Source organism: Heloderma suspectum, chromosome 1 (genome assembly GCF_057233095.1).
Source record: "Heloderma suspectum isolate Gila_16-S chromosome 1, 16-S_ref, whole genome shotgun sequence".
In the NCBI taxonomy this organism is placed as follows: Eukaryota; Metazoa; Chordata; class Lepidosauria; order Squamata; family Helodermatidae; genus Heloderma; species Heloderma suspectum.
Genome location: NC_139458.1, coordinates 315,089,145 through 315,665,860, shown reverse-complemented (window position 1 = coordinate 315,665,860; position 576,716 = coordinate 315,089,145). Strand labels below are relative to the sequence as shown.

General features: G+C 42.4%; 2 protein-coding genes across 12 annotated transcripts; both read left to right on the top strand.

Annotated features, from left to right (window-relative positions):
- The first annotated feature begins 97,937 nt into the window (after positions 1-97,937).
- Positions 97,938-423,167, top strand: ASCC3 (activating signal cointegrator 1 complex subunit 3). 11 transcript variants are annotated; one of them, XM_084827183.1, is made up of 43 exons: positions 97,938-98,107; positions 98,713-98,776; positions 109,221-109,371; positions 112,506-112,656; positions 116,310-116,893; positions 134,205-134,325; positions 134,947-135,154; positions 138,410-138,551; positions 140,944-141,069; positions 180,670-180,870; positions 181,350-181,490; positions 203,296-203,460; positions 218,956-219,132; positions 222,575-222,646; positions 262,588-262,722; positions 276,956-277,147; positions 277,482-277,706; positions 293,725-293,844; positions 296,427-296,591; positions 297,669-297,755; positions 299,477-299,653; positions 303,515-303,740; positions 305,309-305,463; positions 306,378-306,476; positions 307,030-307,198; positions 315,200-315,420; positions 317,490-317,575; positions 318,406-318,572; positions 318,719-318,864; positions 318,977-319,097; positions 320,597-320,739; positions 332,596-332,733; positions 332,833-332,953; positions 334,425-334,557; positions 335,494-335,619; positions 352,742-352,853; positions 353,188-353,322; positions 389,600-389,824; positions 410,095-410,246; positions 412,353-412,494; positions 421,340-421,549; positions 422,071-422,246; positions 422,340-423,167. In XM_084827183.1, the coding sequence occupies exons 3-43, from the start codon at positions 109,282-109,284 to the stop codon at positions 422,485-422,487; spliced, it is 6,630 nt and encodes a 2,209-aa protein (XP_084683309.1). In that variant the 5' UTR covers positions 97,938-98,107; positions 98,713-98,776; positions 109,221-109,281; the 3' UTR covers positions 422,488-423,167. The 11 variants fall into 11 exon arrangements, 7 of the variants coding, with proteins under 7 accessions (XP_084683309.1, XP_084683310.1, XP_084683307.1 ...); XR_014786639.1 differs by lacking the exons at positions 97,938-98,107; positions 98,713-98,776 and adding exons at positions 98,130-98,188; positions 390,446-390,598; XR_014786640.1 differs by lacking the exons at positions 97,938-98,107; positions 98,713-98,776 and adding exons at positions 98,130-98,188; positions 390,446-390,598 and having other exon boundaries at positions 412,319-412,494.
- A 32,411-nt stretch (positions 423,168-455,578) lies between these two features.
- On the top strand, positions 455,579-547,089 carry SIM1 (SIM bHLH transcription factor 1). The gene is made up of 11 exons (XM_084831248.1): positions 455,579-455,753; positions 483,566-483,648; positions 486,290-486,379; positions 488,240-488,348; positions 488,452-488,537; positions 490,881-491,080; positions 491,170-491,276; positions 496,259-496,406; positions 531,338-531,503; positions 542,145-542,550; positions 546,353-547,089. The coding sequence occupies exons 1-11, from the start codon at positions 455,579-455,581 to the stop codon at positions 547,087-547,089; spliced, it is 2,307 nt and encodes a 768-aa protein (XP_084687374.1).
- Positions 547,090-576,716: the final 29,627 nt, after the last annotated feature.

The window sequence follows — 576,716 nt, the reverse complement described above, 5'->3', positions numbered from 1 at the left end:
CTATATGAGGATAGAGAATGAGTTTGCAATTGCTATAGATGCAGGGGTGTGTCCAGAAAATTTCTTTTGGTCAAACGTAATGAATCCTGCTGGGGCAGGTTGTTTGGGGACAAAATGTGTACATATGCATCCTAACGTGGGTGGACTCTTGGGTGGAGTCTAAGGGATCAGAGCACAGACTGACACCTCCAAGGCTTTCCATGGTGAATATGAACTTACAAAAACAGAGTCTGGATAAGGCTTTCTAGTGCATACTCTTCATTTACGGTGTATAGCTATTCCTCTCCAATGCTAAACAATACCATCTACGTGTCAGGCTCCATAGATCAACATAACTCAGACCGGACTATAGCTGTGCTACGATCGGAAAGCAACAAATCAGTTATATGCAGACCACAAACCTGAAGAAAATGATCCAAGCCATGGATTACAGTTATGTCACATGTGATATGTCTTAAAGTCAAAGGAATTACACATGTATAAAATTTCTTAGAGAACATAGATTCATTTGAGAGATCAGGTACACACCAAAGCCTCAGAGATGGTAACACACATAGCCTTCTCTCTTTCTCATGCACATGCACACAGGCCTTATACATCTAACCATAACACACACCTTCTGTCTCTGAATTCCAAATGCTGGGGACAAACAGGGGAACGTTGCCTCATGCCATATCCCCAAGCAGAAAACCATACCCCAAATCCCGGTTTTCTATTGCAAACTGAACACCCATTTCACAGAAGGCAAACCAATTAATTCTCTAAATCATCTGTCAATTAATTCCTGTAAAATTAATTTTAAGTATCATCTTGTTATTAATTAATGGGAAGAACACTCAAAATAAATTTCCCCAAATTCATTACCAAAACCTATTCCTGTTCAATTAACTCTCAGTCCACTCATTTCCCCCGTGCCAACCAAGCATCCCGCACCATCTTTTTCTTTCTCCCAGCATCATCAGCCTTACATGTACACAGCTCCCCAAAGACCATCTGTGAAATACACATGCAGTTTACTCTAACACTTAGAGTAAAATAACAAAACAGTTTCATAACCCTGAATCTATCTAATTAAAAAAAAAACATAAAAAGAGCATCTATAATCGGTTTCCTACCCCCAATCATCAATGATCACATTGCAACCCCCATAAAGTAAACTGAATTAAAAATTAATAGGGTGAACAATTCCCTTGAGGTGCTGATGGTGTGATCCTACTGTAGGACGAGATACCTGGGGGGTGTTTCCATGACAGCAGAAGAAGCAAATGGAGGAGTACCAGATTTTTTAAAAGGAATCCGCTTTGCTGCACTTTGCTCCATGCAGGGCTCCATGAGCGAGTGCTGCTCAACCAATAAGAGAGGCTTCCCCCTTCCCCCTTCTCCTTTTCCCTGGAGGTCCAGATGCATTGCATTTCAGGAGCAAGCCTCATTGAGTTACTTCTGAGTAGACACACATATGCTTGTGCTGGGAAAGGGGGGGGAGAACACAGGGATGGGAAACCAGCCCCCTTTCTAACCATACCGATACTGAGCAGGATCTCTATAACAAAAGTGTGAAGTAGTTACTTCCTAAGGCAATAAACCAAAGAATGGAGAATCGGACCCTCGAGATCACGCTTTAGAGCATTTAAGGAATGTGCTTTAAACTGTGCCATTTGAGTTGAGGGGGATCTCTGCAAATTCTGATGTGGGCATTCAGGGGACAAGCCTCATTGAGCACAATGGGAGTTACTTCTGAGGAGACACTAATTGGTTTGTGCTGGGATGGGAAACGCACAGGAAACACCCCTTGACTAGGGTCACGGTGAAAGGCACCCCCCTGGGCAGGGCAAGCATGCCCAAGGTCAATGCAGGGGTTGGGGTACACAGCAACTATACTGGGGAGAACCTGACTTGAAGAAAAGAATCGGACTTTAAGCCGTTTCAGGAAATCCGTTTTTTCCCTGATAAGCTTCAGGGTGGCTGCTGGATGGCAACAATATCACGTATCCCGAACGACTTCAAGACACAGCCAGCTTGGAGTAAATCACTGGTGGAGACACCCCACTGGTATGTGGTCTATTCTTTCTTTCTTTCTTTCTTTCTTTCTTTCTTTCTTTCTTTCTTTCTTTCCTTCCTTCCTTCCTTCCTTCCTTAATTGAAAAGCAGCCAGCAAGCCAGTGGCTGAACTGCTGCCAGCTGCTCCTTGTCTCTGCTGCTTTGTACCCAAACTGAAAGCAGCTCAAAGCCCCATGAGAAGGAAGGGAACCATTGTTTCTTTTCCTTTTCCAGTGGCTTGCTGAATGCACAAATGCATGTCTGTATTTCTTCTGACATTTAACTACAGCCATGCATGAGGTCGATGCCTCATTTGATTGCAGTATGTGGGGATGGGAGGGTTAACCCTTCTCCCCACTGGCCACAGTCAATCAGGAGACACACACACTTGCAGCCGCCAGCCAGTGTTTTTTCCTTAGCTCACTGATGGGGCCAGAAACTGCCCAAAGGGAGCCAGGCCCCATCCTGGATACAGTCCTATATGCACGGTTCATCTGCAGCAGCTATGGCTGTTCAAACAATAGAAGCTTCCCAGATAGAAAGTCTGCCTGAATGACTGCCTTCTCCCATACAAGCTTGCCCAGGTTTTAAGATCATCAGGGGAGGCTCTTCTCTTGGTACCGCCTGTTTCAGAAGCACATATAGTAGTGATCCAAGAGAGGGCCTTCTCAGTGGCTGCTCCCAGGCTGTGGAACTACCTGCTGAGGGGGGCTAGGCTGGCTCCCTCTCTGCTGTCTTTCCACCAGCAGGCAAATATTTTTTTTTATTCAAGTACGCCTTTGGTACGTAAGCTGGTCTGTTGGGTTGGGTGCTGTTTTTATTGTTATTATTTTTTAACTGTGCTTTTATTGTATTTGTTTTATTATTGTTGTAACCAAGTTTTTATTTTAAAATTTGGTTCCTATGATTGTTAGCCGCCTCAAACTCCATTTTCTTGGTGGAAAGGCAGAGTATAAATCAATAAAAAAAATAAAATAAAATGGGGTCAGGTCCCAGCCTGGATATGGCCTTTTATATATGGCCCACCTGCAGCAGCTATGGTTGTTCATACTCAGGATTCATGTAACACCCTGGGGAGGGCTGTTGGAAATAGCTCCCTGCTTAGAACCTGCCTGTCCCTCAAGCTCCTCCAAAGCAAGCTGTGACTTGATCCATAGGTGACTCTTTCCCAGTGTTCCGCATTTGTTTTCTTTGGATCATCCCTACATCAGATGTGTTCAGCCCAGAAATGAACGGTTTAGTAAACTGTTGCTACAGACAATCAGCCTAGCATTTGAATAAAAATTACTGTGCTTTCTGTCCTATAAATCATCATCTGTCAGAAGATGCTGCAATTAGATGCAGCTGATGATGCATGTGCCAACAAAGTCCAACTCATTTTCCTTTACTTCACGGAATAATGAAAACAGCTTCAATTCACAGATCCACTCAGATCAATATGCCTGGTAATGATGTGGCGTTTCAGCTTACACTGGATCATAATTTTGATTCTTAAATATTGACACTGAGTTTTCATCAACATTCTGAAATTCAGATAACATAACATTCCACAGGAGAGCAGTGTGGATACCCTAACCAGCTACTAGGCTGCAAGCTTGAATGAGCAGATTCATAAACTGTAGCTTCATCAGAGGCTAATTTTAATCAGTAAGGCTGCATTTTTAAGGGCATGCTAGTTAATTTTTCTAAGGCTGCTTTGTATCTGGTGTGTTACTGTAACAGAAAATGAAAAACAAACTACATATGGCCTTTCTTTGTAATGATGATTGAATTGTAAGTTATCACACAGGTTTGCAAAAACTTCCACACAGGAGCTAGTGTGTTGTAGAGATGCTGCTGAAATTCAAGACAGACTAAAATGAGTTCAGATTTCGAAGAATCTGACCTACGGAATCTGCTGCAGATGGGCCTCCTCAAGCTATGCTGAGACCGTGGACTTTCGGATCTGTTTTTTCATGTTCCTGGAATTTACGCAAATTTATTCGTAGGAAAAAACGTACCTTTCTGCTGAGACATATGCCATCCTGGAAAATATATGTGGGGGAAAAGTTGAATGAAATGGGGGACAATACGCTAAATGTTACATACTAACCTAAATTATGGAAATTGTTGTGAACCCTCTTACAGAATTATTTGTGTTTTTCCACATAACACAAAAAAAATTCCAATCCACCTGTGCACGGATGCCAGAAAGAATGACACTACACAATCCACGAAACACACATGGGATGGATTTCACAAAATCCAGACATTACTAGTGTATTGTAGTGATAAAGAGAATGAATTGTGTGAATTTTCTTTAATGGAAAAAATGGAGTTTTTAAAAATGCAAATATTTAAATATGTGCCGTTTGGGGCCGGGTAAGCTTAATATGCACAATATTAGAGGCATAATGCCTCTAATATTGGGCATATTAAGGTTTCCTGCCCCCAAACTGTGCATATTTAAATATGTGCATGTTTAAAAACTCCCTTTTTTCCGTTAAAAAAAAAAAAGCAGCAAAATGGCGGGCAGGTGCCGGACAGGCCCGGGGTGAGTTCAGGCGACTCATCGAGCTCGTAGGGGCTTGAGCACAGGACTGGGGGGGCCGAGTGGGGGTGGCACTTCAGCAGGCACCCAGAGAACCAGAGCTGGGGTGTGTTCGCACATCCCTAAGAAAGCACCACCTTTCTTGGTCTGTCCCCTCTACGCAGGTGGGACGCAATGTTTTATTCTCAGTCTCCTTTTGGCCAGCTCAGCTAGGCACCAATTATTGCCTAAACAGCAATAGCTGTGATGACATGAGTCCTGCAATGGCGTCTGCATTGGCTGAGGTCACTCCGTTCAAGCGCATGTGGCTACCTGACTATGTGAAAGGTAACAATGCTGAACTACTGTGGATTGTTCTGGGTTCACTGTTATGCTTCATTGGTCACTCTGTCACATCCATTTCATAGATGAAATGGCCAAGAAAAGATATTCCTTTCCTTTTCTTTGCCATCAATTTAGCCTTCTAATGAGGCTAAATTGAGAACATTTGTAACCCCAGCTATAAAAGCTAGAAGGTTTGTCAGGCTTCCAGTACTCCGTAGTATTCCTTTTGGTTGCCAATAAAGCCAGATGTATAAATTTTCTGAAGTGTGTGTGTTGTGCATGAGTTCATTTATATGCTGAAAGAGACAGATGTCAGGGGAAGGAGATGATGGTAGAACTCATAATCTTCCTGACAGCATGAGCTACATTGTTCCAATAACTCAATATGAGTCTAATTCTGCACCTATTAAAGTCAATATGAATTTGGCTGTCCAATTTAAGAGGAGCAGAGGAGCAAGGTGTTGGTGCAGCCAGGCAACAACTTGCCAAAAGAGGAATGCCATTTTATAGATTAAACACTTGAGTGACAACTCACTGAGACCAAAGGCGGTTTTCCATGGGTTACAGTCAAGAATGGGTAAATTTGCCTGTGCAAAAATAACCAGCACATTCCACATGAAGAGATACAAGCACAGCCACGTTGCTGAAAGCATGAACACTAGCCTGGAAGCCATACCTTTACTGCTGGTGACAGGATGTGTTCCCTTCCATCTTTCCAGATGTCTTGCCTAGAGTTCTTGATGAGGCCTGATTGCTTTCCCTGAGACTGTGGGCTAATCCAAGGCAAAGGCTGCTCAAAGGCCAGCATCATACATCAAAGTCACATGTGCTCAGGTATCAGTGTTTTTGCCATTGGTAATTAAATCTATTAAAATCCATAATTAAAATACCAAAATCCATTGGTAATTAAATCCGCTTCATGGATCACTGCCTAGTTGTGACGAAGGGGTTTGCATAACTCAGTGAAGCCATAAGCTATGCCGTGCAGGGCCACCCAAGACCGACAGGTCATGGCAGAGAGTTCTGACAAAATGTAGTCCACTGGAGAAGGAAATGGCAACCCACTCCAGTATTCTTGCCAAGAAAACCCCATGGAACATACCACGAGGCTAAAAGAGATGACGCCGGAAGATGAGCCCCTCAGGTCGGAAGGTGTCCAATATACTACTGGGGAAGAACAGAGGGTATTTCCAAGTAGCGCCAGAAAGAGTGAAGCGGCTGGGCCAAAGCCAAAAGGACACTCAGCTGTGGATGTGTCTGGTGGTTAGGGATGTACGAAAGTGACTTACCTTTCGCGGATTATGTTGATGTGTGGGGGGGAGGTGTTCCGTCCCTCCCCCTGGAATCCTCGAACGGCCAGCTGTGCTCCGCGGCAGCTCCAGCCAGGCCAGAGCCGTCCGCAGCCGGATTTCTGGCCGCGGAGGGCTCTGGGTAAAAAAAAACAAAAAAAACCTGCGTACGCAAATGGTAGCAGCTACGGCCACCGCCATTTGCGTTCCTTCTTTTTACCATCTTAATCTATGTAAATATTTACGTAGACTATGACGGCGAAAATCAAGAGGATCGCAAATAGCGTAGTGGGCGCTATTTGCGTCCCTTTTTCATTCACCGTTTTAGCCTACGTAAATCTACGTAAATATGAACTACAACACCTTCTAGAACTAACACCAAAGAAATATGTCCTTTTCATCATAGGGGATTGGAATGCTAAAGAAGGAAGTCAAGAAATCACCGGGATAACAGGCAAGCATGGCCTTGGTGTACAAAATGAAGCAGGACAAAGGCTAATAGAGTTTTGCCAAGAGAACACGCTGATCATAGCAAACACTCTTTTCCAACAGCACAAGAGGCGACTCTACACATGGACATCACCAGATGGTCAATATCGAAATCAGATTGATTAGGTCCTTTGCAGCCAAAGATAGAGAAGATCTATACAGTCAGTAAAAACAAGACCTGGAGCTGACTGTGGCTCAGATCATGGCTTCTTGCAAAATTTTGGCTGAAATTGAAGAATGTAGGGAAAACCACTAAACCATTCAGGTAAGATCTAAATCATATCCCTTATGAATATACAGTGGAGGTGACGAATAGATTTAAGGGATTAGAACTGATAGACAGAGTGTCTGAGGAACTATGGAGGGACGGAGGTCCCGTAACATTGTTCAGGAGGCAGCAACTAAATCCATCCCAAAGAAAAAGAAATGCAAGAAAGCAAAGTGGCTGTCTGAGATAAGTCTCATCCCGGGGGGGATCCACAGGGGGGCGGGGGGGTGGCAGACCATTCAACCACAGATTTCGGGGGGCCGAATGCACTGGCATTCGGCCTCACTGAGATCCATGGCGGAATTCTCTGACATCCCTACTTAAGTCAAATAAATCCCCAAGGCCGGATGGGTTTACTGGGGAATTTTATAAACACTTTAAGGAAATATTACTTCCGCATCTTCAGTCTGTCTTCAATGGAATTTTGGAGAGTGCCCAACTTTCTGAGGCTTGGACATGCTCCAAAACATTATTTTGCATTATTAAAACCAGGAAAGAACCCACTGAAGATGGACTCTTACAGACCAATTTCATTATTAAATAATGACTACAAACTTTTTATTCTGGTATTAAGAAGCTGACTGAAAAGGTATATGGGGAAACTTGTTCATGCAGACCAGTATGATTTTCTTCCAGGAAGATTTACAGCAGATCCTGTTTGGCGGTTATTCAATTTGATACATTTTTGTAAGGAGCATAAATTTCCGATAGCAATTTTGGCCTCGGATTTGTGTAAGGCCTTTGATTGCATAAATTAGAGTTTTCTGAAAGCTGCCCTATGACATTATCAGTTTGGCCTTAAATTTTTGAATGCAGTCCAAGCTATTTACTCTCCAACTTTGGCATAGATTCGTGTTAATTATTTAGACTCCTGTAATATAAATTTGTGTAGTGGTACCAAACAAGGCTGCCCGCTGTCACCTATTTTGTTTACCCTAGTAATCAAATTTTTGGCAAATCGATTTCAAGCTCACCCACAAATAAGTGGAATTACAGTGGGTAATATGGAATATTTGATTAGTTTGTAAGCCAATGACATGTTATTGACATTGAGTAATCCATCATATGCAATTCAAGCTCTACAAGTAGAATTAGATAAATTTAAGGAAACAGTGGGCCTGAGGGTTAATTTTAAGAAATTAGACCTTTTTTGTTTAAATTTTCCTCCAGGTGAGCAACTAAGAGTTTCACAAAGACTAGGGATTCCATTAGTAAATAATTGTTTTCACTACTTAGGGATTTATCTACCTAAGAATATACAAAAACTCTTTAAAATAAATTATGGGCAGCTATGGAAAAATATCAACTATTAAGATGGTGGTCCTTCCTAAGTTAACATATTTGTTTCATGTATTACCCCCAGAACTTCAATATAAGACATTGTGAATTTGGCAGATTAGAGCAATTTATATTTAAAAACTGGAAAAAGTACAGCCAAAGTTCTTAGATATAGGCAATGTGTAGCAGGAGGATGGGGCATCCCTAATTTAATATTATATTATGAATCGTATCAGTTATGTCACTTCCTCTCTTGATTATTGACAGATATTAATAATCATTGGATACAGCTGGAGAGAACGATGTTACCATCACAGATAGTGAATTCATTTTTATATATTAAAAATGAACTTAAGAGAATATGTGTGAGTGAAACCTCTACACTGAGAGCAATTTTACAGGTATGGAGAGGGAGGAAAGAAAAATTACTACCTCCTACGATATCCCCTATGACTCCCTTACATTGTCATCTGGCTTTCCACTATGAGGATCAACCAATGGATATACTGGCCTTTAAGCAGAAGGGGTTTTATACGTTGAAAAAATGTAAATGCCCTGCCCCTCCCCAGAGAGTTCTGAAGGACTCATTTGAAGGAGGTTGGAATAACTTGGTTAGCATGGCATCAAGTAGGTACGTTCATCAGAAGAGAGGAGATCAAACAAAAGGCCTTGAGAAATTTAACACCATTTGAATCTCTACTCAAACTCCTAGGTAAGGGGGAGAAAGGCCTGGGCTGTGTTTTCACCAGCGATTTACTCCGAGCCAGCTGCATGTTGAGATCATTAGGGTTAGATGACGTCGTGGCCATCCAGCACCCACACCATAGCTTATCAGGGAAAACTCAGATTTCCTGAGACTGCTAAAAGTCTGATTATTTTCTTCAAGTTGGGTTCTCCCCGGTATAGTTGCTGTGTGGCCCAACCCACGCATTGACCTCGGGTATGCTAGCCCTGCCCAGGGGGTTGCCTTTCACAGTGACCCCAGTCACTGGGTGTTTCCTTTCTCCCCTCCCTGTGATTCCCAGCACAAACCAATTAGTGTCTACTCAGAAGTAACATTGTGCTCAATGTGGCTTCTCTCCCAAATGTCCACATTGGAAGTAATTCATTTCCTCCATCCCGTTAGAGCAATCAAGCACAGCAACAGGAGAGAAAGATTGGGGCTCGTTAGGCGGCTTCTCTTGTGCACATCGGAAGTCATTACTTCTAATTTTCACCTTCCTTAGGGAGAAAGGGGGGGAGCCTGGAGGAAGGGAAGCCTCTCTTATTGGCTGAGCAGCCCTTGCCACTAAGATGATGTTTACTCATCACTAAGATGATGATGCCCCCCACCCCACCCTACCTGGAAGTATGTTAGGAGAAGTGACTTAAAATGGGGCAATGCACACCCCTGTGGAGCCCTGCCCAGACCAAAAGCAGCTCCTAGTAAAATGTGAGTAAGCCACTCTTTCCTTCCCCTTCCGTTGTTGTGGAAACAGGGCCCTGGTGTCACATATTTACAGAGTGCTAGGTGGCTTAGTGGTTAAGACACTGAATTGCAGACCAGAAGGTCAGCAGGAGGACAGCAGTTTGAGACCCGAGTGCTGCATGACGGAGTGAGCTCCCGTCTTCAGTCCCAGCTTCTGCCAACCTAGCAGTTCGAAAGCAAGAAATTGCAAGTAGATAAATAGGTACCACCTCGGCAGGAAAGGTAACAGCGTTCCGTGCACCTCGGTGTTCAGTCATGCCGGCCACATGACCACGGAAGCGTCTTCGGACAGCGCTGGCTCTTCGGCTTAGAAACGGGGATGAGCACCGCACCCTAGAGTCGGACACGACTGGTTGGGGACACCTTTACCTTTTTAAAAAAATTGATTTAGATATGGGTACAACTAATCATTTAAAATGAATGTGGGAACTGGGCTGGGAAACAGAAATAGAGAACATGGAATACAATGTTGGAAAAAATTCCATTTAAATCAGTATCTATTAATATAAGAGAACAAGCTTTGAAGGTTATTCAGAAATGGTATATGGCTCCTGTTTGTTTAGCTCATATTCATCGGGAATTGTTACGATTGTGCTGGAGGGGAAGTAAGGAAACAGGATCAACCCAGCATATGTGGCGGTCCTGTGTAAAAGTGGCAAAGTTTTGAATTGCAGTCTTTGGTGAAATTGATAAGATACTTGGACAGCAAATGGAGAGAACACTGTAGGTGGTCCTCTAAGGAGTGTTTTGGGGAAATAATAGAAATTTCTTCTCTAAGCCTTTGGCTGGATTTTTGTTGGCAGCAGCTAGGCTGGTTATCGCTCAGTTTTGGAAGACCTTAAGAGGAGTCTCATTGGACACTTGGTGGGCCCAGATCTGGAAGATTGCCCTAACAGAAAAACTAACAAATAAGTTACGACTGGTGAAAGGAAGTAGGAAACAAGATACATTTACTATGGATTGGTATCAATTTATTATGTATGTTGGCAAAACTCGACTTCATAACACTCTGCCTGTAGCATATTGGCCTCTCTGGTTTATGTGAAATATGTATTTTTTCTGCTTTACCCTATTATAATTTTTTATATGCCTGGATTATCAGATGTAAGGGGATGGGGAAAAATGAAATGAAATGAAATGAAAAGAAAAGAAAAGAGAATGCTGAACTAGATAGATCCTTGGTCTGATCCAGCAGGGCTCTCTTATGTTCTCGACCTCTTGCACAACAACATCTGTTATTCTTCTAGCTCTTAAGCAACAATTTGCAGAACAGTCCCACTGCCAGAATATCTTCTGCTGGTGTAGCTGGATCCAACCATTTAAATACAGTAAAATAAAAGCCTTACTTTCCAGATGATTTCTCCTCAGAATAGATGTGCAGTTTTTCCTTTGATTGTGTAAGATTGGAATGGTTTGTCACTTCCATTTTTGTGCAAACCTTTCCTCATCCAACTCCACATCAGCTAATCTTTCTTTGACTGCCTGGCTGAATCTAGTTCAGCTAGGCAAGCTCCCACTTTTAATTCTCTCTTTTCAGTTGACAGCCAAGTGCACACACACACACACCCCTTCCTTTTCTCACAGCTAGCTACATTTTCTGCTCCAGAAGCAGATAACATAAAATCCTTTTAAGCCACAATGTCTGATAAGAATTATGCCTGGGAACTGCATCTCTGAAAGGAGCTTTGAAATGTACTGACTGGCACAGCTGGTTGTAAGGAAGCAGACACTTTGCAGGCTAGCTAATGACCACTCCTTTCTCCAGCAGTGTGCAAATGAGCTGAACTTTGCTTCTTCTGGTATACATTATCTGTCAACAGGCATAGCTAAACCTTGAAATCATCCACTCATCGAGTTTTAATGGAAGGTGCCATATATGTAGTCAAACAACACCCTGGTAATAGGCCACTTGCTATATTTCTAGATCCCCTGTACCAATGGAATACAGATTGACCACTCTGTAAGTTAAGGGGTGCTGGTATATATGGCCTTCACCACTTATTCTGTGGGCCTGCCTGATCCCTTGCATCTTTACCTGAGACTCTATGGGGGTGTCTCCATGAGCAATTTACCCCAAGCTAGCTGCATTTGGAGGTCGTTAGGGATATATGACAGTGTGGCCATCCAGCAGCCACCCCAGATTATAGCAGGGAAAAACAGATTTCCTGAGTCTGCTTAAAGTCCAGTTCTTTTCCTTAAGTCAGGTTCTCTCCAGTATAGTTGCTGTGTGCCCCAACCCCCACATTTACCTCAGGTATGCTAGCCCTGCCCAGGTCAAGGGGTGTTTCCTGTGTGTTTCCCATCCCCATACAAACCAATTAGTGTAACTCCTGTTGTGCTCAATGAGGCTTGCGTACACCAGAATTTACAGAGATCCTCCTCAATTGAAATGGCACAGTTTAAAGCATAAAGTCCCTAAATGCTCTAAAGCATGATCTTGAGGCTCCGATTTTCTGTTCTTTGGTGTATTGCCTTAGGAAGTAACTACTTCGCATCTTCATTATAGAGATCCAGCACAGCAGCGGGTTAGAAAGGGGGGTGGTTTCCCATCCCTGTGTTCCCCCCCCCGCGCATTTTCCCAGCACAAGCATATGTTACTCAGAAGTAGCTCCTATTGTTGTCAGTGAGGCTTGCTCCTGAAATGCAGGTGCATCTGGAGCTTCAGGGGAAAGGAGAAAGGGAGGGACAGCAGGGCGGGGGAGCCTCTCTTATTGGTTGAGCAGCCCCTGCCAGTCAGATGATGTTCACTCCAAGCCCCAACTCCACTAGGAAGTATGTTCTGTGAAGCGATTTTTACTGGTTCATGGAGCCCTGCATGGACCAAAGTGCAGCAGAGCTGATTCCTTTTCAAAAGTCCAGCACTCCTCTATTCGCTTCTCCTTCTGTTGTCATGGAAACACCCCCTAGGTCAGGTGGCAGGCTGGCTATAGTACAGGACACCCACGTGAGATTTTTCCATGCTCAGTAGAGGCCATCTTCCTAGAATCCTTGCTCATTTCTGCCTGGGCGCATTAATCCAGGGTTGCATCTTGGTCCATCCTTCTGAGAGATACCTCATTGGCTCTTCCCTGGCCAACAGAAGTTCAAAGAAGAGTTCTATACTTGGCTTTAGACAACTTGGAAAGTGGCCTCAGTGCTGGCTCCAGGTCTTGGGGGCCCTTGGGCAAGATGCCTTGAGAGGGCCCAGCTCCTCCTCACAACCCATTCACTTGCCCTCTCCCTCTGGGCCTAATTTGTACAACTGCCCAGAGGGAGAGTGCAAGGCAATGGATACTGCTCTGTCTTCTCACTCTAGTCACAGCTCACATACTTGGAGAGGGAAGGTGAACAAGCAGTGACAGAAAAATGACGCAACAGCAGGGCCAGGAGCCCCTGAGAGTTGACACCCCCTCGACCGCTGCCCAAGATGCCTAACTCTGATGCTGGCCCTAACTGCCCTATTACTTGCTGAAGGCTTAGAGAGTGATGGTCCCCAGCCAGGGCTGCTGACTACATGAATACTGGAAGCGCTGCCATTGCTGCTTGGCATAGGAAATGCCCAAGCATAATTTTTCTTGTACAAACCTGAAACACAGACCACCCTTGTCTCTTTGAAAAATCCACAAGAAAGGACTTCTCTGTTTCCCACTGTCCCTGGGATCTTGGATAGGTGGTTCACACAAACTACAGGCATACATTGAAAGAATGTGTGAGGGGAGTTATGGACTGATGTGGGCTTGCCCCAACCCACTGCCTGTAGCAGAAAGGCTTCCTTGCCATTCCTGTGGACAGACTGCATGGGAAACTAATGTACACATACAGGGCTAATCCACACGAGGAACAACTCTCGCCCAATCAGTGGAGAAGCTCCATCAGTCCATGTAGAGAGACATTTCTTACGCTGCCTGAACACATGGTTGGCAAGGAAGCATTTATTCCATGGGTGCTAGCTGGGATGGCTACGACATGAGGCAGGCTTAGCCTTTTTGGCCCTGTGACCCCACCGTACATGTACTTTCAGTGCATGGTGGGGGAGGTGGAGGTTCATGTGAACCAGCTTAATGTCCCTAATTATTAATGGTGCTCGTCCCTCCTTTTTTTCTGCTACTCGCCTGCCACACCCTGTTGGCTTCTAAGGAACCAAGGAGCTCTAGGAGTTGTCATTCTTGAGAGAGTATGTCACATAAGGAGATGTAAATAGATGAGGGCCCCCAATGGTGACAGCTCACTCTTCAGCATCTTGCTTGTTCTGTTCTGATGCTGCTTCTGACTGGGACCAGCAAATCTCACAATCTGGAAAACCTATATAGATACAGAGAAATAAGTTTGCATAAACATCCCCAAGCATGTCTACCATTTTTAGCCTCATTTTTTTCCTTCATGATAATAGGCTTGCAGCAGGCCAGGTCAGGCCCCCCTTTAAAATGTACAATTCCCTTCCCACACACACACCCACACACACACACGCAGTGGGCTGGTTCATATGACACGGCCAGCCCACCATGGGTTTATTATCCCATGATGAGATGTGGTTTGAATATGCAACCTGAAGTGGGGGTTGCCATATCGTGTGAACTGGGTCTCCAAGGATTATTTGAGGGTTAAACAACCCTCACAAATCCCTAAAACAAACCAAAAGAAGTGTGAGGGTTGTTTAACCCTCAAATAACCCTGGGTATCTGGGTTCACATGACATGACAACCCCTATTCAAGGCTGCATATTCAAAATGTCACCTTGCACACACATGGCTTGAGCCAAAGCTCATTGTGGGTTAAACAACCCCTAATAGACCTGGCCTGTTGTGTGAACTGGGTCACTAAGTTTGGGCCTTGGGTACAGGTTTAGGATACCTTCCTTTCAGTCACACCAGCCTGCTTCCTGTTTTTTGTTAAGCCTAATTGCATTTTTCCCTGTGACTAGTTCCAGGGAGATCAGTTACTCATAAAGCTGCATCACGTCTAGAGACCCGGGTTGTAATCGCCACTCAGCCATGAAGCTCACTGGGTGACTTTGGGCCAGTCACTGACTCAAAATCTAACTTACCTCTTTGGGTTATTGTGAGGGTAAAATGGAGAGGAGGAGGATCGTGTACAATGCCTTGGAGGAAAGGCAGGATATAAATCTAACAAATAAATAGAATAAATAAATATTACTGTTATCACCACTGATAGAATCTTTTTATTCCAGTAGGCCTTTGACTTAACTGATGATTGAATTTTTCTGGCTTTCTTTCCATTTTCTGCATCACAGGTTTTTGTGGTTGTTATTAGCTGCCACTCTGGGTTATTAATTCCTTTCTTTTTTTTACTTGTTTGGGGGGAACTGTTCTTTGTTTTTTCCTGAGCTGTATTGAGAGCCTCGAGTTAAGGCACAAAGGCGTGATAATGATTTTAATACATAAGCACATGAATACTAAATACTGTATGATCAAATAAAGAAAGACCTTTCCAAAATAATTCCCCCTCACACTAGATATGCAGTTGTGTGGGATTCACATTATTTTCCCCACAGTAACTCTACCACAGTACTGCAATCCTCCTGTCCAGCTGATCAGTTATGAGGTCAGTGCTGCATGGAATGCGGTCCTGCAAGTGTCATGAACACCTACTGGAGACATGAGGAGTGAGGAGTGATAACTATCTTCTCCCACAATGCATCTGACATGATTTACATAGCAAATCATATCAGCAATACATGATTTTCCCAGCAATACACTATTGATCTGTGAAACTTTCACTTTCTTCAGATATTCTAGTTAGTTCTTTGATTCCCCCCATCAAATATCAATTATTTGATTTATAATTTAAATTATATTTAAATTAAAGTATACATTTCTATATTTAGTTCTGGGTGCTCTCCCTGCCTCTAGTACTACAATTTACATCTGCCCAGATTTTATAAAATCTAGCCAACAAGCATGGTCACCCACACTGCCCCTAGGCTTTCTGGCCCTGCAGTAAGGCCCGCTGCTATTCATTACATATGAATGGAGCTGTCCCACTACTGGGACTGGATCAGGGGCCCATCAGAAGCATTGCCCTCATGGGAGAAAAAAAAACCTCTGTATGCATATAAACCCCTTCATGGATCACTGCCTTGTTGTGGTGAAGGGGCTTGTGTAACTCAGTGAAGCCATAAGCTATGCCGTGCAGGGCCACCCAAGACGGACAGGTCATGGCAGAGAGTTCTGACAAAATGTGGTCCACTGGAGAAGGAAATGGCAACCCACTCCAGTATTCTTGCCAAGAAAACCCCATGGAACGTAACACAAGGCTAAAAGAGATGACGCCGGAAGATGAGCCCCTCAGGTCGGAAGGTGTCCAATATACTACTGGGGAAGAGCAGAGGGAATTTCCAAGTACCCCAGAAAGAGTGAAGCAGCTGGGCCAAAGCCGAAAGGACACTCAGCTGTGGATGTGTCTGGTGGTAAAAAGAAAATCTGATGCTGTAAAGAACAATATTGTTTAGGAACCTGGAATGTCAGATCAATGAATCAAGGTAAGCTGGAGGTGGTCAAACATGAGATGGCAAGATTGAACATCGACCTCTTGGGAATCAGTGAACTAAAATGGACAAGCATAGGCAAATTTTTATTTATTTATTTATTTATTTATTTATTTCGTTTCTATACCGCCCAATAGCCAAAGCTCTCTGGGCGGTTCACAAAAATTAAAACCAAACAACACACAATAAAACAATTTAAAATATATAGAACATTAAAACCACAATATAACAATACAACCACAATAAAACCTAGCAGCAGTGCAGGAGTTTAAAATACAGATTTAAAACAGCAAAGATAAAAATTTAGAAAGCTAAAATGCTAAAATGCCTGGGAAAATAAAAAGGTCTTCACCTGGCGCCGAAAGGAATACAATGTAGGTGCCAGGCGAACCTCACTAGGGAGCTCATTCCAGAGCTGGGGTGCCACAACAGAAAAAGCCCTCCTCCTAGTAGCCACCCGCCTCACTTCCTTTGGCAGGGGCTCACGGAGAAGGGCCGCTGATGATGATCTTAAGGTCCGGGCAGGCACATATGGGAGGAGGCGATCCTTCAGGTAACCTGGCCCCAAGCCGTTAAGGGCTTTGAATGTTAACACCAGCACTTTGAATCGGGCCCGGAAATGGACTGGCGGCCAGTGCAGCTGGAAAGTACTGGCGTAATATGAGCTCGCAGGCCAGTCCCTGTTAACAATCTTGCTGCCCTATTTTGGACCAGCTGAAGTTTTTGGACCGTTTTCAAAGGCAGCCCCACATATAACGCATTGCAGTAATCCGGACGAGAAGTTATCAGAGCATGGATAACTGTAGCTAGGCTATCTCTGTCCAGATAAGGGCATAGTAATTTAATTCAGATGACCATCATATCTACTACTGTGGGCAAGAATCCCTTAGAAGAAATGGAGTAGAACTCATAGTCAACAAAAGGGTGGGAAAAGCAGTACTGGGGTACTATTTTAAAAACGATAGAATGATCTCAGTACGAATCCAAGGCAAACCATTCAACATCACAGTAATTCAAGTCTATGCCCCAACCACTGGGGCCGAAGAAGCTGAGGTTGATCGGTTCTATGAAGACCTACAACACCTTCTAGAACTAACACCAAAGAAATATGTCCTTTTCATCATAGGGGATTGGAATGCTAAAGTAGGAAGTCAAGAAATCACCGGGATAACAGGCAAGCATGGCCTTGGTGTACAAAACGAAGCAGGACAAAGGCTAATAGAGTTTTGCCAAGAGAACACACTGATCATAGCAAACACTCTTTTCCAACAGCACAAGAGGCAACTCTACACATGGACATCACCAGATGGTCAATATCGAAATCAGATTGATTAGGTCCTTTGCAGCCAAAGATGGAGAAGCTCTATACAGTCAGTAAAAACAAGACCTGGAGTTGACTGTGGCTCAGATCATGAGCTGCTTGTTGCAAAATTTTGGCTGAAATTGAAGAACGTAGGGAAAACCACAAAACCATTCAGGTATGACCTAAATCATATCCCTTATGAATATACAGTGGAGGTGACGAATAGATTTAAGGGATTAGACCTGATAGCTAGAGTGCCTGAGGAACTATGGATGAACAGAGGTCCCGTAACATTGTTCAGGAGGCAGCAACTAAATCCATTCCAAAGAAAAAGAAATGCAAGAAAGCGAAGTGGCTGTCTGATGAGGCTTTACAAGTAGCTGAGGAAAGAAGGGAAGCAAAAAGCAAGGGAGAAAGGGGAAGATATATCCAACTGAATGCAGAGTTCCAGAGAATAGCAAGGAGAGACAAGAAGGCCTTCTTAAATGAACAATGCAAAGAAATCGAGGAAAACAATAGAATGGGAAAGACTAGAGATCTCTTCAAGAAAATCAGAGATATCAAGGGAACATTTTGTGCAAAGACGGGCATGATAAAGGACAAAGAAGGCAGGGACCTAACAGAAGCAGATGAGATTAAGAAGAGGTGGCAAGAATACACAGAAGAACTATACAGGAAAGATCTGAATGTCCCTGATAGCCATGATAGTGCGGTCACTGAACTTGAGCCGGATATCCTAGAGAGTGAAGTCAAGTGGGCCTTTGGAAGCATTACTAACAACAAAGCTAGTGGAGATGACAGTATTCTAGCTAAGCTATTTAAAATCCTAAAAGATGATGCTGTTAAAGTGCTGCACTCAATATGCCAACAAATTTGGAACACTCAACAGTGGCCACAAGACTGGAAAAGGTCAGTTTACATTCCAATTCCAAAGAAGGGCAATGCCAAAGAGTGTCAAAACTACCGTACAATTGTGCTCATTTCACATGCCAGCAAGGTGATGCTCAAAATCCTACAAGCTAGGCTTCAGCAGTATGTAAACCGAGAACTACCGGAAGTACAAGCGGGGTTCCGAAGAGGCAGAGGAACTAGAGATCAAATGGCCAACATTCGCTGGATCATGGAGAAAGCAAGAGAATTCCAGAAAAACATCTATTTCTGCTTCATTGACTACACTAAAGCCTTTGATTGTGTGGATCACAACAAACTGTGGCAAATTCTTAAAGAGATGGGAGTACCAGACCACCTTACCTGTCTCCTGAGAAACCTGTACGAGGGTCAAGAAGCAACAGTAAGAACCAGGCATGGAACAACCGACTGGTTCAAAATTGGGAAAGTATTATGACAAGGCTGCATATTGTCGCTCTGCTTATTTAACTTATATGCAGAGTACATCATGAGAAACGTGGGGTTGGATGAATCACAGGTCGGAATTAAGATTGCTGGGAGAATTATCAACAACCTCAGATATGCAGACAATACCACCCTAATGGCAGAAAGCGAAGAGGATCTAAAGAGCCTTTTGTTGAGGGTGAAAGAGGAGAGTGCAAAAGCTGGTTTGAAACTCAACATTAAAAAAACTAAGATCATAGCATCTGGCCCCATCACTTCCTGGCATATAAAAGGGGAAGAAATGGAAGCAGTGACAGATTTTATTTTCTTGGGCTCCAAGATCACCGCAGACAGTGACTGTAGCCATGAAATTAAAAGACGCTTGCTCCTTGGGAGGAAAGCTATGGCAAACCTAGACAGCATAGTAAGGAGCAGAGACATCACCTTGCCGACAAAGGTCCGTCTAATCAAAGCTATGGTTTTCCCAGTAGCAATGTATGGCTGTGAGAGCTGTACTATAAGGAAGGCTGAGCGCTGCCGAAGAACTGATGATTTCAAACTGTGGTGCTGGAGAAGACTCTTACAAGTCCCCTGGACTGCAAGGAGGTCAAATCAGTCCATCCTAAAGGAAATTAACCCTGAGTGCTCATTGGAAGGACAGATACTGAAGCTGAAGCTCCAATATTTTGGCCACCTAATGCGAAGAGAAAACTCACTGGAAAAGACCCTGATGCTGGGAAAGATTGAAGGCAAAAGGAGAAGGTGACGGCAGATGACGAGATGGCTAGATAGCATCACTGATGCAATGAATATGAACTTGAGCACGCTCCAGGAGAGAGCGCAGGACAGGAAGGCCTGGCGTGATATGGTCCATGGGGTCACGAAGAGTCGGACACGACTGAACGACTGAACAACAACAGTGCATAAATTAATTTCTCAAAATGCTTAAATTGCACTATCAAGCTAATCCTATATGATGTAGTTATAATTTTAAGGTGGAGCACTGTATAATCTGGATTTTTGGACAGTGGAATAGAGAGGAGGCCTTGGGAATTAATATGTGTTTGCGACCTAATGAAATGTCATGCTACTTTCTGTTAGGTTGTGCCTACTTCTGAATCCCCTGATCACAGCTTTATTTTTAGCCTTTCCCCTCTGTGGAACTGCTATTGTATAAACCAGCCCTTTGGGGTCATATTTGGGTCATACTATGGTTCATATTTGTTTTGATGTGGTAGATGTAGATCTAATTACAGTCGGTTTGAAAAGATGGTCTTTTATTAAAGGTCTATCTATGCACATTTTGGACACCAGGGTAATACTCAGGAAGTATCTTTAACTATCTGATTTTTAAAAAATATAGATCTAGATGTATAAAACCAACTTGCTAGTTATTCTCATTGCTGTATACAGTAGAATAAAAAATTGCCAAAAAATTATATTCCCTTAGAGTAAGAGTTCCTATGTAATATTTAATAGTAATCTGCTTTCTATGGGTTTCTTTGTTGACATCTGAAAATAACCTGTTATGTTTGATTACACATTTACGTCTATACTAATTATTATTCCTCAATTTTTAGAAGTACTGGATCTCCAACCTTTATCTGTCACAGCTTTGGGACATCCTGAGTATGAAGCCTTGTACAAATTCACTCATTTCAACCCAATTCAGACCCAGATATTCCATACATTGTATCACACTGATTGTAATGTTCTTCTTGGAGCTCCCACTGGCTCTGGAAAGACAGTTGCAGCAGAATTAGCTGTCTTTAGAATTTTCAACAACTATCCCACATCAAAGGTTTGAAAAACCATTATTTCTCTGAGAAATGTTTGCTTTCTGTATCAGCTTTTCATTACTACTGAACTTGTCAGCAAATGGGCAGCAGTATTATGTAAGAATACTTTGTAACTGTATGTATGTTGACTAAAATGCACTTTACCATACCATGCCAAATTGAAAAACCACTGCTAAAAATGTAAATATTTTTCTTTCGGCTAAAAAAACCTCGGAGCTGTTTTACAGCCAGTCATATCTGCATCCAGGATGTGGGTGGATGGGTGGGTGGGTGGGTGGATGGATGGATGGATGGATTTGTGGCATGTCTGTACTGCCTATCAAAAAAAAGTGAGTCCAGGCAGGTATATATGGGAGGAGACAGCGCTTCAGATAAATTGGCCCTGAGCCACTTAGGACTTTAAAGTTTAATGCCAGCACTTTGAAATAGGTCCAGAAACTGACTCGGGAACAGTGCAGATGACAAAGCATTGGTGTAATATGATCATATTGGCTGGTCCTAGTTAACAATCTTGCTGCCCTATTTTGAAAAAGCTGAAGTTTCTGGACCTTTTTCAAAGGCAGCCCCACATATGACACATTACAGTAATCCAATCAGGAGGTTACCAGATCATGGATAACTGTAGCAAGGCTATCTTTGTCCAAATAGGATCACAGTTGATATATCAGCCTAAGCTGATAAAAGGCGCTCCAAGGTACAAAGGACATCCAGGTGTCAAGAGACAGTGCAATCGAAAAACAGCCCCAAACTATGCACCTCGTCCTTTGCCACCTCCTCCAAAACAGGTTGAACTCTTGACTGGGCAGACAAACTACCCACTAACAGTACCCCCATCTTGTTTAGATGGAATCTCAGTTTATTGGCCCACATCCAGTCTATTGCAGTCCTCAAACATTGGTGCAAGATACCTTTGGGTAGATTTTAAACTAATTTTATTAGAAAAGTTCTCAGAGTTACACTTCTTTATGTGAGGGATGTGAGTAGTTGGGGCTTATTTAACAGGGACAGTTAACAGGGTACAACTTCTTTTAAAACAGCCCAGCTCCCTTTCTAGTGCAGTAGTTTGCTTGGTACAATCACTTCACATACAAAGGAACATCTATATCAGCCTCCCCAATCTTTAACATATGCAGAAGGAGGCTCTCCTCCACATCTGTCAATACCCCGGAATAACTGTGACATGGGAGAGCCATTTAGACTATGGAACTCCCTATCCAAAGGGGCTCATTTGGCCCGCTCTCTGTCTTGGCTTTCCATTGATGAGTTAACATGTTGGTTTTCCAGCAGGCATTTGACCAGCCAGGTTGAAAGTTTTTACTGATCTTAAGGCTGTTTATATGTAGTGATCTGTATCTTTGTGTTTTGATTGATAGACAGACAGACAGACAGACAGATATTTTTTGACATCTTGAGAGAGCGGAAGACAGGAAAGCCTGGCATGCTATGGTCCGTGGGGTCACGAAGAGTCGGACATGACTTAACGACTGAACAACAACATGCATATAAAGGTTACTAGGGAAAGCCCCAAGAGCAGGCCATTCCTTCAGAAGATGCTACTCTCCACAAAATAGTGCAGTGGATCCCAGGAAATAACTTTCTCCCACCAGGGGCGGCCCTAGACAGTCTGTCTGCCAGCAACTGGCGCCCTAGGTGAACCGTGCAATTGGTGCCCCCAGCCCCAAACCCCAAAGGCAGGTCTGGGAGGAGGTTTTTGGTAACTGGGAAACATTTTGCCCCTATTTTCCATTTAATGAAGAGGCAACCCACACACACACACACACACACATCTCGGAAGCAGAAATATTATCATTTATAATCAAACGAACCCAAAATGTGTTTGTTTTTTTACTAAGCATTGTGTCAGTACAGGGGGTCTGATAAAAACAACAAAGGAGACAAGCACAGCCGTCCACTCTGCAAAGGAACAGAAGTCCCACCCACAACACCCGAGGGAGGTCCCTGGAAGAAGGGTTCTGGTTGCATCCTCGGGGCAAGATGGCCAACAAGGCCCCGCCAGGCCCTAGGCTCAGCCCTCCAAGGGGACAGGAAGTGGCTGCTCTTGGGGGGAGCCTCTCACTCCCTGTCTCCAACTGGGAGCAGCAGCAGAGCAGGAAGTATCCTGCATCGCCTGAGGGAGGACCAGGTCCCAAAGGTGGGCAGACAGCCTGACTTAGCCCCACTATCCCCAGTCAGTCCCTCGCTCACCTCCACCGCCTCGGTCATATTCCCTCTGTATGAACACAGGATTGAAATAATGACATCTTTGTTACTTTATTTGTATTTTTTTAATTTTGTATTTTCCCTCTCAAATACACCCCACTTTAACTTGGCGCCCTAGGTGACCACCTAGTTCACCTATATGGATGGGCCACCCCTGTCTCCTGCCCCTGTCTTCCACCCCACACCTTTTTCATGCCACCCACTTCTGATTTGTTGAATGCAATTATGTGAGGAAATTGCCCACCACAAGCATGAAGGCAAATTCTATACCGGCTTTCTCCAACCTGGTGTCCTCCAGATGTGTGGGACCACAATTCCCATCTCCTCCCAGCCAGCACTTCCATGGCCAAAGTCATCTGGTGGTGATGAGAATTCTAGTCCAACATATCTGGAGGACACTAAGTTGGGGAAGGCTGTTCTATACTTCTGTTTTAGATCAGAAGTGATCCGAGATGTGGGCTGCAATAGGGTCCTTCTATTATTGGCTGTGAGGCGTCAGAGTGTTGGAACATACAAAGGTTTTGTATGGAGGTGCAGGTAGCTCTCTTGGTTTCTTTTGCTTTGAACAATATTAAAACAGAAGCAATAAGCTGAAGAAGATGAACAAGAGTCAATGGGAACTTCAAAATCCCATGACAAGATGTATTTTATTCAGATTCATATATCACATCCATCACCGGGCTATGTGGTTTCACACGGCTATTATTCATTCGCATGGCCTCAGTGAAGGTGAAAAGGGGCAGACACCATATCTTTCCAACAGGGCTGTTGCAACTATCAGCAGCTTTTTAATAAGAGAGGTGAGCAGAAGAATCTCTCTCTCTGAGCAGCCTCACTGAAATCTACAGTTTGTTCAGATCACTTTTAGCTGCCTATTCCAGCCCATTTTGATTTTCTACAACATTTCCCCTTTTGTTCTGTGATTTGATATCAGCTCCTTCAATTGCATTGCACTCACCCTACTCACAGTGTAACACACAACATGATGTAATGGAGCTTAAACAATCCTACTCTGTGCTGCCTTACAAAGAGGTTCTATGGTCATCTTCAAAGTGTGGCTGTTATTTCACACACACACACACACACACATACACACACACCATCCCATCTATCTATCTATATTTGTTTCTAAATGCCATCCATCTGAGCTATCCACTCCCAGTCCCCAGAGGGAGAGGACAAGACCCTCTTCTCCTGATCCAAACAGCTGTAGTGGCAGGCTGAAATGAGAACTAGTTTTCTACCGTCCTGAATTATTTAGTCATCTGTAACTAAACAAAGAGGTTCTACAGAGATACATACTAGATGGGCTGAATGATCAAGTGTTATTTACTGAATGTATTTCGAAAAATTGTTTGCCCTAAACCTAAGTGGAAAAACAGGGTTGGTTATTCATAATGTTGGTGGAACGTAAAGGAAATAGAGACAACTAAACAGCTGTATAAAATAAAATTGATCTGCTAGGAGCCTGAATTATTTAGCTTTTTGCTGGATTCAGATTCAAGTCTGGTATAAGCAGGCTAAGTAAAATAACTGACGGTTGGTGGGCTATCACAACCTCTGAATTTGGCCTACTGTTTCCATTATGCCTTTGGAGATGTTAGAATTAAGAATGTCATCATTGTGTTCACTGTAAATGTGGGGAGTGTAGTTTGGATGAAACAGCCCATGAGAGTCAATAGACTTATTCAGAGGATACAGTAATCAATCAAGTCTGACTGAAGCAACTTGAATATCCAGCGTGGTTACCACTCGAGAGTCAGGCAGAGGTAACATGAATACGCAACCCTTATTTTCAGGAACAGATTCTCTCTCTCACTCTCTCACTCTCTTTCTCTCTCTTTTAAAAAGCTAAATCTTTTAACATGTTCAAACCTTAGCCCTGAGATATTAATAGCTGCATGACATCCTAGATCCATTGCAGAAGTTCTTTGCTCCTTCAAACACACTTTAGAATTTAATGGCATTACCTTTTTCTCCTTGGAGCTGAGGTAGAACAGTGTTGTTAACTCTGCCCAGCCTACACATATAGCATACTTCAAATTCATAGAAGTGACACTGGCTCCATTTCATGTTAGAGAAAAAGAGTTCCTTTGGGAATGGAAATGTGTGAAACCCACATAAATTAGATGTATTTTTTTCCTCAAAGTAAGTGGTGCCAAAGTGATTTGTGAATCAAATCCCACTTCATCAAGTCTCCATGCTAGTCCTGTTAAGGCAGAATTAATGGTTGACTGGTTTAAGCAGCTAATTTTTTAAAATATGTATTGCAGAGTCCGTAGTTCCTTATGCTGACACTTGCTATTTCTGTACTATATGCCACTGTTAATTTTTATTTGGCTATGGTAAGAGTGTTCTAGTTTAAATAGCCCAGTTTTAACTTTGAATTCTTTATTAGCTGAATGCTTTAAAATGTAGTAAAACTAAACACAACTTAGCAAGACACCCTTGTAATCCTTTAAATTAATCCTTGATCACACTACTTAAAAAACAAGAGAAGCCACAGTAATAAACTTGAAGGATTAAATTTAAAATACAACCATTTTATATCACATTTTATAGAAGCAACAATATTTGTGTATGAAATATTTTACATGAGAGGAGGCTACGCATATATACATGCATAAAAAGGTTTTGATAATGTAAAGCCTCTTGCAAGGCTAAACAATGAATAATAAAATACAACATACCTAAATTACAGAGGAAAACAACTTGATTTTGAATTTTTTCAACCAAGAAAATCTTGATATGAACCGATCAAGATCATGGAATAGAAGATGTGTATAGGTAATTCAGCTAAGGTGCAAAACATTCAGCAAGAATATTAACATGCAAAATAGCATAATGGATAGGGTCACTGAGAGTAATTTGAGAATATAAACCTTAGGGAAGGTTCAACATATTCAAGGAACCCATAAAGGCTCATGGCCCAGAGGAGACATCACTTTAAGTATAATGTTTCTGAACACAGCATTTTTATGTAGAAAAATACATGCAGGGCATAGGTCAAAAGCATCCACATCTATTTTACTCTACACCCAGGAAAACAGAGATGTGAAAAATTATCACACACTAGTCTTCACAAAATGTGCATGCCATATCCCATGTGGAAGTGCTATCCCTATTGGAAATTCATCACACTTGGACTGCCTTTGAGATGAAACCTGAGAGCAGCTTCAGATGTTTGAACAAGGGGATATAGTGTGTGTGTGTGTGTATGTGTGTGGAAGTGGAGCTCATGCATATCCTCCCAGAAGGGGCTTCAATGTTACAAAGAAGCATGAAGACAGGAAGCTCAAGACATCCATGCTTCCTGTACCCCAATACGTTAAGCTGCTCCAAGAGGCAAAAACATCAACATAAAGAGACAATGAACTTTGGAGGTGTGACGAGTGTATGAAAAAAATGGCAGGAAACAAATAGAGCATGGAGAAGGAAGAAAAAACAAGAATGGAAAACAACAAAAGGAGGAGGAGTGAGAGGTTACGTAGTGGAAAAGCAGGAAAGGGAAAGTTCTTTGTGTAGAGCTCAGATCTCACTTCCTCAACAAAACCAAAAGTACATACAGCAATTAACAGCCTCGTTTAGAAAAGCTCAAAGTACAGTGGGAGTATCAGTGGGCTTTTTCTTGCCAATTATAATTTTGTTGTAATTTGTGGTGCCCTAAAATTATAATATAATGCCCTAAATTATAATATAAACTGCACTGAGTAGGTGTGTGGAATAGGTGACCTCCAAGATCCCTTCCAGTTCTAAAATTCTATGATTCTATGTGAAGATTAAGAGTTGGAAGGGCTCTTGGAGGTCATCTGTTCTAAACCCTGCACAATGCATTTTAGATTATATTTTAGAGCATAACCCAAAGAACGGCACGCTTGTTTAAATCTAGTTGCAATAAATTGGATATAAAGTCAATTAACTTCTCCATATTGTACCTTTAGAATCTGTATCAAGATATATATATATATACCTACCATGAGTTGAGGAAGGATAACTAATAGAGGTAAGGCTCAATAGGCCTAACAGAGCTGAGGGCTGATTCATGCAATATCTCAGCACTCAGTGATATATCACTTGATGTGCAGCTGAATTTATTCATTTATTTATTTCTATACCGCCCAACAGCTGAAGCTCTCTGGGTGGTTCGCAAAAATTAAAACCACAAAGTACATCATAAAACATTATAAAATATGAAAGCCTAAACCTACAATATAAAAGCACAACCAGAATAAAACCTAGCAGCAATGCAGAGATTTAAAATACAGATTTAAAACAGCAAAGTTAGAGTGTTAAAATGCTGGGAAAATAAAAAGGTCTTCACCTGGACTGCTGCCTTTAAATATGTCGACTGTTGCCATTAAAGAGTATATATAAAATTAAATCTATGGAGTTGGATCCAAACCTGCTGTTTTGTGAACAGAAAGGGCACTTCTTTTCACAGAAGTGACTTGGATCCAGCAGAGGTTCCCACTGGAGAAAGGAGGAAGCCATTTTCACTGTTCTGGAGAGTCCCCAAATCCTCCAGATCAGATTTTCATGGGGGGGGGGGCATAGGAGGCTACACTGGGAAAGGGGAATTGGCAAAAATTACCTCTCCCCCCTTCCACCTATGGAAGCATCCAGTTAGCAGAGTTCATTCAGGGAAACTCTGGATCCAGCCCATGGTTTTATCTGTGATGTTCAGCCCTTCAGTGATGTTGTATGTATTGAGCAATAAACATGTATGCCTTTAGAATTCTGCTCGCATTCATTACATAAGATATAAAAGGATAGATTATCTACTTATTTGCAGAGGCTTTATCAGTTTTCAAGGGTATGTTGAACAATAAAAAGTACATGTGTGGAATAAATATTATCTAAAGCAGCACAGTATCATTTGTCTGTCTCTCATGAGAAACAGCATCTCTATATGTCTGATTATGAATATCCCATCCTTCTAAGAAAGACCTGATGTCCCACAGACATCTGAATCATTTGTATCTACAATGTCCAATCAATGGTTAATGGTTTGTTTATTCTTCATTTTTCATCATGTTCCTGCCTAACCTTGAAGTCATACCCAGTGAATCATATTCTCCCAATATGACTAACAAGAGTAGCATTAGCCATTTATCTCCTTAAACAGGTGAGCCACTAATCATTGGGAATTTCACATATCTCAGGCTACCTTGGAGAGTAAAATCAACACCAATTTTAATATAACTTGAAAACTTGCTTGGTAGAATTAACCAGCCTGTTGGAAAGATGAGGGAGATGGTTGTTGGTGAAGACCACAATCTCTGACCTTGCTTAACTTTTACATGGAAGAAGTTTCTATTGGGTGGGAAATACTTTCAGATAGAATATTATTTATTATATACTGCCTTTCTGCCAAGACATTCAAGGCAGTTTGCAATGTAATACTTACACAAACAAAAGTTACAAAAGACAAACAATAAAATAATAGACTCCTTGGTGCTCATCTCTTCAGGAACTGACGGTACCAGGATAAGTTCCCTGGCCTGGGCTTCTTCAAGTAGCCCCTCAGAAAAGAGCTTTGCCCAAGACATTTTGGTGCTCGAGGTGAAGGACAAAATAGCACCCCTCCCTATTCTAAGTTCTCTGGCCTGGGCTTCTTCAAGTAGCCCCTCAGAAAAGAGCTTTGCCCAAGACATTTTGGTGCTTGAGGTGAAGGACAAAATAGCACCCCTCCCTATTCTAAGTTCCCTGGCCTGGGCTTCTTCAAGTAGCCCCTCAGAAAAGAGCTTTGCCCAAGACATTTTGGTGCTCGAGGTGAAGGACAAAATAGCACCCCTCCCTATTCTAAGTTCCCTGGCCTGGGCTTCTTCAAGTAGCCCCTCAGAAAAGAGCTTTGCCCAAGACATTTTGGCGCTCGAGGTGAAGGACAAAATAGCACCCCTCCCTATTCTAAGTTCCCTGGCCTGGGCTTCTTCAAGTAGCCCCTCAGAAAAGAGCTTTGCCCAAGACATTTTGGTGCTCGAGGTGAAGGACAAAATAGCACCCCTCCCTATTCTAAGTTCCCTGGCCTGGGCTTCTTCAAGTAGCCCCTCAGAAAAGAGCTTTGCCCAAGACATTTTGGCGCTCGAGGTGAAGGACAAAATAGCACCCCTCCCTATTCTAAGTTCCCTGGCCTGGGCTTCTTCAAGTAGCCCCTCAGAAAAGAGCTTTGCCCAAGACATTTTGGTGCTCGAGGTGAAGGACAAAATAGCACCCCTCCCTATTCTAAGTTCCCTGGCCTGGGCTTCTTCAAGTAGCCCCTCAGAAAAGAGCTTTGCCCAAGACATTTTGGTGCTCGAGGTGAAGGACAAAATAGCACCCCTCCCTATTCTAAGTTCCCTGGCCTGGGCTTCTTCAAGTAGCCCCTCAGAAAAGAGCTTTGCCCAAGACATTTTGGCGCTCGAGGTGAAGGACAAAATAGTACCCCTCCCTATTCTAAGTTCCCTGGCCTGGGCTTCTTCAAGTAGCCCCTCAGAAAAGAGCTTTGCCCAAGACATTTTGGCGCTCGAGGTGAAGGACAAAATAGCACCCCTCCCTATTCTAAGTTCCCTGGCCTGGGCTTCTTCAAGTAGCCCCTCAGAAAAGAGCTTTGCCCAAGACATTTTGGTGCTCGAGGTGAAGGACAAAATAGCACCCCTCCCTATTCTAAGTTCCCTGGCCTGGGCTTCTTCAAGTAGCCCCTCAGAAAAGAGCTTTGCCCAAGACATTTTGGTGCTCGAGGTGAAGGACAAAATAGCACCCCTCCCTATTCTAAGTTCCCTGGCCTGGGCTTCTTCAAGTAGCCCCTCAGAAAAGAGCTTTGCCCAAGACATTTTGGTGCTCGAGGTGAAGGACAAAATAGCACCCCTCCCTATTCTAAGTTCCCTGGCCTGGGCTTCTTCAAGTAGCCCCTCAGAAAAGAGCTTTGCCCAAGACATTTTGGTGCTCGAGGTGAAGGACAAAATAGCACCCCTCCCTATTCTAAGTTCCCTGGCCTGGGCTTCTTCAAGTAGCCCCTCAGAAAAGAGCTTTGCCCAAGACATTTTGGTGCTCGAGGTGAAGGACAAAATAGCACCCCTCCCTATTCTACATACAGAAGCCAACCAGAATGGCAGTGCTTCACTCTGCCTAGCAGCAGGGTCAGTCTTTCCTAGAAACTAGGGATTCAAGAATGATAAGATACAGTACCTTGATATCAAAGATTATATACTTTGAACAATGAAGACCTCAAAGTGTGGAGAGCAAACCTGACACTAACTGCCAAATTATATGTATTTGTGCAAGAATCCACAAGAATCAGGTGCCCCTATCTTCCAAAGAATAGTATGCTCTTAACCTTTCCAGATTTCTAACCATCTGTCACACACAGCATAGCCTACTAATGGAGCAGTTAGGGAAGGTCTTGTCAAGGTATGTGTTAGTGCCAGGATGGGGTGGTGAGCAGCTGTGCCTCAAGGCTTTGTTCTCCAGGCCAGGGTCCCTCAGGTCAGTTGCTTGATCAGAGAAAGCTGGAGCCTCAAGTGCAGCAGGTAGGAGGTCATATGATTTATCATATTAAGAGCCACAAGGCCAGGCTCTTAATATGTAGGTCAGGCCTGTCTATCTAGAGGCTTCATACTGCATGCCAGTCACAACAGACAAGGTTGTATACCTAGGGTGGTCAAGTGTCCTACTTTACAGAGGACAGTCCTCTATTTGAAGGTGTCCTCTATTTGAAGGTCTGTCCAGTCCAAGTTTGCTTTAAAGCTGAAGAACCATAAGAAGGAAGAGCTGGGCCTTGAAGGTGTCCATCAACATTTAACAGCTGGACAACAGACTAAGTAGGCACACAGGTTACTGTACGTAGTGGTCAGTCTTTCCCATTATGGTGAGAAGTATTTATTTCAAGTTAAATCATGGTTATTTCTAAATTTGCATCTATACATTTACATTAGTATATTCAAATGTTATGGAAATTGGCATTCTCTTTTGTCCTCTTTTTTGGCAATGCATAATCTCTGCTCAGAGCATCAGGACACCAAATAGGTAAACAAGAAAAAATGCATATGTTTGATGTTCTTTAGTATTACGGACGCTAGTTTATTAAGTCAAGGTAAAATTAGCTTTATAACTACCTTCACAATTTCCACAAACTAGATTACAATTGCATTCCATTGATTGCAAAAGTTAGATACAAGAGAGTTAGGCAATGCTTGATTAATGTGACTGTGATTTAACTCAGCCTGTTATTTAATGTGATTTAAGTCAGCCTTTTTGAACCTCAATTGCATTTAATTGTATTACACCCACTTATGTTTCCTCAATATTTCCTCTGTAGGAAGAAAAGTTCATACTGTAAGGGCAGTAGCTATCACTGTAAGGCATCAATTTTTTCTTCTTCTTCTACCACACACCATCCAAACATGGCACTGAATTAATAACATTCTCCTCAGCTTTTTACAGTATTTACCACTGCAGTATATGAGTACTCATAAACATTATAGAATATATCTTTCAAGCACCTATGTGAGCTGAGGGAACTGGAGAACATTAATTATGGCTAAAGTACAGCTTTGGATACTGGCTTGAACTGCCTGGGTCTAATTTTCCCCTATAGTATATTTCATGTTTGTTGTACTCAATAGGTTAAAGAAAGTTCTCATTACAAATATTCACAAGTCTAGGGGCTCAGCACATTTGCAGGAGACAAATAAATCTGCAGGTAAAATCTAAAGGTCTCGCTTAACATCACATTGACCTGGTTCAGATGACATGACAGCCTAGTGTGGCTTAATTTACCCACTTGGGGCTGTTGCGTCGAGCCAGGCGGTGCCCCGTGCGCATCCAGCTTGCCATGGCTTGTCATGTCATGCGAACCCAGGTGGCAGGGGTTGTTTGAGGGTTACACAACCGTCAAATAACCCAAGGCTTGTTTTAGGGTTATTTGAGGGTTGTCTAACCCTCAAACAGCCCCTGCCACCCGGATTTGCATGACATGGCAAGTCAGCTGCCATGCAAAAATGTAGGCTGTCGTGTTGTGTGAACCAGGTAATATTGAGTGAAATGGCAGAGGCAAGGAGGGAATCCAGCTCTCATAGACAATATACATCTGCAGAAACTTTCCCTTTGAAGTCTATAAATATATAAAATAATCAAGATAGTTGTCTACCTACAGCAAACCTGCTGATAATACCAGTCAAAGCAGCCTCAGTGGCAATATGTCAGACCATCTACAAGGTAATACGATAAGGTTTTAATCAGGTCCTGGATTTTCTTATTGTTGATGGTTTAAAATTGCATATATATATTTATATACACACACACACAGACACACACAGACAGTGTGTGTGTGTGTGTGATGTCTGTTGAAATGTTCATATGTCAGCAGTTTTTATACTATGTATAATATTGTATTTTTAAGGTTTTTAATCTTCGTAAACTGCTGACTTGGATTCCTGCATTGAGCAGGGGGTTGGACTCGATGGCCTTGTAGGACCCTTCCAACCCTACTATTCTATGATTCTATGATTCTATTCTATGCCCCAGGAGGTTCGGGAGCTCTTGTCATAAGTGAAATGTCATAAGTGAAATGAAAATGAAATAAATACAGTTCTGCCACATTCTTATTTTCCCTCGAATTAGCTTTGTAAAAAAAGTTTGGTGATTAATACCTCTATTCCTCTCAGTGTAGATACTGAGATACATGCATGCACACACCCACACCTATTCACACACCATAAAAAGTACAGCCAACTTCAAGACTGAAAGAAGATGTGCCGTTTTCCCAACTTATGGCATACTAGCCAATTTAATCAGCAAGTGCATGTGGTTATGGTACCAGACCAGTTAGGAGTGTGCAGGATTAGCCCCGCATATACTGCAGAGAAAGTTATGTGCATTATTAATATTCTTGCTGCACCTGCAGGGGTATCAAAGGATACTGAATTAATGCTGGATACTGGCTCAGCAGTTTCTTTATTATCTGAATCAGCTTGTTTCTGTGACTTGGGGATACACCACTCATTAAACCAAAATTGCAGTTGGTGTATTATCTGAAGAATCAAATTCCTGTATGTAGATGTTTACCTCTAAAGGTGACTTCTGGCCCATGCTGAGCACCTGCTGAGTGGTATAGAGTTCCTAATGGCACTCCTATTCTTGGTAGAGATGCATTCGCTGCATTGACTCTCAGGATACTTGATGAACATGATGCTTCTCCACACTAAAGCACTACTTCAGTGTGAACCAGGAATGGGTGGATCTGTCAAGTCCAGTTCGATGGAGGTCCTCTTTTCCCCACCTACAGTGTATACCATGGCAGTTCTGTGTGGAGGTTTGGATTTTTTAATGGAAAAAAATAAGTACATATTTTTTTGTAGTGCATCCCCAAAGTCATAGCAAAAAACAGCAGCCCCGTACAGATCAATTCTCTATTGTAAAGAGTGTGCATTTTTTAAATTGTATTCATTTTTGTCTACATCCACCTATTGGAAAATGTGTGCTTGTATACATTTTTTAAAATGTATGCACATTTGTCTTTGCGCAGTTCCAAATGAACACACTTTATTGGATGCATTTTTTCTGTTCTGTAGAATGCATCACAACTCCAAAAATGTTCACTCTCCAAGCATAAAGTGTGTCTAGGTCCAGGTCTGTTTCTGAGTGATGCAAATTGGGGAATTCCAATGGAAAGACCCAAGGGGGGGGAGTCCTCACACATCCCTAGTGCAAACATCAGTTTCAATGGTGTCAGAGAACCACTGTGAGAGGAAATGTGGCTTGGCTGTGCATATGGGGTTGTTCATAATGTTAAAATGCAGCAGAATGTGATACCTGTATGACAGAAACTACAGCATTCAGCCACAGCTTTGAGAAGTAGTTCTCCAGGCACCAACTGAGTCCCTTCCCTTCCTGACTGTGTGTCCAAGTGCCAAGAGAGTGCCTTTCTCCATGCAGAGAAAGGCATGGCACTCCATGCCTTTCTTGGCACAGAGAAAGGCAAAATGGGCTGGGTCATCCAGCTCTCCAGATTGGTAAGGGGGAGGGGGCAAGGGCAATCTGGCCCCAGGGACCAATCCTGTTCTCCAGTCCCCATGAGGAACTGTTGCAAAGGAACTTCAGGTTTGATTTGGATAACAGCTGTACAAGTTAGTTTTGAGCTGTACTTAACTCCATGAGGGTAACTTGGAGAGGACTGTTGCATTTGGATCAAGACCCCGAAACAGCAATGGTAATAAAGCACACTACTGGAAAATAATCTAAGTCACAAGCAACCATGAGTTTATAGTTATGGGGACACTCAAGGGAAACAAAAAACAAACACATAACTACCATAAATCAAGATATTAGAATAGACTGCAACCATATGAAATACAAAAATATAAATATGGTGTACAAAAATATAAGCATAAAACTTGATGCAACAGTGATCTGTGAGTCTTGGTATAAACGTGGATCCTGATCTTTACAGGATCCCAGTATAATCCTGTTTCGCAGTAACTGCTTCTTCAGAAATTAAACTGAAAAACTGTAAAAAGTAACCCATGCAAAGTTTCACATTTATAACACAGACATATCTTGAAACATTGATAAAGAAACTTAATTACTAAATATATATCAAAATATATGTTCCCCATATAAGGTTACACATTACCAATCAAATTAGTTAAGTGGACAGTGGAAAATATAAATAAAGAGCTTGGCAAACTCACCACCTCAAAGACAACACACGCTGTGGAAGCAACAATAAAGATAGAAAAGTATTCTCTGATTGTACTGCATTACCTCTCACCACAAAACGTATTGTGTCTCCAGACCCTAAATAAGGCTAAAAAAAAGAAAAAAGAAAAAATTTCAGTGATAAAATTGCAGTACAGTACCGAAAAGGATGAACAACAATGATCTCTGAACATGGTGCTCAGTTTACCTCTTTGGAATTTGAAACTTTTCTAGTAGAATGAAATCTCATACATAGATCATCTGTGTATTATCCTCAAGCTAATGCGGAGATTGAAAGGTTTAATAGAAGTCTGAAAGAGAGTTTACAAACAGGGAAGTTAGAAGGAAAAGCATGGAAAAACTTTACTACTGATTTTTTGGAAGGCTACACAGCATGCAACAACACAAATATCACTTGCAGCTTATTGCAAGAGAGAGAAATGCACACTAAACAATGTGGCTGAGGTGTTAAAAGCTAGATCAGATGTACTTTTAGAGCAGGGATTGGCCAGCTGCTACAGAAGACAGAAATTGTGAAATTTACCTTGTTTTAAAGCTGAATTTGGTCATTTGAGCCTTCTATAGCAGCTTGCGGCCAAAAACTGCCAGCAAATCACCATGTTTTTTTTGCCACCACCAAATTCAGTGGCGTGGCAGCAGCAGGAATGGCTTCTGGACCTGCTGAAGTTATGCACCCCTACATTAGAACCTGGTATAAGTGGGAAAAATAACAAGAGAAATCTAAAATGTATACAGATAGATGCCATGGCGCTAAGGTACAAAAATTTGAATGTGGCCCTCTTGTTTGAATTAGGAAAGCTGGGATTCTGAGGAAGGGAGAATATGGATTTATATCCACTCATAAAGTTGTTGAAACAAGAGGACCTCATACATATACATCTTCTAATGGATGTGTGTGAACTGCTTCTTACCTTGCTCCAGTAGACTGTAGAAATTAGGTAGATACCTAGATTGTCATCTTGTCACCAGCTTTACAGGCTACATCAGAAGTTGGCCTTGATCAGCCAGAGAGTGAACCTGAAAGACAACCTGTCCAAGTTAAATAATCATCTGCTTGGACTAAGGATTATGTCATGAAATGCTGGATCATGAGACTACTGGGGTTTCTTAAGAGGGGGAGAAATGTGATGATTTTGTAGGTAGTGTACCTTTAAGACAGCTGGGAGGAAGACAGTCTATAAAAGAAACAGGAAGTAGGAATGGGGAACTGTTTAAAACCTAGCCAACGCTGCTAAGTCCTGCCCTTGTTACCTTGGGTATTTTTAAATAAAGTATTCTTGTGTATCCTTTTCCTGCTTCTATTATTGGATACAACACAAAGTTCTCCCTTGTGAGCTCTGGATATGTATGACCTGATGCCAGAGAGATATACCCCCATGCTGTGTGCCCTATTATCTGAGTTACTGACTTCCTGTATCAGGTTTATATACTGGTGGTGGTGTGCAATAACTGGGTGGTGAGTTATACCACATCCTATACTCTGTTCTAGTGATGTGAGTGGGGCAGTACTTGAAACTAGGGTAGCTATTTTTTTAATGTTTCCCCAACCATAATAGGAGGGAAATTTCTTGACCTAGTCTGGGGTTGGTGTAAATTAAGTAGATACTTGGACTGTGTGGGATGATATCATCTTGTCACCAGTATTACAGGCTACATCAGAAGTTGGTGATGTAAGTCAGCACCCAGTCATTGCACACCACCACCAGTATATAAACCCAATACAGGAAGCCAATAACTCAGGGCATGCAGCATTTAGATAGATTGTTGTTGTTCAGTCATTCAGTCGTGTCCGACTCTTCGTGACCCCATGGACCATAGCACGCCAGGCCTTCCTGTCCTGCACTCTCTCCCGGAGCATGCTCAAGTTCATATTCATTGCATCAGTGATGCTATCTAGCCATCTCATCCTCTGCCGTCCCCTTCTCCTTTTGCCTTCAGTCTTTCCCAGCATCAGGGTCTTTTCCAGAGAGTATTCTATTTGCATTAGGTGGCCAAAATATTTGAGCTTCAGCTTCAGTAACTGTCCTTCCAAGGAGCAGTCAGGGTTTATTTCCTTTAGGATGGACTGATTTGACCTCCTTGCAGTCCAGGGGATTCGTAAGAGTCTTCTCCAGCACCACAGTTCGAAAGCATCAATTCTTCGGCGCTCAGCCTTCCTTATAGTCCAGCTCTCACAGCCACACGTTACTACTGGGAAAACCATAGCTTTGATTAGACAGACCTTTGTTGGCAAGGTGATGTCTCTGCTTCTTACTATGCTGTCTAGGTTTGCCATAGCTTTCGTCCCAAGGAGCAAGCGTCTTTTAATTTCATGGCTACAGTCACTGTCTACGGTGATCTTGGAGCCCAAGAAAATAAAATCTGTCACTGCTTCCATTTCTTCCCCTTCCATATGCCAGGAAGTGATGGGGCCATGTTTTTTTAATGTTGAGTTTCAAACCAGCTTTTGCACTCTCCTCTTTCACCCTCAACAAGAGGTTCTTTAGATCCTCTTCGCTTTCTGCCATTAGGGTGGTATCATCTGCGTATCTGAGGTTGTTGATAATTCTCCTGGCAATCTTAATTCCGACCTGTGATTCATCCAACCCCACGTTTCTCATGATGTACTCTGCATTTAAGTTAAATAAACAGGGTGACAATATACAGCCTTGTCGTACTCCATTCCCAATTTTCAACCAATCGGTTGTTCCATGTCTGGTTCTTACTGTTGCTTCTTGACCCTCGTACAGGTTTCTCAGGAGACAGGTAAGGTGGTCTGGTACCCCCATCTCTTTCAGAATTTGCCAGAGTTTGCTGTGATCCACACAATCAAAGGCTTTAGTGTTGTCAATGAAGCAGAAATAGACGTTTTTCTGGAATTCTCTTGCTTTCTCCATGATCCAGCGAAAGTTGGTGATTTGATCTCTAGTTCCTCTGCCTCTTTGAAACCCAGCTTGTGTTTCCAGTAGTTCTCGGTTTGCATACTGCTGAAGCCTAGCTTGTAGGATTTTGAGCATCACCTTGCTGGCATATGAAATGAGCGCAATTGTACGGTAGTTTGAACACTCTTTGGTGTTGCCCTTTTTTGGAATTGGAATGTAAACTGAACTTTTCCAGTCTTGTGTCCACTGTTGAGTGTTCCAAATTTGTTGGCATATTGAGTGCAGCACTTTAACAGCATCATCTTTTAGGATTTTAAATAGCTCAGCTGGAATGCTGTCATCTCCGCTAGCTTTGTTGTTACTAATGCTTCCTAAGGCCCACTTGACTTCACTCTCTAGGATGTCCGCCTCAAGTTCAGTGACCGCACTATCATGGCTATCAGGGACAATCAGATCTTTCCTGTATAGTTCTTCTGTGTATTCTTGCCACCTCTTCTTAATCTCATCTGCTTCAGTTAGGTCCCTGCCTTCTTTGTCCTTTATCATGCCCATCTTTGCACAAAACGTTCCCTTGATATCTCCGATTTTCTTGAAGAGATCTCTAGAAGAGATCTTTCCCATTCTGTTGTTTTCTTCGATTTCTTCGCATTGTTCATTTAAAAAGGCCTTCTTGTCTCTCCTTGCTATTCTCTGGAACTCTGCATTCAGTTGGATATATCTTCCCCTTTCTCCCTTGCTTTTTGCTTCCCTTCTTTCCTCAGCTACTTGTAAAGCCTCATCAGACAGCCACTTCGCTTTCTTGCATTTCTTTTTCTTTGGAATGGATTTAGTTGCTGCCTCCTGAACAATGTTACGGGACCTCTGTTCATCCATAGTTCCTCAGGCACTCTAGCTATCAGGTCTAATCCCTTAAATCTATTCGTCACCTCCACTGTATATTCATAAGGGATATGATTTAGGTCATACCTGAATGGTTTTGTGGTTTTCCCTACGTTCTTCAATTTCAGCCAAAATTTTGCAACAAGCAGCTCATGATCTGAGCCACAGTCAACTCCAGGTCTTGTTTTTACTGACTGTATAGAGCTTCTCCATCTTTGGCTGCAAAGGACCTAATCAATCTGATTTCGATATTGACCATCTGGTGATGTCCATGTGTAGAGTTGCCTCTTGTGCTGTTGGAAAAGAGTGTTTGCTATGATCAGTGTGTTCTCTTGGCAAAACTCTATTAGCCTTTGTCCTGCTTCGTTTTGTACACCAAGGCCATGCTTGCCTGTTATCCCGGTGATTTCTTGACTTCCTACTTTAGCATTCCAATCCCCTATGATGAAAAGGACATATTTCTTTGGTGTTAGTTCTAGAAGGTGTTGTAGGTCTTCATAGAACCGATCAACCTCAGCTTCTTCGGCCCCAGTGGTTGGGGCATAGACTTGAATTACTGTGATGTTGAATGGTTTGCCTTGGATTCGTACTGAGATCATTCTATCATTTTTAAAATAGTACCCCAGTACTGCTTTTCCCACCCTTTTGTTGACTATGGTGCTACTCCATTTCTTCTAAGGGATTCTTGCCCACAGTAGTAGATATGATGGTCATCTGAATTAAATTCGCCTATGCTTGTCCATTTTAGTTCGCTGATTCCCAAGATGTCGATGTTCAATCTTGCCATCTCATGTTTGACCACCTCCAGCTTACCTTGATTCATTGATCTGACATTCCAGGTTCCTAAACAATATTGTTCTTTACAGCATCGGATTTTCTTTTCACCACCAGACACATCCACAGCTGAGTGTCCTTTCAGCTTTGGCCCAGCCGCTTCACTCTTTCTGGCACTACTTGGAAATTCCCTCTGCTCTTCCCCAGTTGTATATTGGACACCTTCCGACCTGAGGGGCTCATCTTCCGGCGTCATCTCTTTTAGCCTTGTGATATGTTCCATGGGGTTTTCTTGGCAAGAATACTGGAGTGGGTTGCCATTTCCTTCTCCAGTGGACCACATTTTGTCAGAACTCTCTGCCATGACCTGTCCATCTTGGGTGGCCCTGCACAGCATAGCTTATGGCTTCACTGAGTTATGCAAGCCCCTTCGCCACAACAAGGCAGTGATCCATGAAGGGGATTTTGATGGATACCAAGTATCTATCTAAATTTGTGTTGTTAATGGGGATGTGGTCATAATCTGGAGGAGTACAGGAGACAGCATAAGTGTGCTCCCTAATAGAGTGTATTTTCCGGTGTATTTTCATGGTAGAAACGTATCTTGTGGTCTGCTGACTTAGCAGGGCTTTTGCTATATCTGATGGCCCCTCAGTTAGTTGATCTCAAGTATAAGATTGCTCTATTCATTAAAATTACAGTATTAAAAAAAACAATTGGGCAGATATATCTTCCATTTTTATTTGTTACGTGCACATCACTCATTTTTGTTAAATTATTGTAGTCTCATTACTAAGGTATCTTAATTAGTTCTGCTATAACAAAAGCCACCATTAAATGTGTACACAATTAAAAACAGCTCATTATGTACATTTGAATTTCAAATATATCAAAAAGAGATAATTACTCACTGCATTATTTGGATTCTTAATGCAGGGTCTTGGTTCATATGAGTAAAACAGGCCAGAACTTCCTTATCAAAGGTTTTTGCTCTTTGGAAGCATTTAATATTTGTGTTCCAGTTTAGAAACATACACACATTGCAGTATTACCCCTCTGAATTAATTCCATTCTAATTCTTTGATGTATAGTAGGAAACATTCTAGGTCATACCTAAGAAGCTATGTGATCATCCCTGCTCCGCCTCCTCATGTGGAGACGCTACACATTTTTCAAATGTCTGAATAGGGCTAATGTCTACAGGCTCCTGGCAACAAGCATAATCCTGTTGTGCTAGGCAACAAGGTGGCCCTCAGATAATCAGCAGAGGGCTGTAGCAAAATCAATATTGCCTAGCAAGGGGTAGGTAGCAGCCTTGAAAAGAAAGAGAGGGCAGAAATTATCCATGCCAGTTTGGCCCAAAAGAGTTGAACCTCCAGGGCCCACATTTATTATCTAATCTGGTAATGGACTCAGTTGGGGACCTCATACAAGCCTGCTTAAGTTCTCTGTCCATAGAAAACATATAAAATAGCCTCCCCGAGGGGTTGCTGTGATGAGTGAGTTAAGAGAAATGTCACTTATCCTGAAAAGATACAGAGGGGAAAACTGCTCAATGCAAAATAATTTAATGCCAAACTGAATTCTAATGTGTGTTGGATATACTAGCTCATTCTCAGGGAAAAGTGTTCAACAGTTAAACAGATACAAAAATAACATTCTGCTTAGGTGTGCTGCCCATAAAATGCTGCTATCTCTAAGCTTAGCTAAGGCCAGCTGTGAGGGAAAAAATCCCTCTTTCAGGGGCTCCAAGAATACTAAACCTAGGGTGCTCCCAGATGGAGGGCTCCTAGTGCTACTACTTAGAAGGCATTGACCCGGTTCACACGTAACAAACCATGGGTTGTTTAAACCATGGGTTGTTGGGACTGCGAGCAAGGAAAGAAGTGTGTTGACTCCCGCGCGCTTGCCACTTCCACGTTGAATCAGCTTTCATCAACAACAAACCGGCATGGTTGGGTTGTTTAATCTTACACATGTTATGGATGTCACATCAGACAGCCCAGGAATGGGGCATTCCTGGGTTGTTGATGAAAGCTGATTGAAAAAGCAGAAGTGACAAGCACATGGGAGGCAGTGTACTCTGGCCCTTGCTCACAACCCTGCCAATTCAGGGTTAAACAACCCATGAACGCGTGAACCAGGTCAGTATGCAGCTATTCTGTCTTTTTCTCCTTAATGGATTTTCTGCAGCAAGGAAAAGGATGGAACAGGTAGAAAAACATGGGAGGGTCATGGGGAATGCTGGGAGTTGTAGACTTTTTTCTTTCTAAATATGCATAGGATTGCATCCCACCTAACTCACACAATATATCCCAGAATGCAGATGAAGGATCCAGAGAACAATGCTGAGCCTATCTGGACATTCAGTGTGTGGTTAGAATCGCATGGGGAAGAGCTCTGGGGATGTGTGCACTAGCCCCACCCCCTCCATTGCATTCCCATAACTAGCCCCACTGCCATCCATGTATTGGAGTGGAATGTCTGCAGCAGGGAGTTTGCTGCATTCATGGATCCTCCCTGTGCCATGCTGCAGATGTTTCCCCTCCAGGATGGTGGAGGCAGTGATAAGAATGTGATAGGGGTGGGGTGGAGCTAGCAGGCACATCCTCAGAGATAGGGTGCACATCCTCACTTTCCCTCATGTGATCTGAATTGTGTGGGAGAATTAAACACCCAATTAGGGCTCTAGAGAACTTTATTTCTGATCTTAATATTGAAGAGATGCTAGAAGACTATGAGCCTTTTTACATGAGGCATTTATTGTGCACCCATGATTCCTCGCTCATGGTAGTTTGTGGGTGCTTTACATGATGTCATCCTCCTCAAGGGCCTCTCCCATTCTTTGCAACCATTATAGTGTGTGTGTGCGCATTTTCTAATGAGGGAAGTCTGTTATTTCCATGAATGGCAGCATGAAACCCTGGTGCAATTCCCCTGTACCACAGCACCATCTAATGGCTGTGTAATGGAACATATGGAAAGGTAGGGAAAGATAAACCCCGGGGGGGGGGGAAACGTGTTAAGGAGCCGGTCTTAATCCCACAAAGAATCGAGAAGCAGAAGCCTTGGTAAAGTGGCAGGTTAAAAGCCTCATGTAGAAAAGCGCTATAGGAATCTGTTCAGCAGGTTGGTAGCATCTGTAAAAGCTTTGATCACTGGACTGAACAAAAACTCTTTACCTAACATGTGCATATCGTCTAGCTATTTAAAAGGATAATGTTGCTGCTATTGCAAATAAATACTTCCCATATAGCTCAGAATTATGCAAACTTTTCTTTGTCAAACTGGCACACTGAGCCATTCACTCTATCCATTTTAAAACATCCATTATTTTATATCCAGTCATGTTGCCTTCTGCTTATGGACTTAGATTAGAAGTGGAGTGCACGCACAAGAAATAAGGAAAGGCTGTCTTTCTTGATTATCTTTGTGTATCATAAAAGGACAAAGTGTACCTCTAACCTGTTCTGCTTTAGCTCAAGGCAAAAAGTAGCTCATAATTCTAACACAACCAATATCTGCTGCCAAATCACATTTATGCATAGGAGGTCGAAATATTTTGAATAATTTCACACCCAGCAGTGTCTGTAATGGTGACAGGCAGCCCGAGAGCACATGCTTCATTACTTTGTGCTAATTCTGGTATGACTAGCTTCTGTCAACACATCCATACTGAACAATAGCCACCCCTGTTTGTCCTCATTGTAACTGCTTACCTTTCCACTTACTTCCATGTGGGACAGAGAGCTGGGTCACTTCACAAAAGAATTCTAAAAAACTTCCATTACCAACAGTCCAAAGGACCAAACAACAAGTAATGTTAAATGCATGGTTTGCACTTAAGCCTTTTCATTTAGAAAGAAAGGAAAAAAGAAAAAAAAGAAGTGATGTTGTGGGGCGAGGGGGATTCAACTTTCCATCCCTGTACTGGAGTCATAACAAAAATCAACCCCCTGAAGCTGCTCGTTGTTCTGGAAGGAATGTGCTCTTGGTGCTACAGCATTTGTTATACTTTACCATAATAGTTAGCCATCCTGAGAATATTTTATATTGAAGGGTGGTATATGAACAAATTAGGGGGCTATCCTAGTCACACTTACCTTACAGTAAGTTCCAAGTAAGAGTAAGTTGGACTTATATCTGAGTGGACACTCATCAGATGTAGGCATACATAACACAGCTGTCCTCTGTAACAATATGAAAGAACTGCTGGATTCAGCTTGAAAGGGTTGTGCTTCCTGGGAGGAGCCAGGAAGTGGTTAAGAGCAATGCCCACTGCTTCTGGCCTGTGGAGAAAGTTGACACAGCCTGAGAGAGTTCTGTATTGGAGCCTTTGTTTAAATCAAACTTGTAAATTTGCTTGGAAGCAGAGTCTGTCTGAATATGTGGGGTGCAGTACGAAAACTTTGAATGTCCTCCAGTTTCACATCCCCTCAATTTTTCCCTCAAAGCCAGAACCATTTTTATCAATGTTTTGCTCCAATTCGTCCTCTCAGTAATTTTTTTCCTGACTACATATACCAGTTACCAGTGTGTTGCACATTTCTACCTAAGAGGTATACTATCCAGCGGATTCTATTGTACCGATAGAATACCATCTTTTTACAATATATAACAACTCTGCAAATGTCTACTGAGATCTGAAATTTTGAACATTTTAGCATCTGGGAGCTACTTTGTCTTATATAGTGAAAAACAGTCAGTACTTGGGGGTTGCCTGGGATAGAATGAATTATAACTTCATATTTAGATAATACTTTCTCTAAATGCTCAAAGTACTTTATATGGATTATGTAAATAACTCTTGCAATAACCCTATAAGGAAAGGCCAGTATTATTATCTTCATATTTCATCTGGGTGGAAGCTGACAGACAATGGCTGCTCCTAGAGTTCATGGCTAAACTGACACTTGAATCTGGAATTTCCACCACATTCTTAATCATAGCACTAGGGATGGTGGAGAATTCCTCCATAGACCCAAATGAGGCTGGATTCTTTTCAAGCTGGAGTCCAAGGCAGAATGGATCACTTACCTCTGCCTCCCCCCCGGAATCCTCCAGAGCTGACTCCTCTCTGCAGCAATTCACGCCAGCTCCGTATTGCTGTGAGGAATGAATACAGCCACAAATGGCCTAGTGGACGTCACTTGCGGCCGTAAAGCGCTTAGTTTAACATAAATGCAGCCGTAAATGGCTGCAATTAAGTTAAACTAAGGGCTTTACGGCCGCAAGTGTGGTGTCCACTACGCCATTTGCAGCTGTGTTTTTTCCCACGATAGGCTAGCGGCTGTATTCATTCGTCACAGCGATACAGAGCCGGTGTGAGGCTCTGCGGAATTGCCGTGGAGAGGAGCTGGCTCTGGAGGATTCCGGGGGGAGGAACGGATCGCCACGTTCCTTCCGGGGGGAGGAACAGATTCCCCACAGACCGGAAGGTAGGGAATCCGCCCATCCCTACATAGCACTGCACTACGGATGTATGGAATTTGTTAAATCAGTTCTGTCTGCATTCTGCTCATTGTCGGTTGCCTTTCATTTCATCATCTGCTCATTGATAGAATTGGATTTTTCTCAATTTCCTGAACTAACACAAATGTGCACTTTCAAAAAGGTGCACCCCCCCCCCCCCAAATACACATTTGAACACTTTACCGTATGGGAGGAAATTCACATTTTCGGTGGGTTTTTTTAAAAAAAAAATATTTATTTTTCTACAACTAAATTTGTGTGAAATTCCAGAAAGTAAAAAAACTGGTCTGCAAGTCCATGGAATCCATGCAACTTGGGAAAAGACGGTCCATTGTAGAATCCGCAGGTCAAAGTCATTGAAATCTGAACTCATTTGAATCCATTGTGGATTTCTCCGACATCCCTGCACTGCCTAGGTTGCACTGCTACATACAGTTGGGCCACTTTAATCTGACTAACTTCAACACAAGCCTGACATTGGAGCCTGGTTCATTTCAACAGGACTTAAGTAGCCAAACTGCACAGAGAATTATACCCCAAGTCTTTATGTAAGCATTGCCTTCATGAGGACCATATACTGCAGTGCTTTTTCGCCTGGTCATGATGTTGATTGGTTTACAGAAATATCCTGGGATGTGGCTAATTAAGCAAAAAGGTGAGCTGGTTCATCAGTTCACCATCAACTCTATCAAGGGTGAATTCTCCAATGAAGACATAGATAAGGAGGTCATATGACTTCCTTGCTATCAGTAAGGAGTACTGTGGCTATGGCCAGTGTGGAGGAGGGCCACAAAGACTATTATGGATGGGGATCTGAGTCTGGTTTTTACACATCCAAGGCCATTAAGCCATGATAACATAGTAGTAATATATAACTATTGAGATTTAAAAAGCAAACAAACACCTTAACAGTGCAATCCTATATATGTCTACACAGAAGTGAGCCCCATTGAGCTTAATGGGACTTACTCTAATGATAAGCTTTTCTACATAAGGCTGCTAATCGCTGTTTCTACTTTTGGTTTTGTTTCAGAATTGTGATCTGAGTTCTACACGAAGACCATTTCCTTTCCTGCTTTTTCTACTACATAACCTCTAGATGGCACTGTGATATAGTGGAACCTTTTCTTTCACTTTCAGAAATAATACCCATTTTCCCCACTCTAAAACCCCCCATGAAAGTGTTTTTAAAACACAGAAGCAAAACTAGAGGGTCATTATGTCATCTAAAGAGCTCATAAAAAACAATCATGAGCTCACAATAAATGCTTCATGTAGAGGATTGCAGCCCAAATCTTTATTTTGTAGATCTTTATAGACAAACTATCCATTTTTAATTCAAAATCCTAAATGATCCCTGCTAAGGATAAAGTTAGGAAGATAAACCAGATCTCGTTATCTACATACTGAGTATGCAGATTCAGCTTCCCTATTCTTTTATGCTTCAAATGGAAGAGAGACTTCCAGCATGTGCATCTTTTCTTTCCACTGCAACCTTCCCCTGCCAAATTTTCAGCCCCAACATAACAATGAAAGGGTAAGGAACTCAGTCCTCCTTTGCATCTGGTCATAGTGTTACCGACTCTACCCAATATCCCAGTACTGGATATTTCACAATATCCCAATGGTGGATGAGAGGGGAGAGGCGTGGAGTAAACTACAGGGGCTTAATTCAGTGCTTCCAGTAAACTTCCCTGAGCAGGGGAGTGTGGACAGGGGTGGGGAACAAGCCTTTCTCATTCACTGAACAGCACCTCTGGGGTTGATGACATTCAGTTCTACTTCAACCACCCAACCCCAAAGTATGAGGGTTTCAAGTGCTGTGTTACCCATGGAAGCAGGTTTTTAGGTAGTGTATACTCCATTTTTCTTGCTTTGTGTCTCTTTACAGACCAAAGTGATTTCATGAAAATCTGGCTATAACCAGAAAGCACTTCTCATTCTGTGTCCATGTAGATGGAGCCAGGGTCACTTGGCAATACTACTGGAGTGGACTCCCTATTCAAAAAACATCACTGTTAAAATGAAGAGAATAGCCTTAGCTAACCAGATTTTCTTTCCCTCCAACCCTGAAGCTATTTGCATCAATAGAATGAATGGGTATGCAAGAGGATTTAGGGTGTTGGCTATAAACTGTATAAATCTGAAGGTTTTTAAATGTTTTGTTCTGATGTAAATCCGTCAGTAAGAACAAGTTTATAAATGAATCATTATTTGCTTTGTGAGGCTCTGTACAACTGTTATTAGTTTTAGTTCACTGCATATAGCCCATGGGAGGAAACAGTAGTTAAGCACAAACCATTTTCCTAACCCTAAATGCCACTGGTTTGCCATAAATGTTTCTGTAATAATTTCAGATGTTTTTATAATCTTCTAAGGAACAATGAGTAGAGAATAATTGCATTTCATCCCAGGTACTTTTTATAGAAACCATTATCTAAACCTTTAGCTGTGTCTTTATTGGGAGGTTTACTATAAGCCTACTTGTTAAGAGGAGCATCAAGCATAGGCTCCATGGGCGTTGTATTGTTTATAAAAATGAATCCAATAATATAAAAGTAAAGAGTGAGGTTCCTTATTTTTACAAAAGCATTGTCTATATACAATGGTCGGATTTGTTTAATGTTCACAACAAACATCTCTGCAGTTTAGTGGAAGACAATCACTTTGTAAGTATTTACCTTAGTGGAAAAGCTTAAGAGTTCTGTTACTATTAATGCACGTAGATTTGTATTAGTAAAACTGGAGTGAGGCTACCTTGAAACCCATCATGCATTGCAAGAATGCACACAGGCGCCATGGGGTCGTGCTGCTTAGTCCCAGCCCTTACTGCAACAGCACCTACTAGCCAAATCCCCCACCAGCTCTGAGTACAGCAGCCATGAGAAAGGGTCCTACGTAAGTACTCCTTGTGAGCTCCTCCATATGAGGATGGATATGGATTGGTTCAGGATTCCTCACACACGGAAGAACTTTATGTGCATATGTTGATACGCACATAAGGCCCTTTCACATGGTTGCTAAATGCATGGTTGGTGGAGGTATGGCCAGTGGAGAGAGCAAGGCTGGCAGAGTGACCTACTTCCCCCTGAACGCATGAGTACAAGGAGTTAAGTGTAGCACCTCTTTATTTATTGCTGCTTTTCTCGCACAAATTCAACGTAATATCCACATAGGTATACCTGTAGTCTTAGGCGAGTTCTTGCACTGAGCGGCTTGTATCCTAAGGTGCTTTTGCACAAGTGGAAAAACACTTCCATCTGTACAAAATGGGGGCTCTGATTTTTGCCTATCCACCCTACCCACTACAGCCCCCCTACACCCCCTGAAAAGCTGCTCCTGAGGATTGGGGGACCCTCTGGAAAAGCATGGGTTACGACATGGGCATGGCCTATGGTCAGCAAAAATCGGAAGCCTTGTTTTACATGAGAAGAATTGCTTTTCTCTTGTGCAAAAGCACCTTTGAATACAAGCCATTGTCTTGAAGCTTGGTTCTTTTTCCTTTCATCCAAGGCAATAAGCTCAGAAACATCAACTTCAGGATGGAGTGATGGGGGACAAGGATGTGTGCTAGTGTACGTTGTTGGTGTGGTTCACTCATCGTGTGTGTTCTGCAATAGAATGTGTCTGTATTTCTAACTAAATACTGTAGAATACACATCTACAATCCCACCCATATATAATCCCACCCATCAAGAAATTTATCCCACATCATTGTAGACGTCTCTGTGGTGATTTCTCTTTTCTCAATGGGAGGGACACCTGGCAGCAGTGGAAGGAGCAGAGCGCAACTCTCTCCTGCTCCTCTGCGCACGAGTGGCACCAGGAAATGGATGATTAGACTAGAGAATAGGTGTACAACCTCAGGCCCGTGGGCCAAATCTGGCCCTCTGGGATTCCCCAGATGGCCCCACCCCTTCCCATGGCCACACCCCCTTTCTCCCCCAACTGCCGATCATTTCATGGCTTCCCAGCTTCTGCATGGTTTTCCCCCTATTCTAAAAGGTGAAAATGCTCTCCAAAGGCTTAGTTACTGGCAGTATGAGCTTTAAACTGCAATATGGACCCACCCCTTTTGCCATCAGCCCTGCCCACCACTGGAACGTGGCCCCTGAGAGTTTCTCCAAAACTGAATTCTGGCCTTGAGCTGAAAGAGGTCCAACAGCCCTGGCCTAGAGTCTCTGGCTGGCAGTGAACTCCAAGCTGTGCTGTGAACTCGGGGAGGTCTGACCATACCAAGCATGGTGTATATTTATTTAGTACATTTATATCCTGCATTTCTACCTTCATAGAACTCATGGCAGTATACCTGGGATTCCGAGATGGTCTCCCAGCTAAGTACTTACTAAAAATAATAATAATAATATACAAATATTGTACATTATGTGTATGTAAATTACGGATGTATGAACCCCCCACTGTCCAGTCGGGGGGGGTCCATGGAGGTGCAATTTCAGCCACTCAGGACCCCATGGAATCCTCCAGAGCCCAGCCGCATCTGCTGGAGTTGGTGGAGCGGCTGTCCAGCTCCCTATAAGATGCGATACACTAATGGTGCCTGCCATTAGCCTATCGTGGGAAAAATACAGCCGTAAATGGCATAGTGTACGCTATTTGTGGATGTAAAGCACTGACTTTCACATAAACGGCAGCTCCTTGTGGCTGTTTTTAGGTCAAAGTAAGTGCTTTACGGCCACAAATGGCATACAATACACCATTTATGGCTGTGACTTTCCTGCCATAAGCTAACAGCAGCCGCCATTAGCGTATTGCGTCTTATAAGGAGCAGGAGAGCTGCCCCACGGGAACTCCTCCAGACCCAGAGGTAAGTGCAGCCAATCCACCGCGGACTCTGGAAGTCTGATTCTTTGGAATCCGGCCTCATTTGAGTCCGCAGCAGAATTCTCCAGCATCCCTAATGTACATGCACGCACACACGCACCTTTCCCTTTCACGACAGACGTTCATACAAATGTATCTGGATTTCGAGGGAAAGGATATGTTTATGCATTCATGTGTGCTGAGACTGTAATGCCTTTTTGGGATACTATGCTTTCCCCTGTTGGAAGAACAATGGCATGTGAGTTTATTTATTCCACCTACCCCACCGTGTAATCCAAACACATGGCTGTCATTCAAAGCAAAGAAGAAAATTATGCCTCCTTATTGAAAGTGCTCTCATTTCCAGCATAAAACATGTACTGAGAGTTTGAAATAAACAAAATTCAAATATTGCAATATATCTTGTTTTATGTTTGCACACGCTTCATGTATTTGAACAATAGGAGATTTTTTTTAATCGTGTCTGTTCTGAAGAAATCCACATTCAGATGCTGGCTATGCTACAATAAATGTATCCTTCTACTGATGTGGCATAAACCTGATAAGGGGAGCACAAAAACAAATGCATTTTATTATTGACTTGCTATAATAATTTAGCATTTATCAGGACGCTCATACTGGGGTTGCCTTTATCAACGGCATATAGGCAGAAAATCAACAGCTGAACCCTTTCCTGGCCTGGAGATGTAGTGATGGGGATTTATGCCTGTCATACAACTGAGAATAGCACAGACATTTTGCCAAGTAAAAAATGGTGACCCTGGGGTTGTGTGTGTATATGTACAATATAAGGCTGCAATACCGTGTGACAAATATTTTCCCCAGAAGCTTTTGCGTCTTGCAAGACTCCTGCACCAACCTGCAATAGACTACCTTGCAAATACATATCCAAAATAGTTATTTGATCTTCCACCTTTTTCTCCTAAGTGTATCTCATAAGTTTATGATTTTCTTAAAGAAACAAATGATATATTAAAGTATATTATCATATAAAGGTTGGATCAGTTTGATCCTAACAAAGGCATTCTAACAGAAGCATTTGCATCCGGAGTACCTATTGGGTCGCCGGCCTGGGAAGGAGAACCAATAACACAGAGAGACAGTATTGGGTTATAAACTGGCCACAACTTTAATGGTTGTGACAGGGTATGGGGCTGGATCCCCTCATCTCCCAGCCCACTGCTGACCGATTCACATCCCAGTCCAAGTGCTGGGTGGCCCTGAGAGGGAGGATTTTTAGGCCTGAACATGGGGTTGACCATGCCACAGTGTGTTCCATTCACATGTTTCCCCCTGCTCCCATGAGAGTGGTCCTGGCATGCCAACTCCCGAGCTGCAGACTGTGGGGGGAGGCCCAAACTGTGCACCCCTAAAATAGCTGAGGAGCAGACTGAAGGGAAGACTCCTCTCTCCATTCCTCTCCTGCACCCCCCCCCCAACTCATCCAGAACTGCTGACCAGGCAACACACGTGCAACCCGAGCGACACAGCCACGGCCCTGGCACCATCACCAGAGCACCGGCTGCTCGGCCTCCAAGCTGCACCAAACCCTTCTCCTCCTGGTAGGGTGCCCATGCCACCGTGCAAACTGGAAGCCTGACCAGTCACATACTGTGACTTTTGACTGAACTTCTCACTGACCTCTAAGCTTGCTGACATGAGAAAAGCAAGCTAGAATATTTTCCCAGCTAAACTCAGGAAAAACAAGGTTTCCTACCTAAAGTCAAGAAAAATATATCTCAGATAACAAAGTTGGACTATTGTCCACATGTCCTGCTTATGATGCAAATGGCATGAAATAGTGTGAGAGATAAATAAAACTAAGAAACACTTAAGATTTAAAACAGGACCTACAAAAGAAAAGCAGCTGTTATCCTGTTTTGAATGGAAGCGTGGCTCAGAAAAGTTGACAAGTAATGAGGTATATTACTTTTCAAAAACATAGTTTAGAACTCTGGGGGAAAGAATATGTAATTGTTAAGGAAATTCCTTTCTGCAGAAGGGAAACTTATGTCAGCAGTTCAAAAATATCCTTTAAATATGAGAAGCAAATATAGGAACTCGTGTCCACACAGAACCCAACATCAGTTCTTACAGGACACTACGTATATCTCTCCTCAGGAGGACAATGGCACCTGTCCTCATTGACTTCTCTGCTCTGTTTTGCTCCAGCTCAAAAATGTTATTGGGTGTGATACTTTAATCCTTAAAGGCAATGCTCCTAAATGATTCTTTAAAAGCCTAAAAGATGTGTTTTGTTTAGAGTCACTTTGTATCTTTGTGTGTTCAATGCTCTTATATCAAATGTAAATAATGTAGAAACTGCTTAAGATTTTGGAGTAAAAGATGAAAAGACACACCTGATCTCAGAATACTCTATTTCTAAAAACTCTGTGTGTAAATACCAAGAATGTTGTAAACCAGCAAATTCCTAGGAGACACTTTGTACCTGGAATGGAATATGTTACTTGCTGATCCAAAATCATCTAAATACAAAAATCCTATATCAGAACCATAATATCCCCAGACAAGGACAAATCTGCCTCTGTATGTTCCCCATCTGCCTCACTATGCAGGCAAAAGATTCTCCACCTGTTGAATGTCTGCATTTCATAGAGCTGTTAAAGTCCTTCCCCAAAATGCTGGCAATCCTATTCAATTTTTAGGGTTAACTGAGTAGCCTCTGGATAGGGAGAAACTACACCTGATGTTGAATACATAGCCTGCAGTTGTCTCCACTTTTTGTTTAGTTAGAGGCACAGGGGGAGGGGGGGATTCTTGTCAAGTTTGCAGCATGCAGGGAGATCCCTTTCCAGCCACAGCTCTCACACACCTGCATCTCTCCCCTGGCACAACTAGGGTTTTTAGGGAAAAAAATATCCCATTCGTGCCATTAATCTATGTAGAATGTCAGCCTGAAGATTGAGATTGACGCTGACACGCTGGCCGCAGTCCTATGCAGGTGTACTCAGGTGTTAACAGGTTGCCACAGATTTTGCTGCAGAGAAATTAAGAGCATTGAGATACTCGTTTCAGCCTGGTTGTCCCAGGGCATGGCCCAGTTAGCTACCTGCAGTCTAGGACATTTGTGGGAGATAAAAGAGTGGGTTTAGGGAAAGGGTAGCCCAGTGGGACAATGCATGCCAAAGGTCTCGGGGGGTGGGGGTGGTTTTTTTGTTTATTTTTTTGTAAAATGTGTTTTAATGGCCCAGAGAGCTTCAGCTAGGGGATGTTATAGAAATACAGTAAAGGAAATGAAATCATATCTCCAGTGGTTGAACCTGAAAATCCAGAGAGCCCCTGTCAATCAGTACAGACAATACTGGACCAGTGATCTAACCAATGATGGACTAATGAAGGATAATGCAGTTTCCTATCTTCCTTAATTACTTGCATACCTGGGTCATTGTTGGCACCCTCAACTTCTTTTTTCCCTGTCCAACAGCCTTCTCCAACATGTTGCCCTTCAGCTGTTTTGGACTACATAAGTCCCAACTACTATGGCGAATGGTCAGGGATGATGGAAGCTGTAGTCCAAAACATCTGGGGGGGCACCACACTGGAGAAGGGTGCTATGCATCATTGCAAAATCTTCAAACCTTTTTTCACCTGGCTTGGGTTACATCAGACTGCAATGTTTTTTGAGGCTGTTGAGAAATTACAATATATTTCTTCCGTTCGGGGCCATTTTAGTGCTTTCTCTTGAAATCCCAGGTTTCAGCCTAGGATATTATCCCTTCCCCAACATGCAACCCTGTTGAAATGTATCATGCTGATGTCTCTTTATATTTTCAGCACAAGAGTGCCCCCCACTATCAGAAGTGCACAAAAATGTAGTACAAAATACTTCCGTTATGACATGAGGAAAATTGTACAGATTCTCCCCCTGCTCAGTATAAGTACAGTATTTTTTTCTTGAGTAAACCAATCAACAGTGCAAGCCTATGTGTGTCTACTCAGAAGTAAGTCCTACTGAGTTCAATACAAGTTACTCCCAGGTAAGTGTGAATAGAATTTCAGCTTCTGAGTACTTCTACTCTTCTGTTGCAGGGGTAGAGAACCCATGTTCCTCCGGATGTTGTTGGACTTCCAATCCAACTCCCATCATCTCTGACCACTGGCCATGCTAGCTGGGGCTGATGGGACTTGGAGTCCAACCACATCTGGAGGGCCACAGTTTCCCTCCCCTGTTCTATTGGCAGTCTTTCACTCACCAGGCATTTCCTCCTGATGCAAGGAGGAAATGCCTGATGAGCAAGATCAAAATATGCAGCTGTTGCAGATGTGGGCTGTCATGCTCATCTAGTTCTCTCTGAACTAGATGGATGCATCTGATGTGGAGGAACGTTCCCACCTGGCAGGGCTGGCCCAAGACATTTTGCCGCCCGAGGCAAAGGACAAGATGGTGGTCTCCCACCCTACCCTATCCCCCAACCCCAATTCCATGTACAGAAGGAATCCAGACTGGTTGTTGAATCTGCTTTTCACACTGCCAACAGGGCAGTATCCTCTGCCACACCTAAGGGAAGCAGGACAGCTTACAGCACACACAGCTCTGCTTTCCAACACTGCCCAGCCCCCAGCATCTGCTGCTTGGGCCTGGCCTTTCCATCTGGGCTCACTTCTTGTATGTATCAAGGCCCAGCTAGAACTGCATTGGGGCCATCATTTTAGATTTCACCAAGTTCATCTCTGGATAGCAAGTTTTGGGATATGTTAATCCAGCATTCTGCTGCTCAGTAATTCAGAAACTGTACATGGTTATCAGTAGCATGCAATTATACACTGAAGCCATAGCAATGGTAACACAAAACACAGAGCAAGTGTAGCAATGCTATTACTACTACTACTAGTAGTAGTAGTACTACTACTACTATTTCTAAATAAAAATGAAGTACAGCTATTGGACTGTTTCTGTGAAAACGTCTTCCTCTTTAAATTATTTCTATTGAATTTTAACCACATTTTAAATGTAATCAATGAGCACATACCCCTTCATGGATCACTGCCTTGTTGTGGCGAAGGGGCTTGCGTAACTCAGTGAAGCCATAAGCTATGCCGTGCAGGGCCACCCAAGACGGACAGGTCATGGCAGAGAGTTCTGACAAAATGTGGTCCACTGGAGAAGGAAATGGCAACCCACTCCAGTATTCTTGCCAAGAAAACCCCATGGAACATATCACAAGGCTAAAAGATATGACGCCGGAAGATGAGCCCCTCAGGTCGGAAGGTGTCCAATATGCTACTGGGGAAGAGCAGAGGGTATTTCCAAGTAGCACCAGAAAGAGTGAAGCGGCTGGGCCAAACCCAAAAGGACACTCAGCTGTGGATGTGTCTGGCGGTGAAAAGAAAATCCGATGCTGTAAAGAACAATATTGTTTAGGAACCTGGAATGTCAGATCAATGAATCAAGGTAAGCTGGAGGTGGTCAAACATGAGATGGCAAGATTGAACATCGACATCTTGGGAATCAGCGAACTAAAATGGACAGGCAGGGGCGAATTTAATTCAGGTGACCATCATATCTACTATTGTGGGCAAGAATCCCTTAGAAGAAATGGAGTAGCACTCATAGTCAACAAAAGGGTGGGAAAAGCAGTACTGGGGTACAATCTTAAAAATGATAGAATGATCTCAGTACGAATGCAAGGCAAACCATTCAACATCACAGTAATTCAAGTCTATGCCCCAACCACTGAGGCCGAAGAAGCTGAGGTTGATCGGTTCTATGAAGACCTACAACACCTTCTAGAACTAACACCAAAAAAAGATGTCCTCTTCATCATAGGGGATTGGAATGCTAAAGTAGGAAGTCAAGAAATCACCGGGATAACAGGCAGGCATGGCCTTGGTGTACAAAATGAAGCAGGACAAAAGCTAATAGAGTTTTGCCAAGAGAACATGCTGATCATAGCAAACACTCTTTTCCAACAGCACAAGAGGCGACTCTACACATGGACGTCACCAGATGGTCAATATCGAAATCAGATTGATTATGTCCTTTGCAGCCAAAGATGGAGAAGCTCCATAAAGTCAGTAAAAACAAGACCTGGAGCTGACTGTGGCTCAGATCATGAGCTGCTTGTTGCAAAATTTTGGCTGAAATTGAAGAACGTCGGGAAAACCACTAAACCGTTCAGGTATGACCTCAATCATATCCCTGATGAATATACAGTGGAGGTGAGGAATAGATTTCAGGGATCAGACTTGACAGACAGAGTGCCTGAGGAACTATGGACAGAGGTCCGTAACATTGTTCAGGAGGCAGCAACGAAATCCATCCCAAAGAAAAAGAAATGCAAGAAAGCCAAGTGGCTGTCTGATGAGGCTTTACAAGTAGCTCACGAAAGAAGGGAAGCGAAAAGCAAGGGAGAAAGGGGAAGATATACCCAACTGAAAACAGAGTTCCAGAGAATAGCAAGGAGAGACAAGAAGGCCTTCTTAAATGAACAATGCAAAGAAATCGAGGAAAACAACAGAATGGGAAAGACTAGAGATCTCTTCACGAAAATTGGAGATCTCAAGGGAACGTTTTGTGCAAAGACGGGCATGATAAAGGACAAAGAAGGCAGGGACCTAACAGAAGCAGATGAGATTAAGAAGAGGTGGCAAGAATACACAGAAGAATTATACAGGAAAGATCTGAATGTCCCTGATAGCCATGATAGTGCGGTCACTGAACTTGAGCCGCACATCCTAGAGAGTGAAGTCAAGTGGGCCTTAGGAAGCATTAGTAACAACAAAGCTAGCGGAGATGACAGTCTTCCAGCCGACCTATTTAAAATCCTAAAAGATGATGCTGTTAAAGTGCTGCATTCAATATGCCAACAAATCGGGAACACTCAACAGTGGCCACAAGACTGGAAAAGGTCAGTTTACATTCCAATTCCAAAGAAGGGCAACGCCAAAGAGTGTTCAAACTACCGCACAATTGCGCTCATTTCACATGCCAGCAAGGTGATGCTCAAAATCCTACAAGCTAGGCTTCAGCAGTATGCGAACCGAGAACTACCGGAAGTACAAGCTGGGTTTAGAAGAGGCAGAGGAACTAGAGATCAGATCGCCAACATTCGCTGCATCATGGAGAAAGCAAGAGAATTCCAGAAAAACGTCTATTTCTGCTTCATTGACTACGCTAAAGCCTTTGATTGTGTGGATCACAGCAAACTGTGGCAAATTCTTAAAGTGATGGGAGTACCAGACCACCTTACCTGTCTCCTGAGAAACCTGTACGAGGGTCAAGAAGCAACAGTAAGAACCAGAGATGGAACAACCGATTGGTTCAAAATTGGGAAAGGAGTACGACAAGGCTGCATATTGTCACCCTGCTTATTTAACTTATATGCAGAGTACATCATGAGAAATGCCGGGTTGGATGAATCAGAGGTCGGATTTAAGATTGCCGGGAGAATTATCAACAACCTCCGATATGCAGACGATACCACCCTAATGGCAGAAAGCGAAGAGGATCTCAAGAGCCTCTTGTTGAGGGTGAAAGAGGAGAGTGCAAAAGCTGGTTTGAAACTCAACATTAAAAAAACTAAGATCATGTCATCTGGCCCTATCACTTCTTGGCTTATAGAAGGGGAAGAAATGGAAGCAGTGACAGATTTTACTTTCTTGGGCTCCAAGATCACCGCAGACGGTGACTGTAGCCATGAAATTAAAAGACGCTTGCTCCTTGGGAGGAAAGCTATGGCCAACCTAGACAGCATAATAAGAAGCAGAGACATCACCTTGCCGACAAAGGTCCGTCTAATCAAAGCTATGGTTTTCCCAGTAGTAATGTATGGCTGTGAGAGCTGGACTATAAGGAAGGCTGAGCGCTGAAGAATTGATGCTTTCGAACTGTGGTGCTGGAGAAGACTCTTACAAGTCCCCTGGACTGCAAGGAGGTCAAATCAGTCCATCCTAAAGGAAATCAACCCTGAGTGCTCATTGGAAGGACAGATAATGAAGCTGAAGCTCCAATATTTTGGCCACCTAATGCGAAGAGAAAACTCCCTGGAAAAGACCCTGATGCTGGGAAAGACTGAAGGCAAAAGGAGAAGGGGACGGCAGAGGATGAGATGGCTAGATAGCATCACGGATGCAATGAATATGAACTTGAGCACGCTCCGGGAGAGAGCGCAGGACAGGAAGGCCTGGCGTGCTATGGTCCATGGGGTCACGAAGAGTCGGACACGACTGAACGACTGAACAACAACAACAACAACAATGAGCACATAAAAATATTCTAACAAAGCACAAACATAGGAAATCCAATTACAGTCAACAGGGATCACAAGAGTTTCAATGTCTTAATAGCCTTATATTTAGCCACAGAAGTTCTTCAGGCGTTTAAGATTCAGTTGTAATTATCTAAGGTCACAATCCTATGCATGTTTAGACAGAAAAAAGGCCTACAACTCCCAGCATTCCCCAGCCAGGCAGGCTGGCTGGCGAATGCTGGGAGTTGTCTAAACATGCATAGGACTGCGCCCTAAATGTATCTTTCTGTATCTGTCCATGACCTGGTGGTGGTTTTCTCTGGGAACCTTGTTTGTTAATAAAGTCAATGAATTTATACCAGATTGTATGGAAGATGTCAGATTCTTTTTGTTGTCTTTGTGCCCTTATCTGTTTAGTTAGTTTTTCAGCAAACACAATATTCCAAATGTAGTTAGTTATACCACATAATTATTGATAGATCTGTAGATTCTTTCCAATTCTTTGCTATTAACACTACCATCATAAAAGTCAGCATTTCTTTGTCTGGTAATTGTTCATTATGTACTTTATGTATGTTGCCATTTACTCCATATTATGTAAGAAGGGATTAGTAATCACCTCTAAATTGTTTGCTTTGGAAATTGTAAAAGGAAGACCTTGAATTTTATTTTTGCTAATTCCTATAGACTCCATATTTATCAATTGGTGTTCTTCATTCATAGGAATTAGATTTTGTTGTTGTTCAGTCGTTCAGTCGTGTCCGACTCTTCGTGACCCCATGGACCATAGCACGCCAGGCCTTCTTGTCCTCCACTCTCTCCCGGAGTGTGCTCAAGTTAGGAATTAGATTTACCACTTGCCTAATTTGGAATGTCTTGAAGTATAATTGCATATTTTGTATGCCTATTCCTCTATTTCTGGGGTGTCAATATAAGAGTTTTTTAAAATTCATTCTGTATTTTTTTTTTATTATGAATAAATTTGTTTATAATGTCCTGCCAGGTTTTTAACCATTTATCTTGGATTGCAATTGGCAAAACTTGAAAAAGATATGTGAGTTTGGGAAGGATTGTCATTTTCACTGCTTCCACTTTACCCAGCCAAGACAGGTAAATTTTGGTCCAATTTTAATGTCTTTTTATTTGGTTAATTAGGGGGAGATAGTTTATTTTTTATTAGCTTTAGGAGATTTTTCGTTATTTGGATACCCAGATACTTTAGGCTTGATATACATAGTGTAATTCCTGATTTATTTTGTAAATTCATTTGGGAAATTTTATTTAAGTTAATACATAGGGTTTCAGATTTTTTATAGTTAATTTGAAGACCTGACACCTTACCAAAATACTTAATTTCATCCATTGCTTCCATAATGGATTTATCTGGGTGGGTTAGCATTAATGCAATATCATCCGCAAAATGGTTAACCTTGTATTCAGTTCCATTAATTTTTATGCCTTTGATGTTCTCATTTTCTCTTATCCTAATTGCCAGGAGCTCAATAAAAAAGGCAAATAGGAGTGGCAAAAGTGGGCACCCCTGTTTTGTGCCCCTGTTTAATTTAATCTTTTTGGAGTCTAATTCATTAGTTCTGATTACTGCATGGTTATCTTTGTATAACTGATGTAATAAATTAATAAATTTAGGTCCAAAATTCATCATAATCATGAGTTCAGTTAGAAAGGGCCATTCCACCTTGTGAAAGGCTTTTGTGGCTTCAAGTGAGATAATAGCAGACTCTATGCAATTATCCTTACTGTACTGTATAACATTAAGGATTTTTCAAATGGGGTCTGCTATCTGTCTATTTTTATTGAATCCTCTTTGATCAGTATGGATATACTGTGGGGTCAATTGACCCAGTCTATCTGAGATTATTCCTGTGATATATTTTATCATCCTGATTTGTTAGTGTTATGGGTCTATAAGAATCCACATTATCAAATTCTTTTCCTGGCTAGGGTATGGTTATTATTCTTGAGGTATTCCAGGATGGTGGCATTTTTCCCCCTTGTAATATTTCATTGAAAAGGACTGTGAGATGTGGGGAGAGGGTTGAATTTAGTTTTTTATTAAAAAAACAACAACCCAGGTAGCCTATCTACCCCTGGTGCCTTATGTGGTTTTAGTTTTTTAATGATATTTTGAACTTCCTGCTCTGTGATTTGCCTAGAAAGAGATTCTTGGTGAATATTACTAATTTGGGGCAGAGTCACTTTATGTAAATATTCTCTTGTTTGATTTTCTTCTTCTTCATCATCTCCTATTTTAAACTCAGATACAAATAGTCAAATACAAACAATTGTCGTGTCATTTTGTTAGGAAAATGCCAGAAACACCAATCAAGAGAGGACTGGGGTCTCAGTTCTGTATGTTTGGTGAGACAGTGGTCTCAATACGTCATGCATCATTCACATTTGATGTTTGAAAATTTTGCTTTACTCTGGTATCTGAGTATATTTTTTAAAAGTATTGTTAGTAATACTTTTGGAATACCTTAGGAATACAGGAATACAGTTGCTTGTCAGTAAGCTGAAAAGTTGCAGTCCTACGCATACTGCATGGGGTGGGAGGTGTGAACACTTTGAACTCAGGGACTGCATGGTTTGAGGCTGACAGTACAACAATTATGGTGTTAAACCTATGTGAAGACCCAAGGCCTGGCACAAACCATTCTGAGATCTTCAGTGAGTTGTACCCAATGTTAGACTAGCAGAAAATGTTCAAGAGGTGGTATTGTCCCCCTAGTCACTACCTTTTCTGCCCTGATGGTCACATTGGTAGTGCGAGAGGGCGGCATATGTGTGTGCATGAACACATACATATGCTTATGCACACAAGCCTGGAGTTGGAAGATAAGAGAAGCGTTTCTGTTGCTAGCACTTAGGGATGTCAGAGAAATCTGAAATGGACTCAAATTAGTTCAAATATCTATTAATCTGACCTGCAGATTCCACAGTAGACTGCCTTTTTCCAAGTAGTGCAGATTCCATGGATTGTGAAGCAGTGTTTTACTGGGGAGGGGGGGATTTGCACAAACTCACACTTGTGATGATGTGCATTAGTGCTAATGTGCACTTGCACAAGTGGAATGAAATTCTCGTAGATCCCTAAAAATTCAGATCCCATCAATGAGCAGACGACAGAACAAAAGACGCCTGACAATCCATGAAAAACAGACAGAACAGTTTTAACAAAATCTATACATCCGCACTAGCGAGGAAACCCCTTCCTTATCTCCAACCTCTGAGGAGTGATCGGAGATATGGGAATGCTTTCTCTTGCTACTGCTAGTACTAGCAGAGGAAACGCAGGGCAGTGCTGCAGTGATTTTTTTGAGTGGCAGCAGATGCAGGGGCTGCCAAGAAATGGATCAGTGGGCCACACTTTTTGCACCCTTGAACTAGAGTATCTCTACAGCAGCCTAAAATCCTGCATTTAAAATGGGACTTTCTGCTTCCATTTTAAACGCAGGATCACGACTCCCTTTTTCATGTGATTCCTTTCCCCCTCCCCCTTCTCCCCGTATCTGAGTCTTCCATGATCTTTCATTGATCACTCCCCTTCTTGCCGCTTTTACTCTTTTCACGGAGGGAACTCAAGCGGAACACAATGGCATAATTTGATCGCTCATTATCTGCGATCTATTTAAAAACCGAACAAAGAGCACTTAGTGCAGGAGATGCCCTGGAGGTTCACAGCGTCATGTAAAGAGCCTGCAGACTTCTGTGATTTAGCGATCTCAATAGCAGGATAAAAGCTCCATGTGAAGGAGTCCCTAGTGATTGCACAAGCAGCACAGTTAGCAAAACTAGGGAAACTAACACCTAGCCTAACTAAGTCATAGTGAGCAGTAAAATGACTTGTGCAACTGCTTGTGAAATGACTTGCACAGGCAGAATCAAAGTATTAGTTTTGACAGTTCTGCAAGGATAGAAACAGGATTTGCCCAAGCAGTAGAAGCTTTGCATTAGCAGAATGACACCAAAGGATACAACTCAATATGCACCTGCACCACCCACCAATACAACTGTGATCCGGAAGAACATGTATCTAAAAACTGGGGGTGTTGTTTCTTTTTCAGTGAAACAGTCACCTGCTGCATTAGAAGCCACTTTTGAAATATGGAACTTCAATCAATGAAAGAGAAAAAGGAAACAGTTTTGCTGCATATGCATGCTCTTTTGCATTTGCAGAAATGGACTCTCTGAATTTCAGACGAAGTCCAGTACCTTGCATTTCTTTGCTTTTGTCACTTTGAGGTTTGAACAAGGAATATAGCACTCTCATTGGAAGCTGGTGTACAGTATGATGGCCAGGTGTGTGAGCTGTGGACCCAAATTAAAACTCAGCCCCTACATTACTACATACCTTTAGGCCAGGGGTGCAGAACCTCAGGCCTGGGGGCTGTCCTCGGCCCTCCAGAGATCCTAATCTGGCTCTCCAAAGTTCTCCAGAAGTCCATGCCCCCTTCCCTTGGCCTCACCTCCTTTCCCCCAACTACCAGTCACTTGGTGGTTTCCTGGCTTTTTCAAAGGGTTTTCCCCATTCTAAAAGAGCCAGTGTGGTGTGGTGGCTAGAGTGTTGGACTAGGAGTCGGGAGATCCGGGTCCTAGGCCCCACTCGGCCATGGAAGCTCACTGGGTGACTTTGGGCCAGTCACAGACTCTCAGCCCATCCTACCTCACAGGGTTGTTGTTGTGAGGATAAAATGGAGAGGAAGAGGGGGATTTATGTATGCTGCCTTATGTTCCTTATAGAGGAAAAAAGGCGGGATATAAATATAATAAATAAATAAATAATGAAATGTTGAAATGCATCTCCTAAGACTTAGTTGCTGGCAGTAAGAGCTTTAAGCTACAATAGGCTGGCGTTTGGGGAGGGGGGTTGGCCGTACCCGCTTTGCTTTTGGCCAGGCCCCATTGCAATGTGGCCCCTGAGAGTTTCTCCAAAATAGAATTTGGCCCTCAGGCTGAAAGAGGTTCTGCATCCCAGCTTTAGGCAAACAAACCACTCTCAGTCTAAGCTCTCTTCCCTTCCTGTTGTATTGCAAGAATCCCAAGACACCAGAGGCAGATACTTAAAAGCTTCATGTATAAGCTGAAGGGTTCTGAGCTAGCAGTGAGTGCCCTACAAAGAGATCTTGGGGTTGTGGTGGACGGCTCGATGAAAATCTCAACCCAGTGTGTGGCTGCTGTAAAAAAAAAAAAAAAAGGCAAATTCCATGTTAGACACAATTAGGAAAGGAACTGAGAGTAAGAGCATTTCTACACCAGCCTAAAATCCTGCATTTAAAATGGGGCTTTCTGCTTCCGTTTTAAATGCAGGATCACCACTGACTCCCTTTACATGTGCTTCCTTCCCCCCCACCCCCCAATATCTGAGTCTTCCATTATCTTTCATTGATCTCACTCCTCTTCCTGCCGCTTTAAGTCTTTTCATGGAAGAAACTGAAGCGGAACACAACAGGGTAATTTGATAGCTCATTATCTGTGATCTAGTTAAAAATGGAACAAAGGGCATTTAGTGCAGGAGGGTTATGGCAGGGTCACGGCATCATGTAAAGAGCCTGCAAACTTCCGTGAAGGAGCAATCTCAATCGCAGGATAAAAGCTGCTTGTGATGAAGCTCTAAAACTGCCAATATCATACTGCCCTTATATCAATCTATGGTGTGACCACACTTGGAATACTGTGTACAGTTCTGGTCACCACACACTTAAAACAAGATTTTGTAAAGCTGTAAAAAGTGCAGAAAAGGGCAACAAAAATTATCAAGGGGATGGAGGGAAGGTTACAGCAGCTGGGATTGTTTAGCTTGGTGAAAAGGCAAGTAAGGGGAGACATGATAGAGGCATACAAAATTATGCACGGTGTGGAGAATGTGGATAGGGAGACATTTGTCTCCCACTCTCATAATACTAGAACCTGGGGCCATCCCATGCAGCTGATTGGTGGGAGATTCGGGACAGATAAAAGGAAGTACTTCTTCACACAGTGCATAGTTGAACTATGGAATTCGCTAACACAGAACGTAGTGATGGCCACCAATTTGGATGGCACCATCACTGCAATCACCTTGACCCTTCCCTTCCTCTTCCTCCCAGCTCCTTTTCATACCTCTACTACAACTCCCAAGATGCAATTCACCTACCACAATACCACATATTCTCATCTGTAATATGGACATAACAATACAGATCTACCCTACAGGGCTGTTGAAAGGATTACTGAATACTTTGTGACTTCTTAGTCCTGATAAAGCTACTGTGCTATCCTCACTGGGTTGTGTGTGTGTTTTTTTTAATGGACCAATACACCTCTCTATATTTCTGGCTGAGATAAAGCACTTTTGGTCACATGAAATGCTCTCTATATATGCCAGGTATTAAATGACATTATAATTTATTCTTATTCTTATTATTTCATAGAAAGTTGAAGCTCTATTCTCTGTAATTACTATGTTGATTTTATATAATAAATAGTGCTCCCCAAACCCTTAAAAACAAATCAAACAGTCCCAAAGTTTATTTATTTAAAAATCTTTTTTTTGTGATTTGAAATAAGAAAATGTAAACTTAGGATGGCTAAATGTCACTTCTTGTTGTTGTTGTTCAGTCATTAAGTCGTGTCTGACTCTTCGTGACCCCATGGACCATAGCACACCAGGCCTTCCTGTCCTGCGCTCTCTCCCGGAGTGTGCTCAAGTTCATATTCATTGCATCCGTGATGCTATCTAGCCATCTCATCCTCTGCCGTCCCCTTCTCCTTTTGCCTTCACTCTTTCCCAGCATCAGGGTCTTTTCCAGGGAGTTTTCTAGGTGGCCAAAATATTTGAGCTTCAGCTTCAGTATCTATCCTTCCAATGAGCACTCAGGGTTGATTTCCTTTAGGATGGACTGATTTGACCTCCTTGCAGTCCAGGGGACTCGTAAGAGTCTTCTCCGGCACCACAGTTCGAAAGCATCAATTCTTCAGCGCTCAGCCTTCCTTATAGTCCAGCTCTCACAGCCATATGTTGCTACTGGGAAAACCATAGCTTTGATTAGACGGACCTTTGTCGGCAAGGTGATGTCTCTGCTTCTTACTATGCTGTCTAGTTTTGCCATAGCTTTCCTCCCAAGGAGCAAGCGTCTTTTAATTTCATGGCTACAGTCACCATCTGCGGTGATCTTGGAGCCCAAGAAAATAAAATCTGTCACTGCTTCCATTTCTTCCCCTTCTATATGCCAGGATAAATGTCACTTAAAAGTTTGTAAATACATGAGTAGACTAAACTGACATTGGTGGATTCCAATAGATGACCTGCTATTCAATATAAGAAAGGCAAACACTGTAAAATCCCCTTTGTGGTAGATGCTTGCATTTGAAATGGTTTGAATTGAAATTCTGTGCTATTAGCATTTCGAGGTTCCTCATTTAGCTTGCACCCGATTCTCCTCAAGTCCTATTCAGGCATCTGTCAAACATATGTTAGAGGTGCATGGGCTTGTTCCCAGAGTATATCCTCTTCTTTAGACAGGAGGATACAATCTTAACACACAACATAGCGATTGGGTTTGGATGACATGCTTGTTGTGAGTTATTTAATCCATGAGGAGCCTTGATACCCGTAGGCACCACATTACATATCCAATCCCTGCTCGGTGGTTATGGCGTCGTGTAAATCCGGTGAGCATGGGTTATGTGAGGGTTAAACAACCCTCACATAACCCAAGCTCTCTGGGTTTGCAGAACATGACAACCTCCCAGAGGAGATTGCACATTCAAAATGGTGGCTGCATGTGCCCCACACACGGTGCAGCCTCACCACGAGTTAAATAACCCATGGTGGGCTGTTGTGTCATGCAAACAGCCCTAGTATCAGCTCAGTATAGAAACTGCTGAAGGTAACTGATAAACGGTTCCTACTAAAAAAAATACACTCTGCAGAGAAACTAACAGTACACAGTTAGCAGGATTGTGCCCCCTCTATTGATATGTTTAAAGTGGTTTGGGGCTAAATCGGGGTTTTCCAAATGATTGGGTCCTAGCTTTACCAATCAAAAGACACGGTGGAGCTATTCCTTCTTTCCCTCCATATCAGATTTTCTTTAGTAAGAAAAAAGACAGAAGAAGTGGTGGGGAAACACAGGAGGTTTTCAAATGGAAGATGATGACATCTGGACCCCCCCCCCAAATTCCGTGAATGAAGCAGGGGACTTTTTTGGAAGCACCCTTGGTAGCCCTGTTCATGTGGCCAAGCGGGAGATACTGAATGTGTGGAGGGATCATGGGAGGTTCTGCCTGCCACACATTAGCTGGCTCTTCTGCACACAGCATATGCCCATAGGTATCCCAAAGGCAAAAAAGCAGGGTCCCTGGCTGTGCAGAAAGTGACTACATGTACACAACTTAAATGGACATCGGGTCTGTTCAGGAGAGCTGCTAAATATTGGAGGTGGTGTCTGTTGCTGCTATCCTGCTTCCTGCTCCATTCTAACAGAACCCCTGTTTGGTCATGTGAACAGGGCTCGTTTGCAATACAAATGTAAAACATGCCCTAACCAGAATGCACATTCTGCTTTCTATTTTACATGGACAGCAATCAGATATTCCCAGATACAGTGAGAGACAGACTCAAAGGTGATTTCAGCCCCAATTGTAGTGCTCAGATTATTGGGGTAGGGATGGGGAAGGTAGGGGGATGAATAAAATCCACAAGGCCCACCTCCATTAATTTCAATAGGGTTCAAAGTATGAGATGAAAATAAGGCTGTTTATTGGAAACAGACATGTGTGCGCTTAACTTTCTGCAGTGTTGTGTACTTTGGTTTTACCTACACAAAAGGCATATAGGTAGAACAGTTTGAAGTGTACGTTGACTGCACACATTACTACTTTGGTGCAATTCTGTTCAAACAGAAAGAAGGACATATGACTAAAATAATTACTCAGGCAATAATGAAACAAATATTGAATTACATTGTGAACACAAATTGCAAATAACCTATTATTGGAATTCTGTGCCCATTAAGCACTCAGAGAATTACAACCAGCAAACGAATCAGTACTAGTCAAAGTGCTCTATAAACAGAAAACAAGGTCATATTATTTGACTAAATTACTCATTATAACAATGCTACTCAGTAATTATTTTGGTCTTTAAAAAAAAATCCGGCATCAGGACATGAAAAGCCTCTTCTGTGGAGAAAGGTTTTGTATTCACTCATTAGGACTGTTCCTAAAATGATGATGAAAGTGAAGTGGGCAGCAATGGAGTTCTGGGAAAATATTTCACTCCAATTCATCATTCAGCTTAGAGCCTCATAGGATAACAGAATAGAAAAATTTGTAATCCACTTTCATCTCCTTTCCTGTCTGCTTGTCCCATCATCACCAGCAACCTCTGCAGTAGCAATTACCTGGAAGGGTCTATGCTCCTCACTCTAATGCTAGCCTTAGTTCTGCTTCTCCAGAGGAGAAGTCCTATTCCCAATGCAATCAAACTGCTACAGAGTATCAGAAAAATAGAGCTTTCACTACAGAGAGGAAGAAGTATAGCAACTGTCCATATGCAGCTTTTTAATTGGCTACCAGAATTTCAGGGTTGTGTGTCACTCAAACCTTTTTCTAAGCATTCTGGCTTCTTGATGTTGCACAGGTTGACTTCCCTCATTCCTTTTATGTATAGTTGCCTGCACTATGCCACCAGAACAAAGAAAAGAACGTTATTGATGGATGGGACATTGCCCCAATTCCTCCTTGGCTAAGAGAGATAAAGGCCTCAGTTTTCTGAGTTTCTGAGTGGTGGCTTCAGCAAGATTGATTCCAGAGTACCTCCATTTTGAACTACTGTTGGATTTTCCTCCATATCCTAATCAAGAGACTCCTGAGCCTTCGGTACAAATCTTGACCAGTCACCTTCACTGGGGCAATAGCCATTCCATAAATATTCTCTGCCCACCACCCACTATTGACAGAGGAGCCATTTTCCTGGCTGATGTCTTCCCCACAGAAGTTACCGCAAGGCAAAGTCAGCCTTAGCTTGGCCCACCTGAGGAAACAGAATAGCATAAGGGGAGCCAGGGGCAGAAGGGACTGTTCTGATCTTCAACGAGGTATATGTTGGCCTCTGCAGAACCCAAAAAGAGCATGGCACATTGCCTACATCAGCCCTTCCCAATGTGGTGCCCTCCAGATATTTGGGACAACATCTCTCAGCAGCCCTGACCGCTGGTCATGCTGGCTAGGGCTTATGGGAGGCATAGTCCAAAACACCTGGAGGGCATCCTGTTGGGGAAGGCTGGCCTACATAGATGTAAGCTCAGTAGGGCAACATCACAGGTAAATAAACCAAAAGCAATGTGGGTTTGTCTCACTCCTTTGCTCATTTTCTTTACATGAAGATCAGTGGTGGGAAAGGCTTCACCTATTTCATCTCTGAGTGTCAGGCTGCCCTTAAAAGCACAACTACAGAGCCAGTTACTTAGGTGGCAACCCTTACTAAACCACCCATTACAATCCAATTTCCCAGTAACCCCTATGGCACCAGGGTAAGAAGAGATTAAAACTATCCAAAGTGCCTTGGGGGTGATACACAAGTGTCCTATTAGGGAAGTACCTTATCTAAGGGGTAGGTGACCTGGTGCCCTCCAGATGTTTTGGGCTACAACTCCCAAAATTACTGCCTACGCTGGCTGGGGCTGATGGGAGTTGCAGTCCAAAGTGTCTGGAGGGCACCAGGTTGCCTATCCCTGCTTAGCTGATACCCTCAGTATCAACTGAGAGAGGCTAAAAGCATCTTTGCGTCTGCATCCTACCTACTCTTACCTGAGATTAAGCTTCATTGGACATAGCAGGACTTACTTCCAAATAAACATGCACAGGGCTGCATTGCATGTGCATCATACTAATGTGAAAAATGTGCCGTGCCATTATTTTATCTTAAGGAAGGTTCTGCAAGCTGGTGCCCTCCAGTTACTTTGGACGACTCCCCGCACTTCTGACCATTGGCTAGGGATGTTGGAGAATTCTGCCACAGATTCCAGGGAGGCTGAATTCCAGTGAATTCGGGCCCCCAGAATCCATGGCGGAACGAAGCAACCCCCCCCCCCCGCCACCCCGCGAAATGGGCCCGGAACGGAGCCTACCTGGTGTCGGCCGTCCAGTGCTCCGGAAATGGCAGCCATGTCTGCGGTCACCATTCGCCTTCCTTCGAATGGCCATGATAGGCTACGTAAGTATTTACGTAGCCTATCATGGCTAACACAGGAACGCCATTTGCATTCCTGCGGAAGCTGTGATAGGCTACGTAAGTATTTACGCAAATGGCATTCCTGCATTAGCCGTGATAGGCTACGTAAATACTTACATAGCCTATCACGGCAAAAGGCAGGAACGCAAATGGCGGCTGCTACACCATTTGCATCCCTGTCTTTTCTTTTGCCGTGATAGGCTACCTATATATTTACATAGCCTAACACGGCAAAAGACAGGGATGCAAATGGCATAGCGGCCGCCGTTTGCGTCCCCGATTTTGCCGTGATAGGCTACGTAAATATTTACGTAGCCTATCACGGCTCAGCGAAGGGACGCAAATGGCGGCCGCTATGCCGGCCGCCATTTGCAGCTGCAGACCTGCCGCAGCAGGATTCCCATCTGCGAATGCACCTGGCTGGCGGCTCCGTGGAGTTGCCGCGGAGCGGAGCTGGCCGGGGAGGATTTCGGGGGGAGGGACAGAGCGCCTCCCCCCCACCGCCGATGCCACTTACGAAACACGTAAGTGGTTTCGTACATCCCTACCATTGGCCATGCTGGCAGGGGCTGATGGGAGTTGTAGCCCAAAACATCTGGAGGGCACCAGGTTGGGGAAGGCTGGTGTAAAGTACCAAAGTGCCCAAGGCCAGCATAGGGAGCTTCTTTTTAATGTGACAACTGGGCAAAATTCCATTTGAGTTAAATGGAGTTGTGCCTGCATGCATTCATAGTATGGCTTAGTTGTTTAGCTAATATTCCAGTTCTGCTAGGCTCACTGGATGAATTAAACTGTGAGACTGCCTGGTGAGGTGCAAGAGCACTGATAAGAGCAACAATCAAGATAGGTAGTTTCTGACCCCATGGTGCTTTTGAGTTTGTTTGGGCTGCGTAAGGAGCAACAAGCGATGCACTCCAGATAAGGGAGACTGTCACTGTCTCGGGTGCATGTAAGTGAAGTGAAGCAGGACACAGGAGGCAAGGCTAATGACTGCAAGCTACTATTGTATTGGGAATTGCTTGGCTAAACTCTGTCATTTATGAAACTGTTTGCCTTCGGTCCTTCCTCAGGAAGAATAAAGGAGAAGAGACATGGCTTGTGATAGTGAAGAGAAGAAAACCCAACAGCTGCACTAGTTGAAGGAAGCAGCCACATAAGGCAAAGCGACTCAGCACGGCTCACCAGCTCATGTATGTTGTGTGTGTGGCCTGTGTTCTTGTGTGCTTCTACAGTAACAATGCATAGCATTTATGCAGTGCTTTTTTGAGTGATCAATATATTATATGCATCTATTACCTCAGTAATCCTTAAAAATCCCATGGAGGGCAAGGCTGTATTGTTATCACCATATTTTAGACTGGGCCAGGACTGAAGAAATAGTAGCTAACAGTGCAATCCTATCTACAGGTCTACTCAGAAGTAAGCTCCATTGAGTTCACTAGGACTTACTCCCAGGTGAGTGTGTGTAGGGTTGCGCCCTGAAGCTACCTAGTGATTTTGTGGCAAAAGACAGATTTCAAAATGGAAATTGCTTGGTTCACAGCTCAGTCTCTTAACTAAGGGCTTCACCACACTAGGCTTTTTATCCCACAGTTTACTGGAGCTTCTGCTTCTGGATACTTTGTGGGATAGATCAGCTCCTTTACATGAGTGGCCTTTGAATCACAGACATCTCTTGGTAAAGACATCCTCTCTTGGTAAATTCTATATGTTGCATTATGCAGCCACTAGATGGCACTGTTGATATAGAGCATTAACATCCTTTATCACTTTATCTCTGATCCTTTTGAAAGTGGGATAAAGGGGGGAAAGGGCAAGAGACTTCCTGGAGGTTGACGACATCATGTAAGGGAACCACGAACTTCGGTGAGTGGCCAGTCATGAGTGTGCAATAAAACACAACTGTAGAAATGAAATAACACTGAAATGGAGCCTTGGCTCAGGTGAGGATTGCACCTACAACTCTGAGATTACAAAATGGAGTTGGGTGGTGTCTACTCTACTAACAAAGTTCCAAGTCACAAGGGCAGGCAGACACATTATATTCCATATGCAGAGCCAGTTTGAGGCAGCATCCTTGGGGAACGCTATCTCCTGGGGAAAAGCGTAATTAGGTATGCATTACAAGTTCCAGAAGAATGACAGCATTAGGTCTGCCTTCCTTAACCTGGTGCTCTCCAAATGTTTTGGATGACAACTCCCAGAATTTCTGACCATTGATTATATTGAATAGGGCAGGGGTGGCCAACTCGTCGTAGCCCACCAGGTGTTTTGGCCTACGGCTCTCATCATCCCTCACCATTGGCTATGCTGACTAGCGCTGATGGGAGCTGGAAGCCAAAACATCTGGAGGGTCACAAGTTGCCCACTCCTGTGCTAGGAAGTAATGGTGTGGTGGTAGATTTTGAAGTGCATTCCTCATAGCCATGCCCCCCAAGGAAGGTTGAAAAATTCAGGCAGCTGTGTTGATCTATATCAACAAAACAGTTCTAGCACTTTCCATGCCCACCAGGAACAGGTGTTCTGTAACCATAATGGGTTAGTCAACGCCAGGCCACCAGAAAATACTTTGCATTATGAAAGAATAGCTCACAACTATCTATTGTTGCTGGGGAAATCCATCCCCACACCTCCCACAGCTGATGTGAGGACTGAAGCTAAATTCAGAGGGAACAGGTCTAAGGGGGTGGTAGATGACATCAGTATCCCTGCTAATAAAAAAAGATCTGGCATTGCATCCCTGCAAGTGCTGGCTCCACTACACCACTGCTAGGGAGGTGAAGTCCAAAACATTTGGAGCACAATCATTTGGTGAAGTCTGGCACAGCCCACCACACATGCTGTAACAGCAGCATGGAGAGGACACCACAGGGGTGCTGTTGTAAGTCAGCTCCACATGATGCGTGTCTGCCAAGTATAGTAGGTTAACTTTTGGGATCTAGTTGCAAGGGTATTTCTTGCCGAGGTATAGGTGATAGAGGTCGTTTTGTACCCATTTCTACAACAGGTACTAAAATAAATAATAAAAAAGGAACAAAGCAAATTAGACTTGTAAATGTTGTGCAGTAGCAATACCGTTTGTGTTTTTTGGAGGCACAATGTATTTAGCTCCAAGAACCCACAAACCACTTACAGTCTTCCTGTCATTTTGAAAGGAGGTATTAAAAGCCACAGGAACAAGATCACTGGGAAGAATGACAGCTGATTCTAAACGATAGCAACTCAGTAAGGCACACTGCTGTTGTTTCCATGAACAGTGTGATAGCTTCATAATCATGGGCAATAGAGATGTTGGATATTTTCTGAGGAAGTTGCATTGTCCCCACATAATAACACTGATTTAGGATTCTTCTCACAATTTCCGTAACAGTAGCATCTGCAGAGAGGAGTTTTGTTTCAGTTGCTTGATACTCTCATCATAATGGAGAGCACTCAGAGATCAACCACGAGTCAAGTATGTCTGTCAGGTTTGCCGCCCCCCCCTCCCCCCAAAAAAACCTTCAAAGGAGAACAAAATGGAGATGGAGTATATTAGTTTGCTTCTGACAAAACAGAAAAAGTCAGTGCTGTTCTGAACATTAACCCATCTCCTTTTACTTGTGAAAGGCATTTACATTAAACGTGAAATGTATTTCTCACTCATGCCTTGCATTTTAGTCTTTACCCTCCCATATGCTAGGGGCTTGTGGGAGTTGCACCAAGTTACCCCGATTGCCAGTAAATTCTCACTATGTAGCTGTTACACAAAGAGCTGGGTGCTAATATATAATCTTTATTTAATCATATAAAATACAATTTAAAAATTAACTTAAAGACTCACCCAGTACCTGTGCACTTATCTTTCAACAACAAAAAATCAGAACAGGGAAAACAATGAATACAGCTGAACATTATTTGTAAATTTATCGTTCCAACATATGACAAAGACACTCCATCTTTCAATAAACCTATCCTCAAACATTTATTCTTCTCTAGCCCTTATAATGTTAATTTCATCATTGCTGCCACATCCCAAATCCTATAAAATCAATCAGACAGAGGAGGAGCAGTACCCTTTTTCCAAAATGAAGTTATTGAGATTTTTCCTGCTGTCAAAAGATTAATTACTAATTCCATATCCTTTCCCACACAGTCTTTAAGGGCACAATCCTATGGCCCTTAGTCAGTGGCTAGACAGCCATAGGATAGGTCAGTTTCCGAGAACCGGCTCCCACCCCCTCCTGCACTGCCTCATAGGCAGTGCAGATCGGCCCTGTGCTCGTTGCTCATAAGAGCAGCATGGAGCGGCAAAAACGGGGAATTCCCAGGGACGGGCCAGGGCGCAGAGGTCAAAAATGCCAGTACAACACATCCTATGTGTTGTCTGGCTGCCACTTCCCGCATTCCGAGGTGCGGCAGCTAGACAGCCGAAATCGGCTGTCTAGCAGCGAAAGCTGGACAGGAAGAGTGAGGAGGAGATCCGCTCCTCATCACTCCTCTTGCCCTGCACTGGATAGGCAGTCGCCCCCAGGATCGGAGGCAACCATTGATCCACATAGGATTGCTCCCTTAAATAATTAAGGACTATCCTAAGAGCATCCATTGGAAGCTTATAACCTGTTATCTGCTCAATGTAAAACACAACTAAATTCCAGTAAGTTTCAATTTTAACACAGTGCCAAAAATATGCATACAATCTGCTCCACAAAAATCACATCTCCAACATCTATCATATTCTAAGCAATATATCTTCTTAATTTTGTAAGGTGTTAATATAATTGATGTAATGTTTTAAAATAATTTTGTTTCCAATTCATTGCAATTAGGCTTTTCATATTTTCACCGACCCATTTCCATATTTCTGATAGGTGGGTCTTTTGGGGAGGGTCTTTTTTTAATCCCAGAGCAGTAGCTCTTTGTGACCCCTGACAACCTGCAGGAGTTTGATGTAGCAAAAAGAGCTGCTATTGGGGGCAGGCGGAGGGGGAATGAAAAGCCCTGGCACTCTGCTGGCAAACCTTTGGGTGTACATAAGAAAGCTCTTTGAACTGTGGCCTGAGAATGTGTGTGTATGTGTGTGTGTGTTCATAAACCCGTGTAGTAATCAACTGCTCAACTAGGAAGTCTTAAAAGATAGTTACAATTTTAATGAGAAAAGGGTTATTTTGGGTGCTGCTAAATAATTAATTGACGCTCCTAATATTGTTTGAGTAGTGAAAGGGAAACATTTTCAGAAAATTGCTGGAAAGCCTCATTACACCAAATAATAGCTTACATTTTTTTTCCCCTAGTAAATTGCTTTTGGTCGCAGTCATTAAGGTTTCTATTAGACTTTTTAAACAAATATTTTCTTACTGGACTGAAGTAGCTCTCCAAGCTTATCTAAATCCCCAAACTTCCACCTTCCACCTTCTCGATATTGAAATCACTGTACGTCTTCTTAAATCTTAAGCGCTAGCAAGAATATTGGGTTGATATTCTCACAGGAGATTGCAAAAGGTTGCTACAGACTAGCAAAAGTAAGTTGATGTTAAATTGGTACATGCCCTCAAGGAAAGACAGATGGATACTTACTGTAACTAGCTGCAACACAAGATAGAATAGGTATCTGCCTATGAGTCATTGAGCTAGACTTCAGAAAATGTTACAACGTTCATACAAAACCAGGATTGTAAAAAAAAATTTAAAAAACCACCTGATTCCCTGGTTTGTTTCCTTTTTTTATTTACTACTTTTCTATAATGCCCATGAGCTGAAGCTTTCTGGGCAGTTCACAAAACAAATCTTAAAATCACAAAATACCATAACCTTGTAAAATATAATATAAAAATCTTAAATTTAAAACTGAATAAAACCAAAGTAAAAACCAAGATAAAAGCCAGCAGCAGTGTAAAGAGCTAAAATGCATTAACACAATTTTTAAAATGGAAGAACTAAAAAGCCCAAGTGAATAAGAAGATCTTCACTTGGTGCTGAAAAGACCACAATGTAGGCACAGGCAAGCCTCTTTGGGGAGGGTCCGTATTCCACAACCAGGGTGCCAGCACAGGGTGCCCTCTAGGGGCCTTTCCAGGGAATGCTTTGGGGGTCCCCCCCTTTATTTATTTATGTATTTATTCTTACATTTATAGCTTGCTATTTTTCCTCTTGCAAGGAACCCAAGGTGTCTCACACGATTCTCCTCCTCTCCATTTTATCCTCACAACAATCCTGTGAGGTAGGTTAGGCTGGGAGTCAGTGACTGGCCCAAAGTCACCCAGTGACCTTCATGGCTGAGTTGGGATTAGAACTTGGATTTTCAAGTCCAGTCCAGTACTTTAACCACTACATCAAGCTGGCTCTCATGGCTTTTCTACACAAGGCTGTTAATCTGCTGCATCTACTTTCGGTTTCGTCGCAAAATTGAGATCTGAGCACCATATGGTGTTTCCTTTCCTGCTTTTCTGCTATATAACCTCTAGGTGGCACTGTGGTATACTGGAATAGTACAATTACACAAGGGGAAAAAGCATTGTCTTTCACTTTCAGAAATAATATTGTATTTTCCCCACTCTAAAAAAAACTTGCTGAAAGTGCTTTTAAAAATAAAAGCAAAACTGGAGGGTCACAATATTGTCTAAAGAACCCATAAACAACCATGAGTTTGTTGTGCACAATAAATGCCTCATGTAGAAAATCTCTCAGACCATCAATGTGCCACAAATGATTAGTAGAGGTATGTAAGCGAGTAACTTTCATGGACTTCTGTGCAAAGGTATGTCAAACATTAATTCTTCATGCAAAACATGTGGACTACCACTGAGATACAGCCCTTCCCATACCACTCTAGATATGAAGGAAGGAGACTGCGGAGTCAGACACACAGAGTTGGAGGCATATTTACTAGCTGTTGATTGGCATGAGAAGCTTGCATCTTTATCCTAAACTAAATTGCTTGGGAACCACCATTGATTCCAACAGATTTTAAGATAACCAGGATTGCAATCAACGTTTGTGACTGAGACTATGTACAAATGTAAGGAACTTTTTTCTCCCATGGGGTGAGCTCAGCTTCCTTGCTTCACAATGCATTTGGCAGATATCATTATTAGCAATTTGGAAGTCCTGCACCTCCCCACTTGCTTCAGGTGGGCAGTCCTTCTCATTTATTCTTAAAGGTGTTGCATAAATTGCTGCTGCTATATTTTTTAAAAGGAAAACAAATTTTATGAGTTTGAAATAAACTCATCCAGGGATTGAAGAATGTATATGTAAGACGTAGGTATGTGACAGCACAGGCACTAGCCAATCAATGCTATGCACAGCTGGATTCTGCTGAAAACTGGCAGAACTGGTTTCCCCGAAGCTTGACCTTAGACAGGAAATTGTTCATCTATATACAACATGGTGAGTGCACACCCACAGTGGCTTAAACACTCAAGAACTGCACATCTGTATTACCCAGTCATACAAACAGTGTGATGGAAGTAGTCAGGATATGTTATCTATAACCCACAGGTGACATCACTTTTAAAGAAGATTAGGGCTGAAATCCTATACCCACTCTCCTGGGAGTAAGACCTATTGAACTCAATGGGGCTTACTTCTGAATAATAATGGGACTGTGCTGTAAATGTTCTGATTTTTCCAGGCCCCCATCCACAAAGTGGTTCACATTGGTTGTTTTATTGTTTTTATCCTTTGGGTATAACCCACCCCTTATTACCCATAGCTCCATGGCAGAACATATGCTTTGTATTGCATGCAAAAGGTTTCAGATTCAATCCCTGTCCTCTCCAGGTAGGGCAGGGCTGAAAGAAACTCCTGTCTGAAACTCTGGAGAGCCCCTGAGCTAGATGAACAGTCAGTATAAGGAAAATCCCTACATTCCTAAAATGTGGGTTGTGGGATTTCACAGGACCTTGACCTTCAATAAACTTCTTTAAATTATCCACCACATTATTACTATTTTTCAACAGTCTGCTTTTACATTCATTCATTCATTCACTCATTCATACCCAGGGATGTACAAGCCCCACAATGTCCAGTCCGGGAGGGGTCTGCCATGATGCAATTCAGGCTGCTTGGGGCCCCACAGGCAGAGTGGCTCTCCAGCTTTCTAAAAAATGTGATATGCTAATGGCAGCTGCCATTAGCCTATCGTGGGAAAAATACAGCTGTAAATGGTGTATTTTACACCATTTGTAGACATAAAGCACTGACTCTTTCCTAAATTGCAGCTGTTTACAGTTGTATTTATATAAATGTAAGTATTTTACGGACACAAATGGTGTACAATATGCCATTGACGGCTGTAATTTTTCTGCAATAATCTAATGGCAGCTGCCATTACTGTATCGTGATTTGTAGAAAGCTGGAGAGCTGCCCCATGGGAACTTTTCCAGGCATGGAGGTGAGTGCGGCTGGTCCACTGTGGACTCCAGACACTGAATGCTTTGAATATGGACTTATTTGACTCCATGGCAGATTTCTCCAGCATCCCTATTTATATCCCACCTTTTTCCCTCTTGCAAGGAACCCAAGGCAGCTTACATGGTCCTCCTCACCTCCATTTTATCCTCACAACAACCCTGTGAAGTAGGTTAGGCTGAGAGTTGCCCAAGGTCACCCAGAGGCTTTCATGGCCAAGTGAGAATAGAATCCGGATCTCCTGAGTCCCAAGTCCAACACTCTAACCACTATACCACACCGGCTCTGTTTGCAAAATACTTCAGTCCTAAACAACAACACAAATCCAAATGCAAGCTCTTACTTCCTCAGCATCCTTCTACATATGTGGCACCAGTTCCAAAAAGGAATCTGAAAGGGGAAAACTGTATCTGTGCATGCCTCACCCTTGCTGTATGGGGGGAATAATCAGGCATGCAAGAAATAAGCATCATCTGAGGCTCTGCTCCAAATGCCCCCACATACTGAAATTCAGTGGGTGGCGACTTGTGTGTGGGCCTTTCCTGTGGTAGCCCCACATTGTGGAATACCCTCCCTAGACAGGTCTGCCCGCCACCAACTTTGTTGACTTTTTTGGCAGCTGGCAAAGACATTTCTATTCTCCTATGCTTTTCCAAAAGAATCTTTAAATCACTTGCATTGCTCTTCCTGCTATGCCAGGCATCTGCCTACAGAGCATAAGCTATTCAGAGCACTCCCAACATCAGAGTACTCCTTCAAAGGGTATAGGATTGGGCCCTAAACATGAGTGCTCTGATGTTGGGAGTGCTCTGAATAACTGGTGCTCTGTAGGCAGATGCTCAGAGGAAAGGAAGGAGCAAAGGAAGCAATTTCTGCTTCTCTGTCCTCCTCTCCTCTAGATGGGCTTCTGAGTGCACCTGGACAGGTTGCACTGCTGAGGGTGGGACCGGGGCTGGAGAGGTGACAGGATACTGCATATCCCAGCCTCTCCCCTCTCCATCCACCAGAATGGGTGTCCCACCCTTTTTCCTTTCCCAAAAGTCACATTTGTGACTTGGGAAGAAGCAGCTACAGTTCTTTCCATAGCAGCTGTGAGTGGGTGGAGGAGGGGGTGAGGGGCAGGGATCAGAACACAGAGCTCCCCACCCGAGGTCATAGCAATGTCTACTGCATTGTCAGGGGGATTCTGAAAAATCCTATGGACCCAGGACATTCTCTCAGGACCATAGGGTTGCACCCTTAAAGCTTCATTTTAAATTTGCCTTTTTCCATGTTTTAGCTGCTTGTATATTTATCTCTTCTTTTAAAATTATTTTAAAGTATTGTTTCTGCTTTATTTTCCCCCCAAATGTCATTTAATTTGTTTTATTATTGTTCTTATTGTATTTTGTTTGTACAGTGCATGTTGTCCTGAGAGCATTGGCTGTAGGGCGATTCATATATAGAATGAAGGAATAAGTAAGCATGTATTGCTATTTGCTGTTCTAATCAAATGACATTATCATCGTTTGTCCTTGCTTTCCATGCCATCCAATAGAAAGGTGTATTTCATAGAAACTCAAAGCAGGACTTTTTAATTGAATAGCCCTCTTAGAAAAGCTCACCACATGGCATAGATGATGACTGAGATGGTTCTTAAAACCAGTGTTTTAAGAGCCAGTGTGGTGTAGTGGCTAGAGTGTTGGACTGGGAGTCGGGAGATCCAGGTTCTAGTCCCCACTCAGCCATGGAAGCTCGTTGTTGTTGTTCAGTCGTTCAGTCGTGTCCGACTCTTCGTGACCCCATGGACCATAGCACACCAAGCCTTCCTGTCCTGCGCTCTCTCCCGGAGCGTGCTCAAGTTCATATTCATTGCATCCGTGATGCTATCTAGCCATCTCATCCTCTGCCGTCCCCTTCTCCTTTTGCCTTCAGTCTTTCCCAGCATCAGGGTCTTTTCCAGGGAGTTTTCTCTTCGCATTAGGTGGCCAAAATATTGGAGCTTCAGCTTCAGTATCTGTCCTTCCAATGAGCACTCAGGGTTGATTTCCTTTAGGATGGACTGATTTGACCTCCTTGCAGTCCAGGGGACTCGTAAGAGTCTTCTCCAGCACCACAGTTCGAAAGCATCAATTCTTCAGCGCTCAGCCTTCCTTACAGTCCAGCTCTCACAGCCATACATTACTACTGGGAAAACCATAGCTTTGATTAGACGGACCTTTGTCGGCAAGGTGATGTCTCTGCTTCTTACTATGCTGTCTAGGTTGGCCATAGCTTTCCTCCCAAGGAGCAAGCGTCTTTTAATTTCATGGCTACAGTCACCGTCTGCGGTGATCTTGGAGCCCAAGAAAGTAAAATCTGTCACTGCTTCCATTTCTTCCCCTTCTATATGCCAGGAAGTGATGGGGCCAGATGCCATGATCTTAGTTTTTTTAATGTAGAGTTTCAAACCAACTTTTGCACTCTCCTCTTTCACCCTCAACAAGAGGCTCTTTAGATCCTCTTCGCTTTCTGCCATTAGGGTGGTATCGTCTGCATATCGGAGGTTGTTGATAATTCCCCAGCAATCTTAAATCCGACCTCTGATTCATCCAACCCGGCATTTCTCATGATGTACTCTGCATATAAGTTAAATAAGCAGGGTGACAATATGCAGCCTTGTCGTACTCCTTTCCCAATTTTGAACCAATCGGTTGTTCCATGTCTGGTTCTTACTGTTGCTTCTTGACCCTCGTACAGGTTTCTCAGGAGACAGGTAAGGTGGTCTGGTACTCCCATCACTTTCAGAATTTGCCACAGTTTGTTGTGATCCACACAATCAAAGGCTTTAGCGTAGTCAATGAAGCAGAAATAGACGTTTTTCTGGAATTCTCTTGCTTTCTCCATGATGCAGCGAATGTTAGCAATTTGATCTCTAGTTCCTCTGCCTCTTCTAAACCCAGCTTGTACTTCCGGTAGTTCTCGGTTCGCATACTGCTGAAGCCTAGCTTGTAGGATTTTGAGCATCACCTTGCTGGCATGTGAAATGAGCGCAATGGTGCGGTAGTTTGAACACTCTTTGGCGTTGCCCTTCTTTGGAATTGGAATGTAAACTGACCTTTTCCAGTCTTGTGGCCACTGTTGAGTGTTCCAGATTTGTTGGCATATTGAATGCAGCACTTTAACAGCATCATCTTTTAGGATTTTAAATAGCTCAGCTGGAATACTGTCATCTCCGCTAGCTTTATTGTTACTAATGCTTCCTAAGGCCCACTTGACTTCACTCTCTAGGATGTCTGGCTCAAGTTCAGTGACCGCACTATCATGGCTATCAGGGACATTCAGATCTTTCCTGTATAGTTCTTCTGTGTATTCTTGCCACCTCTTCTTAATCTCATCTGCTTCTGTTAGGTCCCTGCCTTCTTTGTCCTTTATCATGCCCGTCTTTGCACAAAACGTTCCCTTGAGATCTCCAATTTTCTTGAAGAGATCTCTAGTTTTTCCCATTCTGTTGTTTTCCTCGATTTCTTTGCATTGTTCACTTAAGAAGGCCTTCTTGTCTCTCCTTGCTATTCTCTGGAACTCTGCATTCAGTTGGGTATATCTTCCCCTTTCTCCCTTGCTTTTCACTTCCCTTCTTTCGTGAGCTACTTGTAAAGCCTCATCAGACAGCCACTTGGCTTTGTTGCATTTCTTTTTCTTTGGGATGGATTTCGTTGCTGCCTCCTGAACAATGTTACGGACCTCCGTCCATAGTTCCTCAGGCACTCTGTCTATCAGGTCTAATCCCTGAAATCTATTCCTCACCTCCACTGTATATTCATCAGGGATATGATTTAGGTCATACCTGAATGGTTTAGTGGTTTTCCCGACGTTCTTCAATTTAAGCCGAAATTTTGCAAGAAGCAGCTCATGATCTGAGCCACAGTCAGCTCCAGGTCTTGTTTTTACTGACTGTATGGAGCTTCTCCATCTTTGGCTGCAAAGGACATAATCAATTTGGGCCAGTCACAGACCCTCAGCCCAACCCACCTCACAGGATTGTTGGTGTGAGGATAAAACGGAGGAGGACTATGTACGCCGCCTTGGGTTCCTTAAGGAGGAAAAAAGGCGGGATATCAATGTAATAAATAAATAAATAAACCAACCAACCAACCCTGCTTGCTCCATTACACTTTAGCACATCTTTTTGCAGCATTAATAGTGCTGCAGTTTCATCTTTTGGTATGATGGTTTTTAAAACTTTGGGTGAATCCTCTGTGGATTTTTATTCTTAGCCGTATTTTATTTGTTGTTTTCAAGCACTTTATGAAGAGGCAATTTGAATTTATTTGTATGATTTTTAAAATAATGTCACATCTGGGACCCTGGGATTTTTTTTTCTGCACCCTGCCAAACTACCCAAAGTGGTAAGCCTAATTTTATTTTTACGGTCTAACGGTCTTTATTTATTTCTATGTTCTATCTGTTCCTTTTCTCTTTTTAACCAGACCAGGTTTGTTTTTTCAGTAGAGTTTGATAAAAGGAGAAATGCCTCTCTCTCTCTCTCTCTCTCTCTCTCTCTCTCTCTCCAAGAGGAGGAATCATGCTGGCATCGTGCTCAAAATATCCTCACAAGCGTATTGCCAGGAATACAGGCAGCCTGCCCAGAAGGAGTGGGCAGCAGCTGGTGGATTGCTTTCCAGTTTGCACACACTGAAGTGTTTAAAGGAAAGCTGCACATCCTTTTTATTACAAAGAAGAGTGAATCGGTGCTAATTTTAAATTGTCTTAAACATAATACAGAATAATGAAAAAGGAAATGGCGACTTTGCCAGTTGGATGAAGAAACTGCATCCAAAGGTGGCATTGCTTGTTTTACAAACGTTGCAATATCAGGCCACCAACATTTACACTTCAGTACTAAACACAATTCTAAATTAGAAGTTCTGCTGGCTTCCATGAAACCTACTTCGAAGAATGTGGGATTAAGGGAGCAGTCTAACAGTCTGATTACAAACCAGTTAAGCTCCAACAGTCGCATCTACATCCCAATCCTTGATTTCATGCTTGATTTCAAGAGAATGCTCTTAAGAACATAACAACATAAGAAGAGCCCTGCTGCATCAGACCAAGGGTCCATCTAGTCCAGCATTCTGTTCACACAGTGTACGACTGGCTGTCAACAGGAAACCCTAAGCAGGACATGAGTGCAACAGCACCCTCCCGCCCATGTTCCCCAGCAACTGGTGTACATAGGCTTACATAGGCTTACTGCCTCTGATACTGGAAGTAGCATAGAGCCATCAGGACTAGTAGCCATTGATAGCCTTTGCCAGAAATTTGTCCAATCCCCCATTTAGAGCCATCCAAATTGGTGGCCATCACTAAGTCTTGTGGTAGCAAATTCCATAGTTTGACTATGTGCTGTGTGAAGAAGTACTTCCTTTTATCTGTCCTGAATCTCCCACCAATCAGCTTCATGGGATGATCCTGGGTTCAAGTATTGAGAGAGAGGGAGAAAAATGTCTCTCTGCCCACATTCTCCACACCATACATAATTCTGTACACCTTGATCATGTCTCCCCTTACCCTCCTTTTTTCCATGCTAAACAATCTCAGCTGTTGTAACCTTTCTTCATAGGGAATTCCTCCAGTCCCTTGATCATTTTAGTTGCCCTTTCCTGCACTTGATGGTAGGGATGTTGCTAGGTCTGGGCCCTGACCCTGGATCTATTTCTCAGGGCCCCAGTTCTATTCCACAGAGCCCTGTGTGTCCACTGGTGCCAATGGAAGGGCTTTCCCCCCCAGCTTAATTGGAAATTTTCAAGGGAGATTTCAGCTCAGCAAAAAAGGATTAACTCTCCCCTCCCACATGCTGCAACATCCCCAATAAAATCTTCTCCTGCTGGCTTTGCCTTCTGTGAAATATAAATAAATCCTAGTAATTATTTCTAAACGTGCATATGTAGATATTAATATGCAGATTTTACACAGGTTTGTGTCCTATGGGCTGGGCCCAGATTCTTTTAAGTGCCTAGCAGTGCCCTTACTTTCTGGTAAAAGTGTTTAGGACAACAGCCTGTGACAGCTTAAATATTTGTAACCTGGCTTTCCTCCAACAAACCCAGGGCAGCACACAGGGTTCTCACCTGTCCTTTTATGCTCACAACAACCCTGTGAAATGGGTTAGGCTGAGAGATAGTGGCTGGCTCTTCATGCCTGAGTAGGGTTTCTCCATGAAACATGAAGCACTATACCACACTGGCTTTCTGGTATGGCTGTTACCAATGACTGTAGATCCGAGGATTAATTGGATTCAACAGGATTGTCAACTGAAATCCAAGTATTTCTGGTGAAACGCATGGGGACTGGACCTGTTGTTGAAATGTAACATTCATAATCTTTCCTGCAAATTTTGTATAATCTATTTTGTAGAAATATGTGAATTTGCTCTATAGCTGAATATCAATCAGCCTTCTCCATATGTTGAAAGAACACACAGCCATGCAGTCTAGCCCCATCCACAGGCAGAATTGCACACTGCTTTCTTCTCTCCCCTGACAGATGTTCAGTGAACAAGTGAAGGAATTCTTGGTGCCCCAGGGGCAAGCCGTGCCCACCGCTAGAAACCTGTACCTTCTTCGCCTCCCAGTGAACATCGGTGGATGTTCATGAGAAGGACTTCTCCACGCATACAGATGTACAATCAGACAGCTCCTATACTCATGTACTTCCACCTAAGATTCATCAGGGGAGGGGGAAGAGAATGCATGGTTCTGTGGATGGGTGCAGCTAGCTTATGCAGCCCCATGAACCCCTCCACTTGTTCACTGAACATATGGGTGGGATTGTGTGGACCCCTTTAGTATCTACCCACATCTCCCTAAAGCCTGATCCTATTAATCTTGATGTAACCTATATCAACCCCATATCCACAACAGCGCTGAGTGGAGTCAGTATATTGACAATGGAACTTCTACTGATGGTTGCACTATTCCAGTCCTGAATTGCAATAACCAAGACAGAAAATAATAACAAATAATAATGAGAGAGTAGACAGACCATTTATATTATGGGAAATGATCCTTCCCAACTTCAGATGTAAGCAGTTTTCATTGTGTGGCCATGGTGGTACTAGGTGTATAAGTTATTCTGGGGAAGAGCAAACAGAACTGTTATAATGCTATTAATGAACAGCACAATCCTATGCATGTTTACTCAGAAGCTACAACATCCCATTGTATTCAATGGGACATACTCCTAGGTAAGTGTATATAGGATTGTAGCCTTACAGTGCAATCCTATGTATGCCTGCTCAGAAGTATGTCATGCTAAGTCCAAAAGGACTTACTTACTACCAGGTAAGTGTGCATTGGATTTATTTATGTATTTATTTCATAGAATCATAGTAGGGTTGGAAGAAGCCTATAAGACCATCGAGTCCAACCCCTTGCTCAAGTCAGAGCATCCCTGACAGATGGCTGTCCAGCCTCATCTTGAATGCCTCCAGTGTGGGAGAGCCCACCACCTCCCTATGTAACTGGCTCCATTGTCGTATTGCTCTAACAGTCCGGAAGTTTTTCCTGATGTTCAGCCGGAATCTGGCTTCCTGTAACTTGAGCCCATTATTCTGTGCCCTGCACAATGGGATAATCGAGAAGAGATCCTGGCCTTCCTCTCTGTGACAACCTTTCACGTACTTGAAGAGCGCTATCATATCTCCCCTCAGTCTTCTCAAGGCTAAACATGCCCAGTTCTTTCAGTCTCTCCTCATAGGGCTTTGTTTCCAGTCCCCTGATTATCCTCACTGCCCTCCTCTGAACCCCTTCCGGTTTGTCTGCATCCTTCTTAAGGTGCCCAGAACTGGACACAGTATTGAAGATGAGGCCTAACCAGTTCTGAGTAGAGTGGAACTAGTATTTACTTACTTACTTACTTACTTACTTACTTACTTACTTACTTACTTACTGCTCAATAGCCAAAGCCCTCTGGGCGGTTCACAAAAATTAAAACCATAAAGTGCAGCATAAAACAATATTATATATGAAAGCTTGAAACCGCAATATAACAGTACAACCAGATTTCAGTCTTAATTTATGATCCAGCCATGGTTAAGCACTTTGAGACCCACTGATTTCTATAGAGAATTAAGCATTTCCAAGGGCCAGGAGGCAGAAGATGCAGCAGGTCAGGCAAAAGGGCGGCTTCTCTGCGTTGGCATCCTTACCGTCAGCAAGCTCCTGAGCCCAACTGCAGCTTCTTCTGCCCCATCTTTCTGGAGGGAAGTGCTTGGAATTTGGATTGCCTCCAAGACAATAGATTGCCATATACCAGCATAGGCAGTGCGGTGCCCACAGGCACCAATGTGCCCCCGGACATCTTTCTTGCTACCCACCAAAGTATCCTACCCCTTAAAAAAAAATTGACATATTTTCTTACCACCACCTGGGTTGGCTGTGAAATAGGTTTCTGCTGAAAACTGTGGGTTCAGATGAAGAAGTGTTTAGTGTGTTGGGGTTCATACCCCATGTCTGCCTTGTACTCAGTCCTTTGGATCTGTTACTTGTCCTTTGCCATGCCTCCCATGGCAGCCATTTTGTGGTGGTGCCCAGGGCAGTTACTCAAATTGCCAAATGTGCCTACGATCCAAAAAGATTACCTACCCTTGCCATACATGCACCAACATATCTCTAATGATATTTTGAGGATTTTATTTGTAAGCTACTTTGTGAACCAATTTTGGCTTGGGGTAAATGTAATATAATAACGAAATTCTCTGTGTAGATCATACCCCTGGAATTTACTCTACCCCATACTTTTCCTGCAAAACAATAGGGGAAAATCAGTTAAGCCCTCCTGTCATTTTTCAAAAGTTAACATATGTATATATTACACTGCAGAACTAAAATGGTAGTCCAGTTGTAGTGGCACAATTGACAGATTGATTGATTGATTGATTGAATTTATACCCCGCCTTTTTTCCTCTTGCAAGGAACCCAAGATGGCTTACATTATCCTCCTCCTCTCCATTTTATCTTCACAACAACAACCCTGTGAGGTGGGTTGGGCTGAGAGTCTGTGACTGGCCCAAAGTCACCCAGTGAGCTTCCATGGCCGAGTGGGGACTAGAACCCAGATCTCCGAGCTCCTAGTCCAACACTCTTGCCACTACACTGCACTGGCTCAGATATCAAGCAACAGCAGGCCATGTCACTAAACTCTGTACACTCTTGATCTGAACAGACATAATCTGTCAAAGAAAAGCCTGTATATTTGGCCTTATCTTCTTGCTTTGCCCTCCCTACCACAATCGCCTCTGTTGCTCATGCTTTTCCTTTGGCTGGAGTTTTGATTCTATTACAATTTGGACAGCAACCCAACTGTAACACGAGAGTGTTGTGTCCCACTATAGCATTTGAAACTGTGGGAATTAAAGAAAAAAAAGTTGTGGGAAATCTTGTTTCAAATATTATAAAATCTCTGGAAAAAACTTTGACATAGAGGAAATGGGGCAATATTAAATGACATGAGCACGTGGGGGAAATCTGTAGGGGTATTTTTTCTTTTCCAAAATGGACCTGCCCCACCCCCCAAACTTAAAAAGTTGTCCCTATCCTATATTCTAATAGTGAACTCATTCTTTGAGTGTGTATCCTTATGTAGCCAAAATACCACCATCCACACACAAGAGGCAGGACCTCCAAGAGCTGAAGCCCTTTCCTGCAGACTGGATACTGGGGAACATTGTAACTCCAGCTTGGAAACTACATCCCTCTTAAAAAGAGGTTTGTGCTCCCTGGTGTGTGTGTGTGTGTGTGTGTGTGTGTGTGTGTGTGTGTGTCTGCCTGTCTGTCTATCATCATCATCATCATTATCTATCTATCTATCTATCTATCTATCTATCTATCTATCTATCTATCTATCTATCTATCTTATTAATCGCCCATCTGGCTGGTCACCCAGCCACTCTGGGCGATGTACAACAAAAGAACAGTTTAAAACAATAAAATACTACATAGAATCATAGAATCATAGAATAGCAGGGTTGGAAGGGGCCTACAAGGCCATCGAGTCCAACCCCCTGCTCAATGCAGGAATCCAAGTCAGAGCATCCCTGACAAATGGCTGTCCAGCCTCATTAAAAACATATTTCTAAAAATACCCTAACCCACCCCAAATGCCTGCCTGAACAACCATGTTTTTAATGTGTGGCAGAAGCTCATTAAAGAGGGGGCATGGCGGAGTTCCCTCGGGAGGGAGTTCCACAAAGTGGGGGCCACCACAGAAAAGGCCCTCTCCCTCATCCCCACCAGTCTAGCTGTCCTGGCTGATGAGACAGAGAGAAGGCCATCCGAGGCTGATCTTATTGAGAGGCCTATCTGGTGTTGCTGGAGGTGCTCCTTGAGGTAGGCTGGGCCGGAACCATATCGGGTTTTAAAGGTCAAAACCAACACCTTGAATTTGGCCTGTAAAACAACTGGTAACCAGCCGAACTCCTCCAGCACTGGAGTGATGTGATCTCGCCGGCGGCTGCGTTTAATCAGGTGAGCCGCCGTGTTCTGTACCAGCTGCAGCTTCCGAACTGTGTTCAGGGGTAACCCCACATAGAGCGCATTACAGTAGTCTAAACGAGAGGAGACTAGGGCATGTACTACGGATGGGAGCAGATGGTCGGGAAGGTAGAGGCGCAGCTGCCGTATCAGATGGAGTTGGTACAGTGCTGTCCGGCTCACAGCTGACACCTGAGCCTTCATGGACAGCTGGGAGTCTAAAATGACCCCCAGGCTGTGGACCTTTTCTTTCAAGGGTAGCCGTACCCCACTCAACATCAGAGCAACATCCCTCAACCTCCTCTTCTCTCCCACCAAAAGTACATCAGTCTTGTCAGGGTTCAGCTTCAGCTTGTTCCTCCCCATCCAGCCACTCACCGTCTCCAGACATTTGGACAGGGATTCTATGGCCAACCTTGGTGAGGATTTGAATGAGAGGTAGAGCTGCATGTCATCTGCATATTGATGACACCGCACCCCAAACTTCCTGATGATAGCTCCCAGCGGCTTCACATAGATGTTATATAGCATCGGGGAGAGGATGGAACCCTGTGGCACCCCACAAGTGAGAGGCCATGGGTCCGAAACCTCCTCTCCCAGTGCTACCCTCTGGAACCTGCCAGAGAGGAAGGACTGGAACCACTGTAATATGGTGTCTCCAATGCCCAATGCCTCCAGGCGGTCCAGGAGGATACTGTGGTCAGTGGTATCAAAAGCTGCTGAGAGGTCGGGAACAAGGAAGGAGCATTCGCCCCTATCCAGAGCCCTCCTCATATCATCCACCAAGGTGACCAAGGCCGTTTCTGTCCCATGCCCAGGCCTGAAGCCCAACTGAAATAGATCCAGATAATCCACTTCTTCCAAGTGTGCCTTCAATTGCATCGCCACCACCCGCTCAATCACCTTGCCCCAAAATGGCAAATTCGAGACTGGGTGAAAGTTGTTCAGAACTTGGGGATCCAAGGAGGGCTTCTTTAAGAGTGGTCTTCTCACTGCCTCCTTGAGGGCTGATGGCATCTCTCCCGCCTCAAGGGAGGTGTTCATCACTGCCCTGATCCCCTCACCCAATCTCTCTCTGCAGCCCATAATGAGCCAAGATGGGCAAGGATCAAGTAAGCAGGTGGTCGGCCTTACAGATGAAAGCACCTTGTCCACTTCATCAGAAGGAAGAAGCTGGAACTGATCCCACAAAACTGGTTTGCCACAGACCACCTCTTGCTCACTAACTGTATCCACAGCGCATGGAATAACGCTCCTAACACTCCCCTAATGGTAGGGGAGCACAAACCTACCTGGCCAAGCAGTTGGTGGTTAGGAAAAGCCTGAACTATGCCAAAGCAGAACCTCAGTACCCTGTTTTACTACGAGAGCCTTGGACTCCTATAGAGGTAGTGAGTGTGGTGCTGGAGTTGGCCTTCTTGGAGAAGGATTGGCCCATAGAATGGGTAGCGGACCTGCAAGAGACGGGATGCCCCGTGCTTACCTGCGGTAGGAGCAGCTGGAGCTCAACAAAACCAATCAGAGCTGGCATCCTTTGCTATTGAAAACCTTTGCATTTCATATCTTTTGGTATGATAATCCTTGCAAGACTGATTTTTGAGTGTTGGAAATGGTGGTGCTTGTCCTCAGACAAAGGATTTGATTGCTCTGCCTGAAAAAGCTATTCCTGACACACAAAAGGGGATCCTTGTCCTAAGGAGGTACATTGGGGAGACCTGTTCATAACAATTGGCAGCATTCTGGAAAGAGGTCACTCTGTGGGTGAGATATGCACACCTTGCTCAGTTTTACCACCGCCTTTTCCTTAAGGGCATATGCACATTTGCTATGCTCCTTGAAAACTCAATACAAAGTAAATTGCATTTGACTTGATGAGAATCTGAGGATGACTGATCTAGCCTTGCATATGTGACATAGCCGCTGAGGCTTATCTCTTTCTCTGTGTTTTCCTGCTTTGAAGAGGCTGGGGGGGAAACACACTCAGCTTACTGCTTTATGCCAAAATGGAGTCTGTGTGGTTCAGTCTAAAACTGAATTACTTCACTATAGCACACAGCCTGCTATTGCACACACCAAAGCTGCTAAGGAATGTTTTAAACTGTTGTAACATGTTATGTTGCTTGTTGTTTTTTGAAGTTTTTCTGTGGCCAAAAGAACAATCTTCCTTTTGGCTTGTAAATCAGTGGAGGACACACTCTTGCAGAGTGAATGAACACAGTACACAGCCATTCTGCAATGTCTGTTGGATAGGCTGGTCTCACAAACTGTTCTTCAGTATGAGAACAGGGGTGTTACAGCACCCCTGTTTTCATCTGTGAAATGTTGGATGGCAAAATACTTTCATTTAACCACTTTTAGGATTAAAAGTGGTTAAATGCTTTAGGGATGCTTGTTGGTAGGTTTGCCGGCTATAAAAAGTCCACCTTTTTGAGGTCCCTGGAGAGTGCCCCAGACACCAGAGAACATTTTGGAGTCCTCTTCCCAAAGCTGTAGTCACTACAAAGACTTAGGGAGGGGGGTTCCAAAATCAGATTCCTTCCTCTGCCCCCTTGCAGATGCCACAGAAAGAACTGTGCTGGCTGCTTTCTGGGGTTGCAAAAGCATCCTCAGAAAACCTCATAGAGGCAGGGGAGGCTGGTGTCTCCTATTTCAGTGGGGTGGTGAATCCACTCTGGGTTTCAGTCAGAACTCTAAAGGAGCTATCTAAAGTGCAGAACATTATGCATAAAATGGGTTCAGCACCTTGGATAGCTCCTTTAGAGTGCTGACTGAAACCCAGAGTGGATTTACTGCCCCACTGAAATAAGAGCTACCAGCCTCCACTTCATAGAGGTCAGAAAGGGGGTGTTCCAGTGCACAGGGAGGGGAGAGGCCAGGATATGAGAAACTCTATGGCCTCCATAGAAATTCTATGGCCCCCAGCCCCGGCACTGCCCCTGCCATCATGCCTCTGGTAGATGGGCTCAGTGGCCAGTCTAGAGGAAAAAGAAAAAAAAAGGAGGACAGAGAGGCAAAAATTGCCTGTTGCTCCTTCTGCCTTGCTGGCAGCAGCCTGGCAGTGCACTGGATATTCGGAAGCCTCTAAGTTCAGAGGCTTCCGTTTCATGGGGGTGCAACCCATAGGACTGTGCCCTTAAGGATTTACTTTGTATTGAGTTTTGGAGGAGCACAGCAATGGAAAAGACTCATTGATTATCTATAGTAGTAACAGAGAAGGGCAGGCCAAGAGAACCAAATCTCTGCCTTTAGGTAAAAAGACCAACATTATCCCAAAAGACTAATTAACTGAAACTAATTAAATCTTGGGATTTAACTTTAAGATCTGCTCCTCACATCCTCGCAGAGAACAGCAGACTGTGCATGTGCTGAGGTGCATGATGATCTCCATGTACTCCACAATGGCTATGAGGCTTTTATCCTGCAGCTTTACTGGGGCTTCTGTTTCCAGATTCTTTGCAGAACCAAGATTGGCTTCTTTACACATGGTTCCCTTTGTTTTTTCCCCAGGATTTCGTTTTTCTGCAAGTTCTGCATGTTTCATTAAACAGCCACTAAAATTGTGCACTTTACATGCAGCACTATCACACTTCCCAGATTTAATACCCCATTTTCCCTGATAAGGGAAAGGCCACAGTATTGGCCACAAAGGGCGGGAGAGGCCCTGGAGATTGATGTCATGTAAAGGACCTGAAAACTTCCATGAGTGACTAATCATGAGTGCATGATAAAAGTCTCGTGTAGAGAAGCTCTACATGTAACTTCCAGGTTCAGCAGCAGTATGCCTTTGGGGATATTGGGGAGCAACAATAGGTGAGGGGTATTGCCTTCATGCTATTTGTGGGCTTTCCAGAGGCATCTGGTTGGCCACTGTGGGAAATGCTAGACTAGATGGATCTTTGCCCCCCGCCATTTTTTTGTAAATGTTCTTACACAATGTTGTTGATTTGCAAGCATAAGCATTTGCTTCTTCCTTCTTTGTAAACCATCCCAAATATCTTCTAGTTCTTCTCACTTATCCAGGTAGCAGGATGTTTTGAAACTGCCTTTTAATATATATTGGAGACTTGTGGGCTTTTAAAATACCTGTTTATTTACTAATACACACACATTGTACTCAGTTGTCTGTTTAAAGCAGCATCAGTTCCCCAAAGCAACAGCATGCTTTATCCCTTCCTGTTCTTACTAGTCAGCTGCAAAAACGTGGGACTCCTTTTCTCCTTTCCAACTGCAAGTTTCCTTCAGCCCCTCGCTAAGCAGGTGCCCAGTAGCTAGTGGCCACCTACAAACATCAAGCAAGCCACTAAACATGGCCACCAACTTTTCACTTGATAGCATCCCCATTACAAAATCTTGTTTATACACTGAATGACTTCTAGCAAATAGTAATTTGAAACGAGGAATACAAAAGCTCCACAGATCCTTTACATGTTTATACTGAAGTCTCTGGATTTCAGTGGCACTTACTCCCAAGTGCCATTGAAAATCTAAATATGCAGTTTTTCTCTTAATTGCCACTGATTTCAGTGGTATTTTAGCCAGTGCCTGAAGTGAGAGAAAAAAGGAAGTGGGCTGGTTTTTCAAAGCTGGAGAAAAAGGTTTGGCTAGCCTACACTCAATTCTGTCCACCTGGAAAGCAGTGGGATGGGCATAGGTCTGTCGTAAAAGTATTGGGATGACATTCCACCCTATTTCAAGCATTTATTTCTAACAAAATTAATTTATTTTGGATTGTACCCCATAAAATATGTACCCCTGCGTACAGCACAATCCATAGGTCCCACTGATTTTCGATTAAAATCTGTAGCATGTCCCAAAAGGTATTAGTATTTTGATATCCATAGTGGGCATTCATCTATCATGAATTTACAAATACAGCCAAAGTGCCGTATTTGCCAATAGTATTTTTTTTTCTACAGATGATTAAACTAAAGGGTAGGAAGTGCGGAGAGATATTCCTCTTAGAGCAGTTTTCCCCAACCTGGTGACCTCCACATGTTTTGAACAACAAGTCCCAGCATTCCTGACGATTGGCTTTGCTGGCTGGGGCTGATGAGAGTTAAAATCCAAAACTTCTGGAGAGCACCAGGTTGGTGAAAGCTATCTTAGAGACAGAAAGATTAGAGTCCTGCACCTCCTCTAGTTTCTTGTTTGATTTGGAATCTTTGGGAAAATAAGCCACCCCGGCAAGGGTGGCTGGCTGGAGTGGTTTGCAAACCACCCAGAAACACATAGCTTATTTTAGGTTCTCAGGGTGGTTTGTAAACCACCCCAGCCGCTGACCCTTGCCAGGTTCAAACATCATGACAACCTGCACCCAGCGAGGGTAATTATGTTAATTAGGTGGCTTGCATGCACGGGGAGGGAAAATGAGCCACTGTGGCTTATTTTTCTTCCATGATCATGTGAACCCACCTACTGTGAGAGGGGTAAAAGCACAGTACGTCTGCATGAAAGCAAATAGAATACAAGATAACTTAATTCAAGAGACTGGGGGAGAGCTTGAGGGGGCAAGCATCTGTAAATTTACCTTTGCAGCACCCAAAGATTAATTTTGTATGATTATTTTATATACAGAAATCCAAAACAGCCACCAAAATAAAGCAGTGTGTGTGTGTTCCTAATGATTTTCGCTACAGCATTTTAATGAGTATATAACAACCCCAACTGAAGAATGACTACAATGGTTTTGATAGTCCTACATTCATGTTGTTGTTGTTGTTCAGTCATTAAGTCGTGTCCGACTCTTCGTGGCCCATGGATCATAGCACACTAGGCCTTCCTGTCCTCCACTCTCTCCCGTAGAGTGCTCAAGTTCATATTCATTGCATCAGTGATGCTATCTAGCCATCTCATCCTCTGCTGTCCCCTTCTCCTTTTGCCTTCAGTCTTTCCCAGCATCAGGGTCTTTTCCAGGGAATTTTCTCTTCGCATTAGGTGGCCAAAATATTTGAGCTTCAGCTTCAGTATCTGTCCTTCCAGTGAGCACTCAGGGTTGATTTCCTTTAGGATGGACTGATTTGACCTCCTTGCAGTCCAGGGGACTCGTAAGAGTCTTCTCCAGCACCACAGTTCGAAAGCATCAATTCTTCGGTGCTCAGCCTTCCTTATAGTCCAGCTCTCACAGCCATACATTACCACTGGGAAAACCATAGCTTTGATTAGACAGACCTTTGTCGGCAAGGTGATGTCTCTGCTTCTTACTATGCTGTCTAGGTTTGCCATAGCTTTCCTCCCAAGGAGCAAGCGTCTTTTAATTTCATGGCTACAGTCACCGTCTGTGGTGATCTTGGAGCCCAAGAAAATAAAATTTGTCGCTGCTTCCATTTCTTCCCCTTCTATATGCCAGGAAGTGATGGGGCCAGAATCCATGATCTTAGTTTTTTTAATGTTGAGTTTCAAACCAGCTTTTGCACTCTCCTCTTTCACCCGCAACAAGAGGCTCTTTAGATCCTCTTCGCTTTCTGCCATTAGGGTGGTATCGTCTGCGTATCTGAGGTTGATAATTCTCCTGGCAATCTTAATTCATCCAACCCCGCGTTTCTCATGATGTACTCTGCATATATGTTAAATAAGCAGGGCGACAATATGCAGCCTTGTCATACTCCTTTCCCAATTTTGGACCAATCGGTTTTTCCATGTCTGGTTCTTACTGTTGCATCTTGACCCTCATACAGGTTTCTCAGGAGACAGGTAAGGTGGTCTGGTACCCCCATCTCTTTCAGAATTTGCCACAGTTTGTTGTGATCCACACAATCAAAGGCTTTAGCATAGTCAATGAAGCAGAAATAGACGTTTTTCTGGAATTCTCTGGCTTTCTCCATGATCCAGCGAATGTTGGCGATTTGATCTCTAGTTCCTCTGCCTCTTCGGAACCCAGCTTGTACTTCCGGTAGTTCTCGGTTTGCATACTGCTGAAGCCTAGCTTGTAGGATTTTGAGCATAACCTTGCTGGCATGTGAAATGAGCGCAATTGTACGGTAGTTTGAACACTCTTTGGCATTGCCCTTCTTTGGAACTGGAATGTAAACTGACCTTTTCCAGTCTTGTGGCCACTGTTGAGTGTTCCAAATTTGTTGGCATATTGAGTGCAGCACTTTAACAGCATCATCGTTCAGGATTTTGAATAGCTCAGCTGGAATACTGTCATCTCCACTAGCTTTGTTGTTAGTAATGTTTTCTAAGGCCCACTTGACTTCACTCTCTAGGATGTCCGGCTCAAGTTCAGTGACCGCACTATCGTGGCTATCAGGGACATTAAGATCTTTCCTGTATAGTTCTTCTGTGTATTCTTGCCACCTCTTCTTAATCTCATCTGCTTCTGTTAGGTCCCTACCTTCTTTGTCCTTTATCATGCCCGTCTTTGCACAAAACGTTCCCTTGAGATCTCCGATTTTCTTGAAGAGATCTCTAGTCTTTCCCATTCTGTTGTTTTCCTTGATTTCTTTGCATTGTTCACTTAAGAAGGCCTTCTTGTCTCTCCTTGCTATTCTCTGGAACTCTGCATTCAGTTGGATATATCTTCCCCTTTCTCCCTTGCTTTTCGCTTCCCTTCTTTCCTCAGCTACTTGTAAAGCCTCATCAGACAGCCACTTGGCTTTGTTGCATTTCTTTTTCTTTGGGATGGATTTCGTTGCTGCCTCCTGAACAATGTTACGGACCTCCGTCCATAGTTCCTCAGGCACTCTGTCTATCAGGTCTAATCCCTTAAATCTATTCCTCACCTCCTCTGTATATTCATAAAGGATATGATGTAGGTCATACCTGAATGGTTTAGTGGTTTTCCCTACGTTCTTCAATTTCAGCCAAAATTTTGCAACAAGAAGCTCATGATCTGAGCCACAGTCAGCTCCAGGTCTTGTTTTTACTGACTGTATAGAGCTTCACCATCTTTGGCTGCAAAGGACATAATCAATCTGATTTCGATATTGACCATCTGGTGATGTCCATGCGTAGAGTTGCCTCTTGTGCTGTTGGAAAAGAGTGTTTGCTATGATCAGCGTGTTCTCTTGGCAAAACTCGATTAGCCTTTGTCCTGCTTCATTTTGTACACCAAGGCCATGCTTGCCTGTTAGCCCAGTTATTTGTTGACTTCCTACTTTAGCATTCCAATCCCCTATGATGAAGAGGACATCTTTTTTTGGTGTTAGTTCTAGAAGGTGTTGTAGGTCTTCATAGAACCGATCAACCTCAGCTTCTTCGGCCTCAGTGGTTGGGGCACAGACTTGAATTACTGTGATGTTGAATGGTTTGCCTTGGATTCGTACTGAGATCATTCTATCGTTTTTGAGATTGTACCCCAGTACTGCTTTTCCCACCCTTTTGTTGACTATGAGTGCTACTCCATTTCTTCTAAGGGATTCTTGCCCACAGTAGTAGATATGATGGTCACCTGAATTAAGTTCGCCCATGCCTGTCCGTTTTAGTTCGCTGATTCCCAAGATGTCTATGTTCAATCTTGCCATCTCATGTTTGACCACCTCCAGCTTACCTTGATTCATTGATCTGACATTCCAGGTTCCGAAACAATATTGTTCTTTACAGCATCGGATTTTCTTTTCACCACCAGACACATCCACAGCTGAGTGTCCTTTCGGCTTTGGCCCAGCCGCTTCACTCTTTCTGGCGCTACTTGGAAATACCCTCTGCTCTTCCCCAGTAGTATATTGGACACCTTCCGACCTGAGGGGCTCATCTTCCGGCCTCCTCTCTTTTAGCCTTGTGAAACGTTCCATGGGGTTTTCTTGGCAAGAATACTGGAGTGGGTTGCTATTTCCTTCTCCAGTGGACCACATTTTGTCAGAACTCTCTGCCATGACCTGTCTGTCATGGGTGGCCCTGCACGGCATAGTTTATGGCTTCACTGAGTTACGCAATCCCCTTCACCACAACAAGGCAGTGATCCATGAAGGGGTCCTACAGTCATAACAGTGGATAAAGTGAAGCCAGTGTTAATATGGCTTCACCTGCCATATTAACACTGTACTACATTACAACTGTTATCTCTCAGCTCACCCCAATCTCACCTTGCAACATAGGAATAAACACTATTGATCTTTTATTTAAAGCATAAATAATAATTGCAGAGTTCTTCTAACAAACAGCTGGGAGAGAAAGAGCCAAAAGGAGTTGGTCTCTTGACAGAGCTGATGGAGTGGCCCTGTTTTACATCTCTCCTCCTGCTGCAGCCTGATGGCAACTGCTCCTATATGACAGTTGAGAAAAGCCAACTCAAGAGTATGAACTGTATTTGCAGTGCATTAAAATGTTTTACAACTAAAAGGAAATTAATCCAGATGTTTTTCCACACAAAATAAATCTGAGTCAGAAATAGCTCCTGTCTTTGTTTTTACCTTGTGGAGGCAGATACACTCCTCCTCCATAATACTGAAACTTGGGATCACCCAGTGGAACTGTTTGGTTGTAGATTCCAGACAGACAAAATAAAATAGTTGTTCACATAATTCATAATCAATTTATGGGATTTACTGACTCCAGGTGTGCTTAAAGCCACTGGCTTAGATAGCTTTGAAAGTTGATTACAGCAGTTAATGGAGGACAGGCCTATGCACTGCTCTCTTAGCCACAACAACTAAGGTGGCAATCCTATGCATGTTTAGGCAGAACAAAGTCTTACAATTGCCAGCATTCTCCAGGCAGCCAGCTGACTGGGGAATGCTGGGAGCTGTAGGACTTTTTTTTTTCTGTCTAAACATGCATAGGATTACACCTTAAATGGCATCTCCAGTTTCAGACGCAGCATGCCACTGACAGTGCAATCCGATGCGTGTCTACTCAGAAGTAAGTCCCGCTGGCTTCAGTGGGGCTTACTCCCGGGGAAGAGTGTATAGGATTGCAACCTGAGTGCTGGAGAGGAAAATCTGTTGTTGCCTTCCTAGTTCTGCTTGTGGGCTTTTCCCGCTGGCATCCGGAGGTCCACTGCAGGAATCAGGATGCTCGACTGACCCTGGTCTGATCCTGCAGCAGCGCTCTTCTCCCGTCAGGACATGGCGCTGCCGAATCACAGCTACGCTATAACCCTGCAGCATTGCTCCATTCTTTCTTATAGGCAGCGGCCCCTTTCACCCCGCAAGCTACGGGGAGAACATGAACTCTAAGGTAACCCGGAAGCCCCTCCTGCAGACCCCAGAGTTGTCACTCAACAGTATGATTGAGTCTATGGCCTTTCCCAAACAGAACACTCCGGGAAACGAAAGAGAAAGTCGGCATCCTCCAAGGGGGAGAGGGAGGGGCCGCAGCGGCGGGGCGCTCCACAACGAGGAGCGCTCATTCGCCGGCGTCGCGCTTGGAACGCTGAGACGTCACCCACGTTCCAAGGCCTCCTCGGCGCCGCCCGCGCGGCTCAGCCGGCAAAACCAGCGGAAGAGGAGGAGGAGCGCGCTTGCGCAAGCAGAGGAACCCGGAAGCGGCTCGGTCGAAATAGTAAGACACGACCTCCCGCGAAGGGGGGGGGGCGGGGATAGCGAGGAGTCGGCGTGGCCAGTCAGCGGAGCAGCCGGGGAGGTAAGTGGAGGAGCCGGAGATCTGGGTCCTGCTCCCGTTGTCTGGTATCTGTGCCGGGATGCCCTGCGGGATCCTGATCTCTGGGTGGAGGCTTGGATGGGGAGGGAGACGGTGAGGTCCTCTGACCCCCCCCCCCACCACCACCACTGAGTTCACTGAGGCTTCCTCCCAGTTAAACGTACCTTGGATCGCAGTCAGAGAGAGGGAGCGTCCGGCCTTCCCCTTGTCACCAGGCAGTCTTGGCTTTTCTTCATTATTACCCCCTGCAGCCCGCTCTTATGCGGGAAGCGTGCTTTGGATCCTATCTGCATGTTTACCCTTGCCTTGAGTGACTCTCCGTGACTTCAGTGGGACTTACTCTGACGCAACCACAATAACTCCCTACCACAACGTGTAGTGAAGGGCTTCATCACACGGAGCATTTATCCTGCGATTGAGGTGGCTCCTTCACGGAAGTTTGCGGGCTCTTTACATGACGGTGTGACCCTCCTGCACTAAATGCCCTCTGTTCCGTTTTTAAATAGATCGCAGATAATGAGCTGTCAAGTTACCCCGTTGTGTTCCGCTTCAGTTTCCTCCGTGAAAAGGGTAAGAGTGTCAAGAAGAGGAGTGAGGTCAATGAAAGCTAATGGAAGACTCAGATATGGGGAGAAGGTTGGAGGAACCGCATGTAAAGGGAGTCAGTGGTGATGCTGCATTTAAAACGGAAGCAGAAGGCCCCATTTTAAATGCAGGATTTTAGGCTGGTGTAGGAATGCCTGAAGTCTCCAAGTTCAGATCGCTTTAAAAGGGGTTCAGAGAAATTCTTGGAGGTGAAGGCTATCAATGGCTACTGGTTCTGATGGCTGTATGCTACCTCCAGTATCTGAGACGGTATGCCTATGCACACCAGTTGTGCGGAGCATGATCGGGAGGCCGCTGTTGCACTCATGTCCTACTTCTGGATTTCCCGTGGTCAGATGGTTGGCCACCATGTGAACAGAACACTGGACTAGATGGACTTTGCTCTCATCTGGCACAGCTCTTCTTATATAACAGTTGTTGCTTGGATTGCAGCCTTATAGCTCAGCCCTGTTCATGTTCTACTGATGGCAAAGCGACATATTGCTCTTTGTTAGAACCACAGCCAAGCAGCCCAGTGCTATTCATATTAATTTAAAAGTAAGACCCAGTTTTGTCAATGGGCCTTACTCCCAAATAAGTGTGCATGCCCTCTCTCACTAGTGAAGAACCATGACAGCTTGACTATCTCCACACATGCAGGAAAGATTGGGTATTTGAACCTGGTATCTCTTTAAATCAGACTGCCTCTGAGAGGCCCAGAGTAGCTTCTTGTGGATATTTGGAAGAAATAATCTTGTCTCTGTTCTATTCCCATTTAATTCAGATTCATGATAACTGAGTAAAAGTAGCTATCCTTTATCCAGTTGGCATCACGAGTCTCTTCCTCTAGGTCTTGACTTGGTTGCAAGTATGTGATCCAATACTGCACGAACCAGAGCCATAAGAGAGCCAGAGAAAAGCTCTTCAGTCTTTAGCAATAACTAAGAGGGTTTGTGCTCCTCTGTGGCTGCAGTGGCAAAAGAGAAAGAAGCGGTAGTTCCCTTGCATGCCGTTGAGATGCCTAGGAGAGAGTAGGCAGGAACCTGGAAGCTTGGTGGTGGCTGGGCGTGGGTGTGTCCATGTAAGGTTCCACTACCATCTCTTTATTGCAGTTTCTAGAGATGCCAGAGCACAGCTCCTTGGCCACGCTATGCTTTTCTGTTGTGGTAGTGGTATGAAGCTGGGCTTGGTCCCTGCTCACTTGGCTTATGTAGGAAGGTTTTCAGTCTTGCATTTTGCCTGTTACTAAAGTCTTCCATTCGACCTAAAGTTTCCGAGATTTCTAAAGTTTTAAAGAAAAAGGCATTGGCTAGAGTTTGACCCCACTGGCGGGAGCACACTGTGAACAGAGTTTTGCTCATGTGATGCTCTTGCCAGCCAGAGAAGGGGTGTCTTTTGCTGATTCCCCTTCCCGCTACAGCCCCTTCTAACCCGCAATTTCCTCTGAAGGGTTGGAGGACCCTCTGGAACAGTATGGGGTATGCAGGGGGAGGGTGGAAACAGTGAAGATTGCCCTCCTCTTTCTGCCAGCAGGATCCTCTGTTGGATTTAAGAACATAAGAAAAGCCATGCTGGATCAGACCAAGGGTCCATCTAGTCCAGCATAGGAAAACACAAGCAGGACACGAGTGCAACAGCACCCTCCCGCCCATGTTCCCCAACAACTGGTGTACATAGGCATGCTGCTTCTGAAGCCTTCTTTGTGCCATTGTCTCTGTATGGACATCATGCTAAACTATGGTTGAGCAAAATGTGAATTATCTTAGCTTTGTGGGCCTGTGTGCTCTCTCCTCCCCTCCTCCTCCTGGCTGTGTTGTTAACCACAGATCCCTGTATTGTCTGGACCTGTGGTTAGTCTTAACTATAGTTAGTTAGAACAAGCCAGCTTCAAAAACTGTGGTTCAAAGCTGGCTTGTTTGTTAACCGAAAATGGAAGTGAAAGCTTTCAAACTCCTTCTGGCCACATGGAGGCGAGGAGAGTGGGGAAACGTGAGTCCAGGAGCTCGTTTACATTTTGCTGAATCATAATTCAGTGCAATGCCTGAATGCAGGCTAGTGATGTGCGAACTTCCTGCAACAGAAATCATAATTTGCTTGCCAGGTTCTGAATTCTTCTGTCCAATCTCAGATGAAAGCTTTCTTTATTTTGAGTTCTTGCTTTGTATGTACAAACTACTACAGAAGCACAGGTCTCCTCCTTGCCCATCAGCCAACCACCTCAGCCTGCATCACTCCCCTCCTGACCTCCTCTTCCTTAAAACGCCATGTGCGAGTGTGGCTCTTCAGAGATAGCATTTCAGCCCAGCAGTCACGTCCTGGAATGCCCATGTGACCACCCCATGTGATGCACCCTGGTGTGGTCACATGACCATTCCAGGAAGTGCCTGCTGGGCTGAAACAACTGTGCTACAGGAAGCATGAAAGGATGTTTTCTGAAGTATTAAGAGCTTTAGGGCACAATCCTATGACCGCTTCCCTGAGAACTGACCTCCACCCTACTCCTGTGCTGCCTCATAGGCAGCGCGGATCTGCCCTGCGCTCCGCGCTTGTAAGAGGAGTGTGGAGCAGCGAAAACAGGGTGTTCCTGGGGCTGGGCCAGGGCAGGGAGGGCAGAAATGCTGTTCTGATGCTTCCTATGTGTCATCCGGCATCTGACTTCCTGCAGCTAGACAGCTGAAATCGGCTGTCTAGGTACGAGTGCAGGGCGGCTGAAGCGCGGAGGGGAAGATCCCCTCTTCGCGGCTCCTGCCCTGCATTGGATAGGTGGTTGCCTCCGAGTTCACCCTTAGAAAATCTCCTTTTGTGCTTGTAGCAATGTGGTTGTGTTCTGAAACAGTGTTTCAGCCAGGAAAGGCACTTCCTGGAGTGGCTGTGTGACAACGCTAGGGTGCGTCACATGGGCATTCCAGCATTTTTAGGTGCTTGTTACCAATCTCGCATTATGAAATTTGTCAGATAGACATCCAAGCTCAGTACACATGCGAGCGCTGCAAACATGGTGGAGCCATCTTATTCCAACTTCTGCTGGCATTACTAATGAAGCCATTGCATCTAAGTTGGCACAAGTAAATCCAGATCTCTGCTTTAACTTGATAGTGATGGTCATTTTGTGCAGACTGTTTAATTAGTGTCAGGATTAGCAGCCATTTATAAGTAAGCATAAAATAGTGTCTACCTGTTACCATGAGTAACTACTGCTACAGGCACTGGATTAAAGTTGAGAAGGTTATATGATGGAAAATGTAATGAGTAGCCAGAAATCCAGTTTTTACCCAGTAAAACAGCTTGCAGAGTGTTGTTTCTAATGTAATAAGGTTATGTTAATGTAGATTCTTGCATAGTTGTGCATATAAAGTCTTAAATCATTGACATTTCCTTTCAATCATTGGCCCAGTGGAGGTGAAATGTTGGCTTCCTGCAAATTGGAAATGTACCTCCCTCCTTCCACATCTGGCACAAATTCTCCATTCCCTCTTTAGTCATAATCATTGTTCAATATTATCTGCCCCAAAGAGTACTCTGTGTAACTCAAACAAATTAAACCAGGTGTTGAAGCATGTTTGCCAACCCTGGTTAATGGGCAGCGTGATTAGTGTTAACCATGGTTAGTATGGGTGTAGCTAGAAAGCTGAATTATGGAAAGGAATGGGGAAATTTGCACCAGAGAAGGTGGGGAGTGTACATTCCTTAGCCTAGATTCCAACGTACAAACTGCAGTTTCCGGGGTGCCATCATTTGTGCCTGGGCCATCGCCTTTTTCCATCTACTCTTCATTTTGTTTTTAAATGAGAGATTAATGTACTACAATATGTCCTTTTTAAAATAAAGTCTCTCTTCCTTTAAGTTGTTGCCAAGTACTGCACAGGGTATTGAGTACTTTGTGATGTCAGACTTTGGAATCTTCTATGCTGAATTATCTAAGGCTGTTATTCCCATTCAGTTTCTTATTTTAGGAGAGAGAATGCATTAATTATAGACTGAGTGTGAAATCATGAATTACAGTTTTGAAATGTGAGTCTTAGTGTGGCATCAGTTGCGACCTTTCTCCTGTCAAAAATGCAGGTGGTATTGTAAATAATCTCTGTACATATCTGTGGTACTTCTATGATTCTGAAATAATAAACCATATGTCAACAGTGCAATCCTGTGCATGTCTACTCAGAACTAAGCTCTATTCAGTTTAATAGGGCTTCCTCTCAGGTAAGTGTGTATAGGATTTCAGCCTAAGGAAATCCATTCAGTTCTTGGCACAACATGACCTAGCTACTGCTGCACCATAAAATTGCTAATATTTCCTATCTACTCAATGAATATGTGATTCACCTGTTAAATCATGCAAAGAAGCATTTCTTTTTAGAATGTTTTTATAATGGCATGTATATTGTAATCATATTTTATCTGATAAAGTAACATCATTTTGATAATGTTCGTGACTGCTAGGTCTAGGGCTAGCAGTGTAATCCTATACATGTCATTGGATTCAGTGGGATTTACCCCTAGGTAGATGTGTACAGGATTGCACCGTTAGCTAACAAGCGCTGCTTCCACTGTAGTTGCCATTTTTATTCTTGTAGAACAGTTTTCCCCTTTGAATATACTTGCCCCTAAGTTCGTACAGTTTGGGCTGTAAAACTGCACTGACTTGTTGGAATTAAGGTTTAGATCCAAAGGTGCCCTCCCGCTGGGGACCTCCCCTTCCAGAAACTTCTGTTTCTGGTCATTTGGGGGCTTGCCTCCGGAAGCAGTACATTGCTGCTGCCAGTAGTAGGGGGGGCTGCTTGTGCTCTGCTGTTGCCAGGGCTGGCCACGCGCGTACCGGGAACCAGTGGTGCTTGCCACCAGCAGTAGGGCAGTGTTGGATCCTATCCTAAGTGTTCTTGTACACAGAATCATTTCTAGAACATAAGAGCTGTGCTTGATCAGACCAAAGTCCTGCCTAGTCCAGCATTCTGTTCCCGTAGTGGCCAACTAGATGCCTATGGGAAGCCCCCAAATTCCTACTTGGAAATTATTTATGTGAGCGAAAGAACACTGCCGCTGGAGCATTCTAAGGCCTCCTGTGAGGCCTTCCTTTGCAGATAAAATTGATCGGATTAGGAGTGTTATTCCGTGTGCTGTGGATACAGTTAGTGAGCAGGAGGTGGTCTGTGGCACACTGGTTTTGTGGGATCAGTTCCAGCTTCTTCCTTCTGATAAAATGGACAAGGTGCTTTCATCTGTAAGGCCGACCACCTGCTTACTTGATCCTTGCCCATCTTGGCTCATTATGAGCTGCAGAGAGAGGCTGGGCGAGGGGATCAAGGTGGTGATGAACACCTCCCTTGAGGTGGGAGAGATACCATCAGCCCTCAAGGAGGCAGTGATAAGACCGCTTTTTAAAAAGCCCTCCTTGGATCTCCGAGTTCTGAACAACTTTCGCCCAGTCTCAAATCTGCCTTTTTTGGGCAAGATGATTGAGCGGGGGGTGGCGATGCAGTTGAAGGCACACTTGGAAGAAGCCGATTATCTAGATCCATTTCAGTTGGGCTTCAGGCCTGGGTGTGGGACAGAAATGGCCTTGGTCGCCTTGGTGGATGATATGAGGAGGGCTCTGGATAGGGGTGCAGTGCTCCTTCCTTGTTCTCCTCGACCTCTCAGCGGCTTTCGATACTGTTGACCACGGTATCCTCCTGGACCGACTGGAGGGGTTGGGCATTGGAGACACCGTATTACGGTGGTTCCAGTCCTTCCTCTCCGGCAGGTACCAGAGGGTAGCACTGGGAGAGGAGGTTTCGGACCCGTGGCCACTTACTTGTGGGGTGCCACAGGGTTCCATCCTCTCCCTGATGTTATTTAACATCTTTGTGAAGCCACTGGGGGCTATCAGGAGGTTTGGGGTGCGGTGTCATCAATATGTGGATGACACGCAGCTCTACGTCTCATTTAAATCTTCACCAAGGTTGGCCGTAGAATCCCTGTCCCGTCTGGAGACGGTGAGTGGTTGGATCGGGAGGAACAAGCTGAAGCTGAACCCTGACAAGACCGACGTACTTTTGGTGGGAGAGAAGAGGAGGTTGGGGGATGTTGACCTGGTGTTGAATGGGATATGGTTACCCTTGAAAGACCAGGTCCGCAGCTTGAGGGTCATCTTAGACTCCCAGCTGTCCATGGAGGCTCAGGTGTCAGCTGTGAGCCGGACAGCGCTGTACCAACTCCATCTGATATGGTGGCTGCGCCCCTACCTTCCCGACCATGTGCTCCCATCGGTAGTACATGCCCTGGTCTGCTCTCGTTTAGACTACTGTAATGCGCTCTATGTGGGGTTACCCTTGAAGACAGTTCGGAAGCTGCAGCTGGTACAGAACGCGGCGGCTCGCCTGATTAAAGGCAGCTGCCGGTGAGATCAGATCACATCACTCCAGTGCTGAAGGAGCTGCACTGGCTACCAGTGGTTTTCCGGGCCAAATTCAAGGTGTTGATTTTGACCTTTAAAACCCTGTATGGTTCCGGCCCAGCCTATCTCAAGGAGCACCTCCAGCAACACCAGATAGGCCGCTGAACAAGATCAGCCTTGGATGGCCTTCTCTCTGTCCCATCAGCCAGGTCAGGTAGGCTGGTGAGGATGAGGGAGAGGGCCTTCTCTGTGGTGGCCCCCACTCGGTGGAACTCCCTCCCTATGGAACTCCGCCATGCCCCCTCTTTAATGAGCTTCCGCCATTCATTAAAAACATGGTTGTTCAGGCGGGCATTTGGGGTGGGCTCTGGTAATTTTAGAAATGTGATGTTTTTTAATGTTGAATTTTATTGTATAAACTGTTTTTATTGCTGTACATTGCCCAGAGTGGCTGGGTGACCAGTCAGATGGGCGATTAATAAATTTAATTAATAAATAAATAAAATAAATAATCACTCTCCTGCTCATGTTCTCCAGTGGCTGGTATTCAGAGGCATGCTTCCTCTGATAACTGGAGGTGATATATAGGCATCAGGACTAATAGTGATTGATAACCTTATTGTCCATGAATTTGTCTAATCCCCTTTTAAAGTCGCCCAAATTGGTGGCCATCGCTACTTTTTTCAGCAGTGAATTCCACAGTTTAACTATACACTGTGTGAAGAACTTCCTTTTCTCTGTCCTGAATCTCCCACCGTTCAGCTTCACTGGATGACCCTTGGTTCTAGTATTATGAGAATAACTTTCTCCACACCGTGCATAATTTTATACACCACAATCATGTTCCCATCCTCACTATTTTTCTAAATGAAAAAGCCCCAGATATTTTAACATTTCCTCATAGGGGAGTTGCTTCAGCCCCTTGATCATTTTGGATGCCCTTTTCAGTACCTTATCCAGCTCTGCAATATCCTTTTTGAGGTGCAGTGACCAGAACTGTACACACCATTCCAAGTAGATGCACCATAGTCTTGTATAAAGGCATTATGATATTGGCAGATTCCTTTCCTAATGATCCCCAACATGGAGTTTTCCTCTTTCACAGCAGCTGCACACTGAGTCAGTGTATCTTAGAGTAAGGCTCAGTAGTTCTTTCAGAGTCATTCTCACTAATTCTGTTGTGAATCTTGAAAGAAAAGGTTTTCATTTCTCCTATTCATCTTTGAGACTGTCTATGAATTTGGTCTCTATGGGCAGTATCTAGCTGTGTCACTCTGCTAGTGCAAATGATGTTGCGCTAGCTGAAACTAGGTTCCAGACTATACACAAGAGGAAAATCCAGCTAATGTTACATTTTGTGTGAGTGCAGTTGTGCAAGCGGTTTTGCAAGCTGTTGCACATCACATTTGCGCAATGGAAACATTCAGCAGAGCTTTGCTAGCACTATTTGAGTTTGCGGAATGATGCTGTTAGATACTGCCCTAATCGCCTCGAGATGAGTGGTTCATTGAAGGCTTCCCAAGCCACAAGTAAAAAAATTAGGATATTAAAAAAAACTGAACTTCAGACAAAGCAACTTTATTCTGATATATAGGCATATTTTTGATTCATGCATAGATATCAGACATAATTTAATGAGACCTTGTGCTGCCCCTTCCAAAGTTCTGGATGCCTCCCAAGATTTGTAGATCCCTGTCAGGGTTCCTTTTGCCCCTGCAGAACTTCAAAAGCTAAATCAAAACACAGACAAGAGGCTTCCATCCACAGCTTTTAATCCATTACTTCAATGGGTCATGCAGATGCAAATTGTCAGTGACTCACAGTCTACAAAGGAAATGCCTTCAGGGAGTTCAAAAGAAAGGTGCGAAAGTTGCCCACAGTTTGAAGAAAAGGTGGCCTCACTATCCTAACTGAAGGGGTTGGGGAGAGATCTCCCTCTCTTTCTCGTGAGGCCTCTAAGCATAGCTGTTCACGCTGGGCCAATTGGGCAGACCGTCTAAGCTCCGCCCCTGCCATCTCTCTCGGCTCTGCGTCTGTGCCTGGCATCTAAGAGTTCATGCTCTCCAAGCCCCGCCTCTCCCTGTTCGCTGTCTGTCACGGGCATGGGTGTGTGTGAAGAGGGGCCCCCTCTGTCCAGCTGGTCCTGGACAAGCCTGGGAAACTTTCTCCCCCACGTCTTGCGGTTCTTCTTCAGAATCTGAACTACTCTGCCACTCCCTGCGCTCAGAGGCAACCCTGAGATTCCCTCTTTCCGGGGGGCCTTTTGGCACTGGTTAAGAAGTACTGTTCTAGATGTTCATTAATATTCCAGCCTTTCCCTTCTACTTTCAGACTTCTGGTTTCACATGGACTGATGAAGATTTTTCTAAGTGTTGTTTGGGAGCTTGTTTGTGCACAAGGAGGAAGACAAGAACAGCTCTCAAATACCAATGTTCAGGATTGTAGAGTCTAAACACGCATGTTACTTAACTGCTATGCTATTTAGAGGAACTTCATTCACATTTGTTGCTTATGCTGAAGGAGCTTATTGTGTGGCAGAGCATCAATTATTCACGCAAAGTTAACTACCAAAGGGAATGCGCAAATAGGCAAGCAAGTAAGACATCTAGTTCACACATCACAGAAAAAACATGGTTTCCCATTATGAGAAAATACTATGGCCAGCCTTGGATGCGCACGCTCCCCCCTCGTTTGCATGCAAGAAGAAGTTTATAGCTTCCTTTTGTGGCTTGTAACAAGCTACAGTTTCCCATTATGTCTGAATATGGGAAACCGCATTGACAAAGCACTTTTAGGATGCAATCCTATGCATGAAAGTCCTACAACTCCAGGCATCCCTCCAGCCATGCTGGTTGGGGCATGCTGGGAATTGTAGGACTTTTTTTCTGTCTAAACATGCATAGGATTGTTATAACAAACCAGGATGAAGCTATTGTTTTAGATCCTAGTTTGTTATAACTTAATGTGGTTTGTCTGCTACAGTTTCCCATATTTGGACATAACTGGAAACTATAGCTTGTTCCAAGCCATAAAGGAAGCTTTACGTTTTGTCACCTGGTGTGCAGTTTCCTCCACTTGTGCATAAAGGGGGATGGAAGAAGCAAGTGGATGAACTCAGGGTTTACCATACTGCATTCTTGTTGCAAGGAATGATTACAGCTGAAGCAGGTCAAGTGCCCTTTACTGACAAGGCTTAACTTTTGTATTTGTCCATAACCTAGGCAGGTATCTGTCATAGTAGCTAAATAAAAGTTTTTATTGTAACACTTCATGTTGGCATACATACAGTGATGTTTGTGCCAGTACTGGAAACTGTCTAGACACCTAAGAATGTGATCCTGATTCCTAAGAAATCTGGAATATTTTTGCAGCTTGGCTGGCTACTTATTTATTTGATTTACACTCTGCCTATCTACCAAAAAATGGAACTCAAAGTGCCTAAGGGAGCAATCCTATGGCCACTAGACAGCGGCTAGATGGCCATAGGATATCTTGTTTTCCAGGAACTGACCTTCCCCAATTCTACGCTGCCTCAGAGGCAGCGCGGAACAGCCCCATTCTCTGCACACACAAGAGGAGTGTGGAGCAGCCGAAAAGAGGTGTGTCTGGGGGCATTCCAGGGCAGGGATGGTGGAAATGCCTGTATGACACATCCAATGAGTTGTACAGCAGCATCCTCCCCTGCTCCACCCTCCCACAGCTAGACAGCCACAATCGGCTGTCTAGCCGAAAATGCAGGGCAGGAGAAGGGCGGAGGGAACGATCCCCTCCGTCCTTCTCCTGCCCTGCACTGGATAGGCAGTCGCCTACGAGTTCGGAGGTGGCCGTCTATCTGGATAGGATTGCACCCTAAATTATTAAAATGATGTTGGGTTTGAGCTGGTGAATCCAAACTGTGAGTATTTCAAGATGATGTTGTTGTCTTAAATTGCTACACTTTGGAAAGCCTAGCGTTGTTTGACCGGTTAAAGTAATATCCCTACCTTACTTACCTTTAACCTAAAAAGTTTCTAAAGCACTAGCAAAGCTTAATTTTGGTTTTGTTGTTCTTTTTAGGAGTTTACATGTTGGAGATGAATTTAATGTCCCATCATATGGATCACTGAATGGGTAATAAATGGCTCTTCCTCGCCTAACTGGAGCGCTGCGCTCCTTTTCAAATGTCACTAAACAAGATGATTATAGTGAAGAAACTGCTGATTTAACGGTAATTTAAATATTGGGGAAATATTTTAATGTCTTGATTTACTTAAAACATACAATCACTTCGTCAACAACATTGTCACAGGCTATGTATTTCTTGTATACGTTATTGTCTTTGTTTTTTAAAAAGAAAAGCTCATACAAGAGAGATTTGAGCTCTGAGAGAGGTTTTGCTACAATACATTCCGCAGCTTCAGCAATTAGTTAAATGAATGAAATATACAATATTTTTCCACTGACATCGGGCACTCACCTATACTGCAACTGTGCTCCCGCCGTTTCTGTTATTTTTATTTCTTTAGTTTCTTTGTGACGCTTCTGCTAAATATAATAAAATCCCTCAGTTTTATACAATAATCTGTTATGCCAGTGGGATCCACGGCTGGTGCAACAGGAAGGTAGCACTCCCTAAAGCAACTCTGGAAACGAGCAGAAATGATGGGTTTTGGTGGTGGAGTTCTGCTGATCTGACCCATTCCAGAAATGGGTGTTTCCACTTGTTTCTGTTTGCTTTAGGATTCGCTAGCTTCCCGTTGCACTAGCTGTCAGTCCCACTAGTGCACGGGCAGCATTGGATACTGCCCATTGCTGATAACGACGGACATGCCTGAGGGTGACATCCTGTGGGTTGCTTCTGCTTATAGTTTGCCAGTGTCTGGCCAGTAATCTGTAAAGAATTGGGCATCGGGAGTAGTTATTTCGTTATCGATATCCCATGAGTGATATTGTCTTCTGCTTCACCACAAATTGCTCTTATAGATCGGGATACTGGTATGTTAATCCTTCACCTCACTGTACACTCGATCTAATTACTGATTTGAGATATCTGTGAGAAAACGATTCCTATCCTATCATTTTTGGCTTTGTTTTAATATAGATTGAGCCACTAGTCTCTCCTGAAAAAGAGAAGCCAGAACTTTTAACCAATAGCAGACACTTCTGAAACGAAGTAGCAGAAATAGTGGTGCAACTTAGGGGGCGGAGGATTAGTCATTGCAGGCCAATCACATCTCCCTTCAAAGTAAATTGAAAAGAAACAAATTGGCATCTGGCAATTTGTTACTGACATACTGTCTATGCCTACACATACCCAAGCACTTTGGGGCTGATCCTGATTTCTGTCATGATGGTATAAGCCCAAAGTAACTCTCCTGATGTTTACTTTTATTCCATTTTTTCATCACTGTAACTAGAAGAGTAATTTGGCCCTCTCTTTCCATGTCATTTGAAGTAGTGCACTTACACAACTAAATGAACCATTAAAAGAGAATCCATTCACTGAAACGAGCATCAGCAACAGCTAATATAGCATAAATTGAAGGAACATACTGTACAGCACTTTAATGCATTTTTCTTAAATAATCTCTTGATGGATGTCAAAGAGGGGGTGGAATACTAGTTATATTTAATAATAATCTGGATGTACAGTTCTTCTAGTTGCCACTGCAACTTCCCTTTATTCTTCCTGGCTGTTGTTGTTCAGTCGTTAAGTCGTGTCCGACTCTTCGTGACCCCACAGCACAGCACTAGGTAGAAAGGTCCATAACAAGGTTGGACTAGTGTCGAGACATCTGTATATGTTAATGGCCTATTTCTTTTCATCTTTTTGAAAAATGGCAAGGGTTCTAAGGAAGGATGGTGACTAATGGAATGAAGGGTGGTGTGGAGGCAAAGGAAGGAGAATTTTTAAAAAGATGGTGAGAACACCCGTGGAGCGTATAATTGGTGTGTGTGTGGGAGAAATCCTCAAATGCAATTAATATCTGGTACAGGGTGGCCAGTTGTGTTTCACCTTTCCCCGTAGCAAAGAGCGTTTGTGGGGAGGGTGAGATGGGGAAGCCAAGAAGTAGGCCGAAGATCTCTTGAGATGATATATTTCAACAGAAGTTTATTAATAACTCATAAAACTTGTTGGTATGCATTGGAGTTCAGAAACAGATGGGCATGGATCAAATTGCAGACAACTGTATTTGTGTCCACCCGTAAGCCTTGTAATTATAATACTGATATCATGTTTTAAGATATAAGCTGGCCAGCTTTAGTCTGTAAGGCAACCTTCCCCAACCTGGTGCTCTCTAGATGTTTTGGATGTCAACTCCTATCAGGAATGCTGGGAATTGTCGTTCAAAAGATTTAGAGGGCACCAGGTTGAGGAAGCCTGGTGTAAGAAGTCTTCTCTGTGGCATGCTACGTAACAGACATTGTACTGACTTCATGCCATTTCGGGATATTTGTATTAGGTGTAGTGCTAGTAGTAGCAGGCAATGCAAATTTATCCTTAATTCTTCATTCATTCATTATATTTTTATACCGCCCCATTGCTGAAGCTCTTTAGGTGGTTCACAAAAATTAAAAGTCATTAAAATACGTTAAATAAAATATAAAACCAATTCTTATTTTCTCCCTCTACCAATTTAGTATTTTTAACAATGCCTTTTATCAGCAACATTGAATATCTCCTGCTGCACACATTTCCATGAATACCTTGTAAAGAATAAAGAACATGAGTGCAATTTGTTGCAGGGTCAAGTGAGCTTAAAGGCCCCTTCATACATTACTTTCTTAGTTGTAAATCAAATATGTTTTAGCTAATACAATAACGATACTTTCAAAACATATATCTATTGATTGTTTATTTGTCAAGTGTATACTCAGTGGCTAGCCTGAATTTGCCCAGGCACATGGACTGGATGTGTTGTACATAAGGTCATCAGTCTGACTGAGGAGCTGCAATGTGCGCACAGACTTTCCACATGAGCAAAGGTTTCTCTCGTTGTCAGTTACATCACCCGTTGAAGTTGGCAGGGAAGATGTATTATATGGGCTCTTTATGTGTGCATCGGAGCATGCATAGAGCTTTGGATTGGAGCTGACAACCCTTTGTCAAACAAAAGTGAAGAATGTAATTCTGTTGCTGGATTCTTAGGCATCATCTTAAAGTAAGCATTCCAAATGGTGTCATTACTGTTTGTATTTGTATGCAAATGTTAGCATTTGGAGTTTTCAGATCTAATCAGTTACATAACCAATGGTAAGTAGAGTTTGGAAGTGTGTGAACACATGCTCCTTTTCTTTTATCGTATGGAAGGTCCGTTCAGAGAAAACACTTTTCTGATTACTTCTGATGTTTGTGCTCAGGATAAACGATCCAAGTTACAAGGACAGCTATTGAATTCTGGTCTTACCTGGAAGAAAATAGTCAAATTTATTGATGAAAATTCAGCCAAGGAAAACCAGCAATCTCTACAAGGAGATTTAAAGACAGTACTCCAAGCGGCCAAACATATAGGTAAGTGGTCATTTAGAAATGGCCTAATAATACTACACAATTGAGCCACATTGTTGCCAAAAAAAGTCAACAGAATTTAAAAGCTGTACTCTTTTCTTTCTTTCTTTTTTTTAACAAGTCCATTTTCCCATGTATTTGTGGCATAGTGATGGCATGTTGAAGGTAGGTCAGTCTTGCAAATAAGGTCACAAAGCGTACTAGCCTGGCATATGTGCATTTAAAAATGCTTTTTAAAAAGCAGCAACAAAGAGTGTTGTGGCACCTTAAAGACAAATAACATTATTAGAGTATAAGCTTGCATGTGCTAGAGTCTGCTTCTGCAGATGCACGTGGATTCTAGTCCACAAAGGCTTATGACATAATAAATTTGTTAGGGTGTAATCCTGTGGCCCCTGGGTGTTGTTACAGGGGCCGTGGAACACTGTGAACCTTCCCCTCTCTGTGGGTGGAGAGGGAGGCCACCTACGGAGGCCCTCCCCTGACACGTGGCGGAAACCTCTGCTGCCATGGCTGCCCTGCTATCACTGCTCCGATGGTGGTAAGGGCAATAAGGGGAGGTTTGTTCCCCCCGAATTGGAACCAGTGGGAAGGAAAATCTTTTAAAAATTGAGAAAAGTTCCCCCTTGTGCCCTGGCCATTGCGTACCCAGCAGGACTTAGGAAGCGGCAGCTTTTCCGCATTGCCTGTCTTTAAAGTGTCACAAGGCACTTTGTTTTTGCTGCCACAAACCGAAGCGGCTACCCCTCTGAGATTTAGTCTGTCATCTCCAGTTTTAGAGAAAACAAGTTAAAAGCCCAGTTGTTCTCTGATTACTTTTTGTTATCCTTCAAACATTGCTGCCTCCTCCCACTTTTAACTTTGGTGTAATTTCAGAGAAAATGATTTTTCTAGGGAATCTGTTTTAAATTTGGGACTCTGAACCACCACCTGTTTGCAAGGGGAAATTCTGAGTCAGCTTGGACAGTATCTAGTTGCCAGTGGCAACCATGCTCCCTGTTAACAACAAGCCTGTGTAATCAACAACATAATCCAGTGTTTGCTTGGAATCAGACATAAGTGCCCTTTTAGATAGCTGAGTTAAATTCTTCAAAGCTGTTATAACTGCTTCAGGCAGCCTGATTAAACCAGAGGAGGATCACTTCTGAACTATAGGAAATATCTGTGGGGTGTTCAAACATTGGCTACTGACACAATCTGGATAATTTTTTTAAATTTTTTATTTATTATAATTTCAAATACTAAATGCATAGTTACCTCCTCTGTTAAATACAAAATTATTATTTCAGAAAGCAGTAGAGCTGCCATTTTAAAGAAAAGTTAGAGTGCGAGGTACAATAATTTCTGTTGTGCACCCTATCTGATAGTTTATCCATTTGAGTGATTTACAAAACCTGAAATAGCCATTCTGTCATCGCTGAGGCAGCAAGGCTGTAGCAAGGCTTGAGACACTGTCACTAATCCTAACGGCAGCAAAGTTAGGTGAGCTGGAGCCTTACAGGAGGAAATTCAACACACCTCCCCGAGTCTGAAATGGTTCAAAGTTCTGCCAAGTCAGTTTATCCCCTCATTGCATGTAACATGTAGGTTGGCTTTTAGACTCTTTAAAAAGAGCTACCTGGATGCCAAAGGGCCCATGGAGAGTTTGCAAGTGCCCACAAAAACCTCTGAGTCCTTGACACACAAAAAGGTATCCACAGAATGTGGGCCATCCCCCGGAGCTGCCTTCCCTACTGGGCACACGCCAGATGTGATGGAGTACTATTCCCATCATCCCCAGCCAGCATGCTGGAGTTGTGGTCCATCACATCTGGCAGGCATGGGTTGGGGGAGGCTGCTCTGGAGCAAATGGGCACACTGGAGGCACAGCAGTTGCAAGGAGAAGCGGGGATACCCGGGCTGGGCTTATCCAGGCATATGGCGATACACTGTTTTGTAAGAAGTTGTAAAGGAAGATTGGTTATAGCCGGTTTAATTGTTGTGGGCTAAATTATTGATGGAAGGTGTGAATTTGCATAGGTTTTAGCTGCAGAAAAATGTACTGTTAAATAGAAATGCTAACTTTATCACTGCAGAGTGGCTGTATGACTTAGAATTCCTGTCTAATAAAACATTCAAACACTCATTGAGATTGTTGACATGCAGGGTGCCCTTGATGCCCTATTTTCAGTCTTATAAAATAAAGCTTGTACAAAGCATGTCAAAGGGATGAACATGGATTTATTATTAGAAGTTTGAATGTATTATCTGAAGTACAGTTCTTGAGTAAAAATTAGGACTGAGTTGAAAACTCTCTTGTGGTGGCTTTCCTGCCTGCTGTGAGGTGCAGGAGTTTGTGCTTCTCACGTGGGGATGGCTCGGGGACTGCACATCTCACTTGGGCCAAGGCTCCAGGCTTTCGAGCCACGTGCAGCTGCCTGGGAAGTATTAAACTTTGAGGAGGCTGCTGACATGATGTTGACAAAATATGGGGGTGTTTTCTGAACCTGAATGTGTGTATATATAGGTCTGTAGCTTATACATTACAGACAATGAGGTGGTAAACTGACTTGGCAGAACTTTGAACTGCACCATTTCAGACTGCTGGCAGGGTTGAATTTCTTCCTTGAAGACTCTAGCACACCTGACTTTCCTGACATCAGGATTAGTGGCACTGTCCCAGAGCCTTGCTGCAGCCTGGCTGTCTCAGTGGCAACTGAAATACTGCAGCGTGTGGGGAGAGGTGGCAAACTCTGAGCTGGTGCCAGGGATGTATCATCCACCCCAGGAGATGAAAACTGGTTCCGACCAATCACCAAGGAGGATTGGGCTGGGGAATGGGCCTTTTGGCATAGGAAAGAAACAAGAGGGCCTCTTTCCCAGGAAGGAAGAATGCTTCAGTGACCAAGCTCTAGATCTTGTGCTGAACTGCAGGGAGAGGTACTAGTTGAAAGAGAGGGTCCAGGCAGTGTGTGCTCTTTGCCTATATCTTGAGAAAAAAGAAGCATGCCTGGAGCATCATTTTGGTGCCCATCTGTGTCATTTTGGAAAGGCTTCAGTGGGCAAGTATGATGACATTCCTGTCCATATCCCTGTGTAAAAGTTTTCATGCATGTAGTAATCTAGCATGTTGGGATGAGGTATATGCTAGATTTCTTGCTTTGATGTCCGTAGATGATGATGATGATGATCATCAACAACAACATTTCTATACAGCACCATAGCTGAAGCTCTTTGGGCAGTTTACAGAAGTTAAACTTTTAAAATATAATATACAGAGTTTAAAAGCCATTTACATAAAAGCACACAGACAATATACACAAACAACATATAACTAAAAACAACTATGAACAGTCAGTCATACCTAAAGACACATCCAGGACTGATCAAAACTCATCATGTGCTGCCAAATGCCTGGGAAAAGAGAGAGGTCTTATTCTGGTGCCGAAAAGATAACAATGCAGGCACCAGGCAGACCTCATTGGGGAGCTCGCTCCACTGCATTCAGGGTGCTTTTTTAAAAATGAGGGAAGCATTATAAAAACATGATCAACCTTCCATACTTTTATTCTTATTTTGTGTTCCATTATAAAAAAAATCCAAAGGTAGTTGTAGTATAAGTAGCTGGTGAAAATGTAGGTTGTTATCTCCTCTTTCTGACTTTGTTTCCTGAACAGTGGGACCCGAGAATGGACAAGAAGTCATTGAAAGTGGCGCTGTTTTTCTTTTTAAAACGTTCCACACGAAAGAATGTGTTGGCCATGATGAGACCAAAGCCATCAAGCAGATGTTTGGGCCCTTCCCATCCTCCTCTGCTACTGCAGCCTGCAATGCCACCAGTCAGATTGTTTCTCACTTTACTGAGGAACAGCTCACCGCCCTTCTGCAGATGTCAGAAGAGCAAAACGGTGACACAAAACTGTGTTTTGGTAAAAACATAGCATTTTCATTTGACATGCATGACTTGGATCGTTTTGAGGAACTGCCAGTCAATGGCGAAATGGATGAGCAGAAAGTGATAAGCTTGGATTACAAGAAATTTCTGAATAACCATTTGGAACATTTCCCAAACTGTTATGATGAAAGTTCTGGCATGAAGTCATTGGAGAAAGTGGACGATTCTTTTCTGTGGTGTGAGGTCGGGAAGTATCTGAATGAATCGCTAAAGGGAACTTCCGGAGGCCCAACGACGGAGCATCTTTGCTGTACTTTGTATGAGATGCTCACATCACCTAAAAGCGATGATGAACTTCAGAATGAGGTAGGATATGGAAAATGCAGCATTAAAATAGCTTAAGTATCAATGGCTTGGATCCAGAGGTTGCTGGAGGGCAAGCCACATGCATGACAGGGCTTTCATACTCACCCCCATGCACCTGTGCCTCCTGAAAAGCCTTGTGAAGGGCGGGACACCTTCGGAAAGGCCTGGGATTTTGGAAGGGGGAGCTGGAGTAAATTGTGTGGAAACCTCTTGCTTCTTTTCAAAGTCACTCTTTCAAACAGTTCATTTGGAAAAGAGTGTGAGGATAATCCTTGGTGTAAGTATCTGCTGATTTAGCGTAGACTGGCAGTGCTTCAGCTTGTTACCAAAGCAGTAATGGGAAAACATATAAAACTGGGTCCTCTTTTGTTTTTAATGCAAATTAAATGGCATTTTGACCAAATAAAAATGTTAATGTGATGCACAGATATGGGAAGAGTGGTCCCACACTGAGCATGATCTGGAGTTTGTTATTCCTGTCGTGTATTCCATTTGGCTGACTGCACAAGAGAGGGCAGTCTGGGATTTAATTATGGTAAGGTTGCGCTACAGAAACATTCTGTACTGTGGATCTGCTGCCATGTCTAGAAGAAACTCAGAAGCTGGCAGGGTAAAAAGGTGACTTGAGAAGGAAATCTGGCCTTCAGAATGACACAAGTGAAGTTGGGGATTAGATGTGGTGGCAGGGAAACAATCCACTCCTCCCAAGATAATGGAAAAGAGTACATGGGAAGAATGCGGGTTGGGTTAAGGAAGTCCCACAGTAGAGTGATGAGGCTTGTAGTACTTTGTGGTTTGGACAAAGAGGTACCAAGTCTATATTGTTTGCTGAATGTAGATGTGCCTGATTGGCTGGATGTACCTGATCTCATCCGATCACGGAAGCTAAGTAGGGTCAGCCCTGGTTTGTACTTGGATGGGAGACCGCCTGGGAATCAGACTTCCTACACTGAGCAGGGGGTTGGACTCGCTGGTCTTGTAGGCCCCTTCCAGCCCTATGATTCTATGATTCTATATTAAATTGCTGAAAGTTGATCTTGCCAATTTGGTGTTTTAGGTTAAAGAAATAGTGATCTAAATATTCCCACAATACATTATGGCATTAATGTATGAGCGGTTTTTTTCTCATTGTGTTAGGATTTTGCAGAAGTAACATACTGATTGCTCAACTAGGGGGCAGTTCTTCTCTATTCTCTGTCTCTCTGCACATGATACAGGAGTCGGGGGGAGGAAGGGGTTGGTGGCACAAATGATGTATTTATTTACCTGTTACATTTGTATTCCACCTGACCACCAGATGGTGCTCAAGGTACTTAGCAGCAATAATACAGTGTGTATTATACAGTGTGTATAATTATACAGTGTGTATAATATATTATACACATATATATTATATTAATATATATTATATTAATATATATTATATTATATTATATTATATATTATAATATATATATATATAATATTATATATATATATTATATTGTAATATATATATATTATACTATATTATATTATAATATATTATACACATATATTATACAGTGTATAATATATGTGTATAATAATAAGTATTATTGCTTAGCAGCAATAATAATACAGAGAGCCAGTGTGGTGTAGTGGCAAGAGTGTTGGACTAGGAGCTGGGAGATCCGGGTTCTAGTCCCCACTCGGCCATGGAAGCCATGGAAGCTCACTGGGTGACTTTGGGCCAGTCACAGACTCTCAGCCCAACCCACCTCACAGGGTTGTTGTTGTGAGGATAAAATGGAGAGGAGGAGGATAATGTAAGCCGCCTTGGGTTCCTTGCAAGGGAAAAAAGGCGGGGTATAAATGCAATAAATAAATAAATAAATAATACAATAAAATATAAAATTAAGACAACAAAAGACAAAGGCAAGTAAAACATCAATAAAATCAATATAGGCAAACAGTTAAAACCAATTACAAAATATTTACATATCAGCTTAAGTGCCATCCTTTTACCTGCTGGCTTAGGTAAGCAAAAAAGCCATGGGGGTCTGTGTGTGTTAACTACCTCAAAATAGTTTTGTGAAGATAAAATGAGATAGGCCAGCTTTCCCCAACCTGGTGCCTTCTAGACGTTTGGGACTTCAAGTCCCATCAGCATCTGCCTGTATGGCAATGGTGAGGAATGCTGGGAGTTACAGTCAAAAACATCTGGAGCTGCACCAGGTTGGAGAAGGTTGAGATAGGGGTATATTTCACCCTGATCTTACCCCTTGGGATAAATTAATAATATACATGAAAACTGGGGTTTGTGATGGTTTCCTTCTGATTCTCATGCAAAGAACTGGATGTCTCCTGAGAGAGAATGTGGAGGAGCAAGGTGTACAGCAGGTATGAGCCTGACTCAAATGCACCTGTTGCACCTCCTGAAACCACGTATGTGACTTTCTAGGCTGGCCATTTTATTCCTCCCTTCCTTTATAGTAGTCTGTTTCCCAGCCCCAGGTGTGTTACTACAGCCCCCTCTGCTGGCATTTTTTAATGATCTGGTAAAAAAATTCTTCTGGCAAAAGAGAATCCCTTATCCCTCCCCCCCCCCCCCGGCCCGCTTTTTGGGATCAAACTACCTATCACAAAAATGTAGCTTTGAGTTCTTACCTGCAAAATTTGTTTTGTGTTTAACAAAATGCAGCCAGAAAGGCTGCAGCAATTCATCTTGGGGTCGGTGCAGGGAGAGTCCCCCCCCCTCTCCTCTCCTCTGGTCCCTGTGGGTTTTCTGAGGCAGATTGCAGCATCTGTGGCTACATTTTTGGTTCCTTTTAAAAGCCTTCAGGGAAGACTACATGTGATGGTGGGCTGGCTTGCACATAATGCTAAAGCATGATTTCATGTTATGCGCATGAACCTCTGCAAGCCTGAGCAAAGCTTTGGGCCCGAGCACTCTCCCCCACCTTTGTCCTCCTCTCACACAGCTGGGAAGAAGAATAAGCCATGATTCAGTTTCATTTATGTTGATGTCTGACTTAACATTGTGCACAAACAAGGAATCCAGTCATTTGCTAAAACAAGCCAGTTTCTAAGCATGGGTTGTAAATCTGGTGTGCTAATCAACCGAGAGTTTATTTGAAATCCCGATTTCTGATCTGTACGCTGCAGCAGTTTTTCTTGGCAGACCTGGGTGGGGGGTGAGGGGGAGGGAGGTTTATAACACAAACCAAGGAAGCCACACATTGGGGAAAGTGAAACTGAGCCAGGATTTATTCCTCCTCCTGGCTGCGAGAGAGAGAGCTTTAGCTGAAGGCTTCACTCGGGCTCACAGAGCCTCATGTGCATGATGTTAAATTATGGTTTAGTGTTATGTGTGAACTCGTCATCTGGCCCTTGCTGTGAGGAGAAATTGTGTCCAGTAGCTATTTAAAAGAGCTGGCGCTCCTTGTCTTCTTTGTTCATATACTTTAATTAAAGTCTTCTGCAATATGGTACTGTCCAATATGCACTCAAACTAATTCCCTTTGGCATTAGTGGGACCCATCTTACCCAATGCTCCTTCAAAATATTTTATTGTATACCTTGTAACCTTCAGCGAATCCTTCACTGGTTATTTCATTCTTTACAGCATTGAGTACAAACTGTTTTTAAGACTATTTTTGGCTTTTGTTTCCTTTCCAGTTGTGTTGATATGCAGTAGAGTTCCCAAGTGCTGCGAGCTTACTTACTTAGAATTGTTGAAAATCCTTAATATTTTTCTCCCCTGCTGGGAGACAGCGTGCTTTAAGAACTTCCCTTACTGTGATAGCATCCATATATAAGCTGGGGTTGTCTCTTTCACTGTCGAATGTTGCCTAATTGTTTCTCCTCGATTTTAATTTCTCTATCCTGCTGTTTCTACATGTTATTTGTTCATAGTAATTGTAAGCTCAACTTGGCAGAGAACATCCTTGTTATGTATCTGTACATTGCCTAGAATAATGGAGCCTTGCCTTCTAAGTTTGAAGCACCATCACAATAAAATATAGTTTTAATTACAATGGTGGTTATCCTGCACACAATTGGGTTTTATTTATTTATTACATTTCTGTATTGCCCCAATAGTCTAAGCTCTCTGGGCGGTTTACAACAATTAAAACCATAAAATACAACATGATAAAACACAATATAAAAATTTAAAAGTTTAAAACTAGAATATAAAATAAGAATAATAACCAAATAAAACCTAGCAGCAGTACAAAGATTTAAAATACAGTAAGATTTAAAACAACAGAAATGGAAAGACTAAAGTGCCCTGGAAAATAGGATGGTCTTCACCTGGCGCCAAAAGGAGCACAGTGTAGGCACCAGGCAAGCCTCTCTGGGAAACTCATTCCACAACAGAAAAGGCCCTGCTCTTAGTAGCCACCCATGTCACTTCCTTTGGCAGGGGCTCCTGGAGAAGGACTGCTGAAGACTATCTTAGGATCCAGGCAGGTATATATGGGAGGAGATCATCTTTCAGGTAACTTGGCCCCATGCCATTTAGGGCTTTGAATGTTAATAACAGCACTTTGAATTGGGCCTGGAAATGGACTGACAGTCAGCACAGATAGAAAAGTAGTGGCATAATATAATCACATTGGCCAGTCCCCATTAACAATCTTGCCGCCCTATTTTGGACCGGCTGAAGTTTCCGGACCATTTTCAAAGGCAGCTCCACATAATGCATTGCAGTAATCTAGATGAGAGAACTGTTACCAGAGCATGGATAAACTGTAGCTAGGCTATCTCTGTCCAGTTTAGGACGTAGTTGATATATCAGCCTAAGCTAATAAAAGGTGCTCCATGCCACCAAGTCCACCTGTGCCTCTAGTGACAACGCTAGATCCAAGAGCACCCCTAAACTACACACCTGATCCTTTAGGGGGAGCGCTACACCCTCCAGAGCAGGCTGAGCATCACTTAGCCAGGCAGAACTCTAACAGTACCTCCATGTTGTTTGGGTTGAACCCCAGTTTATTGGCTCTCATCCAGTCCATTACTGCACCCAGGTACCAGTTCAGAACAGCCACTGCCTCACCTGGATTTGATGAAAAGGAAAGAGAGCACTAGGTGTAATCTGCCTATTTGTGACGCCTCAGTCCATGTCCTCTGGTAGATGTTGAACAGCATGTGGAATAACATAGAGCCCTGTGGCACCCCATGGCATAACTGCCAAGTGACAGAGCAGTAATCCCCCAGTACACTTCTGGAATCGGCCATCCATGTAGGACCAGAACCACTGCAGTGCAGTGCCTCTAACTCCCAGCCCAGATAGCCTATCATCATCATCATCATCATCATCTTCATCATCTTTATTTATATCCCGCCTTTTTCCCAATACTCAGACTCAAGGCGGCTTTACAACATTTAAAATTTGTACAGTTAAAACATAGAAATAGAAATATACAAAAGTTAAAATATAATTAAATCAATAATATTAAAATGGTATAACATTTTAGAATTTAAAAAAGCCAGCAATATAAATAATACTAGCAATCCATCATATCCATCAGGTCCAGACTGTCTATCCCCAAAGGCCTGCCAGAACAAAAAGGGTTTTGCCTGGGAAAACATACCAAATAGGTGCCACTCTTGCCTCCCTGGAAAGGGAGTTCCAGATCCTTGGGGCAGCCACTGAGAAGGCCCTCTCCCGCATTCCCACCAGGCAAGTGGGACCGCGAGAAGCGCCTCACCAGAAGATCTCAGGGCACGAGCAAGCTCATAGGGGAGAATACGGTCTTTCAGATAACCTGGACCTGAGCCATATAGGGCTTTATAGGTCATGACCAGCACTTTGAAATGTGCCTGGAAACAGACTGAGAACCAGTGAAGCTGTTTTAGCAGGGGAATTGTATGTAGGGATGTCAGAGAAATCCGCTACTGATTCAAATGAGGCCGGATTCTTTGGAATTCAGTCTCAGGAATTCGCAGTGGATTGGGACCACTTACCTCCGCTCCAGGAGGACTGGAGGCAAATAGCTCTGACTGGCAGGAGGGAAGGTAAGCGGCCCCCAAGCCGGTCCCCCCCCCAAATCCTCGCAGAGCGGAACTGCTCCAGAGGATTCTGGGGGGGAGGAATGGATCGCCTCCCCCCCCCATGGATTCCCCACCGGAACAGACGGTGGGGAATCCGTACACCCCTAGTTGTATGTTCCCTGTAGCCAGCCCCAGTCAGCAGTCTGGCAGCAGCTCTGAACCAGCTGAAGTTTCCAAATTCTCTTCAAAGGCAGCCCCACATAGAACGTGTTACAGTAATCCAAGCGGGATATAACTAAGGCATGTGTCATTGTGGCCAAGTCAGACATCTCAAGGAATGGGCACAGCTGGGGCACTAGCTTTAACTGTGCAAATGCACTCCTGGCCATTGCTGAAGCCTGAGCATCCAGGCTTGGGGCTGAATCCAGAAGTACACCCAAGCTGCAAACCTGTGCCTTCAGGGGGAGTGTAACCCCATCCAGCACAAGGTGAATCCCTGATCTCTGATCTATCTTTTGACTGACCAGGAGCACCTCTGTTTTGTCTGGATTAAGCTTAAAATTTGTTTGTCATCATCCAGTCCATTACTGCCGACAGACACCGGTTTAGCACCTATCCAGAAGAATACCATGGTATGCTCGGTTCCCAATGAAATCAGTAAGTGCTCCGAAAAGGAGCTGCAAAAAGGGTGGGGGGAATTAACAGGAGGAGTAGCTGGAGAGTCAGGGAAGTGCTGAAATGGTGGAGGGCACTGAGAAGTGTTGGTTTAACACTTAAATGCGAGAGGATCACATCACCAAGGAGAAATATTACGTGTGCCCCCCCCCCCCTTTCAGTGCTTCTGACTTGGGCTGATGGGTCCTTCCTTTCATTTACTATTAGTTCTCTCTGGGTCCCCACCTGCTCACTTGCAACAGTGTGCAAATTAGCAGATAGGCAGCTGCCTCTTGTCAATTTTCTTGTATATTGCCTACTCCACTTCTGCTCCCTTTGACAGCTGAAATATACAAGGAAATTGACCATGCAAAACTACACATATCAGACAGCCGTAAGCGCGCACTTGCGAAAGACTGACAATAAATCATCATCATCATCAATTACCACCCCAATTGCACATTTTTGAGGCTCCAGAAAATAAAAACAAAGAACCTGGGAATGAATGATGGTCCTTCCAAAGTGCTGTTTCGGCACTGGTGGAAGGGCAGACACTGGCAAGATTGCAAAAAATGAGGGCATTGGATTTTTGCCACTCTTGCTGAGCAGCTCTGTAGCCGATCACCGCAACACATGATAAAATTGCTCTCCTGGGTTTGGACAACATGACGGTCATTATGGGTCAAAACCAGCCTAAAAGAAAGCCATGGGTTCTCTCTGTAGGTTGTTGACAAAAAAAGAAGCCACTGTGCACTAAATGCTCCGGATTCAGACAGCACAACAGCCCATCATGGCTAGCTGCCCACGATGGGTTGTCATGCTGTGTGAACCCAGTCTATGCTAGCTGTGCATGGCTCTTCTAAGAGCTTAGCTATAGAGAGTCTGAGATCAGAGTGCCGCCTCCTAGCTGAGTTGAAGACCAGATTCTCACTTTCAGTTTTGCTTTGTTAACGGTAATAAAAGGTGACTTCTTCCCATCGTGTTTGCATAGTGATACACAACCCACATGGTGAGAAGTTATGTACCATAATCTGGGGAATGATAAAAGCCTACTTCTTGTTGTTCTAAAATCTGCCTATAGTACTTAAATCAGGGGAAAGGTAATGTTGCATTTTTCACGGGGGAGGTACTGAATATGGGGAATGGTTGGCGGTCTTTGGCTTCTCCAGAGAAAAGGATCAGATAGCAAGCAATATAGGAGACTTCTACTTGAGATGCTGGACAGTGTCTGTCATTCAGAGTAGATAATACGGACCATTGGTCCATATTAGTAGATGGACCAATGGTCTGGCCTTGTATCAGGCAGTTTCCCATGTTAGGATATGGGAGGGCTATGTGTAAGAACTAGAAAGGGGAATGCATATGAAGTGCACGTGCATAAATGCAGATAAGATTTTGCTCTTCCTGAATGGTTCAGGTTGCCATCTTTTTCCTGTCAGAGTTCCTGTGTCATTTATGGCAGCCCCTCTTTAGTTCTTACCTAGCTTCTAGTCCTAATTGGGAATCTGGTGTGACTAAGTCAACTGAAGCTGAATCTAACCTAAGGACAGGACCATAGCTCAGTGCTAGAGCACCTGCTTTGTTTGCTGAAGGCCCCAGATCCAGTCCTTGGCATCTCCTGGGAAAAGGCTCAGGTAGCAGATGATGGGGAAGATTTCTCTACCTGAGGCAGAGGTCCTGCCAGTGTCAGAGTAGTAGACGGTAGTAAGTTAGGTGGACAAATAGTTTGACTTGGTATAAAGCAATTTGCTGTGTTCCTAAAAAAAGAAGGAGCAATGTACTTTTCAGAACTATATAATTAGATTCCTCTTCAAAGGCATTCATTTACTGCCAATATATGTGGCCCGTAGTATATTTTAGAACTTGTGCATAATGACCCGGTTTGTATGCAGTGAATGACATTAAGGAGCGAGTGAGTGTGCTGGCCAATTTCTACTGGGTTAAACCACCCAGGGACACCTCATCCCTGGGTGGTTCTCTGTGACATGCAAACCTGGATCTCTTTGTTGTTGAAGGAGAACCAGGTCAGGGTTTTAACCCTTGGTTTGTTCTTGGGTTAAAACTCTGGGTTGTTTCTCCCTCAACAACCCAGCGTTCTGGGTTCGCACGTCACAGAGAACAACCCAGGGATGGGGTATCCCTGGGTTGTTTAGTGTAGTGGAAGGGGGCGAGGGGTCAGGAGCCAGCTCACTTGTTCCCGTGCACTTTGAAATAATCTGTGGTTAACAAAAAGTGTGTTGTTCATTGTGTGTGAATCAGGTCTATACATTGCAGTGGTGTTGTCTTAGCTAAAACTCAAAGAGTAAAATGTAGTAGTGGATGCAAATCCCTTCATTATGAACCCAAACTAGGTCTCATTTTCTTTTCTTTTTTTTAGTGTATTTAAGTTTTGGGATGGCTAATGCTGAACACTGATAATGAACAGGAATGGAATTGTCATATCACCAACTTTGCCTTTACATAGGGATCATAATTTCCTATTCTCTCCTATTTTATGAATACAGGAGAACATGACACACTAATCACCTGGTGTATTCCAGTCAAGCTCAGTGGAAGGCCAGGAGCCCACTCCAGCATCACCTTTTGGAGCCACTTGCTGCTCTGGTTGGGTCAGATAGAAAAATGAGTTCTAGATTGCATAGAAAAAGCCCTGTGTGTGGCTTTTCCTCATACCAGCAATGCCCCAGCTCCCAAACTGAAGGTTAACCCCCCCCCCCTTTAAATGTTCTTTCTTAAAATCTTTGAAGGGAGGGAAGGGGAATGTAGAACAATGATCTTACTGACCTAGTGATTCCCATGTTAGAGGATAGGTGGTTCTTTGTCCTTCAGAGTGGCAAGGAGATTGGTAGATGAATAGTTCTGCCATTCTAGATTTTCTGGCATGCTTTCACCTCAACATTAGCCTCTCTTCTCCTTTTTGAATTAAGGCATTTGAGGAGTACAAGGGACACTCATCACTAAATATTATTGCTTTCTGTAGAAAATTGAAATGTGTTATAAGCCAGAAAGCCTTCTAGATCCCTTTTAAGGTCCTCTTTACAATAACTGTGGTTGCCCTTGTGCAACAAATCTCATCTCTTGGGCCATTTGTACAGTGGAGTAGTTCAGATATTTTTGGTTGGGGACCGGGGATGGGAGCCTTGAAAAATAGTCAGGATGTGCATCTGATTGCCTATTCATAAATGTTGCTACAAACGCTAATGTTTTGCCAGAAAATGTTTTTTTTTTTTCTTTTTCTTCAAAACACACCTACAGGAAGATAGCTTTCAACGGCTGAAGACCAGTGATGTGGGTTTTCCAGAAAATTTTGATTTGGAAAGTTTTCTGTGAAATTTTCCAATGCATATTAGGTTGATTTGCTTAGGGCTATTTGTATAGTAAAATTTCCAATTTGCTTTGAAAAATGTTTTGATGCTCTAGGGCAGAGGTTGGCGAATTTTTCACATAAATTGATGAAGTATCAGTACATCTTTATAGACAAATACCTTCTGAATAGCTCACTGATTTTAGTGCAGATTAGGCTGACTTATTGTGGGGGTAGAATGTCTCAAAGCGCTCCACTTGTTCTCAGTAATCTTTGCAAGAAGTCTGTTAGGACATTATCTTTATCTCCCTATTGCAGATGCGAAGCTGACAGATAAGGCTTCCCACTGAATTTAACTCTGTGGCAAGATCTGAATGGGGAGTCTGGACTCCTTGCTCATACTTTAGCCATTACACTAGTAAATTTCTTAAGAGAAGATCCACATAAAGTTAACCTGCGCTTCATGGGAACAGTGGTTTAGATCCAGAGCAGGTTTGTTGCGCTTGATCATGACTAACTATTGACATTAATTTCAATGAGATCTAAGCTCAGCTAACATGCTCTGGATTCAACCCAATCCATTTCAAGAATGTTTAATGTTTCGGTTTTATTTTTGGTATTCTTTCCTCAAACCATTGGGGATAGAGCAGATTAAAAACTTAAATAAATATGAAAATAGGGCAATAATTCTTACTTTGAAATTACATTCCAATAGAAATTACATTTCCATTTTGCCTTGGACAGAATTATTTTAATAATTTGCTTATCTGTTATTACTAATAGTTTGAATACTTAGGTTTTGGTGTCCTGGTTTTGTAGGATAAGCTTTTGTTATATTTGGACTCTGAGAGCAAACTCAGGTCTGTAATTTGGAGATCTTTATAGGAGTGCTGTTGAGTAGCCTCACAGCCAGGGAACTAGTTAAATTGTCAGGCCATTGCATGGTGAAGATGGGATGCTGATGAATTTCCAGGAGCAGAGAAGAGTATTTCATGTACCGAAACGGGAGGATCATCTCCATCTGGTAGCTTGCTACAGAAAAGGACACTAGTGTGATTGAAGAAGATGCATCTTATCAGTTGGCTAATTGATGTGGAGGCAGCTGAAGCTTGATGGGGCTATATGATTTATAGGATAGCTTGTTTGTCTGTGCATATGCATATGTGGAAGTCCCTATGGTACAGGCTCTTTTTGTGAGACTCTGACTGGCCTAACTTCAAGATTTAACAACCTTGTAGGTCTTAAAAGATGGTCACTTGTCATTTCATTTTATGAAGAAGCCACACCTTAATTTGATTAACCGTGTTACGTAGTAGGCAAGCTTGGGAGGAAATTTAGGTTGGGGCCAGGGGTGGGTCTCCTAGAGAGTGGAGAGATGAGTAAACTCAAAAATGTGCTCAGAATTCAAAACGAATTGTAATGCTTTTTAAATTTAATGTTAAGCTTTAGGTTTTTTTAAAAAATTGTAACCTACTCTGAATCATCTGGAATAGAGTTTTGTTATAAAATTAACATGGAGGAGCCTTCTCCAATAAAGAAATCCCATATCCAGATAGAAATGGAGCTTTTTACTTATCTAAATGTAGAACATATATTGCACATGCCTTTTAAAAGGAAATTAAATTGTGCCAATTCTTCACAGCTCTTTGTGTATTCTGTATTGCACTACAAAAATGTATGGAAAATCTAGCATGTGCTGTTGTTTACCATAGCAGGAAAATTGGGTTTTAATTGTCGCAAACCAGATGCTTCCAAATCTTACTCTCCAGCCCACCCATGCTCCCTGCTGGCACATCACTCTCCAACAACATCCAAGGCTTAGTTTCTCAATATTAGCTGCTGCCCTTTCTCACTCTAGATGAATCAACATCCAAGACTCCCAGATGCCTTCCAGCTGCTGCTTTTCTTCCTGGTTGAAACAGAACCAAAGGTTTTCCTCAGAGCACTCGGATCGCAGCTGCTTTCTGTCTTACCATGGGCAAAGCTGCTGATCTGCTATATAATCAATTGGTTTCTTTTGAAATGGGGAAAAAAGCTGTAACAAAATTGGGACTAAAATTAGGACCTGAAAACTAGTACAAGCAGATTTTTGTAAAAAATATTTTTTTTAAAAAATTAAACTTGCTTTGCTCATAACCTAAATTTATGCCACCCATGAATGTAATATTAATAGTGGAACTGAGTGCTCATGTGGATGTAGGAAAAATTCAAAGCGTAATCTGAGTAATGAAAGCTAAAGTGGTTTTGATCCATTTTCCTTCAGTTTCCTATACATGCAATATTTGTCTTGATATCAGCAGCAACTTGTATACTTCTATATGATTTCAGTCCTTTATAAACTACTATTAATTGGAGTTTCATTGTTGACTCATGTAGACCGAAAAGAAGTAATTGAACTTTCCTTCTCAGGTTCCTGATGAGTCTCCTTTTGGCATTTTCATCAATGCCTACGTATTGATGGTACATCTAATGGGGGAAGTTTTCCCTAATGGACTCAGGTAGTTCAGTCTTAAACAGGGCCACAAGTACAACAATGATGTCATGTTTGGTTATTGGCCAGATTGGCATGGGCCCAAATATCCCATATCCTCCATGAGGGATTAGCAATTTTGCAGTTAAAGCAACCTTACGGAAACAGGATAGAAATGGCAGCTTTAGATCCTGATGCAATATGTCATTAAATGCTTCTGATAGGACATACTATTTATAGTTGCTGTGCATACAAATATTTTGTGGAGTTCAGTCATGCATAGGAATCCTTTGGCACGTATTGATGAGTATACGCATGTATGTACCATTTATTCTGGACTCTATTCTATGGCTTCTTCATTGGATAGTTTTCCTCCACCCCTTTCATCATCCTCTTCCTGCTTTGCATGGTATATAGACCTGTACCAGTTGGCTAATTTCCACTGGCTACTTAGTAGGAAATGGGATTTGGGCATTTGAGTCTTTGCAGTAACTTGACATTTTGCTAGAACTAATAAAAATGAAAATGGATATAATTACAATGGCTGGGTTCCAAAGATCTACTTTAGATGTAATGTTGTCTTGGTGGGTTTTTTAGCAGACCGTCATGCCATATGGGAAACTGCTATTAAAAGCCACCTTGGTTTCAAAAGTTGCTTGCCAGATGGTATGGTGGGTTGCTGTTTGAAAATTATAAACCCAAAGATGTATTGGGCTGCTTTAGTTTAGATCTTGGCCTATTATTTTCTTATGCAAAATACAGTTGATCATTCTTGCTCATGATGTGCCATGATGTGCTATGATGTGTATCTCCAGCGGTGTAGCATATACAAGATATGGAGTAACAGTAAAAAAAAATTTGGGGGGGAAACAATTATGCATATATAACTTTGTACTAAACTGATCAAAATACTGTCAAGATACAGCTATAATTATTAGCAGTACTGTGACAATTGCTTCATTCTCGAATGTGTAGTTCAAGAGATTACTGTGATTCATTGGAGTGTTGATAGTTGAGTTTCACGGCTTTACAATCTTAATTAATGTTAATCATATGTTTTCTGACACTTTGAATGGAAGAATTCTATGTCTCTGTGTAAAAGGAACGAAAACTGTGACAACCTTAGTGGCTCCTCCATATTAGGACAAGCACTTCATTTGTGAAGCCCTACTCCATAAGTGACTTTCTCAAAAAGTACATAAAGATAATGGTTAGGTTTGGACGATCATCGGAGGAAAAGAAACCACCATGATGTGCCACTCAGAGGCCTGCCATTTCCCTAATTACCCACGGCACGGGTTGTTGTGTCATCCATACCCAGATAGGTGCATGGCTGGGGTGGCTTCCAAACCACCCCATAACCCCTACAACAAGCCATGGGTTGCGGGATGGTTTGGAAGTCACCCCCACCATGCACCTTGCCAGGTTCAGATGATGTGACAACCCCTGTCATGGCGGGGGTATTTAGGGAAATGGTGGGCACATGAGTGACATGCTTGAGGCCAGGAAAAGAAGCCTCAGTGGCTTCTTTTCCCCGCTGAATTCTGAACCTGGCCAATGTCATTGTTGGACGAATCATACTGGATCCCATATTTAAGGATGAATATGCCAAATAAATATATAGCATGCACATGGTATATGTTTGGCACATTCATGTATACGTGTGTGTATGTATACATACACACATATAAGACATTCTTTCTCCCTCTGTCTTAGCTGTAGCTCTTGAGTGCATACTTGGCAACCTATGTTTGCCTCTGCATAATATGTGCAATGGTTCTTAGTTTAGTCGTATTCTCAGTCCAGGAAAAAAATCTTTGTATGTGTCTAATAACGATTTAAAGACGCGTCTGTTACTTAGCTGCTTAAAAAATACATGAACATCATGTGACTTCATAGGAGTGGAAAATAAGAGGCTTAAAGAAACTAGCTGTTGTATTTATCTTATTTGAGTGAAAAATGTAAAGCACTAATTTACATAATAAATGCTATAAAATGATTTTAGTGGTAGGGTTGGCACTATTTAAACATTATTGACAGACTATTTTGCCCTGGAAGTAGGTGTGGAAGTTACATGACATGAAGAAGAAAATGATCTGTTTTTGTTCCTGTTTAGAAACAGTAATTGTGAAAATACATTATGCAAAATTATAGATGTGTGGTGACAGAGAATATATTTCTGCTTCACCATGAAGCTTGATAGGATTTTGTGTAGTGGATTTAAGCCATGCCTTGCAAAGCTGCAATGGGAAGGAATTGTTCTCTCTTTTGAAGATGAAGGTACCCTGGATAAACGGGGAAAAAGAGTTGTAGATATAAGCAGTTGGAGCCTAGCTCAGTTGACTTGCAAGCAGGGATCAACAAATATCAGCGTGGCTTTCCAGCTAAGCCTCAATCTGTCCTGGCTACCAATTATACCTCTCCCTCACTCAGCGTGTGCAGAGAGTTTCTGGAAGAGACCAGGATTACTTTATTTTGCACTGCGATTATGGAGAAGTTAAGAAAAAGCAAGAATCTTCTGGCTGTTCTTTATTTCCCCCAAACTGTGGAGGGAGTGAAGACTCTGCCTGTCCTCTAAGCCCTCTGGCCAGCAGAGAGGGCTTGTGAGATGCAGTGTCTAGTCTACTTGGATGGAGATGTGGAGAAATTAAGAACTGTAGAGCAAAGTGCCTCCTGTTTCTGTTTTTGTGCAAACAAATCTCAGTGCAAGACAAATCCCTAATTCTCTTCCAAGCCCTCTGTGATTGCTGGAGGACAGGCAAAGACTTTTCTGATTGCAGGAAACTTTGGAGAAGGACAAAGCAGGAAAAATGCCAACTATTTTGGCGTTCACTAAAGTTTCCTGCAACTCAGAAGACTTTGGCCATGTTGCAAGTCATGATAAATCATTGTTTGGTGCAGTGTGAATGAGCTGAAACAAGCAGCAGCAAGCCTTGGACTTGCATGCTCTGCTCCTCTCCTGTGATGCAGCTGCATGGTTAATGTTAACCATGGTTTCAAGTTGGCTTGTTTCAAACCAGATGTAGTTAATGTGAACCATAGTTTGTTGGTTTGGATGACAAACCAGAATTAAGCAAAAGTGAACGCTTCCACACTGCTCCTTGTGGTTCTGCTAGAGGAGGGGAGGGAGAGGCATGTGAATCTGAAACTCGCTGCTGCTTGTTCAATGTCATTCACATTGTGCTAAAAATGATGGTTTAGCTTGTTACCTGAAAATGACCTTTGCATCTCAGGCTAGCCCTCTAGTGAGCATAGAGGATTGGAGGGAGAGATGGGCTCTCGTCTCATTTCCATGGCTGCTTGCATAGGGACAGAAATAGTGGAAGAGTTGCTGTTTCTGTTTTTATTTAAATGGCTTCACTAGTGAGTGTCACAGGCTATGAGTCTTTCATGCCAGAAGTCAGGAGATACTCTCCTCTGGCAAGCAGTTGAGTGACATTGTTGATGATGCCTGCTTGCAAGCCATAGAAATGGACTGATTTTTTTCTCCATTGCAGCATCTAAACATAGCAATGATTCTTCTTAATAAGATTGTAACATTTCATTTATGGAATAAAAATTTCTCAGATCTTGTAGCAATTTATCTTTCTTGTAAAACTGACAATCAAGGTTTAAAGGCCAATGTTACTCCAAAAAGATAAAATATATCAAGACCTCCGGCTCTCTTAGGACTCTGCCCAGGCTCCCTTTGTGCCTGTTATGGTTGGAATTCCTTCCCAGAATGTCTAGTGGTGCCACTTCCCAATCTTCCCTCAAATTCTTTCTGAAAACCTTTATCCACTCTCTAGTAGAAATGGTCCTAGTACAAGGACTCACATTCACCCCTTGTTACCTTTGTCTCTACCTTCCCTCTGTCTTCCTGCTGCCTATTTTCCACTGCCTAAATTTAGCTCTTTGTAAGCCCTTTGGGTTGAGGGCTGGAATTTTTTTTGTGTTCCTGTATAAAGTGCCCCTTACACAGATGTTGGTATATAATCAAAATAACACATATGAACTGTATTTTCTAGTTCCGTGTATAGGAGAAGATCCCCAATAAAGGGCTCCATTGCACCTTAGTTCTTGTCTTTCACTTTCTTAAGCCTCAGGAAATGTTGTGCACTAAATGCACTGCAGTTGCCACCATAGATTACCTGGGATGGGAAGCCTTGCTTCCAGCTCCCTGTCCCTGTCTGCACATTCAGGCATTTATCTGCATATACCACCTACTTGAGCACTTGTAGCCTGTATAAATGGGAAGGGATGACTGGATCCTTCTGCGGGATGTGAGCATGGGCCTCCCATTCCAGGTAGTATCTGGGCATGTTGTATTGTGCACTCTAGAAGATTGCCGAAGATCATTCTTTTAGCTGTAATGAAAAACATGATGTATGCTTTGGCTATTAAGTCTGCAATTCATTATAAATTATTCCACTCTTTGGCAAGTAGCACTGATATTGTGACGATTTAAGAATGACATGATTAATCTGGACTCCTCTTCCAACACTGATCAGAAAACTGTGATAAACTTGGGTTCTATATGTGGATTATGCTCTGGACTGGATTCTCACAGGCAACTGGTTTTGTCAGGGCTAATAGAATGAACCATCTGCTCAGTGCATGGCTGCTGCTGGAGGGTGTACTGAATCTGTTTGTGTAAATGCATGAAAACTTTCACTCCTGAAAATCAGCCTTTGATCCATTGTAGGATGTCCATTGTAGGGCATCCCCAAGGGCAGCTATGGAAGCACATATCTTGCGCGCACACACGGAGCTCCATATGTGATGGCGAGCAGTGAGAGTGCCATGTATTCTAGAGATTCTTGATTGCAGCCAGTGCTTTCAAACTGCGAACAAGTACACTTCTGTGAAGCTTACTGTAGCCACAAAAAATGATAACACCAAGGCAATTGTATTTTTCTTTTCTTCCCCCTGCCCCACCCACTCAGTTGTTTGAGTTGCTAGGACCTGAGGGATTTGAACTCATAGAGAAGCTCCTACAGAACAGATCTGCGATTGTGGATAGATCTTTCTCTGGACCAAATGATTACAACCTACAAACTCTGCAAGGTAAAGTACTGTACCCAGGATTTTACATAGTTGCATGGCTAAATTCTTGGCGAAAGGCTTAAACCCATATACAATGTGTTATTATTTTGTTTGGGGGGGGAAACAAACCAGCAGGTGGACTGCTGTATGACAAACTCTGGATCCAGTCTAGTGTAACTTTATAAAATTACATACATTTTCTGATTTGGTAAGTTGCATATTATAACTTGAGACCACCAATCAAGGCATTCCTTTTTTCTTTCTAAGTTCTCAATATTTTAAATCTTTAAATTATTTGTGTAAAGTTAAGGAAAGTTTCACCAAGTATGTCTTGAAGAGCAAGCTCATTATTCAATATCCACTTCCTGTCTGAGAAGCAGGCTACATTTTGATAGTGTTCCTGTGTATGCATGTGTGATTTGAACTGAGTATATGAGGTGAACTGAATGCCTCGAATATCATTGATGTAGCTAAGGACATTTGAAATCTAAGTGTCACACTATTAAAAACTTTCCTAGAAAGTAGTTTTAAAACATTTTTAAATAGTGTTTCAAACTACTTTCAACCTTGATAATTTTGCTAAGAATTGAGATTGAAGACAATTGGGATCTACAGATAAGTGTCCCTTTTTCCATGTTCCAGAACACTGCAGAATGCTTGCAGGAGAAAATGCTAAGCCCAATTATGGCTGTCAAGTCACAATTCAGTCTGAGCAGGAGAAGCAGTTAATGAAACTTTATCGTCGTGAAGAAAAACGAAGTGCCAGGCGAGAGAAACGAACTGGGGACGATGGAGATGTTTTTGTAGAAGGAGGAATGAACTTTGATCCCAAGGAGCTGCGCATGCAAAGGTAATAAATCCCATGGGTTGAAAAATGCTGTTCTTGTTAATGTATGGTAAGCATTTACTTTCTCTTAGTTCAGCTTTAGTGATTAGATGGTTATGACGTCATGTTTTATTACAAGGACAGAATTGTTTCAGTATGAAAAATCTAATTTTCTAGAATAAAAGAACAGTGATCTGCTAAATTAGGTTCTTTGCAGCCTAACCCACATGGGTTAGAGCTGCAGATGTAAGAGTTAGCATATCACTTGCAGGTTTGGAGCATTCACCACTAGTTTAAAATGTACCATGTCTGTGCTTGGTGTATTTTGGTGTACTACCCATTTCCTCCTCTCTAGATTACCCTGTACTGCTTTCACATCGCCGTTGTATAGTGGAATGGAGGAGAAAGGCAAAGATGGCGAAATAACAAAGTCTGTGTAGTACTTCCAAAGTGTAATGTGTGCAAGCAGACATCTTGGTGGCCTAGCCACAAAATGGAAAATGGTAGGAGGTGGCAGAGGACTTGTCCCAATAGTAGAGATTCTCCGCTATTGCAGAAAAGGAGCAGGAGTGGAATGAGGCTCAGCTTTCCCCATAACTCTTCAAACCAACCCAGGCTGGGCTAGCACCTGTATGCTTACTTCATGATGCTGGGAAATATATCTGGTGACAGAGGGCAGTGCTTAGCCACTAACCCTTGCCTGCTGGGGGAGAGAATTCAGACAGCTAGTAGAATGCAGCTGCACACACCCCTGCTTATTCAGGCCAGCCCTGCTGCTTGGCCTGTATCCAAGAATCAACACAGCAGGGCCGGCATCAGAGATGGGTGTTGTTGAGCACCTGCTGAGGCCTGGACCCCTGCCGAGGGCCCATGGACATCCCTCAGAGCCTTCAGGCCCTGCTGTTGCTCCTCCTGCCCTCTCCAAGCAAGCGAGTAGTAACAAGGGTGAGAGGGTAGAGCAGCAGCCTTCATTTGCTTTGGGTGCTCCCGGCAGTTATACAAAATGGGTCTAGAGAGGGCAAGCAAATGGGCAGAGTAAACGGAATCTAGAAGGAGTTGGACCCAGTCAGTTAGTGGGCCCATTGAGGGCATGTTGCCCAAGAGCCCCCCCAAACCTGGAGTCAGCACTGGAGTAAGCAGTGGATGCGTTCGAGGAGAAGGAGCCTAGCCACTTACCTCCTTTTCATTTGCTCAAGCCATCTAGACAGGAAAGGTCTGGGCAAGGTAGAATCTGTGTCCTGAGAGTCCTTAGGGTACAGCTTTCACCAGGGTTCTCTTGCCAGCTGGTCCTTGGAGCTAACCACCAGGAGGATTCTCCCCTTTTCTGGGTTGGGGAAAGCAACATCTCATTAAAAGATGTTGCCAGGCTCCCTTTCAAATGCAAGGAACTCAGTGGTGTCCATTAACGGGGCAGGCCATTTCCTTCTCTCGATACCAATGGAGAAACTTAGAGAAAGTAACTGTGCATGTGTGTGTGTCTGGGAGTCATGGTGAGGAAATACAAGGGGAGGGAAGGAAATGAGTCATGGGTGTTTCAGGTTGGGGTGCAGGAGGCCATAAGGGGATGTATGAAAGCAGCCAAAAGATTCTTCTTCTTTCCATTGGCCCACCTTCTACCTCCCTTGCCTCTGCAATTTTCTGCAGGACCTTAGTTGTACCTATCAGATAGTAATCTCTACTCTTCATTGGATTACCATTTGACCAAAAACTTAATTAAAGCCAACATCATTCATTATTTATTTCCTAAAGAGAGAGCCCATGATTTGATCAGCATTTTACATCTTTTGTTTTTAGTATAGCAAACACCTTTTGGCATTTTGTTAAAAGTAATCTCACTACAATTTTTACTTTACTTGGGTAACTAAATGGGAATCAACTTCATTGAACTTTTCCCCTTGTTTATTTATTATTATTAATTAAATTTATTAATCACCCATCTGGCTGGTCACCCAGTCACTCTGGGTGATGTACAACAATAAAAACAGTTCAGAACAATAAAATTCAACATTAAAAACATCACATTTCTAAAATTACCCTAAAATCCCTTTCCACAATCCATAAAAGCATCTCAGTGTATGAATTGGCCTAAACTGCTTGCAGTCCTCCTGAATAGCGATTTTATATAATTAGTCACATTTTCTTGGCAATAGTTATGCCTTAATCCTACATACTAATAGTGAACTCATTCTCCAAGTGCGGTTTCTTGTGTGGCCAGAAAGGCACCATCCATGCACAAGAGAGAGGTATCAGGTTTGAAGAAATACAGAAAACCTTTAGGAGAAAAGCAAATACCTAAGGGGTGGGTGTGGCGACCCAAAAACTTTCAAAGAAGGAGTAAGCATGTTTAGTGGGCATGGAATGTTGACTGATGGTTCAGGAAAATTGGAAACCAGCAGGGAGAAGGAATGAAATAAAATGGAGTACCCTGAAAGAGGGTATGACTGGCTAGCTGGAATCCTGACCATGAATACTCTACACTCAGTGTTTTGTTGGAGGTCCCACTTGTTCTCTTTTGAATATTCATTTCTGAACTGAACCTGTATGAAGGGGGTAGTTTCATTGGACTTTTAAGCAACTAATTATGGGTGTTAGCGTGCCATGTAGAAAGCGGAATAAAATTGAAACCCTAGGTGGTATACCTATTTTTATTTGAAGACAGAAAATCTAGTACATGAAAGTTTGCTCATACACTCCCTAAAAGTGGCCAGTATGTCTAATGCTAATGGCCCTGTTCCCATGTACATGAACCACTTCTGCTTTGCATAATTAACCTCTGATCAGCAGATTGCAGGTTGTTGTGTGATGTGCAAACCCAGATGCTATGGGTTATTTGTGGGTTAAACTACTCAAAGTTAACCGCAAAACTAATCACAGGTTAACCGTGGGTTGTTTAACCCATGAACAACCCATAGTGTCTGGGTTCGCACATAACCCAAGAACTTATGATTGGCCCAATCAGAGGTTTATTATGCAAAGTGGAAGTGGCTCATGTGTGGCATGCAATTCAGCAAATCATAGGTTAATTAATGCATGATTTTCCGCCATTACATGTGAACCAGGTCAGTGTATGTAAATGTTTCTTTGTTTGAACCAATAAGCAATTGCAAAAGAGAAATGTTATAGTTTCTTTGTGTCTCAGTAGGATGCCCACTAATTTTACAATATGAGTTTGCTCAGTACTGAGCAGTTGTAACAGTGATCATGCTAGAAGTATATCCTGTGTTGGGTTTCCAAGAATTAACCTTTTGATGATCATTCGGCTTTATTTTGTGATTACAGAGAACAAGCACTTTTGAATGCTCGCACAGTGCCAGTCCTAGGCAGACAGCGAGACACTGATTTTGAAAAAATCCATTACCCACACGTTTATGACGCACAAGCCGAAGCTAGGAAAACCTCAGCATTTATTGGGGGATCAAAGGTATGCTTTTTGTGCTTGTTTCTGAGTAATACATTTGAATGAGCTTGAAACCGGTTTAGGATAGTTTTCAGAATGCTTTTTTTCACTCTGAAGAGGCAATAATTTTTTCTTCCCATTGATTTAGCACTGTTTTTTCTCTCCATTCGATGAACACTTGCGTGTTTGGTAATCTTGGTGACAGTCATCAATCACCTTCTCCAGAGAGATCTCACTGAATTCATTGCCGTTAGTTCCAGTGAAGTGGTTCTGAGGCCTTGGCAGCCTTTGCCATATTCAGCTGTCTCCCCCCACCTCCCTTGGAATATTGAAAGTGGAGCAATCCTCTTAGAGTTATTCGGAAGATTATATATGGGTGGACCACCCCGCAACTTAAAGATATTGCTGCAATCTTTCAAGGTATAGCTGTAAATTAGATCTGTTCCTGAGCTGAGCTGCACTGGTTTTGGTGGTTCTCAGGTTACAGAATCTTAGGGGTTTCCAACTGAAATAATGGAAAATTAATTAATCCTCTTCTAACATTCATTAGCCTTTGGTTTTAAAATTCTACGTTCTTTAAATAGAAATCAAAAGAAGCCACAATACCTATGCCAGGTGCTGTTGTTAATGCCCAAGAGATCAGGACCATGACCCTAGGTGACACACTTCCCACCACCCTGTTCTTCTATTGTGATATCCTCTATATCTTCCATGCTTTGCTATAATTGTGGTGCAATATATCTGTTTAATGCTAATTATGGTTAGCTTTTAACTACTGGTTGAAGCTGGTTTGCAAACCTTGCTTAAAGTATTGGTGCAGATGTTTCTTGAACCATGATGTAGCATTACAATGGAGGGGAGAAGTTGTGTGGAGGAAGGAGGTGAGGGACTGCAAGAAACTGCAGCATACTCTGTCCCAACGAAGGTTAAGAGAGATGTTGCCAAACAGGGGGCATTCTGGTGCTCTAGTACTTTGTGCTTCAAACAATTGCTTTGGCTGAATAATGGTATAGACCTGGTTTGCGTGTGACGGCAAGCCAGAGTAGGGATTGAGTATGGATTGAGTATGGGTTGTTAAATCATGGATTGTTGTTATGTGCAAACCCTGCACTGTGGTTAACCCGGAGTTCACAACCCAGCAACAAACCATGGGTTCTCTTCCTGGGTTGTTCATTGTTAACAACCCATAGTTAAACCATAGTGCAGGGTTCGCAAGTAATGATGACTCACAATTCAATGATAACCCATACTCAGCCCATACTCTGGGTTGTCATTATGTGCAAACCAGGCCTTTGTGTAACTATAAAAAAAAGCTTGCTGAAACATCTTTAAGGCTGCAGTCCAATACACACTTACCTGGGAGTAGGCTTCATTGAAATCAAGAGGATTTACATCTGAGTAAACATGCGTAGGATTGCATACTAAAAGCACCGGTTGATTCACTGAAATATGTCCCCTTACTGATTATATATCTGTGTCTTTCTGAGATCAACATGCCCACTAATATATTGAAGCAAGCAGTAGGGAATGCCTAGTCTATCTAGTCTCTTGTTCCTGTTAAAATTAGTCAGTCACTTTACTGTTTAACCTAACTGGTCATTGCAACTCACCATATAAGTGTTAAAAGAGGGTGTGTGATAGTAGGAACTAAATCTCTTGCAGAGTTTTACAGTTTAACCTAACAGGGTGATTTTCTACAATTGAAACCCTCAATTTCTGGGCTTCTACCGTGATGTTTTGGTCATTTTGAAAGCTACAACCTTCTCTGGTGCAAGGGAAGTATCTGATAGTAGGTTAACTTCCCTATTGCCCACGAAAAATAGAGATCATGTGACCCCCCCCTTCATGAAAAGAGGGGGATATAACTCACATTTGGATGCCTTCATCACACCAAACCAGAAGGAACCTTCATGGTAAATGTCCAGTGTTCTGTTCTCCCTATTGGACAGTAGAAAGGCAATCTTAAACCATCAAAATTAACTAAACTTACAACTAGAAACTTTTCTCCAGTTTCAGTATAGAGGAAGTACATAATGGCATACAGACTCAAATATATAATTGTTCAATATAGATTATCTGATCTTTCTTCTCTCCTTTAGAAGACATAATTTAGAACCTTAATGCAAAATTGGGATTCTAATTTGAGAAGAATCTCCAGTTTCATTATAAAACTTTACACAAAACTGTAGTGAGCATGAGACTGATTATTTGATGGGATACCAGGGACTTGTTTTACCCATTCTTAGGCACCGTTAGCTTTTTGTGGGTACAGCTAAATAATAATTAAAGATTTTATTTTCCAGACTATGTTTAAACTGACTTTTACCTGTTTGTGTGAGGTTTTGAATCATTGTGTATTCAGCTCTTTACTTCAAGGTGTTTCCCTCCTTTTCCTTGTCCTATTTAATTTTCGCAGATGCTTTTGCCAGAAGCTATTGAGAGAGAAAATAATAAAATGTATGAAGAAGTAAAGATCCCTCATAGTGAGCCGATGCCTACTGGTTTTGAAGAAAAACCAGTTTATATTAAGAATCTAGATGAGGTGAGGAATTTAACTTTTGATTTGTGCTATAGCAATGTCTGCATGTTAATGTTCTCCAGTACCAATATTGAAGCAGCTGTGTGTATGTGAGAAAGAAAAAGATACATTCTATTTTTATAGTTCAATAATTATATAGGGTTGGATCCAAAAGCCACCTTGCACAAGCAAAGTGGCACACCAATCTCCCTCCCACACTGTTGTCCCTCAATAGCGGATTTTGCAGAGAGCTGTAGTGGGAAGTCTGTGTTACAAACTGTGGGCACCATCCAGCCGAAGTTCACTTCAGGTGTCTGATTTCAGAGAGGCATGTGAGAGAGAAGTTTGTGGTAACATTGTTGGGCCTTAAAAGTGCTCCACTTTGGTTGGACAGTGTCCAGTAACTGGCAAAAGAATGTAAGTTTTGGATGTGTACTGTGGAACAAAAAGTAAGATGGGGGCCACTCAGGATTCCTGGAATGGTATCAGTTACCAGATACTCTAGGGGCACTATTGAACTACATCAGAAGCAGAGGTTTGTCACATGAAGTCACAAGCATGGATATAGCATGTAGACACACATACATATATGTGCTGTCTTCTCTGTGGTGAGAATATAGCACTGTTCAAAAAATGTAATATGCATACAGTTGGATAACTTTCCATGGGCTAAATGTTTTTTTTTAAATCTATTTTTATTTTATTTTTATAAATGAAACAAACACTACCAACAATATAATCAAAATCTTCAGTTTCTAACATTACCATATTCTAAGAAAAAGGAAAAAAGGGAGGATAGCAAAAGAAAGAAAAGAAAAAAAAAGAATTATATTAAACTTCAATATGAACAAACCAAATATCCAAACGGTCTTATCGCACAGGAATAGAAGCAAACAGTCCATTTCCATTGGCCATAAATTACCATTCAGTTAATGCAATAATAAACATTAATAATAATAAACATTAAAGGTTTAGCCAGCAAGGAATAGTAATAATAATAATCCCATAATGATATTAATAATAATATTAATAAAAAGGGGAGAGAGAGAAAAAGTTTAAGAAAAGAATAAAAACAGGAACAAATCATTTGTATATTTTAAGTAATATCATATCTAAAAAGATATTTATATGTGTACACACGCATACACACATAAATATGCACTTTATTACAATATAACATAAAAAAGGAGAAAGAAGAAAAAAATATGCAAACATTTATTCTGGCATATTGCCTAGACATCTTATCAGCTAAAGCCCAAACAACACTTCAAAAGAACAGTAAAAATGGCCAAGTTCCAACTCCGGAGGCTGAGAGAGTTGGCTCTCTTATTTTAGTTTTAATACCAATTAAAAATGATTCTGCAGCATTAGGATCCAAAAGTCTTTTCATCTGGCCTTCAAAAAGAATACAAAATGTAGCCGGATATTTAATATGATATTGCAGGTTAATTTGCTTTGCAAAACTTCTTGCCTTGGTGAATTGCCTTCTTCCGTCAGTGAGTTCTTTAGTATAATCAGAAAAGAGCACAATCTTGTCATTTGCTGGTCCCCACTGGAGCTCACTTCGTTCTCTTGCCAAACGCATAAGATAATTTTTTGTGGAGACTCGTGAAAATTGAACAATAACAGTCCCAAAAGTCCCTTTAGTGCCACATATTGAACCAGGAACACGATATGCATGCTCAATATCAAGTAAAAAATCAGATGGTAAAGCAAATAGCTCATGCAAAAGTTTATCCATAAATTCAGCCAGACCTATATCAGTAGCCACGTCTTTAATACCAAGGATACATAGATTTGCTCTGCGTGTGAAGGCCTCCAGTTGAGAAATTCGAGCAGACAAAATATTGTGAGACATTTCAATGGCCGTTTCATGAGCAGTAACCCGATCTTAAGAGCATTAACCTGTGCTTCCATCTTTTGAAAAGAGATATTAATTAAATCCACAGCCCCCTGAAGGGCAGTAATTGAGTCCTGAATTGTTTCAAGTTTCTTTGACTGCTCTGGTAGCTGAGAAGACATAGTTTTTATCAAAGCAAGCAACTCCTCTTCATCTCCAGCATTTCTAGAAACCTTTGCTGAGGGAGCAATTGAGGGGGTAGGTGGCATTCTCAAGCCTTTCCCTTTTTCCTTTGGTACTGCCATCCTCCACTTTCAAAAGCACAACAAGCAAGTATAATTGCAGAAACAAAAAAAACAAAGACTTGCACTAATTTAATTACAGGTCCTCAGATACTGCTGGTAGTTTAAATTCAGAAATGCTATTTGAAGCCGTTTGTCCTTATGTCCCCTAATTGCTTAGGAGTTTCAAACAGCGTTCAGTAGATGACACTCCGGCGTCTAATCTTAGATTTCAGCCCCTCTGTTTCTTCACAGAAGCAGCTGTTCTTCCAAGATTTCATCCAGATGGTATTGTAGCTTCCCCTTTTAATTCAAGGGGAAGATAAAAAGGTTTCTCAACCTTTTCCCAGCTGTTTGAGATAAGCAACCTGCGGAACTCCGCAAGTCACTGCCGGACGCCATGGCTCCAACCGGATGTCTCCCCCTATGGGCTAAATGTTTTGAAACCTTGGTTTGTTAAACAGATACTTTCTCTGATCATACACTTTTCAAAATACGTATTTCTAAAACTTTAAGCAATGTTTTTAGTTCCATAACTCTGAAAAAGGATTTTGAAGTGAATTTTCTTCACTTCAAAAAGTTGCATCGCAAACTGACATTGAAATGATACATTTTATGGCTGCTGTGGCTCAGTTTTTCTCAGCTGAGCTGTCAAATGCTTCATAAATATAGGCAATAGGTATTGTCAGGCAAGACTGGAAGAATATGCTCAGATTCTAATTTTAGCTGTCTTCTGCTTGAAAGAGGACTTTGAAAACATCAAACTAACGTTAGACTTAAGTGTTTAAACACTGGTGGCAGTGCATTTTATACCTACTGCCTAGGTGTTTGTTACTTACTCATCTGTAGGCTGCTTCACACAGACCCTTTTCCTACACAAATAATACACAGGGAGAGAAGGTAAGCATCATCTTATGGACAATACAGCATGAGTATTTATTTTTTCATTACATGAGTTGGAGTAGCGTTGCACAAATTGTCTCCATATCAGAAAAAACAATTGTGTGAAACAGTCCTACATAGGAACAAAATTGTATAATATTCCTTTGTGCTAAATACTGAGGGGTGGGGAGGTGGGCAGCACTACCATTAGTACATTAAATCAATGCATCTTGATCAAGCCAGGGTAATACAGATGCAGTGACATATTTGCTATGTGGTGCTTGCAATTTCTTAAGCTGCTACTATTGCAGTTTTGTGGAGGGATGCTATTATTAAGCTTGTCCTAAAGGAGGAGAATAGAATCTCCAGTTTCACATCAGGCACCATACGGAGAGTCTCCCAGCTTCTGAATGCAGAAATACAGTACCAGATACCTTGCTCTTTCAACATGGAGTTCTTGGGCCTGCAGGGAACGGCAAACCCTCCTTCTGCACACACATAGCTCTTGCAGGATGTGGCCCTTTGTGTTAATACTAGAAGCTATGGGCGAGGTTCTCTCAAAACTGAGCCCTTTAAAAATTGATTTCAGTGGGAGAGTGAAGCACAGGTTAAAACTTCTCCATTGTAATCGGTGGGATTTAAAGCTGCCTAATTTGGGCTGGACTTTGGTCCTGTGTCTTCAACTGGCTAAAGAAAATCATTCAGTTGAATGTGACTTTGCTGAAAGCGTTCCTGAAGCTTGCGAAGTGTATTCATTGTTAAATGTATTTGTATGATTAATAATACAGAGTGTACTAGTGGGAGGGATCCAGAAGGCCGTTTCACAATTAGCCCCTCCTGCTGATTCTGTTGCACAAGCAGGACCCGCTGCTTGCACAATGGAGATTTAACGCTTCCTATAAGAAGCCTCAAAACGAGTGGAAATGCTTATTTCTGGATCCGGACAGGTTGGCGGAGCTCCCTCATGCCAGCTCCGCTGACCTGCCCTGTTCTAGAAACAAGCGTTTCTGCTTGTTTCTGGTTGCTCCCAGAAGTGCTAAATCTCTGTCGCACAAGTGGTATGTCTTGCAGAACGGAATTGGCAGGGGCCCGGCTCCCTGTTGGATACTGCCCATAACGTTTAACTATATTTAAAAAGTTTAGAGGAGGAGTTTTCCACTAACTTGGGGTGAATAGCAATTTACCTTTGAGCAGATGAATGGTGATGCCTCTCCTTCTTTCTGCTGCTGACTTCCACTGTTTTCACTGCAGTGCTGTTTCTGAGTCCAAAAAGGCATTGCGGTGCACTTCTGATATGAAAAATGCGTAGTGTATAGAATTACTTTTATTTTCCTCTTCTAGCTCTTTTAAAACCAGGAGGGATAGCCAGGATTAGTTAACTGCCTGGTGTTCTTTTTCAGCCAGTGCAAAGCCCTGCAGAGCATTCTCCTGGGCTGGGCAGACTGCTGTGGGCCTCTCAGGCCTCCCGCTCCTGCCGGGCCTCGCTCTTTGTTATTGGGAAGTATGACGTTGTCGTAGTGCCACCAAGTTGCTAGCAGGCACGAGAGGGAAATCGCAGGAAGTGCTGGGTTGGAATGGAAGCCAGCAAGCCTGGGAAAGTTGAGCAACCACCTCAGACATGAAACTGTTTACATCTACAATACAAAGTGCAAAAATCTCTTCTTTTTCCATAAGGTTAAAGAAACACCTAACATATCCATGTTGCTGATGAACAGCTCCAGCTTTTTACCTAAAGTGGGTGGCCGTGATAGAATTTATTTCTTTATTTCATGTCATTTCCATTTTTTTCCGCTTACTGTAATTAATTAATGGTCTAAATAAAGTACATATTTTTCTTTTGTGTAATGGTTGAGAGTGATTACAAAAGCAGTACCCCCATTTCCTTTCTGTAATTTTTTCTTGCTTTTATAGTTATACTCAATAAGCAGGGTTGGCTGAAGGTAGACATACTAATGTATCAATGTTACTTTTGACATCATTCTTCAGAATATTTGACTGTTCCAGGTTCATGCCAAGGATGAACTTAATCATTAATTTTTCAAATATTTTAGAAAAGCTTTACAATTCTGATTTCTTTTAAAGAATATCCTTGCATGTGTGGCCATGGGTAACACACAGCCAAAAAAAGAGACTATTCATTTTTTTTTGGTTACAGGTCAAATCTATAAAACAAGTTCGCTTGTTATAATGCAACAAATACAGTACATACAAAACTGACACAGCACAAATGGAAATACAATACAAAGCTAATAAAATACAATAAAATAGAGGAGCTAAAACCAGCCAAGGAATAAAAGAAGTTAAAACCAGCAACATGGAATTTTATACATTTCTTCTAATTTCATAAATACTTCATTAACAGAAATCCTTACCACCTCTTCTCGAGGGCAGGAGGGGTGTGTGTGTGTGTGTGTGTGTGTGTGTGGTGCTGTGGAAAAATTCCTGAGCTTGAATGAGCACAATAACACTTGGTGTGGTTGGACTACCAGATTTGGTGTTAACTTCTGTATTTTAGTAATCCTTTTACATACAAATATTTCTTGTCTGGATGGTGAGTGGGGTGGGCGTGGATTGCCATTTGACTTGGCACTTGTTTATTTATAATTATTATAAAGAAATTGATTTTTTAAATGTTATTTATGTGTCTTAAGAGCTGTTTGGACAGCATAAAATGCACCATTAATAACCTTCAGTCTTGCTCAGATATTCTCAGGTAGTATGGAAATTTATCTTTTTTAAAAAATGGGTCTTTCTCTTACTAGACACATTTAGGCCATGTATCAGATTTTATTTTTATTTCTTTAAAAAACACTGTGCAAGCATTCTTATTAAGTTGATTATCTTCTAAAGCAAACCTCCCAATTATCTGATTGCTAGCAAGGTGTTTGGCTGCAACTAGCTGTGCTTACTTTGGCAACTGGACTTTACTGCTAGATTAGACTCTACAACAGGACCACTTGCATTTTTAGTGTGGATTCATAAAACCGCTCTCGGCACAGTGGCTTTAAATATGGAACCTTCAGCCATGCACTGACCTGCTTTTGACAATCGTATCTCTGCTTATGTAATGGAGATATGCATGAGCCTTTTTCTCAGACACATGGGTCCTTCACTCCTCCCTTCATCGTAAGTTGCAATTAAACTAGGAAGTCTCTAATTAAAAGAAGTCTGTAATTAACTGGGATACTATGATTACCAGCTTTGGAGCAAGCCAGGATCTTAACCCAGCTTCAAATTGCGATTTGAGCCCCTGGCTTGTTACTGAAGCTGGTAACTATAGTTTTCCAGGATCTTACAAAAGGGAAAATTATGGTTAATCAAAGACTCCCTGGTTTAATTGCAGCTTGCCACATTTATTGAAATCAGTTGGCTTAAATGTGCTTAATTCAGTGTTGGTCTTTGGCACACATAATCAATAATCAATAATAATAATAATAGTAATGTTATTTATTAGAATTTCTTGGTCACCTTTATTTTTAAAAAGAATGAAGGCAACTTAAAAATAAAATAAAATATACAAAATATAAAGTAGCTGAAAAGGATTTCCATTAAAAATGCCAAGACATCATACTGGGACAGATGGTAGGAGTTGTATAGGGCTTTATATGTTAAAACCCCAACCTTGAATTGTGCTTGGATATTCTGAACATAAATGACTCTGAACAGTGTTGGAGTCACAGCTTTGGTTCCCCTGAGCAGAGATAGTTCAGTGAAATACTCGAACTTTTCAAAGGTGCCATGGATCTTTCCTTTTCTTGCAAGAATTTTCCTGAAAGGAAATGACATTTTTCTGTTATGAGACACGTTCTCTACCCTAGCATACTTCAACACCAATTTGTAACAGTATAATTTATTAGGTCTCATGTGTGTTTGTTTAGGAAATCTTTTAGACATACTGCCTTTGCATGACAATGTACAGAAACAGTACGTAAGATAAGCAATATATGAAATAATCAGAAACACCCACATTACACTCCTTAAAACAAGTAGTAAAACTTCATCAGGATACAACATTTAATAAAATGCAGATCAAAATAAAAGCATCTTAAGACTTCTCTTAAAATCCAACAGTGATGGGGCCATTTATACTTCCTGTGGAGGGCATTGTACAAGTGTGGTACCATTACTGAAAAGGTCCTATCCTTGGTGCCTGTCTACCCCTAACCGTTTTTGTTGACAAGATGGAGAATAGGACCTCAAAGCTGATCTTAGAACTCAGGCAGGCTCATAAAGGGTTCAGGAAGTCCCAAACCATTTAGAGCTTTAAAGGCCAAAACCAGCACTTTAAATTTAAGGCTAGAAACAGACAGCTGTAATGTTTTCTGTTTGCCCCCCCCCCCCAAACATTCATTTTGTTGGTTATTAACAGTTTATTAGATTTTTTTCATGTTCCAATAAAATAAAAACGGTAAATTCCCCCCCTCCCGGCCACTCCTGCCCCCATTCCCTCCCCTTTAAGTTTCCCCTTCATATCATCCTGTATTTAAAGAGCAAACGCTTCATGTCTGTAAGTAAAATCATTAAGCAAAACAGGAGAGTGGAGGCGTGGATTTCAAATATAGAAGAGCAGGCAAAGCATGTAGAGGCTAACCTGCAACACTGAGAGTAACAAGGAGTGTCTGCCTTGCAAGGCACTGTCAGATCTAGAGGATCCCAGCAGACAAAATAATCTGTGGCTAGTAAGTATTGATGAGTGGGCTGAGGGGCAAGATACTATTGCCTTTGTCAAGGCCCCCAAAGCATTCTTGCTGCCACATTCTATACCAAATGATGTTTCCAAGTCATCTTTAAAGGCAGCCCTGTATTGAGCATGTTACAGTAATCTAGCCTGTTGACTCTTGAATCTAATGATTCAAGATTCTGTCTTGGATCTAAAGGAACAGGGTTGCACACTGACCTTTGTTGTTTGCGGAGTAATAGTTCTTTATGTTCCTCCACCCACCTCCCCTAAACTCTGCATTAGAATTTTGAGGATGTTTGTATATTATATTCAGTCAAGGTACTTTGTTGGTGGGATAAATTAAAATATTACCGGAAATGGGATCGGTCATATATTTTACCTCATGCTGTGATGCTTATATCTACATGGAAATTATGCCCAAAGATAAATGAAATCAATGTTAAATTGCCTCTCCGAGTATTTGAAGGTTTTAAAACATCATTTAAAAATTACAGTAAAATTCAACAAACTGGTAGAACACTCTAGCCATTTTTAGTGCTTTTACCCCCCTTTTCATCTGATAATGCTTCTGTTCATTCGTTTCATTCATTTATTTCATTTTGTATTGCCCTATAGCCAAAGTTCTTTGGACAGTTTACAAAAATTACAAAACATAATATAAAAACTTTAACATACAAAATTTTAAAACAATTTAAAATAGCTAAAAACAGTTACAATGAAATACTGGGACTTGGTTAAACAACTGACATTAAAATACTATCATATACCATCAAATGCTTGGGAGTAGAGGACAGTCTGAATCTAGCACTGAAAAGATGGCAGTGTTGGCGCCAGGCAGACCCCAGTGAGGAGATCATTCCACAGTCGGGGGGCTACCATTGAGAAGGCCTGTCGTTTGTTGCCACCCTCTGCGCCTCCATCAGAGGAGGGACTCAGAGATGGGGCTCAGTGTTGACTATAGTGTACAGGTAGGTTCATGCTGGGAGAGGTACTCCCATCAGGTATTGCAATCCTGAGCTGTGTAAGGCTTTATAGGTCAAAACCAGCAACTCGGATCGGGCTTGGAGCCAGCGCAAGTGAGCCAGAATCGGTGTTATATGCCAGGACCTCCTATTCCCTTCTAGGAATCTAGCTGCCATATTTTGCACAGAGGATCTAACATAAGATCAATTAAAAATGCATATAAAAAAGAAAGTGAAATGTGCGTATGATCTTTGTGTTTGATATTATTTAACACTAATATATCCATCCCCAAGAAAAAGAAATGCAAGAAAGCCAAGTGGCTGTCTGATGAGGCTTTACAAGTAGCTGAGGAAAGAAGGGAAGCAAAAAGCAAGGGAGAAAGGGGAAGATATATCCAACTGAATGCAGAGTTCCAGAGAATAGCAAGGAGAGACAAGAAGGCCTTCTTAAATGAACAATGCAAGGAAATCGAGGAAAACAACAGAATGGGAAAGACTAGAGATCTCTTCAAGAAAATTGGAGATCTCAAGGGAACGTTTTGTGCAAAGACGGGCATGATAAAGGACAAAGAAGGCAGGGACCTCACAGAAGCAGATGAGATTAAGAAGAGGTGGAAAGAATACACAGAAGAACTATACAGGAAAGATCTTAATGTCCTTGATAGCCATGATAGTAATGTCCTTGATAGCCATGATAGTGCGGTCACTGAACTTGAGCCGGACATCCTCGAGAGTGAAGTCAAGTGGGCCTTAGGAAGCATTAGTAACAACAAAGCTAGCGGAGATGACAGTATTCCAGCTGAGCTATTTAAAATCCTAAAAGATGATGCTGTTAAAGTGCTGCATTCAATATGCCAACAAATTTGGAACACTCGGCAATGGCCGCAAGACTGGAAAAGGTCAGTTTACATTCCAAAGAAGGGCAACGCCAAAGAGTGTTCAAACTACCACACAATTGCGCTCATTTCACATGCTAGCAAGGTGATGCTCAAAATCCTACAAGCTAGGCTTCAGCAGTATGCGAACCGAGAACTACCGGAAGTACAAGCTGGGTTTCGAAGAGGCAGAGGAACTAGAGATCAAATCGCCAACATTCGCTGCATCATGGAGAAAGCAAGAGAATTCCAGAAAAACTTCTATTTCTGCTTCATTGACTACGCTAAAGCCTTTGATTGTGTGGATCTCAACAAACTGTGGCAAATTCTGAAAGTGATGGGAGTACCAGACCACCTTACCTGTCTCCTGAGAAACCTGTACGAGGGTCAAGAAGCAACAGTAAGAACCGGACATGGAACAAACGAGTGGTTCAAAATTGGGAAAGGAGTACGACAAGGCTGCATATTGTCACCCTGCTTATTTAACTTATATGCAGGGTACATCATGAGAAATGCCGTGTTGGATGAATCAGAGGTTGGAATTAAGATTCCTGGGAGAATTATCAACAACCTCCGATATGCAGACGATACCACCCTAATGGCAGAAAGTGAAGAGGATCTCAAGAGCCTCTTGTTGAGGGTGAAAGAGGAGAGTGCAAAAGCTGGTTTGAAACTCAACATTACAAAAACTAAGATCATGTCATCTGGCCCTATCACTTCCTGGCTTATAGAAGGGGAAGAAATGGAAGCAGTGACAGATTTTACTTTCTTGGGCTCCAAGATCACCGCAGACGGTGACTGTAGCCATGAAATTAAAAGACACTTGCTCCTTGGGAGGAAAGCTATGGCAAACCTAGACAGCATAGTAAGAAGCAGAGACATCACCTTGCTGACAAAGGTCCGTCTAATCAAAGCTATGGTTTTCCCAGTAGTAATGTATGGCTGTGAGAGCTGGACTATAAGAAAGGCTGAGCGCCGAAGAATTGATGCTTTCGAACTGTGGTGCTGGAGAAGACTCTTACGAGTCCCCTGGACTGCAAGGAGATCAAATCAGTCAATCCTAAAGGAAATCAACCCTGAGTGCTCATTGGAAGGACAGATACTGAAGCTGAAGCTCAAATATTTTGGCCACCTAATGCGAAGAGAAAACTCTCTGGAAAAGACCCTGATGCTGGGAAAGACTGAAGGCAAAAGGAGAAGGGGACGGCAGAGGATGAGATGGCTAGATAGCATCACCGATGCAATGAATATGAACCTGAGCACACTCCGGGAGAGTGCGCAGGACAGGAAGGCCTGGCGTGCTATGGTCCATGGGGTCACGAAGAGTCGGACACGACTGAATGACTGAACAACAACACTAATATAACACCTACATTTTTCTAAGAGCAGTATAGATATTAAGTGATGACAGTTCTTACCTGCAGGCTCACAGTCTAATAGACATGATACAAAAGGGAAAATGAACCAACGAAACGAAGGCCAAGCACTGAAGCAGCTGCACCTTCACTGATGGATGGGGCCAGGTTGGTCTCCCCCTTGCCATGAAGTTCTTCCTGAGAGGCAAGGGGTGCAGCCTGCCAGTGGCCCCGGTTCTCCTAGCCAGTGGCAGAGGCCAGAGGGGCCTCCTTTCAGCTCTGCAGTTTAAATAGCCTCTTCTTAAAGAGGTAGCAGACAACAGCACTTCACTTGCCTGGTTGCTGCTGCTTCTCTTCAACAAGTGCAGCTGCTGTTTTGGGGAGGGGCCGGCCCAGCTCATAAAGCAGCAGCAGTGGGGTCGGTGGGGGTGGCAATTTGACTCACTCACTGCTGCTTCCTCACAGGGGATTTTAGTAGAACATCCAGAGAAGAAATGGGATGCTAAGATTTTTGCTTCAAACTACCTGATGGGCACGTACAGAAGCCAGCTTCTGTGTCCACATCCCAAGCTGTGTGGGAAATGGCGTATGAGATTTTTTTTCCAGGTCAGTCGAGGCCTATGCATGGGTTGCCCTTTCAAACAGTGGATTTGGGCTCCTCCTCCCCCGCTCCCTTCCAAACAGCTGTCTTGCAGGATTTCAGGCCTTTAAAAAATGGCCCTTGCTCATCCACCTGGAGCGGCTGCATATGCACGTTGTTGGCATGGTCCCACTGTCGCTCTGCCAGCATCATCTGCAGTTGTGCAGCAAGATACGTTAACTGCCTCCTAAACAATGGCCTTTTAAGAATTGAGTGGTGGGTTGGTAGTTCATATTGAGTATCAGTATACCTTCAATAGCTGTCTGCCAGGAATATATACATGAATTGTATGGAGGCCTCTAGAGAGAATTCCTTGCAGCAAATAAAAGTACACCAAGTGTTGGTGCCTGTGTAGGATTTCCTTCTGTGTTTTATTTAAGAAATGTATTCGTTTAATAGTCTTAAAAAAAATGTCAGGCATATTAATTGGGGCTTGGTAGTGGGACCCAGGTGTTAGGAATCACTTGGGTTGATTTTAATCACGGTATTAATTACCAGGCAGAAAGCCTCAATTCACATTATTGATTTTAATCAACTGTTTCTATTTGTACATGGGTTAGTCACTACAGGTGCATTCCATGGTTTATTGTTCAGCTGAATAAGGCTTCTGCATTCTGTTTGTTATTCCTGTGTTGGTGTAACAAAATCTACAGCCGTGGAAGAGTAGCACTAAACATTTATTTTAAAACTTTTCAGCTCAGAACATAATGTTGGCCGATCAAGCCATAGGCAATTCAGAGACATAATTGGCTACGGGATATGCAGCATGTAAGCCTGGGGAATCCAGGGTCCAAGCCAGGGTGCCTGAAGTCATGTTATTGCTAAAGTTTATGTGGGAAAGTGGGGAGAGCCCTTGAAGTAGTAATGAGGTACTGAGTTGTAGCTGGGAAGCTGTCCTGAAGGGTTGGTTCTGTGTATCAGGGAAGTATAATTTGGAACTTGTTCAAGACCAGCTTTACTTGACAGACCATATATACTTTTTTTTTTAGAGGGCACTTAATCACAGCCAGTAATTGTAAGGATTTTGGGATCGTGATTTATTTAAGCCCCAGTCAAACCAGATTTGAGGATTGCTAAAGTGAAACGGAGTCACAGATGTGTCATATTGATTACTCAATATCATTTTATTGATTACTCAAAGGTGATAAATGGATGCAGAAAGAGTATGGAAAAATAGCTCACACATCCCTTCAGCTAATCAAAGCAGGCCTTCATCACAGCTGGCTGTGTACTGGGGTCCCCACAGTACACAAGACCCCACCCCATGGACCAGCAGATTTCTCCAGGCTGGTAGTGCATGTTTTCCTCTTTGGAGCAAGACCAAAGAGCAAAACCAGCCTGCTGGATTTTATAGATGTCTTTCCTAAGTTTCATAGCTTGTCATGAGAAAATCACCCCCTTCTCAGGAGAAGGGTGGGGTGGGGGTGTCTTTTGCTTCTCACAAGAGAGAACAACATCCTCATCTCAAAGGAAAAGATCACTTCACATAGGCCAAACAATTGTGGCTGTACTTGTTTGGTACCCATTATCTCATGTGAGAGGCCTACTAAAAGCTGCCCATTATAGAGGCCAACTTTGTCTCTCAAATCTGCCCACTATATTAGGATATACAGGTCTCTATACATTTACAAATAGCATATCGGACACTATGTCAGTTCAAACCTGACTTGTCACCAAGCCAAACTACTACAGTAATCAATGTTCCTTGAGGTACCCAGGACAATCCCATAGATGCTCAAAGTTACTGGGCATATCCAGTGTATTTTCCCACAAGTAAGCGTGGAATGAAAAACAGGTATGCATTCAGAATGAAATTCTTGGAGCTCAGGTATAGCTGTAAAAGCAAGTGTCTATGAAATCACCAGGGTTAGCCCAGTAGGTGACCTCAATTCATTTTTGTTCCGCTACGCTCCTAATGTGTCTTTGTCAAGAGTAAGAGACAAATTCTACAGCCCTCTCAGTTGTTTCACAGAATAAAATACTTAGCATGTGTCTACTCATATGACTTAAGAATGCGTATATAGAAATTTCACATGAAAGTCTTTTACACAATATTGTATTATAGGTTCAATAAGGGGTTCAATAAGCTAGGGGCAGGTTCACTTGCTACAAGCTGCATGAGGAGCTAGACATGGGTGGAGGCTCCCTTGTTGTAGAAGCATGAGAGCAGTCTGCACATTAGCCCAGTTTTCAAAATCAGCCCATGCGTTACTTTAGGGTTCTTTAACCCTCCAACAAGCCATACCGTCCAGCTTCAGACAACATGACAAGCTGCACTCCGGGCAGAGACTTCAAATCCTGCCTGGCATGCACTGCAGCTTAAGCAATCCACCGTGGCTTGTTTAAGCGGTGGCAGTTGTGCAAACCATGTCAACAGCTGGGTTTACACAACATGACAACCCACACTCAAGGTTGAGTGTGGGTTGTTGTTGAACCATGAGTTGTCATTGAACCATGGGTTGTTGTGTTGTGCTTTTTAACCACAACCCACAAACAGAACCCATGGGTTGTTGTTGGGTTGTGAACTCTGGGTTGTTTGTGGTTAACAAGCCATGGTGTGTTAGTGCAGCTGGGTTTACATGATGCAACAACCCACAGCTCAACAACAAGTCACGGTTCAATGACAACCCATACGCAACCTTGAGTGTGGGTTGTCATATTGTGTGAGGCCTGTAAGTGGCTGGGTTTGGATGACATGCCACAGCTCATTGTGGGTTATTTAACCCACAATGAGCTGCAGCGCCCATGGGTACCATATTCCATAAGGAACCCCACTCAGGGGTTGTTGTTTCATGCGAACCCAGCAAGCATGGGTTATGCAAGGCATAATCCTAAAATAGACCATGGGTTCTGCAAGGGTTGTTTAATCCTCACATAAACCATGCTCACTAGGTCTGCATGATACGACAACCGCTGAGTAGGGGTTGAATATTCAAAATGATGGCTGGATAAGCTGCAGCCTCACCATGGATTAAATAACCCATGGTGGGTTGTCACGTTGTGCAAATAGCCCCTCACAGTGGAGCTCTTCACACACCACGCTAACCCACACTCAGTGGTTGAGTATGGGTTGTTGTTGAACTGTGGGTTGTTAGTTGAACATGGGTTAGTGTGTTGTCTGAACCCAGGACATTTTCCACAGGGTGGCTTGTTAACCATGTGGTGTGGCTTGTTAACCACCCTGAACAACCCAGCAACAAACCTTGGGTTCTCAAGGTTGCTTGTTTGAGGAAAAATAAGCCATACTGCATGTTAGCAAACCACCCTGCGGAAAATGTCCTGGGTTCAGACAATACACAAACCCATGGTTCAACAAACAACCCACAGTTCAACAACAACCCACACTCAAGCACTGTATGTGGGTTAGCGTGCTGTGTGAACAGTCCCAGTGTGGAACATCTGCTCCTATACGAAGGGTTTACTCCATAAAAATGTGGAGCACTTTGGATTAAATACATATGTTTTAGCCTTTGCAGAGTTTAATTAGATTTTTAATATGCTCTAGTTTAAAAGCATCTATACTTCATTTTTTTATTTTTAAAAACAAATATCTGTTATCAAATGTAGATGTAAACAGTGTTTGTTTTTATAAAGGCAAGTATTGTGTAATTTCTCCTTCAGGAAACTTGGGTCGGCTTTTATCCATATAATTACTAGGAAACAACTAGTATTTGAACACTGTTATTAACGAGAGTTAAGTTTTTGTTTGGCATGCATGGTGAAAGTTACACAGAAAAGATATTCTAATTATTATAAACGATTTACATATTAAAGACCTGCTGTGGATAAGAGTAATGAAATGCTATCCTTTTGTTACAGACATTAACAGCCCATACACTGTGTGCCCTAGAAATTTGTTGACAATAATTATTAGGAAAACCGTTCTTTCCTCTAGAGCAGCCTGTGATGTTTGATAATATTTTTAGGCACTTTGAAAGTTTGTTTGTTGGAATGTTAGGAAGTATAAAATGTAACTACTTTAAATAGTGAAGTTAGGCTAACTTAACTTACTTAAATAAAGCAGCAACCCAACTTCACTGTGTGTTCCCATCCAAATAGAGGGCAGGCGAACCCGGAGCATGGTAGTATCATGTCTCATGTTTTGAAGTATTTGGACATTACAGGAGAGAGAGGAAGAGACGTGGGCTTCTTGCATTCAGTGGCAGCCACGTGACTCCTGTAATGTCTAGTTCCAACCAGAGTGCTACTTCACATTACGTTAGAAGGGCACACGTTAAAGATTTCAAGCGTACCCAGTTTATCCTAAAATAGGACTTTGCCTGGTGCCCAAAAGATGCATCGAAGAAGGTGCCAGGTGTTCCGGAGCAGGGATAGTACCACCAAAAAGGCCCTATCGCCTGAAGGCTCCTCCAACAACAAGCCTGCCTTCATTACACTGTAGAAAATTCCCATTGCAATAATGTAGTGCAGGTATGTTGTGGAAACACACAATGGTTATATGTACCTGAATTCTTTATAGTGCTATCTTTCCAAAATGCCTGAAGGTCCTTAAGAAAATGCAAGCCAGCGAAGCTTACCAGCTTCTGGGAAACTCCACTGCTAAATTGGTAAGGGAGCAGTTGCAGCTCCCTGTAGTTAGAAATGGTGTATAAATAGTATCATTTTACCTACCATAAGTTAGGTTGGTTTCCTGTAATGTGTGTTTCAGAATCATGTAATAAATATCAGTAGACTGAAACTTTAGGCTGCTAAAAGTATCCATTTAGGATTTTTTAAAAACAAATTATTTTGACAAATACTAACTTTCAGCCCAGTTCTAAATATGCTTACTAAGAGAGGTCTCCCACCGAGTTTGGTACGATTTATTTCCTAGTACGTATGTTTGTAGTCTTAACACTGATCTAATATGTTCAATTTTATTGCTTATATTTAAAACACCTAAAATGTTCTTAGAGCTGTACCAATTATTTTTAAAAAGCCAAGACTGTCCCTGGGAATCTAACAGACACAAATCAAAAGGAACAAGGAGGAAAGAGGAAAGTAAGCAAACTCAGGTTCTTGTTCTTAAAGTTACATAACTGATTGTGATCAGCTGGAATAGCACTGAGAAGGGCATTCTTGGAGAGGAGGAGTCAGAATGGCAGGTGGGCTTTATTTTAGAATATTTATATACTGCTTCCCATTTTTAAAATCCTGAAACAGTTTACAACAAATTATAAAATGATACATCATTATAAAAGCACAGCAACAACAAGTTAATGGTTGGAAAAAGCTAGGGTAAACAGGTACATTTTTAGGAATTGTCAAAAGCACAAGATGGGTGGTTCCTGACATATCGCAAAAGGGAGATCATTCCAGAGGGAGGGGGCCACCACAGAGAAGGTTGGTAGCCATGTTGCTGCCAGGTAGGACTCCACAGGGTGTGGCATGGACAGCAAGGCCTCCCCTGAGGATCATAGTGGTCTAATGGGTCTATATAGAATCATAGAATAGTAGGGTTGGAAGGGGCCTATAAGACCATCGAGTCCCAAGTCCCTGCTCAATGCAGGAATTTAAGTCAAAGCATCCCTGATGGCTGTCCAGCTTCATCTTGAATGCCTCCAGTGTGGGAGAGCCCACCACCTCCCTAGGTCATTGGTTCCATTGTCGTATTGCTCTAACAGTCAGGAAGTTTTTCCTGATGTTCAGCTGGAATCTGGCTTCCTGTAACTTGAGCCCATGATTCCGTGTCCTGCACGCTGGGATGATCGAGAAGAGATCCTGGCCTTCCTCTCTGTGACAGCCTTTCAAGTACTTGAAGAGCACCATCATATCTCCCCTCAGTCTTCTCTTCTCAAGGCTAAACATGCCCAGTTACTTCAGTCTCTCTTCTTAGGGCTTTGTTTCCAGTCCCCTGATCATCTTTATTGCCCTCCTCTGAACACTCTCCAGCTTGTCTGCATCCTTCTTAAAGTGTGGCACCCAGAACTGGACACAGTATTCAAGATGAGGCCTAACCAGTGCTGAGTAGAGGGGAACTAGTACTTCCTGGGATTTGGAAGTGATGCTTCTATGAATGCAGCCCAAAAGAGCATTTGCCTTTTTTGCAGCCGCATCACATTGTTGGCTCATATTCAGCTTGTGATATGCAACAATTCCAAGATCCTTCTTGCTTGTCATGTTGTTGAGCCACGTATCCCCCATCTTGTAACTGTGCCTTTGGTTTCTTTTTCCTAGGTGCAGAACTTGGCATTTATCCCTATTAAATGTCATTCTGTTGTTTTCTGCCCAGCACTCCATCCTATCAAGATCACTTTGAATTCTGTTTCTGTCTTCCAAAGTATTAGCTATCCCACCCAATTTTGTGTCATCTGCACATTTGATCAGCATTCCCTGCACCTCCTCCTCCAAGTCATTAACAAAAATGTTGAAGAGCACTGGACCCAGGACTGACCCCTGCAGTACCCCTCTCGTTACCTCTCCCTAGTTTGACAAGATCCCATTGATAAGCACACTTTGAGTCCAGTTCTGTAGCCAGCTGTGGATCCACTTGATAATTGTTTCATCTAGCCCACTTTGAGCTAGTTTGCTCATCAGGATATCGTGGGGCACTTTGTCGAAAGCTTTGCTGAAGTCGAGGTATATTATATCCACGGCATTCCCACAGTCCACAAGGGAGGATACCTGATCAGAAAATGAGATCAGATTCATCTGACAGGATTTGTTCTTGACAAATCCATGTTGACTTCGAGTAATCACTGCATTGCTTTCAAGGTGCTCACAGATGGATTGCTTTATCATCTGCTCCAGAATTTTCGCAGGGATTGATGTCAGACTGACTGGTCTGTAGTTCCCAGGTTCCTCCTTTTTGCCCTTTTTGAAGATAGGGACAACATTAGCCCTCCTCCAGTCATCTGGCACTTCACCCATCCTTCATGATTTCTCAAAGATAATAGAAAGTGGTTCTGAGAGCTCTTCTGCCAGTTCCTTTATTATTCTAGGATGCAGTTCATCTGGCCCTGTAGATTTGAACTCATTCAAAGTAATTAGGTGCTCCTTGACCATATTCCTATTGATCTCAACCAGCAATCCTGCCCCTTCAGCCTGTACTTTGCCTTTGCCAAGGGACCCTCTTTCGAGAGAAGACTGAGCCAAAGTAGCAATTGAGAACTTCTGCCTTTTTTTGGTCATCTGTTATCATTTTGCCATCCTTATTTAACAGTTGAACCACCATTTCTTTCCTCTGTCTTTTACTATGCATGTATCTGAAGAAAGCCTTTTTGTTGTTTTTAGCATCCCTTGCTAACCTCAGCTCGTTCTCAGCTTTAGCCTTCCTGACGCCATCCCTGCAATTCTGTGCTACCTGCCTGTACTCGTCCTTTGTAGCTTGGCCTTCCTTCCACTTCCTGTATGTGTCCTTTTTTGTTTTCCGGTCATCTCTAAGCTTTTTGTGAAGCCACATTGGCTTCTTCTGTTGTCTTCCACCTTTTTTTCTGGTTGGAATTGTTTGTAATTGTGCCTGTAGAATTTCCTTTTTTTAAAAAAACTCCCACCCATCTTGGACTCCTTTTCTCATTAGAGCCGCTTGTCATGGGACCTTACTTATCATTGGTCTGAGTTTATTAAAATTAGTTTTCTTAAAATCCAGGGTACTCGTTTGGCTAAACTCAGTTTTGCTTCCTTTAGAACTAAGAACATACAGTAAGTATAACATGGTCACTTTCCCCCAGGGTTCCCCGTAACTGCTACTTTATCCACTAAATCATCTCTGCTGGTTAAGATCAAGTCAAGGATAGCTGTTCCTCTAGCCAATCCACATCATGCTTCCTTGAAACATTGGCAGTACTTTTCAAAAGTTTCATCCTTGTCTTCTCCTTGATTGGGTGGCCGGTAGTAGACTCTGACCACCATGTTCCTTTTATTCTTTGCTCCATTTATTTTAACCTAGATGCTCTCGATGGGGCTACAAAGCTCATCCTCCTGTATTTCTGTGCAGATATATGTATTTTTAACATATAGTGCGACTCCACCCCCCTTTCTGTTCCTTCTCTTCTTGTTGAACAAGTTATATCCTTCAATTGCAGTATTCCAGTCATGAGAGTTAGCCCACCAAGTCTCAGTTACACCTACCAAGTCATAATTTCCCTCCTGTATTAAGAGTTCAAGTTCATTCTGTTTGTTTCCCATACTCTGAGCATTAGTATATAGACATCGAAGACCATGTGTGTTATAGTCTGGCTTTCTTCCTATGTTTTTTGAAGACTATTATTGGGCACTATTAGAGTTGTTCTCTCTGTTGTGGTGCATGAGCCTTCATCCAGTGTTACCCCCAACTTTACATTTCCCTCCCCTGTAGGATTCAGTTTCTGAACTTCTGATGAAGTTCTTCATGCTGTGGCCAAACACATTCTTCCTAGCCCTTGTGAGGCACAACCCATCACTTGCCAGCAGTCCATCTTCCAGGAAGTATAGCCCATGGTCCCAGAATCTAAATCTCTCGCATCAGCACCACCTTCACAGCCAGTCATTCACCCGGAATATTTTTCTTTCCCTTTCTATCCCTCTTCAAACTACTGGAAGGATGAATGAGAAAATTCTCTGGGCCCCAAAGTTCTTGAGTTTCCTTCCCAAAGCTTCAAAGTCTGATGTGATTTCTTCATAGCTCCGCTTGGCAGTATCATTTGTTCCCACATGAATGAGAACAAAGGGATGCATGTCAGTGGGCTTTATGAGTGCAGGCAACCCTTCAGTCACGTCTCTAAACTGTCCTCCCAGGAGACAGCATACCTGGTAAGTCTCTGGGTCTTCGTGACATACTTGGGTTTTGATCCCAGCAACGAGTCTCCCATTATTACTACTCTTCTCTTCTTGTTGTTGTAGGCCTTGGTTTCATTGCCTCTGCTTGACTGACCTTCAGCCTCTTGCTTGCTCTCATGTGGGTTCCCCTGTAATTCTTCCTCTGCACGCTGGCCTCCAGTCTCATCCTCAAATACCTGGAAACGGTTCCATAGCTCCACTGCTTCCACTGGTGCTGAGTAGATTCTAATTCTTCTGCTCCTAACTGTCACCCTTTTCCTAGGAGTATACACTACTTCATTTTTCCTCGCCTCAGCATTTTCCCCTTCTGCCTCAGCTTGCTGTTGCTTTTCTAGCTCCTGTACTTTACTTTGCTGCTGTAGTTCCACCATTCTGTCTGAGAATTATTCGCCTTCTCTTATTCCCTTGAGGTTCGACACTCACCGCTCCAGTCCTTTTACTTTTTCTTCCAACAGTGTAATCAATTCTGACTTGGATTCCTGCATTCTGACTTGGATTCCTGCATTGAGCAGGGGGTTGTACTCAATGGCCTTGTGGGCCCCTTCCAACTCTACTATTCTATGATTCTATGAATTGCACTTGTTGCATGTGTAGGCCATGTTGGTCTCAAGCAAGAAAACAAACATAGCACACACCTTTCAGGTCATCACCACTGGAGAGTCTTTTCCCTCCATAGTCTCTATTCCCTTTGTTTCCAGCTTTCTGATGGTACTGGAATAGCCTGTGCTTTGTCCTCTATTCACTGGAGGTTAACAACAGAGTCTCACTGGTATAGAAGTGAGTGTTACAAGAAAAAGAAATTAAAACAAACAAACAAAAATGTTTCCTCCCCCTTGCCCTCCCCTGCCAAACTTCCATTTGCTGTCTCTGTTCATTCGCTCTCTGGGAGCTTGCTTGCTTGTATAGCCCCTAGACCAGCTGGGGCAGCTTCCTCTGCTCTGCTCAGTTAGGAGTCAGGAAACAGAAACTCCCCACCCACACAGCAGCTGAGAGTAATCAGACCACGCCCCTTCAGTGCCAGCTGTCAGGACATGCCCCTTCAATTGGAGCTCTCAGGAGCACATGGAGAACACATGGCAGCTCAGAATAAAAAGTCCTTGGGCTTACTCCAGCCCACTCACCGTTTTGCCTTTGTCTCTTCTTCCACTGCAACTCCCCTGCCAAACTTCTGTTTGCTGTCCCTGTTCGCTCACTCCGATCGCTCACTCTCTGGGAGCTTGCTTGCTTGCTTGTATAGCCCCTGGACCAGCTGGGGCAGCTTCCTCTGCTCTGCTCAGTTAGGAGTCAGGAAACTGAACATATAGGGGGAGTGTACTTTCAGGTAATCTGGTCCTATGTTTAGGGCTTTATATGTCATTAATAATACCTTGAACATGGCTTGGAAGTAAACTGGCAGCCAGTGCAGCTCTTTCAGCACAAGTGTTATGTGCGCATGGTTATGCACTCCCAACAGCCTTGTTGCAGCATTCTGTACTAGCTGCATCTTCCAAACCAGCCTCAAGGGCAGCCTCACCTGGAGACCATGAGAGTAGTCCAGTCTCAATGTCACCAATGCATGGATCACAGTGGTTAAGGTGTCCCTGTCGGGGAATGGGTATAGTTGGGATATCAGCCAAATTTGGTAAAAAGTGTTCCATGCCATAGAAGTCACTTGGGCTTCTAATAATGATGATGAATCTAGGAGCACCCATAAACTGTGAGCTCATATGTTCTTTCCCTTCTCCAAAACACAGCCAAGTAGAAATGGCTGCTCATTGAAAGTTCATCTGTTTCCAAGGGTGGGGAGGGTTACTAACGTTGCATTGGAGGTCTCAACAAAGCAACCTTAGATCTGTAACCAACCCGTGTGTGTGTGTGTGTGTGTGTGTGTGTGTGTGTGTGAGAGAGAGAGAGAGAGAGAGAGAGAGAGAGAGATCAGATTGGTTAGTCATGGAATTTGCGTTTTGTGATGTAATTATAGCTAACTAGGAATGTGGGGGGACACTTGCTAAAAAGGTGTGTGTGTCTTGTGAAACTGCACGTCTGTTTGGTGCATGTGCACAAGTATTAGCAGATATATTCCATCAGTGTACTCCTATGTGCATTGACAAGCTACCATCTGGGTAACCTTATAGAACATACAGCTTTTTATAACATATTTACTTCTTGTCTCATTTTCAGAATGCTTACAAGATGTAATGTGAACATGTCTCATTACTTAAAAGGCCAGTCTAATATAGGTAACTTGCAAGTCAAGGCTTTATATGACAGTATGTCAGGATTCTGAAAGTATTACATCAGTCACCTTGACAGGCATTCCATATCCATGTGCAGACATAGAATCATAGAACAGTAACATGTTAAGTACCATTACAGTACAAAGTATTTAAATGCTAGGGTAACAGGAAATTATACTCTGGAATCACACTGTAGATGCATATTCATGAACTGAAAATGTACAAAAATAGCAGAATGTTTTTGCAAGGGACATAGAGAAAGGCAGCCTGATGACTACTTGGCCAGAGTGACCCTTCTTAAAGTTTCCAAGACATTTGGACAGCCTGGGTGGATAAGCTCCTTGGGAAATCCATATACTGCCTAGCAAGTAACAATGCTGGATGGCTTCCTCCAATACTGAGGAAACGTTTTCTCTGATGCCCCCAAGGGTGCTGAGCAGGTTTGGAGGTATTTGAAAGGGCTAAGCAACTCCTGAAAACTAGCTGATGAGCAGGATGTGTCCCCTTCTCTCTCTAAGGTTTGAAGTCATTTAATTCCTCATCCTCTTCTATTACTGCTTTCAGTTTCTGGGCTTTTTGTTCCCAGTCGTGCCTATCACTGGTTGTTTGTCCTCAAAGGAAATAGCTAGCGTACATTGATCTGAGGTTTCCTTTTCTCAAGTTCTTTCTTTTTCCTTCTGCGCAAATTGGCAACACTTTTTCCAAATGTATATGTCTTTGCTTTAATTTTGACACAGTAAGTGATTCACTGTGAGTGAGAGGTTGAAAATAGGATCTGGATTAAAACAAGCAAAGCTTTGTAAGGCATCAGTCTTTGCTAAGGTCAAAGGTGCTGGTCGTACTATTCCATTGCATGACATTCAGGACAGCCTTGGATGTGCAAGTCCAGTGTAGAAATTTAACTATTCTAGCTATTCACACTTTCAGTGTGAATGTCTTCAAATGTTTCATGAAGTCAAACCTATGGAGCCCCCAGCTCAGCTGTTTGATGTGTCTTGAATAATTGAATGTTGATTGGATTGTTGCACAGATCTATATGTAGCTATTGAGCCTTGTTCAAGGTGTTACTGTTGGGTTATAAGGCCCTAAACAGCTCAGGGACAGTTTATCTGAGAGACTGACTTCTCCAGTATAGGCCGCCCCAGTCTCTACATTCTGAGGGGGAGGCCTTGCTTACCATACTTTGGCATAATGAGGCTGATTTGGCCATGGAGCAGATGAGGGCATTCTTGGTTGTGGTGCTCTCCATATGTAATGATCTCTCCATTGAGATTAGGCGGGCTCCAAGCGTGGAGCGTTTCCACCACCAACTTAAAAAAAACAACACCTGTTTGCCCTGGCGTTTCCCTGACCACTGGCATTGCCAGCTATCCCTGGTTATTTTAATGAGATGTTATTGTTTTATCACTCTTCTGTTGTTTTAATGACTGGTGTTTTTTATCTGTATTTTATCATGAGTTTATCTTTTCAAGAAATCCTCTGAAATGAATAAATAACTACATGAATATCTAGCAACTTGATTATTTTAGGTTTGCAGCTAATTTGGGGACTGTGTGGCTCCTGCTTCCATGGGCCCTCTGTTTGATACTGGAAAGCTTCAGTGAATGTAGCTGCAGTAGGATATTTGCAGGTCCAATGCAAGGGGGTTTTGAGGATTCTGTGCAGCTGGATGTGTATGGAGCACATCTAATTGGATCATATAGTGAAGGTCCAGGAGGAGTAGGCAGATGACATTCTCCAGGCTGGTGTGAGGAAGGCATCCCACAATGGGCTCGCTCCCCCTATCACCCAGGAAAAGTAGGGACCCATGTGACTGAGTTTTAAACACCCTGTTGGTCTGAAGCTGCTCGTAGCCAGTTTGTCTCTGCTTTTTGCCTAGGACAGAGCTGATTCTCATCTCCTATCTCAAGCCTATACTTCTCTCTGTTTCTAAAATTTCTTAAATTCCTTACCTCTTTGAGGGTTTTTTTTCCTCACAACCAGCCTTTATTAATTCACCCTCCCTTACAAAAAAAGATTTTTCTGCTTCTTTCTCTCTGTGCTTGCTTATACCTCTCCATGACCCCTAAGGCAAAGAAAACCATTTCAAAGCCTGAAAAGAACAAGAAAACAATGACTCATGTGAGAGTCCTTAAGAAGCCATCTGCAGACAAAAAGGAGTATTGGCCAGGATGATCAGGGAGATACCCAGTTTGGTGGCTTTGGCTGCCTACTGAGGATCACTGGCGAGAGTTAACCAGTTTGCTAGCTTCAGCTATCTACTGAGTGCCTACTGAGTCTTCCAGCTGCAGAACATCAAATAAGAGATCACCAGCCAGGAGGCTACGGCCCCTCGCTGAGTCTTTTAGACACCAGGAAGGGTGTGATCCTGGCCTCAAAAGAAGAAAGAAGTGGCCAAGGCTGAGGGAGGGGGGGCACTGCAGGCCACCCTCTGCACTCAGAACAGGAGGAAGAAATAATGGAGCAGCAAGGCTAGATGCTCCAACAACATCAAGGGTGAGATCGAATTCATTTTTGTTTTCTCCCCCATGCGGCGGATTCCCACCAAACAAAGCGGGCAGCTATTTTAAGTTGCAGTTCTGATTCCAACTTGCAAAGGGAAGCCCCTCCTCCCTCCACCTCCTTCCTCGCTCAGATGAGGAACAATGAGATAGCACCCCCCCCCCCCCATCACAAGCATGGCTCAATTAGATAAACCAGTCTTATCCCAGATCACTAAAGCACTACTGGGCAATCTGAATGACCATTTATTAAATAAACAAACCTTGAGACCAAGCCGTTCTGCAAAATGCACCAGAAGCTTGAACACATCCGAGTCTTCCTCCTCTCCTCCTCCGCACTTAGAAAACAAAATAAAAATTTCAAAATCAAAATGGCCTAGCCCTGCCCATAATCCGCACTCATCAGTTGGCTCTGAGGATGACTGTCCTGACCTACACTCCACAGCCACAGGTCACACTAACAGACCCAAGACCATCTTCGCTGAGCCCCAACCTGACTGATTCCTCCATAATTTTGCTTCAGGAGTCCATTTCAGAAAGGGATGAGGGTGCATGGTTAGACATAGAGGTTACAGAGCATTCCTCATCTGATGGATTCTTTAACAAAGAGGACTTGTTTACCATTATTGTCTAAAGCAATTGTCTCCATAACTAGTGATCCAGCACCACCTGAGAAACAGCAATCATTATCTAGAGGGGTGGCGATGTTTCCAGAACCCAAGCCAACCACCAGAGAGTTACTTTTTCTTAACTCCTTTAATAAACTAATGAAATCTCCCCACCAGGCAGAAAGGGGCTCAGTACAGCAGAGAGATTTTACACTCTTCCTCATGATGTGATGGAAGAACTAATAGGCTCCTTAGTAGACACCCCTGTGGTGGCCTTGCTCTCAGGCTCTATAATGCCAAAAGTTGGTGACATTTTCCTAAAAGACCATGGAGAAAAGAGGTCTGATACAGCTTTTAAAAAGGCATATGAAGCTTCAGCAATCACCTTAAGGGCCTCAGAGGTATCATTCGCAAAGAGCTATCTTATGGGTGGAAGACATAATAAACAATAAAGAATTGGATCAGACCACTTTATATATAGGACTGAACAAACTCTCTTCATTTTTGTCTTCCTGGAAGATGCCATACAAGATGCATTAGCAGCTGCTAACATAGCCAGCCATTCCATTTGGCTGAATCACTGGAATGTTAATCTTCCCTCAAGGGGAAATCTTTCACCATACCCTCCATGGGGGCGCACCTTTTTGGGGAAAAGGCCTTAAAAGATCTGCTCATAGAAACTAAAGATGTGAAAAGTTACACCTTCTCCTCTCGAGGAGAAGATAAAAAAAACCCCTTGCCCGGTATTATGTGTCCTTTCGCCCATTCTGGAGCACTAACCATATTCCTCTCCCCTGAGAGAATAGTCAAGCTTCAGGACTGTTCGAGGGCTGTTCATCATCAAAGAATAACCAGCTTAATGGATGCAGCACATCTTCTGGTTTTGATGATCTCATGTCTCGGCATCCTTCCGTGGGCAAGACTGTACTCTCACCCCTGTCAGTGGTTCCTACTGTCCTTCCAAGCTCAAATGCAGGGAGAAATCATCACCCTGTACATCTCCGTCAACATGTCAGAGACTCCTTCAGATGGTGGCAATACCTCCAAAATCTACAGGTGAGCAGCCACTTCTGGGAGCCAGACAGGATCACACTGACGATAGATGCCAGCCTTGAAGGATGGGGAGCCCACTGCAACTCCTCCTGGCCCAAGGAAAGGGAAGACAGAGGAAAAATCCCACAGCATCAACTGGCTGGAGCTCAGGGCAGTCCAGCTGGGTCTGAAATCCTTCTCATGCCAGTTGTTACATTCTCACAACCTAGTCAGAACGCGCAGCACAATGGCATATGCACACAGTGTTTCAAAGAGGTATCAAATCCTACTCTCTCCACTTGGAGGCCCAGAGCATGCTGTTATGGGTCAAACAGAACTTAGCCTCCATCTCAACCCGACATATCAAAGGGATTCTGAACAGTACAGCAGACTAAGTCTACAACAAATAGTACGGCTGGAATGGAGCCTATTGTCAGGAGCGCCCTAGCTGCCTCTTAAAGTCCCCTCCAGTAGCCAAAACAAGACTCAGACAAAAGGGATTCTTTCCAAGGCTTTATTCCTTTACAACCTAATGACTCTTTCAGATGCTAATTGCCAGCGACTAAGCAAGGAACTGCAAATTGTATCATAGCATAGTAACCTAAGCTCCATGTTCGCAGTTGGTCCCCGTTTGGAGGAGGGCGGGAAAAGTGTATTTTCTCAGATTGACATCTATGTATTTACTAATAAACTATCTGTTCCTCTGTGGTTCTTCCTTGCCTATGATACAAAGAGATGTTTTCTTCCTCAATGTCTGAGCTTTAGCCATGGACGGAACTGGCTAGGAGGAGCTTCAGACCAATAGAGTGTTTAAAACTCAGTCACGTGGGTCCCTGCTTTTCCTGGCTGATAGGGGGAGCGAGCCCATTGTGGGATGCCTTCTGCACACCAACCCAGAAGGAACCTTCTTGGTAAGTACCAATGTTCCATTCTTCCAATAGCTCTTATGGAAGAAGAATACTATCATTGTTAATCTCTTGCTCTGGCTAGCTACTGTATGAAACAAAGAACTTGAGAAAAAATAAGCTGCTCTAAAAAGTAACTCATGACATTAGTGTTTATTCCTGGGAGAACGTTCTTTGTATTCACAGTTTTCTCACTCCTCCTTGACGGGTTAACATTTATTACCTCTGTCAGCTATAATTACCCTTTAAAGTATTCTATGTTAGTTCTTCCCCCTTTTTGTTAAATAGATATTGTAGCACCAAGCTTGAAGGAGGTGGTTTTATCTTCCCATCATAGGAGAACAGGCAAGTTAAATATGTACTCTGAAAATCATTATTCGGTGCATGCGGAGATCTCTAAAGTGATAAGATTGTTAAAAGCTTTAATCATGACTCATGCATGAGCAGCTGGAAGCTGTGCCATTAGTTTGTGCCTGTAGAGAAGGAAATTTCACTCAGGGCCTTTCTGCTCAACCATTTTATTGCGCAATAAATACACATTTATTGAGCACATCTTCCGACAAATTTGTGCTTCTGTTGCTGTGAAATCATGTTTTCCAAGAACTCAAAGCACAGTAGGGAAATTCAGGTGCTTTCCTAGAATGTGATTGCAGAGCTGAGTGGAATGTGGTTGGGTGCGTGTCACTGAATTATCCATGGCAGTTAGCAGGTGTGTTGGACGTTTCTGTCAACTCTTCAAAAGAAGTCCCATGTAGTACTCCATTCTGGATATTAGCCAGACGTGGCTGGCAGCAGTGTCTATCATCTTTGCCATCTACTTCATGTTTCAGATGAGCAGCCTCTCTCAACCTGGTTCCCTCCAGATGCTTTGAACTTCACATCCCATTAGCCACAGCCAGCATGGCCAATGGTCAGGAATGCTGGGAGTCGTAGTCCAAGTTTTATTTAGGGAGGGGGGAATATGAGTATGTTATTATTTACTTTTTTATTTAATTGATATGTAACCCGCCTTTCCACCTGGCAAAATAGTATTCAAGGTGGTTAACAATAATAAAACACAAGAATACAGAAACACAAGAAAGTAAAAGCAGTATAGTACTCTCACTTGTTACATTGTCCTTGCATTTTAGATTGATTGATTGATTGATTGATTTATTTATTTATTTATTTACAATATTTATATACAGCTTCACATCAGAAGATTTTGGCGCGGTGAACCACAAAGGTAAAAGAATAAAACACCAGGTTAAAACATTTAAAACATTTTTTTAAAAGACAAATTCCAATAAAGTCAAATTTAATAAACCACAGCTGGTCATGCAAGGAAGGCTTCTCGAAATAGCAATATCTTCAGGAGGCGCCGGAAGGAACACAAGAAGGAGTCCTAAAACTTGAAAGTTACAATAAGGTCTGTTTTTTGACCTGATATTCTTTTAGAAAATAAAGTTCTGTATCTCACTTGCGGAGATGTCCCATTTATATAGACCTGGCTGAGTTTTAAAAACCTACCTCTTTTCTAGTGAAATTACTCGATCTGGATTGAAGTCATGGTATCGAGTGGGACAGCCCATTTGAACTATTTTAGCTAATGATCAATTAACTAGTATGCTGGTGGAAGTGGAGAAGTATGCAAGAATCAGAATGGCTAGCTAGAATCTGATGATAATGAACTAAATTCAGGAATACTTTAATTCTCTGCCTCATTGGGAGGTCCATAATTGCATTAGAAGTGGAAGGTATGTGCTTTAGTGTACCTTGTCTACAGATCACAACTTTTTGACCTGATGTACACTTTGCTCACCAAGAGGGATATTTTTAAACTCAAATTGGCCACAGTATTACGGTCCAATAGAGCCATATTTCTATATCTGAGTCTCAAGGAACAGTTAGCTAGACATATACTTGCAACTCTCATGAGTGAGTGCTGGTTGTTGCAGTATCATGCTCTTTCCAGCCTGAGGAACGAATAGAGCCTTCTTTGCCCTTTAAGAAGAGACTGTGTCTCGCAACTACTGTGCAGTCACAGTAGTAGCATGAGACTCATTGCCCAGACCGTGTGGTACTCTGGTATGTGCCCTCCCACCCTTTTGAGGCCTCAGAGGGGGCTATGATAGCCCTCTTGCATTCCTTCCTTTTGTGGGGATTGTGCCCTGAGGCCTTATTGCCCCATCTTCCTGGGTCTTCTGAAGTGAAAGGGAGAGTTGCACGAATACCCCAGAACTTTTTTTAGCCGAGGGAATGAGCTCTGTCCTGCTATTGGTATAAATGTAGGGACTGAGAGGGACAGGGGATGCTGACAGAAAAAGGTGGGCATGTGTTGTCCTAGGAGTAGGTGGGTGAATTTTTAAAATTCTTTGCAAGACCAAATTAAATGTAATTTTAGATTTGCTTTTATATTTGAACTTTAAGCCATCCTTTTTGCTCTTGTCTTCCACCCCAGGTTTCTAACAAACCGGTGTTGCTGTTATAGTGGTGTAGAGGAGAGATTGGAGGGGGATCACCATTTTTGTAACACAAACAGCAGGACTGTTTTCATCTAGAATAACAGAACCTGACATGTTGGCTGTAGGCATAAGGTTAGGTGGAGGGTGGCTAATTGGCTTTTTCCTGTGGCCTGTCATGGTCCAGAAGTACAAGTGCTCTCAACTCAAGCCTTTTCATTGAAAACGTGATGTTATTTGGCTGCTAGAATCAACAGTGGAATAAAGCAAGTGGAAAGCAAGCAAGCAGCTGTGTTTAATTGGGCATTGCTTGGCTGATGATAATGACCATCAGAGTATTATTTGAGGGTAATACTTACTATTGGACTATTGGGGTTTTGAATAATTTAATAGCTTCTTAAATGTAAGTGATAAATACAAGTTCAGTTCTGATACAGTGTGGTGGCTTAATTATCTGGTTTGGGTATGAGAGATCTAGGTTCAAATTCTTTCTTGGCTGCAGACTTCTTGAATAGACTGGCATGGGGTGCTGGGTTCTTCTGGAATAGGTGAGGCAAGACGTGTTCATTATTGAAGACAAAATCTTGGAGGTTGGGTCTGTCAACAGCTATTAGTTTTAACAGCTATATGTTCAGATGTAATATGCCTTTGAGTTTCAGATGCTGGGGGCAATCGCAGCCACCATCATCATGCTCTCCTTAAAAGATTCTAGAGGTGTTGGGCAGGCCACTCTTAGAAACTGCATTCTTGACTAATGTGCCTTCATTTAATCCAGCATTTCCATTGTTAATGTTTGTGCAATGCAATGTAATAATATATGTCTACCCAGAAGTAAATTCCATTGAAATCAATGGTACTTACTCCCAGGTATGTGTGTTAAGTTCTCTGAGTGGGTTTGGGTAAGTTACTATTTCTTAGTCTAACCTACCTAACCTACCTTTAATGTTTGTGGTGGCATTAAAACAGTCTTCCGAGCTCTCTGGAGGAAGGCGATATAAACAATGTTGATAGCTGCATCAGTGAGTCAGTGAGTCATAGGAACATAGGCAGCTTATCAGTGAGTCAGATCTTTGGTCCATCTCTTGTCGACACTGACTGGCAGCAGCTCTCCAGGGTTTCAGGCAGGATTCTTTCCTAGCCCTACCTGGAGATGCTGGGGATTGAACCCGGGACCTTCTGCATGCAAAACATGCTCTACCACTGAGCCACCAACCTCTCTCCATCAGTGAGTCCCAAGCATGCATCCACTATCTAATTTACTTAAAGTCAAACTGCCTGATCTTGAAACTTGTTACTTCCATGCTCAATTCAGAATGAGGAATATTTTCATGCTGCTACAAAGTTAGAAACAATTATGTTATATTGCCGTAATTGTGGTATCATTTCCCAAGTTCAAGACATATATGTCCAGTCAAACCTTTTAGATTTGTATAACAGAATTCTTTAAGATGTGTCCATTATAGCTTCTTAAATTAAAACAAGGAAATAGAATTTATTGCATGAAGGTGTTGAGATTTGATGCATTAAAAAAGCTGAAGCTTACAGTTATTGGTGACAGGCACAAATAGTTAAGCGGAGGAAAACAAATAAACTTGTTTTGCTTCTATTTCAGATAGGTTGGAGAAGACACAATAGATTAGATTCTGCTTATGATAGCACTAAAACTGAGAATGGCTGCCAGCAGACTTAAAGATGCTGAGTCATCTAGAACATTTTTGGGTTAAGTCTGTGTCAATAACAGTTCTTGATGTGGAATTTTATGTATTTTTATTATTTTATTATTTATATCCCACCTTTCTTCCATCATGGAACTCAAGGTGGCTACATGTGGTTCCCAGGTAGTCCCCCCTCCAAGTACTGATCAGACCCAAACCTGCTTAGCTTCAGCAAGGTGGCTGCCTCATGTGCCTTCAGACTATGCCCTGGCATTCATTCATTTCATTTCTATATTGCCCAGTAGCTGAAGCTCTCTGGGCGGTTCACAAAAATTAAAACCAAACAACACACAATAAAACAATTTAAAATTTACAGAACATTAAAACCACAATATAACAATACAACCACAATAAAACCTAGCAGCAGTGCAGGAATTTAAAATACAGATTTAAAACAGCAAAACTAAAAGTATAGAAAGCTAAAATGCTAAAATGCCTGGGAAAATAAAAAGATATTCACCTGGCACCGGAAGGAATACAATGTAGGTGCCAGGTGAACCTCACTAGGGAGCTCATTCCACTGCCAGGGTGCCACAGCAGAAAGGGCCCTCCTCCTAGTAGCCACCCGCCTCACTTCCTTTGGCAGAGGCTCACGGAGAAGGGCCACTGAGGATGATCTTAAGGTCCAGGCAGGCACATATGGGAGGAGGTGATCCTTCAGATAATCTGTCCCCCAGCCATTAAGGGCTTTAAATGTTAATACCAGCACTTTGAAGTGGGCCTGGAAATGGACTGGCAGCTAGTGCAACTGAAAAAGTACTGGTGTAATATGAGCTCACTGGCCAGTTCCTGTTAACAATCTTGCTGCCCTATTTTGGACTAGCTGAAATTTCCGGACCGTTTTCAAAGGCAGCCCCCACATATAACACATTGCAGTAATCCAGATGAGAAGTTATCAGAGCATGGATAACTGTAGCTAGGCTATCTCTGTCCAGATAAGGGCGCAGTTGGTATACCAGCCTAAGCTGATAAAAAGTGCTCCGTGCCACTGAGTTCACCTGTGCCTCAAGTGACAGTTCTGGATCCAAGAGCACCCCCAAACTACAAACCTGATCCTTTAGGGGGAGTGCAACCCCCTCCAGAACAGGTTGAATATCACCTAGCCGGGCAGACGAACCACCCACTAACAGTACCTCCGTCTTGTCTGGATTGAGTTTCAGTTTATTGGCCTTCATCCAGTCCATTACCGTGCCCAGGCACTGATTCAGAACAGCCACTGCCTCACCTGGTTTTGATGAGAAAGAGAGGTAGAGCTGGGTGTCATCCGCATATTGATGGCACCTCAGCCCACACCTCCGGATAACCTCCCCCAGCGGTTTCAGGTAGATGTTAAACAGCATGGGGGATAAAATAGAGCCCTGTGGAACCCCATGGCACAATTGCCATGGCACAGAGCAATAATCCCCCAGCACTACCTTCTGGAATCGGCCATCCAAGTAGGAGCGGAACCACTGCAGTGCAAATACATTTATGTATTTGGAAAATAAGTAAGTAACAAAATTTGCATGGGAAAGCTATTTTAGTTTGAGCATTCAGTAACAGTCCTTTTAGTTAAAAGGGCATCATGGGTTCTACAGAATTACTGTATCTAGTGATATTTGTACTAGTAGCAAGTAACTACAGGAGATACACCAATTCACATGACTCAAAATCAGCCTTGGGCACATGATGAAGGTAATGGGCATTCGGCTGGCCATGGGGTTCTTGCATCTTCTTGTTTGTTCTGACATGACAGTTGGATTTTATGTCATTGGAACCTGGCAAGTAAACATGGGGAAAGTAGCAGAACACCTCTCCAGCCTTGCAAAAGATGAAATGGTTGTAAGTTCTATTTCTCTCTCCCTTTAGAAGAGTCCTAATACTTCCATAGTAATGCTGCTGTAGAATACTGACTTGGACAATAATAATTTTTCCTTATTAGATTCTGGATTTTACTTTTTAAGAGTTAGGTGTTCAGTCCAATTATTTGCCTTTCTCAGTGAATGAGCGAAATCCTTTTTCACGCTAAGGGCAGTATCCAACACGGCTTATCTGCTTACGCTATTGTCATACTGCTAGCGTAAGTGACCTCTTGTGGCCTCCCGTGACATTTTTCTGATTGCCCTAGTCTGTCATGACTAGTACAGAGATGATTGTTTGATAACTTGTTTTTTGTCGCTTTTGTTTCTCCTTCTGAACTGTTCATTGTATTGCTTTTGTGTATGGCAGAAATGTACACCTGCATCTTTCTTTGATACTTTAAGTATCAGGTAATTTGAGCACTGGGTCACTCTTAACTGATTGTATTTATATCCCAGGGTTTCTCCATGGAGCTCAAGGTGGCCAACATGGTTCCCCTCCCTCAATGTTAACCCCACAATAAACCTGTCCAGTAGGCCAGGCTGGGTGTATCACTGGCTCTTAGTTACCTAGTGAGCTCCATGGCAGAGTGGAGATTTGAACCTGGGTCTCCCCAGTCCTAGTCTGACATTCTAACCTAGGGATGCAAAACCATAATGGCGGGGGGGGGGGGATTGGATAAACCTCCCCCCCCACACACACACACTTCATCTATCAGCTATATGATGTCATTTGCTTTTTGGCCAAAGTTCCAGGTGGATCTTCTACCCTGTACTTATCCTAGAGACCAGGCTTTGGTGTGTGGCGGCTTCCCTAGTTTTCTGAAGCCCCATGTGCAGCGAAACCAAGCCAGCCAAGTCCCCTTCACTCCTCTGATGGAGGAGCAATGGGGACTTGATTGGCTCTGCCCCAACTTCATCCTCCCCAACTCCTTCCCCCATTGTGGAAAGGAGGTGGTGCAGGTGAGGCCAAGCCAGCCAAGGCCCTGTCACTCCTCATTGTTTGCAGGGCCTCCCTGTGATTGGAGATGATAGTGATAATTCCTCTCCCTGCTTCCTTTCCAACCCCAGTAGGGATGGGTTTTATGCAGGGGAGGGGCTTGGAGTGCTGAGAGGGCAGGGCCTGTGGGCCACGGTTCTGCACCCTTGCTCTAACCACTGCCACACCCTGGCTACCCAAATATGATGTCTGACCTTGGAAATGTCATGAAAACATGTGAAATTGTGTTTCAGATCTATCTTCATCTTATGGGTAACTTTGGTACAAACAGATGGAGACCATGAAAGAGGCTTTTTGGATAGTGGTTTAATAAGATCATTTGAAATGAGACAGCCTAGTTTTCATCAACAGATCCCTCTTTCACCCCTCTATCATTGGAAGAAGGAATACCAAAATACCTAGGGAGCACACTAGTGACTTTCACTGCAGTTTAGAAAAACGATAACTAAATGTGATTGAGGTTGATAAAAAGATAAATAGTGCAGAGAGTGGATAGAATATTTTCTCTCTCAATACTTGTGGATTACCAAGTAATGTTGATTGGCAGCAGGTTCAGGACAGGCAAGAAAGTACTTCTTGACGCAAATACTAACTAGGTTATAAAATTCTCTGGCACAAGTTGTGGTAATAGCTACTGGTACAGATAGCTTTTAAAAAGGGGTTTGGCACACTCATCCCTCACAATATAAATAAATAAATAAATAAATTCTTGTACCCTTTCAGCTTTCCACGATTCCTGGTGTGGTCAGTTCTGCCACAGAAAACTATCCCTGAACTATGCATTTGGAAACAGGCCTGGGTTTGGCAACCCAGAGCTCTGTAAAATAGTTGCAAAGTGGCTGGCGAATGAGGTGCCATGAAGCAGAGAAAATGGCAACTTGGAGTGGGCTACTTGACCCTTCCCCTGGACATAATTTTACCTTTGCATTCCCTTCCCCCAGATCTCTTGGACAAATTTGCTGCATTGTGGGGGGAAAGTGGCTGTGGGAATGGAGTTGCAGCAAAAAAGTGATACAGGGCAACAGGGGTAAGCACCCCTCTGCTGCTGCCCATTGGCCGTCTGCTGCAAATGATCTTGCCTGGTTTGCAGTTGTTCAGAAACTTGGGTTCCCAGGCCTTGGTCTGTTGTCAAAGATAGAGCTGCTGAAATCAGTCATGTCTCAGGATGATCAAATAAATTGTGGTTGCTTCTCCTCCTTCATTCCAGTGCCTCTTAGAAGTATGTGTTAGAAGAGCTCTCCAAGAACCCTTCATTCTACCCTAGCTTTGATCCCTTGTTCCCACTGTCTTTTAGGACTAGAGATTAGACAGACTGCCAATGCATCTTGAAAAATCTGCCATTGCTCATTGTGTCTATTTTTTTTTTCCTCCTGGGCCTAGTGCTGTGACCTTTTCTTTTCTTTTCTTTTCTTTTCTTTTCTTTTCTTTTCATTCAAAGTATATTGCTAGCAATTCTCCTCCTGAAAACTGTTTCTTCCCTTCTCTTTTTCTCCTCTTACACTTATGCATTGATCACACTTGGAATAGAAAACCTTAAGCTTACTTTGACCTTAATCAAGGCAAGTTTCTGAAAACTAAAGCAGAAACGAAAGGAATTTCGTGGGGTTTTTTTAGTTTTAGTTTGGGGTTTTTTTTAGTCCCAAGCCTAGTTAATGCTGTATAAAACATGATTTACCATTGAAATTAGTAAAATTCTTAGACATTTACAGTCAGGGCCAGAAATATTGGAACAAGGATAATTGTTTTGGCAGTTGGCTTCTGTACACCACCACATTGAAGTCGAAAGGAAACACACCCAGATGGGAGAGAAGTCAGGACTGTCAGCTGTAATTCAAGGGGTTTGGCAAAAGTGGGGCACTAACCATTCAGGAAGTACAGCCAGTGGCATACACACACACACCCATCGTTGGTGGCTCATAAGTAATGGAATGAATGGCTGACAAGCAGCTGCGTGGCCAGATGTGGCCTGTTTCCTGGGCACCCCATGACCAATCAAGCAGATAAAAGGCCTGGAGGTGGTTCTGAGTGTTACATTTGCATTTGGTAGCTGTTCACTGGAACTCACAACATGAGGTCCAAAGAGGTGTCCATGCGAGTGAAGGAGGCCATCATTAGGTTGAGGAAATAAAATAAGCCCATCAGAGAGATAGCAAAAACAGTGGGAGTGGTCAACACAACAGTTTGGAACATCCTGAAAAAGAAGGAATTAACTGGCAAGCTCAGCAACAGCAAAAGGCCTGGAAGACCACGGAAGACAACTCAAGTGGATGACCGCAGAATTCTGCTCATGGTGAGGAGGAACCCTTTCACAACATCTAGCCAGGTCAAGAACGCTCTTGCGGAGGTAGGCATGTCATTGTCAACATCTCCAGTCAAGGGACGGCTTTATGAATGTAAATGCAGAGGCTTCACAACAAGGTGCAAACCACTGGGAATGCTTAAGAACCGAAAGGCCAGATTAGCCTTTGCCAGCAAACACCCCAAAAAGCCTGCCCAGTTCTGGAATAAGATTCTCTGGACTGATGAAACTGAGATTAACTTGTAGCAGAATGATGGGAAGAGAAAAGTATGGAGAAGGAAAGGAACAGCTCATGATCCAAAGCATACCGCATCATCTGTCAAACATGGTGGAGGCAGTGTTATGGCATGGGCATGTATAGATGCCAATGGAAATGGGTCACTGGTGTTTATTGATGACCTGACTGCTGATAAAAGCAGCAGGATGAATTCTGAAGTGTATAGGGCTATACTTTCTGCTCAGATTCAGCCGACTGCTGCCAAACTGATAGGACGCCGCTTCATATTGCAGATGGATAATGACCCAAAATATACAGCAAAAGCTACCCAAGAGTTTCTCAAGGCAAAGAAGTGGGATGTTCTTCACTGGCCAAGTCAGTCACCTGATCTCAACCCAACAGAGCATGCTTTTCACTTCCTGAAGACAAGACTGAAGGCGGAAAGACCCAGAAACAAGCAGCAGCTGAAGGCAGCTTCAGTAAAGGCCTGGCAAAGCATCTCGAGGGAGGAAACTCGGCATTTGGTCATGTCCATGGGTTCCAGACTTCAGGCAGTCATTGACTGCAAAGGATTTTATTCCAGGTATTAAAGGCAATCCTTAAGTTTGAAATGGTGTTGGTTTGTTCCATTACTTATGAGCCCCCAATGATGGGTGTGTGTGTATGCCACTGGCTGTCGTTCCTGAATGGTTAGTGCCCCACTTTTGTCAAACCCCTTGAATTACAGCGGAAAGTCCCGACTTGGCTCCCATCTGGGTGTGTTTCCTTTCACCTTCAATGTGGTGGTGTACAGAGGCCAACTGCCAAAACAGTTATCCTTGTTCCAATATTTCTGGCCCTGATGGTATATTTATGCATCATTTTGCACAAGAACCAATGAGTCATTTGTCTAGTTCAGCATTCTGGGTTGGATCCAGAGTTTCCCCTTGGTGAACAGAAGGGTTCCTTTCATTTGCAGAGGGCAATATCCATCTCTTGTTGTTAGAGTCCCAATTATTGGCATGTCAGAAATATATTCTGATATATATATTCATAGCCATATCCTCAAAAAATTTACCTTATTATTTTTTTTAAAAAATCCATTGATATTAGTGACATGTCAGTGTCTTGTGGCAGTGGGTTCCAAAAGGTAATTGTGCACTATGTGAAGAAGTCTTAAAACTGCTGCTTTTTAATTTTGTTGGATGAGGGAGAAAGCAAAGAACCGACTCCCCTCCCTCTTTGTGCTCCCCACACAACACGTACTTTTATAAACCTCTTTAAGGTTTTTGTAAACTCAGAAGTCCCAGCTTTATTTGTAAGAAAGATGATCAATTGCCATGATCCTTTCAGTTGATAATTACTATTTTTCTCTTGCTCAATGATGTTTCCTTTGACGTAGAGTGACCAGCATCGCACCTGGTATTCTCATAATGTCTACTTCCATATAAATGGTCAAAAATAACTCTTTAAGGAACGGAAGGGCCATGAAGAAACCTGAAGATAGCAGTAAAAAGTTGGTTATGTACAAAGTTTGGGGGAAGCCAGTAGTGTGCACTGAGGATCTATTTGATTTGGTCAGAGTAGTACACTGTAATTTTACCTACTGGATTAGAAACAAAACAAAAGAGTGGTAAAGGAAATGGAGTGGGTAGTATATATACCGTACTTCTAGTGAAGTGGAAAGAGAATTGGCAACTGATGGCAACTGAATGAACTTAAGGAGAAAAAAAGTGAGTGAGGAATTGGATAAATGTGAGATCATGCATTTCACTTAGAGTGAGGATGATCATGTAGTCCATAGCAATGAACTAGACAAGTGAAAATTAGGTAAAGAATTGGGACTTATGAAGATTCCTTCAAGAAAAAAGTTCATAGTGAGTCTTGGAAATATCAGTTCAGCCTTCCCAAACCTGCTACCCTTCAAATATTTTGGACTACAACTCCCTGAATTCCTGACCATTAGCCATCCTGGATGGGGCTGATGGGAGTTGAAGTCCAGAACATCTGGAGGGCACCAGGTTGGGAAGGCTGATACGACATTTCCAAGTCTTTCTTTGAACTTGCTTCCTGGAGGAATTTTCATACATCCCAAGTTTTTCTTTCCATAACTTTTACTAGATAAAAAGGAGAAGATTATGTATAACTGACAATAAAAGTAAATGTTCTTCAAGATACCGAGTTGTATCCAGTGGTGTCATTTTGGTGACAGAAGCAATTCAGTCAGTGCAACTGGGAAGAGGGATAATTCCTTCTGCTCCCCCCACCCCGCACCAGCAAAGTCTGCTCCATTGGCCTGGGAAACCCTTTGGAGTAGATTTTCAAGTGGCATGGAGAGCTGAAGAGGACAGGGAAGAGAGAGGGAGAAAGTCCCACTGCACTAGCAGACTTCTGCTAGCATGACGTTGGATTTAACCCACTGTTAAACTAATGATTCAAAACTTCATTACAGAGGAAAATATTTCGTAAAGATTTAGAATTATGCTTTCTCTTTTTCCATGTGTAGTGATGTTTCATATATTCTCTTTGCTCCCTGTCAGTTAACTATTTTAATTAGTTCTTTAATTAAATTGCTTTTCCTTTCTGGACTTTCATTGCAGATTGGGGAACTTGCTTTTAAAGGCATGAAGAGATTAAATCGAATCCAGTCTATCGTTTTTGAAACTGCCTACAACACAAATGAGAACATGCTAATCTGTGCACCCACTGGGGCGGGAAAAACTAACATTGCCATGCTAACTGTTTTGCATGAAATCCGTCAGCATCTTCAGCATGGAGTTATCAAAAAGGATGAATTTAAGGTAAGAATTTCATGAACCACAGGGTAGCTTTATAACTTGTTAGATGAAGTCCATTGCAGAGTTGTGCACATGTGTATGAATTCAAGATGTTTCAAGGACACTGTGTTTTCCTTAAGTCATCTGACAAGAAAGCCTGTTGATTTACTTCTATCACTGGTATGCAATTCCTTTTTGTATTCTGAAAATCTTATTACCCATGTGAAAAGCTTTGAAAATATCTTTAGCTTTGATGCAGAACCAATTTTCAAAAAAATAAGCCTGCAAAAACAAAATCTATTGTCTTTTAAACTGCTGCACACTTACCCAGTACCGATAACTATTTACCATATACCACTATTAAGTACTCCCCCGCCCCCGCACAGCTGTAAATGCTAGGAATCATATTTCACAATAAATTGTGATTTGTATCAGTTGTTGTGAAACCAACAGTGTTGCACACTTTGCTCATTTATCAAACTGGTGTCTTTTTTTTGGCACAGATTGTTTATGTTGCTCCTATGAAGGCATTGGCAGCTGAAATGACAAATTACTTTAGCAAGCGTCTGGAACCACTAGGCATTACAGTGAAAGAGCTTACTGGCGATATGCAGTTGTCGAAAAGTGAAATTCTACGAACTCAGGTATGCTACAGAGCAGGCATAAATATATCCATGGATGCAAGCAGTGGCATATACATGTGATTAAACAAAACAATAAAAAAGTTCTTTTTTAGTAGGTTAAAGTTCTGATTGTCATACTTGCCATCTTCAGGGTAGTATTGACTCTGCTGGGATACCTTAGTGTGCTGCAGAAGATTCTGGGAAACGTTCTAGGGTCTCACCATTAATGGCAGCTTAAAAATCTTTATTTAAATTTAAATACATGTAAATTAAAAATAGGGCACATTAGCAGTACATGGAGAGCACTAGCCAAACCTGTTTTGAGTCTCATCTCTGCCCTGCACGAACAGAGAGTACACATGCCACGTCCCTGTATGTATGCTTGAGCATTGCAAGGAACAGCTGGTAGTCATGGGCAAATGATCAGCGAAGCTTGTCTTTCATAATGGAAAGCATTCAAGATTCCTTTTCAATTTATACATGCATTTATATTTTGGCCTTTGAATTGAATTGATGTGGAAGATAATGTGGCAGTGATCACAACAATTTTGTACCAAGAATCACCTTGCTGGATGAGGTCCATCTAGTCTGGCAGTCAGTAATGAGTAGTGGCCAGCCAGATGTCCCTAGAAACTGAGAGAACTTGCTCTTGTTTTTCCCCAGTATTGAGTAACCAGAGATATAACACTTTTTGAGCATGGAGATTTAATTTTGTTTCCTAGTTAGGAGTTGCTGACAAACCTATTCTTGACAAATCTTTTTTAAAAGACATCCAAGCTAGGGTCTACCCTTGCATTGTTGAGACAGAGAATTCTGGAAGTTAATTCTGAATTGTGTGAAGAAACATGTTTTGTTTTTCTTTATTCTGAATCTATTGACAATCAATTTAGTTGAATGACCCAGAGTGCTTTTGCTTTGATAAAGTTATTTCTCTTCTACGCTGCTCATAATTTTTTAAATATCTGTTTGGTATCCTATTTCTTTTTTTTCTAAACCAAACTAAAAAGTACAAGTCTTCTAAGTCTTTCTTTGAAGGAAAATGCTAGAAAAACTGGGTAGGTGGATTCGCTTCGAGAAATTCATTTATATAAGTTTTCTGTAAAGATTTGGGCAATTGCAGCATTAATGTCTAATTTAACAAGATTTGTAGTAAGTACACTTATGAGACAGATGTTGGTTTATTATGTTATAGCATCATTCAAAATCGGAGTTGGAGACCTTAATAAATCCTTAATGAGAGTCAGTAGCACAACTCCTACATATAACTGGTTTATTATTTGTAAAAATATAACTTGTTTATGTAAGCTAATATTTCAGTGAAGTGGTTACTGATGCAGTCTTGCTTTTCTCGAATGGAGGAAATAGCTTGGAGGTCTGAATAGAATGTCATCTCAGAGATTAGGTGATTGATTGCACTTGTGATGACAATGCAGGAGCAAGAAGTGAAGCAGACAACATAAGAATTTGGAGTTGAATAGGGTGAGTAGTGCTGAGGGTGGCAAATGACATCAGGACCTTTTCAGTTGTATGGATGAGTACCTTGATGGGTTTTGTCAGCTGATGGGACTTCAAAAACTTGAACTATGATGGCAAATTGTGGCAATACTTGTATTTTCTTCCATCATAACTAGATGGAGAAAATTTTAATGCCGAGTGCTTTGCACACCCACAGAGCTTCAGGATCAGAATATTTGTGTTTGATCGATATTTAGGCAGGGATCTGTAACAATACCAAAAGACATCAAGAGTCTGTTACTAATAAAGAGTAAGGTTTGTTCCTTTTCTTTGCTGCAAAATCTCTTCCAGCGTTTCTCAGTGGCACAGCTTTGCTGAAAGTAATTTCTTTTATTCAGGAGGCATAAAGCTATGCCCTATTTAAGACTAGATGCTTTCCCCTCTTAAATGAACTACAAATGGAAGTATAAAAAGTCTGCCTGTCTTTTTCAGGTGTAGCACAATGTACCCAAAGATTGATAGCGGTGTTCAGGGTTGAAGATACTTATAAAAATGTAAAGCTCCCTTTAGGGAGCTTGAACATCCTTCTCATATGCAATCATTTCTATAATCTGAAATCCTCCTTATCTCACACTGTGTTATCCCTTTATAGTTTTTTCTTTTATAGTGGAGTGGTTTACTCACCCCAGAACAAAGTGTTACTTCCCACTTCATTGTAAATTTTGTCTTCAGGACAGAACTCCATGTTGGGAAATCTACTGCCTTACCCACTCCAAAGTATCTTCTGTCAGAGAAGCTTTTATATCACTCTTCCATGTATGCAACTTTTATGCAAATATCAACATATTTTTATACCTGTTCTTTTTTAGGAGAAAGGGCTGTCTAGGTGGGCAGTATGTACTTAAAGAATTTGCTTAATAGATTTGTCCTATGGAATGGTCTTGTACTTGGGTTGGGTTTGACCCTATCTTAGTGGTAGAACACATACACTGTTTACAGGAAGCCTTAGGTTCTATCTGTGGCATCACCAGTGAAAAGGATCCAGTTGCAGGTGATGAGAAAAATCTCTCTGTCTGCCTGAGACACTGGAGAGCTTTTGCCAGTCAGAGTTGACAGTACTGGGTGAGCTAGGCAAATAGTCTGACCTGGTGTAAGGAAAATTCCTGTGTTCCTGCTTGTTACACGCAAACAGTGGATGAATGCAGATAGCTAATTATCTACCATTACTGTGATTGGACATTTGGATGACCCTTTGTGTTATGCCCTGTTTATAGCTGTGCTTGTGGCCAAACTGGATAGTATGCCATACTGTTCCTTAAAAAATGTATTGTGACAATGGAATATGTGTGTGCGTATGTCTGTGAGAGTGGGGGGAGATAATGGGCTGGATTGCACAATTGAACAGCCTACTGTGGCTTATTTAAGCCATGGTGGGCTGTGGTGAGTGCAGGCAACCATTCTGAATATTCAAGCCACAGCTGTGGCTTATCATGTCATTCAAACCCAGTGGGGGTAGTTTGTTCAAGGGTTAAATAAGCCTTGCATAACCCTAAAACAGACCATGGATTATGCAAGACTTGTTTAACCTTTGCACAACCCACCCCTGCTGGGTTTGGATGACACAACAAATTCAAAAGTTGCCCAGCACATGCCACAACCCGCCGTGGCTTATTCATGTATTTATTTATTTAAGCCACAGTGATTGTCCAAAGCAGGTCTCTGTGTGTGAAGAACTTTGCACATTCAGAATGTGCAATATAAGTGCAAAGTATTATCTAGTTTGTAAGCTACCTTGAGTCTTGGAATAGATTTTTAAAACAATGGCAGAAGACTTGCAAAAATATTTGAAGCATTCTGCTCTTCTGTCTCTTTCCTCCTTTGAATCTCACGCTTAAAAAAAATACACTAAATCTTCTTTTTGATATTTATACTATATTAAATGAGGTTGCTGTGAGGGTGTTTTGGAGGGGTGAGGAGGTTTGGATTTCAAAGCTTTATTGAAGTTCCAATTGACTGAAGCAGCCTTTTTGCTGAGAATATTTTTTTTAGTGTGCACAGTCTTCCAGTTCTTTTATTCACACTCTGAATAAATTCAGTTTTGGTACAGCTAAAAGTGAAATAGTTAAATTCATCACTGCGCTGAGGTTTGATATACAACAGTACCACTTTAAAGGGCTAATGTAGAAGCATAAGAAAAATAATTGTGTTTTGGATCCATCATTGATCCAAAACAGTTGAATATGCTGTGAAGAAATATTTACAGCTTGTTGCCTGTGTGACTGCATGGACTGGTCCAACAGTGTCACCTGCAGGTGAACAATATGTTTTCAATCGTTGCAGTTGTTAATCCAAGAGAAAATGCTATAGAATATAAGAGGTATTGTTTTGTAAAAAGAGAAAGAAAAAATCATTTTTTGAATTCAGCATAGGCTAAGCAAAGTATTTGCCTAAAAGCTCTTCCTTAGAGAAAAACCTTGCCTGCTTGCTCCTGTTCATTACTGAATTAGGAATTACTTCACTCATTCATTACGTTTATACTGAACTTTGGGTGAATTTAAGTATATGGTGCAAAGTTGTGTGATCTAATCTACATGCCTATGCATTTTCTTTCAAAATTTGCCAAATAAAGTTTGGATTAATACAGGTAATCTGTAAATATATCTGGTAGAAAATTTGCAGAAAGTGATTACAGCATATCAACACTGTGGTGACAATCCAAGCAGACAAACATCTCACAACAACATTTGATCATCTTTTATTTAGAGAGCAATCCTATGGCCGCTAGATAGCGGCTTGACGGCCATAGGATATGCTGTTTTCCGGGAACTGATCTCCCTCCACTTCCACTCTGCCTCTGTGGCAGCGCGGAGCAGCCCCGTCCTCCCCCTCGCAAGAGGAGCACAGAGGGGCCGAAAAGGGGCGTGGCTGGGGGTGTTCCGGGGCGGGGAGGGCATAGCTGTGTGTACGACACATCCAATGTGTCCAGCTGCTGTCTAGCCGAAAAAGCAGCGTGGAGGGCACGATCACCACCTTGCTTCTCCTGCCCTGCTTAGGATAGGTGGTCGCCTCCGAGTTCGGAGGCAGCCACCTATCTCAATAGGATTGCACTCTTTTTTTCTTTTTTTTTTACTGAATTCGTCTTTATTAATCGGAAGATAACATGTACAACGATGCTGGGAAAATGTTTTACTTAGACATAAATGAATGATCTTGTCATGGCTTATAAATGCTCTTTTGCATGCTTTTCTCAAGGGGGCTAGCACTGTTGTAGGACTTGGGGAATTAATGGGGCAAATCTTGTTGCCCTTCACATCCCAGTATTGGAAGTGCAGATGTGAACCCCTGACAGTGCTCTCAATAAGCTATTTAGCAACTACAGTGCCTTGCAAAGTTTTCTTTAAATAAAGATTTTTCCTTAAAATCCCTGAATGCCGAGCTTTTTTCTGTTATGACTGCTTACTAGGACAGATAATGCCTCAGTCAATCTTGAACTTTAATTTTTAAAACTTTCATCTGTTTGCCACATAAATAGTGAAAGTGAAGCAACCCGACAAATTGAGAACAGTGATAAGGATAGGATGGATATGGGGTGGGGCGGAGCAGTTGAGTAGTATCATACAACACAACAGGAGACGTTTGTGGTGATCCAGCATTTGCTTTTTAAATGTGAATTATGAAAGTGGATTTTAAGGAGGGGTGTGTGTGTGTATGTTAGGGTGAGGGGTGGGGTGTTGATGTTTTTTTCCTTAGCAGCCTGAGCTCATAGCAGTTAATGGGGAAGCCAGTAGCCTGCCTGACATGTGTCGGAAGTGTATGGGCTGGATTTCTCTATTTACTTTTGTAGCTTTACTTGTGAAAGTGCAGAAATGGACTTCCTTATTAAGTGCTGTCACTCACAGAAAAACAGTGGGGGATCTATTAAAAGTCACTTTGTAAAAGTACAACAAAAACCCTGTCATTCACTAAGGTCAAATTCATGGGATGCTATGGCTAAGAACATCAGGGCTGCAAAACCAGGAAAATAACAGAAATATAAGATGGAGAGCAGCAGTTTTGTCTATATGGTAATGGCCTTGTTCATAGTGTTAAAGTATTAGTGGGTGCTACCTGGAAACACTTGAAGGAAAAATCAGTTTTCCCAGTTGAAAAGTTAAAACAACAGTTAGATTCCTTACAGTGTTCTGCCACATTGTGTTGTAAATGTGTCTGAATAGGATTGTCAATTGTTCTTCCTTAATAAATGGCAAAATTATTATTACTAGACTTGTCAACAATATTGTTAACAGAGACATTTGGAATATCTAACAGCCCTACACTAGGACTTACTGTGCCAGGAATTAACTGATTGCTATGTGGTATACTGATCGCTGTGCCAAAGTTGATGATGTAGTATGTAGTGTCATGTCAAAATTACACCATTACGTTACTTGGTGTTGCAGGCAAATCCCAGGCCAAATAACATTAAGACTTCACTGACTTGTCTTTATTCAGTGAATCTGTAAATCTGAGCATCAATCTGAATACTTGATGAGATCAAGCATGTTTTCTAATTGCATTATATAAAGGGCATTTTTACAGTGTACTCAGTGCATGTCAGGGTGGAAACTGAGCACATAGAACCCCAGAGCAGTTCTGATTCTGAGGAGTAACAGCAATCCGTGGGAGAGGAGCCCGCTCATCCCTCACAGGCACAGCAGCTGGCAGAGATTCCTCCTGCCAGCATTCTGAGATAGATAGTGATCCTGGCAGTGAGAGAGTGTGGGAGGGGGGCTTGCTAGACGCTCGATGCAGACGCAGGGAGCGATGAGCAATGGAGGGCGCAGAAAGGAGGCGTAGCGCCTGTTTGGCATGCCAGCAACGGTCGCGTCCCGTGGACCCAAGGGAAAGAGGGAGGAACTGTCCCTAGCCCATAAGTTCAGGGTCTGCAAATGATTCTCCTTCAAACGGGGACCAACTGCCTTACCCGGAGCATAGGTTACTTTGCTGTTCCTTGCTTAGTCACTGGTGATTAGCATCTGAAAGAGTCATGAATTTGTAAAAGGATTAAAGCCTTGAAAAGAATCCTTTTGTCTGTGTCTTGAGTTGGCTATTGGAGTAGACTGAAAGAGGCCGCTAGGGCGCTCCTGACAGTGCGAGTATGACTTTGACAACATGCTATTCATAAAATAAACAGGATTCTGCTTATGAGAAATATTTCATTACTTGTATTAATATCTTGGAACATTGTGGAATCCCCAGAGTTGGTTACTGATTTTCTTTTACTTTTGCAAGATTTAATGGCTTCTCATAAAATCCTTTTGTGCAACACACATCTGTAAAAGTACTACATAACTCTTTTGTGCTCCCTATCCTACACACACACATACAAAAAGCACTATAAGTGTTAAAGGATAAAGAAGCGGTCTTTATAGTTAATGCAAATGATGCATTAAGCTAGGGTACGATTCCTAGACTACAATTTAAAGGTACTCCGAAGTCCAATTATCTTTGATTTAGCTCTAAAAATTTCAGAATAACAGCTGTGCTTGCTGAGTGAATATTCCTCTGCAGAGAAATGGATTTGAATGAGGGAGAAATGGGGAGATTGGGGGAAAGGGATGGTGAAGCAAAAGTAAAGTAGAAGAACGTATAAATGTTTTCTGGTTGTTATTTTAAACTTTCTTATACAATATTCTTATAGAATAAGGAACAACACTGAGACATACAAGAATACGTAACATTTATTTAAAAGCAACAGTGAAGAATAAATTGTAGATCTTACATATGACATAGACCTGGTTCACATGATCAGTCCAGCCCACTGTAGCTTATTAGCCATGGTGGGTTGTGGCTCCTGTGAGCACCAGGTTGGCCATCCAAGCTCCTGCTGCTGCTGCTTCGCGTTACGTATGAACCTAGCGATGATGAGTTGTGGTGGTGGTTGACAAGCCAACTAGAACGCATGAGCTGTTTAGGGTTGTGGGTGGCTTGTCAGGCTCCTTTTCTCAGTGCTTAGCAGGGGAAAGCACCTCAGTGCTTAGCAGGGGAAATTATCAACATGGTGGGATCTGGAGAGGGCTTCTTCAGTAAAGGTTTTATAACAGCCACCTTAAGGCTGGATGGCGTTACTGCTTCCTCTGAAGTTGCATTTTCCACTCTCTGTACCCACTCAATCAGACCTCCCCTTCCTGCCTTAATCAGCCAGGAAGGGTAAAGATCAAGCACATGTGGTTGATCGCACACTACCAAGGATTTTATCCACGTCCTTCGGCAGTTCAAATTGGAACATATCCATTACAACATGTCAAGCAGGAGCCAAAGGTACATCATCAGGATCTGCTACAATTCTGGCACCTACATCGAAGCGGATGCGAGTGATTTTATCCACCAAGTATCTAGCAAGACTGTCACAGTGAGCAACCCAATATTCTAACTCAATTCCCACCTACCTTGATTTAACAGACATTTCATTACTCAGAATAGCTCCTTAGGATAACTATGTGTTAATGCCATGGTTGTGGTAAAACATGGTTTCTTTGTTCCCATCATCATTACAGCATAGGCCTTAGGAGCTTTAGCCTGTGTCCAGTCAAATTTTTCCTGCGTCTTCTTCCGCTGTCACCCTAGTTGTGTCATCCTGGCTGCTTCATTGCCCTGAGCTTTCTAGAAAGCTAAGAAGCCTGCCTGGCTCTATAAGGAGAGGATATTCAGAAACAATTGTGTTAACTGTCTAGGTCATTTCCCTATTCCAGAGGTCAAACAGGGCTTCAATAGAATTACCAGCTGAGACAGCAGAAAACTCAAGAGCAGTCAGAAAACCATTTGGATCCATATTGCTTATCTGTCCATGTCAAAGGGCGTACATACTGTGCCTCCATACCAAGATCACCACTATCTGCCACCAGGCTTTTTAACAAATTAACAGACAGATGAACTGGAACGTAGAGAGAACCACACTAAGTAACCGTCAGTCCTCCTACCTGTGCCATTCCTTCCTCTTCTGCTTCCTATTCATTCATCTAAGAAATGTCCTTCATTCACCATGGGATAAGAGAATATGGTGGGATATGACTGCACTTGTGTACAGCAGATAAGCTACTATAGCGGAAAGCCAGAATCCTTTTCCTGGATGCAAGGAAGCTGTTCTGTAAAGAAAGAAAGAATATTCCATAATGTGGTAGAATTTCTTAGTTATGTGGGTGCTATTACAGTCGTACCCATGTGATGTATAAAGAACGGAAACAGCCCCACTTGAATTTTTTTGTTTCAGCATGCCCTAACTCACCAATTTGTTTAATATTTCACAATGTAATATGTTCTTAATAAATTACCATCTGCTATTTGTTAATTCCCACACTACAAATTATAGTTATGCCTTACACTTATCCACCTTTTTCTTTAGCTTCATGCAATAATAATCTGATAAAAATCAGCAACAAAATGAGCGCTGGGGTCAGGGGGAGTGAATAGGTTGATTACTGTATGCTATGAGACCCACGAGCTGAAAGTTGTCGTACCTGATTAAGGAGCTTATTGGCATCAATCAAAGGTGACAGTGGAATATCAGAGGTTAGTAAAACCATGATTAGTGAAGTGAATAAGAGCAAAAAAAAAAAGGCAAAGAAAGCAAGATAATAATATGAAATTGTTCTTCTGTTTAAAACATTTAGATTGTTATTTAAACTTGTAGACTGAAAAGCTAAGCTAATTATGCATTTCACAATATAAGTGCTGAATTTCACAAAATACCCAAGCTGTTCTTTCTTTTTCACTCTTGAGGCTAAAAATGTGCTTCGTATGGACAGTCTTTTTAACCCTAGAAAAATGGGCAGGTGTTTTGATGTTGCTCCTTTTCAGTAACCAATCTAAAACATAATATGCATTGTTCTGAAGACTTTCTCCTGTCCCATCCTTCCTAACATTTCCTCTCTGCACTGTTTGGTCTTTCTCCTGTCCCATCCTTCCTAACATTTCCTCTCTGCACTGTTTGGTCTTTCTCCTTTTGTCTGTTTAATGTCCTCTATCTTTGGCTGTTTTTGCTCAATATTATACTAATAGTTAAGAATAAGGCTGCAAGCTTTCATCAGTTTGATTGAGCATAAGTTTTTATAGCTTAATCAAACAAATATGCATTTTGAACAGAGTCAGATTTTAGGTTATGTTTGTTATTCTTCTACTTCATCACTACTTCTCAGCTTCACTCTCTTCTGCTGCAGCCGTTTTCCTAGATCAGCAGTATAAATGGTCCTACCATTATTTTTCATTGTATGATCATCATAAGAACATAAGAAAAGCCATATTGGATCAGACCATGGGTACATCTAGTCCAGCTTTCTGTTTACACAGTGGCCAACCAGCTATCTGTGGGAAGCCCACAAGTAGGACATGAGTGCAGTAACACCCTCCCACTTCTGTTCCCCAGCAACTGGTATACATAGGCACACTGCCTCTGATACTGGAGATAGTATATCCTATCACCATTATTCAGCGTATAAGAATAGATAATTAGATTAGCTTTTAAATGGCAGAGGTAAGAGGTAACGGCTTTTTAAAAGGATTCATCTTTCTTTAATACACACACACACACACACACACACAAAGAGCAATCTGAGAAGTACAAAACAAGAATTAGTGCTAAAGCCTGCAATTAGATGGCCATGGGTTTGATAAAAAAATATGCTTCTGGTCTTCCGTAGAAGATCAAACAAGCGTGGGTCTCATTCATTGGGTGCCCCATTTGCATCCTGCCAGGGGTGTGGGGGGAGATGGGTGGCTCCGCCTTTTTCTCCTGTAGTGTGGCCAGACATGCAGTAAGCTGGGAGGGGCCTGGGACCAATCAGAAATGCTGGCTGGTTTGCTAAGAGTGGACCGGGGAGGGAGAGTTCCCTCTGTAGTCTGTTCCTGGGGCATACAAAGGAGTCCTTATGTGGCTTTAGCCATTGCCATCACTGACATTGCCTCCTACCTTCCCTATGTTTACTCAATTTTCTGTTGGTACAGATGTAGGTTGTGGTAGACAGGGTCAGGAAAGAATTTTATATACTTGCATGGCTGGGCTTGATGCTAGAGTTTTTGTCATCTTCATGGCAACATGTTGGATAATAGTGTTATATGTTAGTTAACTTATAACACTACAACATGCTTGGGAGCTTGGGGGGCATTGGGCGAGATCCATATTTGAGGAGCTGTTGTGGCACCCAACTCCCCAAAAGGGGCCCTGAATGAAATGGTAAGGCTCCAGCCTAACTCTGGGATATCTGCCACACACCGAGGTGGTGGGAGGGGCCGATGCAATGGAAGCATGCCATGATAGGCTGGATAATTCCATTACTCCCAATGTTCACCCCAGCAGTCAGGCTGGAGCAAAGAATCAGCCAACAGTTGGGCTGCCTCATGGTTGGATCCAGGCTTTATGCCATGCCAAACTGACAGATGCAATAAGACTATGCTTTCTCCCATGAACAAGGATTTTTCTCTACTCAGTGGTTTGAACTGGACATAAGTCTACCCATACTTTGAGGTCCTTATCAGAAGTGCTTGTCCTAGTTCTCTCGCCTTCTGTTGTTTGGTGGGTGTTGGCTACCAAGGAGAGGGTGGTAGTTCCCTGGCTTTGGAAGGCTCTCCTCTTCGAGGCTCGCTTGGCACCAAGTAAAATTCTTTTTATTTTCCCAGGCTTTTTAGCTTTTCACATTCTGTTGATCAGTTCTATTTGGATGCTGTTCTTAGCTTTCTTTAATGTATTAGTTATTCTATGATGACTTTTAATATTTTATTGTCAGTCAGTGTAATAATGTATGTGAAGCATGGAACATAAATCTAAATAATAAAGGTAAGGAAAATATGGAACTTTATAGTTATGAAATGAGGTTGATTTGTGATTTGTCACCATTTATATGCTAGATAGAAATAAATTTCCTTTCTTTTTTAAAAACAAAAACAAAAAACAAAGCACAAACCAGGACTCTTTCCCCATCTAAGGTGTCCTTGAAAACTCTTTGAACTACACACAGGTGAGAGGGCATGCCATTGTTGTCTCAGCTGTCTGGTACTCTGGGCACAAAGCCAAAACGCAAGGTGGTTTTTTAAATCTTATTTAATAACTAGCACAACATATTTGCTTGTAAGATGATCTCTGATTGCATCTTGTTCTGAGTCTTTGTTGCTTTTTTCATATTCAGGCTTTTATATCATTACACCCTATAACTGAGTCACGATAGTTCTGGAATGTGGATTAACTGTTTTTCTGTTCTTTATGTTTCTGTCATAAAGAAGCATATTATCACCTGAATTTTGAGGGCTTGATCACAAGGGTCAAGACACAAAGGACTGTACTCCTAGCAATCAAACCTTGATGGTGTTCTTACAATGCAATCCTATGTATATCTACTCAGAAGTAAGTTTCACTGAATTCAATGAGACTTACTCCCTGTGAAATGTGCAAAGACTTAAATATTGAACTTCTTTCACTGGTGTTAATTTCAGATTTGCATATTCTTTTTAAATTTGGCAAGCAACAAACGTCTGTACACATTTAGTCCCTTGGTTTCTTGGTGATGAAACTAATTCTGGAGGTGTTCCTAATAACAATCTGGACATTGCTGAGGGCTTTGGGGAGGAATTACATGGACGAAGAAAAATGTAAGTTGACAGTCAAAATATTGACAGTTAACCCATTTCTATTTTGCCATGCCCTAATACGTAAAGCCAGATTGAAATGTCTTGCATGAGTTCCAATTTATTAACCAAATGTGACACTTTATTCTCTGGTCGTTTTTGTTCTGAGAGAACTGAAGTGGTGTAATAGTGATATAAATGAAAACACAGTGTTACTTGCTGGAGTAAAAGAAAACAAAACTCTAGAAAGGCATTTTAAGACTTTTTTCAGACATGAAACTGCTTTCTGATCTTCTAAAATGAAGATGCTATGACTATCCATGAAACTTGTCATAGGCACTGAAAGTAACTTGTAAGAGACATGGCATGGTAAAACTAATAATTATCTCGGTCCAAATCGTATGTACAACCAGTATGTAACAATATACATTTTGCATTTGTAGCTAACATCTCTCTGGTTTCTGTTGTACTGGCTAGATTTATCTTTTGGGGTAAATGGAGGTGAGCATTACCATTCAGTGCCATTGTTATGCTTAGACCATACTACTCAGAGCATGCTTGCAAATGCAGCTCAATAGGGGCCAATGATTTTATTCCCTAAATATCAGTGAGTATTAAAAAATATCATCCATCCTTCTAGTAATAAATATAGCGAACCCAAACCTAGCATTAGGGAAGTAAAACAGGAGTACCCACAAAGCAGGGTTTTCTCCCCAGGTATGCGGACTCCCCAGGTATGCGGAACAGTAATTGTCCCATGGAGGATCGAGCATGATAAATGACCCCCCCCCCCCCGAGCATCAATTGGGAGAAAACTTGAAACTGGAGCAGAACACCAGGAACTGATCTGCTTGAGACCTAACAATTTATATTATCCCAGAGTGGGGGTTTGGGGTTGGGGAAAGTACACTATGGAGGCATGTGAACTGACTGACCCAGTTCAGGCTAATTTTATTTACTTTATTTATTCAAAATATTTCTTGGCCACCTTTCAGGGCAGAAGCCCTCCCAAGGCAGCTTACAACAATAAAATACATAAAAAACAGTTAAAATATTAGAAGTGATAGAAACAAAAACAATAAAAGCCAACAATAAAACCAGGAACAATGTTAATAGCAGCAACAGCAACAATAGCAGTCATATCAAGAGAAGGCCAAGGTAAAATAATATGTTTTCAAGGCCTTCTTAAAAGCCTGCAATGACGAGGCATGGCGGACCTCCAATGGCAGCTTGTTCCAAAGGTGTGGGGCCACTGCAGAGAAGGCTAATTCATCTGAAGCTTAAAAAAACAAAAATGGTGTTGTGGGTCTAGATTAGGAACTGTGAAAAAGCACTTCCTCTGGTCATAATAAATCTCCCCCCCCCCCCAATTCTTTCAACTCTGACGGGGGAAGAACACATAAACATTTATAGCATCCTGAACTGGGGTAAAAGTTGTGCTGGGAGATGTGCACTATGAGGTGCATATTCTTCAGCCCCAATTTCCTTCTTAAGTTTCCCATATGTCCCATACAGCATATGGAAAGGAGAGAAAAAACCCACCCTCCCTATATTATATTGCTCATCCGCCTCAAGTCTCATGAGACCAAGTGTTACAGGGCAATTTCATTACATTGTTAGACTGCTGAAGTTCTAGACAAGATGAGCAGGAAACTACTCAGAGCGTGAGAGCCAGTGTGGTGTAGTGGTTAGGGTGTTGGACTTGGGAGATGCAGGTTCTAGTCCCCACTTGGCCATAAAGCTCACAGGGCGATTTTGGGCCAGTCACTGACTCTCAGCCTAATCTACCTCACAGGGTTGTTGTGAGGATAATATGGAGAGGAGGACCACCATGTGAGGGCCACCTTAGGTTCCTTGCAAAAGGAAAAAAGGCGGGATATAATTTATTTATTTATTTATTGCATTTATACCCCGCCTTTCTCCCTCTTGCAAGGAACTCAAGGCGGCTTACATTATCCTCCTCCTCACCGTTGTATCCTCACAACAACAACCCTGTGAGGTAGGTTGGGCTGAGAGTCTGTGACTGGCCCAAAGTCACCCAGTGAGCTTCCATGGCCGAGTGGGAACTAGAACCCGGATCTCCCAGCTCCCAGTCCATCACTCTCACCACTACACTACAAATGTAATAATAATAAATAAATAGCAGATTCCTCACTGTTGCTCTGTGGGAAGGAAGTCTTCGAATGATTACTCTCCGCCCTTCCAGCCACCCCCCTCCCAAATGGTTAGTCATAAATCTAAAAGCAAGTGTTATTGTCTCAAAGATACTTGCTGTTCTTCTGACTTTGGGTTCAGACCATCAGGCGTCGATGCTATCTCTGTTCTCAGTTTGTTTGAATGGTGTTTGTGTCAGGGCCCTGTTGAAATTCAAGGCTGGAGTTTGCGCAGCAGCTGTGCTCAATGTGTTCACACTGCCTTCAGTGTAACACTATACAGAATTCCGCATTTAATTCATGTCATTATTTAGAGTGCCATCAGCAACTTTTAATTACAACAGACAGCCATAAAAGAGCACTGCACTTAACACAGAATGTGTCTAAACACTTTAAAACTAAAAAGGGGGGGGGACATGCATCTGTTTTTAATTTTAAATTGTGACAGCATGACTGTGGCACAAGGAGGAGTGTGATCGCAGTGCTACCAGTTTAGCTTTGGCAAATTAGCTAAGTAGCTTGCGTTTGTAGCATTTCACACCTTTAAATTCTTAATATGCATTGCTAAATATATTTCATCGCAGTTTGCTAATTAATGTTCTATGAAAATTACAGCTGCTAATTTTTGTGGCTGACATGGCTCATTTCAGAGTGGTAATAAGTTGCATCTGCAATGGTGTGGTGACAGTTTATAAATTCTGGCTATACAGGCGCTATTTAGAGTTACAGTGGGTTCATTAAAGAACACATTTTGTGTACAAGAAAACTTGTAAGTTATTACCCTGCTATTCCTTGTCTGGACACAGTATACTTTCGTGATAGCCTCAGCCTAGTTCTTTCGTGACTAACATATTCAGCTTTTCCCACATCAGACGACCAAACGGTGGGGACGGGTGATGAGTATCTCTCTGTCTTGCCCCTGATTTGACACCAGTGCTAGACTATATACTTGGACTTCTGGTCCATGCTTATGTTCGTCCTTTGTCACTAACTGTTCTCATTTTAGCAGGCAAACTTGTCAAAAAATTCAAAACTTGATCTTATTTGAATCTCTCTGAGAACTGTGACTGATGCTACAAAATATGGGGGTGGGAACAAGAGGTGCTGGTTCCTCACACTTTTCCCCAATGTCCATATTGTCCAGAATAGAACTTCTGCATCTACTAATGCATCTACTGAATTAAACTTTTGCATTGAATAGGGAAGGGTATCTCACTGGTAGAACACATTCTTTGCATGCAAATGTCTCAGATCTCTGGTATCTCCAGGTACGGCTGGAAAAGACTCCTATCTGAAATCCTGGAAAGTTGCTGCCAGTCAGTAGACAGTACTGAGCTACATGGACCTGACTCAGTATAAAGGACCTTCCTATTGTGGCAGATCAAGCAAATGTTTCATATTTACATCATCTTATCCCTGCTGCTCAATTAGGAAATTCTACAATCAAATGTCTCCAAGAGAATTCTGGAATTAAAAATGAGATTCCAATGCCTAATACCCCCCTTTTGACCCAGGAGTAATAAAAATGTCTCATCTCTGATCGCTTGCCAGATGAGAGACAATTATAGTAGGCCATTAGAAATAGATCATTAGCACTCTTTTACTGATTAGAAAGGAATCTAAATAAGGAGGTGTCAGTGTTAAATTTAGGGTTACAACTTTCACTTAGCAGGGTATCATAAAACAATAAGGGAGATAAGGGGAGGTTGGGGGATGTTGACCTGGTGTTGAATGGGATGCGGCTGCCCCTGAAGGACCAGGTCTGCAACATGGGGGTCATTTTAGACTCCCAGCTGTCTATGGAGGCTCTGGTGTCAGTCGTGAGCCAGGCGGCACTGTACCAACTCTATCTGATATGGCGGCTGTGCCCCTACCTCCTTAACCATCTGCTGCCCTCAGTAGTTCATGCACTGGTCTAGGGTTGGTGGAGAATTTCTCCCCGAAACTTCGGGGGGCCGAGCTCCAACGTGTTCGGCCCCCTGAACAAGTTTCGGGGAGAAATTCTCCGCCCCCCCCGCCCCCTGCCCCTCCCCGGGACGGGACTTACCTTTCCCGAATGTCCCTCCCGGCGGCGGGTCCCGGCGGCGGTTCGTCCAGTCTTCGTCAGGGGCGGGGGCAGCAGCCGATCTTTTGACCGGCTGCCGCCACCGCCATTCCAATAAAACTAAAAAAAAAAAAAATGCCCCCGTGATAGGCTACGTGACGATTAACATAGCCTATCACGGCTAGATCTGCAAAGTCAGCCATGATAGGCTACATAAATCGTTACGTAGCCTATCACGGGTGACTTTAAAAAAAAAAAAAAAGCGCGTACGCAAATGGCGGCCCCCATAGGGAGCCGCCATTCCCGTTCCTTATTTGGTCGCTGTAGTCTACGTAAATCTTTACGTAGACTACGGCGAAAATAAGGGCAACGCTTTTTTTTTAAAGTCACCCATGATAGGCTACATGACGGATTACGTAGCCTATCATGGCTGACTTTGCAGATCTAGCCGTGATAGGCTACGTTAATTGTCACGTAGCCTATCACGGGGGCGTTTTTTTTTTAAACTTTTAATTTCGCGGCCGGGCGAGGCGCCTCCTCCCCGGCCTGAATTTCGGCCAGGCGAGGCGGGAAGCCTCCCCCCCCCCGGCCTGAACTTCGCGGGGAGAGCAGCGAAGCGCCTCCCCCCCACCACGAAAAGCTGCGAGACCAGGTAAGTGACTTTCGTGCATCCCTACACTGGTCTCCTCTCACCTAGACTACTGTAATGTGCTCTATGTGGGGTTACGCTTGAAGACCACTCAGAAGTTGCAGCTGGTACAGAGTGCGGCGGCCTGCCTGATTAAAGGCAGCCGTCAGCGAGATCTCATCATCCGGCGCAGAAGGAGTTGCACTGGTTACCAGTTGTTTTCCAGGCCCAGTTCAAGGTGTTGGTATTGACCTTTAAAACCCTATGCGGTTCCGGCCCAGCGTATCTTAAGGAGCGCCTCCAGCAACACCAGGGATGCCGCTCAACGAGATCGGCCTCGGAAGGACTTCTCTCTGTCCCATCAGCAAGGACAGCTAGGCTGATGAGGACTAGGGAGAGGGCCTTCTCTGTGGTGGCCCCCACTCTGTGGAATTCCCTCCCTAGTGACCTCCGCCATGCCCCCTCTTTGATGAGCTTCCACAGGGCTTTGAAAACCTGGCTGTTCAGGTGGGCATTTGGGGTGGGTTAAGGTTTTTTTTTAGAGCAATATTGTTTTGTTCAGTTGATTATGTTGTATTTTGGGTTGTTATTCGTATTGTATGCTGCCTAATGTGGCCGGGTAGCTGGCCAGATGGGCAGCTAATAAATCTAATAAAATAAAATAAAAATAAAACAGGCCAGATGGGCCATCAGATAAGGTACCAAGAGGCCTCATTGCAGACTGTAAATATGTAAGAAAAGCAAGCTCACAAGATGGGATGATGTCAAGGAAATATGTTTGTGTCGAAAACATACCTGTAACATGTCAAAGAAAGCTACAATGTTTGATTAAGTATGTTGGTATGCATGTTAATCTCAATAAGAAGCTTCAAAATTCATTTCTTAGACATATGAAGATTTAAAGTAGAAAGGTTACCTTTGGAATTCTTGGATAAGAAATACAAACTGTGGTAAAAATAGTTTAGACATATTTTATAGCATACAAAAAGTATATACAGGAGACTCAGAATACACAACAGCGGAAGCTATCCTTTAGGATCAGCTTTCATTAATGTAAATTACATTATTTCATTAATGTAATATAGGCTATTAGTCTGGCCTGTAGAATCAACCTAGTAAACTTGATATTGATTATCATGGAGACCTAGCAAATGTACTTGACTCTGCTTAGAAGCCTTGTTTAAGAATTATGTTAGATGTGTGGAAGAAAACCAGTCTTCACTTTCAGTTTTGGTTAGTAAGTAGGAAAGTCTTTTATTCAGCGTGCTGGGAGCAGTACAGACCTACAGAGATTTCCCACCAGTTCTGAAGCCCTCTCTGAACTAAACCTCAAGCAGATATATTTATAGTACAAGCTGTAGTTACAATTCTACTTGTTTACAAAAGGGCCTTGTTTACTTGTTTACAAACAACACAGAGTTACATTAAGAAAGACAATGCTACTTAAGCCTCAAACATTTGCAGAAGAGGAAGTTACATATCTTAATATCAGATGTGCACATTCAACTATTATCTTATCTTCTTTCCTGGAATGCACTGAAACAATCCATTCAATGTTTCTTTAACATACATTTCTTTGACACTTAACTGAACTCTCTCTTTTGTCACATACACAGGTGTTTTTTTTTAATCCAGTCTAGGCTTAGAGTCAGAGACTCTTGTTTTTTTCTGCTTCTACAGATGTTTCATGTGTTTGAATTTATGCGTGCATAAGCTCTTGGATTTAGTTGTTGTTCAGTCATTTAGTCGTGTCGGACTCTTCGTGACCCCATGGACCATAGCACGCCAGGCCTTCCTGTCCTCCGCTCTCTCCCGGAGCGTGCTCAAGTTCATATTCATTGCATCAGTGATGCTATCTAGCCATCTCATCCTCTGCCGTCCCCTTCTCCTTTTGCCTTCAATCTTTCCCAGCTTCAGGGTCTTTTCCAGTGACTTTTCTCTTCGTATTAGGTGGCCAAAATATTTGAGCTTCAGTTTCAGTATCTGTCCTTCCAATGAGCAGTCAGGATTGGTTTCCTTTAGGATTGACTGATTTGACCTCCTTGCAGTCCAGGGGACTTGTAAGAGTCTTCTCCAGCACCACAGTTCGAAAGCATCAATTCTTCAGCACTCAGCCTTCCTTATAGTCCAGCTCTCACAGCCATACATTACTACTGGGAAAACCATAGCTTTGATTATACGGACCTTTGTCGGCAAGGTGATGTCTCTGCTTCTTACTATGCTGTCTAGGTGTGCCATAGCTTTCCTCCCAAGGAGCAAGCGTCTTTTAATTTCATGGCTACAGTCACCGTCTGTGGTGATCTTGGAGCCCAAGAAAATAAAATCTGTCACTGCTTCCATTTCTTCCCCTTCTATATGCCAGGAAGTGATGGGGCCAGATGCCATGATCTTCGTTTTTTTAATGTTGACTTTCAAACCAGCTTTTGCACTCTCCACTTTCACCCTCAACAAAAGGCTCTAGATCCTCTTCGCTTTCTTCCATGAGGGTGGTATCGTCTGCATATCTGAGGTTGTTGATAATACTGATATGCTAATACTTGGTAGTAAAAAGACAAACAGACAATTCTTGTCTGAGAGAGTGTTTCTTAAGAAATAGAATTCTGTATCACCCATATAAAGAGTAAAGTATCACACTTACTCTTAGATGGTATCTGGTTTTAAGAAAAATCTGATTGTATATACAGTAAACAGGTAATCAGTGGTTGCTAATGTACTGACAATATAGTCCAGGAGAATCTCTGAAACAGGGCATATGCTGCACTATGTTCTGTGTTATTCCGGTTGTGGTGGTGAACATGTAGTAGGAAACACTTGTGCTCTCTGTCCCCCCAACCCCATATTCTACAACAGGGGTAGGGAACATGTTCTGCAGGTGGGGGTGCTGAATGGTCCCAGCTTCTACAGGCTGGGTGACGTCAAACATCATTTGTTCCCTGGCCGAAGCTTCAGCCTGGACTGGCTTTGCTGCACATTTTCAGGCCACTGCCGCTGTTTGTTTTGCTGCTTGCTGCTGCTGCAGCTGCAGCAAATTCAGGGGTGGCAGAGGCCCATGTGGCCCATGGGCCAAGTGTTGCCCACGCTTGCTTTAAACCATTCCTGGAATCTTTCCTAAGCATAAATGCAACAACAGCTATAAGAGCTTCCTATGCCACCCCTTATTGGCAGTTAGCAGGGCTGGCCCAAGACATGAGGCGAAGGTGGCACCCCCTGCCCATTCCAGGTACAAAAGCTGGCTGGACCGGCAGCTGACTTCCTTCAACACTAGCAATGGGACAGTGTCTTTCATCATACACAAGGCAGTAGGCTAGCTTAGGGGGCACATGGCAGGCCATGTAGCACACAGCTGTCTCCTCTAACAGCTTTCTGGTGCCTTCCAACATCTGCTGCTGGAGGCGGTGACTTCATTCTGCCTAATAGTATAGCTGGTTCTGGAAGTTATCTGTCCTAATGCTAAGGACAGTGGCAGAACAATGATGCCCCTCCTATATAAAGAGGGATGTATATGCTAAGTGGACCAAAGTAGGATGCTTTTGCCCCCTGTTTGCCATAAATAGAGTGTGTTGCAGCATCTATAAATATTTCATATGATTAGGCTGTGTGATGTCGCCAAGACTGTGGTCAAGTGAGTTAGCAAATATCTTCTGTAAAAAAGAATGCTTGTTCTTTTTGATATATATTCATTCAGATAGGTCTAAGCAGATAAAACAGTGTTATAGTTGTGGCTTTCATGAAGACCACACTGAATAAATTATTTAACCAGTATAAACCACTTTCAGGTGCATCAAAAATAACTCATCCTAAAACAGCTGTTAATAAACATAAACCTTATTTTCTCCCTGTAAGTTGCATGGGAGTGTACCTGAATTATTAACATCTAAACCTGCAGCCTTCTGTAAAGTACTGAAGCTTGATTGAAATGGTTTGCTTCATTTTGTTTACAAGGTAGTTCTCAAATGTGAAGTTATAAAGTAAGCCCCATTTTAATGGATATTAGTTGGCTTTTCCATTTAAGGAAAGAGGAAGGTTATGTTTTCACATGTCCTTGAAAGCTTAGATTTATTACTTCTAGGGCAGTGATTTATCACTTCAGCCATACAGATGCAAATACACAACAAATAACTTATCTTAAATCTCAACAGTAAGTGCCAGGCAGTAAACACCTAGGAAATTATTCTGGATTTCTGGAGGATGTGATTAAATTCTATAGTGTTAATACAGAAATGCTGATTTTTAGAAGTTAGTGGGCATGATCAGCCTTTATGCACATGGCCCCAAAAGGTCAGTTCAGTCCAGGGACAAAAGGATATCTGGCAGTGGGAGAGCATTTCCTGCTCGTGTGGTGAGGGTTTGCCAGCCTTACTGTTTCCTTGGAACTTTACAGGCTACAATCCAGGGCCATGGCTGTTACATGCTCTGCTGAGAGGAACAGAGGGATTTCTAGTACTATGTCACGGCCAACCTTGCATGATGCATGAGTGATGTTTCAGGTACACAGTGTTCTCTGGGTTGGATTCAGGTGCTGATGTTGTTTGAATTAAGCAATTCAAGGTGCCGCTAGATGTTTTATTTGGAGAACTGTGGTTGGAGCACTTTTGTTTTTAAAAAGTTTAATACTAGCTTGGTGGGGTGTGGGAAAATGATCTGTCTGGAATACCAGTATTTGGGATGGAGGGGTCTGATTGGAATTCTGGTGAAAAAAGCTTCCATTTACCACACACACACAGTTGCAAGAATATCTCAGTGTCGTGTCTAGTTTGGCCATCAGTAGCCTAGCATTGTAGTCTACTAAAATGGAGCTGATCTCATGAGCTGAGTAATTTCAAGATGATAGGCTTAGCTTCATTAGCTTACAGATCTGGTCTTAAGAACTCAGTGTGTTGGGGTTTTTTAAATGCACTGAAGAACAGACAAGAAAACCTAATAACACTCCAGCTCCTTTTGTCTCTTTTTCAGATGTTGGTGACCACTCCAGAAAAATGGGATGTGGTGACAAGGAAGAGTGTTGGAGATGTCGCCCTCTCCCAGCTTGTGAAACTCCTTATTCTTGATGAAGTACACCTGCTACATGAAGACAGAGGACCTGTGCTGGAAAGTTTAGTAGCACGCACCTTGCGTCAGGTATGTGCAACCCCCTCTAGGAGCAAACATCTCAAGTAATAAAATTACCAGGGAGAAATCAAATGACTACAGTTAGTTACTTCATTGTGCCTAAACTGCCTCCAAGTCATTTAGTTGTCAGTCAAGGTTGCAACGAGAAAGGCAGTGTATTTTCATCTCTCTCTCTCTCTCTCTCTTGGGATAGGGAGGGGGTGGTGGTAATGAGCAGAAAGAGACCAGCATCCCATATGAATGAAAAGGACAAATATATGTATTTATAGTTATTTGTTTCTGATTAGTAATCTACATGAAAAAGTCACTTATTCATATGTAGGTTTGATCATACTGAGTGTTGTTGGCTAAGCATCCATGCATAATTTTTGCTTTGGTTGGATGTGATTGAAGAGTGTACAATTGCTCAAGACCTAGCTGTTGTATTGTTCTCACTTTACTCTGGGCTCTGAGCCACATGGCTCATCCTGTATTAAATTTGTTGAAGGTCTCTCAAGCATGGCAGTTGCACTGGAGAGAGTGAGATTTTGTAAGAACAGACTTGATATATAGTAGCGGGTAGATCTGGGATCTTTCTTTTTTGTTGATGTGAATGAGTAACAATTTTGGAATTCCTGAAATGTGACACCTTAAGAAACTTTATACAACAACAAAAAGTTTATCTGCCCTGTGGTAGGCTCCCTTGTAAATCTGAACCAGATACTTGATTGCCATCTTAAGAGTTGGATAACTTTACTTTAAAATGAAAATGGTGATTTCTGCAGTACAGGGAAACAAACCGCACAATGATGCATGTATTGTGGTACATGCCAGTAAAACAATTGCAACACTAAAACTCCAAACTTAGTTAATTATGACAAAAAGCCATTTGATTTATTCTCAGAACAAAAATTGGGAGTTCTAGGCACATAATTTTTAGCAGAGTACTCAATGGCCCTGTTTTTATTTATTTATTTATTTATTTATTTCTATACCGCCCAATAGCCGAAGCTCTCTGGGCGGTTCACAAAAATCAAAACCAAACAACACACAATAAAACAATTTAAAATATATAGAACATTAAAACCACAATATAACAATACAACCACAATAAAACCTAGCAGCAGTACAGGAGTTTAAAATACAGATTTAAAACAGCAAAGATAAAAATTTAGAAAGCTAAAATGCTAAAATGCCTGGGAAAATAAAAAGGTCTTCACCTGCCGCCGAAAGGAGTACAATGTAGGCGCCAGGCGAACCTCACTAGGGAGCTCATTCCAGAGCTGGGGTGCCACAACAGAAAAAGCCCTCCTCCTAGTAGCCACCCGCCTCACTTCCTTTGGCAGGGGCTCACGGAGAAGGGCCGCTGATGATGATCTTAAGGTCCGGGCAGGCACATATGGGAGGAGGCAATCCTTCAGGTAACCTGGCCCCAAGCCATTAAGGGCTTTAAATGTTAACACCAGCACTTTGAATCGGGCCCGGAAATGGACTGGCAGCCAGTGCAGCTGGAAAAGTACTGGCGTAACAGTTCGCACGTAATGGCACTCTGCCTCCCACACACTCCTCATTTTTAATCAATAACCTATGATTAGCCAGGGTCGTAGATCACAAGTGCAACATGCAAACCTGGGGAGCTCGGTTGTTTAGGGTCCAGCCAAACTTGGTTTGTTGTTGGGTTAACTGCTGGGTTGCTTTTGAGCCGTGACCAAAAATAGCATAGCAACATCATGCCTGCAAGACTTATTCTATGTTTAGGTTTTGTGATTTCATACTTGAAAAGGGAGATGTAGAATCCTCAGAATGTGTTGGGCCCTTTCAGAATTTTTAAATGTCAGTTGAAAAAAACAACAGATGTGAAAATGATTTTTTTTTTTAAACCTGGTGTCAAGAGAGATATTATTTCCAAAGTAAAGCTAGCTAAAGTGGTGCTTAAAATTGTAAGTAGTTGTAGATTATCCAAATTAAATGCAAAAAGCTGTTTGTTAAAATATTGGAAGAGCACCTCCGCTGTAAGCTTTTGAAGAACTCTATTGTGAATTAAAGGGATATATGAGAGAGTTGTTTGGGGGATTAGATAGAATCACAAAGCCCACCAGGGGGCTTCATGTCTGATAGCTATCCTTGGTGGGTGACTGGGTGTTGTTTGCGGAGCTCTGATTTTGGTCCATTCAGCTCAAGGGTCAAGTTACAAATACTTTGCAGAGTAAAAGCTTTGTATTGGAATTGCTGATGTGACTTTAAGTAAGAGTATAAAAGCACGACTGCAGCACGACTGCACTTTATGTGCTTTGTGAATTTTTATAAGTTGCTTTTACAAGTTATTTAACTTGAATTGATAAAAACTTTTTAGTGGAAAAAGGCTTTGAGCTTTGCTCATATGCCGCAGAAACAACATCAAAAGACTCCCCTGAAACTAATTTGTACCTTTGATGTTTAAAGTTGTGGATTCCTGAAAATAACACAGATTAGAACGAAAATGCTTAAATGTTTAAAATGGGGTGGGGGGACCCAGCAACCACATAGTATAGTAATATCCACTTAGCAAATGAGTGCAGTTGACATTTTTCTTTTGGCTCCAAGAGAAATACTACTGTGTCTGTGGTCATCATTTGGCTGTTGAGTTCAGAGCTGCCTTTTCATTGTAAATATTTGTTTAAATTAGTGATTGAAGAGATTCCTGTTTGTTCCAAGCTCTGATGGACAAGCCTGGGAGAATACTCTTGAGGTTTGTAATGAGACCAGAAAAAATCCCACTAACCCCTTCTACTCCAAAACCTGTTCTTGGGAAGGGGGAAGAGTGGAGGGGCACACTGGCAGCAGTGATAGAAATGACGGCCTTCATCTCTAAAGGTGCTCAGGCCCTTGTTTAATTACTAGTACATCTACTAGTACATAGACAGTGGATGATCCTGAGCATGCTCAGAACGGTCCATTGTTGTTCCAGAACATGGAGAATGTAGCTTCCAAGGCCTCTCAGCTATCTGAGGCCATCCAGATGAGGCCTCAGTTGCTGCTGGGAGCCCCTTCCTGAATACCTCTCCTTGCAAGGCTGAGCTTTGGGAAAGGGAGTGACAGTGGGTGAGGGCTGGCTCTGAGCAAGCCCATCATGAGCTAGGCTCAAGGTTTAGGAGGGATTGGGACTGAATGTTCATAATGGGTCAGTGCTTTCTAAAGGGGAAGTTTATTTCTGAACTTCTCTCAGTTTTAGTGTAACCACTAGTTGTAGGAAGCAACAGGGCTCCTTGGAGATGCAGTCCACATCATGGAACTACCCTTCCTATTTCCATTGCTCATATCAGCAGTTTTGTTGGGACTATGAGACACTCAGCACTTCATTAGAACCCAAGGGCATGTAAGTCAAGAACAAACTACCCATTATCCCCAAACGTCTTGTGACTACAGGCCAAGCAGCTTTTGACTAGAAAGATTACAGGTTAAGTCTCCATAGGTCTGGCGATGTTAACAGTGGGTACCTTGGGAAGAACCGTCATGAGAAAAGATAGAAGAAAGTATGTAAGTACCACTCTAAGTTCAGATTATAAGAGCTTTAAGTAGAACTACCCCACATAAGGGTCAGATTAGGCATCCACTTGAGAAGTTTAAGTAACTGCCTTGCTTCCAAGAGGGGGCATTACAGCAGAAGGGATCTCATGCATGTGGTATCCATATAATCCTCAGTAATACATAGAATTGCATTGAGGAAAGGGAGAACCTTGGGGCAAAGAATCTGTGAAGTCATGGAACACAATAGGCTTCTTTCAGCAGCTTTCTTTCTCAGTCCTTTGACTAAGTCTTCTTATTCAGAAAGTTCTTGAGGAGGTGGAGACTTCAGAGGAAAGAACCTTTACTTCTCAACCCAAGCAGGATGCAGCTGTAGTCCCCTGGAGCCATCCAAAGCATCCACAGTTCCAGATGAAAAGTTTCCTCTTGGCTGCCCAGTGCATCAGTTGAATCCAGCATATAGGAGGCATGGGGAGACCATTCCCCAATAAGCCAATAAATCAGGGGGCTCTCTCTAGATGTTTCGGATGACAACTCCGATATGCCCCAGCCTGCATGGCCAATGGTCAGCCTACCATATGGAAGTCTAGTAACAGTAGTAAACAGGAAATCCATTCTCTCATAACCTCCCCCCCCCCCCCCGGGTGAACTCCTCAGTAAGGGGTACTCTCTGAAGTTTGTCAGGAACCCTCTGGTCAGTTTTTCAGATCATGTCTGTCAGAGAGACAGTTGGATTTTTGTACTATAGAACTTATTCTCTCTGCTCAACATTGCTTGGTGGTACTCAATTATTGTAATTATTTTTTTACAATGCCAAAATGAGAATGGGGATATGGTCTGAAATGTTTAACTAGTTTGAAAATATGATTCTTCATAAATGCACTTTGATCCACCATAGAGGAATTCAGCAAGGAGATTTTTTTTTGGTTAGCTTCCATAGTTCTTTCTTCTTATTCTGGTTAGGAATTTTCTGTGGCTTTCTTATGATCAGTCTTTTATCTGCTCCCAGGTGTTCACATGCATATTTAGTCTGTTATCTGCTCCCATGGTATTCACATGGGGATTTATGGGAGTCATGATACCCTAATTTGGTTCCATCCTTGCTGCAAGCCCAGAGAGATGTCTGGAGACTATAGCTTCATAGTTAATATGGATAAGCTGTAACAACATTTTGCTCAATTATCCTGCTTGGACATTCAGGCTGGGTATTTCTGGGAAGAAGCACAACAAAAAGCCTGAGCTTGTGCACCATGTGCATTGTCAGACCTGATGAATGTGGTTCATCCTTCGGGGATTCTAGTATCTTGTTACGATTACATGTTATAGGTGCAATTCCATCAGTAGTTCCTCAGGTAGCTTCTATTGCTTCTGATCTCTTAACTATGGTTAGGAGATTGGGAATGCTATTTCTACACTGGGCCAGCACATGTGAATGATAATGTCTTCCCATGGAATCCACCTGTGCTGTGTGTCTCAGAGTTTCCTTAATAGGTGAAGGGCAAAATATGGAAGATTAGTACAGTTTGTGACCTGTTAATTTACAGCATCTAACATTCAGCTTTGAGTGCCTGATTAAAGCTTCTGCTGATGGCATGATGCTTTTTCCTCTGGACTTTCCATATGAATAGCTTTCACATTCTTGGCCTTCATTTGGTCTTCTTCCCATCCTCTAGGCTTTCTCTGAAACTATTAGAAATACTAAATTATGCTTATGGCCGTGAAATAGTGCAGGAGATCTTTCAAATTCTAGATGAAGATTTAAGTCAGGCTAATTTACAACATGGGAGGAGAGGCTACAGTGAAGATAAGAATGTATTTTAATCCATGTTGAGCTCTTTGAATCGGGAAAAAAATAAGAAATTACTTTTCAGTAGAGTCTAGAGCATAGCTGCATCATGTACTTAAAATTAAATCCTGTTGAAATCAATGAGAGCTAGTTGTCCATTAAATAAGGCATTTGCGGTTATGATGCTCTAAATATAGAACTGCCAACAATGGTATCCCTCTTCCTGATTTCATCATTTCAGGCTGTTCAGAATTTCTCTGCTAACAATTTATTTTGTTTTTGTGACTGCTGTGGTAATGTCAAGCTTCTAAATCAGCCTCCCCCAATGTGTTGCTGTCCAGATGTTTTGGACTAAGTCCTATCAGCTCCACCCAGCATGAGCAGTAGTGAGGGGGGATGGGAAAACTATGGCAAACTGGTGAGACAAAAAAGAAAAGTAACTTTAAGGCGGGGTGGGGGCTAAGTTCCAACTCTTTTGAACCCACGGTTTTCTGCTCCAACACCCATGTCACAGAAGGCAAACTGATGAGGCTCAGAGATCAGTAATATAGCCAGGATACTAAGGAGAAGGGATAGGTGGGGGCTGCACTCCAAATAGCAGATTGTATATTTGCACCCACAAAGCCAGTTGATTTCAAACTGGTGATGCTCAGAGAAACATACACAGAGGCAAAACATCCACTCACATCAAAAAAGAGAACAATGAAGCAAAATTCACCTCTCTCTCTCTCTCTCTCTCACACACACACACACACACACACACTAACAGAGAGAGAGAGAGAGGGAGAGAGAGAGAGAGAGAGAGAAGGAAGACCCAGTCAAAATCCTAGCAGTGACCAAAAACAAAACTCCAATCCCAGGAAGGACACATACTACTTCACAACAAACAAATCATGGAACGGGGACACACACACACAGGCAAAATACCCCTTGCTCTCCACTCCATCCCCCTTTAGCCCCCTAGGATGCTCTCTATCACCCCAGATTACCTTTTTTCTTCGTTTCTGAGTGGCTGGAGGAATTTCAAAATGAAGTGCTTTAGCCGTCTGCCATTTTTATTTTCTAAGAATGCCTCTGGGGCAATAAATATAGCATTGGAGGCTGGTGCTTCCCTTTATAGCATGTCAGCCTCCCAATTATTTTTTTAAGCTTAAAGCAAAATTTAAAAATCAGAGAGACAGGAAGCCTTGCTTGATGCCAAAAGAGGTGTCTGTGGGCACCATGTTGGGGACACCAGGGTCGCCCTAATAACTGATAGATCTGAATATCTCAATGTCCTGGTTCTAGAATAACGAGAGTTTGGATTGTAGCCTTTGAGCTTTAATTGGTCCATTATAAAATGTGAAACTGTTAGTTGACAAAATGTGTATTGGTATAGTTTTTTGCATTCTATCCTGTGTTAAGAGTTACCTGTGGTATTCCTCTCTCAAACACACACACACCACACACACACCACATGCACACAAGAAGAGATTTGATTGTGGTTTTTTAGTTGTCAGATGTGAAAGCAGTCTCAGAAAAATTATATGGATGTTCATCCATTGCAGATTAATTCAGAATTACAGGGTGTTTAATGTTGTGTGCAATTAGCTGTTGTTGTTTTGTTTTTTCCCCCTTTTGTTTGATTTAAGGGTACTTTTAATAGAGACTTGTGAGGCTAGAGTATTTTAAACATCAGGATTCATTTGTTAGAATTAAGCCATGTATAGCATTACTCAGTTGCCTAGTTACAAATGCATTTTGTTCTGAATGTTTAAGGCACATATACTTTCATTTCAATGCATGGCATCTATGCAAATTATGCTTGTATTTTTGTGTCTTTACATTTTTATACCTAAAGATTTGTGTGAAACTAAGCATTAAATATTATTAAATAACTATATAATAATAATACTAAATATTTATTGCTAAATAAATGTTATAGAAATTCTTCCCAGTGTAGACCCATGGAAGTCTGTGGGGTCTTAGATATGATTCCCCTGGCCCCTACCAATTGTTTTTTAGCAGAGATATTAAGCAGGGTTGTTTTTTGAGAGAGGCTTAAAGGTTGAGAATCCAGGACACTGGACTAAAATAGCTCAATCTGTCCTTTATGAACATAGCTTAAGGATCACTTCCAAAATTACAGTTCTCACTCTTAGGTGACTGTCTCCATTCACTTCTTGGGGAGGAAAGTTATGAAATGCTCCTGCCTGTTAGAGAAGCAACCTTTTGGAACTGGGGGAAAGCAGTGGGATGAAGAACTTTTAGGGGGGAAGTGGCAGGTGGGAGATGCAGACAAAAGATGAGTTAAATAGTACACATTGCTCCCTCCGCCCCGCCATGCCCCCACCCACGCAGCTGCTTTGCAGAAGAGAAGCAACCCCAAGAGTTTTCAGATGTGACTTGGCCACGTAACATGTGGTTCAGGCCTATGTGTGTGCTGTTTTCATCCAGTGGCACTGTGTATGTGCTGCCACTGGCAGCACCCTGCTTAGCATATTCAACATGCTTGGTGGGTGGAAAACAAGGGCCACTTCTATTTGGGGGGTGGGGAACTAGAATGGGAATTTCTTCTAAGTTTTAGATTTCAGTGTCAGTCCCATAATAATAATATCAATTTCATACAGCCCCCCACAATCTGGTGCTCTCCAGATGTGTTGTACTGCAACTTCCATCATTCCCAGACAGGATGGCCACTGGGAATAAAGGGAGTTAATGTCCAACTCATCCGGAGGGCACCACATTGGGGAAGACTGAGGTGGGAGAACAAGAACATGCTGTAGCTACTACAGATTTCAAGAAAATGTATTTAAAACTGGTGCACATACGTGTTTTCATGTGGTATTCTCCCACTAGAGTGTGCCACAGCACACAGATATGTGTAGGAACATGCCCTGAAAGATGTGCAATAATAACAAAGAATAGTGCCTAAGCATGTGCAGAGTGAGTGCCATTCATCACCAACAATTGCAGCCTGGAGCAAGGATTCCAGGCAGATAGCACCCCCCCCCCATTTTAGAGAGAGAGAAAAAAACCCACTGCCTAAATTCAAGCATTTTTCCCATGTTTTCCTGTTACTGAGGTGCCCTAGGATATAATTTGCCCCCATCCCCTGATAGAGCCAACAAATGAAAGGAGCTTCAGTACATCTATTGTCATCATCATCATCTACATTTTTATACTGCCCAATAATCAAAGCTGTCTGGGTGGTTTACAGAGATTAAAAACATTAAAATACAGTATACGGAGATTAAAAGCTATTTACATTAAAAACACACGAACAGACAATATACACAAGAGACCATATATCAGTCACCTCTCTCTCCCCACATTTCATAGACAGCCCTCCTGCTCTGGTTCCATTTCCTTTGCCCCCAGCGCCAACGTAGGGGGTTTGCCTCGGCAACAGGAAATTATCCAGCAGTAGATGAAAGAACTTGAACAATGATGTCAGATTCTTGTCTTCTAATAGATGGTGTTTTCACTTTCTCTCCAGGATTACACTTTTCAGCCAACTTTGAAGTACTTAATGAAAACTATAACAGCTAGAGCAATTATATGTTTTTCTATAGCTCATTACAGTGATAGTTCATAACATACTGAATTCTGAAATCCCCATTTTTGTGTCTCGTCAATGTTTCTTAACATAAACTGTGTGAAAATGATTAAGGCTAGTTCAGTGGTCCTAAAACAGGCAATTTATGGTCCTAATTAGTTAAGGTGAAATTTGCTCATGCCAGAGAAAAGCTCTATTTTAAAATATATTTTAATTAAAAATAAAGTTTCACTGCAATGTTGAAAACATAGCATAGGGATTAACAGCCTAATAATGTTAATGCTTGTAATTCTAGTACATAATGAAAACAGTCCAATTTTCAGTGAATATTGCTGGCTTTCTTCAAATACACTGACAAATCTTGGACCACATCCTCTGGAACCATTCTTTTATTGTAGTTATGTTCCCCGCTCTACCCAACCACCACCACACACATGTTGGCAGCTATATAAATCTTTGCTGAAATTAGTAAGCTTAATGCTAATTCAAAATCTCCTGAAGGAATGATTACCTTAAAATAACTTAATGGTGGTATTTTTTACATTAAGAGGGATTAAAATAATCCAGCCATGTCTCAATTAATCTTATAATCTGTGTTCAAAATCCCTTTCCCCTCCCCCCCACATAATAAATTCAGTATCAACACCGTGGCATTGCCAACAATTACGTTCCAAATGCATGTTAATCTATGTGGTATCATATACCACTGGCACTGAAACTTAAGAAAGTGTTCAAGATTTGAACTAGTGATCTTCATCAAAATATTTTTCCAGGTTTTTAAAACTTTACAGATTATGAGTAGATTACAAATATAGAAAGATGATGTGCCCTTTTAAGATCTGCAGAAAGCTACTTTAGCTGTTCAGAAAATGGAAACTCTTGTCCATTTTTTCCCCCTAATGTCTTGGAGTAAGAGTAGGTGTCACTGAAAAGCATTTTGACACAGCCATAAAAACTGCTTATGCTCCTCCTTTCTTTTTCATGCACTAGTTTTCAGTAATTGCAGAAATGATATGGTGCCCATATTTTCTCACACTGTTACAGTTGCCTGTCAATTAGATACACCCATAAATCATAACAGGATTGCTCTTTGACTCAAATTGGTTTCGGTGTTACCATCATAATGTGGAACAGTTTAGCCTTCAGACTACTTGGTGTACAAATTAAATTGCTCGTTTTAATCAAAAGCAAGTCTTGTTGGTTCTTATTTCTTAGAAGTAGAATTGTTCACAAGGCTTATCCAACTAAGATTCCTGAAGTAATTCTTTGCCTTTATTTTTTGCTATCTGTCTATCCATCTATCCACTTCTATACCATTTTCCAGTAGTTTAGAATGGTTACATCATTTAAAAATGCATTAAGAAGAAAAAACTTACAATATCAACACACCACTCCAGATTTAAAAGAGTTACAGATGACCACTTTCTCAACTGAAAACAAAATGGAAGAGGTAGGCCTGCCAATCCATCTGAAAAGATAACAAAGGCATTGCTTTCCTTATGTCTTCAAGGAGGAGGTTCTACAGTTTGGGAGCAATCACTAAGAGACCCTGGTTCCTGCAAATTGTTGGTAATTGTTGTTCAGTCATTAAGTCGTGTCTGACTCTTCATGACCCCATGGACCATAGCACGCCAGGCCTTCCTGTCCTCCGCTCTCTCCCGGAGTGTGCTCAGATTCATATTCATTGCATCGGTGATGCTATCTAGCCATCTCATCCTCTGCTGTCCCCTTCCCCTTTTGCTTTCAATCTTTCCCAGCATCAGGGTCTTTTCCAGTACTTTTCTCTTCGCATTAGGTGGCCAAAATATTTTAGCTTCAGCTTCAGTATCTGTCCTTCCAATGAGCAGTCAGGGTTGATTTCCTTTAGGATGGACTGATTTGACCTCCTTGCAGTCCAGGGGACTTGTAACAGTCTTCTCCAGCACCACAGTTCGAAAGCATCAATTCTTCGGTGCTCAGCCTTCCTTATAGTCCAGCTCTCACAGCCGTACGTTACTACTGGGAAAACCATAGCTTTGATTATACGGACCTTTGTCGGCAAGGTGATGTCTCTGCTTCTTACTGTGCTGTCTAGGTTTGCCGTAGCTTTCCTCCCAAGGAGCAAGCGTCTTTTAATTTCATGGCTACAGACACCGTCTGTGGTGATCTTGGAGCCCAAGAAAGTAAAATCTGTCACTGCTTCCATTTCTTCCCCTTCTATATGCCAGGAAGTGATGGGGCCAGATGCCATGATCTTAGTTTTTGTAATGTTGAGTTTCAAACCAGCTTTTGCACTCTCCACTTTCATCCTCAACAATAGGCTCTTTAGATCCTCTTCGCTTTCTGCCATTAGGGTGGTATCGTCTGCGTATCTGAGGTTGTTGATAATTCTCCCGGAAATCTTAATTCCAACCTGTGATTCATCCAATCCGGCATTTCTCATGATGTACTCTGCATATAAGTTAAATAAGCAGGGTGACAATATGCAGCCTTGTCGTACTCCTTTCCCAATTTTGAACCAATCGGTTGTTCCATGTCTGGTTCTTACTGTTGCTTCTTGACTCTCATACAAGTTTCTCAGGAGACGGGTAAGGTGGTCTGGTACTCCCATCTCTTTAAGAATTTGCCACAGTTTGTTGTGATCCACACAATCAAAAGCTTTAGCATAATCAATGAAGCAGAAATAGATGTTTTTCTGGAATTCTCTTGCTTTCTCCATGATGCAGCGAATGTTGGCGATTTGATCTCTAGTTCCTCTGCCTCTTCGAAACCCACTTGTACTTCCGGTAGTTCTCGGTTTGCATACTGCTGAAGCCTAGCTTGTAGGATTTTGAGCGTAACCTTGCTGGCATGTGAAATGAGCGCAATTGTACGGTAGTTTGAACACTCTTTGGCATTGCCCTTCTTTGGAATTGGAATGTAAACTGACCTTTTCCAGTCTTGCGGCCATTGTTGAGTGTTCCAAATTTGTTGGCATATGGAGTGCAGCACTTTAACAGCATAATCTTTTAGGATTTTAAATAGCTCAGCTGGAATACTGTCATCTCCGCTAGCTTTGTTGTTAGCAATGCTTCCTAAGGCCCATTTGACTTCACTCTCTAGGATGTCCGGCTCAAGTTCAGTGACCGCACTATCATGGCTATCAGGGACATTAAGATTTTTCCTGTATAGTTCTTCTGTGTATTCTTTCCACCTCTTCTTAATCTCATCTGCTTCTGTTAGGTCCCTGCCTTCTTTGTCCTTTATCATGCCCGTCTTTGCACAAAAGGTTCTCTTGATACCTCCAATTTTCTTGAAGAGATCTCTAGGCTTTCCCATTCTATTGTTTTCCTCGATTTCTTTGCATTGTTCATTTAAGAAGGCCTTCTTGTTTCTCCTTGCTATTCTCTGGAACTCTGCATTCAGTTGGATATATCTTCCCCTTTCTCCCTTGCTTTTCGCTTCCCTTATTTCCTCAAGTACTTCTAAAGCCTCATCAGACAGCCACTTTGCTTTCCTGCATTTCTTTAACTTTGGGATGGATTTCGTTGCAGCCCCCTGAATAATGTTACGGGACCTCCGTCCGTCCATAGTTCCTCAGGCACTCTGTCTATCAGGTCTAATCCCTTAAATCTATTCCTCACCTCCACTGAATATTCATAAGGGATATGATTGAGGTCATACCTGAACGGTTTAGTGGTTTTCCCTACGTTCTTCAATTTCAGCCGAAATTTTGCAAGAAGCAGCTCATGATCTGAGCCACAGTCAGCTCCAGGTCTTGTTTATACTGCCTGTATAGAGCTTCTCCATCTTTGGCTGCAAAGGACCTAATCAATCTGATTTCGATATTGACCATCTGGTGATGTCCATGTGTAGAGTCGCCTCTTGTGCTGTTGGAAAAGAGTGTTTGCTATGATCAGCGTGTTCTCTTGGCAAAACTCGATTAGCCTTTGTCCTGCTTCATGTTGTACACCAAGGCCATGCTTGCCTGTTATCCCGGTGGTTTCTTGACTTCCTACTTTAGCATTCCAATCCTCTATGATGAAGAGGACATCTTTTTTTGGTGTTAGTTCTAGAAGGTGTTGTAGGTCTTCATAGAACCGATCAACCTCAGCTGCTTCGGCATCAGTGGTTGGGGCATAGACTTGAATTACTGTGATGTTGAATGGTTTGCCTTGGATTTGTACTGAGATCATTCTATCATTTTTGAGATTGTACCCCAGTACTGCTTTTCCCACCCTTTTATTGACTACGAGTGCTACTCCATTTCTTTTAAGGGATTCTTGCCCACAGTAGTAGATATAATGGTCACCTGAATTAAATTCGCCCACGCTTGTCCGTTTTAGTTCACTGATTCCAAGATGTCGATGTTCAATCTTGCCATCTCATGTTTGACCACCTCCAGCTCACCTTGATTCATTGACCTTACATTCCAGGTTCCTAAGGAATATTGTTCTTTACAGCATCGGACTTTCTTTTCACCACCAGACACATCCACAGCTGAGTGTCCTTTTGGCTTTGGCCCAACCGCTTCACTCTTTCTGGCGCTACTTGGAAATACCCTCTGCTCTTCCCCAGTAGTATATTGGTCACCTTCCGACCTGAGGGGCTCATCTTCTGGCGTCATCTCTTTTAGCCTTGTGTTACGTTCCATGGGGTTTTCTTGGCAAGAATACTGGAGTGGGTAGCCATTTCCTTCTCCAGTGGACCATATTTTGTCAGAACTCTCCACCGTCTGTCTTGGGTGGCCCTGCACGGCATAACTTATGGCTTCACTGAGTTACGCAAGCCCCTTCGCCACAACAAGGCAGTGATCCATGAAGGGGATTGTTGGTAATACCTGTTCCAAAAACAGAACTCACAGTGAAGCCTGCTTACTAGACATCAGTTGGCAAGTGGGCTGAGATAGGAAGAGACGGTCTTCAGATTTAAGGGCCCTTGTCCATACAAGGCTTTAAAACTTAAAACTAGCTCCTTGAATTGGGCTGGGATGCAAAAATTGACAACCAATATAAGTGGCATGAAATGACTGAATATGTGCCTGCCTTTCAGCACCTGCCAGAAGACATTTGTACTGGTTGTAGTTTCTGAGACATAAGAACATAAGAAGAGCCATGCTGGATCAAACCAAGGGTCCATCTAATGCAACATTCTCTTCACACAGTGGCCAACTAGCTGTCGACAGGAGACCCACAAGGAAGACATGAGTGAAACAGCACCCTCCCACCCATGTTCCCCAGCAATTGGTGTATATAGGCATACTGCTTCTGATACTAGAGGTAGCATATAGCCATCAGGAGCAATCCCATGTCCAGTGCATTGCAGTAATCAAGCCTGAAAGTTACAGAAGCGTGGATCAACATACCAAGATCTGATCTGTCAGAGAAAAGGCATCTTTATTAGCCAAAAGTGGAAGAAGCCACTCTCAGCAATAACTCCTATCTGCTTCTTAAGAATCTGTTCTGGATCCAGAAGTGGCCTCCACCCCAGTTCTTTACCTGATAATGTCATAGAGACCCCAATCACAGTCAGGCTTATCCCCTCCAGACCATATCCCTTTCCTACCAGCAACGCTTTGGTTTTATCTTGTTTCCATTTTAATCTGTTCTACTCCACCCACTTCACCCCAGCCTCCAAACGTTGGTTCACAACAGAGAGAACTGCTCCTGGGTGCTGTGTTAAAGATATAGAAAGGCTAACTTAGTCAATACCAAGTTTCCATAGAATTGTGAGCACACTCCAATGAATACTGTAATCTGATTTGGACCTGATTCAACATTGCTAGCACCTTCTAATATCAATTTTGTTCATGCTCTGTTTGTCCTGAACTCAGTCATCTTTGAAGTTCTTACTATAACAGTCTTCCTCCTTAAGCATACTTAATTCAACAACAACCAGTTGGTTACCCATGAACACAGTTCACAGAGAACAATCAAATCTAATTAAAGGTTTAACTTAACTGCGTTTATTGAAATATTCAAAGTGTAACATCTTTTATATTTACAAAACTCCCTTAAATACATGTTCTTGGTGTAAACTCCAGGGCGGCCACTTTAACATCCTTGTTGTGGTCTGTGGACAACTTGAAACTTGAGGTTTGCCAATGAGCGCGCACAACTTATGGCAACGTAAATTCTTTCATGATTTGTTTACAGGCTGTATGTTACTGGCATATCATTTTACTTTGGCCTGCACCTGTGTTTATAAAGGTGTACAGAGACTTTTAAATGTTATTTTGTTAAATTTAACAGTTAGAGACTTCTTTTCTGAGCAATAACTAAACTTTGACTGGGTTACTTTTAACTGTAGATGTCTCTTAATCCCTTCATGATTTGTTTACAGGCCGCATGCTATTGGCATATCATTGTACTTTGGCCTGTACCTCTGTTTATAAAGGTGTACAGATACTTTTTGTGCGTTCATATGTCATTTTGCTCCGATCTGGAATTGTTTAATTATACTTGACACTTTTTTATATTAAAAATAAAACTTTATAGTACACTGTTATAGAAGATAGCCTGATTAAAAAAAAAAAAAAAGCTTTATGGGCATAAGCTCCTCACTCTGAATTATAGTGAAACAGTTGTTATTCATGGAATCTACATGTCAAGAGCTTTCCAATGAAGTGTGTGTCATGAGAATCAGTCAGTGGGAAGGCAGTCAAAAAGTGATGACCAACTATGTATACTCTTTAATAAAATTGAGATAACGTAATAGTATTTTCTTTTTCTTTTTACAGGTTGAATCTACACAAAGTATGATTAGGATCTTGGGCCTTTCAGCCACGTTACCTAATTACCTTGATGTTGCTACGTTTCTGCATGTTAATCCCTATATTGGACTATTTTATTTTGATGGCCGTTTTCGGCCTGTTCCCCTTGGGCAGACGTTTATAGGGATCAAGGCAACCAATAAGGTAATTTTTTTAATAAAAGTTTTGAAAGGCGATGTTGAGGGAACTGTTCTTAAAATATGTTTAAGCAGTACTTTCCCCACTTATTTGAACCATCTCTCTAATATCTTCATCCCTAACTATAACCATGCCTCCTCTTTGTTGCCCACCTCAGTTTTAACTTTAGATTGCAAACTGTTTTGGGGCAGGATCTGTTTTATTTCTGTTTTGGTTTACAAACTCTTCAAAGTGCTGCATATGTTGATGGTGTTGTCTAAATAAGTAAGAGCACAATCCTATTGGATCTGCCCTGCATACTCATAAGCCTCTGAACTTGGAGGCTTACTTGTATCCAATGCAGAGCGGGAAGTGCGTTGCACCTCCCACTCTACATTTTAGCTAGATGGGTGTTTTTGCCTGTCTAGTGGAGGCTTCGGGGAGGGACAGCTGGGGATAGTTCAGATCCCCATGTCCCCAGTCCCCTCCCCACCCACCAACATGCCCCCTTTAACCCCTCTATGAGCTCCTGTTTGTGAGCTTGTAAAACCAGCCAGCACGTTTCTCTCTGCACTGGCTGTGAGGGGGAGGGGAACTCGGTTTCTTGGCTCCAAGGTCGGAGCTCTGTCCCCCGCCTCAGATCCAGGAATCCAAAATATCCTTTGTCCCCCAGACTCTGTCTAGGGGCCACAGGATTGCTCTCCAAGTAAATAGATAATATTTATTTAATTTACTGTACTTTTAAACCACCCAATAACCGAAGTTCTCTGAGGAGTGTACTGTAGATTAAAATCAAGTAAAAACATTAAAACAAAAAATAAAAACAGTGCAGAGTAAAGCCAAGATAAAACCAACAGCAAAGAATAAAACCATTACAGTATCATAAAACCAAATTAAAACGAGCAGCAGAATAAGCTACTAGAAGTAATAATGTCTAGTATTTAGCACTTATACTAATATTTCAAAGTGATTCACTGAGTCAAGGTGATCCACTGATTGAGTGAGTGTTGTCTCAGTAATCCTTGTGACAAGCCTATAAGACCAAGGCAGTTTGGCCCCCATATTCTAAATGGGGGAGCTGTGGCTTCCCCATAGCTACCTAGTGAGTCCTTTGCTGAGTTGAGATTTGAATTTGGGACTTATGTTGCAATCTTAAACACCCTTGCTAAGGAGTATATCCTATTAGACACAGTAGAACTTATTTCCAAATAAATATGCCTAGGTTTACACTATGCCAGAGCAGCTACAGGGGAGATGGGTGAATTGCTGCTATGAATTTTATATAGCAACATGTAAATGAGATGTGACTCACTTTTTGCTTTTTTCAGTACTTTTGCCTAACTTGCAAATCTGTCCAGTTGCACAATGCTACAGCAACGTTTGTCTCTGTAAGAGGAAATATATAGCATCTGTTTTTCCAGATTGATTACACTTGTAATTTTGTTCTTCCTTAAACTTGGATTTGAGCATTCTTTGACTTTCTAGATGGAGTTGCATTCCCTTTCCATTATTGTATGTTTTGCCATGATGATAGAGATGACAGTTCCAATTTTATTTCTTTGCTAGTGAGTTATTTATTCACTGCTTTTAGTAATGATGTGCTGCGCACAGAGTACCAGTTCTGACTTTGAATTCCCTGGCTTCAGCTTAAGGAAGCTGTTGGTGCCTTAATGAATTATTCTCCCTCCCTGCTTAAAACCGTGGTAGATTTAGTTATGTTCCAATGTGATCAGGAATTATGCAATTGTTAATATAATTAGAGAGTGAGTGACAGACTACTTATCTCAAGCTGTGTTTTATCAATGTTAATATAAGCCTCAAGAAGCTGTTAAGGATTGCACCAAAAGCTTGTCGATGAAGTTTAGGCTTTTCCAGGTAAGTTGGTGCTTTTCCCCTTTACTTGTATTCAAGAGGAACATACCAAGCTCCAAAGGCAGCACCAGTATATGTAGAGTAGCGGCAGTTTTCTCTCTGGAAAGATTCAGAGGTTGGAGGCAACATCAAGTGAGGATGTGGCACTAAGAACATTGACACACAATATGTTAAATCCAATGCTGTCATTCCGCTGATGGAACTATTTCCACGAGCAGAACTGGAAGGGAGCAATCCCTTCCCATTCCCTCTCCTACACCCTCAAAATCTGCTCTGGAGGGCTGGGAAGAGAGTAACTTGTGACAACCCGGCAGTTTAGTTTGCACTAGATACTGCAAGTCAGGCTCCGAGTGGTTTACAACAACCCTGCAGTGTTGTCCAAAGGCATTAGAATCCCTATTACAGCTTGGGGATTGGGTTGAAGTGAGAGAGTAGCTTACAACAACCCTGCCATGTTATCCATTGTTGCTATCCCCACATTGCAGGTTGGGCTGAAAGAGTAGCATACAATAAACCTGCACTGTAGTTCACTGTTACACTCCTATTGCAGGTAGGAGGGTTGTATGGAGAGAGAGTAGGACCTGATTCACACATAACTACAACCCATGGGTTGTTTAAACCATGGGTTGTTGGTGCACAAGTGGAAACAAGCAAACACACTGCCTCTAGCATGCTTGTCACTTTCACTTTCAGTCAACGACCTATGATTGCCCTGTTCATAGGTTGGTAGTGAGATGTCCAAGCCCAGCCACTTAGGATTGTTTAGGGCTAAACAGCCCAGAGATAACCTACAATTAATTGATGGTGTAGTCCCTAAATAACCCAGAATGGCTGGGTTTGGATGTCACGATAGCAACAGGGTGATCGTAGGTTGTTAATTGAAAGCAGAATTGAGGAGCATGGTACAGGTAGCATGCTCGCTTGCTCCCGTTCACCCCTTCCAATTTGTGGGTTAAATAACCCACAAATTAGAGTTATGTGTGAATTGGGTCTAGCTTACAGCAGCCCTGCAGTCCACTGCTAATATTGCAGTCCAGATGTGGGGTTACTTAAATTGCCCTCTCATACCTCCTCCCAGGGCAAATCAAGCACTTACTAGCATGAAGAAGTCTCATGCTCCATTAACTTGTATGGAGACTGGTAGCACTTTTTAAATGTTTGAAGATTTTTTGAGAATGCTCATGAAGAAAGACCCAAATTACAGCAGATACTCTTGCCGTTGATGATAACATTTTTTCCCCAACCCCCTCAGCCACAGGCTCTGGTAACACACGTAATACTAAATAGTATAATACTAAATAGACAAAATAATATATTTGATGTAGTAAACTCCTAGATATGATTTTATATGTTTAAATTGCTTAGATTTGAGGTTAATATATGTACAATTCTGTGTATTTCTACAGCATCTTAGTGGAAGAGAAATGCATAATACTTTAAAAATATGATTGCATTTATCAAGCACAGAATGAATTTTAGAAATTTATGCCATGCTAAAGATGTAGTGCAATAATGGGGAAAATATGATATTCTAATATGATAATATGATATAAGAAAAGATGATATTAAAATAAAGCATCTATATTGTATTGTTCAGGTGCAACAGATGAATAATATGGATGAAGTTTGTTATGAAAATGTCTTGAAGCAAGTAACAGCTGGACATCAGGTATGCTTAGTTTATTGGCTTTTAGTTAGAACCTGTTTGTGAATAATATCTATAAAGATTTATTATTTGCACACACAAACACTTTGATTCGCTCTGTTCCATTTGGAAACCAGCTGAATCAGCCTTCTGAGGTTTCATTGGCAACAAACAAATTTTAAAATGAACATTTCATGAAAGGAAGCCTACAGAGTCAGATACTGTAGAATGCAAAATGCAGGAGCCTGTAGAATTTCTTAATGCTTTCTGTTTGCCCTTTGTGGAATTACAGAAACATTGAACTGGAGTCCATTTGGTCCGACTTTCATTCATTACCAAACAAATGTCATTAATGATGAATAGGTGCGAATGGGTTCATTTTTGTATGCTGTTAGTTCCCATTGGCCACTCATTCAGGTGTGGGGACAGCCATTTTTCCAAGAATGCCTTCAAATGATGCAATTTTGGGGCATTCTGGGAAAATGAAAATCAGCTCCACTGCCATACAGGTGGCAGTAAAAACAGAAGAGAGTAAAAAAAAGATATCAAAAGAACTTATACGAGTAATGAAAATTAATGTGATTTTAATGAATAACTAAATGAATGTGATATAAATGAATGTTTTTAATAACAAAAATGAATGTAATAAACAAAGAATTTTCCTTGCACACCCCTACTTTCCATGTGTGAAAAAGGTTGGTGAAGAGGGTGAGTAGCACATAGCAAGACAACCTATGACTTTCTGTTGTAAATCTAGCTTATTAGCTAACTTACATTTTCGAGTTAAAAACTCTTGGAAGATTCTAGCCTTTACAGAGCAATCCCATGTATACTTACTTAGAAGCAAGTTTCATTGTGTTCAGTGGTGCTTATTCCCAGGAAAGGGTACATAATTTTGTAGTCTTATGGCAAAATCCAGTTTGTGCATGTGGATTCCTGCTTGTGCAATGGGCATTCCCTCTTTTCCTCCCCACTGCAGCCTCCTGCTCTCGAGGATTCTCCAATCCTGCTTAGCAGTTTTTTGTAGGTGCACAGGGGACTGCAGGGTGAAAAGGGAATCTGTCCTCTCCTCGTTCCACTGATGGAAGCTCTTCTGTCAGAGAAAAAGATTAATTGCATACGACCCCCAGTGCAGATCCATATCAGGAATTGTTTTAGAACAATTTACAACAATTTATTGTTGTAAGCCACCTCAGGAGGGCCTCTGCCCTCAAAGGTGGCCAAGAAATATTTCAAATAAAAAATAAATAAAAATAAATAAATAGAAAAATACAAAAAATACAAAAATTCACACTCACACACACACACACACACACACTACCAATGAAGCTGTTCTTAGGTATTTTAATACAGCACTTTTATACACTCTCCTTTTAAAAGCAGATTTCTTTCTATATGCATGGCAAGTTGCTGAATCCATGCTCCATTTGATTGTTGCTCCTAATGAAAAATGTGTCCATTCCCCCTGAAATAAGTTCTAATGTTTTGTTGTGAATGGTGCGTTATGAGTGGCTTAGGCCTTGTGAGTAAAGAGATGCAATATTACAGAAATAAAGCCTTTTTATTATTACAAAAATAAAGCCAATGTGCTTTCTCTTTAAAATAGCCTGCATGTAATCCAAACCCTAATAAATACTGTCTTTTAGAAAACGCCATACAATTACTTGTGCACCATTCAGGCTGAATTCCCTAAGGGAAAATATAACTTGCCCTTTGAAAAAGTTTTTTTTTTTTTTTTAAATGGAGCTGCATCACATCAGTCCTTCAGGGACTGTACTGGTTCCATATTGCGTTCAGGGCACAGTTCAAGATTGTGGATTTGATCTTCTTCATCTTGAAATGGATATGCAGTTTATACCTGCGAGACTGTCCCTTTATTTATCTCCAGGGTAATCTAGTAATGTCATTTTGCATATTCCGCTGTATGTGAAAATAAGGTGGAATTATTATTATTGAAGAATGCAATGCAAACACAGTGCACTAATGTGAGTTGAAATACTAAGTGGTAAGCACAAATAAATTAAAACAAACTCAAATTAAGCAGCTTTTAATAAAATGTGTTGTTCAGTCGTTCAGTTGTGTCCAGTTCTTCGTGACCCCATGGACCATATCACGCCAGGCCTTCCTGTCCTCCGCTCTCTCCCGGAGTGTGCTCAAGTCCATATTAATTGCATCGGTGATGCTATCTAGCCATCTCATTCTCTGCCGTCCCCTTCTCCTTTTGCCTTCAGTCTTTCCCAGCATCAGGGTCTTTTCCAGAGAGTTTTCTCTTCGCATTAGGTGGCCAAAATATTGGAGCTTCAGCTTCAGGATCTGTCCTTCCAATGAGCAGTCAGGGTTGATTTCCTTTAGGATGGACTGATTTGACGTCCTTGCAGTCCAGGGGACTCGTAAGAGTCTTCTCCAGCACCACAGTTCGAAAGCATCAATTCTTCGGCGCTCAGCCTTCCTTATAGTCCAGCTCTCACAGCCATACGTTGCTACTGGGAAAACCATAGCTTTGATTATACGGACCTTTGTCGGCAAGGTGATGTCTCTGCTTCTTACTATGCTGTCTAGGTTGGCCATAGCTTTCCTCCCAAGGAGCAAGCGTCTTTTAATTTCATGGCTACAGACACCGTCTGTGGTGATCTTGGAGCCCAAGAAAGTAAAATCTGTCACTGCTTGCATTTCTTCCCCTTCTATATGCCAGGAAGTGATGGGGCCAGATGCCATGATCTTAGTTTTTGTAATGTTGAGTTTCAAACCAGCTTTTGCACTCTCCACTTTCACCCTGAACAAGAGGCTCTTTAGATCCTATTCGCTTTCTGCCATGAGGGTGGTATCGTCTGCATATCTGAGGTTGTTGATAATTCTCCCGGGAGTCTTAATTCCGACCTGTGATTCATCCAACCCAGCGTTTCTCATGATGTACTCTGCATATAAGTTAAATAAGCAGGGTGACAATATGTGGCCTTGTCGTACTCCTTTCCCAATTTTGAACCAATCGGTTGTTCCATGTCTGGTTCTTACTGTTGCTTCTTGACCCTCGTACAGGTTTCTCAGGAGACAGGTAAGGTGGTCCGGTACTCCCATCTCTTTCAGAATTTGCCACAGTTTGTTGTGATCCACACAATCAAAGGCTTTAGCGTAGTCAATGAAGCAGAAATAGATGTTTTTCTGGAATTCTCTTGCTTTCTCCATGATCCAGCGAATGTTGGCGATTTGATCTCTAGTTCCTCTGCCTCTTCGAAACCCAGCTTGTGTTTCCGGTAGTTCTCGGTTCGCATACTGCTGAAGCCTAGCTTGTAGGATTTTGAGCATAACCTTGCTGGCATGTGAAATGAGCGCAATTGTATGGTAGTTTGAACAGTCTTTGGCATTGCCCTTCTTTGGAATTGGAATGTAAACTAACCTTTTCCAGTTTTGTGTCCACTGTTGAGTGTTCCAAATTTGTTGGCATATTGAGTGCAGCATTTTAATAGCATCATCTTTTAGGAATTTAAATAGCTCAGCTGGAATACTGTCATCTCCGTTAGCTTTGTTGTTAGTAATGCTTCCTAAGGCCCATTTGACTTCACTCTCTAGGATCTCCGGCTCAAGTTCAGTGAGCACACTATCATGGCTATCAGGGACATTAAGATTTTTCCTGTATAGTTCTTCTGTGTATTCTTTCCACCTCTTCTTAATCTCATCTGCTTCTGTTAGGTCCCTGCCTTCTTTGTCCTTTATCATGCCCGTCTTTGCACGAAACATTCCCTTGATATCTCCGATTTTCTTGAAGAGATCTCTCGTCTTTCCCATTCTATTGTTTTCCTCGATTTCTTTGCATTGTTCATTTAAGAAGGCCTTCTTGTCTCTCCTTGCTATTCTCTGGAACTCTGCATTCAGTTGGATATATCTTCCCCTTTCTCCCTTGCTTTAAGCTTCCATTCTTTCCTCAGCGACTTGTAAAGCCTCATCAGTCAGCCACTTTGCTTTCTTGCATATCTTTTTCTTTGGGATTGTTTGAGTTGCTACCTCCTGAACAATGTTACGGACCTCCGTCCATAGTTCCTCAGGCACCCTGTCTATCAGGTCTAATCCCTTAAATCTATTCCTCACCTCCACTGAATATTCATAAGGGATATGATTTAGGTCATACTTGAATAGTTTAGTGGTTTTCCCTACATTCTTCAATTTAAGCCGAAATTTTGCAAGAAGCAGCTCATGATCTGAGCCATAGTCAGCTCCAGGTCTTGTTTTTACTGCCTGTATAGAGCTTCTCCATCTTTGGCTGCAAAGGACATAATCAATCTGATTTCGATATTGACCATCTGGTGATGTCCATGTGTAGAGTCGCCTCTTGTGCTGTTGGAAAAGAGTGTTTGCTATGATCAGCATGTTCTCTTGGCAAAACTCAATTAGCCTTTGTCTTGCTTCATGTTGTACACCAAGGCCATGCTTGCCTGTTATCCCGGTGATTTCTTGACTTCCTACTTTAGCATTCCAATCCCCTATGATGAAGAGGACATCTTTTTTTGGTGTTAGTTCTAGAAGGTGTTGTAGGTCTTCATAGAACCGATCAACCTCAACTTATTTGGCCTCAGTGGTTGGGGCATAGACTTGAATTACTGTGATGTTGAGTGGTTTGCCTTGGATTTGTACTGAGATCATTCTATTGTTTTTGAGATTGTATCCCAGTACTGCTTTTCCCACCCTTTTGTTGACTATGAGTGCTACTCCATTTCTTCTAAGGGATTCTTGCCCACAGTAGTAGATATAATGGCCACCTGAATTAAATTTGCCTATGCTTGTCCATTTTAGTTCGCTGATTCCCAAGATGTCAATGTTCAGTCTTGCCATCTCATGTTTGACCACCTCCAGCTTACCTTGATTCATTGACCTTACATTCCAGGTTCCTAAGGAATATTGTTCTTTACAGCATCGGATTTTCTTTTCACCACCAGACACATCCACAGCTGAGTGTCCTTTTGGCTTTGGCCCAACCGCTTCACTCTTTCTGGCGCTACTTGGAAATTCCCTCTGCTCTTCCCCAGTAGTACATTGGACACCTTCCGACCTGAGGGGCTCATCTTCTAGCGTCATCTCTTTTAGCCTTGTGATACTTTCCATTGGGTTTTCTTGGCAAGAATACTGGAGTGGGTAGCCATTTCCTTCTCCAGTGGACCACATTTTGTCAGACCTCTCTGCCATGACCTGTCCGTCTTGGGTGGCCCTGCACGGCATAGCTTATGGCTTCACTGAGTTACGCAAGCCCCTTCGCCACAACAAGGCAGTGATCCATGAAGGGGTTAATAAAAGGTACACCTTTGCTTATTGTTATCTATTTCCCGTCTTTAGAATTCCCGTCTTCTTGAGGTATGCCCAAGCCCAAGAATGAGCAGCTTTCTTATTTGCATAAATGTTTAGTGGCTGGTGATGAGCAACTGTTTATTTTAGTGACATGTTTTAATTGTATTTTGATTATATTTAGTGGCATATTAGTGTGTGTGTTCTGGACGCTACTGGTTCCATCCCGTGTTATGTGAACAACTTCTTCCTCTCCTCCCCCCTTCACCCCCCCAAAAAAAATCTTCTCTGGAAGTTCTTCCAACCCTTTGGAACAGATCTGGGGGCAAACAGGTAGCTGCAGCAGGGAGGGGGAATTGATTCTTCCAGCTGTCCCCCATTGGTAGATGGACACAGTTGGATACAACCCCATTTATATGTCTTTTCCCTCTCAGAAACAACAGGTTATAATTTCTAATAAAAAGGTAATTGATGCTGTTTAACAATTGCTGTAGATCAATTCATGTATATCTATCTCTGTACGTTGTGTCTCTTTGCTTGCAGTTATAATTGTACATATAAGCATGCTTGTCTTAATTTGTTTAGACTTACAGGCCACCCTATCATTAAAGCATGGGATGAACTATAATATTTTAAATAATAGTTGAAGCCGCCTTGCCAGACAATTGGGCCATCTATCAGTATTGTCTGCTCTTTCTGAGAGTGGCTCCCCAAGGTAGCTCTGTACTATAGAAAGCGAGTTACATAATGGAACTGACCAAGTCGCCATCTTTTATGTTCCCTTTCCTGCAGTGTAGAATGAAAAATGTATTAACTTCATGTAATGTAGCCAACTATGTATTGCAGACTCCCATTTTTTAGAAGAAGGAGTTGTGGCTTTATTTATTACTCAGGTTAGCAGCTTTTGTTGTAAATGGGATAACTGCAGATGCTATTAATATATAATAGTGTGTTTTTTTAAGTATTCTGTTTCAGCAGTAATTACTCTTTTCTTTTTTGAAAGGATCACTTTATCATCACTTTATACCAAGCATTCTTCTTCCCATTTCCTAATGTTTAAAACATAGGAATGGGGCAATGGAAAGGAATTAATATTGACACTGGAAAGAAAGAAAGGACTGAAAAAAATCTAGAACAAGTGAACTAAAACAGCTTATATGACTATAATTCTAGTTGGAGCAAAACTTGGTCAACACATTTTTCTGGTGCTCAGTCATATTGAACCAAGCAAAAATTTTGATGATGGAGCACTTCAGGTTAAAGCAGGATGTTCTAATGTGTTGGAATGTAAAATATTGGGCCTCTATGAGATAGGTTGTTCTTCATTTACATTATTGTCTGGAATGATCTAATTGTAGAGATGGTAAAGAGATCTGATGAATTTATGATCCAATAAATTGATTATCCTACTCCAACTGTTGCCAAAGGATACAGAGTGCACTTATTCCATGCTACTTAGTTTTCAGTCTCCGTAGCTGGAAAGCCAGTATAGCAGTTACTTTGTCATGAGAAACCATTCATAATCTGTGTTTAGCCATAGAGAAATGGTATCCAATTTATTCTGAACCTTTTTTATTTTAAGTACAATGACATGTCATAGTTTTCACTAATTGTATTAGCACTTTTCCAGTCAACATCTCAGTGGGGGTTCTATGTAACGCAGTTGTCTGAAGGTCACAGATATCTAGCTTACTAAGGGCCAAGGTAGATGTGATGTTAAGCCTGCTGATGTTAAGTGTGTCTTTCCATTTAATGCATGGGTGCGGGGCGGGTTTTTTAAAAAAAATCCAACAGCAGCTGTAGTAGTGGGGAGAGAAGGTGAGAATTATTGGGATACAGCAGATGGGAAGGGGGAGTTTAACCATGTTCTCCCCAACTGTAGTCTGGTCAAAAATTGCTCATTTGAAGCTGCTATTTGCTTTGAACCATTAGAAAATTTCCTCCCCGTGGAAATAGCAGCTTCAAAGGAGTGATTTTTTATCAGAACTGCAGCAGAAGAGGAAAGGGTTAAACTTTCCTGCCCACACACCTGCTACAATCCTGATAAGTATCGGTTTCCATTATCCCGTGGCTGCCACTTGCATGTTGAAAAAGTGTGTTAAATGCAAAGACGAATTTAATGTCACATCTGGTTTGGCTCTAAAAAAGAAGTGGCATTGGAATCCAACTGTGCCAGTCTAGTTCCACTGGCTTTACACCTCAGATGGACCAAAAAAGTAATAATGCAGTTCAGGTGGAGGAGGGGAAATGTCACTTGAAGATGCCCCAAGGTGGTGATACCACTAATTCATTGGGAAGAATTTATTTTAGTGTCAGTTTGCCACTGCTACAGATATCCAAAATTGTTAGTGCTGTATTGGTGATGGCAGTGTGAGAGTGGTATAAAGAATGTAGAGGTCCTTGTATTTTTTCTCTACTCAAATCTAGGACTGGATTTAGTATTATGTGCTTTCCTGTATTTACTAGGCTTTATCAATAGTTTTTTGTGCAACCCTTTTTTGTGATGCTCTTAAGAAATAATATCTGTAGATTGTACTTTAACTAGTTTTATTAGCTCTTCAAGAAACATGGCATCTTAACAAGGCATAACTTACTGTTATACAATTTCTGCTAGGCAGGCCCAGTTACGCTACTTTAGCACAGGGTGTGGTACGATATTTAGTTGGTGTTGTATTGATGTATTTTAATAGATGTTACGTGTGTTATTGCTGTTAAAGAATAAGGACAGTAGGAGGTACTTGTATTCTACACAGGCATGTGTTAAAACAGATGGAGGGAAATCTTTTCATGTTGATTTTTCAACTGTCCTAGTCCGCAAGACTTCGAGCTCTTCTTCGCTACTGGGAAATTAAAAGTTGGCGAATCAGCCTTTAATTTTTATCCATCTGTTCAAACTAATGAGTTGTCTCGTTTGTAGGCTTCACTTTGAATTAGTCAATGCAAGTGCACTGATAACATTCTTCCCTGAGCCGCCTCCCCAGGTGTGAGTTGCTGAAATAATAGATGTCTTAGTCTTGTTGTGCTTTTTCCTCTTTTATGGAAACCTTGCAAAAATCAGTAAAAAAAATTACACCTTTCTGTTGCATACAGAGTTTACTTTCTTTTCCTGTAGTGTTTACTAGGGTATCGGTTTCTCAGACAAGCTTTGTGTTAGAGCACTACTTACCTGCTCCATTAAGATTTCCATTCCAACATTTCTTGTATCTGTTCTAATTAAAACATCAACATTCTCACAAAGTCTTGGATATGACATAGCTGCTGTTTTCTCTTCCCTTTCCAGATGGTTAACTATTGCCTTGATTATTTTCCTATATCTATTAGTTAAATCTTAATTATTGCTTTCTCTCTCTGGGAAAAATGGAAGAAGAGCTTCTTTGTTTTGTTTCTGTTCATTCTGCTAGTAACATAGTTGTTTGAACTCACTGTTTCCAAATCAAAGTTCTGGCTTTATGTTAAGTTCTTTCTGCTCTGACATTAGCCTTGTTAGTCATGGGCAGAGGAGGGCAATATGTCAGTGCAGTGGGTTGTGCTTGGGGACATTTTGGAAAACTGGGAAGGCTGAGTGTTTGTTTGCTTTTAAATTGGCTAACATGGCACAGGGTGTCAGGGTGGAAACTGAGCCCATAGAGCCCCAGAGCAGTTCTGATTCTGAGAAGGAACAGCAATCCGTGGGAGAGGAGCTTGCTCATCTCTCACAAGCACAGCAGCTGGCAGAGATTCCTCCTGCCAGCATTCCTGGGAGAGATAGTGACCCTGGCAGTGAGAGAGCGCTGGGGGGGGGGTTGCTGGATGCTCGGCACAGACGCAGGGAGTGACGACAGATGGAGGGCATCGAAAGGAGGCATTCCGCTCATTTGGCGTGCAAACAACAGTCGCATCCCGAGGACCCAAGGGAAAGAGGGAGGATCTCTCCCTAGCCCATAAGTTCAGGGTCTTCCCGTGGTTCTCCTTCAAACGGGGACCTGGAGCTTAGGCTACTCTGCTATCTTTCCCCAGTGCTGTTCCTTGCTTAGTCGCTAGTGATTAGTATCTGAAAGAGTCATAAAGTAATAAAGGAATAAAGCCTCGGAAAGAATCCTCGTCATCTGAGTCGGCTATTGGAGGGGACTGCAAGAGGCAGCCAGGGTGCTCCTGGCACAGGGTGGGGAGAAATGAGCTTGGAGGAAAATGTGGCACTCCTTTCTTATAATTGCTAGTTTCCATTATGCTGTGAGTTCTCTAGCTAGCAATACTATGTGTAAACATCCCTTTCAAAGGAAGCTAGCCAAAGCACTATGGCAGCTTAGGATAGAATTACATATGCAGGGGGAGGGGAATGGCACCCCAGTGTCAAGTCCTCCCCCTCTGATGTGACATGATGTCATCGTGTTTGTGAGTTTCCCTGCCCACTCCAGCAGCAGCCAGGGATTTGGACCCAGAGTGGGAAAACCTAGGGTCAAAATAGACATTACTTTAAATCTATATCTCGCAGCTATGTCTTTTTTCATATTCACTCTAGAGTAGGCACATCAGGCCCAGCTTGGACCTTCAGGAGTGGGAAAGGAGTAGTTTCCCACTCCTGAAACTATGGTTAAAAATTTAAAATTTAAAATGGAAAAAAATGTAGCTGCTAGCTACATTTTGGCCCTCTTACAGTAATGTCTGTTTTTGGCCCTCATACATTAATTACATCATGGAATGAATATTGATATTTGTTATGGAAAGGGACAGTGGGAAGGAAGAAATTCAGCAGGGTTGCTATATCACATTAATTGAAGGCAAAAACATATTATGTTCTTTTGTGGTTTAAGGGACCCTTTTTTTTGTCAGAGATCGACACTTGCCTTTAATTTTATGGTGCGTGATAAGAATGTGCGTACTTCTGTGAGAAACTGCTTCTTCGCAAGAGAAAGCAGAATATAAATTCTAAAATTAAATACCTGCATTGCATTATGGTTCTCACATGTTTCCTGACATATCTGGGCTTCGTTTGTATGTATCCTTAGCATGTAATAGAATAGAGCCAGCCTTCCACAATCTGGGTCCTCCAGGTGTTTTGGACTTCAACTCCCACCAGCCACAGCCAGCATGACCAGTGGTTACAGGGATGCTGTGAATTGTAGTCCAAAACATCTGGAGTGCACCAGTTTGGAGAAGGCTAGCTAATTAATGCATAATGATGTTTTTTACAGTGATCTTGAAGAACAGCAGCTGTTAAGAATGTCTGTCTTTGGTTACTCTACATATTACTGTGTGTTTTTGTAGACAGAATTTGAGGAATAGATAGCAGTGGCAATGCTGAGTAGTATCTTCTGTACTAATGATTACATTTTAGTTTTTGAACTGTTTGCAACTTCCTCTAATTTCACACATGGATGTTTCCTGATTTATAAACTGCAGTGCATGCACTCCTAGTTTTGTGCATGGTTTTTTAAAGGGCTATTTTGAGGCACAAGTCTGTTTTTTTTCATATTTTAGGAGTGCATATTCAGAACCACTTGGCTAGAATTGCTTCTTGTCAAAAGACAGCTTAGGTTTTTAAATCAGTTATCTGTTTGCATCAGGAATAGTCCCCCAAAGTGGAGAGCCGCAAAAAAACCATTGGGTTTTTCAATTGCAATACTGATGATATGTTCTCAAACCCTATTTCTTTCTTACTCATATTATTTATACTTGCCCCCTCATGTGTACAGCTCTCACACACTATGTAAACATTCAGCCTAATAGTTGATCATCCTCACCACAGTGTTGTTTCCTACTTTGCAATAACAGCTCATGTTCCATTCTCTTCCTCGGTCCTTTGTTTAACTCCTTCATAGTTAGTGTTCTCAAAATGACCACATCATCTTGCTGTGAAAATGTGCCTTTTCCATTAGATAGGTAAGGAATAACAGTAGAGAATGCTGTGCGGTATGCAGCTGCATAATTGCCATGAATTACCTACTATAATTAGATCTGAGGCCTATATTTTAAAGATTTTAATTTAGGATTGCTGATAGGCCATTTTCTGCAACTGAAAGGCTTTGTTGCAGAAGCACAAACTGTCTTTGTGCTAACCTTGGATATATTCAGCAGTGTGCAACAAGATGGTGATCCTGAGAGAATGTTTGCCTTGATTTGTGGTGAGTCATACTAGATTAGGTCTGCATTTCTTACAGCCCATCAAGCTGAAGTGGCCCAGGTGTTTAAGTGGGACTGGAGAAAGCACGCTCAAATCCCTGCAGCTGTGAAACCCATTAGGGGTCACTTCTTTTCAACCTAGCCTACTCCATTGGTTTGTTGTGAAGATAAAATGGGAATGGCCTGGTGTAGGCTAAGCTTTGGGGAGAAAAGGTGGGGTACAAATTTAATAAAGGTGGTGGTGATAAAAATATTATTAATTATAAGTGGAGTAAATTAGTATATCTGGCCCTTGGTCCAAGGAGCTCATAGCAACTGTACATTGACTTCCTACCTGGTTTCAAGTTCAGGAAATAGCATTTCTTTACCATTTTAACTCTAGTGCAGGAGTAGGCAACGTTTTTGGACCTGTAGGCATGTTTGGCAATTTGAAAAACTGTCCTGGTCACCACCACAAAATGACTGCCATAGGAGGCAAGGCAAAGGACAAATAACCTGCCTGAAAGACACAGTCCAAGGCAGAGATGGGGTCTGAGCCCCAGCATACCAAAACAAGTAGTTTGAACCCATAGTTTTCAGCACCAATAAAAACCTATTTCACAGCAAATCCAGCTGCCAGTAAGAAAATCTGTTATTTTTTCAAAGGAGGGGGGCAGGGCACATTGGCAGGAATCAAGAAAGGTGTCTGGCTGCACATTGGTGCCCACAGGCACCACATTACACACCCCTGATCTAATTTGTTACTACCAGTGACAGGACTGTAGAATTTGGCAGACCAGATAAGTATTTGTAGGAGGAGGTGTGGGGGGCGGCGGCAAGATCTGTATCTGTGGCAGCATTTATGGCTGATAAGAATTCTTGCCAGCCATAAATGCTGGCATTACTAAGCAGCCAGAGAGAACAGCAGTCCAGTTTTCCAGGACAAGCCCTGTTTTTCCTTCAATCTGGTACAAGCAGCCTGTAAGGTTGGCGATAGCTTTTATTATTCCATAGAAGGTGAAGAGTTGCGCTAGCCAGGAGCATGCAGTTTAGGTGATGCATTTCTAGATTACATCTAAATGGATATAATCTATTAAATTTTGTTTTGCTCTTATCTACTCTTCCACATAGTGTTAGGGTTATGCTCTGCTTTAATGTTATAAATTATTATAATATATTTTATAGGAGACTGACAATGACTTCTAATTATCAGCGTGCACAATCTCTGTTCTTCTACTTCAAGTCCAGGAATATAACTATCACAATCACCTTGTAATTATTGTGAAAGGCTGCTTTTAAATTTAGCTGTGCAGGTCATCTTTTAGGGGCCTCGTTTTTCAGTTCATATTGTTTTCAATTAATATTGGTAATAGTTTTTCATTTGCAATAATTTAAATGTGGCTGTATTCCAAAATGGCTAACTGTTTGTTATCACATAGGATATGGAATTCGGGAGAGCAACCATCAGGTGACGCAACCTGAGTAGCTATTTTATTATATGGGCTTGCTGAAATGAATTTGGCAGACTAATTTAATTTGTGAAGATGGATTGAAATTAGTTATTATTTGGTTTCCTGCTGTTAATTGGGCTTACAAACATCAGGAAGAAAAGAACTGACTAAGTTTACTTACTAAAAGTAACTTTTGACAACACTTTTATAGCTACAGACAAATGATTTTATAAGCTATGTTTTGCTAGGATGTCTTTAAAATCTGTTCTGTTCATCATTAAAAAGATCTGAGATGATTTTTTTTTTAAAGAACTGTACTGATTGACTTGCTTAATTAGATTTCCTTTTGGTGTACTGAAATATGCATTTCCTTTTAATATTTATATTTAACCCTGTCATTAATATATAGATTATTACTTGCTGACTTCTACAAATTTTCAATAATCCAGGTTGAGCAACTTGGGATCCAACTAGGTGTGACATCAACGACATCTTTTTAACATACACATTTTAAAAATGCAATAGCAGCTGCTGTGTGTATGGGCTAATAACTATTGGGATCGCAGCAGGCACCAATGGGGAATTTCCTCTCAGTGCAGATAGCAGCTTTGAAGGACCAATTTTTTTCAGGACTGCAGCGGGGCGGAAAGGTTAAACTCCTCCTTGCAATCCTGATAATTCTCTCTCACACATGCACACGCGCACGCACACATGCACACACGGTGGCTGCCATTATCAATAAAGAAAAGTGCACATCTGGTTTGGCCTTATCACTTCAATTCCAGTTGAAGTAATGTTCTTGACTGCCTGACTAAATACAGTCAGGCATATTTGAATAAACACTTGGGTTTGGAGAGCTTTAGTCCATAGCAACTGGGATATACCACACTGCCACTCAGATCAATTATGTACAGTGAAACTGGTTTTGGTGTAGCCCTGGTTGCTGGTTACTGCTAGTCAACAGGACCTGACATGCCTGAATGTTTTGCTGTGCCAGAACTATGGATCTGTGAATGCAGTGGTGTATTCTGCTTTTCACCCGGCAGTCTTTGGTTTATTTCTCGTGACCGATAATACAGAGAGGCAGAATACTTTCGTCCTCTGAGAAGACAAGGCAAGGAGTTTGAATCAACCTAAAGCAATAAGGAAACTATTCAGTGGCTAGACTGCTGCGAATGATGGAACGTGTGGCTAGGCTTTCTCATAAATTTCTGGCATGTTCCTTCTTTCTACTTCTAAAAGGGAGCCATTGCCTGGGGTTGGGGACACAGATAACCATGGCAGGCAGTCGGCCATTAGGAAGTAACTCTTGTTAAGGGTCCATTGTGTGCGAGTATGAATTAATCATATGTGTTCTCCTTCTGCCAGCATCCTATGTTTAGCTCAATATGGGCATTCTGTGACTTCCTTTTAGGCTATAAATGGTGGGCAGAAATCCATGAATTAGTTTAGGTTACTATTATTTGGGCAATTTGTTGCTGGAGAAGGTAACCTTTTCTAGCAAGGGAGACTCATAGCTGTGTTCTATGTAGTTCTGAAACAGATGTTTATGTATGTTTATATAAATATATGCATGGTTGCATCCTGACTTAGCTTCCCATAAATGGCAGGGTTCCTTCTGTTCACAGAAGGCTTTTGATCCAGCAGAGGATCCTTCTGGGGGAAGAGGGGAGGAGGTAATTTTCACTGATTCCTTCCCCTCCTCCAATGTTCTTGAGGGTCCCCCAACACTCAGACAAATTTTGAGAGGGTGCGATAGGCTCCCCGGAGAAGGGGGAATTGGCAAAAGTTACCCCCTTTCTGCTATAGGGAATGAAGTCTGGATTTAAGCCATAAAATACATCTCTGTCCTACCAATGTTAGTATAACCCTGTGTTTATGAGCACATGGGTGAGATGATCAACAGTGTCTTTCTATATACAGTGGCAAGAAAACATTTGTGAACTCTAATGAAAATTACGGAAATTCCATGGTTTTACCATGATAGTCTTTGTGAATGAAAACAACTTCTTTTCCAGTAGGGTTTATATTAAATCCAGTAGGATTTATATTAACCAATTCTGTGTCTTGTGAAATAAAACAGTGTATAACTTAGACAAAGAATGAGTGCTTAAGAGTCAGGGTGTGTGCAAAAGTAAGTGAACTCCTGGTTGCATCAGCTCAATTAAAGGGAATAATTAGAACCGGTGTTTAAGTAATTAGATAAATCTTCAGGGGTGATTTTTATAGGGAGGCCCCAGCCTATAAATGATCAGGAACTTTGTGAGTTTGGTCTTCACCATACAGTTGTGTAGAAACACGTCATGACATGATCAAAAGACATCTCTGAGGACCTCAGAAAAGCAGTAATTTCTGCTCATCGGTCTAGAAAGGGTTGCAAAACAATTTCTAAGGATTTGGGCTCTACCAATCCACTGTCAGACAGACAGTCTACAAATGGAGAAGGTTCAAGACCACAGTCACTCTATCTAGGAGTGGTCATCCTACCAAAATCTCTCCAAAAACAAACTGGAGCATCATCCAGGAAAGTAAAAAAAGAACTCCAGAGTAACATCCAAGGATCTGCATGCCACTCTTGCCTTGGCTAATGTGAGTGTTCATGATGCAACAATCAGAAAAAAGACTCATCCTCCGCCAACTCAGTAATTATGGAGTCATCACAGGGAAGATCCCATAGAGTGCATTCCTCTCCAGTGGACAAGGTGGGCAGGAGACTGAATTTGATGGGCAGGCATATCTACTCCACTGCTTCCCTTGGACTATGGGTTACAAATTATCAGGCAACTATGGCTTGTTACCAACTTTTTTTGTGGGAGAAGATTGGTTCCCTGTGTGACTACCTTCCAGATGATCAGCGTGAATTGGCATGGGTTTTTCAATCGGAGGCCATGAAGGTAGCAAGGCAGCAAATTAACACTGCCAAGCACAAGCCAATTCCTATGCCAAAGCCATGGTGGGAGCCATTGCACTTCAAAGACATGCCTGGTTGAGGTCGGCAGGTCTTGCACAAGAGGTGCATTCTTGAATTGAAGACTTCCTGTTTGATGGTGAGGGTTTATTACAAGACCGATGAGGCCATGGACGCTATTCAGAAGGCTAAGACCACAGCAAGGAAGATGGGTCTCTCACAAGCTCAACCACCTTTTAGACAACACCGTTGGTACTGTCAGTACCAGACTCACCAGTAGTCTCGACCTCATTCAGATCGGCCAGTGTGACAGTAACAGGGTTCCCAACAGAAGTGTCGATTTGCATTGACATCATGATTCCAGTCTTCCCGTAGGAGAGCGGACTATACAAAGAAACAACATCTTTGACTGTTCCCTCCTGCCGCTTCTTCTAACAGATCACTTTCCTCTCTTTGGCTCTCATCTCATAGCTCTTTTTCCAGCATGGCAGAGAATAATGACAGACTCTTGGGTCCTTGCTATTTTTTGTCAAGGTTACAGCATTGAGTTCAACACTCTCTCTCCCTTCTTGGGCATCACAACTGCTCCTTCATCTCAACTACTCCTGGAGGAGGTTGACAAGCTTCTTTCGAAGGATGCATTTGAACTGGTCCCTCCGATGGAGTTGCACAAGGGCTTCTATTTCCGCTACTTCACAGTGCCCAAAAAGGGCAGCGGGTTTCATCCAATTCTGGATCTCAGAGGGGTCAATATGTTCATTCCATCCAGAAAGTTCAGAATGACCACACTGGATTCAATCCTACCCTTGCTGCAGAGAGGAGATTGGTTTGCAACCATTGATCTGAAGGATGTGTATTTTCATATCACAATAGAGGAGTTCAGCCAGAAGTTCCTTCGATTTACAGTCAATGATCTTACATACCAATTCAAGGTCCTGCCTTTCAGACTTGCAACAGCCCCACGGGTCTTTATGAAATGCATGGCTGTGGTGTGCGCCCATCTCAGACTTCAGGGGGTCCAGATCTATCCTTACATCAATGATTGGGTCCTCACCACTCAATTGAAGAGCCGCTTGAAAGTTATTTTACTCATGTTGAATTTGTTGAGGGACCTTGGTTTGTGTGTGAACACCGAGAAGTCTGTTCTGGTGCCATCCCAAGTTATCAAGTTCATCGGAGCTTCTGTAGAGGAGAGGAGGGCATTCCTTCCTCAAGATTGGGCACAAGTGTTAATGCAGCTCGTGTCGGACGTTTCAACTTGCCGTACCGTATGGGCTCATATAATATGAAAGCTTGCTGGCAGATACAACAGTGGTGGTCCCGTATGCCCACCTCCACTTGAGGATGTTGCAGAACTGGTTCATCAGGTCATTCAACCTCAGACAGGATCCACAAAGGGTCAGGCTACAGCTCCTTTCTGGCATCAGTGCTTCCCTTCACTGGTGGAAGGTATGGAAGAACCTATTACAAGGCGTACCCTTTCAGCTTCCCAGTCCGACATTGACAGTCATGACGGACACTTTGGTACTAGGTTAGGGTGCTCACTGTGGGCACCTAAGGGTGCAAGGACTATGGTTGAAGGCAGAGGTGAGCAACTACATCAGTGTTCTAGAGCTTCTTGCTGTTGACAAGGCCTTGAGAGCTTTTGAGGCGGTCCTCCAGTGTCGCCATATCCAGATTGCTTCTGACAACACAACAGTTGTGTTCCACCTCAACAAACGAGGGACTCATTCGATACCATTGGTTCAGCTTACGATTCAAATCTTTGAACGGTGCATCACCCGGGCCATCACCCTTACTGCGATTCATATTGTGAGTGAAGACAAAACTTAGGCTGACCACCTGAGTCGCTCCTTCCCAGTGTCTCACAAATGGGAGCTCAATCCGAGCATCCGCAGCTGCTTGTTTTGTTGTGGGGTCATCCTGCTTTGGACTTGTTCACGTTGGAGAAGAATGTGGTGTGGCATTTTCTGCAGAGGTGCTCAGTCTCTCAGAGATGCATTTGCACAGGAGTGGAATGAATGCTTCCTCTATATGTTTCCACCATTTCCTCTCCTCAGCCATGTGGTAGCAAAGTGGAGAAAGATGAAGTGGAGGGCATCCTGTTTGCACTGTGGTGGCCCAGGCAGCCTTGGTTTGCCAAGCTCCTGCAGCGGTCCAGAGGGGAATATCTTCGGCTCCCATCAACACCAGCCCTGTTGTCCAGGGACGGGGAAAATGTGGCATCCAGACCTACTTAGCTTATGTCTCATGGCGTGGAAGATCCAACAGTGGATCCACTAAACTTACCTGCATCACTTCAGTCTGTCCCTGAGGCAGCTAGGAAACCTGCCACCAGGAAATCTTATGCTAGTAAGTGGACACATTTTACTCTTTTTGCTAGAACCCATGACTTCAACCCAGTCCATTGTTCTGTCCAGGATGTTCTGTCGCTTCATGAGTAAGGACGTAAATGTTCTTCTCTTTGAATTTACGTAGCTGTCACTTTGGTTTCCTGTCCCAGTTATGATGGATCCTCAGTTTTCTCACATCCTCTTATCCATCAGTTTTTGAAAGGAGTTAAAAAAAAATCTTTCCCCTCCAGTGAAACTTCTGGTGCTGTGCATGTGCTTACCAAAAAACCATTTGAGCTGCTTGCTACAGTGGATCTTCATCTTCTTTCCCTTAAAGTAGTGTTTTTGGCAGCCATTACCTCAGTCTCATGCTCTGGAGAGTTATGTGCCCTTTGAGTGGATGCTCTGTATTTATGCTTTCATAGGGACAAAGTAGTACTTTGTCTGCAGAGGAAGAGTTACAGGGGAACCTGCATGAGAGTGAGCAAGAGGCTGAAGGTCAGTCAAGCAGAGGCGATGAAACCCAGGCCTACAACAAGAAGAAGAGAAGAGTGGTAGTAGTGGGAGACTCCTTGCTGCGTGGGATCGAGACCCAAGTATGTTGCAAAGACTCGTGGACTCGCCAGGTATGTTGTCTCCCAGGAGGATGGATTAGAGACGTGACTGAAAGGTTGCCTGCACTCATAAAGCCCACTGACAGGTATCCCTTTCTTCTCATCCATGTGGGAACAAATGATACCGCCAAGCGGAGCTACGAAGAAATCACGTCAGACTTTGAAGCTTTGGGAAGGAAACTCGAGAACTTTGGGGCCCAGAGAGTTTTCTCATACATCCTTCCAGTAGTTAGAAGAGGGATAGAAAAGGAAAGGAAAATACTCTGGGTGAATGACTGAGTATGAAGGTGGTGCTGGCGCGAGAGATTTGGATCCTGGGACCATGGGCTGTACTTCCTGGAAGATGGGCTGTTGGCAAGGGGCGGGTTGCACCTTACAAAGGCTGGGAAGAATGTGTTTGGCCACAGCATGAATAACTTCATCAGGAGGGCTTTAAACTGAATCCTTTGGGGAAGGGAGATGTAAAGTTGGGGGTAACAATGGACGAAGGCTCATGTACTGCAACGGAGAGAATAGCTCTAATAGCACCCAACAATAGTCTTCAGACACATGTAGGGAGAAAGCCAGACTATGAAGCACATGGTCTTCCATGTCTATATACTAATGCCCAGAGTATGGGAAACAAACAGAACGAACTTGAGCTCTTAATACAAGAGGGAAATTATGACTTGATAGGTATAACTGAGACTTGGTGGGCTAACTCTCATGACTGGAATACAGCAATTGAAGGATATAACTTGTTCAAAAAGAACAGGAGGATCAGAAAGGGAGGTGGGGTTGCACTGTATGTGAAAAATACATATCTCTGCACAGAAATACAGGAGGATGAGCTTGGCAGCCCCATCGAGAGCATCTGGAACAAAATAAATGGAGCAAAGAATAAAAGGAACCTGGTGGTCGGAGTCTACTACCAGCAACCCAATCAAGGAGAAGACGAGGATGAAACTTTTAAAAAGCAAATAGCCAATGTTTCAAAGAGGCATGATGTATTAGTAATGGGGGACTTCAATTTCCCCGATATTTGTTGGGAGACAAATTCTGCAAAACATGGCCCTTCCAGGAAATTCCTGACTTGTGTGTCGGATAATTTCCTCCTACAGAAAGTAAAGGAAGGAACTAGAGGATTGGCTATCCTTGACTTGATCCTAACCGACAGGGATGACTTAGTGGATAAAGTAGTAGTTACAGGAACTCTGCGGGAAAACGACCATGTTATACTTGAGTTCTTGGTTCTAAGGGAAGCAAAAGCCGAGTCAAACACATACCCTGGATTTTAGGAAAGCTGATTTTAATAAACTCAGAACAATGATCAGTAAGGTCCCATGGCAAGCGACTCTAAGGAGAAAAGGAGCCCAAGATGGGTGGAAGCTTTTAAAAAAGGAAATTCTCAAGGCACAATTCCAAACAATTCCAACAAGAAGAAAAGGTGGAAGACAACAGAAGAAGCCAATCTGGCTTCACGAAAAGCTTAGAGATGACCTGAAAACAAAAAAGGACGCATAGAGGAAGTGGAAGAAAGGCCAAGCAACAAAGGAAGAGTACAGGCAGGTAGCACAGAATTGCAGGGATGGCGTCAGGAAGGCTAAAGCTGAGAACGAGCTGAGGTTAGCGAGGGATGCTAAAAACAACAAAAAGGCTTTCTCCAGCTACGTGCATAGTAAAAGACAGAGGAAAGAAGTGGTGGTTCAGCTAATAAATAAGGATGGCAAAATGATAACAGATGACAAAGAAAAGGCAGAGGTGGTCAATTCCTACTTTGGCTCAGTCTTCTCCCAAAAGAGGGTCTATGACCCCCCTGGCAAAGGCAAAGTACAGGCTGAAGGAGCAGGATTGCAGCTTAAGATTGATAGGCATATGGTCAAGGAATACCTAATTACTTTGAATGAGTTCAGTTCTCCAGGGCCAGATGAACTGCATCCTAGAGTAATACAGGACCTGGCAGAAGAACTCTCAGAACCACTGTCTATTCTCTTTGAGAAATCATGGAGGATGGGTGAAGTGCCAGATGACTGGAGGAGGGCTAATGTTGTCCCTATCTTCAAAAAGGGTAAAAAGGAGGAACCTAGGAACTACAGACCAGTCAGTCTGACATCAATCCCTGGGAAAATTCCGGAGCAGATGATAAAGCAATCCATCTGTAAGCACCTTGAAAACAGTGCAGTGATTACTCAAAGCCAACATGGATTTGCCAAGAACAAATCCTGCTAGATGAATCTGATCTCATTTTTTGATCAAGTAACCTCCCTTGTGGAAAGTAGGAATGCTGTGGACATAATATACCTCGACTTCAGCAAAGCTTTCGACAAAGTGCCCCATGATATCCTGTTGAGCAAACTAGCTCAAAGTGGGCTAGATGAAACAATGATCTGGTGGATCCACAGTTGGCTACAGAATCCAACTCAAAGAGTGCTTAGCAATGGGATCTTCTCCAACTGGGGAGAGGTAACGAGCGGGGTACCGCAGGGCTCAGTCCTGGGCCCAGTGCTCTTCAACATTTTTATTAATGGCTTGGAGGAGGCGGTGCAGGGAATGCTGATCAGATTTGCAGATGACACAAAATTGGGCGGGATAGCTAATAGTTTGGATGACAGAAACAAAATTCAAAGTGATCTGATGTCAGGGTGGACACTGAGCCAATAGAATCCCAGAGTAGTTTTGATTCTGAGGAAGAGCAGTCGCTCCTGGGAGAGGAGCACGCTCCTCTTTCCCAGGACCAACAGCTGATGGAGATTCCTCCCACCAGCATTCCTAGTTTAGTTAGCAGTCCAGGGAGTGACCAAGCACAGATAGCAGACTTGGTGGATACGCGACGCAGACGCAGACGCAGAGAGCGGCGCCAGATGGAGTGCCCAGAAAGGAGGCAAAGTGCCAGGTTGGCGCGCAAACAACGGCCGCGCCCAGAGGCTCCAAGGGAAAAGGGGAGGGACTCTCCCTAGTCCTTAAGTTCAGGGGTCTGCCAGTAATTCCCTTTCAAACGGGGACCAACTGTTCCAACTTAGGGCATAGGTACTGTGCTGCTCAGATCTAGTTGCAATCGGTATAGTTGTTAAGTTGTAAAAGAAGAATAAAGCTTTGAAAGGAATTCCTTTGTCTGTGTCTGGACTTGGCTACTGGTTTAGACAGAGTGAGACCTCCAAGGAGCCCTTGACATCTGGATAGACTGGAGCGCTGGGCAGAAAACAACAGAATGACATTTAATAGGGATAAATACCAAGTTCTGCACCTAGGAAAAAGAACCCAAATGCACAGTTACAAGATGGGGGAATACCTGGCTCAACAACACTACAAGTGAGAAGGATCTTGGAATTGTTGTCGATCACAAGCTGAATATCAGGTAAGAATGTGATGTGGCTGCAAAAAAGACAAATGCTCTTTTGGGCTCCATTAATAGAAGCATAGCTTCCGAATCCCGGGAAGTACTAGTTCCCCTCTACTCAGCACTGGTTAGGCCTCATCTGGAGTACTGTGTCCAGTTCTGGGCACCAAACTTTAAGAAGGACGCAGACAAACTGGAGAGGGTTGAGAGGAGGGCAACAAAGATGATCAGGGGACTGGAAACAAAGCCCTATGAAGAGTGACTGAAGGAACTGAGCATGTTTAGCCTTGAGAAGAGAAGACTGAGGGGCGATATGATAGCACTTTTCAAGTACTTGAAAGGTTGTCACAGAGAGGAAGGCCAGGATCTCTTCTCGATCATCCCAGAGCACCGGACACGGAATAATGGGCTCAAGTTACAGGGAGCCAGATTCCGGCTGAACATAGGAAAAACCTCCTGACTGTTAGAGAAATATGACAATGGAACCAATTCCCTAGGGAGGTAGTGGGCTCTCCCACACTGGAGGCATTCAAGAAGAGGCTGGACAGCCATCTGTCAGGGATGCTCTGACCTGGATTCCTGCATTGAGCAGGGGGTTGGACTCGATGGCCTTGTAGGCCCCTTCCAACCATACTATTCTATGATTCTATGGTCTTGATACTGCTTTCTTGCCTAAATTTGTTTCCAGTTTTCAGTTGCGTCAGGATATAGTTCTTCCTGCCTTTTTCGCCTCGCCCTCAACACCAGTTGAAAAGACACACCTTGGGATGTTTGCAGGGCTTTGGCAGTCTATGAAGTGAGAACAAGGTCATTTCATCGATCCCAGCATTTGTCTGTTATGGGGGATCTAAGAAAGGACTCCCTGTCTCTTCCCAGCGCTCAGTGGCTTGGGTAGTTCAAGCTATTCAATTGGCTTATGAATTGGAGTCCTTGGACTTGTCTGGTCCAGTGACGGCACACTCTACTAGAGCAGTAGGGGCATCAGTGGCATTTGACAGAGTGGTGTCAATACCAGATGTCTGTTGGGCTGCAACATGGTTCCCTTCCACCCCTTCCACATTTGTCAAGCATTATTGGCTCATCATTCAAGCTCAAAGGGACTGCTACTTCGGTCAGACAGTGCTGTCAGAGGTTCTTCAATGAGAACACCAACCCACCTCCTGGTGTGTAAGCTTGTTATTCACCCATATGTGTGATGCACAGAGACCACAAAGAAGAAAGTTGCTTACCTGTAACTGGAGTTCTTCCAGTGGTCATCTGTGCATTCACACAACACCCACCATCCCCGCTTCGGTTTCAATGTCATGTTTTCATGTTGGTAACGGAGTTCCTTGGTATTAGGGGGCCACAATTGGCAGTCTCCTTGTAACTGAGGGACTGAGCAGGAACCTGCTGGAGTATGCACAGTGGATGGTAGGGGAAGGGTTCCCACCTATTTTTCCTCAGTAATAGAAGTTTCCCGAATTGAGGCTCCACGCAGGCACAGAGCCCATATGTGTGAATGCACAGATGACTACTCAAAGAACTCCAGTTACAGGTAAGCAACCTGACCTAAGTTGGAAATATGTGACAGTCCTAAAGGGTTCACAAGCTTTTTCTTGTCACTAAATATAGTGAGAGTGCTTCTCCCTCCAAAAAGTCCTTGTTCTCTTTTTGTAGCATTTGGCTTCATTCCAAAGTTGCTTGTAATTTTGAATAACAACTGTTCTTCAAGTCCATTGGCATCCACAGAAATGCAGTGGTTATCTGTCTAATGACTTAAATTTGCATAGTAATAGGCTAGCTACTCTTGCTTAATTTTTGGTACAAGAATAGACACTGCTATTTCGTTGCTGTCAGTAACAATTCACAGTAATGTTTTCCTTCCACTAGGAGTCAGTAAAGTATTAAGTAATTATTTGTGTCATAGTAAAGGATGTTCCTCCATTTTCTAACCTTCAAGTTGTTTCTACTTAGATTTCCAAAAGGCTTAGGATAGAGTCTCTCACCAAAGTCTTCTGTAAATTTGTTAGTTACAGGGAAAGATGGTTCATCTGGGACCTTGTTTAAAGAACAGGAAGCTGAGGATGAGAGCAAATGGATAGCTTACACAATGGAAGAACATGGTCTCTGAAGAATCTGTACTGGGGCTGATGCTGCTTAATTGAGTCATAAATGGTATGGATTCGGGAGTGAGCAGGAAGTAAACTAGTTTGTAGATGATGCCAAATTACTGACTCTTAACCCAGGGATCCCCAACTTTTTTGGGCCAGTGGGCACATCTCAGATTTTGAAACAGTGTTGATGGCCATCTCATAAAATGGCTGCCATGGTGGGAATGGCCAATCACAAAACACCCATTTCCCAGAAAGGAAATTGATAAGACTAATTGAAAAGTAACATTCTCAAGAATCTGAATACAAGGCAGAGGTGGGATCTGAGCTCCGAAACACAAAACTACGCTTGATTCAGTACCCACTTCACAGAAGGAAAACTTACGAGGCTCAGAGACAAGTAACTAGCCACAGAAACTGAGCATGAGGCAGAGGCGGGGTCTGAGCCCCACATGCCAAACCACTTATTTACCTCCACAATTTTCCACAAAATACCCATTTTACAGAAGGCAAACTAGTGATGCTCAGACAACACACACAGGCAAACTACCTACACAACAGTCTATACACACACACACACCAAATAAACCAGCTAACACACACTACACCGAAACAAGACAAAAAACACCCCCCATACACATACACAGAGAGCAGACAGGCAAAACATTGCCTTCGCTCCCCACCATCCTCTCTAGCCCCCCAGTATGCTGCACCCCCTGCTTACCTTTCTTTTTTCTGGGTGCATTTCAAAATGAAGTGCTTTGCTGCAACTGCCCGCCATTTTTATTTTCTAAGAATTCTTGGAGATAAAGATAGCACTGGAGGCCAGCGCATTGCATTGCAGCATGCCAGCCTCCTAGGTTTTGTTGCTGTTTTTAATCTAAAATATGTATTCAGGAACCAGGAGGGGTTGGGAGCCTGGTGGGCATGAAGGAGGTGTTCGCGGGCACCACTGTGGATACTCCATAGCTAGACTGTGAAGAACTCCAGAGGGATCCCTCTAAATTGTGTGAATTGGCAACAAAATGGACCATGAGTTTCAATGTAGGTAAAGTGATGTATATTGGTACCAAAACACCCCCCCCCCCCAGTTTTCACTCTGTTAGTGAAAGTATGTTTCATTCCAGAAGTCCCTCTTGTGTACTGAATGCAGCTTCGGTTCGCATAGCAAGAATTTAGGATGTGAGATGATGATGATGATGATATTTATAAAGGTTTGGGAAAAATCAGAGCACTGTCTGAAACTCTGGAGAGCCACTGCCAGGCAGTGTAATAACATCTGAATCAGGTGTGGCCGTGCAGGCTCTGGACTGGTGCTTGGATGCAATGGTGGGCTGGATGAGGGCCAATAAAATGACTTTGAATCCTAGCAAGACGGAAGCACTGTTGGTGGGAAGGTCACAGGTCCAGGAAATAGGTCAGTTGCCAGTTCTGGGTGGGGCTAAACTCCCCCTGAAGGAACAGGTGCGTAGTTTGGGGAGTTCATCTTTGTCACTTGAAGTTCAGGTGGCCTTGGTGGCTAGGAGTGCCTTTTACCTGCTTTAGCCAGTACAGCAACTGCAGCTGTTCCTGAACCACAATAGCTTAGCCATGGTGGTACAGGCAGTGCTAACTTGAAGACTGGATTATTGTAACGTACTCTGTGTGGGTGCATGCTCCGGCCATGGGCTGCTAAGGTTTGGAGTGCTGAGATAATGATAAGCCAGACCCAGGTTTGCTTATAAGGAGCCTTTATTGAGTACTTACAGCACACAGGCATACCCAATGGTTGGATCAGACAGCTTATCTGAACCCAGAGCCATGGGGTAAAGTGGGTTTTATACCATACATGTCAGCAGTGAAGCAGCATGACAGCAGCAAGCGTCAATTAGCATTCATCTGCAGCTTTCCCAGCATAGGCTAATAGTGCTTGTTCAGAAGGAAAACAATCAGAACTTTCCCAGCACAGCCACCTGTAACTCGGCATAAACATAGCCTCACTTCTCAGGCACATAGGTCCTGATGAGATACTAGCCTTCGTTAGCATGGAATCTGCTGAGGCCGCACTACCAACCTTCGACTCATCTCACATGCTCAGAGGCCTACTAGCAAGGAAACTGTGCCAATAATGAACCTAACCAAAGCATTATGGATCTCTAGGCCCCTCTAAAACTACAGGTGACTTGGTTACACTCCTGGGGCCATTACACTCCACCCCAGATGATCAAAGGACAATACCAGTCTGCGCGTCACAATCTCTTCTTACCTAGAGGGCCGGATCTTCTTTGCCCTGTCGTTTGATCACCAGTAGTTTGATAACTACTTTACTGTATATTTTAAAATATGACAGCCATATGAGCAAGCACAAAAAGCTATAAAACTACTTATGATAATCATGGTTACTGCAACCACTTGCTTCCACTGCCCTTCAATTCCTTGAAACCAGTCCAAAATTGGTCTGAAGAGGGAGTCCTCTTCTAGGTGATGTATTTTCTCCCTTTGCACATACAAAGCCCATACACGGTGATTTATCACACTCTGCTTGTCAGGAATGTACACCGTCTTGGGCCGCTGTAATCATATCTAAAGCCAGGCAGTTCTGCAAAATAGCAGTTCTTATGCTTGTCAACTCTGTTCTAATGGCTTCTAGTGCCTCAGAGGTGTTGTTCAATGCCATGTCCATTACTCTTCCAAAAATGTTCACCTTGTACATTATGGTAGCCACCTCACCCCCACAGAAAAAACTCCAAACATAATCAGCCGAACTGAATATGTCTTGTTGCCATCTCACCTTCCAAGCCCTGCAATTACCTACTGCAGGGCTCTCTAAGGTATTCACAAACCTATGGGGACTACATTAGCAGTCCCAGAGAGCACCTCTCAATCCACCCTGGGGGCAACCATGGCTACGCTTTTTCTCTACAGATCTAATAACTACCATTAGGGGCAGCCCAGTTAATGACAGGGCACTCTCTCTAATTAGTGCATGCTCATCTTTGAGTGTTGTCAGTTGTTCCCAACACGCTAATGGCTGTGGTGGGGCATACACCTTTGATGGGGCAAGCCATCCTATCTCATCATGTAATTGCTCAAATCTCTTTTTGATTTATATGGATTTGTTTGCCTTCTGTATGTTAACTCTGAAGGCTCTGTCCCGGGTGCTATGGACATCAAACTATTGGGCATCACACTCAGTATCATTCAGAGTTGTATCTGACATTAAAGACGTTTGCAGGTATCACATAGTATTTAAGAAATCATAAAATGCACACAACAAACTTTCATTGAAATCTAACACCATGAGCGGAAAACCTCCTGCATGAGGTGAGGCATGATGGAGCAGATCCAGCAATCGTACTGCTCCTCTAGGCTACATGGTCAGGGCCCATCAAGATCAAGGGAAGGGCATACTCACACATGCAAAGAGTTTTAGGCCACTGCTTTCACATCGGAAACTCCACGCTACATGAGTTCTGGCAGAGGGAAGTCCAAAAATCGTAGATCAAACTCAGCCTGCCATACACTGAGCTGACTACAAACACAGACACACAATCCACAGCAATGAGAGTTCAAGTCTATGACACGACTGAACGACTGAACAACAACTTTTCATGGCAAGTTTTTAACAATCCAAATTTCCAGTCCATGTGCAGAGTGCCTCTCAAAAGGCCAGACAAAGATTGATCCGAACAGAGAAGACTTTGGGCAATGAAGACGAGATGTTTCCAGCAAAGCCTCCCTGCCTCTGCATCAGCTTAAGGGAGAAGGTGAGACTGTACACCCCTTCCAGATCCCTCGACAGACAAGGGCCTTTAGTCTTTTCAGCAAGACTTCTGTCTAAACAGCTCAGCTCTCTAGCAGTGACGCTTCAACCTGGGTGACTGTTCTGCAGATCTCACTCTGCCTCTGTCAGGTTATCACAGACATCTTCCAGCTTTCCTGCCCACCAAGGCTAGACTAGCGGCGGACTGCGAGTTGGGTGACTCCCCCTGGCTCCACACTGAGAATACTGACAGAGTCTGTGTGAGCTTATCTCTGACATTCTAAAAACTGAATAGGCGTAAACTCTTCTTTACTCTTGATTAGAAATTTGATTTCTAATCAAATCTTGGCTATAACTTACAAGGCCTACTGCATTACTGAAGCTGGGGCGTCACATTATTTTTGCTCTCATAACACTTCTTCACTCTAAAAATTTACTCTCTTCCCCCCACACTGTCTTGGCTTGGTTGCTTGGAGATTGGTGAGGGAAAGCGACTGTCTAACTAGGGAGCTTGCAAAGACATTGCCAGTGCTTCTGAGCTTTCAATGGGTCTAGTTGGAAATGTAAATCTAAGCTATTTCAAACACATTAAAAACAACAAAACCATTTTTTTGCAAGGAAAAAAGGAGAGATCTACATGGGCTGTCATTCTTAAAGCTGTTCACGTAGCCATTATAATTGGCTATGATCCCCTCCCCTTTGCAAAAGTAAACTTACCATTACAGGGCAGTTTTGAACTGCAAGGCTCTTAATAGCAAGGGAACAACAATTGTAGTTTTAAACGCCTCTCAAATGAGGACTAAAGAAACTGAGGCTTGAGTGAGGGGAAAAACTCTTGGGGCTATCAATCACTAGTTAGGCTAGCCAGGGATTCACAACATCAACCCCCCCCCCTTTCTTCTCCTGGCACAAAATTTTTCAGGTAGTGCCGAAACTCAGGACGGTACAGGGAGATGGGGGTTGCTTTGTACTTGCATTCTGTATGCAGCCATCAGTCTTCTTTGGGAGGTGGCAAGGTGGTTTGCAGGACTTGAACATAAAGCGTCACAGTTTGTTTGTATTTGTAAATCCTGGGTACAAAATAAGACAAGATGAGGTAAAGGGCAACCGAACCTTTGCTTTGTCAGGGGCGACAAATAACTCAGGTCAGCTTTTTTCCGCTGGGGTCTCAAACAGTGTGGTGTAGTGGCAGGAGTGTTGGACTAGGAGCTGGGAGATCCGGGTTCTAGTCCCCGCTCGGCCATGGAAGCTCACTGGGTGACTTTGGGCCAGTCACAGACTCTCAGCCCAACCCACCTCACAGGGTTGTTGTTGTGAGGATAAAATGAAGAGGAAGAGGATAATGTAAGCCACCTTGGGTTCCTTGCAAGAGGAAAAAAGGCGGGGTATAAATGCAATAAATAAATAAATAAATAAATAAATAAATAAAACAGGAAAACAGTCTTAGTTTGCAGTTGTAACATAATTTACAGTGTCAGCCAGCTAGCTATGCAGGTCTCACTGTTTTTGGAGACAGCTACTACGATATTTTCTTTTTTCTCTCAATCAGGTTAGGTCTTCCAGTTTACCAGGTTTGTTGCAGCTTGCTGGAGCATGGTAGTAGTGTTTTTGGCTTGGCTAGGAACACGCTGTCAGGTTTCTCGATCTCTTCAGTGCACATGCTCAGGCAGTATGACACTGGACACCCAAATCAGTGAGATTTCTTCATTGCAGGGAATCCCATGGCAAAAGCTTAATGGTTACACTTTTCAGAAATCATATAGCTGATGGTCAGTACCTACAGGCTCTATGAAATTCTAGAACAGTTCAAAGTTAAACACTATTACTGTGACTGAGATCTTCAACTTGGTTTCTCTGCTTCATTCAGCCTTGGGACCATCCTCTGGCATGCTTTCCACTCTAAGAGGGGTCTAGCCCGTGCCCTGGGAGCACTGATTCTTCACCTTTACTCTATTCCATGTCTTCATCTTCTGGGTCTTCATCTTCAGTTTCCACTTCTTAGGGATTTCGTCCTATTCAAGCGAGGTGATGATGTTGCGCACTCTGGCACTCTTCGGGCAATTTTCTCAAGCTTGGCGTATCAGGCTAACGGCTACTTCTTCAGCCTTACGCTCCCATGCCTTGTTGGAGGCCAGGCTGTCTTGCAGTGTTTCTGTAATTAACAGCCTTAAATCTTGTTCTTTCCCCAGCTCGTCCTTGAGCTTTTTCGCTTTCTCTCTCCATTCCAACTCCTTCTGCCCAACAGTTAGCAATGCTGTCAGCAACAGCCATGCCAGAGTTCCTGCACTCTGTGCCTCCTTAGCTGACCACTTTTCCAGCTGCAGAGATTTCAACACCGTTTCCAGAGCCACTGGCTTGCAGTCCTTCTTGACCTCTGGGCATGCTCCCAGTATGCTCAGGACCGCCAATTGCTTTGTGACCGGACCGCACAGCTCCAACTGCGGACAGCCCGGGAGTCGGTTTTGCACTCCGACAACCATATCCTCCTTCCTTTTGAATCTGAACGTATCAGTTCTCTTGACACCCTGCTCTCTGTGCCAATTGTATGCCTCGGCTGTGGGCTGCTAAGGTTTGGAGGTGCTGAGATAATGATAAGCCAGACCCAGGTTTGCTTACAAGGAGCCTTTATTGAGTACTTACAGCACACAGGCGTACCCAAAGATTGGATCAGACAGCTTATCCAAACGCGGAGTCATAGGGTAAAATGGGTTTTATACCATACATGTCAGCAGTGAGGCAGCATGACAGCAGCGAGTGTTAATTAGCATTCATTTGCAACTTTCCCAGCATAGGCTAACAGTACTTGTGCAGAGGGAAAACAATCAGAACTTTACCAGCACAGCCACCTGTAACTCAGCATAAACATAGCCTCACTTCTCAAGCACGTAGGCCCTGATGAGATACTAGCCTTCGTTAGCATGGAATCTGCTGAGGCCGCACTACCAACCTTTGACTTATCTCACAGGCTCAGAGGCCTACTAGCAAGGAAACTGCATCAATAATGAACCTAAGCAAAGCATTATAAATCTCTAGGCCCCTCTAAAACTACAGGTGACTTGGTTACACTCCTGGGGCCATTACAGTGGGCTACCCTTAGGCTTGGTCTGGAACCTGCAGCTTGTTCAGAATGCAGCAGCAAGGCTGCCAACTGGGCCCTCTTTCTGACAATAAGTTACATCTCTGCTAAAATAACTGTGCTGGCTGCCAATAAGCTACCAGGCTGTCAGGAGTACCCTAGCTGCCTCTTGCAGTCCCCACCAATAGCCAACTCAGGACACAGACGATGAGGAATTCTTTCCGAGACTTTATTCCTTTATTCCTTTATGACTCTTTCAGATACTAATCACTAGCGACAAAGCAAGGAACAACACTGGAGAAAGATAGCATGGTAGCCTAAGCTCCAGGTAAGGCAGTTGGTCCCCGTTTGAAGGAGAACCACCAGAAGACCCTGAACTTATGGGCTAGGGAGAGATCCTCCCTCTTTCCCTTGGGTCCTCAGGACGTGACCATTGTTTGCGTGCCAAACGAACGCTACACCTCCTTTCTGCGCCCTCCATCTGTCGTCGCTCCCTACATCTGCACCAAGTGTCTAGCAAGCTCCCCTCCAGCGCTCTCTCGCTGCCAGGATCACTATCTATCCCAGGAATGCTGGCAGGAGGAATCTCTGCCAGCTGCTGTGCTTGTGAGAGATGAGCGAGCTCCTCTCCCACGGATTGCTGTTCCTCCTCAGAATCAGAACTGCTCTGGGGCTCTATTGGCTCAGTTTCCACCCTGACACAGGCCAAGCTTAAGACGTCGCTGTTAACATATAAAGCCCTAAACAACCAGGTTACCTTAGGGAGTACCTTACCCCTTACGTCCCTGCCCGATCTTTGCAGAGGAAGCACTTCTGAGGTTGGCACATGCTCCTGAGGTTTGCCTCGTGAGCATTTGCGTTTCGTGTTGCAGCACCCACCCTGTGGAATGCTTTGCCAATTGACATTAGACAGGAGCCTACAGTTTTGAGGTTTAGACATCTTCCTAAAACTCGTCTTTTCACACAGGCATTCCCTGAAATGTGATCCAGCCAGCTATGGTTTGTAGCACATGGTAGAGTGTGCAGATTAATTTTATATTGTTGTGTTTTATTGTTCTCATGCCATTGCATTTTATGTTCACTTCTTTAACACTACTGTGGAAAGCGGCATTTAAATTTGAGTAAGAAAATAAATAAAAATGATATGTGGATGGCCCAGTGGTCTGACTCAGTATAAGGCAGCTCCTTGTGTTATAGGTCTAACCGTAGCCATTTAGCCATGGTAGCTAAATGGAATCTCCATTTTCACAGGATATGCTTCTGTATACCAGTTGCTGGGGGATGTAAAATGGTTCAGTGTAGACTTTCCTGGATCCATTGGTGGCTTTGTGCCAGCAGAAAGTGCTTCTGTTCCCACAAGACAGGACACCCAGTTTTCGCTGATTCCCCCTACCTGCTGCAGCCCTCTGTGCCATATCCCATACTGTTCCAGAGGGTTCACTGACCTTCAGGAGCAGCTTTGGGGGAGCATGTCACAGGGACTACAGTGGGGAGGAGAATCAGCACAAATCAGGCACCCCACCTTGTGCAAGCGGGAAGTGCTTTCCACTAGCACAAGGCCACCAAAGTAAGCTATCCACACAAAAAATATGTTCCTCAACGTGGTGCCATCCAGATGTTTTAGACTTCAGCTCCCATCAGCCACAGCCAGCATGGCCAATGATCAGGAATCCTGGGAGTTGTAGCCCAAAACATCTGGAGGGCACCGGGATGACCAAGGAAGTAAGAAAGTTGGAAGAACTCCTTTTGTCTTTTAATGTCTGAAATTTACCAACTACATTGTACTTTTAACTCAGGATTTTATACTCTAAAGGTGTTGTGAATATGTCATTAGGGGTAATCTTTCATACTGACTGGTAACTAATTAATTTTTTATATTTTTTGTGTAAAGAAGTACATTATGCAAATGTAAATTACATAACATGCTTTTGACTTCCATAAGTTACCTTTAAAAGTTAAATGCTTTGCCATTTGTATTCTGGAATTTTCTTCTGTCAAGCAAGTTTTAGGACTTATTCAGGTCTATTCCAGCCTCTCAAATTAAGTAGAAAGTGAATAATGAGAATTAAATTAAAGAGCTGAAAACATTTTAAGGTCCAGAAATGACATGAGAGATTTGTTTCTGTCCCTTTGACACATGTTCGAGTTTTAATCAGTGCCCATTATTTATTTTAACTTTGCACTTGATTCAATTCTGGAGTAAATTTAAAAAGAATGCAGATGTGATGGTTGTATGCCATATGTTGCTATTCCTTTATTATGTTTTCTCTTCTATACTAATGAAGTCATTTCATAGGTAATTAGTAGCTTTAGTCTACATCAGTAGCTCTGGGAGTATGAGCTCGGTTGCCTTATAGAGACCTAGGCAGCTGTGGATTAGCCTGAACCCTTACCATTCTTATTGTACTTGTTGATCAGTTGGAGGTGGAGTATTAATGTGCTATTTCATTAAGTGCAGCGCTGAGCAGTTTTTGTCCTTATTTTATGTATGAAAGGAAAGGTTCCTCCTGTGCAAGCACTGGGTCATTACTGACCCCTAGAGGGACGCCGCTTGCGCTGGCGTTTTCATGCCAGACTGTAGCGGGGTGGTTTGCCATTGCCTTCCCCAGTCGTGACTACCTTTCCCCCAGCAAGCTGGGTACTCATGTTACCGACCTCGGAAGGATGGAGGGCTGAGTCGACCTGAGCTGGCTACCTGGGACCCAGCTTCCGCTGGGATCAAACTCAGGTCGTGGGGAGAGTTTCAGTTGCTGCCGCCTTCCACTGCCGCCTTCCACTCTGCGCCACATGAGGCTCCTATTTTATGTATAGATGGATGTAAAACATTTGTATCCTGCCTTTCCATCCAATAATATAGGTCTTCAAAACAGGATCCAGCTGTGGTGAAATGGGGAACTAATGCTTTTATTAAAATGTGTGTGTGTGTATTATATTGTATGTATGTATTATATGTATATGTGTGTATATAGCTGGGTTTTGATGTACTGATGGTAGAACCGCATTCTGATTGGGCCTTTTTCCTCAGTCGGGATTGATCAGTGGGGTTCTGAGGGCAGTTTTGATAGTTGGAAGCTGAAGTGGGAGTTGGGTGGGAAGCTGAGGGACAAAGGAGTTAGATATATTTGTTTTGGTTTTATTACTTCAATTGGCTTTGACAGAACATGAAGTGTTACTATTACTTCATAAGAGACTAAAAACATTGTTATTGATCCAGTGGGGCTTAGTGGAGGTCATTACCCAATGAACTGGGGCTAGCAGTCTATACAGCAGCAGCATAGTTTCCCTAGTATAGTTGAGGGTACAGGCATGAGAAATACCTGAAGTAGTGGCAGTGGGCTGGTAATTCCATCCAGTGTCTCTCACTTCCACAGGGTAAGGTGTCAGATGTGGTGGCACTAGTGGTGGGATCAAAACAAATCAATTATGATAAAGCAGAGTCCATAAATATTACAGAAACATATTAAAATGTACTAACAATATTTACAGAGCAATCCAATGACCACTAGACAGCATTTGAGACAGAGCTCTGAGGAAGAGATCCGGCTGTGGATTTCCCCTCAGATCCCTCCCAGCCACTTTGGAAAGCTCCACAGCAGGAAATGGGTATGTTAGGGACGGGGCAGAGGGCAGGGAAAGGAGAGACCATGAATCAACTGGATCCAACAGCCTCTCATCCCCCATCCCTGCTCCCAGCAGAGAGACTGAGTTCAATGGGCTCAGAAGCTCGTCTAACGAAAAATGCTCAAATAGGACAGAGAGGCAAATATAGCCTCTGTTGCTTCTCCCGCCCTGCATAGGAGTGGGAGGAGTGTCTAGCCCATAGGATTGCTGTGTAAATAAATAAAACCTATGAGAAAAGAAAAGCAGATAGCTTTCATGTTGACTGTCAGTGCTAAAAATGAATGATGAATGATGCAACTATAGACATGCTCTCCTTCCAGGCACCTTAAAGGACCATATGCAGTGATTCCTCTTCTCTCCTTCTCTACTCTTTCCCCCACATCCCAGTTTAGAACATGGCTTGGTTTTAACAGGTAGAGCATCCTTTCCTTAATTGAACTGGGAAGACTTGAGTAATTTCATTATTTATTTATTTTACCTCAAGGGGCTTGCGTGGTTTGTTTTGTGAAACAGGTTTAGGTTGAAGAGTTTTACAGTTTAAGGCAGAGTGGGGAACTTGTGGCCCTCCAGATGTTTTGGCCTACAACTCCCATCTTCCTTCACCATTGGCTACTCTGGTTAGGGCTGACAGGAATTGTAAGCTAAACATCTGGAGGACCACAGGTTGCCCATCCTGGCTTTTAGGGATCTGTCAAGGCTTTTAGGCTCTGATGTAAACTGATATGATGTCTGTTTAACAGGGCAGTTCTGTGCATCTTGAGTTGGAAGTCGGTTCCACTGAGTTAATAGGGTCTTCTTCCTAGAAGATGTGTTTAGGATTGAAGGCCAGGATTAAGTCAAGCTGGAGTTTTGACTCAAGGACTGCAAAAATGTATTCCTGTGCAGGTGATCATAGAACGATGAATACATCTGACTTTCTTCCACTTTTCAACCACACTAGCCACCTCGGAGACAGCTGCCCTGGTGGAAAGGCAGGCTGTAAATAATTTAAACAAAAAGACTGTATTGTGAAACATAACCTATATAAATGTTCCCCTCAGAGGGTTTAATTTTAAATTTAAGAAAAAAGTTTGAAGACTAATTCTCTCATGGATGTTGATCACTTCTGCATCAAGTGGTGACTCGGTCCTAAGGTTGATCTAGAATTCCCCACCCAACGTTACCTTTGCCACTTGGATCCATATTGATACACAGGCCAATGAAATGGCATCAGATATTGTAATTACTGGGCTGTTATTTTTATCTTGCTTCTTTTTTGCTGTTTTATTTTCTCTGTTAATTTGGGTTTTGATTTTATATACATTTCTTTTGTAAGCCACCTTTTGTAAGCCCTTGTTGAAAGGTGGGGCATATCAATACCATGAAGAAATACTGTGCAGCCATTCCAATAATTTTCCCTTTAATGTATGCTAAGGTCAGAATCTATAGCTTATATCAACTTGCCATATAAGAAAGGAGGATGGATTGAGATATTTTTGTTCTGGTTCATTTGTAGCTTCTTATTTGATCTGCATCTGACATTTTGCAAAGCATCCTATCACAAGATGAGCTTTTGGAAGATGCTCTGGCTTAATTTCCACTGGTTTGTACCTCTGTACTTGCAAGCTTTTCTAAGTAGCTTGTATCATGTTTAGGCAACTGTAATGAAGAAATCAAGACTGAGTAGCACTTCTAATACAGCTGGCCAAAACAAATGCTTCCAGATTAGTAGGTGTTTGTAGTTCGTGTCTTAAAGAAAGTGGGCAGGTGGATCAACCAGTAATAAGACATAGTGTACTCTAGCTGAAATAGTGCTTGTTGCAATATATACTGCCTTTCAGCAAATGTTGAAGGGCCAAGAGCAGATCTGTAAATCTAGACAGCAAGAAGTAAAGTTTGTACACAACAGGAAATAAAGATGTCTTGCTTGTTGTTATCAGCTGGCCATTTTATAGAGCTGAAATGAAATTGGGTTGTAACTTGTAAATGTTTGGCTTTGGGTGGTCAAATATACGTGAACCTAGGAAAGTTTTTGGAATCCAAAGGGGCATAATGAAGTTCGTGGTTAAAAAGGATTTTCAGCATTTACAATGAGCATGGAGAATATTGGATATAGGAGGATTCAAAGCTGATGTCAGGGAATGAAGAGATTTGTTAGCAAGACAGTCATTCTACTGAAGGGAAAAGTAAGTGGGTCAGAAAGAGTCATTGAGTCCTCTAAAATTCTGCTTCCCTTTATTAAAGTTATAGCAAACAGGACAGATCACCTTTTTCTTTTTCTTAAAGTGATAATTTTCAATCTTCTTCCAACTATGTTATCCCAGTATAGTTTACCTATGTGTGTATATAGATGTAGATAGGTACATACATACACGTGCACACACACACACGCACACACCCTTCCGTTAGGGAAGTAAGTAGGATGCTAATTCCTTCTGGAAGTGCTAGGCCATTAGTATGCCACACTGACTGATATGGGTTTATATCCACAGCTAGTGGAAAGTGACTTTCTGCATTTCAGGGATGTGGATGCATGTCAGGGATGCTTGGACTTAGATTCCTGCACTGAGCAGGAGGTTGGACTCAACGGTTTTATAGGCCCCTTCCAACCCTACTATTCTATGATTCTATCTCCCCCCAGCACTGAGTAACATTAATTTTATTTGTGAACCTGGTGACAAACACATCCATGTGGAAAGAGGAAGCCAAAAAGAAAGGCTAGTGCTGAGCTTAGTAGTTGATTCATAAGATGAAACTCCACAGGATAACAGCTGCAGTGGTACTGGGAGGAGAAAGATTTCATGACTACCTGTGTCACTGCAAAAAAGGACCCATGTTATAATTAGCCAGCTTCAAAGCTCTGGCCTCTAATTTGCCTTTCTATTTCATCTGCCTTAATGTTGCCCTTTTATAGAAGAGCTTTGGTGTTAATGACTGAGATGACACGAACTATGGGGCAGCCATGGAGGTCTGTTCTAAACATTTTGAGAATTTCCAAATATCTTGGAACTCTTATGAACATGGTCCGTCACCCCATCAAAGAGAAGGATTAAGAAGAAGCAGTGCTATCGAAAGGGGTTGTTCTATGACAAGAGTGTTTTACTGGTGCCTTAAGTCAGGGGTGGGCAACACATAGCCCACATGGACTGCATGCAGCCTCACTGGCCTCTAGTGCCCCCCCCCCCATCACCCAAATTTGGCAGCAGAGCAATAAAAAAATTGGTGGCTTGTTATGGAGACTTAAAAGAGACAAATTTAGCTTGAAAAGAAGCTACACTTGCCCCTTTTCAGTGTCCATCATTGTTTGCCACTGAAATTCAGCAGCAAACCAGCAGTGTTTTCAGTTCTGCCAGACCACCACAGCAAGGTCCAGGACGTGGGAAGTGGCCCTTACCCCCCCTCTCAAAGTTGCTCATCCCTGCCTTAAGTGATTTGAATATGCAGAATATTGTAGAGGTAGGGCTACATATAGTAGCAATCAAATCTACTGTTGCATTTCTGACATATGCTAGTAAAAATATTTTTTAAAATTTTAAGTTAGAACTGCCTCTTCTCATTGGAAGAATTGAGACTTACCATGGTACTAGCTCTTTTTACCACTCTGCAAGAATTGTTATTTCCCCCCTCCCCCAAGAAATTCATAGAATTCTGTAGTGCTAACCTGGAGACATTTCCTTTGTGCTTTGCTTGCACATTTTGCCATTTAAAGGCTTAGTTTTTGTGAGAAAAGCTACACGAGCTCTCCGCTCTTGAGACACCAGAACTAGCTTTGAACTTCAGAGTACAGATCTAATTACACAGCTTGTAGCTGTGGAACCACTTTTCTCTATTCCAAATTACTTTTCCCAACTTATTTGCATAATGTAATGCATATTGGTTAGCCACTGAAATTTTTTTTAAAAAATTCTCTTGACATAGTTAGGACAGGCTAAGTTAACCCCCTTAGGTCTGTAGAGTTCTGTTTTATGTGCTTAACTGATAGACTGAAAGGAAAGGATATATTTTGGGAGTTCTGTGTGCTGTGGCTTTAGATCAATGCCGGTTTCACTTTTTTTTTAAATTGTAATATGAAGTAATAGTAAATTAAACTTGCATTCTGCAAGCATAAATTGATTTATTTGCTGCAGTTGGAGAGGTCCCCTCCCACAAATCCAAATATGAAGAGGTCATGGAGCTCCCAGCTGTAGCTCCATGGAGGCCATGGAGCTCCCAAATATGAAGAGGCCATGGAGCTCCCCACCTCTGGCTTTAGTTTACAAAAAAGACAACTACGGGGAAACATAATAGAGGTTCATCAAATTATGCATAGTGTGAAGCAAGTGGATAGAAATAGATTTTTCCCTCTCTCACAAAGTTAGAACACTGGATCACCTAGTGAAATTGAAAAGCAGTAGGTTCAAGACAGAGAAGGAGAATAATTCTTCACATCATGTCTAGTTAACTTACAGCATTTGCTACCTCAGATATGTTGTTGGCCACTGGTTTAGATGGCTTCAGAAGGGAACCAGGCAAATTAACAGAGGATCAGCCTATTAGCCATGATGGCTAAATGGAGCTTTCATGTTGAAGGCAATGTACGCCTGAATGCTACTTGCTGGGAGAAGACCTGTGGATTCTGATCAGGAAGTTTCTAAATCCATATAATTGCAGCTAGAAAAGCAAATGGTTCATCATTCAAATATACTTATTTTGATACATGTATTAATCTCCATGTGGCAGTAAGCAATATGTAATGGGGTCCCAGTAGTTTTATGAAACAGAAATTTGTACTCTTAACAGCACAGTCCTATGTATGTCTACACAGAAGTAAGACCATGAGGTGGGTGCATATAGGATTGCCTCCAAAACCACCCCAAGATGTGCTTTTGGACCCATGAGTGTTGCCATTACACTTTGATATCATTTAAAAACTTTTCAAAAGTATTCAGTGTGTGGTTCAGCATTCCTCTTCTGGGTGAATGTTTTGCACCTATTTTGCATCAGCCACTGATCTCAGTTCTGTGTTTAAATTATTGAGATTTAGGTTTAGCATTCACAAACAGCTGTTATGGTTGTAAAACCTGCTTCTCTTCGTTTGTACCACTTCTGACTGCAAGTGGGGAATCGCATAATTGACTAATCCCCTTTAGAAAACCAAAACGCCTTAATTCTCCCTGACATACTGGTTTTCTCTGTGCTGGGACCCCGCCCCCATCATTTTTCTTGAAGGAGCATTCTGTCATATGCATACTCATATGCAGTTTGAAATGGTCCAGTCCAGGCACAGGTTTATCACCTCGTAAGGTGAAATTGTCTTACTTCTCTGAAAGCAATTTATACAGAATAAAGTGTGTAAGTTTATTTATTTACTTTTAAATATGGTATGTGTGTGTTGGAATAAACAGTGATACATGTGTAACCACAAACAGTTAACTTGGGATGAAATGAATTATATTAAATTGGTTGCCATGATTAAACAGATATTTATCTTCTTTGATTTCAAGGTGATGGTGTTTGTTCATGCTCGAAATGCCACTGTCCGGACTGCTATGGCTCTTCGTGAAAAAGCTAAAAATAATGGTCATATTTGCTACTTCTTGCCATCCCAGGGTCCTGATTATGGACAATCAGAAAAACAAGTAAGTATCTTATATGGCTGATAGGTATTGTTCTCCTACTAAAAAAATATCTATTTATATGTGGTATCTTTCTGTTTATATTACTTGCCATGGTGTGTTTTCATTTTCTTTTAAGAGATCAAACATTGGGTTCCATATTTGAAAATACTGATTCATCCTAAGGGTAAAATTCTGGAAGCATTACTGTTATCATCTTTTCTAAATTATTTGGACTGCACATGAGTTTTTTTCTGAAAAAGGCAGTGATTTAAACACACATGTGCCACTTACAATTGCCATATGTATTTTCATTTGTGTATCTACCACTCAGTACCAAAGATATTGTGAGGAGCAGCCCTTAAGGCTGCTGGTGTTACCTTGTTGAACAGAAGCTGCTGTAGCATATGCCCCACCTGCACCATGCTGGTAGCATCAACTTGGCTATGTGGGAGGTGTCCTCAACCTGGTTCCTTCCCATGCCGTCATTATTCAATTCCCAGAAGGGTGATGCTGACTTGAGAAGGCTCTTCTTAATAGGCTCTCCTTAGCAATACACATCTTCCTGGACCAGTTATATAAGGGGCACCTACTGCAGCAGTCCCCACACCATGAAAACGTGGGGCCTTTGGTTGGACTCTCATTTTGACGTATTTGCTTGAGGTGCTAGAAATGTGATCTAGTAATATTACACATTCATATTATGAAATGGAGCAGCTCCAGTGATTCTCCCTCCCTGCTGGACAAAGCATACTGCTCCAACTGTCTGTTGCCTTGGGACTGCGGAGCTGAATGTAGGTGCTTGTTGGCCTCTGCCACTAGCCAGGGCATGCAGCCAAGGGCCACCGGGAGGCTGCGTGCCCCGCCTCTCCGGAAGATGTTCATGGCAAGAGGAAGACCCATCCATCAACCAGAGAAGGAGCTGCTGCCCAGTGCTTGCTTTCGTCTTCCTTTCCCATTACTTTTTTCCTTTTGCATTGTGTGTTTTAGATTATGTTACTGTGGGGATGGACTGTCATCTTTCAACACCTGTGCAACACTTAGAAAAGAAGGATTATTTTTGTTACAGAACCAGATTGACGCTGATTTCTATTCCTTGTGGTGGTTTTATCTGTTTTCCTCATGTCTGTTGTCAGATATTGCTTTATGCTGAGTTTTGCGGTCAAAACTGGAATCTTCATTAGGCAGAGGCTCAGCCTTTGGGATGAGTTATTCTGGATTTCTCATAAAAACCTGGGTCTCTTTAAGAGGCTCTGTGAGCTTTGGCCACCATAAAGTAGTCCAGAAACAGGAATGGGGTGCAGCTGGACCACCATAAAAAGGGTAAGGGCATGGGGATGTTAAGCTTTTGGTTTGCCACCATTCATCTTCCCAAGTTAGTCACCTGGGCTACTGTGGAAGCTGCCTCGGTCAGACCCTGCCTTCATTTGCCAAACCAACTGTAACCATAGTTAATAAAGTTTCTGGCCTATTTATTCAGCCAGATCTTATCAGTGACTTCCTTATTTCTCCCAGGCTTCAACCATGAATGCAAAGTTCACCCAAAGTTATTTTGCGGTAGCAGAAAGTGTGCTATCTTTTGATGCTGTTCCAGCAAGGAATTTGAGTGTTTTCACTCTTTTGTTTTTCCTGGTACTTCATGAAATGTTATGCCAATTAAAATCCATCTGTTAAGAAACAGCTACACATAACTAAAACATTAATATTATTTTCCATAAGTGACAAGTTGTCTGCTCAAACCCATAGGTTGCTTTCTCATTAATGATAATTAATGGAGCTATTTCACTACCCTGTGAGACACACAAACAAAAGGGAAGTTTTCATCCATTGATGTCTGCAGGAATAATACTTTGTACTTCCTATCAAAATTGTGCCTCGCGTCTGCAAAACATTTATTATAACAAAACCTATGCACCACACAGTACATCAGTGAGTTGGTTCAGATTTAACCTTGTTTAAAAGTTCAGCAGCCTGCTGCTTTTAGCAGTCTTTTTCTACATTTTTGTGGCTGTCTGATTTTGGGGTGTTAAAAGCGATGCCTCAGTATGTTGCAGTGTGTGTGTGTGTGTGTCCATTGGCAAAACAGGAATAAATGTATATTTAATTTTTCTCAGATGTTTTACTTTTCTCCTTCATCAAGATTATTTATATATTTCATACTTACTTTTTATAGTTCTGTATGAGAGTAAGATTTTTTTCCCCAAAGATTATCTAACTTGCTTACTGAGGAACATAGCAATACAATTTCAGGAAAAGATAATGCCTATGTCTTGCTAAGCAGGTCATACAAAACTGTAGATTAATATTACTTTTTGAAAATTGGGGACTAGTGAATTTACAAAAAGGAAATAATGTTTAACATAGGAGAATGGCATATAGCGGGGGGTAGCAACCCACTCTGTCTCCCACAATCCCTTACCATTAACCATGCTGGCTGGGGCTGATGGGAGTTATAGTCCAAAACATCTGGAGTGCACCAAGTTGCCTACCCCTGAAGGAAGTATTATAAACTAACAAACTGTTCCTATTCCCACCTATATTCTGGTAATATCTTTGCCTAGTTAAAAAAGACAACTTGTCAGTGTGGAATGGTGTTTAGAGATGGAAGAAATATCCCATTGTGGCCATCTTGTCAGTGAGAGTATCCAAGGTCACAAAAGTTGTTCCTGAATGACTCTGAACAGTTATTGGAAACCTCTACCTTTCAGCTTTATTGGTAAAATCCAGTGAGCTGTGAAAATAGCAGATTAGTAAGGTTAATGGAAGACTAGGATAAAGATACACAATAACAAGTAATGAAATGAAAATTAATAGAGATTACTTTCAAGATGTAAAGGCACACAATATATTTAGTAAGAAGAAAATGGAAACTATATTTTTATCCATATATACATATTGCAATACTATTGCTGCAGGATACTACTGAGTTCACTAAACAGCAAACCCGAAGATTATAGGTCAGCTCACCATGGTTTAGCATTATGTCTGAGCCAGGTCTTCATCTTTGATTATCTGCTTAAGCTTGTTTTTCATGCAGGACAGTATTTCCAGATCTTTCCAGAACTCCAGTACGGGGGTGGGGGGACGGGACCTTCCCTGTCAACGCTTACTCATTTCTTAATGTTTCTGGATGTGATTGACATCATCCATAATGCCTGAGAGCTTCAGTCAAGAATAAATTCCTTAGAGTAATTCTTAATTACTTACAGATGCCTATTAATTCCTATGAGAAATTTTATTTCAAAATTGAGAGGGCAGGTTGTCTTCTGTAAGGCTCTTAAAAATCCACTAGCTCTTTATTTTGTCAAAATGTTATTCTGTGTGGAATGGAAGCTGTTGAAGTGAAACAGACACTCTTTTCAACGTCATCTTTCCCAGCATGAGGACAAAAGTAATTTTGTTTTCTGAAGCACTTGGGTATCTGCTTTAGGTGTGTCTCCCCCGACCCAACCCAACCCAATTGCTGTATTAGCTTGTATGAGATCGCAGAGCGGCACACAAAGTTCACTCAGTTCATGTTTTCATTCTTTTTGAAAACTGTGCTGGTGTCTGAGTTCACAGCACAAGCAAGCAGTCTGGATGGTGCTCCTGCTCTGTCTGTCTTTAAAAAAAAAAAAAAGGTGTCCCCAACCAGTCGTGTCCGACTCTAGGGTGCGGTGCTCATCCCCGTTTCTAAGCCGAAGAGCCAGCGCTGTCCGAAGACGCTTCCGTGGTCATGTGGCCGGCATGACTGAACACCGAGGTGCACGGAACGCTGTTACCTTTCCCGCCGAGGCAGTACCTATTTATCTACTTGCAATTTCTTGCTTTCGAACTGCTAGGTTGGCAGGAGCTGGGACTGAAGACGGGAGCTCACTCCGTCACGCGTCACTCGGGTCTCGAACTGCTGTCCTGCCGACCTTCTGGTCTGCAGTTCAGCATCTTAACCACTAAGCCACCGCGGTCCCTCTGTTTGTCTTTTAGCAATACCTTAGAAAGGTCTTAAAGGTATTTGTTGCACACATGACCAATGTATTCTGTAAAGTAGATGATGATAGGTTCATAGCAGTCCTTTCATTGCACAGACCATTTTGAATAGCCATTTAATATAGAACAGAACTTTGTACAATTTGGCAGAATCTGTTTCATCACTACGGTTTGATTAAGTTGCTCCTAAATCAGTTTTTCCACAATCCTTTCAGCTGTATTTATGTGACTTTCTAGAGCTACTCAATATGACAATCGTTTTCTAAGACAGTACTCCTCAGTCCCTTTGATGCAGGAGCTGCCTACCAACTTAGGCAATCCTTTGGGACCACCTGTAAACCAACTCTGCCTTTTGAAACATACTTTCTATCTCTACAAAAGAAAATACAGGCATGCCACGTCAATAGTTAAAACGGAACAGGTTTATTTTATTTTTTATGTTAACTTAGGTAAGTATAGGCAGTATGTATTTGAACAGAAATTAAGCATGACATATAAGGCCCAGTTCGCACGTAACACGAATTCGTAGGTTATTCAACCCACAAAGTGGAGGGGGTGAGTGGGCGCGAGTGAGTGTGCTGTCTCCAGCTTTCAGCAAACGACATATAATCACCCCATTTGTAGGTTGTGTGCATAATGTCTGGACCCAGACATCCAACAACAAATTGTAAATGAGCAGGCCAGTATCCCTTCCTTCAATATAACTAGAATAGTAATCCTGAAATTCTTGAATTGAGGGATCATTTTATCAATATGTCAAATCGGTCCCTTTAATACTAGCATAAAGTATGTTATAACTCAACTTCATGTCTCTTTCTGTGTTGTTTCCTTTGAATACAGAGTGATCCCAGTCTAGGGAATCAGATGATAGGATCAATTACTGTCCCAGCACTAGCAGTACTTATCACTAGCACAATGGCAACCTAGTGGCTCCTGAAACAATCCTAAATGAGCAGAAGCACTTGTTTCTGGAAGGGCTCAGAGCAGCGGAGCTTGCAGAAGGCAGCTCTGCTGACTAGTCCCATTCCGGAAACCAATTGAGGTTGCTTTTAGAACTGCAAATTCCTCATTGTGCCGGGGGGGGGGGGGGTCTAATGAGCGCAATGGAACTGGCGGAGGCTGAGTGGCAGCATTGGATATTGCTCACAAGAACAGCAGAAAGCTATTTATTTACTAGATCTAGCATGTTACATCCTTGTGTGTGGAGGGGGGAGATAATAAAAGCAAACTAGAATGAAATAAAAGCAACCCTGAATAACATTGAATTAACTTTAAAAAGCTTATTGAAATTTGCCCACCCTTTGCTGATTTAATCCTGAGAATCAAAGGCCAGCCCAAACAGATAGGTCTTCCAATGCTACTGAAAGTTGCTCTGCCTTGGACCTCAGGGAGGCAGCATTGGGTAGGACAGGTTTCCATAACTGGGGACAGTCCCTGGCATTTTCTTCATGCCCTTGCTGTCTAAACTTGGGGCAGATCATTAAGAGGGCGCTTTTGCTGCATATCCATTACTATGATGAGGCAAAATAGGGGACACAGTCTCAGTCTAAGGTAAGTTGGGCCCAAGTAATTTTGGGGTCTACGTCATTTATTTGCATTCAGCTCTGCCCACTAAGTCTAAGGTAGTCCCAGATGACAAGAGCAGCGGGTGGAGGGAGAGTCATCCACTCTTGGTTTGAGCAGCCCATTCTCCTTGTTTCTGTCTTACTGAACAGGTGATTGGCGTTACCATAGGTCCCATTATTCTCAGGCTAAAAGCTGATGGATGTTCTGCAAGCACTGTAGACTTCATAGCTCATAGCATAATAGCAAGCACTTCACAGTGGCAAATCTTTTGTTAGGGTAGGGGAGCTAAGATTACCCCACCCCAGACAACTGGGTCTGCTGCGGGAGCAACATTACCAACTGCTGGTTGTAGAGCCTATATATTGCATCCAGTACTAGAACCCCTATTAGTATGTATCTCTCAGTAGGAACTTGTTTGTTTCTGTACTAGGATTTAAATTCTCTGAGTTGGGACGTTTGGCCTGGGAATCTAGTGATAGGTTGCCATTTCCCACAAGACATGTATTAAGCATCCCCAAAATCTGCTGCGGCACTAAACTGTACCAGCCTTGTCCTTGGTACTTAAGACTCTGATGTGGTCTTCTTTTGTAATGGAAAGAAACAATCTACGAAAGCTCCATGTGCGGGTTTATAAAAGTTTGCTAATTTAATATTATTCTCTTGCTACTTTTCTACTGTTGTGAGTCTGAGCTGAATGTGAATGCAAAGTTGAGGAAGAAAGGAAAAGACTGCCCCTTTTTAATGTACTTTTGCTGTACACACCTTATGCCAGCATTTTAGTGCAATTGTGAATCACTTTTGAAGAGTGAAAATTAACTTAAGAAAGAAGAATTTTAATGTATTTCTGTAAAATGTGTATGAACGAACACACACACACACACACACGAGTATTGAGAGCCACCTTGTGGCTTTTTTGTTATTGCACATTATTTTCTTCACTGTTTTTCACTATATAAACCAGGTTGCTGCTGTTTTGGAATACCTTATATTTATAGTATGAGCACCCTCATTATATTTTCATTATGTTTTATGAAGTATTTTCTGCTCACAGTGCTGTACAAGTAACTTTTTCCTTATTCTCACTTTAAGGAAAAAAATGTGAATAATGGAATTATTTTAAGAGGGCTAATTTTGTCTGCAGATACTAGCCATGTTCCAACTATCATACCTTGGCTTGAGCCTTTTGCCTACACATGAGCCCCTTTGCTCCTCCTTTAGCATGAGCTTTGATTAAACCAGGAAGTCTCTCCTTATAGTTTTCCATTTCATCTAAACTGGAAAGCTATGGTTACCAGCTTAGGAACAAACCAGGATCTTAAATGCGAGATTGAAGCCTGCATAACCACTTAACCCTTTATGTTCCATCTAAGGAGCTTTAGGCTGCATACATGGTTCCTCCCCTCTCCATTTTATCCTCACAATAAATAACCCTGTGAGATGGGTTAGGCTGAGAGATAGTGACTGGCCCAAGGTCACCTAATGAGCTTTGTAGCTGAGTGGGGATTTGAAATGGGGTCTACCCAGTCAAGACCCAACTCTCTCACCATTACACCACACTGATTTAAGATCCTAGCTTGCTCTGAAGCTGGTAATCATAGTTTTCTGGTTCAGACAAAATGGGAAATTATTATTAGAGACTTCCTGGTTTAATTGCAGATCATGCTAAGGGAGGAGCAAAGTAGCTGCATGTGCAGGGAAAAGGCTCAAAATGTCTTGGTTTAGCTAGGCCACTGTGTTTTTACATGTAGAAATGTAAAAACACATTCTGCTAAATGATAACAGGTGCACAAATAACACAGTACCTTCTTGAAGGTAATCTGTTCTTATTCTTTCCTATTAAATATGCTTTGCTGTTGTAAAACAACTGGATAATTATGTATATCATGGGGATAAGTATGTACATCTTAGTAACGTTACTTTTGTTACTTAAACTTGTAAAGCACATTATAGAGGTCTAATAAAAGTACATTTGGTGCCAGCGCTATGCTATTGCACTGTTAGGGGCCTTAATTGGTTGAATATTTATAAAAACAATTTAACAAACACCTGGTTGAATGTATGAAGTATTCAGTACTGTTTCTATTAAAGAACAACATAGTTATGAAGACAATACATTAGATCTGCAGTCCTAAACACACTTACTAGGGAGTAAGCTGTATTGAACGCAGTGAGACATCCAGTTAAACCTAAGTAGGACTGCACTATAAGAATTACATACCCATTCTTATGTAAGACTAGCATACCAGTGTGGTTTATGTTTATGTTCATCATTTATGTAGTACTTGTCATTAATAACACTGTTTACGTACTTCATTTTCCCCTATTGTGACTTTATGGGTAGGTTATTTTAACCTCATTTCATAGTCAAGCAATGAGATAGGAAGACAACAATTAGTTCAAGGCATGGAATGGGAAGTGATTCTTTATAGATTCTTTCTATAAAGAATCTATAAAATTCTTTATAGAAAAGTGCCAAAAACAGAAGGACTAGCATTTGTGTCATACCACAGAGAGGAGGGACTTGTCATCTTCTCCTCAATAAAGATCCACATCTTGCTTTGCAAGTTACAGTAAAAACAAGAATTTATCTTGCTTTTGCTTTCATCACTCTTCTCTGTAATAGTTGAACAACTGAATCTGGCAAAGGTGGGTGCGTGAACCTAACCCTCCTAGACCCAACTGCAGCATTCTATCTGCTGGGCCATGCTGACATACTTTCCTATTATTAGGGCCTATCAAAGTTTAAAATGAACTTCTTAGGAGGAATATCTGTTATCACAAAATCACTGCTAGCCATAGGAATAAGGAGATGACCACTTATTATTCAACTCGCCTAATATAGTTATGGCAGAAACCATTGGCTAATGGCATGATGGAGTTGATCATGATGAAATAATGGAGGATTTCTGCTTTCTAAAGTACATGCTAGAGATGGAGGAGACATTCATTCACTAATTTTGCACTTTCAAACCACTACGTGAACCAACATTCTGTTACCCTTCAGAATGTGGAGTTCTCCAAATTTTACAGTTCAGTTCTCCAATCACAAAATGCATACTAAATGTGTATATTAGGGAAAATAATGTTAAATGCATTATATTAATAAAATTGATTTCAAAAATGCATACAATTTAGGCATGTATTAGTGTAGCAGAAATCAGAGTCAGAGAGACCACGGAGTAAAGAAAAATGAGTATTCTTTATTTAACGCGCGGGCTTAAGGCTGGAATCTTTTCCAAAGAGCCAAAAGCCCAGAAGCATAGCCACACATTACTTTTATAGAGATGATGACACACAAGCGACCCTTTCTCTCACCCCCTCTCCTGTGGTTTTACAGTTGGTACAGTTGTTTATAGTACAGGAAATGGGCCATAGGACATTCTATCTTGAGAACAAGGATACAGTCTTGCAGTAAGCAAAAAGGCAAAATCATGACTGTGTTGTGCAATTTGGCTTGCTGACAGGGGAAGTCTCTACACTGCTGTTCCTGCCAAACTATGCTAGCTCAGCAAGAACATGAGACCACTTAGTCTGACCCCCGACATGGCTGCTACATTAGGAGAATCATGCACAAAAATGAAAAATTATAAATTTTCATGTGAACATAAAAAATTCTTAAGGTTCAGGACAAACCGAACTTGATATTAGGGAAATACTGAAATGTTGAAATGAACCAAAAATAAGATTGGAAAAATGACAAACTGAGAGAAACCGAAAGTAACAGATTTCTCCATCCCTAGTACTACACCTTATTATTAGTTTCCTTATACATACTAGTAGAAGATTACTAGCAATATTAGCATCTGATTACATGTTATTGAACCCATTGGATATAAAAGCCATTCAGCCCATTTCAAACCCCAGTTCATATAAAGTATTTGGATTTAATCCCATTGATGTAAATTGACAAAAAACATCTTAATCCAAAATAAAAAAGGCTTCAGACTACCCCTAACTATTATGCTGGCCACATGTTAGTTATTATATCTCAGATGAATAAGCTATGCACAAGTGTTTTTCTTCCACATGCAGCCCCTTCAGGAAGTCTCTGATTAACTATAGGCCCTGTTCACATGTAATGACAGTCCATGGGTTAAACAAACCATGGGCTGTCGCAGATGGATGGGAGAGAACGAATGTGCTACCTGCAGCATGCCAGCCACTTCCACTTTTAATCAACCATGGCTTAACTGCTGGGTTGTTTAGTCCCTAAACTATCCAGTGGGCTGGGTTTGGACATCATGCTCAGCAACCTCCAAAGCAGCAGCTCATGGGTTGTTGAGTAAAAGCGAAAGCGGTGGGTGCTGAGGAGACCGCATGGTTGCTCTCTTCTGCTTGTGAATGACAACCCATGGCTTGTATAAACCTTGGGTTGTCATTACATGTGAACCAGGTCACTGTTTTCCAGTTCATCTGAACAGGAAAATTATAGTTACCAGCTTCAGAATAAGCCAAGTTCTTAAATTACAGTTTGAAGTTGGTTAAATATCCTGGCTTGTTCCAGAACTGATAGCCATAGTTTCTTGGTTCAAACAAAATGGGAAATTGTGCTTAATTAAAAGCTTCCTGTTTTAATCATCACATGCAAATGGAGGAGCAAAAAGGTTCACAAGCAAAAGGCTTTGAGTGTATCTCAGCTTAATAAGCTGGGAAATGATCATCCAAAGCAGCTCACTGTGTTCTGAAATCGAATAGCTCCTTTGCTGCCCTTTGATGTATGAGCTCTGTTTTTTGTATGACCTCGTCCTCTGGATCTGGGATTGCATTTTTTTCATTCCCAAAGAGTTACAGGACCTAGATATTTCAAGGGAAAGTGTCAATAGTAAAATGAATCTTTCTCATGTATTGCTTGAGAAGAAATATATCATTATGAAGGTGATTTGTTTTTGTCCTGCGAGAGCGTATGAATGAAGTTTTGTGAAAACATGCAATTTTTAATTTGAATACTAAACTTTACAAGGTTAATGCAGTTAATGTTTCAGAAAAAGAGGGGGCAAGTCAGTATTTCATATAATACTAGATGGGGCTCAGAGGGCTTACAATGTGTTATACACATAAAACTGTGGTGTGTTGTAGGAACAATTACTGTTCTTTGCTCTTGCAAAGTATTTTTGAGGTAACAACCTTACAACACTACATATAATATTTTTCAGTGAAATTATAGAAGGATAAAATTAATAAAAGATGAATGTGTAGCTTTATACCAGGTAGCCCAACTGCTTAAAATCATATGATTTTTATCAAAGAATCCTTTGATTTGTCCTTGATTTTCATTCCAGTCTGTTTTTCTCTCTTTGCATCTAGAGATGAACCTCTTTCCCGAAACCATATCACTAATTATTCCAAAGAGCCTACTTCATTTTCTTAGTTGAACCTTTTCAAAAGAACACACACACACACACACACACACACACACCCTGCCCCAGTCTTGCCAGAGCTTTCATGACATTAGGCCAGCTGCGTATTCATGGTCAGCTATATTGATATGCCAAACCAAATTATGCAGAACTTCCTGATTTATGTGCTGACTGGTTTGCCTTCACCTATCCAACAGCCTTGCACAACACCACTGATTTTAGAATGCAAGATAAATATCCTCTGTGAACCAGTGCATCTCCGTTTGCTTTAGAACCTAAAAAAAAAAAAAAATTACGGAGAAGGCAAACTTCATCATGTGAGCCACCTCCGGTCATTTATATTCGGCCTGCAAAATGGTGAACAGTTCCTGCCATCCTAGTCCAATCTGTAAAATGGAATAATAGCTTTTGCATATTATAGTCTCGTTACCTTCTGTATCTCTACATATTACAATACAGTAGAGATTCCTTATTTGTTTAGATATACATTACACCATTTCTAGGAGAATGCATTATCTGTTTATCTTCATTGCCTTACTTTTGTCATCTTCTGTATTTTCCTCTTGTTTCCAGCAAGGGAAGGGTAAATGTCAGTATACTACTTTAAGAAATTGTATTTTTATTTAAATTGCTGATTTATATATGAGGATGCTGTTATATGTTTCACTTTTGATGTGAGCTGCTTTGAAGGTTTCTCTGGCATTAAATGTCAATTTAAATATAAAAATGTCACATACCGGTGAGTGAAATCATTGTTTGGAAATGGCACTGCATTTTCCTTCTGCTTCTGCATGACCCAAAAGCATTAGGATGTGATTTGCGGTTGCCTGGAATGACCCCATTCCTTGCACTGGTCGGGAACATCTGTTTTAGCAGGGGGAGGAGGGAGATGGTGTATATGTGCATGCACGAGACTTGACAGGCAAGGCAAGGAGCCCCATGTCACTCTTGATCTCTAGCTCAGCAGAGCTGAACCTCTTTCAGCCCAAGAACTGAATTCCATTTCAGAGGGGAGCTGAATTCCAGGGGTGTGTGTGTGTGTGTGTGTGCCGGGGGGGAATACCAGCATATTTCAGTTTAAAACTCTTACCGTCAGATGACAGGGCCATCAGGAAATCCCACGAGGGCTGGATTGGGTCCCCAGTGCTGGGGTTCTGCACCCCTGCTGTAGTTCTTTGGTATGCCAGACCCTTTACCTTTCCTCTTCTGCCTGAAATGGGTTTGGCGTGCAAAAGTATTTGAGTTGGCAACTCGGGGTGTATTTATGCAATGACATTCTTCATACAGCTAGTGTTAGCATTGGAACTTCCAGTTGTCAATGCTTTGTATAGGATTTTCATTACTGTAATTATTTATAACCTCCTTGTTTGCACAAGGTTGAACAAATATAATTGGAAATATCTATAATTGTGATTTAACACTAAAGATTATACACAACAGTATTGACAGCCCATTAAGGTTACTGTACTATGAACAACATTAAATCAAGGCAGTGCAATGCCAAATATGCTTTGGTGACGTTCAAATGGTTGCAGGGCCACTTTCCTTAGAAAGATCTCTTAAATAAGTCAGTTGGGACTGCATTACCAGCCATTTAGTTTTCTCAGTATGTGTTTTGTTGATTTTATTGTATTGTTAATGTGTGTATTGGGGGGGTGATGGGGGGGTTGTTCAAACAATACCAGATTTCACAGTTTTTCCAGTTTCTCAAGAGAAATCCTGAGGGAGCAGTAGCCCTTGAAATTTCAGTTTATCATTTTTTCCCTGTACCACATTCATACATTACAAGCTGTTGCAAAAGCAAGTAAGGAATTCAGACCAGGCTATACATTGAACATACGGCTTGGCTTTTTAAGGTCTTCAGCACATTCTTAAGGAGATGAACTGCATCATTTGGCACCTGGCATTGCTTCAGTACTTGAATGGAATGCAGTTTTTGGATTGCTAACATATTTCTTTCTTGGTATGTTATCTGTATGTCCACTCCTCTGTTCCGAAACATACATATTGAAATAAGTAGCCTTTTGTATTTAGAAGAACTCGGAGAAACAGAGTACTGAACATGAAACACATCCTGCCCTGATTTCATTCAAACCATACTTTAAATTATTTTAATCTAATACATTCCAGCTCAGACTATAAATATTGTCAAAATATTCACAAAAATAATGCAATAAACCATACTACATATACACACACCCTGGTATCAATAGAGGACGTTATATCAAAAAGTGATTGAAAAGGGCGTTTCCATCACAAAAGCATACAGAAGAAACCAAAAGCTTTCTGCTATGTGTCCTCTTGCCTTCAAACAGAGAATGGGCATGAAGATGATTGTGACTCCTTTTCATATCATGCTCTGATAACCTCCCAGTTGGATTAGTCTAATGTGTTGTATGTGGGGCTGCCCCTTAAGATGACTTGGAAGCTTCGACTAGCGCAGCTGCTAGATGTTTTAACAAATGCAGCCAGATGAAATCACAGTACACTTGATCCTGAGGGAGCTGCACTGGTTGCCTATTTGCTTCCATGCCCAATTCGAGGTGACCTCTAAAGCCCTGAAAGACTTGGGATCCAAATACCTGAAAGAATATCTTTCCCTATACCAGCCTGCCTGGGCTAAGGAGGCTCTACTCAAAGTACTTTCCACCATTGTGTGCTAACAAGAGGGAGAGCCTTTTCTGTTACATTCTCCCATTTATGGAACTCCCTCCACATAGAGGTATTACTGACGCCAACTTTAATATCTTTTTTGATTATTTTAGGTGGTTAGTCCTTTTACATTTTGTTGCTTTTTAACTTGTTTTATGTCCATATTCTGTTTTATTTTTTATTGTATTTTAGCATTATATGACCATTTTCAGGTATACTGTCTTGATCTTTGGAAGAAGGGCAGTTTATAAATCCCTTAATCTTCCAAACCCTGTTTGTGTTCTTTTATTTGATTTTTGTTTCAGATCACTTCTTAATCAAAGGTTTGTGGTTATATGCTGGGTTAGAAATCACTTTCTATTTAGAATAATGAAGAAGGAAGCAACACAGATGAAGATATGGATTGGATAAGTGACTATTGTAGCAGAGGCCCAGTTGCCTGACGACTTATCCCAAACAGCAGGTTGTCTCTGACACCATTCACCCTTTGTGGCCTGTATTGTTCATGAACCTGCATAGCTACAGAGTTATCCATTTGAATTATGAGATCAGTTTTGAGTAAGATCAGTGACAAACCATAAATGTGGTTAGAGACACATCTTATTTCCTATTTATGCATATTTGTTGAAGTATGTGTCAATTATATATGTGGTGGGGTTATTGTATTGTGAATATTCTGTTAATTTTATACTTTTCTCCATCTTATCCATGAAAAGGTGCAAAAGTCCAGAAACAAACAACTACGTGAAATGTTTCCAGATGGATTCAGTATTCATCATGCAGGAATGCTGCGGCAAGACAGAAATTTGGTGGAGAATTTGTTTTCTCGTGGATACATAAAAGTCTTGGTTTGTACAGCTACTTTAGCCTGGGGTGTCAATCTTCCAGCTCATGCTGTTATTATTAAGGTAAGAGCATTTTCTCTATCTATATTGGCCATAAAAAATCTATAAGTGTCATATAAGAGGATATTTTTTACTGTTGTTTTCAAAAGGAACAAGGCAAGGGGAGATAGGCTGCTAATTATCTAGCAATTGTTGGGGGTGGCTTGGCTTGTTAAACTGACTTTCTCCTTTGAGAGTCTAGTTGGATAGTAAAGATTTAAATATATCACAGATTATGAAAGGATTAGTTTAAGTACACTTTTGAAATCCTGCCGTATTTGCCCAATTTTGGTCTCTGGCTCATCTGGATTATAGTCATGTGTGTTTATGTTAATTTTATTAACTTTTTGTCAACCAGGGAACACAGATCTATGCTGCAAAAAGAGGTTCCTTTGTTGACCTTGGAATTTTAGATGTCATGCAGATATTTGGTCGAGCTGGACGGCCTCAGTTTGACAAATTTGGAGAAGGCGTCATTATTACAACACATGACAAACTCAGCCATTACCTGACTCTCCTTACTCAGCAGAACCCAATCGAGAGCCAGTTTCTTGAAAGCCTTGCAGACAACTTGAATGCAGAGGTATGTTTTCATAAGTACCTCTGCATAGCTAATACATACAAGCCTTAGGAAACCAATATGAATAAAAAAGGAGAAAAATCCAATACTGTTTATATTCAGATCTATAAATTATAGCAGTTTCACTAACCAGTTTCTGGGGATTGTGTTGCGACACTGCTCACACATTATGCAAGAATAGCAATGCTTTGTAGAGTGCAATATTTGGGGGGCTGTCACATAGTTTTCTGATGGCGTTTTCTTTAACCTATGCATGCTTTCTGGATGACTATTTTTAAAGTACTTAGCCATTTTTATGAATCATTGTAAAAGAAAATCTGATTTAACTGCTCCCAAATAGTTTTAAAAACTGCTCAATGCATCAGAAGATTGTAAGGGCTCTTCTTAGTGTATCATATTGTGTGTAAGAGATTGGCTGTCTAGACCAAAGGGATAATAATTGCATATTATCTGAAGGGATAATACTTGGATTATCCTGACTTGATTATCAGGATAATCTTGATAATTTTTTGATTAGGACTTGATTCAGGACTTGATTACCCTGATTATCAGGATTATCCTGATAATCCTGACTTGGATTCCTGCATTGAGCAGGGGGTTGGACTCGATGGCCTTGTAGGCCCCTTCCAACCCTACTATTCTATGATTCTATGATTATCCCTTTCCTCATTATTCTCTTTGTACAAACTTTTCTCAAGTAGATTCTAATCTGCACATCCAAATTTTAAAAAACAAAACAAAAAAACTGTAAAAAGTTTGAGCACTGGGGAAGAAATAGGGGATGGGGCAGCCCGTTTTCCAAGCTCCCTTGACTTGGCTGCCTTGAATCGAGCTCTTAGGATCTTGACACATGGGAGTGCAAAGACTTCCCTACCCATCAAATCATAAAGATCCAGAGGAGGGAGGAGCAGCATTGGTTGATGTGTTGGCTTTCTGGGCTACTAAAGTTTTAGACCAGGAGTGAGGAACCTGTGGCCCTCCAGATGTATCCAGACCCCAGCTCTCATCAGCCCTAGCTAGCATGGCCAGTGGTTAAGGATGATGCAATATCATCCAGCAATATCAGGTTCTCCACCACTATTCTAGACTATGAGAGAGCTGAGACTAGCGTATCTCAGGCAGAGGATAAGGGAAGAACCTGAGGTAGTGTTCTTTGGGCAGGTCAATACTAACCCTGAGATCCATTGACTGGTGGGGATCAGGTTTGGATTGACAAGCCCTTCCGCTGGTGGAAAGGACTTCCACCAGCAAGGGGGGGGCATGTCCCCACCAGAGGCCCCGGTTAGGCCTGTGGTGAGTCCTGAAGGTCTACATCTAACAGGCCATTCTGAGGGTAGAACAGAGGTGGCTTTGGATCCACTAGACCTAAAGCTCCTCTGTTCTCCTGTGTGGCTCCAGGATTGGGCACCTAATTACTGCTCCATTGGTTTCAATGGGAGGACAAGTTATAAAACTTGTCTGGCTGGTGTGTGAACTGGCAGGACTTTGGAAGTGGCAGGTAATAGGCCACTTCATCTCCCCCTGCCCACTGCGGATTGCTCTCTAAGTTAGCAATAATATACTGGCATAGTGTGGCATAGCAACTATACATAGCAGCGCTATTGACTTGAAGATACAAGCTGTCCACAAATCTGAAACATTTGTGGATGAGAACAAATGGCCAAAACTCAGCAGCTGAATGTATCAGCATGGATAATATTCTTGATGGCTTTTTGTGTGTGATGTTGGTATGTAAAGATTCTGCATTCATAATTGTCAGAATAATATTTTCTTAGAGATCATCCATGGCTCATGATGTTTCCAAGGTTGCTTTCCATATTGCCATACCCTCTCCTGGCAAACAAATAGAACTGAAATTGGGACTGAAATCTGCCCCAATGAAGGTTGAATTATTTATTGGTTTATTAAAATTATCTCAGATGTACATACCCTACCATAAGGGTACACAGCCTGTGTATGCAGCCCCCCAAGGCCTTAACTGTGTCCCCAGGGAGCCCTGATGCCTTCGCTGCCAAATCCCCATCCCCACCCCCCAGCAATGATTTCTTATTACTACCAGCAATGCAGAGCAGTCTTTTCATTGAGGAAAGAACAATCTATTTGAGGATCTCTGGGGGAGAGAGTGAAGAGCCTCAGGATCACTGGGGGAGTGAAGAGTATCAGGATCGCTGGGGGAATGGGTGGAGAGAAGGCTTTCTGCTTCCCCTCCCAGTGATCCCCATACAGATAGCTCTTTCCTGCTGCTGCAGGGAAAGAGTGGGGAAAGAGTGATCTGTATCCAGATCATGTGCGCGTTAGCGTGCATGTGTAGCCCCTGAAGCCCGAGTCAGCATCACATGTAGCCCTCAGCACTGAAAAGGTTGTGCACCCCTGCCCTACAACATCTGTAGGTAGGACTTACAGAACATTATAAAATGTATCCTCTGGGTTGCCGTGGGAGAGAGGAAATTGCCTGAAATTGAGTGGAGAGATCTTGCACCACTTCCACAAAGTTCCTTATTTCGGCTGTTCCCCTCTCCCACTACAGCCCTGTAAGACACACTTCATAGTGTTTTGTAGGATACCCTGCCCCCAGGCAATCCCCTGGAGAGGCTTTTTCCCTTGCAGAGGGGAGGGAAAGATCTCTTGCCTGTGCTTGCCTTCTACCCGCACAACATTAGATTTCACCCATTATTCTCTGAGTTGTATTGCCCATTTATAATCACTTCCCTCTTTTTCCCATCTTTCAGGGAAATGTATTTTTAGAGGCAATAATAGTGAGGTAAACAGATAAGAGAGGGACAGTTCTGCTGGTTTCAAGCTTTGTGTTTACTTCTCATTTTGAAACTGGGCACGCATGTGCTGACTTGCACTGCTTTGAATACTGCCCACAGGAGACAGTCTAGTTTGTAGCAGCATAAGGTTTGCAGAAGAAAAGTTAGAGAAGACTCATTTTTCTTCAGCTGTCCCAAAATGCAATTTCATTTTGGTAAAAGTTTAATTATACTTTAAAAGACCTAGTGCACCGTAAGCATAAAATTAATCTTCAATGGTCAGGAGCTGCGCCAGGTTTCGACAACTGAGGGTCAATGTTGAAGTGTGTTAATGATTTCTAATAAACTTATGTTAGTGAAAATAGCAATGCATCTTAGCTGGTGTAACTGAAAATGCTGAAAAGCAAAAGTGTGAAGCACTGACAGGGCCATGAAACCATTATTTTTTATGTACTCTGGAACACTGGACATGGCTTTTCCTGCTGACATGACAAGCCAGGAAAGATCAGTACTTGCTTGATTACAGAAAATCAATAGTAAGTCAGGCCAATTACAAAGGTCTTTAGTTCCTTTTGATTGTAACTCAGTCATTTATCTCTTTCAGTTCACATCTTCATATAAATATCTTCCCTTCTTGCTTAACCAGCTTTTGCAATAATCTGAGGAAAAAGACTTTGGAGTCATCGTGGACAATTTGGATAAACTTAACTGCTTTATATGTAACACTGCTTGAGAATGCGGAAGTGATACATGCAATAATTAATATACCATCTTCTGCATGCTGAGTTCAGTTGAGATTATCATATGGCTTGGATCTTATAAAACACAAGAGGAGTTCTACTCACAGAATGGGGCTTTTCATCCATCCGTTTTCACTGCAGCTTCCTGCACATCCCAAGAAGCTGTTCGTGAGTTTTTGGGCAGCCTCCAGAATGTGGTTTGGGAGATGCAGCAATGGGAAGGGTGGTGTCAGTAGAAATTGGAGACCCTCACTTGTGTGTGTGAATGTGTTTTCTGGTCACAGTAAGGCTCTGCTAGATCTATGACAGTATATAATGAGTCAAGATATGAACATGACTTTTGGCTATTCTCTCAGCCCCTTCACCCAAGAGAGCAACAAGCAAGCAAACTAGTAAGTCTCCATGCACTGGAGGCATTCAAGACGAGGCTGGACAGCCATCTGTCAGGGATGCTCTGACTTGGATTCCTGCATTGAGCAGGGGGTTGGACTCGATGGCCTTGTAGGCCCCTTCCAACCCTACTATTCTATGATTCTATTAACTATAGTTTCCTGTTTTGTCTGAACTCGGAAACTATGGTTACTAGCTTTAGAACAAGCTGGGGTATTATATCGTGGTTTGAAATTGGCTTAATGTCCCGGCTTGCTCTGAAGCTGGTTAACTAGTTTCCTGGAAGACTTACCGGTTGATTTGTTCCCGTCACAAAGGCAGAAGCAAAGTGGCCAGAAGGCTCGTTCATATCTTGGCTTATTAAGCAAAGACGCGATCATCCAAACTCTATGTGCTTCCATAGCTTGTACTTTAAATGTTTGTCTGTTTTTCTTTTTGTGATGCAATCAGTGCCAGAAATTGAGCAACTACCTGTGATGACAGTTTGCCAGCATTTTCAGCTAGGTAACCATGAGGCTTAAAGCACTTCTTTTCAAATGTACAAAAGCTTATCTGGGTTTAAAAAAATGAGACCATCTGTAAGAGTAGACAGGCTTTCTGAAAGACGGCATAATCTCAGTTGGCACAAGGGAACAATGAGGTCCAAGATGGATTCCACAGGAGACAGCTCCCTATGGGAAAAGCATTCTCTGGGGGTAGAAGTAAACCAATGTCATTGGTTTAAACGACATAGTCCAGAGAAAGGACACACTGAAAATAATGGTTCAAAAAGTCATAAAATGAAAGACTGAAGGACATGATTATGTTACTTCGTCTCAGGCCCAGTTTCAGATGGTCACACAGCTGCCAAGGACCTAGGGCTTCAGAAAGGCACATTCCTGACTCTTTTGACCCAACGGACAAGTTTCCCTGATGGTTGACGGCAGTTTTGAAAAGGAGCTGAAGCTGGACTTGGATCCCATCCACAACAAATGCCTGCCATGTTAGATTACCCCAAATGCAATGTCTGGCCTGACATCTGGTTAGGTATTGCATTTGGAGTAATCTTACATGGTGGGCGTTCATTGTGGATAGGAGCTGAGTGCTGCTTCCACTGCTGTTCAAAAGTACCAGTGTCCTCCACCACAGCCACTCGCCCTCTCTCTCTCTCTCTCTCTGTCTCTGTCTCTCTCTCTCTCTCACACACACACACACACACACACACACACCAAGTTTCCCTAAGTTGGGAGCAGCATTTTTGAATGGGAGCAGATGCTGACTGCAGCCAGGAAATCAGAAGACGTTTACTTCTTGGGAGGAGAGCAATGACAAATGTTGATAAAATAGTGAAGAGCAGAGACATCACACTGATAACAAAGGTCTGCATAGTTAAAGCAATGGTATTCCCCGTAGTAACCTGTGGCTGTTTGATCTGGACCATAAGGAAGGCTGAGCGAAGGAAGATAGATGCTTTTGAACTGTGGTGCTGGAGGAAAATTCTGAGAGTGCCTCAAGAAGATCAAACCAGTCCATACTCCAGGAAATAAAGCCAGACTGCTCACTTGAGGGAATGATATTAAAGGCAAAACTGAAGTACTTTGGCCACATAATGAGAAGACAGGATACCCTGGAGAAGATGCCGATGCTAGGGAAAGTGGAAGGCAAAAGGAAGAGGGGCCGACCAGGGGCAAGGTGGATGGATGATATTCTGGAGGTGACGGACTCAACTTTGGGGGAGCTGGGGGTGGTGAGGGCCAACAGGAAGCTCTGGCGTGGGCTGGTCCTTGAAGTCACGAAGAGTCGGAAGCGACTGAACGAATAAACAAAAAAGAACTAGCACTCTGATCCAAACTACAGCAGCCACCTGCCATGTTAGATTACCTCAAATGCAATGGCAGTGGCAGGCTGGGGAAGGGGAGGGGCAGATGTTTGGTTGGGGGGTGGAATTGTGGCGGCAGTGAAGGTCCCCTATTGGCAGTACCATGTCTGGAGGTGCGCGCGCGCGCATACACACACACACACACACACACTGGCAGTGCCATGCCTGGGGAGTAATGAAGTCTGTTTCTGACCTTGCTAGAGCATGAGTGTATTGCAATCCAACCCTTAGGTGGGTTGTTCTAATGGAATCACTGCCAGGTATTTATTTGGAGAAGGAGGAGTAATATGGAGAAGGAGAAAGATGGATATAGATGGTAAAACCAAAGGTGGATTCTCTGGTGCTAGTTAAGGTTAAAGTTGAATGCCAGAACTAAGACAATTGAAGACTAACAGTAAAAAATTATGGTGAGGGATGTGTAGACAAATAATTTACTCATGTCAGGAAGGAAGAAATGGGTTTATGTTACATGATGTTAATATTTCAAGCCACTCCATTCTGTTCCCCCTCATCCTTTTTCCTGGGTTTTTTTCCCGTTTTTCCTCCTCCAGCAGCTAGCTAGCCTTCTGTGACCACTGAGCATGTTCTGGCCTCCCTAGCTGTTTTGGATTTCCCCTTACATGTTTGGTTTTTTTAAAAAATCGTGCGTATTCCTACAAAACCCTGTTGATACCTCCCTCTTGTACGTAGGTGGTGCCCTTTTGGCTACATAAGGATCCACACTTGGATAATGACTTTGCTCTTGGTATATATAATAATTCATCAGTAAAATAAGCTGTATAATGGGTTTATGGAGTCTGCCTGTGATCCTTGACATTCTACCAAACAAAAGCTACAGTACTGCATCTGGTTGCACACCCAAATGTTTCAGATACTTAACTGGGAAATGTGGATACCCAGATGTTGAAGAGAAGCAGCACATCACACATTTCAATCTGAGGCCTTCCAGTGCCTTCTCTTAGAGAAGCCTGGTATCCTCCGGATGTGTTGGACTGCAACTGCTGGCATCCCTCAGCCATCTATCGAGGGTGTATCTGGAGTGCACTAGCTTGGGGAAGGCTATCTTAGGAGAAACAGTCCATTCTTTGCAGGACCTAAACATACAAGCTGTTCAGGAATTAAGCTGTTCATGGGAATCTGGGGAATTCTGGGTGCTCTTAAGGTATCGCTTGGGCATACCTTGCTGTGTTTTGACATAAATGGTCTGCTGTGGTACAGCAGTGGCACTCCAGGCATGCAGGTGGCATTGCAGGGATGGAGAGGTAATTCTGGAACTTGAGGAAATGTATTGATACCTGGATGTCTGAATAATGGGGTAGGATATGAATGGATAAAAGGGTAGTTACATTTTGTAGAGAAAATGTGTGTGTGGGAGGGAACAGAAGCCTTGGAGTTACAATTGGAAATGCTGCATTTATTAAGGACTTGAAATACAATGGAGGCTATATCCAACTGTTCCAGTGATGTTGTTTTAAACATAACAAGCAAATAGGAGGTTGCTCAGTCAGGACATGAAATGTTAAACAGTTGCCATATGTCTGTTGTAGAAAATAGATGGCCATTCAGAATATGGTAGGATTTCCAAAACAAGCAAACTGGGAAGACTAAAAATGCTGATGAGACACTTGAGAAAAGAATTCATGCTGTGCCAGTTTAAACACAAATATTTTATCTTCTGTTCACACAGGATTTTTTCCCTTGCAAATTTTGACTAAATTATCATGTTAAATACTTCAACCACCTAGTAACTTTTTCATAGGGACATAGTTCATTAAAAGTACGTTACATCTTCATAGATCTTCCTTTCATTGCAATGTCCTCTAAGCTTAGCTCAGGCAAGGTCATTCTTAATTATGTACATTTTACTGATGATGTGCAAGTATGGTTAGTTTGGGGCAGGTGGAAGATATGTAGGCAAAACTGTAATCAACATTACAGTGTTTCTGATCTTTTTAGTGGTATCTTTAAAAATAAAAATGATAAATACATGAAATATAAGAAGTGGACAGTTCTCCCCACCCACCCACCCAGCAGTGTTGGTAGCTATTACCTGACTGTGGCCTGGGTTTCTATAAATCAGCTAATTTTATGTGGACAACCTGCAGTGGCAATTATACATTGCAATAGGGTTTTTTTTAATTCTTTCTGGCATACATTCATTCTAATAGGGATGTGCATCTTGTTTTGTTTGTAAATAGGCAATGTCTGTTTGTAGATTACACAAAATTAACTCAACTTTGGAAAGAAAAAAAACAAGGGGAAAAACTTTAGCAAGTTTTTCTAATCCTACCTGCTACTTTTGGATTTTGTTTAAGGGCAGCCAGAGGGAGACCATGTTTTATTTTTTAGGGAGTAGAGTGAAGTGGTGATTTTTTTTTTTTGTTAAGTTCTATTTTTTGAGAAAACCATGATAAAATGTTAATTCCATAGTTATTAATTGCTTACAGAAATTAAAAGTATTTTCTGGCACAAGCTAAGTAACTTTGTCTTAAGGGGGGAGGTGAGTTCTTGTGTATGTTTGTATGAAACATGCATGTTTGTCAAACAGCTAAACAAACTGCACAAAAATCAAGTGTTTTTCTGTTTGTCCAAATCCTGTATACTAAAATCGCCCAGAGCCTAATTTTTAAGGTTTTGAGAAAACTATGCAGTATTTGGGTTAGCCCACTGAGCACAGGTCTCGGAAAATCTGCAGGCTTTTGGGAGACAGGGAGCTTGGATGGATGGCCAAAGTTGGGTTATCTTGGAGACTTGAGCCTAGGCAGAATTTCTTTATATTCTCTCTGAAACCCTTCCCCCAGCCCAATGTGACTAGTAAGAACATAAGAGCCATGCTGTATCATACAATTAAAACATACAATTTATTGCTTTTTTGCCAATCAGGCCATCTGCACACAAAACAAATAGAATTCTCACATTAACCAAAAGGGAAACCGAAGTACAAATTATTAATAAAATAACTAACAAGAGCAAGTTAGAAACATTTTAAAATCCTAAAACAATATTTGCCAGAATGTTATTACCATGTTTACAGATTTAGTTTTTTTATAACAGTCAATGACTTTCGCCTCTCCAGGGCTCGACTGACAAACTTAGCAGTCCTATATGATGTATAATGATCTGTTCCAGCTAATAATAATCGAGTTATGCTTGCACCGGAAGTATCCTCAAGTGCAGCTAATAGGGGCTCAAGGTATTGCTTCCTCAAATCGATGCACAATGGGCATTCTGCTAGAAAGTGTACCATGTCTTCTACCTTGGGGCAACCAGCTGGGCAATCTGCACTCATGCCATGATGGATCCTATAACGTGCCTTCACCTCCATCAATTGGAGTGAGTTCAGTCTGCACCTAGTCATGAGCCATCTCAATTCATGTGAGGTGATGAAAATCAAATATGGGGGAACCTTCCCCGGAGATGTCATGATGGTTTTATAGATCTTGTTAGAGCGACTTTCAGCAGCAACAGCCATTGTTGTTTGAATATCAACATCTTGTAACCTCTCTGAAATCTCATCCCTAGCTCTGTCATAGCCCCTCACAAGCAAATATGATTGTGAAAAGCCCAACTCAGAGATATATGTGGTTATCTTGTCTGCCCATGAGCCCTTTCCCATAGCTTCATATGCTAATAAGACCAAGGGAGAGGCCAGTTGGAACACTTTTAAGAAAGTGGCAGGTTTTTGGACAAGCATTCCCACTGAGTGACAAGCTGTTTCTAGTCGGACAATGGCCTTAGAAGTGGATCTGGGAACCCTGAGTGCTCTGGATAGAAATTTATGCTGCACTGACTCCAATGAAGCAATGTTAGCATGGGTCCAGGCAGGTGCCCCATATAATATTTGGGGAAGTAATTTGCCCTTGTATAGCTGTATTAAAGGGGCCACCATGCTGTATCAGACAAAGGTCTATCTAGTCCAGCATTCCCTTCACAAAGTGGTCAACCAGCTATCTGTGGGAAACTCACAAGTACAGCGGCAAGAAAAAGTTTGTGAACCCAGATGGTAATTATGGAAATTCCATAGTTTTACCATGGTAGCCTTCATGAATCAAAACCATTCCTTTTCTAAATATCCAAAAGGGTTTATATTAGCCAATTCCATGTCTTGTGAAATAAAACAATGTATAAATTAGGCAAACAATGAGTACTTAAGAGTCAGAGTATGTGCAAAAGTAAGTGAACCCCTGGTTGTATCAGCTCAGTTAAAAGAAATAATTATAATCCGGTGTTTAAGTAATTAGGTAGATCTTCAGGGGTGAGTTTGGGAGGCCCCACCCTATAAAAACATCAGAAACTCTGTGGATTTGGGCTTCACCATATGGTTGTATGGTCAAAAGTCATCTCTGAGGACCTCAGAAAAGCAGTTATTGCTGCTCATCAGTCTAGAAAGGGTTACTGAACCATTTCTAACAATTTAGGGCTCCACCAATCCATTGTCAGACAGCCTACAAATAGAGAAGGTTCAAGACCACAGTCCCTCTACCCAGGAGCATAAAATCTCCCTGAGAATAAACCAGTGCATCATCCACAAAGTCAAAGTGAACCCCAGAGTAACATCCAAGGATCTGCAGGCCACTCTCGCCTTGGCTAATGTGAGTGTTCATAACTCAATGATCGAAAAAAGACTGAACAAGAATGGTCTTCATGGGAGGATAGCCAGGAGGAAACCACTGGTCTCTAAAAAGAACATTGCTACCTGTCTGAAGTTCTCTAAAGATCACATAGATGATTCCCAAGGCTTCTGGAACCATGTTCTCTTGACAGACGAGTCAAAGGAAGAACTTTTTGGTCTCAATGAGAAATGTTGCATTTGGCAAAAAATGAACACTGAGTTGAAACAGAAGAACCTCATCCCAGCCATCAAGCATGGTGGTGGAAATGTGATAGTTTGGGCCTGCCTCAGGACCTGGACAGCTTGCCATCATTGACACAACTATGAATTCTGCAGTGTATCAGAAGGTTCTAGAGGAGAATGACAGTGAGCTGAAGCTGAACCAAAAGTGGGTCATGCAACAAGACAATGATCCTAAACATAGAAGCAGATCTACAAAAGAACAGCTGAGGAAGAAGAAGTTCTGTGTTTTAGAATGGCCTAGTCAAAGTCCAGACCTAAACCCCATTGAATTGTTGAGGCAGGACTTGAAGTGAGCTTCATGGAAGGAGGCCCTCAAATGTCACTGAGCTGAAGCAGTTCTGTAAGGCGGAATGGGCCTAAATTCTTCAAAACCGATATAAGAGACTGACCAACAGTTACAGAAAACACTTACTTGAAGTCATTGCTACTCAAGTGGGTGCCACCAGGTACTGAATCTAAAGGATCACATACTTTTTCCACACATGGATATTGAATGTTGAATCAGTTGTGGATAAGTAAATGTTGAAAAAGCATGATGTTTGTGTGTCATTTGTTTACTCAGGTTATCTGTTGTTCTTTACCTAGGATTATGGGGTTAGATTAAGGCCTAATAACATTTTAGGTTGGAAATAGGGTTCACAAACTTTTTCTTGCCACTGTAGGCATATTGCCTCTTTTACTGAAGGTGGCATACAACCATCATGACTAGTAACCATTGATATCCTTATCCTGCATGAATTTGTCTAATCCTCTTTTAAAGCCATCCAAGTTGGTGGCCATCACTACATCTTGCATTAGTGAATTCCATAGTTTAATTATGTGTTATGTGAAGTACTATTATCTGTCCAGAATCTCCCACCAATCCTCTTCATGGGATGACCCCAGGTTCTAGTATTATGGGAGAGGAAGAAAAATGTCTCCTTATCCACTGTTTTCACACCATGTATAATTTTATACACCTCTATCATGTCTCCCCTCATTTGCTTTTTTTCTAAGTTAAGCAGTCCCAGACTTAACATTAGTAGCTCTGTTTACAGTCATATGAACTGGGGAAATGGTTTAAAGAGAGTATATAATATGACTTTTCCTAAGCTGTAGTTCATGTTTAGAAGCTGACCCAAGTTTGGTCAGATAAGCGTTGGGTTTTCACACCTCTCTCGCTGCCAAGGCTCCAGAGCTTCCAGCTCCTGAGTGTGCACAGTTCCCTCAAGGCTTTAAAATGTAGCTTTTGCACAGCTGTGTCTGAGTTGTCAGTATTGTGCACGACCTGGACAAAGGTGTGCTCCTCGGTGCTCCCTTGAAAACAGGGATCTTTAAAAATGAAATGAAATGAAACAAAACGAAATAGATTGTTTCGTCTCAGCTCTCCTTTTTCTCACTCTCTACCCCCGGCCCCCATTAAAGCAATAATCCACAGGACATTGAAGTGGACACCAGATGGCAGCAAATCTTCAAAAGTAATTTCTGCTCTGTACTCCATAAGCATTCAGTACAGACTATAATAATAATAACACTAAAAGGTTTAACATTTTCATGGCTGCAGCCTTTTAAACCATTTGTTCTGTATTAACTCTGTCGACATTAGTGGGTGCAACACCAGAGTAAAGATGTTTTGATGGTTGTTTTGAATATTTGCATATTTTAGCTCACTTCAGCTATTTTTTCCTTCTGATTACTCGGATGCCTATTTCTGAACCATCAAGAAAATAAATGTGTTAAAAGCAGTATTTTTGGTTGAGGAGGTTAAAAAAAATTGGCAGCTTAATTTTGCTTTAGCTACAGTAGGGCAGGGAGAAAGAGCATGTTGCAAATGAGTTATGTGTTGCCCTTTGTAAAAGTGTTATAGTTTCAGTAGTCTAAAACGTAGTATTCCCAGGGGAGATAAAGTTGTTGTGTAATAGGATGAGATGCCATCACCTCTATTTCAACATAGTACAAGTAAGTACTTCAGTTGAGTCATGGGAAGAAATCAAATGCACAAATTAGTTTAGATAACAAATTATGTAATATGCCTGCGGCCTAGCTAAGTTATCTTTTCCCCGCTTTTTGGTTGAGATGCAGTCATTTAGGATAGATGTGTGTTGTTAACCTTTATGTGGCCCCATTCAGATATCAAAATAACATTTATTTAACTTTAAATTTCCACAGTAGTAGGGAGTTGTGGTTCGGTTGAAAGGAAAAACTGGTGCTGTTAACTTCTTTTTTATTATTGCAGTAGGATAATATTCAGATGTGTGATGGCTCGATAATATCTTAAACAACTTTATGTCATTCTTACACTGGTGGAGGGGTTATAGTAATGTTTTATTTAGGATGAGGTGGAAACCTGGGATGCTGGAACAGATGGGATTGTTCTGCAGTATAATTTTGGACAAAGAAATTGGTTAGTGATGGTTAGACTCAAGGGGAGATGAAGTTCCAAGGGAACAGGAAAGGAGACTTTGTGTGAATTAATTTGTGAGCTTTCCAAACAAGGAAATACTACTGACATATGGTGTAGTCCTGTACTACTTCGTGAAATGATGGTGCCAGGATATAGGCCTTAATAAATTTGGCCATTCCATGGAAGTTAATATAATTTATTTCCAAGTAAATTCATGTGATTCAGTGACGTAAGGTCTACCATTCTAAATGCACCTGTTTGGAAGTAGGTTCCATAGGAAATCAGTGAGACTAACTTCTAATTAAACATCAAGGAAGGTACAGAATTTCAGAATATATTTTATGAACTTTTTTATTTAACGTGGAGCTCTTTTTCTTTTAGTGTGATTCCCCCATAATCTGATGCTTCGGATTTGTCCTAATTATTCCACCTTTCTCTCCAAATAATTGTGTGTATTACTGGGGAGCACAAATTTCTAGTGTTCTTACATTAAATATTGTTTGATTTAAAATGGCGTTGTATACATTTAGGACCTTTCTGCCAGTCCCATCCACATTTTAGCATTTGTGTCATACTCCAGCAAGTCAGCTTTCAGACCCATGTAACAGTACTGGGTGATGGTAATAGTTTTATTTTGGGAATAGCAATCTCATGTTTGTCCTTTAAAAAAAAACAAAAACCTATACTAGATGTGTGATCCCAGTGCAGAGAGAAAACTTTTCTGTCTCCAAATAATAGCAATAATTAAGCTAAACAAAAGATTCAAAAATCGTGTGGGTATGTGTCTGTTTGTGCTAGCCTTGGTACTGATTCCCACATAAATAAATAAAGCTAAATAGATGAGTACAATTGGAGCTGTGCACAGTCTCTAATTTTTATAAAAGTTCAGAATGGTGTGCTATCTAGTTGGATCCAAAGCTTTCATTTTAAATGTGTCCTTTTGTGAGTGCAACTCTCCTTCCATGAACAGAAGCGCCTTCTGTGGGTGGAATGGAACTTTTGTATCTAGACCAATACACAGAAAACAATATCCTGTGCATGCCTAGAACACTTGACCAAACATAGTCTGTATGGCAATCATAGTAATTATGAAATGCACAATCTCTTTTCTCAAGTGTAAAAGGGTGTTTTTTAAAGTGCTCTGCTCTGCGTTTTTAGGAAAATATGACACTCACACAACAGAAGACCAGTCTTGAGGGAAGCGTTGCAAACGGAGCAGCAAATGAGAGAGAAATGCACATTTGTTCCGTTCTCCCCCACTGGCACTTCCTGGTCCCAAATCTCATGAAAGGATCTTGTTTCCCTATTTCACTTATGCCATCAGGGTGCCTGACTTTAAAAAAAAGGGTGGAAAACTGGGATAAGTGTTGGTGCATTCTTAAACATATTTTTGTTTTAAAGAATGAATTGCAACCAATTCATTTGTCAGTTTCATTACAGAATTTTTCACTGTAATGTTACTCTTGAGTATTCAAGTTCTGCTCATATAAAGCTAGAGATGTGAAGGCCCAGAAAAAAACCAGAAAGAATTGGGGTAAAACTTTTTTCCCCCAAGGACCATTTTTGTTTTTTTCTGAAAAGTTGAACAGTTTCGGATTATGACTTATTTTCTTTTAGAATTTAACACAAGAAGTTTATATCTTGTTACCCAGCCTTTACTCCCCCAAATGATTTCTAAAGAACTATGTAAAAAGACTTTTATAGAAAGACTAAAGATGTACAATAACTGGAAATAATGAAGCCATTGGGGAAAAATGTATTTTTATTCCTCTCTGTAAGATACCCAGCATAGTTGTTCCTTCCATTCCTTATTAACGTTTTTGATCTAATGTATCTTTTACTGATACACATTTAGGGGTGCTTCAAGTTATGTTCGGTTTCCCAATGTGTGAGTAAGAGTCATGTTATCATAATATTGAAGAAAATGTGTATTCTTGACAGTCCAGATTTTTTTTTCTACGGACCCCTGTGTTTCTGGACTTGTTCTGGTTAGATGCTGCAGCAGCCAATTAATATAATTCTAATCTAAACCCACATATGAAAAAACATTGTAGGTTATTCCACCACTGTCACCACATGTGATGGAACAGCATGTGGGTTATCCCACCTATGTTTCTTTTCTTCTTTTTCATTAACTTTGAGACTTGGATCTATGGAACCCACTGCCACAGTTTTTAATAAAGTTCTCAATTATTATTATTTTTACTTAACTATTTAAAACATTTGTATCCCTCCCTATGTCATTAAGATTAAAGATCTATTAATTAGTGTTCATCCCTAGGGACTGTTACCTCAGCTATAAAACCTTTAAAGTGCTGCCACTAGAATAAACCCTCTGTACCTAACAGACACTCAGTAGCCTGCTTCCTGTGACATAGACATAGAATTAAAACCACAACTAGAGACAGCCTTTCAAAATGAGGTTAAAAAAACATGTTCATTAACAGAAATTATTTATAAAAGTGAATTAAATGTCACTCAAACAATTGCTTAATGGTTTATTCAGACAATAATTATGAATTTACCCAGTTTACTTTTCAAAAGTTTTAAATATAATGCTAATTTTATGAGCAAACCAACTTATACATTATATAACTTTAGGAACATAAATTTATGTTCCTCAGGCAGCCCTCCCCAACCTGGTGCCCTCCAGATGTTTTGGACTATAGTGCCCAGCATATAGTGCCCAACATGGCCATTGGCCATGTTTCCTGAGGCTGATGGGAGCTGAAGTCCAAAATATCTGGAGGACACCAGGTTGGGAAAGGCTGTCCTAAAGCAACATAGTGACTTCAGATCTGTAAAGAGTACTAAAAAATAAGTAATATATAAAATAAAATCTTATATAAAATAAGGCTTATTTTTTCATTTTTCCTAATATTTCCGTTTTTTTCCGAAACCCCCAGAAAAAACAGTTTTTCTCCATGGATACAAAATTTCTGGAAATTTTTACGTCTCTACCTAAAACTCCGTATATGATGAGCTTTATTCGATCCTAACTCTATAACATGTAAATTTAATTGTATTTCTTCCTACTTGCAGATTGCTCTCGGAACAGTGACAAATGTCGAGGAAGCAGTAAAGTGGATAAGTTACACTTACCTTTATGTACGGATGAGAGCAAACCCATTAGTATATGGCATCAGTCACAAGGCTTATCAGGTAGAAAATGCATGAAAAAACTAACCTGCTTTCTGGTTCTGTAATCCTTTCCTGATGGGAGATTAAATATTTGTCATTGCTGCTTTTCCTGACGTCAGTGACTCCTAAGTGCCTGAAAACATGGAAAATATTCTATAGTACAAAATGTAAAAGACAAGCATCCTAAACCATTTTTCCTCAGTCATCCTGATAGATGAGGTTTTCAACAATCAGGCAAAACACATAGAACATGGCCAAATCAGCATCTTCATGCATCATGTGTGCTAATCAAATCTGTTTTTGTACATTGCTCTCTGTCAGCATTTCAGTGCTAAATGTAACCTTTGCAAACTAAATGTAAGTGATACAGTCAAATACTTTGGTATACATACAAGGAGTGTGTGTGCTCATGAATGTGGGAGGGTTAGTAAGTGTCTCCTGAGACTACCCCCTTGGTGACCACCCATACAGCATTAGTAAGAAAGAGGCACTACCAGGAGGTGTGGTCAGATACCAGGTCAGCAGGCACATTGGCATGATAAGAGCATAATCATTGGAGTGTATTCCTCTTAACTATTCACTCATTAATTTGAACACTCACTGAGAGAGAGAACTGGTGTGGTGTAGTGGCCAAGAGAATAAGCGACAAATCAACACCCACCCACCCCAGATTGAAACATTTGCCATGGACTCACTTGGGAATCTTGCGAGGGCCACTCTCTCTGCCTCAGCCACTCATTTGGAGATAATAATATTGGCTTTCCTTGATTCCAAAAGGAATGAAAAGTGCTTTTTAACTCAAAAAGCATTATTCATGTGCTAAGACTTGTTGCTGTATCATTTTTCAAAACAAGCAGTGATAAATTATTATATGGTATATTTATTTCACTTGGTAATTCAGTTGGTCCTTATCAGTTTTCTGTTCTTTTTCTTTTTTCTTATCTTATTCTGCTTTATTTGGTGTGTGCGGGGAAGGTGTTACATTTTCTTTTTCTTGGAAGAGAAGTGCAGCAACGTAGCTCTGAGCAAGGCCTGAAAAGTTGTCTCATAGTCTGTATCAGGGTATGGCTTGAACAAACCCTGGTGAAAGCTGGGTTTCTATCTTTTCATTGTTGGATATTTAGTTTCACATTGCAGATACTGAAAATTCTGGATGCTGGATGCATGCTGCACAGGCTTGAAGAAGGCCACATTTGAACAATCTTACCTAGGCTTACTAAGCTTAGCTGTGCATGGGACATTTTCCCATACAGGAAGCCCCCATGTATTTGCTGTGATTAAATCAAGAAGTCTCTAATTAACCATAGTCTCCCTGTTTTGTCTGAATCAGGAAACTGTGGTTACCAGCCTAAGAACAAGCCAAGTTCTTAAATCATAGTTTGAATTTGGTGTAAAATCTTGCTCTGAAGCTGGTAACCACAGTTTTCTGGTTCGGACAGAACACAGAAGCTTTGTGGTCAATTAGAGACTTCCTGGTTTAATTGCAGTCCATGCAAAGGGAGGAGCAAAGGGGTTGAAAGGTTTGATTGAAAAGATTTGATTGTCTGAACCAGGCCAAAAACTCTGAAAGAACTTCTTAATCTTCCTTCAGTATCCAGTGTTCAGAGAACAAGTATTCATATCAAATTAAAATATTAACATTAACATTCTAAAATGTTAATCTTTAAGACAAAACATTTAGACCTGTCATAGGGAGATAATAGGGCTTAAAGAAGCCCAGGCTGGGCAAAGAAGAACAAAGTCTACTGGCACCTTGTGTTCTTATGTACTACAGAGAGAATGAAAACTTATTTATATCATCTAGGGCTTTGGAGTCAGATGCCAGCATTCAACCACTCTTTGTAGTAGCTGTCTCCTACAGCACCCAGTGGCTGCATGGAGATAAAACTTTGTCCGTCTCTGAGCCCAGGGCAAATTAATCCCCACCTCACTGTTTCACAGGGATACATCGGGTCTTAGATGGAAAGACTGATTCTAGGAAACAGTTGTACCTCTCCCTCTTGTGTTTCAGATCATAAGCAATTATTCCTCAAAACCGCCCATATCTCTGGCTAGTCAGTGTGAAGTCAGTACAATAAATGCTTCTAAAATACACTGCCTTTTGATAATTTATGTTGAATTCTAAAATCCATATTTACAGTAATATAAAACCTAATATTTTTCTTGTGGTCAACCCATAATACACATGACTTCACCATTTTATGAATATATTCATATTATCTCTCTCTCTTTCATGCACACACACACACACACACACATTTCCTTTCACACCAAAATCTCTTTCCACTTCTTGCACTATAAACTAAAGTTGGTGTTCCTGGCTGATCTCCCAGAGTCTCCCAATGTGTGAACCCATGTTTCCTGTTTCCCTATACCGTAGTTTGATTATTCCCATATTTGACTTGTGGTAGAAAGAAGGTGGCATTAACATATAAAGTATTTTAATTCTAAATATATCAATAGCTTATCTGAGTGAACTGTATCAAACAAAGCCATTAAAAATGTACTACATGTGGTGAAAAATGAAAGGATGCAGGGGAGATATTTTTATATTTATATACAGTAGGGAATAATTTTCCATGCAATACCTCACTGTATTTTAGATGGATCCAAGTTTAGAGAAACACAGAGAACAACTAGTGATTGAAGTTGGTCGAAAGCTGGACAAAGCCCGGATGATTCGTTTTGAAGAGAGAACTGGATTTTTTTCTTCAACAGATTTAGGCAGGATTGCCAGCCACTACTACATTAAATATAATACAATTGAGGTAACATACAACTTTTCTCCATAATTTGTCATATTTTGAAATAAAACCATGAAGTTATATGTAATAGCATCTTCATCTAATGTAGTTAATTAGTTGCAATCTGATGTCTGATTAACTGCTTTTAAATCCAAGTTGAAAAAACTAATCTTGGTGTGCTACATTATAGTTCATATAGTGGGTTCACATGATTGCAGGGTAAAAGAAGCTGCAGAGAGGGTTGGTGTGTCATCCAAACCCAGCGCGTGGTGGGGGTGGCTTCGTACACACCCCACAACCCTTACTGCACGTCGTGGGTTGTAGGATGGGTATGAAACCACCCCCGCCATGTGTCAGGTTCAGATGGCATTCCAACCCGCACTGCAGTGCAGGTAATTATGTAAACACTTGGTGCGGCATATGCAGGGGTGGGGGGGAAGCCACAATGCGTGTGCGGCATGTGCGGGGGTGGGGGGGAAGCCACAATGGCTTCTTTTATCCCTGCAATTGTGCCAACCCGACCATACTCTCATCCTGTAAAGGGGGGTTCTGAGAGTACTACTATTGATTATAGGAATGACTTCAATCATTAATCATCTTCAGCATTTTGGAATCATGTATACTCTTAAAATGAGTATTTATACTCTTCAGATATTTGTGTATACACATAAGTGATGATGCATTTCAAAAAAGCATTGGCACTTTGTTTCACTGTATTCCAAAGTCACATTTTGAAGATCTTATTTGATATGTGTTGCTTCTTTGAACACTGCTGTTTAGGTTCTTTAAAATTCATTTAGTGTTGTCCTCAGAATTAGATGTGTTTACATTTCAATATTTGCTACTAAAATTTTCAGTTTTTAATGCCACTTTACTGGCTGGCTGTTTCCCAGACAAAGGATACCCTCTGCTTCTTTAACAGATCTCAGTCTAAGAATGTAAACATTCTACATCAGTTTTCAAAGTAAAAAAATCTGGATGTTTCTCCTGGAAGTTGCTATTGATCATACAACTCCCCTCCCACTAGCCCTTGTTTAGTGTCTAGATCAGATCTTTTGTTAAATATTCTAAACAGCAAACCAAAGCCTCTTCTTTTTGCAGACTTTCAATGAACTGTTCGATGCTCATAAGACAGAAGGTGACATTCTTGCTATAGTGTCTAAAGCAGAGGAATTTGAACAGATCAAGGTAAGAATGCATCACAAATTTAAAAACAAACGAACTAACAAAAATCCTCTTTCTTTTGTAAGAACCCTGCAAGCTTCAATAGTTGATGTTTTCAAGTGCATCTGGTAAATTATTTTGTTGTATTTTTAGTAAAGTACCATAGGAACAGAACTTGAAATTTCATAACTAATTACATTAATTAATTACATTAATGCATTAAGTCCTTAGATCCCATCTAGGAGTGCATTATACAATGGGAACTCCAGTGTGTGCATGTGTTGCTGAGTACAGGGACTTCTTCATGCATTAGTGTATCAGAACCAATTCCATACATATCTCTGTGTCACATGCACGGTGCTGCCCTTGACGTTGTAGTGAATGCCAAAGCCCATATTAGCAGGGGCTGCTCAAGTGCATAGTTATGGTGTCATTAAACGACACTGCTTATTCTGGTGCTTTCTGTGCAAAATATATTTTCTACCAGTATACATTTTCTAACCATGGATTAACTCTGTTTTTAATTCATTGAATTTGCTTTGAATGGAATGGTCTTAATGATGGACATAACCCAGAGAATTGTAAGCAAATGTTGTGTTTTGGCAGCAATTCAAGAAGTAGAAAAGAGGGTGGCTGTGACTTTTGTTTGCATGTGTGTTTCTTTTTAAGATGAGTTCTATTGACTAGCTTTGTTTTTGCTTCATTAGTCAAGGGTGATAATTTTCCATTGCACAAAAAACTAATCCTTGCAACTTCCCCAAATCTTTGAAACTGGATACATGAGAGCTAAACAGTAGGCAGAGAGGTTCCTCTTCCTGATAGGCAAACTTGACATTGTGATGGGTACTTGCTTGCTGTCACATGGTTGTTGAAACATCAGCCCCTGGTACTTTTATTCATACAAGAGCTGTACACAAGTGCTAGTGTACCAAGAGGTCTGATGATAACAAACCGTTCTGTTGTTAGCAGGGTTGGGCCCTCTTGAAATGAGTAAATGGGGGAGTGATTGAAAAAATCCTGCAAACGGTTCAAGTGATAGACATAACATTTCAGCTTTGATTTCATACTGAATGAGCTGGTCAAGGCTTGATGGAAACGGCCTCTGGATGGTTCCCTGCAGGTGCCAAACATTTACCCTCTTTAAGTAAGTTTTAGACTAGTAGACTTCCATCAAATCAAAGAATATGTAGATTTATGCTCTGTTTTGCAACAACGACTGAGAATTTGAAATACTATGCATTATTCAAACTGTAGATATGAATATTTCTTTACTTGTATCAAGACTTAATCTTATTAACAGTGAAAACCTTAATTCCATGAATCATAGTACTTCAGAGCTTTGAGCTAAGAGCATAATATGCCACATGCAAACTATATGATTTTAATGAATGCATTTAATGTTAATTCAAGTCTGCCCTAATCTAGAAGGACGGAGGTCAAATAGAAAGGGAAATCTCATCAGGTAGAGGATGGTATGGTCAGATGATTTAATTTTTGAGGCATATCACATTTTTATGTGTCAATGGCAACCTTAATAAAAGGTGATGCATAATGAAATGCAATTGTGTCATTATTAAGATAGTTTCAATTAGGTTCTATTAAATACAGTGCTGGGAGACTTGTTTTTCAGAAATTGTAGAATGTTTAAAAACACATTTATTGAGAGATAATTGACATTTAATTTTCATGTGGAAGATTTAACAAGTTGCACCAGTCTTTTCAAAGTCTACTAATTTGTATTTCAGGTGAGAGAAGAAGAAATAGAAGAGCTGGAAGCCTTACTGAGCGATTTCTGTGAACTTCCTGCTCCTGGTGGTGTGGAGAACAGTTATGGGAAAATAAATATCCTTCTGCAAACATATGTTAGCCGAGGAGAGATGGATAGCTTTTCCCTTATTTCAGATTCTGCTTACGTTGCACAGGTAAAACTTTATATTATACTCATTTCTTTAACAATGGTTTACCCCAGGCACACAGGAAACCATCAGTTTTCATATAGGTTCAAGCCCATATACAGTTGTCATGCAATTTGAGTGTCCAAGTTGATGTATAATTATGTTAAACAAATACAGCAATATAGTAGCATAGGCAGTATGCTAAAAAAGCAGTTTAAAAAAATCCTTCGGGGGTGTGGCCTGCGGAAGAGCCAGGATGGACATGTAGGCTTCTTGCTCCTGCCTTCACCCATCATAAGATATATTTACATGGCTTGCAACATGGAGTTAAATGTCTCCCTCTGCATTTTGTGGAGCAGCATGAAGTGGAGCTTTGCTCAGACCCCAGAAAGAGATCTCAGAACTTATTTCCAGCCCTGGGACACTTTGGGCCTAACTCCCTTAACTGCTGATATCACCACAGCCAATATGGCACCAAGTATGACAGTGGCCTGGAGCAGCCAAAACACAGCGGGGCCCTGCAGGAGGAGGACCACCTGAGAGCATTATTTCAGCAACTCCATTGTGAATTACAAGAGGACTGGTCAAAAGCACTGCAGCCACTTAAACTGAAATTGGCCATGTTCTCTGCAAAGCTTATGGAAGTGGAGGATACAGAGATGGCTATGGAGCCTAGTTTTATTCAGCAGTAGCAGCTTAAGCACCTCAAAACTGTAATCTGGACTCCACAGGATAAAGTGGAGGATTTGGCATATCACAGTCAATGCCAGAATATTTGTATCCATGGCTTGATGGAAGGTGAGGAGGAGGGGAATATAACTAAGCTTTGGGTGGCCTCGTTTGGAGAACTGTGTCCTAACATGCCAATCTGCAATGTGGACATTGAGAGGGCTAATCCTGCCCTTTGGCCCAAAGTAGAAAGCCCCAGACCAGCCCCACAACATTATCGTGAGGTACACCAGTTATTACTAAAAAGCCCAGCTCCCCAATATACTTAATCATCTTAAAATATAAATATTTACCAGTGCAAATAAACCAAGTCCACCCTAGGGAAACACTTCAGAGAAGAAAAGCTTTATTCCCTCTCACTAGCAGACTGAGAGAGAATTAGATACAGATGGGGGTTCCCCTTTAAGCTCATTGTTACCCTTGGCAGCAAGATCCTCACTGCAATCACCTGGAGGCAAGCAGCAGCTATCTGTATAGCCTTAGGTATACTGGTACCTCAAGCTGAAGATCTCTCTGAAGATCTTCTGCAACTTCTTCTACAAGAGTCAGGATGGCAGAAATTACAGACTTCCCAGAGAAAGAAGAAAACAAGATAGAAGAAAGGAGTTGGCCACCTTGGCTGATTGCTTTGGTGGAGCAGCCTATCCAGAGGGGAAAAAATCTGTCAGCCATTTTGTTGAGTTCGTTTGTTGAGAAGATTTTTATCAAGAAGTCATCTGGCCACGAGGGAGGAGCATTGTGTCTTATTAATTATAGGTCCATAGCTTTTGTTTTGAGATTTTCTCTCCCTGTCACTGAATATCGTTGAGGGCTCTTCCTCATAGCAGCTGTTTACAGGGAATTTGGGATGCATGAAAACTTAAGCCTAATTGCAAGTACTCTATGTATTGTTTGTCACTTGGCGGGTGGAGGAGCGAGGAGTTGTTGGTTATAGGTTGACTCCATCTCGATTTCCCTTTGAGAAAGCTTGAGAGGCCCAGTCCAGGTCAAAGGGATCAGGTCAGCTGCCTGTCCCAAATGGTTTTGTTTGTATGGGGTTGTGGCTGTGGGGGGTTCCTCTGGATGTTCTGAGTGTTACTCAGTTATATATGTTGCTGTTTATACACTGTGGTATAGAGAACTTCACAGATTCATGGTACAGATATGAGTGACCTTAAAATTTTGTCCCTTAACATCAGTGGGTTATTCTCTGTGGGGAGAAAGCACAGAGGGTAGTCAAAGCAGTTAGAGGAAGCAGGCCATATGTACTTTTATTACAGGAAACTCACTAGAGGATTTCTGTGAAAAGTATTTTAACTCTCCTTTAGTTGGGTGAGCAGTCCTGCTCAGGCAAATCAACCAAATGTTGTGGAGTTGCAATCATGTTTGCTAAACAGTTCTCATTTGTGGTGGAAACAGTACTTAAGGGTTCAAGGGGGCACAATGAATTAGAAAAAGGCTTGGTGGGTGGCAGGTAGCTGATTATAGGTTCATTCTATGCCCCTAACTGATTCCAAGGAGTATTCATTATTGATTTCCTCGACACTCTAGAGGGATTCACTACAGGGGGTGGTGGGAGGAGATATGAATATGACATTAGATAAGATGGTGGAGTAACACACCATTAATAATGGCAAATGGACAGGATACTTAAGAGGCCGTTGTACAGGCATCAAGAGCAGGTTGGGTGGTTGAAACTCGATCTTAAATCGTACCAGCAGCCTTTCAGAATTGCCAGCTTATCTTTATTGTTTGTAGGGATGTGATGGTTCCATGGGTAATAATGGAAACCCTTTGGAACATCACCCAACATGAGGCACTCCTGTTTATGAACCTCTCAAATAAAATTTTAGCTGAAGTAAGAAATCCATTTTTCACAGCCACACTACAAATATGGATGCCATGGGCTAAGGTCCTTATACCTCCAACGTCACCATTATATCCCTTTGTGAATCAACCAGCATTCTGGGGCCTGCACAAACACTGCTGGTATAGGTCATGGAAAGAACAGGGTTTATACCGTTTACAGGACTTGTTCCCAGGGGACAGGCTGATTACAATGGCAACTTTAGAACAGATTTTTTCAGGGGAGAAGCTGAAGTGGATGCAAAAGATCCAGGTTGGCTCTTTTACAAAGAAGTTAGTTGTATGCTAAAGTGGGCTCCCCAAGGTCATTAACCATTTTTTAAGATCTTTGCATGGGCAGTAATGCCACTTTGAAGGGGGTGATATTGTCTCTGTATGGATAGTTATTGCATGATAGTTATGGTAGCGCATGGTTTGAAAATCCATTGGGAAATGGACCTTGATATGCAACTGTTGGAGGCCCAGTGGAAACAACTTTGGGTATCCCTCCACTTTCTCAACCATTTCAGCACAAATTTGACATAAACTGTGTGTTTTACCCCTATCAAATTGTCCAAAATTAACCTGGGGTTGTCTCTGCTGTGCTGGAGGGGTTGTGGGTGCAGAGAATAATACATATGTGGCTGGAGTGCCCAGTGATTCTTGAATCAAACAGTCAACTTCTGTGGTGCCTTAATTTTATTATCTATATGGACTGGTACAAATGAACATCTAATGTGCAAGGACTTGTTAAGACTTTTCTTTGCAGCTGCTCATTTGGAAGTGGTGGCTCATTGGAAGATGGGTGATGCCTCTTGGAACAGTGGTGGTTGGATAGCGTGTGGGCTATAGCATTATCAGAAAAACATGACTCATAAGCTGAGAGTGCTGAAGGGGGTGGAGATTCGAGACTCGCTTAGTACTAACTGGTTTCTGTGTATTGAATGTATCAGCGGAAAAGCAGGGAGGCAGAGCCTACCAGACATTCAGCATAAATTCTGGAGGGACATATTACAACATGAATCTGAAGTTGTATTATCTGTATCTTAAATAAATATAGACTGAGCTAAGTTGTACCCAAGATAGGGTTACAATAAATAAAAAAGTTATTAAAAACAAACCTTCACTGCCAGCCGGTGTCTGCAAACACCATACAAATAGATTTCAGCTGGAAACTGAAAACTGAGTGTGCCGGGAATCTTCATAATGTGGATGCCGCAACAGAGAAGGTTCTCAATGCCAACCATCATGCTGCCATTCTGTGTCAAACTACTGTATATTATAACAGATAACGAATAAACACAATACAGTTGATCACCAACATTTGTTCTGCAGAATGCGGCACGTATTGTTCGAGCCCTTTTTGAAGTAGCGCTTCGTAAACGTTGGCCTGCAATGACATACCGGCTACTGAACCTCAGCAAAGTTATTGACAAGCGATTGTGGGGTTGGGTTAGCCCTTTGCGACAGTTCTCAGTTCTTCCACCGCATGTCCTTACCAAACTGGAACAAAAGAATCTCACAATTGACAAGCTGAAGGACATGAGGAAAGATGAAATAGGTAAGAGATAAGAAAAAGCTAAACTAATGCATCTCAAGTATGTTGAGCTCTGTTTCTCTGTTCTTTTTTTACATACCGTTATATCGGTCTAGCCCTATCTTAGGGGTTTGGGCAGAGTGCGGGGGATTACTTCTATGAACTGAAACTATTTCACTGTCATAACCCAAGGCTCATAACCCAAATTTATATTAGCACAATCACACATACACACACTCACACTCTGAGTCTTGTGTTCTTAGGAACATATGAATCTGTCTAAGTTAGACCATTGGTCTGTACTGACTAGTAGCAGCTCTCTAGGATTTCTGACCAGAGTCTTTCCCAACCCTACCTGGAAATACCAAGGATTGAACCTGGAACCTTGTGCATTCAGAAGGTTCCATTCTAAGTTTAGAATGTCCAGCTTAGCACAAAACCACGCACCATCCATCCATCCATCCATTCAGTCCTTTTCCTTCTCATTTGGGGATGGGCCCTAGCTTTGCACGCATAAGGTCCCAGTTCAGTCCTGCCATATCATATTAGAGGGGTCTGGTAGCTGGACAACTGCCTGAGATCCTGGAGAGTTGCTTACAATACTGGAGTAGAGGGACCAATGGTTTCACTCAGGATCCATCCGTTTTCAGCCTGACAACTTCCCTGCAAGGACCCTGTCGCCCACAAAGCCTAAACAGTGAGCCACTGCATCATGCATGTGTGCTGAAAACAAAAAAGTAGATCTTCTGTCACAAAGCTGTTTACTTGTTTCAGTTACCATTACGGGATAACTGTGTGCCTCAGAATCTTTCAGTGCATCTTCCAGAATATCCCTGCTTGGGATATTCTTTACTGGAAGTGTGAATTTTTGAGCCATGTCATCCAAGAAAACTCTGTTCTCAGTATGAAACACAACGTATCTCAGGATTACAAAAATGCACAAAAAGAGGTGTTCTTTATTACATAAAGTCAGGCTTCACATTTGGTACATTGTGAATTTTAAGTCCTAGGTCAAAAAGTCAAAAAAAGAAAAAAACAGCTTGAAGAGGAACCTGGCTTGGAAAGAGTATGTTAAGTGGTATAAATTCTTAGTAGTTACTTAACCCATTCCTAACAACTAAAATAATTTTAAAATATGGTTTTCTGAGCTGCAAAACACTATCTCAAGTTAAATATTTCTTTGAGCTACATCCAATGTCAAGTCCGCTCATCCAAGAGGAATTCCCCTTACTCTGCTTCCCCCTGCGCTTGTGTGCGCACACACACACTCGTGTGTGCCCCCCTCCCCCCAGATGTGTTCCAGAGGGTTCCCAACTCTCCAGAGCAGATTTGGACAGGGCAGAAGGGGGTTCAGGGATGACGGAGAGCCTGTTCTGCTGATGGTGTCCATTCTGATGGCAAACAACATTGGATATAACCCAATATAAGGGGTTATATATTCGAACATGCCAGGTCTAGAAAATCCCTCTGTTTACCATGGAACAGCAAACAAGCAATAAAATTGTCTGTCTAGCCCAATTTAAAAGTCTTTTGTATTTCCCTAAGCTTCTGGTAAATGAGAATTTGTTTCCAGTTTTATATTTACTTCGCAGGTCATATACTCCATCATGTGAACATTGGATTAAAGGTCAAACAGTGTGTCCAGCAAATTCCCTCCATTACAATGGAAGCAACCATCCAGCCAATTACACGTACTGTGCTGAGAGTTAGGTTGAACATCGCTTCTGATTTCAAGTGGAGTGATCAGGTAAAAACGTCTAGAAAGTAACGTCTGGAGAATGTGCTGAATGTCTTGTGTTCCTCTAGTTCTGGCTAGAGGTGCCACCAGGTGACTTTTAAAAAATACATTCTTATCTATCCCTAGCCTTCAGGTGAGTCTGAAGTCTAAGATCAAATAATAATATTAATTCTAATTGTACTGTATCTCAGTGCACATCACTAAGATCAGACACATATTGGAAGTGAAGTTATACTACCTATATTTGCATCCATAAACCCTATTCATGCATTTGGATGAAAATATGTGGGCTTAAAGTGGGAAGAAGCTTGCAAATGCAAGCCACGCGCACACACACACACAGCATCCCCATGAGCAACAGCTCCATGTTCAGCCTTCGTGTGTTTGGCGCAAAGGTCTGAAGGGGGGAATGCTGAATGTGCTTAGAATCCCCCTTCAGACCTTTATGCTAAACACACGAACGTCAAAAGTGGAGCCAGCATGCTCACCAAAAGTGGTGAGACATGCATGTGCATTCCTGCCCCTCCCTACTTTAAGCCCACAAACATTCAACTGAATACATGAATAAGGTTATAATGCTGCAAACCACTTGCATAAATTTAACTGGTCCTGTGAAACCAGCAAAACTGAACATTCCATAATTCATCTGTAAAAAGAATTCCACAAAGTACAGAAACATCTATTGATCCCATGTGTTCTTGCATGAGGGCATGTAAATGGAGCCCTTCTTTTCTGCACTAAGTAAGTTCAAATATGCCCTGCTCTGTTAAATACAGTAGTAATATGAGACATTTTATCAATGTTTTTAATCTTCTTTCCTCTGCCAAAATAACATGTCCACCAGTTTACTGTAATATACAGGATAAAAGTCTTAAGAGTGTGAATTTATTTTCAATTACTCAACATTTTCTTTGCCACCCTAGGTACATGGAACAGGTGGAGAGCCTTGGTGGATTTGGGTAGAAGACCCTACCAATGACCACATTTACCATTCAGAATATTTTATTATTCAGAAAAAGCAGGTAAATCTACCTTACACAAGTGTAAAGCACATATATCATGTAAATTGATGGGATAGAGTTTCATAAACATTAATTTAATATAACTATTGTAACACAGTACTATTTAATATATGTTCAGTATCTCTAAATTTTGTTTTTGGATTTACATGCTAAAATTAGCTTTGTACAAATCATTCATGGTCATCACTTTAAAAATAAAATCAAATAAAGGATTTGCCTTTCTTCTGTGTCTGAAGGAACAATTACTGGCAAATGAAAAATCAAATATGTGATGATTCCTTCTATTACACTTTTCAATACAGATTATTTCTAGCTACAGTTCCACCAAAAGAAATCATTTAATAAGCAAGAGCCCAGTGTGTTATGTCATTTAGGACAGGATCTGTCTCTGAAGCCCAATTGGATCTCTTCGGTTTTACTGTGTGTTTTTTTAAATCTACAAAGAAGTATTTTACTACTTTGCTTATATATTTTTCTGCATATACATGAAAAAATAATGTAAATTTAGCCATCTGGCAGGCAATAATCATTCTCTCTGTTTTGTTTACCATAGGTCATTGCAAAAGAAACCCAACTCTTGGTATTCACAATCCCAATTTTTGAACCATTACCATCCCAATACTATATCCGGGCTGTATCTGATAGATGGTTAGGAGCTGAGGCTGTGTGTATTATCAATTTTCAGCATCTGATTCTACCAGAGAGACATCCACCTCATACAGGTGACAATCTAATGAGAGCGGCATTCCTGCAAAATTACATATGTCCCTTTGATTTCTGAAGAAATTACGTGTCTAACATTTCATGTGCAGTATTTCAGTGTTGTTTTTCTTCTGCCTGTTGCTAGTTTCGATTTTCATTAATAGGCTACAATGGTGTCATCTGTTAACCAACCATTAATGAACTTTTGGAACTTCTCTCTTGACAGTAGCAAATGGGTTCATACTTCACAGCAGTGTACCTCAATGCTAAACACTAAAAGCAACAGAATTTTCTGTATTTTGTGCCGTAAGGAAAATATTTTTTTACTAAAAAAGGGGGGGATTATTTTAACTATGTTATTTGTTTTAGGTATAATCTCTTAAGCCGCAGGGCACTACTTTCACACTGTTCTCTTCAAACTCCACATTACTGAGTCATGAATACAAAAACAGTTGGCACATGAGCTTGTTTGCTTCTAGGTTCACTGAAGAGCTATACACCAGTGTGCCTATTATTGTATTGACCTCTATTGTCATTATTCCTGTCTCATTTAAAATTCAGCATTCTAAATGCATTCAGAAATGTACATGTCTGGAACTGTGAGCTCCTTTTTTTACATATATAAATTCATACATGCATGTGATATGTTTGACCATTGTTGTGCTGTACCTAAGCTGTCTGGCTAAACATGTGTACCCTATTTATCTAATTGACTGATCAATGAATACTATTCAGAAGAAACAAAAAGATATTTACACATCAGCAGATAGGGGACCTCCAGGATTTATGGTAATTGACTGCCTTTCCCATCTGGTTCCTCTGAAACAATGAAGTGTACAGAGGTCCTGCTAGACAAAGATCAAGAAAAGGCCTTTTCTCCTTTTGACAGATTCCAAGAAATCACAGCATTAGTGGGGGATGATGAAAGAGCTCTGAAGTATCTATGAAAAGTATGTTAAGAATATTAAGCCTTGAAGCCTCAACAAATTTTATGGCTTTCCAGCCATACCTTACTGTGAAGCATCCTAAAAGGGGCACTGAGAGCTTGAGCCAAACAAAACTTCAAAGGAAGCATCTGTGTAGCAGAGTCGATACAAGTGCCTTCTAATTTGATAGAAGTCCAATCCAGTCTGGTTATGTACATATTCCAGCTTCCACATTCCACAGTTCGTAATTGTTTGGCAAGCAGACACCTACAAAATATTGTATATAACCCTTATACTGGAGAACTGCTGTTTTTTCTTAAATTCCTAATTACATTAAGAACTTATTGCAGGGATATTGGCACCAGTGTAATTTCCTGTGGTGATGTGTAATTTCTGTGCTTATTGCAATAAAGTTAACGAACTGTCTTTACTCAGACTTACGTTGCAGTCCCAGGTTTGCCGCTGCTTGCCATAGATAGAATGGGTCCATCATTTTGAGGCATTTTCCCCCCATTGGGCCTTAAGAATTAGTGTGTTTGTATTTAAGAAATTTCTATAGCACCTTCTAAGGCAAAAGACTCATTTTTGTGTTTTATAAAAATATAAATTACAGTTGACTAAAACAGCTGCATAAAACATTCTGTTCCAATACAAATAAAAAATATATGCAACAATTAAAAACCACAACTCATTAAATGTAGACCAGTACCATTATTCCTCTAAAAGCAGATTAAAATATCAAAAAAAGAGAATGGAATAGATACAAATGAACAGTATCACCCAAGATCACCTGGTGTTGTTACAGATACTGGATGATAATTGTCCAGAATCAGGGTATCCAAATTTGGTTTTTGTAACAGGGTTTTAATCACTGCCACCTTAAGGGCAGTGGAAACTACACCCTCTCTCATAGAGTTATTAACCACTTCTGAGATCCAGACAGTAAGCCCACATCTGGCAGATTTTAATATCCAGTAGGGGCATAGATCCAACAAGCAGGTGGTAGGTCTCAAATCTGCAAGTAGGTTTTCTACATCAGGCTGCACAAGCTGAAACCTATCCAAAAAAACGACTAGATGGAGCCTTGGCTGTATCCATCTCTGACTCTCTCAAAATGATGGCATCCAAGTTGGAACAAATATGACTGTTTTTGTTGGCATAATGTAATACAAATAGGTAGTAATGGGCCTTTGGGGGTTCTGTCTGACCTATCAAGCCTGCAGGAATCAAGCTTTTGCTTTCACTGTAAAGAAATCGGTTTTCGCTATGGCATCACTATGTTCACACACACACACGCACTGGAAATCACTGGGACTATGCAAAAGCTTTTCTATGCAAATAACTTGCCATGCGGAACAGCCTACAAATGATAATTCAAGCCTACACATTTATTTATTTATTTATTTATTTATTTATTGCATTTATACCCCGCCTTTCTCCCTCTCACAAGGAACTCAAGGCGGCTTACATTATCCTCCTCCTCACCGTTGTATCCTCACAACAACAACCCTGTGAGGTAGGTTGGGCTGAGAGTCTGTGACTGGCCCAAAGTCACCCAGTGAGCTTCCATGGCCAAGTGGGGACTAGAACTCGGATCTCCTGGCTCCCAGTCCGTCACTCTCACCACTACACTACACTGTTCACATGTACACATGTGAACAGACCTTTTAAAGTACAAGTATAGGAGTACTTCTTGCATTGTCCAGTTCATAGCATTTTCAGGCATAGTATGCAATGACCTCATTCAAACAGAGCACTAAACTATGGTTTAGTGATAAGTGAACAAGCCTTGAGCTCATGCGTTTCTCCTTCACTCAGCTGTGAGGAGATCAGAAGCTTTCACTTCTGTTTAAATACAGAGTAGCATCATGTCCACACCCAAACAGCCTACAGTTAGTCTTAGCTGGCTCACTGAAACAAGCTAACTTCAACCATGGATTATGAAGATGGCTTGTTTCAATAAATAGTTGAGAACAGCTACAGCTTAGGTTTAAGATGCAATGCTAAAGAAGCCTTCCCCATTTGGTGCAATCCAAATGTGTTTGACTGCAACTCACATTAACCTTGGCCGAAATTCAGGCCGGAGGGGGATGGCGCCCCATCCCTCGCCGGCGAAATTCAGGCCAGGTAGAAGCACCCTGTCTACCTGGCCGTGAAAAAAAAAGTAAAAAAAAACAACCCACCCGTGATAGGCTACGTAACGATTTACGTAGCCTATCACGGCTAGATTTCCAAAGTCAGCCATGATAGGCTACGTAAATCATCACGTAGCCTATCACGGGTGTGTATGTGTTTTTTTTACCGCACTTTTTTTTTTTTGCAATGGCGGCGGCGGCAGCCGGTCGGGAGACCGGCTGCCGCCCCCGACGAAACGCCGCCAAACCGCCTCCGGGACCCGCCGCCAAGAGGGACATTCGCGGGAGGTAAGTCCCATCCTGGGGGGGGGCGGGGGGCCAGCGGAGAATTTCCCCACCAATTTCGGGGGGCCGAATGCGTTGGCATTCGGCCTCCCGAAGATTCGGGGAGAAATTCTCCGCCATCCCTACAAATGGAAAGAGGACTTTTGTTCACAGAACAGACACCCTTGATTCCTCCCAGTATAATACCATCTGTTTGTTTTTTATTTATATTTATACCTTCTACTTTATTACTCTGTAAGCTGTAGCAAAGACCTCAATAATAAGGTTAAATGAAAGAGGTGGTAAAATAAGTGCTTGTGTGTTAAATTATAGTTATTTGACCATTTTATCATTTTTAGTAATGTGTGCATCATATTTGAGAAGCTGAATCAGTCTATAAATTAGATTGATTCAGCTTCTCAGATATGGTGTTATATTAGAATATTACCTCAGCAGAAACAAAAAACCCAAACTAAAGCAAATCTCTAGTTTTATTCAGTTAGATATTTTTAGGTATCAGTAGAATACAACAAAGCCTCCAAGTGCTTATTTTGATTAATAATACTATGTGAAAATTTTCTTAACTTAAAAAATTCTTGGATGAGGCTGAATATATTTAGACATCACTTTGTTTTATCGCCTTCTGAGAACAGATCCAAGTTCTTATATTCTGTACTTTAGAAAGAAATCGGTCAATAATTTCTGCCAAAGATTGGTTTTCCTCTGCCTTAACAAAGATGCACGTTATGATTGCAATTGTTGCCATATTTTTCCTCTTTTCTTAATTTTGTAAAATTTTTATAGTGCAGCAAGGATGTCCTTCATGATAATTACAGAAAAGCAGTGAGTGGTTGGAAATGGAAGAGTCGTCTTAAGTTATTAGTGACTATTATACTTTTCTTTTTTTTAACAATAAGTCAGTATTGTATTTTGAGTTTATAATGCATAAATTCCCCCATCATGGATCACTGCCTTGTTGTGGCGAAGGGGCTTGCGTAACTCAGTGAAGCCATAAGCTATGCCGTGCAGGGCCACCCAAGATGGACAGGTCATGGTGGAGAGTTCTGACAAAATGTGGTCCACTGGAGAAGGAAATGGCAACCCACTCCAGTATTCTTGCCAAGAAAACCCCATGGAACATATCACAAGGCTAAAGGAGATGACGCCAGAAGATGAGCCCCTCAGGTCGGAAGGTGTCCAATATACTACTGGGGAAGAGCAGAGGGTATTTCCAAGTAGCGCCAGAAAGAGTGAAGCGGCTGGGCCAAAGCCGAAAGGACACTCAGCTGTGGAAGTGTCTGGTGGTGAAAAGAAAGTCCGATGCTGTAAAGAGCAATATTGTTTAAGAACCTGGAATGTAAGATCAACGAATCAAGGTAAGCTGGAGGTGGTCAAACATGAGATGGCAAGACTGAACATCGACATCTTGGGAATCAGCGAACTAAAACAGACAAGCATGGGCGAATTTAATTCAGGTGACCATTATATCTACTACTGTGGGCAAGAATCCCTTAGAAGAAATGGAGTAGCACTTGTAGTCAATAAAAGGGTGGGAAAAGCAGTACTGGGGTACATTCTCAAAAACGATAGAATGATCTCAGTACGAATCCAAGGCAAACCATTCAACATCACAGTAATTCAAGTCTATGCCCCAACCACTGATGCCGAAGAAGCTGAGGTTGATCAGTTCTATGAAGACCTACAACACCTTCTAGAACTAACACCAAAAAAAGATGTCCTCTTCATCATAGGGGATTGGAATGCTAAAGTAGGAAGTCAAGAAATCACCGGGATAACAGGCAAGCATGGCCTTGGTGTACAAAATGAAGCAGGACAAAGACTCATAGAGTTTTGCCAAGAGAACATGCTGATCATAGCAAACACACTTTTCCAACAGCACAAGAGGCGACTCTACACATGGACATCACCAGATGGTCAATATCGAAATCAGATTGATGGAGAAGCTCTATGCCATCAGTAAAAACAAGATCTGGAGCTGACTGTGGCTCAGATCATAAGCTTCTTATCGCAAAATTTCAGCTTAAATTGAAGAACGTAGGGAAAACCACTAAACCGTTCAGGTATGACCTAAATCATATCCCTTATGAATATACAGTAGAAGTGAGGAATAGATTTCAGGGATTAGACCTGATAGACAGAGTGCCTGAGGAACTATGGACGGAGGTCCGTAACATTGTTCAGAAGGCAGCAACTAAAATCCATCCCAAAGAAAAAGAAATGCAAGAAAGCAAAGTGGCTGTCTGATGAGGCCTTACAAGTAGCTGAGGAAAGAAGGGAAGCGAAAAGCAAGGGAGAAAGGGGAAGATATACCCAACTGAATGCAGATTTCCAGAGAATGGCAAGGAGAGACAAGAAGGCCTTCTTAAATGAACAATGCAAAGAAATCGAAGAAAACAATAGAATGGGAAAGACTAGAGATCTTTTCAAGAAAATCCGAGATATCAAGGGAATGATGTCCATGATAGTGCGCCATGAGAGTGCGCTCACTGAACTTGAGCCGGATATCCTGGAGAGTGAAGTCAAGTGGGCCTTAGGAAGCATTACTAACAACAAAGCTAACGGAGATGACAGTATTCCAGCTGAGCTGTTTTAAGATCCTAAAAGATGATGCTGTTACAGTGCTGCACTCAGTATGCCAACAAATTTGGAACACTCAACAATGGCCACAAGACTGGAAAAGGTCAGTTTACATTCCAATTCCAAAGATGGGCAATGCCAAAGAGTGTTCAAACTACCGTACTATTGCGCTCATTTCACATGCCGGCAAGGTTATGTTCAAAATCCTACAAGCTAGGCTTCAGTAGTATGTGAACCAAGAACTACCGGAAATACAAGCTGGGTTTCGAAAAGGCAGAGGAACTAGAGATCAAATCACCAACATTCGCTGGATCATGGAGAAAGCAAGAGAATTCCAGAAAAATGTCTATTTCTGCTTCATTGACTATGCTAAAGCCTTTGATTTTGTAGATCACAACAAACTGTGGCAAATTCTTAAAGAGATGGGAGTACCAGACCACCTTACCTGTCTCCTGAGAAACCTGTACGAGGGTCAAGAAGCAACAGTAAGAACTGGACATGGAACAACCGATTGGTTCAAAATTGGGAAAGGAGTACGACAAGGCTGCATATTGTCACCCTGCTCGTTTAACTTATATGCAGAGTACATCATGAGAAACGCCGGGTTGGATGAATCACAGGTCGGAATTAAGATTGCCAGGAGAATTATCAACAACCTCCGATACGCAGACGATGCCACCCTAATGGCAGAAAGCGAAGAGGATCTGAAGAGTCTCTTGTTGAGGGTGAAAGTGGAGAGTGCAAAAGCTGGTCTGAAACTCAGCATTAAAAAAACGAAGATCATGGCATCTGGCCCCATCACTTCCTGGCATGTAGAAGGGGAAGAAATGGAAGCAGTGACAGATTTTACTTTCTTGGGCTCCAAGATCACCGCAGATGGTGACTGTAGCCATGAAATTAAAAGACGCTTGCTCCTTGGGAAGAAAGCTATGGCAAACCTAGACAGCATAGTAAGAAGCAGAGACATCACCTTGCCGACAAAGGTCCACATAATCAAAGCTATGGTTTTCCCAGTAGCAATGTATGCCTGTGAGAGCTGGACTATAAGGAAGGCTGAGCTCCGAAGAGTAGATGCTTTCGAACTGTGGTGCTGGAGAAGACTCTTACGAGTCCCCTGGACTGCAAGGAGGTCAAATCAGTCCATCCTAAAGGAAATCAACCCGGAATGCTCATTGGAAGGACAGATACTGAAGCTGAAGCTCCAATATTTTGGCCACCTAATGCGAAGAGAAAAGTCCCTGGAAAAGACCCTGATGCTGGGATTGAAGGCAAAAGGAGAAGGGGACGGCAGAGGATGAGATGGCTAGATAGCATCACGGATGCAATGAATATGAACTTGAGCACACTCTGGGGGAGAGCGGAGGACAGGAAGGCCTGGCGTGCTATGGTCCATGGGGTCACGAAGAGTTGGACACGACTGAACGACTGAACAACAACAATGCATAAATTCATTTCTCAAAATGCTTAAATTGCACTATCAAGCTAATCCTATATGATGTAGTTATTATTTTAAGGTGGAGCACTGTATAATCTGGATTTTTGGACAGTGGAATAGAGAGGAGGCCTTGGGAATTAATATGTGTTTGCGACCTAATGAAATGTCATGCTGCTTTCTGTTAGGTTGTGCCTACTTCTAAATCCCCTGATCACAGCTTTATTTTTATCCTTTCCCTTCTGTGGAACTGCTATTGTATAAACCAGCCCTTTGGGGTCATATTTGGGTCATACTATGGTTCATATTTGCTTTGATGTGGTAGATGTAGATCTAATTACAGTCGGTTTGAAAAGATGGTCTTTTATTAAAGGTCTGTCTATGCACATTTTGGACACCAGGGTAATACTCAGGAAGTATCTTTAACTATCTGGTTTTTTAAAAATATAGATCTAGATGTATAAAACCAACTTGCTAGTTATTCTCGTTGCTGTATACAGTAGAATAAAAAATTGCCAAAAATTATATTCCCTTAGAGTAAGAGTTCCTATGTAATATTTAATAGTAATCTGCTTTCTATGGGTTTCTTTGTTGACATTTGAAAATAACCTGTTACATTTGATTACACATTTACGTCTATACTAATTATTATTCCTCAATTTTTAGAATTACTGGATCTCCAACCTTTACCTGTCACAGCTTTGGGACATCCTGAGTATGAAGCCTTGTACAAATTCACTCATTTCAACCCAATTCAGACCCAGATATTCCATACATTGTATCACACTGATTGTAATGTTCTTCTTGGAGCTCCCACTGGCTCTGGAAAGACAGTTGCAGCAGAATTAGCTGTCTTTAGAATTTTCAACAACTATCCCACATCAAAGGTTTGAAAAACCATTATTTTTCTGATAAATGTTTGCTTTCTGTATCAGCTTTTCATTACTACTGAACTTGTCAGCAAATGGGCAGCAGTATTATGTAAGAATACTTTGTAACTGTATGTATGTTGACTAAAATGCACTTTACCATACCATGCCAAATTGAAAAACTACTGCTAAAAATGTGAATATTTTTCTTTCGGCTAAAAAAACCTCAGAGCTGTTTTACAGCCAGTCATATCTGCATCCAGGATGTGGGTGGATGGGTGGGTGGATGGATGGATGGATTTGTGGCATGTCTGTACTGCCTATCAAAAAAAAGTGAGTCCAGGCAGATATATATGGAAGGAGATAGCACTTCAGATAAATTGGCCTGAGCCACTTAGGACTTTAAAGTTTAATGCCAGCACTTTGAAATAGGTCCAGAAACCGACTCGGGGACAGTGCAGATGACAAAGCATTGGTGTAATATGATCATATTGGCTGGTCCTAGTTAACAATCTTGCTGCCCTATTTTGAAAAAGCTGAAGTTTCTGGACCTTTTTCAAAGGCAGCCCCACATATGACACATTACAGTAATCCAATCAGGAGGTTACCAGATCATGGATAACTGTAGCTAGGCTATCTTTGTCCAAATAGGATCACAGTTGATATATCAGCCTAAGCTGATAAAAGGCGCTCCAAGGTACAAAGGACATCCAGGTGTCAAGAGACAGTGCAATCGAAAAACAGCCCCAAACTATGCACCTCGTCCTTTGCCACCTCCTCCAAAACAGGTTGAACTCTTGACTGGGCAGACAAACTACCCACTAACAGTACCCCCATCTTGTTTAGATGGAATCTCAGTTTATTGGCCCACATCCAGTCTATTGCAGTCCTCAAACATTGGTGCAGGATACCTTTGGGTAGATTTTAAACTAATTTTATTAGAAAAGTTCTCAAAGTTACACTTCTTTATGTGAGGGATATGAGTAGTTGGGGCTTATTTAACAGGGACAGTTAACAGGGTACAACTTCTTTTAAAACAGCCCAGCTCCCTTTCTAGTGCAGTAGTTTGCTGGGTACAATCACTTCACATACAAAGGAACATCTATATCAGCCTCCCCAATCTTTAACATATGCAGAAGGAGGCTCTCCTCCACGTCTGTCAATACCCCGGAATAACTGATTGTGACATGGGAGAGCCATTTAGACTATGGAACTCCCTATCCAAAGGGGCTCATTTGGCCCGCTCTCTGTCTTGGCTTTCCATTGATGAGTTAACATGTTGGTTTTCCAGCAGGCATTTGACCAGCCAGGTTGAAAGTTTTTACTGATCTTAAGGCTGTTTATATGTAGTGATCTGTATCTTTGTGTTTTGATTGATTGATAGATAGATATTTTTTGACATCTTCTTTGTTTTAAGATATTGTGAAATGCACTGAGCATTGTTTGCAATGTTAAGAAAGGAAATCCATATTTTGAATGAATGAATGAATGGATAAATAAATAAATAAATAAATAAACTGCTGATTGGTTCTTCTATTCAGAGCATTCAGTCAAGGAATTCTCTTTCATGCTTAGAAGTTTATAAATCTGAGTAATTTCAATGGTATTTCACAGGAGTAATTTCCAATGGCTGCTGCTTAGTTTAAATACGTACCATCTCCTAGATTAAATATTACGATCATATAATGATGTTGCCATAATGCATATCTTTGTATAAGTTTGTCCCACCATATTTGCTCCTATATTTTTGCATGCCTTATTTTTGCATTTTTGCAAAACAATACAGTGCATTTTATAATATCCGTCTTTGCTTTAGTGAGATGTAATAATTATATTCTAGTTCTATAAATTATTGCTTTGATTTTAAAATTAAATTCAATTAAATTTGTTTAATTGGTTTGAAGAATACAATTTTTGGTACAAGCAATCTATTTCGTTTTGAAGCTTGATACAAGCAACTCAATGCAATATGAAGAGGACCCTTCAAATGTTGGTCTTAACTCTCTCTAAAGAACCTACAAAACCATTATATAACAACACAGTTTGTTACACTTTTCTTTCTGCTCCTCTTGGCTTGTGTCTTGTAGGCAGTGTATATTGCTCCCCTAAAAGCACTGGTGCGGGAGAGAATTGAAGACTGGAAAATTAGAATTGAAGAAAAGCTGGGGAAAAAGTAAGTTTTTTTTTTTCTTTTATTCCTAAGATGATCCAGAATAAAATAAAAAACTTAAAGCCCTGTAATATTCAATATGCAGGTGATAGTTTGTTTCCATTGCATCTGTTTGCCACCACTTCTACAGAACTGTCAACAAATGGCATGAAAAGGAAATTGGTGTTCTTAACAGTTTTGCTGTATTTACAAGTAAAACCTGACCACATTCTTCAGACAGATTCTTGACATTTGTTTTTCTTTAGAACATTCATATGTACAGATTAACATTTCATAAAGCTCTGGACCTTCTTAACGTCATACATGTATACCTGTCCTAGCCCAACAAAACACCTTGTAAGTTGATCTAATTTTAGCTAAGAATCTATCTATATATGAAATGGATACATCACAATTTGAAATCACTTTATAATAGTTTTTACTATTATGGAATGTTTTTACTAGATTATAACTAGACTGGATAGAAGATTGTCAGAGCTTTTTTCTGTTAAGAAGCATGGATCAGTAGGGCCCTGCCTTGGTATGAATATTTTGTCTATTCACCAGGACCTCCATGCTGTTCCTTCTCCCTCAGCTCTAGCACTGGTCTTTCTTGTGAAAGGAACTGCTATAATGGGGATAGAAATTCAGTACTTTCCTTTTTCTGTGAGGAATATGAACAGAAAACAGTATATGGGATGCTATTGTGGATGCAGCCTTGCATTCTAACAGGATAGCATTATTTATCATGTTTATATGAAGGCTTAATGTTCTGGACCTACTGTCTAACTCCAAAACAGATTTTAAAAATTGTGTTGTATCACTTCACAATGATCATTTGACTCCCTTTGCAGGGTTGTGGAGTTGACAGGGGATGTGACTCCTGATATGAGGTCAATTGCCCAAGCTGACCTTATTGTTACTACACCAGAGAAGTGGGATGGGGTCAGCAGAAGCTGGCAGAACCGAAGCTATGTTCAGAAAGTTTCCATTCTCGTCATAGATGAGATCCATCTGCTAGGTGAGCATCATTTTTATCGGTATTATTTCTCTGCTAGGTGAGCATCATTTTTATCGGTATTATTTTTGAAATGGAAGTGTGCTCTGGCATTGCTAGTTGAAGTTTTAAAAAATAGTGATGTTTATTCTTCTTTCCTTCTTTTTTAGGGGATGAAAGAGGCCCTGTACTGGAAGTTATCGTGTCTCGTACGAACTTCATCTCATCTCACACAGAAATGCCTGTCAGAGTGGTTGGTCTCTCGACTGCATTAGCTAATGCCAGGGATCTTGCTGATTGGCTAAATATCAACCAGGTATGTGGAAGAAATTAACATCCATTAATTTGGAGAGTAGCAATCTGGCATTATTTATGAGATAAAAACAACCTTCGACATTAACAACCAGCCATTTACGTTATCTTTTTAGATGGGGCTATTCAACTTCAGGCCATCGGTGCGTCCTGTTCCACTGGAGGTACACATTCAAGGCTTTCCAGGCCAGCACTACTGTCCTCGTATGGCTAGCATGAACAAACCAGCATTTCAGGGTATGCAACTATAGCTATTTTTTTTTTAAGTCTACCCTAGATGAATGTATATCATGTTTTGTTGTGTATCTTCCTGGTTTGCTTTAAGAAGAAAGTCTTTTTAACAGCATGACCTAACTTCAGGTCTCATACATTAACATTGCTAACACAACACACATCAGTGGAACGTAAATGTATTTCAAACAGAATAATTGAAATTACTGTTAGCATTTGACACTGTGAAAATATTTTCCTATTAATGTTTTAAGATTTACAACGTATAAGCCTTTTTCAGTATTGGTTCAGTAAGAGATTTGCTCCTCATAGAAGCTTTAAAAAACTGTAAACAGAAGTTGCATGTCAAGCTAAGCTTGCATAATTCTGATTTTAGGGCAATAACCATAAACTTCAGAATTTCCAGTGTGTCCCAGATATGTCTCTGTTTTCAATTTTTTATTCGTAAACTGGCAAGCGGGATAGATTTAAGAACCACCTTCATATTTTATTGAAACATGTTCTGTGTGGGTTCCATAAGGAATATTTATTATATCAATTAAAAAGAAGTCCACAAATAAATTTTGTGATGTGAACTGCTGTTGATTGTAAGGCGACAGTTGTGAGGTGACTTTTTAGCTGATCTAATTAGCCTTATGACAGAAGTGAAGTATTGATTGGGGACTGGAGACCAATCTTGGCAGTTCAGATTATTTACACCTCAAGGAGGAACATTGTAGAAAAACACTAATGAACAATAAATCTGTCCAGAGCTGTTCAGCCACACCTGTTCCTGAAGCAACAAAAATTCATTAGCTGTCAAGCTTTCGTTAAGAAATAGATATATTGGTATCTATATGAAGAAGATGCAATATTAACATTGTCAACTGTCATACTCATATGTACATGCATTGGTTCTCATTTACAGACATGTATTGGCATGGTTTGTACTAAAATTGTATCAATTAAGTATACATTCATAAGACTACATAAAGGAATAAAATCATTTTATATTTAACAAATCCCTTAAAATGTAAAAACATATTTTATACATATTAATGATTGTACCTGAAACAGCTTGATGCTGTTAATATTTCTTCTGACTGATGAAATTTCTGTAGAAATGTGATTTACAAAGCAGTTTTCTTTCCACTTGTTACAGTCATGACTGTGTCATCATTTTCCATTATAATCTCCATTTTTCAGCCCATAAAATTTGGCTGCAAATTGAAAGTTTTCATTTTCAGCAAGAAAATCCTTTAAAAAAAAAACTTTGCTTGGCTTGAATATTTTACTGTTATAAGTGCGTAACTCCCAAACAAACAAAAAAGTTAAAAAATTTCCCAGTCTTTGCTGCAGTTGTTCAGACACTTGAGAATTCCCTTTAAAGGTGAGTAAATATATAAGTTTTAATTCATTGGCACTTTTCATTCAAATGATTCCATGACTGATGTAAGGAAAACAGCAAAATGCTGGTTTAAGTAATTGCATTGTATTGTTCTGAGTTTTTGTTTATTTTTTAACAGCTATTAGGAGCCATTCTCCAGCCAAGCCAGTTCTTATATTTGTATCATCCAGACGTCAAACTAGACTTACTGCTTTAGAGCTGATTGCTTTTTTGGCAACTGAAGATGATCCAAAACAATGGCTGAATATGGATGAAAGAGAGGTAAACTCAAGCAATTTGTATTAATTCATTTAGGTGAATGCGATTGTTGCGTGGCAGACATATTAAAGGTGAGTGTTACAAGGAATTCTTACATGACTTGGTAATGTCTCCCCACCACCACCACCACCACCACTTTTTTTTTTAGACATAGAGTTGGTACACACAACACTGCTGATAGCTGAACGGTGATAAAGCTTTTGGGAGGGGCCTCAGGATCACCGCCTAGACCCTCGCTTCTGGAACACAAATTCCCTTTCCTTTCCAACAGGTCTTAACTGAAGATATATGTCACATCAGCAACAGTGTTGACCACAGTTAAAGTTTAAAAGGATCTGAAATCAGAGTTTTAAGGCTGAGGATGGCAGAGGAAGAACAGGACAAAATAGCATATTCCCAACCCTCCCTCCTGAAATGCAGTCTTGCAGTCTGCTCCTGATTCCTTAATCACAGCTACTTATGCACCGATCCACAGCGCTCCACCCAATTCCACAGGCACATAGCTTAAAACAAACAAAGAGTTCTGTTGATGATGACTGCTTCTCTGCTATAAATATGTTTTTATAAGATCACAGTCTAGCATCATGATCCTAAAACCTGTCTGCTTGTAACACAGGAGTAACATCCTTGCAATCTCAGTGCAATGTCATAGTCCGGTATTGTCTTTGTTAGCTTCATCATAAACACGCCAAAGGAGTAAAATAATACGGGCACTACTACTTCATCTGGACCGGTTTTAATGTGGCTTCTTTAAAAAATAAGAAAGACAATGTTATTTAAAAGAGACATATTGTTCTACGGCCTTGATGTATGTGTGTGTGTGTGTGAGAGAGAGAGAGAAAGAGAGAGAGAGAGAGAGAGAGGGAGGGAGGGAGAGAGACTGAGGGAGAGGGAGAGAGAATGAAGATGAATCTTAGGTTCCAGTCTACAAATAGAAGTATACGTGATGTGCAACCTGCAACAAAATGTTGCATGGTGTGAAGAATGTTGATAGGGGGACATTCTCTCTCTCATAATACTAGAACCCAGGGTCATCCCATGAAGCTGATTGGTGGGAGATTGAGGAAAGATAAAACAAAGTACGTCACATAGCACATAGTTAAACTATGGCATTCACTCCCACAGGATGTAGTGATGGCCATCAATAAGGGTTCAGACATATTCCTGGAAGAGAAGGCTATCAGTGGCTACTAGTCCTGATGGCTATGTGCTACCACAGGTTTCAGAGGTAGTATGCCTATGTACACCAGTTGCTAGGAAACATGGGCAGGAGGGTGCTGTTGTACTCATGTCCTGCTTGTGGGTTCCTGGTCAACAGCTGGTTGGCCACTGTGTGAAGAATGCTGGACTAGATGGACCCTTGGTCTGATCCAGTACGGCTCTTCTTATGTTCTTAGTGTATCCTCACCCTAACAAGGAGTGCTCCTGTTCATGGCTCTAGTCCAGCTAGCCAGGATCAGGAACCGTGTAGTGCTGCTCAAGTCTTGGGGGTAGGGGAGGTTCAAGAGAAGGGAAGATGAAAAGGACTCCCCCCCCCCCCGCACTTCCACTGTGCTGCAGGAGTCAATTTTGCTGCCAGCCCCAAACATGAGCATGATAATGCTGTATAACAAGGGAGGGGGATTCTGCAAAGTGGGGAAGTGGAAAGGTGTTCCTTCCTCCTGAAACATCCCTATATAGTACAGGGAGGGGAATATTACAGCCTCATGGCATGCATCTTCCCCAACCCTAATCCCCCCTGCAGGATATGTACTATAGTTTGTTAGGGACTTGAGCAGGTCGATTGCCTCTCTCCCCATGCATCCATTTTCCCTTTTTTGTTTTTCTTCAGTTGACATTCTAACATTCAGTGTCGCAACTTTTTTGAACCTTAGACTTGCACAGTGTACCCACCTTCTGCTTCTTTTAGAACCCTTTTTTTTCTTCCTGGGAGTGGAAGTGAGAGCTGCCTGTGGAAAATAGAGGAATCAGATATAACGGAGCTGTGATTTGGCACAGTGTATTTAGAGGCAAAGAGCAAGTTCATATCACTGTTGAACCTGGAAGTTTATATTCCAGACAATTGGGCAAGTTACTCTAGAACTGATATTATCTATAGATTCAAATATCAGCATTTCATCAGTCCTGGGAGCTGACATGTCTTTATAGGGCTGCTTTTGGAGTTGTTTGAATTTTCCTTTTCTTTTAATTTACAAACCTATATATTTCTGTGTACCTAGGGAGTTTGTTGAGTAGTTGGAAATAACTATCTTATGTTGGGAGGGCAGTCCCATTTTGCTTCCAAACTTATGGAAGGAATGATATTCAGAAGTCTAATGCTCAACTTGGGTGGTTAAATACCACTTTCCCCACACTCAACCCCTGTCTCTGCATTGTATTGGGTTTTATTGGTGCAGCAAGGTTTAGACAAACTATTACGTAGCTAGATTGTTGTTCTTAGGTGGTTTGTGGGTTTTTACACTTAGTACTATTGTCTAGTCAAAGGAAATATATACCCAGACATTTGAATTTCTGATTGTAGAAAGTGGGATTTTCTCTTACGCATAGAATCTAGATGCCTATGACTGTTCACTCAATACACCTTGTTTTGGATTTCAGCACTATTTTCCTATATATAAGATTAGTGTTGATATTCCCTGTAATAGCCAAGGCTCAGATAACTAGTGAGCCTTTCATTCCTACTGACAAGGCAAAGAGGAAAGCAGACAAATTATCTATCTCAGCATTGCTACTTCCTGCTCTTTGATTAAAACCAAAAACAAAATGGCTGAAGCTATGGAAGAGAAGATAAAACAGAAGAGCAAAATCTGAGAAGTAGATCCTTTGTTAGTTATGACACACCTGAAGTATTTCTCTGTCACCAGAGTTCCAAGTTTTAGTACAGAGAAGGCCAAGCAACAAAGGAAGAATACAGGCAGGTAGCACAGAATTGCAGGGATGGCATCAGGAAGGCTAAAGCTGAGAAAGAGCTGAGGTTAGTGAGGGATGCTAAAAGCAACAAAAAAGCTTTCTTCAGCTACATGCATAGTAAAAGACAGAGGAAAGAAATGGTGGTTCAGCTATTAAATAAGGATGGCAAAATGATAACAGATTATAAAGTAAGGCAGAAGTGCTCAGTTCCTACTTTGGCTCAGTCTTCTCCCAAAAGAGGGTCTATGACCCCCCTGGCAAAGGCAAAGTACAGGCTGAAGGGGCAGGATTGCAGCTTGAGATCGATAGGCATATGGTCAAGGAACACTTAATTACTTTGAATGAGTTCAAATCTCCAGGGCCAGATGAACTGCACCCTAGAGTAATAAAGGAACTGGCAGAAGAACTCTCAGAGCCGCTATCTATTATCTTTGAGAAATCATGGAGGATGGGTGAAGTGCCAGATGACTGGAGGAGGGCTAATGTTGTCCCTATCTTCAAAAAAGGCAAAAAGGAGGAACCTAGGAACTACAGACCAGTCTGACATCAATCCCTGGGAAAATTCTGGAGCAGATGATAAAGCAATCCATCTGTAAGCACCTTGAAAACAATGCAGTGATTACTCAAAGCCAACATAGATTTGTCAAGAACAAATCCTGCCAGATGAATCTGATCTCATTTTTTGATCAAGTAACCTCCCTTGTGGACTGTGGGAATGCTGTGGACATAATATACCTTGACTTCAGCAAAGCTTTCGACAAAGTGTCCCATGATATCCTGATGAGCAAACTAGCTCAAAGTGGGCTAGATAAAACAATGATCCGGTGGATCCACAGTTGGCTACAGAATCCAACTCAAAGAGTCCTTATCAATGGGATCTTCGCCAACTGGGGAGAGGTAATGAGTGGGGTACCGCAGGGCTCAGTCCTGGGCCCAGTGCTCTTCAACATTTTTGCTAATAACTTGGAGGAGGAGCTGCAGGGAATGCTGATCAAATTTGCAGATGACACAAAATTGGGCAGGATAGCTAATACTTCGGAAGACAGAAACAAAATTCAAAGTGATCTTGATAAACTGTAACGCTGGGCAGAAAACAACAGAATGAAATTTAATAGGGATAAATGCCAAGTTCTGCACCTAGGAAAAAGAAACCAAATGCACAGTTACAAGATGGGGGAATACCTGGCTCAACAACACTACAAGTGAGAAGGATCTTGGAATTGTTGTCGATCACAAGCTGAATATGAGCCAACAATGTGATGTGGCTGCAAAAAAGGCAAATGCTCTTTTGGGCTACATTAATAGAAGTATAGCTTCCAAATCCCAGGAAGTAGTAGTTCCCTTCTTCTCAGCACTGGTTAGGCCTCATTTGGAGTACTGCGTCCAGTTCTGGGCACTGCACTTAAGAAGGATGCAGACAAGCTGGAGAGGGTTCAGAGGAGAGCAACAAAGATGATCAGGGGACTGGAAACAAAGCCCTATGAGCTGAGACTGAAAGAACTGGGCATGTTTAGCCTTGAGAAGAGAAGACTGAGGGGAGATATGATAGCGCTCTTCAAGTACTTGAAAGGTTGTCACAGAGAGGAAGGCCAGGATGTCTTCTTGATCATCCCAGAGTACAGGACACGGAATAATGGGCGCAAGGGACAGGCAGCCAGATTCCAGCTGAACATCAGGAGAAACGTCCTGACTGTTAGAGCAATACGACAATGGAACCAATTACTTAGAGAGGTAGTGGCCTCTCCCACACTGGAGGATTCAAGATGGGGCTGGACAGCTATCTGTCGGGGATGCTCTGACGTGGATTCCTGCATTGAGCAGGGGGTTGGACTCGAAGGTCTTGTAGGCCCCTTCCAACCCTACTATTCTATAATTCTAGGGAAAAACCAATTAGTAGAGGGCTCCGTTCATAGAAGTAGGTTCCATTGTATCCAAACACTTCTAATACAACACATGGTCATCTGAACTGTAGAGTGGCATAAGCACGTATTTTCTTCAAAAGGAACAGTTTCCGCCTTTTCTTTAGTTATACCTGGTTATTGAAAATGGAGAGTCCCATCACTTGAGGATTTGGTTCGCTTTTCTATTATTACAGATGAAGTGATAACCATACTTGAAAGGGATGAAAACAGAATTGCACTCTGAATTACAGACATATTAATGGAATATTATAGGTTAGCTGAAAAGTTGTTTCTGCTTCATGTGCTCAATCTAGCTGAGTTATACCAATGGTTCTACCGTTAGAAACCCTGACCGTTCGCAGCTCTTGAGACTGTTAGGCTGAGGTCTTTCCCAGCCCTGCTTTGAGACCCTTTAATTTGAGGCCTACCTGATTTGAGCATTAGTTGTTGCACTTGACTCTTCCCTCTCTTCCTTTGCAAAGTGAAGAAATCTGCAGCCCTGGCAAGAAGGGAGGAAAGAGATTTTAAAATACATTAGAGCAGGATAAGAGACTAGGTCAGTCGGTGGCTATTAGCCATGGTGGTTACATGCACTTCCAAGGTTCAGAAAGAGTACATTTCTGAGTGCCAGTTGCTGGGAAGCAACAATGGGAAAGGGCTAATCATTGCAATTTTATAGACCCATTAATCTGGCTCAGTTTCCTTACCTTAAACAAACAAACATACAAAAACAACTCTTCAGTTGGTGAATTGTGCTCTGCACATGGACTGTCCACTTAACACAAACTCTGAAAAACTCATGTATCATCTTGCCTTTTGTGGGGAAATTTCCTTCTGAGGATATTTTCATTAGTTGTGCGCTAGGACACAAAAGTAATAGTAAATGCTGGACATGTTCCCAGCTTGGGCAATACAGGATACCTTGACAATTCTACTTCAGATCTAGTAGGGATAGGCAGAACATAGTAATCAAAGGCAGATGTGGGTGAGCAACTTGTATTCTCCACTTATTCATAGATTTTGGTGCCTCCCCTTCTTCAATCAAAGAAGACTATCATATTTCATTTGTCTGTCTGAAAGATCTATGAAAGGTTCACTCCATCGGAGGATGGAGTGTTGATTCATGTTTGCGAAGCAAAGGTGCTACAGTCTCGCTAGACCCAGTAGTGTGTCAGGAAGTCTGATTTGCTTTTAATGTCTTTGATCACAAGGTTTAGCTCTTTGTGATTGATCAATGTGGGTAAAACAAAATTAAGGAGATTTATATACGGTGTATGCAACTTTGAAACTACACATGGGAAATCTGAAATTGTGGATTCAGCCCTATGTAGTAACACCTACATTTTTATAGTATTTATTTAGGAAAGACCCTGTTGAAAACAGAAACTAGTTATTGTAACAAATCTAAAATCTACAATATACCAAATTAATCTTTGCTTGGATTTGAGTTTATTGATCTTTGGCATCGTCTGACATTTCCACTGCTTTTAGCAGTCTGTGAAGATGAGGCTTTTAAAGTGTAATTGCAATAGCTTTCCTACAGCTTATTTCTAATTTTAAATATCTACAGCTTGTTACGGTTGTACTACAGCTAATTCAGTAAAATTAATGTAGCGTCATAAATGTTATGTTTAGTAACACGTAAGACTCATCCAATTCCTGCTGAGGCCATTAGGAAGACAACTGCACACACTGGGGATGTGGATGGAGGCCTTTATTACTTCTGAACAGGAAACCACATGGCTGAGCATGCGTGAAGTAAAATATGTGTTCATGTATCGAGAGGAATATGCTTTCTATATGATCCTAAAAATAGAAGTAAATAGCATTTCATCCTGACTTTCTGCTGTTTAGTATCTGAATGCTGAAGAGCATATTCTTCTACTTTTAACATTTACATCAGCAATCTGATATTTTCAATGTGATTTTCAGTGATGAAACAAAAATAGTGTGATTTTGAATATGTTGCAACAAATTGTGACAGATACTTCTTTAGAAAAATTTAGGGTACAATCTGTACTTAATTTATTTCTAATCTACTGTGTTTGGGGGCTTTGATAATTGGAAACTAATACCTTTATTAATTATCAGGGAAATATCATCAGCTCCTATTTTGAACTTGCTAATTTTTTTCACTGGGATTTGGCTACACTTCTTCATTCTAAGCATATGTTTTCTGTAACTAGTTTGAGAATTTTTTAATGATGTGATATATTGAACAGGTATCAAAAATACACAAGAATAACAGTGCAACTCTGTGCATGCCTACTGTGAAGTAAGTCACACTGGGGTTGTTTGTACATAACGACGACCCATCCGTTTTTAAACGGATGGGTTGTTGTGCGTGCAAGGGGTAGTGCACCCACCTCTTTCGCTTTTACAGCCCAACCTACGATCAGCTTCTTCATTGGCTGTGGCGCATGGGTTCGCATGTCACACTCCACAACCTACAAAGGAGCATATTGTGGGCTCTGCAGTAAAAGCAGGAGAAGCAAACACGCTGCAGGCAGCATGCACACTCATCCCCGCATGTACGCAGCAACTCATCAGTTCTTAAACCAATGGGTTGTTGTTATGTGCAAACCAGGTCATTGAGTTTAATGGGGCTTACTCCCAGTAAGTGGACATAGGATTGCAACCTAAATCACTTCAACATACATAGCACTGGTCGTGCTCAGTTTCGTTTTTCATGTATTCTTTTAATTTATTTAATTTATATTGATTAACAATTGCATTAAGTTTGTTTGTGTATTAACTTTTTGTTGTGTATTTATCTTGCCTTTCCTCAAAATTGCTCAGGGAAAGTTGTCCTCCCACATTTTATCCTTGCAACAACCCAGTGAGGTAGATCAGACTGAAAGATAATGACTTCATCATCCACTAAGCTGATTGGCTGAGTGGGATTTGAACTGACGCCTCCCAGATCCAAGTCTCCTCTGTGCTGCATTGGCTTTTGATACTTAGGATGGGGCATAGCAACAGCTCTGCCCATACATAATGTAGGGGCTGACCTGTTGGGTGGGGTGATGAGGGAAGAACTTTATCAGGGTTTTCAGTAGAACTTTCTTCTGCAGTGTTATGTTTAGCCATAAAAAATACCATTTCACCTTAACACAGCGGCACTGTAACTTCACTTAACATCTGTGCCAGATGTGAAATGTGTAATTATATATTGTTTTAAGACTTCATAACTTTCTTGATTCTTTTATTCAGCCCATCTTTCTTTACCGGCCATTTCAGACAATCAATAAGCATTATGCAGTGGCATATGGTCTGAGTCTGATGTGCTTTGAAAAGGGTACAGAGTACTAATAATGAGGATTCTGCGAAAATGGGAAAACCAGGGCGGCAGATATGCTTTGAGAAAGTATGGGGTTTTAGCATCTTGAAACAATATATCACACTCAAAGGGACAGAATTGGGCTGCACAATCTGTTAGCTCATTCTTGTCCAATCTGGTCTCCTCCTTTCTTTTGGAGCCAGTGTTGTCATCAACTTGCTGAATTATACCCTGACTGGAATGAATTTCAGACACAGGGTAATGTATCTACTTAAATGGAATTCTATCTTTCTATGAAAGCTTTTTAGGTATTATATATTTTTTTAAAAAAATACAAAACAAAACACTGTTAATGTTAAATTGTTCAGAATTTTACAGATGTAAAAGAAGAACAGAGGGGAATTTTCTGCTTATTAGTTTGAGAAAAATCCTGATGATGTTTCGTGCGCCTTGCGACTTTTGTTTTAAAAGCTGAAACATTTTATTTTGTGAAAAGAAGATAGCTACAAAATGACACGTTCATCATTAAACTATGTAACATGAAGGCAATGCTTTTTGCACAGTTTAAAAATCAACAGGTTATATCAACTAATTTAAGATGGGCCAAATCTTTCTTCGTCTTGATATTCATATTACAGTCAGCCCGCATTAGCCCGCCATCTGAAGAAAGTGGTTTTCATAATCAGTTTTTTGATAACAAATCCCTCAGGCAAATTTACAGTGCCTTTTCATGGTTAACACTTGTTCATGCGTTCAAAAGTGCTATTAGATATGCCTGTTAATCTCTACATGTTGCCTTGACTGTTTTTCTTTTGGTGATGGTGCCTTGAGTAAGGCTAGAAAGATAATTAACAGTGCAATCCTATATTTGGCTGCTCAGAAGAAAGTCCCACTGAGTTCACTGGGGCTTAGGATTGTAACCTAAATTCTGCTTTGTGCTTGAGGTGGGCAGTTCATAAACATCCTACAGTAATAGCTGCTTCCTAGATTTCAGTGGAATTATCCCAGCCCAGTTGGTCTGTAAATTGCCTTTCCAGTATCTCTTATATTTTTGTCTTATTTTATAAGGTGAATGTCATATTCATTCAGAAATTGGCTCAAGGAAATTCTAATTCTGAAGACAAAATTAATTGTCTTCAGAATTGTGGAGCCCTGGAATGGGCTTGTGGGTAAAATAGGGTTATTGTTTTTATTGCGCTGATTTATGTGAAAGTGAGGGGGGTCTGCTAGGAATGGCTAAGATCCCCTGCTGCTAGAATGACAGGCTAGCAGTGCAAATGCCAACACTCCTGCTAAGGGTCCTTCAGTTTTACTGTGTGAAATTACAGAACTTTGCAGGTATAACTAACAGCACCACAGGGCACTGCTTAGTACAAGGCAGTGGACAGATTTGGGCAGAGGTTGGGTGAACGACACCAGCAGTACAGCTACTATTAAGAACATCCTCTTTGAATAAAGTGCCTAGTGGTGCAATGCCCTCCCCCGTTATGTTTAAAACTTTATGTTTTATGGTTAAAATTTAATAACAACATGAAAGATTAATATTATAAAGTTGGTTGTCCAGAATAAAAAAAGAAACGATTTCATGCGTTGACATTTTTCTGAGGTCAAGAAGTTCATGGATGTAAAGTTTTGAAATACTACTAACTGCACATGTCTTACAACGTAAGGTTATGATAAAAAGGAAGTTCTGAATATTCCCGGCCTATAAAAACAATGAACGAATGCTGTATGTAGACCTGAACCTTTTAACATCATTGTTATTTACAGTGTTGTTCCAGTGAACAGCTATGTTTTATTTTATTCACGGAACAAAACCTGTGCATTCTTGTACACTCATGATGATTAGTTCTTGGCTCAAAGGATCATTTGAAAATCAAAGCCTGTTATTAAACTATCCCATGGCTAGATTAACTGTTAAACAAAAAATGTATATTTCTTCTCAGAGCAGTGGACATGTAAACAGAAATTTAAAAAGGTTTCTTCTTCCTCCCCTCAAAAGTTTCACCTTTCTTTTTATGGTTTTCCACAGAAAATTGTGAAGGCTCCCTTTATAAATCCACCGTAAGGTAGTGCTATCACATCTTTTAAAACCTATACTAAAGAAGAACCCACTTTTATTCTTCTCCATGTGATCTTTAGTCTCTTTGCCTGCATTCCTTTCTTTCACTGTTTTTATAATAGTCGTCCACTCGAGCTTCTGAAAATATATGATTTCCTTATGTCTCCAACCTATATTCTAGTGTACACAGCAAACTTTCATTTTCCAGCTTACTTTATGATACCTATCAGAAGCATTTTGGTAGCAGTATCCATCTTTGTCCTGAGAGAGGACTAATCTAGGAGTCTCCCTTAATCATGTAAATTGATCAGCAAACTGGGTGTCCTATTGTGCAGCGCTGTCAGGTAATTGTTGTGGCATTTACATTATAGGAGGTTCTGCCTACTTCACAAATTGGTTTAGATTTAGATATATCCGAAATAGATATTACTTTATGTAATATGCATTTAAGAGACTATTTTTCCATGGTTAGTAAATGTACAGTAATATTGATATCACAAACAGATACAATACCTGTTGGTATGATGCAAGATATCATTTGATAGATTATATTCACTTTAAAAAAAACAACGCATCTTTTAAAGTCCAGAGGTTTCTAATAATATATACGTACTTGTATTTGTTATACTGTATGAGAGTTGTAAAAGGCCATTATCAATAGAGTTATTTTTAGCCTACACCTTATTTTTCCTCACAGGAGCTCATCACACTGCATCAGCCTACACTTCTGATGCTTTCCCAAGTTGTAGGGTAGCTTAGAGCTTGCTTTCAGAAAGTGGACCTTCTGAATTCCTTCTGTGTGTGGATATTTGCACACGTATCTTTGTATCAGATCCATAGTCTGCAAGACTTGATTGTCTGAAAATGCTTTATAATTTCAAAGTCGAATAATATGAAACAGTTAAATTGTGGCTGCATGCCTTAAACTCATAGAAGTTTGGCATTTCAATTTTAATAACAAAAGTGTGCATTATAAAGATGACTGTGAGCAGGATCGCACAATTACAGGGGGAGAATAAGCCACAGTGGCTTATTTTCTCTCCTAGCACATGCCAATCACAAGCTGCCTAATTAGCATTAATTACCTTCACCAGGCACAGGTTGTTGTGACATCCAAACCCAGTGAGGATGGGTGGCTGGGGTGGTTTACAAACCACCCCGAAACCCATAGCTTTTTTCTAGGGTTTCAGGGTGGTTTGTAAACCATCCCAGCCACCCACCCTCTCTGGGTTCAGACATCACGATAACCCGGTGAGGATAATTATGCTAATTAGGTGGCTCGTGTCCAGCACACACAGGAAGGGAAAATAAGGTGGCTTCTTTTCCCTCCATGATCATGCAAACCTGCTCTATAGGTTAGATCTAGACTTACTCATACTTGGAGTAAACCCACTGAAGTCAATGCAACAAGTTAGCCACAAATCGCTTGTCCTATTGGTTTCAGTGGGTCTGCTCTAAGTATGACTACATCTGAATAAAAGGCAGTAAGTTTGAATATACTTTTACTGTTTTCCCTTTTCTAGGCTTCTTAATTTGCTTGCTTGATCTGTGAATTCTGTAGTAAAAGGACTGTTTTTTTCCTTTGTTTACAAGTAGTGTGTAGCACATTGATGATTTCTTTTTCAAATAACATCCTTTTATTGCTGAAAATGTTCTGAAAAATTCTTGAATGAATCTTCATATACTGTTCTTTTTTTGTGTTACAGATGAATGACATCATAGCAACTATCAGAGAGTCCAATCTCAAACTGACACTTGCCTTTGGAATAGGCATCCACCATGCTGGCCTGCATGAACGAGACAGAAAAACTGTTGAAGAGTTATTTGTGAACTGCAAAATCCAAGTATGTTTGTTCTGTCCGTAATGCCATACTGAAATGTTTTTATTCACTTTTAAAAGTTGTTTGCATTACACAGATGCCCTTTATCTTTTATCTTTTTAGGTTCTTATTGCCACTAGCACATTAGCGTGGGGTGTCAATTTTCCAGCACATTTAGTCATTGTTAAAGGGACAGAATTTTATGATGGAAAAACAAGACGTTACGTTGATTATCCAATTACAGGTATTGTCACAAATCATCTGTTAGAGAAATACTTACGATATCCTGTATGTTCTTGAAAATAATGTTTGCATTTATTAATTTATTCTTAAATATGAGAGAGAGAGAGAGAGAAAGCTAGCTAGCTAGCTAGCTAGCTAGCTAGCTGAGTTAGGTTTGTCACATCTTTTGTTTGGATTCTTCAGTGATACTTAATCATAGTCCTTACTGCACTTTTAAACTTTTGCTGTGTTTTGAGAATAGTAAATCCAATGAGTGTACATTTTAAAGAGAATCTGAGATCAAAAGTATCAGAGAAGAATTATTACTTAAAAAACAAAGTCATTATGTAACACATGGCGTATAGGGCTTGCAAGCAAATATTGTGTAGCTTATTCGATATATATATATATAGCTGAATGAGAATCTGATATGGGATAATTTTCCTTATCTAATATTTAATCTCAAAACATCTGAGGATTTCCAAGAGTTTTCTTAAAATTTATTTTCAGTTTCTCACCTGTAACATCACAGGTGGTATGGGAAATGCTTTTTTTTTTTAAGTTTGCGTTGATTTTTTTCAATCTTACTTTGTAAAAAATGTGCATCAATAGAATATACTCAAGTGTGGGAATACAGAAATATTTTAGAGAAAAATAGGTACCTTTACCTTAGGGACACCACTGAAATGAGTGTGGAGAACTAGCAGTATGGACGGCCTTGGTCATGCCGTGGTGAGGCCATAGCCTGATGGTAGAGTGCGTTCTTTACATACAGAAGTTCCTAAGGTTTGTTATCTCCAGATTAAAAATAATCTCAACCCCAGCCCTTCTATCTAAATAAAAGGCTATTTCATATGTCCATATGCTTATCCCATCCATTCCCCATCAGCCATGCATAATGAAAGGAACCATGCGGGGTAAAGCATGTCTGTATTTGGGACCATTGAAACAATGGGTACTATGCAACTGTGCTCAGTTCTAATGACTTTGAGCTGTAGTAAACCAACACTCTCACAATGTAACCAGTGCTTGCTAGGACAATGGGAAAATTAGCAACTTGCTACCAACATTCAGCACCATTGCCAAATTTTGGCAGCAAACCACTTCTTTTTCCCATTGGCCTACCAAGCACTAGTTAGATTGCATATATGTCGATTTACATTAGCACTTCATTAGCGCTAGTACTGGGGTACAGTTCAAAGCTACTGAAGATTACCAGTCCCCATTTTTCTGACCCTTTAGCCATAGTTCACTCCTGAGATGTAGGGTATAGCTCAGTCTTTCATATAAGCATTAGAAATCATGTTGTAAATCAAACATTTTGTTTGGTCAGTTGAATGATATTTTTTTGAACTGACATTTTATACATCTTTTAACCAGTGTTTAAGATAAGAAAGCTAATGAAGAAAGTGCTGTTTCTGGACATTTGCCTTCATGAAAGAAGAGTAGACCCTAAACTCTGCTTAATGCTTGTCATCACCTGACTTTTGTAGATGTTCTTCAGATGATGGGACGTGCTGGTAGACCTCAATTTGATGATCAAGGCAAAGCAGTGATTCTAGTTCATGACATCAAGAAAGACTTCTACAAAAAATTCCTTTATGAACCTTTCCCAGTAGAATCAAGGTAAAGGAAAGGACCACTATTATGGGGAAATGTGATTCATTAATGTCCTGTATTCCTGAAAACTGAACACTGGACTAAATTGTACAACGTACAGTTCATCCTTCTGGCTCCAGGTGGACTGCCCTCTTAGATTCTCAGCTTATATCACCAAACTATATTATCATATACATAGTTTTCAAGGTTTCAACTATATCATAGAATCATAGAATAGTAGGGTTGGAAGGAGCCTATAAGACCATCGAGTCCAACCCCCTGCTCAATGCAGGAATCTAAGTCAAATCATCCCTGACAGAAGGCTGTCCAGCTTCATCTTGGAACGCCTCCAGTGTGGCATATATGACTATAATGTGACTACTGTGGTGAGACCTGGCCATATTTCCCACCTCCCCCCGCCACATACACACAGAAAATTTTTGGGCTGTCAAGTTGGGGGTAGCTAAAAGGGCAGGCAATTGAGAGATGGAGCAGTAGTAGCAAAAGTAACATTGTTTATAATCAGCCTTCTCCTTTTAAGCTATATGTGTTCCTGGTGGCTCATTGCCTTCTCCTGGGAAATTCAGCAGAATCTGAATGGGAGATTAGTCCTGCAATTGTAGATAGACCCCTATGTAAGGAAACAAGAATGGGAGTCATCTTCTTACCAAGAGATATCACATCTGTGAATATAATGGCTGCGAGTAGTAGCAACAGCAATAGCAGTGTCTCTCTCAAATGGTCTTCACCCATTTTAGAAGCTTTAAGTACCAAATAAGATCAATCTTAATATCAGTATCCAGGTTTTACAGATTTAACAACTGAATGCAGATGTTAAGACTATTAATCTGCTAAATCCAATTGAGAGTTTTATATACATAATACCATTATCAAATTAATGTAAATTCTTTTAAGAGAGCAGGTACATTTTTATTATGTGATTGGTTGTTTGTTTTTGTCTAGTTTGCTGGAAGTTCTGTCTGATCATTTAAATGCTGAAATTGCAGCTGGAACTATAACTTCAAAGCAAGATGCAATGGATTATATCACCTGGACCTACTTCTTCCGTCGCCTGATCATGAATCCTAGGTGAGCTGTTAAGACATTGAGAGCCAATGGGGCTTAGTGGACAAAGTAAAAAAAACCTTGAAGGCCTTGGCTCAAATTGCTGCTCAGCTTTGGGCTTGCTGGCCAGATAAGGATGTTGGAGAAATCTGTAACAGAATCAAATGAGTTTGGATTTCTGTGAGTCCAACCCACAGATTCCGTAGTGGACTAGCTTTTCTCGAGTTGCACAGATTCTGTGGACTTCTGGGCTGGGTTGTTTTTTTTTTACTTTCCGGAGTTTTATGCAAATTTAGTCATAGAAAAATATGTAAAGTAAAAAACACCATCTGAAAATGCACATTTCCTCCTAAGGCTAAAGCATGAAAATACACATTTTGCAGGGGATTCATGCATTTTTTGAAAGCGCAAATTTGTATTTGCGCAAATTCAGGAAATTGGGGGAAAATCCCATTCCATCACTGAACAGATGCATAACAAAAGGCACCTGACAGGCCACAAAATACAGATGGAACGGATTTTACAAAATCCATACATCCCTATGGCCAGATAACTTTTTCTACTGTGGTCTTTAATCTATACAATGGAAATGCTGTATACTTACCCCATAAGGTTGGTAATATTGTAAATCATGTACATTAAATACTACAGAAGTGGTAACTGTAGACCTGCGAAATATAATAATCCCAGTTTGTGTATTTTGCTCATAAGATTGTTTTTGCTGTTTTTGTTACATCCCATCCCTAAAAGAGAAGAGGGTTCAGGACAAAGAGGAATATATTCCCCTTTTATTCTGCTCTGCACCCTCTCTCCTATGCTTTCTCACCCAATCCAGCTGTGAAATTCCATGCATGGAAGTAGCCTTCAGTACACAAATCACTTGCTGAATTAGGAACCACAGACCTAAAGAAGATGCCCATCCAGTTGCAACTTCTATTTATCCAAACAACCTAGGACCATCACCATCCTCAAATGACCATCCAGAGTGATGGGGACAGTGGAAAAAAGCCCTGCATCAGCACCTACACTGGCATGGGAATGCCTAGCCCCACGAGGGCTGACGACACTTACTGCAGCATCCTAACTTATTTTAAAACATTTTAGAGTTATGGAGTAGCCATCTGTGCATCTTCATGGTTACAGATACTCATTTTATTATTTTTCCTTTTAAAAATGTATTATCCTTTTCTGCAACTAAATGATGCTTATTCGTAAATGGAAGCATGCCATGTGATGCAGGATGTTGCTGCTTGAGAAAAACAAGTCTCCTTGGGCTTGTGGAACTACTTTTCATTCTGGCCACCTTCCATTAATCTTAAATACTTATCATAAATAAGATTTGTTTTTACTAAGGACTAAATCATTGCATTAAAAAATCAAGTTGATTTTAAGATCAAAGAAAGGAATCAATTTGATTTTAAGATTCATATTGTGTGTTTGTCATAACAAGTAACATAGCCACTGAAGCAGACATATTAAAACCAGTGGGTCTACTCCAGCTCACATAGTTTGTGGATTGCAGCCTTAGAAAGAGGGCAAAATCCTCAACTAGAACACCAGAAAGTTATGTTAACCAGAGATTTAAAAAGCAGCTGGCACTTCTAGAATACTGTCCATCTGTGGACCAAATGGTTTTGAACATAGTCACTTATCAGTAGGGAGATCCATTTTAATGATGATATTAACAACAACAAAAACCTATTTAATAGATCACCTGTTGCAACATACTCATTAGGAAGATCTGCTTCTCCTTCAAGTAAATTCTAAAATAGTAAAGCTAATTTTCTGTGAGATCCACAACATAGTGAAATTGATATTTTTACATGATGTGTTAATATACATATGGAATGTCTTTTTAATTTTATGTATTTCATCTTGATACATTATTTTTTGATTCAGAGGAAGTTAGTTTTATATGAGTCCTGTTAAAATCAGTGCAGTTTAAGTTAGATACCACTAATTTAAATCCCTTTGATTTCAACAGAACATAGATGCAAGTAACATTTCTGGCTTGGGGCTCTTACATTAAATGTTCGGAATATTTTTTAAAAAATATGAGCCACAATTTTTCAGTTCCACCTTAGTGTTTTTTATTTTTTTGTAACATACTTGCTTTGATGATGTTAAATAATTAAAATTAGGATTCAAAACTCTGCAGATTACTTTATTTGTTAATTCATCTGCGAATGTCAGCAAAAAATGAATACTTAAACCTGCGCTAGCACTGCTATTCGGCAGCTGGCATTGTTCAAAGGAATGTTGAATAACTAGTTGCTTGAACAGAGATTATAAATAGACCTTGAAAAGCAAATTAAACTAGCAGTGTTGATGAAGAGCCCAAATGTCTTGGAAGGTGCTGTAGCTGCTCCTGAAACAGCAAAGAGAGGTAGGTTTCCCCCAATCTTATTCAACACAGCAGTGTTTAAAAATGTTTTTTGTTCTACCAGAACCGTTTTTGTCCATTCTTAAGAAAATCAGGCTCTAATATGAATCATTATTATTATGAATGTATTGACAATCCTGTTTGTGTTGATCTTGGATACATCTGCTTCTATCTTTATATTGAAGATATAGTTGAAGACAGAAAACGTATTTATAGAAATTCCATCCTGCCTTTCACTCTGAATAGCCTCAAGGTGGCTTGCTATAAAAACAATCAAAGTAGAAAAACACAATATTAACAGTGCATTCCTAGACATGTCTACTCAGAAATAAGCCCCTCTGGATTCAGTGCGACTTACTCCTAGATATGCATAGGGTTGCAGCCTAAAACAACAAATCACTGGAAATAATCCAGCAGATAAAAGAGATAAACATAAAAGCAGCAGTTAAAGGACTATTAAAGGATCTCAGATACCAGTAAAAGCATAGGAGAAAGTGTAAATCAAATATGGCCACTTTATTTTATGTGTGGTTTATCTGACACTGAAACAAAAGTGTGGGTATTCACCTATGACTGTAAAGCTTCAATCCTTTGTACACCTATTGATCTTAATCAATAGGTGTACATAGAGGAGGGCAACAAAGAGGAGGGCAGCAAAGATGATCAGCGAACTGGAAACAAAGCCCTATGAAGAGAGACTGAAAGAACTGGGCATGTTTAGCCTTGAGAAGAGAAGACTTAGGGGAGATATTATAGCGCTCTTCAAGTACTTGAAAGGTTGTCACGGAGAAGAAGGCCAGGATCAATTCTCGATCATCCCATTTCATGTGACTGTACATCCCACTACATTCATCCGCACTAGTTTGTGTGACTTAGCTATATGGGCAGGGAAGGGACAATTCTGAGCGTTCATTTCTTTCATCAATTTTAATCAATTATTTAATTAGTGCTAACTTGCCTTTTTATTTGGGTGCTATTGCAGCATTACTTTTTCCCAACACTTAAAAAGTGTTTTAGCATTTATTAAAACAGGGGTGCATAACCAGAATTTGTGGGGTCAGTTTGCCCGTCTCCAGGCCTCCATAAGCTGGATGACGTCAGTGGGTGTGGCCACAGCCACTGACATCATTGCACTGCCCATTTTTCTTTCTTCATGCTGGACTTCTGTGCCTGTCTCAACATGGAGAAAGGGACTCGGCTGACACTGGGAAGAGCAACCGCTTCCCTAAGTATCAGTCATCCCTCCCTCCCCGCACCAGCCACATCTCTACTATTATCTCCGCTCTGAGATCAGAGGTAACAGTGGAGATTTCCCTGGGATTTCCCAATTGAGTGGCATGCAGGGGATTCCCCACTGTTATCCCAAGTCCCGTCCCCCAGAAGGAACTCAAGGAGGGTCTGTGGGCCAGAGGTTCCACATCCCTGAATTAAAACCTCAGCAACCTCCCCTCCCTGGCCCCCCACCAGCCCCAAAGAAAAACATGATGCTAAAATGGCACCAACCAGAGAGGCTGTGTGCATTTTTAAATGTTTTAAATTTGCTTTAATTTAAGCACTGTCATGTGAATATTTCTATAATTAAAATATAGAGAGTCAAAAGGGCATTTTAGCACAAATTAAAAGATCAATTAAAATATACTGATTAAATAGCACTGACAAGAAAGGTAATACTGAAGTAAATAGATGTATTGGATGAATAAACATTGCTACACATCACCGCATAAGTCTAAACCACGGTTCTTAAAAAGACAGAAGATTATCTATACCTGCATAGTGGTTTGAAAAGAGACAGACAAACCGCAGAGAAAATAAAGGAGAACACATTTTAATAACTATGTCATACAGTGCCTTGCATAAGTATTCACACACACACCCCTTCGACTTTTCCACATTTTATCTTGTTACAGCCTGGAATTAAAATGGATTTAACTGGCATTTTTACCATTTGATTTACACAACATACTGAAAATTGTGCAAAATATTTGTATTATGGCACAAAAGTTAATTAAACAAAAACAAACTGGTATTTGTGGGTTGCATAAGTATTCATCCCGCTGAGTTAATACTTGGTAGAAGCACCTTTGGCAGCAATTACAGCTATGAGTCTTTGGGGGTAAATCTCTACCAGCTTTGCGCATCTGGATCCTGCAATTTTTGCCCATTCCTCCAGTCCATTGGCAAAGTTGGTCATACTCTGTCAGGTTGGATGGGGACCATTGGTGAACCGCAATTTCCAAGTCTTGCCACAGATTCTCAATCGGATTGAAGCCTGGGCTTTGACTGGGCCATTCTAAGACATTCAGGTTCTTATTTTTAAACCACTGCAGTGTAACTTTGGCTGTGTATTTAGGGTTATTGTCCTTCTGGAAGGTGAAGGACAATCCCTGCTGATGCACAGCATTCCCACAACATGATGCTGCCACCACCATGCTTCACACTGGGGATGGTGTTCTCAAAGTGATCAGCACTGTTGCCTTTGCACCACACATAGCATTTTGCGGTAAGGCCTCAAAGTTCAGTTTTGGTCTCATCAGAGCCGATAACCTTTTTCTGCATATTTGCTGTGTTTCTGACATGCCTTTTGGCAAAATCCAAACAGGATTTGTGGTGCGTCCGAGTGATAGTTGTCCCATGGACGGTTTCTCCCTTCTTAGCTGTGGATCTCTTCAGCTCCTTCAGAGTTACCATTGGCCTCTCAGTTGCTTCTCTGACTAATGCCCTCCGCACCCAGTCACTGAGTTTTGGTGGACAGCCTTCTCTAGGCTATCGTGGTTGTGCCATATTCTTTCCATTTTGTACTAATGGATGTAATGGTTCTGCAGGGGATGTTCATAGTTTGGGATATATTTTTATAAAACCTGATAGGTGCTTCTCCATAACTTAACCCAGACTTGTTTTGATAGCTCCTTGCTCTTCATGATGCTGTTTGTTTAGATATACAACAAACTCTGGAGCCTTCCAGAAACAGGTGTATTTAATCTGAGATCACATGACACTTGAATTGCACACAGCTGGACTCCATTCAACTAATTATGTGACTTCTGAAGGCAGTTGGTTGCACCAGAGCTTATTTAGGGATGTCACAGCAAAGGGGGTGAATACGTATGCAATCCAGACTTCCCGTTTTTTATTTGGAAATTATTTTGTAAAATATGTAGATTTTTTCCCCATTTCAACATTATGAACTATTTTGTGTAGATCAGTGATCAATGAGAAGAAATCCTAATTAAATCCATTTTAATTACACATAACACAACAAAATGTGGAAAAGTCAAAGACGAGTCCCCTTCATGGATCACTGCCTTGTTGTGGCGAAGGGGCTTGCGTAACTCAGTGAAGCCATAAGCTATGCCATGCAGGGCCACCAAAGATGGACAGGTCATGGTGGAGAGTTCTGACAAAATGTGGTCCACTGGAGAAGGAAATGGCAACCTGTCCGTAACATTGTTCAGGAGGCAGCAACTCAATCCATCCCAAAGAAAAAGAAATGCAAGAAAGCAAAGTGGCTGTCTGATGAGGCTTTACAAGTAGCTGAGGAAAGAAGGGGAGCGAAAAGCAAGGGGGAAAGGGGAAGATATATCCAACTGAATGCAGAGTTCCAGAGAATAGAAAGGAGAAACAAGAAGGCCTTCTTAAATGAACAATGCAAAGAAATCGAGGAAAACAATAGAATGGGAAAGACTAGAGATCTCTTCAAGAAAATCGGAGATCTCAAGGGAACGTTTTGTGCAAAGAGGGGCATGATAAAGGACAAAGAAGGCAAGGACCTAATAGAAGCAGGTGAGATTAAGAAGAGGTGGCAAGAATACACAGAAGAACTATACAGGAAAGATCTTAATGTCCCTGATAGCCATGATAGTGCTGTCACGGAACTTGAGCCGGAGATCCTAGAGAGTGAAGTCAAGTGGGCCTTAGGAAGCATTACTAACAACAAAGCTAGCGGAGGTGACAGTATTCCAGCTGAGCTATTTAAGATCCTAAAAGATGATGCTGTTAAAGTGCTGCACTCAATATGCCAACAAATTTGGAACACTCAACAGTGGCCACAAGACTGGAAAAGGTCAGTTTATATTCCATTTCCAAAGAAGGGCAATGCCAAAGAGTGTTCAAACTACCGTACAATTGCACTCATTTCCCATGCCAGCAAGGTTATGCTCAAAATCCTACAAGCTAGGCTTCAGCAGTATGTGAACCAAGAACTACCGGAAGTACAAGCTGGGTTTCAAAGAGGCAGAGGAACTAGAGATCAAATCGCCAACATTCGCTGGATCATGGAGAAAGCAAGAGAATTCCAGAAAAATGTCTATTTCTGCTTCATTGAATATGCTAAAGCCTTTGATTGTGTGGATCACAACAAACTGTGGCAAATTCTTAAAGAGTTGGGAGTACCAGACCACCTTACCTGTCTCCTGAGAAACCTGTACGAGGGTCAAGAAGCATCAGTAAGAACCAGACATGGAACAACCGATTGGTTCCAAATTGGGAAAGGAGTACGACAAGGCTGTATATTGTCACCCTGCTTATTTAATTTATATGCAGAGTAGAGAAACGTCGGGTTGGATGAATCAACAACCTCAGATATGCAGATGATACCACCCTAATGGCAGAAAGCGAAGAGGATCTGAAGAGTCTCTTGTTGAGGGTAAAAGTGGAGAGTGCAAAAGCTGGTCTGAAACTCAGCATTAAAAAAACGAAGATCATGGCATCTGGCCCCATCACTTCCTGGCATGTAGAAGGGGAAGAAATGGAAGCAGTGACAGATTTTACTTTCTTGGGCTCCAAGATCACCGCAGATGGTGACTGTAGCCATGAAATTAAAAGACGTTTGCTCCTTGGGAAGAAAGCTATGGCAAAGCTAGACACCATAGTAAGAAGCAGAGACATCACCTGCCGACAAAGGTCCATATAATCAAAGCTATGGTTTTGCCAGTAGCAACGTATGGCTGTGAGAGCTGGACTATAAGGCAGGCTGAGCGCCGAAGAATTGATGCTTTCGAACTGTGGTGCTGGAGAAGACTCTTACGAGTCCCCTGGACTGCAAGGAGGTCAAATCAGTCCATCCTAAAGGAAATCAACCCTGACTGCTCATTGGAAGGACAGATACTGAAGCTGAAGCTCCAATATTTTGGCCACCTAATGCGAAGAGAAAAGTCCCTGGAAAAGACCCTGATGCTGGGATTGAAGGCAAAAGGAGAAGGGGACGGCAGAGGATGAGATGGCTAGATAGCATCACTGATGCAATGAATATGAACTTGAGCACACTCTGGGGGAGAGCGGAGGACAGGAAGGTCTGGCGTGCTATGGTCCATGGGGTCACGAAGAGTCGGACACGACTTAACGACTGAACAACAACAACAAAGATGGGTGAATACTTATGCAAGGCACTGTATGTATGTATGCCCTGGAAAAAAGTGCATGAGCAAAGTATGGCTATTCCAAAGTAAGCTCCTAGTGTGAAAGCGCCCCCGTACTGCTTTCATGTCATAATGTCTGTGTTTTTCTTGAAAAAACAGGTGTAGGAGCTCAGCCATACATAGGAGCTATGCCACCTTCTCAACTACTTAATCCTAAATGTGTGGGAACATTCTGTGGTTGACCAGTGGTATGGGAAAGGCAGTCTTCACATGTTCAGATGCATTTTTCTTCCTCTTTTCTAGAATATAGTCTGTTGCTGAAACCAGATCTTCGGGTTGAGTCATGCCACAACTTAAAGCCCTGCTGGCTTTTCTAGGATCTTGCATAGTAAAATTAATTTTATTAGTAGTAGCAATGTCCTTCAGATAGGTCTGATGCAGATGTAATGTTCCCAGTCTGTTAACCAATGTTATGTCAGAGCCAGACCTGAATCTGTATAGCTGCAGTCATAACAAAAAAAGAATTAAACAATGAAGAGTGCAAGCACTATAGATTATTGTGGGCAGTATCCAATGTTGCCCGTGCACTATTGGGACCCACCTCTGGCACAAGAGGAAACTAACTCTTTCTAAAGCAAACTGAAATGAGTAAAAATGCCCATTTCCAGAACAGTACACGTCAGCTGAGCTAGCAGAAGGGAGCTCCACTGTCCTGTCCCATTCTCGAAATGAGTGTTTCAGCTTGTTTCCAGGGTTACTTTAGGAAGCACTAGCTTCCTGTTATGCCAGCCATGGGTCCCACTGGTGCAACACAATTGGTGGAGGCACAAGTGTAGCACTGGATATACTGCCCGCTATCAAAAGCTGCATTGTGCTGTTATTTTTTTTTTTTTTTGCATGTATCCATACTTGGAAGTTGTACCTCTGTTGATGTTACTGTTACAATATGTACTCCAGTATACCAAATGTCCACAAGTCTCTATGAACTTTAATATCTAGTTTTAATTGAAAAATGCATTTTTCTGGGTAGAAAAAGCAACTAAGCCTCTTCAACTAAGAGCTTGGTAAGATGTGACAAGCAGGAGGGAGGCAAAGAAACATGGTACCTATATTTGCAAATTAATAATATAATTAATCTGCATGATGCTGTTCCTGTGCTTTCTCACCTGTAATACATGCTGATTTCATAGTAAGCCTCCAAAACGTTAATCGTGGCCATGATGCTAAATATACTTTTTCAGGATCTATAACATCAGCTCTACATGTGGATCTTTCTTACTGGTTGCTTTCCAGAGAATGGGCTGGGGCTGGCGAATGCAAACAGTGCTGCACTCAGACTCTGCTATTCAGAGGACAGTTCAGGGGTGCTTCAGGCCTACTCATGCATTACTTGCATGTAGGGCAGGGATGGGGAATGTTTGGCTCGCCAAATGTTTTGACCTACACTCTCACCATTGGCTATGCTGGCTAGGGCTGATGAGATTTGTAGGCCAAAATACCTAGAGGGCCACACATTGCCCACCCCTGATATAGGGCCTTACCATGCTGAAGCAAGAGTGGAGCTGTGCTTTTAGCCCACAACACCAGGCGTCCTTCACATCAAGCGTAGTTGTTTGCAAAAGAACCTCACTGAGCAGACAGCGGCTTGGGTGTAGGGGTTCTGTGCATCCGAGATACCCGATTGCAAGGGTCCTGATCACGCCACCCCCCTACCTGCAGGTATGTCAGTGGTTCTCAACCTTCCTAATGCCACGACCCTTTAATACAGTTCCTCATGTTGTGGTGACCCCCAACCATAAAATTATTTTCGTTGCTACTTCATAACTGTAATTTTGCTACTGTTATGAATCGTAATGTAAATATCTGATATGCAGGATGTATTTTCATTGTTACAAATTGAACATAATTAAACATAGTGATTAATCACAAAAACAATATGTAATTATATATTGTGAAATACTTATTTCTAATTACAAATAAATGAAATTTTATCTTGAAGCATGGTGTAGCATGGGTAACAGTCTTAACAGTAAACTACATTGCTACATTTAATTATATAATTGCTACAATTATTGAGGTAAAACCATACTGTAAAAAATCCTCACTATATTTTCTTTTCTTAACGTTCTTCTCTACACGATCCATTGTCATGGGATGGTTTGCTAATGAAAATAATATATAACAATAGCTTTAATAATACAAAATATGATACATGGCATAGTTCAGTCAGTACACTTCATTAAAGTTTCCTATGATTTACCATTCTCTGTGTTGTTGTTTTTACATACCTGTTAGTATCACAAGGGGGCAGTATTCACATCAACCACAGCTGAATATAAAAAGACCGATAAGCATCCAGATTAAGTTCCCATGGTACAGATTTTTTTTTTTGCAGTCGTTGATGATTTTACAGTACATGATTTTACATTTACCCAGTAATTATAATTCATGAACTGTCATTTTACCTCCATTACTGCTGCTTTCAACACAGTAGCTGCTTTTAACAGAGTAGCTGCTTTCAACACAGCAGCTGCTTTCTACACAGTAGCTGCTCTCTACAGATGTGTGACTGGTCCGCATAAGTACATTGTGGCACCACCCCTCTCACATACACCTGTATTTGTACGGGGTGTATGTGATGGGGTTGGCGCGATGATGTCATCACGCCGGGTACTCATATGTGGGCGTATCTGCATGTGGGCAGACCTGCCTGGAGACGGATAGAGGAGCGGTGTCTCAGTTCCTAAGACCATCGGAAATATGTGTTTTCCGATGGTCTTAGGCGACCCCTGTGAAAGGGTCGTTCGACCCCCAAAGGGGTCGCGACCCACAGGTTGACAACCGCTGAGGTATGTGCTCATGCATTGAAGTGATACCTGCAAGTATCTGCTCATGTGTTGAAGTTCTTTTGCAAATGCCTGCGGTCAATATGTTGATGCTGGAGGACAGATTCATGATGGCGGGGGGGGGCAAAGCTAAATGTGTGGCCCCATTTCCACTTCAATATGGTAAGGCCCTACACACAACTAACACATGAATAGTACTAGAATGAACCTTTTTACAGTATTTCCCTGCTGTTCAGTTTATTTATCTTTTCACACTGACAAGACGATTGATTTCACTCTGGAGCCTCTTCTAGCACTTCTTCTAGCCCCACTGTGAAGGCTAAAATGGAGATAGTATGGGCTGTTGGTAAAGTACTTACTGGTGTGACTGTTCCATGCCAAACTGTCATGTTCAAATGCACCTACCATGTGTATAGGCCCATTTGCATGTAATATGAATATACCAGCAGGCACCTGCCTAGAACACATACAGAAATTGCATTTGATTGTAATGCGGTGTGCATGCAGTGTTTATACAAGTGCATTATCCATGGCCTGTGTCACATCTGTATCAGGCACTGATGTGAAAGGAGGGGGCTAGAAGAAGTATCCTCTCTCTGGTCTCTTCCTTCCTAACTTGATGAGCTTTGTCTAAAACATCTGTCCTCCAGACTCAAACAGTGGTGTGAAGTGGTAAATGCAACAGTGTGCATTCAGCTTTCCATTGTTCTCAGTTCATTGGATCTGAAACAGTGGATCCATAGACAGTACCATGAATTGCCTCTCGCTCCCCTTTCTCTCAGAGTGAAGTTCTGCTCATGGGTAGTCTGGATCTCAGCTTTTATCTCCCCAGTCTTGTTTCTTTGATTGTATGTCTTTTCATCTCTCTGCTCAGGAAATGTCCCATGCCCAACTTCAACTTTGATAACTATGGAACAGTCTTCATGGGACAGAAGTAGTCAAGCTGCTAATAACAAAAACAACAACAGTTTAAACTGTTAATAGTTCTAGGAATAGTTTGGAGAACCATCCACTGAAAAATAAGCACAGAATTCCCATTGAAATCACTTCACTAGTAAACAAAAATATTCTAACTTTAAAGGACAAGGAAGACAACTCTGTTGATATTTCACATTTTCAGTGCAAGATACAGTAGTTTGGAGCATGGCAGGCCATTTTAATAATGAATTTGGTTCACTTTGATTACCAGTCAAAAATGATAATGATGGTCATTCAATGACAGAATCCTCCTTTCTCTTGCAAATGAGCTGGCTCTCCAGGAGGTGTCTGATTTCCTTCCCACTGAGGCATGTTGATCCACAACTCTTGGATTAGATCCAGAAAATATGCTGACTGGATCATTTCTCCAGTGTTCCATCTATCAGGGATATGCTCAGAATCATAGATTTTACCTGAGCCTCATATCTGTGGTTTGGGTTTAGAAAATTTCACCTCAAGAAAAATCTCAACTGCAGCATGCCTTACAGTGAATAAAATGGAACACCCTTTGAGAAGATACCCATTTATGTCTGCCCAGTGTTTTAAATGAAACTTTTATCAAAATGGTATATATAAAAAAAAATAATCATGAGCTGAGTTCTTATGGGGTCCCCCCTAAGAAATCCTCTGAATACTAGCAAAAGCTCTTCTTAATAGTGTTTTTCAGCTGCCCCTGGAACCTGCTTTCATTATCTGTGTCGTTACTACTACCGTATAATCTGAACATAAAAAACATGGTGTTTGTAACAAATGACTTCACAGGCCTGACAGTTATAGCAGCACCGTTTCAAGGCTGATGAAAAATTTCCCAGGGAGATCTTGGGTCAGGTTTACATAAACTAAACAGGAAGCAATTGCCACCGCAATCCACATTAAACCCAAAATGGTCCGTGTAACTTCATCTACATTTTATGTCGCTGCACGTCTCTCACTTTCTCAGCTGGTGAAATTCCACACTTGCTTAGATTAGAAATATAAGTTCATGTTTCTTGTTGGGTTGTTCTTCTAGGCATGTCCTTGAGTTTAGTAGGGGTTTTTGTTTGTTTGTTTGTTTTGTTGTATATTATTTAAAAGCCTGTTTAAAAAGTTAGTTCCTTCTGTGTTTTGATTCTTTAAATGTTATGTACTTTGTAAATTTTTATGGTACCTAGGGGTTTGTTATTGCCTTTTTCCCGGTGGGCTACTAATGGAAGTTAGCCTGTCTACCCCATGTGCTAGATGCTGTTAGTATAAAACTGCCTTTGACTTTCACACGTCTCAGGGGACGAGTAATTGTTGTGTTCAAACAGCCTGTAATTGTGATCCCGCTGGCTTTCTCAGTACGCTTCTGGCTATTAGAATCATTAAACAACTCAGCACCTGTTAACAGCATTGTAAATATTCAACCTTGCTTGTGTGCAGGTTGAGCTGAATATAGGAGAAGGCTTACAGAGCCCAGCCTCATAAATTAGGGCTCCTGACAAGTCAATTATTGTGAAACTGGGTTTCACTGTGAAATAAATGAAATGGTGTGCTGACAAAAAGGTGGGTTGTCTGTTTGCAGCAGAGGGAAAATAATGACTAGATGATTCAATGCAGTGACCATGAAACTGCACTGTTTTTATTCTTTATCTGCAATTAAATAGTTAGATAATACAGTTACCCAGAAAGGGGGGTGGGGGTGGGGAGCTGATATATACTGCAGTTTTGTGTACTTTGAACATATGAGAATTCAAACTTGCATCTACTGTAAGGTGTGTTTTTTTTTAAGTATTAAATTAGTAAAATCCCATCTAAAAGGTGCATAATCTTTCAAGTTGGATTCTTGTCCTGTCTAACAGAATAGAAATATTTTACTTGAGATCATATGTATATGACTTCAAAATCCTACCTATACAGCTTAATTCTGTTTACTCAAAAGTAAGTCCCACTGTGTTCAGTGTGGCTTATTCACCCATGGGTATGTTTAATATTGCAGCCTAAGATTCCTAGAGAAAGTATAACTACTTTAGATTTCATCACTGGCTTGTTTTTAATGTTTAGTTTTTCTTTTCAAGCTGGAAAAGTAGTCATTTTGATGAAGGATGTTCTATGTAGCCATGGTTATGCTAAAAAAAAATCTTATAGGTCTCTGTTCCACATTTTTGGTCTTGGACATGATGCTGCGTTCAGGATGTAAAAAAACATTTCTATTATATTTTTTATTTGTTTGTTTATATTTATTTCATTTCTATACTGCCCAATAGTTGAAGCTCTCTGGGCGGTTCACAACAATTAATATAATGCAAACCAGCACAATTTAACGTATTGTATTCTTACTGAAGTAGCCATTTCCCAGTTCAGTAACTGTGGATCCTGAGTTAGAAATACAAGCAAAAATGAATAGCAGCCTGGGTCCAACAAATCATGCAACTAATATTATGCATCCAGTGGAACTTTAGATTTCAGTTCTCTACCATATGGCAAACTTCTTTTGAAATGTGGGGAGTTAAAAATGCAGTTTGTGATATGGCCCAGGGTTCTGCTGTTGAAAGGGGGAAAATATTTTGGGATGTTCAAGCCATTGGATGCATCTAAAGTAGCTCTTTCGAATCCTGGTTTGTACGAGCCAGCTAAATTTAGGCTGCAATTCTATACTCACTTACCTGGAAGTAACCCCTATTGGGCTCAGTGCGGCTTACTTCTGAGTATACATGTATAGGGTTGCAGTTTTAAGCACTTTTAATTTATATTGTGAGAGATTTAGGCACATCTGACTGAGAGTTAATGTATTAAAAATGCTTATCCTTTGGCTGAATCATATCTTCTTAAACTGCTAAATTAAAATAAAATATAGGCCACTCTGTATTTCTTTCATTTTAACTTTAGTTAAATTTTGGAGCAACATTTTTAATGATAAGCCTATGTTAAGTAATAATTTTCTTTTAGATTAGTTTTATCCTTTTATCATTAAGTATGGTCATCGTAAGTTCCTGTTTACATGAAATGTAGTTAAAAGCAACACCCACCTATAAGATACATTAAGCATAGCTTTATGTTTCGTACTGAAAAACATATTCCATAAACTGTCACAATGTAATGCTCCACTTTCAGAGCTCGCATGCATGTGTGTGTATGTTCATGTGTGTCCAAATCGTATTTTGTTAAAGAAGTAAATACCATCCTCTGATTCTTCTGAAAAGTCTTATACTATCTTGGGGGGGGGGGGGCATTGTCCCATCCTTCTATCCATTATTACCCGAAGGTTTTTGTGTATTTTTAAAATGTATGCTATATTTGTACCATTATACCCCTCAACTTCCTTAATTTGTTTTAGCGGAAGTTATTTCATGATCACAGCACATCTCAAAAATCTCATCAAACCACCTTTTTTGGCATGTTTCATCAAATTTGTTGGGATATGGGTGAACAAGTAGAATGATCCAAATTGTGGGCTGTTTAATAAAAATTAATGAGCTTACAATTAACAGAAGAGTGTGTGTGTGTGTGTGTGTGTGAAATTCACAAGGAAAGTGCAGAAAGTGAAAAAATGAAATTCATTACATTTATTATATTTCTATACTGCCCTATAGCTGAAGCTCTCTGGGCGGTTCACCAAAATTAAAAACCATTATACACATTATACAAAGTACAAATTTTTTTTTACATAAAAAACATATAAACAGATACCACACACAGACAACATATATCTAAAAACAATTCATTAAACAATCCATCAAGACGATTCAGGGCCTAATTACAACTCATTATATGCTGCCAAATACCTGACAGAAAAGGGCAGTTTTAACCTGGTGCCAAAAAGATAACAATGTTGGTGCCAGGTGGGCCATGTCAGGGATATCATTCCATAATTGGGGGGCCACCACCAAAATGACCCGACTTCAATAGCAATCCTGGTCTAGGTACATGATCGCTATATAGCACTTCTTAAAAATGAGGATTTAAGCACATGAAAAGAGACTTCCTTATGTCCAGTTCTGTAAGAGATGCATACTATACTTTTTGTTAAAATGAGATCCACATATTCACATTTTCCATCCTAATACTTTTGCTAATTGCTTTTATGGTTGTAGTGTTTGTTCAAGAATAAGTAGGACTATGCAAGGACCCCCCCCAACCCACTCCGAAGGCCTATTTGGAGCTTTCGAATCTGCCCCAATCCACATCAGCCCACTCTGGAACTGGACCAACCTGCTTCGGCCTCTGGATCTGAAGCATGATCTGGACAGCCAAAGCACAACCCCCAGCCAAGCCCCACACCCACCCATCTGCCCAGTCACACAAGCCCCCTGCTCCTCCTTACCTTGACCCATGGGTGTGCCCGCAGGCACTGTCATCTTGGAGGGAGACATCATTTTCTTTTTAAATGGCAGCTCTTCTTTCAGTAAGTAAATGGTGCATAGATTGCAGCTGTAAAGGAGCTATTGTGGTGTAGTGGCTAGACTGTTGGACCAGGAGTCAGGAGATCTGGGTTCTAGTCCCCACTCGGCCATGGAAGCTCACTGAGTGACTTTGGGCCAGTCACAGACTCTCAGCCCAACCTACCTCATAGGGTTGTTGCGAGGATAAAAGGGAGAGGAGGATTATGTACAATGCCTTGGGCTCCTTATGGCAGAAAAAAGGCAGAATATGAATTAAATAAATAAATAAATAAATAAATAAATAAATAAATAAAATGTATGCATTATTACAGGTGTAAATGGCCAGTTTACGTCTGTAATATTGTGTAAATGGTCAATTTACGTCTGTAATATTGTGTAGATGGCCCCTTTACAGCTGCAATCTACGCACCATTTACTTACCGGAAGAAGAATCGCCATGGCGACTCCCTCCAAGATGGCAATGGCTGCAGGCAGTCCCCACAGGTCTAGATAAAGAGCAAGAGGCTCACACAGCTGGGAATAACTGATCCGCTTCAGGGTTCGGGGTTTGGGCTGATGCGGTGCACAGCCCTAAGAATAAGGTGCATGTTATTTTGCTGCATGGCTAGAAAACCAGCCTATAGTATGCAGCAAACCGGGACAAACTGGCTTAATTTTTTAACTCTTTATATTAGAAATCATTTGTTACATTTTTAACTAAATAACAAGAGTATTGTATAACTGAGTATATAACATAATACATAGCAAGAAAGAAATCAGAATGATTAGGAATAGTAAAAGATGCAGCACGTCTATTTTGTATACATACAACATAATTCAGTAATAAATATATATCCTGTAATCAATAAAGCACTATTGAAAAGAATGTGTGTGGTGTTGGGTGACTTTTTTCCAGCTGTTAAAAATCCATTTAGAGAACTAACCAGAAAACATGGATATTTCTTTGTAATGTAGGACAGATCAAACCCGACAATGAAACCTTTGTCTGGCAAAATTTGTGGGACTACTGGGGGTAGTCACACATCTCCTTATCTGGCCATATCCCCACAGTCACTTTTAAATCTAATGAGGAAATGTAATATTCATAGTGGTCATTATATCCACGTTAAAATATATAACGTTACGTACTTTAGTCATGTTCTGTGCTGTGTTACATGATATCCTTATACATGTGTCAGCAATATTTTAAAAGTATTTAACTCTATTTCATTTTCACTTATGCAGTTACTATAACTTAAATGATGTGAGCCACGACAACATGAATAAGTTCCTTTCAAACCTTGTTGAGAAATCACTCATTGATCTGCAATACTCTTACTGCATTAAAATAGGGGAGGTAAGACTAATGTATACTTTATTCAAAGTTTGAAAAGAACTGGTTAGCAGTAATCTTTATTATGGATTAACCTTTATCCTGATGTTTGTTGAATTATGAAATATGTTTAGGCTGCCATGGGATCTCCTGTTGCAACTACTGGGATTTTTTCATTACTTTGGCATATAAACCAGCAACATGCTGTTTAGATTTTTTTGACTCAGATCTTGCTATTGTTCAGTTTTAAAATATAACACCTCTGTTAGAATACTTTATAAAATGCATGTAGTGCCAGGAGAGTGTTGGGTACCTTGCATTGTATTTATATAATGATATATTTCGCCCTGTGTAATAGGATGACCGCAGCATTGAACCTCTGACTCATGGCCGCATTGCTTCATATTACTATTTGAAGCATCCGACTGTCAGGATGTTCAAGGATCGTTTAAAACCTGAATGTAGTGTGGAAGAACTGCTCTCAATTCTGACAGTAAGTCACTTTGTTTTTTTCATCAAGGTAAATCTTAACCCAAATGAAATACCCTTTTGGCATAGCCAGTATTATGATGAAATGGAACATACACTCTAAAATACAGTTGTTTACTTGCTCCATGGTCTTGATTTACCTAATGTAAGGCCCTTGTTACAACGGCTTCACTGGTTACTGGTCTGTTTCCGGGCAGAATTCAATGTGCTGGTCATGACCTATACAGCTCTAACCAGCTTGGGACCAGCCTACCTGAAAGACCACCTTCTCCCATAGTGGCCTGCCCAGTTCTTAAGATCTTCTGGAGAGGCCTTCTTTCAGAGGCGTGCTTGGTGGCAACCCAAGAGAGGGCCTTTTCAGTGGTCGCTCCCAGGAGGTGGAACTCCTTCCCAAGGGAGGCTAGGTTTACTCCCTCTGTGTTGCCCTTCCACCAGCAGGCAAAGACTGCTTTATTCAAGAAGGCCTTTAGCCTAAAAATGGGTCTGTTGAGTTGGGCGCTGTTTTTAATAGTATTTTTTTCTGTAATATGTTTTTATTGTATTTTTTTTTCCATTTTAATTGTTTCTGTAAGCAACCTTGAGTGCTGTTTTTTGATAGAAAGGCAGGGAAATGAATAAATGAATGAATGAATGGATGGATGAATGAATGAATGAATGTGATGAGCGTTATCCTAGCAAAAATGCCAAAAATCAGTACATTTTCTGGGACAGCCTCATTTTCCCCCAGTATAAGAACATAAGAAGATCCCTCCAGGATCAGACCAAGGGTCCATCTAGTACAGCATTCTGTTCACACAGTGGCCAACCAGCTGCCCACAGGAGACCCAGAAGTTGGACATGAGTGCAACAACACCATCCTCCTCGTGCTCCCCAGCAACTGGTATTGAGAGGCATACTGACTTTGATATTGGAGATAACATATAGCCATCATGACTAGTAGCCATTAATAGCCTTATCCTCCATGAATTTATCTAATCTCCCTTTAAAGCCATCCAAGTTGGCGGCCATCCCTACATCCTGTGGTAGCAAATTACATAGTTTATCTGTTCACTGTATGAAGTACTTCCTTTTATCTGTCCTGAATCTCCCACCATTCAGATTCATAGGATGACCCTAGGTTCTAGTGTTAGGAGAGAGAGAGAAAAATGTCTCACTATCTACTTTCTCCACACTATGCATAATTTTGTACACGTCTATCATGTCTCCCTCACTCGCCTTTTTTCTAAGATAAACAGTCCCATATGTTGTAGCCTTTCCTCGTAGGGGAGTTGCTTCAGCTCCATGATCATTTTGGCTGCTCTGATCATTTCAGTTACCAAATTGCTCCATTTGTTAGATAAAGACCTGAGGCACAGAATAGAATTTCCATTGTTATCTCTTAGTAAGTACAAGACCTTATTTGTGAGCACTGCTGAACACCTGTATGTTCCCCTTAAATCTATCTTGCATGTTTACCTCCTAGCAGACAAGATAGTAATGTAGATTGTATATAAGCAGGAATCAAAACTCTTAATCCACATTAAATTGGAAAACTTTTCTAAAATGAGCCCTGTGCTTTTTTTCAAGTCTTGGCTGTTTTACAGCAAGAATATACAAATGTTGAAAGTCAAATATTGTTTCCTTTGAGTAATAGCATTAAAGATGCTTTTGTTTTGAAGAAATATTTCACACTGCTGAATATGGTTAGAAATTGTGCTGTAAAGTTGGAAAGTTCTTTCATGATTTCAATTTTAAACTAAGTTCATGCCAGCTTAATGTATTGTCTGGCAGTCACATGCAGCTGTTAGGAGAGATGGAACACATGTTATACAGTAGTGTAATTTTCTATTATTAAAAAAAGACTGAAACATATTGGCCAGAATCCAGAGAGCTTCTTTGGGCACACCCAGTGGAATTTTTTACTTTTTCCCTTTGAAAAGTAGAATCCTCTTTCCATATCATAAACTGCTTTTGAAAGCCACCCCCCCCCTCAATTTTAAAAGAAGTGTGGCATGTGACACAAGGGGCACTATTTTAGAAACAAATCCAAAACTCCCTTGGGTGTACAGAATTAGTTGCATGATTCTTTGGATCCAGACAATTGACGAGAGAATCATTGTAAATTTCTCAACATTACCTTTCATGTATCTTTTTCCCCATCGTAGTGTATAGACTTTATCTCTTTAGTTATTTGAATTACACCTCCTCTTTGCTTTTAGTATGCCTAGATTGTGTGGTTTTATTTTTAGCAGGCTGGTAGGTAGAGAATTCTGTCTTTGAGGAAGGGTTGAACGAAATAGCCTTTCAGACCCTTGTAACTGTTTGAGTCTGTCCTTCATGTGTGTCTTAAGATTCAAAATGTAGAAAAACTGCCATTCTGCAAAGCATCATGTACATAGATGATGCTGTACAAATAGTGTGTGGCAATCTTGACTAAACTGTTAATGATTGGTGACCCGATGTCAGCAAAATGTACATGGGTCATATTCACATATTCACTGATTTAAAGTAACTTAATTCCACGGTTCCACAAATGCCATTGCCAGATTGCCATTGGGAACCAGATCACTCACCACCCTTCTCCTGAGCCCTCTGAGCCATAGAACGTGCAAGGAAAGGGAGAGGGTCCAGGATCTGCACAAATAATGGCTGCTTACAAAGTCCAGCTGAAATGTGTGGACTGCTACTGAAGCCAAATTAGTCAAATAAAAGTATTGTTTAGCCATAGATCATAATAATAATCAACAAACCTAACTGAAATATGTCAGCTTAAACTATAAAACATAAAATACATTTGTAAAATGATCTGGATTGCATCCAGACCTGTCCTTCCATGAATTATAGGGCTCTTTCTATTCACAGAAGGGAATAGTTCCAGCAGATGCTTCCACTGGAGAAAGGCAAGAGGTGTGACTCCCCCCTTCTGCAGCCCCCAGCTCCACCTCCCATTCTATTCCAGATGGTCTCCAACTCTCCAAAGCAAGTTTTGAAGGTCACAGGGGGCTGCAGGGAGAATCCGTAAAAATTTCCTTCCTCCGGTGGGAGAGTTCTCTGGATAGAATGCAGCCCACAGTTTGTCTAGCTCCAAATCTCTGTAATTTCACTTATTTAAATTTGCATGACAATCAATAAGATTAATTTTACCAAACATAGATATCCACAGTTGTTAGAAATAAAGTAACTATAGATGTAGCTACTTTTTCCTGTCCATTAAGAAGAAATTCAAATTTCTGAAAGATGGACCCACTGGATATTCTAGTTAGGTTTCTGCCCACTGGGTAAGTGGTTTCATTACTGCAACCAAATACAGTTTTTTTAAGTAATATATTTGGCTGCAATCCTGAAACCACTTATACAGTGGGCACGTACAATGGTCTGTATTAAAATGCAAGTTACGGTTGTAATTACAGTGTAATTTTAATTGATTTTAATGTTTTTATTAATGTTTCATATAAATCTTTTAGCAATTTGTATATATTTTAAGGAATATTATAATATATTTTGAGAACAGCATAGAGATATTTTTAAGTTTTTAAGATATTTTTAAAGATATGTTTAAGATGTTTTTTAAAAAAATTAAGATACGTTTAAGTTCAGCAGTATAGAAATTATTAAATAAATAAAGTTTATTTAGGGGAAAGTTATGTTAGGTTTTAGAGCCTCATGTGGCGCAGAGTGGTAGGCGGCAGTATTGCAACCGAAACTCTCCCCACGACCTGAGTTCGATCCCAGCAGAAGCCGGGTGCCAGGTAGCTGACTCAGGTCGACTCAGCCTTCCATCTTTCCGGGGTCGGTAAAATGAGTACCCAGCTTGTTGGGGGAAAGGTAGTCACGACTGGGGAAGGCAATGGCAAACCACCCCGCTATAGTCTGCCATGAAAACGCCAGCGAAAGCAGCGTCCCTCTGCAGGTCAGTAATGACCCGGTGCTTGCACAGGAGGAACCTTTCCTTATGTTAGGTTTACAATGCTTTGAACATTAGACCTGCCCCAGAAACTTAATGCTCATGTGAAATTTTATTTTGTTTCATTTATTTCATTGCTATAACACCCAATAGCCAAAACTGGACGGTTCACAAAAATTAACCCCAAAATACAGCATAATAAAAATATGATATAAAATCTTTATATAAAAATTTAAAGCTATTTAAAACAGCTAAAAATAATTAGCATTTAAATACCAGAACCCAATAAAACCACTATCCATTTACCATTGCCAAATAACTAAGACTAAATTTCAAATATAAGTTGAATATTCAAGTTTGTATAAATGTTAAACCTAAATAAGTATAATAGTGTCAGGTGACATCTCTTTGTGCTAATGAGTTTTCTTTTATCCACAGAGTTTTACTTTCTTTTATGTTGGTTTTCATAATTATTAGCTAAATATTATCCCAGCTTTTCTTATTAAAGGTGCAAATTGAAAGTTTTTACTGCAACTGTATGCTGTGTGGAAGGTATTGGGCATTTTAACAGAGTTATCACCAGGGTGTTTTTTTTTCTAAACACTATGCATTAATGAGCTTTATAATTAAGGGAGTCACTTCACACCTCTATTGTTAACCAGTGGCATTGCATCTGTCTTGCTCCATTGATGCCCTTCTCACTTACTTACTGAAGCATTTAACAGTTTTGGCAACAGGGAATTACATGGCATGGGGTAAGTAGTCTAATTAGATGCAAGTGAAAATCCGTGGGGAGACAGATATTTCAAAAGTAATTTGAAGAATCTCTTAATGATGCTGGCAGTGAAAACTGTAGGCTATGGTGAAAAATGACATGTCAATATTGCAAAACATTATTGCACTAATAGTCATGCTGTTCCTAATTTGATGTAAGGTTTTTTTTATTTATCCTTAATATTAATGTGAGGGGTTCCTAAAATGTTTTTACTTTGAGATATAGTGATTGGTCTTTTTATTTCATTACCTTTCAAAACTGGAAATGTCTTGGAAAGGATTATCTATTTCCTATTAGCAACACAAATCTCACAGTATGCAGAATGCTTGCCAGAGTACCCAGGCAAAGAGAGGATCTCTACCAATACTAATGAAAATCTAGCTTTATCCGCAAAATCCCGGAGGAGGCACACCTGAGTCCCCCTTTCCTCCCACATCATTCCCAAATGACTGTTGCTTAAGACAGAAGGAGAAAAGGGGGGCTGGGGATAGAGATGTGAAATTTCCAGAAATTCTGATGCCATGTGGAAAAAAACAGGTTTGGGGGGGGCGGGGGAGGAGGAGGGAAAAAAACAACATTGGGGGGAAATGAAAAAAATAAGCAATACTTGGGGGGTTTTAGTGCTCGTTACCAGTCTAAAGTCACTTTGTTGCTTTTGGGCAGCCCTTCTCAACCTGGTGCCATCCAGATATTTTGGACTTCAGTTCCCATTAGCCTCAGGCAGCATAGCCAATGGTCAGGAATGCTGGGCACTGTAATCCAAAACATCTGAAGGGCACCAGGTTGGGGAAGGTTTAAGACCCTTTTTTTATGCTTTAAGAACACAAAGCAGCCTTTAAGTTCCTAGAGTTATGTTATGTATAACTTGGTGTGCTCATATCATTATATTTAAAAACTTTTAAAAGTAAAGTAAGTAAATTTGTAATCATTGTCTGAATAAACTATACTTTTAAATTTAATATACCAAACATTATAATTTTATGAGCAAACCAAAATATACATAACATATTTTAGGTTTTTATTTAATGTCTGACCAGAGGGAACATCAGCAAGTAGTCCCTGAAACATCTGAAGCATCCTAGAGTCCAGAAGAAGCAGGAAGAACTGGAGGAAGAGAAAGACTGGTGTACAGTGTTCTGTAGAGTTCAGGCTGGTGTCCCAAGTTCAGGTGCCCCAGGGTCACCCTACATGGAAACATATCTGTTCCTCCTTGAGTTGGTGGTTAAATTCCTCAATTCCACAGGGCCCTGAGTATCTTCCCTAGTATTCTGTGGTGTGCAGGGTGGTGTCCCATTTTCCATTTGCCCAGGGTCACTTTCCATGGGAAGAGCCTGTTATGTAGCTGCAATAGCACAGAATGTCTCCTGATTCAGCTGGTCCTATGTGTCACTTTTTTCCACTCCTCTACCTCTTGCCTTTGTTTTCTTCCTCTTCCTTGGAATGTGAAGGCACTGTGACATGGTGGTGTCACTTCTACATGGCTACTCTACCACAGGATCTCCCAAGTTAAACAAGGAATTTTTCTGTTTACTGCCTCCCTGAGCCAAGGGGCAGAAAGATCTGCTGTTGCTAGGCTCATAAATTGCAGGGTGATGCAAGCCATCCACAAAAGCAGACCTTGCTGGAGCCTTCTTCTTGCTGAAAGTTCCAAGAGGCAGCAAGGATTACTTCTGTGATCTTTCAGCCTGCTAGTTCCTTCGGCCCAGTGGGGAAAAGGACTTGATACTGCACCTCAGGATCTTGGGAGTGGTGGTTGTAATTGGCTTGCTGCATCAGTGGCAGAAGAGACTGGCTCCTGGTAACTGTAGTTGCACTCCTTTTTTTTAATGAAAAAGCTCAGAGAGAGATGTATGTACTGTCCCCACAATGTATGAATCCTGAATTTGGGGATTACCACAAAAGTAGAAGCATGATTAAATTTGTGCTTCCTGTCTGCCTCCTCTTAGCATCGTCACCATCAAGTGTGAGCATCCAAAGAGAAAGGTTCCAAAGTGCTAAGCTCCAGGCCCAAGGACTGCCCCTTTAAAGGGTCTCCATTCATCAGGCCTGAGGACAGAGACTGGCCTGGAAGGATATGAGGCCTATAGGAGCAACTTCCTTGTGCCCAGTGATCTATCCATGGTTCTGCAAGCCTTGTACCTGGCCCTCCTCCTCCCACCCCCTGAATTCCAGACCTGTATCAGCTGCCTGTCTCTGGTTGTGGATATCATACTGGATTATCCTTCTCATTAATCCTGATCTCATTTAACAGTTTTGACCAGCCTTCCCCAGCCTGGTGCCCTCTAGATGTGTTGAACTACATTCCACGCTAGTATAGCCAATGGCTTTCTGGTTGGGGAAGACAGGAGTTATAATCCAACACATCCAGCAGGCACCAGGTTGGGAAAGGCTGCTGGCTGGACCGCTTGCCTCCCAGGTTGTCAGTGAGCTCTGCTGCCTCAGAACAAGACAAGCTGCTTGTGTGCAGGCATCGATGGTATGCATTAGGGTATGTGGAATGGAGCACAAAGCAGATGCCTACCATTAGAAGAGCATTAAAACAGGACATCTGAGACTCTGTCTGAAAACCAGCCAAGGAAATGGGCAGGATGGGGTACAAGCTGCTAAGCTAAAAACTGCCTTTCTGCGGCATCTGTGGTTAGCATAGCTGTTTGGGTGCTTAATCTGAGTCTGAGAAAAAGTACCTTTGGGGACAGTCCGCTGCAAAACTTACCCTTTCTGGAACTTCAGACCCCCAAATGTCTTGTGCCCTCTTGTGAAGGTTGGTCCTAAGGTTTGGAAATTACCGCCTTATACTCTTGTCTTCTAGTCTGCCCATGGGTCTGTCCTTCTTTGCCAGCTCCTCAGTATTTTCCCCACAAGAGGGAGCTCACAGGGTCCTTCCTGCCTTTTCACAGCAATTGTTTCAAAATGACTTTTTACTCTTTCATAACCATTTATTTTCTACAGGCTTGAGACCTAGAAAGCAGTTATTGGGAGTCCAGCTGCACTAATAGAATATTCAGAGGGGAGACTTTATTTAAGTACCATACCTGGATGTCACAATTTTGCTTGATTATTGGTTTAATATAAGATCATTTTAATTTTTAATGTTTATACTATCTAGTCATATTATCCTGGTGCAGATGTAACAACGTGGTTAGTTGTTTGGGAGTGACCCATAGGTTTGTATTATTCCTTCTCACCCTCTCATATGTCTTCCGCCACCACTTTTTGCTTTTCCACATTAACCATGGTGCAGCCTATGTCTTCATCCATGTCAATGGGAACCATAGGTTACTGAATCCAGAGTTTTAAAACCCACTTCTAACCATAGCTGTGAACTCTAGGGTGGTACAGATCTGATGCTTGGCTGTGACTAGCTCTAAAAACTGAAGGGAGAAGAGAGTTCACACACACAAAAAGAGAAGGAGCCTATAAGACCAGAGGAGCTGAACCTCAGGCCCATGGAACAAATCTGCCCCTCCTGGGGTCCCAATCCAGTCCCTGGGGTTCCGAGAAGGGCCACCACCCCTTCATAGAATCATAGACTAGTAGGGTTGGAAGGGGGCTACAAGGCCATCGAGTCTAACCCCCTGCTCAATGCAGGAATCCAAGTCAGAGCATCCCTGACAGATGGCTGTCCAGCCTCGTCTTGAACACCTCCAGTGTGGGAGAGCCCACCACCTCCCTAGGTAATTGGTTCCATTGTCATATTGCTCTAACAGGAAGTTTTTCCTAATGTTCAGCCAAAATCTGGCTTCCTGTAACTTGAGCCCATTATTCCGTGTCCTGCACTCTGGGATGATCAAGAAGACATCCTGGCCTTCCTCTCTGTGACAACCTTTCACGTACTTGAAGAGCAGTATCTTATCTCCCCTCAGTCTTCTCTTCTCAAGGCTAAACATGTCTAGTTCCTTCAGTCTCTCTTCGTAGGGTTTTGTTTCCAGTCCCCGATCATCTTTTTTGCCTTCCTCTGAACCCTCTCCAGCTTGTCTGCATCCTTCTTAAAGTGCGGTGCCCAGAACTGGACACAGTACTCCAGATGAGGCCTAACTAGTGCTGAGTAGAGGGGGACTAGTACTTCCTGGGATTTGGAAGCTATGCTTCCATTAATGCAGCCCAAAAGAGTATTTGCCTTTTTTGCAGCCACATCACATTGTTGGCTCATATTCAGCTTGTGATCGACAACAATTCCAAGATCCTTCTCACTTGTAGTGTTGTTGAGCCACGTATCTTGTAACTGTGCCTTTGGTTTCTCTTTCCTAGGTGCAGAACTTGGCATTTATCCCTATTAAATGTCATTCTGTTGTTTTCTGCCCAGCGTTCCAGTCTATCCAGATCACTTTGAATTTTGTTTCTGTCTTCCAAAGTATTAGCTATCCCGCCCAATTTTGTGTCATCTGCAAATTTGATCAGCATTCCCTGCACCTCCTCCTCCAAGTCATTCATAAAAATGTTGAAGAGCACTGGGCCCAGGACTGAGCCCTGCGGTACCCCACTCGTTACCTCTCCCCAGTTTGAGAAGGTCCCATTGATAAGCACTCTTTGAGTCCGATTCTGTAGCCAACTGTGGATCCACCAGATCGTTGTTTCATCTAGCCCACTTTGAGCTAGTTTCCTCATCAGGATATCATGGGGCACTTTGTCGAAAAAAGCTCAAAAATGGGGAAATCAGCTTCCCCAGGCCCTATCCCCTTTCCCTCAACCACCAATTTCTTTGGTGGTTTCCTGACTTGTGCAGCTTTTTCCCTATTGTAGAATGTTGTCTTGCCTCTCCTAAGGCTTAGCTACTGGTAGTAAGAACTTTAAGCTAAAACATGCTGGCATTTGTGGTATTTTTGGCTTTACCTTTTTTGCCTTTGGCACTGCCCACCACTATAATGTGGCCCTTGAGAGCTTCTCTGAAATGGAATTCAGCCCTCAAGCTGAAAGAGGTTCTGCACCCCTGCTATAAAACACTGTTAAGTTGGCAGTCCAGTCAATTGACCAGTATTAATTGCCTGCCTATTATTTGACTTTGGTCAAAGATTGTCTTAATTCCCTGAAGTGAAGAATGCCACTGTGTAGGTGGCAGCCTTATTTTTTAATTTCATTGTGATGTCATTTGTTAGCAAGGACAACAGGTGAAGACTGCTTACCCACTAGCCCCAGTAGTAGTTGGGGCCAAACCTAGCAGCATAGCAAAGCTCCTCCCACTAGTTACTTGCTTATATGAGCAGGCATATCTAAACAGGAACACGAGCAGTTACCAGTGGCAAAGATCACTGCCTTATACTACCCATGACTCCATCTTGATTTCTGCAGGAGTGAAGGAGTACCAATTCTATAAAATTCAAATAAAGGAACTGCTCAGTGAATTGATCACAGTTATAGAATCCTTACATAGTGTTGTTATGAGTTACAATAATTCATTACGTTTTTTAAAATGTCGTTTTTTAAAAAAAAATGTTAGTTTCATTATTTCACCATGACAGTGAACTGATTTGTTTTTTCTAATTAGCATGTATTAAACCTGATTGATTAAATTCTTTTTGGTTTTAATAAAATTAATGATTTAAAAACAGACCAGTATTTGATCAGTCATCAGTTGACCAAATCCATTTTGACCTGTTAATTTCCTAACTCTAAGGACATTATTGATCACTTAATTCCTACAGTTAGTCTCTATGATCGGAGCTGTGATCACATATTCTTTACACCAGCTGTTGTGTAGAACCTCGTCTCTTTCTTACTTCACTGACTTTTTGATGTGAATAGTTTACACTTTCTTTTCCCTCAATCATGTTCAGAAGTTGAATGAATGAACGAACGAACGAACGAACCTTTCTGGTTCTATGCCATAGGTCAAAGCCATAGATTTAAAAAACAGGATAAAATACAATAAAAATATAAAAGCAATTTCAAAGCAATATACAAAAATTTTTTTAAAATGACACATTTGCATCTCACTTCCCCTCCAGAGGAACAGCCACAAAGTCCTTCCCCCTAGATTTATATGAGGGTACAGTATGATTCCTGGCTCTTAATTATCTGGCAGCCAGGGCATATTCAGAAGTTAACAAATTGTTTTCATTGTATTTCACCATGATCACAGTGAGTTTTTTAAAAGATTATTTCAGATAAAGTACATGTTTTCTTGGCATTATAAAACTATAGCAGACCAGTCTAACAATCCCTTCTAGAACAGTAGATGATAGCATGCTTACACACACACAGAAAGCCAAAAAACAGGGCTTTATCCAGTGTCATGTGAGCAGACGTATGCTTGTGCAACAGGACTTCCCCTGCCTCTCCTCGCCCTGTGCACCCCCAAATCTGCTGTACGCAATCCATTCCATCAGCAGAGTCTGTTCCACTGGTGGATGGTCACCACTGAACACAACCCAGTGCAGCAGAGTTAATACTAGGAAGCCAAGTCCTTCCTTTCTAGACAGTGTAGGTTTCTGAAAAGACAGGCCTTACCTGAAGGGGTGCTGTGATCGTGCTTCACCTTCCATGTGGTCAGCATACACATAGAGAGAACGTATGAGAATAGCAGTTTCCTTTCCTTGTATCAAGACTGGATTGAACCTAACATGTGGCAATGATAATCCAAAACAACATTCTTTGGCTTTGCATAACTAAGTGAATATGGAATATTCTTTAATTGTTTATTATCCTGGTTACCCTATCAAAATAAAATAGGATCCATTTGATCAATAATTACATTTAAACTCTGAAAAAAAATGTTCTCCTCCCTTTGGGCAGTTCAGTGGATTACACTTTCATAACGGTTTGCAAATGGGTTGATTATATATTACTAAACATTTCAGTTAAATCTGCAAACCAATACAGTGGGTGCCTGCTCATGCATTTCTTTCCTGGGAGAACTCTCCATGTGACCTGAGTCTTGTGCGTTCACTTGTGCGTCCACCTTTGCCATGGCAAGGTGAAACTAAGTAACAAATTACTTGTCCGTACCATCTTTATTTAATCGTATATTCCTACACCTCTGTTCTTTTGGGGGGATAGATCTAGTGGCCAGGGAGATACCACAATCAAATAGATGTGATGCAGTTAGTACATTCTTTACAGTCAGGAAACTTCCTGACTGTAAGAGCAATACGACAATGGAACTAATTACCTGGGGAGGTGGTGGGCTCTCCCATACTGGAGGCCTTCTAGACGAAGCTGGGCAGCCATTTGTCAGGGATGCTCTGACTTGGATTCCTGCATTGAGCAGGGGGTTGGACTCGATGGCCTTGTAGGCTCCTTCCAACCCTACTATTCTATGATTCTATGATTCTGTGATACTTTTTCTCTGCCTTGGACTGGGGAGAAGAGAATATATAAGAGCCAAAGACTCCTGTTGAGATGACTGTTCTTGCTGGAATATAATACCTGCTACCTGCCCATGGTACTGGCCCATGGTAGTGGCTAATTTAAACCCATTTGCAGCTTGATGTATGAGCCACAAACTGGCAGGTGTAGGTAATGGTTTGGGGGCTGCTCCCTAGCAGAACTTACAGTATTACTTTAAAATCACCAGATAAGCAAAAGCAATTACATTGCATATAATAGGGGAAGTAGTATAGGTTCATGTGGGAGCATGATATGTTACTACCTAGGTGTTGTGCAAAGGGCCTTTCAGCTTCTATAGAGCTAGTTTTGTTGGTGCTACAGGTCATGTCCGATATATCCTCAGTAAGGAATTACAATTCTCCTATTTGCATCGCTCTTGTCTACCACAGCTGCATCAGACCAAGATTCTCTAAACCACTGCAACCACATGAATATTGGTATACGAGCAATCTAGAACAATGAATTCCATTTAAATGTTAGAACTACAACTTAACTGGTTTGCGGCTCAGACTTTAGAAAGAGTTTACAATAACACTGATACATAAATAGATTTATTTTGGTTTTCCATAATCTGAGTAGATGGAGCATTTTTACAAGCTACAAAGTCATTTTTCTAGAATATGGTGGCATTCTCTATTTTTCAGTGTGTGCATTCCATGGTCGCATGACCTTAATTCTGAGTGTCTCCCCAGACACAAGTAATTCCATCATTGATTTTTTCCCCTTTTAGTTCTAAAGCTAACTTTAAAGTAGAAACACCTGCTGCTCTCTGCCTTTCCAGCAAAGCACAATCAGTAGGTAAATCAAGATGACAATGCCCACCACTCATTGCTGACTGAATGTGGCATATCGTATTTTTCATGCAGTGCAGAGTTGTTGGGGAGGGGGGGGGGCAAGGGGAGGAGAACTGAGTTCAAAAGCTCAAAAACCTGACATTTGGGGGAGAGGGGTGGGAATGAAGAATGCTTTATCACCCTTGTATAGCTTTTTTTTCCAGTCAGAGTACACAAATGTGTTGGGGGGGGGGTTATTCCATGGTCATGCTATTTAAACTAGCTAGTTTAAAAATAAAGGTTAAAATACTGAGGTAAAGTAAGAAATAAAAGTGTTATAGTAAAACATTTGGACCATCTGTTTCATAGTTTCTGGTGATAGAAGTCTAAAATGGCATTAACGTCTATATCTGAGCCCTCCCACCCGCCATGTCTACCATTGCTATTAACATGATTTAAATGTAACTTTTAATACCATCAGTTTTCTGAAATTGGAAAAGAAAAACAAATTACTAAAATAAATAAGCCATAGCTTTTTTGTTTTTGTAATATATATGTATGTGTTTATTTATTACCAGTATTTCTGTGCCAGTTTTCAGGGCAAGGCAGCTCATGTACAAATTTAAAACATAAAATACAATTTAAAAGTCAATTTGTTTAAGATTACAAAACTAAAACACCATTGTAATAACACGCTACAATTCAGCACAGTAAATCCAGTAAAACAATTTAAAACTGAGACAGTAACAATGTAAACATTCCAGTATAACATTGTGGCATTATCATTACTTACACAACTAGACTATGCACACACACACACACACACACACACGTAGGAAATACTTGTTTAGGTGAGAAGGTAAGTTGGTTTAAGAAAAAGAAGAAGAAGGCTGGTCAAGTTTTCATACTAATGTTCAAGAATAATTACTTTTCCTGATATATGAAATGATGTGTTCATTGCTGCAGGACCTTCTGCATTGGTCTCTCCTGATCTATTTTCATATTACACTATAACATGGCATACACTGTTGCCTGTGTATTTGTTAAGTTTTGAAATTTAATCACAGGGTTGTATGTTACTGGTGTCAAAGGCTTACATTAATATGGACAGATGTCTGAATATGGTAGATCCCTCCATGATATAGAATAGCCATAGATGGATGGTCTGTCAGCTCTACAGATCTATGTTCCTTACTCTTTAGAATAGTGGAAGTTAGTGTTATACCACAGGTCACACAGAATTTATTCTATCAAGTTAATTACTGTATTTTGTTAAAAAAATATATTATTGTATTTATATCCTGCCTTTTTTCCTCTTCCAAGTAATCCAAGGTGGCTTACATGGTCACCTGTAGAGCCAGTGTAGTGTAGTGGTGAGAGTGACGGACTGGGAGCCGGGAGAACCGGGTTCTAGTCCCCACTTGGCCATGGAAGCTCACTGGGTGACTTTGGGCCAGTCACAGACTCTCAGCCCAACCTACCTCACAGGGTTGTTGTTGTGAGGATACAACGGTGAGGAGGAGGATAATGTAAGCCGCCTTGAGTTCCTTGCGAGAGGGAGAAAGGCGGGGTATAAATGCAATAAATAAATGAATGAATGAATGAATGAATGAATAAATAAATGGTCCTCCCCATCTCCATTCTATCCTCACAAAAATGCTGCGAGGTAGGTTACACTGAGAGTCAGTGACTGGCCCATAGCCATCCCCTGAAGTTCATGGCTGAACAGGGACTAGAATCCAAATCTCCCAAGTCCCATTCCAACACTCTAACCACTGTGCCACACTGGCTGTCACTACACCAGCCTGGTGTTTGCCACCAGCCTGTTGATAATGTTAGAAATTTTCGATAACCTGTCGTGCTGTTAGGAGAGAAGCCAACAGCTTCCCCTGGGGGCCAAGATTTGGCAGCTGTTCGATATGAGAGATGGATCATTGGGACTGACAAAGACATTAAATCCTTCTGATAATTTTTTTTAAAGATCTTGCATGTGACTTCCAATCTGTATTGTGCAAATTCCAGTTTCATTTTGGTTGAACATAATCTGTATCCCACTGAAGTCAATGGGAAAACTTCCATTGATTCTAATGGGGCAGAATTGCACTATTGCGTCAATAACTATGCTATGTAAATGGTTTATTTTCTTTCATTCCTTCATTACAGTTCTATACTGCCCAATAGCCAAAGTTCTCTAGGCAGTTCACAGTTTGATAAAACACAGTACAAACCTTTTAACATTCAGAAATTTAAAACAGTCTGAAAACAAGTTAAAAACAATTGACAATAAAACTACCAGGACCAGATAGGAAGCTAAACGCCCAATCATATGCTGTCAAATGCCTGGGAGTAGAGGAAGGTCTTTACCTGGTGTTGAAAAGTTGACAAAGTTGGTGCCAGGTAGATCTCACTGGGGAGAGTGTTCCATAATTGGCCACCACCAAAAAGGTTCTCTCGCTTGAACCTTCCTTGGAGGAGGGCCTCAGATGTTGACCATAGTATACAGGTAGGTTCATATTTGTTATATTTGTGAGATGACCCATAACTTGCATTCTCTGGGTGATGTACAATTACAAAGTTCAAAACAATATTTAAACAATCCAAGTAGTGCAACTGAATGCAGACATTAAAATCCACCAAAACAAGAATACCTACCTGACTTAAGAACATTTTGACAGTTATAATTGTGTATCTAATCACACAGAGTGCTAAAAACAAGCTTGTTGGGCAGGGTGACATCCCAACCATCATAAGAGTAAACAAACAATATCAATATTAGGCATTTGGGGTTTTTTTAATGTTAATGTTCAAGAAAGTTAAAAGATTTTAAAAGATTAAAATAAACTGGAAGAATTAAAACAAAAAAAAAAGTATTCACCTGGCTCTAGGGATAGCATTCTAAGGTGGGGGAGGGGGGACTGAAAAGGCTCCCTCTTTCATAGCCACCCTCCATACTTCAAATTGAGAGAGCACTTGGAGAAGGCTCTCCATAGGTGGTCTTTAAGGCTTGGGCAAATACATATGAGAAGAGGTGATCCTTTAGACCAGAAGTGGGCAACTTGTGACCCTCCAGGTGTTTTGTCCTATAACTCTGATCATGCCTAGCCAGTATAGGAATGAGCCACAAGTTTCCCACCCCTACTTTAGATACTGAGTTTCCAAGCCATACAGGGCTTTATTTGTCAAAACCAACACTTTGTGTTGAGCCCAGAAACAGACGAGGAGCCAATGAAGCCCACCCCACCCACCAAGGGAAGAGCTAAATGTTCATAACCTCTGGTCCTAGTTAGATCTCGTGCTGCCATGTTTTGCACGAAGTGAAGTTTCCAGGCAAGCAGCTAGAGGGATGCATGTCAGCAGTGGGGTGGCCTTGCATACTTTGGGCTGTGGCCCCACCCAGTGCTGTCATGCGGCTCCCAACATGCTTGTCCAGTGCCAATGTGGCCCTGGGGCTGAAAAAGGTTTTCCTATCCCAGCTTTAAAGGGGAGTGCAACCCTCTCCAGATCAGGTTGCATATCACTCATCTGGACACTTCGAGCACTTCACAGCCAGTGTTTTACTTCATCCTCACAACACTTCTGTGAGAGCCAGGTGGGCATTACAGTAGATGGTAAGCTTGTTCTCTGAAAGAACAATGGCCACAAAAAAAGAACTCTGTCTCAGAATTACAATTTTGGATCTCAGCATTTTGCCAGCAGCCACCAGTGAAGTTGGGTAGAAAGCAATAAACAGCCACCGCAGCTGGACTGTAGGTTTCCCACCCCTGCCCTGCGCCAACATGTCCAAAGGTAAGGATGAGCGGCTCCCTCCATCATGGCAGCCATTTATTGCTCTGTTTCCCACTTCACCCCTGCCACTGTTGTCTTCCTGTGTCCTCTGGGAAATGGTTAGAGTTGTGGTATATGAACTTGAGCACGCTCCGGGAGAGAGCGCAGGACAGGAAGGCCTGGCGTGCTATGGCCCATGGGGTCACGAAGAGTCGGACACGACTGAACGACTGGACAACAACAACAACAAAATGACATCACAGATTGACCTGTCACTTTATGTTCCTGTCTAGTTATACATGTGAAAAAGCACGTATAAATCACACATAGGTAGTGAGTTTCCTAGCTTCAGAAACCATTCCGCAAATACAGCTACTGAAATATTTTTCTTCATAATATAAAAAAGTGTTATAAATCAGTCTTCCCAAATCACCTGTTTTAATGTGTCCGTTATAAGGGTTACACAGACACCAGTTTTTGGTAACACAGGAAGCTGCCTTATACAGTCAGACCACTAGTCCGTGTAGCCCAGTACTTCCGACACTGACTGGCAGCAGTGGCTGTCCAGGGTTTCAGGCAGGAGTTTTTCCAGCCCTACCTGGAGATGCCGGGGATTGACCCTATGACCTTCTGCATACAAAACATGTGCTCTACACCTGAGCCATGGTCCATCCTGTGAATTTGAAAAATACTTTCAGACAAGTAAGAGATGTATAAGTAAACCGTCCTTCTTGGAGTGTGCGACTTCATGAGCAAATGTAGTTCAGCTTCTAACTTCTCAGCTTCTTAAGTAAGAAGACTGGCAGGCCATCCGGTCATTATGTAACTTCATTATGAAAGAGCTGGTATCTGTGTTTACGTGTTTTCCTCATCCTTCTCCATACAGCTTTCCTTTTCTGTTGTGTCTATTAGATGATAAGGAAGGGATACTTCTCATCTACTCTTCACACAGTGCTTTGGAGATATTCTAAGTGCGTAATAAATACTTGCAATAATTCCAGTTTGGATTGGGCAGAGTACATATTGTGGGAGAGAATTTATGTAAAAAAACAAACCACAGTCCATTGACAATCTTATCACAGAAATGTGAAGAGCAAAAATTGAAATATGGATGTTTTCAGAGAATGAATCAAACTGAAACATTTACTTCTTATTTCTTCTTGGTAGACAATCACACGGCCCTAGACATGTTTATGTGGAAGTTACCCTATTGGTTTTTGTGAGTATTTCCTTCCAAATAAGTGTGCTTAGCATCACCCCTTAGACAAATCAAATAAAATTGGATACGTTTTAGCAATCATCGACTTAATTTCTCCTGTTTCTAGTACCTGATACAATGCCCAGAATGCAAGCACTAAATGGGCTATCCGGCCCATGAGTTGGAAGATGGTTCACATTCTTTGTCTAATAGATTATGAATATAGAGTGGTGCTGTTGTAAATAGTATGTGGGTGTGGGAGATAGATTATGTTTCTTAATTCTTTGGTAAAAGATTCTTTTATTATTTAGCTAACTATTGGTTTGAAAAGCTGTTAGTGGTGAATACTATGTGAGCTATAAGAATGCAAGCTCTCCTTCTCTTGCTTTGCACAGAGCAGATGGATGCTTGACTGCCTGCTAATCCACAGCTGGAATGGTTTCAGCATTTTCCACGTTGCTGGGTTAGAGTGGCTTTTCTAGTGGACTGAGAGGGCAGCAAGAGAGGGATATCATTATTCATCAGTATCCCAGTGGAATCGCTGCCAGCAGAGATTAATTTTTTCTCTTATGCTTGTAAAACAAGCTCAGGTGGAGTCTCTAATCCTCAGGGCACGGGTGGCAGATCAAGGAAGATGCTACAAAGCTAGTTAATTTTCAGATTCTAGGGGAAACAGAAGCTCTGTTAGATGTATAAATACATGATTGCAAATTTAAGTAGCTCAAATCCAAATGGGATCTTCCAAGACATCTGGTACTGAAAATCTCTGTTTTTCTTTGTTGTTTTAATAGAAGTTCTTGCAAGTTTGAATCACAGCGAAAGTAGCTCTCTTCAGTTACCTTCCTCTATCATTCTTGGCCGATCATGACTTCATAGTTTATATGCTTTTACAAGTGCCACATATAAAATAAGCTGAGTAGAAGTACAGAGCTTACAGGAGTTATCAAATGTGGGTAATGCTAGTCCTATTACAAAATTGGCAAGTTAAATTTACCATTTTCCACTCCCAAGTAAAGATACAAACACACCGAAGGACATCTGTAACACCATTCATTTAGAGGCCATGGCTCAGTGGAAACATACTTTACTCCTAGCAGTTCAAAGAAACACCTACTTCAAGTTAATTAAATGTTTAGAGATTTCTTCTCTGCTTACAGGGAATTATTTTTTTCCTTAAAAGTTTAACCCAGTTTCTGAGAAATAGCCAACTGCCATTATTGTCCATTTATAGCACAGCATTACCTTGTTTTATGCTCACCAAATTTTTGGCTCATTTTAAATTGGTGTGGTTTTATAAAATTTGGTATTAAAAACCATCAGTGTTTATCAGCCTTGGTCCATTATCAGCCTTGGTCTATGTAATGGCCCCAAGCAGCAGCCATGACACTGACACAGAGCAGGAGGAACCAGCTGGATCAGGAGAACTAGCAGTGAAAGTCATGGAGGTCAGAGATAGGCATCCAGGAACCCTTTGACCCAACTCCGCTGAACTGACACCCCCAGGAACAGTGTCCCCTGAGCCAGATTACTCTGAGGAGCTGCCCCCTTTGACAGTGGGGGCCTCACACTCTCTAGTGCCTGCTAACCAGTGTGGCCAATGCACAAAGTGTGAAGTGGCTGAACAGGATGCAGTGGAGTGCTAGACTCCAGGCTAGAGGCCTGTAAGCCTCTCCACTCCTCAGAAAAAAAAGGGGTAGTCTGGTCCAAGGGGGATAAAAGGCTTCATTTAAGCTCTAGACCTTCTTGGAGTATGCATTGAGCTACGAAAGGTCCTGCAACTCCATCCTGACCCTATCTGCTACCCAACCAACTGACTAAGTCACCATCAGGCTTCCATTGTACCGCATTGGGCCCCAGTCATGGTCAGGATAAGACAGTCTGCTAAAATCAGTTTGAATGGATCAAGAATAGCATGAGCAGAAGTCTGCATGCACAGCAAGGCTTTCCTGCCCCTTGAATACCCACTCTAGAGTGTATCCAGAATGGGTGGGGGAAATTGATGCAAAATGGGGAGGGGTACCTTGTTTAAGTGTCTTCCATTTATACTGTATGCCCCCACCCAATTTCCACCAATTCCTCCCCTCCTGTGCTGTTCTGGTCTCCCACCCCTCTAGCTTAAGAGGGCATGGGGGAGGGGAGACGGATTGGGAAGCTTTGCTCACACCACTCTGGATCCAAGCCATTAATTTATCTATAAATTAATCAGTCTCACTTTTACTTTTGTAATTGATGTTCAGAGAGATTGAATTCCATAATCCAAGATGGCACTAGATGTGTTTTTCTCAGATAGCAGGCTTCCCATTCTGCATGACAAACTGCTTTTGAAATTGAGGAAATTTTCTAAAGACTTTTGTGATAAGGTATAGCATGGATGTCTGTTGTTCAAAGCAATTCCACTGGACTATCACACGTACCTGAAGTGATTCTGAGTGGCTCTTTGAATCTTGACCTTCATCAGTACTGCTGACTTATTAATTAGGCATTGGAAAATGGGCAGTCCAGGTCTCCCATAAACCTGGCAGTTCATTTTTTTCCCTTTCTTTTGCAGATGTTTCAGGATTTTGATGTAGTTTTCTAATAGGCTGTAAGACCATCCCTACCTGTGAAGATTTGCCCATGTTTATTATTTTTTTTCACATTCCCAAACTCACATTCTATATCTTAAGGAATAGTCGTTGCACATAGAGACTACTAGATTTGCTACGCAACACAGCAACTCTCTGCAAACACTGGAGTACTGACAGCATTCTAGCTTTGGAATGAAACTGAGCGTGCACCGTATAACTTTGCCAGTAGCTGCTGCTATAGGTTTTAATCAGGCAGGGAAACCTTAATGATATTTAAACCACTGCTCTGAACTTTGCCAGACCAATGGAGAATTGCCTTCCTCAAGAAGCCTGAATAAAGTACATCAGTAGTTTTCACCAAAATATATTATATGCCTGTCCAAAAATCTGTGAATCTATAACTGTATTCTGGATTAAGCACTCTAGAATATTTTTTCAGTAGACAGAGGTTGCTATCCCCAATAAACAAAGTAAAATGCATTGGAATGAACGTGTATAACATGGTGCTAGTGGAAAACTAAAAATATGTGCTGTGTATAATGCCAATTTGCAGTATCGAGAGTTGGGGCATTTCCATCCTGTATCTGAATTCTTTGAAATACATGTCTGGCACCATTCAGAGGCCGAATAAGCTGGGTTCTTCATTTGATCACGCACACGCTCTAGTCTGCTCCAATGCAACTTAAGACAGTTAGGTTGCAATGTTATACCAGCTTACGTGGCAGAAAGCATGATTGAATTCCTTGAGAGTTCTGAGTAGAGATGTATAGAATTTTGCTGGTAGTTCAAAGCTTAAAACAAAAAAAATCGACCGATTGTTTCCTTCTGGGAAGCTGCTAAGCAAATCTGCTGGTACTGCTTTATTACTGTCATCAGCTCATACAAACTGTGCCAAAACAGTCTATTAATCTTAAAAACATGGGCAGACATCCTAATGAAACTGCAATAAGTTAAACTTATTTTTCTCATGACACTAGGCTTAAATCATAAAACCCAGAGATTTTTTTAAGTGCCTCTTAACACTTTGCCAATATATAATAATATTGAAATTGTGTGCAATAAAATATAGGCAAACATTCTTACAGTCTTCCCCATCCCATAGTCTTGCACATATTGTATATGTTACATTAGTGAAAATTCTGGTTGCCTACTCAGATGTAAGGAGAAAGATGGTGTTGGGTGAGGATTCCATGGCTACAGATTTTCATATTGTCTGTACACTTTCCCCCATGTTGAGAATCTTTAGGAAGAATTGTCCCTAGCATCTGGTACTCAGAAATATACTGCCTATGAACATAGAGATTCAATTTAGCTATCATGGTTAATGGCTGCAACTGCCTTGTCAGCATGAGGCATCTTTTGTTGATTCTTATCCAGAAACTTTCCTCCAGATGCTTACAGTGCTTTTCATTCATAATATCAAAAACGTACTGAATCCTGCATAAACTTTATTGTGGTCCAATAACAGGAATGCATCTAGGCTTCAGTGCTCGATGACCTGTACCAATATTGCTGCAGAATTTTAAGTTGAACTCAGAACATTAGCAAACACAACAGTAGTTTGTAGAACAATTGTAGGAACTTGAGTGGAGTGTTTAATCTCTTGAAAGAGTTCAGTTATATGTGAGGAATTAATGCTGTTATAGGTTTCATCACACAAGTTTTTCAAAGATTTGCCAGGAAATTCTAAAATAAACTTCAGTGAATTATTCTTGGTCTTCGTTTCTACAGAGTTCATTCTCATAGGAATTATTCCCACTCTGTCTAAAAAACATCTTTTAAAAAACATGTATAGCTTTTTATTTAATACTCTTCATTGTGGCAGTGGAACTAATTTCTATGAAATGTTTGTGAAGAAGGGCACTCTTAATTGCAGATCCTGTTGTTGATTCTTTATTAAATATTAGTCATCTGTTCCTTCTCCCTCCCCTCCCTCCCCTTGCACCCATCAACACTGCTTTACACTGTGTTGGCACTATATGCTAGTTTTGCTATGCTGAAATGTTTGTTACGCCATGGCAATTTAAGCTCACACCCCAGAAGAACTCTGAACTTTTGATCAGTCTGCCTTGTTTTTAACAAAGTCTGACCTTCCAGTGCTCTTTCACACTGAGAAAGGTCATTTATTCCTGATCCCTTGATAATTACAAATGCTATCCTTAGTTTATAGTGTGCACAGTTAAGCAAGAAGTGAAGTTGAAAGCTAAACAACCCCTCGGGGTTTTTAAATAGCTATGGAGTTGTTTTACTATGCACAAGTGTACTTCTCAAGAATGTTCTCCTACATATATATTTTATGTTAATGGAGTCACGATGTTAAAACATATGTTTAATGTGCTAAAGTAGGCAACATTTTTGTATGTATGGTGCAGCTTATGACACAGTCAAATGTCTGAAGAGGTCACTTCCAATGACGTAACATGTAACTTAGAGGTGCCCTGCAGCTGCTCTGTGTGTGTCTGTGCGCATACACCATAGTGTCACTATGTATATTACTAGAAATTCTATAGAGATTTGTAAGATACAAAGATACTAAAAAAAAGATACAGATTTGGGGTAGCATATGAAAATCCATCTAAGAGGGATGGATATATAAAAGGGGACCATGTTCCATAAATTCCTTGGTGATAGTCCAATTCATATAAGAGCTCCTTTCCTGCAAGAAAGTTGGATCCTACAGTACAGTTGGATCATATAGTATGGTTTTTAGCCACTTGCCTTGGCAAGTAATGAACTGGACCAGTTTGACTTCTGTAAGTCATTCTGCTATGAAAGTATTGAGGGCCAGAAACCACAAGCAGAATTGTACTCAAGAATGTTACATTTTCCACTATGAACAATGCTTCTTGACAGGAAGGAGACAAATAGTTCTTCCCAAGGACTGGAGGCAATATGTAATTTGCGGGATTGAGACGAGGGCCCAAGTTTGGAAAAGCAAGTCTGCCTGAGGCAATATCCTCAGTGATGAGTGAGAGGGTGTGGAATCGTGAAAGAGAGGTACAGGAGCAGGACTGGGAAAATAACAGGAACTGTTCATTCCTTCCCCTCCATTTCCCATCAAACCAGACAGGCCTTTGGCTAGTATATAAGTGTTCCATACACTTACTGTTGGCACTTCTTATAGGGCTGCCTTGTTTTCACTGTCACTATTCTACAGCTCATTCTCAAGTTTTCACCATCTACAGCTTAAATCTTGCCCATATTCAGTCTCTTGACCATTTTCCATCATCTATCTTAATCTAATTAATGCTACTTTTTTGTCTGGACATTAAACTAATACAGACAGTAGATATACTATGAGACCTGATCTTGGGGACTTGGAGACTGAACCTCTGCTCAGACATGACCTTCCTTCATGCCCTAAGGACCGGTTTCAGGTTGTTGCAGCCCAGCATAGACTGCTTGGCAGAGAGAAATGTTTCAACACAGCCCTTCCCATTCCTATTTTCCACACCCCCAAAATATAGTATTTTTCACCCAAGGAAAGGCAACTGAGATGATGCCCTTAAAGGCACCTGAAGTTTGATGTTTAGGTGTGTGGAGCAGGGAGGGATGGAGAATTATAACTGCCGTGTCAAATGAGGATGTATGTGTGTCAAAGATGCATCATGTAACAAAATTAGGGACAAGCAATTTTTAAAAACTTGCCACACTTGCCCTTTAATATTGGGGGGAGCGGCTGAAGCTTTACTTTATTTGTAAAGCATTAAAAAATATTTGGAGAGTGTATGCTTCTGCCTGGCACATCACCAAAACAGGAGCCCTCGCCCAAAGATAGCTGTTTTAGAAGTGGTGAACAAAAGCAACCCCCTTACAACAGTACCTGCCATTTTGTGAACTTTAGGGATGAGAGTGTTTTCTTTTAGCCCTTTGTAGACTTCGCATTTTCCCTCATGTGCAGTGAAACATTAATTTAGTCTGTCTTAAAAAAAAAAAAAAGTCAACTGCGGCAAGGTTATCCCCCCCCCGCCATGAAAAGCCTAGCTGTAATACGCTGCTGCCGAGTGGGGTGTGATGCTGACATCACTGAATCAGGGTTCAGGTTTAAAGGCCTGTCTGTATGATTCATTCTAGGCAGTAAACTCAATATGACTTTCAAGCTCTCTTGTGCCTGTGCTTCTTATGGGAAGAAAATAACAAATCAGTTGTACTGTGCACATATTTGAATGTGCTTTCTCCTTGGCCATTTGATATGTTACTGGAAATCATAGGGATTTAAAATAGGGGGCCAGGGAAATACTGCTTTCAAATAATGCCTTACTGTCGTCCTGCAATGCCTGGAGGGGAGAACTGGATTGAGAGTTTTTCCTTAAATGTAATGCTGGTGCATGCTTTGATCATGCAAAAAAAACCCTTAAGTCACCCTGAAGGTACAAACAGCACATTGCCTAATATATTCAAAGCAGGAGAAAGCACATGACATTCCATATTTGTCCCATAACCCCCTTATAAATATATGGCAAACTCATGTCTGTCCTCAGCTGAGGGCTGTCCTCAGTGTGCTTGAATATCTGCCAGAACAAACAAAAAAGCATTTATATTTTTCTAATACTTTAAAAACCATGTATCCTATAAAGCTGGGTCCGGAAAGCAAACTTCTGTATGGACTAGAAATAAACTCTTATAGATAGAAAGTTGTGAAAAGAATAACTAATAGAGTGCTAATTTTAACTACAGCAATCCTGTTAGGCACCACTGTAATAGAGGCATTTCCTTATGCTTCATTTGTTTGCTTCTTGTAAATCTGGGCTGGACTTAATTCCATGTGCTCACTAGTACACATATGTATAGGCTTATAAATCAGGCTCACGCGTAATAAGCTGTCCAAGAGTTGAATGATAAAGTTGGTTGGTAATATGAATGTATTCTTTTTGAACTGGGGTTTGTGGTGGATCTTTTAATGTCTTGATTATAATGATGGAAAGAGCAACATCTAAAAATGTATGCTGTTTGGGGGGGTTAAATCCTGTAAGAGATATAATAAAACTCTTAAAGTAGAGTTGATCATAAACCAAATGCAGCAGATACCTCACTAGCTAGGCTGTTCTACTGTGTGGCTTGTGACCTTCCTCTGGATCTGGAGGACAATCTATTCATAATTTGTTTATGCTTCATGCCTTAGCGGAGAAACATCTTAATCAATACCCATTTTCTTTCATGTGCTAAGACTGAGCAGAAGACTGCAGTGGGGCTTTCTCTCAGTCAGATCTTGAGAGCAGGGATGAGCAATTTTTGGCCCTACAGATGTTTTGGCCTACAATTCTTATCAGCCTAGCTAGCATAGGCAATGGTGAGGGCTGATCAGAGTTGTAACCCAAACATCTGGAGGGCCACAAGTTACCCACTCCTGCTATAGAGTCTTTATACGTTTCTTGTTTTTCTTTTGCTTCTGTGTTTTTTTCCTTAATTAGAGAACCAGATGACGACTCCATTACAGTTCTCCCAGAAGAATTTAAAAAAAAAGAAAACAGGAAGATTTCTGTTCTCCTTGTCCTGTTGCTGAACTCACCCAGATGCTGTAGTTTGCTGACTCCTTACCTTTTTCTCAGTGTTTAATCAAAGGGGCACCCGTATGCTCACAGAGACCTAGTTCACACAATCACTGCAGCCCACTATGGTTTATCAGCCACCGTGGGGCACCAGGTTGCCAATCCAAGCCCCCGCCACTACAACTTCTCATGTTGTCCAAACTTGGAGAGGGTGGCTTGTTGGTGTGGTTAACAAAACAGCTGGACTGGACTTACTGGTGAAAATAAATATCAATAGAACAAAATCTAATAATAAAGTTTTTATCTATATAGTTAAAATATATACATACAAATAATAAGGAAGAATACACTGTTATTGTGCAATAAAGAATCATACATCAAACAAATAAGAGAGTACAATGTTGTGTTATAAAGGCCTAACCATACCAAAAATAACCAGTAACTAATACCAACTAAACCAAATGCATTTTGACATCCAGTCTTCCTCAGTGATCTAGTATAAGAAATATGTTCTAGTATATAAGAGAAATGCCCAAAAGTAAACAGACATATGTATACAGACACATTGTATCTAACACATACAGCACAATTACCACCATAGGACCCTGCAGTGTTTGGACCTGTGGATATACAAACAATACTATGTTTAAAAATAATTTAATTGTAATTAAAAACTGCTACTTAAAGCTGTATTAAAATATATGAAATAGTTTTTATTACAAGTTTAAAACTCACCAAATTACTAATCTTGCCAATCCTTCCTCTGGTACATGTACCAGCCAAGACATGTACATGTTATGATGATGAATAAACTGCAAAGGGGCCAAAACCTCCACTATAAATAACTGTTTTTGAGAATGAAAAGGAACTGCAGCAGTCCTAAAAGCAATTGCATAAGAATAAATATCAATTTTGAAAGTAAAATGAATTACGAAGTACACATATGTAAAACCACATACTCGCATACAAACGGTAGACTGATAAGGAAGTAAAGTGGCTCTGAATGCTGCCCAAACAGGAGCGTTCAAGCTATCCGCATAGCCTGTGGAGGCTTGGAGCTCTCATAAAACAAGTAAGGGAGCAATCCTATGTGGAGAGGCAGCCGCCTCCAAACTTGGAGGTGACCTCCTATCCAGTGCAGGGCGGGCGGAGCACAGAGGAGGTCTTCTCCTCTGCACTCTGAGTGCTCTGCACTTCCAGCGATATGGCCAGGGGAGCTCAGAGTTGGGGGGGGGGGGAGGCTGGACTACGCATAGGAAGCATTGTACGGGCATTTCCACACTCCCCTCCCCGCCCCCGGGAATGCCCCCTTTTTGCCCCACTCTGCGCTGCTCTTACAAGCCTGAGGCAAACTACACCTCTTATGAGGCGGCGGGGGAGGGAGCTGGGAGGCAGTTCTAGCTGCTGTCTGGCAGCCATAGGATTGCACCCTGAGGCACAGATGCAGAGAATGGAGCCTGATAAAGTTGTGCTTAGTTCCGTAAAGGGCACTCATCCAAAACTGACTAATAACAATGGATTATTTAAAAACATTACCAGTAAAACCGCAGATCAAGCACATAATGGCCAAACATAAAGAACATATACATAGCACTGTTGTTAGTAGTCCATCTTAATACATAACCATCCAGTTAATCTCTTAATTCAGGCCAACTAGAGATTTGGTCTTTAAAGTAAAAATCCAGTACAGTTCTTGATGTAGAAGTCTACAGTGCAGCTGTTGGCCTTGGGCTTTGGCTTTCTCCAAACAGCAGAACTTCAAATCATTGAGGCTGTGCTCACGTTCCAGGAAGTGTTGAACAAGGGGGTCCTGCATCCTCTGGTTTCTTATACAGCTTTTGTGTTCACCAGCCCTGATCTTGATGGCTTTTGCTTTTGCAGACTGCACATATCACACCTCTAGTGTTGCAGTTAAAGAAGCCTGGATATGGATATTGTACATTGTCTGTAGGGTTAATGAAGCTTGTTAACAAATAACACAAATGCTGCAATGACCACAGGCAATTCCCTTTTACTTCTGTCTATCAGCTTGGGCTTAGGTCTGCAGGTGCTATGTACCAAAATATCCTTGAGGTTCTGTTTTCGTTTATACACAAACATAAGGCCTCCCTGACAACTAGATATATCTTTCAAGAGGTGCCAATGTCTGCTAATGATATCTCGAATCTTACTAGTGTATCCATCATAAGTTAAAGGCACAACCATTCTATCTAAGTTTTGCTGGCTCCTTAGGTTGTAAAAATGCCTTCCTACTGCTATTCAGGGCTGTATGCATAGCCCCCCTCAATAATTTCATTAGGTGCCCTCTCCTACTTAATAAGTATTTTTGCCTGCTTGTAGAAATCCTGTGTACTGCTGCAATTTCTTCACAGTCTCAGCATTTGTGAGTAAAGCAAATTGCCTTTCATATGGACACAGTGGTAGCTGTCATATTTCAGAAAAGAATTTGCATCTGAGTTCTTTTGATACAAATCAGTAGTGAGTGATGTGATGTGTGGAAATATGTACTCAGCCCTACAAGCTGCTGGGCCGTGTGTCTAACTTGATCAGCTAAGTTATTTGTAGATCTCCATACAAGATTTGACCAGTGGACTCCACACCAGAACATAAGCAAGGGGACTGAAGATTCTTGATCATTATCCCTCATTTTGGATTGGAAGATAATTTTTTTTAAGGTTTCCACAAACCAGGCTTATCACTTACGTTGACAGATGCTCCATCTGTGTCCAAGGAGGATACATGCATGAAGATGTGCAGCTGCTGCAGGCCCAACTGTCTTGCTGCAGGCATCTTCAGCTACATCCAGCACTCCTTTTGCACTGCAGCTGCAGGGTTCACTAGCATCTATAAAGTACTGCTTTTCATCCCCAGATTTTGTAATGATCTTCATCATTACATATATTTTGTCAGGTCTGGTTCAATCCACAGTGCCATCACACCTCAGGGACAGTGCCACTGTATCTTCAGTATTTATGCACTGCATAAATTCTTTGTGGACATTTGGAGTCGAGTACTGAAAGTCCATCTCAGTCCTGTGTACCAATTCTGCTCTCTTGTAGGGGGAAAACAGATGCTAATTTACTCACTACTCTTGCAGGAAGTGAGTATGCGCTCAAAGTCAGTTTCTTTGCATCTCCAGAAGTGTGCAGGAGGAGGGTGCCAACTTTGCCTGCTGGTTTTTCATTGGCCTCAGATATTGCTTTTCCCATAGAGGAAACCTGCGTGGTTTCCACAGGTGTTAAGGTTGACAGTTGGAGCACTTTAATGCTTTCACTGTGATACGTTTGTTCTAGAGGCTTCTGAATTATCTCATTCCTGTAAATACTCCCAGATTCTTTTGCAATAGGTGCATTTGAGTACTCTTGGGGGGGGGTATTACTGTGTCAGGAAACAATTTTACTATGTCAGTTCTAGTACAGCTGATTTACCAAAACAAATTTTTAGGTAGGAAGGATATACTAGGGATTAACAACTGACTGACCATGTGGGTTAAAGGAAAGCTGAATAAGTGCTTTTTCCCCCTTCTGTCCAAATGTATCTCTACAGACATAAACCTTGTGCTTGTCCTAGCCAGCAAGAAACTCTTTCCAAAGGCAAAGCGATGGCTGGGCTCCACTCTAGCAAAGCAACCTGTGCCCAAAACTTTTTTCCAGCAGCTACAGTTCTCCTCAGAAGCCTTTGGACTGACTTCTTCCTTGCGAGCAAAATGTAGCCTGGGTAACAGAGGGACTCTTTAGTCCCTTTCAGCAGACAGCTCAAAACAGGACAGGACAACTCTCCTTCCAGCTCTTTGTGTAGGCTCCTTGTCCCCTTCCTTCCTACTCTTCTATCTTCCCTCAATTACAACAGCAGCTACAAGACAGGACATACGTTTCTATTGCATCATACTCCAAATCCCAGGGTCCTTTGGGGGCTTGGTGTTCCTGTTTGAACTGTAGAATCCTTGAAGAACACTCATATCCCTGGACTTCCAGAAGGTTCAGTTCAGCACAGGCTCTTCAGGAGGCAACATCTCTCAAAGAGACTCCCAGACTGAGGCCTTACAGCTCAGCCCAGCAGACTGCCAGGCCTTGCAGACTGAGCTTGGCCAAAGAGCACAAGACATCCAGACACAATTAAGGCCGAGCCTTGTCAATAAGGCATGAAATTCTTGTTACATTGCAATAGTGTCTGTCTGTTTTTGTAACTTAGAGTCCGTCCATCCTCTGTCCCCCCACTTTATGTTAAAGCGCCTGGCTTCTACAAGGTTCTACACCAATTCCTGGTGGGTTTTTTCCCAATTGTTTTACCACGTAACATGAAAATTAGATCTCATTGTGCTAAAGCCAGACCTGATCTTCCTGTTGCACCAGTTGCTCCCAAGCCCTTACAACAGATTTTCAGGTTAAGGGTAGCTAGGCAGTTTTTGAGCTGCCATTTTACAAGGAGCCTCTATTCTGTGACAACCATTATCCCTAGTATACCATACAGAACCTTCAGCATATTTTGCAGGACAACAACCATCTTGTGAAAGGATAAATTCTGGTCACCACAATTATAATCAGAGGAGAGAGGGCTCTTAGCCCCACAGTTACACTTTTTGTGGGGAGGAAGTTTCAGTCCTCCACTAGAGTTTAGGGAGGGAAAATAATCTCACCCATTCTTTGCAAGGCATCTTCATTTTCCGTTCTCTTATTTTTCTATCCTTCCTTCTTTCCTTCCTTCTTTCCCTTCCTTTCCTTCCTGCCTCTCTTCTGCTTTATTTCTCTAATCATTCTCATTTATTCTTCCCCCTTTCATATTTTTTTTTCCATTCAGAAGATTTTGGGATGCATTGAGGATGCGGGCTGCACCGGCTTCTTGTGCAGTTCAAGAAACACTTAGAATAAACCCTGGTAAGCTCCTATGCCCCCAATTTGGGACCATGGCTGAATTTCTCATGCCGAAATCTCCCTCGCCCCCCCATGGGAGGTTTAAAAAAAGAAAAAAGTCTACTTGTTTTCTCTCTTTTTTAACCATTCCCCATTGGGGGGGGGGGATTTTGGCATGAAAACAGGAGGGTGGAAGATTAAATCCCTCCTCCCAAATCATCATGCTCCCAAATTAGGGACACATGTGCTTACCCAGAGGTAAGCCAATCATGCATACTGGCATAACTGTGCTAGGAAGTGTTAAAGAAAGAAAACAAATAAAACCCTCAGCCACTAGATCCTAAAAAGTTAGGTCACACACACACCCCAATGTGGCATATATATGTCAACACAGGTGCTTCACAATGCAAGAAAGGGCAGGGAGATAATCTCATCACAGCAGATGGGTTGTGTCACAAAGGCCCCTGGGATACATGCTGGGAGTGAATGGGAGGATGAAGGAAGAAACAAACCATGGCAAGCAACCAAGCATCTGATCATCTGTTGGCAGCAGTGTGGTTTAGCAAGGGATTAACCAACCCACCATGGCTTGTTTTCAGGATGGCTTATCATGACACTCTTCCTAAACATATGCCTTTGGCTAGCTCCTCCCAGTTCCTTTTGTATTCAGTTAGGGTAAGAGGCCCCAAAAGGGGTGTTTGCAGTCCCAAGGCTAATCCAGTTCACCTAGATATTTCTGCTGCTATGGACTGCAGAAGGCTACAACTAGAGGTGATTGTCTCGGCATCAGAGAAGCTGTAAGTTTCTAGAGACATACCTAAGACTCCTTTCTTAATATGCTGTACCCTTAGTTGAGCATGGTAGCCTGGGTACTTATTCCCCCCTCTTACGTGTGCTTCCCTCTCCTGGCTTTTCCCCAAGAAGGTGGCTGCATGGGATGGGGCCCCATTGGGCCAGGCGGGTGTAATTGCTGCTGGTTCAGGCACTCCATCTACTCTGACCTGTTCAACTACCCTCTAAGGTTTTTCTGTAAAAAAAAAACAAACCCTGTCAGGAATATTTGTGCAAATTTAAAGGCTGGGCAGTAAATGGAGGGGAAATTTGCGCAAATGTAAAGGAAGGGCAGTGAATGAAGGGAAAATTTGTGGAAATGCAGTAACTGCTTTGAGAAGGAGCTGTGAAGGGCGGGGAGCCAGAAACTCCCACTTCTAGACTTCCTGGAGACTTGGAGAATTGCTGAAAGCAGGGAGGACAATGACAAGTGTCAATTCAAGGCTTAATAACAAGAGGATGACATTGCCAAGTTGGAGTTATTGTCCCCACCTCTCTTTGGTGCTCCTTTTTGGAGCACTGAACTTTGTTTTTTTCTTTTGCAGTGTTTCTGAATTGCGCAAATGAGTTTTTACTTCCTCCTTGTATTATTTTTTCCCCAGTCCTTCAAAAGTGTGCACAGATTAGCCTATATGCAGTCTCATCTTGTCAGTTTCATTATATGTTACTTACTCTGCTTCGCTCCCTTGGACAGCTGTAACATGCAAGGAAAGTGACAAGGCGAGACTACCCATAGCGGACTCTCCGCTGTTGTGCACTTGCAAAAGATCAGGAATTTTTAAAAAGCCAAACAAACAAAATTCCCCCATCTGCGCACTTTCAAGGCACCTTTTTTTTTAAGGGGGCAAATGAAGTGCTCAGAAAAGGGGTAGCGATCAGAGTGAGGAGGAGGCTGGGATGAGGAGACAAGATGGGTTGTCAAGCAAAAGACACTGGGATACATGCAGGAATCAGGCTGGAGAACTGAGGGGGACTGAGTGAGAAAGAAGCCATGCCAAGCCACTGTTTATCCAATCGTCTGTCAGGAGTAACATGGGTTGGTGAGTGAAAAACAAACCCACAGTGGCTTATCCTCCATGGTGGCTTAGCATTCCATGTGACCGCACCCTTTGCTTCTGAGTTGATGATGCATCACAACTGTCGAAATAAAAATCCGAAAAGAAAGAAAACATGGAAACTATGGTGCAGTAATGGAGCAGTCTGTGAAACTGTGGGGCTCTGTAACAAGGTGTCCATTGAATTCTATCCACCTATCATGTTCATAAAGAAAAAGAAAAGAAAAAAATAAGCATCCATTAAAAATTAGGTAGATTTGGAACCCTAAATATTACCGATAGCAACACTCTACTTTCATGAATAACAGTATAGCACTTTGTCATGTCATGGGCTTCTTTTCTTAATTTGCGGAGTTTTAAAGTAAAGACCTGATCCTAAAAATTACATACCTCTAGTGGTGGCCAGTCTAAACATCTCTAAGTGGAAGCTGAAGTCTGGTAATGTTGTGCTCTTCTTGTGATAAAGGGGACACTTACACCTTCAGTAGTGAAAACAAGCTCCAGGAATGTGAGAAGCTAATTTGGTTTGGTTTAAGACCTTTAGTGTTACAAATTAATCAGCTTTGTCCGAGAAGTCTAGAACTCATTAACTTTAAAGGCTTTGCTAGTTCTCATGGTTGAACTTAAGTTTTAACATAAATAAGGCTTTCTTTTGTCACCTGCATCGTTCATGCTATCCCACATCTTTTATTCACAGCCCAGTCCAATGCAAATTTGCTTAGAAGTACTACTGAGTTCATTGGGACTTACTCCCTGGTTATACTCCACAGGAGTGCAGCCTTACAGTGTAACCCTCTGCATACTTACTTGGAAGGAAGTCTGTATTTAGTGGAGCTTATTTCCAGGCAAGTATGCATAGGACTGCAACTGCAGCCTGCTGTTAAATGTTGTGTTACTTAAATATTATAGCAACTACTATGCAATATAAATCTGCATTGGGTTTTTTATTTTGTTTAAGTAATTTTATGCTTAAAATAATCACTTGAATAGAAGAATAAACATGGTAAAATAAATAAAGCACAGCTTACATGTGAAACTAATTATTAAGGTAACTTAAGACTGACTTTTTTCCAGGCTGTGAACCAGGGTAGTAAGCCATGGGGCAGTATCCAACACTGCCAGTCGGAATAACGCTACTGATGTACCGCTAGCATAAGTGACATCCAACGGTATGTCAGTAGCATCGGCTGGCACAATGTGTTCTCCAGAAAGCCCATCATGCCAGCTTTTGCTACTGGTGTACTGCTAAAGGTTGCTTATACTAGCAGTACATCAATAGTAGAAGTGGACCGGCAGTGTTGGATACTGCCCCATGTTTTTTTCATATTGTACGTCAGTAAGTCTGTTTTTCTACATTTTAACTGTACACTTAACTGAAACTTGCTGAGCACCATCTTTGGCAGAAAGGTGGGTTAATGATGTAATAAATTAATTAATTCCCAGATGATGATGGTGATTATCATCATCATCATCAGTCTGTGTAAGCCACCCTGAGAACTTTGGCTATGGGGCAGTATAGAAATGTAATAAATACATAAATAAATATTTTATTACATTTATATCCTGCCTTTTTTCCTCTTGCAAAGAACCCAAGGCAGCTTACATGATCCTTCTCTCCATTTTATCCTCACAACAACTGTGTGAGGTAGGTTAGGCTGAGAGTCAGGACTGGCCCAAAGTCACTTAGTGTGCTTCATAGCCAACAGGACTAGAACCCGGATTTCCAAAGTCCCAGCCCAACACTTTAACCACTAGACCATACTGGCTGTCTCACATATGTGTGCATGGTTTTAGCTTGGAATCCGTTTTATTCAGGGATTTCTGGGGATCTCAGTAGATTAAATGTTTGCAATCAGTTATTGTCAAACTTTCAAACTAATGCTCCTCTTGACTGATGGTGTACTTTAATGAGGAAGCTACACTTTGGACACAAAGCAACATCAGAGAAAACAAAGTCATTCATATTGATGGCTTCCCCCAAATTGTAAACTTCATGCTACAGTTTTTGAAAGCGATGCTGCAGTAGTGTTATGCAACTTCTTATGGAAATAAATACAATAAGAAACAAAAAATGCAGTGCAAAGTATTTCTCTACATTGATGGGCATTATGGTGTCTACAGCATTTGCAGAGCAGAGTGAGAGCTGTACTGAAAAGGGAAACGAAAGTGGAAAATATTGAGAGAACAGCAGGGCCTATTTGATTTGATTATGAAGGATGTTTCTTTATTCTGTCTGTCTTTGTGCAATCTGAAAACAGTAGCAGGGGGTTACAAGCAGAGTTCATCATAGGGCTGTCAATCACTGTCATTTAGCATTTGCAATGGAAGATGTCTTTATTCAAGGACAGCTGGGCAAATCAGAAGCACAGATTTGCAGTTAGTAGTCTGTCCTGCCTACACTAAACAAACAGGGACAGGGCAGACAGACCGGCCTCTCACATAAAAATATAATGGACTCTGCTGACCTTGGTGCCCTCCATTCAGCTTCATTCCCAGATGCATAAAAGCTCCAGTGCCCATTCTCAATTTCCTTTAATTACTTACATGATGCAGATAAGAAAATGAACTTCACTTACAGTCATCCATCACACAGGAAATGAAGTAGGCAAGTTGTTTGAAACAAGAGGAGTGTTTTGGAAGTAAATAAAACAGGTTGTGTTTGGGGCGGGGGGTGGGAAGGGGGAAAGAAAGTACGGCTGTTTTCTTTTTCTAGAAATACCAGTTAAGCTGCAGCCATTCAGTTGACCCACCCCTTTTCCAGCCCCAATCTGTCTGCTGGTTGTAGCTGCTAGGCCGTATTAGGTAGAAGAAGAAAAAATCTCCTTGGTAAATATTCCTCAAAATATCTTTAAAAGGATGTGAGTTAAATAAGAGCGAAGCAAACATGCAGAATTCTATAGGGCTTAAAATGGCGATGACCTTTAGGTTCAGAAAATAAATGACCACAGTTTTCACAAGAGATCTGGCAGAGACATCAAGGATTAGTTAGCAGTTGTCTTCAGTAAGCCTTATATTTAGGGGGGAGTGGGGCAAGACGAACCTGCTCAAAGAGCATGACATTTTTTAAAGATACATAGATTTTATTTCTATATTACTGAGTGAATACAAGTTAAAAAAAAAAACCCTCCACATTTCAACAGTGTCACTAAAGTTGCATTGCCTCTTATTTACAGCTTCTGTTTGGAGAAAAGAAAGTGGGGGAGAATTATCGGTGTGAACAATTAATCCATAAGGATTTGTGGGAAATATAGCAGTGTTGTGCCACAGATCTACAGTTCAAGGAAGAATACAAACCATGACTATATTGACTTTAATTTGGCCAAATTCACAATTGAGAGACTATTTCACTTGGAATATCTGTATTTCAGATTTCCAAAGTTTCATCCTAACATGCGGATAGAAGGAAAGTGCTTGCTTTGGCAGCAAATGCAAATGTACTAAAATACTAGAAGCACAGTCCAGTCTTCCACAAGTGCTTCTTTGCTTGTGGAGGGGATCGCCAGTGAGCCCTCCACTGTCGCACACTTCAGGCAGAAGAGCTTTAGAACACATGCAGGGCTTTGCCATTTTTTGCTTCCAGCTGCAGTCTCTTGCAGATCATCCCACTCCAGAGGATCCTTTGGCCTTGAAGACTGGTTTGTTAGAGGACACAGTGGCTGTTTTGAGGTGGGGAACCCAAAAATTACAATCTGCAGAAGCAAGCTCACAGTTCTCTACATCCCAGACCTTACGATTTCTGCACTAAAATTCTCTCTTTGTTTTTTTTATTAAGGACGCTGAAGAGTATGCAGACCTCCCAGTACGACACAATGAAGATCAAATGAACAGTGAACTGGCCAAACATGTCCCCATTGATGTCAATCCACATTCCTTTGACAGTTCACACACAAAAACCCATATTCTGATGCAAGCCCATTTTGAACGTGTTGTGCTACCATGCCCAGACTATGTCACCGATACCAAGACAGTATTGGATCAGTCCATTAGAATATGTCAGGTACAGTTGCACTCTTTTATGATCAGTGACCTGTTTCTGGTGTTGATAACTGCCATAATTTGGATCCAGGAATACACCTGAATTGAGCTTCTAAAATGATTCCCCAAAGTCCATTTCTCAAATTTCCCATCAGCTACAGATAGAGGCCTGCAGTATTTAAGAAATGTCAGGAACAGATTAATTTGCTAATTTATTTGCAGAGAGACTACTGGAACAACGTCTTTCCCATTTTAGTGTCAAGCAAGGGAAGATCTTGGATTCTTTCACCATGATGATAGACAACTTTGCAGAGTTTGAGTCTGAGATTAGCCATAAATCTCTCGCCCATCATCACAAAAGATAGGAAAACAATCATATTTAGTCGATGCCAGATGCATTGTTCATTGAAGGAGGGTCATTCAAAGTTTCTCAGTCTCCTTAGAAGCCACACCCAGTTCAGGGGATATTTGGGGGAGAGGGGGAGGATTTTTGTAGCAGTGGAGCAAAATTCATAGAATTGTGATTACAGTAGCACAGCATTCTGGCAAATTTTTTATATGCAAAGCGCTTTGCAGTGCCCATCTCAGGCATCCTCACACCTACCCTGTGGGGTAGGTAGACCTTAATGTTTCCATTTTACAGGACCTATAAGCAGAGAAATCATCCAGTATGTTACTGAATGGCTGATATCGGAATTGAAAACAAGTCCATGATGATCCTGGAACAGTTTTTAAAATTGCTTCGGCATGTAGGCAGAAATGCAAAACATCCATAGATGCCCAGATATGATGGCTGGTAATATTCTGTTTTGAGACCTTTGTAGTTCTCTTTGTACGGTGTAGGCTTTGTTGTTTGAATTACAGTTGATTTGTTCAAGCCCAAAGTGATGGTTTGAGAATCAGTTTTCAAGTTTTTAAGCAGAAAAAATGATGAAGAAAATATAGCTATATCTGTCACAGATCTATCATTTGGGATTCACAAAACTCTAATAAGCAAGAGAACATAATACTAATTTTGCCAATTTATTTCTAGGTCAACTGATATAATATGTTAGCTATTCTTGTCAATCCAAAAAAGATTTGGACTGAACTATGGTATGAAGTTTTGAATTTACATGCAGTCTGCACACACACACACACACACACATATATAAAACACTCAAAAAATGCACACATTTAAAGACCATTTCACAGACAGTGTCTCCACTCCAGTAACCTCTGAAAATGGTTATTGGATGTAAATATTAAGGATTAACACAGTCATGTAGCCGTCAGTGCAGTCTCAATCTGCTAGATCCTGGCCAACGTATTGAATTATTTGAGTATATGGTCATAGCTCAGGTAGGGTTTGATAAAGTCCTGCCTTTTTTTTAATAAGAATCTTAGTTTTTATTTATTATGAATTCCTTAGCTGTCAAAGTTGAAAAGATAACATAAAACAAGGCAATGTCATTCATGTAAATAGGCTTATCAAGCTCCCCACACGCACACACACTGGTCCGGTAGTGTGGATAGTCAAGTTAAACTGCTAACACTGGAGTGATATTTTGTTATGCTTTGTTTAATATAAGCTATAATGAATACATCCATATTCCCTGCAGAGCGAAAGTAAAATGTATAGAAATAAGATAATGCTAGGCTTAAATATTAGACTGGGTCTGTTCTACACATGCAGTAGAATGAAGTCAAGGAGTCATGAAGTGGTATAATGGATTGTTTATTTATTACATTTATATACTGCTCTTTATAACAAATCTCAAAGTGACTTACAAATACAAATAATAAAAAAACCAGTAAGAGTGCAGTTCTCTCAATTGCACCCTCAGTGATCGGAAGCCCCCGAACTCAGAGGCGTCTGATCATCCAGTTCAGGGTGGGAGGAGTGGCAGAGGCAGTCTTCACCTCCCCATCTTCCCACCCTGCAGATTTTGTTAGATGGGCTTTTTAGCCCATCTAGCAAGGTCGCTTCATAGAGGGAGGGAAGCAGGCAGGAAAAGGCTCAAGATAATGTGTATCATGGCCTCTCCAGTCTCCTTCCCTCCTTGCCCACTGGAACACCCCCTTTCTCTTCCAAGGTTGCTTTTCCGACCTTGGAGGCCAGCCATCACAGTTCTTTTCACACCGGCTGCGAGGGGGCCGGGGAGGAGAAGTAGATCTTTGACTTCTGCTTCCATGGTTAGAGCACTGTCTCCGACCTTGGAAGGGGGAATTCAAATAATCCTATGGTCCCTGGGATGCTCTCCCAGGGACCATAGGATAGCTGTCTAATACTGATAAAACAATACTGTTAAACTCTTTAATATTTAGATCGTTTCAGATTGCTAGTAAGGAAATCACATTTTTTAACGTTTTCCTATGTACCAAAAAATCCCTGCCTGCAATATCTGGGTGAGCTGGGCTAGATCCTTTTTTCCTTTTTTCCTCTTTCATATGCTGTGGTATATTTGAATTTAATTCATTTTAAATATTTATAAGCTATCTTTCTGAATATTGTCAATTCAAGGTTCGTAACAGCGATATGACCATAAAAATACAGTAATACGATATTGTATTGTAACATAATACAGCCTTTTCCAACTTGGTGCCCTCCAGATGTTTTGAACTTTAACTCCCATCAGTCCCAGCCAGTATGGCCAATGGTCAGGTCTGCCTGGAGTTGTAGTCCAAACATCAGGAGGGCACCTTGTTTAGGAAGGGTTGATATTATATAAAATTCTAATAAAATGTTTAGAATTAAAAAAAACACACATTAAACTATCAATCAGCCAGTGTAAAAAATAATTCAGCAAGTCTGTTTTTTCAACTTGCAGGGAGTTGATCTAGGCATTCAAAATGGCATCTCGTGACTTCAGTCTGATACTGTACTGTCTGCTCTGCCACTTCATTCTGCTGTATTTATCACCCAGACCCAAAACAGGGAATGCTGAACACGTGAATTCAGTTTGCTGCTCTTACACAAGCCTCCTATAAAGCAAGGGTGAGCAACTTGTGCCCCTCCAGAACTTGTTAGATTGCAACTCCCATCACCTCTAGCCAGCATAGCCAATGGTGAGGGATGATGGGAGTTGCAGTGCAACAACATTGGGAGGGTCACAAGTTGCCCACCCCTGCTGTAAAGCCTAAAGCAACTAATTTATGTTTCTATGTTCTTTTTTCATTTTCAGTTGATTCAGCTGCTTAGACTGTACATCTGGGGTCTCCAGTGTGGTGCCCATGGGCACCAGTGTGTGCACAGACACCTCTTGGCAGGGCTGGCCCTTCCGTTATGCAGCTTCAGGCAGCTGCATCAAGCAACAGAGCGGGAGGTGCAGCAAACTGCACCACTGCCCCCTCCGCCGCCGCCAGGAGGGCCTGCTGCCACCGCCTCCGTAGGGTGTTCTTGAGAGCCCTGCCAGCCACTGTCCCACCATGGCATTTGCCACAGTGAGAAAGTGGCCGGTGGGACTTCCTGGAATAGCTGCCTGCCCTCCCAAGGTTGGGGGCCCCTGGTGTACATTTTAAGAGCAGGGAAACTACATGGTTGTTATGGAGCCCATCACAGTGTACAACCAATAACACAGTGGGGTTCCCAGTTAGTGTCTTAGATTTAAAAAAACAAACAAACTTATTTTTCAGATGGCATCTGTGTTGAGTATAACATTAAGTTCCATGGTGCTGTTAGGGGAAAACATGAAGTTGTATCCAATGTTAGTGCCACTTAGACTAGACCCATTAAATACGTGGGACTTAAGTTAGGCTAACATTGGACTCAACCATGACACTAGTTCAATAGGAGGTTTAAAAATGTTTATATGTTAGTTCCAATTATTTCAGGACAGCACATTATTAGTATAATACAAGTAGCATCACATCTTGTACCTGTTTCTAATTTAATAATATCTGAGATTAATTGTTCCTGTTTCCCTTGTTACACTTCTTTACTGAAAGCTCAGTGATTAGTTCTCATTCTGCTGTTTGAAACTGCCTACTGAATCTGTATTAATTGAAAAAGGTAACTGAAGTAGTCATACGTTCTGTCTCCCATTCAGAGGGCAATCGCTTCTTCTGAGGAATAATCTGACAGTTGCCCGCTTTGTATTTTGATTGGCCACGAGCCTCCACGTGTAGTACAATTGTAGATAAAATATTTTAGCATTGCCAAGTAGTAAGGCTGCCATGGTGGGCAGTCTTAACCTTCTGAGAAGTGTTTACCTATGGATGTGTTAAGCACATCTCAGTAGGGTACCTGTACATTGAGAGAAGAGCCAGGCTTCACATGCTACCATGAGATTAAAGTGGGAGAGACATTCATCCCTTGACTCAGTCACCATGTGATTTGCACTGCTATATAACCTCCTGCTTTTTATGGCTCTAATATTCCTCATTCTCCCAAATCTGATAATGTACTTGGCACACCAAAAACATTAAGGCCAGCTTCTCACTTGAAGAGAGCTCTCCTACTTGTGAAGGGCACTCATGAATAGAAACAGTTGTGTTGCTCCTTAGCATGAAAGCAAGAGTCAGTTCTTTATCATTACTTGCATGTATTTTAAAAAAGGAATGCAGCTGTTCATGCATGCATTTTTCTTAGGGAGCCATATCCCGCAGACAGCTTTTGGGGGCAGGGGGGCATAGGATTTTTTGGATTCCTGGATCCAAGGTCAGAGACCATGCTCCAGCCTCGGACCCAGGAGTCCAAACTTCTCTCCTTCCCCCACTCGCAGCCAGCGCAGAGAGAACCATGCCAGCTGCCTCTACGAGCTTGCACACACGAGCTCAGAGAGGACAGAAAGGGGGTGTTCCCATGGGCGGTGAGGGGGGGGGACTGGGGTAGCGGGGATACAAGCTACATCTAGCTAAATTGCAACTATATCTAGCTAGAACGCCTGCCTTGCTAAATTGCAGAGCGGGAGGCATGGCGGAGGCAAAGATTGTCTCTGCTGCGCCTCCGGCTCTGCATAGGGTGCCCATCAGCCTCCAAGTTCAGATGCTGACCGGCATCTGGATAGGATTGCTCCCTCCACTAGTGGAGTACAGATGGGTATCTCGCTGAGTACACTATATTGGATGAGAAGCCAAATGAGAAGTACACTATGAGACTGCATATATCCAGATAGTAGTTTCACACACTAGCCCAGTTCGCACAATCACTGTGACTTAAACAAACCATGGTGTATTGTTTAAGCCACAGAAAGTGCCAGCGCATGCCAGGCGCTGTTTGCCTGATTACCTGCCTGGGTGCTGCTGGTTGTGTTGTCCAAGCCTGGGTGGCATGGCTTGTTTGAAGGGGAAACAGTCCTCAAATAACCCATGACCTGTAGGGCTAAACAGTACTATTGGGAAATAGTTTGTAGAGTTTTCTGCAGGTACTTACGCAGTAGTTTTGCTACTGCTTTGTTTAGAGTGGGAAGCCCACACCAGCCTACTAATCCCATGGTCTCCTGCAAGTGTCAATGCAAGGATTGGTGCCTCCTGTGTGAGCCACAAATCGCGCTCAGCCTTCAGGGAATTCCATGGACCCTGGGGGCTCGGAGTCAGAGGAATTGTCAGGGGAGGAAACTTTTCCCAAACGAGCACTCATTTTCCACAGGACATTTTCCCCACCCACCCCGTTGGCTAAGGCTTTCAGGGTGCTGAATATTAATGATGATCAGGTGAAACCAGGGGAACTCTTTTCCTCTGGTTCAAATCAAACTGTCACTGTTTTTCCTTCAGAGCTTCCTAAACCTCTCCCTGTTCCTTTCTCAGATTCCTTCCACCGCGCAAGACAGGCAAGATCAAATCCATACCCAAATTTGCAAAAGAAGTTTTAATAATTCCCCCTGACCCTCCCCACCCCAGTGGTCATGGATTTGCTCCAGGCCTACCATGAATGCCGCAGTGGCAGGCCTTTCATCTTCTGCAGTGATCTGAACTGTGGGGGGGGAGGGGGGCAAAGGAACCATGTGACAAGAGGGTGGAAGCAGCCTTGCACAGGGGATTTGAAGCCTCCGTGGCAGCTTTCAAACCTGAATAGCCAATTCTATATTTGCCTGCACCACCTATCTGTGGGCATATGAGCTAACAGGTTTAGATTCTGTTCCAAAACAGCTCAGGGATGATCTAAAGAAAATCTCTATTTCCATAGCATTTCCTGGACACGATCCAGTTTGGGCCTAGATCCATGGTAGCCAACACAGATGCCAGACGGAATGCATGGTAATGCAACTCAAGCATGGATCCTAGTCCCCAAGCACAGCTGCCCATTAAGCCTTTTGCTGGGAACAAGCTTTTTGGAGATACCCTGGATGCTTACATTGTGGAAACGAAGGATTTTTTAAAGAAAGGCATTGCCTAGAGCGAAGGAAGAAGAAAGGCACTCCAGATCCAGGCAGTCCTTTCGCTACAACAAACATCTAAGCCATTTCATTCTGGGGATCCTGATCTAAATAGAATAGAGAATTGAGGTCCATGGACAGGAGAGCTACTCAGCAACCTTCCAGCCATTTTGCCAAAAAGATAAAGAAACCCCCCACAGCATGACGACAGGACTGAGAGCCAAATTACAGGGCGATTGTTGGACTTTGCCTGGGGCTTCGTCTACATGGCACAACTTTCACCCTTCACTCCATCGCAGCTGCACAGCATTTCAGCTTCGAATTAGCTTCTGCTGGCATACACTCTTGATTTACTGCAGGCTTCCCTAACAGACTCAGCTGTGCCCTTTTTTGCCATTGTACTTTAATGCACAGCTGTGCAGTCCCGTGAGCGTTGGGGTGCAACACTTCAGTGGCTGTTTTGTATTTAAGGGGTTCTGTTGGGTCTTTCCCTCACTCGTTAGGTAAAAAGTGGGTGTTCTGTGCTCCTTCATTTCCACACCATCTGTTTGTCTGTTCTCCAGCCTGAGACTCTCGCGATGATTCTCACTCACAAGCGTGAGTCGTACATGCCTACCCATCGCTCCAAAATGGGGGCCGGAGCAAAGTTGGTCCTCCGTCAAGACTCCCCCGGCCCTTGGGCACTGAGTCCAAAAGCAACCGTTGCAAAGATAGGAAGCTGCAAAAATGTGTGAAAGTGTGATTAAATAAATGAAAATGCTCCTCTGAAACCGTGCAGCTGCAAAGGGACGGGGTGAGTGACGCAAGCATTACACATACCTACAACACAATGCAAAATGCGAAGTCGGTTTGGGGAAGGGACAGATGGCTCGCAACTGCAGGAAAACGTGCAGCAAACGAGAAACATCACAGCAAAACACCTCCTCAGAAATCTGCATTTTCCAGAAGAAAACCAGGGATGGCTGTGAAGTGGCGACTGCATCGCCAGTCCCAAGGGACTTCAACTCACAGGCACCCTGGAGTAAAAGGCTCGTGTAGACAGGGCCCAGGAATGGTTCCAGGTTACATCGAAAAGTTGGGTCAGGGACACCATCTCTCAGGGCTATTGCCTGGAGTTCTCCTGGATGCCCCAGGAGAAGTTTATTTCAGTACCAAAAGCAAAGAAGCCAGAAAAACATTTGAAATTCCTCAAAGCTATTCAGCATCCAATCAACATCAGGGCTGTAGAACCTGTTGCGCAATCCCAAGCCGGTTCAGCTGAATACTCAAATTTCATTTGGTGTCAAAGAAAAATGGGGACACGAGCTATAGTGGACCTCAAATGGTTGAACAGGCACCTGCCCAAAAAAAAAACACCTTACAAGATGGAACCGCTCAAATCCATTGTGGCAGCACAATACTCGAACACCAGTAGTTCTTAGCTTCAGTCAACCCATGGGAGGCTTTTCTTCATATACCCATCAGGTAGAAATATTGCAAGTACCTTTGCTTCTGCTACAACAGCAGAGGTATCTCGACAGTATGTGGAAAAACACTGGCTGGTCTGAGGGATCACAGCTTCGTCGTGAATGTGGAGAATAGCTCCTTGGTTCCTACCCAAAAGTTGGAACACTTGGGAGTGATTCTTGACACACCACAGTTTTGAATCTTTCTGATGGAGGAGAGGAGGTTCAAGATTTTGCAACTGGCCAGTTCCATCAGAACAGAGTCCATTTCAAACCTTATGACTCTGGCCAAACTGATGGGCAGGATGGTGTTCTGCCAAGATCTGGTGAATTGGTCTTGCTTTCATTCCAGGGAGTTACAGGAAGTGCTTCTCCCCTTCCAACTGCAGATAGCCAGTTGAGTGCCGTTACTGATCTCACTATCAATGCAGGTCCGGCAGGAGCAGGATTGGTGGCTGCATCCAGGCAGACTGCAGGACGGAATGAGTCTGGAGGAATGGGACAGGATTGTGCTCACCACCAATGCCAGTCTGTATGGCTGGGGAGCTCACTGGAATGACAAGGTGACTCAGGGCATTTGGTCCCAGATTAAATTCAGAAGGTGTATCAACTGGCTGGAGCTGTGGCCAGTCAGATTGGCACTGCAGGAGTTCAGTATGGAAGTTGAGGGGAGACATGTACTCGTCCAGTCGGACAATGTCTCACCCAAAGCTTATATGCACCACCAGGGCAGATCAAAGTCTGGATTCCTCCACAGGGAAGTGACGGAGCTGTTCAGGTGGGCAGAGCAACACCTTCTGTCCATCAAGGTGGAACATCTGGCCAGAAAGGAGAATGTGATGGTAGATTGGCTCAGCTGGACTTCCATTCAGGAGTTGGAGTGGAGACTTGATCCCTGAGTGTTTCATATGGTGATCCAGCACTTTGGTTGACCAGTTGTGGACCTATTTGCAACTCCAAAGAATGTGCAAGTTCCTCCCTTCATGTCAAGGCTCCCATGTCCATATGCATAAGTCACAGACGGTCTGCTGGAGGTATGGCCAAAGGGTCTTCTATGGGCAGGAAGTATGGGTCTTCCTGCCCATACTTCTGCTACCACAAATGATCAGGAGGTTCAGGCAGGTAGGAGTGGAGGTGATCATCATTGACCCGTATTGGCCCAGGTGCTTGTGGTTTCTGGAGCTGTTGAAATTTGCAGGGGAGAATCTTTGGAGGCTTCCATGCTGGAAGGATCAGTTGTCACAGGGCCCTGTTCTTCACCTGCAGCCAGATCCCTTCTGGAAAGCTTGGAAAGTGAAGGGTGCTGGCTGATACGGTTCAGCTATTCTGAGGCTGCACTGAAGAAGCTTCTGTCTTCTAGGAAAGTCTACTTACCAGGCCTGTAGCAACACATGGAAAACACTATCCTGGTGTGCAAGTAAGAGGTAGCCTCCAGTGCCAGCAATGGTTGTTTTAAAATTTTTATAGGATGGTCTTGCTAACAGCATTAGTGCTAATACCATCGAGCAGCAGGCTGCAGCTCAGAATAGCATTCTGGGGTGTAAAGGGAAGGGTGTTTTTTTTCTTCCCACCCACATTCCAAGCATTTTTTGCAAGGGGTAAACTGGGTGTTAACTGCACTTATGGGTCCTCTTTTTGAGCCAATGGTTACTTGCCAGCTAAAATTGCCTACCCTGTAAACCGTTTTTCTGGTGGTTATCACATCTGTTACGTGGATTCTGAACTGGAGACTCTCTCATCTGATCTGCCGTTATGTACATTCCATTCTGATAGGGTGGCCCAGAGGCCAGATCCTTCCGTTGTACCCAAGGTTCGTTCTTTCTTTCTTTCTTTCTTTCTTTCTTTCTTTCTTTCTTTCTATACTGCCCAATAGCCAAACCAAAATTCCTTGTTCCAGAGGTCTCTAAAACTCTTTCTGCCTGAATCCATCACATCCTCAAGAATGGAAATGGCATAGTTTGGATGTGCGTAGAGTGCTTCATTCTTATTTGGATGGAACCTCTGAGCTCCAGAAAAGCAAGGCTCTGTTTGTAACCTCTAGGGAATAAAGTGTCCAGTTCTTCTGTTTCCAGGTGGTTCGGGAATATATCAGACCCTGGGTTAGAGACCACCAGAAAGGATTACTGCTCACATCCTTTGCAAGTGGCAGCCAGAGCTGTTTTTTCAGGGTAATTTTCCCATAGAGGGCATTTGTAGGGCAGCCACACGAGCTTCAGTGCATACATTTTCAAAACACTAGAAGATTGACAAGTGTGCTTCTGTATTGGCACCTTTTGGCAGGAATGTCTTGCAGAGGGTGGGGGTATAGACACTGATCTTTGGAAGCCCACCCCATGTTACTAGAGGCTCTGCTATGTCCAAGATGAGGAATGCCTTCCGTGGGGCTCAGGAGAAAATGGAAATTTTCTTACTGTGGATTTCTGTTCTCTGAATATCACAGTGGGTATTCTGCCCACCTCTTGTCTCTTCCAGTATCCATTTTTTTCAATAAACTAGAAGCTTCTGCCAGCGCCCTACATGTGGGGAGTGGTAGACAGAGCCTCCTAGGCATGTTCTGTGGTGCCATGTTCGTCTTTGTTTCCTGTTCTTTGTGTTTCTCTATGCCTTAGCACAGGTTGTTTGGTTTTGGTTTTCCAAGATACTATGGCAGTTTAGTTTTTTCCAGCAATGTCTGCTGGTTGCTGTCACTGTTTCCAACAAGGGGGAGCAGTTCTTGCTCTTCCAGTCCAGTCTGAGGGATCAGGACAACTCCTCCCCCTGGAGAGGAACAATTTGTTAGATGACCCTGCCTACTTGCTCCAGGAGGAGGTGCCATCCTGAGGTGAGGAATGCTCTGCGTGACACTCGGAGAACAGAAATTCAGAGTATGAACATTTCCATTTTTCCTCTTTAATCAGCGTGGCTACAGCAAGCAAAGTGCTGGATAGATACTATTTGTCCTCGGTTGGGACCTATGACCAATGCTCAAATTACAGATGGGCCAAATAGGGCTCAGCTCCTGTAGCTCCTGTTTTTAGAATGCGTGCAGGGGTAGAGATTTGGTTAAAATTAAGGAAAGTTCCAGGATGGAGCTTATAGATTTCATTAAGAGCTGCTCCAACCTGTTCAAGCCCTGCTTGTGACACAAGTTCCACAGGCGCCATTTGGATGGTTTACCATTTTATTTATTGTATCTATTTAAAATATTTCTTGGCCGCCTTTCAGGGCAGATGCCCTCCCAAGGTGGCTTACAGCAATAAAATACATAAAAACAGTTACAATATTTAAGATGATAAAAACAAAGTTAATAAAATGCCAACAAAAACAACAGTAAAAGGCAACAGTAAAACCAGCAACAATGGCAGTAACCATTTCAAGAAACCTTCTCAAGATTTCACACTCATCCTCTAGTTTTACAGAAACAAATACAGCTACCCCCACCAGCAGCCTTAAAGCACAGATACATCTCAAAGAAAATTTAACGATTTTAAAATTTAAGGATGGTTGTATAACACCACTGCCTCTAGCGTGGTGCTCCGAAGGGGTGTGTTTTTTCCCCAATCATATGTAAGCTGTATAAGGAAACAACTGTAAATCCAATAGGAGGGCAAGCCAGATACATTTTAATCTTTATGAGGACATTTTGATTTATTGTTTGAGTTGTTTAAATCCCTGTAGCATGCCAGTGACATCACCTATAATGATAGCAGCCTCCATATGTGAAGTAATATTTCCTGTCAGTTAAGAAGGGCAGAAGCAACATAGACACGAAAACATCTTGTCAAAACTCTCATCTGTTCTGATATTTTTTGTTTGCCACATGGGAGAGAACACTCTTGAGCACTGAGGGACACTTTGAGGAAGATATAATAAGCCTGCCCTCTATTGCTAATTTACATATTACTCATAAGAAGATGGTGGAAGATATGGTTATTCCTGATGGAGCTGTTACACCTTGTCTGTTATATATTTGTTCAAGGATTGTTTGCTGTGAAGGAGCAGTGTTTCTGGTTTAGTTTAATTCCTCAAAAGTCTTGCTGTAACTTAGAAATCTGTCTTAAGGCGACACTGTGCAAGTGGAAAGCACGTCCACTTATTCAAGGCAGTTTTCATCAATCCACCTGTGTACTGAAGCCCATTGTGACCTCCCAAAAGCTGCTCCTGATGGTTGGAGGAAGCTCCCATACAGCATGGGATGTGGCAAGGAGGCCTTCAGGTGGGGTTGGGGGAATTGGAAAGAAAATCAGTAACTCCCACTTTATGCACATGGAGGCACTTTTGGCCCATGCAATCCCACCTTTGGATCCAAGCCCATGCATTCGGGTGTCTTGCTACTTCCTTTTTTGAACCATTAGCCTATATTGTCATCATGTATTCAAACAACTCCATGTATAAATATACTAAATGAGGCTCTCAGTTACCATAACTGTTAGCAACAACAAAGTGACCTGGCAGAGGGGACAAATGAGTATTTCTCATCGTATATCTCTGGTGCATAACTAATGAATAGAAATGAGCATGTTTAAAAAAAAAAAAACTTGTAGGTTCTAACTTGTAGATGCTGGAGAAATTCGAGAGAGATTAAAATGAGCTCGGATTTCTAAGAATCCGACCTACGGAATCCGCTGCGGACCGACCCCCTCAGGCCCTGCGGAGTCTGTGGACTTTCAGATGACTTTTTTACATTCCTGAAATTTATGCATATAAATCCGTAGAAAAATACGTAAGTTTCTGTTGAGGAAACGTAGAATAGAATAGGGGACAATACATTAAATATTACATACTGGGGTAAATTCTATAAATACTTACGTAAATGCTTACGTAAATATTTACGTACTTATTTCCGTATTTTTCCACATGACGGGAAAAAAAATTTGCATCCGTCTGTGGGCAGATGACGGAACGAAAGGCACCTGACAAACTGCAAAACACAGACAGAGCGGATTTTACAGTCTGTACATCCCTAGTTCTATGTGGAGTTACCTATGTGGAGTTACTTTCCATCTGTCTTCAGATAGGAAATGTATTTTGAAAGCTTGCGATTTTTACATGTTTGTTTTTGAACACCCCAGGTAGCCATAAGAACTGTTGTGTGCTATTATATTTTGTGACAATTTCATGATATGGTTCTCCTTATGTACAATTCGCATCTCTCCTCCGCCCGCCCCCCCGCCCCCAAACTCATGACAAACCTTTTCCCAGTTGGTGCTGGAGGAAATGACTAATGCTTAACCCATTTGTGTGATCAATTCACTTAAGCAGCTACTGTGAAATGTTAATCACAACTTTAATTTGTACTGCATTAGCATTTTGATTAACTTGTAGGCTTGCTAGCACACTTGAAGCACTTTTACTCATAGTTACTGCTCGGAAATGACTTTTTGATTAATTAAGTTTGTTAGATAGCAGCTGAGCTTCCTGAATGCTAACCTTATGGGGCTAAAAGTTCAGGAGAAAGTTATTGTGAACAACTGTTGCTGTTGAAAAGAATTGTTGAAAATACACTTTTAATTTTATTTATTTACAAAATATTGAATATTGTAAGAAAATTGATCTTAACCCTCCAAAGAGTACTGATTCAGCTGGAGAAAATGGATGTAAATTGTCCTTGTACTGGACAACATTGGGTATAGTTGTGAAAATGGATTAGAATTGGCTACATTCTTAAATTTCTGCAGTAATGTTTTTATTCTTTACATAATCATTAGAGATCTTGTGTCTATGAACAGACTATATTGTGTTTCAGCACGTTTTATAAAATAAATATTGGCTTTAAAATGAAGGACATGATCCACCCTTGTGTAGGTATTGCCACCTACACAAGGAAAGATCTACATAGAACTCAGTAAACCTCTGTTCCCTTGCTTCTCCCCCTCAGTGCAGTGGGATGAATTGTGCCCTCAGATTGCTGGACTTCAAAGCTTTGTTTCCCCTTCTCATGGGCAAATTGAAAATCAGCTGTGCATTAGTCAGTCCAGAGTATTTGTGGCTTCTTCATTTGCTTTATTAGAAGGGTTAGTTCTGTGTGCACACTTCTTCTCATGCCCAGAAGTAATGGATTGATCAAGGTCTATCCATTTATTATCTGAAACAGCTAATCTTAAAACTACGCATTTAGGTACTTCTTTCACTCAAACTCAAAATAATTAGTTTAATTCACTGACTACCATGAATATGCTTATTTAATAAATCACTTGGTGATACTTTTGGATCATGTTGTGACAAGAGAAATGTATATTTTCAAAATATGTCAGTTTATATAATAAATTCTAATTGCTAGTTCTCTTAATTAAATTCTATGAGCCATCCTAATGCTGTTTTGATAGAACCTATGAAAGCTAATTATCTTGTAAAAAGCAGTATTTCATTCACCATTATCCAGCTTAATGAAATTCACAATTAATAAGAACATGGATGCCCTGCTTAAATAATTATATCTGTGTGTATGTGTGTGTGTGTGTGTGCACGCGTGCGTGCATGTGCACGTGTGTGTGTGGTATTCTTGATATCACAAATATTTCCTGATAGAGTATATCATCTGTTTTAGTTGAAGTTGCTTCAAAATAAATGTTGATTTCTTAAATGTAATTTTATTACATTTTTATACCCAAAAAGTGTTTAAAGGTTTTTCCAATAAAATAAATCCTGATTAAAATTCAGGATTTAAGTTACATTGTTTCTAACTAAGCTACCCTGAAAATAATAGACTCAAAAAAGAAAAGACAGTGCCAAGAAACAGCCTTTCGAGGTATTCAATCTACTTTGTGCCAGAGTAAAAATTCTGGACAGGATTCAGAATTCCGTTAGGACAAATAATGTTGCACTAGCAGAAACTAGGTTCTGAACTATGCACCAGAGGAGAATCCAACTAAAGTTATGTTTATGCAAGTGGTTGTGCAAGCAGTTGCGTAAGCAGTTGTGCGAGTGGTTGCAGAATGGGAAGACTTGGCAGAGCTCCACTTGTGTTTGAATTTGCTTACGTTATGCCTGTCCCAGAGCTAGCACTACTGAGAGGCAGAACAGAGTGGCTGCCTCAGGTGGCACCATTCAAGGGTGTCTTGAATTTTCTATCTTGGCTGCCAGGAAGTCTTGGTTCAACCCTGCTCTCCCCTCCAGATCCTGTATATCTGTCCAGCTCAGCATCAGACATTCAAAATTAGTAGCGCTATTAAGCAACAAAGCCAGTAAGAATGAACCTTTATTGAGGACTTTGTCACATCAGTCATTGGCAGTACTGCACTGGAAGAGGGTTTTGTTGTGATCCTGTCTGCACAGGGCCATAACGCTTCAGTTGCTTCACTTTATTCTACAAAACGTATGTAGAATGGAAAGGCAGAATGCAAGAGAGGTGTGTTTTTTTTAAGGAAGGTATCAGCTTTACCCAAGAGAGAGATAATGAGTAAGATATTTCAAACCTAATAACCAGTTAACCCCATTATGGCGACGATTGCATGCGCAGAACCAGTACTTCCAGAACAGAGCTGTTAAATTTGTTCTCTGCTTAGTTACTCCAGTATACATGTGGCTGACCTGGAGAGAGCAAACAGAATGACTCAATTTGCTACATTGAGTATTTGCAGGAATTTCAATTTCCATTGATGTGTCAAGCTTTTGTACATTTTGCACTTACTTAATGAATGGAAATGGGAGTGGGTTTCCAAGCAGCAAATGGAAGAAGCCAATTTTGCCATGGTTCTGATTTCATCACAATGTCTCTGTCCAGGATTTCATACCAGGATAGAGATGCAATGGATAAATATTATGAGCAAGAGAGCACAAAATAAGGGAGTGGGAGAGGATTTGCCTTGTGGTCCCTCAGGCCGCCATGTGGAACACACTAAAGTTTTTGTTATTCCTTATTGGATATGAGTAAACTGCTGTCAGTTTCTGCAAATCTCTCTGAGTGGCAAAAGATCCTATAACAAACTTCTGTAGCTGGCAGATTGCAGATTTGCTTGCTCAGGTCCCTTCTCCTTTGTCATTAAATCTGCTGCAGTGATTTAAAAAAAAAACCTAATACAAAAGCAGCAACAGAATACAATGTTCAGCCCACATCCTCTCCTCTTCACCGACTACAAGAATTTTGTCACTATGACTGCCCCATGCATAAATGTCAGTATAGACTAGTTAGCTATTCAAGTAACAATGATGGTAAGAGCTGAAAGAAAAATAAAAGGGAATGTATAGGGCAAACAATAGAAAAAGAAGAAAAATACATTGAATATTGAAACTATGGCTTCAGTGAGAAGCTGTGTTGATGATGTTTTTTCAAAGAATAAAGGATAAATATTGTGCATTCTAGAAGCACCATGGCACTTGAGCTAAGTACACATCTATACAGCACAACTGAAAGTGTCCCTGGAAAAGGTAAAATATGTATTTTCCCACCAGGGACATTCCGAGCTCAAAGTGAAGTGTTGGCCAGGCAGAATGCACATTCCCGTTAGCCTTGTAGTGGTTCCTAATGTGTGAATAGAAAAGGCCAGATGCATTGTTTGGGATGTACAGAAATAAGTTGTTTCTGGACTATTTAAATTTAAAAGGCTGCAGGGAGTCAGTACAGAGTCTAGGCAGCATCACTGAGATGTGCTCCCAGCAGCCCATCCACCCTTTTGTAAATGAATGCTTACCAGTTGTGTCCTCCGAACAGTATTCAGAAGTGGCCCTGCAGTAAGTATATTACACGTGCATGTGGAAATCACTCTCACTCTTAACAAAATATTTGACATTAGCTTCCAGTCCAGATTTTCCTTGCCTCCATTTGAAAACCACAGTGTTGTGTGGTGGTGATGTGGCAACATCAGTGTTCTCTCTCCCACACACACACACTAACATGTAGACCTTCTTTTTTCATAAGAAATCAGGCACAGTAATCTTTGAGCAACATTTTAAATGGTTTGGAACATCAGACTTTAGTTTTTACCTTGATCAAAAAAAAAACCTGTTAAAATGGAAGCATAAACTACCCTTTTTAAGCTGGATCTCTCCCCCACAGCTGAAACCAGCTTTGTGTACCTTTTAAACTCAACATTTCTCCAGGATCAGTGTAATTTAATTGAAATAGTGCTGCATGTGTAAACAACTCCTTTGTTTAAAGAAGATTCCACTGTTTAGTTTGCCTTAAGTAAATGCTGCCTTTTGTTTGTCTGTAAAACATTTGATTAAATGTACAGGCTAATATGGACAGCTTAGCATTCCTCTAGTGAGCTGTAAAAGAAGTCTGAAGTATACATTCTAGCATCAAAATGCAGACTAGATGCTCCAAAAAAAAAATAATAATAATTAAAAACCAAACCCTAGAGTTGCTTACTATTAGAAATAAAAAGCTTCTATTTTCAGTGTTCTCAATGTCTTAATGGCTTCCCTGATATAGTAATGTCAGTATTCTTCCCATTAAAGCATTTTAACACCTCCCTAGAATTGGAGTAACATTCAAACATTTGTCTTAATATTCAGTTTGACCTTAGCTGATGCTGAGTAGAGACAGCTGAGAATTTCGTTTGGTTGGATTTTCAGTAAGAAATTGCCAGAATTCACAAATTTCTTCATAAATGGGGGGGGGGGGATATTGAGATTTGAGAGAGAGAAAATGAACGTGGGAGAAAGCAAAACTGACAGAACTATCCATCCCCTACTGCTAAGGTCAGTACGTGGATCTGACAATTTTCTATAGGGAAGTACCTACCATGTAGTCACTAGACTTGCTGCAAAATCCTTACATTCTTCAGATAGGGCAGACATACAGGTTGTGGGTACATCCCAAAATACATTGATATATCAGTTGTGAAATCATTCATGGCAACACACATGTTTTATATTTAATTATTAAAAGTATTGATATCCTATCTTTCTGCCTCAATGTAAGGCCCTCCAGATGGCTCACAATGTGATCAATGAAAACAATCAAAAACACAAGTCAAGCCTGAGCACATATAACGGAACCAGTTGCATATTCCCTCTTTTTATCCCAACTGCACTTCTCTTCCTCTGTTTCCCGCATGTTGAATTTTAGATTGTAAGTTCCATGGGGTAGACCTTTGCTCTTGTTCTCTGTAAAGCACCATGCATAGTGACGGTGATATATGAATAATAATATAATAATTGTTTTTTAAAAGAAACTAAACAAAAACAGGAAACCATGGGTGATATTAAGCAAATATAGGCGAGGGAGAAGACCAGAAATCAGGAAATACGAATGAAATATCCTGCAGGCAAAAGGTCTGGTGGAACCGAAAGGTTTTCTGTTTGGGTTGGAAAGATAGTAGGGAGAAAAACGAATGGATATCCCAGGGTGGGGCATTTCACATCCTATGAATGACAACAGAAAAGGTCCTGTTGTGCATTCCCACTACTGAGCCTTGGGTTTTGACAGGATGCACAAATGGGCCTCTCCAGACGACTTTCCAGGAAAGGCTGGCTCCTATGGTATGAGCTGGTCTTTTTTAGATATCCTGGTCCTATTACCTTTAAAGGTAATAACCAGCACTTTGAACTGAGCCCAGAAACAAATGGTTAGCCAGTATTAGTTTCTACCACAATAGAGTTCCATACTCCCAAGTAAGTAGCTCTGGTTCACAGGTTCACAGCTATGCTCACATGAATTCTGTTTATTTCCATGGGATAATCAGTTTAGGATACAAGCCAAACATATAAAGCTTGCCTCCTCATACCATGCAATTGATTTAAATGTCTTTTTCCATAACAAAGATGAACACTCATTCTCATTTTCATTCTATAAGAAATGGAAATGTATATAGTCCTTCTGATTGCACTGGAAAACTATATAAACATTGGCCTGGTTCAAATGTTACCAACATTGGCACGATTGCTCCCACACTATTCTGGTATTATTTGAAGGAAACAGATTGGACTGGCAACATAATTACTTCACATGCCAGCATTGTTCAGTCCTGAAGGCTAGTGACGCTGGTGTGGAAAATAACCATGTTGGCAACCCCAACTACATAATCCATGTTGAATGTCTTTCAGGCATTATCAGAGTGGCATGGGAGGACCTAAATATGCTGCTGGTGGCTATATATGAATCAGGATATGATCTCCTTTTACATACTTTACAAAGAATAATGAAATGCTCTGTGTATGCACTAAACAATATTTCTCAAATTACAGGTATCAGGTGCAGGTATCACGAGGTAGATCAATCCTGCACCCAGATAGTGTTATGCTCCAAATGTAGCATGTTTCAACCACAGACTTTGAAGTGGGAGCAGTCAAAAGAATGATGGGATCAATATCTACAGTCTGAATTTGCTAGACTGATGCTGTGGGAAGGAAGGACCGAGGTCATACAGAAAGGCTATTTGAAGATGTTGGTCTCTGAACTTTAGAGACAATAGACATACAAAACAGACATGGAAGCTGCACACATTATTAATTATAATAAACAACAGTCATTGTGCCAAGTGGTGAACCCTAAAAGAACTTACAAATCTGACTTACTTCTTTGACTGGAATAACTATGAGAGTCACAAAAATGTCAGGTAGCTGTGTTGAGCTATGGGGGAGGGAGAGAGGGAGAGGAGTGGTACAAAAGTAGTTAACATCTTTATTAAAAGCAACTGAAATAATAAGTAATCTGCATTTTGTACAGCATTTATAGTGGACTGGAGGAGATGCTTTGCAGATTTAATTAAGTTAGACATTGTCAACTTCAGAAAGATCTCAGTTTTGCAGCAGGGACATGTAGGGTGAAGGAACAATGGCTATTCTGTTAGAAATACAAAAGGCATCAGCCATCATATAAATGTTGCTGAATCTGCCATGTATAACTGACCTTGCTCAACCTTTGCCAGTATCTCACTCCTCGTATTGTGCCAACCCCCCCCCCCACACACACACACACACAAACATACACACACACACAAACCTGACTAGAGATAAGCTGGTCTTGGAAGGTAGTTTGGTTTTTTCCCTTCTGTTTCTCCACTGACAATATGTGTATGGTATTGTTCCCTTACCACTAATGATACGTGAGCACCTTTGGGCCATGGAAATGCCCTCCAGTAAATCATAATGCCTAAAACAACTATGGTGGATATAGAAGCAGTGTCAATGGGAGTTAACACTGGTGGTATGTCACTAGGTATAATGGTTTTATATAAGAGTCTTAATGTTTGTTGCTGTGTTTTAAAGTTTAGAACACCATCAATGTTTAAGTACAAACCGTGAAAATAAACTATTATTCCCTTTATAGTGATCAAAGTGCTCAGTAGCCCAGTTCATACAGTCATCAAAACCATAATTTAGATTATCAGGAACACGCCATAGCATGCCTTGGGTTCGTGCGCTTCTTCTCCCCTCTCTTCATCCACATACTTACATGTCTTAGATAAACCACAGTTCCCTGTTATGTGTGGCTAATTCTAACTCCAGTTAATTGAAACAAATCAGGCTCAAACCCTGGGCCAGTGACTGTTTGGGATCTAAACTAATCAAGACTTTTGTCAAGTCAGAAAGTTCCATTTATCTTAGTGAAAAATTTGCACAATAAGTAGCAAGAAAATTACATTGCTTTCATGTGGGAAATTAAAATGGTTGTCTTCTTGATTTAGGCAATGCTGGATGTTTCAGCAAACCAAGGATGGTTGGTGACTGCTCTAAATATAACCAGTTTGGTACAGATGCTGATTCAAGGGCGATGGATCCATGACTCTTCTTTACTTACTTTACCTAATGTTGAATACCACCATCTTCACCTTTTCAGGTATGCATCTATGCATTTTAATAATATGAGTCAACTGCCTCTTAAGAATTCAAATACTTTAGGAGGCCTTGTCTTCTAGTGGTTGGCGTTATGAGATATGTGGCTCATAACTGAATTATCCTCATGTTCCTATAGGTAATGTACATCATAACGTCAGATATTTCAGTGGCATTTGTAGAAGGAGGAAAGAAAATATCAAAATGTCATTTTCAAAATAAGCAATTTCTAAGTGCTGGGATCTGGTTCACACAACTTATCTGACATGATGGAAGAGCACGCATGCCTGCTTCCGTACCCCAAAGACATCTCTCTTGTGAACCAGGACCACCTCATGTACACCTAATTGTGCCCTTTTTATGATTGAACAGAGATTTTAATATGGTTCTCTCTCCAAGTTACAGCCCAGCACTGTCTGTTCACCACATTGGTACTGTTTGAAAAATACATCCATACAAATGGGCTGGTCTGTGTCGGTATAGGATGAGCCATTTATGTACCTGGTGAATATTCCATTGTATTTCTATCTTTTTTAATTCCATACCTTTAAAAAATGATAAATGAAAATTACAGAACAGTACTATATCTTCAGCTACCTTTTATCCTTCAGCTACCTTTTATCCTTCATGTTGTATAAATGTCTTAAGAGTATTTAAAACAAAAAGGGATAGCAATAAGCTCCAAAAGGACCTCTCTAAACTGAGTGAGTGGGCATTAAAATAGCAAATGCAGTTTGGTGTAAGCGAGTGTCATGTGATGCACATTGGGACAAAAAATCTTTTACATATAGGCCAGTGGGGTCTGTGCTAGTGCTGACTGACCAAGAAAGGGATCTTGAAGCTGTGATAGATAGCTCAATGAAAATATTGCCCCAGTATGCAACAGCTGTGAAAACAGCAAATTCCATGGCAGGGATCATTAAAATAAGAAAAGAAAATAAAGCTGCCGATAACATAATGCCTTTATATAAATTTATGGTGCAACCACACTTGGAAGGCTATGTACAGTTCTGGTCATCACACTTCAGAAAGGATATGGACAGGTGCAGAAAAGGGCAACCAAAATTATCACAGGGCTGGAGCATCTTCCTTGTGAGGAAAGGTTACAACATTTGGTGCTCTTTAAGCTAGAAAAAAGGTGAGTAAGGAGGAAGTTGATAGAGATGTATAAAATTATGTTTGGTGTGGAGAAAGTTGATAATACTCTCATAATACTAGAACCTGGGGTCATCCAGTGAAGTTGAGTGGTGGGAGAGTGAGGACAGATAAAAAGATGTACTACTTCACAAAGTACATAGTTAAATTGCTACCACAGAATGTAGTGTTGGCCACCAACTTGGTTGGATTTGAAAGGGGCTTAGACATATTCATGGAGGATAAGGCTATCAGTGGCTACTGGTCTTGATGACTACATATTGCCTCCAGTATCAAAGGCAGTATGCCCCTTGGTACCAGTTGCTAGAGAATATACGCAGAAAGGTGCTCTTGCACGCATGTCCTGCTTTCATGCTTCCCATGGGTGTCTGGTTGGCCAAAATAGGAACAGAATGCTGCACTAGATAGCCCCTACTCAGATCCAGCAGAGCTCTTCTTATGTTCTTATATTCTTATTTCTAAATAATTTTCTCATTATATACATAAAAGTATTTGGACTTCAGAGCAGAGTGTTAATTAGAATAAACGGACCACTATACTCAGTTGTGAATACATAAGTATATATGAAGGAGTTTGTCATACTAATTTTAAACCGTACACAGAAATCAATAACATTAATCTACACGGTAAAGATAATTTCCTCCTTATTAAACCAGTTTAAAGAAAGATGGGTAAACTGCTGAACTTTGACCTTGGATTGTGGTACAAATAATCTCTAAATTAGCCTGCTTTTTAAGCCACGGAACTTGCAGTATGGCGGGTTTAATAGCAGTCCAGTTTCATTAAACCAAAAGATTATTGATGTGAATTGCCAAGACACTTGAAATGGGTTTTGCATTCTTTTCTTTTAAAATATGTTTTTCTGTTTTCACTTTTTCATCTTTCCTTTCTTCCTTTTCCTCCCGCTTCCTTGAGCTTCAGGGCTCAACTGGATATATGTTTACTGTTTTCCCAGGAAATGGAATCAAGGGAAAAGGAAGGGTGGTTACCAAGGACCTATTGAATGTCTTCCTGAACTAATAGCTGCATGTGATGGAAAAGAGAACATTTTTGCTTCCATTGTAGAGCGAGATCTGCATACCAAGCATATTTCACAGGTAACATTTTCCTGTCCTGCATCCATTTCAATGTCAAAAACAAACTTCTCCCATAGAACAACATGGAAAATATTTCAACACCTGGTAGAAAAACGGAGCAGTTCAATTGCACAATATGAATTCCTCCCCCCTCCCCTCCCATAATTTCACCCATAAATTCCTTACTGGAGCCCAGACTTATTTGCCAAAGCCAGACGCACTTGGTTTGGGCAACAAGTTCACACAACTCACTGTGTATGGATTGGATTGCCGTACCACAGCTTCTGGTTATTGCAAATACCCATGTATCATTTGTGTTCACCGTGTTTTCCAACTGCTGCAACCTCTTGGAGTGTGGCACCTTCTAATCTGTTGTGTGTGGGGTTTGTGAGTGAAGATGACCTTTTAGTTACATTTCCACTACATACCCAGTTGGGTTTTGCAAAGTTTGATTCTGGTGTTCATTCACCGATCCTTTTCTATTCCTTGACAGTCAAGAGAGGCATATATTTGGCTCAAAATCAAAATTTAGGCTAAATGTTTTAAATACATATTAATATATGTCCTTCACATAAGAAGAACAAATATATTAAGGATTAGGTCATGATAAGTCCTAACAGGTTAATCAGCGAAGAAACTTTGCTTGTTACACATCTAGCATCCAGTGTCATTTTAGGGCCGATGCAAGTGTGACAGATTTTTTTGCAAACAGTGCAATTTGCTTTGGTCTGTGGTAGCCACTATACATGAATTGCTCACCACAAAAGTGAGTTTAAAGTGGCTTCACTGGGATGTGTATATATGTTTGTGTACGTGGTACCTCCATATGTTGTATAAAAGAAAACACTCGGATAAGTTTGGGATTGCCACACAACTCATGTCTAGCAAACAGAGACACCCTGGAGTTTGTTTGAATTGACCCTTAAATGGGAGAAATCTAGTATCTCTGCTCTTTTTCTCTCTCTTTTTTTTTTTTAGGGGAAAGCAAAAATACATTTTAAATATTTTTTTATGGTTGTCATAAGTTGAAGCATTTTCTGGGATCAAGAATGTCAAGTTAAATTGCATGTGCACCTGCTAAAAAAAATATTTTGATGTTTTCAGTCATATTCTTGGTGACTTACCTAAAGATAAAATAGAGTGAGTGCCTTTTGCACTTGCCTCTTTAATTTCTGATAAACCAAAATTTGGCTTCCAAGCAGAAGGTAACTATTATAATGTATATACTGACATCTGTATTTTATATATATATATATATATATATATATATGTGTGTGTGTGTGTGTGTGTGTATGTATATGTGTATATATATATATATATATATATATATATATATATATATAAAATTTGTGGCTAAAGATGCATTTAAATCTAAACAAAATCTTTAACAGCAGATTTCAAACATAATACATGTTGACTTCAGTCCAAGTTGTAGATGTGTTGAAAAATTAGAACATTGTTATAATTAGTTCAGGGAAAACTCAGAAGTAAACTAACTTAATTTATTTGCATAAATTGCCGTTCTGTTATCTTTAAAACTAAATGCAAATTGGCTCCGTCTGATACGATGATGGTTATTTGGCTCAAAAGTGCTTCAATTTGCGTAGCAATCTGGTGTCGTCTCTGCAGTGAGACGATCTCAGGTAACATACAAATCCTGAATTATTCCAGAAATTAGTATGTTTAAAGCATCAATTTAAGTGCTAATTGCAGTAGTAATGAGAAAAAGCAGTACTACTGTGAGATTTGCATCTACTTCCCCATCAGTATGCCTGGAACGGTGGCTGACTGGCAGAGGATTTGGCTGCTAATTAAATAATTGTATGCATGGTAGTGTTCACGTCTGATTCAATAGATGAAGATTAATCCTCAGATAAATATGTTTGGCTGGTATTGAAATGTCTTAGCAGTTTCTTCAAAAATAGCTTTTGTGTATGTAGTTCGTCCATATCTTTCATGTGTCTGTTTACTATGTCCGTAACATAAATTGTGCTTACACTGCACATCTAGATGCACGTAAATGTAAATAAAGTACATTATGCTGTAGTATAGAAGTACTGAGTTTGATATGGCCATGCCAGTCATGCACAGGAAACCTGTGGCTGTACTTTGCTCTAAATATTTTCTCACTTTGCTACACTTTGCTACACTTTGTGTACCTGCCCCATGATTTTAAAAGAGAAACTATCACAGAAATATGTTGCAGAGATTAATTGGGCTTACTTTTTCATCTACCTCTTTCTCACCCTACCACTAAACCAATTAAATAAAGATCCAAAGAAAATGTGAATCGCCTGTGAAAATGAGCCTAATCTCAGTGGACATGATCAACTCTCACCGCAAGTGCAGCATCCACCTGCAGACAATTCCATTCGGATTTAATACATCCTTTTTCTTCCCCTCCTTCTCCCCCCAACCCCAGCCTACATGTGTATGGAGGCAGGCAGTCTAATGGGAAGTTGACAGGGATGGAAAGCATTTGTGTGTTGGATAGGGAAACAAGAGATGTTCACACACGCCTCCCGTTCCCCTTAATGTCTCATGTGTGCATGTAGGGTAGGGTGGGGAAATAGAACTCTACTGGAATCCTGCATGTCCAGGCAGTGCACCTACCATGCAAGTGGATCCCGTCCACTCTTTGTACAATTTTAAAACTCCAATAACTTTACATAGGCTATAGTTCTAAGAAAATACATGTTTCCTAAGAAAATTGTAAAGAATCTATTTTTCAGTGCATCTAGTACTTAAGAGTGGCCAGTTAACTGATTAAAACCTATCACTAGCCAAGAATCAAATATCAGACAACCTGGGATTTAGATTCACTCCATGCAGACAGAGCCCCCCCACCCCCAATTTAGTTAAAGGGAAGATTTAATTTGTAGAAGTTGATGTGGCAGAAGAAGCAATTATTGACATTTGTCATGAATACAAAAGTTTGGTATAAGAAGATGGATGGTGTAGCGCTAATTGAAATTTATATAAATAGTGCACTGATATACAATGTGTTTGCACGTGCACTCACATTTTGCAAGCGTGTCTGTGTATAATCAACACACATACAATAGTGTACAGTCTTGAATATGAGCAGTCATTATTCATTGAAGCAATGCCTGAACATCAGCTAAAAAGGAGTTTTCATATTAGCACTAAATAACCGATATTAAAAAAATAAATTCCATAGGCACACACCATTGGAAGAGACACAGTGGTCATCTAGTCTACCCCCAGAGGTAAGACACAGTCTCCATATTGTACCTTCAAAGGATACTTACCCAGCCTTTCCTTTTGAAGTCTCTCATTTGGCCTTAGGACCTTGAACTAGGGATTCTTGCTATCAAACCCAGCACCTTTCCCATATTAAAGTGGCAGCCTGCCAGAATATCAGCATTAGTCATGATTGTTCACTCTTACACCAGTCCAGCTCTGTCACTACAGCAGTCAAAATGTCTTTCTAAAAGGAATGCTTTTGCAGGCCCTCTGAGTTCCAGATGGGCCTCCCTAAGTAGGTTCTGACATGCCCCATCTGAAAGACTCATCTTCAGAGGATGACCTGGAGCCTCCTGAGCCAAATAATCTGAAGGGACCTTGTGGCAGATCAGGGAGATCCTGGCTTGTCAGAAGAGACGACCACTGACCCTTCCCCTCAGGATGGAGTTAGCCCCTTCTCGGACTTGGAGGCCTACACCAAGTGGCCATCTAGCCCCAGGGAGTGGAGGTGCCTAAAAGTTCAGGCTCCACCAGCTGCCAAACACAGAAGTGCCTTCCTGAGGAATAAAAACACTTCATGAGTAAAGATATACTCATAAGCGAGGCGATGCCTGAGAATGGACCATCTCTCAGGTGCCACCAATTGCCTGCAGCTGTGCTCTGGGTGTGGCTCTGAAGGCTAAGGCTTAAAAGCCTTCCGTTCTAGCCAGAGAGTTCTGGAACAGTGTCTGTACACCAGTTCACAGACTCTTACGTTGTATTTCCCTGATAACCTAGATCTTCTCTGGAACTCTCTGTGTTTGGCCTTTGAACTGCCTACTAACCCTGGCTAAACCCCTGGAGCTTTGTCTCCATACCACTGCCAGCAGGAGAGTTCCCCAGTGAGGATACTGTTGTTGAGAGGACTCTAGATGTGGTTGCTTCTGCCAGGCCTCAGAGGGTCGGGGCACTCTAACTGTCGGAACCTGACTTCCGAAAGCTGGGGCACAAGTCTCAGTAAAACCTTTTATTGCAGTAATTCCAGTTATTAGCTATACGCCTTTACATTCCTTATAAAGATCCACAGATAACAGATTACAATGGAGTTCCTTGACAAGAATCAGTTCATGAGCATCACATCAAAAGACCCATTCAGCCCTGGGTTCAGCACACAGAATAAATCCAAATAAGTTCACAGTTCCAGTGAAACCAGGAAGCTTTCCCAGTTACCAAGGTTTTGTTTCCAGTAAAGTCTACTGTCTGTCACTCTGATTTAAATACATGGGAGTGGCCACTGAAGATCACTATTGGACATTCGATCCTGGCAGGGAAACCTGGCCCTCAGACAGTTGCTGAGCCTCATTGCGTGCCTCTGTAATTCCCTCTTCAGTTGATGTTGCACTATAGGAACCCCCTTCCTCGAAACTCCTTCTCTTGCAGAGCCCTCCTGCTACTGCCCTGTTGCCTGGTCAAGAAGCAGGGGCCTCCACCAAGGTCAGGTCTCCCACTGTGGAAGATAGGCTGTATTAGCATCCTGAGTCTCACCCCCTCCCAGCTCATAGGACAGTGGGAGGCCTGGTAGAACTGAGTTCTCAAGTGTCTGGCTTCTCATGGCTGGGGCTGACTCTACAGCTTCACTGTCTGACTCAGAATCAGTGTCACAGGCTATAGCTCCCCCCGCCCCAGACTGGGGCAAGGTCTCATGCTAGCCAGACTTTCTCCAGAAGATCTTATGGCATGAGGGGAAGCATACAGGAAGAAGTGCTCCTCATGTAGCCCCAGGTTATTTAGGGAGTTAAAGGACAACCTCTTACAGGTCATTACTAGTGTTTCAAATTGGGCCTGGAAACTAACTAGTATACTCCAACTAGTATTCTCTCTCTAACTGTAGTTGATGCAGTCAGCACCCTAGCTGCTACATTCTGGACCATCTAGAGGAACAAGAAGTCCATACCACTGTTGCTTATGTACGGATTGCCCTTTGGTGAAGAATCCTTTGCACTTCAGTCCCTTACACAGACTTAACTTTTCCCATCTGCAGTGAGCACAGAAACAGAGGCTCTGTCAGAATTCTTCCTTAGATGCATCAGCTACTCACTTCTGTAGAAACCATCACAGAAAAATCAGAGTGAGCCTCTAAGAGACAAAAGCAAGGATTCTGACAGAACTTCCTTTGCTGTTCTCGTTGGAGTGGGGAGGTAGTTACTTAAAAAGCACAGCAGAGTTGCTAGGTTTTAGGCCTTGCTCAATTGAAAATAAGGTTCCAGATGATCAAGGATTTAAGGAACTGTTGGGAAAACTGATCCTAAGGCACTCCTGAAAACTACCAAGGAGTATAGGAGAAATGATAGTCACTAACTTTTTAAAGGCCATTGAAGATTCAACCGACTTTGCTGCAATAAGCAACTTATAAGTGTGGGTAACTTTATATAAGAATTTGAACTTTGGGGTAATTATCTGAACTGATCCTCTGAACTCTCTGCGGTTTGCCTTATCACTAATTAGCACTTCAGTGACTCACTCATTATGGATTATGTTGGGAAGATTTAATTCAGAATGTAATTATAAGTAGTTTTCAGTGGCTTATCGAAGAATACTTTAATCAGTATGGGTGAGATGATTTTTTTTTAATTTGGACATAAAGTAATCTTTGTAAAGCATGTGTAGTACTCTTGAGGGGTTTCATATTTGCTTTATTTGTGTAGAAGCAGTCAAATAGGAGGCTAAGGAGTGAAGTGTTTATGGTAACAATTCTGGCCATTATATTAAAACAAACAGACCCATTGAATCTTAATGGAAGAATGGGGGAATCTCTCCCCCAAGCACTGGAGAACCATTTTGTGGTTCACTGAAGGAAGGATTCAGAAACATGTTTTCTGAATCCACTTTTAGACATGTTTCTTCTCTTTCTCTCTTAATTACCATGACAATTGTGACTTATGTAACATCAGGTCAGAAGCCTGTGTAGGCTCAGGGCAGTCATTTCTGAACCACCTATCCATGCACTTTCATAACTGTGGCCACCAAAAAATAGGTTCTACAAAGAGCTTGTGTTCAATTCTGTTGCTATTAAATATAATCAGGCCCTATTTATGAGCTCTTAAGCAGCCAGAGTGGCTCTTAATGTGTGTGTGTGGGGCGGGGGATGGAATGGTGCATGGCAATCTAGTTGAGTGGATATACTTGTTTCATCAAAATCACAGGTTGGCTAACTAGCAGTCACTTCTGTACCTGGATAGGGCAAACATGTTGTCGCATCTGCCGACCTCTACTCATGGAGGCTGACTTTCTGAAGAGGAGTCTCGTGTATCTGTAGAGGCTCTGCACACAAGCCAGAACGCTGGAAAATTAGTGCTTTTGCTTGAGTGGAGAGCCTCCATGAGTTGAGGGTGACAAACGAGGCAAAGGAGAAGGGCATGGCTGGAGTACTCCTTTTCCTTACATGTTTGCCCTATTCAGATTCAGAATACATGAATAGAACTTTTGTCACACACATGTATACTAGCCTCTAAATGATCCCAGCGTTAAAGTTAGTGTAGCTAGGGACTGTAGCATGTTTGTTTCATTTGCTGTTTTTATATGTTTTGTACACTGATCCTTGATTTCCATCTATAAACCATGTTTTTTGGTTCCATTTTGAATATTCAGTGGATCCTGTGGTATGTATGATTTTAGAGATTCCTTTCTCACAGATCTCTCCCATGATGCCTTATCCTTGGCCTGCTTACTGGGTTCTGATCTATCCAGATTAACGGTGTGCTCAGCCCAACCATGGAAATATGGCAAATGTAGTGCTTAAGGTGATACTACCTGAGCAGACATTGGGTAGAATTAGTTATTAATACTGAAGAGCCTCCTAAGTCATGGGGAGGTGGTGCATGTCACAATAGGATGTAGCTGAGAAGCCACTGAAATTCTCCGTTCTACCAGTTCCTAAGTGAACTGGCCCTGGAGTCAGTGAACCATAACGTACTGTTACCCAGGCTTCAGAAGTTGTCCATGCCTGATTTAACTGAAGTCTATTCCACTCAAAAGTAGCAGGCCTAGTTGACAAGGGACAGTTTGACCTTCTTACTCCTTCTCTGGTTCTGCCAGATTTGCATTTCCCTCAGCTTCCATCACTATCCATCATGCACAGTTCAGGATTAATGAATAAGGCTGCAACCTTAGTTGATCATTTGGTTAGGTTAATCAATTAAAAATCTCTTTAGTCAACTAAAGAGGCATCCCCAGATTAATTGGGTTACTTATTTAAAAATTATTAGTAATGGAAGTACTTACAAAAACTGCAGATGCCAGGCACCATCTTAGAAAAGGAATTCCGCCTTCATTGGGTTGCATCCAGTGGTGGAATTGCATTAGTGGAAAGGGCTTGCACTCACACAAATTGGGGCATCTGATTTTCACCAGTTGGTCCTAACCACATTCCCCCGCCACTCCAAAAAGCTGCTTCTGTGCACTGGGGACACCTCCAGAACACAATGGCATATAGTGGAGACGGCTGCAGTAGCTAAGAGGGATTGGCGGAAATCACTTTACCCAAACTTGTGCAAGCAGAAGCACTATCTAAGGCAAAGCCACCACTGGATACAACCCACTGTCACATAAGAGAGATACCTCATCTGAGATGGCGCCTGCTGTGTCACATACATGTACCACCTAAAATCAAAGAAAGTATGTTTTTTCTTCAGAACTGTTATTTTAGTCATATGCAGATTATGCAGATTTAATCTATATTAATTGACTGATGAGTTACAACTATTTAAGTGATGGAGGGAGCAATCCTATGGCCACTAGACACTGCCTAGGGGGCCATAGGATATGCTGTTTTCTGGGAACCGACGTCCCCTCACTTCCACGCTGCCTCGGAAGCAGCGCAGAACAACCCCATCCTCCACGCTCGCAAGAGGGGCTGGAAAGGGGTGGGGCTGGGGGCCTTCTGGGGCAGGGAGATCGTAGCTGCCTGTACAACACATCCAATGTGTCGTACAGCAGCCTTCTCTACCAGTAGGCCCCACCCCCCATGGCTAGACAGCCAAAAATGGCTGTCTAGCGGAAAATAGCAGGGCAGAAGAGGCGTGGAGAGAACTATCCCCCCCCCCATGCTTCTCCTGCCTTGTTTTGGATAGGCGGTCACCTCCCAAGTTCAGAGGCGGTCACCTATCTTGATAGGATTGTGCCCTAAGATTTGTTTAATCATGTGATAGCTCTGTTAATTAACACACACAAGCTACAAATTAAATGTCCAAATTAACCTTTTCACCAAAATTAAGGAGGTGAGATTTCTCTACCTTCCATCTCACAATTGTCCTGTGGTTAAGCCCTTGTATTCCATGCTTTAAGGAAAGTTGAACATCTCAAAAGGGGAATACTCTGGGTACTATCGATGCAGTGCGGGTGCTGACTTTGAACCTGACGTTATTTTTCTGCAAATCTCAGAAGTTTGATCTGTCGAACAGTACAGTAAGAAAATATCCAAGGTCGATGTCTCAACACAGTGGGGGCAGGTTCAAAGTATCTATCTGGTATTTCAGACCTATGATGAAATAATGGAAAACGGAATATATTGGAACATTCAGAATGAATGAGATAATTACAGAATGAGATTTGTTTTCAGTGTATATATGTTGGTTGCAGTTGGGTGTTATTTCAACTTGTGTATGTTTATCCTCTTCTACAGGCTTGGCATTTCTTGTCCCACTTGCCAGTAATAGAAGTTAACTTGATTATTAAAGGTTGTTGGGATGATGCAGTTCAAGAACAGAAAGAACTGCCTATTACAATGTTGGCAATGAATGTGCGGGATGACAAAAACTGGACGAAGCTGCATGCAGATCAAGAATACGTCCTCCAGATTAACTTGCGGAGATTGCATATAGGTTATACCAAGGTAGAATATTCACGGTTCTTTTTCCTAGCCCCCCCCCCCATCCCCCTGGTACCTAATGCCCATTTCTTAAGTTGCTTTTGGATATATTAAAATCACCACTTCATCAGATGATAAGAACATAAGAAGAGCCCTGCTGGATCAGACCAAGGGTCCATCTAGTCCAGCATTCTGTTCACACAGTGGCCAACCAGCTGTCGACCAGGAATCTGATGAAAACCCGATCAGCTTCATATGATGAATATTTTGCTTGAAAACACACATGGTTAGAGCTGGTATTTACTAGATTGTAGCTCTAGTTTTCATAAGCCCAGTGCAGATAGTCACAGCTATACAATGGTCAGGAGGTCAGGATTCCACCAACTGGCTCTACTCCCTCATCACAGCTGAAAAAGAATGCCAAAAGTGTAAACCATGCAAACAAATCAATAAGCTTTACAAACACGTTTACATGTTTTGTGTTTTAATATGAAGAATGTGTTTTATATCGGTCATGCTGTTAACTTGTATTTTCTTCGTTCCAGGGCAAGCAAGATAGCAAAGCAGTTGCACCTAGGTTCCCTAAGACCAAGGATGAAGGGTGGTTCTTGATCCTAGGAGAAGTGGACAAAAAAGAGCTTATTGCTCTGAAAAGAGTTGGCTATGTCAGACATCAGAGTATAGTCTCAGTTGCTTTTTACACTCCGGAAACTCCTGGAAAGTAAGATGATACAGAATGATGAGCAATGCTTGTGTTTTTGAAATTGGGCTTCTGTGGAAAAACAACTCATGTCTTTTCTTTTTTATCTTATAGGTATATCTACACCTTGTATCTTATGAGTGACAGTTATCTCGGAATGGACCAACAATATGACATTTATCTGAACATTCTACCAGCTAGCACCTCAGGAAAGGTCAACACACAGATCTCTGATGCCTTAAATGACCTGGGCCTGAAATAACATGGCCTGTGTACTCTCTTGTGCTAGCATGTTCATTCTGGGAAAGTGAAATTGTGTTTTCCTTAGTGCAATCAGCATCCAACTTTGACACCCAGGAAATTGAAAATGACTGCTGTATTGATTCTGATAACACAGAGTTAACCACAGTGGCCTTTCACCTGATAAAAAGTGTTGCATTCTTTTTTTAAAAAATCATTTTGTAGGCTTCTTATAAAGCAACTGTTTTCCTATTAATATATATGCCACATTTGGTTTTGCTAGATTAGGAATTAAAGGACTAGATATTTTAATTTGCAAAAACTAAACTTTCCATTAACACTCATGAAAACATTATTGCAGCCACTTTCTGTGATCCAAAGATGACATTTACGTATGAGTAAGGAAAGGGCATGCACAGCTGGAGATTTCTCTGCAGTAGCTTCCCACTCTTAAAAAGGCAAGCTGTGGTCAGAAGAAAGCTTCAGCTGCACGGAGGTGCAGAAATGATGCCTTTCAATCGCAGTGATTCTATGTACATGGTATTTTCCTCCTTTAATTTATGAGACATAGGAAAAATTTGTTGCTGAGATACATTGCAAGATTTTGTATTGATGACAAATACTTGTGACAAATCTGTCATCTCAGAAGTTTCTATGTGAAATGTATAGGCCATAGTAATAAAGTTCAGCACTTAAAGCACATCATATGTTTGAACAGTCATTGTACTCACTGGCTTTTAAAGAGTTTCAGTATTCACTGTACATTAATAGACTCTGTCTTTCAAGTTACTTTCAAGTAAAAAGGATCCAAGCTGATATTTGAAATGCGAAGGATCTATTGATTTATTATTTATTAGAAAGATTTCTAACCCATTTTAGGACAAATTGCCCTCACAAGGTGGCTTACTAAAAGATTTAAAGCACATCAAAACATAATAAATGCAAGACAATAAGCAAGACATTCCCATTTCAAAACCTTGAATTAAAATCTGCAGTGCACATCTGACGTCTGTAGAATGACTTGCAATATGTTTTGTCCCATGGATATATGTTTCACTTTTCTTCTATACAGAGTGCCCTGCTCCTTCGAACGATGCTATCATTGTGCCTGACAAAAGTATTTAGAAAGGACTGGTTTACCGCTGGTTCAAAATAAATAGTAAGCAGTAGTGAAACTGCTTTGTTTACTTCACCAAGTTTTTGGTGGGCTCAGATAACAGCCAAAAGTTGCAGCTGTGACATTACCCACTTAATGAGCCAAAAGTAGCAGGCAGCTAAAAACTGTAAAGGAAGTACTGCAGTACTCCGTGTTAAGATTTCCCACTGTTACCAGAAATTTCACTTTGTTTCAAGTCTTGCTTAATACATTTTGCCATTATTTTTATGGTAATCTAATTTATGCTTAATAAATAGAGTGACTTGCCAGTATTACTCCTACCTTCTGTGGTACCATTTACAGTGCCTTGCATTGTGTTGCATAAGTATTCACCCCCTTTTGACTTTTCCACATTGCATTGTGTTCGAACCTGGAATTAAAATGGATTTAATTGGCCTTTTTACCATTTGATTTACATAACATACTGAACACTTTGGAGGTGCAAAATATTTGTATTGTGGCACAAAAGTTAGTTGAACAAAAACTGGCATTTGTTGGTTGCATAATATTCACCCGCCTGAGTCAATACTTCGTAGAAGCACTTTTGGCAGCACTTACAGCTGTGAGTCTTTGGGGGTAAGTCTCTACCAGCTTTGCACATATGGATCCTGCAATTTTTGCCCAGCCTTCTTGGCAAAATTGCTCAAACTCTGTCAGGTTGGAAGGGGACCACTGGTGAACAGCAATTTTCATGCCTTGCCACAGATTCTCAATTGGATTAAGGCCTGAGCTTTGACTGGGCCATTCTAAGACATTCAGGTTCTTGTATTTAAACCACTCCAGTGTAACTTGGGTTGTGTGTTTCGGGTCATTGTCCTGCTGGAAGGAGACCAGTCCCAGGTCTCTTACAGACTGAAACAGGTTTTCCTCTAGAATTGCCCTGTATTCTAGGGATGGATGCCCTCCATCCATCTTGCCTTCAATCCTGACTATTTTCCCAGTCCCTGCTGATGCAAAGCATCCCCACAACATGATGCTACCACCACCATACTTCATCATGCGATGAGCACTGTTGGCTTTGCACCACACATAGTGTTTTGCAGTAAGGCCAAAAAGTTCAATTTTGGTCTCAGAGCAGATAACCTTTTTCCACATGTTTGCTGTGTCTCTCACATGCCTTTTGGCAAAATCCAAATGGGATTTGATATGGGTTTTTCTTCAGAAATGCCTTTTTTCTCGCTACTCTTCCATAAAGCATCCAGGTGATGTTGCATGGACAGTTTGACACATCTCAGCTGTGGCTCTCTCCAGCCCCTTCAGAGTTACCGTTGGCCTCTTGGTTGGTTCCCTGACTAATGCCTTCCTTACCTGGTCACTGAGTTTTGGTGGACAGCCTTGTCTAGGCAGAGTCATTGTCATGCCATATTCTTTCTGTTTTGTAATAATGGATTTCACGGTGCTCCAGGGGATGTTCATCATTTCGGATATTTTTTTATAACCCAACCCCAATTGGTGCTTCTCCAGAACTTTATCCCGGACTTGTTTTGATAGCTCCTTGTTCTTCATGATGCTGTTTGTTTAGTTATGCTCTCCAACAAACTGTGGGGCCTTCCAGAAACAGGTGTATTTAATCTGAGATCATGTGACACTTGAATTGCACACAGGTGGACTCCATTCAACTAAATACGTAACTTCTGAAAGCAGTTGGTTGCACCAGAGCTTATTTAGGGGTGTCACAGCAAAGGGGCTGAATACTAATACAATCCAGACTTTTCAGTTTTTTATTTGTAAATCATTTTGTAAAATATGTAGATTTTTACCCCACTTCAACATTATGGACTGTTTTGTGTAGATCAGTGACATGAATTTCTAATTAAATCCATTTTAATTCCAGGTTGTAACACAACAAAATATGGAAAAGTCAAAGGGGGTTGAATACTTATGCAATGTACTGTATATTGCAACAAATTGATTTTGCTCAGACTTGTTTGTTAAACCAAATAGTCCAAGATTAAGCTCTTACACAATTTTAATACAAATAGATTATTAATATATTAATAGGAATATTAATGTCATGGTCATTTGGTTGCATCAGTTGGAATCGAAATTGGCTTAGATATTATGCTACTTAATATGGAACACATAATAAGTCTGTGTTTAAGAGGTTATCCTTGGACACTCAGATCCAAGTGACGTTTGTAACGTTTGGTTGGTTGTTCTTTACCTTGAAAGTATGTTTATGTCTTTGTATTATTGCTGGGTTTGGAGGGGGAAAAAAGTGTTTCAAATGGTCAAAACAAACAGTGGTGCTGCTATGGTTGGACCTTGGGGCCAAAGTCCAGCGGGCCCCAAATGACCACTGAGAAGAGTGGGAAGTGATGGGGACAGCAACAGGCAGACCCAGCAACAGTGCCCGGACCAACATGGGCATTCTGCGGCCGACGCTGCACTCTTCAGCCTCCTTCTTATTTTTAAAAAGTCAAGTTGTGGCCGGCTGGGGAGACATGTGGATGGAGATGCTCATTTTATTATTTTTATTTGAAATATACATTCTCCTTTTCTACAACAAAATGCTGCTTATTCCCAAGTAAATGTGTCTAGCACCAGGACAGCAGAAGCAAACTCCCTTTTATTCCCATAGTTATGAAGGCGCCATCATTTAAGTGAGTTTAAAATGGGAAACTGCTCATGCGCAGAGTATTTCTTTTTTCTAATCAGGGTTGACAAGTCAGAGTTTTCATTTAAATCACATGGCTGTCTAAAGCCCCCCTGTAAAACCGTTAAGTTCAGGGTCTGACTTTACCAAGCTGCACCACTGAACACAAAAAATGCAGAAGAGTATTTCTGGACACCTGTCATAAAAAGAAACTAATGTGAAATTGTATGTGAATTTTACATTATTCTAGCACAGACAATGAGTTGGATAGTTTTGAAGAGTCAGCCTTAAGTGGCAAGTAATCCTTTCAAAGTCAACTTCTATAACAAATCCATTGGAATACCCTCAATTCTGAGAAAGATTGGAAAATGTATCCAATCATTTTAAGGGTTCCCAAAGATCTACAGATACTTTTCCTTGTGTTTAACTTGCATTCAAATGTACATTTCTAAGAATGCTGCTATGTCTTAACGCTATACTTGGAGATACCAAGATATGAATAAAATGGCATCACAGTGTTCACAGCCACAGTGCAACAACTGCGTAAGAGTTCAGTCAGTGTTTTGGCAACTTAATTATATAAATGGTGATAATAAACCGAGGAGTAGGGATGTACAGATCATGTAAAATCCATTCCATCTGTGTTTTGTGGATTGTCAAGCGCCTTGCTTTCCATTGTCTGCTCATTAATGGAATCAGATTTCAGTTTCCAAATTTGCACAAATTCGCATTTGCACAAATGTGGATTTGCACAAATCCACAGGTGTGAAAATGCACAAATTGCTCCAAACATGCATTTTCACACTTTAGCCTATGGGAGGAAAGTGCATCGTTGGCCAGTTTTTTATTTTTGCATATTTTTCTACAACAAAATGTGCATAAAATTCCAGAGAGTTAAAAACAAATGGTGGAATCCGTGGGTCAGATTCATAAAAATCCAAACTCATTTGGTTCTGTTGCAGATTTTTCCAACATTCCTAAGAGGAGTTATTAGCATTTATCCTAATCTTCCTTACTTTTATGAGTAAGGAATTTATTTATGAGTAATAAATAAATAAATAAATAATAAATTCCAGTGTGATGTTGAAGTGGCTCAAGCAATTACTTATTCTCTCTAGTTCACCTGACTCCAAAATTCACTGGGTTACATCTAGACTTGACCTTCCTCAAACAAAAGGGATCCTTCCATTCACAGAAGAGACCAAGTTCATAGGAGGTTCCTGCTAGAGGAAGGGGGCAGGCAGTTTTCACTGTTTCACCCTGCCCCCTGCAAGCCACCATGCCACCTCCCCTGCTACTCTGGAAGGGTCCCTAACCCTTCAGAGCAACTTTTTGGGGTGCTCAAGGGGCTCCAGGGGGAAAGAGGAATTGACAAATCTCCACCCCACCCCCCGCATTCCTCCAGTGGGAACGTCCCAGAGGACGTAAACTAATGTTTTATTTTTTGAGTTGAAGAAAACCATCCAGCAGATGAGATGAGATTCAAAATCCAGTTGTGGTAGCAATCTTGGCTCTTGTCCAATTCGTAAACTACATTCCATATACAAATATGCAGCACTTCTTGGTTATGCATGTTTTCTGCATATGAAGTTGTGCTGTTGACCAAGTGGAGTTTTTCATGCCCAATATCTCTTCCATCTGTATTTCAAATCTTAATTTCATCATTTAGCTCCGTTTGTCTGATATGTTAATGATCAGAATGGAGCTGATTTCAAAATACATCCAAAACACTCTTGAGAGATAGAAAAATGTTGGATTTGTGTAAAAAAAATGCTGAGTCTATATCATGAAGAATGAACTGGGGCAGATTAATTGAAATCAACTTTTATATAAAATATTCCCTAAGCAAAACTCCTACATATGCAAACAGCTGACTGGAGTTTACAGTCAATCTCAATAAAATGATCAGGACAACTGAAATGAAAGGATGTCAAAAGATATATTCCAAAAAGCTAATTTGGTGGTTATTCATATGCTGTATATATGATACAACTGTTTTATCAGTCCCTGTTAAGCCATATGTGCTGGAGAAAACAGGAAAGAGCAATTCTATATTGTATACTAGACATTTTTTGCAAAATTATGAAATTAGGGACAAAGGATGAGGAATTTGGGAATGATCATATAACTCAGTGTGATGACAATGAAAAGAGTAAGAGTTCTTGGGAAATTACATCTTACTGAACTCACTCAGCCAAAAGCCGAGACACCACATGGACAGAAGAAGTAGAGCTGGAAACCAAAAGTTTGGAATGCCATTATACATCTTCATGTACTGGAAAATGTCACTGAAGTGCTGTCATTTTGCTGCTATTAAGGGAAGAAAGATGAAGAATATCAGGAGATAAGTTAGTTTCCAAGGGTGTCTCTAGAATAGAGAAGTATAGGGAATATCAACATTTATTTCAGGACGTAGTAATTCCTACATTGTTCCCAAACTTGATGTTAGCAACCTTTCTTTAAAAATGTACTGCAACATTTGTTTTTTATTATTTTTTGGTGGGGAGAGTGTTTATTTGGACTTTCTGAAGTGAAAGAGCAATGCACAGTCATTTGCAGGCACGCTTTGGACAGAAAACACATAATTTGTAGTGGTCAAATCCAGGGCCAGATAGGCCACTGAACAGTATGTAAGATTGCAGATATTACAGGAGCACCCCTGTGCAATAAGAGGGATGTCCTTTCCATTCTGGCCCATATTCTAATTCTAAGAAGACTGTAATTTTTTTTTTAAAAGTTAACCTCATAGATAATCTAAGAATGGCCTTCCTGTATGAAGCCCAAGCGTTTATCTAGTCCACCAATGCACAGACTTATTCCTCAGGGAAGATAGGATGGTGATAGCCAATCCCTTTGTTTGTTGCCAGCACCAGCACCACTAAATCTCTAACTGCAATAGCTCAGATTATCTCCCCACCCACCCACCTTTTGTAACATCTTGCATGAAAAGGTCTGGGGATCTCAAAAGCTTGCACTATTGTTCTTGTTGTTGTTGTTAATATTATGTGATCTTTTGGTTGGCCTAATAAAGGTGTTACAGTAACATGGATTTCAGATTAGAATGTCAACATTGCCCCTAACCTGACTGTGATTATGAGGATGCTTAAAGTTAATCTACATTCTAATTTGAGGTACTGAGCAGTATCCAATGAGGCATAATCACTAACTTAATTTCCCTGGGAAATCAGCGTACCAGCTAGCACTATTGGAGAGTAGTTTACGCTAGCACGACGTGATTTATGTTAATGGTTGTGCCCCACTGGATACTGCCCATGAATCCTAAGTAATAGTTAAAAAGGGGGGGGGGGTATATTGGCATCTCAACCCATGCTTCAGACTAAATTTAAAAAATAGCAGTCAGAAGATAAAATTCCACACAAATAAAAACCCATCAACAAGTTACAGGAGCATTCGGAGTGTATCACCAACTTCTTTGGTTAAGTTAAAACTTTAGGAACCACTGAACCAAAGACTGCCTTTTGGATGTTCATGAGGAAGATGAAGCAAGATTATAAATTTTGAATGGCACACCCATTTTCTCAGTGTAGAGGTGGAAGAGAGTGGTGTTTCTGTAACAGGCGTGGATAGATTTGCTTCTTAAAAGTATCGTAGTTGCAAAGTGCTGCACTGGACTGAATGAGTCAATCAGTGCTCATCTCATTACATTTAGTTTGTTATCACAGCTACATGTGACAGGCATTTCTGTTTGTCTGATTGTCATGGCTAATAAATTAGCATTTTATTTTAGCATGTTTGTTTTTAAAAATCTGTGACACTGTGCCAGCCTCCACTGAAGAAAATCAAGATTGATTATCCACAGTTTTACTGAGGAGTTTTGGATTTTTCCAGATCCAAAAGCGGGACCTGCAAGAGTGTGGGGTTAAACAACTGTGCCTTTAAATGAGCGAATATAATTTCTATGCCAGGAAATCTTTTGAGAAGGATCTCTAACAAATCTACCACTTAGATCTCTATGTCATTTACTTTATAAATAATTGCTTACTCTAGATAGATGAAATAATCCCTATACAGGAAAAATTGTCCACAGTGATTATATTGCATAACAAATATATTTCTAAGAGCCTTGGTTCATATCTCCTAATGAAGCTCCAGTCTTCTCATTGTAACTTGACTCCTGCATTCTTCAAGTTGATGAGTCCTCCTCATGAAGCATTTATCTGATTCTGTGTACCTGGAAAATTACAATCTTCTCTGCTCTTAGCAACTGAAGGAACCTCAAACCTCTTCTTGCAGTTTATATTGCTTCATTGTTTTCATTTAGTAATGCCTTTATCAAATACATGTACACACACTGAAGGATAATTTGCGAAAGTCCTGTATAACATAAATATTCTACTTATTTATAGATCTGCAATTAAGAGCCAGTAAAATGTCCTAGAAAATTTAAAAGATGCTGGAGGAACTAAGATTATGACTGGGAGCTTGCAATCAATGTATTATTATTTTTAAAACCTCATCCCAATTTTTGTTTGTATTTCATCTGGTGAGTCTTGTCTTGATTGAACATTCAAATGGATGTAAAGCTTATCAGGTGAAAAAATCATCATGATTTTTTGTTTGCTTGAGATGGCAAAGTTTTTGCATGTTTGACTAGATCACAGATATGTAGTAGGATCAAGCAGTCATTCTATCCTGACATGACTTGGATTTCATGATTTTCAAGGACTATCTTATATGTGGTATGGAGAACACCTATCTAGGCCTCCTCGCCATGACATCTAGGCCTACTGGCAATGACATCTATTTTAGAACCTCTGTGTTCAGAGGCATAGACCTCTAAATACCAAACAAACATGGTATTTGTTCCCAAAAAACATGGGAACAAACATGGGAGCAGGGCTGCTGCCTTCATGCCTTGTTTATGCACTTCCCAGCATCTGGCTGGGATGCCCCATCGAGAGCATCTGGGTTGAAATAAATGGAGCAAAGAATAAAAGGAACCTGGTGGTCGGAGTCTACTACCGGCCACCCAATCAAGGAGAAGCCAAGGATGAAACTTTTGAAAAGCAAATAGCCAATGTTTTAAGGAAGCATGATGTAGTAGTAATGGGGGACTTCAATTTCCCCGATATTTGTTGGGAGACAAATTCTGCAAAACATGGCCCCTCCAGGAAATTCCTGACTTGTGTGGCGGATAACTTCCTCCTACAGAAAGTAGAGGAAGGAACTAGAGGATCGGCTATCCTTGACTTGATCCTAACCAACAGAGATGACTTAGTGGATAAAGTAGCAGTTACAGGAACTCTGGGGGAAAGCGACCATGTTGTACTTGAGTTCTTGGTTCTAAGGGAAGCAAAAGCCGAGTGTACTCAAACACGTACCCTGGATTTTAGGAAAGCTGATTTTAATAAACTCAGAACAATGATCAGTAAGGTCCCATGGCAAGCAATGCTAGCGAGAAAAGGAGTCCAAGATGGGTGGGAACTTTTAAAAAAGGAAATTCTCAAGGCACAATCACAAACAATTCCAACAAGAAGAAAAGGTGGAAGACAACAGAAGAAGCCAATGTGGCTTCACAAAAAGCTTAGGGATGACCTGAAAACAAAAAAGGACACATATAGGAAGTGGAAAGAAGGCCAAGTAACAAAGGAAGAGTACAGGCAGGTAGCACAGAATTGCAGGGATGGCGTCAGGAAGGCTAAAGCGGAGAACGAGGTGAGGTTAGCGAGGGATGCTAAAAACAACAAAAAGGCTTTCTTCAGCTACGTGCATAGTAAAAGGCAGAGGAAAGAAATGGTTGTTCAGCTATTAAATAAGGATGGCAAAATGATAACAGATGACAAAGAAAAGGCAGAGGTGCTCAATTCCTACTTTGGCTCAGTCTTCTCCCAAAAGAGGGTCTATGACCCCCCTGGCAAAGGCGAAGTACAGGCTGAAGGGGCAGGACTGCAGCTTGAGATCGACAGGCATATGGTCAAGGAACACCTCATTACTTTGAATGAGTTCAAATCTCCAGGGCCAGATGAACTGCATCCTAGAGTCATAAAGGAACTGGCAGAAGAGCTCTCAGAACCGCTGTCTATTCTCTTTGAGAAATCATGGAGGACCGGGGAAGTGCCAGATGACTGGAGGAGGGCTAACGTTGTCCCTATCTTCAAAAAGGGTAAAAAGGAGGAACCTGGGAACTACAGACCAGTCAGTCTGACATCAATCCCTGGGAAAATTCTGGAGCAGATCATAAAGCAATCCATCTGGAAGCACCTTGACAACAATGCAGTGATTACTCGAAGCCAACATGGATTTGTCAAAAACAAGTCCTGCCAGACAAATCTGATCTCATTTTTTGATCAAGTCACCTCCCTTGTAGACCGTGGGAATGCTGTAGACATCATATACCTCGACTTCAGCAAAGCTTTCGACAAAGTGCCCCATGATATCCTGATGAGCAAACTAGCTCGAAGTGGGCTAGATGAAACAACGATCATGTGGATCCACAGTTGGCTACAGAATCGGACTCAAAGAGTGCTTATCAATGGGACCTTCTCAAGCTGGGGAGAGGTAACGAGTGGGGTACCGCAGGGCTCAGTCCTGGGCCCAGTGCTCTTCAATATTTTTATTAATGACTTGGAGGAGGAGGTGCAGGGAATGCTGATCAAATTTGCAGATGACACAAAATTGGGAGGGATAGCTAATACGCTGGAAGACAGAAACAAAATTCAAAGTGATCTGGATAGACTGGAGTGCTGGGCAGAAAACAACAGAATGGCATTTAATAGGGACAAATGCCAAGTTCTGCACCTAGGAAAAAGAAACCAAATGCACAGTTACAAGATGGGGGATACGTGGCTCAACCACACTACGAGCGAGAAGGATCTTGGAATTGTCGTCGATCACAAGCTGAATATGAGCCAACAATGTGATGTGGCTGCAAAAAAGGCAAATGCTCTTTTGGGCTGCATTCATAGAAGCATCGCTTCCAAATCCCGGGAAGTACTAGTTCCCCTCTACTCAGCACTGGTTAGGCCTCATCTGGAGTACTGTGTCCAGTTCTGGGCACCACACTTTAAGAAGGATGCAGACAAGCTGGAGAGGGTTCAAAGGAGGGCAACAAAGATGATCAGGGGACTGGAAACAAAGCCCTATGAAGAGAGACTGAAAGAACTGGGCATGTTTAGCCTTGAGAAGAGAAGACTGAGGGGAGATATGATAGCGCTCTTCAAGTACTTGAAAGGTTGTCACAGAGAAGAAGGCCAGGATCTCTTCTTGATCATCCCAGAGTGCAGGACATGGAATAATGGGCTCAAGTTACAGGAAGCCAGATTCCGACTGAACATCAGGAAAAACTTCCTGAGTATCAGAGCAATACGGCAATGGAACCAATTACCTGGGGAGGTGGTGGGCTCTCCCACACTGGAGGCCTTCAAGACGAGGCTGGACAGCCATTTGTCAGGGATGCTCTGACTTGGATTCCTGCATTGAGCAGGGGGTTGGACTCGATGGCCTTGTAGGCCCCTTCCAACCCTACTATTCTATGGCTGGAAACAAGATGTTGGTCTAGACAGATCTTTGGTATGACCCAGCAAAGCTCTTCCTCTGTGAGAGTAGATAGATGATGATTAGACAGACAGACAGACAGACAGACACCACACCATTTGCAAAAATTACCAAGCAATTGATCCATTTATATGAATACTTCTCTAGTTTAAAAATACCTCAGCAGGCATTGATATTAACTGGTAAAAGTACTTCATGAAGTTTTGCTCTAAATATGGATTCCTCCAGAAGAGGGTCAAGGAATCATTTCCTCATTCAGTACATAAGAACATAGGAAGATTCCTGCTGGATCAGACCAAAGGCTTATCTAGTCCAGCATCCTGCTTGCACAGTGACCAACCAGATGCCCCCAGGAAGCCCACAAGCAGGACATGAATGCAGGATGTGCATAATGGTGTAATATCCTCTCTCAAGCACATGTGTTCGGACACACACAGCGACCCCATCAACACTAGGCTTTTACTCCAGGGCGGGTGTGAGTCGAGGTGCTTCATGATAAAGGGACACAGTCTTGACACAGTTGCGACCTCACAACCATCCGTGGGTTTTGCCCAGAAAAAATGGAGTTCCAAGGGGTCATTTTACTATGATTTGGGGGTTCCCCTGCAGTTGTGGACCATTTGTTCCTTCTCTGAACTTACTTCGCATCTTACAGTAGGCATGTTGTAGGCATGTGTAGTGTGTCAGGAGTGCCCTAGCTGCCTCCTGCAGTCCCCTCCAATAGCCAACTCAGGACACAGACGACAAGGATTCTTTCCAAGGCTTTATTCCTTTATTACTTTATGACTCTTTCAGATACTAATCACTAGCGACAAAGCAAGGAACAGCACTGGGGAAAGATAGCAGAATAGCCTAAGCTCCAGGTAAGGCAGTTGGTCCCCGTTTGAAGGAGAACCACAGGAAGACTTTGAACTTATGAGCTATGGAGAGATCCTCCCTCTTTCCCTTGGGTCCTCGGGACGCGACCGTTGTTTGAGTGCCAAACGAGTGCTACGCCTCCTTTCTGCACCCTCCATCTGTCGTTGATCCCTGTGTCAGCGCCGAGCATCCAGCAAGCCCCCCTCCAGTGCTCTCTCACTGCCAGGGTCACTATCTATCCCAGGAATGCTGGCAGGAGGAATCTCTGCCAGCTGCTGTGCTTGTGAGAGATAAGCGAGCTCCTCTCCCACAGATTGCTGTTCCCCCGCAGAATCAGAACTGCTTTGGGGCTCTATGGGCTCAGTTTCCACCCTGACATAGTGCCTGCATCTCTCTGTGATGCCCCCTTGCTTCCCCATCCTTTCACAGCTGCGCAGTTACAGAGGGGCATTTTCATCTTTTTAATTGCACTTTCACACATTTTTGCAGCTTCGTATCTTTGCAATGGTTGCTTTTGGACTCGGTGCCCAAGGGCTGGGGCAGGTCTTGGGGGAGGAACAACATTGCTCCAGGCACCATTTTGGAGTGATGGCTAGGCATGTAACATTCATGCTTGTGAGTGTGAACCATCACGAGAGTCTCAGGCCGGGGGACTGACAAACTGATGATACAGAAATGAAGGAGCACAAAATCCCCAATTTTTACCTAAAACGGTCAGAAAGACACAGCAGAGCCTCTCAAATATAAAAGAGCCACTCAGGTGTTGCATCCCCACACTCATGGGACTGCACAGCCCCACAGTATAATGGCACGACGAGTCTCTTAGGGAAGTGCACAGTACATTGCCAGTGTATCTCAGGGCATGGTGATTCGAAGCCACATTGCTGTGCAGTTGCAATGGGTGGGGGGTCAAAGTGGTGCCATATGCATGGGGCCACAGAGAGAAAGAGAGCCCGAGGCTTATTTTAATTCTAAATTAATCTTGCTGGATCCAGAAGACATTATCTAACTGAGAATGCCTACATGACTATTTTTCATGTAGGTGTGACACTTTTAGCTTCAAATCAGAAAACGAGCATGGAAAAATCGGGGTGGAAATTAATGTTTGAAAGTCAAAACCATTGCCATTTATATACATTCCACAATATTTAGTGTTCATTGCACACCCTTTGAAGTGAATGAAGTATTTTTTCCTTCACTGCTTATTAACACATTAGAAACAATTATTTCAAACTACATCCTCCAATCCCTGAAGCATTTGCACCTTGAAACAGAAATGTATCTCATTAATTGCACATAGTGTTAACCTAGGAGATGCTTTCACACTGTGCTTATAATGCTATCTTCCCCTGCTACTAAGGGTTAAACTCTTCCATCTAAAACAAGTTTCTGATGTCAATTAAACTTGGAGGAAGGTTGATGAAGGTGTTTTTCACACAACTTTGTTTATTTGACAGCAAATCTGCTTCATTAGGGACTAATTACTCTGTGTAATTGTCTGTTTCTGACAAATGTGTATCACTTTCCTTTGTGGTTATTAAAAAGTTACATTTTGCTGAAATTCTTATGTGGGAATCAGAGTGTGGATACTATGGTGATTCAAGAGGATATGTGGGTATAGGGATTCCTCTATAAACTTTTCAGTCTTGGATCTCATTCCAAGTGCTCCACAAAATGAAAATTTTCAAACAAGTGTTTTTCTAAAACCCATAGATACATATTATACCCCTTGGGGCCGCATCTCGGTGGCAGAAAATATGGTTAGGTTCCCAGAAAAATCCCTGGTATCTCCAAGCTTTTGTTTACTTTTTTAAAATTTAAATTATCTCTAGTAGATAATGCAGAGGACTTCTGAGGCCTGGGAGAGCTGCTGCTAATCAGAGTAGATAGCAGAAAAGCGTGAATGAATTCTTTGTATCAGTCTTCACTGCAGAAGATGTAGGGCAAATATCCGTGTCTGAATTGACTTTATCAGGAACAAAGTCTGAAGAACTGAGCAAATAGTAGTGGCAAGAGATAAGTTCTAGGCATTATTGACACATTAAAACTACAAATCACCAGGTCCAGATGATATCCACATGACAATTCTTAAAGAACTCAAATGTGAAATTGCTGATCATCTCCCAAAAAATATCATAGCTCCACCTTTCTGCATTCTAGACAGAATGTTTCATTTGGCCCTATGCGTGCTAGTTTTCTTAATCTCCATGTGAGTGCATGTGGCCCCAATAGAACTCCTGGAAGGGGGAGTTAAACCTTCCCCCACATTTTTTTCATTAAATTTCACCATCATCCCCCTTGGAGGATGTTTATTTTGTTTTTTAAGGCTCCATTGACTCCAGTGGAGACTTTTTTTCCTCTTTTTTGAAACCCACCCTTCGCAGGGATGGAATTTCATGAAAACTGGGTAGGGGAAAAGGTTAATCCCCCCTCCCAGAGTGCTGTGGTCCAGATCTGAATTGGGACCGCATGTACTTACAGAGGTAAAGAAAACTAGCATGCATATCTCCACCATGCATGCTAGACAGAACCTTTAGTTTGGCCATTACTTGTCCCTACGGTTGGTTTTTGTACTGGACTGGAAAGTGGCCAGTTTTTAAAAGGAGATCACGTGGTGATCCAGAAAATTTTTACAAGCCATTCAGCTTAACAGTTCTTGGTGAATTGGTGGAAAGTATTATTAAAGATAAATTATTAAATATATAAAAGGACAAGTCTTGCTGGAGAAAAATCAACATAGACTCTACAAAGGTAAGTACTGTCTCACTAAAAAAAAATTCTGTTGTAGAGGTTTTCAAGAGTGTAAATAAGCATGTAGTAATCTGGGAGACATTGTATACAGAGATTTTTTAAAAGTTTTTTTACAAAGTCTCTCACCAAAGCTTCTTGAGTCAGCTTAGCAGTCATGGGTAAGATGATGGATCCTCTTATAGATTGGGAGCTGGTTAAAGAACAGGAAGCAAAGAGCAGGAATAAATGGACCACTGTCACAATGGAGGGGATATTCCAAGAATCAGTACTGTGACTTTTTAACTTGTACATAAAGGATCTGGAAACAGGAGTGAACGGTGAGATGACCAAGTTTGCTGGTGGCACCAAATTATTCATGATGGTTAAACAAAAAGGAGTTGTGAAAAGCTCCTAAAGGATCTCTCCCAAGTAGAAGAACAGGCAATAAAATGGCAAATGCAGTTCAATGGGTCAATAAGTGTAAAGTCTTGCATGTTGGGGCAAAAAGCCCTAATTACATACACACTGATGAGCACTGAGCTGGCAGTGACTGACCAGGAAAAGGATCTTGGGATTGTGCTAGATAGCTCAGTCTCAACCCAGTGTGCAGCAGTTGTGAAGAAAACACATTTTGGGGATCATTAGGAAAGGGATTGAAAATCTAGCTTTTCAATCATAATGCCTTTGTACAAATCTTATGGTGCAGCCACACTTCAAATAGCATGTACAGTTCTGATCACCACCTCTGAAAAAGGATATTATAGAACTGAAAGGGTGCAGAAAGAGCAACCAAAAGGATCAGGGGGGTGGAGCAACTTCCATATGAAGAAAGGTTACAGCATCTGGGAGCTTTTTAGTTTAGGAAAAAAAAAGGCACGTAAAGAGGAACATGATAGAGTTGTGTAAAATCATTAATGGTTTGGAGAAAGTCAGTTTTCTCATAATACTAGAACAGAAGCTTTTCCAATTAAGCTGAGTGGTGGAGGATTCAAAACAGACATGCTTTCTCAGCTTTTGTGCCATTTCTTCCCCCATTCTAAAAGGCTGAAAGGCAGTAAGAGGTTTCAGCTAAAATATGCTGGTATCTGGGTTTTTTGGCTCCACCCTTTTTGGCTTTGGCCCCACCCACCTCTGAAATGTGGCCCCTGAGAGCTTCTTCAAATTGGGATTCAGCTCTTGGGCTGAAAGAGATTCTGCATCTTTCTACTAATCCAAACAGCCACTCAGGGTACAAGCAGGGTCACAATGTGTATCCAGTTGAGAAACTAGTGCGAACACATATGTCATTCCTCCTCCCTTTTCCCCTGCCACTGGTGTTATTGTTTTTCACACTTCCAATTGAGCCTGCAAAAATGACACCAGCCCTGGAGGAATGGAAGCTGCTATGTGGGTAAACACTTGAATTGCCCATGTCACATGACCCACAAATACAGGAAATACCAGCATATTTTGGTGTAAAGCTCGTACTGCCAGGAACTAAGCCTTAGGACAGGCATTTCAACCTTTTAGAATGGGAAAATAAACCATGCAAAAAAACCCACTAAACAACTGGTGGTTGGGGGAAAATGCATGGCCATATTTGGCCCTGCACCCATTGTGGTTTGGAGGACAGGAGAGAAAAGTTTGTGCAATCTGTAATGGCTTTTGTGCCACATCATTTCATTGTGTGCACCTGTTGTGTTTGTTATCCACCATAACCCCTAAATCCTTTTCAGCTCAGACACCGCTTCACTGACTATCACATGTATCACATGAATATCACATGAATATCCTTTTACACATCTACATCTGCTTCTTTCTGATGCCCAACATTTCATATGTGTCAGTTCTTAAGTTCATGTCAATCTTACTTTCTGGATAAACATTCAAATGGCTCCAAGGTAGCATCTCTCATTATTGTAAGGTGAAGAGGAGCTCTCTTCCAAATCTCCTTTTAGGGAACCTCCAGCCCAGGGGACTAAACTGGCCTGCAGAGGTTCCTCATCCAGCCCACAGAGGCTTGGCTCCTTGGAGCCTGCCGGGGGCGGGAGGGCAGCCCCCCTGTTTTCTCTGATCAGTGACCGGAAATAACGGGTGGATTCCTCTCACTTGGCAAACCCCTTGCCTTCCCAACTGGGAGGGGGAGCAGCACTCTTAAGTGCTTTGCCAGCCTAGCATCCCCCCCAATGGGGGAAGGTGCAGGCAAGTGAAGCTGCGGCTATCGGAGAAATCCTCAGCACAAGCAGGTAAGTTCAGATTTTCATGACTCCAACCCACGGATGCCAGCGGGCTGGCTTTCACCCTGTCGGGCAGATTCTGCAGGCTTGCGGACTGGTTTTCCGAGCTTCCTGGATTTTGTGCGAATTCCAGCATAGAAAAAAACAAGAAATAAAAAAGCTTCAGCCAAAAATGCACATTTCCCCCATAGGCTAAATTGTGAAAATGCACATTTGGGGGGGAATTTGTGCGCTTTCACTAGTGCAAATTTGTGCAAGTTCAGAAAAAAAAAATCCAGTTCTGTCGGTGGGCAGACAATGGAACAAAAGATGCCTGACAATCCATGAAACACAGATGGAACAGTTTTTACACAAGCTGTACATCCTTAGGTGAAGCCACCCTGACTGAGGCACAGGGTGCAGAATCACTCCTCCACCTACACTGTGGTTGGGGATGGCTTGGTGTGCACTGGTTTTCCCCAGCTAGGAAAAGCCTACATACACCAAAGCCGAAGCAGCGGTTGGATGAGTGCTTCTCCAGGCGCCAGCTCAGTCAGGGTGGCTTCGCTGAACTTGGGCCTTCCCCAACCCAGAAAGCCCATGTGAAGTGAAGCCAGCTTTGGCCAGGGCTGGATGATGTCAGAGGTGGCCGTGCCCCCTGATGTCATCCAGTTTGTGGAGGGCAGGGTGAGGGTAATTTGACCTCCCATACACACCCAAAATAGGTCCGTCCATCCCCCCACCCTTAGCCTAGTAACTGATTATGGACCATACATTCTCAGTTAATGGGCACTATGACCACTCTTTCACACTGTAAGTAGTAGGGGTGGTATAGTATTAGTCGTAGTAACAAATGGGACCTATAACAAAAATGTTGTTGCTGTTCTTGTTATTCTTGTTATTGTTCTTATTATTTTCATTTCTGTACCACCCCATAGCCAGTTGACAGAAGTTAAAACATTAAATACAATATACGAAGTTTAGAAGCCATTTACATGAAAGCACACAGACAATATATAGAAACAACATATAACTAAAAACAACTTTGAACAGCAGCAATAACTAAAGGCACATCCAGTACTGATCAAAACTCATCATGTGCTGCCAAATGCCTGGGAAAAGACACAGGTCTTAACCTGGTGCCGAAAAGATAACAATGTTGGTACCAGGCTGGCCTCATCAGGGAGCTTGTTCCACAGATTGGGAGGCACCACTGAGAAGGCTCGCTCCCTCGTTGCTGCCTCCCAAGCTTCTCTTGGAGGAGGCACTTGGATGAAGACCTTAGAAGCTGAACATAGCATACAGGTAGGTTCATTTCGGGAGAGGTGTGCTGTTAGGTATTGTAGTCCGAAGCTATGTAGAGCTTTATAGGTTAAAACCAGCACCTTGAGTTGAGCTCGGAAGCATACAGGCAGCCAGTGCAAGCGGGCCAGAGTCAGTCTTATATGTGCAGACCTTCTAGTCCCAGTTATCCATCTGGCCACTGCATTTTGCACAAGCTGCGGCTTCCAAACTGTCTTCAAAGGCAGCCCTATGTAGAGCACATTGCAGTACTCTAACGTGGAAGCTAACAGAGCATAGACAACTGAAGCCAGGTTATCCCTGTCCAGATAGGGGTGTAGCTGCGCCACCAACCTAAGCTGGTAGAAGGCATTCCATGCCACTGAAGCCACTTGAGCCTCAAGTGACAAGGATGATTCCAAGAGGACCCCCAGAAGCTATAGACCTGCTCCTTCAGGGGCAATGCAACCCTATTCCATTCCGTTCACCTTCCCACTGCCAGGTTTTCCATTTCCCCTCCCCAAGATTCAGTGTCCATGAGCATGCTCAATCCTCACTGAGATGTTTGGGGGTCATTGTTGACCCCTTTAGGATGTTTTCCACAGTTGTTTGTACTCTTGCAAATCTTAGTGCTCCCCAAAACCTGCTGATACCTCCTTCTTGTGGATGAGTGGTGCCGTTTTGGCTACATAAGGACCAGCTATCAGCCCTGGACTTCACTAATAGAGGGACCAAGTGGGGCCAGCGACAAAATGTTACAGTGTATTCCCATTTCCTAGCACCACTACTCTTGTTCACGTTTCCAAACACCAGTGGGGGCTGGTAGCTCCTATTTCGGTGGGGCTGTGAATCCATTCCGGGTTTCAGTCAGTACCAGCCAGAACCCTGAAGGAGCTATCCAAGGTGCTTAGCCCTATCCCCAAAATAGGTTCAACACATTGGATAGCTCCTTTAGAGTTCTAGCTGGCTCTGACTGAAACACAGAATGGATGTACAGCCCCACCAAAATAGGAGCCACCAGCCTCCACTGTCAGCCACCCAACCAGCCTTGTTCTCAGTACTGTAAGTTATAAGGAGCTCGAGCTCAGCATTCTACCACCAGGACCCCTTTTGCTGTTTTTTTTTTCCAACTGAAACTCCGCATTCCATGGCTCAGTCCTCACGGGGCAAGTTTTGCAATGTTTTGCCCCTTTCGTGTGTGTTTTTAATGTATTCCTGTACCTCTGCAAGTGTCTGGGTTCCCCCAGCATTTACTTCCTTATCTGGGTAAAATATTTCTTTCTCAGTGGCCCCATTTTGGCTTCATTTCTGTTGGCACTGATCTTCAGGGTTCACTATTAGAGGGAGTGATTATGTTATTATTGGTACTTTATTATCATATGATTAGCTTTTTGTTGTTATATAATCAAAATTAGTTCTCTTTGCAATGTTCTTTGAGTCACACCCACCTCCAGTGTGGCTGTAAGTTACTCTCCCTGGATCTGGCAGATGATATGTACGGAGAATGCTAACCAAGAAATTGGAATGTTGGAAAAGGACAGCTTTAGAGGGTTAAAATGCTGGCATGATCTTGCAGAGGAATGAGTACTGCTTGCCTGTGTACTCGCTGTTGCACCCTGAAATGCCTGCTCAGTCTATGCATTTGTAAATAAACAGATGATTGCGAAGGTGTGATATGCCACCAGTGTCCTCACCTCCTAGGTTTCCCTGAATGGCCCGCTTAGGGAAACACTAATTGGTTATATTCTGACAGCTTATTACAATGGATGAGCACATTACCTCTGGAGCATCTTTTCTTATTCTGAAGACAGGCCAAGTGGACTGCTCTGCTACAGCTTTTCTGTCCCATAGGCTGCTTCCCAGATCCAAAATGTGAATACGCAATTTCGCATTCATGTTTGCTACTCTCCCTCAACTTTTGTTTTCTGCTGCTACAAAGTTGCATATATTTATACGGGTTACATTCTGTATATTTCTCAACCTGTGTGTGTGTGATCTCAAAAACTGCATTAAACAAAAAAAATCAAACACAAACTGGAGGGATGTCAGCCTATGTGTATCTTCTGAAGTGGATGCAACTTCCTCTTGTGCTTATTCATGCACAGAACGTCAAATTCTTAGCAACTCTGATTTAGAACAAGGAAACCCCCCACATAAAGACCTGATCTTGGGAGAAAGATAATGCAAGCAATTTCCAGCATAGAGGCTTGTTATTCAGTGTCATGCAGAGTCAGGAGTTGCCATGGAATCCATTTGCTTCTAAACCAGCTCCTCCTGCTGGAATACTTCCTCATTATCATTTCTGCCAGGAGCACTAAAAGGAGCTGAGTAGAAGAAATGCTGTCATGGGGCAAAGTCGGTTGTACATCTGGAATGAGTCTAGAAATCTAAAATCTACATTCAAAACTAGCTTTCAGCTCCAGGTCAGAAGAATGCAAATTGTGGATGTTCCTTTGAAGTTTTCTTTAATTATTATTATTCCAAACTTCACGGCATAAACAACAGATGATGCTGGATGCTGGATTTGTTTCCTCAAGAGAATCCTCTTAAAGGCCTGGATTTTTGTTCCCATTTTAGAGCTAGGGAACTGAGGCTGGAAGATAGTGATGTGCACAACCCAGTGAGAACTCAAGTCTCTCCTATTTGGCGTTTAATGTTTGCATCCCACTCTTCTTCCAAGACATTGACCTGGTTTGTGCGATCAAAATAAGTCACTGTGGGCTGCTGTAGTGTTATTGGGGGGTCATTTCTCCCTCCAGCAAGCCATACCGCCCAAGTTCTGACAACATGACAAGCCATGCCAGGGTGGTGATTATGAAAACTGCACTGTGTCTGCACCGTGATTTAAATTGGGGTTGGATTCATGGTCTCATAGGCCCCTCCCAACCCTACTATTCTATGATTCTATGATTACATAAGCCGCAGTGGCTTATTCTGATCATGCAAACTGGCCCATTATGTTTTAACAAAATACATATTATGTCTACCCCAATGAATTTGGGGAAGCAGAATATCACATTATATCCTCATGACAGCCCTGTGAGTAGGGAAGGTAGGCTGTAATTGGCTCAGGGTCACCCAATGAATATGGATGAGTAGCAGCATGAAACCAGGTCTCTTCAGTCTGAGTCCCCCTCTTGTTCTACCACACTGCCTCTAAAGAGCTGCTTACAAATACTTTTCTGGTGGCCTCCTACTCAGTTTACACAGCCAGGCCTCCTTAGCTTTAGCAGTAAAACAGCACCATCAGACCACTCCCTGGGCCTGGAGGATTTAGGAGCAGTGAAGGCTGGTGGCTCCGATTTCAGTGGGGCTGTGGATCCATTCTGAGATTCAGTCAGAACCAGCTAGACCTCTAAAGGAGCATCCAAGGTGCTGAACCCTACCCCCAAAATAGGTTCAGCACTTCAGATAGCTCCTTTAGAGGTCTGGCTGGTTCTGACTGAAACCCAGAATGGATTCACAGCCCTACCAAAATCAAAGCCACCAGCCTCCACTGCTTAGGAGTACAATTAGAGGAGAGTGAGCAAGCATGCTGAAGGACTGTTAACGCTGGGGGGACTCCAGCACAGACTTGACCTGAATAGGTATAATGTGCAGTTCCATTCATTCCTATAGGATTTTGAATTAGCGCCTAACTTGGGCCGGCAGGGAGGGGGTATGTCCCTAGGCTTGCTATCTCAAGGGTCAAAGAGCACCCCGGACTGTGGGCCATATCTTACAGAGGTAGTGTGACTTCTTGTACAACAGGCAAAATGACTACCCCTCCTGTCTTGTCTGAATTAAGTTCAGATCCTTCTAAAAGCCTTCCTGGTCTGCCTAAAAACAATCCCCAGAAAAATTGAGATTATAAGCCACTCAGACACTTTGTGCACAAGGAACATTAAGGATATTAGGATGTATTTGTATTTATTGATTATCAAAAGTACACTTAGTAAGAAATTGTATACTGTTATGTGATTGTATGCACTGTATACATCTTTATGTTCTGTATGTTTTGTGCGTTTGTGTATGTGTGAATGAATGAATGAATGAATGAATGAATGAATTGGAGCTTCACCCAGATCCCAGTTAGGCCTTTTTCTGCCCCACAGCAGATGGGGTGTATGCTAACCTTTCTGACTACCAATGCTTCCTGAAAACAGTCAATGATCTTGGGGCAGTTACTCTGCTTCTAGCCACTGGAGGTGCATGTTTTCATCCTTGTCAGTTTATACAGTGCCAGTTTTACAGGGAGATTTAATCAGATCACTAAGGATTTTTTTGATGCTGCTGGCATCCTATTGTTTTCTTGATCTTTCCCCAGAAAACTTTCATGTTCACCACATATAAAATCTCCGGTATATCTATACCTATAGCCATTAACTTTTCCCTGTACAAATTAGGACTGCAGTGTTCATAGTATAAGGCTGTACATGCCTACTCAGAAGTAAACCCCATTAAAGTAAGCCCCTACAGTGCAATTTTATGCATATTTACTCAGATGTAGGCCCCCACTACATTCAGTGGAGCTTTCTCCCAAGTAAGTGTGCACAGCATTGTAGCCATAATCAATCAATTTGATTGATTTTTTTTTTTCAACTCCAGGGATAGGGTTATCCTTATCTTGAGGTAGGACTGGGGTACCTGTGGCCTTCCAGATGTTGTTGGGTTCCATTTCCTATCAGCTCCAGAGAGCCGTGGCCAACCAGGAACTACTACATTCAACAGAGAATAGTAGTTCCTCAACATGTGGAGGGCCACAGGTTTCCCCAGCCCTGTCCTGACAGATAAGGTTCACAGTCTCCATGAGCCTTGGGACTTGTGATCAACTAAAAAAGTGTCCCTTTTTAAATTGGACAGCAGTTTTAAGTCTCTCTGTGTGTGGGGGAGGGGGGGAAAGAGAGAAAGAGAGTAAGTAATCTCTGTGTGTACATGTGTATACACACACACACACACACACACACAAATGCTAATAAAGCTTATAAAATTGCAGAGGGCTAGAATCATAGAATAGTGGGGTTGGAAGGGGCCTATAAGACCACTGAGTCCAACCCCCTGCTCAATGCAGGAATCCAAGTCAATGCATTCCTGATGGCTGTCCAGCCTCATCTTGAATGCCTCCAGTGTGGGAGGGAGAGCCCATCACCTCCCTAGGTAATTGGTTCCATTGTTGAATTTCTCTAACAGTCAGGATATTTTTCCTGAAGTTCAGCCGGAATCTGGCTGCCTGTCCCTTGAGCCCATGATTCCATGTCCTGCACTCTGGGATGATCGAGAAGAGATCCTGGCCTTCCTCTCTGTGACAACCTTTCAAGTACTTGAAGAACGCTATCCTATCTCCCCTCAGTCTTCTCTTCTCAAGACTAAACATGCCCAGTTCTTTCAGTTTCTCCTCATAGGGCTTTGTTTCCCATCCCCTGATTATCTTCGTTGCCCTCCTCTGAACCCTCTCCAGTTTGTCTGCATCCTTCTTAAAGTGTGGTGTCCAAAACTGGACACAGTACTCAGGATGAGGCCTAACCAGTGCTGAGTAGAGGGGAACTAGTACTTCCCGGGATTTGGAAACTATACTTCTATTAATGCAGCCCAAAAGAGCATTTGCCTTTTTTGCAGCCACATCACATTGTTGGCTCATAGTCAGCTTGTGATCTACCACAATTCCAAGATCCTTCTCGCTTGTAGCTTGTTGAGCCAAGTATCCCGCCCTTTTGTAACTGTGCCTTTGGTTTCTTTTTCCTAGGTGCAGAACTTGGCATTTATCCCTATTCAATGTCATTCTGTTGTTTTCTGCCCAGCATTCCAGTCTATCCAGATCACTTTGAATTTTGTTTCTATCTTCCAGGGTATTAGCTATCCCGTACAATTTTGTGTCATCTGCAGATCTGATAAGCATTCCCTGCACCTCCTCATCCAAGTCATTAATAAAAATGTTGAAGACCACTGGGCCCAGGATTGAGCCCTGCGGTACCCAGCTTGTTACCTCTCCCCAGTTTGAGAAGCAGCATCTTAAAAGTGGCATTCTCTCACACAGTCTTCTAAAATGTGTGTATTCTCTAAAAATGAGGCATCTTGCATCAGAAGTATTGTTTTTACCCATCTGTAAATTTAATGGATGAATTGATTAAGCAACTGAAACTCATGATTTCTTTATTCATATTTCTTTAATTGGATTACAACCCTAGTAAAATTACTCAGGAACCTCTTTATCAGCCATCACAAGATGCAATTCTGCATTTTGTGATGGTATTGGTGTATGTGTGTGGGGCGGATTTTTATCTTTTGTAATGTTTTGATCACCACTCTCCTGTCCTTTGGTTTAGCATTTATTTCTGGTAAGGGCTGTTGTACCTTAATTTTATAATATTTTTTATGGTTGCCACCATTTTTAAAACATTCTGAGGTGGATTTAGAAGTCCAAAAGGGGGTTCAGAGCTCTCCGAATATTTAATGCTATAGCCACGTTTTCTCTAAAGGCTGAGAGCAGTGTTTTAACCTTTTGGGGGAGGTTATCTTGAGAGTAATTTTTCCAAGGCCCCACAGAAACTTTTATGGCTGCACAGGGTGTCAAATCTGACATCACAGCTACTTTTCTGAACTGCAGGACATTCATAAAATCAACCAATGGAGCACCTCTTCCTCTTGCATTAATATGCTGCAGCTGCAGAAATCTATGCTTGCTGAATTTCTACTTGCCCTACACCTCTTTAAAAAGTGTGTAAAAAGACAGTGACATGAATGAATAGTCCTTTCCATAAACCAGCAACACTTGCTGGACACGAGTGTGCATGCACTAAGGCATGCCAACCCTTCTGGGCAAAAATATCTTTATTCTCTGTGTCCAACTGGAAGTGGACTTTAGGTTTGACTCCTAGAAAGAATCTAGTACAGCACATTTAGTGACCGTGTAGATTGGGGAAAAGAAGACATTTATATATCACCTTTCCATTTAAAACATCAACACTTAAGGTGGTTTACAACATAATACTAAAACAATCACTCATAAAAAAATATCGACCAATAACACTATTTTTTTTGTGTTCATCAGGGCCTGCAGAGTAAAACTTGAAAAATACATCAATTTCGGAGAGCCTAAAAACACTTACAACTCAGCTGGTCAAATGCTTGCTGGAAGAAGATGTTGCTCCAGGTGGCAAAAGCACAGCCTGGTGAAAGATCGTTTCCCACTATCTTTAGTAGCATGGGAAACACCCCTAGGCGTGCATCCCAACCCTGCAATCCTCTACAGATCTACTCAGAAGTAAGCCCCGGTCTGCTCAGTTTGCCTTATTTCCAGGGAAGTGGGTATATCAGGGTTGCAGTGAACGGCTCTTGCCTGCCCAAAGCTCGTGCCACAATGAAGCAGCGTTTTGGCTGCAGTCCTCGACGACTTCACTTGGCAAAGGATTCTAAGGCGAAGCGCTGCTGCAGACGCATCTCTTGACAGCCCCCGCGTTCGAATGTCTGCTGTAACAGAAAACGAGATGCCCGCGCGCTGCTTCATGGTGGCCACTTCTTTTTCTTGTGGTTCTGTGTATCATTTGGGGTATGATTCTAAGTTGCCTTGGGCTGACCCAAGCCCATCATCATGAGCCGCACCTTCAGTACCCGAAGTGTGTCTGTATCCTTATGTGTCGCAAAGAGATGCAGTTTGTGCTCTCACTTCATAAACATCGGCTGAAATGCAAAGGTTTCGGTTTAACCACCGTGTGGAGACGAGCAGGGGCGTGTTTGCTGCGGCCAAGACCAGCAGGCCCTGTCTCAAAGCGAAGCAAAATTGCATCGAAGGAGCAGCGTTATTGTAACTCAAAAGGGCAGCTGCAGAAAATGATTCCATTTCTGTCGCTCTGTTACTTAGATGGAAAGTCTGGCTGGGGACTTGATTTCTGGAAAGTCGCTTAAGGGCGCAATCCTATGCGTGTTTAGGCAGAAAAAAAGTCCTACAACTCCCAGCATTCCCCAGCCAGCTATGGCTGGCTGGGGAATGCTGGGAGTTGTAGGACTTTTTTTCTGCCTAAACACGCATAGGATTGCCCCCTAAATGGATCAATTGTCCCTTGATTATTGGGGGGGGGGGAGGCCTTAACTCCTCCTGGGCACCTCATTGGGCAGAACTGGGGAGTAGTGAGTGGGGCTCAGAGGGCGATCCTTGACCAGTTTCCTTGGAGCCAAGTCCCACTGGGTTCAGTGGGGTGCCCTTCTTCTTGGTAAGCGCGGTTGGCGCAGCCTGAATTGCGCCTGATTCTGCATCGGGCTGGAGCCAGGAGGTGGTAATCCGTTCCACCTCAATGAGTCAGACTTTGACATCAGTGCTGCAGCGATTCGTTGCTCCAGTTTTGCCCTTCCTAGACATTACGCCCTTTAAGCCCAAGGCCCAGGAATCTAGCTGGGGAATGCTGGGAGTTGCAGGACTTTTTTCCTGCCTAAAGAGGCATAGGATTGCTGCCTAAACCAAGCAAAGGACACCGTCAACCTGCTCACTACTTTCCCCGTTGGGCTCCTTTCTCTCACGGGCAGTGATCTCTTCCGCTATGTACGCAGACTGACGGCAACCAATCAGGACAGGTGGCCAGCGTCCCCCAACCGGGAGACCTCCCGCTCTGTGGGACTGCAACTCCCATCATTCCCCGCCAGCATGGCCAAGAGCTGGCAACCCTATTGCGCGTGGGAGTGTCTGGGGTGGCATGCAACTAGATCCCAAATGCCCCCTTCTCAGAAGGGAACAATCTTCACGCCAAAAACCTTCATAGGTATCCATCCTCTAAAGCACAGCCTTTCCCAACAGGGTGCGCCCCAGACGTGTTAGACTACAACCCCCATCTTACGGCCTGAGGGTGATGGGAGGTGTAGTCCAACACTTCTGGAGGGTACCCAGTCGGGGAAGGCGGCATCGTTTTAAGAGTGACGATCGGATTCACCTTCGAAATATTTCGAGTGAAATCGATCAAGTGGTCCCCGAAGACTGATCTGGTGCAAACTGACCTGAAAATCAGGCCCGGTGAATTTTATTTTAATATATTTTAATTTTATGTATGTATGTGTGTATGCATGCATTTATTTTTACAGAGTCACCGGGTGCAAATCAGTTGCAATTCTGTACGCGCGCACTTGGGAGCGCGCAATCCTGTGCGCACTCGCCTTGAACTGAGCGCGATTTACATCTGAGCCCGTATGCTTAGGGCTGCCCCGCCATCGTTCCGCAACGGCGGGCTTGTTCTGGGTCTGGCCGCCTGAACTTGGCTTCCGGGACACCCACCGCCACAACTGACCTGATGGTGGCACCGAGAACGTTCCTCCGTCGAGGACAAGTTTGCTGTGGTGCCCGGTCGGAGAACGCGAAGGAGAAAAAGAAGCCATCAAGGGGTCTCCCTCTCCCTCCCTCGGCCTTCCGCCCTTCACTGGTGGCCTTCAGCGCAGCTACGCGAAGGGCTCATGGAGGAAACAAGGAATTAACGGCACTTCCTCCCCCCACCAGAACGAAATCATCTTCTCCAATCCGTTACTAGCTGCAATCGTGGAACGAGAGGTGGGGGTGGCATTTTCTGTCCGATTCACATCGTGCTTAACTCACATCGAAATGAAATTGATTTCTCCTTATAATATAGATGACATCCGTTTCAAGCTCGATTCTGCGGAGCTGGGTATTGTGTGGATCGGACCACAGTGAAGAAGTTGCCACCTCCTCCGCCTCCCTTCCCCCTCCCTGGTTTGCACACATATTTAAAGCTGCACACGTTCAATTCTGTTTTCAAGAAGGCCAGCGGTTTCTTATTAATTTCACTTTTGCATGGCCAAAAAGAGATGACTCATCGAATTTGATTCTACTGGGATGGGCTGTAATCTGCGAAAGGGCAGGCTGGTCTGAACGATTATTTACTCGGAAGTCGCACTACGTCAAATGGGATTCTCTCCCTAATAAGTATGCGTTAGAACTGCATCTTGGACTTTCCTAATAAATGCCTGTAGAACAGAGGCGCCTGTTCCTTTGGAAGGCAAAATATGAATGAACCCGCGCCGAAGGTTGGCACAGCTGATCACAGGGCCCGGAAACTGCATTCAGCTTGAAGGTGCGAGTGATCGCTTGTTCCACCCACTTAAGGCGATAAGAAGGGGATATCTGAACTCTGGTATCTTTGGAGGCGTAACAGCTGCATTGTTCTACAGTTACTGAGATGGATTTGTTTGGCTTTTAGCCCTGCCTCTCAAGGCGAGTGCCATTTAGAAAAGGCAAAACCCAAACTCGAAATATATACTTCCACAGTGCAATCCTACGCATGTCTCCTCAGAAGTAAGTCCCATTGCACTCAATGAGACCGACCTGCCGGGAAAGTTTGTGTGGGATTGCCTCTTAAGCGTTGTATCCAATGTTAGTCCTGTTTACCTATAGACCAACTGAAATTAATGGATTTAAATTAGACTAAGGCAAGATAAAACTCTAAATGAGCCACCGAAAAACCATCCTGCTCATCTCCAGCCACCTTGTCCGAATAAGGACCTTCCCGGCACAAACCCAGCCTTCGTCCCCAATTGCCACGTTCGGGGTCTAGAATTCCCTGAATTTGACAGCGGCCACCGCGAACGCCTCCATGGAAGGTCATTTCCCTAAAACGCGCTCTTGCGCAATATCTGACAAACCAGCCCGGGGTGGATTAAATACCTAATCCTACAGTCAAGCAGCCGTGGCCCAGGTAGGCAAAGCCCAGGTAGGCATCCGCCGAGTCCTGCATCCTCAGTGCTGAACCCTCATAAAGAAACCGCCTCGCTGAGCCTTTCAAAGGCAAATAGAAACTGTCCCGTGTCAGCCATTCTCTTAAAAAAGCGTGACGGTGGCGCTTTTAATCCACACGTCTACGGTAAACGAAGAGAATAAAAATTTTTAAGGGCTAGATTTGCGCGAGTAGATATTTAATTAAAGAAAAGTAAATGTGTCCATATCCAGGCGTGCGCCTCTGTGTGAACGTATTTATATGTATGCATACATACATAACGTTTCTATGTACATATACGTCTCTGAGTATATTGGCATATTTTATTTGCTCTTTTCTTTCTTTTTGTTTTGTTGGTACTTATTTACTCAAGATGAGCGGGCTTTTGAGAGCTTTAGAGGGGACATTTGGAGAGAGAAGCAGTAATCCCTCTACACGCGAAAACATCGGCTAAAGGAGGTCTTGTTAAGCGTCCTTCTTGCGAAAACGGAAGCCTTTGAGGCTGCAATCCTGCGTGCTTACTAGGGAATAGATCCCATTGGACTCGATGGGACTCCTCAGGAAACAAGTCACTCGGGATGGCGTTGTAATTCCGCCTCCAGTTCGTCCCGATCACCCATTTTCTGTCGCGTCCCCTTCCCTTGTAGTTTTGATCCCGCCTCTATGATCGTCAGCACGCAAGAGTTTTTGTAGTTCTCTTGAACTGAGCCCCGCTTTCTGCCGACAGAGAGTTTAGACCCGATTTCCATTTGTGTCTACATCGTCAAGAGCGGAGGATTTAAGCGCGGGGAAGTGGGAGTGACTGCCATTGAAATCGACAAGAGGGGCTTCCAAATAGCGCGTTCAGGAAGGATCGGGTGGCAGAGACCCTAAAGCGAATTCTGCCATATTATCTGTTTCCAGACGAGGCTTCCACCTCAAGTCCTAAATTCAATTGCTTGGAAAGAAGTTGGTTCTGTAGAAATTCGTGGAAACGTATTTCCAAATAACATGGAGTTTTCTTCCAAGTACTTAGGATCGGCTTGTTCATCCAGTTCGAGCCCTGGTATCAATCCCTGTATATTTTGTACTGCAATCTTTAATTTATTTACTTGAGCCCTAGAATTTTCCAGACTTAAAAGTCCATGTTTTGGACTATCTCCCCCCCCCCCCCCGCAACTGGAGTGGGCACACCGATGCCACCCGTTACTTTGGAAGACTTTGAACGGAATAAGCGTCCATCTAATAAGTTTACACGCGAGGTGTTGGGGTTCTACATGACCCGTTCCCCACGTGGATGAAGGGCGCAGACTGATCGGAAGCCCCGGCGTGGAGGGGCGTCGTGTGCCCTCGATCTTCTCTGAGTCCATACGCACGAGGTGTCCGCTGCTTTGGAAAGGGGGCCCCGTTGGTGCGGACCTTCCGCATTGCGAGAAGCAAGCCGCCTAGGATCGCGGCAGCAGGACGCACCCAAGCGCTTGGCCCCCGCGTGTTCCTTTTCCCGGGACTGCAGAAGAGACGGCCGGACGCGCCGAGCTCGCGGGGCTTTCCTCGAGGTCTCCCTCGGACCCGGGCGTCGGGCGATCGCGCCGTCTCTCCGCTCGTTAGGAGCCGAGAGGTCACCGACCCAACGCGCGGCGCGGCGACTCTCCGGCCCGCACAAGGACGAAAGTGGGCGCGGCCTGGAATGCGGTGACGCCACTTCGCCGTCCAGCCAGTGAGAGGCCGCCCTTTCGGAGCCCTGTTCCAATAGGAAGCGAGCTGGCCCTGTGAGTGGCATTAAGGCCGGGCTAGAGCGAAGCAGGGCTGAGAAATGAAGTTGGGCAGAAAAGCCCTTTTGACCATCAAGGAAGTTTATTAGGCATTTCTCAGCCTGAAAATTAGGGATTCTTCATTAAGAGCCGCTTCATCCCGATTAGAGCTCAGGGCGAACCTGGTGGGAAGAAAGCGAAGGAGATGGGAAGGAGGAAAACTCCCTCCCCGGCGGCGGCCGCCGGAAACTTTTCCACCTTTGGCGGATCTTCGTGATTTTCATTAAAGCCCCGAGGTTGTCTCCTTGGACGCGGGGACTGCAGGTAGGTGGCAGAAAGGCACTCAGTGCGCGCGGGGGGGGGGGGGGATGATGAGTGGCCCGGAGACCTGAGCACGGGCGGTGCAGGCTGGGGGTTGGTTTGTTTGTTGCGGGGAGGGAGGTGGCCTCTGATTTGGACAAGGTTTCCATGTATGATGCGCTCTTTGGCCGTGAAGATCTGTTTCCAGGCAGAGAATGGGATAGGAAGGGACAGAGCCCTTAAGGTCACTCTAGTTAACACTGCGAAAGAATCATGTTAGAAATCCCACCTGGGAGGGGAAGCACAGCCCGAAATGCGATCGGTCGCATTATGGTTAAATTTCTCCACGGCACGGGGACAGAAGCCTCTCGGGGCCCCACCCCACCGTCCTGAGATTGATACTCACGTGGAGAGAGAAGGGACCGGCCGCTGTCACTATCCGCTGAGGTCGCTATCCTCAAAGCGTTTAAGCCAAAGGGCCCTGTTTAAGAGCTTATTCGTTTTAGCGGGCATCGAAGAGTACTCTGCCTCCGTGAAGCACAAGGATCCGGCCTAACTGGTTTGTGGATCAGAAGCACAGTTTGTGGAGGAGCTGTTCTTTCGATGGAATCCTGGCTGGGTGTTGCTTTTCTGACTGTATTCCAGCCACCCCAACTCCCCCCCCCCCCCGAAGAAGTAGTGGCTGGTAGGAGGAAATGGGAGAATGTGTCGGACAAATTAAATAGTAACAAAGTAACTGTAATAAGAATGGTCCCAGAACCTCTGGGAAATTCTCTTGCGCAAGCCCCATTCGAAATGACCGAGTGCACGCGTGTCTTCGAGGTTTCTGTCCTGAATAATTCTAACAACAACAGTTATTTTCTTGTTAAATCTCTGAAGCTGTGCTGAATGTTTTATGGAGCTACACCGAGCAGAAGCCTCCCGAAGTCAGGGATAGGCACACTCTTTTTCCTCCCCCGGGTTTCGATTCTCTAGACGCGAAGTGGGCACATCCTTAAATGGAAGCCCACCTGGCATTCTTCCAAGGACCCCTTCCTCTGTAGTTCATTCTCCTTTTCCTTTCCAGATGTTGAGAGAGACACATTGGCCCCTGTTGCAGCCCAAGTCACACGCCTGTTTAGTCGGAAGTAAGCCCTATACTCATATGGGCTCGATGGTGTTTACACCCAAGTAATTATGCCTAGGATTGCAGCCATACAGCACAATCCGGTACATGTCTACTCAGAAGGACATCCCATTGATGTCAGTGGGGCATACTCCCAGGTAAGTGGGTAGAGGATTGCAGCCCTCGTTCCACTAGAGCAGCCTTTCCCAACTTGGTGCCCTCCAGATGCATTGAACTTCAGCTCCCATCATCCACCACGGGACTTGTAATCTAACACATCTAGTGGGCACCAGGTTGGGGAAGGCTGCTTTAAGGAAAGGCTGGATCACACGCCCGAGAGTGTTTGGGGTGTTTCCGTGAGAATTAACCTTTCGGTCTCACCATCCCGCCCCTGTTGTCTTTGCAGCTGCCGGGGTCTCCGCGGATTCCCGAAGGCCAGCAGCGCAGAGGCCGGGAAGTTCTTTGCAAGAGGCCTGGAGATTCTCAAGCACAGGAAGAATGAGCCAGTGAGGGCGGCTATCATGTCTCTTTTACAGGGAGTTACATTTGCAGCCGTAAGAGGAAGAAAACCTCAAGGATCCCCTGTCTGGATTGCTGAGATCTGAATCAATCTGGCCATTCACCTGTCCAGCGTTTTTGGATTCCCAACTTTTACTGTCCATTTATAACCAGCTCGGGTTTGTTTACTTGCTTTTTTCAGATATATACTTAAAAAAAAAAAATCAATGGTTTTATGATTGTTGTCCTCAATTCCTAACCTAAAGATCGGACGCGTGTTCATTCCTCTGCATTTTTAAAAGCAATGTCTGAGGTTTCACAAAGATGACTTTGTGATTTCAAAACAAGGCCAAAAAAAGAGTTTGTTTTTTTAAATCACAATGCTTTGCTTGAACTGACCCGCGGCCCCCGCTTTTGGATGAATCCGTGGAGCTCACGTCAAAAAGAAGGGGGAAGGAACCACCATGAAAGAGAAGTCCAAAAATGCTGCCCGGACGAGACGGGAGAAAGAGAACAGCGAATTTTATGAACTGGCCAAACTGTTGCCTTTGCCTTCGGCCATCACCTCGCAGCTGGACAAGGCCTCCATTATCAGGCTCACCACCAGCTATTTAAAAATGCGCGTGGTTTTCCCAGAAGGTAGGTGGCTCCGCTCGGCCGGGATTGACCGTACCCCTCCTGGCTAACCCGGAGGGGATCTGTTGCTGCTGTGATGGGAGCGGAGGCCTAGACGGCTGGCCTCTTCATCTCCCGACATCTGACTGGCCCTGTAGTTAAACCGCGGAGGGGGGATTTCCAGAAGGCGCAGGTAGTCCTTACGTTTGCCACAAGTCACTGTTCCTCTTTTTTTGGCAGAAAGTTCCCTGGCGGTGTTCCTCTTTTTTTATTTCTCCAACTTCTCCTCCCTCTCTCTGCCCCCCCCGCCCCCCTAAACACTTTCGCCTTTTGTACATAGGAAGTGTTTGGTTGGGAGCCTTTGTCAACACCTCCAGGCTGGGAGCTCAGCTGCTAGTTCCACTAAAACAAACAATGCATCCTCCCCCACCAAAGCCACGTGTATTGCCCAAAAGGGCAATTCTCTCGTATTTATTATAGATAAATTGGGGAGGAGGGAGAAGGAAGGAAATGAATTAATACAAAACTAAATATTTACATAGATCTAAGCACAGCTCTGGCTTCTGCACCGAGAAAGGATCCGACAGATGCGAGGCATCTCAGGGAAAGGGGTGGTTGTGGGGCAAGGGAGAAGCCAACGAATTAAAATCCCATCTTGAATATGTATGAACTTGGCACATCTGGATCTGAGGTCCACCAGCCCGATTTTGATCGGGAATATAAATCAAAGCCATGGTTATAGTTAGAAGCGGGGCAGGGGGGAGGAAAACAAAAGAGTCAGTCCATTATGAAAGGTCTTTCTTGGAACTAAAGATATATATGTGAAAAAATATGTTTACAAAGCAACCCCCCCAAATGTTGTTACCATTGGGAAAATAACTGTATAGTTGTCTAATGTAGTATGAAAATCAAAAGGCAAAATTCTATCCTTTATTATTATAATTCCAAATCAGAGAAAGCAAGAGTAGAACCAAGAACATCCACCTGGATCTTAAACTCTGAGGTGGAGTTTAAGAATAGGCCTTATTGTAAACTATTGAGATTTTGATTTGTTTTGTTTTTAAGAACAGGGTGTTACTCTATGATCCTAGTCATTTTTTTAAAGTTAGATGTATTGAAACTTAACCAAAAGGATTTTGTTCTGTCAAATCCCATCCTATCTATACTAGGGCTGAAATACCATCTGCACTTAACTTGGAAAGAAATCCTACTGAACTTACTTGTGTTGTTAACTAAACCTGCGTAGGTTGGTGCAGTTATTTGGAATAAGGGCCCCAAGTATATTCTGTTGAAACCTATCAAGACTTTCTTCCAGGTAAGTTTATACAGGTTCAGAATCATAATATAATTCCCATTGATGGAACTCTGAGTATTTTGTGAAGATTAAACAGGAACCACAGTAGGTAGGAAAGGGGTGTGTGTGCAGGAGAGGAGACTTCCCTTGTAGAGGAACATTTGAAAACAAATCATTAGGATAACTGTAGGTTTAAGGACATATGCAGTGTTATAGGCATGAAATGAATGGATTGGATCCATGGGATGGTGTGTGTCTTTTGGTTGTGGATCGGAGGAGAAAGCTAGTGCTAATATATTTGTTTTTGTCTTTTGTTAATAGAAATGAAATGTCAGCCACTTCATTACATTTGTGGTATTTTAGGGAAACCCAGCCTCAGTCGTATTTGCTTGAAAGTAAGTTTAAATCCATCTAAATAGAACTTATTTCCAAGTAAATCTGGAATCCTAGCATACTTGCTCAGAAGTAAGTTCATTTGCAAGCAGTCTATTACTTGAAAGTGACTGGGCTTGGAATTGGGTGTGCATTGCTGTTGTATAATAGGCAACACAACTTAATATGTAAATTAAGCTGTTTACAGTAAAGTACGATCCAAGTTACATTCTTTAAACCCCATCATTTCAAGGCTTGGAGGAGTTAAACACAGGGTTAAACAGAGATTAGTAAAAGGAAAGTAAAATGATTTTTATGCTGAATTTGGGCTGGATCCTGCCCATACTTCATCATATGTAATTCAATTTGCTGTTATTTGTATGGGCTTGCCTTGAATCAAGGCAGTTTAGAATAGGATTTATTCTGGCTTTACAGTCCTGCAGTTTCTAGTCTCACAGCAAGCCATCCTCAGACTCCAAAACTAAACGTATTTATACGCTAACACCGGTGGAATCAAAGGGATTGACAAGAAAGCCATTTACTTCCAAGACTATTCCACTGATTTCAGCGGAACTCTCTTCCAATTAACTGTGACTGCGATCCAGCTAAATTTAAGTTCTTTCCCCTGATAATTTCAGCGGGAGACCCAGCGCGCGCCGCCGCCTCCGACGGAACTGAAACCTGTTTAATTTTGCCTGGATCGTGCTCTGCCCTTGGAAAAGCAATCAAAGAATTGCACATATATAGGGACTGGGCTGTTATTCCCAAGTGTATGTGTCGAAGATCGGGGTGATAATGGCTATGGGGAAAAGGATGCAGAGAGGCGAGAAAGGGACTTTCGTTAGACTGCGGCAAAGCTTTTGGAGAGCTTTTCTGGAGATCTCCTTTCTGTCCGACATAAGAGCGGGTTTGTTTTTTATTTTTAAAAAGGCGGTTCCCATCGACGGCCCACGCGGGACTCATCGGAGTGGGCCGGCGAGGCCCGTGGGGTTCTTCCAGAGACGATTAGCCCAGATTTGCCCGCTTTCTCGGGCTCCGCGGGCTCCCTTCGGTGCGTGCGTTGCAGCACGTCTGGTCAATTACCGACGCCTCCCTCGCGGGCTGGCTTGATCAGAAGAAGCGTATGGTGTTGCTTGTAGGCTGCGTGTAATCAGAGGAGGCAAAGAAGAGCTGATCCGCCGTCCCAGCTCCCCCTGGCTGGTAAAGCCGCCGAAAGTCTGGGACGAAGGAAAAGCGGACGGGAGGGAGCGGCGAGGCCACCGCGGGATTGTGCGGCCAAGTACGACGCCAGCCAGATGCGCTGTTGGCGCTGGCCGCAGCAAACGCCCCGCTTGGAGCCTTATCAGAGGCAGCCGGCGGGATCCTTTTGGACCAATAAGGCGGCTGGCTGGAGCGAGGGATGGCTGAGGGCGGTCCGGGGTTGCTTCGGCGCTCTTCCCCGAGGGTTGCGTTGTATGCGCACTTCTGCCTCCACTGTTAATCTCGGCCTTGAACACACTGGGCCCGATCCAACACGGAGGCGCCTCAAAGCCCCTTGAAATCGCGCGACTGCCATCCTAAACATGTCCTCCTTGGAAATAAATCCCCCTGAAGTCAGCGGGATTTAACGGCTGTCTAAACAGGCGCAGGGTCTCCTCTCATTGCCCCCTTTCTTCTATTTCTTCTTCGAGGCTTAGTCTTCCCTTCTTTCTTACTACAGGTTGTAGCTGCTTGTTCTAGTAGTCTACAACCTCGCTCCCTCTTTCCTCTGTGGCAGGAGTGGGGGACATGCGGCCCTTCCGATGCTGTTGGTTTGCAACTCCCGTCAGCCCTGGCCAGCATAGCTAAGAGTGAGGCCTGATGGGAATTGCAGTCCAACAACATCCGGAGGGCCGAAGGTTCCTCACCTCTGGGCTAAGGTGGGGCGCACAACCTTTTCCTGGTCGGAGTCCGCATTGGGTGCTGAGTATGAGAGGCCACAGGAGAAAAGGGGGGCGCTGTCCAGATCCTAGCCCCAACCCTTAGCCGCTAAGCTGAGGAAGAGAGGGGGTGAGAGATGGCGTCCCTGTCCTTGATGTACATCAATACGCATCTTAACGGGGAAAAGACACGCACAGAGTCGGGCTGTACGCGTGTTCGGTTCCGGACACTGACCTAAAAGTAAATCCTGTGGATTTTCAGGCAGCTTCCCTGCTTCCCAGCGGGTGGGTAGGATCTTCGCCTTGCAACCTGAGCCGAACCATGTGTACTCAGAACTAAGTCCCATCGATTTCAGAGTGAAGCCTACTTGAGTCGAAGCAGGACGTTACTCATACCCGCCTTTCGGAATGCTTGTAACGCCTCACCTATTTACACATGGAAGTAGTCTCACGATTATCTACCGGGGTGGTCTGGAGCAAGCAAGTTCTGGATTGCTGTTTGAAAGAATGCGAGACGGGGGCGGGGGCGGGGGCGGGGGGGGGGGAGAGAGAAGGCTATTTAAAGAGACGATCCACGAATCAGTTAAGCATGTCTAGATTCTAACGCAGCCCTACTGGAGATGCTGAGGAGGGAACCTGCATGCAAAGCGTGCGCTCTGCCACCGAGCCACGTCCCAGTTGCTAGAAGGCCATTCTTTTCTGATAAAGTACACACACACCAACCAACCCGCTTCGATTCGAGGCGGCTGGCTTAACTGTGCTGGAGGTGACACTCTTTCCCCTCCGCTGTGCTGGGCCCCAGCCTTAAACGGCCTCAGCCTCCTTGCATACCTGCGCTGTGGCGCAGAAGAGACTTACGCTGCAATGCCAGTGTGCATGTTTACTCCGAACTAAGCCCCCCTTGAGTTCATATTGGGGCTCACTCTCAGGAAAGTGTGCGCAGGCTCCATGGCGCCCTCTCTAGTAAGTAGAAGGCCTTCAAAGGCCAACAGTGTCATTTGGCAGCAGGGTGCCACTGTGGGCCTGCTTTGTTGGTTCTTGGCGACAGGTACATGGTCCGTCTTCCACATTTACCACCAGGGGCCCTGAAACGACTGACTATATTCCGCCGGGATCTAGTTAGAATTGGGGCATGGGTGAGTCGTGAGAACGGGTACTCCATAGGCCGCCACTGCAGTTAAACGGTGTGTGTGTGGTGGTGGTGGTGGGTCTCCACACAGATGTTACCTTCTCTATTATCTACGGGAGTGGTGGTGGTGACTTTTGCCCTCTGCCTTTCTTGAGTTAACGGTGACCTCGCAGAGGATTGCAAGGCAAGGAAGAGACGTTCCAGCTCTCCTTTTCCCTTTCCAGCCCCCATAAAGTTTACTAAGTTCGAATCCACACCGATTTTGAGGTCAGGGGGCAATTTCAGGACTCCGTTTCCGCGTTCTGGTCTTAATGGCGTTATAAATGGAGGAGAAAGGGGGACATCACTGCCCCCACTTCCCCCAGGACAGCTGCTTTACTGAATGATAAGTGCATTTAAATGTGAGAAGCTTTGGCTGGTTTCCTTCATTGGACAAACCATGACAGAAAGATGGGAGGTGTTCGGAGACAGCCTTTCCACCTCCCTAGCGTTTGTTAGGGATCCACGTGCCAAATAAGGATTTGTTACAGGAAAAGGACAATTTTGAAGAGACTGGTGTTGGTGTATTTACACACTGAAATGGATCAGAAGGCCATTTCATATAGCCTCCTGGCCTCCCTAGTTAATTTTCCCTCCTTGGTAAAGGACTGCTCGGATTAGATCAGTTTTCCCCAACTTGATGTTTTGGACTTCAGTTTCCATCAGCACCAGCCAGCATGGCAAATGTTCAGGAATTCTGGGAGTTGTAGTCCAAAAACCTGAAGGGCACCAGGCTGGGAAAGGCTGGAGATGATGATGACGATGAGTCTGATGATGACGATGAGTCTGCACAGAGAGGAACCCAGGTTGCTCTAACTCGATAAATTAGTTCTCTGTAGAGAGAGAAAATGCAGCGAATTGGGAGCGTGTGTCTTTTTGTCTCTTGTCTAATATTTTCCAAGCAGTATTTACATTTGTATAATTATTTAGGACCATAGGTTATTATCGTATAGAGATGCTGCTGTACCTGTGTGTGGCTAGACAGATGGGACCTAGCACCCTCTTGATGGGTCAGGATTCATATACTACTTTAGTTTATAGATCCTTTATAAACTTCTAGAAACTAGGAAATGCCTAGTTCATGCAGAAGCCAGCCAACTTTTGAGATGAGTCTAGTGCCATCCTAACTAAGCTTGCCTACTCCGGAGTAAGTCCTACTGAAGCCAATGGGGCTTTCTCCCAAGAAGGAGCTGGGTTGATTTAAATGGGGGCTTTAAGACAAGCCTTCCTGTTTTACTGTGGACACAGTTAAATTGGTCTGTGTAGTGCAAAGCAACCATTTTGATTGATGAGTCTGAAGAACAGGTAGGTGAAGGGATAGTGGATGTCCCACCAGGCAACACCGAACTGTTCCGAGGAATGAGAGAGGGGCGATATTATAGGTAAACTTAAAATAACAGCTGGGGTTTTCTCGGTCTTATTTTCTTGTGTTGCAGGGAGTTGTGGGTTGGTGTGTGTATGTATGTGTAACTTCCCTCTCTCCTCCTTCATAATTTAATTCTTATAATCCAGTAAGAGTGCAATCCTATAAGTGTTTAGACAGAACAAAGTCCTACAACTCCCAGCATTCCCCAACCAGCGATACTGGCTAGTGAATGTTGGGAGTTGCAGGACTTTTTTCTGAGGATTGCCTTAAAAGACTTAATAAAAAATGCTCGGGGTTATACTCCCCGCTTCCCGCGCCCGCGTTCCCCATCACCCATCCAAATCGATAGCTTGTGGAGTTTGCATCACTTTGCTTCCTCTGCGTTGTAACCAATTGGTGCATTAATTTCAATGGGTCTATGCTAAGTAGGATCATCATAGGATACAACCTATCTGCCTTTGATTGCTACAGAGGCGAGAAGCTAGGGACGAACACGACCTTTCTCCTTCTGAGAGATCGGAGAAAGCTTTCAAGTCCAAACGGGGAAAGTGGGGGTGGGGGTTCTACTGGGCAGGAAGGCAAAGCCCTCGAAAGGACAGGAGTCCTTTGCCGCAGGAACCTCTCGGAAGCAGAATAGCTGCCATCAAACCAAGAAGCGTTTTGCTCTTAATTTCTTTCTTCTCTAAAGCAGGAGTGGGCAGATGGTAGATTTGGATCTCTGGGTGATTGGCAGTAGATCGGCGAGGATTTCTGACCCCCGATTGTTTAACAATAGCAGCAGCCAATCGACTCCTCTCCCAGCCTAAATCATCCCGCTGAAATGAAGAGAGCTTGCGGTAACCAGGAGTGGATTTTTGTCTGGAAGGACTGCAAGCTCCATTCAGTTCTGGTATTCAAACAAAACAAGTTCCTAGGCTCAGAATTATTTAATTCTAAGTGTATGTCTTTTGCACGAGGCTCTGGTTGGTGGATCTCAGGGCTCTAGTAGAGGAACCTCCAGAGAGACCGCAAGCCCGGAGTCTGTCCTCCCTGCTTTAAAGCAAACGTTTGTAAAAGCTGCTGGGAGTTACTGAGAGAAAGCGGGGGTCGACGACGGTTGGATCCTTTATTCAGGGAGGACTTTTTACTTTGTTTTACTCCTCTTGTGGTCTTTTAAAAACAAATGTGGAATTTAAAACAACAAGTCCTGATGGGATTTTCCGTGCAGTGACAATTCTCATTGAATTCAATTAACTTCAGGGTTTCTTTTTATGCCGATTGCGTGATCTATCTGTCTATGAATGACGTTATGGACTACGTGACCGGAAAGAATAAGGATCTCCTACCAAAATCACAAAATCTTCATTGAAAAAAAAAATACTTAAAGGGGCACTTGGCATTATGTTGAGTTCTTGGGAGTTAAGATAAAGGAAAGAAAGAGCATTTGCAACACACAACCCACATACACACAAACTCTGGGAACTGCTGCATTTAGTTTGATTCCACCTACTACATGGCAGCACAATTCTATTGCATGTCTACTTTGAAGTAAGGCCCAGTGAGTTCCATGGGATTGCAGCTCATATCTCTGATTGGTCTGTTAGATTTAGTAAAAATCGTTTAAGTATATATATATATATATATATATATATACATACACACCCATGTTCTATATTCCATAACTGTTTTTCTTTTTTACTATTTTCTAAAAAAACAAATTTTAAAATAGGTTAGGATTTCAACATTGAAACCCAGGATCATATTTTATTTTCTGGGGGGTGGGGAGAGAAAAATAACGGGGTGGGCAACCTTGTTTCCCACGTGGATCCATGATTTAATGCTGTTTTTCTTGCTGCTAAGGAAAATGATTGAGCATTGGGTTTCATTGTTTATTTTCTTACAGACGTTTTTCTCGTTTAAAAGCCTTTAAGCTGCCTCCCTTTGTTTAATTCCAGTTTTGATGTGGACTTGAAACGTGAAGTGCAGAACGAAAGCCCTCGCATAACTGCTCCAGAAGCAGATTTATGGCCGAGGAAAACAGAGATCAGACTGGTTGGCAAAACCGTAATTTCTTGGGGAAAAGCCATCTCTCTCGTCAGAGTAAAACGATGAAGAATAAAAAATAAAATTAATAATAATAATAATGGTGGTTGGAGACGGTGGTGAAATAATACTCCCCCCCCCCTTTCCCCTTGATGGATGTTCGATCAAAATGTGAACAATTCTTTCCCTTTGTTGTTGTTACCATGAAAAACCCAAGAGTCATAACATTTTATACCCGACTAAATCGGTTTGTGCATTTTCCTGGTAAAATACGATTCTGTTCTCTAATGATGAATCCATATTTGTCCCCCAATTATTCTACTAATGCCAGGGTATATTTGAATAAAACCGATTTTACAGAAAGATAAACACCGATATTTATTTATTTATTTATGGCACATTAAGCCACTGGGTTCAACTGATTTCGTGTGTGTGTGTGTGTGAGAGAGAGAGAGAGACAGACAGACAGCGCACATGAGTGAGTAAGAGTGAGTGTTCAAATGTGTATTTGTATGTAAAACCGAGATTATTTTTTTTCATGGGCGGTGGCGTGGCGTGGGTAATGTGATCGTAGTTATTTAGAGTGAGTAAAACTGCAGGTTCTATAAGGCTGGTCTGAGACGATCCAATACACATTGTGGGTACTAAGAACAGGGAGTCTGCAGAAAAGCTGTTATTGCTTGGTGCTGGGTTTTAGTTTTGTTCTGCGTGATTAGACCTCCTCCTCTTTCTGTCTCTTCACATCCAGACCCCAATTCGAAGTGGACGTGGTGGATCTGCTCCTTGTTTCCACGGGTTAGTGAAGTATACATACCTAGCCAATACACACGGACATTTGGTCGCTTGCAGTCTCATTTAGAAGGACTGGCTAGCAATCTGCTCCTTTCATCTAAGGCTGATGGCCTTGGACTAGTGTATGAGGTAGATTCAGTCTGGATAGGGCCACATCAGAGATGCCAGAGGCAGGTTTTGGCGAGAACGCTCCACCCCCGCAGTCCTTTTGGATTTGCCTGCTCGATGAAGGGAAGTCGGCTGAAAGTCACGTCCTTTGCTTTCCTATTTTGGTGTGGGCCAAATCAGAATCAAGCCTAAGGGGAAAGGGGCCGGGCCAAGCAGGGCGCAGACTTGCGCCTTCCGAGAGGCAGGGCCGATCCAGTGGAGCTATGGCTAATACTCCACGACTGTCCTTCTGAGAGCGCGGGGACATAGGGCGGAATATTGTATATGTATGTTTTTATGTGATCAGAAACGTCTCCAGTATGACATTAAAAAATAAAGTAAAACAGCAAACTTCCAAACTGCACAGAGCACACCTCTGGAAGATCTCTGTGCCACTGACAGAACTTTAGTCTGACAGAAACAATAATCTGCTGTTCTATATGTAATCTTTCGAGTCTCACTACGAACTTTGCTCCAGGCCCCAAGGTCAAAGAAAACATGAATTTGGGCAAGGTTTGAGCTAAAAACATAAGGACAGTTGTGATGGATCAGACCAAAGGCTTATCTAGTCCAGTGCATTCTATTCCCACAGTGGCCAAAAGACATGAGTGCAATACCACTGTCCTGCTTGTGTCCCCCAGCAACTGGTATAAAGAGACATACTGCCTCTGATACTGGAGGTAATATATAGCCATTGTGATTAGAGTTGCCATCAGGAGCCTTGTCCTCCATGAATTTGTCGAATCCCTTTTTTAAAGCCACCCAAGCTGATGCATTATCATCTCCAAAGGGGACACTTCTGTAAGAGGAGAGTAAGTAATCATAATAGTCATAATTAGAGTGTTGACCTCATAGAAGAAGCAATACAAAACCTTGCCAGAGTGCTGGGGACTGAAAGAAATGAAAGCCCCATAAGACGTCCAAGGGACTGTCTGCTCTATCCTATGCCTGATCTTCTGAAAGGAGTCCTACTCAGTCCAATGGGATTTACACCAAAGTAAGTGTTCCCAGAACTGGAGCCCTAAACACCTGGAAGTAAGTCCCATTGAACTCAGTGGACCTTACTTCTGAGTAGACCTGTAAGTTGAAATGAGTAACTATGGGGAATTCCAAGTATGTTTAGACAGAAAAAAGTCCTACAACTGGCTGGCTGGGGAATACTGGGAATTGTAGGACTTCTTCTGTCTAAACATGCATAGGATTATACCATAAAGCCTATTTGATCTCCACTTAGTTGCACATTTATCACCCGATCCTAAGCATGTTTCCTCCTCTGCAGTCACTTCCAATGTATGCAGTTTGACTTATTCCATCCTAACAACTCACTCATGTACATACCTACTCAGAAGTAAGTGCCACTGAACTCAGTGGGACTTACGTCCAATAAGTGGGCACAGGTTTGCAGCCTCAGTGTGCTTAGATTGCAGCCTTATTACTGCTATTTACTCTGCAGTAAGTCACTGAGGTATTCTCCCAAGTAAGAGATCGTTGTAGGGTCAGCTGTAAATAAGCAGGCTATATTAACATGTCTGTGAATTGCACCTTTGTCAGGGGATCTGAATGTGCAATCTAAACCCAAACAAAAAATCGCCTCACATGAAATGATTCTAATGGTGCTACTGAGGCCGGAAGTAAATGAGGCCTGTTGGGAAGGTGACAGATCTAAACACTTCCACCAAGCTGGGTGGCAGGGACAATGTAGTAAGTCTTCATCTTCCTTCTCCTTTCTGAACAACAGTAATCGAATTAAGACATTAAGCCAGCTGGGGCATGCTGGGAGATGTAGGGCTTTTTTCTGTCTAAACATGCATAGCATTGCACCCTAAGACAAAACAGACATTACTTTAAATGTGTGTCTAGAATCGAGCAGCTACGCTTTTTTCTTTTCATTTAATTCTTACTCTAGAATAAGCACAGGGTTCCCTATCTGGGGGCTTTTAAGATTCGGATCATCACCCCCACTCCAGAATATGATGATCATTTAAGGTAAAATCCTATGTATGTTTAGTGCTGAGAGTTGTAGATCTGTTTTTCTGTCTGAACAAGAATAGGATTGTACCCTTAAAGGCATAGCTGCTAGATATGGGTTTAAAGTTATATCTCTTTTAGCCCTAAGAAGCAATATTTGGGTCGAGGCAGGCTGCATGTGAATCTTTCCTCCTGCTCCTCTGCGTTTCTTTAATCACTGGCAGGAGGAGTGCTGCTTTGGGGCCTCTGTTCCAGGTTGTATTTAACCAGGTATTTGCTTCAGCCCAGCTGTAGAGGGGCCAGGCAGCAGGAAGTGGAGGCTGAGCCTCCTCGGCTGATGTTGAGAGCCTCACACAGCTGCATGAGCCTGTGTGGGGAGGGACGGAGAAGGGTGCTGTGCCCATGACAGCTGGATCCACAACCCGCTTAAGCTGAAGTCCTTGGACTGGAAGCCGTTTAGACTAGCCTTGTCATCTTCAGCTGCAGTGGACAGTTTTGTGGGTCTGTATTCTAGATTTGTCTGCCACTGCCACTTCTTCTGTGGATTAGGAGACATCCTTGTTGGATTGGCGTAGGGAAACAGGGTGATTCCGGTTGCAGAGTCCCATGCTTTGGCCCATGGTTTCATAATTTCTCTTTATTCAAATCTAGATCTCACACAATTAAGATTGTGAACCTCATGCCGACCTAGCAGGCAGCATCTAGCTACAAGGGGAATCCACAACCCAGGTAAATCAAAGGGCAGGGGTTGCTTCTCATTGAGGTGTGGCTGTACCACTTCAGACTGGGGGGGGGGGTCCATCTGATTGACTATTCCTCTGTCTCTCTCTGGAAAACTACCTGCCTATAGAAAGTGATTGTATCAGGGTGAAGGCTAGGCGACAACTCCTCCTTCTCACATCGAGTTTTCCATCTGTGGGCAGTTCTTGTTGTTGTGTGGAGTTTTATCAGGTGATCCCTCACCGGAAGTCTGAAGTGGTACAGTCCAGGCAGAGGTTTATCATTTTAGGAGAACTCAGAGTTAAACTGAATCAGTTCCGATCCATCTTTAGTAGGTGCAAAAGATCAACTAAACAAACGCCAGATGCTCTGGCTCAATTGGTTTGTGAACTTCATTTTTCAAACAATGTGGTTGTAGGATAATTTCTGCTTGAATTGATAGGATGGCTGTGAAAAGTAACTCCAGTGTCCAGCTCCTCCCCCACCCCAAGGCACATTTCAAATAAAATAATCCCATCAACAGGATTCTGTTGCTCATCTCAAAAGAAGCCCTACCCACCCTCTGTTGTATTTCCTATTGTCTATTTTAGATTGTAAGCTCCTTCAGGGCAGGGGCCTATTTTTGCTGATGAAATACTGTGAAGAGCAATGCACACTGATGCAACTACTAATAGTTATCATTATCATCAATAATGATGGCATATCAGGTGTGTGGTATTAAAAGGCCTGAGATTTTGGAAGGCAGGGGAATAGGGTTGCAGTGAGTCTTGCAAAGTCTCCAACCTGGTACTACTTGGTGGAAAGATCTCAGCACTGCCTTCTATATGAAAGGAAAGGGGGTGACTCTCCCCTGGCCCAATAATAAATGTAGGATTTTGGTTAGGTGTAATGTAATAGATATAAATCCCTGCAATGACACTAATTTATAAGATAGCCTTATGGTTTTGTTGTATGGAAAGGGCTTCGAAACACACACAAGGCTATAGAAATGCATTTTCCTGTTTCCACCATTATTGAACAACATAAGCCAGAGAAATTTATCTTGCCCTTTTCCAAATTAGGTTTTACTTCCTAGTGGTCTAAAAATCCATTTCTCTAAATATAGAACCCTTTCCCTGAAAAAGGTGAAAATCGCATTTGAAAAGGGGAATTGTCTTCATTTTCTGTTTGTTTCTTTATTTTTGGTTGCTCCTTGGAAAAGATAACTCACCTATAGCTTTTTTTCTTTTTTTTAAACAGCCCCATTCGATGCATGTTTACTAGGAGATGAGCCTCGCTGAATTAAATGGGACTTACTCCCGGGTAAATATATACAGGACTGCAGCCGTAGTTACTGTGACTGAGAAGGTTTGTCCTCCAACCCTAATTTAAAAGAAGGGACCGTGGAGTGGGGATTGAAATAAAATAACAACTGGTAACAAGTAAGGGCTTATGTTTGCAGCCCAAATTCTCAGGCCTGTCGGAAGGGGCGCTTTCCCTCCAGATCATTGACGAACTCAACACGTGTTAACCTTCGCGTTTCTGTTTACACAACCTGGGAGGATGAACTGCAACTGCAGAGTGGGGATTTCCCCCCCCCCCTTTCTTAGAGGATACATTTCAGAACAGATCCACTGCCCTCTTCCAAAGTACATGTCTAGGAGCCTGTCGAAGTTAGTTCTTAATGGCACAATCCTATGCCTGTTTAGACAAAGAAAAGGCCTACAACTCCCAGCATTCCCCAGCCAGACATAGGATTGTTCCCTGAATCGGGTAGCTGTTCTTAACTGGGTTCTGGGTGCAGGTTTAAATCACCTATGCACCCTTACGTGAGGGTAGGTCCCAGCTGAATCAACTAGCGGTTTAAGGCTTCAATCGTATACTCACGGACATGGGACCAAGTCCTAACGAACTCAGCGGGACTTACTTTTGAGTGGACTGCGTATTAAAGGCACTCTGAAGGGGTGGCTTAAAATCAGCGTAACAGCATGGTCCTTTTAAAAAAGGTTTTTACGGGGATCTTTTTTTTTTTTAAACAGCGACACCTTTGAAAGGAATTACTTTGAATAAAAGTGTCTAGGTAGTAGCTAAATTGTGACCCCATTCAAACCATCTCCCGACTCACTAAGTGGGGATATCTGAAATCAAGCTCGGAATTCCTCAGGTTAGCTGGGAAGCGTGTAGAGGAAGGAGGGTGGAGAGGATGATAATCTCAGATAAAATGATGAGTTAAACTTAGCATTTCACACAGATCTATTACTCGAGCTGCCTTGGGGTGGGGGAGGTGGAGTCATGCAGAGCCCCCCAAAAATCACACCTGGTATGAATGAGAGGATTGATTTATCGGTGAAGACTGTAGCCTTGTTTTGCTCTTGAGGTATTATCCCTGACACTGATAATACAGGGCGGGTTGTAGGTTGGTATAAACTTCTCCTGTAGTCTCCTGTTGTATATTAGTAGTAAAAAATACTACAGTGAATGTTGTAAGTATAGGGAAACATAGACACGGCTCCTTCTACAAGGAAATTAACGTAGTAATAAATCGAGAGTCTTTTCATAGTATAGTACTGCTATACAGCTCTTCCTGTACCTGCATATTTTCCCGAGTTGTAATGCCGTTTTCACCCGTTTCCCTGCTGTTTGAACGGATTTTCATTGTCAAAGTCGCAAACCTAAGAGACAATGTTTCGCTATATTGTAATGTTTACTACTACTGCCATAAAGCACTTATACTACCAGTGTTCTTGGTACAAGGTACTACCAGTAGCTCTTCATTATAATGTGACAACATAGGGAAACATTTTCTATAATGATTGTTACTTCAGTAACGCAAATAACTATAGGCAAATAACAGTAACTATTTTTATAGGGGAAAAAAATCCATGATTGTACATTGGAAGAAAACAAACCCTGTTTTTATCAGGGTGGCTTCCTATTAGATGAGTTCCTGCACATTTATTTGTTTTTGGCTAGTGGATGTGAGGCACCCTTGTCCGCTCCACTCTCCGTTGTCTTGACTGGAACTGGCTTCTTCGTCCACCACATCAGTCAGAGAAGGTGGTATGAGACCTTAGGCCGGGCAGGTGCGCAGAAACAACATGGGCTTGGAGAAATCTATTCCATTGTGGGGTGGGTGGCTCTTTTTTCGCCTTGCGAATCTGCCTGCCCTCGCTAAGCCTGCTCCTGGAAAGGTTTTCTTTCTGTCTGTAGATTTACTGACTTCGGTGTAACTAGTCTGGAGTAAGTTGTATCCAGGACTGCAAAATAGCGCGGGGAGGGTCCTACTTAGGACTTTCGAGCCTCACTCCTGGGGCGGGGCGGGGAAGCTGGATACAGCCCCAAACCTTTTCCAGTCTGGACATCGGTGTTCTAAGCCGTTTGAGTCCCCTTGGCTTCCCCGGGCCTAAAAGGCAACCCGCTCGGCGACGCATCCCAATGAGGAGGAGCTTTCCAGCCCACCCTTACGCGTGCTGGGTTGGGAGGAAGCGCCGATGGGCTCCCCGCAGAGCTGCTTCCTCGCCAGGGGGCCCGGGATGGCGGCTCAAGGGACTCGGCCCAGATCGAAAAGCAGCTAAGAGTGGAAGGATCCCAGGACGACGGTGGCGTGGGACGGCAGCGCGGCGTTGCAAACGCCCCGGCAGGCGTCCGGGTTGCTCTCCTTCGCCCGGAGGAAGCGACCGCAAACGCCTGATCGACGCTCTTCGGCCGACCGCCGGGCCGGGGAAGCCGGCAGCAGCTGCGGGGGGCAGAGGGGCGGCGGCGGGGGCGGCTGCCGCTGCTCCCGTCCACGGGGCCTGTGGGATGAGGTCAATTGGAGTAGATCTCCTCCGCCTCATTTGGTTACTAATTGGTTTCTTGTGTTAGAAATCGAAATCTCATTTTCAGGAAATTACAGCGCCTCCGTGGGCAGGCCGTGAAGGTAATCCGGGGTGGGGTGGGGTGGGGTGGGGTGGGGTGCCCGGGGGGGGGGGGTCGGGGAGGAGGGAGGAGGTAGTCTTTAAATGGAAATCGGAGGGAAAGCAACGGTGGAACTCGGCCCAGCTTTTCAGGCGAAACGTGAGCTCCTTCGATCCATAATAGATACATCCCCCGCCTTTCTAAAGCTACTTATGTAAATGTAGTAAACCAGGCTCGGCTCGACGAGGAGGAGGCGAGGCGCGGAAAGGACATTTATTTTTGATCTTGGAAGGTTAATGTAGCGTAACTTGGAAATCTTCCAAAATAGATGCTGTGTCCCCCCACCTCCTTTTTGTCTTCGACCACTTTAGTCAGGAAAATCCCCCTTCAGACTCCAAGCGCTCGAGTTCCTTCTTCTATTCCAGTTTTTACTCCTTCTCCTCTTGGGCTCTCCCTATTACAAGAGAAGTCTTTAGATCTCCGGCCTGGCTTAATCCCAAAAGCAAAAGGGAGATCTGTGTTTTCTCGCTTTTTTTTTTTTTTTTTAAGGCATTTAGAGGATTTGTAAAAATTTGGTTGCGGTAGGTCAAGTTCAAAAAAAAAAAAAAAGTCACTCTACTCCACTGGTTCGATTGAACGTTAGTAACGAGATGAAGATATTTTTTTACAAAATGTTGAAATAAAGAATGAACCTTACTGTCTCTGGGGATGCAGTCCTATTAGCACTTGCTTGGGAGTAAGTCTCATTGAATGCACTGAGACTTGTTTCCCAGTAAACACGCATACATGCGGGCTGTAAATCGACACAGCTCGAATTAAGCCGACGCTAGGGATATTTACACAGCGCGGTGTGCGTAAGGTGCATTAATTCCCAAGGAGCTTGATTTAATTTTTTTTTTTTTAATCTTGTATCACCTTAAAGACTAACAAATTTATTTTGGCATAAATTTTCCTGGGCTATGGTCCACTTCATCAGATGCATGGAGTATTATGGAGAGTTTCAGGATGTGCACGTGTACGTGTGTGTGATATATATACATATGTATATATATATATTCAGGTACCTATTGGAGGAGAGGGCGGAGAATTGTAATAAATGAGGTCAGATGAAAATGCAGTGGAGAAAGTACTGATGGTGACAATCAGCTATTGCTGATTACAAACATTCTGGCATTAGGTGAGCCAATTGACATATGCCGTGTGATAAAAAATAAATAAATACATAATCCCGATTCAAGCCTCTGGAGATAGAATTTAACCTGTTGATGAATTCTAATTTAGCAGTCTCTCACTCTAATCTCCCTTTGAAGTTCCGTTATGCCAAAATAAATTTATTAGTCTTCAAGGTGCCACAAGACTTTTTTTTTTTTTTTTTTTGCTGCAATAGACTAGTACAGCTACCATCTGGAAGTTGATTTAAAGTTAGCATTTGTATAGTATAATTCTATACATGTCTTCTCAGAAGTAAGTTCCATGAAGATCAATCGGACTTATTCCCAGATAAGTGTGTATAGGACTGAAGCCTTAGGATCAGGGTCTTACAGCCCATTCATTTCAGCTAGACCAAAAAAGAGGTCATTCCATCAGAAGGCTGTAATCCTACACACCCTTACTTGGAAGTAAACCTCACAAACATACTGCCCAGTAAATATTTCTGGCTGTAAGGCTGTGATCTAACCACACTGACTCTACAACTTTGTACCCACTTATCTGGAAGCAAGTACCGCTGAACTCAGACTTACTTCTGAGTCGACATGTATAGGATTGAGTTGCTATCACAGCAACTCAACTGTATAGAATGGGGAAAACATGCTTAGGATCGGGTGATACATGTGCAACTAGGTGTAGATGAAACAGGCCTTCACTGCTCAGTTCAATAGGATTGCAGCACAATCCTATATATGTCTATGCAGGAGTAAGGTTCAGTGAGTTCAATGGGGCTCGGTCGCAGGTAAATGGGTACAGGATTGCAACCTTAAAGTACTTAGCTTCACCGGAATGTGAACTGGATATACTTGAAAGGCATATTGCTGGTAATATTTTCTCTCTTCCTCCCCCCCACCCACGCCCCACCTTTCAAAGCAAGGTTTTAAGGACTTCAAGGGAGCAAAGGATTGGAGTATGAGAGTATGGTCAGACGGTTGTCAGTGAGTCAAAAGAGCTCGCCAGTGGAAAGGACGGGGACATCTGGCATGTCCAGGGCTCCCCAACCCTGGGGACTCGATGGCCTTGTAGGCCCCTTCCAATCCTACTATTCTACTATTCTAACCCACCCTCTCCTTGTGCGTCTCACGTGATGGAATTTGGAAGAGAAGCTTTGAGCACAACGGAAAGCAAATGAGTTGTTTTAAAGAAAATATTGACTCTGCCAATATTGGTTTGGTTGGAGGAAGGGCTCCATCGCGAACAGAAGAGAGGAACTCAGCGCTGCGAGAAAGAGAGGAGACTGGAAGAGATGAAGGACGGCTGGCTGGCTGGGTTGCTTTCTAGCCAAAAATTAACCTGTAATGCAGGCGAATTGTTCATTAACCTACAAAGGCAGGATCTGCTTCTCTTTTAGAAGCCTAGGAAGTGGGTCTCCCTCCATTCCCTGCTCCGCCTCATCTCTACGTTTGGATTAATCAACAACTGATAAAACCTTTGCTGGGAAAGCGCCGCGGTTGGAACGGACGCGCCCGGATATTGGAGACATACCAGGAAGGTTCTCAAGAGCCAATACGAGTAAAAAGTGTGTGTGTGTAGACACGAGGGTGTCCAGAGACGTTGCCCTGCCTTCCTTAGCCGCTTTCTGCAGTTTCCCACCCTGGAAGCGCAATCCATCAGCCCTTCGTCTTCCTTCTAAGCCTGCCTCGCTCCCATAATAAACCCATCCAAACCGCGCGCGCCTCATTCGCATGGCGCTCCACCGAGACTGGTCCGATAACTTAAGCGGGAGAATCGGAGGAGACATTCCTGCTCCCCGTTTCCCCTAGCCAGGGTTCAAGTATTCTCACATTCGCAGGGGAGAAACGAAAGAAACCGACCCATGGAACCCGCAAAGGCGCAGATTTGTGCTCAGCCAATATGGTGCGATACGGCCCGTTGATGGGGCCATTTAAGGCGTAATCCTATGGATGTAGGAAATGGCAACCCACTCCAGTATTCTTGCCAAGAAAACCCCGTGGAACGTATCACAAGGCTAAAAGATATGACGCCGGAAGATGAGCCCCTCAGGTCGGAAGGTGTCCAATATACTACTGGGGAAGAGCAGAGGGTATTTCCAAGTAGCGCCAGAAAGAGTGAAACGGCTGGGCCAAAGCCGAAAGGACACTCAGCTGTGGATGTGTCTGGTGGTGAAAAGAAAATCCGATGCTGTAAAGAACAATATTGTTTAGGAACCTGGAATGTAAGAGCAGTGAATCAAGGTAAGCTGGAGGTGGTCAAACATGAGATGGCAAGATTGAACATCGACATCTTGGGAATCAGTGAACTAAAATGGACAAGCATGGGCAAATTTAATTCAGGTGACCATCATATCTACTACTGTGGGCAAGAATCCCTTAGAAGAAATGGAGTAGCACTCACAGTCAACAAAAGGGTGGGAAAAGCAGTACTGGGGTACAATCTTAAAAACGATAGAATGATCTCAATACAAATCCAAGGCAAACCATTCAACATCACAGTAATTCAAGTCTATGCCCCAACCACTGATGCCGAAGCAGCTGAGGTTGATCGGTTCTATGAAGACCTACAACACCTTCTAGAACCAACACCAAAAAAAGATGTTCTCTTCATCAAAGGGGATTGGAATGCTAAAGTAGGAAGTCAAGAAATCACCGGGATAACAGGCAGGCATGGCCTTGGTGTACAAAATGAAGCAGGACAAAAGCTAATAGAGTTTTGCCAAGAGAACACGCTGATCATAGCAAACACTCTTTTCCAACAGCACAAGAGGCGACTCTACACATGGACATCACCAGATGGTCAATATCGAAACCAGATTGATTATGTCCTTTGCAGCCAAAGATGGAGAAGCTCCATACAGTCAGTAAAAACAAGACCTGGAGCTGACTGTGGCTCAGATCATGAGCTGCTTCTTGCAAAATTTCGGCTTAAATTGAAGAATGTAGGGAAAACCACTAAACCATTCCGGTATGACCTCAATCATATCCCTTATGAATATACAGTGGAGGTGAGGAATAGATTTCAGGGATTAGACCTGATAGACAGAGTGCCTGAGGAACTATGGATGGAGGCCCGTAACATTGTTCAGGAGGCAGCAACGAAATCCGTCCCAAAGAAAAAGAAATGCAAGAAAGCCAAGTGGCTGTCTGATGAGGCTTTACAAGTAGCTGAGGAAAGAAGGGAAGTGAAAAGCAAGCGAGAAAGGGGAAGATATATCCAACTGAATGCAGAGTTCCAGAGAATAGCAAGGAGAGACAAGAAGGCCTTCTTAAATGAACAATGCAAAGAAATTGAGGAAAATAACAGAATGGGAAAGACTAGATATCTCTTCAAGAAAATCGGAGATCTCAAGGGAACGTTTTGTGCAAAGATGGGCATGATAAAGGACAAAGAAGGCAGGGACCTAACAGAAGCAGATGAGATTAAGAAGAGGTGGAAAGAATACACAGAAGAACTATACAGAAAAGATCTGAATGTCCCTGATAGCCATGATAGTGCGGTCACTGAACTTGAGCCGGACATCCTCGAGAGTGAAGTCAAGTGGGCCTTAGGAAGCATTAGTAACAACAAAGCTAGTGGAGATGACAGTATTCCAGCTGAGCTATTTAAAATCCTAAAAGATGATGCTGTTAAAGTGCTGCATTCAATATGCCAACAAATTTGGAACACTCAACAATGGCCGCAAGACTGGAAAAGGTCAGTTTACATTCCAATTCCAAAGAAGGGCAACGCCAAAGAGTGTTCAAACTACGTACAATTGCGCTCATTTCACATGCCAGCAAGGTGATGCTCAAAATCCTACAAGCTAGGCTTCAGCAGTATGCGAACCTAGAACTACCGGAAGTACAAGCTGGGTTTCGAAGAGGCCGAGGAACTAGAGATCAAATCGCCAGTGTTCGCTGGATCATGGAGAAAGCAAGAGAATTCCAGAAAAACGTCTATTTCTGCTTCATTGACTACGCTAAAGCCTTTGATTGTGTGGATCACAACAAACTGTGGCAAATTCTTAAAGTGATGGGAGTACCAGACCACCTTACCTGTCTCCTGAGAAACCTGTACCAGGGTCAAGAAGCAACAGGAAGAACCGGACATGGAACAACCGATTGGTTCAAAATTGGGAAAGTATTATGACAAGGCTGCATATTGTCACCCTGCTTATTTAACTTATATGCAGAGTACATCATGAGAAACGCTGGGTTGGATGAATCACAGGTCGGAATTAAGATTGCTGGGAGAATTATCAACAACCTCCGATATGCAGACGATACCACCCTAATGGCAGAAAGCGAAGAGGATCTCAAGAGCCTCTTGTGGAGGGTGAAAGAGGAGAGTGCAAAAGCTGGTTTGAAACTCAACATTAAAAAAACATGGCCCCATCACTTCCTGGCATATGGAAGGGGAAGAAATGGAAGCAGTGACAGATTTTACTTTCTTGGGCTCCAAGATCACCGCAGATGGTGACTGTAGCCATGAAATTAAAAGACGCTTGCTCCTTGGGAGGAAAGCTATGGCAAACCTAGACAGTAAGAAGCAGAGACATCACCTTGCCGACAAAGGTCCGTCTAATCAAAGCTATGGTTTTCCAGTAGTAATGTATGGCTGTGAGAGCTGGACTATAAGGAAGGCTGAGCTCCGAAGAGTAGATGCTTTCGAACTGTGGTGCTGGAGAAGACTCTTACGAGTCCCCTGGACTGCAAGGAGGTCAAATCAGTCCATCCTAGAGGAAATCAACCCTGAGTGCTCTTTGGAAGGACAGATACTGAAGCTGAAGCTCCAGTATTTTGGCCACCTGATGCGAAGAGAAAACTCTCTGGAAAAGACCCTGATGCTGGGAAAGACTGAAGGCAAAAGGAGAACGGGACGGCAGAGGATGAGATGGCTAGATAGCATCACCGATGCAATGAATATGAACTTGAGCACACTCCGGGAGAGAGCGGAGGACAGGAAGGCCTGGCGTGCTATGGTCCATGGGGTCACGAAGAGTCGGACACGACTGAACGACTGAACAACAACAACCTATGGATGTTTAGACATAAAAAAAACTGCAGCTCCCAGCATTCCCTAGCCGACATGGCTAGCTGGGGAATGCTGGGAATTGTAGTATTTTTCTGTGACCAAGGCTGCAATCCTATCGCCACTTACGGAGTAAGGCCGATTCAACTCAATCGGAGTAAGGCCGATTCAACTCAATGGTACTGAACACTTCTGAATAGCAGGGATGCGCAGACTTCAGACATGTGGGATCTGCTTTGTATTTTTATGAGAGCCCCCAGAGTCCAAGAGAATAGGAGCCAAGTAGAAAATAGAGGCTCAGGTGAGTGAACATACAGGTAAAGGACAGGTGTTCTCTTGGCACACGCTCAGTTCAGGAATGTGTTGTCAGTACCAGAACTGAGTTCACAGTCTTTTCGCGCAAGAATCCACTCTTCGTTCCCTCCCCACCCCCAGCATTCCATTTCAGTACTCTAATTTAGAAGAAAATAAAATAAAAGCCTATTTGTTCCTATTCTAATCAGGACTCAGAAATCTTTGCTGCTCTACTGAAAGTTTCTCCCTCCAGTAGATCTTGATCTCTACCTTCTGTTTGTCCCTGCTCCTTAGGAGTGCTCTGAAAGGCTGCAATTCCGGGCACAATTACCTTAATCTCAGTTGAGCATCGGGGGACTAACTTCTAAGTAAACATGCAGAGTTTGGGATTGCAGTCTTGCCCAGGGCTTCCTTGGAAATTAAGGCCACTGGACTGCCTGTGACTCACTTCCGAGGAGGCACAACTCGAACTGCGTGGGGGCCGATCAGTACTGAACTTTCTTCCGAGTAAGGATCAGTTTGGAATGCTCCTATTCTGATGTTTTGACGCTGCAACAGGTTGTGATGATATCCGTGAGAACGATTTCGATGTTCAGGTGTGAGGGCAACTTTGAAAATAAAACTCCGTGGAATCCACTGGATTTCATGCTGAGACAAGGGTGATCTTTTTATTCTCGATATCACGAGCCACCGGACATATTCCAGCAGAAAAGGAGCCGGGGAGGCAATTGGATGGATGTGCTTGTTTTGGAACTCAGGGAAGACCTGCCGAAGTCAGACCCAAAGGCCGGATGCATACTACATCTTGTTCATTACATGCACGTGGTTTCCTAGGTGAAATCGCTGAGATCTCCAGAGGGGCTGGGAAAGACTCGTGTAAGAAACCCCGGAGAGTGGCTGCCAGTCAATGTAGATAAAGCAGAGGTGGTAGATGTATTTGTATTTATTTGCTTACTACATGCATATGGTGTCTTTTCCCCAAGGGGCTCAAGGCAGCCTACATGCTTCACTCCCTGCCTCCATTTTTTATCCCCCCTCACAAGAACCATGTGAGGAGGCTGATAGTGACAGACCCAAGGTGACTTGGCGACCTTCACAGCTGAGGATTTGAACCTGGATCTCCCCGCTCCTAGTCCAACACTCTAACCAGAAAGTAGATCTCAAGCTGTTTTGGACTTCAGCTCCAGGCCTTCCTGACAGAGGAAGCTGCCTTAAACTGAGTCAGACCTTTGGTCCTAGATCTAGCCTAGTATTGTCGACATTGACTGGCAGTATCTCTCCAGGGTTTCAAACAGGAGTTTTTCTAGCCCTACCTGGAGATGCAGAGATCGAACCTGGGACCTTCTACATTCAAAACATGGGCTCTACCACCGAGCTACAGCCCCTCCCGTCTGTGCTGGCCATGCTGGCAAGGGCTTCCTGGGAGATGATGTCGGAAACACCCGGAGGGCTACCTTCTGCCCACCCCTGCTCTAACCACTACACCGCAGGTGGAGCTATTTTAGCAGCTTCCTATCTGTCCTGGACTGGCACGTGTGAACTTGCTCTTCCACAGAGGCGCCTCCTCCTCACCCTTTTATCTGGCCGGTGGGAGGCTAGGCTTTCCGAGAAGAATGGACTTCTAGCCTTTGTCCGAGTGGATTGAATGAAGATTTGAACCGGATGCCTTTTGTTGCTACCGTCCTCAGCCTCTTGCCAAAATAAAATAGGACCTCGATTGTGTGTGTGTGTCCTTTGTGACTACTAGCACAAAATAATCTCGTGGAGCGTCCATTCAGAAATGGGGAAAAGCCAGCATTGGGCTGGTACCTCCGTCTCTGGATTCCAGGCAGGGACTTGGGGTTGGATCCAATATTGGTCTAATTTATGCCCCATTCATTTCTCTAAGTGGGGCTAACACTGGCTACAACTCCTACTCCTAATATCTGCTGTACAACCAGTAGTCCTAATAACTCACTCAGGAAAGCCAGAATAAACTATAAAGGCCGAAGGGCTTGATTTCACGGCCTGGGATTTTAACCGGTTTACCCCCTGACCCTACGCATCTGGATGTATAGCCCCCTGAAATGCCAATGTAGATCACAGGCGTGTAAATTCTGTGACAGACACAGCGCAATACTATTTATGTTCCACCTTTCTCTACCACCCAATAGCCAAAGCTCTCTGGGTGGCTGACAAAAGTTAAACCCCCAAAAGGCAACACGATAAAATGCAGAACCTCTAAAAGTTTAAAGCAGCATAAAAGTAAAGTAAATAAAGTACGAGCCAGGAGCAGTGTAAAGACCTAAAACGAGAGAAAGAACAAAAAACGAAAACGAAACAAGAGCCAGTAATACATTTTAAAAACAAAGCTGAAGGGCTAAAAACCAATTAAAAGCAATCTGATAAATCTGATAAAAAGAAGTGCCTTTGAATTCAGTAGGACTTTCTCCAAGGGACCTGTGCATAGGATTGCCGCCTAGAGCTGAGATTCTATGCACGCTTTCCTTTGCTTGGAAGAAACCCGCACCGAGGCTTACTTCCGAGTAATCCGGCATAGGTGCTGGGCTGCAGCTCGTCTTCGATCCGAGCGCTCTTCGCCTTGTTCTGACCACGCTGTTCGGCCAGGAATGAGGAAAGGCTGCGGACTAACCAAGAAAGACTCGTCCCGGCTGCAGTGCGTGTGGGGAAGTGGAAGGAGATGCAGAAGGGCGAAAAGGACAGGTGGCTGAAGAAGAGGGGTGCATATGAATGGGGATGGGCAGTTCCAGACACTTGTATTCAAGCCTTCCAAGTATGTACCTTTTTCGTCCATTTCTCTCACGCAACTTTACGGAGGATACGCTAGGGATAAACATCAAGACAGTGCCAGAACATTTTTTAATGGTACGTTTCTAGGCCTCATGGTCTCAAACAAACAAACAAACAAACAAACAAACAAGTATTCGTTTAAAATCTGAATCTGGGACTGCTTCTCTCCGCCGCCAAAGCGCTGGAGTTAATAAATGTCTCCGCTTATAATTGGTTGTTCCCACGTGCCAGGAAGCGCAAAGAAATGCAGCGTGCCAATCGGGGGGAGTGGGGGGCGATGGTGAGAGGAGGAGGAAGAGGGCTTGCGGGAGGGCCCGGTGTTTGTGTAGTCCAGGCACAATCTTTAGCAGGATTTAGTTGCATCAGCATCAAGAGGAAGCTCTTTCGGCTCTTGTTTTCACTTCTAAGCCCACTTACGTGGATGAGACGACTTCAGTGGGACTTCATGCTCAAGAAAATTGCGCTTTAGAATCCAGGCGTATGAAAGGCTGTATGAGTGTGTAGGGGAGGTGTGTTGAGGTTGCGTGACGCACTTTTCTTGCTGGGGTGCCTTTGGCCGGCCCGATCCACAAGTAAAGCCGATGTGCTCTTGGGTTTCTCGATCTTTGGCTCCCTGATCTTCTCTGAGATTTCAGGCGAATGTACACACTTCCAACAGTATTGTGTTGGTTACTTTCGGTGCTAGTCCCGTCGAAGGACAATCGGGTTCAAAAACGAAAGAACGCTGCTTGACTGGAAAAACAGACTTACTTATTTGTGCTAGAACCTGCTTCCGAATAAATTATGCTTGTTGGGATCGCAGCAGGTTAAACTCAGGTGTTTCGATTTAACCCGGTTGCTGTAACATTTCATAAAAAGGGGAAACCCGGTCGCTTTTCGGAAGGGGAGAAAAAATCTCGCGCGGGGGGGGGCGGGGGAGTAATGCCAGCGGAAACAAATTAATAAATTTTCGATTTCGCACGCTCCTCCTTCCCGTTTTGAGGGGAGAGAAACCAAGGCGCCGTTATATCAGATATGTTGTAGAAGGATTTCTGATCTGCCTGTACCTGGATCTACTCTTGGAGGCTGAAGTTGCTCGTTTTGCATGGATTCATCCCACCAGAAAGAAGGGGGTGGGGGGTGGGAGAGACAGTTCCGTTCATTTATTTATGGTATTTCGGTACCGCCTTTCTGGGACGAACCAAGGCGGTTTACAAAAATTACAGAACATAGAAACCATAATCAGATAAAAACAGCCATGTTTATGGCGAAAGGAGTAGGGGGAGACAGATGGGGGAGGCAGAGGACGGCGAGTTAATTTACAGGCGTGGGGAGAAAGAAAAATGGCTAGATGCCCCTTATGAGTTATTGATTTCACCCTGAACAGGCCAGCCAAAGTGCCTACAGGGCTTCGTTGTTGCTTTAACACTCAGTTGCCATGATAATTGATAACACATATGGTCAAGTGGCAACTTTCTCCTCGAGACAACAAGAAGGGAGGTCTGTCTGAAAACTAAAGGTTGCTTCGTTGGGGAGGTTTTAAGGACCCGAACCTACAGGGCACCAGACTTAGCCCAGCTTGGGGTGGGGTGGGGGACCCACACAAGTGGATCCTGACTCCTGAGAGAGCACGGATTAGGGGTTTGTATAGGAGATAATCGAGTATGTGACGCCGATTGCGGAAGTCTCTCGCCAACCCTGCAGTATTTCGTGGCAGGCGCCGCGATCATCTCTTTCTTCGTCCTCCGGGAATTGTGATGTATGTCTCCATCTCCTGCGTGCTTCCTCAGACGTCAATCCCGCTGTGTTAATTGCGATTTGCAAGCCGATCCTATGATTTTTACTTTGAATACATTTGCACTGAGCAATAGGACATACTCCCAGGCAAGGGAACAGGAGATTTCAGCCCTACACTGGGGGGAAAAACAAAAAGCGCACCCCGCCACCCAAACAAAATTTCTTTGATGTGAAATCTACAAACAGGCATGATCTAGGGGTTTTTTTTCTTTTCTTTTTTTAATGATCATCACTTGTTTCTTCTTGCTGTTGCTATTATGTCATTTGGGCAGCTGAATGGTAATCACACAACATGTGTGGATCACAAGAGCTGGACACTTGCTATCATTTAGCATAATGCTTTGATTTGTGGTTCAATGGAAGACTGTTTGATGTCATTTTCCACAGACTTTCTATATCTCTCCAGGATGTTCCATTCGAAATGGGTTTTGTTACTGCATTTTCTGCAGAGAAACTAGCTTCTGCAGACTAGAATTTGGGTTGGAATGCTCAAATTTTGGGGGTGGGCTATTTGCAGCCCTCCAGATGTTTTAGCCTACAACTCTGATCAGCCCCCTAGCCATCATAGCCAATGGTGAGGAATGATGGGACTACTAGGCCAAAATGTCTGGAGGGCCACAAGTTGTCCACCCCTGTTTAAGTGTGAGCAGGGAAGAGTTCAAATGTCTAACAAGCAAGTTAATAAGACTTGTAGTATTTGACATACAAAATAGTTCCAATCTATCAGGAGAAATTACTACACAATCCCACAAAAATAATAATTAAAACAATTTCCACTTCCTCCAATAGAAAATTCAATAGAATTTTGAACAGAATTGTTGTTCAAGGCAGTGGTTTAAGGTTGGAATGACTGGACTTTGGTATATTGCTTCAGTTCAATTCCAGGCATGTTGACATAGAAGTAAGTCCCATTCAATTCAATGAGCAGGATCAAGCTGTTAGCTGCATGAGAACCCAGCTGAACTACATACCTGTATATAAGTTATAGATCAGCCTTCCCAGTCTGGTGCTCTTCTGATGTGTTGGACTACAGTTCCCACCATCCCCAGCCAGCATGGTGCGAGATGTACTCCAACACATTTTGAGGGTACCAAAGATGTAATGAACAGCCTCAGAAACCTTTATGGGGACCCTCATGCCATGTCTCTCTTTGACTAACCTGTTGTGTTTCAACAGGACTTGGAGAAGCCTGGGGCCACTCAACTCGAACCAGCCCTTTGGACAACGTTGGGCGCGAGCTGGGATCCCATCTTTTGCAGGTATGAGAACCCTGGAAACAATGCTTCCCTACTGGTGGTTCTGACAGTGTGACCACAAGCCAGTCGAGAGGACAGGCTTGTCCCATCCCGTGGGGAATGTACATGACTGTGAGCCTTCCCCAACTGGGTGCTCTCCAGATTTTTTGGACTAGAACTCTCAGGGTTCCTTGCCATTGACCATGTTGGCGGGGGCTGATGGGATCTGTAGTCCAAAACACCTAGAGGGCACCCTGTTAGGGAAAGCTGCATTATGGAATGTGCACTAACTTTCTAACAGCTCAGATGTTTGTTTTTTAATTGTTAGTGCAACAGGCTTAGGGAGAAATAGAGCTGTATGCTTTTGATGGGAAGATGTGCAACAGGGAAGTGAGTTTCAAAGTGCTGGTCAGCTGTTAGATTGTGTGTGAATGGCATTGCATATGAGAGCAAGACAGGAATAGTATCTGAATGGCAAGTGGGTGTGACCTCTGGAAGACTCTCACACAGTCTGCCTGGCTTCTGCTTTCCTTGAATCCTATGTTCCTTTCATTTGCTTAAATAAAAAAAACAGATAAATGCAAGAAAAGGCTACAGTAAAGACAGACTGAAGTATTTGAACTTCCATAGGTCTTGGCTGTAAGGGTTCTAGCTTCATTATATTGAAATGAATCTGCATCCCACCTTGAGTCATCACTATTATGGCAGCCTTCCCCAACTTGGTACCCTCCAGATGTTTTGGACAACAACTCCCATCACATCTTACTGCTGTCTATGCTACCTGGGGCTGATGGGAGGTGAAGTCAAAAACATCTGGAGGGCACCCAGTTGGAGAAAATTGTATTACGGAATGCGCATTAACATTCTATCAGCTCAGAGGTTGTTTTTTCTTTTCAACTGTTAGTGCAGCAGGCTTAGAGATATATAGAGCTGTATGCTTTTAGTATGAAGAAGTGCAACAGAGAAGTGAGTTTCAAAGTGTTGGTCAGCTATTAGATTGTGTGTGAATGACACTGCATATGAGAGCAAGACAGGAATAGTATCTGAATAGGTCAGAAGTCCGGTCTATGAGCTTGATGCTAATCTCCATCCAAGTTCCTGAAACAGACTAAATATTTACACTGGGATTGCAACTTCTGGCCCTCCAGATGTTTGGGCCTACAACTCCCACCAGCCCTAGTCAGCAAAGCCAATGGTGAGGGCTCCTGGGAATTGTAGGCCAGAACATCTGGAAGGCCACCAGTTGCCCACCCCTGATTTAAATGCTGAGGAAACATCTGCAGGGTCCTGGACATTTTGCCCTTTGATCCTCTCTCCATTGTTTATTAAAGGCCCATCAAAATAAATGGCTGGAAATATTGCCCTTGCCTTCAGCTGGTCCTAGTGGTATGTCTGCTTCAGAATTTGTGGAGGATTTTGAATCGGGGCACAGTGGGGGGGGGGACATTGCTCAATGGTTGAGTACATGATTACTTCGCCTGTAGAAGGTCCCAGGTTCAATTTGTGGCACTGTCGATTTCAAAAGATCAGGTGGCAGCAGGTGGTGAGGAAAAAAAAGGCATCTCCCTGGGAACCTGGTGAGTCACTACCAGTCGGAGTAAACAGGCTTGAGGAAGATGAATAAATAGTCTGATGTGGTTTAAGGCAGCTTCTTTCTGTAGTGTGATCTCTGGAGAACTTGGAAGCCTGGCATAAAGAGCTGCTGCTATGTGTTTTCTGCACATTTACAGTACAATCCTATACATATATACTCAGAAGTCAGTCCCATTGAATTTAGTGGGGCTTGCTCCCAGATACGTGGCCACAGGATTGCAGCCTTAATACCATTCAAAGGCATAAAACCCAGGCTGCTAATCAGAAGAAAAAGACAGGGATATAAGGCTAAAGTAAGCAATCTAAGGACCAGTCCACAACTCAACTCAGTACCAATACTGATTTTATTTCAGTTAAAACCAGTAAGATGGTTTCAATCCCAGTATTCCAGTTTAAGTGGGTCCTGAATCAGGGGATGAAATCTACACCAGAGGTAGGTGACCTGGAGTAAAATCCAACATGAGTCCTACTTAGAGTAGACCTATTCAAATGAATGGTATTTAAGTTAGTCATGAATAACTTAAATCCCATTCATTCCACTGGGTCTACTCTAGGTAGGACTTGTGTTGGATTTTATGCCTGGTACCCTCCAGATCTTTTGAACAACAATTCCCATAATCCCTGGCTATTGGCTATATTGGCTGGGACCAATGGGGATTGTAGTCCAGAATGTTTGGAGAGCGCCAGGTTGCCTACTCCTAATCTTCATTTTCAATTTAGATTGGATTTATACCAGAGTAAGTGTTTCAGCTTTCCCCAAAGGGTCCTGTGAACTGTTGATTGATGGGGCATTCAGAATTCCCAGAGAGAGATCCCTCAGTAGAGATCCCTAGTCTACAATTTCCAGCTTTCCCGGGGGATATGGCATGACAGTTTACCTAGCAAAATAAGCCTGTATCATAGATTAACAGATCAATCCTAGACATGTCTTCTCAGAAGTAAGCCCCATTGAGTTCAATGAGACCTATTTCCAGGGAGGCTTGTTTAATCCTCTCAGAGGGCAAGAGCCACCAGTGAATGGGTGGAGTAGACTTCACTTCACAGCTGTTTTTTAAAATCCCTTTCTTTGTAGACTTTGGACGGTTTCATATTTGTGGTAGCTCCAGACGGCAAGATCATGTACATCTCCGAGACAGCCTCTGTTCATTTGGGTTTGTCGCAGGTATGTGACGGATTCTGGCAGAACTGACAAAAAAAGGTGGTGGGAGGGCATGAAAGACAACACTTCCCTTGATGGGAGATGTTCACCCAATCCCGAACCTATGGGGAGCAAGGAGGCCAAAGTGAAGCCAATCCATTAGCAGAAATCCAATCCCTAGGTTGTCTCCAGTGTTAGTCTTACTTAGAGTAGACCCACTGAAATAAATGGGGCTTAAGTTAGACTAACGTTGGATACAACCCCAATGTTAGCCTGAGTAGTATTCACGTTGCTATCCTGTGCACACTTACCCGGAAATAAGCCCCATTGAAAACAGTGGGATTCGCTTCCGAGTAACATGCCTAGGATTGGCTCATTTGGTTTCAGCAGGTATTACACCCAGGTAAGTAATTCTTAAAGACATGTGCATATTTATTTATGAGTATTGGCGCATTGAAGTCAGTAAGATTTGCTTCTGAATAGATTGAAAGCATAGATGGTGCTTCCAAATCCCATTGAGAGTGACTTCATTGCAGTGGTGCCATCTGGGTGGGACTTTGGGGCTGAAGTCCAGGGCCCCAGTCAGCAGAATGAGTAGGAGGCCCACCACATGCAGCAGGGCTGGCTTAGCGCAGTAACAGTCAAATCCTGTAGGAAAGCCCCACTAGTTCAGTGGTGTTTACTTCTGGAGAAATGCCCACAGGATTGAAGCATGGGAGTAAGTTCCATTGTGCTCAGTCGGACTTGCTCGTTCCAGTGAACAAACCTGGGCTGCTGCTAATGCTATCCTAGGCACACTGACTTTGACTGATCTCAATGGTCCAGCTGTATCTGGGCTATGCAACTACAGACCGCAGATGGGGGATGTTTTAATCTAAGCAACATGCCTAGGATTGGCTCATTTGATTTCAGTCATGTACATCCCCTCCCCGCAGTCTACAGTGGTATAGCCCAGACCTAGGTTTACCATCTCAATGAATGCTAGCTTTTTGAATAAACATGTGGAGAATCCGCCTACAGGCCCAGTTAACCTAGAAATAGGTGGCACACAAATTCTTACTGCTAAGTAATGAATTAGGATGGGGTACCAGTCCTCTCACTTAGAGCGGTGTCCTGTTTTTTCTGACCGGACTTCTGTGCATGATGAGCTGTATGATGACAGGAGGAAATTTAGCTCGTGAAGCTTTGACCCATCACTTCCATTACAGTAGCAAAAAGCTTCCCCTACTGAGTTTCTGCTTGTCGGGTGCAGCTAACAGTTGTCGGGAATGGCAACTATTCCTCCTGTTCACAGCCATTCTTATACATGCTTACTCAGGAGGAAGCTCCACTTCAAGAGGCCTCTGCTTAAGACTGCACCCTAAATGTCCAGTCTAAGGCAACTTTCTCCATGCTAGCTGGGGCTGATGATGTAGAGTTGTGATTCACATCTGGGTTGGAGAAGGCTGGTCTAAGTGCAGAGGTGGGCAGCCTGTGGGTTGTTGAACTCCAACTCCCATAATCCCTGGCCAGTCAGGGATGATGAGAGTTGGAGTCCAGGAACATCTGGAGCGCCAAAGATTCCCTAAACCCGGTCTAAGGTCTCCAAGTTTGCCCCCGCGGCGTACGCCCGTTTGGACTTTGGAATGGAACAGGAAGTGCCCAAGAAAACGGCCAAGTTACTGTCTTGCTTGGGTTCGACTGGTCCTGTGAATCAGCGTCCTTCGGGGCTACTTCGAAGTCAGAGGCGCAGACAGGAATGGAAGGGCTCATATACCGCGCGCTGCTTCTTGGGGCGAGGGTCGCTGAGATAATCCGGGCACTGCATGGGCAGCTGCGTCGATGGCAATCAAGATGCATCGCCCTTTTCCTCCTCCTGCCCCCCTCCCGGTTCCTCCCTTGCAGGTAGAGCTGACCGGCAACAGCATTTACGAGTACATCCACCCCGCCGATCACGACGAGATGACCGCCGTCCTCACCGCCCATCAGCCCTACCATTCCCACTTCGTTCAGGGTAAAGTTAACCGGGTAAAGCAGCGGGCGGGAAGGGGAAGAAGCGGCCGGCGGCAAAAAGCGGCCTCTCCCCTGACATGCGCGTTGTGCCTCTTGCCTCCTAGAGTACGAGATCGAGCGCTCCTTCTTCCTAAGGATGAAATGCGTCCTGGCCAAGAGGAACGCGGGTCTGACCTGCGGCGGCTACAAGGTGGGTGGGCACAAGAGGGCCAACTAGTGGCTGGCCCAAGAACTGCGTGCGCCCTGGCTGACTGAGGACCAAGAGCGGGGCGCCCTTAAACCTTCGCTGATACGGATAATCGAGGCTAGCGGCTGCAGCGCCCTTCGGCACGTTTTCTCCTCGAATTGATGGGCATTTACTTGGCAGTAAATCCTATCCATTTCCCTGGCACTTAATTCCAATTAAGACTGAGATTCCGTGCTCACTTATTTGGGGGAAAGTCCCGCACAGCGAGATTTACCTATGAGTAAACATGCATAGGATTAGTCTGTAAGGTTGCAATCCTCTGCATACTTGGGAGTAAGCCCCTTGAAATCCGTTTAAGCCCCAGTGTTTTCGATAGGATTGAAATTCAAGGAATGTCCTTGAATTTCCTTCTTCACACAGCACATAATTAAACTATGGAATTCGCTGCCACAGGGTGCAGTGACAGCCACCAATTTGGATGGCTTTAAAAGGGGGGTGGACAAATTCCTGGAGGAAAAGGCTATCAATGGCTACTAGTCCTGATGGCTATGTGCTACCTCCAGTACCAGAGGCAGTGAGCCTATGTACACCAGTTTCTGGGGAACATGGGCAGGAGGGTGCTGTTGTGCTCAACTCCTGCTTGTGGGTTCCTGGTCGACAACTGGTTGGCCACTGTGTGAACAGAATGCTGGAGTAGATGGACCCTTGGTCTGATCCGGTATCAGGGCTCTTCTGATGTTCTTATGTTCTAAGGAAGGCTGTGAATTCCAAGCATACAGAAAACGAGGCTGTGATCCTTATCACACCAGGGAGTAAGTCAAAGGGACTTACTTCCGAGTAAGCATGCATACTTTTGTGTTGTAAGGGTCACTGGATATGCATCCTGATTGTATGGGTCAGCCTTCCCCAACCTGGATTTTGGGACTCCAAATCCCATCAGTCCCGGTCAGCATGGCCAAGGGTAACAAATGCTGGAAATTGTAGTAAAAAATGTCTGGAGGGCACCAGGTTGGAGAAGACTGATATGGATGTTTATTTGGAAGTAAGATCTTGTGAATTCAAGGTCGCTTATTCCCAGCAGGTGTGCAATGGATTAGGATCGTGCTGTATGTTGAAGATATTTCAGAGTAAACATATTTAGGATCTGGCTGTTGGTTTGCTTAAGGCTGCAATCTTATGCACATCTTCCTGCAAGCAGGTTCCATTGGACTTGGGAGGAGGTATTTCTGAGTAGATATGCACTGGCTTTTGTTGTAACAAGACCTCAGAGTGCATGCCAGGCATAAGGGGTATCTTTCTCTGTAAGGTGCAATCCTATGCATATTTAGACAGAAAGAAGTCCTACAACTCCCAGCATTTGAATACTGGGAGTTGTAGGACATTTTCTGTCTAAATAAGCAAAGGATTGAGCCTTTACAGTATTTTTTATAGTCCTATTTTTTATTTATTTTTTACAGAAAGAACCATTGATTTCAGGACATACTTAGCTGACGCACTTAGCCTGCAATCCTATAATACTTACCTGGGAGTAAGTCTCATGGAACTCAGTGGGGTGTATTTCTGAGTAGGTGTGCACAGGATTGCACTATTTGGCTGCAACCCTATGCCACTTTCCTACAAGTAAGTCGCATTAAACCCATTGGGGCTTATTTCTGAGTAGAGACAAAAATTTCATGTCTTCCACACTCCTCATACTTAACAGTTTTCAATGGAGAGTGTTCACACAGTGGCCTGAGAGTCATTATGTACTGGGTTGGTTTGGACATGCATATACATCACCTGAACACTGCACAGTTGATGATGAATGGAATGTCATCTGATTTCATTCAGTAGACTCAGGTAGCTGAGTTGATCTAGTGGGATAGAAATGTAAATAATAATAATAATAATAAACATAATTAATGATGAAGATAATACATAATACAGAAAAATAATACAAAAATCATTCTAGGGCAATGCCTTTATTAGGACCAATTAAAATGTGCAAGCTGACTTCACTGAGAAGCATTAGATGTGAGGTGAGGAGGTGATACCAAAGTTCTGTTTATAATGGCCCATTCACACATGTAAGCCATCACTTGGCGCTATAGTCATCATGTGATGAGCATGGATGTGTGAACTGGGCCTGTGTGGCAAGAAACTGAGGGTGTGATCCTATGCATGTTTACTGTGAAACAAGCCCACTGCGTTCGGTGGGGCTTGCTCCCCAATGAGCTTGTTTAAGCTTGTCATTGGTGTGATTTCTATTTGCGTGTGTGGATATGAATGAACCATCCCGCAGCTCACTGAGACGACTGGCAACAAAAGATTCCACTTGACTTGAATGGACCTCTGTGCCCCCGGCAGGTCATTCATTGCAGTGGCTACCTAAAGATCCGCCAGTACAGCCTGGACATGTCTCCCTTTGATGGCTGCTACCAAAACGTCGGCTTGGTGGCCGTGGGCCACTCCCTGCCCCCCAGCGCAGTGACGGAGATCAAGCTTCACAGCAACATGTTCATGTTCCGGGCCAGCCTGGACATGAAACTCATCTTCCTCGATTCACGGTAGGTTGGCCCCACGGCTTCCTTTGCCCTTGTCCAGCAATGCTAGGCCCAAGCAACCCACCCACGGCCTCTTGTTCTCTCTTTGGCAGGGTAGCCGAGCTGACGGGTTACGAGCCTCAGGACCTGATAGAGAAGACGCTGTACCACCATGTCCATGGCTGCGACACCTTCCACTTGCGCTGCGCTCATCACCTGCGTAAGGAGCCTCTTTCCCTTAGCACCCTTGAAGCCCCAGCTGAGGCAGGTTGGCTGGGAACTGGGAAGTAACCCACGTGGAGTTCAGTGGGACTTACTCCCAAGTCCAGTGGGCTGGCTTTTTGAGCAGCACCGACAGCAGCGCAATGCGAGTTGCGAGGAAGTCCCACCAGTTCAATAGGACAAGCGTTGCCTTAGGATTGCAGCATCCTCCATTCTGAGAATGGGGAGGGAGAGAGAGAGAACCCAAAATCAAAGCATATTTTCCAGGAGGCTGAAAAGTAAAGCGCCATTCCCCTGCAATTTGAGGGAGGGGAGGGATAGAAAGGCAGGGGAGGGATTTCTCCACTCCAGCACAAGAAGAGAGATGCATTGAGACTTGAGAGGGAGGAGCTGCCCCTTTACTTGAATCAACCAGTCTTGATCTTGTAGCCTCAGTCCACATGGTTAAAGGGTGTATTTTCTGGAGCCTCTAAATAGATGATGTGGCTCTAAGGGTGTAGACAGGGAAAAGTTTAGACAGGGAAACGTACTACAACTCCCAGTGTTCCTCAGCCAGCTGTGCTGGCTGGGGAATGCTGGGAGTTGCAAGACTTTCTGTCTGAACATGCATAGGATTGCGCCTTACATTGATGAGGAATCCAATGGTGAGATCTTCTGTATGCGATGCAGGAGAACATCAGTAGTAGGATTCCTCCTCAGGCTATTTCTTTGCTCGCTAGAACAGGGACGGGAACACATGGACTGCAACTCCTATCACCCTCACCATTGGTTATACTGCTTAGGCTGATGGATTGCAGTGCTCCAACTGGAGGGCTACATGTTCCCCAGGCCTACACTAGAAGAGGCAAGTCGGCATCTCTTACCATGAGTTTTAGAAGCAGTGGCATTTTTAAAGTATTGTTCTACTTCTGGTTACTGTTGCTGGTGTCACTGCTGTTGCACAAGGAATGGCTCTTTTACTGTTGAACGTGGCTCCTTCCAGCACAAATTCTCCCCACTGGCACCACCACAGCTTCAGTACCGCTAGTATTGTGGCCAGCAGTAGTTGTTTAGACTTCCTCTGCAGTTCCATTTAGCTTTGGTATCCATAGGCTGTGATCCTAAGAGCAGAAAATCAGAATATGGACACAAAGACTAGACGATCACAGAACAGCTAAGTTTGCAACCCTACCCACCAGGGGTGGGCAGAAGATAGATCTGAATCTACCAGTAGATCTCAGGCTGGTTTGCGGTAGATCAGCAAGGATTCCCAATTATTTAAAAAATAAATATTATTAATTTATAAATAATAAATTATTATTTTATCATTTAAAAATAATAACACCTCCTCTGCAAGTTATACTGCTGAAGTGAAGAAAACTTACGGCAGGGGTAGATCTGGAAGGCACCAGGTCTCCTGCCCCTGCCTTAGAGTAGCCAGGAGTGGGTTTTGGGGTGGAAGGACTGTGAGCTGCATCCAATTCTGGGACTCCAAACTCCTTCTTGGCCTTCGAATTCCTTAGTTCAAAGTGTGTGTCTTTTGCAATAGGCACTGGTTTTGGGGATTCTATACACGTTTACCTAGGAGTAAGCCCTAGTGAACTCAATGGGACTTACTCCTGAGTAGACATGCATAGGGTTGTGCTGTAAGTTGGTGAGTGTAGATCTTGGAAGTAAATGGCATTTCTGGATAAAGTCAGGGGCTCCTCCCGCCCCAAAATTGCTGCTGAGATTCAAGCTTGGCTGGAACTCTCACACACACACCCCCCCGCCCTGATCTGGAAGGCCCATCCCCCTAAATGATGGAGGGAAGGCTCAGGGCTTAGTGGCAGAGCACATGCTTTGCATGAAGACAATCCTAGATTCAGTCCTTGGCACCTCCACCCCGAAAGAATCTGAGTAAGACCTCTATCCAGGACCCCTCAGAGAGGCACTGCCAGTCCCAGCACATAACACTGGGCTAGACAGACCTAGTGTCTGACTTGTATAAGCCAACCTTATATATGTGCATGGTTGTCTCAGTGATGAGAGAAATGTACTCTGCACATGATCAGATGTGCTCTCCTATTAGTTCACTTATTCCAGGGCTGAGTCTGAGATCTAGAAGTGGATCCTTTCTGGAATCGGTGGGATTTATAGCCTGAGTCTAATGTGCCTTATAAATTCAAAGGGAATCTACTCCATCCCAAGCCTCACTCTAAACTCCAAAGTATAGTGGATAGCATTGTGTGTGTGTGTGTTAGAGGGGTGGGAGTATCCAGTGTCTGTCTGAGAGATTTGCATTATGGTTAATAGGAATGACTTTTGTGTACAAGGATTTGTGGATTGTGTTTCTGATGCTATTCCTTAACATGTTTTCCAAGAGAATCTCAGGCCTATTAAGGTCATAAAATATCTAACTCCACCCCTCAAAAAGGCTTATTTTTAGCAAGCAAGGAACAACACGCAGTCCCCCACCCCTGCTCGCCCCAGAATTGCTTTACGATGTGTTAATGGTGGTTGATGGAATACATTTGGCATGAATAAGTGATATGGTTTGGAGATGGGCTGCTATGGAATCATTTCTCAAGCCTGGCATGAGTGAGAATTTCCTAGACAGGAGGACCCTTTGGGTTTAATCCAGAATTTTTCAAATCAGTGGAAATTTTGGTGAGATGCACATACTACTCTCTCCACCCCACCAAAAAAAAATCTTAATTTGAATTCTGACTGTTGCTGTATTCTTCCTACCACTCACTAAGGTTCTATGTCAAAATGTGGTTCCTGATCCTAACTATATTTTTCAAAGGAATGTTCATGTTAGTGGCTTGGAATACACTTTTCCAGAGTAAATCCCATTCCCTGGCTTATTGCTTGGTTTCATCCCCCCTGCCCCCCCCCCGGGCTATATGCCAGTCCTGTGCTTTCTGTCTCTGTGGACAGACAGAAGTTCAGCAGGTGAAACCTTTTCTTCAAGCTGAGCAATGTTGCATTGTTCAAGGAAGAGAATGTCTGCCAGAAAAAAATTAGAATGATAGCCCTGTGTCCTATTGTTGACTTCAAGGCAAGTAGAAGTTAACATGCAGTACTGTACACATTTACCACTGACTTCAAGAGGGGCTTACTACTGAGTAGGCTTGTACAGGATTGCAATGTAAGACCGCAAGTCTTACAAACTTATCTAGGAGTAAGTCCCATTGAATTCAATAGGACTTTCTTCTGAGAAGACATGCATAGGATTGTGCTGTAAAAATCTCAAATCCAAAGAATCCAGGTGGCTTGCTTTGAGATCCCTGGCTTTTCAGGCCCAGCCCCATTAAATCAAAGTATATAGATTTAAATGTGTGGTGTGCCTTTAACTGCTGCCATTCTATCCACATGTATTTGAAAGTAAACTCCATTGAAACCAATGACACTTTTAAGGAAACAAGGTTAAGACTGACTTGCAAAAGATTTTGCATGAATTTTAGCCCCTTCAGGTCCCATACAACAAAATCAAGCTACATTTTAATATTTAATTTTTAATCCAAAATTGAGAACCAGGATGTTTCCTGTAACTATATTACAAATGTAAGACAGACAGTATTACATTAAGAATTATCATTTGGTAATTTACTGTTGGGAAGCATTAGCCTGCTTACAGAATGCCTGTGTTGATGTCAGCCATCTGGACAGCCATCTGTCAGAGATGCTGCAGTTGCATCCTGCATTGCAGAGCCAGCATTGAGCAGGGGGCTGGACTAGATGATCTCCAAGATCCTTTCCAATTCTACTGTTCTATATTCAGTGGGGAAGAAGGTCATGACAGTTGAACCCTTTAGGAGTGTAGACACTACAAACTCCTTAGGCTGCAATCCTGTGGGCACTTACCTGGGGATAAGTCCTGTTGAACTTAATGGGGCTTACTTTTGAGCAGACATGCATAGGACTGCATACACTAATGATAGCCAAGAAAAGGCATTTTCACAAGAGGCCATCAGCATGACATTTGATCTAACTGCTAACACTTGTGAATACCTATACTATAATAACCACATGCTAGAATCTCATTTTCCATTTGATTGACAGCACGGCTGGAAAGTGGACTGAAGCTGCAGTGCAATCCTGTGTACACTTACCTGGGAGTAAGGCCCATTGAACTCAGTAAGGCCTACTTCTGAGCAGATGTAAAGGAGTGCGCTGTTAATGATTGGTGTGCCTTATGGTCAACATGGTCTTTACTGAAGAGCAGTCACTTTCTACCTTTAGTATGGTAGGAGTTGTAATGGGTGGGTGTGGGTGCAATGATCTGGAGAGAGGTGCTACTTTTAAATAGACATAATGTACACAAGTTGTTATTTGTTGCTGTGTATGATGTATTGATGGCCTTTCTGTAATGGTGTTAATGTAATGCTGTAATCATCAAACAAAACAACAATAACAAAAATACAAAGAACTAATAAAGCAATGTTCTAATCTCTGGTGAGAACACTGAGAGTCTTTCCTTGAGGAGTTCATTGCTGATTGGTCAAGTGAGACCCAGTGAATGGAGTATGAGTATTCAATGCTATAGCCTTACTTGAAGCCAAGGCAGAGCCAGCCCCACCACTAGGCAGAGTAAGGCAACTGCCTCAGGCAGTGGATGCTAAGGATTGGAGTGTTGGAGGACAGAGCTGTGTGTGGCCTAAGCTCACCTGCATCCCTCAGGTGTATTGGAGGACACTATCCCAGTTTCAGTGTTGAAATGCTGCTACTCTGGACAGCTTCTGCACATGAAATGGGCTAGTGGGGTGGTGGGACCACCATCTTGACAGTGAGCAAAATGTCTTGGGCCAGCCCTGAGCTAAGGGGAAGTAGATCTGGATGGGAGACCATCCAGTTGCCCTGAACTTTTTCTTTTTAAGAAGCAGGATACAAATAAAATAAATGGTGCAAAACAAAATGGAGCCAGGGCAGTGATTTGCTGTTATCCTTCCTTGAGAGCACAACAGAAATGGGGCATCACCTCCCCAAAATAAAGCTGCAGGTGTCTTTCTTTTTCAGTGCTAGTGAAAGGGCAAGTCACCACGAAATACTACCGCTTCCTGGCCAAGCAAGGCGGTTGGGTCTGGGTGCAGAGCTACGCCACCATTGTTCACAATAGCCGATCTTCACGACCTCACTGCATTGTCAGCGTCAACTATGTGCTCACGTAAGTACCAATCCTGGAAGGCTGCATCCCAATGGAGGGCCTGTGCTGAGTGGTGCAAATGTGGGGGGACATCATGCACCCAAGTTCTGCGAAGGCACAAGTCTCATGTGGGAAGCTGTTGTGGGGTGGGGTGGGGTGGAGAAGTGCTTGATGGATTGCATCAAAGGTGCTCTTCTTTTCTTTTGCCTGTCATGGAAATGTTTTAAGTGGGGTCATAAAAAAGGGCCAATATTTCAGTCCTGCCCAAATGAAAAAAAATCACCCTTCTTTGGCTCTGGCCTTTAGTTGACAAGGCTCATCCCACTCCATGACTTTGGTAGGAATCTAGGGGGTTCTTTCATCTGCCTGAAAGCTTTCCTCTCCTGTCTTCTTCTGTTTCTCTAGAGGGGAAAGAACAAGATTTAGGGCTTTGTCACCCCTTGAGTTTCCTCCCTCCCTGCCTCCTTACAGTCGAAGGGGCACCCTGCATTAAATAAAGTTTAATGCAGCGTAAAAGAAAGGTTTCAACGTACGGAGTTATTTATACTTAACAAACAGGACATCTGTTTTTCTTTTTCTCTGAAAAAGGGGGAAAAACCTGGGAGTTTGAAGTTCTTAATTTTATCCAGAGTTTCTATCAAAGCCCTGTGATTTCTTTCTTGTTCAAAGGGATGGAGCCTTACATGGAGAGAGGGCGGGGGTTGGAGTGACCAGAAGGGGTTCAGTTAGCAAAATAATAAAATATGAGGAGAGGGCAAAGGGGGGAAGAGTCCAATGAAAATGTTGACTTTTGCCCCATACTCCTTATCCCATCATTGCTAATATTTAGGCATTGCCAGAGGTAGAATTCTGCTTGGATGGTATTAGACTGCATACTCAAGGTCACTGAATGTGAATTTGTTACCTCTTAACACAGTGTACAGTGCAGTCCTATGTATATTTACTCAGAAGTAAGTCCCACTGTGTTCAATAGACAAATGTTCATAGGAATGTGGCCTCAGTTGTTCTTCTGTTGCCAGGATCAGAACTGATAAAGAGTAGTGAAGGGGAGATTCCCCTCCTCCCTTTATTCCATGAATCCTGATTTGGAAGAATGCTGGTGACTGTGAGTAGAGAGCCAGCCTAGAGAGTAGGGCAGTACATTTGATTTATGGCCATAATTAGTGTATTTAATGCCATTTATGGCCATAATTAGTGTATTTAATGCCATTTGTGGCTGTAAAGTGCTTATTTATACACAAATGCTGCAATTTACATATAACTAAGCACTTTATGGCCGCAATTTGCCCAGTCACGACTGCTAATCACGACTGCAGTTGGAATATTTTGTCTTATTTACAGAGAGAGACAAAACCCGCTGAAATCTGGAAGATGTGCTAGGGGCTCCAGGGCCCTAAGAGGGCCAAATTTCCCCACAAATACCCCCACCCCCACCAAACATTGGGGGATTCACACATCACTAGAGGAGGGGCATAGTTTTGTGACTGACAGCTCTAGCTTCTAATCACAGTGAATAGTTTTACCATGATTCTCCAATCCCAGTGCTTGGGGGGGGTGGTGTTGAAGTAATGTATCACAGGCCCATCCCAGTGTTCAATACTTTTTGCTATTTCTGTCTCCCAGGAGTAAGAATGTTAAAAGGGTTTTGTGGAGTCTGTGAGAGCTGCAAGGGTCTAACATGGGGTGCTTGCTTGTAAAATAGTGGATGTTCAAAATAGCTGCAAGGGTCTAACATGGGGTGCTTGCTTGTAAAATAGTGGATGTTCAAATCCTTCTGCCTCTCCCACTGTATGCTTCACATCTACCCTCTATCCTTGCCCTATTGCACTTTCTGTGACTTTGGTGCCAGTTGAGCAGAAAACAAACAAACAAGTCTATGCTGTTTCTCAGTCATCATAACTCCTTAACTGCTAAACCTGTCCTTCTGATATTTTGCATGTTTCTTGCCTACAGACACCTCTATGATATATGCTATCTTCCTACAACCCTCCCCCAAGAAACACTGTGGCGGGGAGAGCAAATCACTTCACCACTTCCTTTGAATGCTGCCCTTCCACACAAAAAATGGCTGTAGCTTTCCTTCTGAAATTTTGTAGACTTCTTAGCTAGGGCCAAGAAGGGTAGGGCTACAATTGCATGAAACCTCCTGCATTTATTCATCTGAAACATGGCAGGCTTGACCCCCTCTAATAGCACAATGATGCCAGTGGTGCAGCTAGGCAATTTTAGATGCTGGACTTAATGGTCCATTTAGATAGCTATGTGTATTACTTCAGCAATGCACACACAACTAACAAAAGTATGCACATAACATTTCTCTTTCCTCCCACTCCCACTGCCATTCCATGCTTTAAAACAGCTTCTACACTCCTGATATGTTAGAACAAAACCAAAACTGTTCGGCAACTCTGATTTAAAAAGAAAAGAAATGTTCTGAGCATGTGCAGTTTAGCATTTTAAATTTGCTTAAATCGTAGCACCATCATGACTACAGGAATAAATGGAGTTTGCTTCTGCACCTGCTGGTCTCTGGGAGTGGGTAAAGTCTAGCCTTGGCTGTACCACTGAACAATGCCTGGAAATTTAATCCAATTCTGCCAAGAAATAAAAAAATATATTAGCAGTTCCTGTCTGTCTGTCTGTCTGTCTGTCTGTCTGTCTGTCTGTCTATCTATCTATCTATCTATCTATCTATCTATCTATCATCAGAAATTAAAGGCGCCTAGAACAAAAATCCCTTGGACCTATTTGGCTGGAACTTGGCAAGTATAATTCCTCATAAGGGGGCTACTATGCCTGCAAGTCTAATCCAGTTTGGTCAAACAGAAGAAGCTGTAGCCATTTGTTGATTTCCAGTCATAACCAATTCATTCACTCACTCACTCATTCATCCACTCATTCTATTTCTATACCACACCACAGTTGAAGCTTTCTGGGCAGTTCACAAAAATTTAAAAAACATAAAAATACATTATATAAAGTATAAAACCATTCATGTAAGGACATAGAACAAAACATACACACAGCAACAACATGTATCTAAAACAATTTAAAACAATCAGTCATAGACAATCAGAGAGACTCCTTATATGCTGCCAAATGCCTGAGAGAGGAGAGCAGTTTTAACCTGGAACTGAAAAGATGACAACGTTGGTGCCAGATGGGCCTCGTCAGGGAGATGATTCCATAAATGGGGGACACCACCGAGAAGGCCCACTCCCTTGTTGTCACCCTCCGAGCTTCCCGTGGAGGAGGCTCCTGGAGGAGGGCCTTAAATGCAGAATGTAGCATACAGGTCGGATTCATGCCAGGAGAGGCATTCTGTCAGGTACTGCGGTCCTGAGCTGTTTAAAGCCAATGAGGCACAAAGCTTCAGATTTCTTAATCAAGATTTGGATTTGGTCCCCTGAGTCAAATCAGGCAGGCTCCAAATCAGTCCAAGGAAATGGTGCTGTTTTCCAAATTGCTAGATCAGTGCCCACCCCGACTTAGTGATACTGAAGCACCATCGGCATGTGGCGTGGTTGCTGCCACAAAACGTCTTCCCTGTGTCTGGCTCCTGTGTTGTATCACTGCTGTGAACTGATTGTGTAGGTCACCTGCATCACATGGGCATTGGCCACCTGAGCTGACCCAGCCCCAGTGCAGGTGTAGACGAACTGGTATAGCAATTATGTATATGAATTGGCTCACTTGTGTGTGGTTCTTTTGGGCATTGCAAATGCAACATGGGAGCCGAATGTGGGGAAACAGTTAGGTGGTGCAACCTTGATGCTTTCATGTGGTGTAAAAGGTTTTTTGTTTTTTTTAAATATCACCCCTTAACAAGATTACGCTCCTATAAGCTGAATCAGTACTTCAGTTACAGATGCGCAGAGGGGCCCCACTCCCCCTGACATTTTTATATCTCCCTTTAGCTACTGTGTTTAACAGGCTCTGGGGGGCATGATTTTGCTGAATCAAAGAGTGGGGCGTGCGGATTTTATTAAACCTCCCTCTCTCAGTAGAGGATTTTTTACTTGCACATTTGCTTGCTATTGTTAAACTATTGGGAGCCAGAAAGTTTCTACTGCTAATCATCCACCAATCTTCTGATAGAACAGGGATTTTGTTGGGCTGCAACTCCCATCATCCCTCACCATTGGCTATGCTGGCTAGGGCTCATTGGAGTTGAAGTCCAGGGGCAGCTCAAGGGATTTTGCTGCCTGGGACAAAGGACAAAATGGTGCCCCCCCCCCTGCCATGTACAGAAGCTGATTGGACTGGCAGCTGAATCTTATTTTGACAGTGGTGATGGCACAGCACCCTCCTAAGGGCAGCAGGCTAGCTTAGGGGGCACAGGGCATGGCAGGTGGCCTAGACAGCTCTGTCCTCCAACACCTCACCAACACTCCTGACCCCATATATCAGCTGCCTGAGGCAGCTGCCTCACTCTACTTAGGGATGGCCATGTTGAAGTCCAGCAACATCTGGAGGACCACATCTTTCCCAACACTGTGGTAGATCCTGATCTATCTCCTGCCCACCCCTGATTTATATAGTGCATTTTCAGCATTCAGAGTGCTCCACCAACATATTTAGACCGTAGTCAATATTATTTACCCCAGACTGCGTTTAGCTGATGTGAGGCTAAAACTGAGGACTTCATAACTCATCCCCCCACCTCAGCTACTACACTAGTTTTAGGCTTGCTCTCTTCATGGATTTTAGGGATTTGCATAGGATCATTGCAGAGCATGTGCCCTCCACAGCCAGCTTCCTGTGATGGGTGTGGGGATATCCCATGGAAAGGATGCTTACATTTTCTATAATGTTTTCTATAATGTTCCTTTCATAGCTAGTCGAGCATTACAGTACTCAGTCAGGAACAGGGGAGGTTCCCATTATTTGATGACAACTGCGTAAACCGTGATACATTGGTTACAATAGCAGCTGATCATCGCCAAAATGATTTGCTGATCATGTGGGACGATTAAAACACATGACCAGCTGACAGGCCAGGTGAAAATGTATTTATATAAAATAATGTTTGGTGTCTGCACCTTCCGTGTCATGACTGTATTAATTTGTTAAGAGGGCATGTCTGTTTTGCCAAGAGTCAAAGGTTCTTTTAGGATTCAGGAGCGATAAACACACAGGTGGATAGAAGTTAAGGATTTTATTAAAGAGCAGGCAAAATGATACAGAGAAACATAAAATATTGATACTAATACTGAGCAAGATAGCTTACTTCTCCATTCTGTTGTTGGGAGCTCCAGGTGAATGACAGCGGAGAGACCCCAGTCAAACGGCTGGCACACAGCACCTCCATGGTCCAGATCTGCATCAAAGCTCTCTGTCGGCAAGTCTCTGGTGACTTTTATACCTGAGTTTTCCTTTAGCTATGTGCAGGCTTGAAGAGCACCCTAATTACTCACACCTGGGCTGATGGTCAGATTCTCAGGTCTCACGATGATCATACATTCTTGTACCACCCAAAAGATAAGATAAAGCGAGTGGACAGTGGCCAAGCTAATTGATTCAAGGTTGTACGTTCCCAGGCAGACAACTAGCCTTGGGAAGCAAAGCTTCCAGCCTAGAGGCTTGAGAGCAATTAAGGGGGCCAGGTTTTTAAGGTTCTCCAGGAGATTCAGGCATGTAAGGAACAATTGTGGCACATCACTTTCCTATCTCCTTGAAATACAATCGTCTTCTGGTGCATTTCCTCTACCGTGGCTCAATGGTAGAGCACATGCTTTGCATGCAAAAGGTTCCTGGTTCAATACATGGCATCTCTAGACAGGGCTGGGAAAGGCTGCTGCCTTCTGAAACTCTTCAGTCGACGTAGGCAATAGTGAGCTGGATAGACCAATGGTCTGATTTGATATAAGACAACTCCCTATGTTCCTTTTTCTGATTAATGTACAGAATCACCTTCAGTGGCGATCAAAAAAAGGAGAATAGGGGAAGATTATAAACCTAGAAGCAGAAAATAACATTTTTTTTAGGGAAAGTGGTATTTGCTATATACTTACTGCTAGTCACTGTGATTCATCTATGATTATGGATCTGAGTAAGAAATTAGCACCACAGTCCTAAATCTATCACTTAGAAAGATGTTACTGCAAAAGAAACCAAAGCAAAGGCAAGTGGATCTGAGACAGCTGCCACATTGGCTTGTATCCAGTGGTGGCTTTGCCTCAGCAGACAGTACTTCTGCTTAAAGAAGACATGATTTTTGCCATTTCCCCAAACCATCGAAGCTCCTGTGCCCATCCAAAAGCTGATCCTGAGGGGTGGGGGACCACAGAACAGTATATGGCTGCCTTCCTCAACCTGGTGCCCTCCAGATGTTTTCAACTACAACTCCCAGTATTCATGACCCCTGGCCATGCTGGCTAGGGGATTCTGGGAGTTGTAGTGCAATGCATCTGGAGGGCACCAGGTTGGGGAAGGCTGTGCTAAGGCAAAGCCACCATTGGATACAACCCACAGAGTCTAATTTGAATGGCTCAGCATAGTGCTGGCCATGGACAGTCCATGTTCAGAATCTTCTCTATGCTGCTATTTGTGTGGCATCCCCCCACCAATCCCTATGGCAGGGATGGGGAATGTGCAACCCTCCAGATATTCTTGCCTTGGGCTGATGGGACTTGCAGTCCAACATCTGGAGGGCCACATGTTCCCTGCCCCTAACCTATGGCAAACCACTGCACACAAATGGCTCAAGACACTAAGATAACTTGACAAGCTGAAACAGTGGCAGGTATTTTGTGTACCTTGATGCTCATATGCTTGTGTTGGAGTTGGAATGTAAGCTGTTTTCTAAAACAAAGGCATGTTTATCTCATTGGAGCCAAATGTGTTTTGCATGCATTGCTGGAGGTCCAATTAACTGATGTCACAGAATGGAAGGTTTGAATTTTCCTCTATTGGGGAAAAACAGTATTTGAAGAGATATCAGGTGCAGATCATTTGAAATCTCTGTCTGGGATGTGTTTTCAGACGGCTATTTCACACAGCAATGAGCATTCATATGTAAACAACTAACTATGCAACCCATACCCTTTCAACGTTGGTGGCACTGTAGTCCCATTGATATGAATGTAGACAAGTGGCTGCACCAGAAAAAAATAGAGGGGGGCCTGCACAGAAAGGGGCTCACCTGGGAGAAATTCCATTCCCTCCAGCAACCGTAGGAATCCATCAAGAATGTGTGTGTATTGGGGGTGGGGTGAGCCCTCTGGCTCCGCCTATGACCAGGATCTCACTCAGAGTTCCTCGATTGTTTACAGGGTGTGCTTTTGTTTGGACAACAAGCTTTGATGATTAGGAGTCAGAATACTAATATCTTTCTGTTTAAAATTCGTGAAACCAGTGGTTGCTTCCCTTCGTCAACCTGGTGTACTCTAGATGTGTTTGACGACATTCCCCATTATCCCAAGCTAGGATGATGGCTGAAGATGATGGGAATGGTAGTCCAACACACATGGATCTGCAGGTTGGGAAAGGCTATGATTGGTTCCAGTCTGCCTCACTGATTCTGAGTACTAGAGAAGCCTTCCCCAACCTGGTGGCCTCCAGGTGTTTGGGGCTGTGACTCTCAGGATTCCTGATCATCGGCCATCCTGGCTGAAGTCCAAAACATCTGAAAGGCACCAGGTTGGGGAGAGCTGCTAGAGAATCTGGGAATGGTAATTATTCCAGATTGGTCGATCCGGATTAGGTATCCCCAGCTTTCAGACTCACCAATTAAGAAAGTTTAGCTGCTTATTGGGTAGCTGTTGTTGTTGTTATTATTCAATAATAATGTTGTCGCTGCTGCTGTGATTAAAAGCAGCATCCGGGGATGGTAACAATTTGTTTGTAGTTTATCTTGTGCATCTAGTGGACGAAGGGGCTGACCTTAGGTCGTTTCAGCTTATTCAAAAAGATTTTTGTATTGATTCTCTACGGTAGCTGTGAAGGAAATCTCTTGCTCCAATTTGAAGAGTGCGGGGGCTGGCGACTAGGGGGAGGAGTGATAAGCAAGTGACATTCAGCTCTACCGTAAAACCCCCTGTACTTACACCCACCCACTCTGGGCAGAACCTATTGGGCATCTTGTTTCCCACTGTACCATATTTATCAGTGTATTACAACACGGGGACTCAGTAAGCTTTATAAATCAGAATTGCAGCCTTATCCACAGTTCAGGTAAGCTGAAATATTTGAATTTCTGTCTTTGGAAGAAAAAAAGGCACTGTGTGAAGGCCAAGTACTACGGCTGAACTCAGTTGTGGGTTGGGTAGCTTAACAAATGTTTAGAGTGATAGATGTTAGTTTTTCCTGCCTTTTTTTCAATATAGTTTGCAATTCAGAAATATTTGCTAATGCATATCCAGCAATGTATATTTGGTCCACGCACCTCTGATATTTTACTACAGTCTCTTAACTTAGCCCTGCCTATGACACCCTGTTCTCTCTCTCTCTCTCTCTCTCTCTCTCTCTCTCTCTTGCACTCGCTCTTGCTCTTTCTCTCTGTTCCTTCCCCTTAGGTGGGACTTACTGCATTGGGTTGGCGGTTGCTCTCTTTTATTCCCTCACCATGCATATTTTGGCACTGTATCTACAGTGTAACCACACTTGAAATACTGTGTTCAGTTCTGGTCACTGCACCTGAAAACGGATATCGCAGGGCTGGAAAAGGACCAGAACAGGGCAACCAAAATGATCAAGTTGTTGTTGTTCAGTCGTTCAGTCGTGTCCAACTCTTCGTGGCCCTATGGACCATAGCACGCCAGGCCTTCCTGTCTTGTGCTCTCTCCCAGAGCGTGCTCAAGTCCATATTCATTGCATCAGTGATGCTATCTAGCCATCTCATCCTCTGTCGTCCCCTTCTCCTTTTGCCTCCAGTCTTTCCCAGCATCAGGGTCTTTTCCAGAGAGTTTTCTCTTCGCATTAGGTGGCCAAAATAGTTGAGCTTCTGCTTCAGTATCTGTCCTTCCAATGAGCACTCAGGGTTGATTTCCTTTAGGATGGACTGATTTGACCTCCTTGCAGTCCAGGGGACTCGTAAGAGTCTTCTCCAGCATCACAGTTCGAAAGCATCGATTCTTTGGCGCTCAGCCTTCCTTATAGTCCAGCTTTCACAGCCATATGTTACTACTGATAAAACCATAGCTTTGATTAGACGGACCTTTGTCGGCAAGGTGATGTCTCTGCTTCTTACTATGCTGTCTAGGTTTGCCATAGCTTTCCTCCCAAGGAGCAAGCGTCTTTTAATTTCATGGCTACAGTCACTGTCTGCGGTGATCTTGGAGCCCAAGAAAATAACATCTATCACTGCTTCCATTTCTTCCCCTTCCATATGCCAGGAAGTGATGGGGCCAGATGCCATGATCTTAGTTTTTTTAATGTTGAGTTTCAAACCAGCTTTTGCACTCTCCTCTTTCACCCTCAACAAGAGGCTCTTTAGATCCCCTTCGCTTTCTGCCATTAGGGTGGTATCATCTGCATATCTGAGGTTGTTGATAATTCTCCTGGCAATCTTAATTCCGACCTGTGATTCATCCAACCCAGCGTTTCTCATGATGTACTCTGCATATAAGTTAAATAAGCAGGGCGACAATATGCAGTCTTGTCATACTCCTTTCCCAATTTTGAACCAATCGGTTGTTCCATGTCTGGTTCTTACTGTTGCTTCTTGACCCTCATACAGGTTTCTCAGGAGACAGGTAAGGTGGTCTGGTACCCCCAGCTCTTTCAGAATTTGCCAGAGTTTGTTGTGATCCACACAATCAAAGGCTTTAGCGTAGTCAATGAAGCAGAAATAGACGTTTTTCTGGAATTCTCTTGCTTCCTCCATGATCTAGCGAATGTTGGCGATTTGATCTCTAGGTCCTCTGCCTCTTCGAAACCCAGCTTGTACTTCCGGTAGTTCTAGGTTCGCATACTGCTGAAGCCTAGCTTGTAGGATTTTGAGCATCACCTTGCTGGCATGTGAAATGAGCGCAATTGTACGGTAGTTTGAACACTCTTTGGCGTTGCCCTTCTTTGGAATTGGAATGTAAACTGACCTTTTCCAGTCTTGCGGCCACTGTTGAGTGTTCCAAATTTGTTGGCATATTGAGTGCAGCACTTTAACAGCATCATCTTTTAGGATCTTAAATAGCTCAGCTGGAATACTGTCATCTCCGCTAGCTTTGTTTTTAGTTATGCTTCCTAAGGCCCACTTGATTTCACTCTTGAGGATGTCCGGCTCAAGTTCAGTGACCACACTATCATGGCTATCAGGGACATTAAGATCTTTCCTATATGGTTCTTCTGTGTATTCTTTCCACCTCTTCTTAATCTCATCTGCTTCTGTTAGGATCCTGCCTTCTTTGTCCTTTATCATGCCCATCTTTGCACAAAACGTTCCCTTGATATACAATGATCAAGGGGCTGGAGCAACTCCCTTATGAGGAAAGGTTGCAACATTTGGGGCTTTTTATCTTAGAAAAAAGCAAGTCAGGGGAGACACAATAGAGGTGTACAAAATTACGCACAGTGTGGAGAAAGTGGATAGGCCTCATTTCTCATCCAAGGAAGCTGAATGGTGGGAGATTCAGGACAGACAAAAGGAAGTACTTCATGCAGCACATATGGAATTCAAACTATGGCATTGGTTACCAGAAGATGTAGGGATGGCCATCAACAGGCTTGGCTTTGAATGGGGGTTAGACAAATTCAAAGAAGATAAAGCTATCAATGGCAACTAGTCATTATGACGATATATTATTTCCATTACCAGAGTCAGTATGCCTCTGAAAATCAGCTGCTAGGGAACATGAGCGGTGTGTGTGTGCTGTTGCATTCATGTCCTGCTTATGGGCTTCCCATAGGTATCTTGCCACTGTGTGAACAGAATGCTGGACTAAATAGGCCTTTGGTCTGATCCAGCACAGCTTGTCTTATTTACTTATTATATTTTTAGTTGTAACCTTATAACATCTAAGGTATGAATGTGAGCAGCATATGTCTGAAAAAGCATATATCGTACAACCACATGAGAGAGCTGGGAATGGCTGCTGAGTGTTCACTGGATTGTGAGGCTAGGTGTGTTGTTTATAGAATTAATGGAACTAAGTTCTCCATGCTGGTTTTACAGCTTGTTCTACAGCCCAGTTACACCAAAGCAATTGGTGAGGCCTTGCTTGAAAGTGTCAGTGAGGTCGATGGGATTTGCTTTCAGGCAACACATTTATGATGGGAAGAATTCAGCAGGAATCAGTGGTTTGAGAAACATTTGCCTACTAGCCAGTGGTGATGTTTAAGACCCATTTTAAGCACATTTAGTTGAGTCTCACAGAATTGTGTCAGGCTGGTTCCAATGTTGCCAGATTGCTCCATGTAGAATGGCGCAGCTGTATGGAGTGCCAGTGTGGCCTTGGATACAGGTGTTGCTTCCAGGCAGCGGTGTCCATGTGCTTGCTGACACACTTTTCTGTTGCAAGTTGCTACCTCAGACTAGCAGTTGTATCTAGAGATAAGCAGGGCAGAATATAGCCTTGGGGCTGTATTCCTTGAGATAGTTGGACCACTGCATGGGAAATGAATTTGAAAAATCTGAGCTGTCTCTAAGGGCTGGCTCACAGAGGTGTACAGACTGGCTTGTGATAGCATGATGGGAGGAGTCTGTATGGGGGAAGGGAATTCTATACCCTCTAACATGGTAACATGGGTGGGCAGTCTATGGTCCCCAGCATAATTTCATGTGGCTCTTGGCCTAATTTCAAAAGCCTGCCACATGTCATCAGTTCAGACTCTGGCAAGAGCTATCTGTACCTTCCCTGGGAGGCAGCTGCTTGGGAAAGAAGAGAGAGAGTAAGCAAAGGGGATGGCAGAAGGAGAGAAAAGAGAGAGTGTCGGGAAGAGAAAGGGGTCACCCACTCACTTCTGACTCCAGTCCCACACACCGCCAACTCCAGGCCTGCTCACTACCAAGATGTGGCCCCCAACAGATTTCCCATGAGGGAGTGTGGCCGTTTGCAGAAAACTCTGCTGTAACAGAAATGCCATCCACCAACAGGCAGACTATTGTAATGTACAGTATGGCAGAATTGAAGAAGGAGCTTTTATATGCATGAGTAGCCAAAAGCTGCTCGCTGTGATGGGTGAGGTATATGTAAAGGGTGGGCTTGTATAGCCCAGGAGTGGTGGCTGGGATTGTCTGTCTCCAATTGTAGGACTTTATTTCCCCTAACTTGAGTGAATTGGGCCAGTTCACATGATTGAGCAGCTCATGGTGGTTCTGCTGTGTGCAGGTGGCTGTGGTGGGTTGCGGTGCGGGCAGGTGGCCATTTTGAGTATTCAATCCCTGGCCATGGCTTGTTACGTTGTCTGAACCCAGTTCAGAGAGCACAACAAGCTGCAGCTTGAACATTCAAAACCCGCCTGGCGGCTGTTTTGATTGTGTGAACCAGGTCAATGGCAGCCATTCACTTTTAAGTGGCAAAATAAAGGCGGGCACTTGTGATCAGTATTTGGTGGCACTTGGGCAGTCAGCCCAGTGTTTGGGGGGCATGGATGATACATTGCTTTCTCTCCATTGTGTTCCAGATTACAGCCTGTTTATTTTCCATAGCATTCGGTGGGAGCCGGTGGGAACTTTTGTCAGCTTCTATCTGCATAGCCCCACCCTTTCTTCTTCATATGCTCGCCTCCCAATTCATTTTTTTCATTGTGAGACAAGAATGTGACAGAACCCTGAAATTGTTTGTTTATTTGTTTGTTTTTAAAGATTGTATGACATGCAGTGCAAAGCAAGGCTTACTTGGATTTTCAAGTAATAACATAAAGCAAACATTTCTCTCTTGAGTACACAGGAAAGATTACACTGTATAGGTTTGTTTTTCTTTCCCCCCCCCCCCCGTACAATAATAGGTTCAGCACTAACACAGACAGATACATGGGATCAGATTCTTAATAGAGTGAAATCTCTATTTTATGATAGGATACATGAAAGTCCCAATTGCCCTCTTCATATTACTGATAAGGTTCATAAACCGAGGTCAGTGACTTTATTTCGCAGAGGAGAGTTAGAAACCTATGATCATAGCATTTGATAGTCCTATGAAGGTTTACTGTTGAGAACCACCTTAGCAGTTATGGCCCCCATGTGGTCAAAAGATGGGCCATTAAATAAGAATTTCAAAAATTCTAAACAGGCATACAGCTAAGATTTCCAGTGTATTGTGCGGGTATGTCAGACTGATGTTTCTTTGTCTTAGAATCCACACTTTAAAACCAAAACCAAAATACTGTCTAGAATAGTTGGCGGTGCAGGGGTTACTGTCCCAACAGAAAGGGCCCTTTGCAGATATTAAGAAACTTCATTAGCACCAGAAAACCTTGCCTGGCATCACTGACTGCTATACACTGGTCTGCAAGTTAGGGGCCCATCTATGGTCTTAAAATGTTCCATTGTCTTGAAATCTTTGCCTTACAATGATAGAGACACCATATTCCTAATTCTTCTTTCCTTTCCTTTTCTTCTTGTATTTTTATTTTTATCATTATTGTAAAACGCCTAGAGAATTTTTTTTATGAAGCATTGAATAAATGTAATAAATAAATAACATAAATTCTGCTAGGGACACACCAAATGTTGATCTCTCAAATTATTTCTACTATACTCTCTCCCCCATGCCCGCCCCTTTAAGTACATAATAACAATGGCATATGTGTTTATATTCAAAGACTGAATCTCACATTTCTTTTACCAGTTTAAATAAAGGTGGTGAATATATATTTAGTCAAGCATTACAGCATCAAAGGCTTAAGCAGATTAGAAATGAATGAATCCAATTAAAGACCATGTCTGTGAAATTTGATAGGTCATTGGCATGAATGAACTGTTTGCACAGTAACCATTAAAAAAAAACAACAATTAATGACTAGCAGCCTACAAGAGATTTAATCAAGGATCAAGTATATAAGATGGAGCGGAAAAAAAATGTTTAGGTTAAATAGAAAAGATTTTGAATTTGTATCGATAAATATAACTGTTAATTATGGCTCCTTTCTCTGAATAGCCATAATGCTATTACGTGTGTTTTGTTGATTCCTCATAAGGGGTGATCAGTCCAATATCTTTAAGTCAAACCTCATGGATGTTTATCCAGTCTTGTCCAGGTTTTTGTACCTACAATTTCCCTGGGAATTATTCTTACCATCCATTTGCTTTTCCCTCCCTTGTACTCAGCCCAGTTATGCTTTTTAGCCACTTCAACCACTGCTTCTTACCTGTGTATCGATGTAAAGGAAGTGCAATTGTTTTTTGTTTGTTTGTTTTCATTTTCATGAAGGAAGATCTTTAATGGGAAGGGCTATATATAGCTCAGTGGTAGAGCACATGCAGAAGGTCCAGGTTTAATTCCTGGCATCTCCAGGTAGGGCTGGGAAAACCCCCTGTCTGAAAGCCTGCCAGTCTGTGTAGACCAGTCATTGGCTATACTGGCTGGGGATGATGGGAGTTGATGGGAGTCCAACACACCTGGTGGGCACCAGGCTGGGAAGGCTGATGTAGGTAATACTGAGCTAGATGGACCAAGAGTCTGTCTTGGGTTAAGGCTTTCTATGTTCCTAAATGCAGTGGAGGCTGGTGGCGCCAATGCTGGTGGGGCAGTGAATCTGCTCCGGGTTTCAGTCAGAACCAGTCAGAACTCTAAAGGAGCTGTCCAAGGTGCTTCAGAGCCCCACTGACATCAGAGCCACCAGCATCCACTGCCTAAGTGTTTATAATGCTTTTCTTCTATCCTGGCCTTCTTCCAGCTAGACACAAGAGCCGCAGTTCTAATCCTATTTACTTAGAAGTAAATCCAGACAAAGTTAGCGGGTCTCCCTTCCAAGTAAGCACTCTTCAGATCAGCTTGGAAGTGTACTAAGTCCCTTCCATTTTTTCTTTTGTGTCTTTACTCACAAGGTGCCCGCCTAATCAGGCTTGGCTGTACCATGAGGCAGGGGCATGTTTTGAGCATTGTTCTCAGCAAATTGTCATTGTCAGCTGTTTAATTTACTTTTTACCAGGGAGGATATTTTGGTTTTCTGTCTCATGACCAGTCTGAACTATCTTGGCAGCCTATATGGCAGGGATCCCTGGCATGGCACCTGTGGGTACCATAGTGCCTCTTGGGACCTCCAAGGGCACCCAGGAAGCTCTCCACTCCCTGCCCCCTTTGAAAATGTATTTTTAATAATAAAAAAACTTGACAAACTTTAGGGCACCAGGTTCTCCTTCCTGTTCCTGAATCTGCAGCTAATCAGTTGTTCAGCAGCAGAAAGAGAAGGAAAGAGTGGCTTCCTGGTCCCACCCAATCTTCTTGGATGCACATGGGCCTTTTTGTCTTTGCTCTCTCTGTCCCTTGCCTCTCCACTTGCAGCCTCCACCATAGAATCATAGAATAGTAGGGTTGGAAGGGGCCTACAAGGCCATCGAGTCCAACCCCCTGCTCAATGCAGGAATCCAAGTCAGAGCATCCCTGACAGATGGCTGTCCAGCCTTGTCTTGAACGCCTCCAGTGTGGGAGAGCCCACCACCTCCCTAGGTAATTGGTTCCACTGTCGTATTGCTCTAACAGGCAGGACGTTTTTCCTGATGTTCAGCCGGAATCTGGCTTCCTGTAACTTGAGCCCATTATTCCATGTCCTGCAGTCTGGGATGATTGAGAAGAGATCCTGGCCTTCCTCTCTGTGACAACCTTTCAAGTACTTGAAGAGCACTATCCTATCTCCCCCTCAGTCTTCTCTTCTCAAGGCTAAACATGCCCAGTTCTTTCAGTCTCTCTTCATAGGGCTTTGTTTCCAGTCCCCTGCTTTGCTGAAGTCGAGGTATATGATGTCTACAGCATTCCCACGCTCCACAAAGGAGGTTACTTGATCAAAAAAATGAGATCAGATTCATCTGGCAGGACTTGTTCTTGACAAATCAATGTTGGCTTCGAGTAATCACTGCGTTGTTTCCAAGGTGCTTCCAGATGGATTGCTTTATCATCTGCTCCAGAATTCTCCCAGGGATTGATGTCAGATTGACTGGTCAGTAGTTCCCAAGTTCCTCCTTTTTACCCTTTTTGAAGATAGGGACAACATTAGCCCTCCTCCAGTCATTTGGCACTTCCCCCGTCCTCCATGATTTCTCAAAGAGAATAGACAGCGGTTCTTCTGCCAGTTCCTTTATTACTCTAGAATGCAGTTCATCTGGCCCTGGAGATTTGAACTCATTCAAAGTAATTAGGTGTTCCTTGACCATATGCCTATTGATCTCAAGCTGCAATCCTGCCCCTTCAGCCTGTACTTCGCCTTTGCCAGGGGGGTCATAGACCCTCTTTTGGGAGAAGACTGATACAAAGTAGGAATTGATCACTTCTGCCTTTTCTTTGTCACCTGTTACCATTTTGCCATCCTTATTTAATAGCTGAACAACCATTTCTTTCCTCTGCCTTTTACTATGCATGTAGTTGAAGAAAGCCTTTTTGTTGTTTTTAGCATCCCTCGCTAACCTCAGCTCTTTCTCAGCTTTAGCCTTCCTGACGCCATCCCTGCAATTCTGTGCTACCTGCCTGTACTCTTCCTTTGTTACTTGGCCTTCTTTCCACTTCCTCTATGTGTCCTTTTTTGTTTACAGGTCATCTCTAAGCTTTTTGTGAAGCCACATTGGCTTCTTCTGTTGTCTTCCACCTTTTCTTCTTGTTGGAATTGTTTGTGATTGTGCCTTGAGAATTTCCTTTTTTAAAAAATCCCACCCATCTTGGACTCCTTTTCTCGTTAGAGTCACTTGCCATGGGACCTTACTGATCATTGTTCTGAGTTTATTAAAATCAGCTTTCCTAAAATACAGGGTACGCGTTTGACTACACTTGGCTTTTGCTTCCCTTAGAACCAAGAACTCAAATACAACATGGTCGCTTTCCCCCAGAGTTCCTGTAACTGCTACTTACACTACGTCATCTCTGTTGGTTAGGATCAAGTCAAGGATAGCCAATCCTCTAGTTTCTTCCTCTACATTTTGTAGGAGGAAGTTATCCGCCACACAAGTCAGGAATTGCCTGGAGGGGCCATGTTTTGCAGAATTTGTCTCCCAACAAATATCAGGGAAATTGAAGTCCCCCATTACTACCACACCATGCTTCCTTACAACATTGGCTATTTGCTTTTCAAAAGTTTCATCCTCGTCTTCTCCTTGATTGGGTGGCCGGTAGTAGACTCCGACCATCAGGTTCCTTTTATTCTTTGCTCCATTTATTTTGATCCAGATGCTCTCGATGGGGCTACCAAGCTCATCCTCCTGTATTTCTGTGCAGAGATATGTATTTTTCACATACAGTGCAACCCCACCTCCCTTTCTGTTCCTTTTGAACAAGTTATATTCTTCAATTGCTGTATTCCAGTCATGAGAGTCATCCCACCAAGTCTCAGTTATACCTATCAAATCATAATTTCCCTCTTGTATTAGGAGTTCAAGTTTGTTCTGTTTGTTTCCCATACTCTGGGCATTAGTATATAGACATGGAAGACCATGTGCTTCATAGTCTGGCTTTCTTCCTACATGTGTCTGAAGACTATTATTGGGTGCTATCAGAGCTGTTCTCTCCGTTGCAGTGCATGAGCCTACATCCACTGTTACCCCCAACTTTACATCTCCCTTCCCCGTAGGATTCAGTTTAAAAACCTCCTGATGAAGTTCTTCATGCTGTGGCCAAACACATTCTTCCCAGCCTTTGTGAGGTGCAACCCGCCCCTTGCCAACATCCCATCTTCCAGGAAGTATAGCCCGTGGTTCCAGAATCCAAATCTCTCTCGTCGGCACCACCATCATAGCCAGTCATTCACCTGGAGTATTTTTCGTTCCCTTTCTATCCCTCTTCTAACTACTGGAAGTATGGATGAGAAAACTATCTGGGCCCCAAAGTTCTTGAGTTTCCTTCCCAAAGCTTCAAAGTCTGATGTGATTTCTTCGTAGCTCCGCTTGGTGGTATCATTTGTTCCCACATGGATGAGAAGAAAGGGATACCTGCCGGTGGGCTTTATGAGTGCAGGCAACCTTTCAGTCACGTCTCTAATCCATCCTCCCGGGAGACAACATACCTGGCGAGTCCACGGGTCTTCGTGACATACTTGGGTCTCGATCCCACGCAGCAAGGAGTCTCCCACTACTACCACTCTTCTCTTCTTCTTGTTGTAGGCCTGGGTTTCATCGCCTCTGTTTGACTGACCTTCAGCCTCTTGCTCACTCTCATGTAGGTTCCCCTGTGATTCTTCCTCTGCAGGCTGTCCTCCAGTCTCATCCGCAAGTACCTGGAATCGGTTCTGCAGCTCCACTGCTTCCACTGGTGCAGAGTGGCGTCTAGTTCTTCTCCTAACTGTCACCCTTTTCCAAGGAGTATCCTCTACTCCATTTTTCTTCATCTCAGCATTTCCTACTTCTGCCTCATCTTGCTGTTGCTCTTCAAGCTTCTGGTCTTCCCTTTGCTGCTGTGGTTCCCCCATTCTGTCCAAGAACTCTTTGTGTTCTCTTATTCCCCAGAGGGTCGACAGTGGCTGCTCCAGTCCACTTACTTTTTCTTCCAGCAGCGTGATCAACTTGCACTTGTTGCAGGTGTAGGCCATGTTGTTCTCAGGCAAGAAAACAAACATAGCACACACCTTGCAGGTCACCACCACTGGAGAGTCTTGTCCTTCCATAGCCTCTTTTCCCTTTTTGTGTCTAGCTTTGTGATTGTTCTAGCCTAGCCTGTGCCTGCTCCTCTACTCAGTAGAGGTTAAAAGCAGAGTCCCACTGGTGTGGAAGTGCGTATTACAAGACAAATAAATGGAAAAAAAGTTAGTTAAAAAAGAAAAAAAATGTTAGGGGCCTCCCCCTTGACCTCCCCTGCTGAACTCCCCTGGCCACCTCCTGTTTGCTCCCCCTCTTCACTCACTCTGGTCGCTCACTCTCTGGGAGCTTGCTTGCCTCTGTAGTCCCTGGACCAGCTGGAGCAGCTTGCTCTGCTCTGCTCGGCTGGGAGGCAGGAAACAGACTGAAGCTTCCTGCCCACTCAGCTGCTGGGAGTACTCAGGCCACCCCCCCCAATTCATTTGGAGCTCTCAGAAGCACCTGGTGAGCTCAATGCCACTCAGAAGGATAAAGGGCAGCCCCCTGGGCTTCCTGCAGCCCACTTACCTCTTAGCCTCTGTCTCCTTTGTCTGTTCTACCACTGCAAGTCCCCTGGCCAACTCCTGTTTGCTCCCCCTGTTCGCTCGCTCTGGTCGCTCACTCTCTGGGAGCTTGCTTGCTTCTGTAGTCCCTGGACCAGCTGGACCAGCTTGCTCTGCTCTGCTCTGCTCAGCTGGGAGGCGGGAAACAGACACCCTTGCTATTTCTCTCCCCCAAACCCCTTTCCTCACTATTTCTCTCTCTCCCCCATCCCTAGCCTTCTTCTTTCCCTTTTGTTGGCTCCTGCCAGCTGACCACAGCTGGCAGCAATAAATCACTGGCTGATAACAGGGTCATAAACCTGTCTGAGGCTGCGAGAGGGAAAAGGCATCTGAGGCAGGGAACTTTACCAGGGCAGTCGAATCCAAACCGATGTGGCAAAGAGAAGTCCATGTTCTAATCTGAAGTCCAAAGCACAAAGAAACATGAGCAAGGCAGTGCATCAGGTCCAGGGTCAAGGCTGAGATCTGGCATGAGATACAACATTGTTCTCCAGCAGCCTTGCTCCTGCCTGCTTCCTGCTTTTAACTGCTGTGTCCTGAAGCAGCTGCATCCAATCAATCCTCCTGCCTCTGAGAGCAGTTCTGTCTTAAACGGACAGAGGCTCACCTGTGTTGTTCTCTTACATGCAGCCACTTTCGCTCTGCTGTGGTCAGTGGCATTTCACCCTCTGAATACTCCGGGGAGGCTTAGTAATGGATGGAACACTTACCTTACATTCCGTTCTGTTTCCGCTGGGGGGGCGCTCCGTCCATCCCCCTGGAATCCTTGATGGGGGGGGAGGCGATCCAGTCCTCCCCCCCGGAATTCTGCCCGGCCGGCTCCGCTGCACGGCCAAGCCGCAGAGCCGCCAGCCAGCTCCGGCCGCCCGCAACTAGACATCCGGCCGCTGGGCAGCCCTGCAGGGATGCAAATGGCGGCTGTCATAGCCACCGCCATTTGCATCCCTGTATTGAGCCGTGATAGGCTACATAAATACTTACGTAGCCTGTCATAGCAGGGGGGAAAAAATCCCAGCGTATGCAAATGGCGGTAGCCGCCGCCATTTGCGTACGCTAGGGTTTTTTCCCCCTGCCGTGATAGGCTACGTAAATACATACGTAGCCTATCATGGCCTCCACAGGGACACAAATGGCATCCCTGCATTAGCTGTGTATGTAAGTCTATGTAAGTATTTACATAGCCTATCACGTCTATGAAGAGGAAGCGAATGGCGGCCGCAGGACGGCAGCCATTTGCAAAGCAGCATGGACGGGAGCAGGTAAGTGCTTCGTCCCATGCGCCTTTCGTGGGTTGGGGGGGCGGGGGCTTCATTCCGCGACGGATTTCAGGGGGCCGAATGCACTGGCATTCGGCCTCACCGAAATCCATTGCGGAATTCTCTGACATCCCTAGGGAGGCTGCAGCTGGGCAAGGAACTTCCACAGGAGTTGAGAAGGCTCAGGCCCCTTCTGCACTGGTGCCTTCCCCTGGGTCTGGAGCCTGCCATTCCCCTTCATCCTCAGAGGAGGCCAAGGGAGGCATGACACCTTCCTAGCCCCAGCCTTGGTCTTTCTCTCCCACTCATGCCTTTACCTTGCTGTTTCTCTCCACTTCCAGCTTCTAGTCTCACTATTTCTCTCCCCCCACATGTCTTTACTGTTTCTGCTCCCCCCTAGCCTCTAGCTTCACTCTTTCTCTCTCTTCTCTCCCTTCTACCCCTTTGCCTTGCTATTTCCTTTCCCTCCAAGCCTCAAGCCTCACTGTTTCTCTACCCCCTACCCCTTTTGACTACCCTGTCCCTACTAGCCACATCCCCATGACAGCCATTTTGTGGTGGCACCCACAGCAGTTTCTGAAATTCCCAAATGTGCCTATGGCTCCAAAAAGGTTGGGGACCCCAGCTATATGGCATTTACGGTGCACTCTTAAACACACTTACTAGAGGGAAAGCCCCATTGAACACAGTGAGACTTTTGAGTAAAAATAAATAGGATTGCATTATTAAACTGGGCCCCTTACTTTTCAAGTTTAAAGAAATTAAACACATTATCCACTTTAGGAGCTCATACCGTCTGCTTGTGGAATGCCAGTTCTCCATTCAGAGGGCTTCACCACACAAGGCTGAAATCCCACATCTTTACCAGGTTTTATGCTTCTGGATAGGGATGGGGGAGAAATCCTTCATGGACCCCCAGAGTCCGCGGTGGAATGGATAGCTCCCCCCCACCACCCCCTGAAGGCCAGTTGGGATGGACCCTACCTGGTGGCAGCCGGTCCAGGGCCGTTGTCTTCGTTCCGCAGCCATCCGTAAATGGCGTCTGGCGTAGCGGACGCCATTTGCGTCCCTGCCCTTGGCCGTGATAGGCTATGTAAATATTTACGTAGCTTATCACGGCAAAGAGCAGGGACACAAATGGCATCTGCTACACCAGCTGCCATTTGCGTGGCAGCGGCTGGAAGTCTGGCTGTGGACGGGCCTGGCTGGCAGCTCCGCGGACTCGCCGCAGAGCAGAGCCAGCCAGGGAGGATTCTGGGGGGAGGGACAGATCACCTCTCCCCCGCAGACCCCTTCAGGGGACGGGTAAGCAGGTTTCGTACACCCCTACTGCTGGATTAAGATCAGCTCCTTTACATGGGAGGACATGTGCTTTGAATCAAGGAATTCCTTTTTATTTTATTTTTTATTTCTTGGCAAGTTCTATATGTTTCATTATACAGCCACTAGATGTCACTGTAGTATAGCAGAACTGCACAATTACACACTGCCAATATATTAGATTAATGTTCCTTATCGGGTTTTCGCCAATCTTTTAAAAGGCAGGATAAAAATAAAAAAGCATGGGAGATGCTCTGGAGGTTGACAATATGATGTAAAGGACTTGCAAACTTCTGTGAGTGACCAATCATGGGTCCTGCAGAATCCTAAGCCCAGCTGAAATAAAACTTAAGTGGATGAGTCTGGGGTAACAGGGAAGGAAGGACAATCTGGGCAGCCTCTATGCCGTGACTATGATTTTGCAGGTCTGTGTTGCACTGTTCAGGAGATCTGGTCCAAACAAGCCACATAGTCCTGAACTTGACTGACAGCATATTATCTGCTGCTTCAATTAATTGCACTGCCTCCCTACCCCAATTAATTGAAGCAGCAGATAATATGCTGTCAGTCAAGAATATTACAGATGAATTTAAGAACAGATTAACACCTTAATGGAATGTAGCTCTAAAATGGCTAGTAAGCATGAGAGCTAAGAATGGAATCTCCACATTCAGAAGAGAGAGGTATGCCTCTCTGATTACTTGAAGATGGCTATAAACAAGAGATGACGGTCATCACCTGGTTGGAGATGGAGATCTGGAATTGACAGTCCAGTACATAAGCCACCAAAGTCAATAGTATTTGGACTGAAGTTAATTTAGTCCTGGTAAAGCCAGCGGGGCTGTATTGCCTTGGAGGAAGCAATCCTATTTGGATTTGGAGGCGACCGCCTATCCAATGCAGGAAGATGGCAGGAAGAGCATGGAGGGGATCCTCTCCTCTGCACTCCAGCCCCCCTGCATTCACAGCTAGATGGCTGATTTCAGCTGTCTAGCCATGGGATGCTGGAGCGTGGGTGGGGAGGCTGGGTGACATATAGGAAATTCTGCCCCCAGAAACGCTCCTTTTGCCCAGCTCCATGCTGCTATTATCCTGCTCCACGCTGCTCTTACAAGCCTGCATCCCGGGGACAATCTGCACCTCCTATGAGGTGGAGGGGAGGCAGTTCTCTGGGAACCGACCTTGGAGTGTGGGCTCTGAGGTTGGTTCCTGGAAACTGACTAATCCTATGGCCATCTAGCCGCTGTCTAGTGGCCATGGATTGCAGCTTAACTGGCGTAACTGGGTGATAGTTTGGGCTTTGTAACAAAAGATATTGCTCCAACTCATTTAAGCATATTTGTTTTTCCAGTTGAAATGAACTCACCTAAATCCTGCCTATTTTTTCCAGTGGACTCCCACTGGAACTTAAATCCAGTGTAACTTAAATATAAAAGCTTTCAGAAATATTAATGAGGTTGCCTTCTATGCAGCTTCTTAGCTGAAGCTTCCAAACCAACTCACAATTAAAACCATCATACAGTAAAAATGCTTTGTAGCATTGTCTTTCAGCTCTGTTTTCTATCAAGGACAATGGCAAAATTCCTACCAGCAGATTTAACCAGCAGCTGTGATGGGAGTCCAGTTAGCTTCATGTCAAGTGCTTTTGAAAATCTCACACAGAATGAGTACCCCAGGACCATCTGAGATTCTTATGCTAGTAGCTTGCGAAATTGAACTTGGATCTAGGGATGCATCACTGGAATTAATTATTTTATTGTTATTTTTTTTCAACACGTAAAAAAGATTGCATTGAAGATTGAGGTGAAAATGTCTAGCCTGGGAAACAGTTGGAGGTCCCTGTTAACTTTGCATATAATAGAGGATGGTTTCCTACTGGCATGTGAGGATTTACATTTCTGTGCCATTAATACAAATAAGAGATACTGTTTATGCATAAATGCACAGATATTAAAGTGGAAATGTAGTGCAAAGGCTGGGTTTGAGAAGATGCGTTCTTTAAGGGGAGGGAAAGGGGCTGTTTTACCTCTCATTTAATAGGCTTTCAGCACATTCTCAGCGGACATGCTGCTAAAAAGCATCTGTGAATTTAAAGTAATGGGAAATGATGCTATCAAAAATAAATCAACACACTAACATGCCTGGTGTTGACATGGCAGGACTGAGCCATGGGATTCAGCGCTGTTAAAAGGGTATTATTTGAAAATGAAACATTGACTCAAGTTCCGCTCTTTATATCTTTGGGGCCTATCCAGGGTGATGTTGAGAGTTCTCGTGGTACTTTTCAGACAGCTTCTCCCTTAGCCAACTTTTTTCATTATTAAATGAATCCTAACACTTAAGTACCTTTTGTTAGGTATTGCCAAGTGCATGCTTTCTGCTTATTTAAATATTTGTTGCATTTATAGGAAGCATAGATTTGGACCATTGTGGTAGACGTTAGTATACTGACCACAAGATTCAGTCTGGATGATTTCAGTTTCAGCTATTTTGAAAAGAGCCCAATTCACCTTGGACTGATTCAAAGGCCACCCGATTGAACTCGGGCTAAATCCAAGCCTTGATTCAGACATCCGAAGCTCCATGCCTCCCATCGACTATGGGCAGTATCCAATGCTGCCTGTGTGCCAATGGCACCTACTGCTAGTGAACAGGAAGCTATCCGTTCCTGACACAACTGGAACTGAGCAGAAATGCTCATTTCCTGAATGGGGCAGGTCAACAGGACTCACAGAAAGGAGCTCCCCTCACTTGTCCCATTCTGGAAACGAGCATTTCCAGGGTTGCGTTAGGAAGCTCTAGTTCCTATTGTGCTAGCACTTGGCCCCACAGGTCCAACAAAACCAGTGGAGGTGCAGCAGCAGGATTGGATAATGCCCTATAATTGGAAATCAATAAACAGCTATAGTTTTTTTTCCCCGTTTTGACAAAATTGGATTCAATTTGTAGGACCTGAGGGGATTAAGCCTGCCAAGTTCCAGATGAATAGGTTTAGGAGGTTTTGTGCAAGAGGAGCTTCTTGGGTTCCCCCTAAAAGGATATGCTTATCCCTCTGTTCATTTGTTTTTGTGGGCAATTGTTATGAAAATGGCCTACTGCATAGAGGTAGACTTATCTAAGAAAACCATGCAAAATTTCAGAATGGGAGTCTCTAAAACTTTTTTTTGGGGGGGGGAGTGATTTGCTTCATCTTCCTTTCCCCCCTCTGTGTGTGTGTTTTGTAATTTGTATGAAAATGGACACCATCATAGAGGCGTCCCTCCCTCAGCAAGACACCTGAAACATTTCAGAAGGCTAAGTGCAAAGGTTAGGGAGTTATGATGAAAGAACAACAGTTTAAGGCTCCGCTCCGCTCCGCTCCGACACACACACACACACACGCTGATTTGGAGGACCAGCACAAGCTCTTCCATTTCCTCAGTTGGGGGAGCAAATGCACACTTTCACTGCATCCACCCAGTCCTCATTGCCACCCCTACCATGTCTCCTGCTTCCCTTCCACGTCTCCCCCCACACCCTGCTGCATCTCCCGCCTTAACACTCCCACCACATCACCCACCTCCTGCATCTTCCCCTAGCCCCTGCCCCATCTCCCAGTAGCCCTACCCCAGTTGTTGCCGCCCTTTGACGTCACTTCAAAGAGCAGCAGCTAGAGTTAGGGACAGCCATTGCAGAGGAAAAATAAGTTTTTGGAATCTAGCTTAAGTAATGTTGGTCCCCCAGTAGATGCACAAATTTCTGCAAGGGCTTGGTACGCACCTTATAGTAAGATCCTTTGGACTTCTGGTTGTGTCTGCTCCTTTGTAATTTAGACAGATCCTTTCCTTAGATATAAAAAATTTACCACCACCACTCACAGTAGTAGATATCAAGGGCCTTGTTACTTCCCTTTCATCCAGTAAGGCATCAGGGGAGTATATCATGCCTCTAGAAATATGTGAACGGTTTCCTGACAGGTGGACACCAATAGCAGCTGACCTGTTTACTCAGATTAGTTAGATGGGTGTGTTTCCCACTGGGTGGAAACAAAGCATAACCATTCCATTACTGAGAAAGGGACGTAACCAGAATTAACATAATTACTGTCCGATAAGTCTTCTGAATGTTGTTTCTAATTAATATGGGAAGTATTTACAAGTGACTTGGAAGAATGGGAAGAATGTAACTGTATTATCCATCCTGAACAAAGTGGCTTTTGAAGGAGCCAATGCACAACTGATAATTGAATCAACCTTTATCATGTTGCCCAGCATTGCATTAAGAGTCCTACTAAACACTTATAGATTTTGTAGATTTGGCTGCAATTTTGGACTCAGTCTATAGAAACTGGCTTTGGTACAAATGAGTCGATACTAATATCAACAAGTGTCTTTTATTCTTGCTTCAGGAACTTCATAATAATGCAACTGCCAGAGTAAGAGTAGGGCTGTCGAACTCGTTGACAGAAACTATTCCAGTCAATTGAGGGGTGAAAAAAGCTCCATTACTCTTCAGCCTCTAACTTACTGACATCGTTTTAAGGTTATTTGGTTCAGAATTTTTTCCACCTTCAGTCAGCTTGTGTAAGGTGTCTGTTCAATTCTATGCCAATAATATGATTTTATTATCTTATATCCATGTAGGCCTAGAGAGGATATTATCTAAATGCAGATAATATTATAAAGAAGAAAATTTAGCCTTAAGCATTTTCAAAACCAAAGTGATGGTTTTTGGAAAGAAACCTCACTAATTTCACTGGTCAATAGGAAAGCAGTAGCTTGGGGTATATTTCAGTGAGATAATTTCTTGGGAGCTTTATGTGGAAATAACACAGTCCATCGTTTCTGGAACCATAGGCACCATGCTAAAATTTTACTGTGCTAACAGGACAGTCCTACCTGCTCTTGCAAAGTGCTCCGATGTTGCACCCTGTGACAAATCTGAAGCCGTGCTGGTGTGAGCCTTGCGGGTGGCAGAGAGGCAGAAGTGGCACTTCTGTTTCTGCCCCCTTCATCCAATACCATTTTTCCTTTTAAAAAAATAAATAACTTGGTCTATGCCAGCCCTGGAGCTGGTGTAGATAGACTGTTAGCCTGCTTGGGGGCATGTCTGGGAGCTAGGAGAGGTGTGGACAAGCAAGAATCTACAGCCTCTCCTTCACTGCCTCCAGCCCACCCTGTCATACCTCCTTTTATCCTTTCCCAATGTTGGAGTTCTGACAGTGAAAAAGAACTACTACAGAAGTTTCTGCAGCAGCTGATGGGGAACATTTGAGTTCAGATCTCCTCCTCCAAGAACAGACCTCTCTTTCTCTCTTCCCTCAGATCCCATGAATCCTATGGCTCTTGGTGCACCCTCCTAGGGACCTAGCATTGTGACCTAAAAGCGAGTTTTTGATCAGTCCTGCCCTAAAATATTCCCAAGGTAAAGGAGCAGCTCAAATTCTCTGTGGAACAGAATCCCAGGTTGCAAAACTGGAAATCTTGAAAAAACATTTTTAATGCTTTTAGTTCTTCCACCTGCCATCAAGCAGGTTTGAGTCAGGCAAAGGTTCGACTCCCTTCAGTTACAGTCTGCATGTACAATACGTACTCAGTCATCTGAAAAAACTGAGAAATACCCCAGGATAGCCACTTTCTAAAACTGTGCTATGACATACTACAAAATGGTAAATGTTGGGTTGTTATATGGTAAGCTACATTGGCTGTACTCCATTCCAACAGATTGCTAGCCCTTCCTCACACTGGTATTCAACTCTGCAACTGGCTTTTTATCAAGATAGGCTGTTCAATAGGCAAATTATTTTAAATTCACATTTTTTCAAGCTGGTTTAGGAAATATGAAAATGATAAGAGAGCCTCTTATTTGACTACTATTACTTCCCCCAACTCAGACGATCCTTTACGGCTTTCAAACAATGCCAACTGCCATGATTGATGGCAGATTCTGTTGGCACGATGAATTTTTGTTTGTGGAGCTTCCAAGTTGGAAGATCTCCCACTTATATGCTCTAAATTTCTTGGCACCATTTTAGCCCATTTACAGTCACATTCTGTTCCAGAAAAGTTATCTACTGTCTGACAACTGATACTTCTGTGACCCTTAGGGTTTCTCTTTATGCTCTGGCAGCCTTGAGAATTCATGTAAAAATTATTTCAGGCTCAGTCAACCACCAAGGTGATGTTTTAATCTGACAAATCCATGGGTATATCTGGCAACTATGTTGTTCATTGTGTTAAAGTTTAAATTTCAGGTTTTCGTCTTGAAATCGAATCTTTGGAAGATGTATCTCTGAAATATTGGTTTTATCCACTACATGTTTCTAAAATGCTAACGATGATCCCTCCCCCCCCCACACACACCTCTTGGCTGTTGGTGTCAGTACATGTGATTTTGTAAGAATTCCATGCCATAGGGAATGACAGTGGAGTTTGGATTTACTATTATATATGGTATTCGTCACACTGATTCCCAGAGGTGATTTCAAAATTTGAGGAGGAACATCTATTCAAGGTACTATTACAAGCAGGTTGCATGGTTGGGGTTTTGTATCCTTTAATTTCTGAATGATGGACCATCATTTGGTCATGTAAACCTTTCTTCTGAAGAAGCCAAGACTGAAGTCACTACAGCATGTGGCACACTATCTACCAGCCCCTCCCTTTTGGAAAAGAACATTCATGTGTATGTTGGCTTTCACATGGTTTGTGTCTTTCTCCAGATATATGTAACTTCCTAATGACTTTTATGGTGCTGAAAGGTCAATTTGTCTCTATCAGCTTTCGGTATTGTCACTTCCTGTCAGAGTTTCTGCTAGTTGACTGGGCTGCTGCCCAGTAACTCGGTCCATTTCTGTTCTGCGATCGCTTTGGTGTAAATTCAACCTCCAGTGTGCTGATGACTATATTTCTGGAAGGGCAGTAAAATACACAGCAGGCAGAAACAAATTTGCAGTACACCTTGGTGATTTGTGCAATCAGTGTTTTGGAGGACCTTGGGCAAGATGCCCTTAGTGAGTCACCCCCCACCCATTCCCAGGAGTCAACCTTCTCATTCTCACAACCTGTTACTGCTCCTCATCCTCTTTATCATAACTGCTACCACTTTCTTGTCTATCAAGAAGAGAACGAGGGAGTAAATAGGCAGAGGTTGCAATGATGAAGAGGAGGAGGTAGTCCACGGGGCTTGTGTCAGTGGGCTCCTGCTCGTGTGAGGGCTCTCTGCAAGTGCCCAAGCATGCCTACCCTTGACACTGGCCCTGAGGGTAATAACTCAGCTTCTCTGTCCTGTTTCTCCTGACATCAACATGTGTCTTAAGAACAGCATTTTATTCCTCCTGGAGCCCACAGTTCAATCTCTCTAATTGTGTGATTTTCCTTTGAGGGGCTGGGTGTGAGGAAACCTCATTTTGCCAGGCACAATACCAATCTGTTGTGTGGGAAGATGGGGATAAGTGGTATTCTGCTTACAGAGTGGGTTTCATGTTGGAAAACAGTCAGAAATGTTCTCCACATCTAAAGTAGAGGAGCCCATTCTACCACCTCAGAAATCAGCCAGTTTATTCTACGGCAAATGAAAGCCGGATCTTAGTTATACTATGGAATTTGCCACCACATGATGTGGCAATGGCCATCAATGACTACTAGTCATGATGGCTATATGTTATCTCCAGAATCAGAGTGGTATGCCTGTGAATACCAGTCACCAGGGAACAACAGCAGGAGGGTACTTCTGCCCTCATGTCCTGTTTGTGTGCTTCCCATTCACCACTGTGAGAATCGGGATGCAGGACTAGTTAGACTAGTTAGGCCTTTGGTCGGATCAAAGAGTTCTGATCCAGCAGCGCTTCACTTACGTTCTTAGTGAAGGTTATGTATGTAAGTCAGACCATTTTACTGAACATTCATCGTGTCTTGTCACCTATTCCACTGAAACAAACATCAATGGCCGTAAAGGAGGAACTTAAGGAATGACCAGAAGTGTTTGTATATCCAGATTAATTGTACCTCTTCTGTGAATGGCTAGACAAGCAGGCATGTAAATCTATAGCATTTCATGCAGTTCCAGTTATAAACATTTTTGCACATAGTATTGTATTGACTCATTACTTTTATACAGGATATCCGGCTTTGGACAATCCTCTGTAATGGGCCACTGTTTTCTTGACTTGTTTTCTTATTGCAATGTCTCCAGCTGATAGCAGGCAAAGACTTTCCCTCCCACTGTGCATGATTAACTCCTTCACCAAGAGTTCATTGATCAACCGTGGATTTAATACAGACCCGCACCAGAAATGCTTCAGAAAGCCTTACTTATTATGTAAAACTACTGCAAAATTTGAAGCTGAGCTCAACAGTTCTAGTAATTCCCCCCCCCCCCATGTTTTGCATCTAAATCATAATCAAGGCATAATCTTGCCTGTTCTACCAGAAGGCTCAGGATTTTGGACAGAGTACTTTTTAAGAAAAGTTCTTCTGGCCACTGCATGGTTAAAATAAATAAATAATTCAACTATGTCTTTCTATTGCCTTCTTTAACAACTGGGCGCTTCCATTGTTCCACTTCTTTTCCTTTATTGACACATGGAGTCTGGGCATGTGTATTGGCCCCAGGAGTGTAACCAAGTCACCTGTAGTGTTAGAGGGGCCTAGAGATCCACAATGCCTTGCTTAAGTTACTGCAGTTCCCTTGCTAGTAAGCCTCTGAGCGTCTGAAGATGAGTCAAAGGGCCGATAGCACGGCCTAGCACATTCCATACTAATGAGCAGAGTATCTAATCAAGATGTGCCTGAGAAGTGAAGTTTGTTTACCTTAAAGCTACAAGTGGCTGTGCTGGGAACCAAGCACTGTATACAGGGGCAATCTACATTACAATTTTAAACAGGTTTCAAACCTGTTTTTAGCGATTACGGCTACCAAATACAGGAATTCTAGGATTTGTAGCTCTAGGAAGAGGGGCCGCTTGGGCAGGGGACAGGAGTCTCTAGCAAAGAATTCTCAGTACCCCCATGAAACTGTAGAATCCCTTTAGATAAACCGGTTTGAAACCAGTTTAAAGTTGTAATGTAGATTGGCTCTGATGAGTCTATGCTGGGAATGATCACTGACATGTATGGTATAAAACCCATTGTACCCCATGGCTCTGGGTTCAGAGAAGCTGTCTGATCCAACCATTGGGTACACCTGTGTGCTGTAAGTTACTCAATAAAGTACTCCTTATAAGTAAACCTAAGGTTCTGATTTATCACTATCTTAGCACCTCTAACCTAAGAGTTCAAAGCTCACAGCCAGGCCAATACAGCATGGAGATTTACCACGTTCATCACTAAATTTGAAAAAAATGCTCTGTGTGAGTGGGCATTCCCCAGTGCACACATGAAAGGTTCCCTTGCTTAGGGAGCAGAACTGCACATGCTCAGCACTTTTTGATAGTTTTTGACTGCACTTGTGCTCCTTAGCAATCATGGTGCATGTGCTTGGTGAAATTTTAGCATTGGAACATAGAATAGTAGGGTTGGAAGGGGCCTATAAGACCATCAAGTCCAACCCCCTGCTCAATGCAGGAATCTAAGTCAGAGCATCCCTGACAGGTGGCTGTCCAGCTTCATCTTGAATGCCTCCAGTTTGGGACAGCCCACTACCTCCCTAGGTCATTGGTTCCATTGTCGTATTGCTCCAACAGTCAGGAAGTTTTCCCTGATGTTCAGCCGGAATCTGGCTCCCTGTCCCTTCAGCACAATATTCCGTGTCCTGCACTCTGGGATGATCAAGAAGAGATCCTGGCCTTCCTCTCTGTGACAGCCTTTCAAGTACTTGAAGAGCGCTATCATATCTCCCCTCAGTCTTCTCTTCTCAAGGCTAAACATACCCAGTTCCTTCAGTCTGTCCTCATAAGGCTTTGTTTCCAATCCCCTGATCATCTTTGTTGCTCACCTCTGAACCTTCTCCAGTTTGTCTGCATCCTTCTTGTGGTGCCCAGAACTGGACACAGTATCCCAGATGAGGCCTAACCAGTGCTGAGTAGAGAGGAGCTAGTACTTCATGTGATTTGGAAGCTATACTTCTATGAATGCAGCCCAAAATAGGATTTGCCTTTTTTTGCAGCCACATCACATTGTTGGCTCATATTCAGCTTGTGATCTACAACAATTCCAAAATCCTTCTCGTTTGTAGTGTTGTTGAGCCAAGTATCCCCCATCTTGTAACTGTGCATTTGGTTTCTTTTTCCTAGGTGCAGAACTTGGCATTTATCCCTATTAGATGTCATTCTTTTGTTTTCTGCCCAGCGTTACAGTTTATCAAGATCACTTTGCATTTTGTTTCTGTCTTCCAGCGTATTAGCTATCCCACCCAATTTTGTGTCATCTGCAAATTTGATCAGCATTCCCTGCACCACCTCCTCCAAGTCATTAATAAAAACAATGAAGAGCACTGGGCCCAGGACTGAGCCCTGCTGTACCCCACTCGTTACCTCTCCCCAATTTGAGAAGGTCCCATTGATAAGCACTCTTTGAGTCCGATCCTGTAGCCAACTGTGGATCCACCGGATCGTTGTTTCATCTAGCCCACTTTTAGCTAGTTTGCTAATCAGGATATCATGGGGCACTTTGTCGAAAGCTTTGTTGAAGTCGAGGTATATTATCATCAAACATTGGTCTCTGCAGTGGTAACATCCTTCATGTGGTGGGGCCAGAGACTGGCCCTTGGGAGTGTACATATCCGGCAACATGTGAATGGTGTATTGTATGAGCTGGATGACTGCATGTAACATTTTGAGAGGGGAAAGATTCACACTTTCTAGGTCAGGAATACAGAACCTCAGGCCTGGGGTCCCTGTCCAGCTCTCTGGGGTTCTCCAGATGGCTGTGCCTCCCTTTCCCCAACGACTGACTCTGGATGGTTTCCTGGCATTTGTGCAGTTCTTTCTCCATTCTAAAATTTTGAAATATCAGCCGAAAGCTGATATTTTTGGCCTTTCCCCTTTTGCTTTCAGCCCCACTCATGACGACTGGAATGGGCCCCCAAGAGCTTCTCTGAAATGGAATTTGGCCCGTGGGCTGAAAGAGGTTCTGCATTAAGCATCTTCCTCGCAGATTCTTGAATCAAAAGGCAGTGTTGTTATTATTGTTATTGTTATCATCATATATTTGTATATTCTCTCACCCAGATGACACACACTTTTATTTCTATAGTAATTAATGCCTGCACTCCTTTAGCCCAATCTCAGTCCAACCAACAAGTGATGCCATGGTGGCTAGTATTTAAACGGAATATGGTCTAAGTTGCTGCTGGTCCAGTAACTGCAACCTGCATTTTGTCTCTTTATAATTAAAATATTCCTGATTTGTGTGATTCTAAAAAAGCTCAGTGGGGTTAGTTAAATTATAGATATGTATAGAATGTGGTTAGTCTTTTAAAGAGGCTCCTCCTTCCTAGTCACTGTTTGTTACATTACACTATAGAAACATCTCTGTGTACCATTAAGGTCCTTGTTATTCAATATGTTGGTCCCTAGAGTTAATAAATAATGAAATTGCTTTGGGATATATATTGTCTATTTGGGGGATCCCATGTTGAAAACTGTTGATATTGAAAGCTGCCATGATAGCAAAATGTCTCACCCTTTAGCATGGGAAAGCACCAACTCCACCACACATCAAAACCTGGATGGATGAACTAGATTTTACAATTAAAACATGAATAGTATTTAATTGGTGTGATGCTAATACTGGCCTTAATTCTTAGAGATCTTTGAATCCTGATTTTATTTTATAAAATGAAATGCTTTTATTTTATAAAATGAAATGCTTTTATTTTATAAAATGAAATGCTTTTATTTTATGGATATCTCTTGTGGATCATCTCACTTTCCCCCATGCCCCGCTTTTTCTTTCTCTTGATATCCTTCCCTTTCTCTTCTATATTTACTGGGTCATTATGGAAAGGGCATGGGTTATCCAGGAAGGGTGGGTACAGCTGTAGGTTTGTTTCTTTTACACTCTAATATTAACACAAGCTTCTCAATAAACTTTTAAAAGTTGGAAATGTTGGCATTTTACATGTGTATTAGGCATTAAAGGTGTTTCATTTGAGTTTTGCAGACATGAATTTTCTTTAAAAACCAACAACCACCTCCTGCCACGGGGAAAAGATGAGATAATGTGGGTAGTTTGAATGGAGTGAACTTTGAATATCTGGTGACTAAACATTTGAAAAGAGGACTTTTATAATAATTCCATGCTAGTGTGAGTGTTTGTTGTCATTGCTGCTGCTGCTGAATTTATTTGTCCTTCTAGACTGGCAGACTTGAGAGATTTACACAACATAGTTTCTCACACAGTAATCAAAATGATAATGTGATAGTTGTTGGAATTAAACTCCTGTTGTTTATCCACTTTCACAGACTGCTGATACTTTGCTTCTCAACATCTGCGTGCAAACAGCAAGCTTGCAGATGATCATATCGTATGATTGCTACATGAGCTAGTCAGATCTCAAAATTCTTGTAGATACAGTTGTATGAGTTACATTACTGCTGCCTTTAAGTTGAAAGCTAGATACATATTTCACTAGGTGATTTGCCATTTTGAATGATAGAATTACAAATACTGAAAAGTGTCTTAGGAGGACTTTTCATATGGCTGAGGTAGGCTCTGTGCCATCCGATCATGTGGTTAGGCCAAATGTGTGGTCCAGTCTGGGCATGTGTGTAGCCTGAGATCTAAACCTGTTACAATGTATAAAATTGTTTGACTTCGGAAGATCTCAACTCTTTTTGTAATTATTACACTTGGTTGCAGCTTGGAAAAAAATGAAGAGAAGAGGAAACCTCAACGGTGCACTTGGATCAATGCATGATCAGTTGTACAACTCTTTGTTGGGGCAACTGAGCCAGTTTTTGCAAGGGACAGCTAAGACGCATGCAAAATTGCCTTAGTTGCTCCTTGCAGAAACTGGTTTAGTTGCCCCTGAAGAAGAGTCCTGCACCTCAAACTGCATTGGGTCTTAAATAAACTGGTTCAACTGTACCGTTGAGGTTTCTTCTTCTCTTTTTATTCCTGCCCTGATGCCTTCCCTTCTTCTGTAGTTTGGAAAAGGTCACACATTTGCTACAGGTTTAGACACTGCATAAAATGAAAGCTATACAAATTAGACAGGAGTTGGCCTGGCTCATACTAAATATCATTTCTGCCTTTTATCCAGGGATACAGAATACAAAGGACTACAGCTCTCACTGGATCAAGTTTCGGCAACAAAGCCATCGTTCCCATATGCAAACTCAACCCCAACGATAACTGACAATAGAAAAGGAAGCAAATCACGTCTCTCAAGCACAAAGTCAAAATCTAGGACATCACCATATCCACAGGTAGGAACATTACAACTCTTTCCTTATGCTTGTATTTCATTTGTTTGTAAAATATTAGAAATGCCTAAGATATTACTCAAAGGGTGGCACTGTTAGGCCTTTTAGGATAGTTTAAGATGCCTTGATTGAGAATGGACAAATGACTTGCTTACTTGCGTGATGACTAAAGGACAATTTTGCATATCTTTCCCCCTTTGTGAGATATGCAAGTTTCACATGCATGTGAAGCTCAGGGGAGATGCAGAAGTTCCCTGTTTAGATGTTGTGCATAAAGCATGCACTGAGGAAACATCTTTTCTTTTGGTTCTCTGGTGGAAGTACTACAGTAGCCCTTAGACTATGTATGATCATAAGCACACTGGTTAATAAGTTCCACTGAAATCAAGGAGCTGCCAAGGACATGTATTTAGTATCAGGGTTTCGGTTATTAGATTCTGAATGCCAGAAATTTCTATTGGATTTTACTTTGAAAATATAATGCACACCTTTGTAATAATCAAAATAGTAACTGCTCATCGTGAGCACATGCCAGGAACTTAGTAAAGGGGAAAAGAAAAAGGTAAATTTAGAATCTATACATCACTAAGGCTGAATCTACACATAGCAGTTATACTGTTATCATACTGTTATAATAACTATTGGTGCCCATTGGTGTCATGTGTACCAATAGTTATGATAATGGTATGATAATAGTATAACTGCTATGTGTAGATTCAGCCTAACTCTTGGGTTGGGTTAGAGATGAAAAGGCTTGGGAAGAAACCGAGAAAAATTAGAGTAAAAGCCATTTTTTAAAAAAACAAAGAAGGAGAGAAGTGGGAGGGAGGGGTCAATTTTTTTTCTGCCTACCATTTTTCTGTTCCCCCCTTCAGTCTCTAGTTTGTGTACACACACAAGGGCTGTTCACAAGAACCCCCCCCATGTGTTCTTGGAAGGGCAGAACAGGTCCACACACACTAGCGCTGATGCAGATACTTCTGCTGACCACAACCCTTTAGTGGCCACACATAGAGAGTTCACCTGAAAGAGCCCTATGAACAGAGAGGTCTTCCAAGTGATTGGGAAGCCTGAAACAATCAGGATTCCCATTTGCATGGAAGAGCCCTGCATGTGTACAGCTGTATTTCTGCCAGGCCTGTTCAGACTGTCACCCTACTGGTGGCTGCTCAGGACCTGACAGAGGTGTTGGCATCAGAGCTAGAGGTGGCAGGCATGATCCTACTCGCTCCTCATGATCCTACTCACTCCTCATGCACTCCCTAAATGTGTGAGGGGTTTACTGTGAACAGCCCAAAAGGAAACTGACAGATATCCCAAGACTCTCATGCATGCTTCAAACGAACGCACACATCAGAAACTTTTCAGTGAAGGTTAAAACTGTCCATCTTCATAGTCCTATCTGAATTTTTTAAAAAATGTCTTACATAGCCTTCCCCAGCTCGATCCCCTCCAGATATTTTGGACTACAGCCCCCAGCATTCCTGGCCATTTGGAGGGCACCTGGTTGAGGAAGCCTGTCTTATTCTGTTGTTTAAATCTTTACAGATATGTACACTGTTGGGTCTCACTAAGAAGGGTCATAGTTCATTGATAGAGCAGTAGTGTTGCATGCAGAAACCCTGTAGTTCAGTTCCTGGTTTTCTGGCTAAAAGGGTCTTTGGTAGAAAAACTGGAAAGACCTCTGCCTGGGGAAGCAGTGCCAGTCAAAATAAGCAACAGTGGGCTAGATGGATCCTTGATCTGATTCAGTATACAGTAACTTCATATGTTTCTCAAGCCAATCCTTTGTGCTTATTTTTTTTAATGAACTTCTTATTTTCTAGCGTTGAAAAGTCTGCTGAAAAAATGCAATGTAGCAACTGTAAATAACTTACAGCAGTTAGATTTACTCTGCTTCCATTCATCAATATGCACTTTATGTGAATTGCCATTCTCTGTTAAGGCTGAATGGTGGTATAAAAATGTCTTTATAAATTAAATAAATAAATTCCATTCTTAAAGGAAGAAGAAGAAGAACAAAGAGTTAAGCAAAGTCCAAGTTGCCAAGTAACAGTAGCAGTTTTGCCTTTAATTCAGAGCACATTTTTGGATGTTCCCTCTGAAATTGGTGCAGGTGGTATGCATGATTTATTTGTCATAGAAGAGGGAGAAACATGGAGAGATGTACTCCTAAGGGGTTATTTAGACAAAATTCACCAAAAAAAAAAAAAAAAAAAAAGCCAACCCGATCTTTAAACAGAAGATTTAAGCAAAGTTTAGTGTCATTGACTTCAATGGGTAGTAGTTGTCTTCAACCCAAATTGCTTTATATAACTGGCCTGTGTATTATTGGATTAGGTGTCATCATTTTAGGTTTGGTAGAGGCACCAACATAACTTTTTCAACCATATTTATTCCAGATACCCCAAAACATTTAATTTTATTCTGTACACAAGAAATAGCAAGAACATTATCAGTCATGATCTGAGTTTTCCTTATGACAATCACATATTGAAAAGTAGCCTTCCTATAATGGAAAAACTTGGTCATCATTTGATTCAACCTTTAGTGCTTGTTCTGCAATCTATTTGTAGCACTCTTGCAGAATTTGGTTTTATCCAATGGTTGGAACTGTATTTACAGTTGTAAAGCTCCAAACTTGTTTGTTGTAATAATTGCCTTGCTTTACGGGTGTCAATGAAATATTGTGAAGTTGCCATGTAATAAATATTGAGATCCTGTTGCTTTCTGTCACCCACTCAAAAAGTAACCATCTAGAGTTGTTTTGCAGTCTATTTCTTTAATCCAGGCATGTCACTCATTGACTAAAAGGACTGTGTAAATAGTATATTTAGAGTACAGTCTTATGCATGCTTAGACAGAAAAAAAGCCTACAACTTCCAGCATTCCCCAGCCAGCCTTGCTTCCTGGGGAATGCTGGGAGTTGTAGGACTTTTTTCTGTCTAAATATGCATAGGATTGCACTATTAGGCTGCAATCCTGTACACACTTACCTGGGAAGTCCCACTGAACTCAGTGGGGCTTACTTCTAAGCAGACATGTATACTAGTTTTCATACCAGCAGGTCCATATAAAGCTTTCCCAACTCTGAAAAGTAAAGCGGGGGGGGGGGGACCTTTAATTCTAAAAGTAACTCCCAAACTGGTATAGGCTCACCAGCAGCAGAGGTTATTTTAATGGTCATGCTCTATTACTTTAATCTAAGCTTTTTACCATCTGTTCTGCCTATAACAGTGAATGCAAAAAGAACATACTTCACATGTCAGGGTTACATTAGTAAAAAGCAAGATAAAAGTGATTTAAATGCATGCATATGTTCTCAGTACAACGTAGACTGCATCTGTGATCTCCCTTGTGTTTAAGACACAAATCAAGAGGAAAATTGCAAATGCCCAATGCAGCAGACGTTTCTGATAGCAAAGGAGACTTGACTGAGAAAGGGCTTCCTTTTGCATTGATCAGATACGTTGGCAAGAACTGAGATAAGGAATTGAGACATCTGTTAAGTTTATTTAAACATCAGGCATTGGATATGAAGCCAGGTATTGTCCTCAGTAGGATGGATGTTGAAATCAACAAGGGAATATCAAGGTCTGATACGGAAGGTTTGTGTGCTGTTGCTGAAAGTTACCCAGCAGGAATGCACTAGTACTTCATAGCTTAATACAGTTACATACTTATACATGCTTACGTTCCATGGAAATCTACTGTGTGTGGCCTAAGCTTTCTCGACCTCCCTTCTTAACCTAAGTGTTATACAGCTTTGTAACTGGTAAGTTGATATGTTCTACTGAATGAGTTCTTGTTGTTAGAGACAGAGAGTGTAAGCTTTGGAGCTCTTTCAACAAGAAGAGGGGAAGAAAAGCTAGACCATCATAAAATGTATCAGCTTTCCCATTTTTGTCTCAATATTTATATAAAGCTTAGGTAAAGAGAGACACCATGAAAGACTTTTTACCTCATTTTGGCCGCAGTCCAGACACCACTTAGAGCAGACTCACGTGACCAGTTCTTTCATTGCAGGAAGGGGGCTTTTTGTTATCACCTTGCCAGGGTGATCTATAGAGAGACTGATTTTATAAAATAAGTTACAATGGGGAACTTAGTTTGAGCCAGGGGCCCAGCTATACAACCTTTTTTTAATGCTGGGGATCAGCCGTCACCATTTTAGTCAGAGTGGGTATTTCTGAGCATGCCTGATGCCCCCTTTTAACAGTAAATAACACTCCGAGCCCACACATCTGGGGCTGGAGACAAACCTTTCAGGTTCGAAGGCTGTGGCTTACAGGCAGAGTTGAGGTCCAGCACCATTCCTATTAAAAATGATGGTCAGGAATTCTGGAGCTTGAATGTTCCATATCATTTTATTTATATATTTAACATGGTTTTTACGCCACCTTTAGGGGTAGAACCTTCTCAAGGCGGCGTACAAGATCAAACAAGCAATACAGAACTATACAAAACAAATAACATCAAAATCAATGAATAAATATTCAATAAAAACACTATAAAAATAACCAAGTTAACATCAATAAAACCTGCCACCTACAGACTATAGAAAGGCCAGTGAAAACAAGGGGATCTTCAGAGCCTTTCTGAAGACCTGGAAAAAAGAGCCTGATGAACCTCTGATGGAAACCAGTTTCAGAGTAGCAAGGTGTCCAATTTTAGAGGGGATAGTCCTCTATTTGAAGGGCAGCCAGAGAACCATTTTGTCCTTCATTTTGAAGGCATCCTCTGTTTGAAGGGCTGTCCAGTCCAAGTCAAGTTGAAAGATAAAAAAAATCATTGGAAGGAAGAGCTGGACCTTCAGGTTCTCTATCAGCAGCACCGGGATAGCAGACAGAGCAAGACATAAAGGTCATAGTCTTCCACGCTATGCTGAGGTGTACCATATTTCTATTTAATTTATAATAGTTTCTAGGTTTGCATCAATACATATAAATCAGCAAATGTTGTGCAAGTGGGTGTCCTCTTTTGCCTTCTTTTTTGATGATGCATGTTCTCTTTTGGGGAGATTCACAAGTGGCCATCCTAGCCACCTCTTCCTTATACTCCCAGCCTCACTGCCCTTTGCACTGGGCAGGTGAGATGGGCATCTGCTGATGGCCTCAGAGTGTGGGCAAAGTTATTCAAGAGAAGGCATTCTTTCTAGTAATTTGGTCCCAAACTGTTTAAGGCTTTTAAGATTAGCATCAGCATTTTAAATTGAGCTTGGGAAGACACTGGCAGCTAATGCAGCTGGACCAGTATTGTCATCTAGATTGGTAGACTGCTGTGGACTGTGCATGCTTAGCTATTGGGGCTCTCTTCAGGTGCAGAATGATATTGGGGATAAGCAGCAGTATCCCGTGAGTTTCCCAGACAGTATTAGTTCCCTAAATTGGCCTGTTGTTGTTGTTCAGTCGTTCAGTCGTGTCCGACTCTTCGTGACCCCATGGACCATAGCACGCCAGGCCTTCCTGTCCTGCGCTCTCTCCCGGAGCGTGCTCAAGTTCATATTCATTACATCCATGATGCTATCTAGCCATCTCATCCTCTGCCGTCCCCTTCTCCTTTTGCCTTCAGTCTTTCCCAGCATCAGGGTCTTTTCCAGGGAGTTTTCTCTTCGCATTAGGTGGCCAAAATATTGGAGCTTCAGCTTCAGTATCTGTCCTTCCAATGAGCACTCAGGGTTGATTTCCTTTAGGATGGACTGATTGGACCTCCTTGCAGTCCAGGGGACTCGTAAGAGTCTTCTCCAGCACCACAGTTCGAAAGCATCAATTCTTCGGCGCTCAGCCTTCCTTATAGTCCAGCTTTCACAGCCATACATTACTACTGGGAAAACCATAGCTTTGATTAGACGGACCTTTGTCGGCAAGGTGATGTCTCTGCTTCTTACTATGCTGTCTAGGTTGGCCATAGCTTTCCTCCCAAGGAGCAAGCGTCTTTTAATTTCATGGCTACAGTCACTGTCTGCGGTGATCTTGGAGCCCAAGAAAGTAAAATCTGTCACTGCTTCCATTTCTTCCCCTTCTATATGCCAGGAAGTGATGGGGCCAGATGCCATGATCTTCGTTTTTTTAATGTTGAGTTTCAAACCAGCTTTTGCACTCTCCTCTTTCACCCTCAACAAGAGGCTCTTTAGATCCTCTTCGCTTTCTGCCATTAGGGTGGTATCATCTGCATAGCGGAGATTGTTGATAATTCTCCCAGCAATCTTAATTCCGACCTCTGATTCATCCAACCCGGCATTTCTCATGATGTACTCTGCATATAAGTTAAATAAGCAGGGTGACAATATGCAGCCTTGTCGTACTCCTTTCCCAATTTTGAACCAATCGGTTGTTCCATGTCTGGTTCTTACTGTTGCTTCTTGACCTTCGTACAGGTTTCTCAGGAGACAGGTAAGGTGGTCTGGTACTCCCATCACTTTAAGAATTTGCCACAGTTTGTTGTGATCCACACAATCAAAGGCTTTAGCGTAGTCAATGAAGCAGAAATAGACGTTTTTCTGGAATTCTCTTGCTTTCTCCATGATCCAGCGAATGTTGGCGATTTGATCTCTAGTTCCTCTGCCTCTTCGAAACCCAGCTTGTACTTCCGGTAGTTCTCGGTTTGCATACTGCTGAAGCCTAGCTTGTAGGATTTTGAGCATCACCTTGCTGGCATGTGAAATGAGTGCAATTGTGCGGTAGTTTGAACACTCTTTGGCGTTGCCCTTCTTTGGAATTGGAATGTAAACTGACCTTTTCCAGTCTTGTGGCCACTGTTGAGTGTTCCAGATTTGTTGGCATATTGAATGCAGCACTTTAACAGCATCATCTTTTAGGATTTTAAATAGCTCGGCTGGAATACTGTCATCTCCGCTAGCTTTGTTGTTACTAATGCTTCCTAAGGCCCACTTGACTTCACTCTCTAGGATGTCCGGCTCAAGTTCAGTGACCGCACTATCATGGCTATCAGGGACATTCAGATCTTTCCTGTATAGTTCTTCTGTGTATTCTTGCCACCTCTTCTTAATCTCATCTGCTTCTGTTAGGTCCCTGCCTTCTTTGTCCTTTATCATGCCCGTCTTTGCACAAAACGTTCCCTTGAGATCTCCAATTTTCTTGAAAAGATCTCTAGTCTTTCCCATTCTGTTGTTTTCCTCGATTTCTTTGCATTGTTCATTTAAGAAGGCCTTCTTGTCTCTCCTTGCTATTCTCTGGAACTCTGCATTCAGTTGGGTATATCTTCCCCTTTCTCCCTTGCTTTTCACTTCCCTTCTTTCGTGAGCTACTTGTAAAGCCTCATCAGACAGCCACTTGGCTTTCTTGCATTTCTTTTTCTTTGGGATGGATTTCGTTGCTGCCTCCTGAACAATGTTACGGACCTCCGTCCATAGTTCCTCAGGCACTCTGTCTATCAGGTCTAATCCCTGAAATCTATTCCTCACCTCCACTTTATATTCATCAGGGATATGATTTAGATCATACCTGAATGGTTTAGTGGTTTTCCCGACGTTCTTCAATTTAAGCCGAAATTTTGCAAGAAGAAGCTCATGATCTGAGCCACAGTCAGCTGCAGGTCTTGTTTTTACTGACTGTATGGAGCTTCTCCATCTTTGGCTGCAAAGGACATAATCAATCTGATTTCGATATTGACCATCTGGTGACGTCCATGTGTAGAGTCGCCTCTTGTGCTGTTGGAAAAGAGTGTTTGCTATGATCAGCGTGTTCTCTTGGCAAAACTCTATTAGCTTTTGTCCTGCTTCATTTTGTACACCAAGGCCATGCCTGCCTGTTATCCCGGTGATTTCTTGACTTCCTACTTTAGCATTCCAATCCCCTATGATGAAGAGGACATCTTTTTTTGGTGTTAGTTCTAGAAGGTGTTGTAGGTCTTCATAGAACCGATCAACCTCAGCTTCTTCGGCCTCAGTGGTTGGGGCATAGACTTGAATTACTGTGATGTTGAATGGTTTGCCTTGGATTCGTACTGAGATCATTCTATCATTTTTAAGATTGTACCCCAGTACTGCTTTTCCCACCCTTTTGTTGACTATGAGTGCTACTCCATTTCTTCTAAGGGATTCTTGCCCACAATAGTAGATATGATGGTCACCTGAATTAAATTCGCCCATGCCTGTCCATTTTAGTTCGCTGATTCCCAAGATGTTGATGTTCAATCTTGCCATCTCATGTTTGACCACCTCCAGCTTACCTTGATTAATTGATCTGACATTCCAGGTTCCTAAACAATATTGTTCTTTACAGCATCGGATTTTCTTTTCACCACCAGACACATCCACAGCTGAGTGTCCTTTCGGCTTTGGCCCAGCCGCTTCACTCTTTCTGGCGCTACTTGGAAATACCCTCTGCTCTTCCCCAGTAGTATATTGGACACCTTCCGACCTGAGGGGCTCATCTTCCGGCGTCATATCTTTTAGCCTTGTGATACGTTCCATGGGGTTTTCTTGGCAAGAATACTGGAGTGGGTTGCCATTTCCTTCTCCAGTGGACCACATTTTGTCAGAACTCTCTGCCATGACCTGTCCGTCTTGGGTGGCCCTGCACGGCATAGCTTATGGCTTCACTGAGTTACGCAAGCCCCTTCGCCACAACAAGGCAGTGATCCATGAAGGGGCTAAATTGGCCTAGTCTGGTGTAAATATTAGGATCCTGGATTTCTGCCCTTGCCTGATGAACAGGGCAGTTCCACCTGCATGTTGCACTTTAAGATCTGCATCCCAGGGCCTGCTGTACCAGCTGGAATTGAAGGTCACACTCTCCAGGTCTAGATTTGAGTAGAGCCACCCATGCCCCCAACTTAGCCCTGACACAAATCACAGCCTCAGCATATTCAATATTCATACACCTCACATGGCTTTAACAAAAATCAGACCTGCTGGCTGGGTGACTATGTGGAAGTGGTGGAATTAACTTTCTTAGAAGTCATTCTTGTATCTTGACTCCCTTGTAGTGAAGATAACCACTTGTGTGACTCTGTGCTTCTTAAGGAGTATTCTGGCTGCAAGTCCATGCTCTCCTTCTGCACAAGCACCATTGAAATGAATTGCACTGAATAAGGGTCAAACTGCATGTGATGTTAGCCACATGCTGAACTGAACATGCTTAATTTGGTCACTTTTATTTTGCAGAAAATGCAGCCATGGGTCCCTGATCTGGAAACTGCTCCCAATATAGATTGGGGCCCTGTATAGTTTTTGCACTGTAAATCACTCATCCTATGCCTGAGTATTGTCTACTGTGAATAGTACCTCCAGGGCAAATAGCAGTCAGGTAGCAGGCAATTTCTGGCAGAAAACCAGTGCAGAGTCTAATCCAGATTGGGAGCACATTCCAGTTTGGGGCCCCATGTCTGCTTTATCTCCAAAATAAAAGTGACCCAGTTAAGAACACTTGTTTAAACATGTGACTAACACCATGACCTGGTTCATACATAATGACAGCCGAGAGTAAGGGTTGAACATGGGTTGTCACTGAATCGTGGGTTGTTGTTGAATCACTGGTTGCTGTTACATGTGAACCCTGCACTATGGTTGATAACCATGAACAACCCAGAGTTCACAACCCAATAACAAACCATGGGTTCTCTTCCTGGGTTGTTTGTGATTAACTACCCATAGTGTACGATTAGCACGTAATGAGAACCCACACTTCAACGACAACTCACACTTCAGCGACAACTCATGCTTCAACAACAATCCACACTCAACCACATGCAAACCAGGCCCATATGTAGTTTAGCTCTACATGTTTGGTTGACTGAGCCCTGGGGCTAGTGAATTGCAGCTTACATGCACTGAATCAGTTCTATTGACTTCCATAGCATGATTATTGCAACATTTGTGTGCTTGGCCAACAGAGAGAAAGTACAGTACAATCTGTTTCTCTAGCTTTCCCTAAAATAAACTTCTCCTTGAAGTTTTTCTTGGGACAAAGAAACCCTCCTGACTCTAGCTATGCCTTCCTTGGTTACTCCACAATCTCTTACTTTGCTAAGACATTGGATTCGCACATGGAATGTCAGCCATGGTTTCATGGCATGCTAGTCCATCCTTGTCAGAATCTAGCAGTGTGACAGGAAGCAGCACTGGGATGACTGGAAATGGTCAGAAATAGATTGTAACAGCTCTTTAGGGCTTCTTTACTGCCAGTAGTCCTTTTAATTTTGGAAAATGATGATTGATTTCAGGCACAACTCCAGGCCAAATAAGCTCTTAGTGTTTGTCCCAGCCTTTATCTTATAATTTGACTGGACAAGCCACATAAAAAAAAAATCATAGGAGAATTGACATAAGGAAAATGAGAAGAAACAACTTCCAAATAAGGTTGGAATAGCTCCCCTATCTCCTCTCATTCCTGTTGTCCAAAAGGCAGATGAAGCTCAGTTGGTGACCTGTGTGTGCTTAGCTCTTGACCAGAAGAGCATGCTTCTATTTCGTCCCCATATAATTTTCTTTTAATTTAATTTCTTCTTCTAGAAAACCCAATTTGGTTGCCCCCCCATCCCCCACTTCACCTTCTTCTTAGAGAAGAAGGCATATCAGTCTCCACTGATTTCTGGATTGAAGTCAAAGCATCAAGAACTCAAATTGCTTTTCAGATTGTACCCCACCCTTGATTTCTTCTTCTTTTTCTTTTTATACTGCAGTATTCTGGATTTCATACTGAAAGATCTGAATCTGACCATGAAAGTCAGTGGGGTGGAAGCCCACTGACTGATACTGCATCTCCACAATTAATGGATCCTTCTGAAAGACCAAACTCCCAGCATCATGATGTCTCCTGTGCCTACAGACAATACTCGGACCGCAGTGCTCTCTGCTATGGTTTTGCACTTGACCATTCCAGGCTGGCTGATGACAGGCACTTCCATACTCAGGCCTGCGAAGGTGGCCGGTGTGAGGCTGGTCGCTATTTCCTCGGCACACCACAGCCTGGAAGGGAGACATGGTGGGGTTCTCGAGCTGGCCTTCCCCTTACCAAATCTTCTCCTGAGAGCAGAGAAACCTATGAAAACAGCATGCCGCACATAACCTCCATTCACCGGATCCATGGTAGGTTGTAAACAACAACAAAAAGCTGCTCAAAGGCAGGATGGGTTAGTAACACTGAGTCAGTGTTTCAAAGGCCTGTCAAGATTTCCTCTTAATTTGCTTATTTATGAAGCCTACAACAAAACAAGGGGACATCTACTTGACTACAAGGAGGGATTTAAGGCTCCATGTTGGAATGTCTCTATGCACTTCTCCACACAGAGCTTTTATCCTGCTATTGAGATTGGTTACTCAGGGAAGTTTGCCGGTCCTTTAGATGATGTCGTCAACCTCCTGGGCATCCCCCACGCTAAATGACCTTTATTACATTTTTTAAAAGACTGTCGATAATGAGCTATCAAATTGCAGCGCTTGAGTTCCCCTTGAGTTCCCTTTGTGAAAAGAGGAAAACCCAAAATAAGAGGAGCTAGATCACAGCAGCATCTAGCAGCTGTATAATGAAACATATGGAAGACTCAGATAAGGGAGAAAAGGAGAGGGGAAACTGTGGGAAGGAAGTGCACATAAAGGGAGTCCGTTGTGATCCTGCATTTAAAACGGAAGCAGAAAGCCCCGTTTTAAATGTGGGATTTTAGGTTGGTGTAGAGATGCTCTATGTCTCCTCCTCCTGGCTACTAGAAATGGAACAAAGGCATCAATAAGAAGCTTTCAACAATTATCTCCATCCATCCATTCCCTCTCAATGATTTCTCTTTCTCTTTCTCTCGTTCACTCACTCACTCGCTTACTCTTCAGTCCCACTCCAGCACATCCTTCCAGGCTTATTCAATATGAGCCCAAACATTCTTAGCACTCATCTGCATCTCTCTCTCTCTCTCTCTCTCTCTCTCAGCTTCAAGTTAACATTTTTCTTTGCATTCTGCTCTTCAGCTCTGTCATATGATTTTCATTCAGGTTCTCCCCACTAAATGATAATTAAAAAGTGTCAGTTTTCCAGTATGGCTGTTGCAGACATACAGTCAGGATATAATGTTGGTTTAAGAGATGGTTAGGTTGGGTTTTTTTTCTTTCAAATTGGCCTAAATTTGCTCTGCATTCTATCAAGGACAAGGTAATAGTTTCAGTTTGATTTTTACTCCAGCAGATTAAGAACTGAACTGTCCTCCTTTAATTTGTGCCCTTTAATTAATTCATTTTAAAAGCATTATTTTTAGGCTGCCTTTATAGGTGGAACTCTTTCAAGGGGGATACATCCAATGTCTGGGGCTGTGTGTGTGTGTGTGTGTGTGCATGTGTGTGAGAGAGAGACAGAGAGAGAGACAGAGAGAGAGAGAGAGAGATTTTAAAAAAGAATTGTTTACCTGAAATGTTCTTAACTGCCAGTTATATCATTCTTTCTGCTTGGAAGTAAGATCTGCTGAGTTCAAGACTCCCCATAGTGTGTCTGCCATAGTGGTGTTTACACACAATGTGTGTATCTTTAAAAAACATCTCTACACTAAATGCCTGTATCTTAATGGTTATTGTGATGACCAGGAAAGAGCACAATGGTGACTGTGTTACTGTAACATCATAAACTATGATTCAAGCACCTCCAAGCTGTTGGTTTGGTACATGAGCAGTGATAGTACCATTAGTATGCCTGGAACCGCCAATTTTGTGACAAACAAAATTGGACTCAAGCATTTCCTCCTAATGTAAATTAGGTTGGGTTCAGACTTGGTCGTACTTGGAGCAGACTCACTGAAATCAATGAGACTCTGAAGTGTGGATCCAGCACTTTGCAGTCACCAGGCTTTGGAACTGAAGAGGTCCAAATTCAAAATGGATTTCACCAGCAATGCCCATTGGACAAGCTAGATTTTCATATATTGTTCAACTAGCTTTGACTATTAAGTCGATCGTGTGTTGAACCCCAGCAACCAAGCTATTTCCATTTGCATGCCAATGCAAATATCTATATGTATAAGATACATTGCATCTCTGCCTGCATCTTAAAGAAGCTGTTGAAAGAAAATTGACACTTGGTGAAACCACTTAATTTTTGTGCTGCTTCTGTGTGGATGCCTTTTGTTGTTCACCACATAGTCAAATATATGGTTCTTTCAGTGTGCATTTGTATGGTGTGTTTATCATAATGGGACCCTGATTTTTCTTTGAACTTACAAGTTACTTCTGGAGACACAACATGTCCGTCTGGAAGCCTTCTGCATTTCTAGATTTGGCACTGTAATACACAAGCAGTAGCACAAGAATTGCCCTATGAAAAGGCAGGTATGGTTCCCCTGGGATGCCTCCCATGCTTACTGCAGGAAACCAGCTGTAGAGAGAACACAGATTGTGCTGGTCCCTGCTAATTGTGTGGACCAGCCAGGAAGCCAGTTTGGGATGCAAAGATTTGCAACACCCTGCCTATATTTATGTTGAAATGTTCCAAGACATACCTTAATTTAGAGCCTCCTGGAGATATTCTTATAGAAATCCCTCATAACATTTACTAATAGCCATCTGTCTTGCGTTGTGTTTTGGGGATGAAGCTTCTGCAATGGACTGGCTGAACTAGAGAGGTGGCATGATAATGTTCAGTTGGACAGGGAAGTAAACAGTTTGCAGGGTGGTTTCTGCAAATGAAGAGTAAGTTGGCTAACAACTGGGGCACAGGCTGAGGGTATAGGAAAACTAAAAGACATGGGAACTAAAGGAAAGATGCAGAGTAGGCAATGGACTGAGAAAGGAATCTGAAGGAAGAGTTGGTGGACAGTGAAGCTTGAAGAAAGAGGCAGAGGCAAAACAGAGACTAATCAGAGAAGGAGCTCTGAAGAAACTTCACTGCCCTTAAAATGCAGGAAGGTGAGTGGAGTGTGAGGGAAACTGGTAAGGAGGCAGGCTAGATTAGGGCTGGGGAATATGCAGCCCTCCAGACATTGGTGGATTGTAACTCCCATCAGGCCTAGCCAACATAGCCAGTGTTGAAGGATGATGGGAGTTGCAGGCCAACAACATCTGAAAGGCCACAGGTTCTTCATCCCTGGGCCAGGTAATGCATTTAGGTCAAAGTATGCAGCGGCCTGAAAAGCAAGAACCTAAGGAAATGGTGGGTAATGGAGACATAGAGTTGAAGAAAGGAGATTCCAAGGAGACAGTAGGCCTTGGGCAAGCTCTATGTAGGACATTGAGACTGGAAGAGGAAGTGCACTATTGCTAGGAAGGAAACAGGCAGATAAGAGTGGGAGCCAAGGGGCACAGGGTGGCTATGTCCTGGAGTCTAGACTTGCTAGACCTTCTTGCTGAGGGCCATCTTTCTTTGGCCGACACCTGTTAAGGTCCCCATTCCAGCAGTGGGCATGGCCAGAGCCAGAAGTGGACAGAGTTACAGATGTGGCTCTTATCTTTTTTGAATATGCAATGGAGGGAAAAGCCATTTGCATCCAGGCATTCTCCTGTGCAAGGTTCTTTTCATCATCAGCTTTGTAGTTGGGGAAAAGGAGAAGACAAAACAGATAACATGGAGTGCAGCTGGTAAGGGCATGTGTCCTGGGGAGAGTTCAAAGATCCAGGTTGTGAGGCCTAGAGGTCTGCATTTGGCCCACCACAGCTTGGAGGTTCCCCAACCCTAGTCTTGATCTTGACTGGCGAATTCTGCCAAATGTGCCTTCGCCTGATACTGCAGTATTGTGAGCTGACAATCCTAAGGGGGCAACAAGGGCCAGTATGGGCTGCAGATTAATTTCACTGCAGCAGGCTTATAGTTATTAGAATTGTTATATTCCCACTGGAAATGCATATGTTTTGAATGTCCTGCTGTATTCCATGTTCAGCTCAGTGCTGATTGCTTATCTCCTTTGTTTTTCTCACTTTCTAGGAAGAGGGCACTGGGATGAAGAAAGTGTTGTTAGTTCCCCAGACCCTGGCTCTGCGAGTGAGTCAGGAGACCGATACCACTCTGAGCAGCAGTATCAGGGCAGTCCACATGAGCCCAGCAAAATTGAAACTCTGATCAGAGCAACTCAGCAAATGATTAAAGAAGAAGAAAACAGGCTACAGTTACGGAAATCGACTCCCGATCAGCTGGTTTCCATTAACGGAGCAGGGAAAAAACATTCTGTTTGTTTTGCAAACTACCACCAGCAGCAACAGCTGAGAGGAGACGTCTGCCGGGTCCCTAGCATCGTCAACACGTCTCCCTGTGAGCACACACAGCAGCGAGACGGGAAGATGATGAGCCCCCATGAAAATGACTATGACAACAGCCCTACCACACTCTCTAGAATAAGCAGCCCCAATTCTGACCGAATCTCTAAATCGAGCTTGATCCTAGCTAAAGACTTCCTTCATTCAGAAGTGTCTCCACATCAGACTGCAGGGGATAACCCAGCTGGCTCCCCAACTTATTACAGTTCCCACAGGCAATACTTTGATAAGCATGCATACACATTAACGGGATATGCCCTGGAGCACCTATACGACAGCGAAACCATTAGAAACTACTCTTTGGGTTGCAATGGATCACACTTTGATGTGACTTCTCACCTACGGATGCAGCAAGATCCAGCACAGGGACACAAGGGGACATCCGTTATAATAACCAACGGGAGCTGATGGGTGTTTTCCCTTCTTTTCTTTTAAATATGTTTGTGCTAGGAAGGTATCTTTGCAGTAATAACAGCAGACACATATGTTTTAGTACCCTTGTGGTTACCAGCATTTGATAAACTACAATGCACTAGAAGGAATACTTGTAAGGTAGTGGGGGAGGTATTGGTTTATCCAAGTTACTGTTTAAAATGCACTAGCATTAAGGTGACCCTAAGCAGAGCTATGTTAAAACGCAAAGCTAGCGCCCCATTGTGGAGCAAATCTAAGCTGGGAGCAGGTGTGGCTTGCCAGGTGAGCGGTTTGTGACCCTTGTGTGGAAATCTAAGATGAAGTGGTGGAGGACAAAACGGCTAAGCTGCTGGTGCACCCAAGCCCTAGTCAAACAAAACCACTATGCACTCTTTACAGGCAACAGAGAGAGAGAGAGAGAGAGTGAAATTCATATTTTCAAATGCAAAGCAATTGTTATTTAATGTTTCCACACCCTTTGCTCCCCAATGGCTATAAAGAATGGCTAGCCAGAAAGTCAGAACGTCAGTATGGTTAATAATTTGCTGGGGTATTGAGAGTTATAGAGGTGTCTGACTTGGAAGCATGTATGTTGTGTAACAAACCTGATCAGAAAGAAGACTGCTTGCTCAGACCATATTACAAGGGGATGGACAGAAATTCAGGGGGCCGTTCTTATCCTGGCTTGAGTGATGGAAGAGGTGTAAATGCATAGATTTAGAGGGAAAGGGGCACTTTGAAATGTGATCAGGTACGTGAAAGAAGGTTAGGTTCTGGAGAAGAAAATCATGGTAGGGAAGGAAGAAAGGGCAGAGCACTTAGACATAATTCAGTTCCCACAGCTTGGCATGCACTGAATGCTTCTTCCCAATTTAATACTGAGTATGTTCTGAGGGTGGGCGGGGACAGGGGAAAGCTAACTGTCTTGCTAAACAAGCAACTGGGAGACGTCTAACCAAGGAGGGGTAAGACAGGTGAAATGGTGAGAAACACAGGTGGACAGTTATTGAAAGATACGCTATGAAAAAGACATGAAACACAACCCTAGCAATCTCAAGCAAAAGAGGAGAAAAAGCCAACAAAAGTATACTAAATGGTTGGTTTGCCCAGTTTCAAAATGTTCTGACAATACACCAAAGGGGTCCTACAAAACATGACAATGAAGATAGTTGAACTGGTCTTCATGAAGGGCCAGAATCATTTGCTCCAATCCTAGGCCTGTTCCTTGGGAGTCAAACTCATTTATTTCAGTGATGCTTGCCCCAAAGTAAGGTGTGTTTTAATTAACCAGAGTTTTAATTCATGACCACCCCACGAGAACCTGGTCTTTTCATTTTTGCCTATATAGCTCCCAAGATAAAACAAAGTATGAGTAGCACAGGAGTGGGCTACAGATGATGATGGACTCAAGCTCCCACCATCCATCACCATTGGCCATGCTTACTGGGGCTGATAGGAGTTAGAGCCCAACAACTTATAGAGGGCCACAGGTTGCCCACCCCGTAACATAATCATGGATGGGATGGGACAACATAAAGATATTGAATCAGTTGGTTGATAAATGTATAGCTCAAGAAGCATACTGTTGCTAGTTGCTACTTAGTTGTTGTAGGGGATCCAGGTGTTTCCCCTTAAGGTACTGTTCAGTTTCAGGGCTATCACATTCTCTCAGCATTTCCATTGCAATGTTGTTGTGATTTTTCTGGGAAAATGCATTAAACCTGGCCCATGCATTAAATTCCAGCTGGGATATTCGTAATCTCGATGCAGGGTGGAATGTGGTTGTCTAAGGGTGCAATCCTATGCATGCTTAGACAGGAAAAAAATGCCTACAACTCCCAGCATCCATAGGATTGCATCTTAAGTGTAAAAGGAAACCTGAGTACAGTTATTCTTCACAGCAAGGTTACTGCCCCTCCAGTTTATGGGTATGAGATATTTCACTACCAGCACCCGATTTTGGTAAGTTTTTGATACACCTCTAAAGGACACATTAAAAAAGAAAAAGAAAAAAGAACACCCTGAGGCAAAAGGAGACTTGACCAGTTTGTCTGGAGATTTGGGGGGAAATACCATAAGAAGCAGAAGAAAATGCAATAAAGGTATGTTTTAAAATCTTGTTATCAGAGAGAGACAATGAACCAGAAGGCAATTAATGTAACACTTAACAAAGGCATCTGGGATATATCATTGTTCTTGAACTTGATGAATCATAATGAAAATTCTCCAGCTGAAGTTTTTTTGTGACCCCAAGCGAAATGTGTTTGATCTGTTTTACACAAATGTCAGTAATGCAGGTTACAGCAGGGTGGCCTCACATACCATGAAAAGCCGATGTGCAAGAGCAGTATGAGTTGTAATGTGTGAAACCACGGTAGGAAAGCTAGCACCGCAGCTGTCACCCTAAAGCCACTCACTCTGAAGCATGTCTCATTGAAATCAGTAAGATTTACTTGAAGCAAACATGTTTACAATAGCATCATTAGTCTTATTAATGCAATTAAATAAGCGCTTGTAATGACCTGACAAACATGTACAGCTCAGCACAGAACAGCATGAAGCTAAGCAGCTTGAAATATGTAGAATTTCAAACGTCTGCCTTTGTTGAGGATATCAGCCAGCAAGTTCGTAGACACAATTCCTTCTTAGCACATTTCCCCAAGAAAATGTACAGATATTACTTGTTGTATACTTCCCAGCTTATAACAGATCGAGTCCCAGAATCTCTGTTTTAGCAGGATTAACTCTGTAACTAGAAAGGCTTTTTCAAATTTAGATATGATTAAAAACTATATCTTTAACTGAGAAAGCTGGATTTGAGATAAGTTCAATGGGACTTCCTGCTATGTGTGTCTAGGACTGTAGCTTTAGCAAATACTGGGCATGATTCAGCCAAAATTGTCCATTGATTTCAATGAGAGGATTCAGCATAGGTTTAATGTTCTCCCAGTGAAATCAGTGGGACAATTCAGAAATGTGCTCACCTTTCTTAATCATCTCAAGACAGTGGGAAAATGTGGTAGAAATGAGGTGGGGACATTTTAAAATTAAGAATAAACATTTCTAAGCATCTGTCGATACTGAAATATGTCCAAGGTTGTTATTTACACCTATGCTGTTTAATGTAATGATGAAACATTTACAGAGAGGTGAGATGCAATGTGTATACTTTTGCCTCAATCTATTGAGAGCAAGACACAAGTCAAAACAGTGTTATAGATCTCATTTCTGGCTGCTGGATGGGTTAAAAAGATCTGCATCTAGGACCTGCACTGTGGGTAGAGGAGAGGAAGTGGATACTGGAAGCAGTTGAGGTGCTCCAATCTCCTCCTGGCTGCCAGAAATGACAGCACTGACCATACTGTTTCAGAGTGGGAGCATGCTCAGGAGCTAGGTTTACTGCTGAAGCCATTTGGCTGCCTGAGGGAAAGAACAAGATGGCTCCCATTCCACATACAAATGCCAGCTGGATTGGCAGTTGAAGCTTGCTTCAACATTGGCAATGGGACAGCACATCTGAGGGCAGTAGGCTAGGTTAGGGGGTGCAGGTCAGGACAGAGCTCTGTCCTTCAACACCTCTCCACCTCACAGCAACTTCTGCCTGAGGGGGCTGCCCCACTCCTCTTCATGGTAGGGCCAGCCCTGTTTACTTCTTTCTGTTCTATTCCTGGTTATGCTGAGTTTAGTGTAATGTAGGCCTCCCTGCCTTTCTCCGCACCCAAGATGTTTGTGTGTTTCCTGCACTACATGATTCTAAGCTGGGATGGGGAACCTGTGACCATGACCATTGGCCAAAGTGGCTGGGTTTGTTGGACTCCAACTCCCATCAACATCTGGATAGCGAAAGATTTCCCGCCCCCTGTTCTAAGTGCATCACTGCATTGATTAGAGCAGCCTGAGCTTTCTTACTCATGTTAACTCAGAAATAAGTCCTATTGGTTTCAAATAAACTTACTTCAAAGAAAGTGCATTTAGGACTGCAGCCTTGGAATGTAGAGGCTGTATGCAACAATATAAATGGTTAAGAACATCTTTCTTTCTCTCTCTCTCTTTTGCATGGTGTATTTAACTCCTTTATGTATATGACTTAAAACTGTATATAGTCAAAGACTATGTAATGTTTTGCTGACAATTAGATAAGCTATTTTGAAATACTTGAAATGATTTCTGTTAATATTTGTAAGAATATATTAGCTTAAAGCTATCATTATACAGCAGATACTTTTATCATTTACCAGGAATGCTCATGATTCTTGCCATGGAGCAATATATATACATTTCAGTATAGTGGGCCTAGTCCTGTATTACACACATGTGTGATACACAAAAGACCTATGAAGACATTCTTATTTCTGTAGGCTCTACACCAGCAGTGGACAACACATGGCCCACAGGCTCCATGTGGCCCCCTGCTGACCTCCCAATTCAGTAAAAAAAAAATAAAAATTTTTTTTAAAGGTATCAATAGTGGCTATGGTGTGCCAAAAGGGTCAAAATTGGCTTGCAAAACAAGCCTCTGGACACCATATCTAATTTAAAAAAAACCCAACAATGTTATTATTTGGTGGCCCCAGCAGAGGGTACAGCTGATGGGGTGGGAGTTTGTGGGGCAAACATGCCCCCTGGACCTTCCACAGTTGCTCACTCCTGCTCTACATGAGAGCAGGAACAGGTCCACCAGCTCTGCCCCTCTCTGTCATCATCCTTGTCACCCTCCCTTTGATCAGGGTGAACTTCTGCAAGGGAGAGCCCTGCATATCCATGGAGGCTCCCTGCGCTGTATACAGCTCTGATTTTCCAGGGTTCTGCATCACATGGGAAACCTCCATGGATACACAAGGCTGCAGAATTTCACCCTAAACATGAAGACGGCAGCAGAGGGCAGTGGAGCTAGTACACTCATCCCTGCTCTCCTAAATCCTTGTGTGTAGATGGATAAGAATGTCTATGTAGAGCTAAAGTGGATATGTCATTCAAAGCTGGAAAAAAAATCTTACATTGACCTTAGAAAATCAATTAAAATTGAAACAAAATTGCAACTCTTTATGGGGTTGTGCTCTTAATGGGTATAGTTTACAAGTGTGGGGTCTGATTGCCCCCCCCCCCCATTTCATCACACAAGGCTGAAGTCCCGCATCCTTACCAGGGCTTTCTGCTTCTGGATTTTTTGTGGGATTAAAACCAGCTCCTTTACATGGGCGGACATGTGCTTTGAAACAAGGACATCCTTTCTCGTCAAATTCTATATGTTTCTATATGTTTCATTTTACAGCCACTAGATGGCACTGTGATTATAGCACAACACTGTCATTACACACAGCTGATAGATCGGATTAACATCCCTTATCACATTATCTCCGATCTTTTTAAAAGCAGGATAAAGGTCATAAACCGCAGGAGGGGCCCTGGAGGTTGGAAATGTCATGTAAAGGACCCACAAACCTCTGTGATCAACCAATCTTGATCGCACAATATAAGCCCTGTGTGAAGAAGCTCTTAGGCAATGATACATAACCCACTGAATTTTGTACACACTTTTGATTTCAATGAATTTCAGAACAAGCTGATCAAGTAGCACTTCTTTTTATCAGCAGCTTTGCTGGTGGCCCTGGAAGTATATGCACACTAAAATGCTAACCAGTGACCAAAAGGGTAGTACGCTGCATCTTCTAGTAAGTTAATATTGGCTCTTAGTCAGTCAGGTCTAACCGTAATATTTGTTTTGGGGGTACTACATTTATATCAGGCATTAGTGACACTGATTTTTTTTCTTTTTCTCCTACCCAGATTAGGTCTTTGATAGGTCTGGGAATGAGGTCATCACTAAGCTTTATGAAGTGTTCGGATCCCAAAAGATTCCAAGTGCCACTTGTTCAGGGGCCCATAAGAGCATTTTGGGAGTGACTGAGGCTTATGTACCAGCCCCATTTCTGTGTGAACAGTATCATGGGGGATGTATACACTACCACTACCATTTCTGTGATCCAAATCTGCCTACGTTCGGGATGCTGGTTTGGATCCATATGCATTTGTCCCAGCTATATACAAGCCCTCTGTGCAGCTCAAGCATGAATTTTCATCAATGTGCATGGTGCATTTTTTTCCATGCATGTTACTGAACATGGCCCCTTAAGATGTACATTTGTACATGTATTGGGAACACTGCCCTAGAAACAAGCCCATCGATTTTAGTATGTCAAACACATTTAAGGTCAAAAAAGGAAGAAAGGATCAACATAGAAGACATTCCAGGCCAAATTGAGGAATAATGTAGGTTCAAAGCGGTGATGTCACTGATAATGAGTGACAATTGAGAGAGTTGGCAATAACACATATTAACATTACATACCTGGCCAGCTTTTTAAGCACTGAAATCCATGTTATAAAAACAGAAAGAGGTGAAGGACAATAGCTAATGTGCATATTGTCAGGCTATCATTTATCCATAATATTTGAATGAATTTGGTGAAAGTCTGCTGGGCATATTATACCACTGCCATAATGAATGCGTGGCTAAAGGACTAAACATCTTGATGGAAACTATCAGTTCTATGTTTAGGTATTATTGTACACTTAAGCTATAATTTCCTCTTTAACTTTGGTAGAACTGTCATAGTATGAACCGTCTCATAAGAGCTTTGTTTAAAGTGCTCAAATGGCCTCTTGAAATTCTCCACCCAATATGTGGGCAGAGAAATTGTGTGTGTGTGACCATTTCACCAAATTTCTCTAGGGGGTGGAGAAATTCCCCAGTGGTTTCTCCGGGGTGTGACTTAGCAATGGCAGTTGAACAGCATTTTTCATTTCTCCTAAGCTTTTGTTTTGTTTTGCTTCAGCTGCAAATGGCAGTAATAGCAGCAACTGTGTTGGTAACATGACAGCCATTTTGTATCCTCCACATGTCCCCAGACTTAGTCATTCCAGGGCATGGGGTGAGGGGGGGATGACATGCACTGTCGGAAAATAGTGGAGTATATTCAGAGAAAAATCTGTAAAGTTTTCTTTTTTCTGGAGGGGTGAGAAAAAGAAAAATCTCAGAATTTTTCTCAGAAAAATGTTATCTGATGAGTTTTGGCTCAGCTCTAGTTTAAAGAGGCTCATTGTGGCATAGAACGACCCAGTACTCCTGATTCAATGTAGGTTATGTGATCACATTAGCAAATCTAAACCAGCAGGGTAAATTGGATTGGCCAGCTGCACATCAATTTTCAGCCTAATAAGAGCTGAAATGAACTTGGGAAGGAAAATTCTCAAATTATCTTTGTCTTCAAAAATGTGAGTTTATATTCTCATAATTCTCATGTCTTAAATAAGCTGTAAAATTATTGAATCAGTCAGTTGATCCTTAACATCATTAAAATGGATCATATTCACATTTAAAGTTTAGGAACAATTTCAAAAGCAAAATGTAAAGATGTGTACATTCTAAGTTCTGAAATTGAATCTAAATTCTGAAATTTTTCAGTTTATGAGAAACTTCATTTCATTTCTAGTTCAGACGATGCTTGGTGGAACTGACACAAATTTGGGCTGGTGCAGACTTCGGAGGCTACATTGGGCCAGTCGCAAATTTCTTACATATCCCATATCATGAAAAAACCTGGACACTATAAGTAGATTGTCATGTGTGGCAATTACACATAATTATGGCTTCTCAGCCATTCCATGTACAACAACATAGACACATATGAAATTGCTACGTGTGATGATGTATTCTCTACATAGTTTGAATCCTCCCTTGAAATCTGTAACATTTGTTGTGAAAATGTTTGCTAACAAATGTAACTATTAAAATAGAGAGAAATTGGTTTTCAGGAAATAATTTCTAGCATGCTGGGAAGACACATTTGCTCTCACCAGCTGAGTCAGTCAAGCAAGTGGAATAATTTAGAGTCATGGTGGTATTGATTTGATTGTTCCAAAGTTCAAAATGATCACCCAGAACTTCACAAATGTGCAACATCATGAAACTGGGAAATTTTATAAATTAATTCCTTCTGGTTTCTGAGCCTTTAGTACAGGGGGTGTTGAAGCTCTTCCAGCCTGAGGGCTGAATTTAGTTTTGAAGACGCTCTCCAGGGCTGCATTCCAGTGGTGGGCAGGGGCAAGGCAAAATGGGCAGGGCCAAAGTACAAAAATTACCAGTGTATTTTAGCTTAAAGCTCTTACTGCCAGTCACTACGTCTTAGGAGAGGAATTTTAACTTTACAGGATAGGGGGGAAATGCGCTAGAGCTGGGAATCCACCAAACAATTGGCAGTTGGGAGAAAGTGGGTGGAGCCAGGGAAGGGGGCGTGACCATCTGAGGACACCTGGTGGACCAGATTTGGCCTGTGAGCCTGGGGTTCAACACCCCTACTTTAGCATACGATGCAATCACATTACTAAGCCTTTTCCAGTAGCCTAAATTGTAAGGCCCACTTCCACCTGCACAACAGGAAAATAATTTTAATTTAGAGGAGACTGGGAGGACTGTTTCCCTCACTACATGGCACCCTCTATATACAGCTTGGTCAACTGATAGGGTCCAGTTATGGAAGGATTCCAGTGCCATCACGCTTCTGACTAGCTTTGAAATTGCATTGTGATGGAGGCCTTGTTTGTTGTTGTTGTTCAGTTGTTAAGTCGTGTCCGACTCTTCGTGACCCCATGGGCACGCCAGACCTTCCTGTCCTCCGCTCTCTCCCGGACTGTGCTCAAGTTCATATTCATTGCATCGGTGATGCTATCTAGCCATCTCATCCTCTGCCGTCCCCTTCTCCTTTTGCCTTCAGTCTTTCCCAGCATCAGGGTCTTTTCCAGGGACTTTTCTCTTCGCATTAGGTGGCCAAAATATTTGAGCTTCAGCTTCAGGATCTGTCCTTCCAATGAGCAGTAAGGGTTGATTTCCTTTAGGACTGACTGATTTGACCTTCTTGCAGTCCAGGGGACTCGTAAGAGTCTTCTCCAGCACCACAGTTCGAAGGCATCAATTCTTCGGTGCTCAGCCTTCCTTATAGTCCAGCTGGAGGCCTTGTGAAAAAACCCTCTAAAACCCATCAGGTGGTGCATCCCTACAGACACAGCAGCCATGTGGAAAAAGTGATGCCTGACTTGGTACAGCCGTGTGTAGCCTTTCCGGATTGCAAAGTGAGCTTGGAAGCCCCCCACCCCCCCACACACAATGTTCTTACATACATCAAGATGTAGAAATGCTACCAGTCAATGTAGTTATGCTGGGTCAGAATTTCCTCCCGCCACACAGCGGCCTTCGTGGGTATGACCTGTGTGGAGTATTTTTAAGTGTTTGAAAAGAGTCTTCTGCCTAAATGGTAAACTACTCTAATCCAGGTTTACTTTTTCTTCAAGCTATATGCATTTTTAAGGCTTGTGACACTTGCTTGCTTTATGCAAATGAAAGCTGAGATTGTAAGGATGCCAAGAAGAGTTGGCAAAGTCTAATATCCTGCTTTAAGTTCTGCATGAGGCATGAAAGGGGATCCATTTTGTGCAGTTATTTAAGCTGGGAAGCCTGTATGCTCAAGTCTCAGCTAGATCTCTTCACAATGAAGTGTTCCTGAAATGTCTTCCCTTGATTAAGACGACTACCAACTGTTAAGCTGAAATACTTATGCTGTTCTATCAAAATTCTAAATATGAATTACGCGTGGTTGTATAGCATTTTTTTGCAAAAAGCAGACGAGCACTGAACCAGTAGGCTGTCCCGTGCGGAAATGCTGTTGGTCTTGTTCTCAGAGCTTTTATTAATTATTATTTTTTACATCTAATTTGATATTTTGCATACTAAAGGTGAACATTTCATCCCGCAAATTAGTTTTAACACTTACCGTGAATTTGGAGCACTTAACAAACCTTACAAAATAAATGTTGGCACGATGCTCTTTTTCATCTGGAAGACATCCTGGGGATGTTTGGAGCAGCTATAAATTGACTTTTAGGTTTCAAATGCTTGCTTGCTTTTCACTGAAACACAGAGTTTTTACCTTAGTTTGAACATTAATTCAGCATATTTTTCAAAAAGTGAAATCTATCCCCAAAGCTAAACATGCAGCTAGTACTTGAACTTAAAATAGAAATTCAGCATTCAAACTTTCTGTGGATGTTCAACTATATGTGTGTAGACTAGAGGGTTTTTCCTCTCCAAATTTCATTTGCTGTATAATTTTGCCATGTTTTCCTTCAGTGGGATGATCTGCTCCCTAAAGACAGTTAATGTTCATTTCATGCACACAGAAATATTGTGTTTCATGTATCAGTCTTGCTGTAGTACTCTTCATGGCAGGAAACAGCAAAATTAGCACTATAGACCAACACTTGGATTCAAATGTCGTGGTGTGGAAGGATTCTCTCTTCCAGCTGCAGCCCCCTCATTACCTACTGTTTTGTTCTGGGGAATCCCCCAACTGTGAGGAGCAGGGGTGTGTGTGTGTGTGCGTGCATGCATGCACACACACACACACACACACACACACACGCTCATGCAGGGACTATATAAAGAATGGAAGACAGGAACAGCCCATTCCATGAATAGAACATAAGTTAGGGTCCAATCCAAAGAGTCGGATCCTATCCAAGTTAGGTGCACTTAAACCACTGAAGTCAATAGCCTGAAGTCAGGGGTGGGCAACGTGTGGCAGTCCAGATATGTTGGACTACAACACCCATCATTTTAGCCAGCATAGCCAATAGTGAGGGATGATGGGAGTCATATGCCAAAACACCTGGAGGGCCACAATTTGCTAACCCCTGTCTCAGGTGCCCCTAACTTGCATAGGATTAGGCCAGCCTTCCCCAAACTGGTGGCCTCCAGAAATTTTGGACTACAACTCCCAGAATTCCTGACCATTAGCTATGGTGGAAGGGACTGATGGGGAGTTAAAGTCCAAAAGATCCAGAGGACACCAGGTTGGGGAAAGCTCAATTAGGCTGAGAAAGCAAAGTTTCCAGTTCCATTCCCTGCTCCTAACCTCTTTTAACTGTCAAAGCAAGTATGTTGAATTATTATTGTAGTCATTTAAACTATGTTTTTAAAAAACTATTATTTATTTTAATGCATGTGATTTAGTTTTCAAGTGGAAAAATGTTCTAAAACCAAACAAATACCTAAGCTAATTATAAAAGAGCAGTGTTATACATGAAAAAAGAGAGAACTTATACACAAGTATTTTCTGTTAAGTATTGACTCTTATTATTTTCCTAAAGGAAGGGATTTTTTAAAGGTCTAAATGTGTTACTATACTTAAAAACACTCCTCACAAATGATATCTTCTGTGTTTGCATTTTGACTGACATACAGGCAGCCTGGTCCTAAACTAATTGACTTAAGCAGGATCCATTCATTCTAAAGGGAATTATTTCCAAATCAGAATGCTTGGATCAGCATATAAGGCTATTGCCCTAAGCGTGTATATTTGGAAATAGGTTCTACAGAATTTGATAGGTTTTGCTCCATATAATGTCTACTGATTCAGCGTTCTGTGGGTGTTCAAGGCATATATGGAGGTCTTTATGGACAGGCTGTCCTTTCACTTCAGTGGAAGGGGCTGCTCTGTGCATTGTAAAGGAACATATGCCTACTACGTTGAAATGAATGGGGGAGCTTTTGTGAGCACTTCAGAGCTTCTGTACCACTGGACTGGAGCAAATGCATTTTAGGATCAGGGAGCTGAAGGGGATTACATGAGTGGGTGGCAAAAGTGCAAGATTGCCAACATTACGAATACCATGTCTTGCAATGTTCAGGTTCTAGTGACGTTGTAGTATAACATCTGTAATTTGAACTTTTCCTTTGGAATGTAATGTAGGAAACTCAACTTAGCTATGTTGCCAATATCTTGAAAATTGTTCCCATTTATAATTATTTATATTGTAAATAGATTTCCGAAGTAAATTTGAAGTCAATGTGTATAAGATGTATTTATTATGTGAAGATTTTTTTCTTTAAAAAATACAGCTACCAATATGTAGTCTCTGTCTGGTTTCTTGATTCTGTTTGTGGCTAAAAGCTTGTCCTTTGCACACAGGCATTTTCACTACTTATGGCTGTTCTTTATGAACTGCTATGCCATTTAATGACTTATGCAAAGGTGTGGACCCCCTGAATTGTACCCAACTGTAGTTATCCACCAGCAGAATGGGCACCCCTAGTGGAACAGATTCCTCTTTCCCACCTACCCTTGCATGCCCCCCCATCTGTTCTGAAGGGTGGGGGGACCCTCCGAAATGCCAGATTTGGTGGCATGGGGTGAAGGCAGAAGGAGAGGAAGGGGAAGTCTTGTTGTGTCAGCAGCCATCTGCTTGTGCAATGTTGGATGGAAACCTTGAGCATGAAAACCGTGGAGAAATTTTGCAGCTTATTAAAACTCTCTTGGCTTGCTTCAGAATTCCTCAGACATTTTGCCCGAGCAGGAATCTGGAAATTTGCTTAGAAATTTCACTTTTGTTACCAATGGCAACAACTGAGGACTGCAATTACAGTGATCCCCACAATGACGATTAAACATTTTGGTGCTGATGCAGTCACGGACATCACTTTAATTGCATTAATCAGTACCTGTGACGAATATGTCCCACTCACACAGTGCTTCTCCCATGTAGACATGAGCCTCCTACTGTGGTGCAGTAGCACATGTCTGAACGATCCCTAAACTTCCTTATTTAATCATGCCTTATTTCAAAACTTTTATATGGAGGCAGTTCATACGTTTATTTGTGGATCATCGAGTGCTAGATCAGCATGTGATGAGACATCTAGCAATAACTAGACCACAAGCAGTAGGAGTCAGACTAACTTACCAGTGGAGCTTCTTGATCCTGAGACCTGATTTGTGACACTGAGAGTGGGCAAACTCTTACCTGTGCAGCATCCCACGCACCTGGGGTCACATCTGAACTTGCTGCATGCACAGGTAAGGTAATCCAGGTCAGACATGACACCATACAGGTAAGCTGGGTTGGGGCGGGGGGATGTTAACATAAATTAGAACTGCGGCTGTTGAGGGAAAACCCTTTGCTAACTAATTAACAGCCAATGCAAAGAAACCTCCTCAGTTAACTGTGGTTTGTGCCATCACAGCTGTACTGGCAGCCCATGCCTAGCAAGCAAGGGAGAATCACAATCCATTTTCCCCCTTGCTTATCTATAATAATAAAGGAAGACCTGCATGTGTCGGTCTATCTGTGCAACAGTGCCAAGTCCCTAGGTAAAACTTAGACACCTGAACCTTGCCATGCTTGCTAAAGGGACCTTAGGGGTGTGCACCTCAGGGTTATTTGGCTTTAAATTAAATAATTAATTTAAATGTGTCCATGTGCTGGAAGCCGGCAGTACCATCTTCAGTCACTATATGACAGACTTCCCTAACCATCGCATAGCTTTAGAGGTGGTTTGAAGCTAAAGGGAAATAGTCCAAGGGACAGAGTTATACAGCTGTCCTCTCCCCCCTGCCCCCCTCAGGGCAGCCCCATCTCAGGGGAATGGAGTGGACAGACCCCTTCTCAGAGGGCTGTAGGAATGTACCAAGGCAGGGGCTGTGCCCAGGAGTGCCAGAGGGTGTGGCTTTACTCAGCTGAGGAGGGCAGTATGTGTCCAACCCTGACAGCTGCATAACTTTGCTTGAAAGTTTCACTGGATCAAACTAACGGCTGTTCCAACCAGTGCAAAACGGGGTCCATTCACTAGTTACTAAAGTCGAAAGCAGGATTGTATCATCTTAGTGGCAAATGCCTAAGGCTACTAGGATGCCATTTTGCAGTCAGTGTATAACATGTATTCAGCAGAAAAGAAATGCCTAGATTATCTGTAGGGTGATTATCAGGCCGGATAAGAAAACAGCTGATTCTGATTTTTAAAAACAGAATAGCCTGGGCTTCCTGTAATCAATCTTCCAAAGTACAGTAGTAAATATGCTAAACTGCAAGTGTCAGCAGGCTTTGAGGCAGCCGGAATCCAAATAACATACTGTGGTTCTGCTTTGTAGTGTTGTCAGAATAGTCAACCGCAAGTATAGTTCTTAGTTGTTTCATGGTTCTCCATTCTGAATGAATATTGATGTTTACTATTGGAACCTGATACCATGTAGATGAAATACAAACATACCACTGGCAGAGGAATTTGGTAAATAATATCATTTTAGAATTTATTTATCCAAGTTTGTTCATGGGCCAAGTTGCTGCATGGAGTAATTCCATATGACAGCTTGACCTGAGCTTACTCCAACGTTAACTTCAAAATGGATCTTGGCAAAATGCAGCACCCCATCAGGAAACCATTTTCAGTTCTTAGCAAGGATTTCCGGTAGCTTTCTGTAGTATGTTTGCCTGCTTCCAAGCTATCGGGGTTTTTTGGTGTTTTTTTTAAGCATGTCTGGTGTCTTCAAAGTTAATTTGGGAATACATCAAGGTAGCTTATTTTAGAAGCTGCACTGTGTCAAAAATGAACAGAACCTGAGAAATCTGATGCATCTCAAAGTCATTAAGGGCAATTTTATATTATATATTATAGTAGTTATACACTACTAAGGTCTACTAAGTATATATTTAAAAATGTAAAAAGTGAGTGTACTGAATATGTGTATTATACAGGTATGTTTATGACTGACTGTTTATCTACCAGTTGAGTGTGAACTCTATGGCAGGCTTCCCCAACCTGGTGCCCTGCAGATGATTTGGACTTCAAATCCCATTTGCCCAAGCCAGCATGGCCAATGGCCAAAAATGCTGGGAGTTGTAGTCCAAAACATCTGGAGGGCACCAGGTTGGGAAAGGCTGCTATACACAATAACCTAGGAGTAAACCTAGGGCTTCTCTACACCAGGCTTTTATTCTGCACCATTAATGGGGGGTTGCTTCTAGATTCCTTGTGGGATTATGATCAGCTCCTTTATATGTGGTGTTTTCCGTGGTGTGTGTGTGTTTTTCTGCAAGTTCTATGTTTCATTATACAGCCACTAGATGGCACTGTGGTATACCTGCAATATAGTGGGATTCTGGAACTTTACCAGCCATTGGAGCTCATCAAAGAGTGATAAAAATATATTAGCACATTTTCCCCATTAAGAATAACGCTAATATAATGGCCAGAAAGCATGGAAGAGGCCCTGGAGGTTGATGACATCGTGTAAAAGACCCACAAAAAACTATGAGTGACCAATGATGAGTGCACAATTAAAACTGTGTGTAGAGAAGCCCTTAACTGAACTTGGCTTATTTCTGAGCAGACATGCATAAGATTGCACTGTTAGTGAGTGGTAACATCCCATTAAGCTGTTAAATAAACATTCCTTTTGATTCGATGCAGTCAACGTTTCCAGCTGCTCATCTTCAAGGACATTGGAGTGAATCATATAAATAGTACTGATGCCACTTGGATAACTCTTGTAACATTCCTCCCTCACCTCCTGAACTTTTCTAATTGAATTCAAAAAGCTTAAGGATACAAATGTAGAGCTTTACTTTGTTTTCTGGAGTCTTAACAAATTGATACAGAGTTCAATTTGTGCCAGGCCTCACACCTGGAGTCTGTTTATCCTATCATATATCCTTTGCTGAGTTCCGGGATACTAGGAGTAATAATAAAAGTGCCACTGAAAATGTAAAAAGTGTTGTTCCCTCCCTGGGTATTGGTGGTCTCTCCCATAGACTTAGGGTTTAAAGAGCAGTGGTCGAAGCACAGGACCTTCTTTTCTTTCAAATCATTTTTATTGCGTTTAAAAAGCTTTTCTTTACTTGTAAGTTATCATGGAGGCCTGTTGTCAGGCAAAAAGCGGGATATAACTATTTTAAATAATAAAATTTTAAAATAATACATACCTTTTAATTAATTAATTAATGCCCTGGTTTTGGTAAAGCACCTTGATACCCAGTGTCTCTTTTTAAAACATATGTTGCAATTCTATATATGTCTCCTCAGAAGTAAGCCCCATGAGTTCAATGGGGCTTATTCCACTTACCTGAATTCAATGGGACTTACTTCTGAGGAGACATGTAAAGGATTGCAATGTAAGAGGCTGTGAAGATTTGGTACAGTTCTACTTGGAAATATCATATCACTCACCAGTATTTTTACTCTTCCGTTGAATTCAGAGGTGCTAATTGACATTGGCATTTGCAAAGGGTGGTTCTCAGACAAGCATCTTATGGGGTCACTGAAAAATTACATCAGGTTTCTCCAAACAACACAGAGCAACTAAAAGGACAAACAGATGTGGAAACAACGGTATAAACAAAGAGCATTTTTAAAAAAATCTGTTAAAGGAAAAGAAAAGAAATATGTTTGAATTCTTTTCAAATAGGAAGGAAAAGCCAATGATAGAACTGGTTAAAAAAGTATTATGTCAAGGTTATTTCTAAAATTATATTCTTAGGGAAAATTGCTGATTGAAATCAGTGATCCCACTGCTAGTCAAAATTAGTTGCTTCGTAACATTTTCATAATTGTTGAATATATAATGAGCCCTGACTTAAATCTAATGAACTTTTAAATTTTTAAAATTCTAACTGTGTTAATTTATATTTTTTGGGCCTGCCCTGAGTGGTCTGCATGGTTTGGCAGGTGTGATTCTTAGTAAACTTATGGCAATATGAGGTGGTCTGAGGGCTTTTAGAACATTTTCTTCTTTATTTAAACAAAATGTATTTAGAGGTAAAAACTTCTTGGGCATGCTTGCAGGAGAATAGGGGAGACAATCACTCATAGCTCAGTTATATGTGATTAAAGGAACATTTACTTTGCCCCAGATCATGGGGGCAGGTATCTTTTTTGTTCTTTCTGTACAGCCCCTGGCAACAAGTTTATGTAGCACCTTTTCCAGGGACAATTTCAGCCCCATTTTGAAAACGCCTGGCAGGAGCCACACCTCCTAGCCTCTCAGAGAGGCTTCTATCTATAAGCAGTTGAATCAAATAAAGAAAACTGGTTTAAAAGGCCTTGATGTCACTGTACATTTAGCTATGTTCTCACTTTGAAATATCAAAATAACAGAGAAGTTTTGTCTAACTTAAAATACGGGATTCATAATGTAGTGGGCAAATTATGAATTATGACATTGTCAGTTTGCCCATCACGCATTGAAATGAATTCAGGGAAGCCTAGAAAATTAGAAAGAAACCATTTCTTCAGACCTAAGATAGTAACTGTGCTGAAAGCCAGTTGATGTTATTCAAACCATGCAAGGTGTCCATATAGTACTAGGGATGTCAGAGAATTCTGCTACAGACTCCAGTGAGGCCGGATTCTAAAGAATCCCCCGGAATCCGTGGCGGGATGGCCTCCCCCCCCCCGCTACTCCGTGGAATCCCCCCGGGTTTGAGCTTACCTGGCGGTGGTGGTGGCGGCTCTGGCAGCTCTGGCGGCAGATGCGGTCGCGGCTCCAGCTGGTCTCTTGGCCGGCCACTGCCGGGCTGCTGTGGCTGCCATTTGCATGCTTGTAGTCAGCCGTGATAGGCTACATAAGTATTTACGTAGCCTATCACGGCAAAGAGCAGGGACGCAAATGGCGGCTGCTACGCCATTTGTGCCTCTGCTCTTTGCCGTGATAGGCTACATAAGTATTTACGTAGCCTATCACAGTAAAGGCGGCCACGCAAATGGCATAGCAGCCGCCATTTGCATGGCTGCCTTTACCGTGATAGGCTACATAAATACTTACGTACCCTATCACGGCTGACTGCAAGCACGCAAATGGCGGCCGCTATGATGGTCGCCATTTGTGGCCGCAGCAGCCTGGCTGCAGCTGGAACTCCAGCTGTGGCTGGAACTCTGGCTGCAGCTGGCCCTGGCCGGCGGCTCCACGGAGCTGCCGCGGAGCAGAGCCAGTCTGGGGAGGATTCCGGGGGGAGGGACAGAGCGCTTCCCCTCCCCACAGATTGCCTAGTGCGGAGGCAGGTAAGACTGTCGTACATCCCTACATAGTACTTCAGAACATTTCTGAAGTACTAGAGTCATCAAATTCATACAACACCTTTGTACGGCAGAGAATGGTATTGTTATTATGCTTATACATTCCAATTGGGGTTGCTAGGCACAAATTGGTTGCATAAGGCCACTAGTGATGTCATTACAGAGGTGAGTTTTGAACCAAGGATGTCCTAATTTACAGCTCTGTCTCTTGTCATCCACTATGCTACCTTAGCTCTAATTAGAAGTCTTTATGGGGGCATGTGTTTCTATAATTCTGCCCAAGATGTTTTGATGGTTGAATTAATGCCTAGATAGTCTTCTGCTAAGAGGAAAGAAGCAGTGGTTCCATTTTGTGCCATCTCCATATTTTGTGCCATTTTGAGGCAGCAGTATTCTTAAACTTTCCCTTCAGCTTTATTTCTTAACACAAGATGAAGGGATGACCTTTGTGCCCATTAGCCACAGAGGATGTCTTCAAAGGCATCATGATTTATCACAAGATGTTCTGGTTGGCAGACCTCAAGTTCTATTTTTATTGAGTCCGCATGAGCAAGAGACTACTTGGGAGGGGCACGGGGCATAAAGAGGCTTCACTGGCCCCTCCCCTTTTGAGTGGCGCCATGGGGGATGCCCAATTGCAACCCACGATGTTTCCTCACCCCATCCGCCTGCAACGCCCCCAGCTAGGCAAGCCGGACATAGGGGTACGCCATTTGTGCTCATTGGCCACAGAGGATGTCTTCAAAGGCATCGTGATTTATCACAAGATGTTCTGGTTGGCAGACTTCAAGTTCTATTTTTATTGAGTCCTCCCCAACACACATAATGCAGCACTTTGTTTGTGAATTAATTCCTAGTCTGTCATGTTGCTTTCATGTAAGGTAAAACTTTGCTTAAACTGTTGCCAGTTGATTTAATTGCAGGCAATACATGAGCCAGAACACATTGCAATATGGTTTGCGTTTTAAATAGGATATGCATTGCTCTTCCTGGGTCCAAAGCATTTAGTGAGAAATTGGAATTCCAAACACATCATAGTCAAGAATGCGAGTGGTGTTTGGGTGGGGAAGGGATAAATGTACGCATGATAAAAATGATTAATTTCCTGAAACGTTAGCACAAACAAGTTTCTGTTTTTGTTGCTTATTTGGGTGGCTTGCTCATGTTTGTTTATCATAAAACCTTTAACAGAAGTACAAAACAAAATGTTATTTTGCTTTCTATGGGGGGTTCTTAGTTATGTCTATTGACTCTTTTTTATCATGTTAGCACAACTCCAGCTCTATAGGGTTCTGTTCGTGTATATAATGTGCCACCCTCCAAGACCATGTCTCCATGACAACGGAAGGAGACGCGAATGGAGGAGCACCGGATTTTTTAAAAAAGGAATCAGCTTTGCTGTGCTTTGATCCATGCAGTGCTCCACGAGCAGGTTCTCTGCACCAGTAAAATTTGCTTCACAGAACATACTTCCTGGTCGGTGTGGGGCTTGTAGTGAATGTCATCTGACTGGCTGCTCAACCAAGATGAGAGGTTTCTCCCCTCTCCCCCACACTTTCCCCTTTCCCCTAAAGGTCCAGATGCACCTGCATTTCAGGAGCAAGCCTCATTGAGCACAATGGGAGTTACTTCTGAGTAGACACACATATGCTTGTGCTGGGAAAGGGGGGAACACAGGGATGGGAAACTAGCCCCCTTTCTAACTGCAGGATCTCTACAACGAAGGTGTGAAGTAGTTACCTCCTAAGGCAATAAACCAAGCCAGGGAGAATCCCAGGTTCGGTAAAGCATTTTACAGGTTTCAGGGAATCTGTGCTTTAAACTCTGTATTCAATTCAGGGGGATCTCTGTAAATTCTGATGTGGGCATTCAGAGGGCAAGCCTCATTCAACAAAATGGGAGTTACTTCTGAGGAGACACTAATGGGTTTGTTGTGGGAAAGAGCAGTAATTGTAACACGATGCAGCCCCTATTGTAACACGATGCTGCGCAGGATCTCTATAGCAAAGGGTCCAAGTAGTTACTTCCTAAGGCAATAAACCAAACAACGGAGAATTGGAGCCTTGCGATCACACTTTACAGTGCTTCAGGAATTGGGCTTTAAACTGTGCCATTTCAGTTGAGGGGGATCTCTGTGAGTTCTGATGTGGGCATTCAGAGGGCAAACCTCATTGAGCACAGTGGGAGTTACTTCTGAGTAGACACTACTTGGTTTATGCAGGCATGGGAAACACACAGGAAACACCCCTTGATCAGGGTCACAGTGAAAGGCACCCCCTGGACAGGTCTAGCATACCCGAGGACATCGCAGGGGCTGGGGCACACAGCAACTATACTCGGGAGAAACTGACTTAAGGAAAAGAATCGGACTTTAAGCAGTCTCAGGAAATCTGTTTTTTCCCTGATAAGCTCCGGGGTGGCTGCTGGATGGCCAAGTATCATATATGCCTAACTACCCCCAAATTTATTTATTTATTTATTTATTGCATTTATACCCCGCCTTTCTCCCTCTTGCAAGGAACTCAAGGCGGCTTACATTATCCTCCTCCTCACCATTGTATCCTCACAACAACAACCCTGTGAGGTAGGTTGGGCTGAGAGTCTGTGACTGGCCCAAAGTCACCCAGTAAGCTTCCATGGCCAAGTGGGGACTAGAACCCGGATCTCCCGGCTCCCAGTCCGTCACTCTCACCACTACACTACACAAATGCAAATACAAATGCAGCCACAAATACAAATGCAGCCAGCTTGCAGTGAATCGCTCATCGACCCCACCCCAGGAGACAGTGAGAGGGTTTTCTGCTCCCCTCACCATTACTCTTCTACTGAGACACATACCTAAGTCTGAATATAGCACAGTTTTGCCCTTCTCCCATGCTCTTGGCACACTTTTGACTTTAAAATAATAATAATAATAATAATAATAATAATAATAATAATAATAATAATAATTTAGGTGCCTGGCATATTTATCTGTGCCATCTCTTTAGTGCCTTTTTAAAAAAGAGCCAATCTAATATGTATGTATGTATGTATGTATGTATTATATTTCAAACAAGAGGTGTAGCTTCATTATGACTACAAGGGCTAGTTCATCAGCACTTTGCATAGTTTAGGAGCAAGAAGGTTTCTGTCTAATACTATTCTAGTAACATCTGTCCAGAAGAACCAAATGGGTCAGATAAGTGACATAACTTATTCCTATACTAGCAGTGCTGGTTTCATGTGGGGCTGGACCATGGCAAGTATGTCCCATGAACTGCATGAACTGAGCCTCCATTTTATTGACTTCCTTGTTGCTAAACTCTTTAAAAGCAGAGGGTTGGATTTAGGATCTGCCTTCTACTGATGGCAGGCCTCCACCCATGGAAGGTGGCTCTGTCTGACGTTCAGGGATCCCCCTCCCTGCACCACACCACAGCTCACTGCATTCAGCAGGTCCCCTGACCCTTTGGGCAGCATTTTCAGGAGGCTGGAAGGGAGGAGGGGGCAAGGCAGCCTTCTCCCACCAGCTCACTTGCACACGCCTAAATCTGGAACCAACCTATTATGCTGAGGGTGTTGACTCTCAATTTCTTTTTACTGGTTTTGTGCTTGTATTTATGACAGTTTTGTTTTTACATTGCTTTTTAGCTCAATTGATTTTAAAAACAACAACAACAACAACAACAACCTTTATTGCTACCAGATTTAGAATATGTTGCTTGAAAGGGGTTGTGGAGAAGGCAGACAAGAACATTTTATGAATGCATTTCATTGTGATAGCCTAGCCTTTTCTTTTCTTTTTTTTACTCTATTGCTTCAGTCTGATTTTAGTAGCGTTCACCAGATTCTGCACTTAAGGTTTCTGTTTTAGTGTTATAATCAAGGGTGCCGTAACGTTGTCTTCATAAACAGTCCCAGCTCTGGAATCCAAATGTAATTAGTGCAAAGTTATTCATGGTGTACACCGACAGACATTATTGCAACAGCAACATAAATTCCACAAAGATGATGCATAACCTGGAAAAAAAGCTTGCAAATTCATCATGCTGTGATGCTGGTGCAATATGGATTGCACTTATCTTTTTATTTTCCACAGAGAGCACAAGTTATGTGTAACAGAATGACAATCCATATACTTTAGCATCTGTTCAACCCTATAAATTACAGAGTTCTCCATACGCTAGAGGAAATGAGAAGTTACCAGCCTCCAGCTCATTTGCTTGATATGAAAATGAAGGCGGCCCAAGTAGCTTTAAGCTAATGATGAATTGAACCTAGGAGGCTGAGAAGTTCCTTTTGGGCCTAACGAAGTCTGAGATGAGGCTTTATCCATTAAAATAAGTTTTTCCACTTACTTAATTGGGAGCAGAAGTACAACAGCATTGTCAAATACTCATAAATCCCTCCCTCATATTATTAGGAGAGGTCAAACGAAACATTAAAACCAGTTTTAGAGGTCTCTAGCTCTAGAGGGCCGCGGTGGCTTAGTGGTTAAGACGCTGAACTGCAGACTGGAAGGTCGGCAGGACAGCAGTTCGAGACCCGAGTGCTGCATGATGGAGTGAGCTCCTGTCTTCAGTCCCAGCTCCTGCCAACCGAGCAGTTCGAAAGCAAGAAACTGCAAGTAGATAAATAGGTACCGCTTCAGCGGGAAAGGTAACAGCGTTCTGCGCACCTCAGTGTTCAGTCATGCCGGCCACATGACCACGGAAGCGTCTTCAGACAGCGCTGGCTCTTCGGCTTAGAAATGGAGATGAGCGCCACACCCTACAGTCGGACACGACTGGTTGGGGACACCTTTACCTTTCACCTTTTTTTAGCTCTAGATAGGATATTTTGGATTACTAACTGGCCTGTATCGTGAGCATGCACACAAAGAGGCAAAAAGTCATGAGACTCCAGCCTAAATGGGCTCAGCTTGTATACCTTTTGCATGTGGTTGTGTTAAGGCTAGGGTTGTATATATTTTTCAGGCCTGGATCCTGTACCTTTCACAGCCGTGGGACATACAGAAGCTCATCAGGTGAAGCTTTGCCCATGCTGGGGGAATTAAGCTTCACCTGCTGAATTTCCATTTGTCACACACATGCTACAAGCACAGGAACACTGTGCTTGTAGCTGGCAATACTACTACACGTGATTGTGTTTGGGGTGGTATGCACCTAGATACCAAATGCCCACATCCCCTTCTAACCATTTTGATGGACACCTCTTCAGAAGAATAGAACCATCTTCACGCAAAAGTCCATCATCATTAGGGATGTATGGATTGTGTGAAATCCGTTCTGTCTGTGTTTGCCGATTGTGAGGCACCTTTGTTCCACTGTTCACTCATCCCTGGAATCTGATTCCGCCCCCCCTGAATTTGTGCAAATGTGCATTCGCATGATTTTGCACATGGAAAAATGTACAAATTCCCCCAAATGTGCATTTTCACACTATAGCCTATATGGAGGAAACACACTTTTTTGGTTGGGTTTTTTTTTCTATTTGTGTATTTTTCTACAAAATTCAGGGAAGTTAGAAAACCAGTCTGCAAGTCTGCGGAATCCACCCGACAGGGGAAAAGCTGTTCCACTACAGAATCTGTGGGTCAGTTTCATGAAAATCCAAACTCATTTGGTTCCATTGAGGATTTCTCTGACATCCCTAATTCATCGTTGATCTGCTATAGCACAGTTTTCTCCAACCTGGTGCCCTCCAGACCTGTTAGACGACAACTCTCATCAACACAATGGCCATGCTGTCTGGGGATGATGGGAGTTGTAGTCCAGCACATCTGGAGGACACCCAGTTGGGGAAGGCTGTGCTATAGGGTGGATTCTGGGACTGCAGCTCCCGCTGTCCCCCAAACAAAAATTATGCTGGATGCACAGGCTGTTTGCCAAAGACAAGTTTTCTTCACTCACACACATAGAAGCCTAGATCAGAATGGCTGTAACTCTTCTACTGATGATGCTCCAGCCAGCTGAACCTGTCAAAGCCAGTGCAAAACAATTAGTTAGTGATTATTTATATCCACCTCATCTCAAGCCCCTGCATGGCTTACACAAAGTTTAAATATTTACACTGAAAATGACAAAAGGAAACAAAGAAAAGATCTTCTTCTAGCTGGTTGTTGTTGAGTGGCAGGAAGATGTGACTTCTTTTGACTAGCAACTGGGGCCAGATGATCTTTTTCCTCATCTTTGCAACCGTAGGTCAGCCCTGTGCATTTATCAGTATGTTCAACTGAAGGTTCAGTTCTTTGCTGAAAAGTGGGTCCAACTTCTCTTCCATGTAATACCCAAATAATTCGAGTGACTTCAAAAGATGGCCTGTGATGGATCTTCTTCTTCAACTGCTTTAGAGTTGACTCTATATTCTAGCACTGATGTGTAAGTGAGGAAGCCTTTGACAGCAACGCCTCAAGTATCGACTAAACCTGAGATATGGCACTGTGGTTATAATTCAAATCACATATGGTTCTAATTGATCAACTTATCCTTCCTAATTTTAACATCGTCATTGTGAGATCTAAGGAAAGTTAGATTTATCATTTTAAAAAGAAGAGATGGGGGAGAGGAAGGAAGGAAGGAAGGTTCAAGGCAGCCATTTTTAGGGCTCCTTCACACCGGGCTTTTATCCTGCAACTGAGATTGCTCTTTCATGGAAGTTTGCAGGCTCTTTACATGACACAGCCATCATCCAAGGCATCTCCTGTACTAAGAGCTCCTTCACACTGGGTTTTTATCCTTTATCTTCTTATTTCTTATTTCAAATGTATTGTTTCTTTATCCTTTGGAATAGGTAGGGATAAAATGTTAAAAACAACAACACCACCTTTCTTTGGAAATTATGCATTCTGACCATTCCCCAAAGACATAATCTATGGCACAGTCCTCATAAACTGTGATCAACTACAGCTACTTTTTCCAACATGGCACCCTCCAGATGTGTTAGTCTGTCACATTTACATCCCCAGCCAGCAAGGTGCTGGCTGAGGATGATGGGACTCACAGTCTGGAGGTTGGGGAAGGCTGAGCTAGAGATTGGCCACTAAATGCAGTAGGATGCAACCCACTTTTCCCAGAGTAATTGGAACTATAGTGGGTCAATGTCAAATCATTCTGGCTTCCCATTCCCATCCCTGCTACAATCATTCCCCCCATTGGGCTCATTTCTACATCCTGTGCAGAATATACTATACGCTGTGCAGGATAGCCCTCATTGCATCTGATAATGGTGGCTGGGCTTTATCTTTGGTTTGTGCTTCTGTACTGAGGAGATGTCCTGGAACTTATAACACCATGAAACATGGCCACTGATGCTGTGGCATGACAGCCATTCTTCCTCATACTGGTGGTTGCTTTGTCAGTATACCACTTCACAGGATTAAATACTACTTTCCTTGATGAATACAGGTTCTTTAATAAACGGGTGACTAAACGGGTTCTAGCAGATGGAAGAACACATATGGAATAAGTGCTAGAAACAATCATTTAGTAGAAGGATTTTGTAGCTAAAATCTTGCCCAAAACTTGAACTGAATTTTCTGTTGAGGTACAGAATGGATCAGACTTTTAATTTCCACTTCCTCTTACTAGCCAGGAAAAGAAATATCAAAATACCACAAGAAAGGCTCTCCTTGCATCATTTCCAGCAAGGACAGGAAATACAAGCTAGTGTTGAACAGTCTCCAATCTCTAGTTCATTTACTGGATAGGTTTCAGAGTATTTCCATAACATAATTGTGGAGACCTCCTGTACTAAAATAGTCAAGACTTGATTTAAAATGTTGGGAGATACTGGGAAAAAACAGCCTATAGCCCAGCTACGTTAAAGTGCTTTAAAGAGAATTTATTCCAAAATAAGTTGATTGAGTTATGTTGGCTTACATTCTTCATCTACAGTTTACATGGGTGGATCAGGCTGCCTGAAGTGACTGCAGTCTTTCAGAGTCCTCCAAGGTTTTTTTTGGTGCTGTGTTGTAGTATTCCTAAATAAGCATTGGATAGCCAGTTCTGAAAATCGATACCTTTGTAAAATGTTCCTTTTTTCCACAGCCACTTATGTATAGTGGCATTAGTTCAACGAGTTTTACAAAAATACCAAAAAGTAGTGAAGTTTTGTCAAAACAAATGTATAATTAATTTTTATTTTCTAAAAATCTGGCATAGTTTTACTAGCAAATTATTATATCAGGAAGGCCTCAATATTGCACTGGGGCATGTGTGTATTAGAGAGGGCAGTGTGCGGGGGTGAGTATTCAAGTGTGTGCACACCTTGAATCTCTGTGGCTGAATGTGTACAGAGGTATGTTGTATATATGTAACCCTGATTTGGATATTAGATGTATAGGGCCATTTAAGTCCCAAGAAAAGAAAAGGAAAAACGATGTTGTAGCTGTCTGCAGGTTGTATCCAATGGTGTCATTCCATTAGTGCAAAGTGTCTACCACTTGTGGAAAGCGTGTTTTCATCCTTGTGCAACTGTGAAATCCAATACTTTGATTCCATTTCCACAAGCAATTGCAAAAGCTGTTTCACATGTGGTTGTAGGTGTCTTCAGTAGGCTTGGTGTTGCTTGCATTAATTGAGCTAGTTGTTCCACTACAGAATGTGCAGCTGATATGAGAACAACATCACCTCTTGTACTTTTTGCTGCTAGCCTAATGTTGGATATGCACTTGTCTCTCATTTCCCAACAGTGACAAAATGGTGGAGGAGCAGCCCTTTTCCTGTGGGACAATTACTGCTAAAAATCAAAAGGACATATCTTTGGGGGATAATTAGGCCCTGGAGAGCTTGGCTCAGATTGGTAAACAAAACAAAAGAATGTGAGCTGGGAGGGGAGAGCTCCTGTAAAAGGTTGCCCCGAGTGAGAGATGGGGAAGGGGAAGCAACCTGGGTGTGGGGAGGGTTGCCAAACCAGTTTTTTGGGTTTTGGAAAACCCCATCTCCTAAGGCTGATTTTAAATGGTGTGCTTTTAATGTCCATGTAGGTTTGGGCTTAATTGTGAATTAACGTAATGAACATGCTTTAAAATGCTTTTTTGTGATCTGAAAAATTACTGAAATGTTGATATTTCTTGAGATGCATTGTTATTTATATTACTGAATGATCATTGATTTTTTTAATGTATTGTTGTGTTTTACTTTGTATACTGTGAGCTTCTATGAACCAATTTTGTTTTGAGGAAAGGCAGTCTATCTCTTAAAGTCTAATCTAATAAGGAATTCTGTGGTAGTGGTGGTGATGAAGCCTTTGGCATCAGTTGTCTGACCTACCCTACTGCCGCAAATGGGTGTGACAGGCAAAAGGGTCTTTGGCTGCCATTGGCTGAGCAGTTCTGATCATAAAGGTTTCTGGCTATCATTGGAAGAAGGGCCAAGGCAAGGATGAGAATGAGATAGGGTGGAAGAAGCAGAAGGGTAGAGAGTTGACAATATTCTCTCTTCAAGCTCAGAACCATCCAACCCCTCAGCAACTATGCAGGACTATTCCTGTTCTATGACTTTCATAGACCTCAATTGGGTAATAGGAATACTACTGATGTTTCTGATATGGTTTCACATGTCCTGCTAATGGATCAACTATGAACTATTGAAAGTCAACAGTTTTATGGCTTAGCTAGTACTCTGTAGTTTACTACCATAATTGTCTTTTGAATTTGGTAGTAAGTGTTCTCTGTTCCATAACTACACAAATAGGATAACAAAACAGTGACTGGGTTCACACAACTCAACATACTTGAATGAGGGTTGTCATTGAACCATGGGTTATTGTTGAACCATGGGTTGTTGTGTTGTGTAAACCCAGCCATGCGAATAAACCATGGTTTGTTAACCACAAACAACCCACAAAGAGAACCCATGATGTGTTGTTGGGTTGTGAGCTGTGGTTTGATTATCCTTAACAAACCATGGTTTGTTAGTGTGGTTGGATTCACACAACACAACATCAAGCCATGGTTCAACAAAAACCCACATTTAACCCATACTTTATCTTGAGTATGGCTTGACATGTTGTGTGAACCCAGCCATTCTCTTCCTTTAAAGTGAACATTTGTGAGACTTGTGATTGTGATGACTTCTGATTCCCACCAACAAACAGAAGCAAGTCTTGACTAACTCAGATCAAAGGCACTAGATGCACATTTCTCCCATTAAATGGTGGTCTTCTAGGAGCATGTTTTCTGCATCCTGTTCTGTATTAGATTTCAGGCTGTGCAGTAATATGTATTATATAACACATATAATAAATGTCCTTTTATTTCCAAATCTAAAACAAATTTAAAATATTTAAACACAAGCTCCTGAGAAATAGATTAACTGCGCTGCATCCCAGTAGAACAGGCATTTAAAAATATAATTATTGATCAGTTTTTAAATAGTCAAACAGAAAAGATCTGAAGTCTAAATATCAGCCCAGATGATTATTCAAATAATGTTATTGTAACATAATAAATTAAAATGAACCTTACAGCTTCTACGCATAATTCTTATATTTTCACAAACTCATTTGACAAACCTTAAAGCATATGTTCATTGATGGAGTCTGAACAGATAGTGACTAACCAGAAAATAAATCTTAGGGCAAAGTACACATTGTATTAAAGATATAGCTAGCAGCTATGTCTTTTTTCTTTTCTTTAGTACTCAAGAATAAGCACAGGAGTCACAAAATTGAGACCCTAGCAATTTAACGCTTTATACCAATCTTAATTTCCACCCCCCTCCCCAGGTCTGTAATATATATTGCCAAATAGTGATCCATTTAACAGGTCACTATTTGGCAGCATATACTGCAGATGCAAGAGGCCCTATCTGAATTGGGACTGGAGTGGAGGGAAGGGTTAAAGCCCCGCTACCCAGAAGGTAGAGTGCTGATCCAGATCTGGGCTCTGCATTTACTCTAGAGTAAAAAAAAAAAAAGTGGGGGGAGGAAGCACACATTATATCCTAAAGTACTGTATGCTTTGGGTCCTAGGGTCATGGTGGATAGCTTAATGAAAACACCAATTCGATGTATGGCAGTTTAGTTGTCCTGTGAAAAGGACAACTAAAACTGCCGTTGTGTACAAGTTTATGGTGCAGCCACATTTGGAATACTGAGTACGGTTCTGGTTGCCCCATTGCAAAAAAGGATATTGTGGAGCTAGAAAAGGTACAGAAACTGGGGATGAAAACAATCAGTGAGTCGGAGCACCTTCCCAATAAGAAAGGGCAAAAGCATTGGGTGCTTTTTAGTTAGGGGGAAAAAAAAGATGATGGGGGTGGGGGTTAGAATGACACAACCTAAGATCATCTCATGATTCAGACCATGAAAGCTAAAATGTAGACCTGGTTCTCACGAGATGCCAGGTTCTCCATGGGTCGTTCAACCTATGATGAGCCATGGTGCATGCTAGGTGTCATTTTGAATATGCAACACCTGATCAGGGCATTGTCATGTCATGCAAACCTGGCCATGCAGGTTCAAACAACTCTCAGATAACCCTACTTCTAACTCTCAAATAACCCACGGTAGCCAGGTTCGCATGATATGGCATTGCATATTGCATATGGGGGTTGGATATTCAAAATGGCACCCATTATTCAGCACAGCTCATCAGAGGTTAAACAACCCATGGTGAGCCCAGCACCTTGTGCAAACCGGGCCAGAATGTTCTAAGAGACATGGAGCTGCTGCCAATTCCATCCTCCCTTTCTGTTCCCTATTACTTGTAACATCTAAAACATAAACATGGAGCACG

Excerpts from the sequence above, each read along its gene's own strand:
- ASCC3 (XM_084827184.1), top strand. The coding sequence starts at position 109,282 with ATGGCTCTTCCTCGCCTAACTGGAGCGCTGCGCTCCTTTTCAAATGTC. Across the intron at positions 296,592-297,668 it reads TTAAATATAATACAATTGAG|ACTTTCAATGAACTGTTCGA; the intron begins GTAACATACAAC and ends TTCTTTTTGCAG. Across the intron at positions 307,199-315,199 it reads GAGACATCCACCTCATACAG|AATTACTGGATCTCCAACCT; the intron begins GTGACAATCTAA and ends CTCAATTTTTAG.
- SIM1 (XM_084831248.1), top strand. The coding sequence starts at position 455,579 with ATGAAAGAGAAGTCCAAAAATGCTGCCCGGACGAGACGGGAGAAAGAG. Across the intron at positions 491,277-496,258 it reads GCGCTGCGCTCATCACCTGC|TGCTAGTGAAAGGGCAAGTC; the intron begins GTAAGGAGCCTC and ends TTTCTTTTTCAG. Across the intron at positions 531,504-542,144 it reads GGACATCACCATATCCACAG|TATTCTGGATTTCATACTGA; the intron begins GTAGGAACATTA and ends TTTATACTGCAG.